We start from the raw sequence: 491818 nt of genomic DNA, 5'->3' as shown, positions 1-491818 counted from the left end.
GCCCCTCAGGGCTTTGGATCTGGACCGCAGGATTGCCACCCCTGTGGTGCCACAGGTCCCGCGCAGCTCCCAGAAGTAGCTGGCACCACGTCCCTGAGGCCCCTGGGGGGGTGGGGCAGATTGTGAAGCCCTCTGCACTCCCTCTCCCAGGGGCCGCAGGGACGTGGTGCCGGCTGCTTCCAGGAGCGGCAGGGCCAGGGCAGGCAGGCAGGCAGGGAGCTTGCCCTGGCCCTGGTGCACGCTGCTGCCGCCCTGGACCCTCTCCAGGGAAGCGGTGACGGGCCAAAGCCTGAACCCCTCCTGCACCCCACACCCCTCCTGCACCCCCTGCCCTGAGCCACCTCCCGCATTCTGAGCTCCCTCCCATACTCCACACGCCTCCTCTGCCCCAACCCCTTGCCCTGAGCCCCTTCCTGCACACTGCATCCCCTCCCACACCCCAACCCCTCGCCCCAGCCCTGCATGCAATTTCCCCACCCAGATGTGGCCCTTGGGCCAAAAAGTTTGCCCACCCCTGTTCTAAATCCCAGATTTAGGCACTACTGTGATCCACAAAACCCCTACTCAGCTATTGCCTTATCATGTAGGTGCCTAAACTCACTTGGTTCCTAAATTTCAGCCATAAAAGTGCCCTAGGCACCTAAATTTTTGCCTTGGGCCATGTGCACTGCTGCCTCAGGCAGATGCCCAAATGCCTATTGTGATGGGTTGGGTCACAGAAACTCCCTTGGGAGTGTCACTTGATGTGCTGAGACTACCTCTGAGCCCGTTTTCTCTGGCAGTTTGGACCTCCAGAACCCTGTCTTGTCAAGCCAGACACGCCAGTCTGCTCCAAGACAGACCCAGAGTCTGACCCTGGTGAGTGTTCTAACCACTGGATTACAACATTCTGATGTGCCTCTCTCTTGTCGAAACTGTTCCACTTCCAATTACATAATTAAACATTAATTGGACTAGAGAGAATGGCTTTTGTGGCTCTCATTTGCAGGCACCTGTCTCTCCCCATGTATTATATAGGGGGAGCCGAGGTGTCTAACTCAGGGTATTTGGATTCCAGGTGCCTAAGTTAGGTGTTGCAATACTCAGTATCACAATGCCAAGGTCCCTTTGTGGACCTAGGTGAAGTGCAAATATGAAAACAGGCCTGACATTTTATCTACTAACTGCATGATATTTTCCCTTTATTTCCTTTCAACACACTGAATAGAACCAGTTTTTCTTCTCTGAAGTTCATTGCATCTAATTACAATAGTATCTAAGGGAAACCTTCTATGTTTGAGACCATTTACCGAATTGTGAAACCGTGATTACACAATGTTCTTCTGCTTCAGTCAGATCTAGGTACGGATACCATAGCAGTGAAAGTTTATGGGAAAACACTGATGGTTGTTTTGATTCAGATCAGATAAGCACACTGATAGTTCTAGTCAAGATATTTTCACTCAGAGAGCCAATATGACCAGAGTAGAACACAATGGACTATTTCAGTTCCACCGCGTTTGCTCATTAATATTATTGGAATTCAACACATGAGTAATTATAACCTAATTAAAAGTAGCTCAGGCACAGGGGGTAATATTTTTTTTAAAAAAACAAATAAACCATGGAGGTCAAATTCAACAATCTGTACCTGGTTTTTCCTCAGCCCTTACTTGGCCCAATTCCCAATGAAGTCAGCATTTTCATGAGTGAGGAATAAGTACAAATGAAGTAAGGGCCTCAGGATTCAACCACAGGCAATATCAAAACAAAACATATACAGATTAATAATGAACACACTGCTGTAATGGGATTATTAATTTAAAAAATATTTCAGGAAATGAGCAGAAAAGTGGGGGAGAAAAAACCCTTACTCTTCTGTTGTTGCTCTCTTTAAAGAAATAAAAGCCAATCCAATCCATTGAACAACTTCTGTTAAAATTTTAGAAATAGTGTCTGTATGTTGTTGACTTTATAGGATGAGTTTCAGGCAGTGAACAGCTGTCCTGCCCCAGGAGAAGCCTGGAGGCCTGATTTGCACTTAAAACTTGGGTCGACACAGTTACAGTGCTCAGGGGTGTGAAAAATCCACACCCCTGAGTGCCATTGCTATGCTGACCTAACCCCGGGTGCAGACACAGCCAAGATGACAGAAAAATGCTTCCATCCACCTAGCTATAGTCGCTTGGGGAGGCAGAGTTCCTACTTCAGTAGAAAAACACCTTCTGATGCTGTGGTCTGCCTCTAAGGCCATGTCTACACTACGAAAGTACTCCGATGTTACAGAAGTCGATTTTTGGGAACAGATTGTATAAAGACAAGTGCATACGTCCACACTAAACACATTAATTCGGCGGTGTGTGTCCACAATACCGTGGCAAGTGTTGACATTCCGAGCGGTGCACTATGAGTAGCTATCCCACAGTTCTCGCAGTCCCCGCTCCCCATTGGAATTCTGGGCTGAGCGCCCAATGCCTGATGGGGCCAAAAATTTGTTGTGGGTGGTTATGGGTAAATGCTGTTAGTCAACTCTCCCTCCCTCCATGAAAGCAACAGCAGACAATCATTTCACGCCCTTTTCCCTGGATTGCCTGAGCAGACGCCATAGCACAGCAAGCATGGAGCCCATTCAGCTCACCACAGCAGTTATGTCCATTGTAAACACCTTGCGCACTATCGTGCAGTTTATGCAGAACCAGCACCTGAAAAACCAGGTGAGGAGGCAACGGCAGCGTGGTGATGAGGACATGAACACAGATTTCTCTAAAACCGCGGTCCCCAGCAATTTGGAGATCATGGAGTTACTGGGGCAGGCTCATGCGGTGGAACGCCGATTCTAGGCCTGAGAAACAAGCACAGAATGGTGGGACCGCATAGTGTTGCAGGTTTGGGATGATTCCCTGTGGCTGTGAAACGTTCGCATGCGTAAGGGCACTTTCATGGAACTTTGTGACTTGCTTTCCCCTGCCCTGAAGCTCAAGAATACCAAGATGAGAGCAGCCCTCACAGTTCACAAGCGAGTGGCAATAGCCCTGTGGAAGCTTGCAAGCTACCGTCAGTCAGTAATCAATTTGGAGTGGGCAAATCTACTGTGGGGGTTGCTGTGATGCAAGTAGCCAATGCAATCATTGAGCTGCTGCTATCAAAATTAGTGACTCTGGGAAATGTGCAGGTCATAGTAGATGGCTTTGCTGCAATGGGATTTCCTAACTGTGGTGGGGCTATAGACAGAACCCATATCCCTATCTTGGGACCGGACCACTAGGGCAGCCAGTACATAAACTGCAAGGGGTACTTTTCAATGGTGCTGCAAGCACTGGTGGATCACAAGGGACGTTTCACCAACATCAACATGGGATGGCTCGGAAAGGTTCATGACGCTCACGTCTTCAGGAACTCTGGTCTGTTTAAACGGCTGCAGGAAGGGATTTACTTCCCAGACCAGAAAATAACTGTTGGGTATGTTGAAATGCCTATAGTTATACTTGGAGACCAAGCCTACCCCTTAATGTCCTGGCTCATGAAGCTGTACACAGGCACCCTGGACAGTAGTAAGGAGCTGCTCAACTATAGGCTGACCAAGTGCAGAATGGTGGTAGAGTGTGCATTTGGACGTTTAAAGGGTCACTGGCGCAGATTACTGATTCGCTCAGACCTCAGCGAAACCAATATTCCCATTGTTATTGCTGCTTGCTGTGTGCTCCACAATCTCTGTGAGAGTAAGGGGGAGACATTTATGGTGGGATCGGAGGTTGAGGCAAATCGCCTGGCCACTGAATATGCGGAGCCAGACACCAGGGCGGTTAGAAGAGCACAGCAGGAAGTGCTGCACATCAGAGAATCTTTGAAAACCAGTTTCATGACTGGCCAGGGTACTGTGTGACGCTTCTGTTTGTTCCTCCTTGATGAAAACCCAGCCCCTTGGTTGCCTCTAAATTCGCTGAAAGCCACATGCCCTCCCCCCTTCGATCACAGTTTGCTTGCAAAGGAAATAAAGTCACTATTGTTTAAAAAAACATGTATTCTTTATTAATTGATTATAAAAATAGGGAGATAACTCACAAGGTAGCCTGGGTGGGGTGTGGAAGGAGGGGAGGAGGGAAGGAAAAGGCCACTTTAAAACTTGTTGAATGACAGCCTTCTGTTGCTTAGGCTGTCCACTGGCGTGGAGTGGTTGGGTGCCCGGAGCCTCCCTCCACCACCCACCCCCCGTGTTCTTGGACGTCTGGGTGAGGAGGCTATGGAACTTGGGCAGGAGGGAGGGCGGTTAAACAGGGGCTGCTGCAGCAGCAGCAGTCTGTGATCCTGCTGCCGTTCATGAACCTCCACCAGACGCCAGAGCATGTCCGTTTGATCCCTCAGTAGCCCCAGTGTTGCCTCATTCCTCCTCTGATCTTCCTGCCACCACCTCTCCTCACATTCATTGGCCACTTTCCTGTACTCTGCTATTGTGTCCCTCCACACATTCTGCTGAGCTCTGTCAGTGCCGGACAAATGCATGAGCTCAGAGAACATTTCATCACGCATGCGTTTTTTTCGCCACCTTATCTGAGATAGCCTTTGGGACGGAGGAGGGAGGCTTGAAACATTTGCAGCTGCTGGAAGAAAAAAAGGGAGTGAAGTATTTAAAAAGATACATTTTACAGAACAATGGCTATACTCTTTCACGGTGAACAACACTATTCACATTACATAGCATATGTGATTTTGGTACGAGGTCGCATTTTGCATCTTATATTGAGTGCCTGCGGCTTTGATGTTAGAGATCAGACACGCAGTGCCGGGAAACAGAATTTGGCTTGCAGACAGCCATGGTAAGCCATAGTCTTTCGGCTTCTGCAACCTTCATAACAGCAGCGTCCTCCTCTCCCATACCAAACAAAGCATGTTGAGTTGGTAATTTAGTGCTGCGGTTTTCTTCTTAACGTGCAGGAACAGAAACCAAATTAACCCTTGTTGTTCCTTGACTTTAGCAAAGCTTTTGACATGGTCTCCCACAGTATTCTTGCCAGCAAGTTAAAGAAGTATGGGCTGGATGAATGGACTATAAGGTGGATAGAAAGTTGGCTAGATTGTCGGGCTCAACGGGTAGTGATCAGTGGCTCCATGTCTAGTTGGCAGCCAGTATCAAGTGGAGTGTCCCAAGGGGCGGTACTCAGGCCAGTTTTGTTCAATATCTTCATAAATGATCTGGAGGATGGTGTGGATTGCATCCTCAGCAAGCTTGCAGATGACACTAAACTGGGAGGAGAGGTAGATACGCTGGAGGGTAGGGATAGGATACAGAGGGCCCTAGACAAATCAGAGGATTGGGCCAAAAGAAATCTGATGCGGTTCAACAAGGACAAGTGCAGAGTCCTGCACTTAGGACGGAAGAATCCCGTGCACTGCTACAGACTAGGGACCGAATGTTTTGGCAGCAGTTCTGCAGAAAAGGACCTTGGGGTTACTGTGGACGAGAAGCTGAATATGAGTCAACAGTGTGCCCTTGTTGCCAAGAAGGCCAATGGCATTTTGGGATGTATAGGTAGGGGCATTGCCAGCAGATTGAGGGACGTGATCGTTCCCCTCTATTCAACATTGGTGAGGCCTCATCTGGAGTAGTGTCTCCAGTTTTGGGCCCCACACCACAAGAAGGATGTGGAAAAATTGGAAAGAATCCAGCGGAGGGCAACAAAAATGATAAGGGGACTGGAACACATGACTTATGAGGAGAGGCTGAGGGAACAGGGATTGTTTAGTCTGCGGAACAGAAGACTGAAGGGGGATTTGATAGCTGCTTTCAACTACCTGAAAGGGGGTTCCAAAGAGGATGGATCTAGACTGTTCTCAGTGGTAGCAGATGACAGTACAAGGAGTAATGGTCTCAAGTTGCAGTGGGGGAGGTTTAGGTTGGATATTAGGAAAAACTTTTTCACTAGGAGAGTGGTGAAACACTGGAATGCATTATCTAGGGAGGTGGTGGAATCTCCTTCCTTAGATATTTTTAAGGTCAGGCTTGAGAAAGCCCTGGCTGGGATGATTTAGTTGGGGATTGGTCCTGCTTTGAGCAGGGGGTTGGACTAGATGGTCTCCTGAGGTCCCTTCCAACCCTGATATTCTATGATTCTATGAACTTCCCCCCATCCAATTCTCTGGGATGATTGCTTTACCCCTCACCCCACCGTGTGGCTGGTATCATAGAAGATCCCTGCTAGCCAAACGCAAACAGCTCCGTGCCAGTGGCCCTCCCCCCCACATTGCGTGGCTAACTGCGGGGAGGATTTCTTTTCAGCCACAGGCAAACAGCCCAGTAGGAACGGCCACCTCTCAATGTCCCCTTAATTAAATTCCCCTATTTCACCCAGGTTACCATGAATGATATCACTCTCCTGAGCATAACACAGAGAGATAAAAAACGGATGTTGCTTGAATGCCAGCAAACACCGGGACCATATGCTGCCAGGCTTTGTCATACAATGATACCAGATTACTTGCTACTAGCATGGCGTGGTAAAGTGTCCTACCATGGAGGACGGAATAAGGCTGCTCTCCCCAGAAACCTTCTGCAAAGGCTTTTAGAGTACCTCCAGAAGAGCTTCATGGAGATGTCCCTGGAGGATTTCCGCTCCATCCCCAGACATGTTAACAGACTTTTCCAGTACCTGTACTGGCCACAAATGCATCCCAAGTCCTCAGGGCTACTTAATAATTAAAAAATGCTTGCTTTTATAACATGTATTATATTTAAAAAGGTACACTGAGGTCCCTTCTCTGGCTTTGTTGGGTTGGGAGGGTATTTCAGTCAGGGTGATAAAAAGATCCTGGCTGTGGGGAGAATGGTGTGCTGTGTGCTCTCCTCAAGCTCATCCTCCTCCTCCTCATGTTCCCTAGAATTGCATACAGCTCAGCGTAGAAGCGGCATGTCTGGGGCTCTGTCCCGGAGCATCTGTTTGATTCTTTGGTTTTCTGGTATGCTTGTCTGAGCTCCTTAAGTTTCACACGGCACTGTGTTGCGTCCCTGCTGTAGCCTCTGTCCCTCTTGGCCTCAGAGATTTTTTGAAATGTTTTGGCATTTTGTCTTTTGGAACGTAGTTCTGATAGCATGGATTCCTCTTCCCATACAGCAATCAGATCCAGTACCTCCCGTTTGGTCCATGCTGGAGCTCTTTTTCGATTCTGGGACTGCATGGTCTCCTGTGCTGATGAGCTCGCCTGGCCAAACAGGAAATGAGATTCAAAAGTTCCCGGGGCTTTTCCTGTACACCTGGCCAGTGCATCCAAGTTCAGAGTGCTGTCCAGAGCGGTCATGGTGCCCTGTGGGATAGCTCCCGGAGGCCAATACCTTCAAAGTGCGCCCACACTAACCCCAATTTGAAATGGCCATGTCAATTTCAGGGCTAATCCCCTTGTTGGGGAGGAGTACAGAAATCGGTTTTAAGAGCCCTTTATGTTGGAAAAAATGGCTTCGTTGTGTGGACGGGTGCAGGCTTAATTTGATTTAATGCTGCTAAATCCGACATAAACTCGTAGTGTAGACCAGGCCTAAGCTACAGAGCGTATAGCAGCATAGTTATGGTGCTGTCGCTATGCTGCTTTAGTGCCCGTAGCGTAGATGTGGCCTGCGATTCAGAAAGACGCACTTCCTCCTCTTTTAGCCCTTTAGCTCTGGAGAAGTGCTAAGTTACCCACAACACACACATGCACCCTGACTGGCCAACTACTCTGGACAGTGAGTAGCCAGGACTCCTCCCACCCCCTTACTCCCAAGCGGGGAGCCCCAGGGAAACAGTCTCTGCTCTCCTTCCCACAGCTGAAGGCATAATCTCAGTAGTAGAGTAAGAAGGGCCTTGTTCTCCCTCACTCTCCTATGTGCCCAAGCAAGGGGCATGACAGTCTGTTACACTCTAGACATAAGGTTTGTGTATTTTGGGGTCAATGCTGGTAGAATCCTGGTGGTTAATTACTGTAAAATATGTCTCCCTGAAACTTCTACACTGGGGGGCTATTTCATACAATATTTTTGAAGAATATAACTGAAATTGATGCTTTTCTCAACATTAGTAATGTGCATTTGTTTTACTTTTCCCTCCCATATGTGTATTGGTGAGAGTAGCTATCAGAAAATTATTTTTGTTTTAATTGTAAAATCACCATGATATTCTATTTTATAATTATGATTGGAAAATTATACATTAAAATATTTGAAGAAAAATGAGCAATCATATTGTAATGCATTTATCAAATTAGGTGCAAATGGAAAAAAGAAAAAAAAATAGCAAGGAGAATGAAAGGTGCTGTTTTGGTCATATGACTGTATAATAGAATATAGCATACAGTCAAATGGACTCATTAGTTACAGATGAGGCTTCGTGTATGCACAGCCACAGTAGCTGCATTGTAACTGGATCACTCAGGACTCAAGAAATTCATATTTTTTTCCTTTTTAAAAATCTGGTTCATGTATAAAATGTATGTGGAAGGCACATATAATAATTAAAATACTGACCTATTCATAGTCAGTCAATTTTGGTTTGGGACATGAAATGGTTGGCAGAATCCCAGGAAAGCATGAGTTGTAATTCACAGTTAAGGGTCTGATCCTGCAAACACTACCGGCCATAGTGGGACTTCAGTGGGACTGCTCACACTAGTAAACACTGTACCTGATGGTGAGTGGTTTAGGTTTGAGCCCTAGCAATTCAAATATAAACTAATCTCTCTCTTTCTGCTATTATTATTTCTTTCAGAGTAGCAGCCGTGTTAGTCTGTATTCGCAAAAAGAAAAGAATGCATCCGATGAAGTGAGCTGTAGCTCACGAAAGCTTATGCTCAAATAAATTTGTTAGTCTCTAAGGTGCCACAAGTACTCCTTTTATTATTTCTTCATTAGTTTTACTTCATAGTACTCAAAATATGCTGTGCTTTTTGAAAAGATGTGGAAAGACACTGTCTTGGATGAAACAGCTTGCAAAATGCATTCTTTGTATATAATGAGTGAGGAGAACTGTAATAGATTTAGGTTGTGGAACCTCCATAGGAATCCAGTGCTTTTCCACTGACAATGTCAGGTGTTAGAACTCTGTATACTAGTGGTGGGCAACCTGCAGCCCGTGGGCCGCAAGCAGCCCACCAGGATAATCTGCTGGCAGGCCGCCAGACAGTTTGTTTACATTTGCACAGCCGCCCGCAGCTCCCAGTGGCCATAGGAGACGATTTCTTCTGGTGCCGGTGGGTGCTTGATCCCTCTCTGCCCCTGGCCCCACCCTGACTTCACCCCTGACCCGCCCCCTCCTGCTCCCATTCCAACCCCTTCCCCAAATTCCCCACCCCAACTCCGCCCCGTCCCTGCCCCTATTTGACTCCTTCCCCAAAGTCCCCGCCCCAACTCCACCCATTCCAACCCCTTCCCCAAATCCCTGCCTCAGCCCTGCCTCTTCCCTGCCTCCTCCCCTGAGCACACCACATTCCTGCTCCTCCCCCATCCCTCCTGGAGTTTACTACAGCTGTTTGGTGGCGGTAAGCGCTAGGAGGTAGGTGGAGGAGCGGGGACGCAGCACGCTCAGGGGAAGAGGCGGTGAGGTGGGGCAGGGAGCTTGGCTGCCGGTGGGTGCAGAGCACCCACTAATTTTCCCCTATGGGTGCTCCAGCCCCGGAGCACCCACGGAGTTGGCGCCTATGCCAGTGGCCGTGGTTCAGTGTTCCCCACCAATGGGACCTGCGGGAAGCGGCGGCCAGCAAGTCCCTGTGGCCCGTGCCGCTTCACACAGCTCCCATTGGCCGAGAATGATGAACTGCGGCCACTGGGAGCTGTGGGCAGCCGTGCAAATGTAAACAAACTGTCTCATGGCCCACGGGCCGCAGGTTGCTCACCACTGCTGTATACAGATGCAGTTATTCCTGCTGACTTATGGTGACAGATAGGACCTATTAGTTCTGATAGAATCATAGAATATCAGGGTTGGAAGGGACCTCAGGAGGTCATCTAGTCCAACCCCCTGCTCAAAGCAGGACCAATCCCCAATTAAATCATCCCAGCCAGGGCTTTCTCAAGCCTGACCTTAAAAACTTCTAAGGAAGGAGATTCTACCACCTCCCTAGGTAACGCATTCCAGTGTTTCACCACCCTCCTAGTGAAAAAGTTTTTCCTAATATCCAACCTAAACCTCCCCCACTGCAACTTGAGACCATTACTCCTTGTCTTGTCATCTTCTACCACTGAGAATGTCTAGAACCATCCTCTTTGGAACCACCTCTCAGGTAGTTGAAAGCAGCTATCAAATCTCCCCTCATTCTTCTCTTCTGCAGACTAAACAATCCCAGTTCCCTCAGCCTCTCCTCATAAGTCATGTGTTCCAGACCCCTAATCATTTTTGTTGCCCTTCGCTGGACTCTCTCCAATTTCTCCACATCCTTCTTGTAGTGTGGGGCCCAAAACTGGACACAGTACTCCAGATGAGGCTTCACCAATGCCGAATAGAGGGGAACGATCACGTCCCTTGATCTGCTGGCTATGCCCCTACTTATACATCCCAAAATGCCATTGGCCTTCTTGGCAACAAGGGCACGCTGTTGACTTATATCCAGCTTCTTGTCCACTGTCACCCCTAGGTCCTTTTCTGCAGAACTGCTGCCTAGCCATTCGGTCCCTAGTCTGTAGCGGTGCATTGGATTCTTCTGTCCTAAGTGCAGGACCCTGCACTTATCTCTGTTGACCTCACCAGATTTCTTTTGGCCCAATCCTCCAATCTGTCTAGGTCCCTCTGTATCCTATCCCTACCTGCCACCGTATCTACCACTCCTCCTAGTTTAGTATCATCCGCAAATTTGCTGAGAGTGCAATCCACCCATCCTCCAGATCATTTATGAAGATATTGAACAAAACTGGGCCCAGGACCGACCGATATGAGAAGGGCTGGAGCCTCTTTCTAAGGTAGAGGAAATTGTGGGACTTGTATAACAGTACACCAGTCCCAGGAACAAGCAAACTCAGGAGAAAGTTTAGGGTGAGGTTGTTTGGTTTTTTTGGTTTTGTTTAAAGGAACAATAAAAAATAAATCCAAGGAAAAGGATGCGTATTAGCACTTCTGCCATTTTCACATTTTCTGTTATTGTTTTTCCACCCCTCATTTGAGTGGGTGGAAAAGGCCTACTCTGTCCTTTGACTTCCTCTTGCTTCTAATGTATTTGTAGAATGTTTTCTAGAGTGTGTTCTCAGTTGGGAGTAAGGTGGGAACTCTAACCACTTTCAGTGACAAACAGTGGTGAGAGGATAGGATGCAGAAGGACAATAATGTGGTTACTCACTTTGGGCATGTGCACATTGTGGTGGTGCATTTAAAAAATTGAGCATTAACTCTTATTGTGGATCAGATATGTGCAGGAATATGGAGAGAAGGAAAAGGCACACAAAAGAGAGACCTAAATTACAGAAGGAAGAAAAAGGGGAGGCATAATTGAAAAGTATGGTAAAACCTTTTGTAATGATGTATTACCAAAAATTATAACCAGTAAAAATCTAGATATATAGGTGATAATTTCATTCTCGTGACAAGAACAACCTATCAGAGCTTTGATCTTGTACTATGGTTCATTGTTTCAGTTCTTGATGGATTTGAAGCCTTAGGCCTTGATTCTGCAAATGCAAGTTTAATGGGACTACTCCATTGTGCAAAGGTAAGCACACTTCTGTAAATCCTACAGTACAAGATCAAAGCTTAAATGATTGTTCATGTCACTAAAACCTGAAAATATTTTCTAGTGGTGAAAGAATGTTATACTTTACAGTTGCCAAATCACAAATAACAACTCCTTCTTGGTGTTATATTGTCCTACCATTCCTTTCCCTTATCATATCTCCTTCATCTTTCTCCCTGACATCTTTGTAATTTTTCCTTAATATATTAATCCACACTTTTCCAGCACAAATAGTTTCTATAGTGTGTGCATGATAATTTATCAAGCAAAATTAAAGTATCACCATTGTTTGTCCCAAAATTAGAAAGGCCAAGGCACAAAAACTAGATTAAACTAGCAAGAGACATAAAGGGTAACCAGAAAACATTCTACAAATACATTAGAAGCAAGAGGAAGTCAAAGGACAGAGTAGGCCCATTACTCAATGAGGGGTGGAAAAACAATAACAGAAAATGTGAAAATGGCAGAAGTGCTAAATGACTTTTTTTGTTTCAGTTTTTACCAAAAAAATGTAGTAGCAATTGGATCAGAGGCTAAATAGAGAAAGAACAAGTTAAAAATTACTTAGACAAGTTAAATGTCTTCAAGTCAGCAGCACCTGATGAAATACATCCTAGAACAGCGGTTCTCCAACTTTAGCAACCCAAGGACCCCCATTTTGATTTTAAAATTTTTGGGGACCCCCAAAGCCCCCAACTCAGCCCCAGGCCCACCCTCACTCCACCCCTTCCACCAAAGTCCATCCTACCTCTTCCCCCCTACTCACTCCATCCCCCCTCAATCCGTTGCTCACTCTCCCCCACCCTCACTCACTTTCACCAGGCTGGGGCAGGGAGTTTGGGTGCAGGAAGGGTTATGGGGTGCAGGCTCTGGGAGAGAGTTTGGGTACAGGCTCCAGCTGGGCGGTTTTACCTAAGGCAGCTCCCAAAAGTGACTTGCACATCTCTGGCAGCAGCTCCTAGGCAGGTGGGCCAGAGGGTCTCCATGTGCTGCTCCTGCCTGTAGGCACCGCCCCTGCAGCTCCCATTGGCCACAGTTCCCGGCCAATGGGAGCTGCGGAGTCAGCTCTCGGGGTGGGGGCAGCATGCAGAGACTCCCTGCCCCCCACCCAGGGATGTGCCGACCACTTCTGGAAGCAGCACAGAATCAGGGCAGTAGGGAGCCTGCCTTAGCCCTCGTGTGCCACCACACTTTTAGCACCTAAAATCTCCTGGTTTGGCTTCAGTAGCCTGCGGGAGATAGAGTGAGGGGGAGGAGTTGATCAGCGGATTCCGTGGACCCCCTGGAGTGCCCTTGGGGACCCCCAGGGGTCTGCAGACCCCAGTTTGAGAAACGTCCTAGAATACTCAAGGAGCTGATGGAGGAGATAATTGCTAATGGCTTAGATATCTTCTAAAAGTCATGGAAACAGGAGAGATTTCCGAGGACTGAAGAAAGGGCAAATATAGTGCCAATCTATAAAAGGGGAATAAGGACAACCCAGGAATTACAGACCAGTCAGTTTAACTTGGTACTGGGTAAGATAATGGAGCAAATAATTAAACAATCAATTTGCAAACACCTACAAGATAATAAGGTGATAAGTAACGATCAGCATGGATTTGTCAAGGAGAAATTGTATCAAACCAACCTAATAGCTTTCTTTAACAGGGTAACAAACCTAGTCGATAGGGAGGAAGGAGTAGATGTGGTATATCTTGACTTTAGTAAGGCTTTTGTTATTGTCTTGCATGATTGTCTCATAAACAAACCAGGGAAATACAGGGATCAGTGGTCCCCAAACTGTGGGGCATGCGGAGGAAGGTTTGGTGGGGGATGGGCGGCAGGGCCCAGGCCAGCCCTCATGGGGGGGCAGGGAGGGAGCGCCACCCAGCCCTGCTCTTCCCCCAGCTCTGCTCCCGGGCCCAATCTGCAGCTCTGCTCCCAGTCCCCGCCCCTGGCTCGGCCCCCAGCTCTAGTCCCAGCTCTGCTCTGCCCCCTGGCCAATTCTGTCCTCATTCTCTCTCCGCCCCATCCCCAGTTCTTCCCCCAGCTCTGCCTTCAGACCAAGGTCCTCTGCTGAGCCAACTGTGCTGTAATGGAGGGGAAGCGCAAACAGATTCCATTACTGATAAGGGGAGGCATGATAAGAAAAGTTTGGGCACCACTGACCTAGATGGAGCTACTATAAGGTGGGTGCATAATTGGTTGGAAAACCATTCCCAGAGAATAGTTATCAGTAGTTCACAGTCAAGCTGGAAGGGCATATTGAATGAGTGTTGTAAGCAACAGACTTACAGAAGTAATTCTTCTGCTGTACTCCACGCTGATCATCAGGCCTCAACTGGAATATTGTGTCCAGTTCTGGGTGCCACATTTTGGGAAAGGTGTGGATGAATTGGAGAGAGTCCAGAGAAGAGCAACAAAAATGATTAAAGGTCTAGAAAACATGACCTGTGAAGGAAGATTGAAAAAATTGGGTTTGTTTAGTCTGGAGAAGAGATGACTGAGGGGGGACATGAGAACAGTTTTCAAGTACATAAAAGGTTGTTACAAGAAGGAGGGAGAAGAATTGTTGTTCTTAACCTCTGAGGATAGGAGAAGAAACAATGGTCTTAAATTACAGCAAGGGCAGTTTAGGTTGGATATTAGGAAAAACTTCCTGTCAGGGTACTCAAGCAATGGAATGAATTGCCTTGGGGGTTGTGGAATCTCCATCATTGGAGATTTTTAAGAGCAGGTTAGACAAACACCTGTCAGGGATGGTCTAGATAATACTTAGTCTTGCCTTGAGTGCAGGACACTGGACTAGAAGGCCTGGGGGTCCCTTCCAGGCCTCCAATTCTATGATTGTTTGTGTGCTAACAGTTACGATGGTATGCATCTGATGTGACCATAGTTTAAGTCCTGGTAAGTTGCTGCTGTAATTATATTCTTATACTGGGAATTATTCACAATATTTGTGTTCTTCTGAAATTCACATAACTTTGTAAAAGAGCTTTAAACTATATTTAGAACTATTTTTAAAACCTTCACAAATGTTACATACTTGTGCATTAAGATTTGTTAAAACAATGTTACTTTAAGAACTGTCTGAGTAAGGGATGATGTCAATCCAAGTTTTGCATAAGACAGCAATGCATATTGTATAAGAAATTCAGTGACTAGAAAACCATCCCTATGTCCTGATATTAATGGCAGTGATTGCTGTATAACTAAGTGTCAGATTCATTGGGCGATTGTTCGGTTGTCTACTTTTCTTGAAAATTTAATAAAGAAAGATAGAAAAAATCATTTGTATTCATTAACCTGAGATTTCTTCAAACCTGTGAAATTCAAAATGTTCTTGGGGAAACTTTCTTTTGTTAATATGGACCATTGTTTTTCACAAACATATTCTTATTCCTACTGTACAAGAACTGACAATTTGCCTCAGCTTAGCAAGGGAACATCATAGAATCATAGAATCATAGAATAACAGAGTTGGAAGGGATCTCTGGAGGCCATCTAGTCCAACCCCCTGCCCAGAGCAAGACCAATCCCAACTAAATCATCCCAGCCAGGGCTTTCTCAAGCCTGACCTTAAAAACTTCTAAGGAAGGGGATTCCACCACCTCCCTAGGTAACGCATTCCAGTGTTTCACCACCCTCCTAGTGAAAATTTTTTTCCTAATAGCCAACCTAAATCCCCCCCACTGCAACTTGAGACCATTACTCCTTGTCCTGTCATCTGCTATCACTGAGAATAGTCTAGATCCATCCTCTTTGGATCCACCTTTCAGGTAGTTAAAAGCAGCTATCAAATCCCCCCTCATTCTTCTCTTCCGTAGACTAAACAATCCCAGTTCCCTCAGCCTCTCCTCATAAGTCATGTGTTCCAGACCCCTAATCATTTTTGTTGCCCTTCGCTGGACTCTCTCCAATTTCTCCACATCCTTCTTGTAGTGTGGGGCCCAAAACTGGACACAGTACTCCAGATGAGGCCTCACCGGTGTTGAATAGAGGGGAACGATCACGTCCCTCGATCTGCTGGCAATGCCCCTACCTATACACCCCAAAATGCCATTGGCCTTCTTGGCAACAAGGGTATACTGTTGACTCATATCCAGCTTCTCGTCCACTGTCTCCCCAAGATCCTTCTCTGCAGAACTGCTGCTGAGCCATTCGGTCCCTAGTCTATAGCGGTGCATTGGATTCTTCTGTCCTAAGTGCAGGACTCTGCACTTGTCCTTGTTGAACCTCATCAGATTTCTTTTGGCCCAATCCTCCAATTTGTCTAGGTCCCTCTGTATTCTATCCCTACCCTCCAGCGTATCTACCACTCCTCCCAGTTTAGTGTCATCCGCACACTTGCTGAGCGTGCAATCCATACCATTCTCCAGATCATTAATGAAGATATTGAACAAAACCGGCCCCAGGACCGACCCTTGGGGCACTCCGCTAGATACCGGCTGCCAACTAGACATGGAGCCATTGATCACTACCCGTTGAGCCCGACAATCTAGCCAACTTTCTACCCACCTTGTAGTGCATCCATCCAGCCCATACTTCTTTAACTTAATGACAAGAATACTGTGGGTGACCGTGTCAAAAGCTTTGCTAAAGTCAAGGAATAACACGTCCACTGCTTTCCCTTCATCCACAGAACCAGTTATCTCATCATAGAAGGCAATTAGATTAGTCAGGCGTGACTTTCCCTTGGTGAATCCATGCTGACTGTTCCTGATCACTTTCCTCTCGTCTAAGTGGTTCAGAATTGATTCCTTGAGGACATGCTCCATGATTTTTCCGGGGACTGAGGTGAGGCTGACCGGCCTGTAGTTCCCAGGATCCTCCTTCTTCCCTTTTTTAAAGATTGGCACTACATTAGCCTTTTTCCAGTCTTCCGGGACTTCCCCCGATCGCCATGAGTTTTCAAAGATAATGGCCAATGGCTCTGCAATCACATCTGCCAATTCCTTTAGCACTCTCAGATGCAACGCATCCGGCCCTATGGACTTGTGCACGTCCAGTTTTTCTAAATAGTCCCGAATAATCAGATCTCCATGTTCGTTGCTACTGCACTGGACAGAAGTATTTCCTATGCCATGTGTAACAAAGCCCATCAGAATGAAAGAAAATATCCAACAGGCAGGGCCTAGCCAATGGCAATGCAATTTGGAAAGTATGAGTGTTTCCGATGCTGGAGTTGGGGAGACTAAGGGTGTCCAAGAAATCTCTAGAGGTGCCTAAATCTCTGAGCAATGCCTCAGTTTTCCAAGCCGATATTTGGGTACTGCACAATGGGAAAGTCAGGCCCTTTGCCAATTCGGTATCTCTCTTATCCTTGATTCCAAGAGAAACATGTGGTGACTTCTTCTACCCAACACACCTAAGGATCATTGTGGATAGATGCCACATTGTACACATATATTTACGTGGGATGGGATTACTATTGCTGTTGAGTAGATCTGATTATATCCAAGAGAGGACAGTGATATTGAGTGCTTTGACAGCTTCAAGATGTTTTTCAATATAACTTTGAATCAACCAAGTCTGTGCGTATAGCTTTACACAACTGTGTTTAAAATTGTGCGCAAGTCAATGATTTAATTGCAAATTAAACTGCCTGCTGATGGATGCTGCCACTAAGTTTGCAATTGCAGAGTTATAACAATGTATCAGAGGCCGGCTTCTTTCTAAAATAAATCAAATGTGTCTTGCAGCAGCAAGTAATCAAATTGTAGTTTATTTTCCTACAATCTCTATTCTGGTTTGGTTAGCAATTAGCATTTGCTTTTCTGGTCAAAATAATTGCTTTTGAATTAGGTGATTGCAACTGAGGCCATGTCTACACTACAGCAGCACAGCCACTGTAGCACCATAGTGCAGATACTTATGAGTGGCAGGTATAATTGGCCAGAGGCTTGGGCTGTGGTGGCTCTGCCTGAGCCCCACCTTTTCCTGTCCCTGCTCCACTGCTTTCCCAAGAGCCCCCCGCCCTGCCTGGTGAGTCCCTCCTCTCCTCCACTCCACCCTCGCCCCAGAGACCCTTGCTGTTTGCCATGTCCTCCCTCTCTTCCACCCCCCTCCCCTGCGAGGCCCCCACTGCTCTGAGTCCCTCCTCTCCTTCATTCCACCCCCACTCTCCAGAGGTCCCTGCTGCTCACCATGTCCCTCCTCTCCTCCAACCCCTCCCATGAGAGAACCCTGCTGCTCACCACCTCCCTCCTCAACCTCCACGCCGAGACCCCCCACCACCATTCGCCATGTCCCTCCTCACTCCCTTCTCCTGCGAGACCCCCCTGCCTGTCGTTCCCCTCCTCTATTGCTCTGCTCAGTTCCACCTTCTTTTATCCTGTCTACTTTGACTGGCAGCTTGGTTCTGTTATTCTGCTTCTTACTCCCACTATCCCTCAAGCAGTTCATTTCTTTCTCCTTGACTCCCATTCAGCCCTCTCCTGTAGCCACCTTCCTCTCTGTCTGGCCACTGACTCTTTTTGTGTCTGTCACTCAGACCTCCTCCCCCACTCCTACCAATTCTCCACTGTGCTCATCCACATGTCTTGCCCAAATAATGCTTATACTTGCTCCTGCTTGTAAGTAACTGGATATTTCTCAGCCTGATATCCTGTCATTTTAATCTAATTTAATCTTTAATCTTCTAACTCAGGATAATTAAAAGGCAAGTGGTAACCATGGCCTTCCAAACTGTGAGAGGAATGGTTAAATCAGTGAATGGGTAAAAATTTATTGAAGACTCCAGACCAATTTTACTACAATCATAGTCAAACAGTGTAATTGGTTCCAATAATAGAGAGCTGTGTTATTACCCATGGACAAAGAGAGAAGAGTAAGGAATAGCTGAGAAGTCTTTGCTCTGTTACTAATTCACATTTGCTATATAAAATAGATCTCTGTTTGTGTATTAATGTTGTAACTGGAGTTAACGTAAATAAAGATTGTGTCATGAATTAAATACGTTGATCTGATATGTCTAAAAGGGCAATCAAAGTAGAATGATAAGAGCCAGAAATTCCATAGCCACTGAAGAACAACATGATTCAATATATATAAAGCTTTGCTATTTGCAAACAAACATGTCTTGACTTACAATATTGAGAGTTGATTATTTACTTTTACTATTTTCTGAGTTTCCATTGTGAAGAATTTCCCACTCTAGTGATCACAAATTCCTTGTGATATACTGAGTCATGAAATGCCATTTGTAGGGGCTGAATGACCCCTCAGGATTTGACTCCAGGATTTGAACTGTAGCCTATACTCAAAAAGAAAAGGAGTACTTGTGGCACCTTAGAGACTAACCAATTTATTTGAGCATAAGCTTTCGTGAGCTACAGCTCACTTCATCGGATGCATACCGTGGAAACTGCAGCAGACTTTATATATACACAGAGAATATGAAACAATACCTCCTCCCACCCCACTGTCCTGCTGGTAATAGCTTATCTAAAGTGATCATCAGGTGGGCCATTTCCAGCACAAATCCAGGTTTTCTCACCCTCCACCCCCCCACACAAATTCACTCTCCTGCTGGTGATAGCCCATCCAAAGTGACAACTCTTTACACAATGTGCATGACAATCAAGTTGGGCTATTTCCTGCACAAATCCAGGTTTTCTCACATCCCCCCCACCCCCATACACACACAAACTCACTCTCCTGCTGGTAATAGCTCATCCAAACTGACCACTCTCCAAGTTTAAATCCAAGTTAAACCAGAACATCTGGGGGGGGGTAGGAAAAAACAAGAGGAACACAGGCTACCTTGCATAATGACTTAGCCACTCCCAGTCTCTATTTAAGCCTAAATTAATAGTATCCAATTTGCAAATGAATTCCAATTCAGCAGTTTCTCGCTGGAGTCTGGATTTGAAGTTTTTTTATTGTAATATAGCAACCTTCATGTCTGTGATTGCGTGACCAGAGAGATTGAAGTGTTCTCCGACTGGTTTATGAATGTTATAATTCTTGACATCTGATTTGTGTCCATTTATTCTTTTACGTAGAGACTGTCCAGTTTGACCAATGTACATGGCAGAGGGGCATTGCTGGCACATGATGGCATATATCACATTGGTGGATGTGCAGGTGAACGAGCCTCTGATAGTGTGGCTGATGTTATTAGGCCCTGTGATGGTGTCCCCTGAATAGATATGTGGACACAGTTGGCAATGGGCTTTGTTGCAAGGATAAGTTCCTGGGTTAGTGGTTCTGTTGTGTGGTATGTGGTTGTTGGTGAGTATTTGCTTCAGGTTGCAGGGCTGTCTGTAGGCAAGGACTGGCCTGTCTCCCAAGATTTGTGAGAGTGTTGGGTCATCCTTTAGGATAGGTTGTAGATCCTTAATAATGCGTTGGAGGGGTTTTAGTTGGGGGCTGAAGGTGACGGCTAGTGGCGTTCTGTTATTTTCTTTGTTAGGCCTGTCCTGTAGTAGGTAACTTCTGGGAACTCTTCTGGCTCTATCAATCTGTTTCTTTTCTTCTGCAGGTGGGTATTGTAGTTGTAAGAAAGCTTGACAGAGATCTTGTAGGTGTTTGTCTCTGTCTGAGGGGTTGGAGCAAATGCGGTTGTATCGCAGAGCTTGGCTGTAGACGATGGATCGTGTGGTGTGGTCAGGGTGAAAGCTGGAGGCATGCAGGTAGGAATAGCGGTCAGTAGGTTTCCGGTATAGGGTGGTGTTTATGTGACCATTGTTTATTAGCACTGTAGTGTCCAGGAAGTGGATCTCTTGTGTGGACTGGACCAGGCTGAGGTTGGTGGTGGGATGGAAATTGTTGAAATCATGGTGGAATTCCTCAAGGGCTTCTTTTCCATGGGTCCAGATGATGAAGATGTCATCAATATAGCGCAAGTAGAGTAGGGGCTTTAGGGGACGAGAGCTGAGGAAGCGTTGTTCTAAATCAGCCATAAAAATATTGGCATACTGTGGGGCCATGCGGGTACCCATAGCAGTGCCGCTGATCTGAAGGTATACATTGTCCCCAAATGTGAAATAGTTATGGGTAAGGACAAAGTCACAAAGTTCAGCCACCAGGTTAGCCGTGACATTATCGGGGATAGTGTCTTGATGGCTTGTAGTCCATCTTTGTGTGGAATGTTGGTGTAGAGGGCTTCTACATCCATAGTGGCCAGGATGGTGTTATCAGGAAGATCACCGATGGATTGAAGTTTCCTCAGGAAGTCAGTGGTGTCTCGAAGGTAGCTGGGAGTGCTGGTAGCGTAGGGCCTGAGGAGGGAGTCTACATAGCCAGACAATCCTGTTGTCAGGGTGCCAATGCCTGAGATGATGGGGCGCCCAGGATTTCCAGGTTTATGGATCTTGGGTAGTAGATAGAATATCCCAGGTCGGGGTTCCAGGGGTGTGTCTGTGTGGATTTGATCTTGTGCTTTTTCAGGAAGTTTCTTGAGCAAATGCTGTAGTTGCTTTTAGTGCCCACCCCTCTGACCAATCTCAGCCCTGCAGATTCATTTAAAGATGGGTTCTTGCTTTAATTTTAACTAAAAAATTCAGCTTTCAAAATGTCAACACTGGAAATACTTTCAGATTAGAAATTTGCTAAACTGGATGATCAACCTATATTGGAATCAGCCCAATTTAGCTGCTGTTATGTCTTTGGGCTGGGATCATTTATTATTTGTTTTGTTTTTGGGGGGATGGTTTATTGCATATTCAGTTTACAATATTATAACAAGTACAGGCAGAGAATAGAGAACTTCTATTCCAACCCCTCTTTTTTCAGTTGCATAGAGGTTTCTCAGATAAATTTTGTAGACTTATTTTTCTATGCTTTATCTCAGTACAAAAATGATTTATTTTTGTGAAGTTGGATGACCACTGTTTGACTTAATGTGGGCATGAAAAACAATATATAAATACATTTGGGGGATAAATACCAGGGAGAATGAAGAGCTATTTATATTAAAGGACAATGTTGGCACAGGAACAAATAGATATAAACTGGCCATTAACAAATTCAGTCTGGAAATTAGAAGGTTTCTAACAATCGGAGTGAGGTTCTAGAACAGCTCCCAGTAGGAGTTGTGAGGGCAAACAACTTAATGAGCTTTATGAGAGAGTTGGACAAATTTATGAGTGCGATTGTATGATGGTGTTGCTTGAGATAGTGGGGGGTGGGGCAGGATTCACCAGCCCTGGGGCTCACTTCTGGTTTGCCTTATGTTCCTAAGGCTCATGCTTCTTAGTTTCAGCCAACCACTGGCAGGGGTCAGGAAGGGATTTCCTCCTCCCCCAATGTATTCTGGGAGATGTTTTATATCTTTCCTCTGAAACATCGGGGATGGCCATGGCTAGAGATAGTTGGGTGGAGTGGGCCAGGGCTCTGATGTGGCACCGAGCATTCGCTCTCTCAGGTGTTTGGCTGGCTGGTTTTTGCTCCCTGCTCAGTGTCACTCTAACTCATCACTATATGTGTGGTCAGAAAGGAATTTTTCCCCAGGTCAGATTGACAGGGACATGGGGGGAGGGGTTGCCTTCCTGTGCAGTGTGTGGGTGCAGGTTGCTTGCCAGGATTACCTGGGTATATCTCAGTTAATCACTTCCCTGCCTTTGCAGGACCTTGAGCACTCATGCACCTTGGTCCCTCCTATTCTGTGCCTGTGGCACTTAATAGTGTAGTCTTTTGTGGGTCTCATTTACTATGATTTCATTTCCATTGTTGTGTTTATTGTGCGGGTGCTAGGTGGTGGTGGTGGCCTGTGATATACAAGAGGTCAGACTAGATGATTTAGTAGTTCCTTCTGGACTTAAACTCTGTGACTTTATGAATTTACATTTTTGAGTTATGCTATTTAAATGTGCCAAGTATTGGTCCAGTACTTCAACATTCATAAAGGTTTAAAGATGGCAGTTCGCTCATGCATGTGCTGCAAGCTGGCGAGCTACCTCAACTCCTGCTAACATTAATAAGCACTGAGGGCTTCAAGCAGCTCCCAGCAGGTACTCAGCATCTTACAGGAGAGGGCCCTAGAAGAATTAGAATAATGCTTTTATTCTTTCTTATTTACTTTCTTTTAGATAAATCAGTTGAAGATGCCTAAATTAGAGAGAGCCTTGGTTAAGGATGGATCATTAAAGATGGCTCTAAGACTATAGTTAAGGATGGCTTCAGTTAAGGATGGCTGAGTTAAGCTGCATTTGCTGCTTTCAAAGGGCAAAATAGGATGAGGGTTCATAAGCTCTGTGGGACCGTAGCCTTCCTTCTGTAGTTTCTAAACTCCTACACAAGACTTCAGCCCGTAGCACTTCATGCAGCTTTCAAGTTCCCTGGCATAGTAAACAGAGCCTGTAAACTCAGGAAGAAGAATAGCTCTGGAATTTCTTTCCGTCTTTGATACCTTTTTCCTCCAGGAATTAAGGGAAAACTAGCATAAATGCAACATTAATGTGGAGAATTCAATAATCCAATAGACAGAACATTTAAAAATTTCAGAGCCAGATTGTGTTCTCGGTTACACAGGTGTAAATCCAGAGTAACTCCATTGATAGTTACTGCAGACTTGCACTAATGTAACTAACAAGAGAATCCGGATCCTGGTTTCTGTATCTCTGATTCATAATGTCCTAAAACAGTCATATTGGACGAACTCCAGTAAATTGGCCGATTGCCTAAAAACCCCGGTTGTGCCAAGTGTTTTTGTGCGGAGGTCGGGGGAAAAGAATCACTTTACCTTTGCTGCAATCGTGATGCTGCAGTATCCATCCACATTGTCTGTGTCTCCATTCTGAACAGGACAATGGCCAACAGAGCCACTTAGTGGAAGATCCTCCAGTTCTATGCTCAGTCCTCCCTTACTCTGCTCTGACCTGCCTGACAAAGTGCAAGAAACCTGAGTGAAGTGGGGCTCTTTCCCCTGAAGGATTAAGTAGTTATCCCATATCCTGGCCCACTCTATAAAAATATCATTGTGTTGTTCAAATTAATGACATACTTTAATAAAATATAAGCACCACATTGAGAATACTGTAGTATTTGAGGAATATTACGGTAGCAGGAGGACAAAAATAAAGATTCTTTACCTTTTCAATTCCTGAATGCTTTTGCTCCATGCTCATGTGGTCCCTTGGTTTTGAATTTTCACCCACTAAGATGAAAGTAGCACAGGTCACTCCTATTTTATGCCAAGTAAAAGAAAATAAAATTCAGTAATATGGCACTCATTCTTACAAACGTAATATGAAATGGCTTAAACAAGGCATTTAAAATGATGCCTTCACTGGAATAGCTTGCACAGGTAAAATTACTGCCCTGTACCCTTTTAGTTTGAATGTTCATCTTGATATAATATGAATAAAGAAAGATCTCTGTGTGTAGTCAATTGATTCAACAATGACATGTTCAGTTTTTAAACATTTTAGTGCCAGAAAAACACAGCTGTCCTTATAATGTTCTTCTGTTTATTTTTAGATAACTATGTTATGAGAATGAAAATGTGTTGCTTTTCTCTTGTAACCTTTGTTTTCTAATATACCTCTAGGGATAATTAATTGTAGAAAAATGTTCTATATGACAGAGCTCTCTTAATAAATTTGTAAACCAAGATGTTCTACTGCTACATGGCTGTCACATACAAGGTACATGATGAGTTGCGTTTTGTCTTTCCAATGAAATCTACCCAAAAGTAACACTCTCTCTCCCACTCTTGCAAAGACTATAGCAGGGGCTTAAGTGAAAGAATAGCATGAGATGCCCCTCACAGAGTCTTCCTGAAATTGTTGTGTGGGCTGCAGGGTAGATGAGGTTTGCTGCTGACACTTGGTGCAGTGTGTGCTCAACACTCAAATTGGGCAACTCCATTGGTGGTATAGAGGGTATCCTCCCCCATTGACAGCCTCTTTAGAAAGTCTAGCATCAGCAGATGCACTAGACCCAAATTGTCCTTATGCTTGGGCAAACATAAGGACTTCCACTGGGATTGGACACTACATTTTTGCACCTTCTCTCCTGCTGTCCAAACCTGCCCTGAGTCACAATTTAGGCCTTCAGAAATCAGAGATGGAAAAGACCTTTTAGATCATCTATTTCACCTCTCATTATTGGCTGTCAGCTCTCTATTGGCTTTCCAATAGACAAGGGTGTTTTGGTATGGTATGGCTTTGTTTGAAAACTTGAAATGGTGGGGCTATTTGGACAGGAAAATTGCCCAACCTGTTTGTCACTTTTTAAATGTATGTGGATCTGAATAAATGATTTTGCTGTTGCTGTTTAAACCATTCAGATACTTGTAGATGGATTTTGTGTCTCCATTTAAAATAATTTTATCAAATTATACACATTATAACTAGTTCTGTTAGGGGCCCAATCTTGTATTCCTCATTCAGGCAAAACTCCAACTGGCTATAAAGGGTCTGAGTAAGGGTTTTGTTTACAGGGCTCTGAATCTTTCTATATAAATCCATCCTTCTTGCCCTTAGTCAATTTATTGCTCTTTTCTGAATTTCCTCCAGCTTATTGACATCTTTCTGGTTCTGAGTGCCCAGAACTGAATGCAATAGTAAAGGATGAGCTTGACTACTTAAGCTTTGATGGAAAAAGGCAATATTCAGGCTTGTTTTCTTCTGGCATGCTTCTTTAGTGGCAAAACATCTTTCCACAGTTTTAAGTGATATGAAAACTTGAAGCTAAAACTGTTAAAGCCCCCAATCTGTTTTAACTGACAGTAAAATTTGAAGGAGGTGTTGCTTGCCCCTCAACCACTAAATGTGACAATAATTATGCCTATTATATAGACATAGTAAATATTATGAGAGTGCAGGAGAACAGAGGTACAGAAGGAAAGTCTATGGAGTGGGATGGAAGGACAGCAACTGGGTTAAACAGAAGTATTCCAACAGATATCTTTTGAGAAGAGAAACAACAAACCATTTGTCAGTTCAATTAACATGAAAAATAGCTTACTGTGATAGGGTGCTTGGAGGGCAGGGTGACGTAGTGGTCAGTGCACCTGGCCTCCAAACCCTTGTGTCTCTGTCAGGGGGCAGTAGCAGTGAAAGGACAGGAGTGATTGGGCCTCCCTCCTACATCTGGTCCTTTGCCCATAAATGGGGTGTGGGAAGTAACACTGGCAGGTTCCCCCCCAAAGAGAACCAAAATCTGCTGCCCTGGGCTACTTCCTACCTATGTGCTCCTTCAATTTTGGGGTATAGTCCAAACAGTCAGTAGCTTCGCAAAGTCCAAATGAGCAGTTCCTGAAAGGCCGGAAGTTGATGATGGCTGGAGAAGGCACTGCCTGGGGCCTTACCTGCTCTGTGGTCTCCTCTCAGGCTCCACCTTCTGTCTGGTTTCCTGGAGAAGGATTCTTCTCTCCTGAAGCCTGTCCACCACCCCTTGCTTGGGCTTCTGAGCCCCTTAATCTGCTCCTCCAGCTGGAGCATGCTTGGCAGGCCTGTAGGGGCAGCACTACATGGGCTGATATTACCTTTTAACTCTTTCGTGCACAGTGTAGGGTTTGTATATCCCATCACATTTACACTTTGATAGTGAACGTATCATACACAAAGATACTTGCAGAAACTACCGTGACACTAGACAATCCATTCCATCCATTTAGCAAAAGGCTTGCTCTTCCCATTTGAAGGAAAGTGAAATAACAAAGTTGTGCCTCAAAAATTATTCTGTATCTACCCAACAACAAATATTATATTGAGCCTTTCCCTTTAAGGAGGAACCCTAATGTTGTTTGAACTACCACATATAGAGCATGCCCTTCTCAATCTTTGCACAAAGACTATAACTCGATCACATATGGAACTGGTTGAAATTTGGGGATTTTGGTTTGCCTTAAGTTTTGGGATTTTTGAATTTACTTTTGTTCTGATGGTACTTGCTTGTGTTTCAGCAAAAGTTAGATTTCATGAAACTATTTTGTTGGAAAATTGCCCATTATCTCTAATCATATATCATAGTTCCAGAACAAGAACCTGTGTTTGCACCATAACTATTATTATTATTATTTTAAATGTTGAGTCTTTGTCCATTTCTGACTTCTCTACCCAAGCAAAATTTCTATTGCTAAAAACTGCAGATATCTTATGAATGCATAAGAACGTCAGGATCAAGTAAATGGATTCTAAGGATTAGATCCTCCACTAGTGTAAATGAGTATAGCTCCTGATGCTGCACATCAGTAGAGCTACACCCATTTATACCAATTGAAGACCTGGCCCTAACTTTGATTTTTAAGGATTTATGTATATATGTGAGTAAACTCAGTAGACTTGAATCTTGGTTGCTCCATTCCTTGTGTAGCCATTCACACCTGCACAAGGTTGGTCAGCATCTGCTGTAAAATCAGAATGGTACCTATATTGCACAGGTGTAAAGACTAAGAAAGATGCAAGACAGAGGTCAATCAAAGTAATTGGGGTACTATCAGTCTTTGAAGTTTTTGAGTTAAATCACTGAGGATTTTGTCATTTTTCCTGTCAAAATCTGAAGACCACACATACTGCCATAGGTATGGCAGATTTATAGAAAAAATAACTTTGATTTTTTTACTGACTGACTGAAGTTTAATTCTTTCAATTCTTAGAAATATTTTGGGAAATATTTGAGAAATTTCAATGGTAAGTAAAATTAATTATTTTAAAAAGACCATTTAGTGTTGCGCAGCACTTAATAATTAGACACGGAGATTGTTAGACTTTTCTTTCATAGCTAGAGCTGGTGGAGTGACTTGTAATGTTATAGTTTCTTCCTATGAGCGCTGAGTTTAGATTAATTATATTAATAGGTTATTTGATGTGATGGTGACCATAGGTAGGGACTCATGATGCATTCTTGTTAGTTAGAGGTTTATTTTCATGCTGTTGGAATATACAATTAGATAGGTCCTGGTAAGGTTTGTTCATTTTAATGAAATGTGCTTAATTAAGTTCATCAAGTTTCATGTGGTTTGGATTTGAACAAAACTTTGGATCCATATGTTGCCGGCACCCAGTGCCGAGAGGCTGAACAACAGCTTGAGTTGGTTCGTTACCCGGTGTGCTACACTCAATAATCACAACAGGGTGGAGAAGAAGAAAAGTTTATTTGAAGCTTCAAAAAGGTACAGGGAGATTTGAATCTCAAATCCTGTATACAGAGCAGGAAGTTACACAGGCTTTTATACATCCTTTTTCCTAGCATACTTATGCAATAGCAAGCTGCCCTAAGTATCCATATAGCCAGCCAATCCAGTTCCCAGCTAGTTCCCTGGTTCTCTGTATCATTTGTTAAACTATACATAAAGCTGCTTTGTTCAGCATTGTTCATCCATATCTCCCTTGTTTGGCCTTGCTTAGTTTCAGGCAGTCTGACTCTGCAGCATATTGTTGCAGATTCTCAGCATAACTGCTGTGTGTGCCTCCAGGCAGGGGGGCCAAGGACACTTGGGCCTAGTACGCAGAGCTGCTGCGAGTGCCTCCAGGCGGGAGGCAGGGGGCCAAGGACACCTGGGCCTAGTGCGAGGGGGCTTCATCTACACTCATGGTCTTCCATCCCCTCGAGTTACCTAGTGGCCATGCCCCAGCGTCCCCAACACATAAAACTAAAAAAGTGAACCTAGCACAGATTCTTGCTATCCCGAACTGTGTTTTTTGCATAGCCTTGATTACAGTATCTCAGGAAGTGGATGTGTCTCTCTCACACCCCCTTCTCCCAGGAACCAACTCCAGAAACCCCTTGGTCCCAGCCCAGAGCACCCGCCTACACCCCAAACTCCTCATCCCCAGCCCCACCCCAGAGCCCTCACCCTCTCCCACACCCCAACTCCAATTTTGTGAGCGTTCATGGCCCACCATACACTTTCTATTCCCAGATGTGGCCCTCAGCCCAAAAAGTTTGCCCACCCCTGGTCTAGATTATCCTTAGTCCTGCCCTGAGTGCAAGGGACTGGACTAGATGACCTCTCGAGGTCCCTTCCAGTCCTATGATTCTATGGCCCCTGCTGTCTCTGCTCAGCCTGGCTCGCCGCTATTCAGGAATTAGCGCTCTGAGCACCCAGCGACAAGGCGCAATCTGGGCCCAGCCCCCAACGGCTGGCAGATGCGCACCCCCTCGAAAGAGCAGGCCCACTAAAGGGGGAAGGGCCCAATCCTCCCCCCACCCAGTGGCAGCAGAAAGATGCCCTGACCCCCCCCCCCGCTGTTCTGGAGAACCACCATCCGGACTCTACCAACGTATCACAGAGGGCCAAGGGGCAGAAACATTTTCCGCAGAGGCAGTCCCAGCTCCGTTCCGAAGGGGGTGGTTGACGGGGTGGGAGACATGAGGCTAGGGGAGCCGCATCCATCCCCCCCCCATGGGGGAGAGGAGAATGGTAGAGTCTGAATTTAAATGAAACGGTCCCTGGCGCTGCGTTCTCTCCCCCGCCTGTCTCTGCGCCGGCAAGCAGTGGGGCGTGTGGGCAGGGCCGCGTGCCCGACCGGCCCCGCCCCGGCCGGAGGGAGACTCGCCGCGGCAGAGATTTGGGGCAGGCGGGGTGAAGGCTGCTCTCAGCCAGCGGCTGCCGGTGCGTGGAGCGCGGAGCGGCGGGTAAGGGAGAGCGAGGCGGGCACAAGCCCTTAGGGCGCATCTCCCCCTTCTGACCCCGGCCGGGTGTAACTCCCGCGGTGCTGGGAGGGGGCTCTGCCCCTCGCCCGTTGTGGGGGCTAGCGGGACTGTTACTCCGCGGCCCCCTGCCCGGGTAGGGGAGCAGCCGCCGCGCCGGAGGGAGCGCTGCGCTGCGGGCACCAGCCACAGGGGCGCCACGGGGGCCCCTGTGCAGTCAGCCGGGGCTCTGCTGGTGCGGGTCGGAGTTTCCTCAGCGCTGGTTTCAGCGGCGTGGCTGCCGCGCCGGGGGGGCCCCTCTACGGCTTGCTGCCTTGCGGGCGCGCCCCTGGCGGCCGGCGCCGTTCTGCCGCCAGGCGGGCCGGGGTAGTGTCTAACGCCGAGCCCGCTCCTGCGGGAGCGTTTCTCTCGTCCCCCAAGCGCGGTGTCCAGTGTTTCCCGCAGGAATTGAAATGGGGGGTCAAGGCTGATGAGGGGTGAGACCGTGAGGGTGAAGCTGGGCTGTATGGCACCAGAGTAAAAACCTGAATGTTTCATGACCATTCTGTTAGATTTTAAAATTATTTCACAAATTAAAGTTGGCTACTCAAGCCTTCTATGAAGCACTACATCTACATCCTTCTGGGTTTCTTGTTATAATTTTGCACAACTCTGTTAATGAACTTGTTGAATGCAATGCAATGCATTCATCTTTGGTGGCTTCTCCTGTGTCCAGTACTTCCACTCCTTCAGTTGATATGCTCATTAGTTCATTCACATGATCAGGCAGAAGGCGACCTCTTTCAAAACACAAAAATCTATTCAATGGTGAAAAAGAACGCTCAACTGTAGCTGTTGTGACTGGGAGTAGCAAGAGATGAATTCCTACTACTTTCAGCTCAGGAAACATAGCATAAAGATTGGTCGAGCCATTAGTGATGATAAAAAAGAAATTGAAGTCAAATCTTCATTCATTCGTCATATGATATTCCACTCTGTGTTCAAATTCTCTATTCTGTCCTGAGTACATGGCAGCTCCTTTGCTGGTAGTGCCTCACTCCACTCAACTGTCTGTGTTTTATAAGACAGGGATCTGTAAAAGCTATGTAGAGGTTGAGTAGAATCTAGAAGTCACTGTTGTAGATTTTTAAAAATCAAGTCGTGTACTTTTTCAGTTGTCTTAACAAACACTTCTTGTCCCCCTCACTTAAGGATTCAATATAAATGCCTTCATTAATCAGCTTCTGGACTGAAGTCTTTGCTTCGTCTAGTACTTTTTCAATGGATAGCTCTCTGATTGAGCCAAATGTAGCTTCTATTGCTGAACAAAGGTCTACTACTGTTGTAGCAGATGCCTGGATGGCATTGTTTAATGACTCAAGTGGTTTCAACAGTAGACTTACAAGAGAGAGAATGGCAATAGTCTTCTCTGAACGTAGTAGCAAAAGTAATTCACCAGCCTCACTCCTTAGATCCATCCCATCTTGGTGGATACTTTCCAAAGCTAGTAATTATGGCTGGAGTAATTTTAAAACAACAGCCAAGGATTGCTCATGAGAAAGCCAGAGGGTTTCCCCAGGTTGGACTAATTTGAACGTCAGTCCCAGTGTATCTTCTATATTTTCCAAGATATTCAGCCTTTTTGGAGTCTTGCTGAAAAAAGAATATAATGAAGATATTAAATTTATAGCTTTTAAAGTGTCTTTTGAAGAGTCTGCAGCTTGTACTAGCGCGAGTTGGAGTAGATGGCCTCTGCAGTGTGTATAGGAGAGACTAGGGTTACACTTTTCTCTGAGCAAAGCTTGTGCTCCACCATGTCTTCCAGAGAAGTTTGCACCTCCATCAAATGCACAAGCAGCCATTTGTTTGGGGTCCAATTGGCAAGCATTTAACTCTTCTAAGATGTGGGTTGTCACAGAGGCAGCCAATCTGTCTTCTATAACTTGAACATCTAGAAATGCATGTACTCGCCTACCACTGACATCAAGATAATGTATACAATGACTTGATGATCATTTGCATTGATGCATTTATCAGCCATGTATGTAAATTTTTTGAATGTTGTGAGAGAGTTCTTCACTTTTTCAACTGTTGAGTCTTTCACTGTTGCACCACATGCGTCTAGCCAGTCAGTTGAGTTTCTTGCAGAAAGATAGTGAGCATTTGCTGGCCTTGTTCGGAACCAGTGTTCAACTTTAGGATGAACAAGTGACAATGCACTTAAACTGGAGGCCAGTGTTGTAGTGTGTGGTATCTCTTGCTTAAATAGAAAGTATGATGCGACAGCCATGTTTGTTCACATTAAGAATGCTGGAGACACAACACAGTTAACAGCCTCATTAACACTCACCGGTGTTGTTTTTGGTCAGTGGAGACTCAGAGTTCAGAGGTGCTCTCACATGAGTTCACCTCTCGGGTGGGGGGCAAGAAGGCACCTTGCTAGTTCCTCTAGCTGCTCACTGTTCGCTCTGGCCACTGTTGTTCGTTGTGCCACCATTCACTCAATTGCTCTGTAGCCAATGGCCCTGTGCCATCACCATCTGCTGCCACTGACCTCTGTGAATTGGTCTCTTGAGGTTCCACCCAGCTCTCAGTGATTTCAGCTGAGCTCTCAGTGGGGGAACCTCTGTGGGCAGACTGGGCCGTCTCTTCCACAGAAACACTGTCCCACAGCCGGTCTAAGCACTTAAACCTGATTATCAGTGATTACAACTGTAGTGGTCACTTAACAGAACAAAAGACTATCTATGGAGCCTAATCAGCTCTGTCTTTAAACAGTGGAGAGGGGCAGGTCAAATAGTACTTGTGACTCAGGCAGACCAACAAGCAAAACACCTGTCCCCACACTCTCTCTTGATGCCCTCAATCAGCAGAGGCTTAAGTACAGTTCTACTGCCCTTTACTCATACAAGTATAAGAATAAAAACATTTCTTTATCCCCTGCAGTCAACTGATTTGTAACCCAGCCAAAATCTATCACTTGGGTAACACAGCTCTGTTTGCTGGATACCTAGGTAGATTATGTGTGAATGTAAATACAATCTGGTCCTGAAGCCTTTTCCCCCAACCCCCAGCTCATCACTAGCTGTCAGGGAGAGCTCATTTAGACTTTGCTTACAAATCATAATTTGAAATTATTAGGTTGGCCAACATCACCAAAATGAATGCACTGATGGTCATAAAAACAACAGCTGTATAAGGAAGCTAGTCTCTGTTCATACTTTTCAAATCTATTATACTTTTTCAGATACACGTATTTTATGATACACTTTATATGCTTTTAAAGTGTGTATTAATGTTTCAATTTCAATTCAAATTTCCAAACGATCACTACATTGGCAACACTGCATGTAACTAGTTCACAAAACTGGGGGGGGGGGGTGTTGGGGAAATTCAGGGGGGGGGTAAACACCACCATGGGGGGGGTGTAGGGAAATCCCTGGCAGTGTCCCTCTGCTGCTGGGCCAAGCAGGTGCCCTCGTGGAGCTGAGCGTTTACCAGGAGACGGCATTGCACAGGGTCCCGCTTGCCAGTTGTCATAGCATCTTCCAGGCAAGCCTGGGGGCATGAGCAGGAGAAATCCTCAGTCAGGGTGGGGTTGTAAGCAGTGTTGTAATGATAATACTGGGGATTATGCCTGTTCTTTATAGTGTCTCTGTTTCCTTCTGTGTGCTGTCTTCTGATGTGCTTCAGTCATTTTAGCCTCCAGTCTGTGTCTCCCTTGGGCTTGTCTTCACTGGGGTGTTCCAGAGAAATCTTTCACTGTTGCCTAGAAACGGTGGAAGTGCTAACTGGCTACAGCTGACACTTTTACCACCCTGTTGTATGGTCCTGCTTTGAGCAGCATCAGACAGCACTGTGGTGGTAACACTAGCTCTCCCATGCTTGCTTGTACTGGTGGACCTGTGCTCAAGAGCGATGGTAGGGAAGCCTCCCTAAAATCCTCAGTACCAGTGTAGCCCAACAGAGCTGCAGCCAAGAAAAGTATATAAATGTGTTAACTAAGTATAGTACATACTTTACTTGTACTATACTTTAGATTGTTATTAAATAACATATATAAAACTTAATAAAGTGAATACTATGAGCACACTTGAAAATTAATTCTGGTTCAAGCATTCACTAGTTTCAGCAATACTCTCTATAATTAAGTGGGAGGACCTCTTGAACGGGTGACCTCTCTAGAATTTGTATTTCCCTCTTTAAATGTAGGGAATGTTGCTGGAACCTGAGGTTCTCCAAAACTGGAATGAATTTCTTAAGTATGACTAAACTTTGAGCTGTGACTTTCATGGGCTGCAACTCATTTATTGTACTAATCTTTTTCTTCTTTTTCTGTCCATAGATAGGTAAAACTGGGAAACTAGAAACTATACTATCAGGAACTTTATCTTCTGTATTCACAGCTGATAAAAGGTGGATATACTTTTGTTTTAAAAAATCAGTGGGTATATCTGTGTACTGTCTGTTCCATTCCCGATTAAATGATTAACATGTAAAAAAGCTATAGTATGTTGACTATAACAGTCTAATAATTGGTACTTGTGATAACTGTATTGCTTGTACTGTGCAGTCTGCTGGAGACTGTAGCAGTACTTACTAGGTAACTTGCTCTCCTGAACTCTATGTTAAAAGCATAGCTTTATGAGTAATGTATTGGTGCTAAACTTTGTTATACCAGTCAGCCAATATGGCTAGTTTATTGGCATCTGTAAATGCTTTTTTTTCTTTATGGTATAACTGGAGATACAGTAGAGTAAAGACAAGAACAGTACTTAATGAAATGTTTAGCACCCAGAATAAGTGTGACTAATACATGACTTTGTATAAAGTAGTAATGGATTGCTGCTTTGTTTATATTATGGAACAAAAGACATTTATGCTATGATACTGAGAAGTGTATTCAGTCAAGCCAAATCCTTCAAAATGCTGAGTGCTGTTCGTGCTATGTTGAGTACCTTCAACTCCTACTGAAGTCATATAACCTTTTTGAAACCTGAGTTTCTTCAAGTGATGGTCCACATGGATTCCACTCTTGGTGTGCGTGCGCCCAGTGTGCATGAGATCTGATTCTTTTTGGCTAGCAACATCTGCTGGGGTTGCGCCTGCGCCCAAGATGTCTTGGTGCCCATCCTCACCATCTACCCAAGAACATAAAGGGCACAGCGGGCCCAACCATCATTTGGTTCCTTTTTGCCACGTATGGCAGTGGGAGAGAACCCATGTAGTGTCTGCTTACTCTGCGGGCTGTGCAATTTTTTGCTTAGCATAGTATCTTTTTGTATTTACACTCACTGGCACATAAAAAGATAATAAATTATGGGATACCCCTGCTACTAGCAGCTAGGTTTCTATGTCAGAAAAAAAGTCTTTGGGATTTAAAACTTTTGCAGGGTGGCTATCCCACTCAATGATGTGTATTCTAGATGCCTCTTTTGCTTTGGTGAGGGGTACGTTCCTGACAGATACTTGATCTGTTGATGTTTCTACAAGAGGAAACAGAAGGAGAGAGGCAGGCCTGCCTTCAATTTTTTCTTCTGGAGTGCTTGACAAGAACCTCCTTAGAGTGTGAGGGTGAAAAAAGATTCCCACTAGGCCTGAACAGTTCTCTTTGGCTAATGCTTCTGTGAATTTTGAGGTATTGGGCTCACTCATCATTGAAAAGATTGAACCCTTCAGATTCTGAGACTGGGAGAGCAGCCAGTCCTCTTCCACCCAGTTGTCAGAAAGGGGTAGGAAAGAACATTTTTCCTGGAGAGCACAGATATAGGACACCCTCTCTGGTTCTGACTAAACAGAGACAGAAAGCTCACCAAGCTGTTGTTACTTGTGCGGTTCAGACAGACCAGATCTGGGCCACAAACAATCTTTTTAGCTGATGTCTTGGCACTGGCTGGTGTCCAGGTACCCACAGAACTTCCTGAAACTTGAGTCTTCACTTATCTTAGTACTGATCCCTTGGGGCTGATATCGATATGGACACATTTGGAATGGATAACCTTGGTGCCCTTGACACTGTCTCCCCACAATGCAGACGTTTCTGGGACAGACTTTCTTAGTATCCAAGATGTCCTGTTTATTGATTATTTCATGATCACACAACTGGAGACATTTCTTCCTTGGTACCACTTACTAATACTGTCATAGTATTGGTGATGAGCTCTCCGGCTCAATTTATGAGAGAATACAAGAGAACTATACAGCACTCTAGATGCTGTTTTGTTTTTGTTTGTTTTTTCCAGGAAGGTTTTTCCTCAATCTCCAGATGCACATTTTGAATGATCAAGTACTTCTATCAAAATATAACTATCCAAAGGGGGACAGGGTGTTACAATTCATAGAGAAGTGACCACAAAATGAAAGGAAAGGACTAAGATCTCTGGCATCTGAAAGGTCGTTAGTGTCCCAAACATTTGTGTAGGCTGCTTTAGACACCTCTGCTATGGCAGCATATGCAGTCGCCATTTTCATTGTGATGTGGGCTTCATGGTGCTCATTTTTGAGAATACTAAAGGGGGTCCAAATGACACTTGAGAACCTCCTGTTTGAAGATTTTGATTTAGTTAACATTGGAACTGATGAAGCCCTGAAGGACTTATGAGGAGAGGCTGAGGGAGCTGGGATTGTTTAGCCTGCAGAAGAGAAGAATGAGGGGGGATTTGATAGCTGCTTTCAACTACCTGAAAGGGGGTTCCAAAGAGGATGGCTCTAGACTGTTCTCAATGGTAGCAGATGACAGAACGAGGAGTAATGGTCTCAAGTTGCAGTGGGGGAGGTTTAGGTTGGATATTAGGAAAAACTTTTTCACTAAGAGGGTGGTGAAACACTGGAATGCGTTACCTAGGGAGGTGGTAGAATCTCCTTCCTTAGAGGTTTTTAAGGTCAGGCTTGACAAAGCCCTGGCTGGGATGATTTAACTGGGAATTGGTCCTGCTTCGAGCAGGGCGTTGGACTAGATGACCTTCAGGGGTCCCTTCCAACCCTGATATTCTATGATTCTATGATTTGAGACCTCCACTCATTGGATGTATACAAACCAGCCACCTGGAGGAGGCAGGACAGACCCGCAAAGCTTTGCCAGACAGCGCCTCTGTACCTCTTGTTCCAATGACCTCTTAGATTTTAATAATTGAAGATGAGGCAGAGGTTCAAATGTAGGAGACATTCTGCCTCTTCTCCTCTGCTGCACACTTCATCTACCTTATGGCAGCAAGTTAGATGCCATTGTTGAGAGCCAATCAGAACCATTACCGGATGTGTACCCCTTTCCACCCCCCGTTTGGAAACCACCTCTTATTTTCAGGAGGGCTGAAACCAGCTGACCTCTGACCTGCAGGTCCTGGTAATCACAAACAAAAGGATATTCAGTACGATTCCAGGCACTTCCTACCCACACTTTCCTTTTCCCATCCCTTTTCAGGAGCTTTTTTCATGAAATAATGTTGAAACCAGAGGTAAAGTAAAGTCCTTTCTGTAATCCAGAGCAGTGGATGAAGAGTCCCTGGAATTCAGAGGTAAGAGGTTCTACTCCTGCTACTTCTTATTTTGAAAGAAGAAAGGGGCTGGCATTCTATTCTAAACTTCAGATGTCTCAACAAATTAATTGTTTCAAGCTTAAAATGTTGACTGGGGCTTCAGTTATTTCTCATGATTGGTTGGCTCCTGTTGGTCTTCAGGATTTGTATTTCCACCTGTCCATATGTCCAGCACACAGAAAGTACCTCAGACTTGAAGTAGGGGACTTTTGCTGCAAGTACAGGGTTATGCCTTTTGGTCTCACCCTGGCACTGAGTATTCACAGTAGGTGCCGACTCCATGGGTGTTTGAGCACCCACAGGGAAAAAATGGTGGGTGCTGAGCACCCACTGGCAGCCCCCTCTCAGAACCTCCCCCCCCAGTGCTTTCTGCCCATTGACAGGCTGTGCCAAGCCAATCATTGCCTCCCCTCCTTCCTTGTGCCACCTGTCCGCTGCAGTCAGCTGTTCCGTGACGTGTGGGAGGCTCTGGAGGCAGGGTGGAGGAACAAGGACATGGTGCACTTGGGGGAGGAGATGGGGCTGGAAGAGGTGGGGTGGGGCCTTGGGAGAAGGGGTGGAGTGGGGGCGGGGCCTGGGGCAGAGCCGGGGGTCAAGCCCCCACCCCACCCCCCGGCACTTTGGAAAGTCGGCACCTGTGGTATTCACCAAGCATTTAGTGGTCATCAAAACCCATTTAACAAGACACAATATTCAGTTATACCCATACATTGATGACTGGCTGATCTGGTGAATATCTTCCGAAAAGGCAACATTCCATTTATGAGAGCTGACAGCTCTGTACCACACTGGGGCTCAAGATCAGCTGAGAGAAATCTACACTTTTATTGACCCAAGGTATATCATTCATAGGTGCTGTGTTAGAGCTGAGGTCAACAGGAACGTATATACCATGGGGGAGGGGTCCACATCGTAGTTGGATAGTAAGTCTCTTAAATGATCTGCAAGCTCAACTTGAGATGTCTATAAGAGCATGTCTCAGATTTGTAGGTCGTGTGTTCTTCTGCAGCAATGTTGCACAGCATTGCAGACTTTTGCACTTCACCCATACGCTATACAAAGTGGTTGCAGTAACTCCTCGCTTAATGTTGTCCTGGTTAACGTTGTTACGTCGTTGATCAATTAGAAAACGTGGTTGTTTAAAGTTACGCAATGCTCCCTGATAGCATTGTTTGGTAGCCGCCTGCTTTGTCTACTGCTTGCAGAAAGAGCAGCCTGTTGGAGCTAGGAACCAGGGTGGATTGGCAGCCCCCCTAAGTTCCCTGTGTGGAAGTCGCCCAGCAGGCTATCAATTGCCGGGCAGTTCAGCTGTCCCTTCCCCCACTGCTGTTTGCTGCTTCTGCCCTCTGCCTTGGAGCTGCTCCTGGGAGCCTTCTGCTTGCTGTTCAGGGGGTGGGGGAAAGAGAGTTGCTAATGTCAGGGTGTCCTCCCCCTGCTCCTGTCCACTGCTTCTGTACCTTATCTCCACAGAGTGGGGGGGTGGGGTTGGGGCAGGACAGGGCTCAGGATAGAGGGAGCTTGCTGGCAGCAGCTGCTGTCTCAACTTGCTGCTCTACTTAAAAAGACAGTGTACTTGGAGTGGGGTCAGCGTACTTAAAGGGGAAATATGCGTGTCTCTTCCCCTCTCTCTGACACATACACACACACACACACACACACACAGAGTGTGTGTCTCTGTCTCTCTCACACATGCACCCCCACCCCCACCCCATGGGTTCATTTTCACATTCAGTTTCTACAGGGAATGTTTTCAGCCACTGCCATGCTGTCTCTCCTCCCTCCATTCATGCTGCCTTGTAGAGTGTGAGGCTACGTTAACAACAATGTGTTAACCATTGAGGGCTCAGCTGAGTGCAAGTTCATCATTTAGCAGTAAGGCATTCCCTGGGAAATATCCCACCCTCTGAATCCACCACCTCAACCAAGCTTCACAATCATCATTGCTGTGTACAGTATTAAATTGTTTGTTTAAAACTTAACAAAATTACCTGGAATCTAACTACCCCTATTTACATTAATTGTTATGGGGAAATTGGATTAGCTTAACATCGTTTCGCTTAAAGTAGCATTTTTCAGGAACATAACTACAATGTTAAGTGAGGAGTTACTGTATCTGCCAAGCAAATACCATGTGGACATGAAAGTGAAGGTCCCGTGAAAATCCTCTGTTAGATTGTTGCCCATGTGAAAGTGTTCTTTCACCTGAGTACCTCTTTGCTGCACCACATCCTACCAAAATGTTGGTAAAGATCAGCTCCCCATTTAAGAGAAGAAGCACTTTTTACCATTTTGCAACACAAGGTCTGACTCTTCCCTCCCCACCCACGCTCAACTTCATGTAAATAGCTGAGCCCTATGTCATCTAGCATGCATGGCATTCCTCCCCTTGTTGCAAAGATCCGTAGCCAAGTGATGGCAGAAAACATCACAGCTATGCATTATGTCAACAGAAAGAGGAACATAGTCATCACTGCTCTGCTGAGAAGCCGTTTGTCTCTATGATTGGTGCAGTCATCAGATCACACTAGTCACTATGTGTCTTCCAGGGTTTTAAAATTCCCTCCCATCAAGTTGACAGGCATGAGTGGACTCTGAAGGACTCCATCTTGAAGATCCACAGATGAGGATAATAAGTGTCCTGTGTTTAGCTTCAGAGAGGGGTTTGGGCCTAGGCACCCTGTCAGATGCTGTCCTCTTTTGTGCAGACTGGGGTTCATGTGCCTACGTGCCGATCCTGTTAGTACCAAGGGCATAGGCAGCTGGTGACCCAGCCGTTGGGTGAGGCTAGCCCCTGGCCCCTCCCCTTCTGCCCAAGGTTCCTCCCCCTTTCTTTAGCTGCCCCCACCCACCAGGAGCCCAGTGCATCCCCACTGTGGCCCCCAGCCCTGGTGAGCCGTGTGACACAGTCCAAGTGCCGGGAAGGCAGTGTGGCCCCAGTGCCAGCCCCCCGAATCCCTGCAGCAGGCCAGCCAGCTCCAGCCCCAACCGGCCAGAGCGGAGCACCAGGAACTGCAGGAGAGGACCTGGGAATGGAGTGTGGGTAGGGCCACACCAGGCTGTTTGGGGAGGCACAGCCTCCCGCAACCTATGATACCCGCCACCCATGACCAAGGGCTCTCAGTCAAGATTCAGCCTTCATGGTCATGGTAGTCCCAACCGGGTCCAGGCAGTTCTGGTACTCAGATCTAGTGAAGCTATCAGCTTTGTTTCCAACATATTTTTACCAAATGTGACTTAACAAAATGAAGGTCAGATCTTACACCTGGATCAAGCATCATTCAGCCAGCATCCATGCTGTCAGATGTGTTAACTGCCACTGGAAGAAGCTGTTCAGCTGAGATCAAGAACATATTGATACATAATCTAATACAAATTTTTCTGGAAACTTATAGAGCAAAATAGAAGAGACTTTCTATTGGGGTATAATGTCACCTGTCTCCCTTGGAAAAACCCGTTTCTGCTGTTCTGGACTATTTGCTAACTCTAAAACATTCAGGACTGTCTTTCAGCTCCCTAAGAATACACTTACCAGCAATATCTGTGCATAATTCTCCAATTGAGGGTCCGGTCATACCTTATTTTTCTACTGTATAGTTGCTAAATTCCTCAAAGGTCTCATTTCTGTTTTCTCTTATTCTGGGATTCCCTTTCTTCCTCATATCTCAACATGGTGTTAGCTGGCTTAATAAGACCCCCTTCTGAGCTCTTTTTACCACTTGTCTATGAAGACTGCCTTTTTTAGTAGCTATAACATCTGCTCACAGGGTAGGGGAAATTCAAGCCCTTATGCCTGGTTGACCTTACATGCTGTTCCATAAAGAGATGGTGACTGATAGGCCTCACACCAAGTTGCTGGCTATGATGTTTTTTTTCTTCAGATTTTCACTTAAATCAATGGATCACCCTCAGTTTTCTTTCCTAAGTCCCACTCAATCTCTGGCAAAACTAAGCTTCACACACTTGAGTAAGAGCATGATCTTTCCATTTACAGGAAGAAAAAAAAATTAGAAACATCTAAGCAGAGAGGGTGACACGTCAGGCAATATCCTCAGGGGTTATCAAAATGAGTCTCCAGATGTGTAAGAATGTGTTATGAATTAGGCTATGTCTATGCTATGAAATTAGGTTGACTTTATAGAAGTCGAATTTTTAGAAATTGATTTTATACAGTCAATTGTGTATGTCCCCACTTAAAACCATTAAGTCGGCGGAGTGCATCTACAGTACCAAGGCTAGCGTCGACTTGCCGAGCGTTGCACTATGGATAGTTATCTGGGTTGAGATCCCAATGACTGATGGGGCAAAAAACATTGTCGCAGGTGGTTCTGGGTACATCCCCTCCTCCCTCCCTCCCTTCCTCTGTGAAAGCAACGGCAGACCTTTTCGCGCCTTTTTTCCTGGGTTACCCGTGCAGACGCCATACCACGGCAAGCATGGAGCCCGCTCAGCTCACCATCACCGTATGACTCCTGGGTGCTGGCAGGCGCGGGACTGCATTGCTACACAGCAGCAGCTCATTGCCTTGTGCTAGCAGATGGTGCATTATGACTGGTAGACGTCCTCGTCGTCTCCTGGATGCTCTTGGCTGGCCAGAACCAGCAAAAGAAGGCGAGTAGGCGACAGCAGCACGGTGAGAAGAGTGATGAAGACATGGACACAGACTTCTCTCAAAGTCTGGGCCCCTGCAATGTGGACATCATGGTGGTAACGGGGCAGGTTCATGCTATGGAATGCCGATTCTGGGCCCGGGAAACAAGCACAGACTGGTGCAACTGCATAGTGTTGCAAGTCTGGGACAATTCCCAATGGCTGTGAAACTTTCGCATGCGCAAGGGCACTTTCATGGAACTTTGTGACTTGCTTTCCCCTGCCCTGAAGCGCCAGAATACCAAGATGAGAGCAGCCCTCACAGTTCACGAGCGAGTGGCGATAGCCCTGTGGAAGCTTGCAAAGCTAGACAGCTATCTGTCAGTCGGGAATCAATTTGGAGTGGGCAAATCTACTGTGGGGGCTGCTGTGATCCACGTAGCCAACGCAATCACTGAGCTGCTGCTACTAAGGGTAGTGACTCTGGGAAATGTGCAGCTCATAGTGGATGGCTTTGCTGCAGTGGGATTCCCTGACTGTGGTGGGGCGATAGACAGAACCCATATCCCTATCGTGGCACCGGAGCACCAAGGCAGCCAGTACATAAACCGCAAGGGGTACTTTTCAATGGTGCTGCACGCACTGGTGGATCACAAGAGACGTTTCACCAACATCAGCGTGGGATGGCCGGGAAAGGTACATGACGCTTGCATCTTCAGGAACTCTGGTCTGTTTCAACAGCTGCAGCAAGGGACTTTCTTCCCAGACCAGAAAATAACTGTTGGGTATGTTGAAATGCCTATAGTTTATCCTTGGGGACCCAGCCTACCCCTTAATGCCCTGGCTCATGAAGCCATACACAGGCACCCTGGACAGTAGTCAGGAGCTGCTCAACTATAGGCTGAGCAAGTGCAGAATGGTGGTAGAATATGTATTTGGACGTTTAAAAGCGTGCTGGTGCAGTTTACTGACTCGCTTAGACCTCAGCGAAACCAATATTCCCATTGTTATTACTGCTTGCTGTGCATTCCACGCTATCTGTGAGAGTAAGGGAGAGATGTTTGTGGCGGGGTGGGAGGTTGAGGCAAATCGCCTGGCCGCTGATTACTCGGAGCCAGACGCCAGAGCGGTTGAAGAGCACAGCAGGAAGTGCTGCGCATCAGAGAAGCTTTGAAAATCAGTTTAATGACTGGCCAGGCTACGGTGTGAAAGTTCTGTTTTTTTTTCTCCTTGATGAAACCCCCCGCCCCTTGGTTCACTCTACTTTTCTATAAGATAACCACCCTCCCCTCCCCCCTTCGATCACCGCTTGCAGAGGCAATAAAGTCATTGTTGCTTCAAATTCATGCATTTTTTATTAATTCATCACACAAATAGGGGGATAACTGCCAAGGTAGCCCGGGAGGGGTGAGGGAGGAGGGAAGGACAAGGCCATGCTGCACTTTAAAACTTATTGAATGCCAGCCTTCTGTTGCTTAGGCAGTCCTCTGGGGTGGAGTGGCTGGGTGCTTGGAGGCCCCCACACCGTGTTCTTGGGCGTCTGAGTGAGGAGGCTATGGAACTTGGGATGGAAGGCGGTTGGTTACACAGGGGCTGTAGTGGTGGTCTGTGTTCATGCTGCCTTTCCTGCGCCTCAACCATATGCTGGAGCATATCTGTTTGATCCTCCAGTAGCTTCAGCATTGACTCTTGCCTTCTGTCAGCAAGCTGATGCCACCTACCATCTTCAGCCCACCACTTATTATCTTCAACACGCCACCTGTTCTCGCATTCATATTGTGCATTCCTGGCCTCTAACATTGTCTGCCTCCACGCATTCTGCTGGGCTCTTTCAGTGTGGGAGGACTGCATGAGCTCAGAGAACATTTCATCGCGAGTGCTTTCTTTTCACCTTCTAATCTTCACTACCTTCTGGGAAGGAGATGATAGTGTGAGCGTTGAAACATTTGCAGCTGCAGGAGGAAAAAAAAGGGAGAGTAGTCGTTTAAAAAGACACATTTTAGAGAACAATGGGTAGACTCTTTCAGGGTGAACCTTGCTGTTAACATTACATAGCACATGTGTATTCGGTACAAGGTCGCATTTTGCGTCTTGAGGGGCTACCGGTTTAGTGTGAGAGATCACACAGGCAGGGCCGGTGAGCAGTAGAATTCGGGTTGCAGGCAGCCATGGTAAGCCACAGTCTTTTGGCTTCTTTAACCTTCATAACATGTGGGAATGGTTTCAAACAGCAGCACCAGCATTTCCCATACCAAACAGTCATTGGGTTGGCCATTTAAAATTGGTTGGCAATTTAAAAGGAGGGGCTGCGGTTTTCGGGTTAACGTGCAGCACAAACCCAACTAAACCACCCCCACCCACCCAATTCTCTGGGATGATCACTTCACTCCTCCCCCCACCGTGTGGCTAACAGCGGGGAAGATTTCTTTTCAGCCACAGGCAAACAGCCCAGCAGGAACAGCACCTCTGAATGTCCCCTGAATAAAATTATCATTCACGGTCACCTGGTTGAAATAGGGTATCACTCTCCTGAGGATAACACAGAGAGATAAAGAACGGATGTTGCTTGAATGCCAGCAAACACTGGGACCATATGCTGCCAGGCTTTGTCATGCAATGATACCAGATTACTTGCTATTAGCATGGCGTGGTAAAGTGTCCTACCATGGAGAACAGAATAAGGCTGCTCTCCCCAGAAACCTTCTGCAAAGGCTTTTAGAGTACCTCCAGGGGAGCTTCATGGAGATGTCCCTGGAGGATTTCCGCTCCATCCCCAGACACGTTAACAGACTTTTCCAGTACCTGTACTGGCCGCAAATTAATCATTAAATATGCTTGCTTTTAAATCGTGTCTTATATTTACAAAGGTACACTCACCAGAGGTCCCTTCTCTGCCTGGCGGGTCTGGGAGCCCACCTTGGGTGGGTTTGGAGGGTACTGGCTCCAGGTCCAGGGTGAGAAACAGTTCCTGGCTCTCGGGGAAAACGGTTTCTCTGCTTGCTTGCTGTGCGCTATCTTCAACCTCCTCCTCGTCATCATCTTCCTCATCCCCAATATGCACAACCCTGTTGCGTGATAATTCATTGATGGAGTCAAAGCACAGGGGTGGGGTAGTGGTGGCTGTACCCCCTAGAATGGCATGCAGCTCATCATAGAAGCGACATGTCTGGGTCTCTGACCCTGAGCGGCCGTTTGCCTCTCTGGTGTTTTTTTGGTAGGCTTGCCTGAGCTCCTTAAGTTTCACGCGGCACTGCTGCAGATCCCTGTTATAGCCTCTGTCCTTCATGCCCTTGGAGATTTTTTTCAAATGTTTGGGCATTTCGTCTTTTGGAACAAAGTTCTGATAGCATGAATTCGTCTCCCCATACAGTGATCAGATCTCGTACCTCCCATTGGGTCCATGCTGGAGCTCTTTTGCAATTTTGGGACTGCATCATGGTCACCTCTGCTGATGAGATCTGCACTCACCTGCAGCTTGCCACTCTGGCCAAACAGGAAATGAGATTCAAAAGTTCGTGGGCCTTTTCCTGTCTACCTGGCCAGTGCATCTGAGTTGAGAGCACTGTCCAGAGCGATCATAATGGAGAACTCTGGGATAGCTCCCGGAGGCCAATGCCCTCAAATTGTGACCACACTACCCCAAGTTCTACCCGGTGAGGTCGATTTCAGAGCTAATCCCCTTGTCGGGGGAGGAGTACAGAAATCGACTTAAAGAGCTCTTAAAATTGAAGTAAATGGCTTCGTCGTATGGACGGGTGCAGGATTAAATCTATCTAATGCTGCTAAATTCGACCTAAACTCGTAGTGTAGACCAGGGCTTAGACAGGTCCGATCTACCTAGCCACATTAGAACACATTCCACTAAAGCTAGGCAGCCTCTCTGCCTGTTTGAAGACTGACCCCTGTTTCTGAAATCTGTAGGGCATCCACATGGAGCTCTAGCCACACCTCTTTAATAGAGGCTTCCAGATTGGCTGCCTGGTTTGGTAGAGGTGTCCCAAAATCATTATTTAAATAGGACTCTTAGACCCCCACATCCAAGCTGCTTGTTAGGCTGTGTCTACACTGCAGCCTCTGTTGGCATAATTTACATGTCTTGAGGGTGTGAATAACCTCCCCACCCCCCGAGTGACATAAGTTACATCAACATAAGTGCTTGTGTTCTCCCGCTGACATAGCTTCTGCTGTTCACGGAGGTGGGATTTTTTTTATGCTGACGGTAGAGCTCTCTCGCCCTGTTGGCATATAGTGTCTTCACCAGATGCAGTACAGTGTAGACATGGCCTTAGTCACAAGGAGTGGAATCCATGATGATGATCATTCAAACAATAGTTACTTACAGAAACTGCGGTTCTTTGAAATATGTTGTCCACATGGATTCCATGACCTGCCCTGCTTCCTTACTTCTTCGGTCTTACAGGGGTGTGCAAGGACGCTCCAATATGTCTATACAGCAATATAAGTCTTGGGTTAGTGGTTCCCAAGTCAGCAGACCCATATCAGGGAACTGTGGGCTTGATTGTCTACGGTGCCTTTTAACCCTAGGTTAAGGATTTTCTGACTTGTGCTTGAGCCTAAGGCTCTGTTACCCACGGTGCAATGCACAGAGCTGAGTCAAAGTAACCCTATCCCAGAGTGCCTTGTGTTCTTTTCCTCTCCCTCTCCTGCCTCATGTCAACACTCTAGCCTTATGAATGTGTTGCACTGCGGGAAAATTCTACTGCCCACCCAGTTTCCTAAGAAAAATATCAAACGATAATACTGCTGGACACCATCTTGGGGAACTACAGAGGTGGCTTTTGTGTAGGAATATATGCCTCAGTGTTCATGGTACAAGGAGACTTTTATATTGGTGAAACAAATTCATTCCCCCCCAGTAAACTTGAAAATACTTAATTCAGACAAATATAAATATAAGATAGTCCTCAAAGGTGTTATAGGAAGTTAGATAATAGGACTAAGAATAGCTGTTGGACTAGAGAAATTAACTGAAAAGCCGCCCCTCTCTCTCTATTAAAGTGATTGAATAGGGCTTCTTGTGAGCTTAGCTGACTTTCCTGGTGCATGTACAGGAATAAGGGATACCTGGGAGGCTATAGGGAAGCTTTAAGGCTGGCTCCCACTCACTGCCCCACAGTGCACGCTGCCTGGCTGTCTCTGCACATGCAGCCCAAGGAAGGGTGGGCAGAAAGCAGAGCAAGAAGAAGCGGTTGCCCTGTAGGGCTCAGCACAGCTGGGAGAGGAATGGCTCCCAGCTGCCAGGATGTTGGGGGTCGCTTTCTAGCTGTTGCTTTGCTCTCTGCTCTGGGCAAGCTCAGCGCTGCAGTGAAGAGGAGCTGGAGCCAATGCCGTAGGAGGCTCCAGGGAGGTTTTGGGGCTAGCTCCCACTCACCGCTCAGACAGTGGGCTACCTGGGCGCTCCTGCACACGCAGCCATAGGGAGGTTAGAGGGAGCCAGTGAGCAGAGCGGGGACCAGAGGCGTGCCCCTGCAGGGAGGAGGAGAAGCTGGGGTATTGGGGGTCATCTTCCTCCAGCCATGCTGATCTGGGAGCTCTGTTGCTCCCCCTACCTGCAGGGCAGTTACTTAATCCCTGCTCCACTTTCTGCCCCCTCCCCAGGGCTGTATGTGCAGGGGCACCCAAGCAGCGTGCACTAAAATTTGGCTGTGCTCTTGTGACCAGAAAGTAGCTCTCTTTGCAAAAAGCTTCTTCTGATCAGTCTCAGCTGAAAACCCTGCAGGCTCTCTGATTGTCTGCTAAACACTGATCTGCAAGCATGCTATGAGCTGCTCCTATTTGCAAAGGGGATGTGTGGCTTCCCATTGATTGCTGTGTAGACATATCCTTATCATGCAGGTTTGGTCCCTATGGAAACTGTCAGCCAAAATAGATCTTGGGTGTGCGTGAGCCACAGCTGCACAAGCCCAGTGCCCATAGGGACCACTCCTGCTTCCTGAGTGTCCTTGCACACCCCTATCCCAGGATGTGAAGGTTGGAGCAGGCCCAGCCATCTCTCAATTCCTTCACCAATACAGAATTTCACAGGATTAGGACTCTGTAGAAGCAAGGAATGAGGGCAGATCTTGGAATCCATGTGGACAACCTATTTCAAAGAACCATGGTTATTATAAGGTAATTTTGTCTGCATTTATTTATTTATAAAAGTAACTTGTATTTTTTAAAATAATAAATAACATTTTGACTTTCACATTGGATAAAGTTGAATATGTGTCAAAGTTAAGCACATGTATTCATTTTTACAGGTTTGTAGCCTAGATCAGAAATTTTAAGTATTTCTATTAAAAACCATAAAAATGAAGAGAAACAGTTTAATGAAACTGAAAACTGATTTTTAACTTAATTTTAATACAGATTTTTCTTTTTTTTGCAGAGACAGTGGGATTCTGATTTCTCAAATCTTATTGTGCTGACAAAGCAACAGGGAAAGAATGCCAAGTTCAAAAAGTAACTTCTTGTTGTCAAGTGACATTTCAAATTTCCAGGAAATGGCAATATCAAATGAGAGAGAGCCTACTGAAAAGAGTACAGCAAGTCTGATTGAGAACAATGGCTATCAAGACTCTGTATACATAAATGCAGCTAAAATTTTTCAAGGCATTCGTAATGAAAAGCCTCAGGATAAAATATTGGTAAGGTATGGTAATGAACTAGTGCCATCCCTACCAGATTTTAAAGATGAATGTTCCCAGCGCTCATCCTATGAACTGGCGTTTAGTGCTCTGAAATGTAAGTCGAAACTCTTTCCCCATATCACTAGCAGAAATGATGCAGTGCAGAAAATATACAAAAACTATATGATGTATTTAGGTCATGTATATCGGTATAATCACTTTTATTGATGGGCAGGAAGGATGGTTCCATAGTTAGGCTGCTAACCTATGAATCTGGGATTACTTTACTTGGAGATTAGTTTTAAATTAACTAGAAACCCAGGACTGTTGAAATTGATGGCTGGTTGTAGACAATGTATTGGGAAGCAAGGTGGGGCTGTAGTCTTTATATGAGACAGCCAATGTGTATATTTGATCAGCCATATCCAAATGCTTTGGCAGAAACCCTTTTTGTCTGTTAAAGTCTGTTTGTGAATACTGTACAAATTCTTGTTAGAAAGCAAGATAATGCAAAACAAAGTACTTAGTTTTCATTATTTAAGTTTTTGGTGCTGTTTCCTATAAAGGAAAGTGTGAATTCTGTCCATTTCAGTAACAAATAAATAAATAAATACATTTTACTCCCCCTACAAACCAAACATGCTAAATTGACCATTATTAACTGAATCAATCATCCAAATTAAGAACCTGATTCTTCCCCTCCCCTGTGTTGTTCCTGCATGGGAACAGGGACACTGATTTTGAACTGAGAAGTTGATTTATGGGTTCTTCCATGTGGTAGGAAGGGTCGGAATTTGGCTCATGGGGAGTTGTATGAGATTTGACCTTCAAAATATGGGGAGCTGGGATGAATGGGGGGACTGAGTGGAGGCCAGGACCACAGATTGTCTTTGTCTCCACACTGCCTTCTGTCATACCTAGCCCTGTAAGAATATAGCTGGCTACTATATGCCAAACCTTATCAAACAGTGTGGTAGGGTACATTCCTTATCTTGATGCCAGGGTCATATCCGGTTGATTGGCTAGCGCTATGAAGACCCGCTCTAGACTAGTGCCAGATTACCTGTAGACCACCAGCAAGACTCAGGGAGGGGCACCTGACTGAGCAATTGCTACTGCTCCTTGCTCAGCATCTCTCTAACTTTGCTACTTTATGCTCATAGATGTGCAAGGTAACAAGTCTCTCTTCTTCCCCTCCCCCACCCCAAACAGAGAATAGCTTAAAGAAACTATCAGTTTGAGATACACTACATCAAATTAATCTGAATTAAAAAATAGAGGCTGAAAAATAGACCTGTGAATGTTTTGTTAGAGGAATCCTCCAAAACCACCCTGTAAGTAAGAGGGGAAATAAAATAAAATGGACAGTCTATTAAACATAAGAATAAATTAAAGCTGCATCCTCACCAAAGTGGAGTTCAAGTATTCGTATTGTTTGGCCACTTGTAAATAGTGTCAACTAGTTTTGTTCAGTGTTTGTAGGCTTGTAGCGGTATCTTCTCAGTTTATAGCTGACACTTTTGCTGCGTCCTTTAGTTGTACTTTCACATGTAATTTCACTCCTTTTTTGTGACTGAAAAAACAAAAATGCAGAAGTCCCAGATAACTAGACTACAAGAGAAAGAGAAACCTTTCCAAAAGAAAACAGAGTAGAAAAGAGGAAAAAAATTAACAATGGCTGAACTGGCACACATGGCATTTCTCTTTAGAGGCTGAACAAATGACATGATAGCTTGTTTCTCTCACCAACAGAAGTTGGTCCAGTAAAAGATACTACTTACCCACCTTGTCATGCTAGTCCACTGTCCTTGCAATGGCCAAAGGTAGGTGTTTCAAAGAGTTATGTTTTGTGTCTGTACTTACTCCAAAAATAGTGAGACCCATGGGGGAGAGATCCTGGGCACTGGCATCTTCTGTGGGATTTTAACAGTAGATGGTGACGGGCTCAGCACTTCGCAGGATTTGGTTCAGTATGACTGCATCACAAAAGTGAGCCAGTATAAAAAATGAGAAACCATTTAGTATCCATGGGAACTACCTAAAATATGTGGTGAGATCAGGTTTCTGTGGATCAAATAGAAAAGGGTAATTGTTCCTGACCAAATGCTAATAAGAAACTTTCACTGGGTAAAATTCAGAGGATATAGTAGCTCAACAATAGAAATGTGAGGAGAAGAAACAGAAGTGCATTCCTTCTCCCTGCTGCTACTGTGACCTTTTAATCTGAAATATATAGCATAGGCATCTTTCATCCAGCTCTCAATCTAAAAGAAGGCTAAGAAACTGTTACTCTCTATTCTTGGTGATGCAGTGTTGCTTCTAATGTAGGAACAAAAATAATTCTTAGTGGTGAGGGGAACAGAGTGCCAGAAAACGCAATTAACACAAACTATAGTAGAGAACATCTTAAGGCTGTCTTCTGGCAACCTTCTTCTCAAAAATCTTGTGCACTACATGTGAAATTAACTTAAGCACACTCAAGATAGGAACAAACAATTACTAACAATGGAAATTGCTTGTTGGAAAATTCAGAAAACGGAATTATTCTTCACTGCCCTATGTATAACCAGGGGTTAAATTGTGAGTTGCATTGCATGGGTGTTAATGGAATGGGCACGGTAGAAAAGAGGGGTAAGGGAAGTTTATCCCCTTGGATTTGGCCGGCCTGCCATCCATCCAGAAGAGGCGGAGCCAATACCTCTTCTCTTCCAATCTGGTTAGCAGAGCTTGGCTGGTCCAGACAAGCAATGCCCTTTAAAAGGATGGAACTGAAGTCATTTGTGCATGTGCTATAGCAGTGCTTTCAGCGGTTGTTGTGCCTGCGTTGGGCACAATACTTCTGCCCGAACCAGCATGCAAAACAAAGATAGTGTGCTGTTTTCTGTAATGAGTAGATGTCTACTGATCCTAAACTGTGAGTCAGAGGTCTGAACTGCAGTGATTTCAGTGAAGGAGACTAGCAAACAGATTAAGTCATGGAAGGAAGAGACTTTGCCACCAATCTTTCACTGAAGCAGCAAAAAATAACAAATAGCAAATCTGACACCAGATGCCTTTGGCCCTGAAGAAGAAGCCAAACAAAAGCAAAAGGATTGATGACTTACTTACTGAAAAAAGAAAAGGAGTACTTGTGGCACCTTAGAGACTAACCAATTTATTTGAGCATAAGCTTTCGTGAGCTACAGCTCACTTCATCGGATGCATACTGTGGAAAATACAGAAGATGTTCTTATACATACAAACTGGGGGGGGAGGGAGGAAAAAATAAGGGGAAATAGGTTACCTTGCATAATGACTGAGCCACTCCCATAGAATCATAGAATATCAGGGTTGGAAGGGACCCCAGAAGGTCATCTAGTCCAACCCCCTGCTCGAAGCAGGACCAATTCCCAGTTAAATCATCCCAGCCAGGGCTTTGTCAAGCCTGACCTTAAAAACCTCTAAGGAAGGAGATTCTACCACCTCCCTAGGTAACGCATTCCAGTGTTTCACCACCCTCTTAGTGAAAAAGTTTTTCCTAATATCCAATCTAAACCTCCCCCACTGCAACTTGAGACCATTACTCCTCGTTCTGTCATCTGCTACCATTGAGAACAGTCTAGAGCCATCCTCTTTGGAACCCCCTTTCAGATAGTTGAAAGCAGCTATCAAATCCCCCCTCATTCTTCTCTTCTGCAGGCTAAACAATCCCAGCTCCCTCAGCCTCTCCTCATAACTCATGTGTTCCAGTCCCCTAATCATTTTTGTTGCCCTTTGCTGGACTCTCTCCAATTTATCCACATCCTTCTTGAAGTGTGGGGCCCAAAACTGGACACAGTACTCCAGATGAGGCCTCACCAATGTCGAATAGAGGGGAACGATCACGTCCCTCGATCTGCTCGCTATGCCCCTACTTATACATCCCAAAATGCCATTGGCCTTCTTGGCAACAAGGGCACACTGCTGACTCATATCCAGCTTCTCGTCCACTGTCACCCCTAGGTCCTTTTCCGCAGAACTGCTGCCTAGCCATTCGGTCCCTAGTCTGTAGCTGTGCATTGGGTTCTTCCGTCCTAAGTGCAGGACCCTGCACTTTTCCTTATTGAACCTCATCAGATTTCTTTTGGCCCAATCCTCCAATTTGTCTAGGTCCTTCTGTATCCTATCCCTCCCCTCCAGCGTATCTACCACTCCTCCTAGTTTAGTATCATCCGCAAATTTGCTGAGAGTGCAATCCACACCATTCTCCAGATCATTAATGAAGATATTGAACAAAACCGGCCCCAGGACTGACCCTTGGGGCACTCCACTTGATACTCCCAGTCTCTATTCAAGCTTAAGTTAATTGTATCCAATTTGCAAATGAATTCCAATTCAACAGTCTCTCGCTGGAGTCTGGTTTTGAAGTTTTTCTGTTGTAATATCGCAACTTTCATGTCTGTAATCGCGTGACCAGAGAGATTGAAGTGTTCTCTGACTGGTTTATGAATGTTGTAATTCTTGACATCTGATTTGTGTCCATTTATTCTTTTACGTAGAGACTGTCCAGTTTGCCCAATGTACATGGCAGAGGGGCATTGCTGGCACATGATGGCATATATCACATTGGTAGATGCGCAGGTGAACGAGCCTCTGATAGTGTGGCTGATGTTATTAGGCCCTGTGATGGTGTCCCCTGAATAGATATGTGGGCACAGTTGGCAATGGGCTTTTTTGCAAGGATAGTAGGTTCCTGGGTTAGTGGTTCTGTTGTGTGGTATGTGGTTGCTGGTGAGTATTCGCTTCAGGTTGGGGAACTGTCTGTAGGCAAGGACTGGCCTGTCTCCTAAGATTTGAGAGAGTGTTGGGTCATCCTTCAGGATAGGTTGTAGATCCTTAGTAATGCGTTGGAGGGGTTTTAGTTGGGGGCTAAAGGTGACGGCTAGTGGTGTTCTGTTATTTTCTTTGTTAGGCCTGTCCTGTAGTAGGTGACTTCTGGGAACTCTTCTGGCTCTATCAATCTGTTTCTTCACTTCCGCAGGTGGGTATTGTAGTTGTAAGAATGCTTGATAGAGATCTTGTAAGTGTTTGTCTGAGGGGTTGGAGCAAATGCGGTTGTATCGCAGAGCTTGGCTGTAGACAATGGATCGTGTGGTGTGGTCAGGGTGAAAGCTGGAGGCATGTAGGTAGGAATAGCGGTCAGTAGGTTTTCAGTATAGGGTGTTGTTTATGTGACCATAGTTTATTAGCACTGTAGTGTCCAGGAAGTGGATCTTTTGTGTGGACTGGTCCAGGCTGAGGTTGATGGTGGGATGGAAATTGTTGAAATCATGGTGGAATTCCTCAAGGGCTTCTTTTCCATGGGTCCAGATGATGAAGATGTCATCAATATAGCTCAAGTAGAGTAGGGGCGTTAGGGGACGAGAGCTGAGGAAGCGTTGTTCTAAGTCAGCCATAAAAATGTTGGCATACTGTGGGGCCATGCGGGTACCCATAGCAGTGCCGCTGATTTGAAGGTATACATTGTACCCAAATGTAAAATAGTTATGGGTAAGGACAAAGTCACAAAGTTCAGCCACCAAGTTAAGTCAAGTTAGCCGTGACATTATCGGGGATAGTGTTCTTGACGGCTTGTAGTCCATCTTTGTGTGGAATGTTGGTGTAGAGGGCTTCAACATCCATAGTGGCCAGGATGGTGTTATCAGGAAGATCCCCAATGGATTGTAGTTTCCTCAGGAAGTCAGTGGTGTCTCGAAGGTAGCTGGGAGTGCTGGAGTCTACATAGCCGGACAATCCTGCTGTCAGGGTGCCAATGCCTGAGATGATGGGGCGCCCAGGATTTCCAGGTTTATGGATCTTGGGTAGTAGATAGAATATCCCAGGTTGAGGTTCCAGGGGTGTGTCTGTGCGGATTTGATCTTGTGCTTTTTCAGGGAGTTTCTTGAGCAAATGGTGTAGTTTCTTTTGGTAACTCTCAGTGGGATCAGAGGGTAATGGCTTGTAGAAAGTGGTGTTGGAGAGCTGCCGAGCAGCCTCTTGTTCATATTCCGACCTATTCATGATGACAACAGCACCTCCTTTGTCAGCCTTTTTGATTATGATGTCAGAGTTGTTTCTGAGGCTGTGGATGGCATTGTGTTCTGCACGGCTGAGGTTGTGGGGCAAGTGATGCTGCTTTTCCACAATTTCAGCCCGTGCACGTCGGCGGAAGCACTCTATGTAGAAGTCCAGTCTGCTGTCTCAACCTTCAGGAGGAGTCCACCTAGAATCTATTTCCCCTTTCCCCCCCCCCCATTCCTCAGACATTCTTGTTAAACCCTGGATTTGTGCTTTAAATGGCCCACCTTGATTATCATACACATTGTAAGGAGAGTGATCACTTTAGATAAGCTATTACCAGCAGGAGAGTGGGCTGAGGGGAGAGAAAACCTTTTGTAGTGGTAAACACCCATTTTTTCATGGTTTGTATGTAAAAGAACATCTTCTGTATTTTCCACAGTATGCATCCGATGAAGTGAGCTGTAGCTCACAAAAGCTTACGCTCAAATAAATTGGTTAGTCTCTAAGGTGCCACAAGTACTCCTTTTCTTTTTGCGAATACAGACTAACACGGCTGTTACTCTGAAATCTGTCATTACTTACTGAAGTGCTTAATATTTAAATCACAAAACAGATTAATTCAAGACGTACCTGCCATGGCGCGTGGCCCGGGACCCCCACTGGTATGGGTGGAGGCAGTTTGGAGGAGGCGGCGGAGGCAGGGGCCAGGGCAGGGCTCTGCTGCTTCCGCCACAGGTGCCAGCTGCTGCAGCTCCCATTCGCTGGGAACCACAGCCAATGGGAGCTGCGGGGGCAGGGCCTGTTGGCACTGGCAGCGCAGAGACCCCTCTGCCACCTAGGATCTGCAGGAGGGCCATGCCAGTGGGAGCCAGGAGCCCCCCACCCCGAGGTAAGCATCCCCTGCAGCCCCCAACCCCCTGTCCCTAGTCCAGAGCCCCCTCCCACACACCCAAATTGCTGCTGCTGGCCCAAGGCCTGGCTGGCTCAGGCAGCCCCTGAGCCAGTACCAGCCACTGCAAAAGTCATGGAGGTCAGGGAAAGTCACGGAATCTGTGACAGACTCACAGCATTATCTATGAGATGAGAAAATAATTAATTACACCTCCTCTTGTCCCTTTGCTACTGAAACCAAGGGAAGGGTATTCATCAAAACAAACAGTGGCTGTAAACCAGGTGTTCTCAAACTGGGGATCGGGACCCCTCAGGCGGTCGTGAGGTTTTTCCTGCCAGCCTCCACCTCCACCCCGCTTTGCCTCCTGCTTTTATAATGATGTTAAATACATTAAAAAGTGTTTTTAATTTATAAGGGGGGGTCGTGCTTGGAGGCTTGCTATGTGAAAGGGGTCACCAGTACAAAAGTTTGAGAACCAATGGTCTAAACCATTCTTCTACTCCTGGGGGAAATTCTGCACCAAAAAATTAAAAGTTCTGTGCACAATATTTTAAAATTCTCCCTATTTTATTTGTCAGAATAATACAATATAATCACACCAGTTTCGTTTATTTTTGGTCATTTATTTCAAAATACCTGTGAACAAGTATGTCTAACAATACAAACAACAAATAAGATTCAGGAAACGTTCTTTTGACAAATAAATTCCTCACTAGGCACATTAATACAGAACTCTGAGTAGTAATTCATTTAAAGTGCAATACAGAACTGTATTTCCCACACCCCTCAGAAGCAGTGCAAAGGCTTTGGGGGAGTTAGGGGTAACGGAGGAGCTGAGGGAGAGGGAAGTAAATTGCTGGGAAGGAGCCTGGGTGTGAACATGGAGGAGTGTTGAGTATGGGTGGGAAAAATATGGAACAAGTTTTTGGGGGGGGCAGGGAGGGATTGTTAGGGAGTTTCCCCCGTGCAGACCCTGGCTGACCCCTAGTCTCTCCATTTCAGTCAGGCACATCTGCCCCTGTCCCCTTGTGTTCCTGCATCCCACGTGTTCTTGCACCCCTCTCCATATGTGTCCCACTCCCCCCATCACCCTGTGGCCTTGCACCCCCTCCTCGTGTCCCCATGTGTGTCTGTGCTCCCACTCAGCCTCCCCCCGTGGCCCTGCGCCTTCAATCCCATTCAGCCCCTGCACCAGTCTGTCCTCCCCCACTAGCTCTTATGAGCCCCTGACCTCACCTGGCAGGCACTGCAAAGAAGGCAGGCTCTTTCTCTTCTTTAGTTGACTGGGAGCTGCTGCTGTGTTCTTTTGCCACGGTGCCCTCTGGTGGGCAAAAGGCGGAACTGCAGCAATGTTTCAGCAAAAACTTTTTTTCTGCACAAAAAATTGAAAATATGTGTGGTGCATTAATTATTTAATCCCCCAACAGTAATTCTCTTCACTCTTTGGTTATGATGGGTTACAAGACACAGGTTGCATTTGGGTGGATAATTTTTTTATTTGATATGTTTAAGGTAAATGTTGTATTATCGTGAGTACTTGTCTCCGGAGACATCTGTCACTGCATACCCTTATATATTGAGAGTGCAATTTAGCTGAATCATTTTAAGCTTCCAGACTAGACTGGATAGTCTTCTCACTAGCTAAGAATACTACTATGTCCTGGAGAATGTCTTCTCCTCTTCTTCTTCTCTCTTTGCCACCACCCCAAAAATATACCTCAATAGAAGAAAAACGAAGGTGTCTCAGCAGAAATTAGGAAGTCTTTTTAGGCTTCCAACTGTGCACCTGTTATTTAAGAGTGAATAAATGACTCATGGTTCAGTATGAACAGAATCCTTTAATAAGGTATTACTTAGTGTAAGGGTGCCAGAACTGAACAGTCTACTTCATTGTAAATTAGCAAGAGCAGCAATTTTCCCAGTGTGAAGTGAGGTTCAAAGATAGCAGCAGGAGGCAGGGCTTTCTTGTCCTTTCATTTGCTTTCCTGTTGAGAGCAAGTCCAACAGTGGGCAAAGCTGACTGAAGCCACTTAGTGATGTCAAACAACCGTGCAGTAGCAACACATTTGAACAAGTACCGGCACTGTTTCATGCTGCCTCTCCTTTATGGGAAAAGAAGTCTTTAATAGTCATGCATACCATTCCATTACTAATTACCATTGTGGATTTAGTTGAGTCAAAGGTACCGAGAAAAGTATTCTTTCCGTGGCAGGTGTGTGATTTTTTTAAAAGTAATATGCAGGTACAGGGCAATAATACAAAGATTTTCTTTTGTAGAAAATAGGTTTATAAGTGCCCTGAAAGAAAAAGGTCTGAAGCAGCATTAGGGGATTGTGCATGCTCGAGCTGGGAATGTCGTCTACCATTCTCATTCCCAGGGTTCCTCAGAAGTGAAATTGAGTGAAATTCTGGCCCCATTGATGCCAATGATGTCAATTTTGCCATTGACTTCAGTGGGGCCAGGATTTCACCCTATGTCTCCAGAAGGGGGAGAGAACTTAAGCCATCCCCACTCTTATAGCTCATAGTGTATATGGCAGACAGGCATCTTTGCCTTAGGGAGCCACTATTGGGAAGTCTATGAAGTAGAAATAGCTATAATGAAATACTTGAGGGATCAAGACACCTATGTAACTTTCATATATTTCTCAATTTAAGCATTTAAGTTGTACATGAAACCTAATGTACATTTTTAAATGTTTTGCCCTGAAATTATAATACTCTGACATGAGGTCACATCTGAATTCAGCTACCTTGATATTTTATTTTTTGCAGTAAAAATTGTACTTTAAGCAATATCGAAAGATTTTAACAACTTACTATGTCTTTAATCCATTAATTTATTTTTCAGTCTTTGCCTTGATGAATTTTATTGACTTATACTTCAAACTTTACAGTATTGTAGAAATGTATTTAACCAGTATTTTCTTCTCTTGCAGATCAAGATCTACTTGAAAATATATTGTTAGATAGCTGCTTTTACCCATGTCAGTCAATAGTAAGTAACATTCTGTTAGAAAGTAAGCTACTTTATAATGCAGTTCATTATTATATGTATCTAGCATCTTTTTCATTCTGAAGGATACTGAAGTACTTTAAAATCATATTTTACATTTTGAAACTTCATACAATTTAGACCTGTTATTTCGCCGGGCTAAATTTTCAACTGTGTGTGCAGGGGTGTGTGGGGGGAAGGGCAATTATAAATGCATACAACAGAAAAATAGTTGTACAAAGGAACCCACTCATACTGAAGACTCAGCCATTTATGCTGGCCATATGTAGCCATGCTTCAAGTTTTTGTAAGGGTTTGACAACTTTGAATAGCCAAAAAGAAAAGGTGTACTTGTGGCACCTTAGAGACTAACAAATTTATTTGAGCATAAGCTTTCATGAGCTACAGCCGCTGTAGCTCACGAAAGCTTATGCTCAGATAAATTCGTTAGTCTCTAAGGTGCCACAAGTACTCCTTTTCTTTTTGTGGATACAGACTAACACGACTGCTACTCTGAAACCTTTGAATAGCCAGAATGTTAAAGGAAATACTTAAACTAAGACGTTTGAAAATGTTCTAAAGCTTATTATATTCTTAATTTTGAGTTAATTTAGTAGCACTCATGGCATGGAAATTCTGACAGTTAAGGAAATTCTAGAGTCTTCTGTTTGCTCCTCAAGAAGGGGGAGGCTCAGCAGAAACTTCCCTCATGTTGTTACTTCAGTCAATTTCAAACCTTTTCTGGAAAGGCAATAAGGTGACATTCCCATCCTTGTTGTGGCCTCTTTTTGTGAAATACAAGGGCAGAGCAGCTTAAAAAGGCCATAAAACCCTGTATTTAGCCAGGGGAGGATTTCCCTGGAGCACAGAGGACAGTGGAAGACAGCCATAGGCTGTCTTGGTGCACCCCAACTCAAGCTGTGATGTGTAGGGCTGGAGCAGTGTATGTGGGGTGTGGCTGCAGCATGCAGTGCTGCAGAGATTCCAACAATGCAGCAGCCCATATGGCAGCCTGAGGAGGCTGCTGGGACTTACATAGGCCACAAGGGCTGTCTGTTACTTCAGGAGCTTCTCTAGTCACCAAAGTAACCCAGGTGGCTAAAAGTCTCCTTTAGCCCTCATAGACTTAAAGGACAGAAGGGATCATTGTAGTCATCTAGTCTGACCTCCTGCATGTTTCAGGCCAGAAAATATCACCCACCCACACCTGTAATAGACCCATAACCTCTGGCTGATATACTGAAGACTTCAAGTTAAGGAATCCACCATTTATTCTAGTAGAAACCTACAAGTAACCTGTACCCCATGCTGCAGAGGAATATGATCTCCTGAACCCCGGGTCTATGCCAATCTGCCCTGGGGGAAAATTCCTTCCTGACCCCAAATATGGTGATCACTTGGACCCTGAACGTGTTGGCAAGATCCACCAGAGAGACACCTGGGAAAGAATTCACTGCAGTAACTCAGAGCCCTCCCCCTCAAGAATCCCATCGCTGGCCGTTGGGGATATTTGCTATTAGCAGTCACAGATGGGCCACATGCAGTCTCATACTGTACCCTCCAAAAATTTATCAAGCTCAATCTTGAGGCCAGTTAAGTGTTTTGCCCTCACTGCTCCCTTTGGAAGGCTATTCCAGAACTTCATTCCTCTGATGGCTGGAAACCTTCATCTAATTTCAAGCTGAAACTTGTTGATGGCCAGTTTATATCCATTCGTTCTTATCAACATTGGCTCTTAACTTAAATAACTCCTCTCCCTCCTTGGTATTTGGCTGTTTTATCACAGAGAGTAATCCTATTTCCCCCCAGCCTTCATTTTGTTAGCCTAAACAAGCCAAGCTCCTTGAGTTTTCTCTCATAAGGTAGGTTTTTCCATTCCTCTGATCATCCTAATAGCTGTTCTTTGCACCTGTTCCAATTTTAATTCATCCTTCTTAAACATGGGAGACCAGATATGCACACGGTATTCCAGATGAGGTTTCACCAGTGCCTTGTAGTATGGTAAAACACATCTCGGGCTCTATTGGAAGTACCTTGTCTGACGCATTCTAGGGTTGCATTAGCCTTTTTCATGACCACATCACATTGGTGGTTTATAGTCATTCTGTGATTTCTTCTCCTCTGTCACTTCCAACTGATAAGTCCCCAGCTTATAGCAAAAATTCTTGTTAGTTCCTAAGTGTGTGACCTCCCACTTTGCACTATTACATTTCATCACATTTCTATTAGTCCAGTTTTCAAGGTCATCCACATCTTCTTTATGATATGCTGGCTCTCCTCCATATTGACAATACCTCTCAACTGTGTCTTAGTCACAGATTTTTGTTAGCACACACCCACTTTCTGTGCTAAAATCATTTATGAAAATCTTAAATAAGATTAGTCCCAAGAACAATTCATGAGGATTCACGAGTAACCCCCCTCCAGCTTGATAGTTCACCTTTTTGTATAACCCATTGTAGTCTCCCCTTAAACCAGTTATTTATCCACCTTTAGATTCTTGTATTAATCCCTAATGAATAGGGATCCTCCCTCCCCTGGCCCAAGATATCAGGAACAGGGGAAGGTAACAAACCGATGTCATGAAATATGTAGGAGGTGTGTAAATTGTATATGTTAGTTGTTTGTTTTAGCCTAATAAATATCAGGGTACTTTGCCTTAATTGTTTGAATGGCCTAGGGGATGTCAGAAACTCCTGCTGCCATTTCTTGCTACTAGGCACTTGTGTCAGTATACCTGTAACCATGGAGCTAGAACGCTGAGACAGTGTCTAGGGGGCAATAAACCGGGTCGAGTGCCTTTGTCACTTAGCCATGGCTGTGATCTTTCTAACATCAAAATCTGCAAAACTAACATGCTGTGCTATCTACCAATAACATTGAAGCTTCAAGGATAGAAGCACTGAGCAGCCTAAACAGCGCTACCAAGGCAACAAAGTGTCAGCCTCCAGCACTCAACCACACTGCATTAGTACTATCGAGGTCTTTTGAACCAGCTATTTGTGCAGAGCTGGGAAAGCACATGGGGGAAAAAAAAAAAAACACGTGCAAGTCAACTGACAACACAAAGCAGGATAGGTTAGGAAATCTTTCTGTATTACAGATAGGGAATTCAGAGAGGATTCACAAACCCCCCATTCTTACCAGGTAGCTGGATGCCTTTGTTTCAATGATCAGATTTCCTTCAGAAACTGATCAGGAAATCTCAGATAACACTACTGTTTTCAGAATTGTCTGCTAAACATGGATGCCTGCTTTGAGATAGCTAGGGTTTGATTTTCAAAGTATTGAGTGCATACATTTCCATAGACTTCAAAAGGTGCTGAGCACAGAGCTCCAGCTGCCTACAAAAATTAGAGGACACTCCTGAAAATGTTGGCTACAGTCTGCTGCTTCATCAGTAAAATAGATAAGCTATTACCAGCAGGACAGTGGGGTGGGAGGAGGTATTGTTTCATGATCTCTGTGTGTATATAATGTCTGCTGCAGTTTCCATGGCATGCATCCGATGAAGTGAGCTGTAGCTCACGAAAGCTCATGCTCAAATAAATTGGTTAGTCTCTAAGGTGCCACAAGTACTCCTTTTCTTTTTATCAGTAAAATGGTGGTGGTAAGGAAGAATTAACTAATGCTTGTAAAGCACTGGAAGATCATCAAATGGACTATTTGAAATGAGAGGTATCATAAATAAATATAAAAATAGTTTTAAAGCAGAACACTTTCTCCAGACAAAGTAACACTTTGTTACAAAGTAACATAGAGGAAGGGAAGAAAAATCCTCTCTGCAATGATGTGCTTGAGGATAACTTTTTCACAGGGGACAAATTCTCCTGAGCAAGGTGGACAGTTATTATTTTGCTCATCTCCTCTGTGAGAAAAGTACCCTGACTCCAAGAAGTCATGCACTTCCTCTTAAACAAAACATCAACACCACCCCTCCTTCCCACCGATTACATTCAAAATTGAAGATTAGATTAAACTTTCTTTAAGGCCAAAATTCTCAAGCAAGCTGTGCCCTTGCAGGGAGCTGTCACTTATGCTCCTTTCTGCTCTTATCTACAGTAAAATAAACACCTGTGATACAACATGGCCAGAAGGCAGCAGGAGAGTGATATAGGAGAGATATGTAAGTCCCAGGAAGAAGAGAAGCCTTATTCCCTGTAGAGGGAAGAAAGGTTTCTATAGATTAATTAAAAGCACCTCAAGCCAATTAGAGCACCTGAAGCCAGTCACCTGATAAAACCCCCCTGCTTCAATCAGCCAGGGGAAGGAGTTGGAGCAGAGTGCAGTTTGGAGAAGTGCCATTGCTGGCTAGAAGACCAAGACCCTAGGTAAAGAGACTCCCAGCTTGTGCAGAGAGAGAGGGCAGAAAGCCCCACAAGCTGAAGAGCAGGAGAGGGAAGTAGCCCAGGGGAAGGAAGCACGCACAAGTTCAAGTGGTTTACCACTATCCCTAGGGCCCCTGGGCTGGGACCCGGAGTAGAGGGTGGGCCCGGGTTCCTCCCTCTCCACTATCCTTCTCTGGGCAGGAAACTGTACCCTGAACCCCTCCCCCCAAGAAGAGGAAGTGCGGGACCCATCATAATCGTACCGGCAGTTTGCCACACGTGGTGTCAATGGTGGGATCTCCGCACTGGGGACTTAAACCAGGGTTAACCAAAACCATCCCATCCCCAAGATGGACGATGTGGTGAAGGCTCTAATACAAACCACTGCGGCCCAGCAGGAGGCTACCCGAATCCAAACAACCACCCAACAGGAGGTGACTCGGGTGCAGCAGGAGACTAATCGGCTGTTGATGAATCAGGCTGCCCAGGAATGAGCTCTGCTACAGGAGCTGGCAGACCAGATGAAGGCCCTTATGGAGCAGAATCAAAATTGTGATGGAACCCGGACTATATGGGCCAGCCACTGCCTTCAGAAAATGACATGGGAGGATGATGTAGAGGCGTACCTCCTGGCATTTGAGAGAACAGCCCTGTGGGAGCCTGGCCCCAAGATTAGTGGTCTGGTATCCTCGCCCCGTTCCTGTGTGGAGAGGCCCAGAAGGTCTATGGCTGCAGAGACTGGAGGATTACCCCCAGCTGAAGGCAGAGATCCTGGCCAGATCCCGAGTAACCACAGCGTTGCGAGCCTAGAGGTTTCATGAATGGCAGTATACAGAGGACAAGACACCCCTATTGCAGTTGTTTGACCTGATCCACCTGACCCAGAAATGGCTGCGCCCTGAGGCCCTCAGGTCTGAAAAAATGATGGAGCTCCTGGTACTGGACTGGTATATGAGGGGGTCACTTTGTCACTTAGCCATGGCTGTGATCTTTCTAACATCAAAATCTGCAAAACTAACATGCTGTGCTATCTACCAATAACATTGAAGCTTCAAGGACAGAAGCACTGAGCAGCCTAAACAGTGCTAACAAGGCAACAAAGTGTCAGCCTCCAGCACTCAACCACACTGCATTAGTACTATCGAGGTCTTTTGAACCAGCTATCTGTGCTTTGGGCTTGGGTTGGCCAGAATGACCCCTCTACCTACGATGAGTTGGTCTCCCTCATGGAAAGACAGCTGGCAGCCCATGAACTGTTCCAGACCCCAGGGGGTGAGACACTGCAAACCAGGAAGACAGCCCCAAACCCAAGGCCCTGGATTGTCGAGAACTACAGAAGAACCATAACTGGGAGGAAAGACACTGAGGAATGGCCCAAGGCCAAGAGGGGACCTGGGGGTTTGGGAAGAGAGGGCTGCGGGGGGCTGACCAAATAGCCCCAGGCAGAGGGCGGCAACCGGGATAAGGGGTTGGTGTTAAGAGTGTGGGGAATTGGGGCATATAGCAGCCCAATGCCCCAACAGGGAAGAGCCTATGCAGTACAATCTGGGGGATCCTGGGGAACAATGTGGCCTAATCGGCCTGGTAGGGGTCGTAGTGATCTCATATGGGTATACAAGGTCAGTAAAGATGAATGGTATTGCGACCATAGCATTAGTAGATTCCGGGAGTGTTGTCACACTGGTCTCGGGGAAGTTGGTGGGACAAGACTAACTAACCCAGTCCAAAACCACAGGGGTAAAGTGCGTTCATGGCACAGTAAATTTCTACCCCACAATCCCACTACGGATTGAGATCCAGGAAAACACTACCAGGGTAACTGCAGGAGTGGTCCCTAGGCTCCCCTACCCGGTCTTAATTGGTAGGGACTTCCCCGGGTGTGAGAACTTACTCCCCCCAGTAGAGCCAGGGGAGGGTAGCAACCCCCGGGCTGAGATGGAGGCACCTACAGATAGCCTCATCCCAATTTTTGCGGAATTTGCCCCAGAGCTATTTTCTTCCGCCAGGAAACCCTGAAAGTCTGGGTGGGAAAAGAGGGCAGATAAAAGGCTAGGGACCAGGATTCTAGGAGAGAACCAGAAAGCCTCCCTTGTTGGTAAGCGAACTCGTTCAGGAGGTCAGGAGACAATTCAGGCCAGTGAGGACTCAGAGGCGGTTCCTAGCCCAAGTAGGGCCAGTCCCAGGGGCGGAGAAGAAATAGGTCCCATGGAGTTAGGTCAAATCGGTACCGCACGTGAGAATTTCGGGCAGGACCAAGCCAATGACCCGCTACATGCGAATGTGAGGGAGGAGGTAGTGGAAGTAAATGCCGTACCCGTGGAAGGAAAGACCAAAGGCCCAAGGCCGTATTATGTGATCAAACGTGATCGGTTGTACCGAATAGTGCAAATTCGAGGGGAAGAAGTAGAGCAGCTTTAGTACCACGGAAACACACAAGGGCAGTACTAGAGTTAGCTCACAGTCATTTATTTGGGGGACATCTAGGAATAGACAAGACACTTGATAGAGTCCTAAGAAGATTTTATTGGCCAGGAATATGCGCGGAGGTCCAACGCTATTGTACCTCCTGCCCGGAATGCCAGTTGCATAGCCCCCAACCTCATTTGCGGGCCCCATTAGTACTTTTGCCTATTATTGAAGTCCCTTTCGAAAGGATCGCCATGGACCTAGTGGGTCCACTGGAAAGATCAGCACAGGGCCACCGAAACATATTGGTCATCCTTGACTACGCCACACGGTATCCAGAAGCCATTCCTTTAAGAAACCCCACATCCAAGGCAATAGCAAAAGAACTACTTCAGGTTTTTGCCAGAGTGGGCATCCCTAAGGAGATCCTGACTGACCAAGGAACCCCTTTCATGTCGAAATTAATGAAGGACTTATGTACCCTGCTCCGCATCCATGCCATACGGACCTCCGTCTACCATCCACAAACAGATGGACTGGTAGAGCGGTTTAACTGCACCCTTAAAAGTATGATCCGGAAGGTGGTAGCACAGGACAGAAAAGACTGGGATACCCTTCTACCATACCTAATGTTTGCAATATGGGAAGTGCCCCAGGCGTCCACCGGTTTCTCTCCCTTTGAGCTACTATACAGACTCCACCCATGCGGAATATTAGATATCGCCAAGGAGGACTGGGAAGAACAACCCAACCCAGAAAAGAATGTCATTGAGCACGTGACACAGATGAGAGAGCGAATAGCTCGAGTAACCCCTATAGTATGAGAACATTTGGAAAAAGCACAAGAGACCCAGTGGACATATTATAACCGCTGGGCGAAAGTACGGAAATTTCAGCCAGGAGAATGGGTTATGGTGCTAGTCCCAACAGCAGAAAGCAAACTCCTGGCCAGCTGGCATGGGCCATATGAGATAGTGGAAGCCATTGGGAAATGGACTATATGACCAGACAACCAGACTGCTGAAGACCAGAGCAGATCTACCACGTAAACTTACTGAAGCCCTGGCGTGACTGAATGCCTGGTCATTCGGAGAGCTCCACCTCAGACGGACGACCCACAGGAGCCGGTGAGGATATCCCCCGAGTTAGCCCCAGAACAACGAACAGAGGTCATTGATATAATCCAGTGGAACCAAGATGTGTTCTGTCCCACATCATATCATCACCAGGCCCGGAATAAGGGAGACGATAAGACCGTACTGGATACCGGAAGCTAAAAGAGAGGAAATTAGGACAGAAGTGAAGAAGATGTTGGAACTTGGGGTTATTGAAGAATCCCACAGCCAGTGGTCTAGCCCTATCGTCCTAGTACCCAAGCCTGACGGTACCCTGAGATTTTGCAATGACTTCTGGAAGTTGAATGAAGTATCCCAATTCGATGCCTATCCGATACCACGTGTCGACAAGCTAGTTGATCAGTTAGGCAAGGCCCGATACCTAACCACTCTGGACGTGATCAAAGGATATTGGCAAATTCCCCTGGCCAACAACGCCAAGGAGAAGACTGCTTTCTCTACACCTGATGGCTGGTTCCAATACACTGTCCTTCCTTTCGGACTCCATGGGGCACCTGCAACATTTCAACAACTTATGGATAAATTGCTGCGACCCCATGCCAGGTATGCCGCCGCCTATTTAGATGATATAGTCATCCATAATGCTGACTGGGAAGCGCACCTAGGGAAAGTAGAAGCAGTACTAGACACCCTGCGGAAGGCCGGCCTCACTGTCAAACCTCTCAAGTGCGTGATAGGACTAGCTGAGGCAAGATACCTCAGGTATGTAGTAGGGAGAGGCTTGGTAAAACCCCAGTGGAACAAAGTGGAGGCAATACAAGGTTGGCCTCGGCCAGTCTGTAAAAAGCAGGTTAGAGCATTTCTCCGGTTAGTAGGGTACTATCTGAGATTCATCCCTCATTTTTGCCACAAGAGCAGGGCCATTGATGGACCTGATAAAGGCTCGGGGCCCTGAGATAGTAAAATGGTCTGATGCAGCAGAAAGAGCATTCGCAGATTTAAGGATAGCCCTTTGCTGCCATCCAGTACTCATAGCCCCAGACTTCAAGAAAGAATTTGTCCTACAAACAGATGCCTTGGAAGTAGGGCTAGAAGCCGTCCTTTTGCAGATGGTAGGGGAGGAGGAACACCCGATCCTGTACCTCAGCCAGAAGCTCCTCCCCAGGGAACAAAAGTATGCCATTGTTGAAAAGGAATGTCTAGCAATAAAATGGGCCATGGAAACTCTCCGCTGCTACCTACTGGGGCGGCGATTTACCCTGGTGACAGACCACGCCCCGCTCCAGTGGTTGCACAGAAACGAGGAGAAGAGTGCAAAAGTGACTAGATGGTTGCTCTCTCTGCAACCCTTTCATTTCCGAGTACAGCATAGGGCTGGAAGCCGACACGGCAACACAGATGGCTTGTCAGGAAAGCATTGCCTCTCGTCCCAAGTAGCCCAACCCCATGGTGTTGAACGGGGGGGGGGGGGGAAGAGGGGGAGGAGGATATGTGATACAGCATGGCCAGAAGGCAGCAGGAGAGTGATATAGGAGAGATATGTAAGTCCCAGGATGAGGAGAAGCCTTATTCCCTGTAGAGGGAAGAAAGGTCTCTGTAGATTAATTAAAGGCACCTGAAGTCAATTAGAGCACCTGAAGCTAGTCACCTGATAAAAACCCCCTGCTTCAATCAGCCAGGGGAAGGAGTTGGAGCAGAGTGCAGTTTGGAGAAGTGCCATGGCTGGCTAGAAGACCAAGACCCTAGGTAAAGAGACACCCGGCTTGTGCAGAGAGAGAGGGCAGAAAGCCCCACAAGCTGAAGAGCAGGAGAGGGAAGTAGCCCAGGGGAAGGAAGCACACACAAGTTCCAGTGGTTTACCGCTATTCCTAGGGCCCCTGGGCTGGGACCTGGAGTAGAGGGCGGGCTCAGGTCCTTCCCTCTCCACTATCCTTCTCTGGGTTACTAGTGGGACAGTAAATACCCTAGTTCAGGGGCAGGAAACTGCGCCCTGAACCCCACCCAAGAAGAGGAAGCGCGGGACCCATCATAATCGTACCAGCAATTTGCCACACACCTTTGGCAAAAAGGTCATATTTTCTTTTAAAAAACAAAATAAAATTGAATCCAGCTTTGACTAATCTGGAAGAATGCTTAAGCATGCTTTCTTCTTTTTCTTCGAGGAGTGTGCCTGTGGGTGCTCCACTTTAGGTGTCTTGGCGCCCTGGGCTTGTAATCGGATATTTTTAGTAGCAGTCCCCCGGTTGGCCGCGTATGCACAGCAGCTGTCTCATGCCGCTCATACCTAACATGCGCAGCCAACTGTCCCCCAGTTCCTTCTTTACCGCCTTTTGCTTGAGTTGGAGTGACAGAAGTGCCCTTTACACCTTTAGATATTCAATTATTTTGTTCACACACACCCCCGGCTAGTAGCCCTCTTATTCGTTTATTTCTCCTTTTTCTTGTTTATCTTATTAATTTATTTTTTATTTTACTTTTTGTCCCTCTTCCCCTTTCCCACCTCACCTCCCAGGCAGGTACCAGTGAAAAACAGAAGAGGGACTGAATGGGATTATTCCCATTTCTACTTCAAAACTAATATCCCCTCAGGCCTGCCGGCTCTCTTGGCTTTAAATGGTGCCTTAACTGCAGGCTCTCTATACTGGTCTTTGATGGCCACGCGCAATGTATCCAATGCTTAGGGGAGACACACATTGCTCAGACTTGTCCCCACTGTAAAAAACTAACTGCTAGGACGAGGAAGGCCAGGGATCTCCAGTTAAAGCACCTGACGATGGAGAAATCCCTCAAACCAGCCTCCGACCCCGAGTCCAGGACGCTTCCCAGCCAACGGTTGCCAGTGGCAGCGTCTGACAGGGGTTCTACCTCCAAAAAGACTGCATAAAAGCGGTCTCATTCTTCCCCACAGTGAGATTTGCCTCCAAAAAAGCGATCTCTGAAGGCAAAATCTGTTCTGGTATTGATGGCACCAAGAGCGCCGGACCGTGAGGCACTGGGAACATCTGGTACAAAGACTTCCCAAGAGACTAAAGACCTGGTGCAGGCTAGCTCTCGTAGTGCTTTGTGCACTGAAGCCAAGCTTTCTAGCTAGGCACCAATGGAGCCAAAAAGAACCTCGGCACCGAGCAGCGCAGTGGTGCCACCTGCTGCCCCTACACAATGCAGCAAGTCAGTGGCACCGACGGCTCTCACCCTGATTCCCAGCCAGAGCATGCTGCCGTCCTCTGTACTGAGCCCCCCCGGTGCCACAGCAGTTCATCAGACAGGTGGACCTCCTGGTTACCTCAATACCTGGGACTCTGCTATTCGGCACCGATTGTATCCCAGCCAGTCTGGGACCAAGCCTGGTTGTTACCCGCGTCGACTCGGCCCCTTCTTCCTCATCGCTGGAGAGAGAAGAGGATGAGGCAGGGATCTACACCCCTCGCCATTCCTCACCTAAACCGGGACCCTCTCAGAACCATATGTCTACGGATGCACAAGGCTGGGAGCCTCTACCATTGGTCCTGCCTCCCATGACCTTTCCACGCAACTGGGCATACTGGGACCTGTGGGCATTATATAGGGCCCAAAACCTCAGCCCCCCCAACACACCTAGATCCAGAATGACTCGATCCCCTTCACCTCCTGCACCAGCCCCCTCAGAAGCGCTGAATGAGGAGGTAGAGGAAGCTGAAGACGCGTCAGAGGGTGATACCATTCCACCCACCCACAATTTGTCATCTTCGCCAGACGAAACAATAATGCCATAACCCCACATCTTGGGGAATGATTTCAAATCCTTTCAGGACCTCTTCAAACGAGTAGCTAAATCCCTGGACATTTCACTAGCAGAGCTACCAGAGACCCAGCACAAACTCAGATATACTTCGGGCATCCCCATCAGCGAAGATTGCATTGCCTATTAATGCAGCCATAATGGATCCGGCAAAAATAATCTGGCAGACACCTGCCAAAGCCCCATTTTCTTGTAAAAGATCTGACAAGAAGTATTATGTGCCTGCAAAAAGAGCAGTTTTTATTCTGCCACCCTACCCAAAATTCATTGGTGGTAGCAGTGGTTAATCAAAGAAGAAAGCAACATCAATCTAGAACCACCTCTTATGACCAGGACTGGAAAAGGCTAGACCTTTTCGTGTGGAAAGCCTACTCATCAGCTACCCTCCAGTTCCACATAGCCAACTACTCGGCCTTACTAGCCAAATACACACACAACCTGTTCTCTCAAATGTCAACTTTTATTGAACAGCTCCCAGACGACAAATGAGAACAATACAAGGCTAACATCATGGAGGGTTCCATCATCACCAGAACGGCACTCCAGGCTTCTCTTGATTCTGCAGACACAGCAGCATGTTTGATAGCTACGTCCGTTGTCATGCATTGTGCTTCCTGGCTACATCTGTCCGGGTTTCTGAGAGAAGCTCAAACCACAGTCGAGGACTTACCTTTTGAAGGCCAAAAACTGTTTGCGGACAACACTGACGTGTCCTTGCACATCTTGAAGGACTCATGGGTGACCTTGAAGAAACTTGGAATTTGTCCCTACAAATAAAAAGAAACAGGGCAGATTTTACAACCCATGATTCCACACTGCCTCATACACTCAACCCCAACGACACTATGACCAACGCCGTAAAAAATGTCAGTCTAGACACCGGCAGCCCCAAGATCAGCCTTCCACATCTCAACCATCTACTTCCAGGCAAACATTTTAAAGTGTTGGTCGAGGACATGAGAACCCCACCTTCCCTAATTCAGGATTTACATCTTATCTCCAACCTATTTGTCACCATATTACCCAATCTGGAAGACCATCACTACAGACAAACGGGTTCTGGAAATTATCCTGAATGGTTATTCCATCACCTTTATTTCTATTCCACCTAGCCATTCCCCTTCCCCATCCCTCCTCAGGGACCCCTCTCATGAGCACCTGTTACAACAGGAAATAAACCATCTACAATTAGGTGCTGTGGAACATGTACCAGAGCAACACAGGGGGAGAGGAATTTATTCCCGTTATTTTCTCATTCAGGAAAAAACTGGGGGGAGTGGAGGCCCAATCAACGGAAACTCAACAAGTTCATGAGAACACGACAATGGTGACTCTATCCACAATAATCCCGACATTGGAGAAAGAAGATTGACTCTTGGCCCTCGACCTATAAGACGCTTACTTTTATGTTACCGTCCACCTGGCGCACAGATGATTCCTGCACTTCACCCTAGGGAAACAACATTTCCAATAAAGACTGCTTCCTTTCGGCCTGTCCACCACCCCAACGCTCTTTTCCAAAGTTCTTACCGCCATGGCTGTTCACCTCTGCAGGCAGGGGGTGATGATCTTTCCATATTTAGACTGTCTTCTAAAGGCACCAACAGGCGGCGACCAATGCCATTCACACAACAATAACCCTTTTTATGGCCCTGGGCTTACAAATGAATCTTCAGAAGTCCACTATGATACCTACCCAACAGTTGGAGTTTATAGGGGCACATCTTGAGTGTATCAATGTAACAGTGAGATTACCCCAATGCTTCCTCAACTTAACCAGTCTAATTACAACAGTGAGGGACAGCCCACAAATATCCGCCAGAATGTGCTTACAATTTTGGGGCACATAGCGCTACAACCTTTGTTGTAAAATATGCCAGGCTCCACATGAGATGTTTACAGGCCTGGGTCCGTACTATCTATGGTCTGCACAGACACTCCCGCAACAGATATCTCATGATGTCTTGCAGAGTAAAGGACTTGCTTATATGGTGGGGGGGAACCCTACCAACGTCTGCTCAGGTATCCCCTTCCTACAAAAAGTTCCATCTGTGACTATCACCACAGAGGCTTTCCTTCTGGGTTGGGGGGAACGCTTATGTGACAATACCATCCAGGGTCGCTGGTCCCTAGCAGAATCCAATCTGCACTTAAACTTACTGGAGCTAAGGGCAGTCTGAAATGCTTGTCAGCACTTTCTTCCTCTAATTCACAATAAGACCGTCAAGATTCTTATGGACAATCTAGCAACCATGTTCTATATAAACTGCCAAGGGGGGCTCGATCATATCCCCTCTGTTCAGAAGCAGCTGGTCTCTTGCAGTGGTGCATCACCAACAGCATAGACATTCTGGCATCCTATTTGCCTGGAAGTCAGCATGCAACAGCAGATCAACTAAGCAGAGACTTCTCTCAAACCCATGAGAGGGAAATGAATCCCGAAATCCTCAAAGCCATATTCAAAAAATAGGGATTTCCCACCATAGACCTCTTTGCTACTGCTCACAATGCCAAGTGTCCTCAGTATTGATCTCGGGCTGGAGTGGGGCACAACTCCTAGGGCGATGCCTTCCTTCTGAAATGAGAAGCTCCAGTGCTGTGTGCCTTCCCTCCAATCCCACTACTGAGTCGTGTCCTTCACAAGATCAGGCAAGACAAATCCAGGGTCATTCTCATTGCACTGACATGGGCCAGACAAACATGGTTTCCATACCTGAGACAGATGGCAGTGAAACCATCACAAGCCCTTCCACTAGTGCCTCATCTGCTGACACAGGATGCGGGACGTATCTATCACCGCAACATTGCCGTACTCCACTTCAAGGCCTGGTTACTCCATGGATGAAGGGGCTTGAGACGTAATGTTCTAGTGAAGTACAAGACATACTGCTGAACAGCTGCAGACTAACTACAAGACGTACACGCATAAGTAGAACCGATTCTGTACTTGGTCCCAAGACAATCATATTATTCCACAATCAGCCCCACTACCCCGTATCCTCGATTATATACTGGCACTTAAAAAATCTGGGTTATCCACCAGCTCACTCAGAGTACACCTGGCTGCCCTCACCTCCTTCCACACCAAGGCGGATGTATTCACCATATTTGCTCATCCGTTGACTAAACGATTCCTTAAAGGCATAGATAACACCTATCCCACACTAGGAGACCTGACCCCTATGTGGGACCTCAACCTTGTTCTCATGGGCAAACTGTTTGAACCACTTGTAACCTGTTCGTTGTTGCGCTTATCTATGAAGGTGGCCTTCCTAGTAGCCATCACATCAGCAAGAAGGGTGGGAGAACTAGGTGCCCTGATGGCATACCCACCTTACACCACATTTCTCAAAGACAAAGTAATCATACGACCACACCCTAAGTTAATACCCAAAGTTGTATCACTGTTCTATTTAAATCAGCCCATTTACTTACCAGTATTCTTCCTGAAACTGCACGCAGACAGCAGGGAGGCCTCCCTTCACACATTAGATGTCCGCAGAGCACTAGCGTTCTATATAGAAAGAACAAAAACATTTGGAAAATTATCCAGACTGTTTATCTCCACAACAGAATAATCAAAGGTTCAAACTGTATCCAGACAAAGACTATCCAAATGGGTACCAACATGTATCCAGTTGTGTTACCAAAACAACAATCTGTCAGCTCCCTCCCAAGTTTGCACACACTCCACCAGAGCAATGTCGACATCTGTGGCCTTTCTTAACAATGTGCCCATCATGGACATTTGCAAAGTAGCTATATGGGCTTCAGCCCATACCTTTACTAAACACTGCATTTTAGAACAACAGTCAACTGCAGACATTCAGTTTGGACTCTCTGCGCTATCCAGCGTACATAAACCAACTCCAAAGCCCCTTCCCTCCACTGAGGGGCACTGCTCAACAGTCACCTAAAGTGGAGCAGCCACAGGGTCACTCCTCGAAGAAGAAGAAGAAGAGAAGGTTACTCCACTTGTGCAGTAACTGAGGTTCTTCAAGATGGTTGTCATTGTGGGTGCTCCACTACCCTCCCCCCCGCTGATCCTCAGGGGGTAGAGAAGAACCTGGGGGACGGTTGGCTGCGCACACTAGGTAGATGCTCGGAGCGGTGCAAGACGGCTGCCACGCATGCATGGCCAACCTGGGCACTGATACTACAAATCTCCGATTACAAGCACAGGGCACCAAGACACCTGAAGTGGCGCAGCCACAGGGACAACCATCTAGAAGAACCTCAGTTACTGCACAAGGTGAGTAACCTTCTCCTCAATTATGGTTCTTTCCTTCCTCCTCCCCTCCCTCCCCTTCCCCCGGTGAAATTTTCCTCATTGCATTTTTAGGTGTCAGTGAGCCAAAAAAAAAAAAAAGGTTTAGAAAACAACTTATGAGAACAGGTTGGAAGAATGGGGCCTCATTAGACTAGAGAAAAGACAGGTGAAACAGAAGTCTTCAAATATGTAAATGGTTGTTCTAAAGATGGCAGTGATCAATTGTGCTCTCTGTCCACCGAGAGCAGGACAAGAAGTAATTGGCTTAGTTTGTAATATGGGAGATATTGGGAGAATTTTTCAAATTATAAGGATAATTGAGCACTGGAACAGGTTCTCTGGAGACACTTTTAAGAACAAATTAGTCACACACTTGTTAGGGGTGGTCTAATTTAATCCTGGTTTTGTATCTGTGACATGCAGGCGGTGGGTGGGCGGGCAGGGATGCAATATGTGGCCTCTTGAGGTCCATTCCAAGCCTACATTTCTAAGATTTCATGATCTATATTCAAAGAAATAATGAAAGCTCCTTGGATGTTAGCTTTTGATCATAATATTTCATAAAGTTATCAATAACTTTGTCTACAGTTTTGTATTAAAAGCTGTCTACTTTACAAAACCTAAACCTTCATATTCTCAATGCTGGGTATTAAATAAGCTAAGCTGAACTTTAAGGGAGCAAAGTTAGTACTGTGGTTAAGACAGGAGATTTAAGTGCCCAGGTTTGAAAATTTTAGCATAGTATCACCTAAAGCCAAATGTAGGCTTTTAAATAAGGGGTAAGCATCTCCATATCCCATTGACTTAATGACTTCAAACCGATCTTACAGTACTGTGCACCTCTGAAAGTCAGAACACTTATGTAGGTTCCTAAATATGGATTTTAGGTGACTGACTTCAGATATTCAAGTTTGGAAAACCGTGGCTACTTAATATCTTTGCACTTCAGTCTGCCGATTAGTAAAATAAAGAGATTTCCCTAATTCATGGGTTTGTTGTGAGGCTCAATTCCTTTTTTTTCTAGTTAATATACTTTGTATACTTATACTCATATATAAAAATAAAAACATGGTACTCAACACAAAAAAAATACCATTTCTTACCTTTGTCTTTAACTTGTGTGTGAATGTAGTGCACATGAATGATATTTGATTTACAGTTCAGGGGACTGAAGTTCACACAACAGGTACAGCTTGGCAGCAGTAGTGCCACCCTACCCTGAGAATGAGCCTCAACTCTTACCTGGTGAGAGAACCTCTAAGGCTGAAAGTAATCTGCTATCCATGCCCATTCAGTCCTGGATGCCCCTGCTAATTCCAACAAGATTTTGAATTCGTGTCAGTTGTGGAAAATTTTTAATAAGAATGCTGAGGACAGCATGGAAATAATTTTTGTGTGGTAGCAGTGGTTGAATGGTGGTTTTTAGAAAAAACTTACATTTTGAATGTTATGCAATAAAATGAAAAGCTATTAAGGAGGTATTATGTGCTTCTCTTACCTTGAATATTACTGACTGTACAACGGTCAAATTCTACTTCTGAAATGATCTTTATGAACAGGAAAATCACTTTTGCCAACAGTTTAACACATACAGCTGTCTACTGTAACTTTTCTGTTCCCAGCCGGATGAAGAGGAACGCCATTCTAATATATCTGCAATTTGCTGCAAAAGAGAAAAATATAGTTGGAGGGTGACGGAAAAGTTATAATTTTAAAAACCTCTAAAGGAAAGAAATGTAACCAGTTTTTTCTTCATCATGGCGAACTAAAAGTTTGGGTGTTTCAATAAAAATAGTTAATAAAAGTCTGTCTTATTGATGAGAAGTTAGGTACTTAAAATCATGTCTCTTCCTGTTTTTCATTCAAAATAAGTCTCCATAATACATAGCGATCTCCCTAAAGGAACCACCTACGTGGACTCTTACGTGTAGTCCTACTGAAGACATAGATCTTCTGTGAGTATAAGGGGTTGGAAGTGGATCTCTTTGCATGATTGAGACCTGTTTTGTTTCCATTTCTTTACATGGTTACTTTCCTATTGCAGCCAGATGAATTGACCAGTTTAATTGTTGTGATGTTGTATGACCTCCAAGATCGAAAGTTTCAAGCCCGACAGATTTCTGAGGAAGAGGAATCAATACCAGAAGTCCGAGATATAGAACGTTATCTATACAGGTATATATTATAAGGAATTTTCTAAGTGGGCAAAAATATAGACTTATAACCTATAATAGATTTTTAAAATTGCAAATATTGTAAACCTTTGTTTTCATCTCAAGCCATCGTGGGTGTCTTTAAAGATGATTTGGTTTCAAAGAGAAACTTCTGGATTCCTAAAGTTAAGATTAAGCTTGTATTTAGTCAAAACTGCTGATGGAATACTTTGGAAGTAAAAATGTAGTGCCTTATTTCTGTTGCTTATCTGATGGAAAAATCCAGAAAACCCAAGACCAAGTCAATATGAAAAAACGTTACTCCAGCATTCAATAAAGAGATTTAGAAAGATGAGCATGGCATGGTAAAGAACTAAGGAATCTCTGTAAAACACCTAACAGCCTTGCACTCTGCTCTACCATACTTCCTCTAGGTTATTTTAGAGGTACTTTCATAAGACATCGAACAAAGAATCTGATAAGTCTCATATTTAAAGTAATGCCAAAGTCATTCCCTCTGCAGTATATTTTCATAGATTCATAGATATTTAGGTCAGAAGGGACCATTATGATCATCTAGTCTGACCTCCTGCACAATGCAGGCCACAGAATTTCACCCACCACTCCTAAAAAAGACCTCACACCTATATCTGTGCTATTGAAGTCCTCAAATTGTAGTTTGAAGACCTCAAGGAGCAGAGAATCCTCCAGCAAGTGATCCGTGCCCCATGCTACAGAGGAAGGCGAAAAACCTCCAGGGCCTTCCAATCTGCCCTGGAGGAAAATTCCTTCCCGACCCCAAATATGGCGATCAGCTAAACCCTGAGCATATGGGCAAGATTCATCAGCCAGATACTACAGAAAATTCTTTCCCAGGTAACTTGGATCTTACCCCATCTAAAAACCCATCACAGGCCATTGGGCCTATTTACCATGAATATTTAATTACCAAAACCATGTTATCCCATCATACCATCTCCTCCATAAACTTATCGAGTTTAATCTTAAAGCAAGATAGATCTTTTGCCCCCACTACTTCCCTCGGAAGGCTATTCCAAAACTTCACTCCTCTGATGGTTAGAAACCTTCGTCTAATTTCTAATCTAAATTTCCTAGTGGCCAGTTTATATCCATTTGTTCTTGTGTCCACATTCGTATTGAGTTTAAATAATTCCTCTCCCTCTCTGGTATTTATCCCTCTGATATATTTATAGAGAGCAATCATATCTCCCCTCAACCTTCTTTTAGTTAGGCTAAACAAGCCAAGCTCCCTGAGTCTCCTTTCATAAGACAAGTTTTCCATTCCTCGGATCATCCTAGTAGCCCTTCTCTGTACCTGTTCCAGTTTGAATTCATCCTTCTTAAACATGGGAGACCAGAACTGCACACAGTATTCCAGGTGAGGTCTCACCAGTGCCTTATATAACGGTACTAAAACCTCCTTATCCCTACTGGAAATACCTCTCCTGATGCATCCCAAGACGACATTAGCTTTTTTCACAGCCATATCACATTGGCAGCTCATAGTCAACCTATGATCAACCAATACTCCAAGGTCCTTTTCCTCCTCCGTTACTTCTAGTTGATGCGTCCCTAACTTAGTAAAGTCACTGGATTCGTGGGAGAATATGGTCTCACTATTGAAATTAGAAGTGTAGCTGCACCGGCACAAGCAGCTGGATGGGCTAGCTGCCGCGAGTACAATCCTGTCCAAGACCCTGGGTACATAGTCAGAGCTTGGGTGGATATGTCTCCTTGAACTGGAAATTATACCTTCCAGCTCCAGTTGAAACATATTCTAAGTACTTTAGAGACAAAAAGACCACTTGTGACAGCAAAATGATATCACTCACAATATGTTAGTCCCTCGACTTTTTTGTGTGCTTTGATCAAGCATTGGGCATTAGACTTAACACACCATTTATGAATGAGGCAGTTAACACTTCTTAAAAACTATTGTTTCAGACTCCTTGGAAATTCAGATTTCATTGCCTTTGGTTACAAGTGCATCATGTTTTCAAGGTTTTCTTCTTACCCATAACAGCTACGCACTTCCTTTCTTTTTTAAAATAGAAGCTGAAATTCAGGAGGTCAGGGTGAGACATGGCCCAATTTGAGACAGTTGTATGCTTAAGTAATATAGTCTCAGCTATGCATGTTGGCTAAGACTGCAATCTCCTTGGGGCAGGGACTGTTTCATACTATATTTTTGTATAGTGTCTAGCAAAATGGCACCACTCTCATGATTGTGGCCTCTGGGCATTACTGCAGTATAAATGTTACATCGTCATAATGAGCTAAAATCTTCTAATCTGGGTAAAGCTATCATTTTATACTTGTAGTTTTAAGACCAAACTGGCTGCTGCTTTAGCAAGATGTCGAATCAAACATGATGCTCTTTCAATTGAATATATTCTACCAGAAACTCTACGGAAACAGGAACAAAGGGCTTCTGCTTTACCTTTGTATGCTTGGATAAATACATTAAAAAGCAGGTAAGATCTGTAAAATTAACATTCCATATGTTCATTATAGAAATATACATATTAAATTGTATACTGCCCTTCTGTGAATTTGTTTTAAAAATTTGCATAGTACATTATTATAAGGCATGGATTTCTTCTAATCAACGTTTACTTAACAGGACCCAATTGACCTAAACATCACACTTCCATCTGCCATTTTTTAACCTACTGTGATACAGTAATCTTAAGTGTTACTTGTAACTGACAAGATGCTAGAGGAAAAATAACAGCTTTTCTATTGTTTTTTTTCCAATTTACTTATTCGATGCATTTGACAACACCTTGAGTGTATCTGCACTGTGCTGGAATGCCATGTTCCAGTGTGGGTAGTCAGACATGCTAGCTCCGCTACAGCTATTGCACTAAAAATGAATATATAGTCAGGGTAGGTGCCTGAATATGTACTCAGGGGTTCTGCGTGGGTTTTTACTCAGGCAGCTAGCCCAAGCTGCTGCCTGTGCTACCCTGACTACACTGCTGTTTTTAGCATGCTATCTTGAGCAGAGCTAGCATGTCTGTCTGCATGTGCTCAGAAGCACTCTCCCAGCTGCTGTACAGATGTATCTTTTGCATATAGTCATCCGCACTGTTTCCTTTGTATAGTCAGTTTCCCTAATTTATTTTTGTGTGTCTTGAACATAGCAACGAAGTGGAGGAAAAAATATTAAAACCAGAAATGGTATTTTAAAACTGCAAAAATTGGTAAAGGGCTTTGGGAGGGACGTATAGTACCTAGAACTACTTTTAATTGATTTTTTTTTTAAATTTTTCTAGTTGACAGTGTTCCTTTAAATGCTTCTTTATATATATGTCAGTAAATAATATAAGTTTTAGTATTTATTTCAGTACTAAAAGAACTGATAGGATGGATAACTTGACATTATTGTCACATCTTTTTTTCCTTACCAGTAATTTCTTCATAACCCTCCTTAACTCAGATGTTCTGTCTTGTCTATTTTAGACTGACAGCTTCAGGGCAGAGAATGTGTCTTACTCTGAACATGATTCTGCAACTTGTACTTGGGCAGAATACATGTTAGTTGACCTGACTAAAGATTGCCATGTTGGGCCCTCTCTTTACGATGTACAGTGTAAATTTATGGCACTATATAAACAATAGTAGATTAAAACAAATGCGAGATTTTTGTGCACGACACTTAACTGCATGACTATACCCTGGATATTATGAATTACAAATTGCCTAATGTTCATTCGTGCATTATCTTTCCGCAAGAGGGTGATTCAGAGACTAAGCAACAAATTCACTGGTGGTGTAAATGAATGTGAGTCCACTGTAGTCAGTTGAACTGCAACTGTTTACACCAGCAGTAAATTTGGTATGAAATGTCAAATCCTACCTCTGAGTTCTGTTTGTATGATATTTTTTATGGCAAAAATCCAGATTTTTCCAAATTAATTTTTAGTTATTAACATTGTATGTTCAGTGGTCAGGATTACTATGAGTTATGCATGTTATCTGTTAACAGCCTTGAAGACATTTACAAAGAATTGAAAAAAGAGGGATTCACAAAAGTTGAATCTGTGTCAGATTTTGAAGGTTATACTTACTGTCTGGACAAACACTGCCATGATGTACTGGTTTTTCCTGCCTCTCTCAAAGAAGAAATACTTAATTTGGAACTTTTCACAAGTTATAAACTCATTTTACAGGTGAGCTAAATAAGTCTGAAGTGGGTCTCATAATCTGATCTGCAAACTAAGATGATGCTGTACATTATAGTCTGTTCATACATTGCATGGTTTTAATTTTTTTTATGACTAAATAAATAACCAGGCACTAGCACTTCCTGCAAACTTCCTAGTGTAAGCAGGGTCTGAATGAGCTCTCCCCTGACATCTGGTGCTGAGCTTGGGGGAAAAGACTTCAGGAACAGACAGTTTGTATAGTCATACCTACTCTGCCTAGGTACGCAGCATGATGGAGCTGCTTTGCCAAAATGATCACTTTTGTCTGGTGTTGGGTTACAGATCATTTCAGTAATGAGTGCAGAGGAAATTAAATGTTACTCTTATTGTGTAAGTAAAGGGCAGCAGAACTGTAATTAGCTTGTCCTGATTGAGGAGGTCACCCTAAACTAAACCTTACTCACCAAGCAGGGGGTAGGAATGCCAAATCTCAGTGGAAGATGGGGGTAGGAACAGGTGGTCCTACTTGCTGGTGTGTACTCTGCCCAAAAAGTCCTAGACACCATTTGACCACCCCCCTCTAGTGTTTAAAGACAGAGCTAATGAGACTCAATTGAGAGTCATTGTTTCTGTTCAATGATTACTAGAGCGGAATCCCTGAGAAGGTCTAGGGGGTAGGGACAGTGATGAAAGGAAAGACGATGCAAGGGCTGTACTGGCAATGAGGTTTCCTGCTACCCAGTGAAATCACTAAAGACCTGTGTTAATTCGTGGAACCTCAGAACATGGCATCGCAGAAGAGGCATTGAGTGTCCAATAGTGACAGCATGCAACCAGCACAGCAAAGAAAAGCAGCAGCTGTACAGGATCAGCAGCAGAGAAAAGCAGTGGATGCTCTGGCAAACAGCCAGTTGCAGAGGCACCAAATGGCCACAGAGACATTGCTCCCTCCTTCCTTTCTGAACACCTCAACGAGCTCTGAGTCATCACTAACAAAGGACAGCCAGCTGTGAATGGGGTGCAGCAGAGGGAGAAAGCAGTGGTGTGTTAAAGAGACATTTCTTTTGTCATATTTTCCCACTGCAAGGTGGGAAACCGGCAAAGAACACTGCCCAACACACACAGTGGGGTTGGTTTTTGCTTATGTCTGCATGCTTCTGAATGTTTTTGTGGTGCTGTCCCAAACTAATGCTTGGATCCCTTTCCCTTTTAATAAAAGTTCTTTTGTTATACACATACTCAGTGTTTGTGAATGGGGAAGTATTGTCTCTTAGAAGTTTCTGGGCTGGTCGTAAGTTTTCCCCAAATTACTGGGTGAGGACTCGAGCCGGTTCTGTTTTGTATTAAGAGGAAATCCTAGATATTGAACCTGGCCCTTTTTGCTTCCGATTCCACCTGACAGAAGCATTACACTACAGATAATTTTTTTTATAGTGAAGAGCCTAGGAAGCATTAACATTCTCAACTGCAAATGTGACTCAAAGTGATAGCTCCAATGCAATCAGTATGACGTCTGAGTTGAGATCTTTATTATAAAACTTTTTTTTAATAGAGACTTGGGTAAAATTTTCAAAAGTATAAGAGTCCCATTTCTAAATGAGAAAGAACCTTTTGTCTTTGAAAAAGGGATTTAAGCTCCTATGTCACTTAGGCACTTTTGAAAAAAAATTCTCTAGTTGGTAAATAATGGCATCTTAATGTTTTTGACATCTCTGCTGCAGTTACATCCCTAGGCTAAGATAGTGGCCAGTCCCCCTCCATCGTGCATGCATAGGGGTTCCTAACCACTGAAGCTTCAGAAACTCCAGTGGCTTTTCCTCTGGCTTGCCCTCAGCATCACCTCCATGCCAGCCTATTCAAAGCTGGTGCAGAGATCCCTACAACAGTACATAGGTGATGTAAGGCCCCAATACAACAGCTCTGCTGCTATCCTGTTCCGGCACTAAATCAGCCTTTTTGTTTGAAATAGCAATACGCACTTTATAAAAGTCCACATGATCACATGCATGTGGGGGACCTTTTCCTTGGCTCTCCACAGCACCTAAGGCCTTAGTACTGAAGACAACATGACCTATAGTCAAGATTTTCAAAAGTGATGAGTGACTTTGAATGCACAGCTTGAGAACCTTGAAAGGGCCTGCTCACTAGTCACTTTTGAAAATCTTGGCCCCATATTTATAACACTCATAAAGGCCCCATATACATATTAAATAAGACAGCTACAGAATAAGACTGCCCTGTCTAAATGAGATACTGATGTTCAACTATAGTAATAGTCTGAGTCTCCTGACACATGGTCTTCCGACAAAAGTATCCAGTAGCATGATCCTAATCTACATGATTTTATCAGCAAAATAACTCCTCCTGGGAAAAACTCATCTCTGTTATTGATATGATGCAGATTAACGAAGTTGTTCAACATCCAGAACAGATCTGCTCATTAGAACTTTGCAGATGCTATAATGGAGGCAATGAAACTCTTCTTCACCTCCTGCAAAGCTACTGTGTAGGTTTATTTAAAATTGTTTGTCACAGTCAAATTCAGCACAAGACTTGTAACATGTTCTCCACTTGTCTTCGTTCTACCTTTATACTAGGCCATCAGTATACTGTAGTGGTGTGAGGATTCACCTCTGAAAGGGGAAGCTTAGTGGACGTTGCACTGATAATCAAGTTTAAAAGAGGATTCTAATGTCATCTCAGGTCATTGCTAAAAAAGGCATATTGGGTGAACAGTACTATTTCCTAGAGTCATCAGAAAACAAGGTTCCATTTGCCTCCATGACATATGAATAAAACAGGTCCTTTTCCACAGTAAAAGAGGTATGCCCCAACCTCAAATTGGACAAGGCTGATTTCAGGCATTTGAAATGGTTGAGTTCCCCCTTGCAAGGGATGACCGACATACCTATCTGTTTCTCCCGTTCTTCTGTGCCCACTGACAGCTCAACCGTTTTGTGTGTGTTGGCGTTGGAATGATAATGTATCATTTTTTAAAATTTAGAATCAGTGAGGTTTGTATTTTCATCTTTAAGTCTAAGCCATACAGACTTCAAAATAAAGATTTTTTTTTTCTTTCCCCACTCATTGGTAAGAGGAACTGAACACACCTGTCTAGTTGGAAAGAGTACAGTACTTGGAGTAACCAAATTAATCTGAAGCTAAAATTCAACAACCTAAATCTACCAATTATTAATTAGCTATATTTAATTATTTAACTGGCATCATGTATTATCTTTCAGGATAAGTCTCGCAGCCTCGCTGTACATTCTGTGAGGGCCTTATTAAACATGGATGATGACATCATAGTAGCTCATATGGGTTCACGGCTGACTGCTGCCCACATGTCAGTGTTGTCAAATCAGAGCACATCCAAAGTTTTTGTATGTGGCGTAAAATCGCAGGCAAAGGAAGTTGAACTGAAGGAGCTGTTCACACGCATGGAATGTGGAAGTATGTGTTAAGCATTTATTTAATAATACAGTTATTTCCAGATCCCAGGTAATTCTGCCACATTTTAAAGCTTGCTCTTCAGTTGAGCAAAAATGTTTTTAAAATGTTTCTGGTACAATATATATTTAGAAAAAGTCCTTCAGGTATTGAAAAATGTCTGTCAGTATTCTCATTCATGCACCATCAGGGCAGAGTTAGATACATATTTGTATCGTTTTTTTGTTTGTTTTTAAGGAATTAAGTCAATTAGAGGTTCCCATGCTCTGTCATAATCCTATGAAAAATTCTGTTGCTGCAACTGAAATTAAGTGACAAGTCTAGTAAATCCCACTCCCCACCAATTTATCAAATAAGTAGTGAGTCTTTTTTGTGTGGTAGGGGAGAGAGAGAGACTTGTACAGAAAATTCCCAGTTTGTACCCTCAAAGCCTCATTTCACAGGATTCTTTTTGAGGGATAAGAGGGCTAGGACGTTCCATTTGGAGTCCAGTAACATTGCCCCTAGATCACTTGAAAACTTTGCTGCAATGTGATATACTGCCTGTAGTTGGTGTCTTTGCAATCTGCTGCTTCTTCTGAGTTCAGCTGCACCTGATATGCTCTGCTCAGAGAGTCAATCTTAGCTATGTCTCTAAAAAGCCCTGTTGGGACTTAACCTAAACCCCCCATACAGCTGTCTTGCAAGGCAGAGTCTCCTGCTAAGGTATACCTCTCAACACATGGACTCTGAAGGAGGGGCAGTGAGGAACAACACACCTTGAAATGAAGGACATCAAATATTTTACAGTTCAATTTTTTTTAAAGTACAAGCATGCATGAGATTCCCAATTCTTAGTCAACTCTTCAGAGATTATACTTGGCCTGTACAGAGAAACACAAAATGCAACTGAAATAATGCTGAAAGCAGGCCACATGAGGAGAGAATTTCTATTCTTTCTTTTGCCTTTTCCCCTTCCCCTTGTCCTGATTGTGTCCTCTGCTCCATTCTCTCTCCCTACCTGTCTCCCCATCTATATCCTTCTGTCCCTTCTTCCAACTCCTTTCCTTCTCCTCTTCTCTCTCTCTGTCCATCTGTACTCTGTTTCAGGTGATAGTTGGCCCCTCCCTCCTCACACTCCCAGGTGCCATAAGTGCCTCTTTTCTCTCTCTCCTTTGCCTGTTGGCTTGTTTAGCCTAGCAAAGCAAAGGCTGAGAGGGGATATGATTACTCTCTATAAATATACATTGTGGGGGGTGAAGAACTATTTAAGCTAAAGGACAGTGTTGGCACAAGAACAAACGGCTATAAACTAGCCATGAACAGCTTCAGGCTGGAAATTAGAACAACTTCCCAATAGGAGTTGTGGGAGCAAACAACTAAACTAGTTTTGAGAGAGAGCTGGACAAATTATGAGTGCGATTATATGATGGGGTTCCTTGTGGGCAGCAGGACCCAGCAGTCCTGAGGGTCTTGTTTGGTGTTCCTAAATCTCACACTTCAGGGCTTTCAGCTGCTCACCTCAAGGAATCAGGAAGGGACATTAACCCCCCCCCCCACTCCCAATGTATGCTGTGTAGGTGTTTTTTTGTTTCTTTCCTTCCTCTGAAACATTAGAGATGGCAACAGCTAGAGATGGGACACTGAATGAGGAGGGCTGGTGCCCTGAAATGGTACCAGGCATTCTCTCTCTCAGTTGCTTGGCTGGCTGGTTCTTGCTAACGTGCTCAAGATCTCACTGATGGCCATATATAGGGTTAGGATGGAATTTTCCCCCACGTCATATTGGTGGTGACCTTAGGGTGTTTTCCCCTTCCTCTGCATCCTGGGTTGCTTGCCAGGATCATCTGGGTATACCTCACTTAATCAAGTCCCTGCCATTGCAGGGGCCTCGGGCATTGGTGTCTCTCAGTCCGTCCTATTCTCTGCCTAAAGTTAAACATAATACTTTAGTCTCCTGAAACCTGTAAATCCTTGGTCTAATTTGAGTTGCTGGGTTCAGTGTGTGAGTGCTGGGTAGTATTTGTGGCCTGTAGTAGGAAGGCAGTCAGACTAGATAAGCTGGTGGTTCATTGTGGCCTTAAATTATATGACACTGTTCCCTACAGGGCACCCATCCAGGCCCTTGTAGAGATAATAGAATATGAAAAGTCTAGTAACTGATAAGTAACTGCATTTTAATTATAAGCATTCATATTTTAATGGTAGACACAAACTGTTTTAGGTAAAATTAGCATAATGCCAATGTGATTTTTGCTTTATTAGATTAAAATTTTACTGGATTGCTTTCATATTAAGCTCTCAGTGTTTCATTGTTTCTCAGACATTGAGCTACTACATGAGGATTTTACTGATATTAAACCAACAGATCAAAGACTGCAAAAGGCTAAAGTTATTTTGCTGCTACCTCGGTGCTCGGGATTGGGTGTTAGTAATCCAATAGAATTTATTCTAAATGAACATGAAGGTAATTTTGATACTACAGTATAATTAACCAATTGTGTTTTCATTTTCTTTAAGTTTAACTTGTTAGTGTGGCAGGGACAATTTTGTTGTTCTTTGTGCAATGCCTTAGACAAGTGTCTTATTTCTTCACTGGAGGCTACAGGTGCTACAATGATATGAATAATAGTATTATTCAAATTCTCTCTTTAATTTCAGCTAACAAAAATATAGATCCTATGAATGATACTTTGAATACTCCTACATGTATAATTGCAAAATACCATATAAATACAATGGGACAGTTACTCAATTAAAATCGCAAAGACAGATGAATGCTGATTACTGGAAGTGGTAGGGGGTCAAATCTGAAAATTAGGAATTGTGAAATTTTTGAATAGTGGAATTTCAGACTATCTTAATTTTGAATAATTAGAGTGCAAGATTAGTCATGAATTGCAAAGAGTCAGTTTCCAACAGCTGTGTTATCTTGGCTGCGCATCATACTGGCCAAATAAATACCTCTAAAATGTCTCCTGGTATATTTAGTACTTTGATAAATTAGGTAGAACAGCTACTCCATAGAGGTATGTTGTTTTCCTAAACCATATATTTAAGATGTTTTTATGTTGGTCAAAGTTTATCCCTAATTATAGAAATATAATTACTTTTAATATCCTGATTTTGTTTCAGTATTAGTCTTGTTGTTTTACAATAATATATACACAGCATGTGATCAACAGTTTTCACTTCGGGGTCAATAATATACTCGTTCCCCTCATTTCCTTAATAATAGGGATATGAATCTTTTACTGTGGTCGCAACTGTCACAGAACTGTGAATTTTGACATTTATATGAACCCAGTTTGCTAGTTTGCTTTGATCTAGTCCTCTTTGAAAGGACCCTGTTGATGCAGGGCAGCAGGGTCCACATGAACAGTTCATTAGTTGGCTTTGATAAGCAGCCTCCTCCTTCTCCCCATCACCCCTACACTCCTGTCTGCGTTTTGCCCTTGCCCCTGCCTCCCTGCCCCTCCCCCAGACTTCTGCACCGACCCAACCACCCCTAGCTCCACTTCTGCATCTAAAACCCCATCTGCCTCCCCTAGCCTTGTGTTTCCAACTTCCACTCTAACTCCCCCCACCCCCACAGACCTCCCTCTCCCCAGTGCGGAGCTCCTAGAAGGGGCAAGGCTGTCTTTGCCCCCCCCCCCATCCCCTATGGTGGCAGCTCCCATTCTCTGCCCTGTTTCCTTAGCTCCCCTGATTCCTTACACTCTCTCCTGGTACTGGGACCTGCTGCCCAGGCTTAGCACTTCACTGGCACATCCTAGGCTCTGACCTCCCACTGTAGAGAAGGGTCTTCAGCCAATCAGAAAGTGAAGGGCAGTGCCCAGTTGCTTGGCAGAAATTAGTTTAAGTCTATTGTGTCCCATCCTGACCATTCCTTCTCCAGCAATAGGCTGGGGAGAGAGAAGGGAGAGGCAGATTGGGGAAGCTGGTGAAAGAGAAGGGTTGAGGATCAGGCAAGTTGGGGGCAGAAGGGACTGGGAAGTAGAGGACCCAGGAACCTGCAAGGGGGAAAGAAGGCAGAGAACGAGAGCTGTCACTGCAGGGAACCTGGGGGATAAAGGGGGCAGAGACTCAGTCTTGCCTTTTCTAGGAGCTCTGCACTGGGAAGAGGGGTCTGTGTGGTGGAGGGGAGTCAGAGTGGAAGGGCAGCCCCGTCCCCTCAATCCCTCATATAATTTGAGCACTGATTAACAGGTTGTTTGCTTTGTTCTAATCTTGTTTCAAAGAAGACTAGATCAAAACAAATTAATGAAGGGTGAATATGCAGCAGCAGTGTCCACAAGGTTGACATCCACTAAAGATAGGACAAGAAGTAATGGGCTTAATCTACAGCAAGGGAGATTTAGGTTAGATATTAGGAAAACCTTTCTAACTATAAGGTAGTTAAGCTCTGGAATAGGCTTTCAAGAGAGATTGTTGGGTCCCCATCATTGGAAGTTTTTAAAAACAAGTTGGACAAACACCTGTCAGAGATGGTCTAGGTTTACTTGGTCCTGCCACAACTCAGTGGGCTGGACTAGATGACTTCTCAAGGTCCCTTCCAGCCCTACATTTCTATGATTCTAGGACCATAGAAGGAAATTACCTATTTTTTACTGTGACTGTGCTTTGACAAAATCTTATCCCTGTTTCTTCAGGACATGGACATGAAAAAGAAACTTATTTTCTTAAGAGTCCAACTGGTATTGCACTTATGACATCAAGTGGAGAATTCATCTTTGTTTATTATATCAAAATTGGCTAGCTTAAAAACAATTGTTAAAAGGAGGTTTACAACTTTTGAGATCAGCAGAAGGGCTGAATGAATAATTGATTTTTTGGTTCAAGGGCCAAACCAAAACACACTGAAACTGATTTCCCCCCCTCACTGAAACTCAAAACGTAAACTTTGTTTAGGTTGAACGTTTGGAATGTCAATTCATAACAACATTTTCTAAATGAAATGTCAAAAGGTTTAATTCAAAAATGTCAAAACAAACTGTTCTGATACTTTCGAAAAAATTTTTGGCAGAAACTAGTTGCCAAATTTGACTTGAATTTGCAAATAGTTTGTGTCCTGAAGAATGCATTTGTTGGCAAATTTACTATTCACTGAAAATTTTTTTTTCCTAGTACAAACTAGCAGAAGGGGGGGAAAAAAATCTTAAATGAAACAGGAAACTCTTTACATGCCCATCCTAATTAAAAAAAAAAAAAAGCAATGAGAAATATAGGAAAACCTAATTGAACAATACTGTGTTTAAACAGAATCTGGGTTCTTTGAAGTACTTCATATTACTCGTCAGATGGAATCAGCTAATATTTAAATCTGGACCTTACTCTGACAGATCACACGAAGTACCTAACTTTTAACATTTAGACTGTGACAAAAATAAAGGCTAGAAAACTTAGTATAATGTGTGAAGTGCTGCTGACAGATGAAGTTGTTGGCATTTTTCAAACTCTTTTCTCGTCTGCACTTCGCAACCAGCGAGGTCCTTTCTCCTCCTGTTCTTCCTTCCAGTGGGAGAGTTCTTCATATTCCCCATTCAGTGGGGAATTACTAGCTTGGTGAATTACTAATACTTTTTGAAAGGGGTCAGGGAACTAAGGAGTCAAAATTAATGCAGTTTGAAATTAAATATCTCCTAGCAGAAGTGAGGGTTAAAACTTGCTTATGGGATGAGGAGGAATAGAAAAGAAGCCTAGAGGGGATGTAGACACATTTCAGTATAATAGAGTTCTTTCTGTTTCTGTTAGCTCAATAATAACCATTTTGTGGGACATGAAACCTTCAACCTTGAATTTACTTAGCTGAGGTTATTGCCTCAGACAGGGAGCACTTTCAGATTTAAATATATCCTAATTTTTGTCTGTGGGTTTGGATTTTTTTCAATTTATTTTCAATTTTTTACTTTTCACAATGTGTATGTCACAATATGTCACTACATTTGTGACAAAACAAAATGTGGTGTTACTTAACTGTGACTAAAGACTTTCATTATTTTTTCAGACTTTTTGGTTCAGGGCCAATCTTTGTGGCTCAAGATCCCTCTTCAGTGGGAGTTAAGGGTGTGCTCGGTGTTTTGCAGGACTCAATGTATAATGAGAGAGACATTTAACCAGAGAAGCCAAACAAATGAAAAGATTTTTTGCTTAGTTCTGATTTGCATTTGAAAATTCAAGATGTCCAAGAAGGAAACAAGCATTGTGGTAATGCTCTTGATGATACTACAGGATTCGGAGACCAGTTAGAAATCTCTAAGAATAGTTTCAAGTTAATTAAATAGAATAATGCTCAACTTCATAAACCTAATTGAGTGTTCACTGTATGTTGTCTATTTCACAAAAGAAATATGTCACAAATAAAACACTTGTTTCAAGATTTAAGATATTGTCAAGCATTTCATTTTCAGTTGACTATATCCCCTTATGGACTAAATGTTTAAGTGATTTAAGTGGATTTACTGTACAAAATCTTCTTTAAATACTGAGAAATAACATAGTAACATAGTAACATTTTAAATATAAACTGAATAATTAGGAGGGAAAAAGTAATCATATAGGCACCCTTGCACTTTGCAGTTCGTGTGATCTGTTTTCACTACATCAACAGTAATCATGTCTGTTAATAGAGAATTTTCAGTGAAAACAAATGGATTTTAAAATATGAACATGAGTTTTAAATGTAAAAATGAATTTGACTATTGTTTTAATAACTTTACATTCAGATGCAGGATTGCTGAGAGACCTTTCTCAAGGATCTGTAGCTGAAAATAAACTCCATATTCTTGCTGAGAGGCAGCTTCAGGAGTTAATGCACGCAATGCGATGTAAGTCTGTTTTCTCTCAAGTTTGTGAAAACATGACCATAATATGATGCAGTGTATAAAAAAAAAAATAGGCATTTCTTACTTTAAATCTTCAACAGTAAATGTGTACCACGTCCTCAAAGTAATGTCCACCTCATATAGTCTACTGTGAATAACTTTATTACCTCAGTTTCCTTCTCTCAACATTTATATAAGTGGTACTAAGTCCTTCCTCCTTACCTGTTTCATGCGCCGAAGTTAGAGAAGAACGTAAAAGCCGGTAAAGCAGCCAGTAAGGTTAGGATTCTTTTCCTGTTACCAGCTGCAGTAGTAAAGTGATATATAATTATAGGATAAAATTTTCAAAGGCACTTAATTCCCTATGACTTTCAGTGGGACTTAAATGCTTTTGAAAAGTTACTTGCAATAACTAAAGTAGTAAATAAAAATGACGAATCCCCAGATCTTGAGAAATATTTAGGCATCTAACTCCCATTGAAATCAGTGTGACTTAGGTGCCTCAAATGCCTTTGAGGATCTGGGACAAAGAATCAAGAGTAACTAAAAAAAGGCTCAGAAGTTGGTAAACAGAAGCATATGTTGTATGTAGCAGTTTATTGCTTCCCCACAGTAGTGTGGCAATCCTGTAGACATGTAGGCATGGAAATAACTTTTAAGTACAATGAGACTAGTCATGTGAGGAAAGTTACACACATAGAAGTGTTTGCAGGATCAGGCCATTACTGCATGCACAGAGTAATGAGGGCACTGTAGACCTGAAGGATATGGAAATATTCAAACTAAAGAAAAATACCCAAAACATTATTTAGTTGGAGGAAAAGTCTCGTGAAGCAGAAGAGCCCTAGGGATGAACTTCAGGGCAGGGACCATTTTTTTGTTCTTCATTCATACAGTGCGTAGCACAATGGGGCCGTGCCCATGACTAGGACCTATGCTACAGGGACTATAGCTGCAGGGCCGTGACTATGCCAGCATAACCCTATAGTGTTAGATGCAGCCTGTGGGGATGGAAGGAGTTTTTCTGTTGCTGTAGGAACACCATCTCCCCATGTGATGGTAGCTAAGTTGATGGAATTATTCTTTCATTGATCTAACTGTGTTTACACCGGGGTTAGGTCAGCATAGCAATGGTGCTCTGGAGTGTAGCTTTTTTTCACACCCTTGAGCACTGTATCTATGTCCGCCTAAACTGTAAATGTAGCCTGGGCATAGGGCTGATAGGTGCCATGGTAGTACAAATAATAAACCGTAATAATTAATCACACATTAAAAATGCACTTGAAGTGTGATACAGCAGCCATGGTTTTTGTGGTATAAGTGCCTAGACATTGCATGTCTGTCTCTGTTTGTTGCTCTGGTGTAACAGCACGTGGAAGAGACTTCAATTCATGGGACCTATAATGCCCAGAAACATGAATTGGAGGTTCAGAGAAGAAAAACAAAGAATGTGGAGAGACAGATTCATGTGGAACAACTTAGAAGGACTAAACATGTACAGTTTGGCCAATGTGGTGGCTAAGGAAGAACTAAGGCCCAAATCTTGGTACCTGCTCCAGCTGCTTTGTGCCAATCTGGCAGCAGAAAGGTGACCGTTGACAAAGATTCCCCTAGACAGCCAGGGATTTCTTAAAGTGGCATAGGGTCATTCTAGCACTACCTGCACTTCCATCCCCTCCTGTCCCCGTGGCAGGAGGCATGAACAGGGGATCCCTATGTTCTAGTGTTCCCCAGACTAGCCTTTAGGGGCTGATGATAGCAAGCCCATAGTATAACAGCTTTGAGGCTACAGTCATTATGTTGGGAACTTGCCTGGAGGCTTAGTCATGGCCCCAGGATTGGGAAGTGGATTACAGTAGAACCTCAGAGTTACGATCACCAGAGTTACCAACTGTCTGGTCAACCACAAACCTCATTCGGAACCAATCAGACAGCAGAGTCGCCCTCCCCCTCCCCCCCCCAAGCAAATTCTGTACAGTACAGTGCTGTGTTAAATGTAAACTACTAAAAAAAGGGAAAGTTTTTAAAAATAATTGACAAGATAAGGAAACTGTTTCTGTGCTTGTTTTATTTAAATTAAGATGGTTAAAAGTAGCATTTTTCTTCTGCATAGTAAAGTTTCAAAGCTGTAATAAGTGAATGTTCAGTTGTAAATTTTTGAAAGAGCAACCATAATGTTTTGTTCAGAGTTACAAACATTTCAGAGCTATGAGCAACCTCCGTTCCCAAAGTGTTCGTAACTCTGAGGTTCTACTGTAATTCCCTCTTTGATCTATCCCATTTTCCCCTCACCCCTCTGTTCTTAGTAGCATGAGCACAGCTCACACACAGGCCTGGATTTGTGCCTAAGTCTGCAAATATTTAAAATATATTTAAATAAAAAAGCACTGGAGAGAAATTATTTAGGTTGGCACACGTGGGTATTACTATATGTAAAAGGATGACTTTGAAAAGGAAAAATGTAATCTCAATAACAATAAAAACTTCCTGGAAATGCAATGTATTAGAATGTGGTATAGCTGGAAAATGTGCTGGCAACTCCGTTGCTTTGAAAATTTAAAATACATTGGACAGATTACTAGAAATATACTAACTTGCCTTGGGGTGGGGGAGAGAGAGAGATGGAAAGGATGATTTAATATCTTCTATGATCTGATCATTCACTGAATATTTCTGCATATTCACTATTCATTTGATAACTTTCCAATGATTTTCATAACAATTGAAACAGAAGTATGTTTTAAAAAATCGTATATTTTTGAATTTTAAATTGCTTTCCTTATTCCAAAAATGGTAAACTAGAAAAATGTTTTGTTGCATGTTTATAGTTAATAAAGTGCAAGCCATTGTCTACTGCACTTGTTCAGTTTATCCAGAAGAAAATGACGCAGTATTGAACAAAGCACTGGAATCTGGAGTGGAAGGAAGTAAAGCACAGCCTTATAGGTAAGGAATAAATAGTCCTGTCTGAGGAATACTAAAAAACATAGAAAGGCATTAGCTACATTTTTCCATTTTTAACTTTGGTCAGTTGTGTTGGCTGAGTATTTACCATAGATGTCTATTGTATGGACCTTTGAAGATTATTTCTTAAATCTAAATGATGAGTAATTTAAGTAAAGCTGGATTCTGCTGTCTTTTTTCTCTCCCAAATCATAAATAATATAACTATCTGTTCTCTATAAGTAAGTATTCCAATTTATGTGGCAATCATGTTTAATGAACTTGCTTCTTATCTAGGAAGCCAAGTTGATTTTATCTTCCAAGATGTCCATTTCAAAATATAGGACCCAGTTGTCTGGTCTGCTTCCATGAGGCTCGGAAGCAACCAGGCTTCTGCAGGTGTCCTGAGATCCCCAAAGCTCATAAGACTCCTGTAGGCTTAGAGCGCTGATTTCCTTTTCCTGTCTCAAGGACATAGTGAGACACTCCGACTCCTGCTCCCTGATAGGATGAGTCCAAGGAAAACAGTCTAAATTCTGTCCTCTCCATAGGTGAGATTTGAACACATACAGTAAATTAGTTAAAATGTAGTAGTTGTGAATTAAACCATTTTTTGATTTTGTGTGTTGTAAATCAGCTTCAGAGCATGGTGTCAAACGTACCCTTACTTTTACTCTAGCAAATCTATTACAATCCTTACTAAACATTCTAATATTGTATTCTACCTTATTCTATATAGTGTCCTATGAAAAGGGGTAGATAAGCTGACAAGAGTTGTCCTTAGTTTAATCCCAAAGTTGTGTATTGTATGTTGTATGTATGGGTTGTCTAACACCAGTTTAGAGGTGAGACCAGGAAAAGTGTCAAATACTGTATGTGATTTAGTAGATTTGTCTTTTTAGTAATCCAAAAAGTTGGCAAAAAATTGTACAATTTGTTATTCACACTTAGACCAAATGTTGGCAATATTTTAGCTAGGATTTTTACCCCTCAGAATCATGCTTCTATCCTAAACCATGACCTCTCAATTTCCCTTGCATCATGGCAATGTTTAATATTTTTCTGCCACCTGCCCTTCCTTTTGGTAATGTGGAAGTGCAAAGTGCATTGCTCCCAGATTGCTGATCTGATTGCACACTGACTCTCAGATCAGCATTCTGGCAGAGTGGGGAGTAGAGTATTACTGGAATGGAAATGATGTGGTACTGGACTGGTGGTATAGGAGTACTGTATTGTTTTCTCACTACCAACAGGAGCAGGGAGAAAACTAGGCTAAACTGAATCAGGTTTGAGACCAGGGAACTTAGGCATAAACTTGTCAGAGAGTAACTAGAAGATCAAACAGCAAAGAAAAAATAGCTTAACATCACAATTATTTTTTAAAAATGAGAGTTGCTATCAGTGTGTAAAGTCATCCAAGTTACACAGGTTCAAACCCTGCTGTCTTTGGAAAAAAATGCCCAGTTTCCAGATATGCATGCAGACTCTTAAAATCGGTTTTTTCTTGCTATCTAGACACTAATGTGGGCTTTAGATATTGCTGCAGGCAGTGCTCAGAAGTTGCACTAACATTGTTTATTTCACATGTAGTATTTTACTTTGTTTACATACACCGAAAGCATACAAAAGGATTGCAAAGCCCTTCACAGACCAAAACACTTTTGGCACCACTCTAGTTCACTGCATTGGAATTGAGAGTAGGAATAATCATATACATACCCTGCTGCACAGAAGTGTGGAAGGAGAAATTTTGGCCAAGGATGTTGGGGCAAGTTTCCACTTATAAGTGTCATGGTATCTTTAATGTCCATACATAGGTGAGAGGACCTGTGTTTTAAACTCTTATCTGAGACTCTCCATAGAAAAATGTCATGAAACTCTAAGGATGATGCCAGACTTAGTCAGCTCTCCTGGATTTTGGAGCTCTTTTTCGAAGGAGTCTCAGTATTTCAAATGGTTGTTTAGAACACTGTCAAGGTTCCTCCCCCACTCTGAACTCTAGGGTACAGATGTGGGGACCTGCATGAAAAAACCTCCTAAGCTTATCTTTAGCAGCTTAGGTCAAAACTTCCCCAAGGTACAAAATATTCCCCCCCGTTGTCCTTGGACTGGCCGCTACCACCACCAAACTAATACTGGTTACTGGGGAAGAGCTGTTTGGACGCGTCTTTCCCCCCAAAATACTTCCCAAAACCCTGCACCCCACTTCCTGGACAAGGTTTGGTAAAAAGCCTCACCAATTTGCCTAGGTGACTACAGACCCAGACCCTTGGATCTTAAGAACAATGAACAATCCTCCCAACACTTGCACCCCCCCTTTCCTGGGAAATGTTGGATAAAAAGCCTCACCAATTTGCATAGGTGACCACAGACCCAAACCCTTGGATCTGAGAACAATGAAAAAGCATTCAGTTTTTTACAAGAAGACTTTTAATAAAAAATAGAAGTAAATAGAAATAAAGAAATCCCCCCTGTAAAATCAGGATGGTAGATATCTTACAGGGTAATTAGATTCAAAACCATAGAGAACCCCTCTAGGCAAAACCTTAAGTTACAAAAAAGATACACAGACAGAAATAGTTATTCTATTCAGCACAATTCTTTTCTCAGCCATTTAAAGAAATCATAATCTAACGCATACCTAGCTAGATTACTTACTAAAAGTCTAAGGCTCCATTCCTGGTCTATCCCTGGCAGAAACCAGCATACAGACAGACACAGACCCTTTGTTTCTCTCCCTCCTCCCAGCTTTTGAAAGTATCTTGTCTCCTCATTGGTCATTTTGGTCAGGTGCCAGCGAGGTTACCTTTAGCTTCTTAACCCTTTACAGGTGAGAGGAGCTTTCCCCTGGCCAGGAGGGATTTCAAAGGGGTTTACCCTTCCCTTTATATTTATGACAAACACAAACTATCCTTTCCAGCTACTATAATGGTTAAAAAGATTTCTGTACCCACTTGTGAGTTGAAGGGGTAAATCACAATACAGAAATGTAAATAATTACAGTGATTATTTTTATTTTGTATATAAATGCAAATAACAAAACTTGCCCTAGGAGAAAAGGTAGGGGATGCTACTTTGCCAGAGGCAAATGAAAATGATACCATATTTCCGCCCTTGATTATCTAGGCACTCTCCAAGAGCCTCTTGACAGCGGCCGTACATATAGTATTAGAAAACGTGTTAAGTAGCAAAATGTACAGTAGTACTTAGGATTCAGTTTAGACAGGGCCCATAGTGATTGAAATTGTTAGCTAATCATGGCCAACCCTAACGTAGATGACTTTAACACAGCCATCCTTGTCTGAGTATTTTACAACATATTAATTAAGACATGTTAGAACATAATACATTTTCCTATTGTAAAAATGTCCCTGGTGAAAGGGAGCCCTTATACAACTATTCTACATCAGTAGCCATAGGTTCAATGTCAAAAACCAATGGACCAAAAACCAACATGGGCCTCAAGACTTTAGATTGTTTTTGTTCCTTTGGGATTTGAAGGGCTATGAAGTCCTGCCACTTCTTGTCTCCAAAGTGGGAAAAAGAGGGACTTTGAAACCCAGCAGTCTTTTGAATCACCTTGGACACGTACAGCCGTAGCAGTGTTCATTGCTATAAAGCAGTATTGTGGCAAATCCTCAAAAGGAGACCTAAGTGTCGGAAAAAACAAACTCGCTCTGATAATTCTTTCCCTAAAATATTATGGAACCCATTACACCAGCCAAAAGAAAAGTGTTTTACACAAGTTTAAGGTGCTTCCTAATCCTAAGAAAGCAAGGGCAGATAAAACTTACCTTGGATATCACATACCTAAACTACTTTATAACTAAGAAAAATTCAAAATAATGACTCTGGAAACAATGCTTCCTTTATTGGAAGAAGGAAACTATTATATCCTGAGGACCTTATAGGTAACTATATTTTGCATGTTTTAATGCATAGTTATGAACTCCTAGTAATTTGCATGAGCAAAGTAATAATGGCATAGCTTAAATAAAATATATACTGTGATTGTTTTCATAAATTGGAAAAGTTTTCAAACCCAAATGTATTAAAATGTTTTATTCATGACCATTTTCTTGAGCTGTTTTCCTTGAGAAATAGTGACTCTAATAATCTGTTTTTTTTTTTAATACACACTTTCAAAGAGTGCAGAATTCATCAAGAAATTCTGCTGCAGAACTGCCAACTCCTATGATCAGATGGGGGAGAACTTGCAGCTGGAGGGGAACAGGCTATGATAATTTAACAGTCCAATATCTGTGCTGCTGCTAAATCTACTCTGATCTTGTCTATGCTGAGGAGCAAAATATTCTCTCCTTTTGGAAAATTTGCACAGAGAACAAAAGTGAAAGGAACAGTTGCAAAGATTTCTGGTTAGGGAAGATCATTGATCTAGAGATGGTGACTTTATTCAGTATTTGATTTCCTCTTAAACAAAAGATTCAAGGGTTCAGGAAACCACTAGTTCAGAAACTGCCATAGGTTTGATTCTCTGGTCTGTTATATCTGTCAGTGTCACTCCAGCAAGTAGACTTCAACCTGGCAGATATGGGTGCCTAAGGAGTCCCTCAGTGAGGCTTTCCTTCAGATTGCTCTGTTTTGTGGTGGGACTCTGGGCCAACATGTGCTCATCTTAGGACTGAATTGTTGGAAAGGTGTTATACCTGTCCCCTCTGTGCTCTTGACCCGCTCTGAGCAGCATGCAGCATCTGAACCCATGTTTCCTTTTAGGGTGTGCTTTGTGACCATTTGTTTTCAGATGAAGACTCTTAAGTAGTTGGTGTATTTCCATTTTTGGCTCTTCAGAGACTACCTTGCCAAGTTTAGGTTAGCTTCTGCATATGTAGCAAAATTATTCAGTTTTTCTCAGTTAATATGTTATAGGGAGTCCTAGTGGTATTACTCTTGTTAGATATACCATGCCCACCTTAAGCATTATTCAAAGGTACATGTATTGGAGAATTGGTTCCATATACTCCTTGATATCAAATCCAGTGCTCTGTACTGAAGTGCTTTTCCTTAGATGATCACCAGTTGGAGAAGCCCATGGCACAGGTAAGGAGGAGGTGGTACAAAGGTGGCTTTTGGTCCAGTAGACCAGTCTCAGACCACAGTGTAAGTTTGAGCAGTTTAATGGCTGCTCTAATTTACACTGGCTGCCAATGGTCCTGGAACCTGCAAGGAGAAAGTTGACATAGGAGTCAATATACCACTGTCTCTATATTCAGTGCAGCTATTTCAAAACAGCCTAATGAACCTGAGGATCAGGGTCTAGATTTTAAATTTTTTAGTTTTTAAATGTTCTAGCTACACATGCAAGGAACTTTTTATAATATATAATTTGATATTGTCCCATTAACAAAGAAAAATATATTTAATACATTTGAATTAATGTGTCTGTATTTAATACAGATCAACATCTTCACTTTCTTGATATACTCAAAGCACAGTGATTTGTTTAATAATTGGACCTAATTTCAGTGAGTTTATGAAAATGTGATAGCGAACATTCAAAAGTTTATTTCAGTACAGGTTTGTTGTTGGTAAAGACAATATAAATTATTTAAAATTCTATCAGTAAATTTTTGTTTTAATCATAATTGTATTTTTAAATGAGTAACAGGGTGTCTAAAATGTAATGCATGTCAGTAAGAAAAGTTTGTCTGTGTGCTGTACTCAGCTGATTTTTAGTTTCCTTATTTATTTACATTTTAAAATTACAAGTCTTGTTTGTAATATTTACAGACTTAGTCCTTCTCTGTGGTGCAACTCAGAAATAGAGGGCCCTTCTGATATTTTTTTCAAAATGGAACCTTCAGAGATTTCCAATTGCTGTTTTTTAGCTGTTCTAGCAAGACAGGTAAGCCATAAAAAGTATGCATTGGGAAAAGTACTTGTTTAAGACGTATACATGATTTTCTCTTTATTTTGTTTCTTAAATATGATTTAAAAATGAATACACAGATGGGAACGTTCATAAATTACCTGACTTCACCATAATCATACAGACAGGACAGTGGACTTGTCTCTGAGCATTGGTTACACTCTGCTAGGCAAAAGATTGCTTGTTTCTTCGATCAGTGCAACAACTTCTCTAGACGCAAGTGCAGCTGAAAGATCCAGCTTCTGAAATTGCATTATGCTGAGATAGAAGGGATGTGCTGGAAAGCTCAAGTTTTCTATTCAGTTTTTATGTATCAAAGAGGTGGGTCTGTGTGACAAATGAAATCTATTGTACTGCTTGATCCAGTTTTTAACTCTGTCACATTTTAGGGAGGATTGGGTTGTATGCAGTTACCGTCTTCTTTCCCTATGACCTTACTCCCCTGTTACCATGGTATGTTTAACATGCTGATTGAAACTGATGTTAAGCAGAGGGGCTGTTAAGGCAGTCATCATGTTCTGCCTGTATTCATCAAGCCCAGCAGGGATCACAGCACTGCTATATATATATGTTGTTCACTAGTATTGAAGCAGATGAATCTTCTCCCACTACGTGACCATGGAGTGAAAAGAAAAAGTTTCCAGTGAGGATTGAATCCCCAAGATAGTTGAACAGTTTTTAAGAAAGTATTTATTATCATTTGTTTTACATGGATATGTTTTGATGCTTCAAGTAGAATCTTTTGAAAGGTGTTTACAGTCCAAAATATATTTTACTACTCATTTACTCACAGGTTTCAGAGTAACAGCCGTGTTAGTCTGTATTCGCAAAAAGAAAAGGAGTACTTGTGGCACCTTAGAGACTAACCAATTTATTAGAGCATAAGCTTTCGTGAGCTACAGCTCACTTCCTCAGATGCATATCGTGGAAACTGCAGCAGGCTTTATATATACACAGAGAATATGAAACAATACCTCCTCCCACCCCACTGTCCTGCTGGTAATAGCTTATCTAAAGTGATCATCAGGTGGGCCATTTCCAGCACAAATCCAGGTTTTCTCACCCTCCACCCCCCCCCACAAATTCACTCTCCTGCTGGTGATAGCCCATCCAAAGTGACAACTCTTTACACAATGTGCATAACAATCAAGTTGGGCTATTTCCTGCACAAATCCAGGTTTTCTCACATCCCCCCCACCCCCATACACACACAAACTCACTCTCCTGCTGGTAATAGCTCATCCAAACTGACCACTCTTCAAGTTTAAATCCAAGTTAAACCAGAACATCTGGGGGGGGGGGGGTAGGAAAAAACAAGAGGAAACAGGCTACCTTGCATAATGACTTAGCCACTCCCAGTCTCTATTTAAGCCTAAATTAATAGTATCCAATTTGCAAATGAATTCCAATTCAGCAGTTTCTCGTTAGAGTCTGGATTTGAAGTTTTTTTGTTTTAAGATAGCGACCTTCATGTCTGTGATTGCGTGACCAGAGAGATTGAAGTGTTCTCCGACTGGTTTATGAATGTTATAATTCTTGACATCTGATTTGTGTCCATTTATTCTTTTACGTAGAGACTGTCCAGTTTGAGCAATGTACATGGCAGAGGGGCATTGCTGGCACATGATGGCATATATCACATTGGTGGATGTGCAGGTGAACGAGCCTCTGATAGTGTGGCTGATGTTATTAAGCCCTGTGATGGTGTCCCCTGAATAGATATGTGGGCACAATTGGCAACGGGCTTTGTTGCAAGGATAAGTTCCTGGGTTAGTGGTTCTGTTGTGTGGTATGTGGTTGTTGGTGAGTATTTGCTTCAGATTGCGGGGCTGTCTGTAGGCCCACCTGATGATCACTTTAGATAAGCTATTACCAGCAGGACAGTGGGGTGGGAGGAGGTATTGTTTCATATTCTCTGTGTATATATAAAGCCTGCTGCAGTTTCCACGATATGCATCCGATGAAGTGAGCTGTAGCTCACGAAAGCTTATGCTCTAATAAATTGGTTAGTCTCTAAGGTGCCACAAGTACTCCTTTTCTATTTACTCACAGTCACTGTCTCCAACTCTAGATTTCTTTGCCAAGAAAATGAATGAGCTTGCTTTGATGAACTGTACAAAAGAAGTCTGTTTTTATCCTTCTGAATATTTTTTCATTTGAAATTTAAAAATCTTATTTTTTTTCTAATTGAATATTTTTGTATCTAGAAATATGCCTTTGTTTCAAATGACGTATTTGAGGTAAAGACTCTCCTTCCCCAACAAATGCACACTATTATATAAACTTGATAAAATCCACAATACAGTTTCCACTAGAACAGAACATGCTGTAGATACATTCTATATTGTAATTAAGCTAAAAGTAATTTCCAGGTTACATCCCGCTCCTGCATTGTGACTTGTCCTTGGATAAGATTGGCATAGTAAGCACTACATCCAGTGTTTGCTGTCTCAGGCTTTTAAATTGTTTAAAGAATGGTTGGCCTCATGCTAGTGCTTTGTTTACATCAATGCAGTGCTCACCTAGGCTGGAAAAATGATGACCACAACTGATACCTTTTAAGGTGGCTTGTAAGTGGGGAAAACTTGTCATTTCTCTTTTCTGGGGGGATAAAATACTCAAGGTTATTAATTGTGGAAGTTAAATATAAGATTGATTTGATCAGTCAGTCCATCTCCCTACGTATTATGACAACACCCTGGGTGGTGAGAAGCTTCTCTCTTGGGATGATAGATAAGTCAAAGCGTTCCATTACGGCAAGAGAATTCCAGATGGAAAAACCTGTTAAATAGTCTAGTATAACTTCCTGCCAGTGCAGAATTCCCCCCCCCCCGCAATACATCATCTAATCAAATTTTAGATTATGCCACAGATGGGGCTCCCACCATTTGTCTGAGGGAGACTGCTAGACACACGAATAGAGTTCACTGTGAGATGTTTCAGCCTAAGTATTCCAGTCCTCAGTTTCATTCCCAGCCCTGTTGTGTTTCTAACCTTGTATCTATCTTAACAGTTTAATTCGTATCTTTAGAAAGAATTTAATAGTGGGAAAACTTCCTAGTAATACTTTTTACATTGTATACTCCACCCAAAGTGCTTTGCAAACAATTAATTCAGTGTTCATAAATGGTGATGTATTTTTCTCTTCATACACATAGGCGGAATATAGGCCTAGATTTGCAAAAGGGCATAGGTGCTTAACTGCCACTTTTAGGTGCCAAAATCCCTGCTCAGCTGCCCCTGTATGTACCTAAATTCACTCAACACCTAAATATTTTCAGTAAAAGTTCCTTATCACCCATGTTTCTGCCTCTGCACATGCACCCACCAGGACCATGGCTTGTGTCCAGATCCCTAAGCAGTGCACAAACTGGGCAAGATAGACACTCTTCTGCTGAAATGGCTTGGGGGCTAAGGTGGGAACAAATGAGTATTTCATTATTTAACCACAGCATGGAATAGCTTCAACATGAGCCAGAAAGCGAGCAGACAAACAGCCTGGTAGATAGAGCACTCACTTGGGGAGGTGGGAGATCCAATCCCCCTGCTCCACTGATTTTCTTTTTAAATTATATGTCCACAGTGGAACAGCTGCAGCAGGCAAGAGAGAGAGCCCCACATCAGAATGGCTTATAGCCTGCTCCTTAAGGCACTCACTTGAGAGGTGGCACACCCCAGTTCAAATCCCTTCTCTTGCTTAAGTAGAAGGGGATGAGCTTCAGATCCCAAGGGAGTACCCTAGCCTCTGGGCTAAAAGTTATGAGGGAAGTGGTGGCTTTTCTCCTCTTCTTGCTAAGGAGGAGGCCTGCTCTCAGCTGGTGTCTCCCATGGGGTTAGCTCAGGCAAAGAGCCACCGAGCCTGCAGGCTTTTGTAACTCATTCTCTCGCCCCCTTCATTGTATTGGGAGGTTAGGCACCAAACTCAAACTTTGGTGAATCCCAGTGATTTTCTTGGCATGTAAAAGTTCCACTCTGTCACTATGCTGAAGTTCCTTTGTGAATCTAGCATGTAATGCTTAAAAGTGCCTTGATACACAGCAAGTCAGTGTAGAAACCGCAGGTAAAACACACAAGTCTGGACTTCCATTCTCCTCCTCTAAACTAGACTATAGACACCCTTGATTCTGCAGTAAAGTCAACATCCTTTAATAACATGCAGCTGTTGCTTTCAAGATGTTTGCATTTTTTTTTCTAGAATATACGCTGAGCTTGACAACAGCTGGAAGGGATTGAAGGGTACATCTATACATTTTAAGACTCACAGCAGCAAGTTTCAAGAGCCTGGTCTACAGACTTGAGTTTGTGCCATAGCTGTGCTTAGCACTGTATAGGTATTTGGGCTTGAAGTGGAGGATAGGGGGGTGGACTTCAGAGCCAAGTCAACCCTGTTGCTTTTAGCGCCATAGCACAAACTCGAGCCTGTAGACCCAGTGTCAAGGGGCCAGTGGGGGGTCCAGTAGTGGAAGTCTAGGAGGGCGCTTCCTCTGTCAGGAGTAAGCAGCGAGAGCCCAAGGAGCCGCTCTGGCAGCAGTGGGGCAAGTGCAGGGGAGGGGAAACCAGGCCCACCCTGCTCCACTAGGTTCTCACACAGAGCCCTTTGAAACCAGTTACTCTGTTGCAGGATTCAGGTCTCTGTATCCCTGAGCGCATCCGCTGGGTCACCTCCTTCCCTTTGCTCTGGCTCTGGCATCTCTCCACTGGTAGCAGCTCGTCATCCCCTTCGGTCCCTGCGGTGTGGTCAGGGTGCTCTGCCTTAGCAGTCTGGAGTCCTGGCAGCTTCCTGGTAGGAGCCAGCTGTCCTCCTTAGCCAGCCCAGACTGAGCTGAACTGCTTTCTTTTATATGCTCTCTTCACTGGGACCATGCCCAGGAAAGGTGAGAGGGTGTGGCCCCTTGGGCTCGAAGCCGTTTATTAACCCCTGTATTCCCAGTGTGGGATTGATACACCCATCACACCCAGGGACTGAGACTCATTGCCCTGTATTTTAAAGTGCAGGTTTATCCTAAGAGATTAAAATAGAGTGCATAACTTGATGGTGTAGTTTAGCTCCACTAACATTTCTTTAATTTCAGAGGGATCCAGCTGAAGTAATGTCTGTACAAGACATTTTGGCTCGTGCTGCAGCAAAGGGACTACTAGAAGGTCTTGATATAGGAAAATCATCAAAGAGAGAAGAGAAGAGGAAGAAAAAATCAAAAGTAACACAGCAAAGAAATGTTCCTAAAGATACTGGGGTACAAACAAACATTATAGAGTTCCTGAACCGAGAAATGATTAATACTAATTCTGAAGTTTCACCAGTTAAAGCAATTAGTGGGCCACAAAAAAATGTGAACCAAACAAACAGTTCCATTCAGCGGAAGAAAATGACCAAACCCATCTCAAACTCATCCCTGCCAGGAATGCTGAAGAACACACCCAATCTGTCATCTATGAGTAAGGTGTTTGAGAGACGGACACACATTAGAAAGCCACGGGCAGAAGATAAAATGGTTGTATTGAAACCTGTGGAGATAGTTCTGCCTCCAGTAATGGTGCCATACTTCAATCCACAAGGGAACAAATCTCAAATTTCAGCTCAACATTATTACTATCGCTGGATTGGAGTAGAGAGCTCAGCACCTGACTTATTTATACCTTCTTTATCAAAAAAATTGGTCAAACCAAAAGAAACTTTACCTTCAACTATGGTTAAGCATCCTCGACCATGGATTTGAAAATAGACTTTCGTAACTGGTTCATAGTTATTTCTTCAAAGTTTGAAATTATATTGCTATAGTGGTAAACATTCCTGTATAAGTTGATTCACACACTTAGATGCCAGGGTATATCCATGCAGGCCACTACTTACCTTTAGGGAACATTTATAATTAATACTCTTTTCTTGGCTATTATGGAAATAGCAGGGGGATGTTTTGCTAAAGAGTCTCTATTATGTAGTTGTTTCAGTCCAGCTATTAAATTCTGAATGTCAAAATGCACGTAAAGTAACAACTACAATAGATAATTCAAATCCCTTAGGGGTGAGCTCAAAATTAGCTAATTGCTAATCAGTAGAACGTGACATGTTGAAACATGCCTTCTGTACATATCTGGGCATACTTAATTTTAAAAGTAATCTTTGCAAGTTTTGTTCAGTGGTCTAAAAGTTCACATAGCAACAATGAAATTAAATGGTTGTCTGCGCTTACAATTTTCAGCTACCATCTTGTTGAAAAGTGTCATTATTTATGACCATGGCATATGGAAGCGGATCATCAAAATTATTATTCAGCCTGTTTTTTCTAAAAATGGGTCTGGATTTTTCACATGCCTACATTATATGCACTTGTGTTGAACATTTTGTGCACAGCTGGTGAGCACACAAATGCCCCAGTTCAGTCAGATGTGCTTTAGGAAGCAACAGAGGAAATTTAAAAACAAAAAAATTGAATAGAAAATTTCATTTTAACACTAGACAGGTATGTTGATGCTAAAATGAATTCTGAATTATCTCTGACATGTCACAGTACTGCCATGGTTTATAAAAATCATAATTGTCAGCCTAATGGGGACTGGTAAAAGGAAGCTCAAATGTTGCTTTTTATGAAACTGCTTTCTATGAGCAGTAACAATTCAGAAATGGTGAAAGTGCTGCTTATTCTGCATCCTGATAGTTCACAAATGTCAAGCAAAATAGGAACACTTAATACCAATATTATATTATTCATCTGAATAATGACAGCAAGTTTTTTGGTTTACATTTACATGATTCTAACAATTTTTTTGGAAACATTGGTGATTGAGCGGGAAAATGATAAACAGCATTTCTAATTATATGTAAAGATCAGGTTGCAAGTTAAACTATAAATCATTTTAAATAGTATATATTAACTGTCAGTCATTTCTGTCTAAGTTTAATATGTGGTTACATCTTGCTAAGTATACTGAGATGTCAATCTATTAAAGTATTTAACTGTAGGAACCTAGAATTGTTTATCACATTCTCCGTCATTCCAGTGGACCAACTTTTTTTTTTTTTTTAAAGCAAGACGAAATAAGGTTTTCTTAACCATAACCGTAACCATCTTAACTCTGAAATTTGGGTGGAACTTCAGAACTTCCTTCCTGTTTGAAATGATTAGTGGATATTTGTATTCAGAATTGCTCTTACTAGCTTAAGATATTTAACCCAACTAGCAACTTCAGAAGTATTATGCAACGTATTTTTTAATAGGATTGGTTTTATTAACTTTCTATCCAATTTATAATTTAAATCAGAAGTGTGTACTTCATAAATATTAAAAGTATTCCTCCCCCCCCCATTTCACTTGGGTCCAGTGTATTGGTACCTTTACTAAACTGTCCTAGTTCTCCAATAAAATAAAGTAGGAGGTATTAGTGTGTCTACATTCCATACTCCGTACAGACACTCTAAAGGAGAGCTAGATAAATGCGCCTACTTGGACAAGGGTTTGATTCAGAAATGGAATAAGCAAAACTGGTTTTGCACCCTCCACGACATAAAATACAAAGAAGGGAACTTACAACCAATAAGCCATGCATTAGATCACTGGCATCCAAGGGGTGGTCCTTGAGACTCAAATTTGTATTTGATTATGAAATAAATATGCTGCCTGCCATTTAAAAACGAGTATTTGCATTGCTCTGAGGAGGTGGTAGGGGGTACTGCTTCCCTTGCAGCCCTAGCAGCACCTTCAGTGTGACCTGAAAGCTTTACCTGCTGCGACGGCTCACTGACAGGCCTACTTCTGCACTGCAGGGAAAAAACAAAGTGGCTGCTCCATTGCCTGTGTGCCAGCTGGGTTGTGCAGGACAGGAACGCATGTAGATCTACTGCAATCTACAGGAGCGCCTAGCAAAGGATGGCTTCCCTCTCCAACCACCCAGAAGAGCCCAGACATGGGGGGAAAATGAAATTAAGTACCTGGAATCAGTTATGACTTCCTGATTCTTTGTGCCAACCCTGACACCAGTTAGAGATAATTCATCTAATTAAGATGTTAATTTTAAGCCTAATGATAACATTTCAAATGTCAATATTAGCTGCTGGTGATCATTTTAGATGAGGGCAAGGGGGGGGGGGGCGCGGAGTGAAATCTAAAGTAGAAAATTGAGAATTGCTCCCAACAGGGAAATATAGAAGGAAGAAAGGAGGGAGAGAAACAAAGAAAAATAGGGGAAGGAAAGAAACAAACGAACCTGTGCTCATAAAAGGTGAGTTTTCCTACTAAGTGCTGCTGAATGTGATCTATTTAACAAGAGAAATAATTCTAATAGCTAAAAGTTTTGTGCTGCTCACCCATTACCTCACCGTGAGTAAACAGGAGCAGCCTTGGCTCCACACACCCACCCTCACTGGTCAAGAGTAAACAGATCCATGAAAAGGGGTGAACTTCTCCTTCCCAAATGCCAGGGGAAGAATTGTGAGTGAATCATAATTCATTCTCTGGTCTCCTTCGGGGCAGATTGTAAGGCTCCTGGCTCGAGTCCTATGCTTGCAACGTACAACTGGAAAAAAGCAGGAGAACAAAGTGACGCTATTTTACAGTGATAGTTCACAATGGGGATGAAAAAAGAAGCTGCAGTTTAGAGAAAGGGAATGGAAAATATAAAGGGAAAATTATATTCATTTTATTTTAAATATAGTTACTAAGCATGGCTCAAAGTAGGTGTGAGATCCTGTAGTTGGGAAAGGGAAGGCAAAAGAGTGGGTTTTTAAATCTTTTCATTTTTAATAATGCACAGTGGGTGTTATAACAATAAACTAAGTATAAACGGTCTCTTTTAAAAATAAAAACAGTGTGCTCATTCAAAGGTGCTAGTTGACAGCTCTGGCAGTGGAAGTTCTATTCACATATGGGGTACAGCACGGTAGTGCAAGTTTCCATCTGCTGTCCCACCAATGGGTCTCATCCTGATCGAAGACTAGATCTCCGGCGCTGGTTCAGTCTCTGACCAGATCATCCAAGAGCCAGCAGTGATCAATATGATGCTAGAGAACAACTTGGTTCACAAACCACTTTTGCCATCAGCTGGTGGCAAATTTTAGGTAGTCCCACCGTGACCCAGAATTGCACCAGCAACATACAAGTAAAAGGCTGTATAGCCCATGACCAAAGCTTTAAAACAGACAAATCTGACTTCCTCTTACGCCTCCGTCCATTAAAAATATGCTTTCTAGGACTTAAAAGCAATTTATATTTCAAGCTGGGCATTAGGGCAAATCATAGTGCCACCTTTTCCTTAATACTGGCTTAACATTTACCACTGAATAATTCAGAAAATACATGGTCTCTCTTCTGAAATGTCCAATGTACTGGTATCTTTTCTAAACAGTAAATACAGAGAGTCTTTCTCCTCCCCCACCACCAAGTTTCTGTCCCAAGAAATGAACTACTTTCCAAACTTCATGGACTAGTGACAAGTGACTCAAGCATTTATGCAGCTAAATTTATTCTCACAACAGATTACATATCAATGTGTAAAAGTGGTCAACAGCAAAAAAAAAAAGTTATTTTCCGTGTCAATCAGCTGCTTTATATAACACTGAGCTCTGACTGATAAACAGTGTGCATTTTCCCTTTCTCTTTTGCAACTACCAAGATAAATCAAACCTTTGTTTGGTGACTGTACAAAACAGGATTTTAGCAATATATTAAAATAACTAAGCCTGCACAGATAGAAGTAACAGTGTTAATGTTAAAGCTGTAAAGGCTGAGCCGGTATCAGCTATTAAAGTAAAAATAGCTGTTTTCACATGTGATTTACTAACAGTTTTATATCCCTGCTTCACTGACATGTTTGATATAATTAAAAGAAAAGGGATTTAGAAATCTTAGTAAATGACACAGAACAGTCTTAGTTATTCCATAGCTTTATATCCTGCAAATCTAAGGAAGGACTTCTTTTTGTGTGTGAAGAGGTACAGGTAGCTCTTTACACGAAGTTTATCACTAAGAACTCATTATTCTGTAAGTGGGATCAGTGTCCTTTCAGGCAATCTGTAGGTGGTTCTTTTTTTTCCAGATGAAATCATAAGTGGTTTAAATAAAAACTAAAAACTGCAGCAACTCAAAGGAAAGGCTTTAAGCTATAGACATTGGCTGTGGCTATATATCTCCTTGCTTCTGCAATGGAGCATATTAATGAGGTGGCCTGTGATATCTGCCTCTAACTTGCTATTTGCATTTATAAAATAAGAGAAATTAGCTTTACACATTGTTTTGCCATTTCTTCTACATACTCCAATAAAAATGTGACTACAAATAATTACAAAACCCACCTTTTTAGGCAACCTATAGTACACGGCGATTACTTAGCACTGGATATGTTGTGAGATCGTGTCCAGTAAAGATAGTACATCAACATCATAATGCAGGCTATTTCAGTAAAAATAGAATAAATAAAATAAAAATATTTTAAGCTGTATTTAACAGGTTAATTCAAAAATGACGTGAGACATACAAGGCAGAGTGTATGCCTACTCACAGAAACACGAGATACAGAGAATGCATAGGTAACTGAAGTGTCACTACAACTTGGGTAAAACAATGGCATTTGCTCTCACACATGCACCAACCATAATTTTTGGCCATGGCAGAAAGTAAGTCAACATCGTGTTTTAATATAATTGGTTTTACAAAATTAGGCCTTGATCCTGCAAACACTTAGGTATATGCATAACCGGTAAGAGCATGGGTCATCCTGTTGAAGCTAGTGAGACTAATGTGCTTTTAAAGCACATGCCTAGGTTTTGCAGAATCAAGGTCTTAATCAGTATTTTGGTAAAATAAACAAAGGTATTTTAAAAACAAAATATCTGCAGATGATCTGTGACTTTTCAATACATTCCTGTCCATTGTCTTTTCAATACCTACTGCAACTGCATCCCTGACTCTCTCTATATGCTTTGCTGCTGAAAGCAAGCTAAGCATTCATGGTCCTCACAACAGGAAACCGAACCACACCAAGTAGAGAATAAAAACAACAGCTTTTTAACATGTCTGTTGAATTACAAAGGGAGGTCCTGATCTGCCATCATGGGGCGGCAGCATCACACAGATGCAGTGGATCTCCTATGGAATGTATTTATACTATTTAAAACTCATTGCAAATCTGAATCCTGGGAACGTTTCAAACTGGAACTGTAAAAGGACACTGTCAAGGTATTTGCTATAATTAAAAAACCGGTAACAGGCTGAATCTGGGGAGTGACAATGAATACAGCATCTTATGTCTCTAGATCAGTGATTTTAATATGATCCAGGGTGGTGGTGGCTAGGTGGGGTTACCATCTGATGGCTGCTGATAACCATTGTGGAAAAAAAAAAAATGGTATCAGCCCTGTTCCCAGTGGAAACCACTGAGATTACCACTACTGGAACCGAGAGAAACAAAGGAGTGAATGTGAGTGCAAGTTTCTTCTTGTAGCCTTGGTTCTCCGAACAGGATTGCGGTACATAAATACCTTGCTGCACTGGGGCTTAAGCACTTGCATAATTTTAAACATGGATTTAAAATATTAAGCACATGCTTAAATATCTTGCTGAATTGGGACCGCAGGCAAGTGTTTTAGCTAAGTGTATGCTAGTGGGTTGTATTATTCTTTATATTGCCGTAGTGCTTAGAGGCCTCAGCCAGGTCAGAGCCCCATTGTAGGTACCAGTTAGGATTTCAGGGCACTGGCTCCTCAGCTGGTGTTCACGGAGCTGCACCTCTTTACACCAGTAGAGCATCAGCCCTTCACTTGCCAGTATGGGCACATTTCAGTCATGTCAAGTTCATCCACAGCCTGATTTGTTTGTTACTGGGGTAGCTCCTGGGTAGCAACTGGGATCAATTTTAAAAAAAGAAAAGATGCAACCATTCATTTAAAACAAAAAGCCCCTAGGGAATAGATATAAAGAGAAAGCTAGGTCAAATTCTGGGCCTATCAGCCTCGACATGTCCCTTTAAAATTACAGTGTCAGCATACCCAGATGGTTCAGCCTTCCAAGTAGATGTCTAAAATGGAGGCAGAAAAATTTTAACACTGGTAAAAACATCTGCACTTTTCATTTCTATTGTATGTACCAACCTGCAGTTGTAATAAGACAGAGGGCAAGGGGAAAAAACAAAGAAAAAGATAAGCATATAAGTGCATTCAGAGGTTAGCACATGTACGATTGTAAGGGGCAATACTGCATAGTTGGTTGCCAAGGAATTTACAGTAGAGCGGACTAACACAGCTAGCTGGAGCTTCTGGAGCAAAAGCCCTGAAATCAGGTTACTCTACATTTAGCTCCATCACATCAGAGAACAGCTGCATCATTCCTTTGTTGAGAGCTGCTACAGCAAGGGCATTAAAGTAAAATGAAATTTCATCATGGTATAAATGAGAACAGGTCTGCACAACAAAACCGGGATAGTCCTTTTGCATCTCATGTAAATATTAACTCAGCACCAAACTCCAAATGAAAGAACTGTGTGATCGGGCCTTCAATGAAAGTTTGCACACACAAGGAGTAATACAGGGAAAATATGTAGCTTTCTAGTTTGTGCCATATATAACGGTTCTGAATAGGTCCCTCTCTTAATCATAGATGGTTGGAGCCCACAGTTAAATAAATGACATTTTTGTTGCACCATGTAGGATTTTGGAGAATAGATTTAACAGGCCCCTGATGCATTTCTCTGTTTTAGGGCAAAAGGCTAAAGCTGATGCATCCTGCTCTGAATTATTCAAAACTTTTCTTCTCCATAACAATAATATATAAACAATAAGTGAAATATGGTCACCGTGGTTCAAAAGCATGTCAGGCAAAATTATACAGTGGTTCCTAAACCAATGCCAATGCACATTTTAAAACTAACAGGGGCAGCTTTGTAAAAAATAAAACTTGGTATTTATACCACAGTAACTTAATGGTAACTAATACTTGGTACCTACTCCAGTGTTGAAAACAGGGCAAAGTGCTGTAGGATTTAAGGGTTGCTTGTGACAAATCCAGCTCAAGAAGATGGTGAAACTATAATTCAGGCATCATTCACTCCAAGGACTTTAACGTTAGTTCACTAGGAGGGACGTGGCCATATGCTTTTTGGGCGTGAATTTAGGTAATGTTCAGTATATTTACAATCAGAAACAGACCTTCCACTGCTCATGATGTAACTCATTGACAGCAAAAAAATTATTCATGCGTCTTTTCATATCACATGATGATGGCAAGAACGAGAGAACATGCTTGTCTAACATTGTTTTGATAAGGATAAATTCGTTGAAGACAAAGCATCAGCAATTTAAAATGGAAGGTCAAACATCATCAGTTCATTTTCTTTAGCGTAGCCACTGTATCTTCAATTAAGTGTTACAAGAATCCTTTCCCTTGGGCAGCTATGGCATCTCAGAAACAGGGCGTTTCTGTTTTAACGTGTCAATAAGGGACAAGACTCCACGTTTGACATTAGTTGTGACTCTTCTGGTCATCGAGTCTGCAGGAGGAGGGGGTGGTCGAGCTTTCTGTGAAGGGGGTCTGGCTACCAGGCACTTCTGATACCGTAACTGCAACAAAGCAAAATGTGTTCCATAATCATTAGTGCATTTCAATAGCTTCTCATCAGAATCTTAAATTCAGGACTTTTTATACATTACCGGCAAACTCTACCTTTGAACTTGCTAGATTCAATCCAGCCTGGACTGGGGCCAAAAAACCCACTGCTAAACTAAGGGATCAGTGACTATTTTAAAGGCTATTTCAAGAACAGACTAGAAACAAATGCTGAATTACACTGATGTGTGTGAAAAGCTGAAACTCCCCCTCAGTCTTATTATTTATTTCCCCCCAGACACCTGTAACAGCCATGCCCTTGGGAACTGCTGGAGCTTTAGCTGTATTGCCTCCAAAACTCCAAAGTGCATCTTGAAAATGGGATGAAGCACTAATCTCTAACTTCAGCAGCTTATGCCTCATTGGCTGCTACACTCACGTTGGAAGTGAAATGGAGGGGAAAACCAAAATAAAATAAGAATTAAATTATTTTAACGGTCCAATGACAGAACACTTTCCAGGCCTAGGGACACCCTGGCAGACCGAAACTTTTAGAAGTGCTGGCCCTGGCCCAGTGATCAGAATAAATATTTCAGCCCCTCAGACATATCCCAAATGCACATACAATCTTAGTAACATTGTGTATGAGTTCTTTGGGGCTCAGACTGCCTGTTCTGTGTTTGTGCACATGGGACAATAGGGTTCTGGTCCATGAATGGAGCTTCTCGGCCCTAGGATAACGTAAATAATTATTAATAATTTTCTTGCCTTTTTTTTTTCTTGCTGTTATTGTTTTTCAAAATGTGCTACAAAGTCTTTATCTTTGATCTAAAATTCTTCAGTACAGGAATCAAACTTAGTTATTTTAAAGGAGCATATATTGCGGAAATTTCAGGGTCTTATTTTAGAAGTGAATGAAAGCATCTCATGGGTCAATTTACTTGTATAATTTGAAAATTTACTCCAATTATTGAATGGCATATTTGCATACAGGCCTATAGTTTATCTATATTTGTAAAATATAGGTCAAACTGCCCAGTGTAAGATGATCATGTAATGAGAATAAAAGGGCCCTTCATCACATTGTAGACATGGAAAGGGGTAGGAGATAGAATCACAGAAATGTAGGGCTGGGAGGGACCTCAACAAGTCATCTATCTCAGCCCCTTGTGCTGAGGCAGGACCAAGTACACCTAAGGCCATCCCTGACAGGGGTAAGTCTAACACATTCTTAAAAACCTCTATTGATGGAGATTCCACAACCATGCTGATTACCTATTTCAGTGCTTAACTATCCTTACAGTTAAAGATTTTACTAATATTTAAACTAAACCTCCCTCATGGGACAACCGGTTCTAAAAGATCTTCTAATTTTAACAACCGGTTCCAGCTCACCACTGCATCTAACTGATCTAAATATTCATTAACCTGTCCTTTCCCTATTTGTGCTTGCACTCCTTCTCCCTTTTGGTGAATATAAATTGTTAATATTATGCATCCAGTCACAACTTTCTTTTAGAGAAGACTGAGGCAACATAGGCATTAAACACCACAGCGTTCTTGCATGTCATCTATCATTAGCTCTCATTCCCTGTTAAGTTGTGGATCTACATGTTCCTTCATCTTCCCTTGCTCCTAATGGATTTATTGAACTTCTTCTTATTGCCCTTTTATGTCCATTGCTCGGTGTAATTCATTTTGTGCCTTAGCCTTTCTGACTCTACATGCTTGTGCTGTTCTTTTGTATTCATCTTTAGCAATTTGTTCATGTTTTCACTTTTTGTAGGATTCCTTTTTGATTTTGGGGTAATTAAAGAGCCCCTGATGGAGCTTTATTGTCCTCTTACTATTCTTCCTGTCTTTCCTTCACACTGAGATGTGTTTATTGTTGTGCCTTTACTGTTGCGTCGTTGAGAAACTGCTCTCCTGAACTGCTTTTTCCTTTAGACCTTCCTCCATGGGACCTCACCTACAAGTTCTGAGCTTGTTCTATAGTCTGCCTTGTTGAAGTCCATTATCTGTATTCTGCTGCTGTTACTCATTCCTTTCCCTAGGATCATGAAATCTATCATTTCATAATCACTTTCGCCTAAATAGGTAAGGTTGCTATAGGAGCATTATTTAAATTCTCAAAGATTTATTTATTTATTTTGCATTAAAGATACCAGTTTTTTCAGTTCTTTAAATATTACAGAAAGAAATCTGATGAGGTTCAATAAGGATAAGTGCAGGGTCCTGCACTTAGGACGGAAGAATCCAATGCACCGCTACAGACTAGGGACCGAATGGCTAGGCAGCAGTTCTGCGGAAAAGGACCTAGGGATGACAGTGAGAGGTGGTTCCAGAGAGGATGGTTCTAGACTATTCTCAGTGGTAGAAGAGGACAGGACAAGGAGTAATGGTCTCAAGTTGCAGTGGGGGAGATTTAGGTTGGATATTAGGAAAAACTTTTTCACTAGGAGGGTGGTGAAACAATGGAATGCGTTACTTAGGGAGGTGGTAGAATCTCCTTCCTTAGAAGTTTTTAAGGTCAGGCTTGACAAAGCCCTGGCTGGGATGATTTAATTGGGGATTGGTCCTGCTTTGAGCAGGGGGTTCGACTAGATGACCTCATGAGGTCCCTTCCAACCCTGATATTCTATGATTCTATAGGGATTTCATATAATTGCAAATTTACAATTATTACTAATTATAGAATTAGTGAAAGAGCTAAGTACTACAGTTCACTCTGAAAAAGATCACTTACCATACATGCAGCCTGAACAGCTTCTGATACATTGCCTGCATTTGGTTCACACCAAAAAACATGGGATTCAAAATGCTGGTTCCCTGTATCCATAATGAAGGCAAATGTATGGACATCCTTGCCCACTCCCATAAAGGACAGGAACCGAACACGACATTCCACTATGATTTGTTCTTCATTCTGGTTATGAAGCAATGATCGCTCATTACTACACTGTAGTCAATACAACTTTTTGAGCTATTTCATTGATGTTTCTAAAATCCCTGGTGAAACTGTAGCAGTAGCGCTGAACTCTTATGATTTATCTGTACAGCATTAACAATGTGCTATGTGCTGAACTCAATTAACCCTTCTAAAATACAAGAAGAAGAGAGACCAAAGCAGTTGGTATTGGGAACACCACAGATTTTAGGTTATTTCAGTTTAGAAAAGACTGACCGTGGTAAGTCTTCAAAACAAAAAAAAAATACTTATCCATATTGAATAGGGATTTTACCCTGGGGACACAGCAGCAGTGAAACAGACCTATTTCTTGAAAGTGTCACTCTACTGGTCTTCTGGGAAAATGCTTTGTATAAAGCAGCAGCACGAAACAGAGTCTGAAAGATTCCTTGTCTTTGCTAAATTGCAGAGGAGGACAGAGCAAATCTTAGTATTCAGGACTCTTGGCCCAGGGGTTAGGCTTGCAGTATTTGGGTCCCAAAAACCCCAGGAAAAGGTAATGCTGATACTTATTTTTTTATACCTCAAACATTTACAATTTCTTTCTAAGGGCATGTTTTGAAGGGGCAAATAAAACTGAGCCGAGCAGAAGTGACTGGTAAGAACCTTGATGTGCTGCGCTTTAACATAAAAGTGGGAGTTGAATTGTAAGATTTTTTTAAAAATCTCAGTCTTTACTAAATGGTCCCGTTGTGCACAGCTTACATTACTGGAGGGAAACGTCAAGTGAAACAAAAGAATACACTCTAATACAAACAAATATTCTATTACAGATGGGGGGTCTTTCCAGCTTTCTGAGACTGCACTATTAAAACTATTATGTTAATCTATTCCTAACTTACTCTTTCATTGATGACCGTCACAGTAGCATCAGCAACATTCATGGTAACTGGCATCCACTCCTCTTTGCTAGAGGAAGCCATAAGGTTTTCTATGGCACTGTTCAGCGTATCCATACCTAAAATGTAGAGGGAGGGAGAGTGGGATAAAAAAAAATGTATAAAATGAATACATAAAAAAAAATCTAGAAGAAATTATTTTTTTCACCTGGAAGCACAGAAAAGACGTTGCTTTAGATTTCTTAGCTAAAAACATTCTGATGGCGGGGGTGTAAGAAAAAAATGACTAGCTCCTGCTATCCCTTTATTTTTCATCACCTTGTAAAAACAGAATTAGTTGCCAGTCTTCTCCTAGGAGGCTTAAAACACTGGGACGGCAGTTTGTTCAGGTAGCATCTCACTCCAGTCCTATGCACTTACAACTCCCTTCTGACTTTTTAATTGTCACTGCTCACGTTGGGAGAGGGCGCTGCAAAGGGCTTTGTCTCAGCAGCCTTCCCAAAACATTCTGGCTGAAGAAGCATAAGCCTGAGTGAGACCATGAGCACTAGACAGCCCCATTCTTTTCTTCTTATGTGGAGGCTTAGTGCTGACCCCTGTGCATCCAGAACACAAGTAAAGAGCGTTGTTGCTCCTTGAACTTTACTTTACCAGTGCACATGTAGCCAGAATCTAGCCCTTTCAGATTTTATGTAAGTCCCTTCTAGCATCACTTAAGAACAATGGTGTTACATACCCACTGGTTTAACTACAGGTAACATGCCCAAGTACTGGACGTGGAACTTCTGTACCAGCTCTGTCTTTGGTGTTGGGAAATCTACTGCATGGGAACAAAAAAAATCAATGCTGTTTATCAACATTCACGAGCAAGTAAAACACACTTTTATTGCACAGACAGAAGAAATAGCTTACCAAGTAATTTTACTCCGAAAATACTGTATTGATTAAAATAGATCTGCACTCCTTCTAGCTCATACAAGAAGATGTTAAGTGATTTCCAGGGGAATTAAGGAGGAAGATGATACAACTTCCAATTCATGTACACTAAAAATAGGATTGTGTTCAAAACATTTAGAAAACTTGCATGAATATGTCTCTAAGGTATGAGCATATATACAGGGCTGGCCTTATATCCAGCACAGCCATGTACAATTTGGCCTCTAAGGGCTAGTTCCACAAACGGAGTGTTGGCTCGATGTTGCAGTACCTAACTTTGTGTGTCCTACCACCCAGTAGAGCACAGAGCCCTGAGTTAGGTGTCCAGGCTATATAGACAATGCATGGGGAAAGTGAGGAGATTGAGGGATTGCCTATATGGCAAATTAATGTGCAGCAAGCCAGGGTATGAATCTACAGCTAGGATTGCCAACTTTCTAATTGCACAAAACCAAACACCTGTGTTCCCTGTAAGCTGCGTGCTTGGGCGGCTGTGCAGGAGAGATTCAAGTGCTGCCCAGCTGATTAGCACAGTGCGAACAACCAGCAGCATGTGCTCAGGGGCAGAGGGTTGGAGTGTGGGAGGGGGTGAGGACTCTGGGGTGGGGCAGACATTAGGGGTTCAGGTTGCGGGAGGAGGGTCCAGGCTGGGGCTGCAGGCTCTGGGGTGGGACTGGGGATGACGTGTTGTGTGTTCTGGAGGGGGCTCCAGGCTGGGGCCGAGGGGTTTGGAGTGCGGGAGGGGGCTCAGGGCTGGGGCAGGAGGTTGGGGTATGGGAGGAGGTTCGGGGGGTGGGCTCCGGGAGGGAGTTTGGCTGCGGGAGGGAACTCAGGGCTGTGGTTGGGGTTGCAGGAGAGAGTGTGGGCTCCGGAAGGGAGTTTGGGTGTGGGAGGGGGCTCAGGACTGGGGCACTGGGTTAGGGTGTGGGAGGGGGTTCAGGGTGTGGGCTCCAGCCGGGCAGCACTTACCTCAGGTGGCTCCCGGTTGGCGACGCAGCAGGGCTAAGGCAGACTCCCTGCCTGCTCTGGCTCCGCACTGCTCCCAGAAGTGACCGGCATGTCTGACTCCTAGGAGGAGGCATGGCCAGGCAGCTCGGCATGGTGTGCGCTGCCTGCGCCCGCAGGCACCATCTTCACAGCTCCCACTGGCTACGGTCCCAGCCAATGGGAGCTGTGGAGCCGATGCTGGGACAGCGCATGGACCTTCCCTGATCACTCCTGCGCCTAGGGGCCACAGGGACATGCCGGCTGCTTCCGGGAGCTGCGCGGAGCCAGGGAGCCTGCCTTAGCCCCACTGTGCTGCTGACCAGACTTTTAACAGCCCGGTCAGCAGTGCTGACTGGAGCTGCCAGGGTCCCTTTTCGATCAGGCGTTCCAGTAGAAAACTGGACACCTGCGAACCCTATCCACAACGCATCAGGTCACTGCACAGTAACTCGCCATTTGGACACTGCTACAGAAGTGGATGTCCTGGAGTCTGGCTTATCAAACTATGCTTTCAAGCAGCAGAACGCTAAGCTGCACCCTGGGACTTTCACTGTGCTGTGGCAACATCCACTTGGCTTTCACCTGTGCAGCAAGCTGGTACGCTTTAAATTCGCACCCTGGGCACTCACTGTGTAGACAAGTCCTAAGAAGAGGACTCTCAACAGCTGGCACACTGAGCAGAGAGCCATCTGAGCTAGCCAATAGGAAATACTGAGGAGAGGGGCAGGGCCTAAGCTCCTCCTCTCAAAGGAAGTTGGGCACCTAACTCCAGGCCAGATGGAAGCAGTTATCTCCACTTTGGATTCATAGCCATGAACCACCCCCTGGAGTTAGGCACCTAAGCCAGGTCAGTGCTTTTTCAGTGAAATAGGAGCAGAAGTAGCAGTTTCCCCCCACCCCTTACCCCATATTGCCCAGTGGTTAGAGCACTCACTCAGGATGTGGGAGACCCCAGTTCAAATCACCACTCTGACAGAGGAGAGGGGACTTGAACCAAAGTCTCCCACCTCCCAGGTGAATGCCCTAATTGCTGGATTATGTGGTATTCTAGGGTGGGTCTTTTTCAGTTTCTCCTGTTGAGACTGTTCCACTTTGTATGAAATACTTAAAAAGAAGAGTCACTGGAACAGGGACTGGAACCTGGGTCTCCCAGGTGGGTGCCTTAGCCACTGGGCTAGAGAGTCACTCTCACTCTTTTCCTCTCTGATCTAATGACTATTTACATTTTTCATACAAAGTAGAATAGCCTCAACAGGAGAGATGGATTCCCTTTGTGAATCTAGCCCTGTGTTTTTAAACCATGCCTATGAACATGCTCTCTCTGTGCCAGGAGAAACCAATGTCTGTGTGAACAGCTGATGCAAATAAAAAATCCCCATGAACAACAAATAGCAGTGAGTTGAGATATTCAGTGCAGGCAAGTGGATTTAAAACATATACCTTGCATTAGTTACTGTGTGTAAGTCTCCTGGGCTGCTTTCAACATATCAAACATTACGCTAAGAGAAAGAAACACAAAGCCATTTTTCTTTTACCCCACGCTACAGGGTGCAGCACACAGTTGGCTGGAAGATTTGCTTGCTCATCAGCCTTTGAAGCTCACATTGATGCTGAAATCCAGGAAGGGTTTGGATCTGCTATAACTCCTCTGAACCCATTGATTAATTGGAAATATTTTGTTTTTATGCAGATCTGGCATATCATTTCCACTACTGAGCTGTGAAATTTACATATTTTGAAAGAAACCAGAGGAAATAAACAAGTTGCCATAACTGAGCAGAATTGCACTACTGTCAACATTACTAATAAAAGTATTTTGCTGTGACATCATCAGATACACTGTCTAAAAGACACTGTTAGCCTTCCTTTCAGCTCAATTTTTGTTCAGTACAACATTAAGGGACTGTATCTAAAACTGGACCATAATATAAAGTTAATTCTGGCACACAGTACCTTGCAGGGGAACATCCAGGGTGACATTTGTCCGTTCCTGTAAAGAGCTGCAAGCCACAGCTTTAGCATTCTTCCGTTCAGCCATAATCTGGAGAAGACGGCAATAAAACAGCATTTTCCCCCAAGATATAGTACAGTAGCAACTCCAAGTATACACTTGCTACTCTCATTACACCCCTAATCTGGGAAGTCTGCAATCAGTCAGAGTCCAAAGGACCAAAAGAGATACTAAAATTAATTTTCTTTCGGTTTATTTACAGTTCTCTCTTTGCGGGACTTAGAGCTACACACGGATACGAAAAGTGAAGTGAAAATTAGCAGTTTAAACATTCAAAACCTGTAGTGAGGAACGAGATAGAAAGAAGTATAAATAAATCTATGCAAATAAAAAGGGAAGAGGCACTTGTCATCCCGTGCACATTTCTGATCTACCTATTTACATTTACCCTCCTGAGAAAAGTTACCGCTGTGACCGTGGCTGTGTTGGAGTGTGATGTACAAGTACATTTTGTTTATGTCTTAGTAATGAACAAACTGCCATTTTAATTAAACTTTACAGAGAGGTCTAGTGGTCTGAGCACAGGGCCTGGAGGCAGAAACACCTGCTCTAAGATCATGGCTCTCACAGTGGCTCCCTTGGTTTGTGATTATTATACTTGAGGTTGCTTTCTGTTTATGAGGCAATATTCATATTCTGGGCTGGATAAAATGAGAGCTGTTGATGAGAGTTTGTTAGCTTAGGAATAAGGCCCTGATTCAGTAGAACAAGTCCATCCAGTGGTATGTAAGAACGTAGTTAATTGCTTAGCTGACTCAGAGCCATAACTATCATTGAGGGATTGTCTACACCGGGGGTTTAAATCCACACTAACTCAGGCTGTTTGGCCTACAAATGCCTGTGCACAAGCAACATCGTTCCTTCGAGTGCACTAACTCCACATTTATCACAAACTCTGGAGTCTTCTTTCAAGTTGGATGCAAACTTAGCGAACGCGGTCTATTGTTAGTATACACACAATGCTGCTTCACACTACTTTGGCCGTTCTCCAACTGCTATCCCACACTGCTTTGCAGACATGTATAAGCGACCTATCTGTTTACCTGCGTCCCCTCCCACTGCTCTGGAGTCAAACTGACAAGACGACATTCCTTCATCTGGCAGGATCAGACCATTTACTCCTGGAGTCCAATATATTGGTATTACAGCAATATTACTCCAGCAGCCTCTACAACGTGGCTCTAACAGCGGCTTGGTGCCATGCTGAGACCCTAGATCTCACTGCCATCTGGGGAAAAGCAGCAGGCCAGCAAGCTCTTGGGGCCAGCCACCAGAATAAAGAAGTGTTGGTGGACATCGCTAGCCAGTTGTCCACAAGGACACCAACTAGTACCAGATAAAGAGCAAACAGCTCAGGAGACTGTACACAACAACCCAAGATGTAAGAAGAGTGTGGAAATATAAGCGATCTATTTTTTGAAGAGCTGGACAGGATATTAAACAATTACACCGCTATAAACCCAAGAAGGTTGTGGATCCTGTGCACAGCTGTACCCCCTTCTCCCACCTCCTACTGAGGATGAGCGACAAGAGTCATTGGAGGAAGAACACAAGCAGCGCAGTGAAGAGCTCTCCCTAGAAAGTCATGATCTCTTCAGGACTCAGGACTCTGAGGGTGGCCATGTTGGAAGCCAGCTTGATTCCCAGACACAAACCAGCCCGGGACTGAGGAGGCAGATCCTATCAAAGGAACCTTGGCATGTAAGTATTGACCTTTACAATTTATTATTACACTATACTGCTGTGCTAACTTCTGTTCCAGTGCCCCACTTTGTGTGGATGTGAGCTAGAAGCCTTTCTGATTTCCAGTTCCCACATCCTTCAGCCCTCTCTGTCCCCCTTCATTTGGCCTCCGCCCCCCACATACACATTCTCAAAATGGTGGCTGGTCTGACAGGGCAACTAGCTTCTGTCTCATGGGAAAGCCCAAACCATCAACTGTTCACAAGCCCATGGTGTAAAGGGCACCTATACATCTACCTGTTTTCCTCCTGACATTTGCCTTGAGGCTCCTGGCTCCCTGTGGGGTAGCTGTATGGGAACTGCCCGCAATATAGCTCACAATTCCCTTCCACTCCTACAGCACTTCAGAGGAGACCATCTTGGTGAATAACTTCACAGCATAGCTCGCTGGTCTGCCCTTTGCTTTTTTGAATAAGGCCATTTTCTGTTTCCTAGTCACTTACCTCAGTGTAATATTACTGAGAGTCAGGACAGCTTAAAGGGGATGAAGAAGGGATTAGCATCCAGCTCACTCCCAGATACCCACCCACTAACCCTCCATGACCACAGAAGCACCTGCAAAGCCAAACCAGGAACATAATTCCCAACACCCCATAGTCTTCAAGGCATAGTCTAAACTGCAAAGCGAGTGGCAGCAGCAGATTCTCATGGCTATGATGTAGCTGTGGTGGCACAAAGAATGGACTTCCAGCTTGAACAGTCTCTTGCAAGTCTTCTTCCTTCAGCAAGAGTCAGTATGGGACTATTTAGACTTCTTAAATCCCTCAAAGTTGCATCTTCCCCTTCATGGTTGGCCTCATGTTCTACTTCTTTCAATCTTAGCTCCATAAACCTTCTGTAAAAGTGTACCTTCTTCTGGAAGTTGTACATGACCCCACCATTGCCATCCTCTTGTCAACCGATGCAGGACTGCAACTTGCCAGGATCATGTAAGTATCTCAAAGTTTGTGATAAAAATCAAACCAATGGGCATGAAGAATATGCCGGAACTTTTGATACTGAGAACTGTTTAGTTTCCTCTCCTCAACACTTTTTAATGGCCACGTTTCTGCCCTAACGGTATTGTCATCACTACTGTGTTGAACACTCATATCTTAGCTATCACACAGACATCCTGCAGCCCAGGGGCCTTTAGAAGACACTGAAATGTCACTGATGCAAGACTGAGCCAACATGTGACATTTTCGGTGATAGAACTTCCTGCCATCAAATGACTACCCCGACAGATAAAACGATTCTCCCATTCTATATCATTGCCATTTACATGAAGCATCATCAAGTTATTCATTCCTATTTTACAGGAGGCATGCATAGCTTTGGTTTTATCATCACTGATCCTAAGTTTCATAGATTCTGCAGTTTTTCACAGCTCTTCCAGGATTTGTTGTAGTTGATCAGTAGGCTCACCAAGTAAGGCAATATCATCCACATTCTCGAGATCCTCTGAAGATGAGTCTTTAAAATTTCACAACTCCTGCTTTGGCCTCAGTCAGCTTTGACATCGGATAGTCTATCAGAACATTAAATAATGTGGATAAGAGAACGCATCCCTGGCGTATCCTTGAATCTACCCCAAATCAGTCTATAATACAACCATTGACCCTCATACCACTAAATGTACTGTGGTACAGTTCCTCCACTTGCCACACTAAGTCCTTAGGCATCCTATACTGGCATAGCAGTAGCCACAGTGCTGATGGATGCACTGTGTCAAAAGTGGCTGCAAAATCTACAAATGTGATGTTAACTTCTTTTTGTTGCTCGTGTCATTTTCCAATACATTCGACAGAGCACATACAGTCTGGATGGTAGGTTGACCGGTACAGAAATCTCACTGCTTGCCTCTTCTTTTTGGACTGATACGGTATTTCAGCCAGTTCAGTAGAATGATCCTAAACCCCTTCCCTGGGACTGACAGCAGCATTATTCCCCTATAATTTGAGCAGGCTGAACACTCTCCCTTTTTTGAAAAAAAGGGATGATACAGCTCCTTTTCCAATCTTCTGAACGAGTGGAACAGCGGTGGATTAGCATGGTGCAGTGTGTAGACGATACCTCTGAAAGACATGACCAGAAATGTGTATTTGAGACACTGAAGGTCATAACTGGATGCTCATTCTTGCGGCTTCTGCCACTTAAGGACAAAAATGGAAAATACTGGCAGGATATCGATGCGTGTGTGAGTGTGAACATTTTTGCAAATTAATGAGGAGATTCCCACCCAAAATGTAGACTACAATTTAATCTAAAAAGAGAACTGATCTGAAAACAGACCTACCACATTAGAGGAAGAGATACTTGCCATCAAACAGTTACGAAATGATAAAGCACCTAGTCCTGACAATATTTCATCCGAACTGCTAAAGAGTGGATGCCCAGATTTAGTTCACCGGCTTCACAGAGTTGTCTTACAAGTTTGAGGCAAAGACTGACGGGGAACATAATTCTCAGCCTGCGCCAACATTCAAGACATAGCCTAGATTGCAAAGACAGACCAGGAACTTAATTCCCAACCTCCCCCCTGACTCCATCCCCAGCCTCCAAAGTCCAGTTGCAAAAATCCCAATCTAGCTTCCATGCACATACCATCTCTGAAGTGCCCCTAAGACTGGGAAGAATCTCAGAGAGGGGAAAACAGACGTAAATGTTGAAAAAATGCATTAATAGCCTCTCTGGAACATGAACAATAACTGTTTGGGTTTCCCCCCCCTCCTCTCCCAGCCACGATACCTGCAGTGGCCAGATCCTCAAGGACAGAGCCTTTATCAACAGCTGAGTGACTGCCTAACTTGAGGGGGAAGAAACGAAGAACTCAGGAGACAATGTTCACAGACTACATAGCAGACTCCCCCTCAAAACTGAAAAAATATGGAGCCCTGGGGGTTGTATTTGAGGTTGGAGAGGGAAAGACAGGATGCTACCCAGAGAGAGCATTGCAGTAGCCAGAGACATTGCAGAGAAAGAGGGGAACATGCAGAGGCAACTCCTGGAGGCAATATAGAAGCAGAATGTTTGGCTGCAGTCCATGCTGCTAGCAGGCACATATACAACGCAGTGCCCTCAGCAAAGACCCAGCCATATTCTGCAACCCCTGGACAATACAGGGTACTGGGAACACCTACATATGTTCCCTGCCACATCTCAGTAGCCAGGCTTTCAGATGCCATTCCCCTCCCTGGCCCAAGCTCACGCTGTGAGAGAAACTGCCCTGGGAGCCCAGCTCTTTTGAGCCACCTAACACCCCTGAAACCTTTGAGCCACTCAACACTGGAAGGCAGCCAAACAAGAAGAGGCAGAGGCAAGACATACACTCGTCTGTGAACTGGACCACCCCATATTGTTGTTTGCTGCCCTCCACTGCACTGTGTCACTTCAAAAGCTGGGTCTTGTTGTTTTAATTACAGGTTTATTTCTGGTTGTTTAATAATACAAACCATTAAAATTCACTCTCAAAGAATCTGCAGTGCATGGTACACAGGAAAACCACCCATAAGACAAACAGCAACACTCACAATCCATCCTCCCCCCCGCCCCCGACCCCCAGGATAACACCTCGATGTACAGCTGATAAAGGTCATCACTAAGGAATAGAAAGGAATGGCCCGGGCAATGCTGTCAGGGATGCCTAGTGTTCCTCTTACTTTGAATGTCAGGCCTGAAAATATGCAGCTGTTTATAAACTCTGAGTCCTGGCAAACATTAGGGAGACGGTCCCCCCAGTTGTCCCAATAGAGTTTGGGAACCCCCTGTGTGCACAGCCATTGTTACCAACGGGAATGAGTGCTGTCAGTACAACCTGCTTGACGATGGTCCCAACAGTCAATCTCCCTATGTTGAATTGGTTGGCTATGGGCCAGAAAACGTTAGGGGATGGCCAACTGCTAAATGCAACAGCAACCCGTTTCTCAACAGCTATGGGGCAACGCACGGTGGTGCTCTCCTGCTGCAGCTCCGTGGCTAGTTTAGCGTAGATTTCAAAGAAAGTTGCCTTTGCCATCCTGGTCATCCCAGGTCTGCAGAACCCTCCTCTCCACCAACTGATGCTGGCCTCCTGAGCCGAGAAAAAGGGCTGCACTGTGAGAAGCTGCTCCAGGAAGACTTCCTGTAGTAGCAGTTGCCAGGTGTTGTCTTTGTCTTCCTCATCTTGTCCTCCTTCCGCCACTGCCGCATGAAGACCTGCAGCTGCAAGCTCATCATCTGCTTGGGGGTGCAGCAGGCAAAGTCCAGAACCAAAGCCCCCATCTCCAAGAGATCAAATAAAGCTCACACAGCCTCTGTGCCCAGCATAGCAGCACAGAGCATTCTTAGGTCTGTGTTCACCATCAGCAATTTGAGAATGGCACTAGCCCACCCAGAGAGAGAGTAAGCATGGGACAGAGAGTGGAATCAGGGGATTTTTTGAAATCCCAGAATTCCACTGGTTTCCGCTATGCATCCTACAACCTGCAGGGAGAAAAATCCAAGAATGCACAGTCCATCACTGAAGCAAGGGACCACAGGACACTCTCTGAGAATGTCACGCGCTTAGTATGCACCAGGCCCCCACCATGTGTCCAAGATGAGGGGCCCATTACCAGTTCCAGCCTCTCTTAGCCCATCCTTGCTGTACCCAGCTGCACCAGGTTTGCCCTAGCACTAAGCCTCCAGCTACCTGAACAGCTCCCTGCCCACCAGAGCCGAGGAACTACCTACTCCCCAGCAGCTCCTCAAGCACCCACCCCAGCCAGAACTGCCAGGTTTCGTACAGTTCCATGACCTACTTCTGCCACTGCTCAGGGCAAGGTGTATTACCCCTAACCTTAAGTTTAAAGTTATATGGAGTCATAGAGCTAAAGGCCAGAACAGACCTCTAGATCATCTAGTCTGACCTCCTGTATATCACAGGCCACAATGATGTGAGGAAGGCGAGAGGAAGCACCCAGAGGAAGGCAAAAAATCCCCAAGGTCACTGTCAATCTGACCTGGGGGAAAATTCTATCCTAACCCACATAACGTAACTGTGGATGTTCTAATTTTTCATATAGAAATGTCTAATTCTTTTTTAATCCTACTAAGCTCTCTTTTAAGCCTTTTATACAAACCCGTGGAACTCACTGCCAGAAGACAATTTTATCATCGTGTTACAAATAATTCCTTTTAGCAGATTTTAATTTGTTAACTTCCAGCTTCATTTGGATGCTTTTGTATTTTGCAGTGGGGCAAACAGAAGAATGTGGTTTACAGTACCTTACCTTTGCTAACCATTAAGTGTACCTCTATTTTAGCTTCTATAGTTATAACAGCACCCAGTTCCATAACCGATCAATCAAGCTGCCAATTTGTCTACTATGCTTGCAGTGTTTGTAACTCAAAGACTGCAAAACTCAAAATAAATAAATACGAAAATAAAAAAATCAGACAATTAAATTGACCACAAAGAAAAAGGAAACAAACGTCATTGATTTTCATTCTCCAAACTGAGAAAAATGTACAAAGCAAACACAAGCATACTTCCAGACACAAAATGTAACCTGAATTTTAAAACTTAAAGTTTTAATAATCCCAGGTACTGTTAGTAAGATAGACAACTAAATGTGTGTTTTATTTTGGAAGCATCCCTTTAAATAGACACATTTTAAACGGAAGAAAAAACAAATCAAAGAAGTTTTTTTTAAGGGACATGATCAACTTGAAAACTAGTGGAGTTTCAATAAGAGTTAAAAATAGTCTCAGGTACGTCCCCTGCCAATTTTTACAGATTTTCAGTCAGATTTTCCTATTTTGTAAAAGGCTTTGCTACTGAAGGAAAGACCAACACAAACAGAGGGCACTGATTAACTGACCATTCAGGGGAACAGAGAATTTGTCAAACGCACAATGGAAACCAACTGATGATAAAGAAATGTCTATCTCTAATCTCTTTCAGTTACAGGAATCTCATGTATTACTTGAAACAAAAGTAGGTACAAAAACTTCAGAAAAAAAAAATTTTTAAGTTGATGGTGTCGCTAACAGATTTTTCACGCATTGGCTGCCAGAAGAATACCATTACTTCTAAAAAGGTCTGTTTTATTTAGCCATGACACTATTCACCATTCCAATTTGTTTCCAATAATGTTTATTACAAGTCTAGGGTTGCCAACTTTGTAAACGCACAAAACTGAACAGCCTTGCCCCGCCCCCCTTCCCTTAGGCTCCACCCCTTTCCCTGCACCTTCTCCAAGGCCCCGCCCCCCCTCACTCTGTCACTCGCTCTCCCCCACCCTCACTGACTTTCACTTTTGGGCTTGGGTGCGGGAGGAGGTGTGGACTCTGGGGAGGGGCCGAGGCTGAGGGGGTTTGGAGTGCAGGAGGGGCTCAGGGCTGGGGCAGAGGGTTGGGGTATGAGAGGGGGTGTGGACTCCGGCTGGGGATGAAGGGTTTGGGGTGCCTGAGGGGGCTCACAGCTGGGTCAGAAGGGGGTCTGAGCTCTGGGAGGGAGTTTGGGTGTGGGAGGGGGTTCTGACCTGGCATGGGGTTGGAGTGTGGGAGGGGATTCGGTGTGTGGGCTCTGGCCGGGCAGCACTCATCTCAGGCAGCTCCCGGAAGCAGCTGGCATGTCCAGCTCCTAGGCAGAGGGGCTGTGGGGTTCTGTGCACTGCCTGAGCCCACAGGCACCACTCCCGCAGCTCCCATTGGCCAGGAATCGTGGCCAATGGGAGCTGTGGAAGGGCGCTCAGGGTGGGGGTAGGGCGCGGAGTCCCTGTGGCTGCCCCTATGCGTAGGGGCTGCAGGAACATGCCGGCCGCTTCTGGGAGCTGCATGGAGGCAGGGAGCCTGCCTTAGTCCCACTGCGCTGCCGACCAGACTTTTAGCCACCTGGTCAGCGGGAGCCACCACGGTCCCTTTTCGACCAGGCATCCTGGTTGAAAACTGGATACCTGGCAACCTTAATTACGACTGTCCCACTGACCACCCTCATACTTCCCCTTTATTAGATAAAAAAGTCTTTAAGCTAATACACACATTGGTCAAATCTATAACAGATACTGTGGTCTTCAAATCTAAATGTTCATCTTCCCATAGTTTATTGACACCACTCAAGCCCCTTCCTTTACAAACTCTTAGAGTAACATTTCTCACTGTTAGCGCCACAGACTAACAGCATAAGGCCACAACTTAGAGTGCTGATTATAGTACCAGTTCTAAGAACCATTCACGAGGTTAATGAATGAGTTGTTATAATCCACTTGCCTTAGAACAGATTTCGTGCAGACTTGTTGCGATGGCTTTCGCAGGCGTATCACATCGAAACACGTGACATTTCAAAATTCTTGTGTCTTTGTCTCTTGCTACATAAGCAAAGTCTCTGCAGACAAAATGAATTAACACATTAGAAATAGCAGCATCTTAAAAAATAGCAAGTTTGGCTTTAATTTAAGAAGCATATGTCTGAGTTCTCAGAGAACAAAATCAGTGGCTCAGCCAAAACAGCTACCTCAGCAAATCGGCACTAACTTGACACCACTGCATATCCATGGAACACATTACCAGTCTCTGATGCTTACTCTCTAAAGAGCTCATTACAACGTTAGAACACTGAAAACTCATTGCGTTCATAACCCATAAACCCAACTGCAATTGTAAATGCAGAGGGAAATTTAAAAGAACATTTTATTAAATACTTAAAGAATAAAGACAGCTAAAGAAGAGGGAAAATAGTATGCTTTTCTGCAAAGATTCATATTCAGCTTCTAAAATAATAGAAAATAAGACAAGCAACCAGCAAACTACCTGAATAAAGCTGTATTTCAAAGAATTAGAGAATGCTTAAAATATGCAGACAGTAATTAGAAATATGATTGCATAAGGGAGATGTGTGCCTGCTGAGCTTCACTCACATTAATTGACTTAAATTTCTGACATTACTATTTTTTCAAATGTTAAATAACTTTAAAGTAAATGCCCTGTAACAAAAAGATTGTTTGCCTAATACTAAGCACTCACACAGTATAGCATGGGTGTCAGAGTGCTGAAGTTCTAATTCAGCCTCACAACCATCCTGGGAGGTAGGCATTTCTGTTTACCCACCTTACAGATGGGAACTCTGAGGCACAGCTGGCCCTGTAGTGTAGGCAGACCATACAGTAGCAGGATTGAAAGGGCAGCAGACACAACCCAGGCAAACCTTCAACTACCTTTTTCTGCAGCCTTCCACCCACCTTTGTTTTTCTTTTCTCATAATGTGCTGCCCCCTCAGCACACAGTCACTAACCTTTGCCACTTAGTCAACAGTCCCTGCCAACTGCAAATTTCTCTACCCCCAGCAGACTGGCTGACTAGAATTAGACTAGACATGGCAAGCTGACCCCCAGTCATTCCATCAGTATGAAGACACTCTTCAATGCCTTTCCCCTCAGAGGGAGGCTGATGACAAGGAGTCCCATATTGGAAAGTCTAATCCTTTTTTGCTAGTGCACACAGTGGGCCAAATCTTTAGCTGATGTAAATTAGTGAAGCTCCCTTCTGACCCAGCATCTCAAAAGTAAAACTGGACTAAAACCTCCAAATAGGTTGCATTCATCAGGCCTCAAGGTGAACTGAGGGAAAAGGGTATATTTAACTATGCTATCTCTGAAAAATTATTAGCTATGGAAAAAATGAACTGTTACATAAAACCATCATGAATTTTATCTCGTGAGGGGGCCTGCACATTAATCAAGCTTGCTGGTCCAGCCCTGAAGGGTTTGTAGGCACCACGTTTGTAAGCATTTAGGGTCCCCCAGTCACCCAAACACTTTTATTAGCTCTGGTTGGTACTGGAACAGTAAGTATGTATTTCTAGACTTTCTGAAACTTTGGAGTGTTTTTTAAAAACTACAACCTTCTAATGTCCCACCTTTCAAGCATTTTTGTTTTTTTACCTACAATTCCAGATATTTTGTATCTTGTTATAACGGCAACATTCTAGCAGAGCTGTTTTAAATGAATGGATATGGATTTAAACCATAACTCTATCATAGAGTTTCTGATTAGAAACACTCAGTCTCCCTTCCTCTTCCCTCCTCCCCGAGATCCCTGGTAATGACTATGCCCCCAACACTGCAAAGAGAATGGATCCCTGTGTGCAGCATATTGCAGGATTAGGGCCTACTCTAATGGAGTGCTGATTTAAAGGCTAAAATCTGTGTTTATATGAATTTAAAATACTACTGAAAGCCATCTACTTTACATTCCATGGCTTTACTATTTACTGAGTATTTACTCCAATCAATACTATTCCTTTGATGTCTTGTAAAGTAGTGATGTATGAGGCCTCTTAACAAGCTTATCCTTGAAAGAGCACCCAATGTTTTCACTGAGTTGTATACATAAATAAGGCCCTGATTCTGCAAACCGCTTTGCACGAGCAGGTCACAGCACCTAAGCAGAGCCCAGTGGAAGTCAGCAGAGGTCTGCACAGGTTCAGGGTCCACCCATGTGGAGCAGTTTGCAGAATCAGGGCCAAGTAAAAGTATTAACTTCAAGGACTAGCACACGTATTCTAAAATACAGAACAGATCTGGGTAGTGCCTTCTGCTATGAGTGAAGTTATTCAGTTATCAGTTATTTTCTTATAAATAAAAAGGCAATATCTAAGATGAGGCAAAGCCATTAAAGCAAATCCAATCAGGGTTTTGAAAGCATGCTGTGAAATCCATGATTATAAAACAGCACTAGAAATTCTTGCACTCTGCTTGATCAGCTGTGGCAATATCCTGGCATATCAACACCATTCTAAACTATTGTGCTTTGCTTTACTGAACCACATCAGACAATGTACCTCAACTAACAAGCTAATTTTTTTGGAGCATATTACACAAAAGCCTCTGCAGCCATATTTAATCTAGCCCTGTTGAGAAATTACTTGAGTTTTCGTGCTGAATTGCAAAGATTTAAAACCTTAAAGAGATAACCCTCCTCCCCCCATTAAATAATAATAAAAGGTATTTAGAAAGCATTCCTTTTTTTAGGGGCATGCGCAGGGCACTGCACTGTTCAAAACAGACTAAACTATTATAACAGCATAAGATAGACAAAACCAATGCTATAAAGACCAAAGAAAGGAGGGTGGTTATGGTTTAAGTGGGAAACACCTCAGAAAAGTGTTGTCTTACACTTTCCACTATAAAGGAGTATTGTGACTTTTCTTTCATAAGTATTAATACCGCCATTGTTTGCAGCAGACATATGATATCCTGCAAGGAAAACCCCATACACTACAGATGTGCCTTTTCTTTGTCCCATGTCATTCCATTTGGATTTAATAGAGTTGAAAAGTGTTAAAAATCACTATTCCCCCACACACCACAAAATTCTGTCAGCCTGCCAAAAATCACTGAACATTTTAAAGAGACTGGCCTATGTTTCTGCCAAGGCAACAGCAGACACTCTACTGGGAATGTCTGGGAGCTGCCAGAAGCTGTGGCTAGGGATGGCAGGGCAATGTGAGAGAGCACCAAGCTAAACTTCCCCCAAAATCTCTTTTCCACTTCCCAACCTGGCACATGATCCCAGTATTTCTGTCTCTCTTTCTCTCTGGCAGGAGGAAGAGAGGCCAGGCTAGACTCCCCTCCTCCTCTCCTGGACCCAGCACAGGGCAACAGCATCCCATCCTCATATTCTAGGATAGGTTTCTAGGATAACACTCTACTCTCCTGTAGCCAGCTAATGTGGTTAGCTCTCTACCTCAGGTTGTAGTAATCCGTGCTGTAGGGTTTAAGGCTCAGAGTTCAAGCCCAGTGGATGATATATGAAGGGGAGTATTATTACAGTTGCACATAACATAATTTGTTTTCACCTTTGTCCTTGAAAAACTCCTAGGCAATGACATACAAAAAACGACATTAACAGAACCTTATTTTGCTTGCAACATTCTCAATAGTTAGGAAATGCCAGAATTATGGTTGCCCATGCATGCCATGCTCCTTGTATGTACTGTGATTTTGATTACAGAATGATATACTATTTTTCCCCACAGGACCCCTGCCTCATTCAATGCACAGGCTGGGTGGACAAGAAAGATGATTTAGGGTGGCACAGGCAACTGTAAATTTGGCATGTTCTAACTTCCCAGTGCTTGACTTTGCAACCTAAATAATGGTAATTTAACAGAAATTTTTGTATGTAATACCATGTATTCATAACAAGGCTGAACTAAATATACAGAGTTAATGACAATCAGCAGCAAAAATTATTTAGTAAATATTTGATCAATTTTCAACCTGTGAGGAGCCAAAAAAAGCCTGCACTATGATGTTTCAGGGAATTGGGCCCAAACCCAGCAAATGCTTCCATATGTGCTTAATTTAAAGCACCTGAATAGTCCTATTGTTTACAGCAGGACTACTCACATCTGTAAAGATAGGTATATGCATAAGCCTTTGCAAGATCAGGGCTATGTCTGCATACCTGTCAGGATGGGGAGGATATCTCATCAATAAAACCCCTTCCCTCTCTTTCTTCAAAACCAGAGTTACTGTATCATGCAGAAATCTGAAAACACCATCGGCTTCCAAATCATCAATCAAACTATCATCTTCCCATCTGCCAAGGCACAGACTATATGTCAACTTCAATAATTCATCAAGTCAACTAAATGTCTTAAGCAACATCCATGAGCACAGTCCTACAGTACAGAACACAATTCTGCAATACTGGCCTGCTCCCACAAGACACCCAGGTTGTTAAGAATCCAACTTGACTCTCCTGTAGCTAGGGTTCAAACTATTCTGTATTTCAAGGAAACAAACAAAACCCCTCCTCTCTCTTTTGTAGAAAAATTATCAAGGATATGAGGGCTCCAGTTCATACCCTTCCAGAATTACCAATGGTAAATTAATCTATGGAAAAGGTATAACAATTGAAATCTTGCATGCAAATGATTGGGCAGAAAAGAGAATACTGCCTTCTGAGCAAGATGTATTGACTTCTGGACAAGTCACTGGAGTTGTCACCTCCCAGAATGTGGAAGTGCAGAAGCTACAAGCCAGCTCATGCCAAGGCCCCTAGGTTTCAACTGAACACTGACAAATACATAGCTGGAATCAGTCTGGTTCACCTATGTGTTAGTGTTGTTAAAACAGATATCAGAGTTATAAAAATGCATCTAGACTTTATGAAATGCTTGCAATTTGTTGCATGCATTAATCTGACTGATAATACCTACATCCCACGTTATAAGGTAATATTTAAGTGTTTGCTCTTTAACTGTAAGTCACCAGACAGGACAGATGCATTAACAAGTGTGAAATACTAGTTTCCAACAGGAGATGTTTATCTCTTGCCCAGCACAATAAGGCCCATCAACATCAGATGAGCCATCGGAAGACAAAAGACTTTGTGCATTGCTCTCTTCCCCACATTCCCCATGAAGAGGAGACTTTCAACTGAATTCCTCCCAAGAGCTGAATTTGCAACTTTATGCAGAAGGGGGAAAGGAATAAAAAGCCCTAACAAGAAGGAATTGTATTTTTTATGCTTGCTTGGACTGTGAGAGAACTAAGCATAAGCAAAAGATCCCCAGTGCTTGCCCTGGGTTAGCTCTAAAGGACTTATAGCCCTTGCTTATTATAGAAGCTTTCATTACTTTTTGAAACTTAAGACTAACTCATTTGGGTGTATGCAATGTTTACCTGCTTTAACCTTGTAAATAATTCTTATTTTCTTTTCCTAGTTAATAAATCTTTAGATCTTTTATTATAGGGTTGGTGACAAGCATTTTCTTTCGTGTGAGATCTAAGGTACAGCTGACCTGGGGTAAGTGACTGGTCCCTTTGGGACAGGGAGTAACCTGAATATTATTGTGATTTTTGGTATAAGGGACCATCTGTCACAAAGCCAAGCTTGCCTAGGTGACAAGATAGATTGGAGTACCCAAGGGGCTGTCAGCTTGACACTGATCATACCTAACCCCATCAAAGTCTATCCCACTAGGATGCTCACGTGCAGAAAGCTAAGCATGTGCAGAAGTGTTTGCAGGCTAGACTTCCTGCTCCTGCTCCTAGTGAAGTCAAAAGGAATTTTGCCATTAATGTCAGTGGGACAGGAACACTTCCCCATTCCAGTGTAGAAAAATCTTGGCGGTTACAGCAACTTTCATCAGCCCTTTACTTTTCTGGGCTTGGGCCTACAGTGGAGAAGCATCTCAGCAGGAGAACACAGTATTCAAAAACGTAACTGGATCCCGACAGAATGGTTTCCAGGATGATGCCAGTTATTCTGCGGTTTGCTGTAAAAATGAATATTTCCCTTAGCCTGAAATGAAAACTTCCATAATTTGTGCATGTATCCTATGCTCCATCTAATGGGAATTTACAGTACATATGAACTGGGATTGAATCGTTATTTCAAACAGAAGTCATAAAACAGATTGACCAGAAAAATGGATGAGAATTTTTCTGTGCGCGTAAAATTGTAGCTTGGCTCTGCTGTAGAGCTGAAAATACAGTAGAATCCTCTTAATTAGGATGCCCTGTTGCTTATTATTAAGGGAAGAGACCTTTTTTCTTTTTAAAAAAAATGGTACTGAATAAAAATGGGTCAATAAAAAGGAATACTTCATCTTTATTTCAGTAAAGTTCTCTATTAATTGACTGGAGCTTGCCTATTTAACACGCAGTTAAGCATCACTTAACCACTAAACATTAGGTGAATGTGATTATGCTAAATGGAATTTATGCTAACGCTACCCTGTTTGAATAGGGGTCGATATTAGACTAAAGCCCTGGGAGACATCCCAGTTAATCTCACCATGAAAGCATGGCACATATTGTACTACCTTTCTAATCTAAAGTTTTACCTTTTGAACAATGTAGATATGTATTAGCTAATTTCTTTGGTAAAAATAAACTAACTTTTAAGTCTGAAATAAGCAAAGGTCAAATCTTATCAAAACACTGATAAAACACACTGATCAAAACAAATAGAAATATTTTCTTGCATCAGTGTAATTTTGATTTCCACTGTATTTATAGATTTATATTTTACAAATAATCCTTGACACAGGAAAGTACCTCTTCTGGGCTGAGTAAGAAAACGATTTGAATTAATCAAGAAAAATGATGGCCAATGTCTAACTTTCCTCAAGTGTGGTCCATGTACCGCTGGTCCATGCTTGTGGACTGCAGGGAGTTGGCTAGTAATATGGGGCTTGCTCTCCTTCTCCTTACCAGCTTCTACAAACCTCCAGGATCTTCATTGCCAGGATCTACCTGGAAACTACTAAAAACTGCTGGAAACTACTAAAAACTGCTGGAAACAAGGAGAGCCAGCACCACGTGATCACCAGCCAGCACCTCGTATAGAGAATGTGAGGGCTGCAGCAGTGGTCACATAGATGTAAGAGAAAGGGGAGAAGTGAGGAGTCAAGAGCAACCACAGGGACTGAAACTACTAATGGAGTTAGAATTGACATCCATCATTACAGAAAGAAAGTCTGGGGGAACAGAGGACCAAGTGGCTGGGAAGCATATGTAGGTGAGCAAAAGGAGAGAGGAACAGAACAGATGGGAAGGGCAATGAGATAAGAGAAAAAGAGAAAAATAAAACACTGAAAAACCATGCCTCTGGTATAACTTTTCCATGTCAGCAATTGCTGTAGTTGTCACATGGATATTCAAATGGGAGGGGAGGTGACCCACAAGCAAAACTCTTTGGTAAAATATGGTTCAGAATATGAAAAAGTTCTGAAGTTCTGGATTAACATTTTAAACAGTATTTTGCCAGCACTGTCCCTTTACAGAGGTAGGGATTTCAAATCAGGATTAAGATGCTATTAAGAGGTAAACTACTTACTATCTTTACAGAATTGAAAACTATAACCACATGTAGTCCCTTTCGGGACACAGGGCCTGATCCAAGACCTACTGAAGTCAGTGGAAGTATTTTTATTCACTTCAGTGGGCTTTGTATTAGGCCAATGCAGAGGCGCTTGCAAGGATGTGGAGAACTCTGTATAACAACAATTTTAAAGCAAAAAGCCAAAACAAACACTCTCCAACAATGAAATAATATCCATATCAGCATCAAAATCAGAGTCCTTGCATGGTTTGCTAAGGGATTTTTCATCTTCATGTTATCCATTAGCTGAGGCTGCTATAGGGTGAGACAATCTCCCTCTCCTGGAAAAAAACAAACCAAACCAAGCAAAAAAACCCAAAACACCACCACCACCAAACCACCCAACTCCAAAACACGTCCTATAATCCTTTCCATCTGAGCTGGATTCTAAAATTTGCATGATTGTAAAAAAATAAATCAGTCAGAGATTCAATATTTTTCTGTGCCAAAATACACAATTTTTTCACTTTGTGCATTAGACTATGTGTAATCCTTTTTAGTACAGTAGTGTCTTTAATTTTTCAGTTTTCAAATGAATTTTGATTTGTGTATCTTAGATCCATCAGGCCAACAACCACATTCTGTTGTGCACCTGCACCTTCCTACAGTTTTCTAATTGTAATCCAGTACAGAATGCTTATCCACCTTAACATGATCATGCAAGCTGAGAGTAGGGTGACCAGGTGTTCGGTTTTCGACCGGAACACCTGACTGAAAAGGGATTCTGGCGGCTCCGGTCAGCATCCATTGACTGTCCAGTTGGCAGTGGCAAACAGTGGGGCTGGCAGGCTACCTCCTAGCCTCCACGCCACATGGCTCCCAGAAGCAGCGGCATGGCCCCCTCCGTCAGCTCCCACGCACAGGGGCAGGCAGGGGGCTCCACACACTGGCCCCGTCGCAAGCGCTGCCCTGGCAGCTCCCATTGGCCAGGAAACAGTCAATGGGAGCTGTGGGGGTGGCGCCTGCATATGGGGCAGCGTGCAGAGCCGTCTGGCTGCGCCTCCGCATAGGAGCCAGAGCAGGGACATGCCTCTGCTTCTGGGAGCTGCTTGAGGTAAGCGCTGCCTGGAGCCTGAACTGCGCCCCAACCCCCCGCCCCAGCCCTGATCCCCCTCCCATCCTCTGAACCCCTCAGTCCCAGCACGGAGCCCCTCCTGCACCCCAAATCCCTCATCCCTGGCCCCATCCCAAAGCCCACACTCCCAGCCAGAGCCTTAACCCCCCCCGCACCCTAACTCCAGCCCAGAACCCCTTCCCATACACTGAACCCCTCATTTCTGGGCCCACCCCAGAGCCCACACCCCAGGGGATGGCCGGTGAAAATGAGCGAGGGTGGGAGTGAGCAGGGGCAGGGCCTCTGAGAAGGGGTGGGGCATCGGAGGAGGGGCGGGGCAAGGGTATTCGGTTTTGTGAGAATAGAAAGTTGGCAACCCTAGGTGAGAGGATACAGGATTTCTGACAGAGGATTTCCCCTTAACAGAAATAGATAGGTCCCCTCTCCCACTAGCAGCCCCAGAATTCTTATTTCAGTTCTCTTTCAGATGAGAACTTAAAAATTTGTTTCTTTTTAGAAGAACATCAGATACTTTTACGCAGTTATTGAATTCTCCTTGCGTGATCTAGCACTGAAGGCAATCCACTTGCCTTTTTAATACATTCATGCATATAGCTTGTATTGCTAATTATCCTGTATTGGAAGCCTCTGAATTTCTCTCCAATTGCTTTTTTAGGTCACTTACTAACTCTCGAGTAGTTTCCTTGGGCACTGTTTGTTTGGCCACCTTGAGTGGGAATGTGAATCCTAACAATTGTAACCTGGCAACCTTATATGTGAGGTTCTTACAGTGAAAGAAAGCCCCAGCCTTTCTGTTATTTGTTGACATCTCAGAGATCATTCCCACCTTTTCAAATTATTTAATTTTTAACCCCTCGTTCTGCCCCCCATACCTGACACCTCTGTGACATTCAGCTCTTTAGGACCTTAGGCTCCAAGCCATGCTCCAATCTGAAAATATTCCTATGCTTCCAGGGTTTTCATTCCCAATTTCATGTATGTGCTATCCTCTTCTCAAAGCTCTAAGTGCCCCCACCTATTTTCCATATAACTCTGGGTCTCCATGTCATAGACACCACCCTTCCAACAGAGGACTAGACAGGATTCTCTTCAGACTTAGCACTACATCCTGATTAGGCAAAGGGATGGCTATTAAGCATAATGAATCACTTACCCTTTCCCCACGTTCTGTGGTGGGTCTCTCTCTCTGTTTCTCACCAGAAACACCATCCTGGATCTCAGAAACCTTCCCGATAAGAAGTTTTGCCAAAAATCCACCCTTTCCCGCAAAAGTTTCGGTTTAGACAAACTGGCATTTTCTGATGACAACCATTTAGTCAAGAATTCCCGACTGGCTCTAGTTAGGGGGGCAGGAACTGTATGACGAGTCAAGAAGAGAGTGTCAGCACAGGGCTTCCATTTCAAATTTGGATTTTCACTGGTTTTTTTGGTGGCTAGAGATAGAGGTTTAGGGTCAGATCCTCATCTAATGGAAACTGGCAGAGCCCCATTCAACTCAGTGGAGTTACACCAATTTACACCAGCTGAGGCTCTGACGCTTAACATTTTATTAGCATGAACCTTCACATTGCAGTTCTTTTAGAGAAGAAGTCCCATCTTACTTCAGAAAGTTTATGGAAGGTATATGGGGATTCAACTACTTACTCTGTTCTAGAGGTGCTCTCTCCAAGGCTAAGGTACATGGATGAGACAGCATGGGAAAGACTGTACTGCTGCTACTCATACTGTGCAGCATCACAGGGGCTTTATTCTCCAGATTAGTCTTTAAATCTTTGAACAGCCTCTTTGATGCCAATCATGTAACTTGGATAAACTTGGATATAGTAAATTAATATTTAGATATTTTAGACAACAATCCTACCTTCAAAAACAACAAGGAGTCTGGTAGCACCTTAAAGACTAAGATTTATTTGGGCATAAGCTTTCGTAGTTAAGTAACCCACTTCTTCAGATGTACAGAGTGAAAATTACAGATGCAGGCATTATTATACTTCATGTGTCAGTATTATAATGTCTGCATCTGTAATTTTCACTCCAAGCATCTGAAGAAGCGGGTTTTTTACCCACGAAAGCTTATGCCCAAATAAATCTGTTAGTCTTTAAGGTGCCACCGGACTCCTTGTTGTTTTTGTGGATACAGACTAACATGGCTATCCCGATACTAGAATACTACCTTCGCAGATACAAGTGAAAGATGCAAGCCTTTGTAAGGAATATTTAAATAACTGATAAAGAAATCAAATTGAGATGCCCAAAGCTCAAGTGCACATTTAATTTAAGATGGCAGCAAATACTGTGTCTTCATTGAGATTTGCCTTATTAAGCCGTTGGGAGTGATAGTTTCCCTTTTTTCTTTATTATTCAGACAGAAAAACTAATCACAGTATTTTCACAACCAGAGAAGCAGATCACAGCACACTTTTGTTAATGTTAGCCTAGAATGATCATCACTTCTTACATGCATGAAATGTACATTAGCTTGCAAAGCCATAATCACCAAGAAAGTTCAAACATTTCCCTAGGCCAGTGCTTTCTAAAGAACTGATTAAAAACCAGTCAAGCTTGTAAAGTAGTCTCATTATATTCCTTGAAGCAAACCCAAGGAAATGTCCACATCTCTAAACTATCTCCCTTCCAACCTGTTCCAGTGCCAGGGCTTTACTATCTAGAAGAACAAACATAACTGGACTGAGGCCGAAACTTAATTCTGACTTGTGGAGTACAATTCTACCAGTAAGAAATTGCTGCCTGACTATAGCCCTTGAGCTGCAAAGCAAATGATAACAATATAGTAGAATAGTACTGTACGTGTTCCAATACAACAGGAAGTGTTATAGAGAATCCTAAACAATAACTTTGCACAACATGCAGATAAAAAATGCATACATGACAGTTTATATAACTTGAAGTACAACCTGCCATCCCAAACACTAGATGAAGAGAATAATTTCAGTGTTGCCAACTCTCATGATATTTTTGTTTTTCTTAAACTCCTCGCTCCTGGAGTCATGTAATTATGTGCGAATCTGAGCTTTTATTTAATAAGAAAAGTTTCTAGTCCTCATGGCCACAGAGAAGAGCTGGAAAATATGAACCCTAAATTCTCAAACACCAGAAGGCACGTAAAAAGAACCATGATTCTCCCCCCGACCCCCGCCAAATCTCATGATTTGTAACTAGTCACATGTTTGGGGGGGACGGCTGAGTCACGATTTTTGAATGCATGGGGTTGGCAATACTGTCATTACTGGATTAAAAATGTGATCAGGTAAAGGATTAGTTTACTTCGCTACATGTTAGCTTTTGTAAGACAATGATGACTGATACTGGCACTGTTTGGTGAGTGCTAGGCAGATAAACATGGAGAATGATGGAGAAATGAAAATCATTTACCTCTCTCTGAATCCAGGAAAGCATGAAGAAACAGAACAGAAAGAGCAAGTTAGAAAGCATTCACACAGACAAAAGTCCAGCATACAATGAGACAGAACTGTTGACAGCAGTACTGTACATTTAACATTCAATATTCCTTTCCTGCTTAGCTTACCTAGGCGTACTGCAACTATTTCCTTTCAGCAGTTATTCTGGTTGAATCCTGTGGTGCTGAAGTTTGTATTTTTGGAAACATACAATGAAGCCAAGAGGCATCAGCTGAATTTAGAGAGGCAGCACAGGCATATCAACATCAAGAGGTAATCGAGCTTAAAATATCACATACAAATATGGGAAGCAGTATGCAGTAAGCACACATGAAAAAGTGATGCAAACCTTTGTGTTTCCAAAAGGAGCTGCTATTTAAACAGACAACAACAAACCAATCATGTGTTTTAAAAACATGCCTTACACAGTGTTACTGTTAAATCCTTGATTGCCCAAACTGAAAGAGTTTGTAAGTCTGCTTTCATTTTCACCATCTGGGTTAAAAACTTCTTTTTAAACTGAAGCCAAATTAAGTTTTCTCCATCTGTGGGATTTTCAAGAGCTCTCATGATTTAGGAGCACAAGTAGCACTGAAAATCAAAGTCACCTGGGCTCAGTTGAAAATTACACCCTCTGAGACATCCATGGCTGAATTCTGCCCCAACTTGCCCCTGTGAAACCCCACAGAAGCCAAGTGGTGTAAATCAGCATAGATTTTAGCTTCAAAGCTGTTTTAACAAATACTAAAATAACGTGATTTAACCCAAGCTGTTTTTTATTTCCCAACTGCAGCCCAATAGCTCTCAACAGGTGGGGGGCTGGGGAGAAGGGAAGGGAAAGAGGCCAGGCAGAAGCAGACAAAATGTAGCTAGTTCACTCCTTCATTGGTTGTTGCCTTTTGCCCTTCACCTCTCACTAGATTTTCCAGGATCCACCTAGATAGCTGCCACTGCTGAGGGTCAAAGCCACCCTAGAGCTGCTGGCACTTTGTAGCACTGCTATCGAATCCCATGCTGCTCAGAACAGGAGTAATTGCTGTTGTATTCCAGTGCCTCTTCCAGACCTGCACTGATGCTGGAGCTGGTGACTGCTGGCTACTGGAGCTACCTCCAATAGTGGGTCTTCAATAGGAAAAGGATGCGCTCTTAACTCATGTTAGCTAACGTTATAACGAACATGGGGTAAAATCCTAGTGAAAACAAGGAAGTCTGTAGTTTTAACAAGCGTAGCAGGTTGAGGTTGAGACGATGGGGGAGCCAAGCGTTTACATTGGCCTGTCAATTGTTAAAAACTTGCAAAACTGACAGCCCAATCTTCTCTTCAGTCACCTCCCTCAAGTTATTTCCCTACTATTACAGGGTCCTGCAGCCCAGGCAATCTCCCACCAGTACTTAATGAAGCTCACATGCATGGGGCAAATGTCCATTGAGGCGTGTCTTCACAACTGTTCTATTCAGATTTTGTTCGCTACCCTGACACTTGGGTCACTGGGGAAGTGTGGCCACGGTCTTCCTCTACTATGCCAGGATTGTTTGCTTCCTAGGCTCTTTCCATAACCAGAAGAGAAAAGATATGCAGTGGGAATTTGCAGATAAGTACACACTTCTATACAGGAAAGCTCTATTCCTCTGAGCCAAATGACGGCTGTGTGAGAAAAACAACAGACATTGCCCAAGACCAGGGGTTCTCAAACTTCATTGTACCACGACCTGCTTCTGCCAACAAAAATTACTACACAGCCCCAGGTCGGGGAACTGAAGCCTGAGCCCCACTGCTCGGGGGAATGGGGGGGCAAAGCTGAAACCCTCCAGGCAGGGGGCCTGTAAGGGCTGAAGCCCTTGAGCTTCAACTTTGGCTCTGGGCGACAGGGCTCGGGCTTCAGCCCTCAGCACCAGCAAGTCTAAGCCAGCCCTGGCGACCCCATTAAAATGGGGTCGTGACCCACTTTGGGGTCCTAACCCATAGTTTGAGAACCACTGCCCAAGCCAGTTACCGGTGAGTTGACTGCATTTAGAACCTAGATTAGACATATGTACATTGCCTCTATGTGGATAACGAATGATGTCACTAGGATGAGAGGTCTCATCTGTTGTCTTTGACTACAAGGTTGCCAGAGATGTGGGGCCTAAAGGACAATCAACTGTTGATTACATTTGCTCATCCTGTTCCCATTGCTAAGATACTCCTGATCCCACTCTCTTGCCCAAAGAATAGATCCCCTCTCATTCTCACCCCCAAAAGGGTAGAACTCGTTCAAGGAAGGGAGGCTGATCTCCCATTTGAGTGAGGTTCATGTACAATGTACAACTTCAGGGACAGAATGAATGTAGGGCTCAGCATGATTTCAGGTTCTATCCTATTGGAAAACAAGGGGCACTTACAGAGGCAAAGAGGAAAACATGTTTCACACAGCAAGGGCTGGGTAAGAAAGAAGAGAAATGAAAATGAATTTAGGATTTTCAGAGGGGCCTGCATATGCATTTTAGGCCAGGTTTTAGGTTAGGTTTGCGGATGCCTAACTCAATGCACGTGTACAAATCAGATATTTGCATGTATGCATATTAAGATAGATGTTTACTATTTAGATGTCATTTGTTGTCACTTTCCCTCTAAATTGGTGTCTCTCTTTTTCTTCAGCATTATCTGTGGTAATACTCTGATGTACTCATTAGATATATGGCCAAACATAGGTCATGCTTATAGGATGAGGGACGCTATCCCTGGAAGCAGTGACTCTGACAAAGACTTGGGGCTCATGGTGGTAATCAAATGAACATGAGCTCCTAGTGCAATGCTGTGGCCAAAAGCACGAATGAAATCCTAAAATACTAATGAAATGTATAAACAAAATAATATCAAGTAGGAGTCGAGAAATTATAGTACCTCTATATGTGGCACTGAGGTAGTTGAATGCAAAATGTAGAAACAATGTTCCTGATAGTTTCACCAAGTGTCAGTGTGAAGCAGGGGGAAATAAATCATCCTTTTTCAAATAACCAACTGTGATGTTAAAGGTAGCTGTGGAAGGACACGTGAACATCTGCAATGTGCTTTAGGACTATGTTCCGTTTTACTACTTTCTCAATGAGGTTTGAGTAGTGTGCTTAACATCCATACAACAGAAATTTAGGATGAATGCACCTGAGGAGTTTGCACCTTCTCTTCATTTCATTTTTACTATCTGAGAAAGTGGCAAAGACCTTCTTGTCATACTTTCCTGACTTGTTGGATGGGATAATCAGCAACTGGAACAGAATAGTTTGCCGTTTCCTTTTCTCACGTAGAATTAATAGCATTAAGCACAAATGTATCCCCCCCACCCCATACAAACTTGTAGCCATTATTAGGTCATTTTTCTTCTGTTTCTTCACTCACAGCATTTACTTGTGGACCTAGAAGTTTAAATCTGCCTGGAGAAACATATCCAGGCTTCATTCTTTAAATTGTTCTTTATGTGTTACGCAGAGGGCAAAACTGTCAGCATAAAAAGAAGGTTGCAACTTCTTATTAAATTCCAGTCTTCGTCTCAGTTGCTTTTAGAGCATAATCAGAAATTGATCTCTGCCCTATTTTCCATATTGAAGATAAACAGATTGCTCTTGAATGAAGCAGATGTTGAAGAGCTGTTACAAAGCTCGATACAGGGATTTAAAAATTATCCTTGCGGTTGTATTTTGATGATGACATCATTGAAAAATGTTTCATTTCCAGGATCATCAGACGCAGTGTTATATCCTTCAATATCAATAGACAGCAGCGTCCCACCTGTGGCCTGGGAGTTTCTTGGCCCTTGATGTGCTACATTGTGGCCACTGAGGGCAATGAAGTTGAGAAGAAAATCTGTATTTGATTATGAATGGAAAATATGTTCCCTGAGCTGCAGCCTGAAATTTTAAAATGGAAGGGTTTGAATCAGCCCCATTGTTATGGGGTGGAGATTCTAGGATCTTCTCAGTGGGATCTAGGAGTGACCCCTCTCTCCAATCATCAATGATTCCGCCCATTCCTCTTCCCCGTCTACACAGTGCTATAATTTATTGATTGTTGCCCACTGGCTTTACACACATAATAGGGACCTCATTGTGCTTACCAAAACCCTTTTAACAACCCAGAGATTTAAATTAGCTCCTAATGTTTCTAATATCAAAAAGACTTCCAACTATAGACAATGACCATGGTAACAGTTCAGTGACCCAGAATTTCAAAATTTGAAAGAAAAAAAAATCTAGTTTCTCAGGATTTAATCAGAGAAGAAAAATAATGCACATTTCATCTGAAAAATAATCAATATGTTTTTAATTAAAAATGTGAAAGGTAAAAATGATTACGATTCTGAATTTTCTGTGAGTTACCCAAATTTTAATTTCATTTGAAAGGTGCACTCAAGTGGTCTCTCAAACCCAAAATTTAGATTATTTTTCATTTTAAATAACACTTAGGAAAAAAAAAACAAGGAAAAAGGTGCCTCTGGGATAGAGCAAAATTTAAACATACTTAAGGTAATTGGATGCAAAATTTTTGATCTGCTGGTACGTAAGTCCTTGAAACTGAATCTGTTAATTCTTCTACCATTATACAACATGAAATTTCACATAATATTTTAACAAGACAATACCACTGCAGCAGAAAGCATGGAAGGAAAAGAAAAAAGGCACAAGGAAAATCTGTAAAGGGTGGCAAAAATAATAGATTGTTTAATTTCTTTCAGCCAAAAATAAATGAGTGGTATTCTCACCATGGAACTCTCTAAAATGCTAAAGTACAAACAAGTCAAGGGGGACCAACTCTCATTTTAATCACTAGAATTCCTTATTGTAGTTTTCAAATGAATCCTATGTGTCTGTGCAGAAACTGAGCACATCTTGTAACCTATGAATTAATTCACACAAAAAAGACTGTATCTGTCTATGTGTTTCTTTCACATTTGGATAGCTCAGTTATGGCAGAATGAATTCTCTTTAAACTTCTCAGAGAAATTCGCCCCAAAACTAAAAGCAAACATGTTAAGTTCCAGTTCTAATGGCAGATTCCACAGAAGGTTGTAAGTGTCTGAAAGCAGATGTTTAGAATGAATTGACCAGCTCAGCTTTAGCTATGATGCTATAAGAGCAGCTGTGAAGAATCTTGAATGTAGTATTCTATGTACAGCATATTCCCAATTATCTGAATAGCATGGGGGATACGGATTTTATTCAAGAAATCAGGAGTTCAGCTAATTGAGAGGTCAGGAATCATTCAGCAGCGGGATGGGCTTCCCCCACGGCTGGGAGCTCAGGTCCTCCTCCTTGCAGTCCTGGCCAGGGGTCTCTGCTCTGCTCATCACTCCTGGACCAGAGCCTTCCTGGCACCTTGCACCTGCAGGGATCGGGTGTCACTGGACCTCTACAGCTGCACTGATACAGCTGCGCGCGCTCACTCACTCCACTGACAGAGGGGCTGCAGAGGGCTCCCTGCACTGCCGCTAGAGCCATTCAGCAGCAGGGTAGCCGCCTTCTCCTCCTCGCAGTCCACACCGGGGATCTCCGCTCTAATATCCGAAACTCTGCATTATCTGAATCCCTTCCTTGTCCTCCAGCATGAGATAAATGGGGGACAAGGAAGGGACTGGGATAACGTTGAAGCTTGGATAATAGGGTTTCGGGTAAACAGGAGTATACTGTATTCCATACTGAGGGGACTGATTTTTAAAAAGGAGCAAATCATGCCCTCCCACAAACATAGGAGGGCAAGAAGAAATCAAAGAAACTCTGCAAAGATCCCTATGCAGAATTTCTGACATATCATTCCCTTGAGGGACGAGATTAAGGGACCCACTGAGGAGGAAGAAGCTGCAGACTTCCAACCCTGCAGATCTCAAGGGAAAGGACCATCCTGTTCAGAGAAAGACTCTTTGAGTTGCTGCTTTCCTCTGAAGAAGCTGTGCTGTCATTGGCAGTAACTGCCAAGAGCTGTTTTCAAGCAGCTTTAAGTCTCAATTGGATTTCAGATCAAATTCTGCAAAGCGCCCAGAGGATAACATCACTGAGGCTCCACCCCTTGGTAGTCCAGTCGTAAAACCTATGGAATCCTGACCCTGTGGAACTCCAGGAGAGGAACTCATATTGGGGCCCAAGGAGGGAGTAAAGGTGAGAGAGGTGGGGCGGGGGAAGAATCATGATACTGTTGACGTAGAACCTTCTCCCAGGAGAGGTCCTCCATGAAACATGAGCAGAAGCAGAGAGATGATTGAGTGGTATTGAGGTTATTTCCCCTCAGTTTTGTAACTCAATTCTTATAAAAGGGATTGATGTAAAACTACTTCTGATCACAGCTATAAAGTATCTAACTTACAGATCAAGCCCAAGCACTATTCAGCTATGGAGGTCAGCAACCTGAGGGTAAAAGGAACTAATTGAAGTGGCAAAAGACAAATTCTAATATGGTTTGCGACAGCTCTGGGAAGGCAAAGGCATCAATGAGAGGACTTGGGGACAAGATGGAGAAATGAATGGGGGAGGAGGCAGGACTGTGAGGAAAATCATTAGTGAGAGAGGGGAAGAACAATGTAAAAAGAAAGTACAGAAACACTGTCTTCCATATTACTTACTGGTTGAGTTTTAAGTGCCTGATCCTACACACCTTATAGACAAAGTCAATAGGAGTTTTGCTTGCTAGGGATGGCAGTATCAGTCTATAGAGAGTGCTATCAATACCAATAAACTAGCAAGAAAGTGGTTAAAATATTAAATAATTTATGTTTTGCTCTAAATCCTCTTTTGGCTCTTCCAGATATTAAGGATATTTATCAAATCTACACTGTATCTCAAATGACTGTGCAGTTAATAAACTGAAAAGTGATAAGGGTAAACTACAAAACTACTTAAAGAACTACTCACTTTTCATATATAGAGATTTTCAAAATGACTTCCTCTCTCCCTCCCCCACAAAAATTCAAAACTGGCTGTTTCTCAATAATTTGTGTTTTAAGGTGGGAGAAACATATTAGTTTCTTAAAATAAATCATGACACCACATGTAATGTGTTAGCTACATTTTGATGTACAATTAGATGACTAAGCACAGTTAGAAAAGGTGAATATGGCAACAGCATGCTTAAAAAGATAACCAAACCCTACGGCTCAGTGTTTTTTGTTCTCCCGCTTAACAATAATTGTTAATTATTGTCAGTTGTTAACAACTGATAACATCTTTTATTGCAGCTTGCGTGTCCATTTAGATACACATTTGCTTTAAAAATAATAGACATTTATGGAACACAAACAGTTCTTTGCTAATTACTTTCACAGAAATATCATAGGACAAGCTGATAGCTTCCTGCACAGCATCTGAGGGAGAAAAGTGTTTTTTCTGTATAATGAAGTTTAATTATGCAGACTTCTTTGGTAAAGCGAACAAGATTGAATAAAGAATATGCTAGCTCATTAGATTATCAGTACGTTTAACACACTGAAAATAAGACCATACCTTCTCATTGTCTTTTGTGCAGAACACCTATAGATCCATGGCAGATCATGGCCCTAATTATGTTTAACCAACCCTTTAAATGTTTCTGGTTCTATATTTATTCTTACATTTTTACTACCCTCTCTACCATCTGTTCTTTACATATAGTAGACAAAGACAATCCATGGTAAAATGTGAGAATGTGATGCTGCATAGTATTAACTACACTGCAAAAACCGGACACTATTGTGTACAGTAACATCTTTGATCCAGTAAAGATTTAGGAATCAAACTTCAGTCTCCTTGCCCCAGCCTTTAACCAAGCCATAACGCTTTACAGGGGCTCCTTATAATCTCTTTGATGTTCTCACACAATGACATTCAAAAAAAGAAAAACTACTATCTTCTACCACACTGTAGTAAATAAGAAAGCCCTAACACTTGATAATTTCCAGCAATGAATGAGTTCAGACAACACTTACAGCTCATTATACCCTCTTCCTCCTCCTCAACCTTTCCACCCTTATTAACAGGGCCATCCCTAGCAATTCTGGGGCCCTACGCAGCCCCCAAGCCTCTGAGGGGGGTGGGGTGGGGGAAAGCCGGTGGGCTGGCCCCCAGCTCTCTGCTGGGGGGGGGAGCGCTGGCTTAGGGGGCAGCGGGAAACCCCCCCTCCAGGACTCACCGGTGGTGCAGCTGAGGCCAGATTGCTGCACTCCCACTGCTGGTGAGTGCAGGCCCAGCCCGGCTGCAGAGCTCAAGGGAGTGGGGGCGGGGCTGAGGCAGAGCAGGGGCACAGGAGGGGCGGGGCCCTGGGCAAGAGCCAGAGCAAGGGCTGGAGCAGCACGCAGCTGTGCAGGGCAACAGGAAATTTGGTGCCCCAAATTTCCTGGTACCCTACGCAACTGCGTACTTTGCGTATGGGTAAGGACGATCCTGCTTATTAACTTCTGTCATCTTCTGAGTAGTGGGCCCAGTGATATGTACCCCATCTAGATTGTGGCTGACTGCTTCCCCTTCCCCTCCTCAATCTTCTGTCTTCAAGGAGATTGAGAAGTAACCTTCCTGCCCCCCAATACCTGGAACATATAGCCTGTCATCCCTCCTTCAGAGCAACAGCAGGATCTTGCCCTGTTTCCTCAGTCTTTAAACTCAGGGGTGAGGAGCATCTCAGCCCAAAGGGTAGTAGTAGTCGAACTAGGAACAACTGCAGGACTTTGAGATGGGACTGGGCCCTAAAGGGTTCAAGCAGGAATACGCTGTAACACAGACACTTAATGTGAGGGAGAAAATTGGAAAGCAGTAAATTCTGAAACAGAGAGGATATTAGGCTTGAGTTTGCATTTGCGGTGTGATACGGCAGTGAAAAGAGCTGATATATATTTCGGCCACAAACACTGAGGAAGTGAATGACCAAAGCTAGCTGATTACAGTCCCTTCTCTATATAACTTCTACGAGCAGACATGGAATACTGCCTCCAATTCTGGGCACCTCATTACCACAAAGATACCAATAAACTGAAATACTCTGCACTTCCAAATACTGGAGGATTTATAAGCTCATAAATGTTATTTGCTTAAATGCATAGATGTGAATCTTCATACACTACTCCTCCAAAGCCAGCCTACGGAGTATAGAGAATGTATCTTTATGGTTTTGTAATACACGTTTATGAACTGTAATAGCGTTTGACACAGCAAAATGCATATACAAAATGGATTCACTCTTTAACAGCCAAACACAACAGGACAAATAAAAAAGAAACAATGTAATCTTTATCTCTGGATATTTGGAAATTTCTTTCAAAATTTAACACAGGACAAAATTCTTTTCTTTAGAGACCAACTAATGCCCATAATAGATCTATTACATATTTGAGAAATAAGTTTGCTTCCATTGAAAAGAAAACAGAGATTTAGAGTTTTGTTTGTTTTGTTGTTTGTGTGTGAGCGTAAAGTCCGGCAGTTTTCTAACCTTAGTTTCCACAGGCTTCAACCTCATTAGTTCCATTGACTTCAGTGGAAAGAAACTGATTTCCAGCAGCTGAGCATCTGGCCCTGTGTCTCAGAGCTCTCCCCACCAAAAAATTTTAAAATCAAGTAAATCAATGTCTGTAGCTCTTGCTGTAAAAATCCCCCTTTGACTACAGACCGGATTGTGCCATTAATTTTTAAGCAAAAATTCCCACTGGAAGCAACAGGGATTTCTGCTTAAAAATTGATATATTGTTCTGGCCCTATGTTCTTAATCATATCCTACATAGAAACCCTGTAACCTACTCAAGCTCTATTTTTAAAATAAAATATATATCTCAAACTGTTTGACACATGCTGCATGAAATCACTTAAAAAGCCAAAATGGAACAATGAATTAATTCTATACTTAAAAGACTACACCAAGGCAGCAGAGTCACAATGGTAATTTTGGGTGCTAAATGTCATATTGATACTTGATGTGGCACAACTGCTCCTCTGCTGGGCCTCTATAAACCAAAAGTTTCCGAGGTTAATAATTACAGAACAGCAGCATAAGATTACTCTAGTATTTTTTCAGAGTTCCCCTCAACCACAGTTCCTAAGTTATAGAAATTGAATGCAGTGCCTCAAACAAAGCAGTCAGTGCACTTCTAGCCCTATGCTGCATATCATCTGATATCTAAGGTACCTTCATCTGCCTAAGGTCACCCAATACCACCAGAATTCATCACGTAATAGAATAGCATTGTTTCCTGTCTCCTAAGAAACTCTGTAATTAAATATGAACAGACCATAAAAAGTTTGGCTTGTTAGGGGAAATAAATGGGTCTTGGCAGCAGAAAAAGAATTAACAAGGAATAGCAGACAACCTTTCCCCAATTCAGCAGAACTCCATTTCAGATGGCTAAAGTGTTATTTTTGACAGATTAGCAGATTCAACCATAAAACACATTTACCTCCAGTGCAGCTATTTTAGAAATTTGTATAGGCATTAATCAGACAAAACCTCCATGCCACAGAATACAACCAAAATTATTAGTGTCAGTTTCTTTGTCAGGTACCAAAAACAAATGTCAAAGACCTGTTAATTACATCCCATAATGGAGAAACCAAACTGAATATATCTCATGGATTTTTATTTCCTGGTTTAAACTGGTTCGTTTAAATCTGACATGGACCAGTTTCAGCCAAAAAAATAAGGGTTCTGAAGAGGCCTCTCAAAATACAATGGAGCAAATTATGCACTCTGTGACACTGGTGTAGTAAATCTGGATTAAAGCCATGTAAATCCCTTAAATCAATGCAGTTACTCTGGAATTACACTGGTGTCAATGAGGTCAGAATTTGGTCCACTACTATATGTAGTTTTTATTTCATTATCTTAAAGCATAAAAGCTCCGGAAAAACCTTGCTGAATACGTTTACACAACATTGTAACAGTTCCAAGAATTTGTATAGTCTATCAATACATATTTAATCATCTAAATATTAATTTACACAGTTTCAATTGCTGTTTGGCCCTTCTAATTAATAATACAATGGAGAAATACTTAAAACATTTATAGGTGTGGTTATTTTTATTTATTGTTGAATATAAATTTTTATTCATAGCTGCCATATAGGTTTGTTTTTTTCAGATATATCAAACCAATATTGTTATTGAAAACATCCAAGTTACAGAAATAAAGCTACCATTTTACCAATAAACAATTTAAAACTAGCTCTTCTCTTAAGAAATGTTTTTGGGATAAATAGCAGTACCCCTCCCAACCAAAGTTATTAAAATGTCAATCATGAAGTAACAGCTACAAAAATGTAATTAAAGTCATAGTTTTGAGAGAAAAGCCTCTTTGCATGTTTTATTGCACTAAATCAAACCTCAGAAATGCTCAATACCCTTTATACTGAGGAAACAAAAATTAGCAGATATTAGGAAAGCAAAGAGGTTCCGCAATTCATGTTACAAACCCAACTGAAGAGTAACACTGCTGAGTTAAGTGGAGGCGGGGAAAAAAAAAAAGATTAATGTTTGCCTTTCCCTCCCCCTACCCAATACTGTAATGAGGATTCACAGCTGTACAGCAATTATCAAATCAATGAAATTCACCCTGTTTTAAATTCTTCAGGAATACAGATGGGCTTGAGAAAGCAGAGATTCGTCCCCGAGCACCCAAGCTAATACATAACGTTTAAATCATTTAAGTTTCTTCTTCTGTCAAAAGAGCCATAAACTGTCTCACATATACTGTACATTAAATGTCTACAAAGAATTTGATGGGGTTATGGTTCTTCCATCTTTATGAAATATTCACTCTTTATGAAGCTCTATAAAATTTCAAAATCAAAGACTCATGAATTAGAAATGAATAATCTCCATTGTCAAAGATCTATTGAAAAACAGGATAATGGTTAGCTACGGGTTATCAAAAAAATTACATAGGCACTATATATATGAAGTAGCACACACAGATTCATGTCATCCTTTGCAAATGAGCTTTCTGCAATTTACTGTTATTCTATCTTTTTGCCTATTAACACAGCACTGGCAATAAAAACAAAGTATGCCCAGGCACAACAGAATTACAGATTTAGGCAGGTCACCATGAAGTCGGCAATTGCAGCCAGCTTAGGAACAGGAATCCTGAACTGAACACTGACCAACGAATCTATCAAGCATCTCAAGGTCTAAGCTATGTTCATCAGTTTACCGCTCAAATGAGCAACATCTGAAGGGGAAGGAAGGGGGGAGGGGAGAAGCAACAAATACTTACAGCATACCGTATATTCCCACATCTCTGCTACAATGCCTTTCTGAAGGTTGTTAAGTGTCAGCTCTTGAGAAAAGAAATCTGACTTGCCTTTGTCACACTAGAAGCTGTCATTTGCCTAGCAGGCAGCTACACAGGATCTTTAAACTAATGTACCACAGCTCTGAAAATACAGTGAGAGAGAGACAAAGGCTACTCCTATGTTTCCATTGTGGTTATATGGTGGGAGGAGTAGGGTTGGGTTGGGTTTTTTTAAGTTTCTTACCTTTTTGATTGCAGCAAACAGGATTTTAATGCCAAGCACGTCAGATACAACCACCCAACTCAATGCCCTGCATGGTCCTATTCCCCTTTAAATGTACAGATGATGCAAACTGCTCTTGGATCCAGCCATTTACTTGTACTTCAACGACCTGTGCTGAATACTCCTGGGAACGGTAGCTCATTCATTTTGTATCAAGTTGAACCAAATCCTGTCCGCTCCCACTCTCTTCATCAGGCCGCCCTCATTCTCTCTTCACTCACTGTGCTCGGCTGTGCTGATTGGATACAGCTGTGAATGAGTGGATGCTGTCTCCTGAACTGCATGGTTCAGCTAGGGGTGTGTCTTTTTCTCCCTGTTATCACTGATTTTAACCATTTTTGTGTTTACTACGTTTTGGCTTTAAAAAAGTCTTTCTACTCTCTCAATACAATGTATTTATTGTAGATTATCTTTCTGTCCTGTAAACACAATTAACTCTAATCTGATGGACTAGAAGCAACCTTTTTGGAAAGTTGAAAGTGTGCAAAGGTTTGTTGTTTTTGTTTGTTGCTGTGCATTAACCAAAATAGTTTAAATAGGATTCAATATAGAAAATTAAATGTTTTACAATGCTTTCTCTTTTTAAAAGGCAGCGAAAAAGCCAAATTACAGTATGCAGAATTAGGCACAACTCCATTTACTTCAGTGATGTCACACCTGCTTATATTAGCAGTGAAACGAATCTTTGATCTGTATAAATATATATTTCAAATAATTTGATACTCCAAAATATGAATGCACAGTACTGTACTTCTAATATAAAGTGGGGTTTTGCTCTAACGTGACTGTAAAAATGACACTCCAGGGCAGCAGGTTTATTGGCTTTCAGTGAACTCACTGAAATGTGCTCAGATAAAATAAAAAGATATTTTATCTAACTGTCAGCCATGCAATATCAGCCTGGCTCTGGGAGTCTAGATAGTGATGTTTATGAAGGACAGAATCTATCAGATTTAGCAGGCCAAATTAAGCCTCAATGACACCTGTGCAATCCCATTACATTCAACAGATTTTCAAAGGAGTAACAGGTTGGAACTTAATAAATAATTCTGTTACTGATGCACAAGAAGAACAGATCCAGCTCCCTATTTCTTAGGTGTGTTGGATCTGTAGGGCTACCAGGAGCAAGGCAGTAAAATAATTTTGCCATCACAGTAAGCAGATATGACTCTTGAAAGTCTTGATACAAAGAGGAGGTCAATCCATTGAGAAATGAGATGTCACTTTTAGACATTTTCAAAGCAAACGTGCAATTTAATGGACTCGTTAATTCTGTAAGACCACACACTGCACTTGTTATCCAATTCCATTTGGCATTCAAGATAACTTGCTTAAGCTGCATGTGAAGGCAAAAGTAATTTGATATTTCTGAGGGCTTCCCTCTCTACTGCTCTTCTCCTGTTGGTATAATCTTCTGTTTCACTTTCAACAACCAAAGTACAACAGGATATGGTGGTTTTTCAATTGGCAAAAACAAAAAACTCATAAGAACAATGTTAGACACTGATTTAAATGGACACTAAGGAGAGAAGCCAAGTTTCCATGTTTTAACATGCTGACTTTATTTTGTGTGAGCTGAGAACTTTCCCTCCCTCAACCCCTTTCATTTGCTTTTACATAAGAAGAGCAATTTAATGGAACAGTGGAAAATTGTGGTACTGTGCCAAATGATATACAGAGTAAGTTTCAAACTGTCCTTTTTCTAAATGAGAGGATGAGAAAAAGAAATATACACATATAAGCAAAACAATAGTCACACAAAGTAGAATTATGCCCTAAGAAAAGTAGAGCCGGTTGGAAAAGATTGTTGGTTTTTGCAGGAAATTTTGAATTTCCCCCCAGTTTTTCAATGAAAAAACAAAACTAAAAATTGTCAATGTCACTGAAAAAGAGAGGAAAAAGAAGGGAAAGCGAAGAAGTGGGGGAAAATGCCAAATAATGAAAATAGGTTGGTTTTTGAAAGCCAGATTTTGGTGTTTGAATGTATATCATGAGGGTATCTAAACCAGAAACTACCATTCTGGGACCGCCCCAGAACCCACTTCTCATGCAGTGACTCCCATCCCATTTAATAAAATGAGATCAGGGCGGTCTTGTCTTTCCCCTCTCTTCCCCCACCTGTTTACAACGCCCCGGAGGCCATGATGACCCTCATTTAAAAACCTCTGGTCTAAATAATATCATGTGAAATCTGACTGTTTACAAATACGTCCCACAATTTTGTTCCAAATCAAAGAGCATCCACAGCTGTCTTATTTGTAAAAGAAGAAAAAACAAAAATACACTTTCATTCAAACAGTGCAGAATGTAAAGATCGGTTTTAAAACTTTACACATTTTAAACCCATGCAAGAAGAGACAAACTACTCTGCCTATTCAAAACAAACAAGTTGAGTCAGGTTTGGAGGGCTAGCTCAAACAGTCTCAAATTAAAAATAAATCCCCCAAAATAACCTACATGAAAATTAAGTCATCACATCTGTCATCTGTTATGCTCTTAAATAGCTTAGAAAATCAATTTTATGTCATTCCATCTCACATTTAAGCTGGATAATAACTCTTCCTTAATTTTACTTTATGTATGCTCAGCAGCTACAAACCAGTTTTGTTTTGTTTGGTACCGCAAGGGAACTGACACAACCTTATCAAAAGGATTTCCATATTGTTAACTTATTCAGGCTTTGCAGAGTCAAAGACATGGGCATAGAATTTGATGGGGGAGAAAGAGTGCCGATATATTTCAATACCTAAAGTGATCTGAGATTAATTTCTAATCCCATGTTGAACTGGTATGTAGTACAGATGATTTCTCAAGCTTTTAACTCCTTACTCTCCAGCAAAAATCCAGTTATGGATGAATATTTGACCTTGGCTAGCCCCATGCTAAGAAATAATTATCTAAATCACTATTAACATTCAGGCCTGCTTTCTTGACTCTCCCGCTCTAGTCTGTGTTTGTGCCTTCTAGTTGCTGTCCACAGAAAGGATAAGGGACATATCTCTCTGTCAGCTAAGGGAATTCTCCTGCAGCTTCAGTGGCAGCTTTTAAAACTGAAAAGCCAGAGGTTGGGTCCCAGCTACGAGTCTGTGCATGTGATTTGCTTAGTAATTAAAATTGTGCCTGTTGTCTCCAGTATTGCCAATCCTCAGCTTTCAAAAATCATGAATATGCCCCCCCCAAATCATAAAACTGGCTTAAAAATCATGAGATTTTTAAAAAGTAATACATTTTGGGTTCTTTTTATTTGCTTCTGGCTTCTAAGCCTTTACGATGCACCTGGTTCACTCTTTCAGGCATTTCTCCACAACTGTGAGGGCTATAAAAGTGAAGTTATTTAGCCTTTTAAACTAGAGTTCTTTGAGATGTGTGATCCTTATCTGAATTTCACAGTGGGTACACATGTGCTCCATGTGCCTGTCTCGAGAATTCTTGAAAGTAGGGTCAATTAGTTACAAAGGATAAGTAACTTCCCTTTCTTCTTTGAGTGCTGGTCCCTATGCATATTCCACTGTATGTGACTGACAAGCGGTGCTGTAAGAGGAGGAGAGTTTGAGAATGCAAATGATATGACTGTTTGGAGAACCTGTATCCCAAAGCATGAGTCAGTGGAAGAGGCTTAGACTAAGATATAATGTCTTGTGAATGCGTGGATGTAACTCCATGTTACTGCCTTGCAAATATCAAGCAGGGGTACCTTGTGAAGTGATGCTACAAAGTTTGCCTGTGCTTTTGTAGAGTGAGTCCTTATTCCATGTCGGGGAGGCGGATGTGCCAACTGATAAAGTAGTATACAAACACAAATCTACTTAAAAGGTTCTCTGGGAGGAAATAGCGTGTTCTCAGACTCATTCCACTACAGCAACAATCTAGGTGACTTTCTGATCTGTTTCATTCTCTGTGAGTAAAATGCCAAAGCTCTTCTCATCTCAAGGAAATGAAGACTTCTCTTTCCATTCAAAGCTTGGGGCTTCAGAAATTACACGGATAAGTGAACAGATTGATTAGTGTGAAATTCTGAAACTACTTTGGAGGTGAATTTTGGGTACAGTTGTAGAGAAACTTTGTTGTTATGGACTACTGTGTATGGGCAGGGGCGTGTCTGCCATTAGCATCCTAAGTTTTACCCTTCTAGCTGAGGTGATGGCAATTAGGAAGGTTATCTTCACTGGCAGATAAGACATTGAACATGTAGAGAGGGGTTCAAAGGGTGAATTAGTCAGTGCAGAAAGTTAAGAGGCTTTCTTTGTTACTGGTGGGAAGATTCTGATTAAACTTTTTAGGAACCTAGACATTACTGGGTGAGTAAAGACAGAATATCCCTCTGTTGGTGGGTGATGCACTGATTTCCACCAAGTGAACCTGTAGGGAGTTAAGGGAAAGACCTATGGTCTTGCTGAGCCCATACAGAGAAACATTTCCACTTGACTAAAGAACTTTTTTGGTGAAGTCTTTTCTGCTATTATTAAGAACACTTTGCACAGCTTCAGAGAAGGAACATTCTAGGTTCAACACCCATCCAAATATCAAGCTTTGAGATGAAAAGCACCTGAGTTGGGGTGTCTGATCGTACCATTCTCATGCATCTAGAGATCCAGAAAGGGCAGAATGCTGATGAGTGGGCAAGTTGACATTTGTAGGAGATCCGGGAACCAGAACTGTCTGAGCCATTTGATTGTGATGAAGATGACTTGTGATCCACCCTGTTGAATTTTCCAAAGAGCCCGAAGTAGCAGCGAGATGGTAGGAAAGTCATGGTTCAAATGGTCTTTCCAAGGGAGTAGCAGATAATCACCTCTCAGGACAGGCCTTGAGCTCCCCAGGTGCAGTATATATTGCATTTCCTGTTTGTCTGGTAGGTGAACAGGTCCCAAGCAGAGGTTCCCCACTGAGTGAAGATGTTGTTCATCATTGAAACATGTAATGCCCACTCATGGTTAATGGTGAAGTGCCCACAGAGGATGTCAGCCTGTGAATTCTTGTCTACTGGAAGGTGCACTGCTGATAGGGTGATATACTTCCTGATACACCAATTCCATAAGTTGACCGCTTCTGTATACAAGGAGGATCTCATCTTGAGAATGGTCCTAAAGAGGAATGGGAAAGAGGGCTTTGAAGGAAGTGGGGACAAAAACTTGATGGTATAGCTGGAATGGATGATATCCAATACCCACTTGTTTACTGTTATTGCCCTTCAGATGGGAAGAAAAAAAGTCCCAGGTGGCCACCAAAGAGGATTTGGGGATCAGGTGGGGATGGCATAAAAATTGGTTTGAAAACTCCCGAACATCTTGTCAAAAGTACCTCCTGGCCAGGGGAGCATGGGTTGATATGGGAGACGCCAGGTAACATGGTCTTTGTACCTTCTGTCTCTTACTGGGTAGTTCATAAGAGCATTGGTGGTAAAATGCTTGTGGCCAATGTACAGGGAGATCTCCCCAGCCTGAGTCCAACTGAGGCCTCATTGCTTTTTCCATGTGACGTTTCTTAAGCCAGAGTTCTTGCGCCTATAAGTCCAGATGGGAAAGGAGTGACAGATATTGCACTTAGCAGAGATATGAGCTTCTCAGAGGCAACAAAGGCAGTACTGGTGTTCGTCACTAACTGAGAAAGGGCAGGGACAAGAGGCAGTTTTTAAAACCTGGTGTCCCGGGCATAATCTAAGTCCCATTCCGGGGAGGTTAGGGAGTTCCATTACTAAATATAGTATAAAAACGACCAACACTAACTATGCTGAAGTAAAATAACTGTTTAAAACTTTGCATGCAGCATTGCTGTAGCCATCTTCGTTCCAGGATATTAGGGAGACAAGGCGGGTAAGGTAATGTCTTTTATTAGACCAACTTCTGTTGATAAAGGAGACAAGCTTTCAAGTTTACGTAGAGCTCTTCTTCCGTTTGTTTAAAACAGCTTGTTTAAAACTCTTAAATATTTACAGACTTGAAGACAAAAAGGAGCAGCTCTGGACACTGGGAGGATGCTGACTCAGGCCAGGAGGTGGTAAGAAGGAACTAGAGAGGCAGTGGGTCCACACCACCCCTTGTACCCTCGACACAGAACATGAGAAGAGCAAGGTCGAGTGTGCAGGCACAGACCAATGGACACTACTTGCAAGAATTCTCCAGTCTCAGACACATGGAAAGGATGTGTGCCCACAGTACAATACAGATAGAGACCAGCACTTGATGAAGAATTTGCCTTTTTAATTTTTAAATGAAAGCTGATATTTTCACCCAGCCACCTCCCTTCAGGAGCTGGTGCTTTAAGAAAAGACACCAAATATTGCAAGAGTCACAACAAAAATCATGGAAGCTGGCAACGTTCAGTGTCTGCAACAAATGACTTTGTTACATACTCCTTCCTACTAGGCTGTTAGCCATCCTTAACTGTCATGAACAAAAACTAGCAAAGCTGAAACATACCAAGTCATACTGCCCTATCTCCATATTAAACTGAGACATTAGCATCGTAGCTGAAACACAGGTCCCAAGACTGAAGATGCATTGTAGCACGGGCAAAACTAAGGGGATCCATAACAAACAAGCCTGCAGCAGGTAACGGGTGACATTGTCTGCTGCATTCCAACCTCCTTGAGGAGCACAAAGCCCAAACCAGCCAAATCTAGCCAGCTGAGAAAGCTTCAGAACTGGGGGATCTTGAGAGCTGGCAGAGAGTCAGCGTACTCAATGCTGGTGAACAAGGTGCATTGGAATATATCAGAGGTGTGGAGAGAGAACACTTTGCTCTAGCTATCACCAGCTAGCATGTGGCATAGTCCGTCCTCTACCCCCTCCTGGTTGCTGTATTCTATGCTAGGGCTGTTGTTGGGGCTTAGCCAAACAAATAACCAGAAAGTGGAGACTTGGCACAGCAGAAAATCCGGGCAAGAGTCTGCACGCCGGACAATAATGGCTGTTCTAGCTGACTTGTGAGTTGCGTTATCATTGGATAAGGACGCATCATTTGGCTAGGAACAGTAAATCAACTTCTCTGCAGAACTCAGAAAACTTGGAATAGGGCCACGTTTCCAAAAATGGGTCAGTAATATATTCCTATCCGACAGTTAAAGATTCAATAAATGCCTGCAAATCAAAAGGATTTACTCCAGAAAGGAAGTTTGAAATATCATGTCACCCATAACTTTGCTCCTGGAAATGGAGTCTTTGGTTCAAACAAACAAATAAAGGGTAGCACTATCAACAGATAAGGCCCTAAAGGCAAACCTCCTGCACCCATGCAAAGAGTTCAGTAAAATCTTAAAGTTTCATACATATTTTGACAAAAATAAAGCTAGATTATGTGGACAAGGGACCTGGAAAAGTGCTGTAGTTTTATCTGTTTGAATGTTAGCTAAGTGGAATTTATGTCTTTGTGTTGCAGAGGATTCAGAGTTTCTTAGTAGATGGACAGAAAGTTATTCTATAAAAATTATATTGCAACACAATGTCATGTTACAGTTGAGCTGTGGGCCCAGACTTGCAGGTCTACTCTATGTCTAAGACAAAACACTTTCAATATGTATTGCAGCCACCTCACTAATGGAATTTAAGGACCATTTCCACTCTAAAGAGATCCACAACACTACTTTAAAATTATCAAGATGCTCTGGTCCCAGGAAACAATGACTATCTTCTTTTAAACACAAAGGTGATCTAGAGAGCAATTATTTACTCTTCTAGTAAAAAAAGACAAAAATCTACAAAAACGAGTATTTTCCCTACCTAAACCATTTATTTCACAGTTCTAGGTACCGTCTATCTGCTTCTCAGATGAGTTTTTCGTAAGTATGCTTGCAGGAATTTGTTTAGCTTCTTAAGATGTGGCATAAAAGAACAGGTAAGAACTAAATCTCAATAAAAGGAGAAAGATAGCTAGTGTGGCTCTGCAGTGCAAAAATCAACTCTGTACAATTTAGCAAATTGAATTAGCCTGGTCTCAAAGACCTTTGAAAAATACTGATCCCAGAGTTATCTTCAGGGAGATACTTCCTAGATAAACATTTACCACTGTCCCAGACACGGCTATTATTCAATAACAAATGTTCGACACCAGAAGTGCCCACTTTAACAAGCTGTATCTGTCATAGGGCAGCCCGGCTTGGCATGCCCTCCTATTACAGGCTGCAGTATGACAGGCACACAGTCCTGCCTGGACTTTTCCTCTCAGGTGATCCAACAACTTAACTTCAGGCTTTCTTGTCACAATGCTACCTATCCTTAGGGCTGATTTATTACAACAACATAGTCCAAATAATTCATAACAAAAGTCCCAAAAGTATGGTCCATTTCTCATCCCAGTGTAGTCATTAAAACTCAAGACGTCTTGTACCTTGATGCCCCACATACTGGTGCCTTCAACCAAGCCCAGACTCTGATGGTCCTCTCCTGTCCTTATACCAGGACAGCCACCCCAGCCCTTCCCAGCAGGAATCTCCACAGTTTCTGTGCTGGGAACATTCTTGCTGGGGGGCATCCCTCTCCCCGGGCCTCTCATATTTCACTGGGTCCAGCTTTTTGGTCCTGGAGATGTCAGTGGGTAAACTCCTCTGCTGCTCCCTTGCCCTCAGCCCTCTCTGGCCCTGGGTCTCAGATGCCAGTCAGCAAACCCCTCTTGTTGTTCTCCTGCCTTCTCCCAGGAACCACCTTCTATTTCCTTCTGGGACTCTCAGTCTCCTGATCTCTGGCAGCTCTCATCTGCCCTTCCTGACTGAACCAGTTTGCTCTGACTCAGTGGGACTCCCTCTCACTGAGTCTCTCTCTGATCCTTTACAGCCCTTTGTGCTGGCCTGCCCTCTCAATTGGCTAAATAGGAACACCTACTCTTGCACAAGAGTTGGACCTACTGGGACCAACCATCCTGTGACATACCCCTTGCTAAAGAACAAAACAAAACAAAAAACAAAAAACAAAAACAACCCCCCGCAAAACCCTGCCTCTCACAAGACCCCTCTTGGGCCACTCTCACCCCAAAACCAAAAACCCATCCCCCACAAACATATTGCATAAAACATTCCTTATAATACTCCAGGGCCCGACCCAAACTTTCCCATATCAATCCAACAAAACAAATATTCCCCATAAACACTGCACGAAAGACATTCCTTGTAAATTTATGCACATCGCAGAAAGGTTCCCCAAATTTCCTCACAGTTCCTAAAACCAGTCCTAGATTGAGCAAGTCTCTTACTCGGTTCTCCTTGGTCTTCTGTGGTGTGGCCAGCCACGACCCCCTGGCCTCTGCTGCGCTGTATTCCTCTTGCCAGAGGCTAGTCAAAATGCCCACATTTTCCACTCTAATGTCATATGGCAGCCCTGTCTGGAGCACCCTCCTGCTGTAAACCACGGCATGACAGTCACACCTGTCTCAGTTTCCCTCCTTCAGAGTCCCCAAAAATAGTCCAATAGTCTTTCTGAGTGCAGTCTTTGTGGGGTTAATTTATTACAAATGAAAGCCCTGTGCACACAAGTCCCAACATCACAATCCAGACAATACACCAAATGCAGATCTGGCATCCCTCCCCACACCACTCTCCAGCATAGCCTCTCTTTCCCTCTGTCTCCAGCTCTCTGGTTCCAAGAAGCAGCAGGCATCTCCCACTGCAGTTCTCAGCCTTCAGCCCTCTCCAGTCTTCTCTGGTCTTGGTTCTCTCTGGCTCAGGAAGAACAGCTGGCTAGCCCTTCCACTGGATTGCTAACCCTCATCCTTTTTCAGCCTCCCAGCACTGGGTCTGGCTCTTGAAAGTTAGTAGGCTAATCCCTCCACAGGCTCCTATGTCTCAGCCCTTTTCAGCCTCCTGGCACTGGCTCTTCAGTTCAGGAAGGTCAGCCGGCTATCCCCTCCCATGGATTTCCTGATACTTCTCCTTTCTTCCAGGGAGGGCCTACAGTGAGCCTTCTACTCTCTGTAGTTTTCCCCAGAGACCTCCTCCAGTCTCCTGACTTTTCCTGATTGACTCTCACCAAGGCTTCCTCTCCCTCAAATTCTGCAGCCCCTGAAAACCCTCCTAATTGGCCAAACTGAGAGCACCTGTTCTGGCACAGGGGAGCTGGATTTACTGGGGCTGGGCACCCGATGACAATGTCTTAATGCATTTCCATAGTGTCCCAACTGCATCAAATTGAAGGCATATGAGTCTCATGGTCATAGGTGATTGCTTGCAAAGGAAAAATTCACCTACATCAAACATGACAAGCACACAGTTCTTATTACATGGTCTCCTTTCAACAAATAGGCTAGGCCGAAATGCTGAAGCCAACCACCGCTTCCAGATCCACAAACCTTTAACTCCTTCCAGCTTCTCTAGGACTCATATTTAATACACTACCTTTATTTCTTCCTCCTATAATGCCCTGAAGCTATTAAGAAACAATGCCATGTGAAGAACATACTAAATATCTAGGATTCAAACACTACTCTGACATTGGTAGGTATTATCTATGTTTCTGAGCCTACATCGATGAACTATGGGCCTAATCCAACTCCCACTGAAGTCACTGGGAATCTTTCTTCTGAATTCATGGGAGTTCAGTCATACCGTATATTTGTGTATCTAGTCAGCTTTGAATTTAATAAAAATGGTCTTTTTTTATAACTCAAGTTTCACTCCTGTTAAGTAAAGATAATAATTAATGAAATACTTTCCAGGAATTTCTGAGTTTCTATGTTAATGTATCACTCATATTATTAGATGAATGTATACTTATGGAATTTAATTCAGATGAATGAAATGGATGTGATTTCAACAGACAATACTATATGAGATATAATACAGACAGATTTTTCAACTTCCTTCTTGCAGAAATACTGAAATTGCTTGTGTGACAAATTAAGCTTTTTTTTTTTTTTTTTTTTTTTTTTACTGTTTTTGGTTTTGTATTAACAAAATTCTTAATGCATTTGAATTTTCATGCTGAGAAATTAAAACTAGTATGCTCATATTAGTGTTTAAGTATACATACATGTATTTGCACTCATCAAAGAGACTTCAGTGTGGGATTTACCTCCCTGCCAGAGGGCAAATAAATACCACCAAGGAACAAAGGCCCTTTTCCCTGGTGGAGCTGACATTGGGAAACATGCCAACACATTATCCTCAGGATTATAAGACTGAAATTAGAAAATGTAAATATTTTCTAAAAATACAGAAGTGGAGAGTACAGCATGCACTAACCATCATTTGCATACAAATTCACTGCATAAATATTTGAAACGTGACCAGCTGGTAACAGATGTGAAAAGGAATTCCGAGGCATATATGAGATTTAAATAATTGAACTGATTAGTTGATAATAAGAGCATCCTCCTGCATTTAGGGTCAGATTCTGCTCTCTTACACCCGTGCAGCCCAATGCAGCTAATGACATTGCCCAGGAGGCAAGAGAGGGCAGAAATTGACTCATACTGTGTAATACCTTTTGTCCAAAGGATCTAAGGTGGTTTACAAATTCCTAGGTATGTGAGCTGGGTCCACTGATTTCAATGGGACTACTCACAGGCAGGGGTGAAAGTGGGCCAGTAAAAAGTAACTGCCGGTACTGGCCCGTTCGCAGCACCGCCGCAGCAAAGAGCCCTGCTTAAAGCGCTGGTTTAACGTCTTGCCCCGACGGGTGGGGGCAAAATGGGCAGCTGCTCCAGGGTCGGTGATTTAAAGGGCCTGGGGCTCCCAGCCACTGCCGCTACCGCAACAGCGGCCGGAGCCCCGGATGGCGTGGGCCAGGCAGTGCAGATGGGCTGGCTGGGGAGGCTGACCCCCGCCTCAGCCCTGCCCCTTCCAGTGGCCCAGATCTGGGCCCCTGTACCGGTAGGTGTATAATGTTACTTTCACCCCTGCTCACAGTTATAAACTTAAGCATGTGTGCACTGTTTGCACAATTGGGGCATATATCATGGTGGATTGCTTAAATCACCAAGTGGAAAGCCTCAATTTAAATCACTGATTTCATTCAACTTTTCCATTTTTACTTCAGTTATTTTCTAAAGAAAGCTGCATTCTCATTGGTTGATATAATTATTAACACACGTTGATTTACAACTAAATAGAGCCTTTACACTAGATTTGGTACATCTTTTTGCTACCTAGGTGCACTATAACTATATACATTTATTTAAGCAATTATATAGCATAATATTTTCAGATTCTATTAATTGTACATTTTTAATATGTTAGAAAATGGTGAATGATATAATACTTATTAACTAGATAAACTTTTTGCTCATATTTGTGTCAAGCTGCATTAGGATGGTAACTGGAATTTCATTAAACACACAAAAAAAATATACAATTTATTTTAATTAAACAAAACAAGCCCTTAATACAGCAGGACATATTGTGCCATATTCATAAAGCTCGATCTCAAAAGTTAGATATTTTTCCTGATTCTTTCTTTATACAGAAAAGCAGTCTTTAACTCAAAGATTCTGATAGATGCTCATGGATTCAGCATATTTATTTTTTATTTAAATGTTTTGAGAGATTATAATAAATTTACCCCTCAACATCTTTTGATTAAACTCAGATTTCATTTTAAACGGGTTTATTTTTTAAAAGGAAAATATAATTTAAATAAAAAAACCAAAGTAAATAAAGTCAGATGCTTTTTTTTTTTTAATGGATTTTAATCCACCATGGCATAACTATAGAACACTTCATCTACCACTGAAATGTACCAGTGTTGCTGGATAGTAACACTACTCAACAGTTTAGGACTAGAGGTAAAACGGCAAAGAGAATTTAGGGAGGCAGAATATTTACTGGCTGCTTTTCCAGGAATACTACAAAAGCATTTTAGTTCATGGTGCTCTGCTGGCTACTTGGAATGATTACTTGTTCAGAAATGACTTGAATGGAATCAGAATGGGTATCCTTCTGAAGTCAGTATTTCCCAGTACTTAGCATGTAATGATACCTGAAACACTGTAGTCCTTTGCTTACAACAGGCAATAACTATGAAATGTATGTGATTTCTATTACAAATTTTGACTTTTTAATGGAAACCACTGCAGGACAACCAACTGTTTCTGCTATCACCCGTACAAAGATACTGGAATCATGATTATGGTGCGTCTTTGATAACGTGACAGCTCCACACACTATGGTGCCTACAAATTTCTTGGCATGGTGCTTCTTAAAATATTACTCTCTCTTTTAAGTGGCCTACCCCTTAAGTTACATATTTATATAAATCTCACTCTCCATATCTCAAGTTTTTTTTAACCATTGCCCACCTCAGTAGTGTCTGAATGTCTTCCATGTAAAATAGACTGGCAGGACTGAAGTCCTCAGTAACGGATACTGGCTGTGACCCAGAATGAAATCCTCTGAGCAAACACTGGGAGACCTTTCATCCTGTCTGGCACCACAATGAACAACTGCGTTGACTTGCGAAATGGCTTAGTCTTGTCGAGCTACAAGTCAAACGCCCTCCTGATGTCCAAGGCGTGCAATTTGCGCTCCTCTTCTGATTTAAGAGGCTTTGGAAAGAAGACCGGTAAGTATATGTCTTGCCTGGTATGAAACTGTGAAACTACCTTGGGCAGGAATGCTGGGTACGGCCGCAGCTAGACCTTGTCCTTGTAGAACATGGTATAGGGCGGCTCTGAAATAACTGCCCTGATCTCAGAGATCCTATGGGCAGACGTTATGCGACCAGGAAAAAAACTTTCCAGGAGGAGGAGGAGAGGGAGCAGGAAGCTATAGACTCGAAGGGAGGACCCATAAGCCGTGACAACACAAGGTTCAGGTCCCAGGGAGGGACAGGATCCCTGACATGCGGGTAGAGCTCCAGACCTTTCAAAAACCAGACTGTCATGTTGTGAGTAAAGACTGACCTACCCTGGAGTGGAGGGTGGAAGGTCAAAATAGCAGCCAAGTGGACTTTGATTGGACAGCCCTTGGAGCTTGAGGTGTAGAAGATAGTCCAGGATAACCGACAATGAGGCACATGAACCTCTTCCACTTGGCGAAGTAGGTTGCTCTGGTGGAGGGCTTTCTGCTACCCAACAAGACTTGTTGGATCCAGGCCGAGCATTCCCATTCTTCTGCATTTAGTCATTCAGAAGCCACGGTGTCAAGTGCAGTGCCGCCAGGACCGCATGCAGAAGATTGCCATGGTTCTGGGACAGCAGGTCCGGGCAGAGGAAGCAGCAGTGGGGCAGCTACCAAAAGGTCTGTCAGCATGCCAAACCAGTGCTGCCAAGGGCACACAGGGGCTACCAGGATTACCTTTGCCTTGTCCTGTTTGATCTACATAAGTATCTTGTGGATTAGCAGCACTGGCAGGAAGGCGTACACCAGAGCCGCCGACCATGGGAGCAGAAAGGTGTCCGACAAGGAGCCCCAGTCCAATCCGCGGAATGAGCAGAACATATGGTATTTCCTGTTCTGATAGAATGTGAAAAGGTCCACCTGGGGAGTCCCCCCACCTCCGGAACATCACACTGACCACCTCTGGGTGGAGCGACTACTTGCGGCGAGATGAGACGGTCCTGCTGAGGCAATCTTCTACCATGTTCCTGGCCCCGGGAAGATGCGCAGCTACCAGATGGACAGCACGCTACACACACAAGTCCCAAAAGCGGAGAGTTTCTTGGCAAAGGGCTGACAACCTGGCTCCACCCTGCCTGTTGATATAATACATTGCAGCGATATTGTCTGTCAGGACCTTCACCACCTTACCCTCCCTATGGGGCAGGAAAACCTGGCAGGCCAAGTGAACCGCATTGAGCTCCGACGTTTCTGTGGAGGGACAGATCATCTTGCAACCAGCGACCTTGTGTGCTGAGCTCGCCCAGCCCAGGTCTGAGGCATTGGAAACCAGGGTCAGCGACGGGGATGGGGCCGCAAAGGGAACTCCCTCCAACACCTAATGGGGCTCAACCACCACTCCAGGGATCATCAGATGTGAACTGGCACTCAGATTACTTGGTCTAGATTGTGACTGGTGGGAATGAACCAGACCAAGGCTCCTCTGCACCTGTTCCAGAGATCTGCCCTTGATGAGCCAATCATCGACATAGGGGTAGACCTGAACCCCTCGATGCGTGAGGTATGTGGCCACTGGTACCATACATTTTGTGAATACCCTCGGGGCAGAAGAGAGACCAAAGGGCAGAACCATTAACTGGAAATGGCACCCGCCCACCACAAAATGGAGGAATCCTCTGTGACCTTGGAAGATGGAGATATGGAAATAAGCATCCTTCGGATAGAGGGTGGCGTATCAGTTTCCCAGATCCAGGGAGTGGATGATGGAAGCCAGGGAGACCATGAGGAACTCCAACTTTTTGAGAGAACTGTTGAGGCGCTGCAGGTCCAGAATGCATCTTAGACCCCCTTTTGCTTTCAGGATTAGGAAATAATGGGAGTAGAAGTCTTTTCCCCTCATGTCCCAAGGGACCTCCTCCACTGCCCCCAGCTGCATGAGGTATCAACCTCTTGAATGAGGAGTTGCTTGTGAGAAGGGTCCCTGAAGAGGGATGGGGAAAGGCGGCCAAAAGTTGCAGGGTGTAGCCCCAAGATACAATCTCTAGCACCCAATGGTCTGACGTGACCCATGATCAGGGCAAACAGTAGGGATGAAGATGGTTGAGGAAAGGACAAGCTGGATCTGGGGAGCTGACTGGGGCATCGCTCTCGAGCACACCCTCAAAACAAGCGCTTCTAGCCCATGTGAGGTTTCGATGGGCCGAGTTGCGCAGGAGGAGGAAGGGCGGCGATGACTAAAACTCGTGTCTCTATCCCTTCTCTTTTCAGTCCCCGGTCGATACTGCCAAGGGCTTGGTGGCAGGGGCAGCTGGAACTGCTTCCTCACTGATTGCAGCATACGCAGACACAGGGAGTGAAGGGTGGCCAAGTGTCCTTCAGTCCGTGCAGCCTCTGCATCAGTCTGCTCTGCGAAGAGCCCATTCCCATCAAAGAGAAGATCCTGGGTCGAGGTCTGCATTTCCTGGGACAGGCCAGCGGTCTGAAGCCAGGAGATGCACCTCATGACCACCACTAACGCGACCACCCTAGCTGCTGAATCAGCTGCGTCCCATGCAATTGGAGGGAGCACCTTGCAGACGTCATACCCTCCTCCTAGAGCCCTGAATTCCTGGGCCAAGTCCTGGGGCTGGGAGTCCTTGAACTTACGGAGGTAGTCTCATAAGTTGAAGTTGTACCTCCCCAAGAGAGCCTAGTGGTTAACCACCTGGTACCGAAGGCTGACCATTGAATAAATCTTTCTTCCAAAAAGGTCCAGCCTCTTAGCCTCCTTATTTTTGGGAGTCGAACTGGTTTGCCTGTCTGTCCTTCTTGTTGGCTGCCAAGATGACCAGTGAGGCCGAAGAAGGGTGGGTATACAAATATTCAAAATCCTTGGCTGGGATGAAATACTTTTTCTCGGCCCTCTTGGAGGTGGGAGGCATGGAAGAAGGAGATTGCCAAAGGGCTTTTGCTATTTTTATGACCCCATCCGGCAGCGCAACATGGGCAGGGGTAGAGGCTGAGAGCATATTAAACAGGGTGTCCGCCTGTTAGGCCATTGCCTACATTTCCAAGCCCAAGTTTGTACCCACCCTACAAAGCAGGGCCTGATGTTTTTTAAAATAATCTTGCAGGCTGGCACGAGAAGGTCTTGCCACTGCCTCATCCGGGGACGATGGGGGAGGAGGATTTTGGGGTGGGCGCTCGCTCCTCTACTCCACCCTCTGAGTGCACCTCCGTGTACTGAGCTCGGTGCAGCCGGTTACTGCTCTGAGGCCGCAGCCGAGGAATAGACTGACGGAGGCATTGGAATCACAGGCATGCCCCGCACGCTACAGTAGGGCCATCGCGCTGGCCACTGGCCTTGCTGCCACGACAACATCGCAGAGGTTGATGCAGCCTCAGGTGCCCAATCGCACCAGTACTGTCGAGGTGAAGGGCTGAGCTCCCTTTCCGTACCAGATGAATCACCTTCCTGTGACCACAGAGGGGCTGTCGAAGCTTGCGTCTGGTGGCTAACTGGAGATGCGGGAGACCAATGCCTCGAGTAGGAGGACTGGTAATGGGGCTGAGGGATTGGTACCCCGATGGAGACTGCTCCCACCATCTGGGAGATGGGGATCTGTGCTGAGAAGACAGACGGCGGGAGGATGTTCGGTGCTGGCGATACGGTGACAGGTGCCTTCCTGTAGGCGACCCATGTCAAGAGGGCGGAGACTGTGAGTGTGATGCCAGCGATACACGGTGTCCCACAGAAGACAGTGACCTGGGGCCTGGAGACGGAGAGTGCTGTCTCATCTCCAGAGATGGGAGTCATTTGTCCGCCCCCTGGGGGGTCTTTACGGCTGGCTTGCCCTTGCTGGGAGCCTTTGCCGTGACCTGCGACACACGTGGTGCCAGCGGTGCTGGTAGAGCCCTCTGTTCTCTGGGTGCTAGCAGAGCCTGGAAGATGCGACACTTGTCCTTGCCCTGTGATTCCCCCACGCACTTGAGGAGGCTGCTATGGGGGTCATTAACAGGCATAGGCCTGTTGCAGTCAGAGCAAGGCTTAAAACCCGGAGATCAGGGCTTGCCCCACCTGGGGCGAAGTCCCTGCTGGGACTCTATCTCTAACTACACTACTTAACAACTACTTACTAACTATGGTAAACAAACTATTTACAAGGCCTTAACGCCTGAAGACTGAAGTAGAAGAACTGCTAACCCTTGCAAGGCAAGGGAAAGGTGCTCTGACTAACCACCACGCCATGGGTAGTAAGAAGGAACTGAGAGGGCTGGCAGCACCTAATATACTGATGCATGAGTGCGGCACTCAAAAGGGCGCCACTGCCAACCCTACAGATACTGCAAAGGCAAAAATCTCTGACAGCCGCACACGTGGGAGTGCGCACACCTAGAATGGAATCAACATGAGCAAGCACTCGAAGTAGAAGTGAAAAGTAGATATGTTACCTCCGTATTTGCAGTACTTCCTACTACTTACTATAGGGAATACCTAGAGAACACTGAGAATAGCTCTATTTGAAGTGATTGTTAAGTTTTTAAGGACAGCCACTGTATCATTGGTACAGAACTTAACCATCTTGTTATACTGCATAGTTTTTTTTTAAACTTCAGTGTAGTGACAACCCTACAACCACCTCCCCATTTCTTCACCCACTGTAAAACCTTGTGACCCATCTAGATTCTCTACTGTCTACCTATCCCTCCTTTTGAAGTGCTCTGTTCCATTTTTCTTTCCAAAACTCATTCTTTTTCTCCTTCCCCACTCTCATCCCACTTCTCTCCCACCATTAGATCCTCCTTAACATTGCTAAAAACAACGTTACCTTATTCTGCAGCTACAGTACTTGTAAGGATGTTGTTTGTGTGTGTAAGCCAAGTCCTTGTTACATACATCTATGGTTCCATAGGCTAGGATTTTCCCTAGACATGCACTTCATCCTGGGACATCATTCAGAAGGGAAATCCCTGATCCGCAGAGACTGAGATAGAGCAACACACCAGGCTCACATGTAAAGATGTAGTGGTGGTAAGTATACATTTTAATACATCTAACATACTCACATTTTCTTTTGGTGGTGGCATCAAGCAGAAAGGACTGAAGGATTGTTTACACCACAAAGTTGCACCACTAAAACTTAAGATGTGAATTTAAACCAATATAGTTAAGCCAGTGCAAAAGGCTGTGTGGACACTTCCATTCTGGTATAAGGATGGCTTATTTTGGTTAGCTTACGTCATTAAGGAACCAGTTTAACTAAACTAAACTAAGCTACTCAAACCAGAATAAGAACATACACACACCCTTTTGCAACAGTTTAATTAAATTGGTTTAAAAACTGATTCAGGTTACACCAATGCAGCTTTCTCATGTAGACAATTCCTCAGAAATGACGTTATTAACAAGAGTGGGGAAGTGCTATGGAAGTACCCAGATATGCAGCTGGGTTGAGGAAAAGGAGAAGAGAGAAGATGCCTTAACCAAACCAGTTGCACTCCCATTGAGAATGTGGCTCAGAAAAGCCAGGAAGGTCCCCTTCCTTCAAAACAATCTCTACCCTATGCCCTATTAACATGATGCCTGTTTTGTCTTTATTCCGAGGTTACAAGGGCCTAGGGGATTGAGTAATACTGATTAATGGTGTCTCAAGTTTGGAAGATTCAAGCTATAATTATGGTATTATCTTTTCAAAAGAGCCAGGTGCACAAACCCTGCTCAAATCTACTTCATTTTCAACCCTTCTTGGCTAAGTAATTTAATTCAAAATACTAAGTTTATAATTCATAATCTAATATCGCTTGATTAGCTTCCATCTCTCCTGGTATTTAAAGCCCTTTATGGGATTAGCCCTAGCAACCTGAGAGATCATAACACCAGGACACCAGAGATATAGATAAAGTTTTATAGTGTTTCAACCAGTATTTTAAAGGGATGCTGATAAACTTGAGAGGCACCAAGATATTCTTACCTGAAAAATATATAAAGCACTGTAAAATGGCATTGTAAACCATCTCAGTCTCCAAAGATTTACACTCTATTGTTTGTACCTGGAGTATTTTCTAGCAAGGGGGAACGAAGCATAGCAATAGTAGTGGGAGACCCAAACTCCACAATGCTCATGTAGGCTGATCGGTGTCTCTTTTCTTGAGTTAAGGCCACACACCCATTGCAAAATATCTCATGTTGAGTTGGGCAGAGAAGAGAATGGGAGGCTCTCCATGGTGGTTCAAACCAAGTAGTGTCCATCAGGCAGTCTCTATCTGGGAATATGGTTACTCCATCTACTGAACTCCTGCAGCTTCCAGCCATATCAGTGTGGAAGCTCCCCTGAGACTTTTTTCTTCTTCCAGTGTAGTTTCTTCTCCCCAGGTACCTTTCAAGAGTATCTTAACCCTCTTTAGCTTGACAGTGCACTCAAATCTAAAAATAAAATATTTAATAGGGCTGTCAAACGATTAAAAAAATAATTGTGATTAATCGCGCTATTAATCGCGCGAATACTATTTATTTTTACAAGTCCACTCAGTCCTACTTCTTGGTCAGCCAATCACTCAGACAAACAAGGTTGGTTACAATTTGCAGGAGATAATGATGCCTGCTTCTTGTTTACAATATCACCTGAAAGTGAAAACAGGCATTTGCATGGCACTGTTGTAGCAAGATATTTACGTGCCAGATGCGCTAAAGAATCGTATGTTCCTTCATGCTTCAACCACCATTCCAGAGCACATGCTTCCATGCTGATGATGGGTTCCGCTTGATAACGATCCAATCAGTGCAGACCGACACATGTTCATTTTCATCTTCATCATCTGAGTCAGATGCTACCAGCAGAAGGTTGATTTTCTTTTTTGCTGGTTTGGGTTCCGTAGTTTCTGCATCAGAGTGTTGCTCTTTTAAGACTTCCAAAAGCATGCTCCACACCTCGTCCCTCTCAGATTTTGGAAGGCACTTCAGATTCTTAAACCTTGGGTCGTGTGCTGTAGCTATTTTTAGAAATCTCACATCGGTATCTTCTTTGAGGTTTGTCAAATCTGCTGTGAAAGTGTTCTTAAAACGAACATCGGAACATCATCCGAGACTGCTATAACATGAAATATATGCAGAATGCGGGTAAAACAGAGCAGGAGACATACAATTCTCCCCCCAAGGAGTACAGTCACAAATTTAATTGACACGTTATTTTTTTAATGAGCAACATCACCATAGAAGCATGTCCTCTGGAATGGTGGTCAAAGCATGAAGGGGCATAAACATATCTGGCATGTAAATACCTTGAAACACTGGCTACAAAAGTGCCATGTGAACACCTGTTCTCATTTTCAGGTGACATTGTAACTAAGAAGCAGGCAGCAGTATCTCCCGTCAACGTAAACAAACTTGTTTGTCTTAGTGACTGGCAGAATAAGAAGTAGGACTGAGTGGTCCTGTAGGCTCTAAAGTTTTACACTGTTTTGGTTCTGAGTGCAGTTATGTAACCAAAAAAAATCTGCATTTGTAAGTTACACTTTCACGATAAAAAGACTGCATTTCAGCACTTGTATGAGGTGAACTGAAAAATACTATTTCTTTTCTTTATCATTTTTATAGTGCATATATTTGTAATAAAAAATAATAATATGAAGTGAGCACTGTACACTTTGTATTCTGTTTTGTAATTGAAATCAATATTGAAAATGTAGAAAAACATCCAGAAATATTTAATAAATTTCAATTGGTATTCTATTGTTATGAGTGCGATTAATCACAATGAATTTTTTAAATCATGATTAAATTTTTTGAGTTAATCATGTGAGTTAACTTCGATTAATTGACAGCCCTAATATTTAATAAACTATAGTGCTGTCATTCGGGCCAAAATTTTCAAACTTGAGTGCCTAAAGTCAGGCTCCTAAATCTGTATTGAGGCATTTGCTTTTCAAAGGTAGTGAACACCCACAAATCCCATTGAGGTTAATGGGCACTGCAGGTACTCAACACTTCAGAAATCAGGCATTGTTATTTAGTTGCCTAAATAGGGATATAGGGTTCTATTTTTAAGGCTCCCAGGTTTTGAAAATTTGGGCCACTGTGGTTTATTCCATCTCATCTATTTTTTTATTGTTCTAAATGTTTTTCCAGTTTTCCTACCTTTCCCCCAACCCTAGTAATTTCTTCCCCACCTGTTTCTCTCGGGCAGTGGTTCTCAATTTGTGGGCCGCATCCAAATACTACTTGTATGGCCCTGAGGACGTCACATGGACCACAGCTCTGTGCTGAGGTTGAGAACCACTGCTCTGGGCCGCAGGTTGAGAACCACTGCTCTAAGCCTATGTTTTGGCCACTTACATTTCATCAGTATTACTACCTACTGTTCTAATCTTAGCAAGTTATTTTGATTCAGAGTGTCTCCCTCTATTACTGCCTACCTGTCTCTTTTCCCAACAGCATGTTTCTAAGCAGGCTAGATCTCATCATCTCTGTTTCCATGTACCTCGTTCTCATGTTTTTTCTCTGTCTAGCTCCTTTCCTTTCTACTTCCTAGTCTCTCATTACCAGCTATGTGCAACAAGAAACAACAACTCAGATGCTATATCTACACTTGCCATTTAAAGTGCAAAATATCCCTTTTTTGCACTAAAACCGTGGGAGCGTCTACACTTGTTAATGACTTTTTGCAGTGAAACTCAGAAGTTTCACCGCAAAAAGAAAACCACCTTCACGAGAGGCATACAGCTCTTACTGCTGTTCTTTTTGCACTGTTATGAAAGTAAAGTCATGTTCTACCAGTGTAAACACCTTTTGGCCACCAAAGGATATCCCACAGTTCCAAAAGGGACCACTCTGGCCAGCATCTCCGCTGCTCTGACCGTCCCTCCCACTGTAAGCCCCGGGAAGTTTGAAACACCCTGTCCCTTTGCTTGTAGATGTGGCAGGGAAAGCAGCCAGACAGCAGGGGGTTTTGAAAAAAAATACCACAAAGGAAATAAGGAAGTAATGGGGCTGCTGGGACATGAAGCAGTGCAGCACGGGGCACTGAGCGTGGACCCAGAATGCCTTCTGCTCACCCCCCCACCTCCCACAAGACCTAGCGAGAGAGCTGCACTGTGGGACAGCTGGCCTACAGCGCTGCTCTCATCCCGATGGAAGTGCTGGTAGTGTAAACGCTCTCTGACGCCTAAGGAATTGAGTGAGTACACAAACCAGCGCTTTACTTTCACCGGTTCCCTGTCACTGGTGAAACTTACAGCGCAAAAACTCTGCAAGCGTAGACATACCCAGATGAAGAAAGCAACCAACGTTAAAAAGAGAACAATCGTTGTGGAAAATGTAGGATATTTCACTATTGAGACACACCAATTGGCAAAACATTAGTAGGGCATGTGAGGGAGCATAATTCTATTACCTTCTATTTACTTACACAGTATTGCAGCTCCTATCACTGTAGAATCTGAATGACTCCCAAGCATTTAAAAACAAAACACCAACAATCATCACTCTCTCTTCATTCCTAGCTTGTCACAACAATAACTCAGTTAATTTACAGGCTTTTCTGTTTGTCTTGTGTGTGAATGATGAACTCATTGGCTGAAAGCTCAATTGAAGAAATTAGTTTTACATCTAGTTTGAGTGCAGTAAACCCTACGATTTATCTAATCTCTTGTGGGAATCCGTTCTATGAACCGTTCCTGTGAAAGTTCTGCCTCCAGCATGCTTGAACTTCTCCCTATTGGCTGACAGTGGCGTTCTTCAGGTGAAACATAGCTGTTGTATGAAGTCATGGTCACAGACAGAGTTATGATCTCTCAAGGTTGCTAGGGCTAATCCCATAAATCCTTAAATACCAGGAGAGAGCCTTTGAACCTGACTCCCCAGTGAATGGGGAGCAACAAAGAGAGGAGAGAATCGGGGGAAATGTGTTATGGTCGGTAATGGCGACCTCTGTTACTAAGTGGCTGGGCTGCTGCCTTTTGTACCAGATAGAAATTTATGTTCATAAAGCACAGACGATGAAGTGCAGCTGTGTGAGAACGTGAATCTTCATCCAGGTAGGAAACTCTCCTACTTGCCCAATTATTTCTCCTGCTAATCTCCATGTGCTGCCCCTTTACCATTCTACTAAACCAGAAATTGCCAGGAGTGGAAAGAGTGACAAAGCCTGATCATGAATATGTACTGGTAACATAAAATCATGCCACTCACAAGTGAAAAAAGTCATATTTCACAGTTCTAGGAGGCTTACACTTTCACAGTTGTGATATCGAAGCTCCGAAACAGGGCACTTTTTAAAGTAAGGAAAAGTACCAGTCAAGGTTCACTGTTTTTAACCACTGACTGCAATATGTACAGTACATGAAGTGAAGTTAAACAAACAACTATGATTTGTGGGTTGACCTCATATATCACAATCCCACCCCCCAACAATGAGCTGTTCTTTACTGCCTTGAAACCAAACAAAATCGAAGTGACATTTAAGATTTTCCATATTTTTTAATATTTCCTGCTGTGTTTCTCAATCATACTGCCAGGACAAAGGGAAATTTAATGGACGACTAAGAAAAATGGGTTTCACCCTGAAAATCATGTGTTTCTTTTATGTGTATGAAACAGAAAATAGGACAAGAGGAAGAACATATACACAATACTTTCTTTTTGCTCTCATAATTATCACAAAGTCATAGCACTCTAATGTGTGTACATAATCAAATACAGTAGCTCAGAGTCACAGCATAGTACGTATTAGTGTACACACACACACACACGCACACACCCCCTTATAGGAACTCATTTGGTTAACCACTTTATAAAAGGCATAATAGCCTTTTTTAAGGTTAGATTAGTTCACCAAAAAGTCTTAGTGTCATGGCATGATTAACTGAAGGCCAGAAAATCACTTTTCAACATATAAAATAATCACACAGTTTAAGTCAGCAAAATGGTCAAGTAAATCCTGAAGCTTTTCCTTATCACAGAACTGTATTAAAAAGAAATTAACTCTAGAGGTCAAGTTAATAGCATTGAGTATGGAGAGAATTATTAGAGTCTCCCAGAAGACTCTTCTGCCTGAGGTGAGCTAGCAGACATATCCTCAGATTAAACTTTCATCAACAGATCTCTGTATTTCATCAATCTTTCATTACCGCACATCTTAGAAAATCACCGGTCAGGTATCATTAGAAAACCTTTCATCTTTCCAATGCAAAATCCAACCAAATTACTAGAAGGAAAATACTGTTAAAAACGAGGACCTGGAGAGAGCAATGATGTTTAAATAGCTCAATATTAAAAAAGTTTGAGTTTCTGTATTGTTCTAAATGATCACTTCCTTTCACAACAAACAGCAGAGAATGTGTGTAGAATGGATGGCACTGCAAGATTTGGAAAGCAAGTCATTACTGTGTATTAATATATTATCAACATCCATGTGCAACAAGATTATATCAGAGCATTTCATGCTAGAAGTAATGATTTTACAGACTTCCTTAAAATTAATCCACACAGGACACACAAAAGAGACTATGCATTTGTGTGTCTCCTAATCTCTCTCGCTCTGTTTTCTCTGATGATTGCAGCTTCTCCCTCTACCTGTAAGCAAGGAGTGCTCTGACTTCACCCTGTTGAGGACCAAACAGACTACTTGCCAGGATGAGCTCACGCCTGCACTTACCTTTATATACAAAAGAGCAGGGGAGTGACATCCAATTGAATACAGAGGTGTATATCTCAGGGTGCAGTATGTTCCAGTTATATCCAAGTGTCCTGCATCTAACTGTGACCCACACAACAGAGCACTTGACCTCTCTAATTTAGGAGTCCAGCCATAGCTCAAGTTCTCTCTTGTCACAAATGCCCCTTCTCTGGCTACTGGGGCTTGCTCAGCAAACCTTGCATTATTTATACTGTCCTTCAAAGAACTTTCACTGCATGGAGCCTCCAGAACCCCCAAATTGGCTAGTCATAGCTGTCATTTTACTCATGCTGCTCTGTTTTGAAATAATTACCTACTAATTAACAGCACATACTGTATGAGTTTATTTATAGGCAATGGCTGTATTGTTTGCTTTAGAACACTCTCTAATCCAGTAGGTGCATACAAATTTAAACAAACTTAATTGGAGAAAAATTTAGGTAAGCTCAAGGTCTAAACACCTGAAGGAAGAAGACTTTGTACAATATTTAAAATACATGTAGCCTCTTTACCAAAATTCATACAAGGAAAAGAAAAAAAACTGAAGGCTCTGAAAGAGAAACTACTTGTGATGAAAAAGCGTAGCTCATAGCACAGTAAATCTAAAAGGGACATTTTTGTACATGACAGCAAATGAGATATTATGGGCTATTTTTAGTTCCATGTTTATATATTAAAGCTTCAATAATTATGTTTTCTCCTTGCTGTTATCAATAGCGACCAATCAGAAAAAGTAATTTATTGTGCAAACAACAAATACTTAATTATAATACAAAACAGCCAAGTTTCTCTTCCGATGTTAAGGAGAGAAAATTGGTTTGATCATCTCTGACATGGGTCTTCTGTATTGCTGATGTCACAAACAAAGTTACTTTTCAGCAAGATGGTAGCCATCTGCAGGAGGCAGCATAGACATTACTTTGCTTTAATATGAACTAAGATCTGTATTTCACAGCCCGCATTATCTATGGCAAATAAACAGTTCTTATCATGGGTAGATGAGAGCAATGAGGCTTTGTGCAGGAAACTGGGCAGGGCTGGAATTCAGCCCCTGGGCAGGACATGGTACTGCAACTGGCTGGGATTGCAGTTAGTGCCCCTATGTGGAGGGTTTTGTATCAGTGGATCTATAGCCTCTCCTCCAGGTCATCCCTGATGAGCCCATCTTGCACTGACCTATTTGGATCAGATATGGGGACCACCTGCTCTGCACTTGCATGCTCGCTTTTTCTCTCTCTCTCACCCATTAGGTGGCTTACATGCCTCTCCACCCCTGAAGAAATTTCATCCAGCAGCTCGTGAACTTTCTCAACACTGCAGTGAGCAATATGGGTACAACAGTCTTAAATTATTCCAAATAACTAATTATAACTGCTAGGAGTAATAACGTCATTACATACATCACAAATGTTGGATATTTCTGTAACCTGTTAAATCTATGACTAGTGGGTCTAGTCTGGTGTATTGGAGTTTAACAATTTGTGAACAAATATCACAACAATACAATTTTATCATCCAGAGAATCTGAAATATTTGAAAACTAAGAGGTAACAGAAAAGCAAACTGTCTTCTCAAATTCTGTAAATAAATCATTTGGGTATACAGTAAAAGCCTTTCTCTGTCCTTCAGACATTTGTTATAATGTACTTTTCCTGTTCAACTGCACCATATCAAAATGTCCCCAAAGATGCTCCATTTTCTAACCAAAGAAAGCTTCTAGAAAATCTGACTTGAAGGGAAATGTGAAATGGGTTCATTTTCTCAAGCAAAGGAAGCACTTTAATGTTTTATTCATGACAAGTTAAAACCTCTTTGCTTCCCAGCATTTCCAATTGGATTTGTCCTTGTAAATCACTCAAAAATCTGAACCAAAGAAACTAAAAATGCAACAAAAAATACCCATCATTCAGAGGAACGAATGGCTCAGGGGAATGATATTCGGACACAGAAACATTCACTTCAAGGTCACTGGTTCAAATATGGACCAGGTCTGAGCTGACCAAAAGTCAAAACCATCCAACTGGCTATTTGGCAGCTTTATGTGAAATGAGCAAAGGGTTTCAGTCATTGAGTTCCTGCATCATAAAAGCCTGTGTACTACAGGTGGCCTGGGCAAGGGTTCTAAAAGAGATGCCGTGGACGGTGGAGACTGACCTACTTAGTCATTCCCTTAAAGTGATCCCTTCAGGCAAAGCTTGAAGCATATTGATAAGGCAGATAAGCCTTGGCTTTCATTGCTGCCACCTTATTAATCAGAAGGCTTCAGTGTTCAGTGTTATCAACCTAGCACCTTTTGAAAGTATTCATTCATGTGAAAATCTTTCTAACTCAGGACTTTTCTTTTGCCAAGAAAGACTAACAGACATTTCACCAACCCTGAAAGCCAACATGCTGATGTGATGTGTATTAGAAATGTACAGGTCAAACAGCTTGCTTTACATCTGACAGGTGCAACAATACAATAGCCACCCAAAAAGCAGCTGAAGGGTTCACTAAGCTACCAGGCAAAACCACTCTGATACCCCTATTATAACTTATTACAGATACAATTTCTGCCATTCCTTTTGGGAGAGAGACTACAAGCCATTTTAATAGTTATATTCCTGCAACAATGCCACATCAAAAGGAAAGTATGAAGCAAAAGATAGCTAAGTCCCTGGTTCAGTGAAGCACTAAGTACATGTTTAAGTCTATCCCATGTCAGGAAAGCACTTGAGCACATGCTTAACTTGACTTCAATGGGAACTAAGCACATGTTTAAGCACATTCCTGAATCAAAGTCTTTAAAAACATCAGCGGGAGAAACCAAGTTCACTTTCTACTTTGATCAACTATAATGTATGAGGAAGTGGAAATGGAACTATGTAAATACTTTCTTTACTATATACTGGTGAAATGTATACCTCGCAGGATAAATACGCTAAGGACTACATTTGAAAAATTATCCCTTGATTTTGGACATGCAAACAAGTATTTCTGCCTCTAATTCAGGTAATTTGGTACTTAACTACCTGATTTACAAGCAGAAATATGTTTATTCTTTGTGAACATAAAAGTTTCATAAACAACTTTACAGGTCAAGTTGAGGCCCTTTGAATATCTTATCCAAATATCATTTTGCAAAATGTGCTATAAGGAGTTATGAAAAATAAGTGTGTTTTTTTTTTAAGTAACTTGCGTAACAAATATAACAAATATAAATCCTCCCATAGTTATTGGAACATAATCACACAATAAAATGGCTATTAGTGATGCTTCACTTGGCAAGCATATATACACCCTACACTAGTAGATTTCAACAGCACAAAACAACAAAGTCTTAGGAGATTGTAAACTCACCGTCCATTGTCACGACCCACTCCCCAGACTCTGATGCTCACAATGGGCTGAGAATGAAGAATGGTATGATCCATGGGGTCAACCAAATTTAGCATGTCATTCTCCAGTATAAGGTACATGTCTTTTCCCTATAATTCAAAACAAAACACAAATTACAAAATCTGTTCTTCATGCAAAGTGAATCAGCTCAAAACTCAAGATGTTTTCGGTTTTCTTTATTTGCATTGGTAAATATCACTGAGTCATTTGATTGACTCAAAGTTTCAATATATTCTGAGTGCATTTGAAAACAAGCTGACTTCTGGTTTTAAAAGGTCCAAGATAAACTTTACTGATTTTTTTTATAAACCAAACTGGAGAAAATAATTCTTTTCAATTTGTAAAATGTAAACGGTTTTATTGGCTCGATATAATTAACAACAATCTTAAGGTCATTCAGATATTCAATACACAAGTTCTTTGTTTCCCTGAAAAAAAATTAAACATAACAAAATAAGAAATTTCTTAATGTTAAAACCTTAGTAACAAACATCAAAACCAGTAACCTTTTAAGGAGGAGAAACATACTGTTTACATCAAACGATATGATGGGCTGTGATTTCTTTTTCTCAGCTTCCACTTCACAGTTAAAAGGGCTATTGAAGAGGATGGCATTCTGCGTACCAAAGGTTTTAGGATCTGCTATTGGAAGAAGAAAGCATTTAGGCTGAACCCTACTCTCACTGAAGTGAGTGGGAGTTTTGCCATTGACTTCAATGTAGCCAGGATGTCATCCTTTCGGCCTGTATTTGCCTTTTTCTTGGTTGAATATTGTAAGAAAAGGAACCAATTTTTATGATATTCTTCCCTTTTATGACAATTTAGGAATGATAATTATTTCTATTATTAGTATTCTCTCTAACCTAGCTACCTCTGTCCTAACACGACGTTGTTCTGTCTTTTAAGCTTCCCAGAAAGAAGTACACATTGCAGCCAAAGGAGGCTCAGAAATCAGTTTCTCTCGTCTGATTTGGTATATCTTCTCAAACAGTAATCCAAAGAGAATTGCAGGACCCCATGGAAATGATACTGGAGTTACTGTAAGACAAAATATTGATCTAAAAGGGATGGACTGTGTAGGGTCCCCACTTAGTAAGAAGAATTTATTTGTTTCCCCATTGTTGAGACACCATCCATTAATGTATATCCCCATACGCCTTTCAGAGTGGAAACAATCTGATCACACACTGACAGAGGATTTAGAAATTACTCTCTTATTTTTGTACATGTCAATGATATGGCAGCCCTTTTCCAGATTGCCACTGCTCAAGTTTTAATGGTGTGTCTAATTCTGTGCCACTGACTGTCATGCATTTCTTTCAGCTTGGAAGGGACTGTTTACTTTATTTGCTTGTACAATGGAACTCTTCCTGTAACAAAATGGATTTACACATGGAGGGATGAACAACATCTGGAGGAAAAAAAGGGGAGGCAATGTCTTGCCAGAGAGAGTAGACAGAGGTCTGAAGGAAATGTAAGGAAGGAAATACACACACACAAAGGTATCTCGGGGAGGAAAAGAAGATGCAGTTGCAATAAACAAATGGTTAATGGGGAATTAATACTAATGAAGTAGCTTATTGCACAAAGGAAATAAGAGTAGAAGAGTAAAAAAGTAAGGAAGGAATAAGGTACAAAAGCAGAGCAAGAAGAGTCACTCAGATTTCTAAGGTTCCTGAATAAAAATACAAGAACTATGAAAAAGACAAAGGATAAAGAATTTGTTAAGAGACCAAAGATAGTGAAAACAGCTCACGAAAGAGAACATTGCTGTGTATTTAGACCAATTTTCTATTTACACATTTATTTATGTGGCAATGACCTGAAAGAAATTGTTGCAAGAAAGTAAAATCTGCTGATCATAATGCTGGAATTAGGACAATAAAACTACATTCTAAAGATTTGAATAGGACTGGAGAATGGGCAGATATGGAACATACTGAACATAAATCAAAAGAAATTATTCTAGCATACACAAGGGATGGCTCGGTTCAGGCCAACTGCAATATATTTTACACAATTTTTGTTGCCTTATTACACAAAGGCTATTATAGTGATGGAGATGGTGTAGCAGCAGGCAACCAGAAATTATTTAGGCACTCTGGGAATCTAAATACAAAGAGACAGGATAAACCTGGCCAAATTCTATGTGACCTCACTGACTGTCAAAGAATTCTGAAGAGACTGCAAAAACCTGCTACAGGGGTGGGGGAGCAGGGAAGGGGGATGTAGGGGAAAGGCTTCTGACAAACAAAACAACCCAGGGAAATAAAATACAGTAGAACCTCTATTTTAAGAACACCAGTCTTGAGAATGACCAGTTATATGGTCCCCATAGAGTGTGTGGGGCAGCGTCACATAAATAAAGTGATGTTGATGAAGAACAAGTTGACATCCCTTCACATTTGGATACCTTCAATGCATTGGAAATCTCTTTGTAGTGGTATGAAGGACAAGAAAGCAGCGATGTAGTGTAGCATTCTGCAATTTACGCACCATACCTACTGTAATTTTGAGATGTTCAATTTTACGATTTGAAGATTTTGATTTTACGAACTCGTCAATCCCGAATTAGTTCATTGAGATTTTACTGTAAAATTGAAGAAGAGTTTGATCCTAGAAGACTGTTGGTGGTAGCTATTTTTAGTGAGACACATTGCTGCAGCAATATAGTTGTAAGGTAAATAATCTTCACAGTATGTGGCAAAAATGACAATGTACTATGTGGTAAAGCAGCAAAACAGATTACATGGTCTTCTTTCATGCCTTTGATTTCACAGAATTGTGGAAATTAGAAATAAGAAAGAGATATTATGTCATCTTGTCTACCTGGAACAATTTATCTCCTCTTTGGGGTGAAATACTTACAGATGGTCCCAATCCTCAATCCCATTTAATAATATTTCAGCCAAACTAGTCCTTTTAATCTTTACTCAATCCTAAAAACTTAATCTTTAGTCAACTCTTTCATCTTAATTTTTTGCTGTATGTACTTTGTATTCCTTCTGATTTCCCTCCAATTTGTTGACATCTTCCTCTCTTCATTTAGCTCCCTCCTTTAAACAAGCTTTTTTTAACCTGTCAGTGCTCTGCCAGCCAAGAAGGGTTGTTACAAGAATTTCTTCTAAAGTAAGTGGGAATCTATTTACTCCTCTGTGTCTGAATTGTATTGCTTGTCTGTTTAGATTGACTCTGTGGACTACTCATGTGAATAAGGTGAGAAGAATATAGTACTAACTCAGTAATTTGTGACCCAATTTCCTTTAACACTCTCCTCCTGAAAAGATAGATTTTTTATGATAATAAGGTAGAGTCTTTTACAAAGCACAGCCTATCATAAGACACTTAACAACTTGTCATCCTGATACACACTAAAGTTATTCAATTACTGACCGTATCATGTCAATGCCTACTTGAGGCTCGATTGGTGAATTATGGCTGAAGAGATGTTTGGAGCTGTGAAGAGATGTTTAGCTGTGGGTCAGGAAAGCCTGGCAGGCCAAGCAAACCGCACTGAGCTCCCTGATGTTGATATGGAGGGCCAGATCATCCCGCAACCAGCATCCCTGGGTGTTCAGCTCACCCAAGTGGGCTCCCCAGCCCAGGTCCAAAGCATTAGAGACCAGGGTTAGCAACAGGGACGGGGTCGCGAAGGGAACTCCCTCCAACACTGACACAGGGTCCAACCAGCAATCCAGGGACGACCGGATGTGATCCGGCACCCTGACTACCCGGTCTCGGTCATGCCTGATGAGGATGTAGACCGATGCCAGCCACACTTGCAGCAGCTGGAGATGGAGCCTGGCATGACTGACAACGTATGTACATGCAGCCATATGACCCAACAACCACAAGCAGGTGTGAGCCGTGGTGAGCGGTGGTTCTTTACGTGGGAAAACGGGTCTGACATGGCCTGAAAATGTGCTACCAGAAGGAAGGCTCTGGCTCGTGTGGAGTCGAGAGCTGCCCCCAATGAACTCTATTCACTGGACCAGCCTCAAGGTGGACGTTTTCTTGTTTATTAACAGGCCTAGGTCGCGGCAGGTGGAACTCACCAGATTGAGGCTCCTCTGAACTTGTTCCCAAGACCTGCCCTTGATGAGTCAGTTGTTGAGATACAGGAAGGCCTGGGACCCCTCGATATCTCAGGTAAGCAGCCACTGGCTCCATACATTTTATGAACACCCTTGAGGCCCATGAGAGGCCAAAGGGCAGTGCCATGAATTGAAAATGGCGTCCGCCCACTATGAAACGGAGGAATCGTCTGTGATCTTGGAATTAGGAAATAAGCGCCCTTCATGTCAAAGGCGGCATACCAGTCTCTCGGATTCAGGGAGAGCATGATGGAGGCTAGGGAGACCATGCAAAACTTCAACTTCCTGACAGACTTGTTGAGACGATGCAGGTCCAGAAGGGGTCTTCCTTGCTATGCAAGGAAAGGCACTCTGACTAACCACTATGGGCAGTAAGAAGGGACTGAGGGGGCGTAGGGCCGGCGGCGCCTGCTATACCGATGCATGAGCGCGGCACTCGAGGGGGCATCACAGCCGACCCTACGGATAGCATTAAGGCAAAAATGTCCGACTACCGCTCACGTGGGCGCGTGCACACCTAGAATGGAATCGACATGAGCAAGCCCTCGAAGAAGAATTGAAGGTTTTATTGCAGACTTTCACAAAGACAGCTTCTCCTCCTTCCATTTTAATCAGTGCCATCATGGAGCATTCTGGCCTGATAGAATAGTGCTCTATTCCCCTAGCAAATACTTTGTCACATCAGGTCCCATATTGATGCAATTACAGGACACGTGACTTTTCATAGTCCAGTGGTTCTCGAAGTTTTGTACTGGTGACCGCTTTCATATAGCGAGCCTCTGAGTATGACCCCACTCCCTTATAAATTAAAAACACTTTTTAATATATTTAACACCATTATAAATGCTGGAGGCAAAGTGGGGTTTGGGGTGGAGGCTGACAGCTCACGACCCCCCATGTAATAACTTCGGGACCCCTGCGGGGCTCTGACCTCCACTTTGAGAACCCCTGTCATAGTTAGTTTATGGAAGCCAAAAGGAGAGTAACTTTCAGAAATCAAACATCTTTCTCCCCTGCCAAAATGGTACAGTCAAACACACACAAATATATGCTCCTGGACAACTCAACCTCCATGCTGCTCTCAACCTTTAATCAGCCCAGAAATGAAGGTCTGCTTGTCTTGTTTCTTAATAAGTAAATACCGATAGGCAAAGAAACATAAAAAGTCTAAAATCATAATTTCTGTTTGCACTCTCCATTAACCAAACACTTTTTTTGGGTGGGTAATTTTCTTGTTTTTAAAAACTCACTCGCAGTAGGCCAGACTCAGAGGAGTAAAAGAGTAAGTCTAGAGAGTACATTTACATCAGTTAGGCTCCGTCTGGATTTACACAGTTTGCAAAGAAGGTCAGTATCATTATCCGCATTTTACAGATGGGGAAACTGAGGCACAGAGAGGTGAAGTGACTTTCCCAAGATCACCGAAAGGTCAGTGGCAGAACTAGGTCTCCTGAGCCCCAGGCCAGTGCTCTATGCACTAGGCCACACTACTTCCCTTAGACTTATACCCAATATGTAAAGAGAATGGAAATTACCACATCACTTCTGCATTTGGATCAAGGAGCGTAGGAATTTAAGCTGTCGTAACTCATATGCTAAGGGACCAATAGAGAGAAGCATAACAAGAAAAACAACTTGGCAGAGGGTTTAAGAAAGCATGTTAAAATAGACCACCCATAGCCTCTAGGCTCTAGACTCAAAAGACGCACCATATTGAAGCTCCTTACACTTCCTTTCCCACTGGTAAAGGGTGTGAGAATGGAATACGCACTATAACAAAGCCCTCTTTAGTCAATACAAGGATTTCCACTGATTTCAATGACTTTGGATCTGAGCTTATGACAGTGAGAATATAAAGGAGTGTTAGAGTAACTTCTACCATCTTACACATTACCCCTGTATTTGACCCTTATCTTCAGTTTACAGCAAATGTTTTATTAACAATTGTACAGTATATTTTCAGCCATTTAATTATTGTATTATTGGACATGTCAATCAGCATACCTAACATATGAAGTGGAGACAGAACAATTTGATCATGGCCTTTGTGAGACCTGCTCTCCTAACCGCCCAGAAACAAAAATCAAGTTCGCTCTCAAATTTTTTCCTCCTTTTTGCCAGCACCAGCTGCTGATACAGCAGTCTAAGTCTCGCTCTGCTTCTTTACTTTTTTTTCCATTAAAGAATACATAGAAAATTAGGGTATTAATTTTTGTTCAACAACATTTAAAACTGGGTGGAAAACGAACATGTTTGTGTGTATTTTTAAAGGTATCTTATTGAATGGGTGGAGTGTATTCAAAGGGCGGGAAAGGCGTAATGTAAAGAAAGTTCACACCATACTCTTACCTCTCCCCATATGCCAACCGTGTCTCTGATATCATTTTTACAGTAAGACAGTTGTCTGATGCAATTGTTCACAGCAACACTGCTTTTTCCAGGAGCAAGATCCTCTTCTGCCATTTCTACCCAGCCCAAAGAGCGCACAGCAAAGCACTAAAAAAAAAAAAAAACAGGAAAGATTTGTGTGTAAATCATAACTTTATATACCAACAAAGCAGTATCAATTACTTACAAAACACTGAAGAAATCTAATGGACAGATTCCCAGTGAAGTCAATGTCAAAACTCCCCCCCCTTTGGACAGAAGCAGGTCCCTGTATTGCCATAAGATGACACTCATAGCAGATAGGAACATTAAAATGTATAGTTTGAGAATGTAAGATGAAAATATTTATTGGAAGGAACAAGGTAAGATGAATGACATGTCAGGAAAAATGATACTTCTTATACCTCCATGGTGGCAGAATATGACAAGATGCTTTCAAGAATACAGTTACCAAAGGAGAAAATGAGGAACATATAAGGAATGCCTTAGGCAGTCAATAGGGTACCCTTGCACCAGAAAAATAGCAACCACAGCTACAGGATGGAGGTCCTAGTTAGTATTTTGAGCCTTTATATAAAAAAAGCTTTCAGTTTAGGCCTGTTGTGAAATCCACATATGGTATATCTCACTACTGAGTTTTAAACCACAAAACTTAATTTTTTAAGGATTACCACAATCAGTTTTACAGTAAGTTTAAGTAAGGTAGCAGATAATAGTAAATCCAAAGCATTAACTAAGAAATAAAATACTGTGTGAAGAATCAGGCTTTTAACAGTGACCCTTAAGCCAACCAGAACTCTCAGTTGGCAGAACATTGCAAGACTACATCACTCAGCACTTATGGTGCATTTTGCAAACAAAACAAAACGTGATAAATTGCCTGGAAATATCTATGTTACTGCCACTACGGAAGATTTATAAAAGCTACTTTTTAATATGGGAAAAAACATTCATATTGTGCTGAGGCACTACAGAGAGTGAAATCCTGACCCTACTGAAGTCAATGGGAGTTCTGCCATTGACTTCAATGGGGCCAAGATTTCACCCAGAAAGCGTCAGGAGGATTCTGTTGTCAAGTTGAGCCATAACTGCCAACAGCAAATTTATAATAGTTCTGTTGCTTCTTTCTGATAGACATGCTGAACTTCTACGTTATTAGGAGTACCTCCCATATTATATAACACACACTATTTTTGAGGCATTCAGCATACGTTATATTGTCTGTATGGATTAGTAAAATCTATGGCATGGGGTCTTTGAGAACTTAACGAGACATTAAAATCCCACCTTCCCCTACCTACAAATCCCCTACGTGCCAATCACAGCTTTGTCTACAGAGGCATAAGCTCCAACACGTTCCAAAAGTACAGCAGAAAAATTTAGAATCAATGTAGTTAAAAACTTGCCTGCATTTAACACCCTTTCTTTTCACCATCTCTCTCTCCAACTCAAAGGTGGACTAAAGATTAACGTGGGCTATGGCGACACTACAAGGCTTTTAGCGACACGACTGTGCTGCTACAGCCGTGCTACTAAAAGGCACGCAGCGTAGCTGCTGTTTGTGGCAGGAGAGAGCTGTCCTGCCAACAAAAAACGTCCACCACCCATGAGCTGCAGTAGCTTTGCTGGCATGAGTGTGCTCCAGCCAACAAAGTGCTGTTCACACCGGCGCTTTTCATTGGTAAAACTTTTGTTGTTGGCGGGGGAGGGGGTTAACACCCCGAACAACAAAAGTTTTGCCAACGAAGTTCCAGTGTAGACAAACCCTTAGAGTAGGCATTGTGTAGAGTCCCGATACATTACCTATTGGCTTCTTTTCAACTTTTGTCTTTGGGAATGACTGCATTTTTTGTTTTGAAATTGTGTGCTGAACTAACTTTCTATTGGTTCAGGAAATCAAATAATGCAATATGTATTAGCAATGTTTTAATTATACAATCCCTAAAAGGCCAAAATGCATTGTTCAATGCTGCCCCCCTGTGACAAACCGGTTTCATTGTTACCAGCATCTAACGTAACAAATGTTTAGGAATACAGGCCCTAATCTTGTAAATTACTCTGCAGACAACTGAGATCATGCTGCATTTACTGCAGGGCAGTCCTGTGCAGGTGTAGAATGCAGCCCAGGTGGACCAGGTTGCAGGATTGGGCCTATAGTTTCTCCTGTTAACATCTTTTTTTGAAATATGTTTAACAAATGGGTTTTTAAAACTCTAAAGCAAAAACACAGAGATAGGTAATTCAAGTTCATACAATATGTCTATTTCGGAAAACTAATGGAGGGCAAGAACATAGAGTAGCATCTAGTGAATTAATCTTGTTAATATTTTTATCTTTATTGGGGTAGGGAAGCACAATGGGACAAAGTGGTTTTGGAGTGCAGAGTTCTTGTATATTTCAGCAACCCACCTGAGCCTATTTCCAAAAAAGGAATCCGTGTCACAGCAAGAGTAAAGCTCCATGTGAATGCACATACCTGGAGTTCAAATTACATTAGGTACTACTCTTTGAGTAGTCTGGTGTGCAAGGCTTTGCAGGTCTGGTGAAAAACAGGTGAAATCCTGGCTCCACTGAAGTCAATGGCAAAACTCCTACTGACTTCAGTAAGGCCTGGATTTCACCCTAATTATTTGTGCGTGCGCCTATATGGCTAGTTATTTGTTTACTTCCTTGCTTGTGTTCCTGAACATTGCCAGAGTATAGGGAACAATATATATCAAAGAATCATAGAAATTGGGAGGCGAGGGGGTAAAAAAATGCTAGGCCATATAGCCCTCGTGCACAAGTAGGACAGTTGGCTATGGTATATTTGTTAGTGGTTTATTAATGAAAGTCTATCTTTCTACTTTCTATTGGTCTTGCAGCAGCAAGACATAAACAGAAGTAGATTTTATATAAACTATGACTGTTTACAAAAAAAACTCTTAGCAACGTTAACTTTTAAAATTTTAATATTTAATATGTAGAAGATATTCCTCATATAACAGTAAAATTCACGACCAGATTACAGAACATACACCACTTTGTAACGGTAAGTTAGATCTTACCACTCGACAGCACTTTGAAAAATAAAGATTGTATATTCATAAAAATGGAAAAAAATAATTTCATAGAAACAGTATGATTGCTTTTGAGTAAAAAGCAAATTATTATTTTTTGCAACATTAGAAACATTTTGTTTCCAATACATCTTCGAGTGCTTAAACACATATTACTTTTATACATACCACACAAAGATTTTAAATCACTAAATTCATATTTATTAAAAAGACAAAAATGGCTTTTTTAAGTAAATGGGAACATTTTCCTTATTTGCAAATTTCTCTTCTCAGAGCTAGCATGTGCACTCACCCATCACTGATTGGTAGAATCTTTTACTGTGCACAGAAGCAGTCCTGATCTGTCAATCACAGGCTTCCCTGAGGTGATGGGCCTACCCTATACTTCAGGTAAACTACTTTGAAAAGTAATTAACAATGTATAATATATAATTTATAAAACAAAAAGCATTATGCAAACTGTGTTAAACTCCCCTGTGTCTATGGGTAAAAACTCTAACTCATCCAAATTTTATGTCAGATAGAAACAGTATCTTGAAATAAGGAAATTAAGTTATGATTTTTTTTTCCTCCTGCAAAGCACGTTTACTGAATTGCCGCTGCTGGGAGCTGACTTTAAACTTTAAACCAAATGGGCACAAAACCTGGAAGAGAAATGGTGAAATCAGGAGGGAACTACAGCTTGAAGTATTTTTCATCCCACAGCTGCCTCTGGAGAAGCCAAAATGTCCAGTTTGTAACATTTAATAAGATTTACAAATCTCTTCTGTCATGTTACAAGATCTTTTGACCCATGAAGTACTCACAGCTCTTGTTGAATGTGCCAGAACATCTATTAGGGATGTTAGGCCTTGATTTTTGTCTTTTCAATCTACTTTCTATTGTGTCTGGAGATACAGATTTTATTGTGGTAGCATCCACAATGTGCTAGTTACTTTCTAAACACAGAAAAAAGACACAATTCCAGTACTGAGCAGAGTACAATTCAAAAAGGCAAAGTCAGAAGGAGGATAGGAGCAAGGGATACAAAATACAGATAACAGGATCAGGATGATGATGACAGGAGCAGTATCTCTTAGTTACAACTAAATGTATCTGGATTTTTGCTCTTCTTTTGTTAAACACATTAAATTCTCCACTTGCTCCACCCATTCAATTCCAGTGTTACAGTTACAGAGTAAGCTGTGTTTTAGACCTCTTGAGTGCACCTCTCAGGTAACACACTTGGCCTTCCACTCCCTCGCTCAGTGGTGGAACCCCACAATTCAACCACTCTGGGACTTGACTTCTGGGTTGCAGACCCCATTTTCTACCTCTTTTAACATGACAGGCCCAACAGTATTTGGTACCTGCAAGAAAACTACAAAATATTTTTTATTCACCCAAAGGTATAAAACAAGCAGTGAAAGGGGACAAACAAAAGCCTGTATGCTTGGGTGTTACCTTAACCTTCCCTTACATATTTTGTTAAGTTCACTCAGCTCAGGCATTCTTACTTCTGGGCTGGGAGAAAGATTGCTCTGCTCCATTCTCTCCATGTCTGTCAGTCAAAGCCTCATCTCCAGCTGCTACTGCCTGCTCCCCTACTTCTTCTCTAGACAGGGCATTATAACAGTGTCGTGTCCTTTTTAACTTAGACTCCAACCTGGGAAAACTAAATCTGTTAACCTGGCTGGAGTCAGCTAGGTAGGCAGGCATTCCATGTTAATAGCCTCCCATTGTTCTCTTGATGACCCTTGGTATTCTCTCTGGAATTATACTATTTCTGTAACTGTTTTATTTTCTGCTTGTTTTTTCCCCAACAATCTCCTTTAATATGATTCTCTGTAGGCAGACAGAAAAATAGCAAGCAGGTAAACTAGGTACATATGATATTCATAAAAATAATACATCTCCCTCACCTTCCACTTACAGCAACCCCCAACATCAATACATGATGCAGAAATTATTGGTAAGGTTCTTTGGCTTTTGTTATGGAGGAGGGCAGATTAGATGATGGATTAGAATGTCTTTTCTAGCCCTAAAATATATAAATACCTTCCCTTCCCAACATTCAACCCCTTCCTCCTGAATAAATGAGCAGTTCATAAATGTTAAATAAAATAAGTATGTAGATGACTTTAATAGCTCATTCCTTGCTTTGGGTGTGAGTTAAAATAAGGTACACTATGTTACTACTGGGGGAATTCTGCATCACAGCGCAATGCAGAATTTTGCAGAAATTAATTTGGGCATGCAGAATTCTCCCCCCCCCACCACCTTCAGAAATGGGCTGCAGAGATGTTGGCTGCCACTAGGGGCCGCTGGACCTGACAGAGCCCAGCTCACAAACAGAAGATAGTGCTGGGGGGAAGGGGAGGGAATTGGAGGGTTCTCAGCAGCAGCAGCAGTTCCCAGCATGCCCTGAAGGAAGGAGGTGGCAGCATGCAGGTAACTCCCTGCAAGCCTGGGACCCAGCATCAGCCTGGATCCCTGGGCTCTTGTAAGTTGGGTGTGTGTGTGTCTAGGCTCTGGGGGGGATACAGGGTGTGAGTGTCTGGGCCGGGGGGGGGGGGAACGGTGTCCCACAACTGGACTCTGGGCGGGGGAGGGGATATGAGTGTCTGAGTTGCAGAGGGACACAGCTTGGCTCTCGGGGGGGAACAGGGTGGGAATGTCTGGGCTGGGGGGGGGGCCTGAGTCCCACGGCTGGGCTCTGGGAGGGAGGGGGTGAGAGTGTCTGGGCCAGGGGGGCTCTGCAGCTGGGCTCTGTGGAGGGAGAAGGGGTGTGAATGTCTGGACCCTCAGCTGGGCTCTGGAGGGAAAGGGGCAGAAAAGCAGGAACCGGGTTGTCACAGGGGTTTCTTTAACTCTCTACTTTTGGGGGGAATGTTTTTGTGGGTCTGAATTGTTACAGACATACTTGCTGAAAGGTATTTTGAAATAAATTACCAAAATAATTGCAACTGATGTGATTATATACTGTTATTTTGACAAATAAAATTTGCAGAACTTTAAAATATTCTGTGCAGAATTTTTAATATTTTGGGGCAGAATTCCCCCAGGAGTAACTATGTCCTGTAGAATGGGGAATTAACCCTGAGTATGAATTCTAGAAGGTTCTAACAACTGTTGTTTTTGAAGGTGCAGTATTATTATCTCACCGTAAATGCTCTTACATCAGACTTTCACCTCAAATGTGTCAGCAAAGAAGAATCAGACCAGGCAAAGGAAGTGACACCACTCTGAGAGGTTCAAATGGAGAACTAAATAAGCTATACATCCTAGTGTTGCAAAACAACTGAAGAATTAAGCAACTGAGCTGCTAATAAAAACATCTACTCTCTCCTTTAAACCAGCGACTATTCTGAAAGATTAGAGAGTATTGTTTCCCTCTTTAAAGAGAAGTTCTGGGGCGATCTGGGAATTTACAGACCAGTATATTTACTTCAGTACAAGTAATGTGATTGAAACTATACAATATAATAGGGACAAACCAGCAGGGCTTCTAGAAAGGAATATCAAGCCTCTCCAATACACGAGAATCTTTTGAGGATGTTAAAAAACAAACTACTGAATGAAGGAAAATCAGCTGACAAACTGTTTGTACTTTTAGAAAGTCTTTGACTAAGTCCTTCACAAAAGGCTATTATGACAACTAAGTTGTCACAGTGTTGAGATAGAACATACCTTTTAAAAATACATCCAGTCTTGATTTAAGACTCTAAAGCCTGCTTTACAGACAGACTTTGTACTGATATAATTATTTTGGTTAGGGGTGTGAATTTTTTCCTAAATATTTATACTGGTACATCCTTAATGTGGATACAGTTGCAGCAAAAGATACTTTACATTGCTTATTACCCTTCCACTACGAGAATAAAATATAGTAGCACAGTGCATACACACTAGCGGAGGGGACTGTACTTCATTAATTATATTAGTATAGTTAATGTGTACAACTTCTGTATTTAGAAAAGCACTAATTGATGGAGAATTTACCACATCCCTCAGAAAGCTCTTAAATGGTTTATTACCCTCACATTTAAAAATATGTCTTATTTCCAGTTGGAATTTTTCTGACTGCAACTTCCAGCCGTTATATCTTTGTCTGCCAGGCTAGAGTTGACTGGAACTCCCTTCTAAAAGAACTAATTTCAAAGCCAAAAGCTGAAAATAAGCATGCTGACACGAAGACCGAGTAAGAGCTCATTCTTAAAAATTATAAAATGGCCTTGTAGCATGATAGGTCCTTCAGTTCAAAATAGAGTTTTGAATGAAACCACACACTTGAATGTGCTCTTCCAGGTTGATCATCTTCTAGAGGTGAGTATCCATTGCTATGTTTTGGCCTTTCTTGGCTAGCATTTACCCTTTAAAAGGTATGTCTACACTGCAGAAAAGCCCCAAGGGGTTCAATAGGTCCAAGCTGAGATGGACAGACTGAGCTGCCAGCAGTGCTACAGCGTCCACACTGCTGTTTTTAGCACGCTATCTTGAGCCACTCTGGTGTCTCTTCCTGGGCGGGGAAGCACACTCTCAGTTGCAGTGTAGTTATACCCAAACAGGCTCCCCATCTAGAATTTGTTCCCCTGCTGAGTTCTATTCAGTAGCTTTGCCATATATATTGGAGAGCCTTTGCTCAATTTAAAATTGCTTAATACAATGGACCTTGGCTATAAAACATGAAAACATACTAGGAACAGGTTGTGTTCTGTACCGAGGATTCACACATTGTTTAAAATCCAAATTTATCCCCTTCCTAAGGTTTAGGTTTATTGGTAACTTGAATAATAACAAATTTTAGCTTCAGCTTTCTCCCCAGACTTGGCTACCTCTAGAGTTTGCCCTTCAGGAGCTTTGCCCCAGAACACAATTCCCTGCCCACCTGAGAAAAGTTCCATCTCTTATATCCTAGTTGGATCTCACTGAATACACCGTCTAGTTACACTGCATCTTCATGTAGGGTTCAAGCTGTGGGAAATGACTCAGGGGAGACCTGCATCCCCTGTTCAGGGTCCTAGAGTCTGCCCCCAGTAACAGATACCTTAGATGGTTTATCATTAACATAGTATATACTACAACAGCAGAAACTATTTATTTATAATCATAATATGTATAGCCAAGAGTACTGGGATCCTATGGTAAGAGACCCGTGAGTGTGCTGCAGTGGGAGTAGGAGAATTTGTTTTGATTGTACAACCCTTACTCATTATGGTGAGCATTTACTCGTACAAATAGTCCCAGTGAAGCCAATGGGATTACTCTCATCAGTAAATGCTCACTGAAGGTTGCACAATCAGATCCTAACAGCATACAGTACACAGGTTACTGCCTGGCTCTACCAAGTAGAAATAACCAACAGATACCACCAACATACTTCAATTGGTCTCTATTGGTTTTTACTGGCCTCTGTTGATTTCAGTTGGAAGACAAATGATCCCAGTAACAAGAAGTCTAGATTAACTGTTTCAAAACCCAAGGCTGGCTATTTAAAACCAAAAAGAACCAGGTGAATTTTTCAAAAAGGGCTAATGGTGGTTTAACATAGTTTTTGTATTTAATGTATAAATATTCTTTAAAAAGAACAACAATGAGCTTCAAACAGAGTGTCTTGAATCATGCATGACCTAATTCTCAAATCAGGCTTAGCTGAGTTAGCTGAAAGCACAATTGCTTAATTATTCAGCACACTAATACAGCAGCCCTGTTACCCAGCCCCATCTGGGGTACCTGCTAAATGAGAGAGCGCGCACATTACTGTTCTGGCCTAAATGGGCTTTGTTATTGCATTTGCTTTTTTTCTGGAACTAATACATAAGCAAAAATTTATCATGCTGAAAACCGTGCAGCAGTGCTAGGACTCTGGCTTTGCAATGGCATCAAAATAGACATGCCTATTAATGCTGATTAGTTAAGTGTCTCCATTCCAAACTATTTTCAAAGCTTCACATCTCTGCCACCCACAACATTTTGCTCTAAAAGGAAACAAAATGCTCATACCTCATGAGCTGTTATTTTAATATGTTGTAATTTCAAAGCAATCCACTCTGCCCTTTTGGAGTTATAGGTGCCAACCTCACTTCTCTTCTCTGCTCAAAAACATATACTGAGTCATTTGGTGAATTTGTAGAATTCTCTTATAAAATTATATTCTATAGGCTCAGGCTGTTATTTTATCTACAGCAGTGGCTCCCAAACTGTAGGCAGCAGGGCTAGGGCTACGATTCTTGGTCCCTGACCCCAGCTGCAGCTGACTGAGGCCCTGCTCCCAGCCCCCACCTGCGGCCATGGCTTCATGGATGTGGATAGGTTCCATAGGTAAGGGGGACATGATAGAAAAAGTTTGGGGACCACTGATTTATAGGAATAGATCTTTGTGCTCTTTCTTAAAACAAAAATAGTCACATATTAAAGGATTCGTGCAATAAGAAAGCCATAGTCGCATAAATTTGGTGTGAGCAGGTGACTTTCCCACCTGCTCTAAAACACAGTCCGCATATTCTTCCTGAGGCGTGGCTTTATTAAATAAACAAAATAAAACCACATGAACTTCTGTATACTTTTTTCAGCCTGTTCACTAGGTTCTCTTTAGTTCAGATCCAAGATCTGGCCCAAGTGTGACAGGGTCGGGCCAGATGGCTATAGGAGAGTAATAGAAGGCAGATATATTAGCCCCAGGCTAAGAAGGTCCCTTTTCCCTGAGTAAGGTAACAGGGAAGGTTCCAGAACAATCAGGAACCTTCTGGAGACAATTAAAACAGGCTGATTAGAACACCTGCAGCCAATCAAGAAGCTGCTAGAATCAATTAAGGCAGGCTAATCAGGGCACCTGGGTTTTAAAAAGGAGATCACTTGAGTTTGTGGTGTGTGTGTGAGGAGCTTGGAGCAAGGGGCACTAGGAGCTGAGAGTGAGAACGTGGACTGTTGGAGGACTGAGGTGTATAAGCATTATCAGACACCAGGAGAAAGGTCCTATGGTGAGGATAAAGAAGGTGTTGGGAGGAGGCCATGGGGAAGTAGCCCAGGGAGTTGTAGCTTTCGCACAGCTGTTCCAGGAGGCACTCTAGACAGCTGCATTCCACAGGGACCTGGGCTGGAACCTGGAGTAGAGGGCGGGCCTGGGTTCCCCCCAAATCCTCCCAACTCCTGGTCAGACACAGGAGTCGTCGACCTGGACTGTGGGTTCAGAAAAACGGCCAAGCTGAGGGCTGCAGAGAAGCTCCAAGGCGAGCAAATCCGCCAATAAGCGCAAGACCCACCAAGGTAGAGCAGGAACTTTGTCACATAAGGAATCCTAGGTCTGAAGCAGACCAAACAAACAGGGAAAGGAGAAGATAAATACAGCAGGATGAAGGAAAGAGTGTAGGATATGCAAACTACATACTGTATTCAAATCCTTTGGATCCTGTTTGGGATATTGAGAGATGAAAGGCACTATAAATACACAAGTAATATTCATGAAAGCATGTAAAACTGAATGAAACAACTCCCTTCATCCAAATTATAGTACCAAAGGTTTAATTTAGGCATAGGCAATGGGTATCTTGCGTTTTCCCCATGTCCTCTCCCCCTACAATTTTAATGTTCTATTGTAGAAAGGAAGGCCAAAGCTTCAAAACAGTACCATTGACTGTAGCTTTCATTCCCTACTCCTGCTAGTCCACAAAGGACTCTTTGTAAAGAAAATTAAACCAATTCAATTGGCTGTGCAGAGAGTACTTCCAAAGGGGTACAGCAAGTGTATGAAATGACTTGGCAAAATTGCTCTGGAACAGCAGGAGTATGATCTTCGAAGGAGTAGCAAAGCAGACGGGTTGGAAGAGAGCAGAAGACACACAAAAGAAGGATGAAGAGTCAGAGGGACCACAATGAAAAACTCCTAGGACAGGGTGAGGAGCACCCCACGATTTTCTCTTCCCCTAAAAAAACATTGGTAGGGGAAAGTAGGTAGGATATGGAAAAAATGGCACTAATTCCTCAGTTTTAGCATTGGAGTGTATAGATTAATGTCCTTGGTTACTAATCCAATTAATAGTGGGAGCTAAGTATAGGTAACCAAAGGAAAGTGAGAAATTGAACACCCCCACCATAAAATGTTTTAATACCCTTATCTAAAATGGTACAGAACAGACCTAAAAGATCTCCTGAGGCTCCAGGATGAGGTCCGTGGTTGACAATGTCACTCCTCAAGCACAGTGGAACTTTCTACCCTAGGGGGAATGTTCGGTCGTACAGACCATGGAGGGTTCTCACGGGGCCAGTCTGGGACTATGGAATGAACAATCACAGGAACTAAAAACCAGTGCAAACCTGATCACCTTCGGCTCCAAGTTCAAGGTGCACTCCTGCAAACCTTGAACAAACCACATGTGATAGATGTTAGTCATGTCAATTAGTGCACTACTGACAGGTGCTTAGATACAATGGTTATGAGGGAGGTAGAAGAACACACATAGACTAGACTAGAAGGAGTAAAGGTAGAAGAGAGCCCCTTGTAAATGAAAATTAAATGAAAAGATTGGAATGTATGTGTGTGAAAATACCACGGTGATGGGTGCTCTAGAAATACAGATGAATTTGATTTCATCTGATAGACATGCAAAATCCAGTATCAACATCTACATAATTGGAACACATTGTCTTTGATCCCCCATTTCACGAATGAAACCTGGGCTATTCACCGTTTCTTTATTTCTTACATCACCCAAGACATCAAGCCTGATATACTCAGACAATTTCCCTTAGTGTCTTTTTTAAAAGGTTACTTCTCCTACCTGGAGACTTTCTACATATATCATTACATTATTTAGCAAGTTTATCACAGAACACTGAACAAACAGATGTAGGCAAAGTATTTAGGTCACAAAACTAATCATTTCTGATGCAGCCAGTACAATCCAAAGGATTCCACTTAGGCTTCTATTTATTAATGTTTTAAAAAATATTGATTTAAGCTTACAAGAAGCAAGTAACATGCCTAAGATCCTATAACAGAATGGTTGTATGAAATCATATACATCAATGAACTAGACTGAAACACACTGAAGAAAGTTTGCATTGACTTAAGATGAAAATATTAGTGATGATCAAAGCTAAATTGTATAGCAGAAGAATATAACGATTCTATGCAATTAAAGAACAGGTGAACACTTTCTTATAATTGATGGGAAGAGATTGAAATGCAAGCCCTGGCCTCAGAGAAATATCCTGACAAATTTATCACCTTAAAATTCTCAATTACCTAAAATTGAAATACCAGACTCAAAAAGCACATTTTTCTTTCCATTTCCAAATTTCCACCCCAGTTCATATTCTAAGATGAGTGTTGCTAAAAGAAATGCCTTTATCATATACAAATACACAGATGCTCAAACCATGAGAACACATAGTTTTACAATTCAAAAATTATGTCACATCCTTTTTTAAAAATATTGAAGGTTTGAACTAAGTCTCTTGTGAGTATGAACATGTAGGCTTTGCAGATATTCTAAAATAACGGCTACAATAAACTGAGTGTGCATCCTTGCAGTTAAATATTTAACTTTCTTTCTGCGTTGTTAAGCCCTTGCTCCCATCAAGGGTGCTGCAGAATCTCTCATTTCTCTCTATGTATAGACTCTCCACGTGCTGGATGGCAGGAGTAGCTCTTTGTTTCAAACTTAGTACTTTTCTGTCTTAGCAGCTCACCAATGCACTGGAGGTGAGGTCAAACCAAAGAAAATCAAACCAGCTCTGTCAAGGCAGGGGAATGTGACAGTGTCACCACACTGGTACATTTCTTTCCATCCTTATCTCTGCTCTCCTCATTGAGGAACAGAGAACTCTATGAAGGTCATACTTTGAGGCTTTGTCTTCGCTACTTAAAAAGATGGTTTTTTAATAGTCAGATAATAAACGCAGAATAGTTATCTCACTGTAAAATCCTAAGCAGAGACAAGGCAGTCGTAGTGTTCACCATGACGTAGCTAGGGGAGGTCAGCACTAGACCCCCACCTGGGACTGACCTTGCCTAGTTTACCTGTCAGAACAACTACAGTGTCTGGTCTCTATTACGTTTTAACAGCAGGCTAGCTAAAGTGCATTTGTTATCCCACAATAAAAAACCCACTTATTTTTGTCAGCGAAAATAAGCCCTCAGGGCTGGAATCTGCAGGGTATGAAAGAATGTGTTTTATAATTACTGATACACAGTTTCCTTGTATTATTTTGGCTTTATTTAGTGGGTTTTTTTTCTTGTATGTGTTATGGTGAAATCTGACTGACATAAATAAAATAATACAAAGCAAACTGCAGCATATATTCAGTACTATTGCATTTCATTTTAAAGTTAACATGCATAATAGAGAACTTTGAGAAACGTGGGTGAAATGTGGACTCCACTGAAGTTAATGGCAACATTCCAATTGACTTCAATAGGGCCCCTAATGAAGGATTTCACCCTCTCTCTTTAGAAACAACGTTGTTAACAGTATCATCACGTATTCTGTAGCAAAGTGGTCTAGGACAGGATCCAAAGCATAATGAAGTCAGTCATTGCCATTGACTTCCATGGGTTTCAATCAAGCTCCTAATGAACAGGGAACAGGACTGGAGCCTGGAAATCTTGAGTTGTAATCCTAGCTCTGCCATCAGTTTTGGGCAAATCACTTAATATCTCCATCTCACCCCCATCAATAAAACACAGGTAATTATACTTACCCATCTAGGAGTAGTAGGGTGTTGTGAGAATTAACCAGATACTGTTTGTACAGTGCTTTTAAAACTCTATACAAGTGATCATTATTATTACATATTACTCTTCCCTTAATCTTGGCTGAGCGACTGGGAAAACTTGGATGAAAAAGGTCTTTACTCCTTTCAAGTGAATGGCAGATCTACAATGAAAATTGAAATGAACCCAGAAATACATGCTGAATAAAGTCACCTAACTACTGTGGGGTCATTCAACACAAAAGTTGTAATTGATTTATTTTTTAAATATGCTCCATGAAATGCTCTAGAGCAGATAAGGTCCTGCAGGGAAAACCTTAGGAATAGCTAAATTTGGGAAGAATGCTTAGACTAATTTTTTTGTTTTGTTGTTATTGTCTAAGCTAAAAATAAAGAGAAACGCCAGGAAGGGGAAAAGTTTGGACTATAACCAGTAGGAATAGTCTCTGCTGAGAGCAGAGTGGGCACTCCACCTTCTTACAATGCTGTAATACATGAAAGGGGCGGGGGGGAGCTCCCTTTTATGAACACCCCAGCCAGCCAGTTAGCTATAAAGTCCCTCTTGGTGGCTGTTCTCTGCTTACTTTACCTGCAAAGGGTTAACAAAGTTCCCCAGGTAAGGGAAAAGGGGTGTGCACCTGACCAAAAGAGCCAATGGGAGGGCTAAAACTTTTTAAAATGGGAAAAAAACTTCTCCTTTGTCTGTTGTTCTCTGGGGAAAGAGACATGGAGCAGCAATGCTAGAAGCAGGAATGCTGTGTAAAGCTTGAACCAGGTATGAAAATTCATCTTCCATACCTAGAAGAAATTATTTGGATAGGGAATGTTTAGTTAGACACAATCAGGTTTATTTTTTATTTTGGCTCATGTATCTCCTCTGTGCTAACCCTAAGGAACCTATCCTTGCAACAAAGCCCTTGCCAACTGTGTCCATATATCTATTCAGGGGACACCATCAGAGGGCCTAATCACATCAGCCACACTATCAGAGGCTCGTTCATCTGCACATCTACCAATGTGATCTATGCCATCATGTGCCAGCAATGCCCCTCTGCCATGTACAGTGGCCAAACTGGACAGTCTCTACATAAAAGAATAAATGGTCACAAATCAGACGTCAAGAATTATAACATTCAAAAACCAGTTGGAGAACACTTTAATCTCTTTGGTCACTCGATTACAGACCTAAAAGTGGCAATTCTTCAACAACAAAACTTCAAAAACAGACTCCAACGAGAGACTGCTGAATTGGAATTAATTTGCAAACTAGATACAATTAACTTAAGCTTGAATAAAGACTGGGGTGGATGTGTCATTACACAAAGTAAAACTATTTCCCCATGTTTATTCCCCCTCCCCCCCCATTCCTCAGACGTTCTTGTCAACTGCTGGAAATGGCCCACCTTGATTATCACTACAAAAGGCCCCGCCCCGCTCTCCTGCTGGTAATAGCTCACCTTACCTGATCACTCTTGTTACAGTGTGTATGGTAACACCCATTGTTTCATGTTCTCTGTGTATATAAATCTCCCCACTGTATTTTCCACTGTATGCATCCGATGAAGTGAGCTGTAGCTCACAAAAGCTTATGCTCAAATAAATTTGTTAGTCGCTAAGGTGCCACAAGTACTCCTTTTCTTTTTCCTGAGGCTTTTGTTTGCTTGTAACCTTTAAGATGAACTCCCAAGAAAGCTAGTTGGGTGCTTAATTTTTGGAATTGCTCTTTTAAAATCTAGCAAAAGTTCCAGATGTATTTTTTTTTCTTTTTTGTTTTTAATCAAATTTACGTTTTTTAAGAACAGGATTGGATTTCTGATGTCCTAAGAGGTTTGTGCCTATGCTGTTTGTTTAGTTGGTGGCAACAGCTAATTTCCTTTGTTTTCTTCCTCAGCTCTTCCCTGGGGGTGGGGTGTGTGTGTGTGAAAGGGCTTGAGAGTACCCCACAGGGAGGAATTCCCAAGTGCTCCTTCCTGAGTTCAAAGGGGTTTTTTTGCATTTGGGTGGTGGCACCATTTACCAAGCCAAGGTCAGAGAAAAGCTGTAACCTTGGGAGTGTAATACCAGCCTGGAGTGGCAAGTATTAGTTTTTTTAAAATCCTTGCAGGCTTCCACCTTCTGCACTCGAAGTGCCAGAATTGGGATTCAGCCCTGACAAATGCCATGGCACTTTTGACACATTATGGATAGAAAAAGAAAAGCATATAGTATAGTATCAGTAGAACTCTCTCAACAGAATGTTTTCCCAAGTTTTCTACACACCAGCTTCTCTTTAAAAAAACCTGTGTAAAAAAGACCAGGTTGTCATCTTTGTATATTTTACACAGAGTGTGCAAGCTACCGTAAATAATTAAGACACGCATAAAAATATAATCTGGCAAGCTCACTCCATAGCTGCAACATGATGAATGGGTACACAAGGGACAGTTCACAATCAACCTAGTCAGTTCAATGCCAAAGCTGACAAAAACTAGACATGTTGCAGAACTGACTTGATTGATCTCCCATAGGGAAGGGGGGGGGCATGGGGGCTGCAAATTGTGACTGTGTCACCAATATATTGTTGCACATGCCAGCTGATTAATGGAAGAGCTTTAACAGAAATCTGAGAAAAGGCTCTGAGTTTGTACTTCCACTTTAATAGTGAGTTTTGTCAGCATGTCAGGAACCGGGTCAAGAAATATATTAGAACCCCCCACACCTCCCCAGTGATCTGCAGAATGGTGAGTGCAGCTTTGCACACATGCTGTTCCCTGTGGGGGCTGAAAATGGCCACATTTTGGTTTCCTACTTTTGATTTTTATCTAGTTACCAAAGATGCCTTCATAAATCAAGAGATCAATGGTGCTGGTCCAGAAGTAAGTTTACTGTGTTGAATCAGAGCACATCAAAAATCATGAAACACAGAGCCTTATGGGATAGTTCTTAGTCAGAAGGCAGATTTTTCTGGTGTTCTGTGCAAAAAATGCTACAGCCAAGAAAAAAAAAAGTACAGTGCACAACTAAGTCAGAAGCGATACCAAACATTACACTATCATTATTACAGAGGTACATGGCGAACTCTTTCTAAATGTTTTCAAATGTAAAAAGAAAACCCAGCTAAATACACCCAGATATACTTAGCTTACAGGGAGCCAGAGCTACCTCTTCTTTTAAAATCAGATACCTTTTATTTATTGTGCATGGCTGCACAAATACAGTTGATATTCACTGCTCCCATAGCTACATTTATAACAGAGTTCTTTCATATTATAGAGAGTTCTTCATTGGTCAAAAGCCTTATGCACTATAATGGGACACCTTACTGGTTCAGCAATAGCTAACATACGTATATCCAATCAACAGCCTAACTAGGTCACATCTTCATTAGCAATATTCACAATTCAGCATCACCTCAGGGCAAAGTGTGCATTTGACCCACAAGATCCCTCTTCATGCTCCCACAAAGCTAACACTATCAGTATTTTATGTTTTAGTTATCCCAGGAACAGTCACTGGTGAAAAAGAAATGGAAACCCTCAGGACATATAATCACCATTAGTTATATACCAACCAGGTATTTCAAGAGATAAGATTCTCATATTTCATCTTAACTATTTCCAACTCCTTGGAAATCCAGCAGAACAATGCAAGTCCTTCACACAGTATCTCTTGATCAAGAAAATGTTGCTAGTGGTTGATAATAACTCAGATCATAAATTCATGCATTGCAGACCCGGAAAGCCTCTCTCATTGTAGATCAATTTTAAGGCAACTTTTATTTTCTTTCTTGAGATGACTAGTTTTACAATGTGTTTCTGTCAGGACTTTAAAAATCTCAATTCCACCCCACGCCCTCCCATCTCATTCATTTATGGCCTGATCTTGCACAGTGATGGACAATGTAAAATCTCAGTGGCACATGGTATTTCTGAGAGTTAAGAGCACTCTGCACTTCACAGGATCTAGCCCTAAAACAATCATAGTTTGAAAACTCAGATATATAGGAAGGGCTCAAGAAAGGCTGTAGCTTCCCAAATACGAAGGGAAAAAACGTAACCCTTCCTACCAAAAATAAATAAATAAATAAAAGTCAGCCTCTTAAATTGTAAACTCTTTGGGGGAACGCATTAGGTTTGTCTCTATGGTCACTATCCTGAGCTGCATTCCACACTTGACTTTGGTGGGGCTCTATGTATGGACAGGGGTTTCCATGCATAAAACTCAGTGCAAGTTTGGGTCTATCTTTGTACAGCATCTAGCACAGTGATGCTCTACTCTTACTGAACGCCTTTTGGCACCACCGTAATATAAACGCTAAATAACAATAACAACCTTATCCTTTAAACTGCTACATTTTAGTTAATGTTTTCTTTAAAAGTCTGAATTCCCTGGGGGGAATACATATTTCATAATTTTTTTTAAATAAATATGATTGTTGAAGGTATTCTTTGGTAGATGGGAATCAGTATTACACTATATCATATCACAACGTCGTAATTATCATATATAATATAATTTGAGGACACTATAAAATATTGACTACCATGCAATTTAGTGCACAGTGCATTGCAACTGGGAAAGGAGTAAGCAAGCAAATGCATTTCCTCCATAGGGTCTAATGTACAACAAGGAAAGGTGCCTATCCCCCGCTTCTTAGTTGTTATAACGATATATTTTTAGCACTTTAATTTACTATTCCTAAAAAAAGTGCTTTTGAAAAGAGAACATTTTAGAGCAGCTGCATTATTTACCTGCCGAATCTTAGGCAGAGAATGTGCCCTAATGCTGTTAATGGCAGACAGCCAAATTCTGAAGCGAACAGCCAATTTAGACACTGCAGTCCTTGTCACTCCCTGAAAAGCCACAGAGATTGATAGTTGGCAGGGACATTGGCAACATTCCCCTTCAACGATAGTATGATGATCACTAAGACTGACTTCAGTTTCAATCAATAATCCCAATGCAACCAACGAATAATCAAGAGCTGCTGCTTTCTAACAAAATATCAGTACTTTTCAGCTCATAACTGGAAAGGATGGGTGGGGGGACCCTCTTTTGTCTTTAAAAAAATTAAAACATTATTGTGATGGAATACACCCTTGTATTCACACCCCACACACTACAGTAATAATCTTTGTACAAAATATGCCTTGTAAGGTACTATTTAAAAACTACTGACTCACTGATCAATAATATAGTAAAGTGTATGTAACAACATTATATGTAAAATTATGAACATAAACTGAAATCATGACTGAACTGTGTTTACCAGATAGGTCTGGGGAGCAGTTAAACCTGTTTCTCACAGACAAAGGACAAGTAGACTCCAGGCCAGGTGTCATCAAAGCTGATGGGCCATCACCTATCAAGTGGTCATTCCTTGGTAAGAAATGGGGCAAGAACAAACAGATCTGCATCTTAGCAAACTTCCCCACCACCGTAAAACTCCATGTCTCCTTTGCTCAGCTCAATTGAACTTTATGAGGGGGGCTGAACTATAAAAGTGAGGGGAAAACACCCCAAGGTATATCTCTCCCTGTCCATTTCCATCTTTGTACCTGAAAAGACAAAAGAAACAGCCGTTGAACTTTGAGGGAGGGGTCCTGACCTGAAAAGTTTGGTCAGTAATGCTGCTTGAAGGTTGTGGAAAGAACTTTACAAACTAAACTTGATTTAAGGTAAAATTAGGCACTAGGAAGCATTTTATCTTTATTTTTTCTTGTGACCATTTCTGACTTTTATGCCTCACTACTTGTACTAGCTTTAAGGGACAATGGATCTAATATCTCTGGGCTGTCCAGGAGAGGGCTGGCGAGTCCAGAAAATACATTTTTGGGGGAAATCCAGGATGGGCAGGGTGTTGGGGTCACCCTGCAGAGTTACCCAGGCTGGTAAAAGCCAGAGTGTAACCCAAGTGTGGCTGTTAGGTTGCAGTTATGCATGAACACTCAGGGTGTGTCTTGCATGCTGGAAGGCTGTTTGAGAGTGGCTTAAGTGGGAGCTACTGCAACAAGGCACTGAAAGGCACCCAAGGTTGTGGGGCAGCGTGTACAAGCCCCTCACTGGTCTAGATTACACCCCAGAACAGGGGAGGCCAACCTGAACCTGAGAAGGAGTCAGAATTTACCAATGTACATTGCCAAAAAGCCACAGCAATACATCAGCATCCCCCCATCAGCTCGCTCCCACCCACCCCGCTCCCAGTGCCTCCCACACACTGGCAGCCCACCGATCAGCACCTCCCCCTCCCTCCCCGAACCTCCTGATCAGCTGTTTTGTGGCATGCAGAAGGCTCGAGGGGGGGGGGAGAGGAGCGAGGACATGGCAGGCTTAGGGAGGGGGCAGGAACGGGTGGAGTGGGGCAGGGCCTCTGGCAGAGCCAGGGGTTGAGCAGTGAGCACCCCCTGGCATATTAGAAAGTTGGCGCCTGTAGCTCCAGCCCCGGAGTCTGTGCCAGTACAAGGAACTACATATTAACTTCTGAAGAGCCGCATGTGGCTCCAGAGCCACAGGGTGGCCACCCCTGCCCCAGAATGTCACAACTACTGTCTCAGGGAGCATCCAGTTGAAATAGAGAGAGACTACCGAAAGAAAGAAAGAAAGAAAGAAAGAAAGAAAGAAAGAAAGAAAGAAAGAAAGAAAGAAAGAAAGAAAGAAAGAAAGAAAGAAAGAAAGAAAGAAAGAAAGAAAGAAAGAAATTTCAAATTAAATGTCTATAGCTTAAAACAAACAAAGAAAACAAAAGCATTTCGACTAATGAATACTGATTCCAGTTCTTAACATTCAAAACATGTAAGATTTCTTCTTTTAGGTCATGTTGGATAGAGCTTACTTAAATTAATGGTATTCTGCTTTCCTGGATTTATAGGATAGCATTTTCACACTTCTCCAGTTCAGGCTATGTCATCATTTCCATTAAAACCCTAGATTTTCAGAGGTCTATGATTCAGTTTGAGTTTTTTTACTGACTGAAGTTTGGCATGGAAGAAGTAGTTCATTCAACTCAGATCATTACAAAAAAAGCCCCCCAGAACAGGCACATTCATTTCTAATGTAACTGCGTTACTCTGAGATTAATCTGGTGTGGAAATCTGATTAACAGAGATTATGGAATTTTTGTCCTTCAAAAAATTCCAAACATTCCCAAATGAATGAAAAATGATTTTTAAATTGCTGAGTAATAAACAATAATGTCACTTGACAATCAGTAATTATTAAATTCAGTGGCTACTGATTGGTTCAAATGGTCTCATGAGACCTGGAAATCTCCCGCTAAACCAGTGTGTGCACTCTCAAATAGCCAGCAGCTGGTTACTTTCCAATGGATATTCAGAAACCTACAACTCTCAAAATATGGCCGATATTCATGCTGTTCAGCACAAGCATTATTCAATCACCGATTCCAAGTATGTATTGCTGGTGTACAGTATTAGGGCTAATCAAAATGTTTTTACCTTTAACAGGAGGAATTGGTAGAGAATCTCAAGGTGGAAGGCAATTTGAGTGACAGTAACCATGAAATGACAGATTTCATTATTCTAAGAGAAGGAAGGAGTGAGAGTAACAAAAGAAGGACAAAGGGTTTCAAGAAGGCAGACTTTAACCGACTCAGAGAACTGGTAAGCAACATCCCATGGAAAGAAAAACTAAAGGAAAAAAGGAGTTCAGGAGAGCTGACAGTTTCTCAAGGAGGCACTATTAAAGGCACAACTGCAAACTATCCCAATACGACAGAAAGACAGGGAGAATAGCAAGAGGCCATTGTGCCTACAGCGGGAGTTCTTTAATGACTTGAAAATTTAAAAGGAATGCTACAAAAAGTAGAAACATGGCTGTGCTAAGGAGAAGTACAAAAGAATAGCACAAGCATGTAGGGACAAAAATCAGAAAGGCTAATGTGATATATTTGCATGTTTTGAATAGAGTCTTGAATCTGTGTATGTGAATTTGCGGTTATAGTTTCATAAGCAACTTCTTATGTTGAAACAGTTGTTATCTAGTGGTTACTATGTTTTTTTTTCTCTCTCTCTGCAATACAAGAGTCAGCCAGCCATCCTGACTCCAACTGTGTGTACCTGTCTATGTTTCTAATCAGAGATTTGGGCTCTGTCAGCCCTACACTACTATTGGCAATGAGGATTTCAAACCCCTTCTATTGCATCAGAGAAGCAAAACAATGTACAACGTTGCTTGCAGCCCCGGAGCTGGGGAGGAGTCTAGAACAGAAGAGAGTACTCCCAACTACTACACTGACAGCAGCTAGGTGAAACACCAGGCTATACTGGAAATGTGGAGGCCTTCCATAGTGCCATCGAGGACTGGTCCACATACAGAGAGAGGCTGGAGCAGTATTTTGAAGTAAATGAGATGCCCCAGAAAAACAGGTAGCAGTGTTACTGAGAGTGATTAAAGGAAAAATATACAGTTTAGTAATCAGTCTGATTGCCCCAAAGAAGCCAGCAAGCAAAACCTTTAAAGAGAGAGTGCAAATTATTCAAGAACATTTGGCATCCAGGCCCCTGATGACAGCAGAAAGGTTAATGTTTCATAAGCGGAATCAACTTGAAGGTAAATGTATCCTCTGCAACAGAGATAAAAAGATTATCAGAACACTGGCTTTTAAGATGGGCTTAACGAGGCACTCAGAGACAGTTTTATGTGCGGACTGCTTAATGAAAGCATACAGTAGAGGTTCTTAACGGAGAAAATCTCACTTTTAAATGCGCAGGAGAAGTTACAGCAAGGGATACAATAGAACAGCATAACAGAGCTAAAACAGAAGTAGGAATGCATAAACTAATTGTAACCCAATGCAAGAGCTGGTCCACTCAGACACCGTTATTGGTGTGAAAAAGGTTTCCATCTTCTTATTGTCAATTTAAAGATGCATATTGCAGAAGCTGTAATAAAAAGGTCAGATCCAAGATGTTTTTCATATAAAGAAAAAAAAGAAGAGACCAAATCAGAGTATAAGAAAAGGAATATCAACGTATACACAGAGAAGCTAGCTTGGATATATATAGTGTGAGCAAAACTGACAAGTCAGCAATCTGTTTGAAACCAAGGGTGGCAGGAAAAACACTCAGAATGGAATTAGACACAGGTTCCACAGTGACTTATTTCACATTCAGAATATGAAAACCTTTAAAAATACCAAACTGAGGGAGACACCGATGTTGCTAAAAACCTATATGGGAGAAAAGCTAGTACCAATTGGATGCAAGTGAATGTGGAGTGTAAAAATAAGCGTAGTTTATTAGACTTACGTGTCATTGAGAAAGGGGGGACCAGCCCTGTAGGGCTGTGAATGGTTACATTAGGTTCCTTTGGATTAAAAAAATAATCTATAAAAGATGTTGCAGTTACTTTCAGCAGACCCCACTAAAACAGTTGAAGAACAGCTAGAAGGGATAGGAACTCAAATACACGAAGGCTAAAATAATCCTAGCTGAGAAGGCATAGCTCAAGTTCTACAAAGCTCGACCTGTTCTTTACAGTATCTGTTCAAAGGTAGATGCTGAACTGTAACATCTGGAAAGAGAATACATACTTTCAAAAGTGGCCCCCTGGAGCGAGTGGGGAACTCCTATTGTTCCAACTGTAAAAAAGTGTGGTGCAGTTAGGGTCTGTGGAGATGTTAAGGTCACCATAAACCTGTACTGAAAGTTTAAAAATGCCCTCTGCCTCACATTTGAGACATTTTTGCTACACTGGCAGCGGGACAGTGATTCAGCAAAATTGATTTGTCACAGGTTACCAACAGATGGAGGTAGAAGAAGAGTCTAAGGCATACCTCACAATCAACATACACAAGTGTCTGTACCAGTACAACAAACTAGCGTTTGGCACTGCTTCAGCTCCTGTTTATGGTAATGGGCAATGGACCAAGTTTTGCAAGGTATTCTGAGAATACAGTGTTATTTGAACGACACTATAGTGACCGGTGGATGTGATGAAGAACATCTGGAAACCCTACAAAGGGTATTAAAATGTCTAAAAGAATATGGGTTACCAGCCAATTGCATAAAATGGAAATTTCTCAAGGACTCAGTAGCTTACAGTGGGCACATTTGTGATGCACAAGGCATACTTAAATCTCAGAAGAAGATTAAAGCAGCCCTGAAATCTCCACCGCCAAAGGATGTGTCCCAATTTAGATTACTTCTAGGATTTATCAACTACATTAGCCAACTTCTAACAAATCTAGCAACTGCATTACATCTGCTAAACTGTTTACTGCAAACTAGTCAAAAGTGAATCTGATCACATGAGTGTCAAAAAAAAACTTCCCTGGAAGCAAAAGAACTGGTCACATCAGGCAGCATGCTTACACACTTTAACCCATCCTTGCCTATCAAATTAACATTGATGCCTCCTGATATGGAACTGGGACAGCAATATGGCACACTATGCCAGATGGCAGTGAGAGACCTACAGAATTTTCCTTCAGATCTTTCAGAATGTAAATATGCACCAAAAAATCAAAGAGGCTTTCAGTCTGGAATGGGGTGTGAAGAAATTCAAACCGTATCTATATGGGAGGAAATTCATCTTTGTCATGGAACACCAACCCCGTAGTAGCAATCCTTCATCTGAAGAAGGCAGTTTCTATGACAATGACAGCACATATGCAATGCTGGACTCTCTTAGAATTATAAAATCGTAGAACCATAGGGTTAAAAAGGACCACAAAAGTCATCCAGTCTAATCCCCTGCCAAGATGCAGGATTTGTTGTGTCTAAATCATCCAAGACAGATGGCTGTCCAGCCTCCTTTTGAAAACCTACAGTGAAGGAGATTCCATGATCTCCCTAGGCAGTTTGTTCCATTGTCCTACTATTCTTACAGTTAGGACGTTTTTCTTAGCTGGTTACATCTAGGACATCGAATTCAAAAGAACAGAAGTGCACACAAATGCAGATGGGCTCTCCTGCCTGCCCTTGCTAGATGAAAGATGGCCTGTAATAAAGACAGAATCTATCACATTTGTCAACTTGTTTCACATTAGATGTGCCCCGGTGACGGTAGTGTGATTGAGCAGAAACCAAGAGGGATCCCACACTAGCTTGGGTTTATGAAGCCACTATGAAGGGCTGTAAATACAATGACAGCCTTAATCTGGCACCCATACACATACAATGGTGATTTTACCATACATCAAGCATGTGTCATGTGGGGAATTTGTGTTGTTATACCTAGTAAACTGAACACAAGAATTTTAGAAGAGTTCCACATAGATCACCTAAGGGTAGTAAAAATGAAGGCACTCGCCAGAAGTTTTGTATGGTGGCCAAGCATTGACCAACAAATAGAGCAGCTTGCTAAGGAATTTCAGGATGCCAACAAGTACAGCATATGCCTAACCAGTGCCATTACACCTCTGGGAATGGCCATCAGCTCCCTGGGAATGTCTGCATATTGTTTTTGCAGGGCCATTTTTTGGCAATGATGTGTCTAGCAGAAGTAGATGCCATTTCCAAATGGGGGTGGGGGTGGGGGCTGGGGCTTCGGAGCCTGCGATCCAGCCTACGCCACAAATTTAAAAACAATGTCTACACAGCTATTTTTAGCATGGTAGCAGTAGCCCCATGAGCTCAAGTCTGTGACCTCAATGCTACAGGCTACTGCATACTTCATAGACGCACCCTTTGGGACAGAGTGGTTTCCAGGGAGGCCTCGTTTCTTGGTGGTTCTCTTCTAATACCTAAGAACTTGGTGAAAAAGCACCATTTTCTTCAACCCGAAGTTCTCTGTCCAGTTCCTTGGAGTGGAATTTGGATTGCCAAGCCACCAAATAATGTAAATCAACAGATTATGTGCTAGCTGACTGAATATCCAAAGAGACAAGACATTTTCTGTTGTGTCTTCTTCTGTAAGAAGTCCGTAAGAATTGTGGCTACATTACTATATGACTGCACAATGCCAGGTGTTTACAGCTTTACTTTCTGTTTTGCAAAATATTATTTTGCATAGTGCTAAAATGTTTTGGCAAAGCTAAACTAATCACCACATCTTATGAAAATTGAGATGCTATGTTTTTGCGAAACACTGACAATGTGCTCAGTGCTGCATGAAACAAACACATAGATCCAGATTCTTATGCTGTAGTTCTCCTTGATTTCAATGGAAATAACTGTACAGAAGGTACTACTCAGCAAAATTAAGGGCCAGATTCTGATACCATCTTCCATCCTTTCACAATTGCAAAAGAGAAATGGGGGGCAAGTAGAACCAATCAGGGAGAAAGGCTTGAGTATGGAGCAATCACAGCAATAGCCACAACAATTGCTAGGTGTGAATAAGACAAGAAAGTGGAATGTACAGAAGGTCTGCTAGACAGCCAATAAGCCTAGCTGAGATCTTTCTCAACAGTCCTTCAATGAGGAAAAGGTAAAACAACAAACATGGAGTAAAAAGCAAGCTCAGCATCAAGTACATTGACACTTTTGTCTATGTTTTAGATGAACATTTTGCATATTAAGTTGAGAGAAGAGGATTCTTACCCCATGTGAGCGAGACAAAGTGTAAACCACTGCTCTCTCCTCCCACCTCACTGAGCCATTCCTACACCTTCCTTCTGAGCAGAATGCCAATCATGGTGAAATATTACTTTTTATATAGTGCTGTAGATAAACATGGGACTTTACAATCATGTAGACAGTCCCATGCCTACAGGAATTTACAGTCTGTGCAACTGATCCTGGGAGGTGCTAAGCATCTCAATTCCCATTCCAGCATTAGAGTTTGGAGCCCTCAGCACCTTCCAGGTAACATTTAACAAGTTGCAGGATTGGGCCTTAAATTAACCAAGAGGGATGCGGTTTCTGTGATTTGAGCAGCTGTCCACTGTGTACTCCAAATCAAATTCATTTTCACATATCTTAGAACAAACAGATAATTCCCTGAAGTAAAATGCTTATATACTGAACTAGTGGTTAGCTTAGCATTGTCTCCTCCTCAATAAATTCCCACTGAAATACATTATTTAAATAAAGCAGTTGGTTTCAATCAATCATTTTTTCTCACTTTTCTATCTTCTCTATTACAGGTAAACCTCAGTTATCCAATTTCCAATTATCTAAAATTTGAATTTATGCCCTAAATCAAAATGCATATAGAAACAATTTCTGTTTACTGTTTTGTATCTGACTGTTTTAGTTGATGAATCACACTTAACCTGTACCAGAAACTACCTGAACACCAGCTATGAGCTCTTTCCTGGCACCAACACTTTCAAATATAATTAGACATTTACAGAAATATGTTTTGCAAGAAAATAATTCTCATGGCTGTCCACAAGGTGGCAAACAGTTTTCTTTGCTGAAAAAGGTACAATATTCAGAACTGTTTGGGGGGGTGTTAAAACAATAACTGTTAATTTTTTTCTATTATTTAAAACATACTGACTAGCTCTCTTTGTAAATATGTTTTAAAACTGCTGTCACTTTAATAAAATAGAACATAAAAAAATCTGTCTGGTTTGGGATTTTAATTCTTCAGAAGTAGAAAAAAAAACATACCAAATTCACCTAAAAAATCAAAGGAAGAAAACTGTACTTTCTGCCATGTTAGATTTGTATTTTTGATTTTAATATAACAAAGATGATACAGATGATATGCCAAAGGGAATGCTTCAGGGGCTAAAACTACTGGTTTGATGCATCTAGCCTTTCTGAAATCACCGCTTCAAATCTAAGCAGGGCTCTCTCAACCCTATATCCTTCTGAATAAACTGACTACAATGGAGTTTACTGGGGGGGGAAAGGGGTTCATATTGTAAAACCCCTGTCTGTGGTGGGCATTAGAGATCCCATGGCACTTTTCATAAGGGTAAGGATTTGCCCTAGACCCTTTGGCCAACATTTCCCATCCCTGTACTGTGTATCATGCAGCAAGTCGTTGCCAGCCTCTCATGTCATAGATAGGTACAGTGCAATGATGGTGTCCATAACGTATGTAGTTTGTAAAGAGTTTGAGGAATGAAAGGTGCTATGAAAATAAAAAAATAATGTTCGTGTCATGAAATCACACAGCAGAACAAGAGATTTAGACATTACTACCACCACCCCTATGACGACTCAACAAGCCAATGGTGCACAGCATATAAAGAACTCTGACTACAGTAACTGACACAGAAAAGAAAGGGCTCACAGTAAATACAGTTCTTTCACTTCATATTCCTGACTTCATTCCTCATGGTCCCTTCTCCTGCCCATTGTGGAGATCCCAGAAACACAAGTGCTCGGTTATTATTAATCATTTATACCATGTCAACAGTATGCTAGGTGCTGCACTGATGTAGAAGGCTGGTTCCTATCCCACAGAGCTTGCATTCTACATGAACAGACATATAAGCAAGGGAAGGGGATGGAAGAAACAAAACTTCTTGGTGGCCTACAGCAATACTGCCTCAGGCTTTCCTGCGGAACAGATTTATAATATTAACCTTTGCAAAATCACCTTGTGCAGAATCCAACTTCTCCAGATATTACCTCCTTGTTCTACATCACCCGGTAAGATTTATTTTTAAGAGACCAGCTTCTTGGCTGGTGTGTGAAGACCTATGCTTCTCACTACTGCAGCAGCAGCTGTCATCCTGTTAAACTGTACTCAGAATTTAGGATTACCACATTTTCCTTTTTGAACCCTTGCTTTTTAAATGATCAGCCTGTTAACTCAAAATGCACGTACTGACTAATAATTGTGCAAACAGAAAACTAAGTCCATTGAGCAGTCTATTTTCTCCCAAAGTGTGTTTGGAAATACCATTGTACCTATTAAATCTGTTAAATAGCATATTTAACATATAAGAAGATTATGTTCCCTCTGCCATTGTAGATTGATGACATAGCAGAAAAGAGTATATAAATTATTTGGATTTCAAATTAGAGATCATGAGCATCCCTAAAAAATGTACATGTACAACACATCAAAGCAGCCCACAAAATACTTATATGATAGATGTGGAGATATGTGCTCAAACATGCAGACTTTTAAAAAAACTAAGCTCTACTAAAATAACAACAAAGGTATTTCAGACTTTAGGTTGACATTCAGTCCTTAATTCACCGCTGTGTGGAGATACTTGGCCTACAGTAGCAACAAGGTCTCAGTTCAAGGTGTGAAACTTAATTGTACTACCAAAGGAGTCAGTTAAGTATGGGGGTCAATAGGAGTTCTTACCCTAACATTGAATTTCTTGGCTTTAGTCAGTTTTAAAAAACAACACCCTTAAGGGTATATTTTCAGTCCACTTGAATGAGGATTTAGTCCTGCTATTTTTATTGACATTATGGGTATGGCTACACTGCAATGTAAGCCCAGGCTGAGTGGGACTCAAGTCAGCTGGCCCTGTGTTAGAGAACATAAGGCTTGAATATCTACACCAATTGTTAACCCTACATTAACAATTTTCTAACACAGACTCGAACCTGGGGCTCCAGCGTCCACATTGCAGCACGCAGACCCAAGTCAAACCAACCAGGTACCAGACTCCCTGGTGCCCGCGTACAAGATATTCCTGAAGTAATTGCTGGCTATGAGAGAATGGAATTCCCAAACTGCACTGGGGCCCTAGATGGGACTCATGCCCATAATTTGCCCTCCTCAAGGAGCACAAGTATATAAACCACAATGGGTACTACCCCATTGGTTTGCAGGCCCTTATGGACCAGAGAGACCAATTTATGAATGGCAACGTGGCTGCACTGGGAAAGTTCACGATGCCAGAGTTTTTTTGCCAATCAGGAATCTACATTCAGGACAGGCTGGGACACCAGTCCCACCAACTGACATGGTCAGAAATGGAGTTACTGTTCCCACTGTTATTCTGGGGGACCCCACATACCCCCTTTTGCGTTGGCTTATAAACTGTACCCTGATTTCAGAGGCCCTGGCAAAATTACACCCCCAGCAGGTGTAGAATGTGCTTTTGGCAGACTGAAAGCCTGTTGGAGACGTTTATAGATCTGTTTGGATGCCAGTGTCACCAATGCTGTCCACGTTACTGGGGCTTGCTGTGCTCTTCACAATCTCTGTGAAGCTAGAGGTGAGCCATTTCCCCCTGAATGGACCTATGTCAGCAAGGGGCCACTGAATCAGTTCCCTCAGCCAGAAAGTGCAGCTGCCACAGCTGGAGCTGGATGCACCCGGGCAACAGAAGTCAGGGATGCTTTGTGCTCCCACATTATGGACTTGCATGGCCCAGCGGAAGAGGGCAAATAAGCCCCTTTATGAATGTGCTTGTGGGGATGGAGCTCACTGATTGTGGCATATTTCAGTGCTTGGGGAGGGGTGAGGAATTAATTGCCATGCAGTGTATTTATGAATGACATGATGACTTATGAAATGGGGAAGAAGGGATTCACAGTAGGGATTGATGTAAGGAAGTGAATGAAGTATGGATTCATATAGACAACTGTACTGGGAATAGTGTTTGCTTATTAACGCCTAATTGTCCCTGATCATGTATTTACCTTTATTACTTTACATGGACATTGTATGATGTGATGCGGGGATAGCAATCAACTTTCTTGATTAAATAAAAAGCTTTATTTATAAATGTATTAGAAAAGCACAGCATTCATCGATTGCCAGGCATGCTAGGTGCCATTACCACATCAAAATACCAGTAACAACAGAATCACACAGAAAAAAAAAAAAGTGCATGAACGAGCATGAACAGTGAAAGCACAAACAAGACAGAAACCTCCTCGAGTCGATTGGAGTAGATATGACAAAGGAAGCTGGCCTGTGGGATACTTTTGGCAGATTCCTAGGATCCGAGATGTGGGGGCTGCGTCTACACTGCAAAGCAACAGAGCTCAAACCCTGGGTCTCGGCTTGACCTGACTCAAACCCTCCACCCCTGTAGGTCCTTGGACCCAGCCCGAGTCTGATAAATTTGCATGTAGATGGAAGGGGGTTTGGGCTGAAGACTGAATGTGAGTCTGGGCTTACATTGCAGTATATACATACTCTTAGAGACTCACATAGTTAAAATCTATGTGCATTGTGCCAAAATATTACCATTTCAACTAACATCTTGAATGGGGTATTTAAGTTTAAACCTACAAGACAACTTGCTCCCTGCATGCATTGTTTACAATTACAAGCTTAAATTGCTATCCCTTTTAAATATTTTCTTACAGACCTTGGCTTCTGGATCACTGTTGATGCTACAGGAATCATCTTCATTAGACTGTGGAGCATTTCTGTAATGAAAAAATATTATTATTATTAATTATTTGTATTACCACAGCGTTTAGGAGCCCTAGTCATGGATCAGAACCCCACAGTGGCACTGTACAATCATGGAACAAAAGGATAGTCCCTGCTCCAAAGAGCTTATAACCTAAATATAAGACAAGAGAAACGGATGGATACAGACAGGGGAGTACAAGGCAACAATGAGACAACATTGAATAAATATTGAAAATAGGGTTTACAGTCAAAATAGTTTATAGCATCGTGCAACATATTCAAGGTGGCCACTCTATGGAGATTTCTTAAAACAACATACCTGAGCTTCAAAGACGCATAGCGTAATGTTGCTCCCTCAAATTCTTTTAGACTGGGGTCTGGATTCACTGTGGCTGCATGAAGGTCCTAAAGATAAACATACCATTATTAATACATTTTCAGGCATGTGCTACAGCAAATTACCTCTAATTTCAAAGGGAAATAAAATCCTCCCTGCCAAGAAGCATACAGTGTTTCTGGATAAAGTTAAAAAAGGCATGCATATATTTTCACATTATTTTTCATTCAGTGCAGGCATCTTATTTTTACAACATGATATTTACCCTGTTGATTTAGACTGAATCCATTCTAAGTGCAAAGATCAGAAAATGGCAGCATGTTTGTGTGCTAGATATCCCTAGCAATACCCCATTTACTTTGGCCTATATTATGAATGACATTTGTGAGGCAAAAAACAAAACAGAACAAAACAAAAATACAGCCACTGCCATGCAAAAACAAGGGTAATAATATTAAATATTCTAAAATCTGACAATATACTTGCCTTCCAAATGTCACTATTAATCTTTCCCCCATTCAGTACAGCAAAATCACTCCATGGCTGTTTCTAGACATATAATTATTCACACAGGAAGAAGCACATTGATAAAAAAAAAAAAAAACAAGAAAAAAAAAACACAAGACACTGTTGTTAGCATTGATATTTACAGGATGGGTTAGGGAACAGATCCCCTCAAAACTTCAACTAGTTAGTCCACTATACAATGGCATTTGGAGGGGTGGGGGAGGGTGGGGGGTCAGGAGGAGATGTTTCTACAGTTACTTACCAAAACAAATGATTGGAACAAGGAAAAGTTAATATGAATTAAAAACAGACAATGAGATTACTCTTTAGGTATGATCTTGAAAGCAAGCAAAATGAGTCTGAATGTGAATGTTGGCCATAACTGCTATGACCTGCTACAAAACAGCAATTCAGAGAAAAATGGAATTTCCATTTCTCTGGGCTTCATTTGTTGAGTATTCTAACTCTAAATATAGTGTGACCTAGAAACATTGAAATACAAGGCAATATACAGCATAAGGGTCAAATAATTTCCAGATCACAGGAAGAAAAAAGGACAATGGACGGAAAAAGGTGATTAGTAGGGAGCACAGGCAGACTTCTTGCAACAAAAACAATTCTGAACAATCTAACACAACTTCCATGCGTGTTGTTTTTTTTTAAACAAACAACGAATGTCCCTAACCTCATTCATTCATTCATTCATTCATTCATTCATTCAAGAGTCTCTAAGGAAACTGCTATATAATCCATCAAATGCGCATTTTTAACACTGTTACGATCAATATCAGCAAGCTGAGAGATGCTGAGAGTTTTCTGCAAAGAGTGCCAGAGGGGGCTAGGAGTGTGGTTTCCTGGCTCACATGGAGCTAGCGTGAGTATAAATAGCGGTGCAGCCACAGAAGCACTGGTAGCAGCAGCACAGGCCTGGCTTAGCTGTGCCGAGTACGTACCCACTGGTTTCAGGTGACTGCGTACTCATCTCCGTTGCCACTACCCGTGCTGCCATGGCTACACGGCTCTTTATACTTGTGCTCGTTTAATGACAGCTGGTACAAGTATGTGTACACAAGCAGGGGAATCACATCCCTAGCCCCTAGGATAGATACAGCTTAAGTGCCAATCATAGAGTCCCTATTCTCCATCTCTCCACAGTATATGAGTAACTCAACTGCTGTAGAGGGAGAATACGACATTTAGATGACATTAGACCATCTCTTTCCTCCCATTAAATTCCCCAATATTAAAAAGCTCTGTTCAGGCTGACCTCCTCCAGATTTATTAACCCACTTTACCAGGCAAAGCAGCACAAATTAATACAACCTAATTCTGAATTAACTTGTGCTATGGATCCCGGCCTTCAGGAGATAGATGTTCCTGAAACAGCCATGCTGCAGAAGCTCCTGGATAGAACAGCTCCTGCAGTAGCTGTCATCCTGTTACACTGTACCTGGAATTTAGTGGTAGTTAATAGGATCAGCAAAGCTTTCCCTTGGGAACCCCTAGCTTGTAAACAATTAACCTATAAGAGCCATAGATCCTATGGCAGGGAAGAGTCAGTAGAGAGAAAATTTGCTTCCTGAGGATTCCTTAAGATCCATAGTTTAAAGGGACCAAACCACCAGCTCCTGCTGTTGTGGCCCACCCCCGAGGATAAATCCCACACCCGAGGGAAAGTGAAATCCTGTGGTTTCCTTTGCCCTCCACAGGCTATTCCCATGTAGGGGAGAACATAGCAATAAACTTTTAGTATAATATAAAGAAACTAATGAAATTCATACCATCAGTTAGATCCCTTCTGAAAATCTATGCTTCAAGGAACTAAACGATTAATTTAGGGAATTCACCTTAAACCTTCAAAAATGCTAAGATTAGATACAAAAAAGTATCTCCCCATGTTCTGCTCATACTAAATTTGCTTCTGGCTGCAAGATACAATTAAGGAAAAAGGCAACAAGATAAAAATAAACTCAAAAACTTAGAAGAAGATATTTTATATACTGAACATAAAGGTTCTCAAATTAATTTATTCAATAACTTATTGGAGAGAACTCTATAAATTGTTCATGGCCAAAACAGATTTTCAAGATATTTTTTTAAAAAGTATACAAAATCCACATATTTAGCATTATTTACCATTTTCTCTGAACAGGTTGCAGGATTTTTCAAATTATTCTTAACCTACAATTATACTGGAGCCATTTTCTGTGCTGATGAAAATGGCACAGAAGCATCTGCTGCTATAAAAGCAGGAAAAAAATGTCTTGCAACCAGCAAAAAAAAATAATAATAAATTTGAGAATACACTAATTTTTTCCCACTTTTTTCCATTTGGACCAATGTTTTTTGGCTATTTGCATTAACAGTGTCACTTTCCCCCTATCCAATTTTTCTCTGCTTCTCTCTGTTGGATTAACTTGTTTTCCTTGTACTAAATATTCATAACAAGATATACTATGAAACAATACCTGACTTTTGTCTTTGTTCCTTACAAACCTTCCTTAAGGAAGTCTGTCAAATTAGAATCACTTTCAACTCAAGGCTATGCTCTACTGATTGAAGCAATGCTTCAGAATATCACTTTACTTAAGAGACAGGGACACAAAGAAAAATAAATGAATGAGAAAAAGGATCTTTAAAAGGGTAAGAATATTAGTTGTTGAGGAAGAAAATATATCTAAGTGTTTATTTGAGAAACCTGAAAGGCTGAACAGCATAAATAAACAAATTTCAGGTAGAGTGTAAGAGGGCTGAGGGTTTCTAAAAAGAGAAGTATGGTGAAGATAAAGCAAACTCTTGTGAACTGATGGAAAAAGATAATATTGGGGCTGAACTGGAATGACCCCTGTATAATGGTACTTTATTCCAGCTCACTCTCATTCAGCTGAAACCTGTAAATCCACCAACTTTTTCTACAGAAGTTATATGAATCTTGCCACAATGCAGAGGAATGAACTAATAAGCCTTTCAGACCAAATTATTCTATACCAAAATCCATGTATTCAGTGAAATGTTTAACTGATGATATCACAAATTCTCTGATTAAATAAAAAACACTGTAGACACAGAATATCATTCACACATTTTTTTAAAAAAACGTGTGTGGAGCATTCAGGGTGGGCTACAGTCCAACGAAAACGAGGGCATTCTAAACTGAGACCAACACTATCCTCGAGTTGCCCAGAGGTGCTGAGGTACTTACAGAAAATAATATCAAGTGCCAGTTTGGGACTTGGGAAAATCCAAAGAAAAACATAAAAAGGAAGGTGACTCAGACTAGACTTTGAATTCTTTGGTTTCTATTGGGGAGGCACGGATCACCGTTCACATTGCACTCCCCATCAGTACCCAGCCCAACCTGGGGAAGCTAATGATCCAACCAGTGGACCAGATTCGATGATGAATCCTGGTCACGTGCCACTTGAGACACGCTGCACATATGCTAAGATTAGTTCATCATAACATTGTTTTTCTTTCCTTAACCCTCTTTCCAGAACCAACTGAAACTTACTGGAGTCCTCCCTCAATTCCATCTTTTATTTAACTTCAAAATTCCTGATATCGCAGTGACATTTCACTTCAGTTAGCGTTGCTAGACAGTGCCACAAGTTGACCTTCCAATCCCTTTCCTGTCAGGGCCTCAGCTACCTGCCTCCGCAGTATTCCCAGACCGTGCCAGTCCAGGGACAAGGTCCTCCTATTTGAACATGTGTGTGGTATCCTATTGCACTGCTGCTTCAGGACTGGTCCAGACCAAAAATCAACATTAATTAATCATCGTGTGTTAGAAGTTTACAAAACAAAATGGAGAAACTCTTGGAGACAATTTCCTATTGCAATTTGACACCACCGACCATATTTTTGCATAAAACTTTATTATAGAAACATATCTAGAGACTCATTGAAATAGAGATAAATTGTCTGAGAGCTTGCTGGTTGAAATTATTATTATATAAATTCCTGCGTAGAGACTTCTACACTACAGTCTATGTTCCTGATCTTGCAAAGGGATCTGCACAGGTATAATGCTCTCTGCCTGGGTGAATACCTTACAGGATTAGTGCCCACATTGTATCAAAATCTACATGGCCCTCTCCTATGCCCTGGATATTTGGTCTTGGCATGACCATTCATTGTTGGATCATATTAAAGAAGTTCTGTATTAAAATCACAAATGAGTTTGATTCCCCAGAGTTTAAATTCCAGGGTATTACTAATTAAGAGGTCTCTTGGTTTTTGGTACTGTTTCTCTCCCTCTATGTGTGAAACTTGCAAGCTGCTAATTGTGTTAGTACATTCTAAGACAGAGTCTGTTCTCAAAGCAGTTCACAGAGAGAGAGAGACTCAAAGCAATACTCTAACAACAGAAACAGCACCCAGAGACTCCCCACCCTTTTGTTGTATTAACCATTGTGATTAAAATAGAGATAGAGGATGTATGTGGATGGATGCTTGGTGTGGATAATAACTGAATGATCAGGGAGGTGCCAGCCTAAGAATCCAGTGTCCATCGGCTGAAGAAGGCGTCAAGTGGAAATAACCAGAGGACCCCACCCGGAGGGCAGACTGGAATCCACCCAACAGCCTCAAGGATGGGAGAACCAAAGAACAAGATAACATCTTGGAGCCGTCAGGAATGTGCTATCTGCTGATTGATTCAGCAACAGCATGATGAAGCAATTCCCATAGACTGGCATAGGAAGAAATTCCTATAAAAATAGACTCTAAAAAGTGAGAACTTTGGGGTCTGATTCTGCAAACCAACTTCCAGGAGCATCAGATGAGCATCTGACAAGGCCCTGCTCCCTCCTCATGTCCAGGCCACCTGGCCAGTGGCTTGGCATGAGCAACTCTAAGGCTGGTAACTATGATAACAACCTTGCAGAACCTGTGTGTGTATGTTTGTATGAATGAATGTGAGAATAAATTTGAGATTGAATGGAATGTTATAACTATAACTAACTGCTTACTATGATTCTTTCTGTATTTACAATAAATGTGGTATTTTGCCTTTTCCCTTTAATAAGATCCTGCTGGTTTTTATTTTATTGGTACAACATTTTGGTGGAGAATTGCGAAAGGGGGAATATTGGTAAAAAACCTCAGTTATTGTAAATATTGGTGTGCACACCGCCAGCTCTAGTGAGCTAGGCATTTCTATTAGGTTAACCCGACCTGCTGGCCTCCGAGAAGGTAGCAGGGGACCTGCTGGCCTCCGAGAAGGTAGCAGGAAAAACAGATTAAACCAGACCTGCTGGCCTCCGAGAAGGTAGTAGGGAAAACAGATTAAACCAGACCTGCTGGCCTCCGAGAAGGTAGCAGGGAAAACAGATTAAACTAGACCTGCTGGCCTCTGGGAGGGTAGCAGGGGACCTGCTGGCCTCCGAGAAGGTAGCAGGGAAGAACAGGTTAACCGGACCTGCTGGCCTCCGAGAAGGTAGCAGGGAGAAACAGGTTAACCGGACCTGCTGGCCTCCGAGAAGGTAGCAGGGAGAAATAGGTTAACTGGACCTGCTGGCCTCTGGGAAGGTAGCAGGGGACCTGCTGGCCTCCGGGAAGGTAGCAGGGGAAAAACGCATAGATTAAGCTATGATTTCAGAATCTAGGCTGTGTCACTTGCTAAGTAATACCAGCAGTGACAAAGAGATTGAAATATCCATGTTAAGATGTTTAAAAGAAAACAGGGTAAGCCAGTACTAGAGGGAGGAATGGAGTCAGAAGGAACTCCAACCTCACCTTTTGTTAAAGAAATTACACCTTTTAAACAAATCCTTCAAAAATTTGGGCACAGTCCTTGGACTAAACGAGCCCTAGCTGATGTCTGCACTATTTCGGACCTAGAGGATAGATTGGCTCAGTATATCCTCATATACAAACCTTCTAGTGCTGCCAAAAGAGATGCAGCAGCAATTTGGTTGTTGTGGGAGGCATGTAAGGATTCTTCCCTCCGCTTGTCTTCATGTAAAGAGGAAAAGGCACAAATGGAAAAGGGAGCAGACAATTGGAAGGTGCTGGCTACAAATATCCAAAGCCAGCTGAAAATAGTGAAAGAGGCACTCCAGGAATACAAAAAGAGTGAAAAAGTTAACTCTGCAGAGGCTGGAGGGAGGCAGGTAAAGGGGGAGAAGGTCCTATGTACGGCACCCCCAGGCATAATTACAAAGAGAAAAGAGAGTAAAAAAAAAAAAAAGTTAACTCTGCAGAGGCTGGAGGGAATTAAGCAGTTAAACTTTGTATTTCACCCAAACAACTTTTAACCAAAAATGTTAAAAAGGAAAAGTGTTAGAGCATTCTTGGTTTCTTTGCAGCCATTCTGAAAGAAAAATGGGCCCTTTTCCAAAGGAATGTCTGTAAATTAGCCAGGCAAAAATAAACTATCTGATTAAAATCATTTGACTGGACAATTTAGTCAAATTTGCTAAAAGAACATAAGAGGGTTCTATTGGAACTTAACTGCCTCAAATGTATAAAGGGAATGTAAAGATGTAAAAAACAGAGCAGTGTGGAAGGGATGTTAAGGAAAAGAAAATGTGTATGTATCTGTCTGTGTGTGTGTAAATATGTAAAGTTCTAAGGACCAGTTAGTTTTGTTTTTGTTTTAAATAATGCCACTAAAAATCCATTTGACTCTTTAATTCAAAGTTGCAAAACTGACAGACCTTTTTGCTAGACACAGGTAATTAGTGTTGTTTGGCTTTGGGATTTGGCATTTAACCCTTAAAAGGTAACTCAATGCTTTACAAAATTTAAAATGTTTTTAAGTTGTGGCTGCAGCAGGGCAGTAAAATCAGGAGAATATAAAAAAAAAATTTTTGGATTCTTTTTGTTTGTTTGTTGTTTGTTTGTTTTTGTAACAAAATAGCAGATGAGAGTTGTAGTAAAAAAAAAATTAAAAAAAGACAGTGCCTCTCTGAAGCAACAGCAGGGGTGAGGTGCACAAAACAAAAAGAAGCAATGTTAGAAACACTGAGTCTTAAAATGGCTCTGAGTAATCAGACTGTCACTTTGATAAAGGTACATGAAAACTCTGTAAGCAAAAAAAGAAATAGTGACACCTTATGTAAAAATGGATCTGGATAATGTTATAGAAGTTAAACTATGGAAGGAATGTGCATTTGCCCCAGAACATGTGCAGGGTATATTGTAGAAGGGGCAAAAGAAATGCAAACATACCATGCTACTTAATTAAAATGCTATTAGGGCTCCAAAGGGAGCCACAATAGGTTGGGTTTTCTTTTTCAGATTGCTGTGTGTTTTGGAAGCAGAAGTTAAAAGTAATCAAAACTCTGGTGAAAGTTGATTGTGTCCCTTTTAAGATAGAGTCTCTGAGCTGCTGATGGCTTTAAATCCAAAAGCAGGAAGTTTCTGTGAAAATGCAAATTACCTAAATGATAAAGGAAGGAAAGAACTAGCAGCACAAAGGAGCTGCAGATAAAGGACATACCTGGTCAGCAAACAAATGGTCTAAATAAAAGGCATGGGATAAGATAATTTTAATAAATTTAATGATAATAAGTATCCCTGTAACAACGTATAGTGTGTATGATTTTTGGAAAAATCCTTTAAGGTCGTATGGTAATGATGCTTCTCAGTTATTACCTGTAAATAAAACTTAAAGCTTAACACAGCAGGAAAAACATTATAAACTTGGTCTGCTGTATAAGAAGGAAAACTCAGGGATTTAATGACTAAACAGTGGGATAATTTCCCCATAACCCTTAAAAGATAAAAGCCATTGAAACCTGGCCTGCCTATAGAACAAAAACAGGAAAATATGGGGGCAATTTCTCTGTTTTGCCTGCAATCAGCAAGGGTATTTGTAAAAGAAATATTTTAAGCAATAATCTGCCACCCCAAAAGGGGTAGAAACATGTTCTTTTTGTCTTTCAGAAAATCAGGAAAAGCTGCCAGCTGAAAAGCAACCCAATACCATGAATCTACTGTCACAATAGAAATTGTGTTCTGTGTTCTATGTTTTGTCTTGTGTTTTGTGTTGTTGCTAGCACTGTTGTGTGTTTAAAAAAAAATACTGAAGACCTGCAGGAACTTAAAAATAAATTAAGCTTTCTGTCCCAGCTACAGGACAGCCTGATACAAAAACAAGTACATGCCAATGTAGACTTGGTCCAAATTGGTCTGGGTAACCTAAAAGGCCAATGGAATCTTTAGTAATGGCTTAATACTACCACATGGCTTATCCATAAGAAAAAAAAAATATTAGAAATAGGAAACTACACAGCCATAGCTATGGGATGCACTGAAATGCAGATACTTGCACTAGCTACTTTGGAACACAAAATGTTCTGGGTCATATTGGGAAATATTAAGGGTTTGATGCATTTGTTAAAAAAGAAAGAGATCATTGTTTGACACTTATCAATATGAATGGATGCAATATGTTTCCACTATTGTAAACCAGGCTTGTTAATGGGAGAAATTGTTGTCAAAATTGCACACCAACAGTCCCTGGAGGCAAAGGTATTGAAGGTTAACCCACTCCCCATATTACACATGGGATCCTTTTGGCTACCCTGGACCTTGAGCCAGTGGGCTGGGGAGGGAGGGAAGCTATTGGACACTAGAGGTTGTACCGAATGGACTCCTCAAAAGTGGGTGTGCCTCACCTTGCCTGTTGCCCCAGAACCTTGTAGTAAAGATACATCACTAGGATCAAGTATGTGGCATGAATTGGAATCACAAACTCAAATTGCCTCACAGTACTTTCTCTTGAATAGGCTACATAGAAAGTGACACTGACGATTATAAATCTTAGTGTCAAAAGGGGGATTATGTTGGATCATATTAAAGAAGTTCTGTATTAAAATCACAAATGAGTTTGATTCCCCAGAGTTTAAATTCCAGGGTATTACTAATTAAGAGGTCTCTTGGTTTTTGGTACTGTTTCTCTCCCTCTATGTGTGAAACTTGCAAGCTGCTAATTGTGTTAGTACATTCTAAGACAGAGTCTGTTCTCAAAGCAGTTCACAGAGAGAGAGAGACTCAAAGCAATACTCTAACAACAGAAACAGCACCCAGAGACTCCCCACCCTTTTGTTGTATTAACCATTGTGATTAAAATAGAGATAGAGGATGTATGTGGATGGATGCTTGGTGTGGATAATAACTGAATGATCAGGGAGGTGCCAGCCTAAGAATCCAGTGTCCATCGGCTGAAGAAGGCGTCAAGTGGAAATAACCAGAGGACCCCACCCGGAGGGCAGACTGGAATCCACCCAACAGCCTCAAGGATGGGAGAACCAAAGAACAAGATAACATCTTGGAGCCGTCAGGAATGTGCTATCTGCTGATTGATTCAGCAACAGCATGATGAAGCAATTCCCATAGACTGGCATAGGAAGAAATTCCTATAAAAATAGACTCTAAAAAGTGAGAACTTTGGGGTCTGATTCTGCAAACCAACTTCCAGGAGCATCAGATGAGCATCTGACAAGGCCCTGCTCCCTCCTCATGTCCAGGCCACCTGGCCAGTGGCTTGGCATGAGCAACTCTAAGGCTGGTAACTATGATAACAACCTTGCAGAACCTGTGTGTGTATGTTTGTATGAATGAATGTGAGAATAAATTTGAGATTGAATGAAATGTTATAACTATAACTAACTGCTTACTATGATTCTTTCTGTATTTACAATAAATGTGGTATTTTGCCTTTTCCCTTTAATAAGATCCTGCTGGTTTTTATTTTATTGGTACAACATCATAACAGCTTTTTCAGGATTTTTAATGTATTGGATCCAAACCTTTGTTTTCTTAATTCATAGATTTCACATGATACTTTAATGTGAAGATCAGAAAAAAAATTATTCTCCTTTATCCTGGCAAACCATTGTCTGTAATGTAAAAGTTTATTATTAAAAGTAATTCCCAAATGTTTTAAGAGCTTGTCTACACAGTAGGGTAATACTGTCTACAGAGAAAGAAAAGGAGTACTTGTGGCACCTTAGAGACTAACTAATTTATTTGAGCATAAGCTTTAGTGAGCTACAGCTCACTTCATCGGATGCATACTGTGGAAAGTGTAGAAGATCTTATTATATACACACAAAGCATGAAAAAATGGGTGTTTACCACTACAAAAGGTCTTCTCTCTCCCCCCACCCCACTCTCCTGCTGGTAATAGCTTATCTAAAGTGATCACTCTCCTTACAATGTGTATGATAATCAAGTTGGGCTATTTCCAGCACAAATCCAGGTTCCCCCCCACACACACACACACACAAACCCACTCTCCTGTTGGTAATAGCTTATCTAAAGTGATCACTCTCCTTACAATGTGTATGATGATCAAGGTGGGCCATTTCCAGCATAAATCCAAGGTTTAACAAGAACGTCTTGGGGGGGGGGGGGGAAAAACAAGGGGAAATACGTTACCTTGCATAATGACTTAGCCACTCCCAGTCTCTATTCAAGCCTAAGTTAATTGTATCCAATTTGCAAATGAATTCCAATTCAACAGTCTCTCGCTGGAGTCTGGTTTTGAAGTTTTTCTGTTGTAATATCGCAACTTTCATGTCTGTAATCGCGTGACCAGAGAGATTGAAGTGTTCTCTGACTGGTTTATGAATGTTATAATTCTTGACATCTGATTTGTGTCCATTTATTCTTTTACGTAGAGACTGTCCAGTTTGCCCAATGTACATGGCAGAGGGGCATTGCTGGCACATGATGGCATATATCACATTGGTAGATGCGCAGGTGAACGAGCCTCTGATAGTGTAGCCACTATCACTTCAATCTCTCTGGTCACGCGATTACAGACATGAAAGTTGCGATATTACAACAAAAAAACTTCAAAACCAGACTCCAGCGAGAGACTGTTGAATTGGAATTCATTTGCAAATTGGATACAATTAACTTAGGCTTGAATAGAGACTGGGAGTGGCTAAGTCATTATGCAAGGTAACCTATTTCCCCTTGTTTTTTCCTACCCCCTCCCCCCAGACGTTCTTTTTAAACCCTGGATTTATGCTGGAAATGGCCCACCTTGATTATCATACACATTGTAAGGAGAGTGATCACTTTAGATAAGCTATTACCAGCAGGAGAGTGGGGTGGGGGGAGAGAGAAAACCTTTTGTAGTGGTAAACACCCATTTTTTCATGCTTTGTGTGTATAAAAAGATCTTCTATACTTTCCACAGTATGCATCCGATGAAGTGAGCTGTAGCTCACGAAAGCTTATGCTCAAATAAATTGGTTAGTCTCTAAGGTGCCACAAGTACTCCTTTTCTTTTTGCGAATACAGACTAACACGGCTGTTACTCTGAAACCTGTCTACAGAGAGCGATTTCTAAAATGCATTAGTGTGTTGCGGATTAATTGGTCCATGTAGAACTTCCTGGTGCATACCAAAGGTTCCCTAGTTCACTTTAACATAGTACTGTTTCAAACAGCATTACTTTAAAGTGCACCACCAGGGTCTATCCAGATCAATTTATGTGTAACTCTTTAGTGTAGTTTAGAAATCACACACTCAAAAAACACATCACCCCCACTGTGTACACAAGCCCTATGATACTTGTCTGTAATATTAAAATGAAAAATGTCAGTCCTACAATTAAAAGCTACTTTACCATCAGTGAAAGAAAAAACACTGAATAAACAAATTTATTTCCCCCCCCGTAATTTAGCATCCTTACTGATTTTTATTTTTACATAATTTAGTTATTTCAAAGATGTAAGTTAATAGTCAAAATCTTGTCCATAAAGTTTTAGAAGGAAACAAATAATTTATGACTGAGTTATAAATTTTAAAATACAGAAATTTACACTGGAAACATTGGTAGCACTTTAAATTCCTCTGAATTTCAGAATTATCTGAGAGGTAACCGATCACTCTTCATCCTTCATATCACTTAACTTTATCCATTTAGTAGTCAACACGTCTGGCATATAGTGAATTCCAGGGAAGTCTTGACCCATGTGAACCACAAATGAAATGGTTCACACACTAACCATAACTTCACTCATGTGAGTACTCCCACTCAAATCACGCAAGTGAAGTTACACATATTTAAGTGTTTGCATGGTCAAGGCAAGCCAAGCATATATATATATTTCAAAAATTAAAATTAGCTGCAATTTTTCTAGTTTACTGTTCCATTTGGTATTTTATATTTTCATGTATAGACATCAGTAAGTTATCCCAGGAGTGCCCCAGAAATTGGTATTTTAGTGGGTTATTACCATTTAAAAATATTTAGCAAGTTTTCTTCTTTTTCACAATGCTTGAAGACAGAGGACACCCCATTTCTAGTTTAAAAATTCAGCACAAAAGAATGATGTTTGTGCTCAGATAATTTTTCTGGTATGATTCTAAAGTGCTTTCACTTTAGAATGCTTTGTATATTTAATATAAGCTATACGTTCAGTAGTTACCATCTGGTGTGTAACTTCCAATGTGTGTGTGTGACACTCCAAGCAACTGAACAGCTAAGAGAAGATGTAATTACGAAGAGTCAAGCCAAGAGACTGTTAATGTGTAAATATTTTATATAGCCTGCACCTGTGTAATTAAGTATTGCTTCCGAACCCTAGGGAACCTTAATCATTTCACATTAATCACACATACAGGCTGTCTAATTTTGTACGAGATATGATGTCTCCTTTCATACTACACATCCAAATCTTTAAGGTGTTTCGTGAGACAAAGTCATTAAAAACAAAAAATATTTATGGTTTATTATCAACAAACAGCTACATTTAGAGATGCTAACGTATAGTGGATTCTAAAGCTTATGTTACTGTTTTAGGTGCAAGTAACTGGTTGAAAGAGATCCTAATTTCTTTTCAATACTCAGTAGTAAGAGATCACTACATTTTACCTCAGTTTCTGGGGTAGGAGATGGGGTAATAGAATTAAGTGATCCTTTCCTTGAGCTCTGAAGATCTGTTGGAATGGAGACAGGACGTTCCCACTGGGTTGTTCCTGTTGGTATGTGCCAATAATAGATCCCAGCAATGTCATTGATTTTTTTCCAGCCAGGTGGCAAGTCGGGGTCGGTCTGAAATGAGTGATCACTCCATATATCTGCTGAGAAAGGAAAAATAAACCTGTATTATTCAACACAAATGCTTTTTAGATTTCCAGTTCTGGTCTTGACTCATTTGATGAAGGATTAGTACTGCTATTGCTCTTTACCGAAATAAATAAAAGTCACCAAAGTAAATTATACAGTATTAGGCACTGAGGTAAGATGAAAAGGTCAACATGGCATGAATTAACCTACAAAGAGGAGGACATCAAGATGGACAGCTTACATAAGAGATGCATTAATACAGCAATTACTTGATATCATCATTCAAACTACCCCCTTTAAAATCCAACCATACTGAGGATATAACTGCAGGTATATTAACATAGAATATGCAACTAAATAACTTGGCAATGTGATGTTGTTCCCTGCCTGTCCCCTTTCTCAGAACTCCCTTACCACCCTCAATACTCACAAAGGGAGCATTCCTTTTGACAGTGAAAATCATCTTACAAAAAATAATTAAACACAAGCTTTCATCAATATGAAACTTAAGAAAATTACTTATTTAAAATGGTGAACAGTGGGAAAACCATACGCCATTCCATATTTAAAACTGGTTGTCTCAAAAGTACAAATAGTTTTGAACTGTTGATCTTACACAGTGGTAAAAGAAAAATCCATGGGTGAAATCTCAGCCCCATTGAAATTAAAGGTAAAACTCCCATTGACTTCACTGAGGCCAGAATTTTGTCCTGCAGACCAAAGATATCTTCAGGTTTTATGCTGCTAGGGAGACAAACACCACTTGCGGTGAATAAAGATCACATAGTGCATTTCATAGAGTGGGAATATTAACCCTAGTAACATGGTCATGTTCCAGCAAGGGCAATTACTTTCTCCCTGCTTACATGTTTCCTTGTAGTTATAGAGGGACATGGTAGTCTTAGCTTTCTGTATTAAACTCCTGAACAGTGCTATTGGGTGCTTTTAAACAACTGCTGTGTTCCATCCCAGAGGGACCAAATTGGGACAATAAATAGTTTCTTCTTAGTGTTTGGAGCTATAGATAATGGGGAATTCAGGAACAAAGAAATTGTCATATCAGACCTGACTAGTGATCCAGTAACTTGACTGTGACATTAGTTAGTACCTGGGGCTTCAAAGGAAGGTGCCAATCCACTCCCCTCCCCCCCGCAAAAAACATGGTGTTCAACTTCCCCATAAGGTACATTTCTTCCTAACCCCTGGCTGGCATATGCCCTGAAGCATGAAGCTTTGCAATATTCATATTAACTAAAAAATTCTTATGCTAGCTATATAACTGTGGAGGCTTTCAGTAAATATATATATATATAAATGACTATGCTTTTTTAATCTTAAACTCTTGGCCTCCACCATATCTTGTGGCAACAAGCTCCACCGTCTAAAAAAATATTTTAAATGTATTGCCTATTAATTTAACTGAATGCTTCCTGTTCTTGCATTATGAAAAAAGATATATAGGCACACCCAATTCACTTTCTCTACCATTCATTATTTTCTATACCCCTTAGTCATCATTTCTTAATCTACTCCTGGAGGAATTCTGCGCATCTGTGGATGTGCAGAATTCATCTGTCTTGCATAATTTTGTATTTTCCTGCATAAAAACCATTTTGCCTAATAAGTGCTCCAATTCTGCCTTTTGCCCACCAGAGGCCACTTGGCTCTAGAACAGCTGGCTGGCGGTCTCTGGTGGGCAAAAGGCGGAACTGCAGCACTTCTTAAGCAAAATGTTTTTTATGTGGGAAAGTACAAAATTCTATGCCCAGTGCTGCAGAATTCCCCCAGGAGTAGAGTTCATCACACCACCCTGCCTGCGGAGCCAGGTTAGGACAGAGTGGGGCGCACAAAGCTGCTGGGGGGGGTGTCAGAGACTGGGGTTCAGAATGGTTAGTGGGGGGGACAGACTGGAGCATGGGCTCAGGAACTAGTGGGGTGACAGTGTTGAGCCTGGGGATAAGGGAGAGGGGCTGAAGAGACCTATGGGGATGAGGAATGCAGGGACAGGGGCAGACCTGCCTGACAGAATGGGAGAGGCTTGGGTTCAGCCAGGGTCTGCATGGGGGAGGCTTCCCAACACCCTAACAATAGCACCCCCTGCCCCAAAGAAAAAACTCCCACCCACACCCAACACTCTCCAGGCTCATTCCCTCTCTCTCAGCTCCTCTGTTACCCCTCACTCCCTCAAGCCTTAGCACTGCTTCTGACAGGTGCAGGAAATACAGTTCTGTATTGTAATTTAAATAAATTACACAAAGTTCTATATTAATATGCCTCATAAGGAATCTATTAATCAAAAAAAGTTACTATAATCTTTTTTTTTTTTTGGTCTGTATTGTTACCGACATACTTGCTGACAGATTCTCCCACCCCTCTCCCCCCCACTCTTCAAGGGTGACTTGAACTGAACACAGTGCTCCAGGTAACTGACAAGAACTACAGTGTTTTCCCAGTGGCGCCGCATACTGTTCCCAAATCATTAGTTTATTATTCCTGTAGTAAGATGAGCAAATTCTGAGCTGAAGACCTCCAACTGCAAGAATTCCATTAATATTTAGTTTTGAGTCACATCTGTTATAATGAAACACAACTTAGGTCCAGCATCTGAGAGTCCTTAACATTTGTATAGTAAGGTCAGGAATATCTTAAATATCCAAATATTTGTTTACTAATTCTATGTTCTATCCTGTATCACATTCAAGCATCTCATTTCATTCTCCAAGGCCTTCCCCAGTTTAGCTTCATCCTATCTTTCTGTTCTGGTCTCTTTACTTCGCACACTCCCTCTTTGCTTAACCCAAGCAACTTGTTATTCAGAAGTTTTTTGCTCACCAAAAAAAGCTGTGTGCCACAGAGTTTGAAAAATCTAAACCAGCACCCTGAGGTATTGGTGGCAGTGCTGCTATTCTTCAGAACCAGATATACAAGAGTAAATTGAAATAGCTAATTTCTAAAATCCTAAAGTTGCATCAAAGTCAATAAAGAAAACATTGGACCTTTCAGTGCATACTAGCATGAAAAGGCAACCAACTTGCCTTGTCATAAAGAGAAAAAATTAAAAGCTTAAATATAATGAATAATTTGGCTCAGTTCAGTTGTAAAGGGTAGGGGCTTGGGAATACTTCACACTTATTTAGGACTCATTCCCATTTGAAGTCAATGGGAATCTTTGAATTGACATCAGTGGGTGTTGGATCAGGTCCATATGTTTTTCAAAGCATTTTACGAACATTAACCAATTAATCCTCAAAACTTCCATGCAGGCAGACATTATCCCCCCTTTTACAGAGGCAGGCACTCATATTCTTCCCCTTCTAAGTGCTATAGCCTATGGTCTCTCTAACCCATCCCCTAAACTGGGTGGAATGGCTATGAAAGCAGAGAGATGGAGATGTTAATCTCTCACCTGACAAAAATGGAAGACAAAGTGCTCTGTTAGATGGGACTCAGAACAAAGAGTCCTTGTGAGGTACTAAACAACTTCTATGAGAAGGTGAGGTCATTCTGCCCCTGTAGGAAAGGATCCATGGTTCTTTTGTTTACTCTGAGGCTGTGGTTGAGGATGGAGTGTTTTTTCTGAATTTGCACATAGTGAATAACTAACCTCAATCAACTTTATAATAATAGGAAATATTTTATTTAAAGTTTTTGGACTCCATAGACGAACTACAAGTTCACTGATCTTCAAAAGTATGAGGTTAGTGTTAACTATTGTTCATATAGGTCATCTTAGAAAAAGTACCCTAAAGTTGCTTGTGGAAATAAATCATCATCAAATGGCCCCTGCTTGTTCTACACAACATATAATAATTAAATGAAGCAGAACATAAGTATGGATAAAATAATTTCTTTAATGTATTATACTGATAAAGTGCATCAGAGTCCTGCACTTAGGACGGAAAAATCCCATGCACTGCTACAGGTTGGGGACCGACTGGCTAAGCAGCAGTTCTGCAGAAAAGGACCTGGGGATTACAGTGGATGAGAAGCTGGATACGAGTCAACAGTGTGCCTTTGTTGCTAAGAAGGCTAACGGCTTATTGGACTGAATTAGTATGAGCACTGCCAGCAGATTGAGGGAAGTAATTATTTCCCCTCTATTCGGCACTGGTGAGGCCACATCTGGAGTACTGCGTCCAGTTTTGGGCCCCCCACTACAGAAAGGATGGACAAATTGGAGAGAGTCCAGCGGAGGGCAATGAAAATGATTAGGGGGCTGGGGCACATGCTTTAAGAGGAGAGGCTGAGGGAACTGGGCTTATTTAGTCTGCAAAAGAGAAGAGTGAGGGGGGATTTGATAGCAGCCTTCAACTACCTGAAGGGGGTTCCAAAGGGGATGGAGCTTGGCTGTTTTCAGTGGTGACAGATGACAGAACAAGGAGCAATGGTCTCAAGTTGCAGTGGGGGAGATCTAGGTTGGCTATTAGGAGAAACTATTTCCCTAAGAGGGTGGTGAAGTACTGGAATGGTTTACATAGGGAGGTGGCGGAATCTCCATCCTTAGTGGTTTTTAAGGCCCGGCTTGACAAAGCCCTGGCTGGGATGATTTAGTTGGGGTTGGCCCTGCTTTGAGCAGCGGGCTGGACTAGATGACCTCCTGAGGTCTCTTCCAACCCTAATCTTTTATGATTCTATGACTGTTTGAGATTATTTCTGTTGTAGTTTGAGATCAAAATTATCATACTGTGCAAATATAAAATGTTACCTTATGCTTATATTGAGTGATTTCATCCAAACCAACCAACTAAAAGTTGCAAGGGAAATTACATATGATTATTCATAGTTACTGTAACAGGTTACAAAGTAAGATCTAAATAGGAATGACACTGAAGTATAAAAAAATCAAAATTGCTTTTGTGACAGCAGGAAGAATGTTGTAAACCTTAAGACATAACACAAAAAAGACTTCTACAAAAATTCATTAGGATGAATGTAATTCTATTTTATTCGCAAGCATCTGGGAGCAGATCATGTAATACGGTTGCAAATACTCTGGGTTAGGGCCAAAGAAACATTACCTCACTAAGTAATAAATGTTCAATTACCTTAAAAATACACTATTAGCAAAAGACAGAGATGGACTAAAATATGTGCTGGGATGAATTTAGGGTATGTACTCTTAATTAACTGATTTTGTAACTAGTGCAGCTCTAGTTTCAAAGACCTAATAATATTTCATATTAGGGACATATTTTTAATTGTAAGGCTGCCATTAAGGGCTGGGTTATTTTGCAGCTCACCTGCTCTTGTGTATCATTTCAAGAGAAATGTATTGACAATGTAACATGGATTCACATTTTAAATTAAATAAAGGTAAATATATGTATACCTCCACATGAATTATAGTTGTATTAAGAAGTTGTTTCATTTATTTATTTTAATCACTCAAAGCACCCAATCTAAGCACCATTTTAGTTGTTTTCACAATAGCAGAAAAGTACATTACTATAGAGATGGAGATTTACGGAAGCATTCCATGAAGTAAACACATATTTCTATGCATTTGGGTAGGTTTATTTACCATGCAGAGTGAGTCATGATCTTAAAAGACTTCTTCCCTAAAGTCTCCCATATGAAATGGATAAGGATAATAACCACAGGGCAAGAAAAAAAGACCTATTCTGGAATAGATTAAGCAATAAGCACAGCCACTATAAATAAATGCTATAAAAATTCCATGCTGGGGTCCTTTCTAAGGGGCTTGGTGTTTGTGCGTTTTCTGTACAACTCCAGTATTCCTTTGGCAAGGAAGATTTTAGCCCTTCTCGCTATAAAGATGTCCTTTTGAATGAGAACCAGTGCTGGCTGCAGAGAAACAAAATGAAACTTTATCTGTAAATTTGAAATCCTGGCCCCAAAACCCTGCAGGTTCACAAGGACTGGAATGCAGTAAGAAACACCTCATTTTCATGTGTTGGGGAAGGCTGTACAAGGAGACTACACAGCCCACAAGCACTTTGGAGATGAGCTCCACAGCAGCTGGAAGAGGGACGTGGGAAGGCAAGAGCAGAGACAGCCAATGGGCATCTACTACTTCTCCATATTCCATATTGTCAGCTGAACAACGGTTGCCCACCAGCCATCACCCACTGGTGCCGCCAGTTCTGTTCTGCTTACTTGCTCTGAGCACACAGCCTGATTACTTGGTCTGAGAACTCTCTACCAGGATTTCACCCGAAGAAAAGCATGAAATGTCAGAATTCATTTCAATGGATTATAAACCCTGAAATCCGGTGCTGACAATTTCAGTATCAGCTGATCTGATGTGGGTGGATTCATTTGAAAGAACATGTCACAGTAATAGGGCCCTGATACTTTTCAATGGGCATTTTGCCCAAGTAAAGACTGCCAATTAAGGCCTGGTCTACAGAATTTGACTGGCATAGTTATTCTAGGAATAACTATAATTATATAATTATTCTGACATAAAATAATTTTTACTCTAGAATAGAGTGCGTCTACATGAGGAGCTATTCTGGAATAGCTTATTCCACAACAGCGATGCCAGCCAATTGACCCACGTAGATAAGGCTTAAGACCTTCGCTTCTGAAACCCTCTCTATCAAGTTTTACCCAGAAATAAATGCTTATGTCTGCGTTTTTATATGAATGGCTGAAAAAGGGAGTTTATAATGGAAGAACTAATACTGCCTTCATTCAATCATCAGTATAAATGAGAACTGCACATGGTTGAAGCCTCAAAATATTCTGTTGCATACAGAAAAGCTGTAGCATCACTGTTCTGAAATTATCAATACCAAATAAACTGTTTCAAGAGGACAAACATTAAGAAAATATAGCTGTAAATATTTATAGGGGACCTTAGGCTGGAAGGGACCCTCGAACAAGGCAATTTGTATTTTCGAAGTGCCAAGTATAGTCAAGCCTGCATAAAATAATGTATTGCTGTTTTATAACTCTCTCCTACAGCTGCCAGGCTCTACCACAGAGCTGATGTATAGCAGCAATAAACTCCATTCAATACTGTAGGCTATAATTTAGATAGCTGAGTTTGGCAAGATGATTAGCAAATTGGGGAATTAAATTTTTATTTCAAGGTACATTTATTTTAGTATCCAGTACTGGGTGAATACTGTAATGCTGATGTCTTAGGATGAAATGGAAACAAACTAAGTGCAACTGGATGGTAATGTAAACAGCATATGCATTTGGTGACCACCTTTGTAAAAAACAATATTTTTATTGTTTGCTTTTTTATTGCTGTTTCAGACAGAAGGGACAGCAATCAAATTGCTGCCATAATATGAATCATTCTTTAGCCCCAACAAGGCAGAGATCAAAATTATAACAGGATCTCTCATGCTAGGCAAACTGGAAAGAGCAGCAAGTGGAGCCAATTTACTTCTCCATTGTTTTGCAGTGTCATGAACACACTTTTCATTCCATGGCAATTGTCACCAGGCTGTCATATAAGGTCATTGATCAAAGTGGGAGTCATACCAGTGGCATGCAAAGATCACAGTTTTTGTACCTCACCACACTGTAGTTTGCTAGTACCTGACCATGACTTGCACCATTCTCAGGTAGAGCTTAGTATGCTCTGTGAAATTGCATAATTAAAAAACTAACTATGACAAATGACAGAAGCTTTTAATTGGTTCATGCTTTCCAGTGTAGGCAAGGTAGACTAGCTGTAAGTTCAGTATCAGTTAAGGCAGAAACACATGCCTTTTAGAAATGCACAAGTAAAAGGAAAGGATTAGATATAATTGGGGGGGGGGAGACACAAACCCTTACAGAATGCTTATTGAAAAAAAAGAGAGAGAAGTGCAAAGATACACACAAAATGGGTTATGATAGATGAGAAAAATCAAAAGAGATAATATATAATGCTTGAAAGAACAATATTTTATTAGTACTGTTTATAACTGGAAAAAAGAGTGGTATAGGTCCAATTAAGAAAGATATAACAAAAGAGGATGGAGAAGTATTAGCACAGGGAATTAATGTACTTTGGGCCAAATTCTGATTTTATTTACACTAGTGCTGTCCAGAGTAGCTCCACTGACCTTAGGAGAGGAAGTCTGGATTACACCAGTGTAAATGAGATCCAAATTTCCCCCTTTATGAGCATATTTATGTCAGGAGCAGATATTAAAAAGTAGGTGGCTGAAATGCTAGTTGTGCCAGGTTAGCTGATTCAGGGCATTTTCTAGATATGGGCCAGAAACGCATCTTGCCACATGGGCAACAAATTCAACAAAACACCTGGACAGGACAGGACAGGACGGGATTCAGCTCTACATTCTTTAAGGAACTAATATTACTACTAGCATTAGTATATGTTACTTAGCACAAGAAGGATATCACAGAACTGGTAATTATAGATTAATAGTGCTAGTTTCTATGCTAGGAAAAATTATCAGGGACGAAAAGACATGTAACAAAAGAGAGAAAGGGTAATTTAAATGGATTGTAATGAACCTTACATTTCTTCAAAGAAATCTGTAACAAAGAATGGACAGAGCAAAGCTATGACTTACCTCAGTTTCAGAGAAGTCTTTAGGGACCTGTTAAACAGAGCGAGGGTGTGCGTGCACACGCGCAAAGACTGAACCAGGGATTTAAAACTGGTCCATGAGATAGGGTCAAAGGGCTAAACCCACTCCATGGACAGAAAATCCTTACAAAAAAATAGAGCTCCATCTTGGCACCATTAAATGGAAGTAATTACATAATGGTACAATCTGCAGCTAGAGACTGAAGGAGGATCTGGATGGGGAAAAATGGTACACTTTTTCTTAGTGTCAGGAATAGCAAGGTAGAGATTTACACAAGAGAAATGTTTATTAAATGGTTAGAAAAGGCCTAGAAAAGCAGCCTGAAAATTGGTGAACAATATATTGTGTTACAGTACAGGACCACTGCACAGAGCCAAAGAAGTGCAGGGTCATGAATAAGGAAGTAGATTTCAAAATTAAAAGGTATGCTAATATCAGGTCATGGTATAGCTGCATCTGGATCACTGTGTACTTCAAAAAAAGAAGGATCCCACTTTTCAGAAAAGGGCAACAAGGTTAATTTATGATAAAATAGGTACATCTCATGAGAAAAGACAAAAAGATTATACTATATAATCAGATTCAAATACCTAAAAGAGCCATGCAAGGATTTGTTTAAAAAATAGACCCCTTTTACTTCCAAGAAAGGGACATCGCACTCACAATTGAAAAGTGCAGGGGAAAAAAAGCTTAGCATCAGATCCTCAGCTAGTCTAAACTGACACAGCTCCATTGCAGTGGGTGGAGCTACTCCAATTTATGTCAGCTGAGAATCTGTCCTTTAATCTTAGGAAGGACTTCTTTCACAGACTATTACTGGAATGAGGAATAGTTTGAAAATATGATGCAGTGAGACCAAATGGCTGTAGTAACAAACAGATACTTGAAAGCAAAAATATATATAGATAAAGGTGCTGATACAGAAAATAAGCTTCTGAATAGCAAAATGTATTTACTATACAAAGATATGGACCTTATAGACCTCAGTTCTCTCCTTCCTTAAATATATGCTTCTGTCACAAAGCTTTAGCTTTTAGCCTCAAACCAGAATAGTTGTCCTTCTACTAGATGGATACTTTGAATAAGGGGGATAGATCTGAAATTCAGGGCTTGAGCCAGACTTTGATTAGCGTCAAGTATATCAAAATAAAAAATTTTGAACTGTGACAAACAGTTCTGAGTTTGTCCTAAAGGCTGATAGTACCTTTGGTCCACAGTTGCCAACTTTCACATGGTACATAAGCACCCCAACTTTCACAATAAGCCCAAAATCAAGATAATCCCATTCAAAACAAGGCCAAAACAAGCCAATACCTAAGTATCCCGACACTCTATATGACTAGATCCCCCTGGCATGCAGCCTGGGACTGTGGTGGACCCGCTGTGCACCTGTGACTCTCTCCCCACATTGCCCTTGCTTGCCCCCTCTTTGCCCCTGCTTGCCGGGAACCAATAAAAAAAAAAAAAGAAGCAACAAGCTATAACAAGCTACAAGCCAAAAACTAGCCAGCAAGAAACTCACAAGCCAATTAAGCCAAAAACAAGCCCAATTTCTGCCTTTTTTCATGGGTTTGGCATGTCTGCTTTGGTCCCATTGTGATGTGTTAATAGTTTCCAGTACAAATCAGTAAAGCAGTCTGGCCTATAGTTATTCTCTAAGTCATCTCCTTCCATTCTCTTCCACCATCCATTTCTCTCCACAGTAAATCCAATATCAGAGCCTGAGGAGAAATCAAATATGTTATTGTTGGAAGCCCAGTGCTGTGATTTCATAACTGTTCACATTCCAGCAGATGGTGGATACATACTATAAATGAAGGAATTCAAATTTGAAAAATGTTTTGTTAGCAAAATAAAACCAGATTCTGCAAAACTTCCCTTGTCAGAGATAGCAAAGAGTAGGACTGCATTGGGACCTAAGAGCAGGATCCGTTCTGAAGTTTTGACAGCCTAGGAAAACAACACTTTAAAACCTCATCACAGTTGGGATTAAACAAATAATGAGGTCGCATACAATGAATTTTGGATATTATTTATTCCCCCTGCTGGACACAGAAGTGGAAGTAGAAAAAAACAAAAGGGAGGAAGAGAAATGATGAGTCACGAGGAATAAAACAGTTTTGGAAAAAAATAAAAAATAACAATTGTGAAAAAAATTCTTTATATAGTTTTTAATCCTGGATTAAAGAGACTTTCCTTCCCCCTGCCTGGAGTTTTGATAAAATGCATTCACAAAAAAACATATCTGCTTCAAGAGCCCAATCTATATACTGAAGTCAATGGCAAATTCCCATTGACTTCAGTGGGGCAAGCATTTGGCCCTCAACAGACGCATATTTCTTCCCATTACACATACTGCAGTTCACAGAAGACTTCAGAGGGAAAAGAGATGTGGGATAATTGAAGTGAAGCAAAAGACAAATTAAGAAACAATTAATAAACAAAACAAAAAAACCAGCACGATTACAGACCTGGATTCAGATACTACATTTTAAACTGCTATGCATGCTGTTCTGGTCATCAAACGCACAGGTTTAAAATCTGCATGATTTCAGACCATTTTCTCATCACTTTGCATGTGCTACAGTATAATCAAGAGTACCACCTACCTTCATAATTCACAATTACGATGGTCAGCACGTAGTCTCTCCTAAGCATCACAGCAAGAAGCATGAATGCTCTCTTAGAAATAAATACAGCAAAAATGCAAGTCACTAGAAAAAGTAGTTACAAATCAGACAAACTTGTCTAATTTTGGTAACATTACTCAACAAGGAGCGATGAACAGCCAGAAGCTGGTCATTTGTAGCAGTCCTTACTCACAGCATGCAACTGGTTGTCATGACAACATGCTCATCTCCCTTGCAGAATCTCTGTGAACAAGTCACATGCGTGTTGAAAGGCACACGAGAGAAAGATTTCTTCAAACTCCAGGGCAGAGTGGTCAGAAGTGGAATTTGCAGGGATGAGTATTACAGAGCCTGATCCTGTGTCTCTGAACTCAATGGAAACTTTGCTATTGATTTCAACAGCTGCAGGGTCAAGCCTTTAAACCAGATTCAGAGAAGAGAGACAAGGTGGGGGAGGTAATATCTTTTATTGAACCAACAAGCTTTTCTCATTCACCAACAGATGCTGGTCAAACAAAAGATATTACTTCACACACCTTGTCTCTCTAATATCCTGGGACTGAACTGGCTACAACTACACTGCATACAATCAGAGAATGAGTCATTTCTTAAAAATTCTAAGAGAAGCTTGTGATGGATTTGGACTTGCTCTGTAATAATCTATGGATATTATTGCAGCCAGATTCTTTAATGGTTAATAATTGTATTGGTTGCCAGCTGATACTAATTGAATGAGTTGCATCTAATAGAGTTTTAGTCCCAGAATCAGACATTACAGAATTAAAACTAACATGTTCAGTATCTTGTAGGGAACTCTAAGGTGCAAGGCATAGACACTCACATTGAGGGCAAAGCAAAACCTTGGCCACTTTTATTAACACAGGTCAGTAAAGACAAGAAAGAGTCAAAGCCACATAAATAAATAGCAGTAATACAGTACTGCAGATCTCTTTGGTGTCATTCCGTGCATACTGTCATATATTTGCACCCCTCCTTGGGGACCTGGTGGTAAGAGACAATGGACCAGCTGTCCCTGGCATGCCAAATGAGTCCATAGGTCCAGACCCCTAATGCCCAAAGGTTGGTGGTAGATAATAACAATGAAGAGCTGAAGGGTCAATGATGGAAAGCTTTCCATCCAGCTACGTGGTGGCTTGGCCAATTGTAGGGCCTGGGTAATCTCACGAATATTCATTCAGATGCCCAGCCTCTCATGTCCATATCTATACTTGAGGGACAATACTAGATCCATTTGTTCTCACCTCCTACCCCTTTATCCAGCTCAACTGACCAGTTTCTCAAGAGGGTGGGATCCTAATTTGTAAACACAGGAGAACCAAAAGCCTGGAAACCTAAGACAAATGGGCTTCTGGAGGGGATAAAAGCAGAGGTGAAACTGGGCCGGTATGGCGTACCATTAAGAAGTGGCTGCCGGTACCGGCCTGTACACAGCCCGACATTAAAGCACTGCCATGACAGCGCTGCCTCTTCCCCCACCCCATCCAGGGCCGCCGCCGACAGGGGGGTGGGAGGGAAAAGGGGCAGCTGCCCCAGGGCCCGGCGATTTAAAAGGGCCAGGGGCTCCCAGCTGCTGCTCCACAGTAGTGGCCGGAGCACTGGGCCCTTTTAAACCACTGCTGGAACCCCAGGTGGCATGGGCCAGGCAGCATGGAAGGGCTGGCTGGGAGAGGCTGACCCACAGCCCTACCCCTTCCGCCGAAGGCCCCGCCCCTTACAGTGGCTCATGTACTGGTAAATCTTTTATATTACTTTCACCCCTGGATAAAAGTGACATTCAAGGGACGAGGGGAGTAGTTGTTGGGAGTTGATGAGAAGTGGTTCATCCAGGCACAGACCCAAGAGGCCAGGGGTCTGGCAAAGCACCTGCCTGGGATTTCTGCAACAGATGGCAAGCCTCTAGGTAAGACAGACACCTGTACAGGCCTTCTGTTTTAAAATCCTTTATGTTCTTTCACGCTTTTCTATGTTCCTACTAGTAAGATTACACAATACCTTAATACAGTGGTTCTCAACCAGGGGTATGTGTACCCCTGGGGGTATGCAGAGGTCCTCCAGGGGGTACATCAACTCATCTAGATATTTTCTAGTTTTACACCAGCTACATAAAAAGCACAAGTGAAGTCAGTACAAACAGTGACTTGCTGATACTGCTCTATATTCCATACACTGAAATCTAAATACAATATTCATATTCCAATTGATTTATTTTGTAATTATATGGTAAAAGTGACAAAGTAAGCAATTTTTCAGTAATAGTGTGCTGTGACACTTTTGTATGTTTATGTCTGATTTTGTAAGCAAGTAGTTTTTTTAGTGAGGTGAAACTTGTGGGTATGCAAGACAAATCAGACTCCTGAAAGGGTACAGTAGTCTGGAAAAGTTGAGAGCCTCTGCCTTAGTATAAGGTCTAGTCAATGTATTAACCACCAACAACAAGCTTTTGAAGGGAAGACTTGCAGGTACTGGGCCTGCTGAGTAACCACCATTGGTATACAAGGTGCTGTAGCCCCAACCCAAGAATGGGAGAATAACCCGGATATCATCCCAGAGAGGGAAAGGCTTAAGGACTAAGTCTTGGAGGAGGTGTATTCAGGGTATGTCTACACAGCAATTAAACTCCCAGGGCTGGCCCAGGTCAGCTGACTCAGGCCAACTGCAGGTGTTCAATTACCATGTCATCATACCCTCAGAGACCAGAGAGAGGTCAAAGACGCCCTGTAACCATGACCTATTGGTGGGAGCATGATGGGATGAAGGTGACTGGGGAATATACAATTAGCAACAGCAGCAGCAAACACAACTATTGTAAAAGGAAAAAAGCAAGAGAACTGTCAGACGTTCTTTGTGGAAAGAATAGGAGAAGACACACAGGAAAAATGAGACATGAACAGCTCATTAAAAAGCAGAGTTCTGCAGAGAAAGGAAGCAAGAACTTAAAAAGATAAAAAAGACACACAGTCGGTTAGCCAGCTGTACTCAGATGACGAGAAAAGGCATCATAGTCCAGAACTGGGTGAGGACTCTGAGGAAAGAGACAATTCACCTGCAAAAGTCAAGGAAAACAAAGGCCAGAATGAACCAGTGGGATTGGGAGAGTCAAGGAAGGACAAGTTCTCAGCAGTAAGTATGGAGTATGACCAAAATGTCTGCAGCATCGGGGCCCCATTCTGATCAGGTTTCCTGAATCCAGAGATCCTGGAGTGGCAAATGCTGGAATCTGAGAGGGAAAAGCTGCTATCTGAGAAAGAAAATGGGAGCAGCAGCGCTGACATCCAGAGCAAGGCACCCAATAATCCAGTATAGAAGGGATTAGAACACTGAATGCCAACTCCCCAAGGAGCATAGAACCGTTGCCCTAGTTTAAGGAGGGTAAGGATACCATTGCTTATGTCACACCTTTGCGAAGGCCTGTGACTTAAAAAGGATAGACCCTGCATATCAGTGTTTTCTTACTCCCTTACTCAGTACAAAAGGCATAGATGCCTACTGCCAAATGGAAGGGACAGACTGTGTGGACTATTAACAATTTTAAATTGCCTTGCTTCTTAAATTTGAACAGATTCCCAAGGGAAAGATTGGGGGGGGGGAGGGGTGAAGAATCCAAAAACAAAAAGGGATGACCTATACGGAGATGGCAACTAAGCTAGGGGCAGCACTACCATAAATGAGCTGTATGAAGTGGTTGGGTTGAACTTTTTATAATTTCTGTCCCCATGATCTTAGAATGTGGGTAAGTGATCGGAAGCCAGAAGACCCCAGTACTGCAGGCCAGCTGACTGATGAATATGTAGATAGCAGGTCTGGATGCAAGAAGCCCAAGGAGAACTGGCCCAAGCATGGGACCCTAGCAAGGGGGAACATGTGGGTTCACCCCAGCAACAGGAAGCAAGTAATCCCAAACTAGGGGGAGCAGCAGCTCCAAGACAACTTCCGAAAGGAAGTCACAGAGATCGGAGGCATTTTAACGATCAGGGAACCGGGCACAAGTGGGCAGACTGCCCAGGGATCAGGCTCCAGGGGCTGAGAGTGAGCCACTACAAGTTAACTGACTGACTGTCCAGCTGGTGGGATAGAGATAGACTGTCCAACTGTATAGAAATAACTATATTACTTGGCCTCCAGAGGGAGGAAATTACACAGCCAGCTCATCTGAGTCACACAATGTACAGGTGGCAAAGTTCATTCCCCAGGCATTTGTGCATATATCTTGCTGTACTAATGGGAACTCCCAGATCTCCAATGCGGGCAGAAGATTAGTGGAGAGACATTCAAGGGGTGGAGGTACACTGGCACTGCCCTCATCTTAGTAAAACTCCTTGTGATGAAAACGCAGCAGGTGCTGGCAGACAGAGAAATGGGGTGAAAGCTCCAAGGGTAAAAACATTTGCCCTGCCTGTACCAAATCCCCAAACCCTGCTAGGTTTATACAGGGAAGCTGGTGGTGGAAATGTTATAGGATATTCCATTTAATATTTTACTGGGAAATGGTGTGAATTTAGCCCCGGGTCTAAGTCTGCAGCAGAGGCCAGCAAACAGTTTGGACCACTCACAGTAGCCAGCTGCTCCTGAAGATGTAAATGAAGCAGCTAGGAGGCGGAAAATGGATCCTTCCCCCTCTACTTGTCACCATCTCACCAACAGTGAGAATTCAAATGAGGGAGTGTGTGGAGGCGGGGCTTACTTCTCCACTCACTCCAGTATGCGAGAGACAAACTGGTCTGTTGAGCTCAATGTGGTGTAAAGATGTGGGATATCAATGCAAATGGTCTAGCACAGTCCCTTAAGGGTGAGTAAATGGGTGGATATCTGAAGCTTCTGTCCTACTTCCTGCCTACCTGCAGCCAGCTCTTGATTGAATTAACCCCTTGTATTCAGACAGTAACCCCCTTCCAAAAAAAAAAAATCAAATAGAACATAATATTCATAAATTATAACTGAGCAACTCAAAATCTGTCACGAAGTTCATGGCACTAAGAACCATTATTCTGATTATGTTTGTAAATTAAGTTTCTCTCCTTAATTAGGATTCATTTTAGATTTTTCTAATATATATAAATATTTAGTACATAATATATAATTATGACATATTAAAGAGACTAAGCATATTGATAAATTAATACCATGGCATTTCGCCTCTAACACAGGTAAATTTCCCCATCCTATTACAAATAACTTTAGACATCCAATCTTCCTGTTAGACTAACAAATTTATTTGGGCATAAGCTTTCATGGGCTAAAACCCACTTCATCGGATGCATGTAGTGTAAAATACAGTAAGAAGATATATATACACAGAGAAAATGAAAACATGGGTGCTGCCATACCAACTGTAACAAGACAAATCAGTTAAGGTGGCTATTATCAGCAGGAGAAAAAAAACTTTTGTAGTGATAATCAGGATGGCCCACTTCAAACAGTTGATAAGAAGGTGTGAGTAACAGTAGGGGGAAAAATAGCATGGGGAAATAGTTTTTACTTTGTGTAATGACACATCCACTCCCAGTCTTTATTCAAGCCTAATTTAATGGTGTCCCGTTTGCAAATTAATTCCAATTCTGCAGGTTCTCGTTGGAGTCTGTTTTTGAAGTTTTTTTGTTGAAGTATTGACACTTTTAGGTCTGTAATCAAGTGACCAGGGAGGTTGAAGTGTTCTCTGACTGGGTTTTTGAATGTTATAATTCTTGACATCCGATTTGTATCCATTTATTCTTTTGTGTAGAGATTGTCCGGTTTGGCCAATGTACATGGCAGAGGGGCATTGCTGGCACAGGATGGCCTATATAACATTGGTAGATGTGCAGGTGAACAAGCCTCTGATGGTGTGGCTGATGTGATTAGGTCCTATGATGGTGTACCTTGAATAGATATGTGGACAGAGTTGGCAACGGGCTTTGTTGCAAGGATAGGTTCCTAGGTTAGTGTTTTTGTTGTGTGGTTGCTGGTGAGCATTTGCTTGGTTTTTGGTATTTGGTATTTGCTACCACTCTGAAATCTTCCTGTTGTAATTTGATGTTAGAATATTTTATTTTTCTGCCAATCTATTGTGTCTACACAGTCAAAAGGAAAGGTACAAGGAAAACACAGAGATATCTGCTTTTCCTGAGCACCAGCATGTAAAGAATTACCTGTAAAATTCACTCAGCAGTCTTTAATTGAGTTTTAATGTGGTGTCACTACAAAAAAGTCTCAAGGTACAACGCTCTTAGTAATTCAAACCAATAGCTGTTCAAATATTGAATTAAAAAAGAATGACCTCTGTCATTCTCATCCCGGGGGGGGGGAAAGGTTATTATTAATTAACACAGGTTATTATTCACCAGTATAGTTGAGCAAGTGTCTCACTGAGGTATCTGTTTAAATACCTTACTGAAGCAGGGCCTCATATAACATGCATAAAAAGGACAAATTATTGCTGCTTTGAAAGAAAATTTTCTTCCTTCTAACACCAGAAGTGTTATCAGAGAGACTTCATTCTCCTGCTTGAATCTCAAAAGCAGGTCAAGATCAATGGGTAAGTAAAAAGAAAGAGGCATCTCCCAGACCCTTTTGTTTTTGGCAATGTTCAGTTTTGTAATCCACAAATGCATTTTGTTGATTCAGATTTTATTGTAGCCTAGTCTAAATAGTCTTCATCCTCGTAGCACAAAAAAGTACTAACTATTTGCTACAGCAAGTGAGATAGTTACCCAGCCGATAAATACAATTGCTATAGCAGGTAAGCCTCAACCGAGCCGATAAATACAATTGCTATAGCAGGTAAACATCAACATTAGTGGGTCTCTTTCAAATGGTTATTTAAGAAGCTGGTTCTTTATTTTGTCCACTAGATGGCATAAGATTTTCCTTTTAAAAAAATCAGTTCAATACACAGTAGGCTCTAGATCTAACTTCTTTTAGATTCATTGGGACCGAAGCTGTTGCATTTTTAAGGTACTTTCTCGTCACAGACTATTCCAAAGCACAAATCGTTCCTGTTGACCAAAATTGGTGTTCCTCAACAATATAGTTCTTCTCTGCAGACCAGGAAAAGTGGACTACTGTGTAAAAATTGTGAGCTCTGGTACCTACCCCACTGATTAGTGCCCTCTTGAAGGAACAAACAGCAGTTTGCATCTGCTCTCTTACCGCTTGGTGTGACAAAGTACTAGGCAAGCCTCTGCCCCCTCTTTTCCCCTCAGAGAACAGGATTCTACAAGACATTATATTTAGAGAGACTCTTATTTGGATAGCTGACAAGTAAAATACAGGACCTAATTCTCCTCTTACATCAATGCCAATCAGGAGTAACTCCACGGAAATCAATGGTATTCCACTGGTGTAAAACTGCCGTAAGTGAAATTAGAAGGAGACCAATAAGAGTTTCATTTGAAAGCATTTCACAGTTCAGATACAACATAAGCATCATCTAGAACAAGCAAGCAAAATAGTGATAGGTTTCAGAGTAACAGCCATGTTAGTAAGCATCAGTCTGCAAAGACAGAAACCAAAAGTGATGAACTCAGAAATGTCCCCCTGACCCCAAGATACAGAATGCCTGCAAAGCTAAAGAGAAGCCGCTGCATTGTGGTGCTCTCTGTTATACAGCTGGGACCAGATTCTGCACCCTGGAATATACCTGTGTAGGAAGTTTAAACTATTGATTGTAGTCAGTGTGCAATATCTAAGTGACCTTTGTAAAGTCACTGAACGTCAGTTTCCCAAGTGCCAGATGTGGTATTGTGAGGCTTAATCATCAAGTGTTGAGCTACTTTGACATAATAAAGCACTAGAGTTCATGATCTCCTGCACCTTAGCCTTTTGCAGTACAAGGTCTGCTTTGCCTAGGAATGACTGTAAATACATGTAGTTTGAGCTACCTGCAGCCCATTGTCATATTACTTATTTTTGACATGAGACATTAAAGATAGAACATATGTTCTAATTTCACCATGATAAATATGTCATAAAACTCTTATATTGAAGAACAACAACAGGCTCTGGACCCATAGTTTCTTCAGTAAAAAACAACCTTTCTTAGAGAATACAGAAAGACAGTTAATGTTTAGTATACCAGACCCTTGCTAGAATGCGGGATTTGGGATCCATGCATGGTACTGCGTTAACCCAGGGACCGTATTATAGCGGGGACCACGTTAAAATGAATTGTAATTAAAGTAATTAAATTTGGGATTCATGGACGCGACTGCGTTATATGTGAATTCGCGCTATATAGACGCGTGTTCTAGTGAGGGTCCAGTGTATTTACTGAAGTCAGTGAAGTCATATTTAATTCCCACTTAGGGGGAAGAGGGAAAAATCTAATAGGAACATAGTTTAAGTTCTTGAAAATCCATTTAGATTATTAAACTAGAGAAAATGGCAATTTTGGGAGGGGGGAGTTAGGATGAAAATTTTAAATTTTAATCTACATAAAAAGTGAGATATTGGACAAATTATATTAGGAAAGAATTTTGCTAGCATAAAAACTGTATAACCCTCTGACCTCAGAAGAGCACAGTATGGAGAAGCAAATGCTAGATTATGCTTCTCAGGAGGAGCAATTGCATAAAATGCAGCAATTCATTCTGAGGTTTCAAGGGGATTCTTGTTAGCATTTTCTGTACATACTGAATTCAGCTAATGAAAGGGCAGCGAAGCTGGACAGTTGAGAGTGGTGCAAAGACATAATTCGAATGATGGATGAACTAAAACTGCTTTACTCTGACAGGTCCATTTACAGTAATGTGCAAATGCATTAGAACAAGCCTTTTTTTCAAAAAAATTTATGATTCATTCAAAATACAACATAAAATTGAATTATAACTTAAGTCTACAAAATTAAATCTGTTTTACTTTTTTTAAAATCAGCATTTTGTATGGCAAACCTTGGCAGCAATAACTGCTTTGTATCTCTCAGACACTGTTGCTATGCGTTTCTCTAGGTTTATGCATATACAGTATATTCCTTCTAATGTGCTGCAGCAATTGTCATCTTGATTGTTCAAGTTTAGTCCCTTTCTGAGTTAAGAGAATCCTGTGTTTAAGCAGGGTGAGGTCTAATAGAAGGCCACACAAGGCTAATAAGTTCCTCAAGCTACTATTCTAAGTTTAAAGTCTGTAAACTATAGTTCTTTCAGCATAATGACAACATACATGCTCTCTTCAATGCTTTTGGTGCAATTAACTCACGTTTTCGAGGCGTGAAGAGAGTTTTAGCATTACTCCCATACAAAGTATTTTATCTGCCTAAATATTTATATGGCTCTCATACCAATTAGCACCTCATACACATTAAAAATGTTACCTTTGTAACAATCCTGAAAGGTGAAGGAGTACAATTCTCATTTAACACAAGAGGAAGAAGGACTTGCCCAAGGTCACAAAGAAAATCTGGGTCAGTACTGGGACCTATTTCCAGATTTCCTCAGGCCCAATGCAGTCAACAAGACGAACCACCATTTGGAGAGTACACTGTATACAGCCATCTTCTGTTTCACCACAAGGGGTCTTCATGGCTGCCCTTTCTTATCTAGAAAAAACACACTACCTCATCCATTCCTATTTCAAAACTGGTTTCATTTTATCAGTAATAAAAAACAACAACTAGAATTTCTCATTTTTAAGCATAGATTGGTTGCCCTGCTTCATCACTTTTTTAGTGTCATACTCAACATGTGCAGTAGACTGATCGCATACTGGAGGGCCCTGGGATTCCTGGTGGCAGCCACAGCACCTCATATCATGTTATTACAGTACTAAGTGAAAAGAGCAAGTTATGCTGATGACAAATCACTACACTCAGTATTGAGACATGAATGCATGAAACAAATAATAAAGCCAATACTCCATACAGCACATTTCCAATAATCTACATGCAAAGAAGGAAGGATGTACTATAGAGACAGTGTAATTAAGGTAATCTGATGGCCTTCTTAAATGCAACCTCAACACTGTTCCCTGGATTTCTAATGTTTGTGGGGTTGGTTTGTTATTAACTTTACCCATTTTCTCCTCCTATCTGACAGGGAACTTAACTTCAGCTGAATGCAGTTTTCTGTATGGTAACATGTTCTATATTACACACACATTTTCCATCTGATGCATCCGATGAAGTGAGCTGAAGCTCACGAAAGCTTATGCTCAAATAAATTTGTTAGTCTCTAAGGTGCCAGAAGTCCTCCTTTTCTTTTTGCGGATACATTTTCCTGTAGTTGTATGTTTGTTGTTGAAAGACATCGTGAAAGAGAGGTTTTTAAGGAACGGAATTTGGGGGGGGGGAGGCAGAATGAGTGTTTGAAAATATGGGAAGCTTCTGACTGTGGGAGAAGACGATGAGATCAGATCTTCTGTAGAACTTGAGGGACGCTGGTAACTTGGAAGTTTATTTTCAAGTATCTCATTGCACTCAGTTTAAACCTCCCATTACAAACTTTTCTCATAGCATATACCTGGCTCTTGGTATTAAGTGAACTCTGAGTAATTCATCATCTTCTATACATCCATCCAGCATTAAAAAGACTATTGCCTTAACTCGGTTAAATCTGCTTAGATCTTTTGCTCTTGTCATCTTAATACTATAATTTTATAAATATGAGGCCCTCTATCTGTACTTCATAGGCGCTAGTTTATATGCCTATCTGACCCTGTTACATTTGATAAAATAAAACAATGTATAGTAAATGATATTGACAAACCCTTATTGAACACTGTAAAATGGTCATCCACCTCCTGAGTGCCCCCTCATGGCTGGGGTTGCTCTTCAGGCTCTGCCTTGGTTTCCCTTCTTGGATTCCTCAATAACCCCCAAAAGGCTTGTGTCCAATAACAGAACCCCTTCTTGATGTCTGGTTTATTCATATAAAATAAACTCAGTATAAATCCTCTTCTTCTCCAGTTTCACACAGCACTTCCACCCCAAGTTCTGTCCATCTTCAAGTTTCCAAGCAAGGTACAGCTTTTCCACCCTTCCTAGGCTCCACTCAAGTCTCTTCCCTCCCCTGGAAACAGGAGCCTTCAATCAGGTAAAGTTCAAACTTAATCCCAAGACTACGAGGTAGTCTTGCCCCCCGGCAGTTGCTGCCTGAAGCCAGCTACAGCTCTCCAGGCTTTGTCCTATCTGGCACTCCCAACCCTACATCTAGTTGGAATGTTACCAGCTACCACTTGAGCCCTCACTCTCTCCTAGGCCTCTCCCTTATAAGAGGCCTGACTGGGTCTGCCGATTCACTGGTCACATGACCGTCATTTTTGCTATCTGGAAAGGTGATTTAAGCTTTTCACAGGTGGACAGAGGGCCACCTCCCCTGAAGGGGCCAGCCACCCTTTGACAATTACCCAAGAAGAACCATTTAAAATCAGAAAAATACTGCAACTTTGTGTCCACGTGGATTAGTCTAATCACGTGGTAAAGACCTGGTCAATCTGCAAAGCCTTTGTTCTAGATCTAAGACAGATGAACTTGTAACCAAGGAGAAAACCCAGTTGTGGGTTTTGAAACACTAAAACCTACCAGACCCCTAGGTTGTGGGGTGAACTGTGCTGAACTTTTCAGCACATGTGTAGGTTCTTTTATTGTTCTAATATGTTTTCTCTGTAATGTTTTTACCTTAAGAAAAAATGTGCTTGCTCAAAAGAGGCTGTCTGATAATTCATAACACAGCCTTCCAAGACAAAGCGAAGCACAGGTGCTGGTCTGTCTAGGCAGTCTCTTTCTGGGGGATATCACAGTATAAAACAGGAAGTTGTGCAGCTTTATAATACCTGTTCAAGTAGGAGGGGGCAAGGGTCCCTACCCTGAGACAGGTGACAGCTGAAGACCTGAGACCTGACTGGAAACTCCTGGAGTGGACCACCGAAGGGAGAATAAAGGTACAGTTACCTGAAACTATGATAATAAATTTAAAACAAATTTTATTTAATGTGGAATGACTTTTTTATTATTATTAAAAATACTGAGATAAAATTTTAAAACACAATTTTAAAAACTGTGGTTGGTGTTTTTCAAACTAATTTTGTCATCTTTCCTAAATCTCTATCGCCCTTCTCATTTACTGTTGTAATCCTGTTCACTCTTAAGTTTCTGTACTCCTCTCCCCTGACTCCTCTACCCCCCATTTTGAAGAAAGCAGAGTAAATAAAAATGGATGATTAATTTTTTATTTAAGTACAGGTTTATTTTTTTAAAATAAATATATCTAAAATTAAACTGTAATCTATTGAAATAATTTAAATTAAATAGAAAAAATTCCAACAGCAAATTTGCTGCCAAATTTTACAGACAGTCAAACCACTGGTGGAAGTCACTGGCTAAGCACAAGGAATCAGATGCAATACTGTGTTTTGGCCTGCAGAAGTGATACCATTTTAGGTTTGGAGTACTTGTGGCACCTTAGAGACTAACCAATTTATTTGAGCATAAGCTTTCATGAGCTACAGCTCACTTCATCGGATGCATACAGCTCACTTCATTGGATGCATTCATTGTATTTTCCACTGAATGCATCCGATGAAGTGAGCTGTAGCTCACAAAAGCTTATGCTCAAATAAATTGGTTAGTCTCTAAGGTGCCACAAGTATTCCTTTTCTTTTTGCGGATAAAGACTAACACAGCTGCTACTCTGAACTCTGTCATTTTAGGTTTGTTTCATGGGTTTCTTGATGGGATTTGAGATACATATTATATTTTTTTCTTATTTGCTAAGCACCAATGAATAGCATTCATAATGGATGATATTCCTAAGTGTACTGCTATAGCTGTGTTCAGTAGTTAAGGAGTCTGTTTAAAATAAATACATAGAATGTTAATTAAAAAAATTAAGGCCATGGTTTCAGCGCTTTTGTCCCCAAGAGCTTTTCTGTTTACTTGCTCTGCATCTTTCTCCACATTTGCCATTCCCCTGGGCATGACACTCTAATGTATAAAACAAAATATAATTGACCTGATGTTCAAATGCCAAGTATGAACTTTTCTTCAAATGAAATTTCTGTTATGTATTTATACACAAATAAAAAGAAAGATTAAAAAGTTTATTTGTAGTCAGCAACTACTGGTTATTGTGGGTGTGTGGGGTACAAATAAATAAATAAATAAATAGAGGCACACACTCTCTCGCTCTCTCTAAAGAAGACAAAAGTATTCTTGTCAAATAAATCAAAGTTAGAAATAGCTGATCCCAAGTTAGGTCCAACATGTGTATGAAGTTCCCAGTCATCTCAAGATCCTTCTTTGGGGAGAGAGGGTTGAGATGCAATTACACAACCATACATTCCATATTACAGTTTATGATATCATTTCACATTATTGTTGAAACTTGTCCAAAGGGGATTAAACTTAAGCTATCAGAGCCATTTAAGGTCTGGACCTGCAAGGTGCTGGTCACCTCCAAGAGGTGCAAAGCACACTGGACTCTGCTCAGTGCCTCTCAGGATCAGACCCTTACCATAAAAGATAATGGTGGATGTGGACCAGTGTCACTAACAGGAATGAGCAAACAATGCCTTCTCCATGTCACTCATAAAAAGGTTTTTTTCCACTTCCCCTTAACAACTAATCCAAGAAGCAGAAAAATATTCATAAAAAAGCTGCACTCAGGAAATTTAAGCTCCTGCAGTTTTGAGTATAGCTATAAAAGTAGGTAAAGTGAAAAATAATTGCATATGAAAATCCAGAAAGACATAAAAATTAGGCTTTCTATTAACTAATATACATCCATTTTGATAGTTTGTGTAATGATCTCAACACCTTGTTCACCCACATTCCCCTAATTTCATTTTTGAAAAGCAATATTATTCTGCTACTGCACATACATTCCAGTAGCAAACACTGTGCTCAGTTCTGTTAAAAGAACGATACTGAGCTGATCACAATCTTAAGCTGAATTTTTTTTCCTTCCCTCCTCCCTCTTCTGTTTTATAGGTCTCATTCTCAGAAAAATGTTGGTTTTGTATCAACTGAATTAACCAAGAAATTTCAGCCAAGCAGTTTTCTATGGAAAACTGACATTTTAGGAGACTGCACAAACAGCTACAGTTAGCAGAGTCAGGCTCCAGTAGTAAAATATAATGTAGTTACTCTGGATTGGCCAGCACTGAAAATTAGTTATTTTTTATTAATATTGATTCTGTTATCTTGTAAAGTCCATGTTAGTTACATTACATTTTATGACCAATGTGCTGACTTACCTGCAAAAGACAAAAACATTCCATGAATCACTTTTAAAATAAGATTTTTGGCAGGATGAAATGCAACTGCAGTACTTCTATTATTTTTAATTCTACAACTAAAAAAAAAAAATCTCGTTTATAATCAAGTTTTGTATTGACTGGCCTTCAGACAAAATTATGTACTCCGAATTAGTTTCTAGCAAAGTTGATTGATTTGATGGGTGAAACAAATGTCAACTTCCAAAAATGAACTGAGAATAATTTCCAGATATTAGTCACAGTTTTTGACAGAAACCAATCAGGCACTGCCAGTAAAATGTCTAACACTTTTAAGCCCATTCCTATTTCATTATCTTAAAAGTTGCTTTACCTTGAACTCTAGGATCTGACTGGGATGGACTGTGTCATCTCTTGTCCTGGACGTTTTTCTCCTTGAACGATTTAAAATAAGTAGTCCCAGGGGAGAAATTAGTGACATGTGAAGGAGAAAATAGAAGTCCTCTAATGGATTTCAGACTTACATAAAAACTTTCAAGCTCCAAGGATCACAAGTTTAAAACTTCATCACTTTACTACATAGCAATGGGGAGCTTACAGCAAGATCATATTTACAATATTTACTCCCCATCCACTACACACATTGTTAAACTCTGTCAGCTATCAGCTGACTCTCCACTGACCAAGATTACTTTAACAAAAACAAAGAAACAATTGCATTCAACATACAGAGCTACAGTGATAGTAAAAGAAAATCAGGTGTCAGGAAAACCTAAAATAAAAATAGAGTTTATATTACAAGCCAGTTAAATGAAATATACAGGCATTACTTACAATTACTAGCTGCTCCTGTACAGGTCAGCCTGAGCTGATCTGCTACCAGCATCCTTTAAGTTTGCTATATACATTTCCCAACAGTTTCATGCTCTCCTTCTGTGTAGTGTCTCCAAATCAGTCTCCCAATCAAACAGAGAAAATAGACTGCTATGTACAACAGACATTTACTTAATTAGTCTAACAAGTAATGGAGTTTTGGGTGGGAGAAAAGAAAAACCACCCCCATCCAACTGCCTGTACATTTCATAGCTGAAACACCACATGTTGGTCATATAAATGATTGCCTTTTCCAATAAGCTAGAAACAAGACAGCTATAAAGGAATTACAGCAGTGTGTGCACACAATGTATTCTCCACTGAATTGATTCCAGCTTGAAAGACATTGATGTATTTTCCTGACTGATTCTGTTCAGGAGACAAGCTTTTGAAACAGTGCATCCAGCCCACAAGCCTATAGATATCCGTCACATCAAGATTTAATCAGCTCAGCTGTGGACCACATCAGCAACCCCTTTCCTTTACCTGGAACCCAACCCAAAAAATACATTTATGTGTTATTCCTAGCTGTTTATGTAAACATGAAAAAAATGAACGGCTCAGCAAAATTTATTGCAAAGATCCACTCTTTGAAGACAAAATTCTTCTTGAAGCTTCTAACCTTCAACTCCCTGAAGGTGCATTGCAGCAATGGTAGAAATTGATTTAGTGAAAAGCTTCTATTAGTGAGAGTGCTGTTCTCATCAGAAAGTCCCTCCCCTTGCTGTAATCAATAATTTAAGCAAAGCCAAGAATCATGTCAGCCAAAATGACCATGGAAACTGATTTTTCCCCCCCCTGTAGAGTAGAAGTAAAATTAAATTAAAGTCTGAACAGGAAATTACCAAAATTAACTCTAGGAACCATAGTTGCATGCCATGGCTTAGATCTTTTTGTTCCCCAAAAGCTTCACAAGTTGAAGAAAGAATCAAAACTTTATTACTAAAAAGGGGAAGACTCTCTAGGTTTAATGTATTCCTCCCAGTGACAGTCTGTTATGCTCAAATAAGAAATCCACTGTACAGAGCTATAACTCTAATTTGAACCTCTGTCTATTATGGCAGTCCTGTTATATCAATATCTGTCAGTGTTTTGCAGCTATCGCCAGGAGTTAATAACACAGCTGAAAAAAAGGCTTCATTTTGAGATGTAGCCTTGCCATATCTCAATCTAAAAGCTATTAAAAATAATAGGGAAATGGGTGTGGTTAATATTATTGTATGTCAGTATTTAGGAAAAATAGTTTAATGAAGACATATTTTTTGTTTGTATAGGTCAAAGTTTTTACTTGAAAATCATATTTGATAAGAAATTAGCCTACAATATCAAATGATTGTATATACAAAATGTACAATATCAAATTTTAACAAGAAAACAGATTCAAGTTTCAAGCTCCCAAGGGACTATTATAAACAGTGAGTAAAAATTGATAGCACACATTTTAAAACTTACAAAACACCTCTCCTGAGCGTCATTTAAGTGTCATAGACAAACCTACTGTGCAAATGAAAGAAAATGCACTGTTAGGCACCAGAAGTCCAGAGCTTAGGCACCATGGGAAGCCCATTTAAAGTCATTATATTATGCCCTGCTGTGTCTTGGTGGTGGAGATTTATGGCCTGATTTTCATAGATGCTAAGCACCCGGGTGCACAACACCTCTGAAAAATCAAGCAATTAATTCTTAACTGTGAAGAATTTACTTGCTTTTATAGAATTGCCTAAAATAAATACTTAATCTTTTCAAGACAGGGACCAAGTAGCCATTCTAAATAGAAGACGGAGTTCAAACTAAGTTCATTTTTGGTGCACCTCCCCCCTGCTTGCAAAACACTTCCCAGTACCATTGTTGCAGGTCAATGGGAACAGCCTTGTATGGGCCTGGATCTGCCCCGTCCCCCATTAGCAGAGGAGAGGTGGCCTCAAATCTTGTCTCTAGCCTAGTTCTTATATTGGCATCCATTACTCCCTGTGTCCAACAGCACCCCTAGTGATAGTATAGTTGTGACTGATCCTGAATTAAGAAATGATGGCCCTGACTCAGTCAAATCGTTTCAGCATGTGCTTAATTTGCACTGATTTCAAATGTGGGCTTAAGTGCTTTGCTGACTAAGGACAGGATTACTCCTGTACTTAAAATCGCTGAAGTCAGGCCTATATCCCTATAAACAGCTGTGTAAATACCTGTGGTGGCCAAACTGAAATAATAATTAAAAAAAAAGTTTTAGTTTTTGAGGTTTTTAAAAATAAAATGGAAGTAAAACTCAAACCAAAAATTTGTTTAGAATTGAAAAAATTGAAAAAAAATTTTTTTTTCTTTTTCTTGGCTGAAAGTATTTGGTAAATTTGACACAGATTAGTGAAATATTTCGGTTGACCCAAATCTTTATTTGAGGGAGTGGGGCGGAAGGGGTAGAAAATAAAGTTGAATGTTCACCCAGCTCTATTCCTGAGTAATGCAAGAGACTCAAACCAAAGCAGAGCTATTTCAAGCCATTGCACCATCTGAATGGACTGCATGCATTCTCCATAACTTCATACCCAATAACTACATTTAAAGAACATTATTTAGGTTACAAAGTTAAACATTTAAAAGTTAGGAAATGCCAGAATTAAGATTGCCTATGTAACTGTAATTCAGCCTCCTTACATGTAATCTGTGTGATACACAGTTTAATTACATCAGGGGTGGGGAACCTTTTTTCTATCAGGGGCCACTAACCCACAGGAAAAATCGGTGGCGGGTCACACAGGCCAGTGGGCGGGGGTGGGTGGGGCGGAAAGGCTCAAGGCTTCCCTTAGGCTCCAGGGTGGGGTCAGAAATGAGGGATTCAGGGTGCGGGAGGGGGCTCTGGGCTGAGGCAGAGGGTTGGAGTGCAGGCTCTGGTGTGGGGCTGGGGATGAGAGGTTTAGGGTGCAGGAGGGGGCTCTAGGCTGGGGCCAAGGGGCTTGGAGTGTGGGGGGGGGGGCGGGCTCCGGCCAGGTGGTGCTTACCTCAGGCAGCTCCCGGTCGGTGGCACAGCAGGGCTAAAGCAGGCTCCCTTCCAGAAGCGGCTGCCACTTCCAGCGCCTAGGCGGAGGGGCCAGGGGGCTCTGCACAGTGCGTGCTGACCACGCCCGCCCACAGGCACCACCTCCACAGATCCCATTGTCTGCGGTTCCTGGCCCTCAGTCCCTCACTCTCTCACAGAATCCATCTGAAAACAGCTCTGGAAATTAGACTAGCCTACATGACTGCCTATATTCAGCTATCTACTGCTTCAAACCACCTATTAAATTCTGAACTTAAGTACGTAAGAATGGCCCTACTGGGTCAGACCACAGGTCCATCTAGCTCATGTCAAGGTTCCTCCCCCACTCTGAACACTAGGGTACAGATGTGGGGACCTGCATGAAAACCTCCTACGCTTATCTTTACCAGCTTAGGTCAAAACTTCCCCATGGTACAAAATATTCCACCCTTTGTCCTTTGATTGGCCGCTACCACCACCAAACAAATACTGGTTACTGGGGAAGAGCTGTTTGGAAACGTCTTTCCCCCCAAATACTTCCCAAAACCTGGCACCCCACTTCCTGGACAAGGTTTGGTAAAAAGCCTCACCAATTTGCACCCAGACCCTTGGATCTTAAGAACAATGAACAATCCTCCCAACACTTGCACCCCCCCTTTCCTGGGAAATGTTGGATAAAAAGCCTCACCAATTTGCATAGGTGACCACAGACCCAAACCCTGGGATCTCAGAACAATGAAAAAGCGTTCACTTTTCTTACAAGAAGACTTTTAATAGAAATAGGAGTAAATAGAAATGAAGAAATCCCCTCTGTAAAATCAGGATGGTAGATACCTTACAGGGTAATTAGATTCAAAACAGAGAATCCCTCTAGGCAAAACCTTAAGTTACAAAAAAGATACACAGATGGAAATAGTTATTCTATTCAGCACAATTCTTTTCTCAGCCATTTAAAGAAATCATAATCTAACACATACCTAGCTAGATTACTTACTAAAAGTTCTAAGACTCCATTCCTGGTCTGTCCCCGGCAAAAGCAGCATATAGACAGACAGAGACCCTTTGTTTCTATCCCTCCTCCCAGCTTTTGAAAGTATCTTGTCTCCTCATTGGTCATTTTGGTCAGGTGCCAGCGAGGTTACCTTTAGCTTCTTAACCCTTTACAGGTGAGAGGAGTTTTCCTCTGGCCAGGAGGGATTTTAAAGGGGTTTACCCTTCCCTTTATATTTATGACAGCCCAGTATCCTGTCTTCTGACAGTGGCCAGTGCCAGGTGCCCCAGAGGGAATGAACAGAACAGGTAATCATCAAGTGATCCATCCCCTGTCGCTCATTCCCAGCTTCTGGCAAACAGAGGCTAGGGACATAATTCCTGCCCATCCTGGCTAATAGCCATTGATGGACCTATCTAGTTCTTTTTTGAACACTGTTATGGTCTTGGCCTTCACAACATCCTCTGGCAAGGAGTTCCACAGGTTGACTCTGCACTGTGTGAAGAAATTGCCCTAGGATCTAGTGGTCCTTGTGTCCTATTCTATCAAGAGGAACAGCAGTTCCTTTTCATCTTCCTACAGATTTCATTATGAGCATGGACCAAGTGGACTGAATTTTGGCAGGAATTCTATGCAGCTTAGAAAAATGCTTAGGCATAGATTTATCAGGTCAATCTCACTCATATTTCACTCTTTTTTCACAGCTTTATGTGTTGGAAGCAATTTTTTGAAGTCTGGTGTTAATTAGCATTGGATCTTTGCCTGTTTCTTTAATATCCTCTAGACTGTCCTCTTTAATATCCTCTAGACACAGACATTTGGACACATTTCTTACCGATAGATCCTGTTTATAAATTATCTTACTCTCTGGCTTCTCTTATTCAGACACGGATCCTTCCTCCTTACTCTAAGCTAGAGTTGTAAAACAGACTACCCTAAATCTAAGCACAGAACAGTTTCTGGAGCAAGATGCACTCAATTGTATGGAGGAAGCTTAGGGTCTGGAATTATTCTCATTCATGTCTGAGAAAAACAAAGCTCAAAAAGCTTAGAAAAACAGTTTGTGAGGTCAGGGGAAAGGAAAGTCAAGATAACCACTGCTTCTTAAATTTTATTTTCACTGAATATATGCCTTGCTTCCCCTAAAAAGTACTTTAAAAAATCTTTCACATTAGCATAATATACTGTAATCCCAAATAAAAGGGAAAAAATAATATCTGTTAAATATACAAGACTAGTGCAAGACCAGTAAATTGCATTACAAAGCTAGATAGAACAGGATTCTGAAGACACTGTCAGCTGCTATAGCTTCAATCCTCTGATTAAAGCAATGCTGTCAGTCATGTTTCTACACACTTTTGTCATAAAAGTTTGTTATCTGCATAGTTTGCACGTTTCCCTTTTCCCTTTCAATATTCTCTATTTTCCAGCTAACCAACAGCAAACTTTAGTTTAACCAACAGTTAACTATGGTACACAGAACTTCATTACATGCATTTGTAAAGCCCTGAGCACTACTTGCATGATTAAAAAGAAGCACAGTATTTTCCTCCAAATAGGGAACTATAAATTTTGCCATATGAATCAATAAAAATCCCCCCCTTCCCCCCCCGACAAAACCCAGGGGCCTGCGAGCAGGAGACCAACTGACAATAACATAAGCCAATTGACCAAATTCAGGTGCAGTTGGCAAGATCCTTAGCTGGTATAAAGCCAACAGAAGACAGTGGAACTATGTCAGTTTACACCACTGATGTTCAGACACAGTATATCTAAAGCATAGGCCTAAGTATAGGAGTTTGAAGTGTTGGATAAACCATCACAAGAAGAGAAGAAAAGGGGAAGCCAGTCCCACGCTGCATCACCTGCCAGCAATATCACAGCTGGCGGCAGGACCCTCCAGCTGAAGGGAATTTTAAAACGGGATTGAAGCAGACTCTGAAGGACCCTGACCGAGAAATCTAGATGTGAAGCAAAGAAGATTTAGAAGTAAGCAGCCCTAAGGATGGAAATCTAGGAGCAACCAAGCTTGGAAAGAAGGCCTGACCTTTATTTTGTCTTACTATTCGTTTGTTAAATAAAACCAAAGCTCAGGAAGGGAGTGAGTTTTTCTGTACACAGAATATGGACTGTGCCTTAAGGGAGATAGAAAAAAGTCACTTCCTTGAAATAAGAGATTTATTTGCTAAAAGTTGGCTACATCGCTAAAGATGTGACGTGGGGTTATGTCCCACAGAGCTTCTTCTAAGGCTTATATTTTGGTTCCTTCAAACTTGAAATGGTGCCAGACTCCTTCGCAGGATAGCTGTCTGGGTCAAAACTTTCAGACTTCGGTGCCTAAAGTTAAGAGCATAAATTCCTATTTAGGCACCAATTTTTACGAAGTAGCCTTATTTTCAAAGGGGCTGAACACCCTAATTTCTCCTTGACTTCAAGTCAGGCAATCTATTTAAGCATCTAAATAAGGATTTGGGTGGCTAACTTTAGAACCCAAATGTGAAAATTTTGTCCTGAACTACACACGTCTCAAAAAAAACAAGCAGGATTCGCTAGTATTACCAAACACCTGATTTTCCAAAGATGTCCCTTTTTGTCACTGGAAAATTGGGGCGATATAATTTACACAAGCATGATGTATGCAAAGACAGCGTTCAGCATGCATCCAAAGATAGCTGTTCCAGTTCAATTTATCTTGTCCTCCTGCCAGTAGGTCCAAAGTATTTATCATGACTGGAAAACTGTATAAATAATTGATTGGCTGTTTAGAACAAAATTACCAAGTTAAAAACATTGTAAAGACATACATCTAATCATTTACATGCATCTTAAAAAGGGATAATTAAAGATAGATGAATATGCAGTTAGTTACTCTGAGAGCACAGGAAGTTATGCAGGTATATGCTGTAAACAAGTAGTAATAGAGATATTAGGAGTTATTTGGTACATAGGCAGCAATTAGTCAAGTAAGTTTTTGTTACTATAAAATGTAAGTCAATTGGTTAACAATTACCTGTAGCACGCAGACCAAAACCTATACCAGTATCTACACAGATACTGTGTGGCATCAGTAAATAACCATTCAGAGCATCTTCCCTCTGGAAATCAGTGAGTACCGGATCTAATAAAGCCCATCTTTTCTAAAACCAGTCCTACAACTGTCAAGGCTATAATATTGTTTTCCTATCTCATATTTCCTGAATGTTGTCTAGCCACAACTTAATTGAACCCAATTCTATTGTGAACCATGTTCTGGTGATGCATTTCCTAGCAGTTGTCATTAATATTCTGAATTGATGTCATTCTTCAGTTTTGAAGTCTTTGAGTTTGTTTTCGAGCACTAAACTGGGAGTAGGTTGGGTTTTTTATAAATCAAAGTACATGTTGACAGTATTAGGCATGCTATTGTGTATGTGAGTTGCTTGATATTATTTGCTGAATTTTGGAAGAATTGGTCCTCTGACTTCTTTGCAATCCTGTAAAAGTTTCTATTGACTTGTCTTTTTTTCACACCAAGGAAACACAGAAATGTGCTTTGAGAGAACAGAACATGTTTGTTAGTTATGTCTGATATAGGGACTGAAAAACAAATATGAATCTTGTAAAGACATTCACTTTAACAGTGTCAAAGCGACCTACTATATTTAGTGGCAGAATTGACCATCTTTCTAAATATTTCTGCATGGTTTCATATCTGCTGAAGTTTTTTTTATCATATAGAAATATTATGCCTGTATGTATTATAAGTCCAATATACCATGCTCCATTTACAAGATTCAAGCTCCTGATTCTCAAGGGAGAGTTTAATAGAGATAACATCTGTATGGGATTTTCAGTGATTAAATTGAAACTCTGTGTTTCCTCAGAGACCACTGGCAGCAAGGCTTTGGTTTAGTGATGTACTGTAAAGGAGACCACTATCTTCAAAATACATTTTATTTTTGATAGCCTTCGTATTTATAGCTTGCACCAGAGAGCAAAACTGTATTGTGTTGGCCAGAGGTTCAGCCGCCAAGATGAAGAGAGGGAATAATGACCACACTTGGCTAGGGCCCCTGTTCAGCCCCAAGGGTTCTAAATTCAGGCCATTAATTTGGATTGTTGAAGTGTGGGCAGAGTTTAGGGCTCTGACCCATCAGAAGACTTCATCTCTTAAATCCTGTTAGATTTAATGCCGCAAACAAGTGTGACCATTTTAGGCCCAGATCCTCCAAAGATTTAAGCACACACAAAAGTTATCTTGCTGAAGTCAATGGGACTATTGCAGGCATAAAGTTATGCAAATAAACACGGGCTTAAGTCTTTGCAGAACCAGGGCATTATTCTGTTAAACATTTTTTCTGTATCTAGTAAAGGCACAAAGGACAATCTTCTCGGGCTGGTCAAAGTTTTTCACTGAAACTGTTTTTTATATTTCATGAGAAGTATCTTCTTTCCTTTGATACACTTGCCTTGTCTGTCGGGGTAGCCCAGTGCTGGTCTGCTGTTCATCAAGCCATGGAAGCTGTTCTGTAGTTCTTTTGGGGTGAATTAACACTGTAGAGGAGGCCTTATTTTGTTCTAGGAATGATTTTATAAACATCTGCCCCAGATACACCAGGGTTTGGCATATGATAAGGACGTCAATTACACCTAAAGCTTGGGGTTTCTAATTGTTCTGTAAGGATATCTGCCTCTCAGTCAGTCTGGCCATTTTTCCTTTGGGAAGCACTGAATTATAGCGGGAAGGTCAGAGGGTTCCTGTTCATTCTAAGGGCAGGTCTACACTTAAAACACTGCAGTGATGCACCGGCATGGCTTCAGTGGAGACGCTACCTTTGCCAACAGGAAGACTTCTCTCATCGGCATAGGTACTCCACCTCCTCCAGAGATAGTAGCTATGTTGATAATGCAATAAATACAATTATGCTACCACAAGTACAGCTTTAAGAGATTCCTGTATACACTGGGGACACTTCATTATTACAAATTTGGGGGGAGGTATAGTTTGAAGATATAGAATTTTTTTGAAGTCTTTGATTTGCACACCCCTTAATAGTAAACTGTTCTATTGCCAGGATTTTGGTAAACAGTTTAAATTCATTGTAGGGACAAGATGATAGAAAATTATCCAGAAGAAAGGAGAGGAGGATATTGCACTCTGATTTCCAGTAGGTGTGTTCTAGGAAAAAGAAAATGTCCCTTTTATAGTATACTTTTGTGTGTGGTGAAATGCTAAGTGTATTCTCTATCTTGGACATGAGTATTTCTCCAGGCATCTGTTAGGCCAATTTTTTTAACAGGATTAAGTGTCTTGGAAAACTTATTCTTCTCTCCTTCCTAAGTGTTATCAGACAACTATTGTCTGCTTTTGTATCTCTTTTCTTTGTTACCTCTTGTGAGGCAGTGGAAATTTTCTACAATATTTTTGTGATGCTCATGTGTGCCTCAGTTTCCTCTCTGCACTTTCCATTGCTTCCCCATGGTTGCAAAAAGGGTTAAAAAGCTGCTCTTGAGACAGAGCAGGAGACGTGAAGTGTTTTGTCACATAACTGTCTCAGGTGGAATGAATGGATCATTAAGGACTCACTGGAGGATCCAGAAAAAAACAAACGGGAGCCCCAACTACTGGACGGACTGACTGACCGACACCCATCCAAAGGAATCTGCAGCAGGCAGAACATGTGAACTCAGCATAGCTCGGCAGGAGGGGATAAGGGCTGGCTTTTGGAGAAACTTAGCAGCTCTCTCTTGGGACTGACAGAGAGACAGATACAGAAATGGATTCCATAACAGCTTGACTGGCTGATTGCTCTGGCTTACCCGGTATGTAACCATGTCTTAATTTTAGTTCTGTATGCAAGCCTAAGGACGACCCAATCCTGTGTTCCAGTCGACTAATAAACTCTACTCTGTTGGCTGCTTGCTTTCACTTTAAATACTCAGAGTCCTATGCCCTGAAGTGTATAGCACAAGCCTGCCGCAGAAGTCTGGCTTGGCTGGATTTGCTGCAGGGAGCCACAGAGAGAGAAAGGGTTCACTGGTGCTGGAAGGCCCAGTCTGGGAGTTTTGGAGTCTTGGAGGCCAGGGGACTGTCCTGTGGAACTGGGTGGGTCCTTGGGGTCCAGCACGCTAAAAGGGTCACTCCCAAGCACCTGGACAGGTTTGTAGAAATTTTGGTGGTGACCAGAACACCCAGAACCCCGCCCCCCGCAAACTCCCCACACACACCTGCCTAAGGCTCTGGGAGGGAGTTTGGGTGCAAGCTCTGGGATGGGGCTGGGGCAGGGGATTGGGGTGCAGGCTCTGGGAGGGAATTTCGGTGCAGAAGGGGTGAGAGGTCAGGCTCCGGGAGGGAGTTTGGGAACAAAAGTAGGTGCAGGGGAGGGGTGGGAGTGCAAGAGGGAGTTGGGGGGGGGTGCGGGGTTCAGGATGGGGGTGTGGGAGGGGGTGAGGGGTGCAGGCTTTGGGAGGGAGTTTGGGGGCAAGAGGATGTGCAGGGGTGAGGGTGCAGGAGGAAATCTGGGGGCTGAAAGGTGTGTTTGCGGAGGGGATGTGGATTCAGGCTCTGGAAGTGGATGGGGGGGGGGTTCGATGCTTACCAGTGGCTCCTAGCCGGGGCAGGCCGGGGGGGGGTCTCCTCACACTGCTGTCTCCAGGCACCGCCCCTGAAGCTTCCCATTGGCTGCAGGGGTGTTTGGGGCTGGGGCAGCGCGGAGCAGCACAACCCCCTCACACGGGCTGCAAGGACCTGCCAGCAGCCATGTGGAACGAGAGCGTAGGAAGCTGCTCAGCCCCGCTGCACAGCTGGGTGGCTGCGGGAGCCCCCGGGCTGTTTTAAATCGTCCGGGGGCGGCAGGTGGGGCCAGGGGAAGCATGGGGGGAGTGTGTGTGTGGGGGAACTTTGCTGGAGCTGGGCCACTGGGACAGGAATATTCCTCGCCGCCCATGCTCCCAAGGGACTGGTTACAGGCTATGGCATAAACCAGACCCTGTGAATCCATGACCCCTGTTTTCCTTTGCTCCCTGACATGTATTGCTGGAGCATCAAGGAGAGGGTTACAGAACATGAAACTGCTGGATTATCTTGCTACTTTATTCTCATGACCTGAAGTGTCACTGGAACTGTGTGAAACTTTGAGTGTGTCTCTGTAAGCTCTAACTGAATAGTAAATACTTCTCTGTGCCTTGTTAAGATGCTCAGTGTTGCAATGCCTAATTGATTTAAGAGCCCAAGTCTCATTTTCAAAAGGGCTTCAGGCACTTGGGAGCTAAGTGTCTAAATCCTTTTTGAAAATGAGACTTGGGCACTGCAATACTGATTGCAGCAACAACTAATTACCTTTACAAACCTGGGCCTTACAGCCTCTCCCTCTCCAGAATCTGAGTCTATACAGTCCCCACTAGTTATTCAGTGTAATTTAGAAGGCAAAATAAGAACAAAATACAAGATATTCAAAAAACAGACACTGCCACTTCAGCTATGGATCAGAATTTAAACCAAATTAAAAATCTATAAATTAAGTGAACAAATGTTTAATATTAAATTAAAAAAGAAAACCTTTGTCCACCTACTTTTCTGAAAAGCAGCCTTCCAGAGGATAGGCTAGAAGTATTCCTTGAGATTCTTTAAGACCAGCTTCTCCAGCCCATTAGGCAGCTTGAAGTGGCCAGATATGGCCAGTGGAGAATTCTGCCTGTGCAAGTATCCACTGATACAATTCTGGTGGAGGTGGCTTTGCCACTCCCTCTGGCAGCTGTCCCCTGAATCTTCATAATCTTCATAACCTTTCTGGGACCTGAATTTCACCATCTGGTAACTGCTGGAACAGACTCACATGAAGTCAGATTAACATACTTTGACCATGGTGAGAAATAACAAGTGTTGTCCAATTAAAAAAAGGAAGAAGGCATCTTTTTCTTTTAAGAGCGACTGAATGGCTGAAAAACTGACAGTTAAAACCGGACAGATAAGATCATGTTTATACCTTTTGCTAGCAGGAAGTGTAGGTATTGCCAAATAAGAGATTAAATATTACCTATTTTTAAAATAACATTTCATAGCAGTAACTGCTGACTGCTGGCTTTGCAGTCACTTACATTTTAAAAAAAGAAAACATTGAAGGATTTCTTTTTTAATAGATGCAGATTATGTTGTTATACTATCTTATGCTGCAAATCCAAAAAGTGCAAAGTGGAGGATGTATTTCTATATATATATAGATATATATAGTGCCAGTCTTTTACTTATTTCCCCCCTTTCACTGAAATGTGATTTTACTTGTAAATAGCAGAGTCTGCATTTAAAAACACTGTTCATGTTTATCATCTCTCAGTTATATCCACTCCCCAATACAAACACACGCACACAATGGAGGACAGTCACTTAGGGTATGTCTACATTGCAGTTAGACACCTATGGCTGGCTCAAAGTTTGTGGGGCTGGGACTAAGGGGCTGTCTAATTGCAGTGCAGATGTTCAGTCTTGGCTTGCAGCTGGAGCTTTGGGACCCTCCCACCGCAGAGGGTCCTACAGCCTGCGCTTCAGCCTGAGCATCTACACAAAGGATGACCAAACTTACTGACCCTCTGAGCCGCATACGACTGTCTTCAGAAGTTCGAGAGCCAGAGTGTGTCTGCAGGAAGCGCCTGCTGGGGCTTAGGACTTCAGCTCTGCTCCCGCTGAAGCCCCAAACCCCGGCAGGCACGCCCCACAGGGCTGAAGCCCTGAGCCCCTCCTCCCTGATGGGCAGAAGCCCCTACCCCATCACCCTGCTGCAAGGCAGAAGTCCCGAGCTCCCCCTGCCCCCGAGTCTGGTAGGTGGAGAATGGGGGTGGGGACCTCCGAGAGCCACACTTAAAAACGGCTCATGAGCCACAGTTTGGCCACCCTTGGTCTACACAACAATGAAACAGCCCCATGAGCCTGAGTCAACTGGCATGGGCCTGCTGTGGGTTTTTAATTGCAGTGTAAACATACGCCTATTTTCTCCGTTTATTGTATTTAGCACCTTGTGTAACAAGTCTTGAGAGACTGAGTTCATTTAGAACAAGAATGTGCATTCATTAATCTCTGTATACAATAAGTAAAAGTTTGAATCAACAAATTAAAATGATCGTTACAGTGTTGCATGTGGGTTAGAAGTCTTAAACAGTATTTATTATAAAAAAATAAAAAAGTTATTATGAGATGGTTCACTAACTAAATCAGCAGAGTTATTCTACTTCCCAACATCTAAGATCATCATAATGGTCTAAATTTAAAACCCTTCCTTGCCACAAGTTCAGGATATGCAAGAATATTGTAGATTTTAAACCTAGATTCTCACGTTTCCAGTTCTGCAACCAATGACATGCCCATTTTGTTCAAACTAATATTAAAGTTTATTAACTGTTTCATTAAGAAATATTTTCCATGAGATTCAGAGGGCGGAAAATAATAGAAATAAAATTACTCAGAGGAAAACAACAAAATGCTCCTTTAACACCATGGCAACATAACACTGAACACCTATTTTAAGGTATTGAGTGCTCTTTGAAACTAGAATTTTTCCCTTTTACTAATTGAATTTTAACAATAGGAAGAGTTTTCCTTCTCACAGCATGTAAAACTACATCCAGAAGTTTTTGTTGTTTTCAGCCTAAATCACTTCTAAGAGAAAAATAAGGTACAGCTAAATGCACACAAACACATGCCATGAATAACCTGACACACTTTAAAGTCTGAAGAGTCCATTGTTTTGAAAATTTCCCATCTCTCTAAAGCTGTCAAGAATAAAGAATTTATTTCACCATGTTGCACTGCAGCAGTTTTAAAAGAAGAAAACAACAAGGAATACTAGCTTTATGTACGATGAAATATTAATTTTCAAAAACGCTCTGATTCCCTAAGGTACAGGGATACCACACAAAATCATACACCCTATGCTGGTTCACTAATTTTACAGCATTTAGAAATTATTACTTATTCCTCAACTCACCCAAAAATCAACTATTAATCCCTTACAAATTGCTTCTACCTGGATTAGATTCAATTTAACTCCAAACCTAACTAAAAATCTATAGAAAGACTCAATAAGTCTTTAATAAGGGATCAGCCCTTTAAAATAAAATTTCACCCACTGCAGGGACCATTAAAATATAAAAAAAATATTACTTGATCTCTCAGTGTTTCTGAAGCACGCATCTCTGCAATATCTAGTAGTTGCCAATTTGTAGGCCAGATATAAATGAAATCATCATGATGTACAGTAAGCATTTGTGGATTAAAGACCCCCTTCACTATCTACTAGGAAATGATCAGATAAAGGCACAGGTGATTAAGATGAAAACCACCCAAAACTGCTCTTCACACCTTTATCAAAAAGGCAAGTTCAAATCATTCACTGGATTTACCAGCCAATACAGATGGTTCACGCCTTATTTTACAATCCTAGCAGCTAGATAAATGGACTTGATAAATGGACTTGATCATGGGCCACAGACTCCTGTGGATGCCCAGTGGTCCAAATCACTGAAGACATCTGTGAATGGAGTCACTGCTGAGAACTACTTTCAGAAAATTTGCTTGATATTAAGTATGTCTAAAGATACTTCCGGGAATCACGAATTTTGCTGTTTTTACTAGTGAAGGATTTTTCCCCCCCAAAATTGGAGCTGCTGATACTCAACATCTTTTAAAAAATCAGGCTTTAACTGTCTTACAAAGCACCAGTCATGACATCCATGAGCCACTGCAAAGGAAAATACCACATTTGGCGTCTTGACCTCTTTCTGTCACATCAACAAACTATCCACTCTAGAAGATGCCAGAGGTGAATTAAAGATGGTAAATTAGCACAACACTCAGGTGTTTTAATGCTCTGGGAGCTTTAAAATGGGCACTAATGGTTAAAATCCTTAAATTTGCAAAAAAAAACAAAAACCCCAAAACTTAACTTCTTAGGAAAAAACCTTTTAAGAACCAAGAAATCGCCATACTGGATCAGACCAATGTTTCATTTAGTTCAGTGCTCCATCTCCGACACTGACCAGTACTAGAAGCTTCACAGGATGGGGAAAGAATCCCTCATATTACATGAAGTGACCGTTTTCTGAAATTTTTCTCAATAGTTTCTCTCAATTTTCTAAATATTATTTTCCTGCAGTTCAAGTATAAAGGAATAAAAAAGTTCAGGAGTGAAATTCTGGTCCCACTGACTTCAGTGAGGCCACGAGTTTACTCCAGAAACCATAGCAGTCTGGGCAGTCCGTCATAGAAATGCCACTTCACTGCACAACGAAAGAGCTCATTCTGGGGGAAGAAATGGATTGGAGAGCCTAAAGTTATCATTTTCAGAAGCTGGCATTACTTCGGCTTACATTGTCCCCGTTTAACAACATTAGCTCTTAAAAATGATGCCTGCTTACATTTGACTGAGAGGGGAGATAATTTACTACTGCTTTTGTTCGTGGGAGAGGGACAATTGTTTTTTGGGGCTGGGGGGAGTCGTCACAATATAAAAACTATTTTTAAATGAAAGCTTACAATCCACAATAAAGAAAAAAAATCCAGAAATTGCTCAAAGGCCCTAAAGGTTACAGAATAAAAGAGCTTATTTGTACCCACAATTCTCCAGGGCCTCATCCGTGGAGACTGTCAATTATGCAGAGAGCTAGTGAACACAATATTAAACCATTTAATCAAACATATACTGCAGATGCCACTAACATTTTCTTCAGCTGGTTTCTTGCTTCAGACAACAAAGACGCAGACTGTACATGATGTACACTAAGAAAGAATATCAAATCAGAAATTGAGATCTTATTACACTGACCACGTCTAGTCTAACAAAGAGAAATCTCTAACTCTAGATACTACAGCAATACGATAATAATAATTATTAATAATGGAGAAAGATCAAATCCAACTAAAGTTAGTACACCTGGTATTAAGGGTTTATTCAGGGTTTTTGTTCATTTGTTTTATATTTTTAATTCTTACAGTTATAGAGCCAAATATACCACTGGGTTAACTAGGCACAACTCTAATGAAATCACAGGAGTTGCATGCACTTACTCCAGCTGTGAATTTGGCCAAAAATGCACTGTTGAACAATTTTGATATAAAACTACTGCACTCCTGTAGCGAAACACACTTGTAATACATACATAGGTATGACAATTTCTTTGGCCCCAGATCACCTTTACAGAGAACAGGATTTGCCACCCCACAAACTAATATCCTTTCATACAAATCCAAATATAAAAAGGTGACAAAGTCCATTAACTACAGTAAATGAATTATTTGCAGCTTTAAAAATAATATAGAAGAGCTGTAAATTGCAACAATGCTACCGCAGTAGTCACCATTATTGTTCAAATAATTAATGGACCCCGGCTTTCAAAACGTGAAACCCAGTGATTTCAACTTCTGAATTAGCATACAGAACAGCAGAATGCAGCATAAAATGCATTATTTAAATGTCAGATTTTTTTAAAAGGATATCCTAAAATTGGGGTTTTTTCTAATAGATTTGAATATTTTTAAAAAAACATCTTTCCGCCCTGTAAAGCCTCAAAAGCTTGAAATAAATATATCTTATCCTGTAGATTTTGTACTCATACACCATGTACCAGAATTACCAGCTCACATCACCATTAGTGCGTTAGATGCACCTTCTGTTTGTTTTAAATTAATAATTTCTCAGCAACAAAGGGCTAGGTGTTTAAAAGAAATGAATGATCATCTGGAACTGATTAAGTGCTTTGAATTTTAAAAAATTAAGGTCAAATTTAGGATCCACCATCATTGGGACCTCAGCTGTGGTACCTGACAGTGCCCCTTTTATAGAAGGTTGTCAGCTTTCTTAATTTTATGAGGAGCTATGTATTAGAGTATGTCTACACTACGAAATTAGGTCGAATTTATAGAAGTCGGTTTTTTAGAAATCGGTTTTATATATTCGAGTGTGTGTGTCCCCACAGAAAATGCTCTAAGTGCATTAAGTGCATTAACTCGGCGGAGTGCTTCCACAGTACCGAGGCTAGAGTCGACTTCCGGAGCGTTGCACTGTGGATAGCTATCCCACAGTTCCCGCAGTCTCCACTGCCCATTGGAATTCTGAGTTGAGATCCCAATGCCTGATGGGGCTAAAACATTGTCGCGGGCGGTTCTGGGTACATATCGTCAGGCCCCCGTTCCCTCCCTCCCTCCGTGAAAGCAAGGGCATAAAATCGTTTCGCACCTTTTTTCCTGAGTTACCTGTGCAGACGCCATACCACGGCAAGCACAGAGCCCACTCAGCTCACTGTCACCGTATGTCTCCTGGGTGCTGGCAGACGCGGTACTGCATTGCTACACAGCAGCAGCAACCCATTGCCTTGTGGCAGCAGACGGTGCAATAGGACTGGTAGCCATCATCATCATGTCCGAGGTGCTCCTGGTCGCCTCTGTGAGGTCGATCAGGAGTGCCTGGGCAGACATGGGCACAGGGACTAAATTTGGAGTGACTTGACCAGGTCATTCTCTTTAGTCCTGCAGTCAGTCCTATTGAACTGTCTTATGGTGAGCAGGCAGGCGATACGGATTGCTAGCAGTCGTACTGTACCATCTTCTGCCAGGCAGGCAAGAGATGAGGATGGCTAGCAGTCGTACTGTACCATCTTCTGCAGAGCAGCCATTAGAGGTGGATGGCATGCAGTCCTTCTGCACCGTCTGCTGCCAGCCAAAGATGTAAAAGATAGATGGAGTGGATCAAAACAAGAAATAGACCAGATTTGTTTTGTATTCATTTGCTTCCCCCCCACCCCCGTCTAGGGGACTCATTCCTCTAGGTCACACTGCAGTCACTCACAGAGAAGGTGCAGCGAGGTAAATCTAGCCATGTATCAATCAGAGGCCAGACTAACCTCTTTGTTCCAATAAGAACAATAACTTAAGTGCACCATTTCTTATTGGAACCCTCCGTGAAGTCCTGCCTGAAATACTCCTTGATGTAAAGCCACCCCCTTTGTTGATTTTAACTCCCTGTAAACCAACCCTGTAAGCCATGTCGTCAGTTGCCCCTTCCTGCGTTAGAGCAACGGCAAACAATCGTGCATCTGAGTTGAGAGTGCTGTCCAGAGCAGTCACAATGGAGCACTCTGGGATAGCTCTCAGAGGCCAATACCATCGAATTGTGTCCACAGTACCCCAAATTTGACCTGGCAAGGCCGATTTAAGCGCTAATCCACTTGTCAGGGGTGGAGTAAGGAAATCGATTTTAAGAGCCCTTTAAGTCGAAATAAAGGGCTTCATCATGTGGACGGGTGCAGGTTTACATCGATTTAACGCTGCTAAATTCGACCTAAAGTCCTAGTGTAGACCAGGGCTTAGTCTCACCATTAGGTTTAGCTATGATTTACTTCATTCATATATTTCAGGGCCAGAAGGGACCATAATGATCATCTAATCTTACCTCAGGACTCATAACTCTCCCAAAACAAGCTACTGCTTGGTAAGGAGAATTGTAATGTCCCTTTCTTCTCCCAGATTGTCTCACTTATCCCCAGCTGTCTATACAATGAGACTCAAGAGAAACAACAAACACATTTTTAAAGAATGATAGTTATTAAGGGTTGAGGGAAACATTTCTTCACTTTTGTACCTGTTTCATCAGGTGAACTTGGAGAAGCACTGTCCTGCGATAACGTTGTCCAGCTGGAGTCTTCATCACTTGGAGCCAGATTTTGAATCCGATGTAATGCACAATCTGTTTTGGCTCCAGTTTTAGGATGGTCCTTCTTAGTCTCAGGACTTGATGATACAGTGGCTACTTGGCCATCTTCTGGACTGGACAGCTTGTTTTGTTTCTGAGGCAACACATCCCCATTGACAATCATGGTAGAAGCCTGGCTGTTACTTTGTGCCGCTTTCTCCTCCATCACTACATGGCTGTTCCCAAAATTTTGTTCTAGTTCCCTGGTTGATGTTTCCAGATCTGCATAGTAATTTAGGAAGCTCTTGCTCCTCCTAGGTTGAGAAGAGAATATTTCACAGCCTGCAGAATCCTGAGGGGTTGGCTCTTTACCTTCTAACTTCTCAGAAGTTATGTTTATGCCTGCAGTCATAGTGAGATTTTTGTTGGGATCCTGTTGCCCCTGTTCTGCTGCTTTTCTAAGCTGATTTTCTCCATTCTTCACCAGCTTTATATTGGCAGAGTTGTTCCCCAGAAGGGGCTGTGCTGCTGGATCCGAAAGGCCCATGGCTGTCTGAATGTTAGTTAATGCATATTTTTTCCTGCATTTTGGGGGAGTGCTGTTCTTTGTTTCTGTATGCTTTATTTCCGCATTCAATAGTTCATTATGGGAGGAGCGTAGGTTAAGAGTATTTGGGGGAGTGGCAGGATTATTGCGATTCACAATGTCTGTCGTGCTACTGCTTGCCATAAACACAGCCAACGCGTCCACACTGGAGTCAACTAGAAAAGAAAAACAAATATTCATGAGATACATTAATTGTATACTCCTTGTAACAGAGCTTTTGGAAATGGGATGCAACGTTTTATGTAATGTGCAAAGAATAGTTTCTACAAACTAAGCAGGAAGGAGTACAGACACCTCAACAGAAAAGATCAGTTTATTAAATATGGAGGTCCAAAGGCAAAAAGGGTGGAGATGACATTGGGAAATGTTAAGTTGTTAAGAAAAGTATACAAGGTTTTTGACCCCAAATTTTATTTTACATTTTTGCATGTTTGAGCTACTGTGTTCCAACTAGGTAAATTCTGGGGAGGGAGAGAAGTACTTTGCATCTGCTTTGCAGCCCTGAAGTTCATCATCCTCTCTCTCTCACTAAAACTTAAATGTTTCACCGCCTCATCAGCCAAGGAGTAAGGCAAGAATTTCTTTAGGACTCATCAATAGTGAGTTGATGAATGCCTGAAGAGTGAGTGGCCCTACAGACCAAAGCAAGACACTACTCCCTTTCCACTGTGGTAGAAATGAAACATTGTTATTGCTTATTTTAGGGCTGACTGGCAAAGCCAGCTATTGCCTCTTAACAGCTTCAAGAAATGTACCACAGCTGTTTGCAAATTTTTTTGTACAGCTGTTTGCTAATTTTTTGGCAATTCTCTAGTGTTTTTACGCATACATGCTATGCTATTTTGTTAGCTATAGTGTTTTTATAATACTGTACATATTTAGCAACAATTTTTTCACATCCGCACAAAAACCACAATTTGGCAAATTTATCCCTGATGCAATTCTATTGATTCCTAAGAAGTTACTCCAGGGATGAATGTGGCCCACTATTTTTATAGTTCACAACGTCTTTGGCTATTGATAAGCTGTACTTTCAAAGGGAGACTCCATATATTCCGTAACTGGACTACAACATTCTTCTACTTTTCTTAGTGGTTTGCAACTTGTGGACAAACTCTCAGCTTGTCCGAGACATTGCTCAAGCTCTCAGAGAACTAGGCTTGGGCAGGGAGAGGATTTTCAGACTGTGATGAAATGATCAAGTAAAGGATTTTTTATTTAAAAAAAAAAAGTAGCTTTTGTTTCCTCTGCTGCCTACTGTCACTGCCATAGTAAAGTATGGCTCCCATTAATCATAATAAATACACCCTGAATGCTTCCTGTTACTCACTCTTTTGAGAGGCCAATTAGTAATCACTCCCTCTGACAGAGTATGAAGCACCGTCTCCGTTTGTTCCTAGTTCTCAGACAGGGCTGATTTGCACAGTAAAATGAGGGGTTGGCTGTAGGTATATCCATGGATAAAAAACTATAGTCTGAGCCAGCCACTGGGAGAACTTTCTAGTTAAGATGTATTGCACCTTTGAGTATTAAATATGTGAAAGAAGAGACTACTGTAAAATGTGGATTTAAAAAAAATTAAGAACTTGTGGGCTTTTTCTTAATATACAAAATAAGGAACACTATATGAAAGGTTTAATTAAATTCAGGTACACTTGTTAACCTTACAGTTTAACTTATTTTCAAAATTACATATTTCATTTCATTTAAACCTTAGAAAACAGACTAGTGTATCCTTTACTCTCTCTTTTCCTCTGTATCACAGACGTAGAGTAACTTCCAGTCCTAAGGGGTGGTTTACAAAGGGTTTAAACACACGATTTTTCATGATCTGATTACTGTGATTTCCTCAAATTCTGGTCTGTTAGCCTTCTAACTTTAGTTTTAGTTATTTAGTTAATAATAAATGTGTATTTTTATTATTGTAACCATGGGACGTTTCAAAAATATCACAAATTTCTGAAATTTGTGTGTTTCCCACAGATAATTAAATACTTTTAAGAGATGCCATCTCACATCTTGTCCGTCAGATTGATACTTCAAGATGCAAAGTAATGTCATGACTCATCTGGTTGAGGTCTCAACATAAAGTTATGCACAAGGGCCCTCTGTTATAAAAGCATGTATGTAGATTTTTTTGTCTCAGAACAAGAAGTTACTTGAATTTATTGATTTGCTTTTTTAATTTCTTTTGGTTTGGTTTTTAATTTCTTTTGGTCTGAACGCAATCTAGACGTTAAACATTCATAGACTTTAAGGTCAGAAGGAATCATCGTGATTATCTAGTCTGACCTCCTGCACATTGCAGGCCACAAAACCTCACCAACTCACTTCTGACTTATAACCTGTAATAGATCCATAACCTCTGCTGAGTTACTTAAATCCTTACATCATGATTTAAAGACTTCAAGTTACAGAGAATCCACCATTTACACTAGTTTACACCCTGGCCCCATGCTGCTGAGGAAGGTGAAAAATACCAGAGTCTCTGCCAATCTAACTTGGGGGAAAATTCCTTCTTGACCCCTAATATGACAATCAGTTAGACCCTGAGTATATGGCAAGACCCAACAGCAAGACATCTGGGAAAGAATTCTCTGTAGTAACTCAGAGACCTCCCCACCTAGTGTCCCATCACTGGCTGCTGGAGATATTTGCTGCTAGCAGTCGCAGATCAGTTACGTACCATTATAGGCAGTCTCATCATATCATCCCCTCAATAAACCTATCAAGTTCAGTCTTGAAGCCAGTTAGGTTTTTTGCCCCCACTGTTTCCCTTAGAGTGGTGTTCCAGAACTTCACTTCTCTGATGGTTAGAAACCTTTGTCTCATTTCAAAACTAAACTTGTTGATGAGCAGATAATATCCGTTTGTTCTTGTGTCCTCATTGGCCCTTAATTTAAGTAACTCCTCTCCCTCCTCGGTATTTATTCCTCTGATGTCTTTACAGATAGCAACCATATCTCCCCTCAGCTTTCTTTTGGTTAGGCTAAACAAGCCAAGCCCTTTGAGTCTCCTAAGTAGGTTTTCCATTCCTCTGATCATCCTAGTTGCCCTTCTCTGCACCTGTTCCAGTTTGAATTCATCTTTCTTAAACATGGGAGACCAGAACTGCACATAGTATTCCAGGTGAGGTCTCATCAGTGCCTTGTATAACGGTACTACCGCTTCCCTGTCTCTACTGGCAATACCTCGCCTGATGCAACCTACGACTGCATTAGCCTTTTTCATGGCCACATCACATTGGTGGCTCATTGTCATCCTGTGATCAACCAACACACTCTTTGTAAAACTTTTAAGGAAAGGATAATTGTGACCCCTGCCAGTTTATGCCTGGTAGAGTGTCCAAAATTGTATGCTATTTATGCAGGCCAGTTTTTGAAATCAGAAAATCATAGTACATTTCAGTAAAATAAAACGTAAAATAATAATAATAATCATCATCATCTAACTATGACAACCTGAAATAAGATTACAATCTATATACAGTTAATTAACAGTTAATTAATATTGTTACAAGCAGGCACCCCAGTTGTGAAGATTCCAGTGTCCACTGCAATGTTTCTAACTACTTTTTGTCTCAAACAGAATTCTTAAGAAACATATATCTTCCTAGATAAAGTTCAAACACATCCTTCCACATGATTTACTCAGTCTCCAGTGGATTGCATTTCAAATGACAAAATCAACACATGGAGACGTAAGTACAAACCAACATGATTATTAGTCTACTAAGTAAACATCTACCACGAATACTGACTCATTCCTAGAAAGTGAATCATGAGCTAAGGTTTTAAATGGCTCAACATGAAGTTATTGTACCTCACTGTTGTTTATACATTACATTGTTTATACAGGTTTCAGAGTAGCAGCCATGTTAGTCTGTATTCGCAAAAAGAAAAGGAGTACTTGTGGCATCTTAGAGACTAACAAATTTATTTGAGAATGCATCCGATGAAGTGAGCTGTAGCTCACGAAAGCTTATGCTCAAATAAATTTGTTAGTCTCTAAGGTGCCACAAGAACTCCTTTTCTTCTTATTGTTTATACATTAACTCAAATGTGCAACTCCTAACCATCATAGCCTAAGTAGTGCACATATTTAGATGAGGGAGTATGTCCTCTCATGAAGTAGATTTTTGGTTATCTTCCATTGACCCTGCCGTCATACTCATCTACACACTCATTTACAAAGTGCTGTTCCTACGCTATCAGGCAGCTCCTGCATCCTGTAATTTGTATTCCATTCCTTGTTCTACCTGAAACTGAAGTATTAAGCAGAGCTAGGAGCAGCATCAGTTAGAAACAAATGAGTTGGGAATTAGTATTAATAGGTGTGGGGAGGATTGGACACAAGTACGTGGCAGAGAGAGGAGAACCAGAATGGAAATGAAGAAAGGAAAGGAGGAGGAGGAATCAAATGGTAAGAAAGGAAGAAATTAGGGAGAGAAGGGGTTGGAACCAGATCAATAAGTGACAAAGCGAGAGATTAGAAAAAGGTGAAGTGAAGAAAAGAAACAACAGAAGGCAACAATGGACAAGGGAATATAGATGGGGAAAATCCATCCTGACGTGAAGAGCACTTCCTATCTATCAAGGATGGAAGACACTGCCTGAGAAAGAATTACTGCATGTACTAGAAAATATAGGCGTACTAAGGAAGGGCTTAAATTACCTGAAGGTAGGAGTGAGAACAGAAACAGAACATAAAGATAAAGAGTGAGAAGGAAAAGATAACACCCTACTTCAGGCACTAAGATGCTTTCATTCAGAATGTCAGTTTGTCCAGAGGAAGCATATCCCAATTTGCAATTCAAAACTTCAGGGAATCAGATTTCTTTTGGCGCCTCTTCTTCATCCACCCCCTTTAATTCTGAGTCAGGTGCAACTGTTTTCACTTGGTTACATCTCACAGTTAGAGTGTTCCTACCAATTCCCAAGGAAGTCCAAACTAGTTCCAACCCACATTTCCCCCTCAGTATTACCATTTTGATTTGGGAGTGTTTTCCACTCACTTCCCTCAGATGTATAAGTAATGTCACAAGAGGCAAAGCAAGGGAGGAGCTGGCCCCAAGTCTGTACTTCACATTTCCCAGTACACCATACAGTACTGCCTTTACATCGGAGGAGTGGGCAAACCTTTTGGCCAAAGGGCCACATCTGGGTTTGGAAATTGTATGGCGGGCCATGAACGCTCACAGAATTGGGGATTGGGGTGCAGGCTTTGGGGTGGGGCTGGAGAAGAGGGGTTTGGAGTGCAGGAACGTGCTCTGTGCTGGTTCAGAGGGCGGGAGGGGGATCAGGGATGGGGCAGGGGTGCAGGCTCCGGGCGACACTTACCTCAAGCAGCTGCCGGAAGCAGCAGCATGTCCCCTCCGGCTCCTGCAGGCGCCCCCCCCCTGCAGCTCCCATTGGCTGTAGTTCCTGGACAATGGAAGCTGCAGGGGTGGTGCTTGGGGTGGGGGCAGCATGCAAAGCTCCCTGGCTGCCCCTACGTGTAGGAGCGGGTTGGGGGGACACACAACTGCTTCTGAGAGCAGCATAGCGCCACGGCAAACACGGAGTGGAGCAAGCCCCCAACCTCGCTCCCTGGCTGGAGCAGAGAAAACCCTGGACTCTGCTCCCCAGCGAGAGCTCGGGGGCGGATTAAAATGTCTGAAGGGCCGCAGTTTGCCCACCCCTGCTTTATGTGAACACATTTCACCTTTCTGCCTGCCAACCTCATAAACATGTAGTTCCAGTTCTGGGACTAGAACCACTTGCAGTCTCCATTTCTCTCTCTCTCCCCCCCAGGGGTTTTATTCCCTTACTCTATTTTATTGTCAGAAAAATAATATCCCAGCATTTGCATAAAGGAGAGGAACAGCCTCCACCCACAGTGATGTGGATGTTGTTTTTTTGAATGGGACCCTGAGGTATCAGGATGTAAAATGAATGTACAATTTTCCTGTCAGAAAAGTGATCAACAACATGACTAGTGCTCCTAGGCATTATGGTAATACATATAATAAATATTAATCATAATACACAGCCTCTGGCTGCTCCAAGAATCTGGTTTCAGAGTTACGGAAGTATTTCAATATGGTAAAACTGATTCCATTGCCATTGCAGAAGCCAGTAATTACGAAGATGCCTTGCCATTATGGCACATTTACTTCCTAATGCACCTAGAGTAGGCACGTTACGATAGGACACACAGCACATCATTGAAAATAAAAAGGGAACATGAAGGATTTAAACTAATGAAGAAAATGTGTTTAATATTCATGATTACATTTAATTGAAATCATGAGACTTAAAGAAAATAAAATATTAAACCACAGTTTTCCATGAATTAACCCGAACCCTGTACTTCCAGAAAGACCATAAAGGAGCACTGCTCTTTAGCATACACAGCATAAAAGTGCTCCAAGTGGATAGGCCAGGATTCGTGAGAGACCACTGTTCCACTGGACCTGCTAATCCATAAGGGTCAGATCTTCCTGCTAGCACCCAGCCTGTGAGTGGACGGGAAAGAAACCTTGTCCCTCCTTAAAGTCCCAGAGCGTCTGCAGAGCTGCTCTGCAGAGGCTTTTACAGTCTTATGTGCCCTAAGACGCTGGAGACTTGAAAGAGCCACACACAATGGATTAACTGCCAATGCTCCCACCACTACATATGCAATGTCACACTGGGAGTCCCCACACGTCAGAATGCTGTGCCACACAGTGTGTGCTCCCCCTTTACTCCACCCACACTTCCTATGCTCCCTCGTGTTATGTTATAGAACTGCACCTGCCAAAGCCTTAGCTTCACCTGCAGCGTGTAGCTACACGCAGCAGTGAATGGCTCCGGCAGCGGGAAGAAGCAGGGAAAGGCTCTGGCAGCAGGGAGCTTCCCTGACGCAGGGAAAAGCTGTGAGAGCGAGACACTACACTGCTACAGGGGAGGCACTGCTCAGGCCTATGGAGAGCCACGTAGTGTATATCCCCTAGGGTTCTGGCATATCTGTACTCCACTCACCTAAGCAGTGCCTCACCAACCGTCTACACTGCTATTTATACCCATGCTCATGGGACACGCAGTTCCTGCACTGTACATGCCGCCGTAAGTGTAGACCTACCTATAGAGAGGGACAGAATTTACCCCTTGCTGCCAGATCCTGTTGTTGGCCATTTTTAAATACTTCACTAGAACAAAGAAAGCAATGAAGCAGTAGAGGTAAAGCGGAGAACAAAGAGAATACAGATAAAGAGAAAAAATTATAAGGCATACTCAAATAATTATTTGCAAGCAATACTGGTTCATGCCAATGTCAGCCTTAATATGGTCCCAACTTCGTCATTCATATAGTCTGGGTTAACTTCAGCATTGTGGGCCTGATCCAGCTCCCACTACAGTCAGTGGAAAGACTTCCTTTGATGTCAATGGGGAGATGTGAAAGCCACTAGAAACCTAGCCTTCTGCAATTTCCATAGCATTCTGAAAGCCCCCTGGAACGGACAGCAGACGTTTTTTAATCAGACACTATAATGATTAATTTAACCCTCTTGAGCTTTGATCCTGAACTCAGTCCTATACTGCCCTGTTAAGGACCCTAACCTCCACCACCGAAACGGGTAGGAGTTTTGCCATTGACTTCAATGGGGGCAGGTTCAGCTATCTGAGTGTTCCACAAACATTAGCTTATTTACCTTCATAGCATCCCTGTGAGAATATATGGTATTATCAGCCCTATTTAATAAATGGGCAGCTGGGGCACAGAGACATTAATGTCAACAGTGTTGCCCAATCTGAGATGCCCATGACCTGATTTTTCAGAGAACTTAGCATTTTATATCACTTTTTCATTCAGAGAAGAGTTCTCATTGACTTCCGATGCAACTGAGAGTACTCAGCTCTGGTGAAAATCAGACCTCAGGATCTCAAGCCGGACACCCAGAAAATGAGGAGCACACAGCTAGTAGCCACCTGTGACAAGTCTGGTTTAAATGATGTGCCCAGCATCATGTAGGAGCTCTGTGGGAGAGGCAGGGATAGAATCCAGTTCTGCAGGGTAGCATTCAACTTCCTTAACCATGAGAGCATCCTCTCTCTTCCTGCAGTCCCCTGCCTCATTCACTACAACCCCCAGCTTCTGCAACAAATGAGGCAAGGGATCTACAGACAAGCGGTTCCACTCTCCAAAACTGGATTTCTGGGCTGCAGCCCCCTGATCCCCAACCATGTTAGCACAGGTCCAACTCGGTATTGGCACCGGTAAGAGTTTCCCTTAGGGAGCCAGTCACAGCACACATTTGCAGTGACATAGAACAAGCATCTTCAAAACCAAGCATTATTTTGTCTTTTCTCAAAGGCACAAAGCATGTAGAGCAAACCATGAAAGCAATAAACAGCCTACATGCATGGGTATTACTTACGCCTTTGTAAGTTTCCCTCAACCCCCATTAACTGTGTGGCTGAGAGAAGCACATTGCCCCAGTCACAACATCTGCCTCTCTCTCTGTCATCCCCTGCCAGCCTTTCACTGATACAATCTTGGTGGTCTCCCCTAGCTCACTCATACCCCCTTCCAGGGTCTTTGAGGTTTTAGATATGCTTTGATCCCAGGCTTAGCCTTGGGAAGAGTAGCCATTCTAGCCATACGTAATAGCTTCTTCCCCACTGATGGCCCAGCCATTGTTAGCTTAGATGCTTTGAATGTGTACACCTGAGGTTGTCTTGCCTTTGCCATTGTTCCATTTCCTGTGGGTCTCCTGGCTCCACATCTCTCTCCCTCTCCTGCAAACCCTGACACAGCTTCCCAGCCTCCCCACTCTAGCTCCTCATCCCAGTTCCCTCACCTTAGTCCCAGGTCCTAGCCTCCCACCCTAATCCCATCCCCTGCCCCAGGCACAGACGTCCCTATTCATGAACCCTCTAAGTACAAATTCTCATCCCCCGGCATTTCAGTCAGGTGGTTTCACATTGCTACCATGCTGCCAGGGCACCAGCAGGGAACCACTAAGAGCACAGGAGAGACAGTCTCCCTCCTACCAGTTCCTGTGCCTGGCACCCCAGTGTCACCTGGTTGCAGAGACAGCAATTGCAGGGAAAGTCCTTTTCTGTCCTTGAAGCTCTGGGCTAAAGCATGCTCAGTGCAGACAGAATCTTCAGAGAATATAGCTGCCAAACTCTAATATGTCTCGACTAAGCATGTGCAACTTAGATTTTTTGAGAGGATGAAAACTTGGCCAAATTTGAACGGATTTTCACAGGGATGGCCAAATACACATCTTGACACCAGGGTGAACCCCCTGCTAAATTTCAAGTCCCTGCTCCAAAGCATGGAGGAAATACAGTTTCTAAACTAAATGCTAATTTTTTTTAAACATGGGCAAAACAAAATATTTTTCCCTAACCTTCTTCTGGGAAATGGTGTAACCATTTTTGCTGAAATAATTATAAATAGAGAGAGTGTTAGCCTGAGACAGACCAGCAACATGGAAAGTTTCAGCCCAAATGGTTAAAATTTGGCAAAATTAAAAGTAAGTGAAAATGGTGTTTTATAATGGGAAGCACTGAGCAACCTTAACTACAGGAATCATATACCTGTACAACCATTCACCAGGGATGATGGTTAGTATATAGCTTCAAAGAAAGTAATTTTGGGTACTGAAACAGAATACTATATACACAGGTGTTCAGCTAGATTCCTTAACTCCTGTTTACTTATCTTATTTTTTTTTTAAATTAATCCTTTCTCTCCCCTACGTCCATTGTATCTAATACAGACCTGTTGTATCTCATCAGAAAAACATTAAAAGTTGACATACTGGGTCTAACCAATGGCCAGTACCAGAGTTTCAGAGGGAGTGTAACAGAACAACGCAGTTGGAGTGATCCAACCATGTCTTCCCCTGCCAGATTCTGGCAGTCAGAGGTCTAGGGTCTCCCCAGGCATGAGGTTGTGTCCCTGACCATCTTGGCTAATAGCCATTGGTGGACCTATCCTCCATGAATTTACCTCATTCTTTTATGAACTGAGTTATATTTTTGGCTATCACAACATTTCATGGCAATGAATCCTACAGGTTAACTGCACGTTGTGTGAAAAAGTACTTCTGTTTGTACTAATCCTAATTTAATTGGGTGATTAAAATCGCTAGCTTGTGTATTGTGGGAAAAGGTAAATAACACTTCTCTATTCACTTTGTCCACACCATTCATGATTTTATAGACTTCTATAATCGCTCTCCTTAGTCCTCTCTTTTCAAAGATGAACAGCCCTAATCTTTTTAGTCTCTCCTCAAATGGAAGTCGTTCCATAACCTTGATAACCTTTGTTGCCCTTTTCTGAACTTTTTCCAGTTCCACTATAACCTTTTTGAGGTGGGACAACCAGACCTGGACACAGTATTCAAGGTGTGGGTGTACCATGGATTTATATAGAGGCATTATGACTTGCCGTATTTTCTATTCCTTTCCTAATATTTCCTATTATTCTGTTAGCATTTTTGACCACTGCTGCTTATTGTGCTGAAGTGTTCAGAGAACTGTCCATGGTCTAAGATCTCTTTCTTGAGTGGTAACAGCTAATATAGATTCCCCCATTATATATGTGTGTAACTGGGATTATTTTTTCCAATGTACATTATTTTGCACTTATCAATGTAGAATTTCATCTGCCATGTTGGTGCCCAGTCACTCTGTTTTGTGACATCCCCCATAACTCTCTACAGTCAGCTTGGAACTTAACTATCTCCAATAATTTTACATCACCTGCAAACCTTGCCTCTTCATTGTTCACTCCTTTTCCCAGATCATTAATGAATATATTGAACAGCACAGATCCCAGTACAGATCCTTGGGGACCCCACTGTTCATCTCTCTCAATTGTGAAAATGGACTATTTATTCCTACACTTTGTTTCCAATCTTTTAACCAGATACTGATCCATGTTTGGGCCAGGACTATTCCACATCTGTACAGTGTCAGACACAATGAGGTCACGATCCTGAGTGGGGCACTACTGTAATACAAATAACAATATTAACCAAATAGCCCTTATTGATATTTTTCAAAAGCCACATCACAAACCTTATACAATGCAGGGCTTTTTTTGGCTACAAACACAAGAACATCAGTATTCAAACATAACATAAATGTTTTTAATAGAACATATTTATTTGTGACTGTACTTTATTCAGCTTTTAAAAACCTTTCCTAAAGCAAGAATTTACTTAAGAAAGGATCAGTTTAAAAAAAAGAAAGAAAGGAAAGTGTTTGCTTGTTCCACTCATGAATGCAAAATTAAAACAAATATGGGCCTGGTAAGAAGAGAAAGATTTTTAAAGATTCTGCTTATGGAAATATGTGAAAGGGCATCTGACCTGGAAGTACTTCTGACATGGATCACAGGGCTTCAGCAATGGATCAGGAAAAGGATTATAATTTGAAATCTGAAAAGAGGGATCATTTAAGAAATTAAAAACAAAGAAAAACACAAAAGAAAAAACACCACATTATAAAAATTCCTAAAGAGCTGTTAAGCATGAATAATAAAATGTCGCAACATAATGCTGCTCAGTTTTCATAACTGTTGAAAGCTGTAGAATGTTTCAGTAGAGGGTCAGGTTATTTTGTAAAACTAATTAGAACAAATACTTTAAAAAACCCTACTGTCAGCATATTTTTTATTCCCAGTGCGTACTTTAGTAAGGAAGAGAGCAAAATATCAACAAGATTTCCCATTTTTAGAGCAACATACTGGGGTAAACATTTAATCATGTTATAAAATACAGGTTTAATCCTGCAGTTCTCACTCAAGTAACACTTACCCAGGAGAGCAGTCACAGACTTTGATATGCATGAGTGAGGAATACTCACTTGAGTAAGAATTAGCAGAATAGGGCCCAGCCTTTGACACTGGACAGTAGCAAATGGCTTGAACAACAGGTCCAACACTAGAGAACAATCAGGCAGGCCAAGAATTTTTTTTTTGGATGGCACTTCCTTGGTGGTGAGTTTTTCTTTAATACAGTGTTTTGTTGTAATAGTTTGGGCGGGGGGAAGGTTAAAATAATTTTTGAATGGGGTAAATAAGTACACTGGAAACCTATGCATCTATGGATACCTGTGATTAGGGTTGCAGTTATGCAGTATCTGAGGTTGCAAGTTCTAAACTTGGACAGAGACCAAAAAAAACAAAAAAAAAAACAAACCACCAACATTTTCACAAAGCAGATTTTGTTTTCTGCAGAGATATCTAGTAAATATAACATAATATGACAAACTTATCAGGGTTTGAGCTTATCATCTCAGATGCTATGTAACTTCAGTCATAACCAAAAGCCTGAACGGCTTCATAGTAAAGATAGAGGATACAACAGTATTTAACTAAATGCTAAAAATAATTCTCTAAACTTACTAATAATATACAATTAAATTAAAAATTTATTTCTCTACAAAAATTAATTTACTATAACTTTTTAAGTGGCAAATTTCAGTGCTAAGAAGTCAACACTCTCATGAAAAGGTTCTGACGCCAATCTTAATTCTAGGTCTCCCCATACCACACTCACCCTTTACATACAGAACCTGCAACTCTGGTCTCAGTTACACTGGTGCAAATCCAGAGTAATTCCAGTGACATCCAGATTTATGCTGGTATAACTAAGATCAGAATCAGGTCAACATGCTGGAAGATTTCCTTCCTGCTATGTCAACCTTCACTGTGCCATCTTCAGCATACATGTTACATGATTATCTAAGCATGACTTTTTTTTTTTTTGGTCAATGCTAAGCCTTTCTTCTTGGGAGGGGAACCAGATCCTGAAAACACTTGCAAAGTTTGGGGAAACTGTGGTGGGGAATCGGGGTGCTGGTGTTGCTGCTACAGCCAATGTCACTTTTACTGGAGGAGAAGAGAAAGTCTGGCAGGAGTGACAAGGAAAGCTATTGTTAAAATAAGTTTCTAATACATAGGCTGGGAAAAGAGTATCTGCACATCTGGGTATAATGCTTATAACATCCACAAATATAAAATTAGTTTTTAAAAGTCATATGATACATAGAGTACATAATCAGCAATAACCCAAATTTAGCTGAATAGATTTAGCAATACAGTTTAGATATTAGAATCCGAATACTCGGGTACGTCACTCATTAAAAGTTATACAGAGATTTGCTTGTGGAAAGCAAAATATATCAATGAGTGGAGATTGTCCCTCAGTAATTGAGAATTAGGATGGTTGTCCATTTAGAAAATACTACACTGAGACTAGGAGTGGCTGAACATGGAAGCTGGAGATAAGAAGCTTCTGATAGGGAAGCAGTAGCTCAACAGAACCAGAAGCAAAGTTACTGACTGGAGAACTCTGAGCAGGGAAGGCGCTGCTTGGGAAACACGGGGAGCAGGAAAGGAGTAGGGTTGCAAGCAGTTTATTTGAGTGCCTCTCCCTTACCAAGTGCCTACTTTGCAACAGTCAAGATCATCCTCTACTTCCCACTCTGGCTCCTAGGGCCCTTCTCAACAACCCACTTCAACACCTAAACCAGCTTCCCTGCTGAGCACTGACCCATTTCCAGTTTCTCCCATTTTACCTAACACTGCCGAGCTTCCATGCCCATCGCTAGCTCCCTCACTGAGCAGTTTCCTCCCCTGACTCCTGTCCAATTTAGAAGACACCCCAGCCAGCCTCCTCTGCCATATAACTTTATATGAAAATTCAGAGCTAAACGTATAATCAACCGCATAGCAGCAATGCTATCTGTGTTATAGTGATGTTCTTATAAGTCTTGTTAATGAAAATCCGTAATACTAATCTGTCTTTATATAATGCTATTAAGTTAAAACAAACTTAAAATCCTACCATGGGTTTAAGAATTCAAGTAGAGCACATCTTCTTACCAGTTTTCTTGAGGGTTTCCCACCCCACTTCCTTGCCAGCAAAAATGTAGAGACAAGACAATACTCACAACAAGATTCTAACCGTTTTAAAGATACAAACAAATAATAGGTCTAACTCACGGTCCCTTGCATTATTATTTTTATAGGATTAATAGGAATTTTATATTAGATACAGATACAAACACAAGCACTTATACTTGACTGCTCATCTGAGGCACAGTCCTTAAGGACAGAGCGTCTTGCATTTTAGCTTAATAAAACTGTATTGTCACCACGTACCATAGGATTTTTCTTAAATCCAGTGACCGCATAAAAAATAAATAGAAACCCCTTCCATTTACACAAAGCGTAAAATAATATATGGTAAGGAGCTGCCGTGAACTTAGCAGAAGCATGGACAAGATGACCCAGCGAGTCTTTTTTTCCATTTAATTTTCTTTTCTTTTTTTTAAATTAGATTTTTTCCTATGCAGAATTGAATAGTCTGGCAGACAATAACCTGAATTAGCATCACGTGAAGACAGAGAGTGTGCCATATCTCGGCTTCTTGCAAGCAAGAATAAGACGACTTTCTGCCACCAGATCTGTATATTTCCAGAAACATCTTCTGTCAAAACAGTTTATCTTTTTGAATCCTATGGTTCAAATACAAGCACATGCAAGTTTAAGAACTTATTTTTTTCTTCATCTCTGCATAGATGCATACATTCTGCAATCAAAAATGCAATACACCTTATTTATCACCCCCTCTTCACTCCCCCTCAAACACAAACACACAAATTTCTATTTGGTAAAAATAGTGTGTATTTCATTCTCTCTGTGTGCATATAAACTGAAAAACAAATTTTGAAACCTTAATTGAATTCCTGCAATTGACTGACCAAGCAGCCAGCTGGATTTGCTTTTCCAAAGCTTGCCATTTTTCTCTCTCCAACGTCAACCAAAATTTAACTCGTACCCATTCTTGAAGTGCCATATAAACCTGTTTTGGATTACCAAAACCAAAATAATCCTAACCAAAATAATAGACAGCAGGACAGCCTTTGTTTTCTTAACTCTGTGCCACATGTTTCTATTAGGGCAAACAAAGAAATAAACTGCCTCATAAAGCAGACAGGCTATCCAGATTCTTAACAAGATAATGGGAAGAAACAATGATAGAGGCTCTGCTAAATTTGCCAGGCAAAACGATTTAATCTGAACCAGACTGTATTAGTTCAGACTATAATTTTTTCATCTTCCACATAAATCTGACATAGATCATTTGACAACACTTAGATCAGGAAGGAGAGCTAGTCCAAGGATGGTTACTTACAGGCTCTATTACCAATGCCCAGCTTTCCAAATGTTCTTAATGGCACCAAGTCAATATCAAGCCCTTTAAAAACTCTTTTGATCAGGACATACAGGTGAATGAAACACCATGCATAAAGATGGTTTACACTCATGCAGCAGCTTTATTACTAAACATAGCTAATTGATTCCATAATTATTGTGCAATAAATAAGATGAGCCCAAAGGGAATGCTGGATTAAAGCCCAAAAAACAGCAAGCAGAAAGAACAGCTATCCTTAGCATAGATCCACACCCATTCAGCCCAACCACTGAATCCCATTTGCAGTATACAAAAGCTGCTTTGCTCCTGAAAAATTCAGGAACAGTGGTGCATATTCTTGAGCACCATCTACTGGCACATTAACTAATTTACATATATACAGACCTCTCTCTCTTTTATTGACCAATCTCATAACAACCAAAACCTTGACGCCTGACAATAATGAATCACTGTTCACCAGTTTATTGTTAGCTACAGTTTAGTTTTACACCAAAATTACCCAGATTGAAGCTAGAAGTTTTGAGCCAGATATTACTGAGGCAGTATACGTGTTTGGAAAAGCAAAGTACACTTGAAACAATGCTGCAGGAACAATACTCATTTGTTGGTGGCCAGAGCAATCTCATGATTCAATCAGGGTTCAACAGAAGAACATGTTTGAATGCAGTGTTGTTGTAGCCGTGTGCATTCTGACAAGTTCATCTGCACATCACCAAAGCCAAAAAGAAAAGGAGGACTTGTGGCACCTTAGAGACTCTAAGGAGCCACAAGTACTCCTTTTCTTTTTGCGAATACAGACTAACACAGCTGTTACTCTAACACCAAAGCCAGGTTCACTCAAAACCAGTTTACATGATCCTTTAAATATTTAGCTGTTCTCTGTGTTTTGTACTGAACACTCTTATTCTAATATACTTACTGATGGTCGTCAATACATCCAGGCCCCAGCAAAAAATATTAAAAAAGCAAATAAAAGCAAATTCACAATATCAAAGTAATTAGCCTATATCTATTTTACACCAAATATGGTGTGAGAACAGGAATCCTCTTGGGACTCACAGACTTTATACTGGCTTAAGGGAGGATTTGGGAAGTAAATAAAATAAATGGGACATAATCCATTAGTACACTACATGAAGCTATCATAGATGAAGCAAGACAAAGTGTAATAATAAACAAAAGCCAAAATGTAAAGAATGGAGAGAAATCAAAGTACAGCAGAACCTCATTAATTCATATGGACTGGGAATCCATTACAGATTAGTTTGCAATAAACAAAAATCATAGAATCAGAATATAATTTAATCAAAATGTTTAAATCTAAGTACCTTAAGTTAGGCATATAAATAAAAGTGACCTGATTTTTAAGTGCTGAGCACCTGCAGTTCCCACAGACTAATAGTAGCTGTAGGTAGGTGATCAGCACCTCTGAAAATCAGGCCGCTTCTATTTAGGTACTTAAACATGGATTTAACAGCCTAACTTCAGATTTTAGGTTCGTAAATTTGATCTTTGCTCATTTATTTGACAAGTGTAGTTTAGTTTTAATTACTTACATTTTATGATCTGCTAGTAAACATACTGTAGTATATTTTGTAAGTGTAATCACAAGAGACATCACTATAGTGCTATCTCCATACCTTTGTGACATGAGACTATCTGATTTTTCTGAGGAGAACTGTTGGTTTTGCAGAGTAGCAAAATCCAGATTGGCAAGATTCTAGTGTATGGAGTACAGAAGTGAACCTTCCTTATGCTACCTGGCTAAATTATTTTATTTAATATTTATTGAAATAATCTTTTATTTGTCTTAAATTAGTATAGTATTTCTAACCATTTAATTTAATTTTCTCCTTTTCTCCCTGGCTCATAAAGGAGGCTTGGGTTAAAAATAGGAACCTGCTTGAAAATAGGAGGAGCATTCATATCCCTTCCCCGTGTCTTTAACATATAATGGTGATCAGTTATTATAGTGTTGCTTTCTAAATCAGAGTGTAACAAATAACAAAAGAAAAGGAAAACCATTTAGTCAAGAAGACTTGATAGATGATTAGTAACTATCTCCAAGGATTACTGCCTCCCAGAGTTTATTATAGAAGCCACTAACCTGCGCCAACAAAAAAAGAATGTTAAGACAACAGTTTTGGGCTTGGAAGACTGGGGCTCAATTTACTGCTCTGCCACAGACTTCCTGTGTGACTTTGAGCAAGTCCCTTAATATACATTAAAGACTGAGACATACAATGGTAATGGGGCCCATAAGTACCTTAAATAGGAAGACGTAACGACAGCAGTTTTAATTAACCATCTGACATTTTTCAGAAATTGAAACAGATTTCCAGATTCTGAGCTCCATTTTGCTGGGATTCTCTTATTCTCCTAAACCTCTGAGTTAAAATAAAGTTAGTCCCCATCTCCATCATCTTCCTTCCTAATTTTCTGTTCTCTGTTACTGACTGCAGAGGATGCATGCTGGCAACAGCATGAAACTGGTTGGGTTCACATTCTGTGGAGCAGCAGCAAGAGGAAGAAAATGCAATCCATGTCTATGTCACTCACATACCTATGTCCTACCAACTGCATTCACCGTTTTCAGTAATTGAATAGGGTGTATTTCAGAACACAGGATGTCTTTTCAACAGGGAAACTCAAGTTAGTCTCCACACTGTCAGTCTGTAATTTGCTGTCCCATTAAAACTGAACTAAAATTAGGCTCATAAACCTTACAACAAAAACAAAAACAAAAACCAAGAACTACATCCCAGCGAGATTGCCTATAAAAGCAAAATTTTTCCCCTCTCTACAAAATCTTAATGGTGCAAACAGAAAATACTCTGTGAGAATTATAAATAGCTAATTTATAAACCAATTGTTATAGTTTTGTTTAAGCAAACTGAATACTAAAAAAAATTCTGAGTGCCAGACGAAGTCGTATCATACAGTAACTCTGCAGAAAGTTGATTGTTTGTTAGTACCTGAATATGTAACTTTTACCTTCAGCCTGCTTTGACAGCTAGATCAAGATCTTCTGTTTAATTTTGCTGTGTTATGTTGGGAAACCGTAATTCTTATTTAACTCAAGGCACTAAACCATATCTACAACTGAAACCAAGATGTCAAGCTTACCTTATGGGCCTTATAAACTAAGCAATTCATAGGGAAGTGGAAGGAGAATATAACAGAAATTAACTGAGCTTACTAGCATATAGATGTTGCTAAAGTTTGGCTAAATTACAACAGACATGAAACCTGGTAATAAAAGACACGAGAAAAGCAGAAAATTTAGTAGTATTGTTACCCTGAACTCCAATAAAAACTTATATACAAAGCTTTAAGTTATCAGTATGTCAGGCTGTTTTCACCACTATGTTTTCCATAAAGCCATAAATATATAAAAAGTATTTCAACAATAAAGTTACTGAGGCCAACATAAAAGGGAAATGGCAAAGGTAATGTTCATGAAGTGCAACATTTACAAACTGGATACCATCAGATTAGGCCCAACTTATATACTGGGAGTGGTTGGGTCATTACAAAACCTAAATTTAATTTCCCCAATACTAATTTCTCCCGACTGTTACTCACACCTTCTTGTCAACTGTCTGTAATGGGCCACTCTTTTACCACTTCAAAAGTTATTTTTCCTCCCTTGGTATCCTGCCGTTAATTGATTTATCTCCTTAGACTGACCTCACACTTGGTAAAGCAACCCCCATCCTTCCAGTATTTTCACTCCATGCATCTGATGAAGTGGATTCTAACCCACGAAAGCTTATGCCCAAATAAATATGTTAGTCTCTAAGGTGCCACAAGGACTCCTTGTTATTTTAGTTAAACTTGTTACTGTCAGTTCATTTAATACTGTCAGCTTCATTTTATGCAAGTTAAACCTCAAGTCTGCAATTCTTTACCTTCATTTAGGAAAACTGTTTCTTCTCTTCCAAAGACGAGGTGTTGCTGACTTGTGTTACAGCAATAATACATAGAAACTATATATACATCACATGCCTGATTTAAGAAATAATACCAGACATGATCTCATATCACGGGTAACAGTTTCAAAATAAGAGAAAAGAAGAATACCTAGCTCTTACATAGAACTTTTCACCAATAGATCTCAAAGCGTTTTACAAACAAGGTCAGTATCATTTCCGCATTTTACAAATGGGGAAACTGAGGCACAGAGAGATTAAATGACTTGCCCAACATCATCTAGCAAGCCAGTTGCAGAGCCAGGAATAGAACCCAGGTCTCCTGAGCACCAGTCTAATGCACTAGCCACTTGGCCACATTACCTAAATAATTTAGGAGCTGAAGTGCCATTGACTATACTTAAACCACTACAGTGACACAGCTGCAGCGCTGCAGCTGTGCCACTGTAGCTCTTCGGTGTAAGCTAGTGGTTTTCAACCTTTTTTCATTTGCGGACCCCTAAAAAATTTCAGATGGAGGTGCAGACCCCTTGAGAACTCTTATACACAGTCTGCAGATCCCCAGGGCTCCACGGACCACAGGCGGAAAACCACTGGAGTAGACATTAGTATGCCAACAGGAGGAGTTCTCCCACTGGTGTAGGTCAGTGGTTCTCAAACTGTGGGTTGGAACCCTAAAGTGGGTCGCGACCCCCTTTTAACAGGGTCGCCAGGGCTGGTTTAGACTTGCTGGGGTCCGGGTCCGAAGCCCAAGGGCTTCAGTGCTCGGCGTTGGAGCTCAAGTTACAGGCTCCCTGCCTGGGGCTGAGGCCCTTTGCCTTCAGCTTTGCTCCCCCTCTCCCCGCCCCCAGGCAGCGGGGCTTGAGGCCCCCCACCCAGGGCGGTGGGGCTCAAGCTGGCTCAGACTTCAGTGTCCCCTTCTGGGGTCATGAAGTAATTTTTGTTGTCAGAAGGGGCCACGGCGCAATGAAGTTTGAGAACCCTTGGTGTATGTAATCCACCTCCCGGAGTGGCGGTAGCTAGGCCAACAGAAGAATTCTTCCATCAACCTAGCACTGCCTACAGCAGGGGGTCAGGTCGGTATAGCTACGTCTTTCTGGAGTGTGGATTTTTCACACCCCTGAGAGACGCAGCTATATTGATGTAAGTTCCTGATGCAGACCAGCCCTTAGGCTCCTAAGTCACCTAGGCACTTTTGAAAAATTTACCCTGAGGCTGTTTGAATTGTTTGGAGCAGAAGCACCTCTCTGTATCTCAATATTTTCTTTTCTCCATCTGAGCAAACTGATATTTGCAACTTTCCGGAAACAAATTTGAAAAAATGTCTCCAGAAGGTATGAATTATGCCAAAATTTTACGGCCTGGTTTGCATTTAGGCCTCTTTACTCTTCTCCAGTAGCATAAGGGAGCTTTAAAGTGGGCATCAATTACATTTTGTCAGCTCAGTATAAAAGATCCTTGGTGAAAGTGAAAATCAGGCCCTTAGAATAAATATTTTCTCACAGAATCTCAGAAAAATAAATGAGTCATTATGCTACTTGTAACAGGAGAAAGAGATAGAAAATATCTTTAGGCTTGTCTGCACAGTAAATTTTACCAGCATAATTATACCACTAGAACTATATGAATATAGCTCCCATGCGTACACTCTTATTCTGGAATAAAAATGCCGTTTTTTCTGTTTAGATTATGTTGCTTTGGACATGGTATAAACTAAAATGAAAAAAGCCACTCTTATTTCAGAATAAGTTTCCACACAGGAAGTTATACCAGTATAACTACAGCAGTACAATTATACCAGTAAAATTCTGCCAGTACATTTCCCCATGTAGACCAAGCCCTAACTGGCCTAGGGAGAGCGGTTGGCAAACTTCTAGGCTGTTCTATCAAGTCTCAGTTTTCATTGAAAATAAAAGGCTCTAGCATGTTATAGTTGTGAAGAAAACTTTCACAATGTAACCCCTAAGGACTTGTCTACACTTAAAACAGGCTGCGTTGCTGCAGCGCTTCAGTGAAGACATTACTCATGCCAACAGGAGGGGTGCTCCCAGCGGGCTGGATAATCCCCTTCACGGAGAGGTAGTAGCTAGGTTGACGGGAGAATGCTCCCAACACCGTAGGTCGGTTTAACCGCATCGCTCAGAGGTATGGATTTTTAACACCCCGAGCAACATAGTTATATCGATCTAATTTCTAACCCAAACCCTGGTCTACACTACAAACTTATGTCAGTATAACTACATCATTCAGGGGAAAACTGACATCCCTAAGTGACTCAGTTATACCGAGCTAACCCTTGGTGTAGACACTGCTATATCAACGAGAGGGCTTCTCCCGTTGACCTAGCTACCATCTCTCGGGGAGGTGGAGTACCTACGCTGATGGTAGAAGCTCACCCGTCAGCATAGATAGGGTCTTCACTAAGCACTACAGCAGCACAGCTGCACCGGGGCAGCCCTGTCAGTGTAGACAAGCCCTAAGTGTAACTTACACAGCACATTCTGCTTGAGTTTGCAGAGCTTGAAACGTTGGGTAGGGTATGGGAAGGGGAATGCACTGGAGACATGGATTTACCATAACTGATGCTTGGAAGTGAAGCTGGTTCTTGTGGGGTAGGAGTTGTGGGGACAAACACCAGCAACCCATAAAAAGCAGAACAAGGAGAAGGAGCATGGGGGCACACAGAAGCACAAGGGGAAGTGGGGCAAATAACAGCACATGCAGGGATTTCCCTACACCTCCCCTAACTCCCCCATTGCCCCCCTCCAGCGGTCAAACCAACCAAGATGAAGAACATACCAGCATGCCATCTGAAGGTTCAAGTGGTGTATCTACATCCAAATAGCCTGAAGCACAAATACAGCGATCTACTGAAGAAACACTGTCTCCATAGCATAAAGGCAGTTCCCGATGTTTGTCAGTCAAACATTTCCCATTCATTGAAGTTACAAAAGATGGCTACTGGTGCACCTCTTGCAAAAAAGCTTATGAAGAAGGAAAGCTTCCCACTGCTACAACTGGTAAAACTGGAGAGCTTGGTTTGCCAGAACAATCAGCAAAGCCAATACTGACAAACTACGTGAAAAGGCTGCAAAACACCAAACCTCTGGACTACATCAACATGCAGAAAGCCTTGTAAGCCAGGTCATTGTCAAAGCCAGTTCTAGTACTTAATGAGGCTGTTAGGAATGCTGGAGACACCACACAGTTTATGAGAACAAATATGGCTGTCACATCGTACTTTCTTTTTAAGGAAGAGATACCAGAAACTATGAACTGGAGACCAATCTTAACTGCATTGTCACTTGTTAACCCTGAAATTGGACATTGGTTCTGAACAAGACTGGCAAATGATCACTATCTTTCTGCAAGAAACTAAACGGAGTGGTTAGAAGCATGTGGTGTAACAGTGAAAAATTCAGCATCAGTTGAAAAAGTGACGAACTCTCTCACCATATTCAAAAAATGTGCATACGTGGCTGATGAATGCATCAATGCAAATGGGTGTCAAGTATTATGTCACTGCATACTTTATCTATCTAAGCCAGTAGATGCATTTCTAGATGTTCAGGTTATAGAAACACATTGGTTGCATCTGTGACAACTCACATCTTAGAAGAGTTAAATGCTTGTAAACTGGACCTCAAACAGAAGGCTGTGCAGTTGCTGGAGATGCAAACTTCTCTGGAAGACATGGTACAACATGGAGTACAAGATTTTCTCAGAGAAAAGTGTAACCCCAACCTCTCCTATATACACTGCAAAGCCCATCTTAACTTCAGTATCCGGACAGATACTGGAGCAAATAATTAAAAAATCAATTTGCGAACACCTAGAAGATAAAGTGATAAGTAACAATGAGCATGGATTTGTCAAGAACAAAGCATTTCAAACCAACTTAATGGCTTTCTTTGACAGGGTAAGAAGCCTCGTGGATGGAGGGGAAGCAGTAGACATGGTATATCTTTACTTTAGTAAGGCTTTTGATACTGTCTCGCATGACCTTCTCATAAACAAACTTAGGAAATACAATGTAGATAGAGCTACTATAAGGTGGATGCATAACTGGCTGGAAAACCGGTTCCCAGAGAGTAGTTATCAGTGGTTCACAATCAAGCTGGAAGTGCACGCGGAATGGGGTCCTGCAGGGATTGGTCCTGAGTCTGGTTCTGTTCAGTATTTTGTGACAGAGTCGGGTCAGATGGCTATAGGAGAGTAATGGAAGGCAGATATATTAGCCCCAGGTTAAGTAGGTCCCTTTTCCCTGGGTAAGGTAACAGGGAAGGTTCCAGAACAATCAGGAACCTTCTGAAGACAATTAAAACAGGCTGATTAGAACACCTGCAGCCAATCGAGAAGCTACTAGAATCAATTAAGGCAGGCTAATCAGGGCACCTGAGTTTAAAAAAGAGCTCACTTCAGTTTGTGGTGCGCATGTAAGGAGCTGGGAGCAAGAGGCGCTAGGAGCTGAGAGTGAGAACGCATACTCCTGGAGGACTGAGGAGTACAAGCGTTATCAGACACCAGGAGGAAGGTCCTATGGTGAGGATACAGAAGGTGTTGGGAGGATGGCATGGGGAAGTAGCCCAGGGAGTTGTTGCTGTTACACAGCTGTTCCAGGAGGCACTCTAGACAGCTGCATTCCACAGGGCCCTGGGCTGGAACTTGGAGTAGAGGGCGGGTGCGGGTTCCCCCCAAACCTCCCAACTCCTGGTCAGACACAGGAGGAGTTGACCTGGACTGTGGGTTCATGACAATGGCCAAACTGAGGGCTGCTGTGAAGCTCCAAGGCGAGCAAATCCGCCAATAAGTGCAAGACCCACCAAGGTAGAGGAGGAACTTTGTCACAATCTTCATCAATGATTTAGGTAATGGTAGATAGAGAGCACACTTATAATATCTGCAGATGATACCAAGCTGGGAGAGGTTACAAGTGCTTTGGAGCAGTGGTTCTCAACCAGCAAAACAATTTGGAATACAGACTACACTATGTACTTCTGAATGTGTGTGCATAGGTGCTGGAAGTAGGAGTGTGGCACACCCTCTTGTTTGAAGTGGTTTCCATCATATACAGGGTTTACAGTTTTGTTCAATGGCTTTCAGCAACCCCACTATAAATATTGTTCCAACACCTGTGTGTATGTGTGGTCACTATCCTTGCATGTACTCCTAGAGTCTCTAAATCTGAGACAAGTAGCAGAGGTGACTTTCACTCTCTTAAGCTTGAAACTGTAGCAACCAGAACCGAACCCATGGTGGTGTAAGATAACATAACTAAATTTATCCTAAATAAAATAAAAGGCTACATATTTTAAATTTAGAAAAAAAATTGAAAATATTTTTGAAACTAACCCACAAAAAATTGATTATGCAAAAGAGGTAGTTCAGAAGGAGTAGATTTCCTCATGCAGCTTTCTCCCAACAAAAGCAGCACAAGAGACGTCCTGTGCTGACTTTCAGTTCAGCAAGCTCAGTAATAGCAGTGGTAAACAGCGGCAGCAAGCTCATGTGGGGAGCACGAAACATTTTATTTCCTGTAGGTTGATAAAGATGCCTTGCACTGATTTTAATCAGGGTTATTGCCCTTTTAAATTCCAAATGAGTATAGATTAAATTCCAAATGAGTATAGAGTATAGTATAAAATTTAAAACCACTCTTGGAATCCAAACCTTGCCCAAATAAATTGAAATACATTTCAATTCACCTTTACACTAAAATTTAAGAGATGCAGATGTTTGTGTCTATTTGTACTTCAAGAATTTGTATTTTAAGCATATTTGGGTAATTCTACATTTGTTACTATTAGGCTCTAGAGAAGCTATTTGTAATTTAAGATGATTATAAGATTCCTTTTATACAAAACTTTTCACTAGTCTCCTCAAACTATCAATACTATATTTATGAAATAATTCAACGTATCTTGTAAATGGATTAATTATCATCTCTGCATGTACAGAATAAAAAGACTGAAGGGTTCCACATAGCACTAATATTACCACTTGTAGATTTTATTCATTTATAGAAAGGGATATATTTATTTACAAGCAACACAAAAGCCATGAAAATCAAGCTAACGGTTGGACTTTGCCCTTAAAAGTACGTTAAGTAAAAAATCATACAGTTAAAATTCTTCCCTTAGTTATGCCCAGCATAGATCTGGAGTAACCACATCAACTTCAATGCAGTTATACTCATTTACGCCAACAAGAAGAAGAGAATTTGAGCCCATATTTTTAAAAGACATTGTTTTATCTGCTACTAACACCTTAATTTATTAAAACAGAAAGTTTTAGATCTCAAATGCCAGTCACTATTGCTGTTTCTTTATTGTGTGCACTTACCACAGACCAGACAATGAAAATATATTTCTGTGTCAATAGCTGAGTTATGTCTAAAGTAGAGCTGGACACAATTTTTTTTCATGAAAAAATGCATTTTGGGGGCCCAAAATTATTCTGAATAGTTTCAATTTGCAATTTTTTTTGAAAGAGTTGAAATGTTTCATTTCAAATTTTAATTTTAAAATGTTTCATTTTGACTTTATTTGAAATGGCAGTTCAATTTCAAATTTGTCTAATTAAAAGACAAACCAGCAAATCATCTGAGAAACATCCAAAACAGATTAATCGAAATGAAAAACTCAATTTTCGTGTGTGTGTGTGTGTGTGTTTCGAGTTGATTGAAAATGTTTTGGTTGATTCAAAATGAACTGAAAAAAACAAAACAAAAAATCATAATATGGAACTGACTCAAAATGTTTCTGTCTATTCAAAATGTTTTTGAGATTGGATGCCAAAACTTTAAAAAAATTAATTTTGTTTTGAATCAAAACAGATTCCTCCCCACATTTGGCCCTCAAAATTGGAAAAAAAAATTCACTCAGCTCTGTTTATTACCTTGATAGCTAAGCTCCAAAAAATCACACATACAAGTTTTTGGCATAACTGGAAAGAGAAGATAGATCTCCTGGCTCACAATTCTGTGCTTTCATAACAAGACTATCCTTCCCCAAAAGGTGTGGATGAAGGAAAGGGGAAATTGGGATCCATGCAAAGAGAGATGGGTATATCAGGACCTGTAGAGCTTGTCATTGTCTTCTTTAAAACCTTGGATGGAACCAACAATTTTTTTAAAAAAGGAAGGGCATAGCAGCCGTCTAGCTAGAAACAGTCTAACAGTCTAGCTAGAAAGACTGTTCTGAAATTTTAGCTCTGATAATGTTTGCAAAATGTCAAAGTAATCATTTTTCATCAAACACTGTTTCCTAAAAAGAGAGATTCTGACTGCCTCCCAAACCACTAACAAGCTTGAAAAATGGTCAGAGATTGTTTTCCCTTAGGTCAAATGATTCAGCAACAAGAAAAACAGCACCATCCTATAAAAGTGATCTGTCAGGTCTCTGTGTTACACAAACTTCACTTTTCATATCTCAAAGCATTAGAGAATCACCTTTGAAAGTACTGTGTTTCAAACAGCAGCCTTGCTAGGCTGCCAGCAATTAATCTTTGCTTGTGGACAGTTCAGTTCAGGCACTGGGAAGAGTGCCTAGGGCAGAGGTGGGCAAACTACAGCCCACGGGCCACATCCGACCTGCAGGACCATCCTACCCAGCCTGTGAGCTCCCGGCCGGGGAGGCTAGCGCCCCGGCCCCTCCCCCGCAGCCTCAGCTCGCCACGCTGCCACTGCTCTGGGCAGCAGGGCTGCGAGCTCCTGCCGGGCAGCGCGGCTGGGAGAGCTGCCAGGTGTAGTGTATTAAATTGCTCCCCGTAGGAATGTGCTACTTACAGAGTACCAGGACTGGCAGCTGTAAGTGGTACACCATAAGTAGCACATTCCTACGGGGAGCAATTTAATACGCTATACCCAGGTAGGGAAGGTTGAGCCTCCCCAAACAGCCTGGCCCCCACTCCTTATCCACCCTCTCCCACTTCCCGCCCTGAGTGCCCCCCTCAGAATCCCTAACCCATCCAACCCCCCCTGCTCCTTGTCCCCTGACTTCCCCCTCCCGGGGCACTGCCCACCCCCCCATGGGACCCCACCCCCATCCAATCCCCCCCTGGTTCCTGTCCTCTGACTGTCCTGACCCTTATCCACACCCCCGACCAGTGACAGGCCTCCCATGCCTATCCAACTGCCCCCTGCTCCCTGACCCGACTGCCCCCTGGAACCTCCTACCCCTTATCCAACCCCCCAGCTTCCCACCCCCTTACCTGCCACTCAGAGCACCAGGACTGGCAGCTGTAAGTAGTACACTGTAGGTAGCACATTCCTATGGGGAGCAATTTAATACACTACACCAGCCCTCCATACAGTTTCGGAACCCCGATGTGGCCCTCAGCCCTTGCCCACCCCTGGCCTAGGGGCTAGAATGAAGGAGTTGGGGATTAGAAGGATTTCTGCTTGAGGTGAGAGATTGGAATCAGACACGCAATCTACTCAGACCAAACTCCTATGGCCCAGAGAAGAGCTGCATAGGAGGTTTGTCATACTGCCGTTCCTCTCTAGCCCTGCTTTTAGAGTCAGCTGGAGGCTGGAAAACATGGAAGGAAAGGAATGCTATTCAAGAGGAGCACGAGGGAAACAGCAACCAGAGGGAAACTGTGCTTCAATCTCCTAGGTCTTGTGAGAGTGGAAGCACAACTCCTCTCTCATTATCATGACTCAATTAAGAAAGCCCACTCCACGCACATCATGATTCTCCAAATTCGTCCCCTGCCACCCATCACCATTCTGTTCAGTTCCATTCCTCCCTGCCATCCCCACATCCCAATTCAACCCCATGGCCACCACTTGGTGGTTCAACTCCCTTCTCCACCCACATCTGTGCTCACTCCCTCAAACCCCACATACGTGATAACCCCTACTTCTCACAACCCCAGCACCCTCACAGCCCCAGTTTCCTCAAGGCTTCCCTCATAACCCTGATCCTCTCACCCTATACCACTGTGCACAGGCTAACTCCCTTCTCACGTCACACAGCTTGCCACGCAGTACGCAATGTCCCACACCATACCTCCTCATAGCCCCACTGTGACAGATCAGTATGTGTCTGCATGTCTATATCAATCTGCAACAACATTCTGATGCTTCAGTTATTTTTGACTGGAAACTGTGCTGTGGCTTCCATCTTGAGCTGGGACACTCAGGAGGTATTCGTAGAAATCCTTACCCCTAGCAGAGGGGCTCACAATGGGAAAGCCATCAAAATCCCTCAGCCTCAATGATGCTCCATTCAAATGGGTCCACCCAGAACAATGGGCCGGCTCCAGTCCAGGGGAACTAGTTTTCCCAGTTTAGACCTAGGGGAGGAAAGGAGGAAGGCTGGAGTTGAGCAACTGATCACCTGACTGACAGGGCTTTTGAAGCTGCTTGAGGGAGTGACCTGATAAGAGGAGATCAGAATTTTATTTAAGGGTCAGTCCTTCTTGAGTCTGGGCTGTCTCACCAGCCAGCCATTGGCTAACAGGAGAGCTGAACAGGAAGAGTAGAGTGTAAAAAGGTCCTGGGATCTTGAAGGACATTAACCCAAACGACTCTTGGAGTGATGACTGAAGGAGGTAGTTTTACGTACTGGTGTTTATTTTTTCTAGTTCTGTAACTCTTGTACTTTGCCTATGAGTAACTTGTGTATGCTTTAGCGATTCCTTTGCAAAGTCTGTGCTCTCTTGTTTTAACCGTCACAAGGTCCTTGAAAGGTTAAACAGTAAACGCAAGCACCCATGAGTGTGGAGCTCTGGGAATGAAATTCTTGAACTACTGTGGAGATGAGGGTCAACAGTGGCCTTGGGCCTATGGCAGCTGAACTATGGGTTCTACATCCCAAGAAAGGATATTAGACAGGTGGTCTGTACCCTAGGAGTGTGCCTGAAAAGCAAAACATAGAGGCTGGGTCTGGATGCTGCTCAGACTCAGTAGGCTTTAAAGCCCCTGGGATTCAAAGGCTTGGTCAATATAGCAGTCTGGTGCCCAGCCACAAGGGGGAGCTCAGCCAGGGTGTAACATTCCTCCACATCCCCTCCAACTTCAGGTATCATCTCTGTATTACCTTCAAAACTAGATACTATTTTTCTGAAGAGTTTGTGTCATCTCTAATAGGCTATTTTAACAGATGTGTTTACAAAGACGGGACAGCTACCCTTCCTGAAATAATAAATGTAACTGACCTCTGGCCTGGATTTAACCTCTAGAAGCCTGGGGCCAAACTAAACTAAATTAATCTCCAAAACTAGAATCTCAGGCGATGATAGCAGGTGTACCAGGAGATGCAACAGTTAAAGTACCACCTGAATGGCTAATGAAATATTTCATCTCAATGTTTCAAAGCGAAACTATTATAAACGAAATAGTCTGCAAAGGCTCTGTACAGTAAAGAAAAAGTTATACTGTTTTAGCTTGGTGGCCTGAGGGATCAACAGATATGCATGGGAACTGACAGCAGTCATCTGAAGTTAGGGACTGTCACACAAGAGATATCACACTACCTCCTGGGAAGATAATTTCATGTACAATGTAATATAACAAGCCTGCAGGCTGAGAGATTAGCATTACCCAGACTGTTCAAGCTATTTATCAGTCTTCCAATCACATTAAAGGTGCGGGTGACAAACTTTAAAGAGTCTTTAAACTTTTTACTGAAAAGATTCCTTAATGAGAGATAAATTAATGGACGTCAGCTAAAATAAGCTAGATACCCATGAACTGCTTGTCAGCAGAGAAGACACAGAAGGAAGAAGTAAATATTTAACTCAAACAGAGAAAAAATGAATTAGTAAGACACAAAAAGCTTCATCTAAACTGGAAGACTTTAGCAATAGTACATAGCTTTGAAATGAGCTAAATTTTTTCAGGTTATGCTCCAGCAGTTTATTAATTTGAGGGTTTCTAGCACTTAAACTATGTCTTAGGCCCTAGACAGTGTGAATAAAAGAAAGTTGGAGATCTGGTACAATAAGCCAAAGTTGAACAAGCCAGCCAGTACGTCATTTTTAAAGGTTCAGACATTACCTTTGCAGTTTGAACAAATCAACAGAGGTAATGCTGGTTATATAATTTGGGTATATAAATATCAGAAACATAGCATTGATAAGAATGCTTCAGTGCCCATTCTAAAGACTAGTTTGGAATTTACAAACGGTTTCAAAATAATGGGAGACAACTTAGCGCCTTTCAAAAGTGTAATAAAAATATGACAGATAACGAGACCAATCACATACATACATGAGCTGCTTGGATGATAGTGAGCCCCTGGGTACCGCCTGCCCATAGTGCCAGTCAGCACATTACCAGACGCTGTCAGCGGTTTTCAAAGTACACGATCGAAATATTTAACTGTGGGGGAAGAAAAGAACAAAACAAAAGTGAAGATTTAGTACAATGGCTGTATCGTTTTCATTAAAATGCTAAAGACCTCCACAAATTTAGGGTAACTATGTTTATAAATTATGTATAGTCATGTTGTCAGCAGAGATGACAGATTGCAAATTTATCATTAGTGCTCAGTCTCCATTAATAAGCATACATAAATTTTAAGGCAAACATCAATCGCACACGGCACCTTTTCACTGTAGCTTATTTTAATTGATGTCACAGACAGTGTAACCTAAGTTTCACAAGAGTTTTGCGCACTTTGTTTAAAACTTGTGGTGCAGTTACGGTTAGTGACAATGATATCTTAATTCTGATAGAGCAATTTCTGAACAATAATAAAACTTTGCATTTAATTTCAAATTAGTTGAATATTTCAATAAAATTATGGAGTCTGTATTGGAATACCGCAGCTCTCTAAAAGATCAGAAAGAAGTTAGTCAAGCAGGAAAAGCAAAGCACAGACAAACGTTCATTTTGGAAAACAGAAATCTTGCCTCCAGTACTGCTGAGTCAAATGTTGCTGAAACTGACAAGTATTAATATAAAACCTTTCAGTCTATAAATATCAGGGGTTCTGGAACAATTTGTATAGTGGGGGTGCTGAGAGCCACTGAACCAAACTGTAAACCTTCTATATAATGGAAACCACTTCAAGACTGGGGGTGCAGTAGCACCCCCAGTTCTAGCACCTATGACGAATAAACCTCCCACAATAAATAAGAAGCCCCATTGCTTTGATCCTTAGCTCAAGATTTCCAACTCCTCCTCCATCTGTAGATACTCCTCTGTCTATCTGCATGTTCATCTCCCAAGATATCTGTCAATAACCACCTTCTCACAGCTGTATAATTTAAAACCAGAAAAAAAAAACCCCAACAAAAAAAACCTCTTTTTCCCCCTAAACTGTAGAACAGAATCCTGTTTTTCCCCCCTACTACGTCAGGAAAGCTTTTGCTGCTTCAGGCTGAAGCTACATGCACTTACTGATTTCCAAAGGATACCTTAAAAGGCAGCTTCGTTTAATGCATAGGGCACAGGACTAGGGCTGGGGAACCACTTTCACAAATCTCCACGCATGTCAGCTCCCTAAGGAAATTTAATATCAATTACTTCCTTAATTAGATGAGCTTCCTTTGCTGAAGGTGCCTATCACAGTTCAGGGTTCCTCTCTATGGTCCCTTGACAACTTGAGGGCACGTAACTTTAGGCTCCTGACTCCTCAGCAGTCACCTCTTTTGGTTGGAGACTCATGTCTCTCCCTTCCTGAACAGGGTTTTTCCAGACTGCACAGTTCCCTGTCTACATTGTGATATCCCCAGCAAGCCAGACTGCCTAAACAGGCCAGCATCTGCACTTTGTTCTCTCTCCTCAGAGGTTATGAACAGCATAATTGCCTATAGTTTTAAGTTACCCCACAGCTTTTTCTGAACAAGCAAATTTATTCCTGAAGTGACAACATTACAGAGAGAACAAATTAAAACAATAAAAAAAGGACACATACGAATAAGCTTACCAGAGACCACCCCCCAACTCCAGAAGGGATTCTGGTAAGAGCCAGTCCTTCAAACATCACAAAGGGGTTTTTCTGTTGGTTACAAGTTCATAACAACTTTTGCTCAGAACAAGCACACACACTAGGCAGATCAGCTTTTTTCTTTATATAGCCTTTCCTTTGATCTTCAGATCCTATAAACAGGTGATCAACAGACAACGGCCCCCTTCTCAGAGCATAGCTTCAAAAGGCTGGGTTGCATAAGGGGAAGGGAGGGCAGGAGTTCACATTCACCTCCCCCTAGATATTTCCTTGGAAATCTCCTTCACAGGTATTGTCCAAAAACACAGCTGTTGTCTGCCACATAGTGCCTACGGGAGGGGGCAGCGTGCAGAGCCTCCCTGGTCGCCCCTCCGCCTAGGAGCCAGACATGCCAGCCTGTTCCTGGGAGCCACACAGAGCCGGGTAGGAAGCCTGCCAGCCCCATGCCAACTGGACTTTTAGACACCTGGTAACCCTATCTATATGACGGCAAGAAAGAGTAAACCTTACTCTTTTATTTTTATATAATCTACTCCCAAAGAAAATGATCTTTATAACTATTCTTCAGCATGTTCTGCACTATAATGTAGTTTCCTCAACAAAAACCCCCTTTCATGTGCTTCAAAGATTTCTATGGCTTAACTGAACCAGCCGATTAATTCAAAAATTGATTTGCAATACAAGTCTTGAATTTCCCCCCATTACATCTGTAGACTTTATAAATGTTAGAAATAAAATCTCAGAGAGAGAGAGAGAGAGCGAGATTTAAAAACTACACAGACGTCACACAGCAGCCCATTGTATCAACTGTCAGAAGCAGCATAAGAGGGATGACAAAAGTAACCCTCTAATGGATGCCACCAGAGATGATGCATTAAAACATGTGGTTTGAAGCCTTTTATAATTTAATTGATGGTTTTGACATAACAGTTTGTGAATGGAAAAAACAGAATTCTTCTTCCTTTCCTAATCCATTAATAATTCTTTCCCCTTCCTCAAAGGCGCAGCGTTCTGGTCTTTGGTAAGAAAAATAGCCCACTCATGAAATGCCCACAGGTGATTATAACTGAATACAAGAGATGGTAATAGTCAACAGCTCTGCAGGGATTATTCTTTTTACTTTATACTTAATAAAGTTCTCTCGATACAGATGATTCTCTCCACACCCCCACCGTCATTATTTACAATTCCTTTCGATGCCTTTAAAAAGAAACTTGCAGGGGCTTTGCGTAACGGCTTGAAAATTGCAGAGTTTCTTTAGCTTTTATCAATAGATCCTTGTCCTATTCAGGAAAGCTGTAACTTTCTAAAACAATGCTACCTCCTAAATCATAACAAATATCCCTAAGCATTTTACAGCAGCAATACACTAGAGGTACTATTTTCTTTCCTTCCCCAGTGGCTGAAGCAGCATCACAGAGGCCCTCTGTACCCTGCTGTAATAACAGCTTTTAAAACATGCTTAAACTGTAGCACAGCTGAGCTAAACCAGAATGTAGTTTTCCTAACCACGTGGCCCCAAATGGGTCTAAACAATACTTAATTGGACTACTAATTGGAAAACTAGAGATCACAGCTGTGAACAAATATATACAGTGAACTCAATGGCAACAATAACATGTGTATTAAGACAGGACATGTATAGAGGATTCATTTGACTGTAATCGGAGATTTCACCAATTTTTATCTTAAAATGAAAACCGCACTGACTTGTTACAGTACCTCACAGAGCTAAATATATGTATGCTAAATAATAATGTATTAGAGAATGAATTGTCAAAATACAATTTATTCTTCAGTTTCTCCATTCAGTAACTGAGATTTTTGCACTTGGAGTTACCATCTTAATGATACTGCACTGTGCTTTCCAGCAGGGATATGCCTAGACTAGGATAAATGCTCTTTTATATATTAACTACCAGGTTTTAAAACTTCAGTATAAACAGGGGAAGTTGATTTTTACCATGTTAGCTGGTCAAGGTGACCACTAGAGGTTTACCTCAACCAGTGTAGCTTGAAATACAATTTGCCCTGTCTACATTAGGGTGCTAAAACATGTTAGTTAAAACATGATCGCTAACATGTTTAAAAAACAAAACACCTGTCCTAGTCTACACACCCATTAGGCTGATCAACACAGATTTGGACTGAAAACCTCCAATTGTCAAACGAGCCCAAGCAATTGTGTATGTACTGTTTTGCATGTACACATCTTAGGTGCACACGTGTGTCTGAGGTAGGCACAGGAGCCCCAAGAAGCACGCAGACTCAGTGGGACCTGCAAATCAAAGTCAGGCATTCACAATGTTACCAGTTCTAGGGCAGCAGTCTCCTGTTTTTTAATGGATTCTTGTTTATTATGCTTCAAACACTATTATAAAAAGCCTATGTAGCAATCTCCTGTTTTTTAATGGATTCTTGTTTTTAATGGATTCAAACACTATTATAAAAAGCCTACGCAGGAGAGCAGAGTTGCAGCAGAAGCGGTGGTTCGATGATGACGGTTAGCAGTCCTACTGCACCATCTGCTGAAAGCAGTATGGCATCCACACGGAAAAAAGGCGCAAAACGATTGTCTGCCATTGCTTTCACAGAGGGAGGGGAGACTGACAACATGTACCCAAACCACCCATGACAATGTTTTTGTCCCATCAGGCATTGGGAGCTCAACCCAGTATTCCAGTGGGCAGTGGAGACTGCGGGAACTGTGGAATAGCTACCCACAGTGCAACGCTCCATAAGTCAATGCTAGCCACGGTACTGTGGACGCACTCCGCCGACTTAATGCACTTAGTGGGGACACACACGATCGACTGTATAAAATCGCTTCCTAAAAAATCGACTTCTATAAATTCGACCTAATTTCGTAGTGTAGACATACGCTTATACTTCTCTGTAAACAGATATAATTGTTAGAGTATCCTTTATTACAGCTCTTCTTTAAGGAGTGTGCTGCTTTTGTTCTGGATGCCGAAATAATTATTTTCTCACCTTTCATGATGACCTTATCTTGGCTCTCTGGAAAGTAAGTAAATATTTTCAGGGAATGATGTTGATAGTAGTCATGCAACATAAGCAAGTACAGCAGACAACCGAAACATACATAATGCATATCATTTTATCCTGGCTATGGAGGTGAGCGCCTGAAGGCAGTATGCACTTCACCTGAGTGCCAGTGTGTTACTAACAGCCTCAGTGACCAAGCAATCCACCACCAGTCATCACAGATAATGAGGATATAAATCAGCTTGACAGGAATTCTTCCCCCTCAGACACATTTAAGTTGGTGCTATCATTGCTACTTCAAATCTTGTCCTCTTCATAAGCAGTTTCCTTTACATGCTCCCAGCTTATCATTGCAGCTTTCTTATTTCTTCATTCCTCATTACATTTTTCATGGCAGCTGCAAGAGCATTTAATTCCACTTCCACGGCCTCACAACGTTTGATGTGCTTGAGAAAAACTTATCCAAGCTTTTCTTTCCATGTTTAATTTGTGGGCCTAATACCAGCTGCTTAGAGCCAGATTTACCACTGGTGTAAGCACTAGCTAATCCAGTGACGTCAGTGGAGCGTGCAAGCAGTTAATTTGATCTTTAATAGCTACCACAGACATTGACATTATTTTATGTCATATTAATATAATAATCAGAATACTGTGTCTAGAAGACAATTTTACTCTTTGTTTAGTAATGCATCTCCTAAGACTTTCAGATAACACAGTGAATGAAGCATAAGAGCCTTGAAGTCTTTACATCATAATTTGACGACTTCAGTAACTGAGTCAGAGGTTAGGGGTCTATTGCAGGAGTGGGTGGGTGAAGTTCTGTGGCCTGCAATGTGCAGGTCAGACTATCTGCTTCCCAAGATCCATAAACCTGGAAACCCTGGCCACCCCATCATCTCAGGCATCGGCACTCTTACAGCAGGATTATCTGGCTATTTGGACTCTCTTCTCAGACCCTATGCTACCAGCACTCCTAGTTATCCTTAAGACACAACTGACTTTCTGAGGAAACTCCAATGCATTGGTAATCTTCCTGAAAACACCATCCTGGCCACCATGGATGTAGAAGCTCTTTATACCAATATTCCAAATGAGGATGGACTACAAGCTGTCAAGAACAGTATCCCTGATGAGGCCATGACACACTTGGTGGCTGAGTTTTGTGACTTTGTCCTCACCCACAACCATTTCACATTTGGGGGCAACTTATATCTTCAAGTCAGTGGCACTGCTATGGTTACTCGCATGGCCCCACAGTATGCCAACATTTTTATGGCTGACTTAGAACAACGCTTCCTCAGCTCTCGTCCCCTACCGCACCTCCTCTACTTGCACTACATTGATGACATCTTCATCATATGGACCAACAGGAAGGAGGCTCTTGAAGCATTCCACCTGAATTTCAACCATTTCCATCCCACCATCAACCTCAGCCTGGACCAGTCCACACAAGAGATCCACTTCCTGGACACTACAGTGCAAATAAGTGATGGTCACAAACACCACCCTATACCAGAAACCTACTGACAGCTATACTTACCTACATGCCTCCAGCTTCCATCCAGGACACACACAATCCATTGTCTACAGTCAAGCCCTAAGATACAACCGCATTTGCTCCAATCCCTCAGACAGAAACCAACACCTATAAGATCTTTATCGAGCATTCTTAAAACTACAATACCCACCTGGGGAAGTGAGGAAACAGATTGACAGAGCGAGACGGGTACCCAGAAATCACCTACTACGGGACAGGCCCAGTAAGGAAAATAACAGAACACCACTGGCCATCACGTACAGCCCCCAGCTAAAACCTCTCCAACACATTATCAAAGATGTGCAACCTATCCTGGAAAACGATCCCTCACTCTCAGAGACCTTGGGAAACAGGCCAGTCCTTGCTTACAGACAGCCCCCCAAACTAAAGCAAATACTCACCAGCAACTACACACCACAGAAACACTAACCCAGGAACCAATCCCTGTAGCAAACCTCATTGCCTACTCTAGCGACACCATCAGAGGACCCAACCACATCAGCCACACCATCAGAGGCTCATTCACCTGCACGTCTACTAATGTTATATATGCCATCATGTTCCAGCAATGCCCCTCTGCCATGTACATGGGCCAAACTGGATAGTCCCTACGTAAAAGAATAAATGGACACAAATCGGACATCAGGAATGGTAATATACAAAAGCCAGTAGGAGAACACTTCAATTTTCCTGGACATTCTATAACATATTTGAAAGTAGCTATACTTGAACAAAAAAACCTTCAGAAACAGACTTCAAAGAGAAACTGCAGAACTAAAATTCATTTGCAAATTTAACACCATTAATTTGGGCTTGAATAGGGACTGGGAGTGGCTGGCTCATTACAAAAACAGCTTTGCCTCTCCTGGAATTGACACCTCCTCATCTATTATTGGAAGTGGACTACATCCACCCTGATCGAATTGGCCCTGTCAGCACTGGTTCTCCACTTGTGAGGTAACTCCCTTCTCTTCATGTGCCAGTATATTTATGTCTGCCTCTGTAATTTTCACTCCATGCATCTGAAGAAGTGGGGTTTTTACCCACGAAAGCCTATGCTCAAATAAATCTGTTAGTCTTTAAGGTGTCACCGGACTCCTTGTTGTTTAGAGGATCATGATGGTCCCTTCTGACCTAAAAGTCTAAGAGTCATTAAGAACCTAGGTACACAGGATGAAATCTTGACCCTATTCAAGTCAATGGAAGTTTGGCTATTGATTTCAGTAACGGGCCAGGATTTTACCCACATATTCCAAATTCACTGAGAGAAATTAAAAGAAGAATAAAAAGAATTAGTTAGGTGAGATCACTTATAGAAAAGTCTCAGGTCTGGATATGACAAGTAGTCCATTTGTTTTCACTTTGTTTACCAATAGCACCAATCTCCCCAATATTTGATTGAATAGCGATTGCAGAATACACACATTATCGGAAGTTCTTGATGATGTTGCAGTTGATTTGTTCATTCATGAACAGCATAGCTCATGTAGGTAAGTGCAGGGTTCAGAGGGTTAGCCTGAGATGCTGCCTTTGGCAGGAAGCCCCCAACTGAAATACTTGCTAGCACAAGGTCTTGTGATGTCATGAACGTGGGATGGAAGTCTGCACTGTATAAGAAGCACACAATCAACCTGCAGAGCTCATTGTCAGGGGATTTGTGAAGGTCAAAAGTGTAAGTGGGTTCAAACAAAAATTAGATAAGTTCATGGAGGATAGGTCCATCAATGGCTATTAGCCATGATGGTCAGTGATGCAACTCCATGCTCTGGAAGTCCCTGAACCTCTGACTGTCAAAAGCTGGAACTAGACAACAGGGGACAGATCACTTGATAAAAGTGCCCTGTTCTGTTCATTTCCTCTGAAGCATCGGGCACTGGCCACTGTTGGAAGACAGGATCCTGGGCTAGACAGATCATTGGTCTAACCCAGTATGGCCATTCTTACGTTCTTTATGCCAAAATGGCTGTCTGCCTTTGCTCATATTTCCCAGAGTCTATTGTCTCTGTCTGAATAGCCAAGACGGCTTTCTGGGAGTCCAGGCTCCATCCCCCATCATGACCATTAAGTGGTCTTCCTCTCCCTGCTCATTTAACTTGAGAGCTTTAATCACCATGTATAAAAAGAAAAGGAGTACTTGTGGCACTTTAGAGACTAACAAATTTATTTGTTAGTCTCTAAGGTGCCACAGGTATTCCTTTTCTTTTTGTGAATACAGACTAACACAGCTGCTACTCTGAAATTTACCGACTATACAGATGTATTTTTCTTTGTCCTCAGAGGTGTTATCTTGCTCAGTTTACACTGGACACACAGGAAAACGGGCAAAATAACATTTTTTTGTCTAGGACATGCTTGGTTCATGCACTGCTTGCAAAACACCTTTTAAAAACTTATTTCCATCACACATCTATACTTCTTTATACACTGTCTGTACATACATCACACAATAATATCAATGATCAGTGTGTTATCAGTTTGCATTATACCTCACATCACACCTTTTACATACAAATTATGACAACAGTGTGTCAGGCCTGATGTAGTTATGTTATGATGTACCCTCGGCCAGTTGCCAATGAGGGTCTCCCTCAGTGACAAAAGGTCATTCATGATTCATATTCATTATTTTTAAGTGTGCCTCTCTTGCTGAAGGTGTGGCTCTTCCTCTCCCGTTCAGCCTATCAGGACTAACAACTAGTGAAATTTTTCTGGTGAATAGTAATTTCCCCTAAAATGAAATTTTTCAGATCACCAAAACTATTCACATACTTGGGTCACCCCGGACAAACAGTTTTAGTTGAAAAAAATTTAGAAAAAAGTTGCAAGTTTAGTTTCTATTTTTTCATTTAGAAACAGTGTGTCATTTTCATATTTTGCCAATAAACAAATTTGAAGGGTGAAAAATATGCTGAATCAAAACAAAAAAAACCTCAATTTTTTTTTTAACTTCTAAAAAGTTTTTCAGTTTAAAGGAACATTTTAAAAAAATCAATTTCAGTTCATATCAAACTACCCCCTTCTCCGTTTGTTTGTTTTTGGTTCAGTCCAAAAACTTAGAAAATCCATTATTCACTCAGCTCTACTAACAACTGCTATCTTCCTCATCTGCATGGGCTCCTCTAAAGCGCCTCTTTCTTAACCCCCTAATATATTTTTTAACTTATTTTTCATGTCTCATATTAACCTATTCTATCTATTGTCTGCCTTTATCTTTAACTAACATTAAATATTCTTGTTTGGTTGCCTACTCCTTTTCCATTTCTGAAGGGTTCCTTATGAAGGCACAAGGAATAAGAAATGATCAGTGTCTTTTATTTCCAAACAAACTGTAGTCTGCTGTGCTTTGTTTTTTTGAGATTCTCAGCAGCCGTCTACAATATGGATTTTATCACTATCTCCCACTAGACCTTGCTCACTGAGGGCCAATTCCTGCATTCCTACATCTTTTTTGGCCATCTTTTAGAACACATTGAGCTAGAAGCAAAGTTACTCAAAGAAAGTAAGGTTAAGACTCACAAAAGATATTTCAGAACATACGGTCTAATGCTACATGGCCCTCGGACTCTGGGCAGCAAGTAATACAAAGCTATATGACAAAAAATGGCCTGATCTTCAGTTGTCTTGCACCACGCAGAATCACCTGGACCAGTACAAAGTGGATGTAAAATGCTACCAAACCAAAAACCAGCATTTTACACCTCTTCACATTCACTGTGCACTGATGTAAATGGCTACATGGTGCAGGGCAATGGATAATGCGTTTCATCATATTTATTTTGCCCAACATAATTTCTACATTGTAGAAATAATGGAAATCCAGCACTAAAACAGTACAGTCTATTTGTAATGAACCACTTAACAGCACGTCCTGCCTAGTCATAACAGGTCAGAGTAAATGCTACTGCATTAGTTTTGACTCAGAATTTCTCTACTTGTATATGTTTTTATTATAGCCTTAAAATTATTTTACCTTCATTTTATGTTCCTACATATATCTGTAACAAGCATTTATCCTGTACTAGTGCACATTTTTAAAAGGTACATATCTGGACATTAAATTATTGCAGTGGCTTTCGGAGGTCTCGCATTGGGCTCTACACAACACAGAGAGAGCCCTTCTGCTGAAGGCCTTGAAATCCAAGATGTCAGACCAGTCTGAATTGTCTTGATTCAGCATTTTCCATATAGACCACTTGTGTAGCAAGGCTGTTATGCCTTGTCAACGAGCTGACTTGCATCATTATATCTGACATACTTTCCACTCCTTCAAATCTGCAAAGTTACTTTCCTCTAGCTTTATTATAGCCATAGCTATAGCCATAGCTTTCCTTGGTACTCTGCCTAAATTCCCATACATTATCCATGCTATTGCTATCTCCATTTTCCACTACCCATAGATATTACATAATAATCTCTTATGATTTCACTTGCAAAAAAATTGAGATTTTTTTGGGCTCATTTTTGTAAATTTGCTTTTCTTCCAAAGTTTCTCGCTTGCCGAAAAAGCATTTACAGTTCATTTACAAGATGGACAGGTTGTGCAGAAGGTGGGTGGATAAAGTGAGCATTAAGCAGTGGGAGCTTTCATTTGCATCCACACGTTATGTTTTTTTAAATGAAAAAGGTCTCTAATGTTGCAGATACTTCAATCAATCAGTTCTACTCTCATCACTTGACAGCTTATCACTGGAAAGGAGGGAGCATCTGGAGGAAAGAAAAAAGGATTAGATCGAGGGACAGATTTTCAAAAACACCTTAGGAGCCTAAGTTCCATGGATGTCCAATGAGATGCAGGCTCCTAAATGCATATGGGCCAGATCTGTAAAGTGGAAATTTTGTTTTTTATTTTCTTGGCTAGCTTTTCATTTCTCCAACATCTGTCTCTGCCTCCCTCCCCTAACATGGATGTTCATCTAATGATGTTCTCCTATATTTGAACAATTAGTACAGTACTCTTTAGAATCTAAATTAGGCCTGATCTACACTAGGAAATTAGGTCGGTATAATGACATCACTAAAAGGTGTGAAAAATCCACACCCCTGAATGATGCAGTTAAACAGACCTAACCCCCGCTGTAGACAGCCCATCGACATAGGTAGTGCCTTCACTGAAATGCGCAGCGGTGCAGCTAGTGGGAAACAGCTTCTCAAGATTCCATGTTTTTTTAAAACAGAGCGTGTGAAATCAATGGCCACTGTCTTTACCCTAACTTGATTTTTAAAACACTCAGGGTGGGATTTTCAGAGTGGCCTAAAAGGATATAGGGACTCAACTCCCAATGAGCACTGAATGCTTAGCTCCACCTTGAAAATATCAGCCGAATGCAATCTGCATCACTCAGATCCTATGGATTTCTGGAAACTCATGACACAAACTGCGTGAATAGTTAAAATGTAACTGAAATATTTAACCCAAAATGTGCTATTGAGCTAATGACATTTTTTAGATGTCAGGAAAATAACCTGCTCTCTCACTCTCTCTCTCCTCCCTCCATCCCCTACATTTATTTACTCCTTTCTTTTCTGAGGGCATGTCTACACTGGCAGTGTTACAGCGCCGGGAGTTACAGCGCCGCTCAGAGAGCACTGAACCGAAACCGCTGTTGTGTGTTCACACTGTCAGCTGCCTGCACAATAGCATGTTCACACTTCCTGCACTTGCAGCGGCATTCGGAGCAGTGCACTCTGGGCAGCTATCCCACAGAACACCTCTTTCTCTTCTGCTGCTAAGAGCTGTGGAAAGGCGGAGGGCATCGTGGGGCATCCTGGGTACTCTCCCAGTGCCCAATGATGCTTTGCTTCGCATCCCAGCAATCCCTATGCTTCCATCCGCATTTGGCTCCATCGTTCAATAGTTTGTGTACTGCATGCCCTGCCTCATTAGGCTGCAGGAATAGATCCCGAACTGTTGACTGGTATGCTGCTCGCTCTGACCAACACATCACGAGTGGCAGTGGAGTTATTGCTTAAACTACAAAGGCAAGAGGAGTGCGACACTGATCTCGCCACGCGTAGCAGCTATGACACGAGATTGCTTGTGGCATTCACGGAGGTGCTGACCACAGTGGAATGCTGCTTTTGGGCTTGGGAAACAAACACTGAGTGGTGGGATCACATTGTCATGCTCGTCTGGAATGACGAGCAGTTGCTAGTTGTAGACGACCAGTTGTAGAACTTTTGGATGAGGAAAGCCACATTCATGTGTGTGATGAGCTCTCCCCAGCCCTGCGGCACAAGGGCACGAGAATGAGAGCTGCCTTGACACTGGAGAAGTGCTTGGCGATAGCACTGTGGAAGCTGGCTACTTCAGACTGCTCCCAATCAGTCGCTAACCAGTTCGGAGTGGGAAAGTCAACTGTTGGAGTCGTGTTGACGGAAGTCTCCAGGGCCATTAATTGCATCCTGCTTCAAAAGACCGAGACTCTGGGCAACGTGCGTGACATTGCGGATGGCTTTGGGCTTCCCTAACTGTGGAGGGGCGATAGATGGCAAGCATATTCTAATTCTGGCACCAAGCCACCTAGCCACTGAGTACATTAATCGCAAGGGGTATTTCTCAATGGTTCTCCAGGCGCTTGTGGATCATCGTGGGCGTTTCACAGACATTAACACAGGCTGGTCTGGAAAGGTGCACGACGCATGCATCTTTCAGAACACTGGCCTGTTAATGAAGCTGCAAGCAGGGGACTTTCTTCTCAGACCAGAAGATCACCGTAGGGGAAGTCAAAATGCCCATTATGATCCTGGGAATCATAGAATAAAATCATAGAATATCAGGGTTGGAAGGGACCTCAGGAGACCATCTAGTCCAACCCCCTGCTCAAAGCAGGACCAATCCCCAATTAAATCATCCCAGCAAGGGCTTTGTCAAGCCTGACCTTAAAAACCTCTAATGAAGGAGATTCCACCACCACCCTAGGTAATGCATTCCAGTGTTTTACCACCCTCCCAGTGAAAAAGTTTTTCCTAATATCCAACCTAAACCTCCCCCACTGCAACTTGAGACCATTACTCCTCGTTCTGTCATCTGCTACCACTGAGAACAGTCTAGATCCATCCTCTTTGGAACCCCCTTTCAGGTAGTTGAAAGCAGCTATCAAATCCCCCTCATTCTTCTCCTCCGCAGACTAAACAATCCCTGATCCCTCAGCCTCTCCTCGCAAGTCATGTGTTCCAGTCCTCCAATCATTTTTGTTGCCATCCGCTGGATGCTTTCCAATTTTTCCACATCCTTCTTGTAGTGTGGGGCCCAAAACTGGAGACACTACTCCAGATGAGGCCTCACCAATGTCGAATAGAGGGGAACGATCACGTCCCTCAATCTGCTGGCAATGCCCCTACTTATACACCCCAAAATGCCATTGGCCTTCTTGGCAACAATGGCACACTGTTGACTCATATCCAGCTTCTCATCCACTGTAACCCCAGGTCCTTTTCTGCAGAACTGCTGCCGAGCCATTCGGTCCCTAGTCTGTAGCAGTGCATGGGATTCTTCTGTCCTAAGTGCAGGACTCTGCACTTGTCCTTGTTGAACCTCATCAGATTTCTTTTGGCCCTCTGATTTGGCCTCTAATTTGTCTAGGTCCCTCTGTATCCTATCCCTACCCTCCAGCTTATCCACCTCTCCTCCCAGTTTAGTGTCATCTGCAAACTTGCTGAGGGTGCAATCCACACCATCCTCCAGATCATTAATGAAGATATTGAACAAAACCAGCCCCAGGACCGACCCTTGGGGCACTCCACTTGATACCGGCTGCCAACTAGACATGGAGCCATTGATCTCTACCCATTGAGCCCGATGATCTAGCCAGCTTTCTATCCACCTTATAGTCCATTCATCCAGCCCGTATTTCTTTAACTTGCTGGCAAGAATACTGTGGGAAACCATGTCAAAAGCTTTGCTAAAGTCAAGGAACAACACGTCCACTGCTTTCCCCTCATCCACAGAGCCAGTAATCTCGTCATAGAAGGCAATTAAATTAGTCAGGCATGACTTGCCCTTGATGAATCCATGCTGACTGTTCCTGATCACTTTCTTCTCCTCTAAGTGCTTCAGAATTGATTCCTTGAGGACCTGCTCCATGATTTTTCCAGGGACTGGGGTGAGGCTGACCGGCCTGTAGGTCCCACGATCCTCCTTCTTCCCTTTTTTAAAGGCGGGCACTACATTAGCCTTTTTCCAGTAGTCCGGGACTTCCCCTGATCGCCATGAGTTTTCAAAAATAATGGCCAATGGCTCTGCAATCACATCCGCCAACTCCTTTGGCACTCTCGGATGCAGCACACCCGGCCCCATGGACTTGTGCTTGTCCAGCTTTTCTAAATAGTCCCGAACCACTTCTTTCTCCATAGAGGGCTGGTCACCTCCTCCCCATGCTGTGCTGCCCAGTGCAGTAGTCTGGGAGATGACCTTGTTCGTGAAGACAGAGGCAAAAAAAGCATTGAGTACAGTAGCTTTTTCCACATCCTCTATCACTAGGTTGCCTCCCTCGTTCAGTAAGGGGCCCACACTTTCCTTGACTTTCTTCTTGTTGCCAACATACCTGAAGAAACCCTTCTTGTTACTTTTCAACATCTCCTGCTAGCTGCAACTCCAGGTGTGAATTGGCCTTCCTGATTTCACTCCTACATGCCCGAGCAAATATTTTTATACTCTTCCCTGGTCATTTGTCCAATCTTCCACTTCTTGTAAGCTTCATTTTTGTGTTTAAGATCAGCAAGGATTTCACTGTTAAGCCAAGCTGGTCGCCTTCCATATTTACTATTCTTTCTACACATCAGGATGGTTTGTTCCTGCAACCTCAATAAGGATTCTTTAGAATACAGCCCACTCTCCTGGACTCCTTTCCCCCTCATGTTATTCTCCCAGGGGATCCTGCCCATCAGATCCCTGAGGTTGTCAAAGTCTGCTTTTCTGAAGTCCAGGGTCTGTATTCTGCTGCTCTCCTTTCTTCCTTGTGTCAGGATCTGAACTTGACCATCTCATGGTCGCTGCCTCCCAGGTTCCCATCCACTTTTGCTTCCCCTACTAATTCTTCCCGGTTTGCGAGCAGCAGGTCAAGAAGAGCTCTGCCCCTAGTTGGTTCCTCCAGCACTTGCACCAGGAAATTGTCCCCTACACTTTCCAAAAAGGAGACCCTGCCTACCCCTTAATGCCATAGCTTATGAAGCCATACACGGGGTAACTTGACAGCTGCAAGGAGCAGCTCAACAACAGGCTGAGCAAGTGCAGAATGACTGTTGAGTGTGCTTTTGGACATTTAAAATCCCGCTGATGATGCCTCTGTGGGAAGCTGGACCTGGCCGATGACAATATTCCTATGCTTATAGCCGTGTGCTGTACATGCCATAATATCTGTGAAGGGAAGGGTGAAAGCTTCACTCAGGGCTGGACCACAGAGGCTCAGCACCTGGAGGCTTTGTTTGAACAACCAGAGACCAGGGCTATTAGAGGAGAGCAGCATGGGGCCCTAAGGATCAGGGATACCTTGAGGCAGCAATTTGAGGCTGAAAGCCACTAATATTTGTTGCTATGCTTAGGAGTGTAGTGCTCGTAATGCTAGGAGGTAATTGGTGCAGACAATGCAATATGTGGGTTTAACATAATTGTATGTTGCTTTGCAGGGCTCTTTTTGCTTTCAATTAATACAATAAAGATTTCTTTCAAACAAACAATTCTTTTATTAAAAAACAACAACCGGAGGAGAGAATCAAACCAAAAAAAACCATCAGCAGTGAGGGGGATGGGGGAAGGGAAGGTCCCAGAAGGAGGAGGGGTCCCAGGATGGCTAAAGAGTTGTGTATGTCCAGGGATCATATCCAACCTTCTCCTTTGGCATACAGTGCAGCGGGTACTGTGCTTCAGCATGGCCAAACTGCAGAAGGATGGGTGTTGAGTGCAGAGGGTACTGGGAGTCCGCAGGGCTGGACTGTGATGGGGCAGGAGTGGAATGCAGGGGGTACAGACTGGAGCCAGGAGGTTGATAAGTGTGTTGGTGGTGTCTGAGGGCAGCACGGGAAAGACTTTTGCAACAGCGGCTGCAGGGGAGGGCAGGTGCGGAGTTGCTCGGTTTGAAGAGTTAGTATTGCCTGGAGCGTGTGTCTGCTTGGTGCTCCATAACCTTTAAGAGCTGCTTCATGGCTTCATTCAGGCATGCCGCGTTCTCCTTTTGGTCCCTCTTCTCGCTGTCCCACCACTCCTTCAATTCCTGTTTCTCAGCAGCAGAGTGCATCATAACATCACACAGAAAGTCCTCCTTAGTTCTTCTTGGCAGCTTTCTAATTCTGCGCAGCCTTTCAGCCACCAATAACAAAGAGGGAGGCTGGGCTCCCAATGTCATCTCTGTGAAGTTTAAATGCAACATTTTACAGAAGCAGTATTGTTTGCAACACAGAGAACACTGATTCAATGATTTAAAAACACAGCCAGTGCTCACACACCTGTCACAAGACCCCCAAAACAATAAGTAGCCGCAGGGGCAGGGTAAATCTCTCTTCCCGGACCCTGCTGTACACTGGGCACGTAGCTCTTGGAGAGAGCCAGCACTGTAGGGGAGACCTGATAATCATTCCTGTCCCCACACTTTCCTCAGGATGTGATCATTATGGAAGATATCTCGCTGCTGAGGGTCAGCAGGGAATCAAGGGAGAGTATTCTCCAAGACTGCGGCTTCCGCCCTTAGCCTCTATGCGGCTCCATGCACAGTGGTACAGGAAAGTTACAGTTAATGGAGGCAAGAAACAAAGCAGTCTGCCGAAGAACCCATGGCAGCAGATTGCCCGTTATCTCCAAAAGAGTTTCCTGGAGATCTGTGAGGGAGATTCCCGTGAAGTGAGGGAGTCTATCAACAGCCTGTTCCGCCGCTCAGATGAAGCATGTGGTGGGAGACAAGCCTGCTTTCTGCAACCCTCCTTCCCCCAACAACTCGCTTCAGCGATTTGATTCCCAAAATCAAAACCACTTACCAGGGGCCTCCTCCCCTGTTTGCGCTTCGCCAAAATCCGACAGCTGTGACTGGCTAGGCTCCTCCGGGGTAGAAAAGAGCTCTTGGCTGCATGCATCTCTGACTTCTGAGTCATCCTCTGCCTCTGGGTCCCCTTCCTCCTCCACATCCTCGTCCAAGATTTCCTCCTCCTGGCTCTGTCCACTTTCGACCGGCAGGTGAGCCACCAAAGAATCCACAGTGGTCCTCGCAGTGGAGGTGGGGTCGCCACCGAGTATTGCATCCATGCCTGGTGCGTGGAGCAGGCATGGCCACCTGGAAAGATGCACTGAGACCACTCCACGCATCACCGAGCAAACAGGAAGGGGACTTTCAAAATTACAAAGGAATGTACGAGGTGGGGATGACGGTTGTTCACCTGAGGGCAGGGCAGTAGAGTTCAAACCGATGACCAGAGAGGCGAGAACAAGCATTGTGGGACACCTCCCGGAGGCCAATCGCAGCGCTGTAATCCCCACTGTGTCTACACTGGCATCGCAGCGCTGTAGCCCCGGCGCAGAAAGCTCTACGCCTCTCGTGGGGGTCGTTTTTTTACAGAGCTACAACTGCACAGAAACTGCGCACTAAGTGGCTTGGCAGTGTGTACACCTCAGGAGTTACAGTGCAGAAAGCTGATTTACTGCACAGAAACTTGCCTGTATAGACAAGGCCTGAGTGTCTTAGTGGAAACAGTGTAGGCTAAAGCCACTATTTACATGGAAACATTGTTCCTTCAAATCACAATCATGGTGTTGAAAGAAATGCACAAAGACATACTAAATAATCGTACTACTTTGCATTTCTACTACACATACCAGCCAAGGATTTAAATAAGGTTTACAGAAATGGGGGCAGATCCTCATGTGGTACAGCTCCAGTGAAGCTTCGTCAATTTACACCATCTGAAGATCTGGCTCCCGGAGCCTCATTTGCCATTCTGATACTCCAGTTTTATGCCAATGTGCTCATCATGCCTCTATGGAGTTGGTCCTTGTCCAGCAATCCAGAAGAAAAAGTGTGCTGCCCCTTTAAGGGCTCCCCTTAAAACAGGTAGGGCAGGGGGAAGTGTATTGGACACTGCTGGAAAGACCAGGAAGCAGGGGCACTGCCCTTCCTGCTGATTGGAAGAGTGTGTTTGTGGGCGGGGGTATTTATATCCCATGCAGCCCCAGGGAAGACCTCTTTTACTTGGATCGGACTGGCAGCACCGAACCATGAAATTTTCACAAGGACCAGGTTGCCAGTCACCCTTTTCTCTCTGGGGGTTGGGAACAGGGCTGGGGGGAATTGTATTGGGGCCCTGAAAGCCCCTAAATGTCTGTAACTGGGGTGAAATGGGAGGGGCCCCAGCTAATATGATGTAGTGGACCTCAAATTTTTCTTGATGGACATGGCTGGGAAAGAATTTGTCCTCCATTGCCAGATAGGCCGAGGGGGGCGGGGGGTGTCAGTTTTTCCACTTTCCCTACAGCAGTTCTAGGACCCAGTGGGGCACAGGCAGGGAGGAGGGGAGGAATCATAATGTTGCAACTTAGTAGATAAAAGTCATGATTGATGACCAGTGCAGGAACTCAGAAGGGACACGGTTATAGGATAAAATGGATTGGAAAAGGATTTGAAGGAAAGCACTGTTTAAGTGTGCGCTGGGGTCTGGGGGGGGGCTTTGGGGTTCCCTTATCTGCTACAGTGGGGAGCTGAACCCTCTATTTTTTTCAATCCCCTCCCCTTAAGGGAGCTGAGGAAATGGGGTTCAGGGCTCCTATGTCTGGAACAGGAGGGAGCGGACACCTGACTTTTCATAGACCCATTCTTCCTCATATGAGGGACATCCTGGCAGCAGGATGCTTGGGACCAGGTTGGGGATTGTGTGGAAAAGACTGAGGAAATGATGATGACTTGCACTGTATAATTTATCATCAGGTACTTCTGAATAAAGTTTGGTGAATTAAGTGAATGAAGTTGTGGCCTAAATAATCCACATCCATTGCCTCCTGTCTTTCTTCTGGCTTGGCAGAATGCAACTCTACTGATTTCAATGCAGTTATACCAGTGTATCACTAGTAAATCAGGAATGAATTGGCCAATAATAAAGCCTCATAATAACGATGTGAGGTCAGTGCTGTTATCCTTATTTTATGGATCAGGAAAAGGAAGCATAGAAAGGTTTAATGACTTGTACAAAGTAACACAGGAAGTTTGTGGTAGAGCCAGGAATATATACCCTGAACTCTGAACTTCCACTCCTCTGCTTCACCCACAGGACCACCCTTCCAATAAGTATGCCAATCATGCTCATCCTGCTTTCTCATTCACATTACTATAGATAATCTTCAATTACAAATCATCATCTGGATCTTTTTGTGTAAGATATTAGGTAGACCAACATTGTATATTTACTCTGAGGCATACAGTTGATAGACCTTCGTATACATGGTTTAACAGCATGTTAAAGTAAACAGTGACATCTCATCATGAAGTACTGCTCTTCTTGAAAAGAAGGATAAAAGAAAGTTTCGAGCTGTAAGCATGTGTTCTGTATCTCAACAACACTAATCTAGGATTGGTGAAATGTACTCTTCTGATTCAAAGGCAACAGTAGCAATTCTGAATGAGGATTTATTTATGCTTCTCAAGATATATGTCAATCAAGAATGAGTTGGAGCCAAGGGTTCTGCAACTACATTATGAATTAACTAACTGGTTAAGTGGCAAAGAGTCCTGTGGCACCTTATAGACTAACAGACGTATTGAAGCATAAGCTTTCGTGGGTGAATACCCACTTCGTCGGATGCCAACCGAGTGGGTATGCCGACAAGTGGGTATTCACCCACGAAAGCTTATGCTCCAATACATCTGTTAGTCTATAAGGTGCCACAGGACTCTTTGCAGCTTTTACAGATCCAGACTAACATAGCTACCCCTCTGATACCTAACTGGTTAAGTTATACACCAGTGGTCTCAAACACATGGCCCATGGGCCTCATATTTGCTGTGGCCCACCAAACTCCCTGTCCCCACCCAAGTTATTTCCTGTGGCTGCCAAGCTGCCCTCACCCGCCGCTCCCCCTCCCCCTCCCCCTCCAGTGCACTGCGTCCCTGCCCCTCTGCCTACCTCCAGGTGCTTTCCGCCGCCAAACAGCTGTTTGGTGACACTTAGCGCTTTCCAGGACGGGGGGGGAGGAGGAGCAGTGAGCAGCACGCTCAGGGGAGGAGGCAGAGATTTGGGGAAGGGGTTGGAATAGGGGCAGGAAGGGGGCAGAGTTGGTTTCGGAAAAGATTTGGAATGTGGGTGGGGAACGGGTGGGAAGAGGCACGCAGGAGCGGGGCCTCATGGAAGGGGTGGAGTGGGGATGGGGGCAGCGTAGTGGCTTTTATACCTTTATATGAAAAGGTGTCAGTGATGCAGCCCTCAAGCCAATGTACTATTCCTCATGTGGCCCTTGTGGCGATTTGAGTTTGAGATCCCTGTTATACACCATAACTTTTAGCAGAAGGAATGCTGCTGTAATCAAATTTCTAATAGCAGCTTTATTTGTGGCAATGAAAGGCCACAGAGTGGTATTAAAGTGTGTGTATGTGTGCGTGCACACACACTTTATTTATTTATTTAGCTTGAATCTCAGATATGCATCAAGGATTCTCATTTTTGGTCTAAGTTTAGGTGGTTGAGAAAAGTCACAGATCCATCTGACCCATCTCAAAAAAGACATAGCAGAGACTGGGGGAGTTTGGAGATAGGCAATGAGAATGCTTTAGAGGCATGGAAAAACTTTGATAAGAGGAGAGAGAGAGAAGAATGTTTACCTTAGAGAATAAGAGGGAACATGATGAAAGTGCACTATGTAATGAAGGTTACTGAGACAGTAGATGGAGAACATCTAAGCACTCTTTCCCATAAAACAACAACAAGGTAACATAGAATGAGACTGAAAAAGTGACAAATTTAAAATTGAAACTGGGATTTTTTCCCCACGAGGAATGGTTAGACTAAGGAACTCATTGCCACGTTAACATTGAGATGAAGATCTTAGCAGGATTCAAAAAAAGGAGTGAACATTTATACAGACAACAAGATCATCCAGAGTTCAAATATAAGGATTAAAAAATATCCATCAGTTTAGAAAGGTATAAAAACCCTCTTGCTTCAGGATATAAGTCATCCTCTAACTAATGGAGATCAGGAAGAAATGTTCCTTGCATCTTCCTCTGAAGCAGCTAATATCAGCCACTGATGGACATTAGATAGACCATTGGTATGATACAGGGTATCAATTCTTACGTTCCCACCTTTTTCAAAATGAAATTTCCTTTGCATCTGTCCCAGTTACATCAACTGACAGATGCGTGTCTCTCAAAGGATTATGTTGCTATGAGCTGGTCCATACAAGCTGCTCTAGGAGCATGCAGCATTCCACTCATTTTTTGAAAGTACAGTCTAGCCTGGAAAAGTGGAGGTATGGGCCAATGGCAAGGGTCTTAATCTAGTACTTGGGAAACCTTGGGTCAATTCCCTGCTCAGCCACAGACCTCCTGTGTGACCTCTAGGAAATCACATAGTTTCAGTGGATCATATTTTTAAAGGTATTGGGTGCCTAAAGATGCAGATAGGTATCTAGTAGGATTTTCAGAAGCACCTAGGGACCTAATTCCCCTTGAGTTCAATGGGAATGCATTTGAAACCCCCTTAGGCATCTAGCTACATCTTTAGGTATCTAATACTTGTAAAAATCTGGCCCACCATGCCTCAGTTTACCATCTTTAAGACTGGGATAACAGTACTTCCCTACCTCATAGGTGTGTGTTGTGATGATAAATACATTAAAGATCGTGAGATGCTCAGGTACGTCAGTAATGAGGACTATATAAATATGTAAGACAGACAAAACAAACCTAAATTATGCTTCCAACTTTTGCTGAATTTACACACAAAAGCCAGAGCACACATCAATCTCTCACTGCCACTTTATGCACTAAGCCACTGTACATGAAGTGCACCCATACCACTGGTGATGGACCTCACTGTCCTGGAGTGTCTCCTCATTGCTTTATTGCAGCTCAACATCCCAGAGCGCACCCTAGTGACACTGTCATCCATCCCATGTTGTGGGGCACTTGACCCTACGGCCAGGTCCCACACCTTCTGGGACATCAAGGTCCTTAATGTCCTAAATTATATACTTTACCAGTATTCAAACACAGGTAACAAACCACAATGTCTTCTGCCCCACCTGGGAACTTTCTTCAGTTCCACTCTCTCCACCGAGTGATGTCAAACAAAACAATGATTAATTCCATCCCACACCAACAGATTTAAGATTTCAGTCTCTCTTCCAGTTCCCCTTTGTCCTCTGTCCTATTGTCAGAACATCAAACTGCAGAGTTATTTTCCTCGAGTCCTGACCTCCCTCTTTGAGGCCCATCACAGAAGCTAAACCTGGCTCCTTACACCTTTGTTCATCTCTTCCCCCTATTTCTGGTCCTTCTTCAGCCTCTCCACCCAGGAAAGGATTTCCACTCTGCCCCTCCCCAGGACCCTTCCCCTCAGGAGAGGACACAGGTCCTCCTTACCACTGGATCTCCTCTCCCTACTGCTCTTAACTCACTCCTTTATGGAGCAATCACCCAGCCCCTCCTCAGCCGAGACTGACACTGACTTGAACCCAATATGCCCTCCAAGGCTAATTGGATCCTCAGGCTCCCACCTTTTGTTGGCCTGTGTGGGATTTATACACCCCATCACACTACCTCAGTAAGAGCTGAAGTGCTTTAAAAATTTAAAAAAAAAAAAAAAAAAAAAAGACAGAAAAAAAGTAATTTCTCCAGCATTACACCAACTATTACCAATTTTATTCTCCTCTCACATTTTGTTAATTTTAATCAAGACACAGTAGTCCAATAAGAACCAGACACACCTGTATTAAAACTGTACAAAGAATATATCGATGTCACCCAGAAATACGGTAAAAATGGACTACTGAATATCTATAGTTGGACTACTGAATATTCATAATTAAATGTACAAAGTAGCAGTTTTAGACACCCAACTGGACTAGTAAACTTATTGCAATACTTGGTTAAACCTTATTACAATATACAAGTGATGTATTAAGATGAATCTTAGGTTATTCTTTAAGGAGTTCAGTATACTCTATAAAAAGAAAAGGAAGACTTGTGGCACCTTAGAGACTAACAAATTTATTTGAGAATAAGCTTTTGTGAGCTACAGCTCACTTCATCAGTGCATCCGATGAAGTGAGCTGTAGCTCACTAAAGCTTATGCTCAAATAAATTTGTTAGTCTCTAAGGTGCCACAAGTCCTCCTTTTCTTTTTGCGGATACAGACTAACACGGCTGCTACTCTGAAACCTGTTGGTATACTCTATGGGCTTGATTTGCCACTTGTGTTACTCTAGTTTTACATTGACGGACGTCCATTGAAATCACTGGCAAAAAATAGGAACACTGCAGTGATGCACTTAATGTTCTAAAATCATTTAATCAAAAAATCTAAAAAAAAGGTCGTAAAATCAAAACAGTAATTAAAACACACTTCCTTCTGACCACACTCCATACTACATCAACAAGTGATATAACATATAGGATATGAAACGTGAATTATTTGAAAGAATGATTCATCGTGCAACAACAAAGATATCCACCATCTCAGTGAAAAACAAAAGCAAGTCATCTGGCAGGGTGTGGTATTTGGCATGTAGTTTACACTTAAAGAACTCAGATGCCACCTTTCTTGGATTTAATGTAGAAGAGAGCCATTAGGGAAAGGTCAATATTTTCACACTCTTAAGAAACAACATCTTTCAGAAAGCGCTAGTGTTGTAGCAATTAACATCAGCATCTATTTCTAAAGAAAAATGTTCTTCATTAAAACAAACACTGATGTTAAATACCCAACACTCAATATTTCTAAAAGATCCTGTTTAACTGAATGAAAACAAACTTATTTCCCACAATAGTTCCATTCTGCATTAAGCCTGAGAAAGAAAGAAGCTGCATTCAGTGAAAGTAAACTAAAACTTAAACAACTACTCCACAGTGACTTTTACCTTGTTTTTAAAATTCCCTTTTCAGTTTTTCCCCTGCATGAGGTATGGGTATTTCCTCTATGTTTGCAAGGATAATATACCAGGTAGTAAAAATGGCTGAGCCACATCTTACACTGCCCTAACACCACAGCTTCCACTGATATTACAACTTGCAAAACTTCACCATAGGTGAATGATGGCTACCAAGTTTGCAAGTGCAGATGCAGCTGAAGAGCCTCTCATCTTTCAAAAAGAAAAGGAGTACTTGTGGCACCTTAGAGACTAACCAATTTATTAGAGCATAAGCTTTCGTGAGCTACAGCTCACTTCCTCAGATGCATATCGTGGAAACTGCAGCAGGCTTTATATATACACAGAGAATATGAAACAATACCTTGCCTACAGACAGCCCCGCAACCTGAAGCAAATACTCACCAACAACCACATACCACACAACAGAACCACTAACCCAGGAACTTATCCTTGCAACAAAGCCCGTTGCCAACTGTGCCCACATATCTATTCAGGGGACACCATCACAGGGCCTAATAACATCAGCCACACTATCAGAGGCTCGTTCACCTGCACATCCACCAATGTGATATATGCCATCATGTGCCAGCAATGCCCCTCTGCCATGTACATTGCTCAAACTGGACAGTCTCTACATAAAAGAATAAATGGACACAAATCAGATGTCAAGAATTATAACATTCATAAACCAGTCGGAGAACACTTCAATCTCTCTGGTCACGCAATCACAGACATGAAGGTCGCTATCTTAAAACAAAAAAACTTCAAATCCAGACTCCAGCGAGAAACTGCTGAATTGGAATTCATTTGCAAATTGGATACTATTAATTTAGGCTTAAATAGAGACTGGGAGTGGCTAAGTCATTATGCAAGGTAGCCTGTTTCCTCTTGTTTTTTCCTACCCCCCCCCCCCCAGATGTTCTGGTTTAACTTGGATTTAAACTTGAAGAGTGGTCAGTTTGGATGAGCTATTACCAGCAGAAGAGTGAGTTTGCGTGTGTATGGGGGTGGGGGGGATGTGAGAAAACCTGGATTTGTGCAGGAAATAGCCCAACTTGATTGTCATGCACATTGTGTAAAGAGTTGTCACTTTGGATGGGCTATCACCAGCAGGAGAGTGAATTTGTGTGGGGGGGGTGGAGGGTGAGAAAACCTGGATTTGTGCTGGAAATGGCCCACCTGATGATCACTTTAGATAAGCTATTACCAGCAGGACAGTGGGGTGGGAGTAGGTATTGTTTCATATTCTCTGTGTATATATAAAGCCTGCTGCATTTTCCACGATATGCATCTGAGGAAGTGAGCTGTAGCTCACGAAAGCTTATGCTCTAATAAATTGGTTAGTCTCTAAGGTGCCACAAGTACTCCTTTTCTTTTTGCGAATACAGACTAACACGGCTGTTACTCTGAAACCTCTCATCTTTCAGTAGCATAGCCATCTTATGAGAGAGTTTCCCTAGGGCTTGATTTCCTTCCTTCACAGTTTATTGTGTGCTGCTTTTATAGGAAGCAACTCAAGCTCTAGAGAATTGCTGTTGATTCTGTAGATAACATTTTCCATTCACAAATAATAACTGCCAGCACCAAATAAAGATAGAGAATCTGATGCAACAGCAGAGCCTTTATTTCGGAGAATGAACTCTTTTCTTGTGTGTATGTTCATCAAAAACTTCTGTTGACAGAAATGGAAGCCTTTTGCTTATCTACGGAAAAGGAACAGCAACAGACAACTCCAGAACAAGCTTCCCTACAACATTAATGTACCTCCACCAGGTCTGCCAGAAACCACCGCTCAACAGATGTGCCCGTGAGATTTCAGCCCCTTTTCCTAGTATGCCAAAGAAGGTTCTGATGCAGGTTCACTAGAAACAGATTTCACACAGCAGAGCCCTTAGCAGAGATCCTATGCTAACTAGTAATGGGAGACGAACGTGTACCAGTGATCTAGATACAAACTCCTCCATATTGTACTACCAACTAATTCCTTAACACAAGGATCATTTTAAACTGTGTCACTGCACTGGTTCAAATACAGCCCAAGCTGATAGCAACCATCAGTTTTCAGTAGGCTTTATGAAATGAGTTGATGGTTTCAGTTCAGTTCCTAATGGACAGGTATACACACAAGGAAAGTGAACTGTCCTGTTAGCCACAGCCGTGGTCCCTCTAGGGCATGGATGAAGAACATTGATGGGGATTATGGGGCAGTTTTAGATCTACTTATTTTGTTTTGTGGATAGAGGACTTCAGTCTCAAAGGCATCACATTTTTATGTAAGGTATAGGTAAGAATTGCCCCATTTTACAGGTGAGGAACTGAGTCAGAGACTAGTGACCTCATCTTCAGAGGTGTCAAGATCTCAGAACCTGACTTCCCTAATGGCATACAAAGGAATCAGTGTAGGTAACTCGAGAGTCCTGACTTCCAATATCCTACTCTAGTCATTAGACCAATCACAAGAAAATCAACCTTACATCATCAAGCTAAACCAGAGGTGGGGAAATTACGGCCTGCAGGACCGTCCTGCCTGGCCCCTGAGCTCCAGACTGGGGAGGTTACCCTGAGCCCCTCCCCAGCTGTAACCCCTCCCCCGCAGCCTCAGCTCGCTGTGCCACCAGCGCTCTGGCCCATCACTCCTGCTGGGCAGCGCAGCGGCATGGCTGGCTCTGGCCAGGAGGCGGGGCTGTGAACTCCTGCTGCTCTGAGCGGCAGCCAGCATGGTAAGGGAGCGGTGGGGCTGGATAAGGGGCTGGGGGTCCCGGGGGCAGTCAGGGGACAGGGAGCAGGGGGGGTTGGATAGGGGTCGCAGCAATCAGGGGACTGGGAGCAGGGGGGGGTTGGATAGGGGGTAGGGTCCCGGGGGGGGGTGGTGGTGGTCAGGAGACAAGAAGCGGGGGGGAGGGGGCTGGATGGGTTGGGGGTTCTGATGGGGCAGTCAGGGTGCAGGAAGTGGATGGGGGTGGAGGTCAGGCTGTTTGGGGAGGCACAGCCTTCCCTACTGGGGCCTCCATACAGTTTCACAACCCTGATGTGGCCCTCGGGCCAAAAAGTTTGCCCACCCCTGAGCCAAACAGTTAGTGAACTGGAACGCACGAAGTCTACTGTAAAACTACACCTCACTCATTGCTACACTGGGTAACTAATTCTTTCTCAGCCAAGACAGCTACCAGTGAGGAGATTCCAAAATACTCAGTGATCAATTAATCACTATCTCTATGAACAGTTTCCTAACCTCATCTTATTAACAGAAAAAGTACTAATTTGATGTAGACTATAATGTTCTGAAATGAAATTATACCATCAAAACAAAACTGCCAAACAAGAATAATCAATCATTGAAGAACTGTTTAAAACTCTTGAAAGTAAAGTATGACTCTTTAAAACACTAAAGACTAGATTTTCAGTTTACATCTGCCTGGATCAAGCGATAGCAAGTAACAGGAGCAGGAATGGGAGAGGATTCAGATACCAAATGTCACTATTCCTTCCCTGATTTCCCCTCTAATTTTGGGAGGGGAACAATCTACTACTGGATTAAACCAATATCAGTTATCTTTCTCTCTGTGCCAGAACAGCAGCACTAGCTGGCACATGTGGGGCAGAATCAAGGCTATGCTGCTGCCTACCCATTCCCTGCCCACACATGGGAGGGACAGTAATGTCCCCACAAGGGAGCTCCCTGCATACTGACCGGTTTCAGAGTAACAGCCGTGTTAGTCTGTATTCACAAAAAGAAAAGGAGTACTTGTGGCACCTTAGAGACTAACCAATTTATTTGAGCATAAGCTTCTGTGAGCTACAGCTCACTTCATCGGATGCATACTGCGACCCACTCTCTTAGGACTAGTAGGACAATATTTGATTCTTCTACAAAAAAAACAGAATGAAAAGGAGAAAAATAAAATGAAGTGTTTTACAAAAACACAAAATTAAACAGGGGAAGTCTGGTAAAACTGAAGCACTGCAGTCCTGATTCCTGTTGATGAATAAACACTAGAACTGGTAATGGTTTGCATTTCCCCAGAACAGTTTTCCTGGGTTTCCTATGTGGAAATTAGGTATGTTCATTGCTCTTCTAATGCTAGTACAAGATGAGACACTAGTCACCTGATGCTTGCAAGGAAATATGTTCAGTTCCTGGCCCTCAAGATAAAGATATTCAGCTAACTGGTTGCAGAGAAAATAGAGGATTCTCCTCCCAATTTCCTGACACTCAACTAAAAATAGAAAACACTCATCATCCCATTGTGCTATTATAGCACAACTACAAGGTTATTCACAACAGTAACTCTGACATTTTATAGTGTAGGAAATGAAATTTCCTTATGGGAAAACAAAGCTCTGACTCTCACTTCCTACCAAGTATCCATTATATTAGTGTATGAGACAGTATTTATAAATGGTTGAGTACTTTATCTTGCAAGATTTCAAGTAAAATGCTGCTCTAAGCAATTGTACAGCTTTTTAAAAGCTTCTCCCACAATAAAGTAAAGCTCTAAATTTCTTTTTTGTAAAAATAGGAAACTATGCAAAGCTTTACATCCTTTTTAAGGTCTCCTGGTTACACTGGACTGCAACTTGCCTAGCAAAATAAATTATACCCCACTCACTAACAAAATATTTACAGTTAGAAACCATCTACATTCCAAGAAATATTAATGCTTACATTGGACACAAAATCAGAAAAATTCGAGTACCTTTTTATGAACGCTCTGTGGAGAAAAAAAATGCAGTGTAAGCCAAAAGCAATTCACGGTTTTAGGGCTGTTTTTCTGAAGTTCTGTGTACTCAGCTTAACAAAGATAAAGCAAAAACGTCAACTGTAATAAACTGAATACAAACAACAACACTGAGATTAAAACATATCTAAAGCACGATAATCAGGAAAAATATCAGCAGAACTCAGTTATTAGCCCTGTGGAAGCCAGTCATGCCTTAATATTTCTATCAGTAGAGACTAACCTTAAACAAGCTTGATATGGAGAAATATATACAACAGCCATACAAATTAAGATAACACTCCAAAGTATATAAACAAAAAATCTGTAACACATGCATTTTAGCATTACTATTTGTACTGCAGAAGCCACAACCAAGGTGGGGCTCCGTTTTGCTAAGCACTGTATGCACTGACAGCCCTGCGAAAAGCTTACTAACTAAACACACAATAAGAAAAGGAGTACTTGTGGCACCTTAGAGACTAACCAATTTATTTGAGCATAAGCTTTCGTGAGCTACAACTCACTTCATCGGATGCATACTCTGGAAAGTGTAGAAGATCTTTTTATATACACACAAAGCATGAAAAAATACCTCCTCCCACCCCACTCTCCTGCTGGTAATAGCTTATCTGAAGTGATCACTCTCCTTACAATGTGTATGATAATCAAGTTGGGCCATTTCCAGCACAAATCCAGGTTTTCTCACACACACACCCCACACACACACACCCAAACCCACTCTCCTGCTCGTAACAGCTTATCTGGAGTGACCACTCACCTTACAATGTGTATGATAATCAAGGTGGACCATTTCCAGCACAAATCCAGGGTTTAACAAGAACGTCGGGGGGAGGGGAGGAAAAAACAAGGGGAAATGGGTTACCTTCCATAATGACTTAGCCACTCCCAGTCTCTATTCAAGTCTAAGTTAATTGTATCCAATTTGCAAATGAATTCCAATTTAACAGTTTCTCCCTGGAGTCTGGATTTGAAGTTTTCCATCCCACCATCAACCTCAGCCTGGTCCAGTCCACACAAGAGATCCACTTCCTGGATCTACTACAGTGCTAATAAACGATGTTCACATAAACACCACCCTATACCAAAAACCTGCTGACCGCTATTCCTACCTACATGCCTCCAGCTTTCACCCTGACCACACCACACGATCCATCGTCTACAGCCAAGCTCTGCGATACAACCGCATTTGCTCCAACCCCTCAGACAGAGACAAACACCTACAAGATCTCTATCAAGCATTCTTACAACTACAAGACCCACCTGCGGAAGTGAAGAAACAGATTGATAGAGCCAGAAGAGTTCCCAGAAGTTACCTACTACAGGACAGGCCTAACAAAGAAAATAACAGAACGCCACTAGCCGTCACCTTCAGCCCCCAACTAAAACCCCTCCAACGCATTATTAAGGACCTACAACCTATCCTGAAGGATGACCCAGCACTCTCACAAATCTTGGGAGACAGGCCAGTCCTTGCCTGCAGACAGCCCCCCAACCTGAAGCAAATACACCAGCAACCACACACCACACAACAGAACCACTAACCCAGGAACCTATCCTTGCAACAAAGCCCGTTGCCAACTGTGCCCACATATCTATTCAGGGGACACCATCATAGGGCCTAATAACATCAGCCACACTATCAGAGGCTCGTTCACCTGCACATCCACCAATGTGATATATGCCATCATGTGCCAGCAATGCCCCCCTGCCATGTACATTGCTCAAACTGGACAGTCTCTACGTAAAAGAATAAATGGACACAAATCAGATGTCAAGAATTATAACATTCATAAACCAGTCGGAGAACACTTCAATCTCTCTGGTCACGTGATTACAGACATGAAAGTTGCGATATTACAACAAAAAAACTTCAAAACCAGACTCCAGCGAGAGACTGTTGAATTGGAATTCATTTGCAAATGGGATACAATTAACTTAGGCTTGAATAGAGACTGGGAGTGGCTAAGTCATTATGCAAGGTAACTTATTTCCCCTTGTTTTTTCCTAACCCCCCCCCCCCAGACGTTCTTGTTAAATCTTGGATTTGTGCTGGAAATGGTCCACCTTGATTATCATACACATTGTAAGGTGAGTGGTCACTTTAGATAAGCTTCAGAGTAACAGCCGTGTTAGTCTGTATTCGCAAAAAGAAAAGGAGTACTTGTGGCACCTTAGAGACTAACCAATTTATTAGAGCATAAGCTTTTGTGAGCTACAGCTCACTTCATCAGATGCATATCGTGGAAACTGCAGCAGACTTTATATATACACAGAGAATATGAAACAATACCTCCTCCCACCCCACTGTCCTGCTGGTAATAGCTTATCTAAAGTGATCATCAGGTGGGCCATTTCCAGCACAAATCCAGGTTTTCTCACCCTCCACCCCCCCACACAAATTCACTCTCCTGCTGGTGATAGCCCATCCAAAGTGACAACTCTGATAAGCTGTTACCAGCAGGAGAGCGGGTTTGTGTGGGGGGTGGAGGGGTGAGAAAACCTGGATTTGTGCTGGAAATGGCCCAACTTGATCATCATACACATTGTAAGGAGAGTGATCACTTTAGATAAACTATTACCAGCAGGAGGGTGGGGTGGGAGGAGGTATTTTTTCATGCTTTGTGTGTATATAAAAAGATCTTCTACACTTTCCAGAGTATGCATCCGATGAAGTGAGCTGTAGCTCACGAAAGCTTATGCTCAAATAAATTGGCTAGTCTCTAAGGTGCCACAAGTACTCCTTTTCTTTTTGCGAATACAGACTAACACGGCTGTTACTCTGAAACCTAAACACACAATGGGAATGAGGAACAGAGGTGAAATGACTTGCCCAAGGTAACACAACTGGGAATAGACCCCAGGTCTCCTGACTTCTAGTGCAGTGCCCTATCCATTAAACCACACTGCCTCCATCATGAAGCAGATAATTTCACTAGAAGGTCTTTAAGATGAAGATGGAATTTGCATTTTTACATAACACAGAATAATCAATTTTAGCTGGACAAAGTGGGTGAGGTAATATCTTTCATTGGACCAATTTCTGGCAGGTCCGGCCATGGCTGGGTCGCACCACCCTGGCTGCAGCTGGGGGCAGGCCGGGCCGCCCAGGTTCAGGCCAGGGCCAGGGCCAGGCCGCCTCAGCCGGGTTTGGCCCAGAGTAGGGGAGCCCTGGCCGTGGCAGGTCTGGGCTACCCCATCCGGCCGCAGCAGGTTGGGGGCTAGGGAGGGGCACCCCTCCCCCCGGCCGGGTTCCTTGAGCGCCTGCATGGTGCTAAATAGGCTGTGCTTACAGGGAACTTACGGGAGACAGCCTAAAAAGCTCAGGTCTGTTAAGGTAATACAGCAGGGGTCCCGAAATGTTCAAAAAAAACCTTTTTTCTTCAGAACATGGAAATACCCAGAGTAGGAAAGCCTCTGCCCCTGAATTCTGGCAGCACCTCCTCTATGGCTCCTAAAAGCAGCAACAAGGACACCTTTGTCAAGAGAAAGGTCCCTGAAGAGGGATGAGGAAAGAGGGTGGGCAGGGGGTAAGGAGTGAAACTGGATGGGATAGCCAGGGTGATGATCGCTAGCATCCAATAGCGTGGCAGACCACACCCAGTGGAATGGTGCGAGGTAGCTTCCAAAGGTCGTGCTCTCTGAACAGCTCTGTTGTGACTCCTGACGAGCCCATCAAATTTGCTGGTGACCTGCGCGAGCAGGGTGCATCATCAAGGAGGAGGAAGAGAGGCAACCTCTGTTGTAACTGGGTTTCTTCCAAACCTGATAATCAGCTTGTCTGGTGTGCTAAAACGGATTCCTCCTGTCTCGTCAGAGGTTGTTGATGGTATAGCTTGTAGTACAAAGCCGGGACACAGATTTCCCAGGGAACACAAAGTGGCTTCACTGTGCTTTAAAGAGTGTAGGGCATTGCCTGTCTGTTTAGTGGAGAGTTCCATGCCTTAAAGGGGCAGGTCTTCGATTGCGGCCGTGGAATCTAAAGCATCCACTGATGCCTTTAGGGCCATCTTGATCACTAACTGGCCCTCTTTCATTATTTCTTTGAGCTCTAGCATGTTCTCAGATAGAAGCTTTGATAGAAAAGATGTCACTCAGTTCCACATCTGTGACAGGGTGGCAACCCTGCACAGCACTGGAAGGGTTTAAGCTGGCCAGGCAGGTCGATTAACTCCATAGGCTGCAGCTGAAGGAGCAGCCAGGGAGCATGGAACTAACTGAGAGCAGCTGTGCAGGAACAGGTGGGGCCTGTATAAAGCCAGGTAGCTGGCAATAGACAAGGACTGCTAGGAAAGGCTACAGGAAGGCAGGCAGCAGACTCTCCCTGGGAAGAGGATTTGGAGCTGGTACAAGCAGAATGGGAACCACTTGTGGCAGAAAGCAGTCCAGGGAAGGAGCACTGAAGGCTGGTAGAGGAACCCAAAACTGCTGAGGTGAGGGTCCCTGGACTGGAACCTGGATAGAGGGTCAGTCCAGGTTCCCCTGATGGCCACTGAGGGAGTGGCGCCATGGGGCAGTGAAAAGGAAGACTGCCAAGGTGAAGGGACTTTGTTATCAGAAGGGGGAAACACTGAATTACCTAGCCGAAAGGCTGAGTCACAAAGAGGACACTGAAGTTCCTGGGGCTCAGAGAGGGGCTGCAGAGCAGAGGGAGACACAGAATCATGGCATGCAAACTGTGAACTGGGCATTGACCTCAAGAGCTAATTCCCAGAGTGACCAGGAGGAGGCATAAGACCAGAGGTGAGTGGTGCACCCTGTGGCCAGGTCAAAAAATTATATACAGCCAGAAGAGCCTGGTAGTTTGCCACCCATAATTGAAGGGAGACAAAGGAACAGGATAACCCACAAAATAGGTCGAGCTGCTATGGGTCCTTGTCATTTGGGATGTTTCAGTTGTATGTGCATTTGCCCGCCTGGCTGAGATGATCAAGGAGGCTGGATTGGGATGGGCACAAAAGTACTCAAACCCTTTTTGAGAATCTCGATAATGTTTGTCCACTATTTTTGTGGTGAGTGGTACCGTGGCAGGCGTTTGCCACAGGGCTTTAGTGGGATCAAGCAGTCCTCTGTTTATTGGGAGGGTGATCCAGGCCAGGCCCGAAGTTGTCAATACAGTGAACAATTTATGAGATTTTTTTTGTATGACTAATGTGTATTTCTAGAGTCTCTGCAATTCTCATAAGTAGTTTTTGAAATGACTAAGTCACTTGATGTTAGTACCCACGTCAAGGACACCACTTTGTTAGTGGCAAACTGAAAGGTTCTTAGGTGGTAAGGTACAATGTTGTTGCTGCTCTGGCCTCTGGCTCCCCTTAGTACTCCTCCATAACTGGTGAGGGTGGTTTGGCCAGGGATGCCACAGGGGACTGTGATCTTTCTCTTCCTAGACTGGGATGGAGATCAGCTCTTAGAAGCATTTGTATACAGACCCTGGCAAGCCCACTGTAACATGCCATAGGGATATGACTGGCCTGTCTGATATTGGGCAGACCAGTGCCATTCCTGATGAAGTGAGAGCAGCTGAGCTCTGTATATCACCTGGTTTTTCTATTATCTTGCCCACAGACCTCAGCGGAGGGGGTTCTCTGCTCGAAGAAGATGGGAATGTGTGCCTCAGTGACAGAGAGAAGTACATCACCTTGAGGGGAGGGGCCAACGTATACAAACCTCTGGGCACTGGCATCTGCATCAGTACTGGTAAGTCCCTTGGTACTGGAGGTCATTTCCAATTCTTCCAGGGGCATGTTCAGTAGCCTCAGTGATTCCGCTGAAGGCAACAATATAGAAGGTTGTTTCATCAGTGCCAGAGAATCTCTCTCTCTCTGTCAGGGAGATAGGCAGTCCCTTATTATTACCTCTCTATGATGTCTGGGGCTTAGTGATTATCTCCTCAAGAGGCCTGATGTATTCTTTCCTTGTGGGAAGATACTGAGCTCCATCTGAAGTCACTTCACTTTTGATCAGGGAGGACTCTCAGTGCCAAGCCTTGGTACCAGAGGCGTCAGTGTTGGCTCCGTTGCTGATGATGTCAGCTTCAGTGCTGGCAGTGTCAACGTTGGAAACTGGTATTTTCTTGGTGCTGTCTTCTCCACATTGGTTTTAGGTGATGTCTGTCTGCTAGGTGGGGCGTTCAAGGAAGCTGGATTGCCCAGTACTTGATGATTTCTGGTACCTGTCTCCTCCTCGTACAAAGAGATCTCCATAGACTGTTCCAGCAAGTACAGCTTCAGCCACTCATCCTCTGACTTGAAGAAAACAACTGTCACATTGAGCATTTATCCAGTATATGACTGTAGCAGAGTGTAGCAAGACCCCCTTGCTCCTGCTTCTGCTGCGTTCACAAATCACGCAGACCCTGGAGCTTACCAATCACCAGTGTGGTTTATTTACAGCATGCACTCCAACCACCTACAGCTTGGGTTTTCAGCCTTAAGGACTTCTCAGCTTCTGCACCCAGGAGGGAAGAGTTACCACTCTCCTTCCACTCTCTGGCTCCCACCCTATTCCTTTCTTCCCCTGGGCCTGTATGTAGCCCCAGGCTAATTAGGCTGGCAGCTGTTTCCCATTTGCCAATGGTGCAGGTTTCTCTAGCCAGCTCCAATCTACCTCCCTTAATTGGAGCTGGCGTGAGAGAGGGCTGGCTCAGGAGTTCCTGCCCAGAACCCTGTCAAAATGACTCTCTCCCAAACAGAAGAGGCTGAGTCCATCTTGTAATTAAATTAGCCCATTGCAGACCTTGAAGCCATAGGTTTATAGTTTGCCTGTTAAGGCACCCTGTACAGGGTAAGTATACAAGGGGGACTCTACAGGAGAGTCTCACCATCCTGCTACAGGGGTAGCGCAGCTGCCATATTCTTTGGGCCCTCATATGGGAGCATGCACAGCTCATCGGTTATTGCTATTCATTAGACTCTGATCTCACACACATTAGGGACAAGCACACCTACAGTGGGATCCATACTGACATACACTCAAAGAACTCAGAGTTAAGGCAGATAATGCCTTGAAATTTTTGATCTCCCTCTGCCTCAGTGACCTTTACCCTTTAAAGAGCTAAGAGGAAGGTAAACTGGCTTAACGGTCTTCACTGTCCTGAGCTATTAGCTTGTTTCCTTGAAGCCATTCAAAACATAAGGAACTGAATAGGGTTAGTTCCTATCCCATGAATATAGTGACTTGGACAGTTTAGGAGCTCACCATGGCACTGGAAGACAAGAAAAAGACCTAAGCTTGCAAGAGCCCCTGCAACCCTTACAAAAATATGCAGAGCCATGGTTAGTGCTTATGGGTTTCAAGGAGTTTTTCCAGAGTAAGGATTGCAGGTCCATAGCTTGGGCTTGGTCCTGAAACCCTTACATAGCACCAGGCTGTGAACCTTATTTTTTCACTCTGCTTTCCACTCTGAGCTAACACCGTTCTTTTATATAATCTCAGCAGGTAGTCACATGATTCAGTCACCTGTCCTACTCCCCACCCCCCCCTCCAAAAATCCCAACACCTCTGGTGATCCTTCCAGGAACTACCCCTCATAAAAGAGGCTTCATTTGGAACAAAGTTGGCTGGCCCTGCCCCTACAAGGACCAAGACAACCCTGTTATAGCCCTAGAATATTTAAACTTGTCCATTACACAATGTAATTATGATACAGACAAAGAATTTTAGTGTAGGACTTTTAACTTATTGCAAGTATTTTATATTACAGTGCAAAAAAGTAGTCCCGCTACTCTTTGCCTCTCCCTCTTTCAATTATTTCATGAGTGCATTTTTTAATTAAAGCAAATTACTGAAATAGCATGAAATTAATTTAATACAAATAGTTATATGTGCAACCAAACTGATGATAAATATAAAGCTAATCAAGGATATTTGAAAAATCTTCCACTAAATATGGTTACATTAGAGTATAACTGGATTAAAATGAAAAATAAGATTCCAGCTACAATTAGGGCTTGTCTACACTTACGGTGCAGCTGCACTACTATAGTGCTTAGTGAAGACGTTAACTACACCAACAGGAAAGCTTCTCCCATCAGCATAGGTCTACACAGGCAGTTAGGTTGATAAAACCATGTCACTCAGGGGTGGGAAAAATTCACGTCCCTGAGCGACACAGTTATATCGACATAAGTTCGTAGTGTAGACCAGAGCTAAGACTGCAACAAAAACACAACAGAAAAAGAGAAAACTACATTTTGTTTATAGCTGAAATACACCATTTTAAAAGAGGACAATTCTTATTTCCATCTAGTACAAAGCAACTTTTGTTAAGAAAATGGACCACTAAGTTGATACCCACACACCCAGTTAATGACCAGAACATAGATATGGCAGAAGTCACTACAAATGAACACTCAGCCAATGATCCTGTGAATTCTTATTCACATAAGTAACATACATGTGTAAAGTTACATAATACGTAAGTGTGCAAATGGATGTTTCCTAAGTCTTTAAGAAGAGCTCTGTGTAAGCTTGAAAGGTTGTCTCTCTTACCAACACATGTTGGTCCAATAAAAGATAGTACCTCACCCATCTTGTCTCTCTAATATCCTGGGACCAACACAGCTACAACAACACTGCATACATTAATATTTAATGACATTTTAAGGAGGGTTTTTTTGTTTACTTTTCTTAAGGAAAAAATGGAGTTTCAGGTACCTGAACAGTGAACAACAGTAGAAGTGTGTCAATACAATTCAGACCCGTGTTTTTGTTTTCTGTGTATTATATTTTTGTTTGTATAATTGTAGGTACCATAAATGCTCCAGATGCACAGTATTATGATGTTACAGTCCAGAAAACTATTTATAGTTCTTCCAGAGGTCTTCAAAGCATTTAGTACGATATTGCACATGAAAGTGAATTGGTTTAGACTTTGCCTCACACTTAAACCTATGAAAAGACTTGGGATGAGTATGTACAAATAGTCTTCCTGACTTTTGTTATGAGATAGCTGTCAACTGGCTGGAGAGAAACGGCCCTGATTCGCATCACAGGCTAACGCTGCCTCAGTAGCTCCAAAACCAGGAGCGCACAAAGGAGGTGAGCAGGCACCATTCTCTGTGCTGTCAGGTCTGGCACAAAGCACCAGGAGACTGAGTGACATTGAATCTGGCCAGAGGTGTTGATCAGTAGCCCAGGCACAAGCTCTCCTGCGAAGATTTATGGCATGGTCCACACTTCAAAACTGGATCCACCTAACTATGTCACTCTGGGCTATGAAAAATTTTGCTCCCAACACTGTAGTTAGATCAACCTAACCCCCAGTGTAGACGTAGCTAGGTTGATGAAAGAATTCTTCTGTTGATCTAGTTTCTGTTGCTCAGAGAGGTGGATTAATTACAGTGACAGAAAAAGCCCTTCTGTCAACGTAGGAAGTGTATAGACTACAGTGCTACAGTGGCATAACTATTGCACAAGCCCTTCATGTGTTTGGGAGGGACTTAAAGCAGAGAAAGCACTTCTAGATTGGGAAAATAAGTGGTGATGTAAATATGTAATTTTTAACTGCCACTTAGCTTCTATATAGACCTAGACAGTGTTAAAAAATGTTAGCTGATTGTGGTCAGTACTAAGATCTACCCAATCCTGACCAACTAAACCATTTTTAAACATCACAGTCTCTCTTTCTTAGTAGGTGCTAAGTAGTGTTTAAAAATGTTATTAACTAACTTCTGTTAACCAATAGGTTTTAAACAGTCACTCATCTTCCCAGTTCAGACAAGGCCAAAGATAGAAACCACAATCTGACTGGGAACGTAAGCTAAGTCTACGGATAAATTTTGTACAAGGATATCTATGTCAGTTAGGGATGTAATTTTTTTTTTAAAACCACAATAGTTAACCCAGTCCATCCCCTAGCGTGGATGCTATTATATCGGTATAAAGATGCCTTTTCACCAGTATAGATATTCCTGCATGAGAAGGGGAATAAACTGTACTGGTATATTATATCTCTTATAAGAACTCTTATATCACACTAGGAGCTTGTAAGGCTTTAACCATACCAGTATAGTTAAAATGTCACAATCTGTGAGTGTAGACAAGCCCGTATACCCACAGCTGGTTTTACTCGGGCTTTGAAAGGGCTGTCTCATCTGTGTGAGTTTTGTCACTTTCATTTGTCTTCACTCAAAAGCATTACACAGAAAGTACATGCATATTGTGTATAAAAAGACTGTATCCTGGGTCAGTCACCACTCACTTCCCTCTCAATGAGGAAGAAACATACTCCTGAATGCCTGAAAGCTGAGACAATATGAGTGCAGAAAGTAAAACAAAAAAAATTACTTACTCTCCCCAGTTCTTTGGTGGAAAGCTTGTATAGAATGGCAGGTTTCTTCAGCCCTTGCCACTAACACCAGCAGCACTCACCCTCTGAGGACACACGCTGAAGAAATTAACCTATAAATGCTGGGGGGGGGGGAGGGAAACAGAAGTATGTCACATACAAGCCTGAAGGTATCCAAAAGCTCTTCTAAACAGTGAGCTGAGGACGAGTAAGTAAAAACAGCTAAACTCCTGAAGATGAGAGTTGTTACAGCAACACAACTGTTGGCAGGGCAGCTCAAACCAGTGGCTTCCGCTGGACTTAGAAAGCAATGCAGTAAGTTGTCTGAGATCCACTACAGCAATTACTCATAGGTCCCCTTGGAAAGTGTCCACATTAAAAATGCACTTCCTTGGATGAATGGGGGAAGAATGGAGGTAAAGAGAGCCCTGGATCTATAATCATATACTAACTCAGAAAGAAGGGTCCTCAATTTGTACATGTCGTTAGTACTATGTCTCCTGCAGGAGAAATCATAGGTTGGTATAAAGAAAAGGAGTACTTGTGGCACCTTAGAGACTAACAAATTTATTTGAACATAAGCTTGTATGAGACACAATGATCTAATCTAAGGCACATAAGGTATAGTAGTTGTAAACTCAAATGGACAAATGACCTTTTAAATTATCTCCATCTCCACACCACTTTACAGATGCCAGTATTCTTTCCAATACTCCATATTTTTAAAAATAAAATTAACAAATTCCCTTCCCCAATATTAAGAGTCAGTATGAAAATAAAATGTGTGCCTTTAAAAATTAACACTGATGAATACCAGACTCTGAAAAAGACAGTCACTAACACAGGTTTATTATAACATAACATTAGAAGTGTTTTTGGTTTGGTTCTTAAAGGAATCAAGCAACTAGTCTATTTTTGGAAAAGGAGTATTTGGAAACAGTAATCTTGCAATCTGTACACTGTATATCAGTCCAGATTCCAACAGTATTGTCTCTCCAACTCTAGATAAATGATAAAGGGTGAGGCTTTTGAGTACTGAAAATATATTGGAATCTTGATTATCTAATACAGTTGCAGGAACAAGGATTCTTTCTACCACAAATACTAGGCATTTCTCAAGTGCAGCCACTGTGGTGTATGTGGTGTGGCCACAGCCTCCTGGGCTGTGATGGAAGGGGGGAAAAGTAGCGGCCCTTCCCCCTCGCTGGTGCTCCTGCATGCACCACTCTGGCATTGATTGCTGGGGCTGCTAGCAGGAGTTGGTCCCTGCCTCCTTCTTGAGACACCTGGGGCACAACGCTGGAGGAGCAGACAGCTGGTGAGTTCCCCACCTTCCTCGGGGCAGGGAGGGTTCAGGGTTTGGGCTTCAGCCTCGGGGTGGCGGGGCAGCAGGCTTTGGTCGTGTGGCTTCAGGCTCCAGGCCCCCGTTGCCCCCACTGGCCCCCCATCCACCCACCCCCATTGCCTCTCCGACCCTCCCATCCAGGACTTAATTGTCTCCAGGCTTGGCAGGGCTGAGTAAGTTTGCTGTGAAAAGTGATACTTGTACGTTGTTAATATCACTTTTCACAAACAGACTTACTAGCTAGCAATAAATAAATTACAATAACTTGGACATGTATATGCACATATTTATTTGTTTTTCCTAAAACTAATTAAGTATTTTAGGAAAAAGCGTGGCTATACTCTGAGGATATCAAAAAATTTGTCCTGAGAACCCCTTAGATAACCCAACAACAATAGATACTTATTTTACAACAAGAAAACCCATGTTCAAAGTAACTAGATTTCTAGGTAGGAAGTTACCATTTCTACTTTCTATCTGGAACCAGGCAGTCTGGAATGTAAATATGATAGACCCGAAGATCAAAATCTTATTCACTGCACTGTTGTAAAGTACCCCGAACAACAAAAATACCTTTTTCTTTAGCAAAAGCAGAACTCTAAATCAAACCAAAGTTCTGTCTGTTTTTAAAAGAGAAATGAAACCTCTCATGTCCATCTTAAAGCAGTCTTGTTCTGTTAGAAGTCCATTTACTATAAACCCCCCAAAGTACCAAAATGCAACATATCATTTGCAAGAGATGACTGACATGACAAGAACTTTTATCTTCTTAGTCACACAGAAAGAGATGGAAAAGTCTTGTTCTAAACTTGATGCAATGCAAAATGAACTTAAAAAAAAATATGGTATCACCCCTCCTACGAAGTTTCAAAGAAAAAGATCAATAGTGAAACACATTATTTCTAAAAAGAATAGGAGTACTTGTGGCACCTTAGAGACTAACAAATTTATTTGAGCATAAGCATAATTCAGTCATTGAATCAAGATTCCTGCAGTCACTGAATGCATCCGATGAAGTGAGCTGTAGCTCACGAAAGCTTATGCTCAAATAAATTTGTTAATCTCTAAGGTGCCACAAGTACTCCTTTTCTTTTTGCGAATACAGACTAACACGGCCTCTACTCTGATACCTGTCATTATTTCTAATTATAGAACTTCAAATTCACTTCTGAGTTAATTCTACAGAACATTTCATCCATTCATGTTTACAGGAAAAACAGAAGAGAAACAAACTGCCCAACTTCCTGATCCGTCAGTTGAAATCCATAATTAGCAAGATTAGTAGTCTTCAGTGTTTAAAAACACTAGGTTATATGCAATACGTCATTGAAACTTCAAGCTATCAGCAGGTGACCAAAAATATCTCTCTGCTTTTGACTACGTCCACCTACCGAAAACATTTTTGTTCAAGGATAAGAGCTAAGGACCTAATCCCGCTAACATGTCTGTACTTGCTCAACTTTTCACACTAGAAATGATTTCAAGGGGACTACCCATGAGTATAAACAGTTATGCATGTGTGTTTGCAGAAACAGAGGCCGAAGCCTGAAGACCATCAAGTTTAGCCCTCCAGGTTTGAAAGATGAAACCCAACCTACTATACACTGACCTTACAACAATAATTTTTTAAAAATAAAAATGGCCAGTTGATTAAAATGCATTTAATGTCTAAAATTAAACATGGAAGCAATAAAAAAAAAAGGCTTAAACAAATCTGTTGTGATTGAAAATTTATAAAACAAGATTAACACCAACACTTCTCAGTTCAGGGTTATTTTCATTAGCAGACAGCAGAACAAAGAAGCATTGCAGATGCAAAACATCATACTTCCCTAAGAAACAAAGAAACACCAAGTGCACAAGAAAATCAGTTAGGATTTTCCCACCATCACTTTCATAGTTAGCCAATGACAGATTTGTTGAAATTTCACTAAATTTGGAAAGTGCACCCATAATGTGGTGTAATTACATTCATCACCTTGAATTTAAAAACCAGGATAAACAAGAGAGGTGTGGGGAGCTCTAAGGAGGAGGGAGTGCTATTAAATGATGGCTCACCAGACCATCTGCAGAGCTTGGTAACAGAACTGACCTTTTCAAACATTTCTCAGAGTTTTCCAAGAAAGGGCAATAACATTTGGCAGCAAGTCACAAAGCAAAGCTTTGTCAAGATACACAGGGTCAATTCAACGGTGCCAGAAATAATAGTGTATGTTCCTGAAATGGGTGTAAATGCACACACTATCTTATATCCTCCTGTTGGCTACTCTTCAGGCTACAGTCCTCTCCCCCAAGCCTGCAGTGTACACCCACCTTCCCGCATGTCATTTACACCACCTCTGAATTGGGCAGGTTTGAAAACAATTAGTGGAAGAGGGAAGAGAAGAAAAAAATCTTTTTTTGCAAACCTTAGACTCCCAAATGGGATCCCAGACAGCCAAAGCTGCAGCAAGGTCAGTCTCCCAGACCACACAAGCCAAGTTAATTCAATTAAGACTTTATTAGAAGCAGTACATTGGAAGACAGATAATATGCAGTTATTGATATCCTCCACAGAAAACAAATTAGCAATACTTAGCCCTCACAAATGACCAAACTGGAAGGCTAAGTACATATTGCTACAAATCAACTGGAGTGACTTGGAGAACATACTTATAAAGATGGCTACGTCTGATTTTAAGAGATTCACCACTCTCTGTATTAAGGGGATTCCTTTCTCTGGAGAAGTGTAAGAAAACTACAGAAAACTCAAAATCAGTCAAAATGTTTTCAAAAGCTGGGATTCTCAGTGGTCAAAGAAACCTGCAGCCCAAATGAATGAGCCATTGAGCAATACTGAAATGACAGCATGGAAGATGACCCCATATGTGTTACTGAATTTCAGTAAGAACCAGATGGCAAGGTTAAGATTTGGCAGCCATAACCACTGTAAGATGTTGGAACAAAGATCACTTTCTCAATGCCCAATAAACAGTGGGGTACTTCTATATGAAGAGATATAGGCTCCATACCTATTTCTCAAATTAGTGTGACTTAACTGAGGTTAAGATGAAATTTGCTGATGAAGGAACCACTGCAGCTATTCTCCATGTATTTTTCTTTCTAACTATACTTCGTAAAAATGATATGTTCTGTGGCAGTAAAACTTCATCTGGTTTGAAGAGAAAGGAAGAAAAGGAAACTTGAGACATTTTCTTTTCTTAGCTAGCATAGATAAGCGTAGCTCTGTTGACTTCAATAGAACTATGCCAATCTACATCAGCTGAGAATCTAGGTCTTTATTTTTAAACAGCAGTTTCTGTTCATAACCCCTGTAAGGCAAATGTAGGTATTTCTCTGATGATGTCTGATGAAGAGCAGATAGCCAGTGTTCCAGCAGAGGTCATTGTTGAGATACTGTCTGTGGTAAACAAACAATTCTCTTGTGCTTTCTCCTCAAAGAGAAGGTTTCGTGGAAAGATAGCAGGGGCACAGTCTGGTGGCACCAGGGAACACAACAACTGTTAAGAGGGACAATAACACCTCTGAACCCTCTCTCTACCCCTGTAATGGTTCCCTATATCATATGTCTGTGCAGGAGGAAAGGAACTTGTGAAGGGAATTATGGATTGCACAGTAATCATAAATCTGCCAAATTAATACATACTGCACGTATGGCACTTTGGCAGGGTTCCAGTGGCTCTGGAAACCATAACATTAGATTTCTTGACTTTTGTGCTTTTAAAATCTGAGCTATAATTATGACTTATTGTATGAGGGTATTTTTTTTTTTTATATTTTCTGTCTGCAGTATCTATACAAATAGATATGTACACAAACTTCTCTCTTTCTCACACACACAGTATTTATGTTACCATCAAAATGGAACACACTTTTCTGTTTAAGTAGCCTGGAATCTCCACATTTCAAATTGACTCTGGATATTGCAACTGTGCTGGGATTTTTTTTTTCTTCCACTCTTCTAATGAACAAAAAATTTCCCTCCAAAATTAATAAAATGGAGGAAGGAGTGTGTCCACATATTTTCAATACTTAACAGCTACTGGATCTATTTGGAGGATGAATTGCTCTTTCATTCCCCCTGAATAATTTATTATTTTAAGTTCTAAATGTAGTAGAGGTTTTTTTATTTGGGCTGTTTGCTTGTTTTGTTTCAAGAGTTATTTTTAACTATTTTCATACAAACTCAACTATTTCCCCATACAGGAACCTGCCAGAAACATTAACAAGTTTCATTTCAATTTGACATAAGCAAAGGACTCTTCCAACATAATGAAGCGTAAACCTCTAACTTCTACACTCAAAAGAATTATAGGAAAGCTAAGGACAAGGAAAATTGTTGTCACAGCCTGAAGAATTTCCTGTCATTTCTAACATTGCCTTTTTCATTGGAAAAAAATGCTCGGCTTCTCTGAGAGCAGCCTGTGCCAAATATTCATTAAACATTAGACAAAACCTTCAAAAGCAAGCATTTTACATATTAATATATTTCGCTACCTAGAGGGGCTAAAGGAGAAGAAAGAATCTATTTTGTGCTGTTTTTCTTCCCCTCACTAATTTTTGTTTCAGTTAACACACTAACTTTTGAAGACAGGCTTTCATTTCTCCCTACCCCAGTTCAACATATACTAAGGGGAATCTCCCTTTTTTGCAACAGTGGCTAAAACGTTTGAGGCATTTCAGAGTAGGCATTATTTTATGTATATGTTTTACAAACACTTTTCAGTAATCCTAACCCCAAAAGTTCAAAAATCATGAGGTTTTTTTTAAATAATAAATTTGGGTTTTTTCTGGATTTTGGGCCTTTCGGGTTCACATTTTCAAGTTTTTCTCTGCAATCATGGGGACAAGAAACAGGATTTTGTTTGTTTGTAAATGAAAACAGATTCTCACATAATCAATTGGCTCAAGGAGCAGGACTTTAAGAAAAATATCAAATATCATGAAACAATAAAATCACTGTAATTTCTCCATTTTGTGCTGCTTTACACATAAACCCCAATTAGAGCTGGATCAGAGCCACATTTGGACCTAGTGTCCAGAAGAGTGGGTCACTCAGGCTATGTCTATGCTTAGAACACTTCTGCAGCAGTTCAGTATAGACACTTACTATAGCGACGGAAAGGCTTCTCCCATCTCTGTAGGTAATCCACCTCCCTGAGAGATAGTAGCTAGTTCTACAGAAGAATTCTTCCATTGACCTAGCACTGTCTATACTGGGGGTTATATCAACTTAACTATGTCTCTCAGGGGTGTGGAGTATGCTGATGTTACTTACCGATGAAGACCAGCACTCACAAACCTATATCCTTGACATGGGTGGACTGTCCGTCACACGACACCACCATGCTCTTCAACTGCTTTAAAGTCTGAATTGGAGCAAAAGAAGGTGCCAGGTGCTCTATGCATTTAGGATAGTTACTGTTTGTATTTGGTTCTTGTGGATGGCTACTCCTTTGACCTTTAGTTGCTTCTGATTTTACTGTAAATTTACCACTCAAGACAGGCATCTCTGCACAGTGGCTAATGGTCTGGAGTACACAAATTTCAGAGCTAAAGTAGAGGGGAAGAGGGGCATTGATCCAAACATTCTTGAAAAGCTGCATGTTCATGTACTGTTTCTTCTCTTCACCCCTGCCTTCCCTTCATTACCTCAAAACACTCCTGCTTAACAGGGCACTGTTCTAGTTTTCCAGGGGGGGCGCTGGGCTGATCGGGCACTAACGCATACAGCTCGGCATCCACAAGATCATGTACTCTCTCTCCCATAGCAGCAGAGTACAAAATGAGAGACTGTAGGGTTGATCCCCTTTCATAACTCAGTATCTGCTTTCCTGAGAAAATGGCAGGTACGTTTTTTATTCACAGCAATAAAGTGCTGACGCCAGATGACCCTGGTCCTGCCAGATTGTGCGCAATGAATCAAATCCTCAAATTCTGATTTACCCACATAATAGCACACGATAAATTATACCATCAGGCGGACTCTGCTGCTTTTAGTTATTATGTTCTACTAGTAAAGGAAGTTAAGAAAATACATTTTGAGAAACCAGCCTTGGGAGTCAAAGTTTCCATTATTAATTAAATCAAGCTTCCTAAGGCTGTATCAACTATTCAAGGTGAGAGTGCTGTTTCAGAAACATAGTTGCTATTCTGTTTGAAGGTCTTGGTGCACACATCAAATAGAAAGCAATACACTAGTGGTGCTCAATCTTTTCATATTGTGGCCCATTTATTAAGACAACCTCCCATTCCAAATTTCACTCCTTCCCTGAAGGAACTGGAGTACTAGGTTATTTATGAATGACACCGAAACAAGATGAAAAACAAATCACTCTGATGCTATAGTTCGTAGCTACTTTATTGCATTCCCTGCTTTTTGTATTGGTGCTAATTACCCCTTTTTGGATGTAGGGCTTTACATTAATTAGGTTCGAGTATCCCCTCCTTGCCTACACCCCCCACTACTCTAGTCTCTCTTAGTCATTTTGAAGTTTGGGTCTATCATTTTTCTTCAATTCTGGTGTCATCCACAAATGTGACTGCAGCTCAACTTGCACTACAATACCACAAATTAAAAAAACAGACAGGGAGAAGATGTTGCAAAACCGTCCCCGTAATCTTTAAAAGACAGGCCGACTGAAGCATTACTATAAAAAGCAGCTTATGGACCACATGGAAGCACACCCCAAACCAAGAGTAGTCCACAGATCACAGCTTGAGAACCACTACAGTACACATTTTCACAGTGGATGGATGGTAGCCAGGCCTTATTTTGCGTCCATCTGTCTCTTGCGATCCAGGCTTCAGAGCCCACAAAAGCCTCAATTATGAAAAGACTCCCTGTTTCCACCTCAGCAGCAAAACAATTCTGCTTTGGAAACACTCTGAAGGCTAAATCAAATTTCAAGAGAAATAAAAACAAGTGGAAATAAAATAACTTTAATCAAAATACATGAATAAAGCAGCCTTGGAGTTTTCAGCTAAAAATCCAGCTCTTGCCAGCTCACAAAATATAGCAAGATCTAATTGGATAGACAAGTATTTCAATAAATGTGAGAAACAAATCCAGAATTTGTTGTTTGCCTGAAATCAAGAGTGAGGAATAAAGCCCTGAGGGCTCACGCTTATGTAGATGGCAGAGAGCAAGCACCTCGACATGAGGTGATTAGAGATGTAGCTGTAGAATGTTTATTTGAGAGAAAAACATCCCCCAAAAGTCCTAATTCTCTGGGCAGACCTACCATACTTGAGAGACCAGATTATACTGGAGAAAGGCAGCCTTGGGAAATGAGTAGTCAGCTCACGCTCACCTTTTCCGCCGCAATCCAAGGCACCACTCATATGATAAACACCTACGTCACAGCAGAAGCTGATGGCAATGAATAATGCATGAGATCTAGTCACTCTACCACATATCAGACCCCTGGGATAAAGAGACAGCTTTTTATTTTGAGTCATCATTCTCATTACCCCAGAGTATAGACACTCACTCTAGTTATTTTCTCTCCCTCTCCATCACTCCAGTTTGCATATTCAATTGTCCAATTCTAACTTAACTTGATGAACTGCTGTTGTATACAAACTGTGACCACTCAAACAAAAATGTAAAATATGCCCTTGTACAAAGACGGTTAAAATATCATTACTCATTCATCTTAAACTAAAATCACCGAGAACTTAAGAGTTAAGTCAGAAATGCCATTTTTCCAGCAAGCCACACCTTTTTGCCCACATTTCACAGAGCATGTGCTTGCCTATAACTGAGCCTTAAAACAATAAATGTCACAGAACATGAGCTAACACAGGTTAAGGATGGAATTTCAGCCTAAGATGAATGCAAGACAGGTTATTGAAGATGAACTGCAAAGTTAAAGTGAAAGCTGAGCTAACTCCAAATTTACACACCGAATGCTATCTACCAATGCACCACAGTACTAGGCACAAATGCTCCCACTAATTAAGCTCAGAGTAGCATTCAACACAGAAATGTATTACCTCTTTTGTAAGATTCCATGATTGACACCTGTCTGTGTGTCACTCTGAAGCCTAGAATTCCTGTTGAGTCAGAATGAGGCAATGGAAACAGCTACAAGTGTGGTTGAGAGCCCTTTTTGTTCAGAATATCACTAAATTCAATCATCACTAGGATTCATGGTCTGTTCCTGTCCAGTTTTTAAGTTCTGAGTCATTTTGACTTTACGAATTACACCCATGCAATAGCTATGCCATGCCAAGAATCCTAGACTACTGTCATATTAGAGGTATCAATCACCGATCTTACGCTACCGTTAGTCTGCTTGCAAAAATTTCAGTGGTTGTATGAGAAAGACTGCACAGACGGTGCACTACTTGGTCCAACGGATACAGTTCTTCAAAACCACTGACACAACACAACCAGTACACACAATAACCCCAAACACATACAACCCCTCACCATAGCATACACTCTTCATTCACCACCTACACAAGTACCACAAAATCGCCCAGCAAAACCCAAATTGTGATGAGTGCTCAGGCACTCCTAAGTCTGCACATAGTTCAGTTGCAGAAGCAGTGAAGTTAAATCTGTGCCCTAAGAAATCATCATGAAATTGGTGGAAAAAATGTGTAAGGCACACATGCAGGGGGTGCGATTTATCACACCTAGTCTAGACGCAATAAATCGACCCCCACACGCTCTCCCATCGACTCCAGTACTCCACCAGGGCGAGAGGCGCAGGCGGAGTCGATGAGGGAGCGTCAGCAGTCGACTCACCACAGTGAAGACACCGCGGTGAGTACATCTTAAGTACGTCGACTTCAGCTAAGTTGTTCACGTAGCTGAAGTAGCAGAATTTAAATCAATCCTCCTCCTCCTCCCCCCGCCCTCCCAGCGTAGACCAGGCCTTAGTTTTATGGAGGGACAATTTTCTTTCATAAACCTGCTGCAGAGGCAAACTTTCTACTCCACAAGTCTGGGTCGCAATGGTCATTGAGCAAAGAAAGACTATGCTAATGTATTTCCACTCCCTGCAGCATTCAATAAAGAATGTGCAAACATTTTAATATATCATCTACGCACGTTTTAAAATGTTAAGCCAGAGCTGTTACCTGAGGTAACTTTCTGGTAAGATCACAGAAATAGGATGGGTTTTGAGTACAGTCTTCTATTTAAATAATTTTTCTTTTTAAAAAGCTGGAAAGATCAGTGAGGACTAGGAACATTTCATACTCAGAACAGCCGGTGGTTAAGAGAAAAGTCCTTATTTAGCTTACTGCTTTGTTAATTGTCTTTGTTGGCTGACTCACCATCCAATGTTGATATTTCTTAAGGAAGAAATGTCCTTATAAAATACAGTGGGATTGATCATGCAGTCCTCACTCAGACAAAAATACTTACTAATGTCATTTTAACCAAGGAACGACTGCAAGGTGTGGGCCCAATATGGCATTCGCACCATCAGCATCATAACAGCTCTCTCTGGCTGATATAGGGAAAAGGCCCATCATTCATTCAAGCAAGACCCTGAAAGAAGGAAAGACTTAAGCTTCTTCATCATCTTCAACAGCATCTCCCTACAGCCATTGTCAAGAGACCACCTATATATAGAAATCAGTTTGAAGTGAATAGAAAAGGAGTACTTGTGGCACCTTAGAGACTAACCAATTTATTTGAGCATAAGCTTTCGTGAGCTACAGCTCACTTGTAGCTCACGAAAGCTTATGCTCAAATAAATTGGTTAGTCTCTAAGGTGCCACAAGTACTCCTTTTCTTTTTGCAAATACAGACTAACACGGGTGTTACTCTGAAACCTGTCAGTCTGAAGTGAGTCAGTGAATTACATCCCTTCCAACTACCTCTTATTTAAACTAAATGTACCTCTCCCTTGCACAGACCAAATCTGTAATATCAAAATTCCCACTGACTTCAGTGGTGCAGCTCAGTGCCCCTGAAGTTCTCACTTTCTTATTCTGCTGTGGATTGTAAATTACATAAAAATGCAGACTCATGAAATTGAGATTATACAAAATGGCAGCCAGTTTACAGAAATTCATTTTACATAAAATTACACTTTGTGCACTATTTGTCCGATGACCCTCATTATTTTAGACTGTCGCCACACGTCACACACTGAAGTTGAAAGACGTGAGGACTCTGTTTAATGTGTTCAGCTATACCCACGAGAGGAGGAATTCTGCAGTTTCTCCTAGAAAAAGTAATAATTAATCCCCACGCCTGGAAAACATAGCTTCCATGGAAGAGAAACGAGGGAGACAATTTAAAAGTAACTTGCGTGCAAAATATTCAAGCAACCATAATACTAATAACAGTAATAGTAGCAACCATTTGCTAATATAAACTCCAAGTATGATCTTTCCATAATATGAACTACTTCTGGGAACTTCGGACAATTGTCTACTGAGGCAATGGTGAAATTTGGGATTTATTATAGACAAAACTGCTATTCTTATATTATTACATCGTTTTTTTGGTTGAGGGAGACACAAAACAATGGTTATAAGAAAGCTGACATCTGGATTTTCCACTGACTTTAATGGACACTGCATTAGGCCTTTATGGCAACCAATATAACCCTCACTTGAACAGTCTCATTGATTTCAGTGGTTTCTAAACAAGAAGTCTCATAAGTTTCCCATGAGGTAACAAAAAAAATATAAAATAAAAAGTCAATAAATTTACATAGAAATGTAACCAGCATCATGTAGCCTGATTTTTTAAAAAGAAATATTTATAGGGTCACGTTTTTAAAATAAAATTTGACATTGTGAAGCAGAGTGCCATTTATTTCTCTAACTTGAACTGAATGCTAGCATGCTATCCACACAATTACAGCAATTAGCCTGGGGACTCCATTTTGACATTCACAGAAGATATAAGATGTTAAAAGAATCCCATGCCAAATGAGTACCTGGAGGTTACCTGCTTTGTCACAACGCAACATCTCTCAGAAACTACTGTTGTTCATATCTAATTGCACAACTGGGAAATATGCCACTACCCCACAGATCAGGATATCACAACTACTCAAGGTTAGCCAAAAAGGAAAAAAAAAAAAAAAAAAACACAGTGGGATCACTACTTTATCTTATTTTCTCCAACAAAAGTGCAATTTTAAATTTTAAAAAACTTAGATAGAAAAACGCAAGCACACGCCAAAGGCTACAGTGCAAACTTATATAAAGAAATACAATCACATTAAGCCTACAGAGTAGTCAATAAGACTGCAATATCTGTCAATGTGTTTAATTTTCATTCAGGGTCTCTTGAAATTCTTTATTCCCAAGGTCTTGAGAGCTGGCTTCTACTTAATGAATAATTGGTACATCCAACACTCACATGATAGGATGAAGTTATGTCTTTGTTCACCTTAAAAACTTTATTGAACTCACTGCCACTCCAGTTTGGGGAAAAAAAGAACTATTTACATACACTAGTAAGTCACCACAAGTAAAATAAAATCTGGCAATATGATTAGCAGAAAGCAGCGAAGTGGTTAACTGTGTTAAAGGGTTATATTTATGCTTCAGGTCAACACCAGTGAGTTGAATTACAGAAGCTAACATATGACAGTGATATTGTTGAGTCTGCAGTCAGACTGCAAGACAACATCCTGTATATATTGTCAAGGCTACTTACATAAGAACATAGGAAATGCCATACCAAATCCGACTAGTGGTGTATTTACTCCAGTATCCTGTGTCTGACAGCAGCTACCAGATGCTTCAGAGGAAGGAACAGGAAACACCATAGTGGACAATTATGGAACAATTTGCCCTAGTAATGTAATTTTAGATCCCAGGACATCTTTCACATACCTCCCTATGTAATTTACAACCAAAAGAGATAAAAACTCTTCCTCTCTCCCACTTTTAAATGAAGGTTTAGATTCTAGAGAAATCCGTGGGAGGACCTGAAAGCCTCATAAGTTTATCTATTTTGATTCTCCCAGGTACTGGAAAACTGAATGGCATTTAAACATGCATTACCACAACAAAAGAGGAAAATCTCAGCGACCTGAAAGCACTAGGTTTCTAAATTAAACTCAGTGCTGTAGTTCATTTGCTTTCTTTCCAACATGAAGATTTTGCCTAATACACAGTTTAGTGCTTAATCCTAATGCCCTAGCAATTCACAACACACCCAGTTGTGCTGTGTCTGGAATGCAAACTATGCTAAGTATTTTGCCCCCAGGTACTATAAGAATTTCAGCAGCCATGGGCCATAAAATTTGCTCAGAAGGGCAAGTTAACCAACAGTGTAGCAAAAATGTAATCTCATACCCTTAGGTAGAAGGTCTTAAATCTTATTAAATGATTACAAACAACAGATGCAAGGTGTGCAAAAAATACGTTACCATAGTTTTTCATGCTTTTATGTACTGATCCTTCCAAGTTAAACTGCCACACACACACACACACACAATGAATTAAGCAGAGGGTATAAAATTACAAAAAGAAAAGGAGTACTTGTGGCACCTTAGAGACTAACCAATTTATTTCAGCATGAGCTTTCGTGAGCTTCTCTGCAGAAACAAGAAATACATGTGTAACTTTCAACTCAGATTGTGCTGGATGCACATAGAGTCTGATTATGCCTCCATTAAAACAAACTGGAATTTTGCCATTGATTTAATGGGATCAGGATTGATCTCATGTCACTTTTTTTTTTTAAATGAAAGTCTTCCACATAAATCAGGAGTTTAAGACCTAAAATTACTTATTAATAATTATGTGTATTATCATAGCACCTAGAAGCCCCAGAGGCAGTCAATAGACAGACCGTGGGCCAAATCCAAATCACTAGACACTTTTGAACGAACTACAAAATCCTTTTACTTATTATCATAATCATTATTAGTATTTTTGTATTATTTTCTCTGGAGTCTGGACCCTGACTATACTGTGACCAAGAAATTTAGACCTTAATAAAAATAACTGACTACCCCTATGTTACACCACTGTTCTAGGAGCTGTACAAATACAAAACAACCACCTTTAGAGTGTGCCCGCTTCATGAAGCCTCAGAACTGATTGCTACATTCATTCATACTCCTCCTCGTGGAGCGTGGAGCATAGAGCAAACACTTCGGATCACCCACTGCAAGTGAGCCAGGTCTTCTGACATTGTTGTGGCCTGCTCTATATCAAGGCTTAGGTGAGCATGGTCAGAAGCCACAACATCCCTCCACTGTTTGGAAGGCCATCAGTGAGGTCTTCTCCATCCAGCTTTTATTGGATCAAATGTATAAAGCTGGCTGGCTGGTATGGACTCTGGCATACAAAGCAGATGGCCAAGCCACCTGAGCCAGCATTGAGTCACTTGGGAAGATGCTGGAGGCTGGTAGGTCTGATGCCTGACATCCTCGTTTGTAAAGTGATGAAACCACCATATGCCTTCAATAGGTCATTGTTGTTTTATGTGGAAAGCATCCAGCTGGCGCATTTGTATCTCTGTGGTGGCCAAGGTTTCAGAGTCACACAAAAGGACAAAAGCCAGGGCTGCTTGATAGATATGCATCTTAGTCCAAGTGGCATTGACTTCCAAAGCGCATGCATAATACCAGTAGTCCTTACTGATTCGATGTTTCATGTTAGCAACCTCCTTCCTTGGTGACAATGGAGCCACAATAACCAAATGAGTTGATTGCTGCTATGTTCATGCTACTCACTCACTCCACTGATTGCTACACTCACTCCAAAACACTGTTAAAAAAAGATAGGTAAGACTGGTGGGATGAAATCATGGCTCCATTAAAAACATTCACTGGCTTCACTAGGGTCACGATTTCACACAAGAAGGTGAAATTTAACCACCGATAACACTCAGAAAAGATTTTTATACACTTCAGAACAAAAAGAACATTGTGAAAATAGGGCTTATAGGGTTTGACCTAAAGCCCACTGAAGTCAAAGGAAAGGCTCCCATTGTTTTCAATGGGCCTTGGATCAAGTCAATAATGGGAAGCTCACTTCAATCTAAACTATGGTGACAGGACCAACCTCTCTAAAATTTCTTTTTAGGAAGCAAATTAATCTTAGATATCAGCACAGCAATGTTCATTCAGAACTTCATTCATGTTGGGTAAGTCTACATTGAAATTGGGAGGTGGCAAGGAGAGGGGGTAATTGCAGCACATGTAGACATACCTGAGCTAGCTTTAATTAGTTAACAGATACTAACAGCAGCACACGCTGTACCAGCCTGCTCAGAAGTCTGGGTACTTATTCGGACAGCTAATTCACACTGAAGCCCATCCTGCTGTGGTTTCACTGCTTCTGGTACCCTGTCTGGTCTACACATTCTGCAATCACCCCTCTTCAACTTCTGTGTAGACATATTCTTAGGCCTGGGCTACACTGAGGGGGGGTGTTCAAACTAAGATATGCAACTTTAGCTACGCTATTCGTGTAGCTGAAGTCGAAGTATCTTAGTTCGACTTACCTGGCCATCCTCACGGCAGTGAGTCAACCGCGGTGGCTCCCCCCTCGACTCTGCTTACTCCTCCTGCCGAGGTGGAGTACAGGCATCAATTTGGGGATCGATTTATCGTGTCTAGACGAGACGCGATAGATCGATCACTACCCAGCAATCCGGCGGGTAGTGACAACATACCTGAGGTATGGTAGGTAAGGTAGGTAATAACAATGAAGGCTAGGGATCCTGGCTCTGCAGTAGCATGACTTCTCCTAGAATTGTGCAAATATAAAGAATGTCTCACCTAATAAATGCCCTGATTTTAGAAGCTACATTTATTACTATTTTAGGATAATTTTCTGATTGCTTTACAGCTACTGGAGTGTTTGCGTTCTTGCATATATTTTAGCTGACACAGGATACTTGCTTTTGTTTCTTAAAAATAGGACCATATCAGTTCTTTCAGAGCCTTCATGGTTCGTCAAGACTGTGGACATCCACATGGTAAAGTTTCTGTACTGTGTTTAAACTTTAGAGCCAAAATAGCCTTCATGATGTCAGTAAGAGCAAAGCTGATACTAAATACAAATAAAATTAAAATGCTATAAAAATTACTGTGGATAAGCAATAGCCAAGATTTAATCATGAATAACTCGGCTGTTTAAAAAAAATTATATATATATATATATATAATTTGTATCACACACATACATACGCACACACACAGTAACATTTTCTCCGAAGGGGCTTGATCCATAGCCCACTGAAGTCAACAGGTTGACTCCCATTGATTTCAGTGTTTTTTAGAACAAAGCCAAAATCAAGGGATTGTTTGTCAAATTTCAGTACAGATTCTATGATATATTTATATCTTCTCTGAAAAGCTAGGGTCACAATGAAGAAAATTACAGACCTAGATTTAAGATGATACTATTTGGTACCAATAAAGTTAAACATAGAAAAGTGAAGGAGGAAAGAAAAGGAAATTCCAGCAGAATTAACATCTGTCTAAACAAAAGACCAAAGAAAAGTCTGACAGTATCTGGTATATGTTGCCTACCATGATGAGCTGGGAGAACAGGCATTTTTAAAAAGGATACTTGAACTACAGATAGTTTCTTGACAGAAGGTGATATACGTAAACCCCAGTTACCAGTATATTTGAACAACAACAAAAGGAAAGAAAGGGTTTTCACTTTCCAAAAAAATGACAAGTAAATTACATTATGGGAGTCCATTATGAGCTTTCCTGATCAGTAAAATCCTCTTCTAACAAAGGGATGCCTTTACTCTTGCTTTGATTTGTTTTTAATTAAAATTTCTAAGCCATCGCAAATAATTACTTGTGCAATATTTCAGGCACAGTTACACTTCACTCATAACAGACACAATTTGAGATTTTTCTACCTATAAAGAGATAAACACAGACACTTTTGACTAAAAATAAAACTTATTGTTTTGCCTGTGGACCTTCTTCGTCTCTTCATAATTGAAGCAGAATAGTTACCTTTAAGGCTTGAAATTTTAGTTGAAGCAAGGAAAATTATTTTCAGTTACACTTATTTAACCCCATTGACCTCAAAAGGGTATGCACTGGTGTAATTCAGAAGAGAATTTGGCTCATTGTAATAACTGGGTGAAATCCTGACCCCAGTGAAATCAATGCAAAACATTCATTGACCTCAATGGGGATGGATTTTTACTTGACAGTTTTCACGGTAATTTTCAATTATGTGTTCCTAAGGCAAATTTAGTCAACTTACTAACATACACATATACATTTTCTTCATTCATTGGTTAAGTACATTCCAGAAAGTTATGGCTTTTGCCTTCAGATCAAGTTATTAGCTATATTTTAAAATTCTAAACAAAATTCTCACACTAGTAAATTACTACCTTTTCTTTTGGGGTAGTGTTAATAAAAGTAGAAAAAGAAACCAGAATCATTGGAAAGATTAACACTAGCTTTTGCACCATTTAAAGAACATTTAGTAACAGGAAAGAACAAAACAAACAACTGATTCTCAGTCATAAAAATTCCACAATTAGCACAATTGTTTAAGTTTTTCTAAACATGAAGTTACATCCTTCCAAAACAAAAACCCCATTTCTCCATTTCAGCAACTAATCCAAAATGACAAGTTTTGTCACAGGTTGTTTTTCCAGATCATTGTGCTGCAGTGATGGAAAATAGACAACAGATAAAGATAAATGCTCACCACACTGAATGCAACACTACCTTAGAAGTTAAGACTCATGATCAAGAAAATCTTATAAAGAAATGTACGCTTCATAAGATGTTGATTGGCAAGATACTTAGTTACACTATAAACCGCATCTTATTTAACTGCTTAGCAAATAGCCTGTAATATCTTTAACAGGGCATATAAAATTTCAAAATTCTACCTCTATTTAGTAGTTAGTTTTGTACAGTAGTAGCAGCAATTGCTGACTGCTGTTTGTCTAGTGCAGCAGCAGAAGTCAACTTTTATTCACCAGCATTATTCGGGTGCCAGGAAGATCATGCACTTGAGAGAGAACAGGGTTCGAAAACCTACCACCATTCAAGACCTTATCCTCCAACTCATATTCTAATATGGCCTGTCTAGCTCGTGTGAATAGGACCATATTAAATTGTTTGTTTTCTAGTTATGGCTTAAATTAGCAGACCCCAAGAGGGGAAAGTCACCTAGTGCGAGAGTTACCTCTGGACACAGTAAGTGAAACTGAGGCACAATGGCACACCCAGAGTGGGGAAGGAGCAGCTGCCACCATAGAAGTGTTGACACTCAAGGGCAGTGGGAGGACATGGAACTTCTTTAGTGTGTCTTCTAAAAACTCTCTTTATTTCCTCTTGCCCACTTAGATCTGAAAAAGTATTAATTTCCATTTTTATAACTGTTAATATTGCATTTCTGCTGTGTGCACAGTAATGACTTACATAATTGCCTATACTTCCCAAATAAATAGCTTCTTTTTCGAAAATTTAAAATAAAATAGACAAAGAGAATCCACAAGACATTCTCACTTCCCTACAGTAATTTTAGGATAGGTTAAATTTTGCTCCTAAAAGCAGGTATTCCCTCTATGGGAATATCTTCAAAAAATATTTTAGACCAATGTCATTTTCAACATAGTTTTGCAATTGCCAGAATTTCCCCAATTCCTGCAGCAAAGACCAGTTGTCAATAAAACAACCTATCTGCTAGCTTTTAGGTAATGCCTTCCCAACTGGTAAGACTACTGTCAATGATGTTATACAGTACTTTGCACTTCTGTACTACATTCCAAACCTCAGTGCTCTTCAAAAGTTTATGAATTAAAGCTTCCCCAACACTCTTATGCTGTAGATAAGTGTTATCCCCATTTACATATGGGAAATTGATGAAGAGAAAATTAGCATCTTGCCCAAGGTCACGCAAGAAACCTCTGGCAGAACCAGGAATAGTATTCAGATCTCTTCACTCCTACTCCTTCGCCTCCTGTCTTGTAAATTAACTGTTTTGTCTATCATTGAAAAAAATCTCCCTTTACTGAAATGCAAAGCCTCAGTCATAATTATGGCTGGATTGCATATTTGTATTTTATTGCATCTTTCAATGAAATATGAAGATAACTAAAAAAAACCCTAAAAAAGATCAAACTACAGCCACAGAATCTCAGTGCAGCAATATTTCAGAAATTATTCTTAGATATTCTCAGCTGTGCATTAATTACATCAGACACAGCCCACATAATTATTTGCTTAACACTAAATTAATAAATTGTATTCACTGTTTGTTTAGAAAAGAGAGATTACATCCAATTCTAACCAACTACTGATTTAAAATTAGTATAAGGAAAAAGCCATTAGTTTTTAATTTTTTGCACAGATCAAATCGGACTTTTTTTTACACCCTGGTCCTGCAACAACTAAGCACCTGAGTAATTTTACCCACATAAGAATTCTCATACTTCAGTGGGACTTTTCATATGAGTAAAGTTATGCAGCATTGCCAACCCCAAGCATTCAAAAATCATGAGTCAGGCTCCCTCCCAAAATCATGACATTGCCTTACGGAAGCCATTCATGGGGGCGTGTCTTGATTTGCCCATCTGGTTTTTGAGTTTATATAGGCTTAATGTGCATGTGAATTGCCAGCTTCTCTCAGTAACCATGAGGGCTAGAAACTTTTAAAAAAAAAATGAAAACAGATTCTCACATAATCACAAGACTCCAAGAGCTGGGGCTTTTAATTAAAGAAATGCTGCAAGACTTATGATAAAATTTTAAGTAGGTAGGGTTGGGACCTTAATTATTAGTGAAGCTAAAACTGTCTATCCCCCATTTGAAGAGAAAAACTGGAAATCACAATTTATATAGAGATCTGAATCTTTAATGGTGAACCAAACTACAAAGCTGAAATTAAACTAAATCCAGCAATATGCTAAATGCCCACAAGGGCCCTGTGGAAAAAAATGCATAAGCACAAATTGCATTGGAAACCTTAATGTTGGCATTTTTGAACTTGAGGGCTTCACTTTGCAGCTAACCTTCTTCTGAAGTCCTTTTTTGTAATTATGAATAAGTTGTAACATACTGCACAGAAATAATGCCATCAGATATATAATAGTAAGATCCATGCAAGGAAGTGCCAAAGAACTTCCCAGGGGGAGGAAGTGAATTTAAAAAGGTAAATCAATCAAAGCTTATTTCTGTAACTTACCCCCCTCCACACAGTTAAAGGGACCTATTTGGTACATTTCTTGGCTTGATGAATTAGCTTCATTTTAGCTTTACATTTCTCTCTTGGGTCTGTTCACATATACTATCCATTTAATTCTGTATATTTAAGTAAATATTTTTAGTTTAAATTCCTAAATCCATACTTAGTCAGAGTCATGTCATCTTAATACCTCTGAATATAGGCATCTGATTTACGTGTCTACACAGTAATAAGGTTAGGTCTAATAAATGTTCCCAAGATGTCTCGGTTTGGTTATGTTTCAGACACTACTTTACTAACTAAAAATTCTGTTCGCTCTAGTTCTCCACAGGAAACAAACCAGTACAACCGTTGTTCTGAAATTAATAGTTACATTAAAATAAATGCCATATGGCTTATGGCACAACTCACTGAATTCCATGAGTCATGCCTTTAACCAATTTAGACAACACCCGATATTTTTTTCCCCAGACAGCTTAATACATGGTAAGGTATGAATATAATGAGGACAAGTACTAATCAAAACACGCAACACTATTTCAAACTGTATACATTTATCATTTCTGTCAACTACCATAACATTACACTGAACGCAATTCCTTTGCAACTAAATAATTAGTGAAAGCACTCTGCTTTTCTGTACTTGACTGCTGCACGTCTGACAATTCTCCTTCATCTCCGCTGCAACTGAATAAATATAAACTAAACGAGTTTAAAGCAGTCAAGTGTCATTTTACATCAGCTACCACTTGTATTACAGTATTTAGCAAGTCACTTTCCCCATTCACTTTCTTCAGATACAACAAAAGCCCTGTTCAGAGTAAAATCTCTTTAGAAGTTTATCTATAAGGTATCAATCATATAAAAGGAATAATTATAAAAAAGGATGGTATTTGTACTGGAGACAATGCAGCGTAAGAAATGCAAACACTGCCTGCAGTTGAGGCAGACTAAAGCCCAAAACTGCACTGAGATTCTGGCATGTTTATGTGTACCTGCATACAGACACCTGGATTTCAAACACCAGAGATGGCCAGGCCTCAAGAAACCACAAGCAGGGTGGGATTGTGGATGGTGGGCAGATGGATATAAAGGCAGACCCCTTCTGGTCAAGGTCAGCGCATCTGACCTGAAGCATCCACTGTTGCTGAGCCTCAAAGGTGTGACCCACAGGAGTGGGTCAGAAGACTAAAACTTCATCTTCTGGCCTCTGTCATATCACTTTAATCAGGGATACAAAAGGTTTTACCCATCACTGACTCCAGTGGCTACACTGTTATAACTTTTTTTTATTATTTGAAAATCAAATGGCAATAAAACATCTTATCACCCAAAAACTAATCCAGCCAATTAAGAAGACAAAAATAGATATGTCTAGGACTGAGGGCTGGGTTACCGGGTTACCGTGCTCCCAGAGCTCTGAGCTAATCCCCTTGTGGAGGTGGATTACCAGGAGCGCTGGGAGAACTCTCTCCCGGCGCTCGCGCAGGACCACACTCGCACGTCAAAGCGCTCCCGCGGCAGTGTTTTGAAGTTTCCAGTGTAGCCATGCCCTTAGATTCCCTACAGATAGGATCCTGCTGTTGTTACTTCCCGCAAAGCTGTGGGCTGGGACCCAGTGGAGAGGGAAGGCCTGATCCCCCTACCACGCCCCATTTAAGGACAAAGGCCCAGATGCAGGCTGAAGCCAAAAATACTTCTGGCCAAGGGACTGAAACCTGGCACCCCTACCTACCTACCTACCCACCCAACCAACAGAGAGACAAGGGGCTGGAGGACAGGTGCTAGCTCATGCCAAGAACCCTTTGTCTCAACTGAACACTGACAGATACATAGCTGGAACCAGTCTGGCTCATCTGTTTGCTAGTGTTGTTAAAACAGATATTAGAGTTAAAAAAAAGTGTTTTGTGGTTAGACTTTATGAAACGCTTGCAAGTTGCTGCATGTATTCTCACTTATATCTGTATCCCATGTTATAAGGTAATATTTAAGCATTTGCTCTGTAACTGTAGATCACTAGAAAAGAGAGAAGCATTAACAAGTGTGAAATACTAGTTTCCAAAAGGAGATGTTATTTCTTCCCCTACCCAAAAAAAAAAAAAAAAAAAAAGCCCATCAACAACAGAGGAGCCATTGTGGAACATCAGAAGACAAAAGGCTTTATGCATTGCTCCCTTCTCCACATTCCCCATGAAGAGGAGACTTACAACTCAAAGCCGCCCAACAGCTGAATTTGCAATTCAAAGCAGAAGGGGGAAAGGAATAAAAAGCCCTAACAAGGAGGAACTGTACCTTTTATGCTGGAGTCTGAGGGGCAAGGATTACTAAGCAGAAGCAAAAGATCCCCAGTGTGTAGCCTGGGTTAGCCCTAAAGGACATACAGCACTTGCTTATTAAAGAAGCTTTGATTACCATGTGAAACTTAAAATTGTAACTCATTTGGGTGTATGCAATGTTTACCTGATTTAAGCTTGTAAATAACTCTCTTATTTCATTTTCCTAGTTAATAAACCTTTAGATAGTTTATTATGGGACTGGTTACAAGTGTTGTCTTTGGTGTGAGATCTAAGGTGCAACTGACCTGGGGCAAGTGACTGGTCCTTTGTGACTCAGAGTAACCTGATTTTTGGTGTAAGGGACCATCTATCTCAAAAGCAAGCTTGCTGAGATGGCAATATAGACGGGAGTACCCAAGGGGCTGTCAGTGACTCCATGGCTAGGCTGTTATAGTGCCTGAGGAGTTTACACTTGATATTTAGTTGGTGAAATCTACATATAGGACTCAGAGCAAATTTGGAGCCAATAACGTGCCCTGCTTCTTAGCCGTGTGCCATGAGGCTGGTACTCATGCTTTTGAGCCATTGCAGGACAGCTTGACACCTGGCAGCAGCATCTTCACTTCTGATTAAGGATGACTTTTATTTGGAAAAATAAAGAAGAAGTGAATTGTGGTTTTGTGGGGATTTCAGAGTTGTTTTTCTATGGTTTTCCCCCAGTCAGGTTTTTCCTGATATTGCTAAAATCACCCATATTCATAGGAGAAAGATTCTTTCTTTGCACTTCAAATTTCTTTAGGCCAGTGTTTCCCAAACTTGGGACGCCGCTTGTCAGGGAAAGCCCCTGGCAGGCTGGGCCAGTTTGTTTACCTGCCGCGTCACGTCCGCAGGTTCTGCTGCTCGCGGCTCCCATTGGCTGCGGTTCGCTGCTCCAAGCCAATGGGGGCTGCGGGAAGGGTGGCCAGCACATCCCTCGGCACGCACCGCTTCCCACAGCCCCCACTGGCCTGCAGCAGCAAACCGCAGCCAGTGGGAGCTGCGATTGGCCGAAGCTGCGGAGACGGCAGGTAAACAAACCAGCCTGGCCCACCAGGGGCTTTCCCTAAACAAGCGGTGCCCCAAGTTTGGGAAACACTGCTTTAGGCTATAACTCTTTTCCCTTCAAAGCTATGGGTTAGCATGGATCAGAACAAAATCTCTTTCCTTGGTTTTGATAATGCTGACTCTTTTTTTTCATCCTTTTTGTTGTCTAACAAAGAAGCATCTGAGTTGGACAATGGAGAATAATTCTCTGATGCTTTGCTGCCAGAATTTCAAGTAGCAGTTGTTGTTTTAAATCAGGAGACAGCCTCTGCCTTCTTTAAATAGGATTAGTTATCCTAAAACTGAGGTAAATTGAAATATTTGTACTGGCACAGGTAGGTTGGTAGGTAGGGTGTATGTGTGTGTGTATATATGTATATCTATTCCATTAAAAAAACCTCTCTGCATTGAATTGTGATCATTCTGACTTATTTTTATATATTAGGCTGAGTTCTGTATTTTGGGGGGCTACTAGTAAAATGATACTGGTTGGCAGATTTAGGATTATGTTTTTCACAAACACAAAACCTGCAGTTTGTTATAAGCAGCAAATCAGAAGTTCATAGTAAAAAGGGCTTCTCAGTAGGGATATGGAAAATAAAATTGTTTCTAATAAAATATGAATGGAATCTGCATAAACTTCAGCCCTTCTCCAAACCAAATGATGGAAGTTTTTTAATCCATCTAGAAAAAGTATTCCTCTTTCTCTCTCTAGCAACAGATTCTCCTTTCCTCATCACCCTAAAAAGAAGTCTCTTCCACTTTTGGATCTCATCAGGGTCCAACAAGTAGCCTCTATTGACCCTGAATGAGTTGCTTCATTCAAATCTCAATCTCTCTCGGGCTTCTGTGACCCTCAGAGCTCCTCTATGCCAACTGGCAGAGAGCCCATTATAGTGTAACTCATATCAGGTCTGACACACGCATTACCCCAACACACCGTTGTCATACTATGTGCCTAAATGGTGTCATATAAGGTATCGTATGTAAACTGGTAACATCATTGCATGATGTATGTATGGGTTGTGTACAAAGAGTTATATGTATGTTGGAAATCAGTTCTTAAAACATAGTTGAGAGGTAGTGCATAAACCCAACCTGCCCTAGACAAAGGAATGTGTATTCGCCTGTCTGACTGGCTTGATTACAGGCAGAGGACAATGAAAGTATATTTCCATACAAGGTAAGCAAAGCACTCAAGCTAACATGCAGGGGAGAAGACTGTTTAGTGATCACTGAAGAACAGATTGCTGAATAACAGAAGCTGTACCCCAGGAAGTCTTTCTGGTTCTTGAGGCAGAGATAATGGACTTGGGTAACATAAGGGGAGCAAAAAGACATTTTAGTTATCCATCACTTAGGGGACTTTGGGTACAGCACCTTCTGAGCCTGTGAAAGTTGGATCCCCTACCCTGGGGTACTGGAGATGCTGGTAACTTGATGCAAGTCAGAAAACTGCTTAGGCAAAGATTGTAGCTTGCTAAAATTAAGTTTTAGTCACTAGAAAGCATGTTTTGTTTTGTTTTGTAACCATACCGGTCTCTTTTTCTCTCACTTTGTATCACTTAAAATCTTGGTTCTCTATTAAACTTATTCTTAGTTTTACTATAAACCATCTCAGTGCTGTTTTATTGAAATAAGGGCTTGTCTTCATTTATAATGCTGCAGCACTGCAGCTCTTCAGTGAATGGCATGGGATGGGTTGGGTTAGGTTGGTTTATCTGCATCACTTAGGGGTGTGGATTTTTCTCACCCTTGAGCCACACAGTTATATCGACCTAATTTCCTAGTGCAGACCAGACCTAAGTGAGAGTCCTCAACTAAACTAGTGTATGCTCTTTGGAGGCAGTGAACTCAGTAATTTCTGCGTGTACAGTGTGAGAGACTAGGTACTGCAGGGAGACGTCTCTGGGGAACTCAGGAACAGGGGTTCATTGATTGTTACCTGTAAGGCCAAGTTTAGACTGGAAGAGTCTCAAGGAGTTTGGTGGCAAGGCAGACAGGCTGCAGTGTCAGGAAGCTGACACACAGATTAGCAGCAGCAAAGCTCTCACTTGCTGAAGCTGAGAGGTAACACAGTGGCTCACAGTTCTGGGTCCTGAGCAAAACTTCACAGCTTCCTGTCTCAGAGGTATCCCAGAATACCTCTGACCTAAGCAGCCTCAAAACACAATAACTAATTTATTTGACCAGCTGCCAGGGTTCTCAACATTGACACTACTGGGCCTCTGGCTCCATGGAAGAAGATCAAAAGGGTGAGGGGAGCTGTTTGAGTTTACCCACTGTTGCTTCCTTTCAAACAGCTTGGGAAAGCACTCAGACTTCCAGGGCTTAGCCAGACCAAACCTCAAAACCTTCTGGAGGCCTGCCCAGCACTACACTGTGACAGTGTCAAACTATAAAATGTATGTGGAAAAACTGTGTTTTCCCTTCCCCATGTGAAATGTTTATGCTCATTAAAGGGACCAGACTGACAACACTGGAAACTATTTAACTACAGAACAGGTACAGCAAAGTTGGCGCCAGCAGCAGCAAGAGTGTTGATACTGCCCAGACAAGGAGCCACAACTTTGATCTGACAGAACTACCACATGGGGGTGAGAGAAAGTAGTTCAGGAAAATGTTTTTAATTGGAATGCACATTACTCTGCATGTTCTAATACAGCTTCGCTTGATCAACATCTTGATGTAAAGTTACTATCATGACATCAGAAGTCATCATCATCATAGCTTGTCTCTCCAAGACTGCAGCCAAGATCTGGTCTTGTCACTTATCTCGACTAGTTCTTCAGCAATACAGGATATTGATGGGGGCACTGCATCAAGCAGCATTCAAGTGTTTGTCGAGGCTCTCTACATTCATATGTGAGGTCATTCATCATATTCATCACCACCACTCTTTGCCACCCCAGCTCTCGCTCAATTTCGGGAGCCTCGGTGTTTTCATTTTGAGGTCAGTGCCTGGAGGGAGTCGTTCTGAAGGAACCAGGTTCTTCAAGATTATGGCCATTTCCCACCATTCCATGATGGTATTTTGGAGTAAAGTATTTTCAGAGGCAAAGCTCCTTCTGGACTTCAGCCTCTTGAGTGGTTGAATGTGTCCATGCAGAGGATATCTTGGGTCATGCACCTGTTTTTGTAGCTTCTTTTTACAGAAGGCATCATCTCCCTGGTAGCGCTGCAGTCTCGGTGAGGCAGTACACCAACAGTGTAGGGAACCAGTTTCAAATGATCCTCCAGGATTGAGTTCAGTATCGACTTTGCATGCAAGGTTCTAGCTAGACCATCCTGGGGCACAGTACTCCACAGCAGAATGACATAGGGCAAAAATAGTTGCTCAGTGTGTTTTGAAGTCAGCTCCCCATTTTGTGTTGGCCACTTTCTAGAGTATGCAGTTCCTGGAGTTCACTTTCTTTTTCAGCTTCTTGATATGCTCTTTGAATATCAGCATTCTGTCTAATGTGACCTCGAGGGACACCAGATATTCCTGGTTAGAACTCCATGTTTTTTGCTAATGAGAAATAACACAAAGTGAAACCAAAATCCTATTAAATTAAAAAAAATGAAGAACTTACTCGGCAGCAACAGCTCCAGTACCACGGGGCTGGGCCCAGCTCCCCACTCCAGGCATTGCAACACTGCTCAGGTCTGGCCTATCTGTTGCTTGATTATGATGTGGATAGAATGTCCAGGCCAAATTTGAGTGAGTGGCATTGCAACCTGGTGCACAGGATCAGAGCGCCACTCACTCAAATTTGGCCAGTCTACCCCACTCCCCCACCATGATGGGGAGTGGCGCCAAGCCAAACCTGAGCAGCACTGCAATCCCATGCACCAGGTTGCAATGCCCAGAGTGGTGAACCAGATCCAGCCCCACTGAACAGGAACTTCAGGCTGCCAATTTTGGTTGGACATATTCCTGGAGGTTTCATCACATGACATAATCTTTAATTAAAGATTAATCTTTAATTACTGGAGGCTCCAGAACAATTCTGGAGATCTGGCAACCATACAGGAGCTGTTACTGTGGGGTGAGTGCAGCATGGGCTCACTTTGCAAGCTGTCCCCCCTACATCTCCCTGGGCGTCCCACAACCAAAATGAAAATAAAATGAAATTCCAAAAAAATTAGATGAAAAATAATAATAAAATAATAATAATAATAATTAATAATAATAAATCACAGGTCTCTATTCATAGTACTCAAGGACTGTACCATCCCACGATATCTGGAGGTTTTGGTTGGCCTGATGGTGTTTCAGATGAAGGCACATGCTTGCGTCTTGCACTGAGACAACAGAAATAGATAACACACACAAGGTGTCAAAACAAGATGTTTATCTTGGTTACATTAATGGAAGGACAGAGTAATTCCACAGGCGTATATTCTTTTCCTCCTTATTTTTACGGGTATAAATGAGAAGCTGCAGAATCTGGCTCCAGAAATTTGTAAGTAAGTTTCCGTCTTGTTTTTGACAGCAATTTTAACATCAGAAAAATATCTTTGCTTTGTAAAGCAATTTTATTCCTGTTGTCAAGCCAATAGTAACACCAGATGGAAACTCATTTAAAATTCTTACACACTTAGCTCTCTTACTGAGAGATGGCTGCTGCCACCAACAATACAGTCAGAAAAATCCACAGGAAAACTGTAACTGACTACAAAATAACTTACATTGGATCAAATGATTGGCAACTGTGATTAGATCACTGATAATTAAATATCAGTCTTAAATGCCTGTCTGTTTAGATTACAAGATTAAATATAAAATAGTGAAAAGAAGCCAAAAAGCTCAAAGACGCCTAATGACACGAGTCAAGACAGGTAAATCAACTCTGTTACAATATACTGTCCTTGTGCATCATGCGAGCCAACACAGAGGGACTATAAAACCTGCAGGTTTCACCAGCTGGGAATTCCTACAGTTTGTGGTGGACGGCAACAGAACCAGCTTAGCAGCTCTACATCACCTTGGGGGCATAGCCTGGAGTAGGAAAAAGGATGGAGAATCTCTATGATCCAGATATTCTCAGCCTCTGAAATGGCCTATTAGGGTCATAAGAAGCCAGCCTTAAATCAGAATAGCCCTGAGACTGGCCCTTGCCCAGCCCCAGAATCAAAGAGCTACAGAGGCATTATGAAGCCATCTTTGCCCCTTTCTTGCATCCTGAAAATTGGGCCCAGGAAGATGAGAGTCATGTTCACAGATACAAGGAACAGCAGAAGCTTTTAAGCGCTTTTAAATTCTAGTATGTATCCATACACTGTTTCATTTCTTACTAGTTGTAGAAATGTCACGCTGTTCCTCAGCTGCAACTCTTATCTTCTTGTCATGATGCATGTCATAAGACTACATTTCTTGTTGGAATTATTAAAATAGCAATCTCTCAGAGAAGCCATTCATATCAACAGTGGTTGTCCTTAAATTCTTCCCAGTTTAACCTCAGTAACGTTAAAATCAGTAACGGCAAATTCCTACATTAAGTATAGATAATAATATAAACAAAGCACCAAGAATGATGGATACCTTACTTACCTCTCTCCCTCTCTGAGGATTTGTAATGTTATTTATATAATGAAGGCAACTTTAAAGTTTAAAGATGAGCACTTATTTCAAATAAGTGTTTTTTCTGTAGTTATCAAAAAGAAAAAAAATCATGGAAGCTTTCCCTTAAATAGGGATAAAATTATAAGCATGTCTATTATTGAACAAAACACAGTCCATCCTCTACCTGTCTGTGTTACATGCAATTATTTATTATTTTTTACTGTGCTAAGAGATTTATTTGTGATATCCTGTTTAATTTTACGCACATAGTAACAGAATAAGATTCAGATCAATACTGTATTACATTCTAACCAAACCCTGTAAAGTCATATGTGTTTTCCTATGTCCTTATACACACCTTTCAAAAGGTAAGGTATACAGAAAAAGAAATGTGAAAAGTCTTTCCAAACAGTAACATTAATGAGGGGAATAAAATTCACAGAGTTAGTACTTTCAGCAGGCATAAGACTCAGAGATTCTAGAAGGGTATAACATTCTGGTTAATAAGTAGACACAGCTAATTAATTTGGAAAGAATGGCAGCTATTCTACTACAATATATAATCAAACTGCAGCTTTAAAATAACCTCTCATTTAACTGGCTCCACTATAACTTGTATTTACAATAAACACTATAAAGTCAGCACAGCAGATCAGGTCTTCAGTTATCTGATCTGTGTAAACTGTAATTTGCTTTAGAACACAGGTTTTCCATAAAGTCTTTCCTCTTGCTACATAATAGGTGCCTCTGGATTAATTCCTGAAAAGACAGCTCAACATAATGGCTTTATTTTGTAAAAGAATCACCCAGTTTCAAACAAAGTATCATACGGTTTCTATTAGCTTTTAAAAAGCTGAATGGTAGAGCAAAATAAAAAACAACAATTGTGCCTCTTTATGATGTACAAAACGTGGCTTTTTTAACACAAGAAACACCAGGTCTTTACTTCCCACTCTTTGCTAGAGAACCTTGGTATTTTCAGGGCACCCCATATGTGAAGCCTCCGAGCCTCCATCTAGCCCTCAGCATGAAGGGAATGAGAATTGCAGTCAGACTGCAAGAACATGTGACATCACCTTTCACGAATTCCAAAGCTGAAAGGGGCGTTGAACAGAAAGAGGACAGAAAAATATATTTTTAAACCATATACACATCTTTATACTTTACAAAAGAAGAAATAAAGGAGCAAAACCATTTTTTGTTGATGTTGTAATTCACCTTTAAAGGGATATAAGGTTCAAGGGAATTGTAATGGAGCCTAGTTCAGTCACTATTTTATTAATGCTATTGTGAGTAAATACTTGCAGTGTTGAACACGAGATCTGCAATGCTCACTTTATAGCTGTCCTCACTTATAAAAAGGGCACTGATATCCAAGGCTGAAGACTAACTTGCTGAACTGTCAGGGCAATTAATCCACAATTCAATACAGCTCCTTTTATGATCCATAAGATCATAAACCTGGAAATCCTGGGCACCCCATCATCTCAGGCATTGGCAGGATTGTCTGGCTATGTAGACTCCCTCCTCAGGCCCTATGCTACCAGCATTCCCAGCTACCTTCGAGACACCACTGACTTCCTGAGGAAACTACAATCCATCGGTGATCTTCCTGATAACACCATCCTGGCCACTATGGATGTAGAAGCCCTCTACACCAACATTCCACACAAAGATGGACTACAAGCCGTCAAGAACACTATCCCCGATAATGTCACAGCTAACCTGGTGGCTGAACTTTGTGACTTTGTCCTTACCCATAACTATTTTACGTTTGGGGACAATGTATACCTTCAAATCAGTGGCACTGCTATGGGTACCCGCATGGTCCCACAGTATGCCAACATTTTTATGGCTGACTTAGAACAACGCTTTCTCAGCTCTCGTCCCCTAACGCCCCTACTATACTTGCGCTATATTGATGACATCTTCATCATCTGGACCCATGGAAAAGAAGCCCTTGAGGAATTCCACCATGATTTCAACAATTTCCATCCCACCATCAACCTCAGCCTGGTTCAGTCCACACAAGAGATCCACTTCCTGGACACTACAGTGCTAATAAACGATGGTCACATAAACACCACCCTATACCGGAAACCTACTGACCGCTATTCCTACCTACATGCTTCCAGCTTTCACCCTGACCACACCACACGATCCATCGTCTACAGCCAAGCGCTGCAATACAACCGCATTTGCTCCAACCCCTCAGACAGAGACATACACCTACAAGATCTCTATCAAACATTCTTAAAACTACAATACCCACCTGCGGAAGTGAAGAAACAGATTGATAGATCCAGAAGAGTTCCGAGAAGTCACCTACTACAGGACAGGCCTAACAAAGAAAATAACAGAACGCCACTAGCCGTCACCTTCACACTCAATTCTGAGTCGTGCCTACAAACCTTCAATTTTTGCTGATAAACTAAACCAGTTCCCCAAGTGACATGGGCCCTCTTCAAGTGTAGGTCTACCAGCACAAGCCTGTGTGGATGCAGAAGCACCTGTACCAGTATAAACAGTCCTCCAGCAACAAACCCACTATTCAACTGTCCCCACAGCAGTGACCATTCTGGTCAAATTTTTGACCTATGCTACCCAAGGGTCAGAGACACTGGAAACTCGCTGTCCATTTAAAATTTCAACCATGTTTTGGAAATGCATCTTTTCCTGCTAGTCCACTTTTGCAAGCACACCTGTACAGGAATGACTCCACCACGCCCTTGTGCTGCTGCATGGTCTAAGAGAGAGGGCCTAGATTTCCTCAACCTGTGGTGAAGGAATTGGTGCAGAAACAGCTACAGAATTCCCACAGGAATAACAATGGATATGAGGGAACTGGGAAGGGCATGAAAGCCCAGGGATACGCCAGGGACAAGGACCAACATCACAATTGGTACTGCAACCCATTAATATCAATAGGATGGGTCCAGGAAAAGAGTCCCTGCTTTCAGCTTTTCAAAAAGTCCAGTGTTTCTAAAGATGTGAACATCATGCACCTTCACTGACCAACTCTCATTAATGTCAGCGAAGCGTCCCCGGCCATCCACCAGTGTGCTTGCCTAACCATGGAGATGTACCCCTTTCAGTTTATGTACTCAGAGACAAGGCACGGTATGGAAGAAATTTCCATCCATCACCCCACCACAGTTAGGGAAGCCCAATTCATCGACTCCATTTATTATTTCCTATACACCACCTACCATGGCCAGCAGAACACGCTTAATTGCCTTGCACACCTGGATGACAACAGCTCCACCACAGATTTTTCCAACCCTAAACTGATTGCCCAGTGACCAACAGCAATCCGGACCAGCAAGTTTCCAGAGAGCAATCACCACCTATTTCTCCACTGTCAGAACAGCTCTCCTCTTGGTGTCTGTGTGCTGCAAAGCTCAGGTAAACTGCACAGTTGGTCAGTAAATACTGGCACCAGTTGGTCTGCTTCATTCACTATCTCTATCTTCCACTCATCCTCACTATCCCAACTATACATGCAGCCGTTGCGGTTCCACAAATACAAAAGAATCCGTTCCCCATCCCTTAAAATGGACAAGGCAGCTCTGCTGATCGGTACAGCACCCACATTCCCGGCAGCAAGAAGGAAAAACGGCATTAAAAAAAGTAGATTATAAAATGGAATGGAGGGATTTGTGGGAGCTGGAGGTCAAATTCCCACAAATCCCTGAGAAGAGTGATGGTATTTCACATTATATGGTGGCAGCCTCCAATATGCTGCAAAGTTTTCAACAAGGTAGTGGACCAGATGGTGCAGAGGACACAGGGATGCCTACCCACAATACCGTGCATTCAGCTGCCTCAGCAGTAGCAGAAGAAAACCACTCCCACAGCAAGGCTCCACTGATTTGTTATGGATGAGGAGGAAAACAAACAAGGTGATGGAGGAGGAAGACACAGAATGCATGTCTGACCCTGCCCTGGGGTAACCTACTCTCTGAGGAATTCTGAGGCTGGGTGACAGAACACAGAAGAGGAATGGGTTTAGTAATGGAAGGAGAGAAGAAAGGAATAAAGGAATGGAAGGGGAAACAAGGAAGAAAAAAGATTCATTACCATAGGAAAGTGAATTTTATAAAACTGATTTACGCCATGGTTTGGTTTTTATTTTATTAATATTTTTTTTATTTATTAGCACAGTAGGCTTCTCTGACTAAGTTTGTGCGGAAGCCCCTATGTTATATTTATAGCGCTATCTGCTCTGTATCCTGGGTTTAAAACATGAGCTGTCTTGGCACATACCTACATTTTTATTATTCATTTTGGTTTTCTTTTTCCTCTCCTAAGCAATTTTAACTCTGCTCTGGAGCAGATGCTGGAACTGTTACACAAGGTGGAATTACTCCCTTTCTTTTCAATCAGTAATTTCCCTCTTCCCCTTCTCTGCTTGTTTTGGACAGACACCCAGTGGGAGGGTCTTGTCTCTTATTTTGCTCACACTTCAAGGATGGCAGATAAAAAGAGAATATAAGCACCATGCTTGCAGAATTTCTTGAGCATGTCACTTCCCCCATCTGTGCCTCTCTTCCCTTCCCTTCCCTCCCTTTGTCTTATCTATTTAGAGTCAACTGTCAGCTCTTGGGGCAGGGACGGTCTCTTATTATGTGGGTGAACCGGCTAAAACGCTCAGCACTAGCTTAACTCTGCTCCCACTGAAGTCAATAAGTTTTACCATTAGTGTGGAAGAGAGTAAACTTAGGCTAGTACCCAACGCTTCTGAAAGTCCCATCCATGTATGAATGCTGCCGAACACGAGGGGCCCTGATCTCAATTAGGACCGCTAGGTGCTACTGTAATACAAATGACTGAAAATAATGTACCATACCAATGTTTGACAGGTTTCAGAGTGGTAGCCGTGTTAGTCTGTATCAGAAAAAAAAAAAAAAAGAGGAGTATTTGTGGCACCTTAGAGACTAACAAATTTATTTGGGCATAAGCTTTCGTGGGCTAAAACCCACTTCATCGGATGCATGCAGTGGAAAATACAGTAGGAAGATATATATACACAGAGAACATGAAAAAAAGGGTGTTGTCATACCAATTATAATGAGACCAATTAATTAAGGTTGGCTATTATCAGCAAGAGGAAAAAAAACCTTTTGGAGTGACAATCAGGATGGCTCATTTCAAGAACTGGAATTAATTTGCAAACTGGACACCATTAAATTAGGCTTGAATAAAGACTGGGAGTGGATGGGTCATTACGCAAAGTAAAAACTATTTCCCCATGCTAATTTTTCCCCCTACAGTTACTCACACCTTCTCGTCAACTGTATGAAATGGGCCATCCTGATTATCACTACAAAAGGTTTTTTTTCTCCTGCTGATAATAGCCACCTTAATTAATTGGTCTCATTACAGCTGGTATGGCAACACCCATTTTTTTCATGTTCTCTGTGTATATATATCTTCCTACTGTATTTTCCACTGCATACATCCGATGAAGTGGGTTTTAGCCCACAAAAGCTTATGCCCAAATAAATTGGTTAGTCTCTAAGGTGCCACAAGTACTCCACATTTTTTCACCAATGTTTGAGTTTCCCTGTGAAAATTGTACCCCTCTTATTATTGGCTCATTAATACACTTCTGGAGAGTGATATGTAGCCTTTTAAATGCAAAAGATTGGCAAGGCAACATATTTAAAATTTCCACAGAAAGATATCCTCAGAACCCCATAAAAATCACCAGCCTTCCAAACCAAATTTACTCTGGGCCAGATTCGGCCACTCTTGCTCACAATAAGTGGTACCTTACTCCATGAGCAATCCCACTGAAAGAAGTGGGATTAATTGCAAAGTAAGGTACTACTCATGTGAGTATAGGAGACTGAATATGGTCTACTGTTTACTTACTTTTGCTGTAAACAGAGTAATACTATTTAAATTCACTGCTAGCTTTTAAATTTACAGCAGTTTTCTTTTATAGATTTTCTATCCAACTAATGTTTCTGCTTTTTAGCTGGGCAGTTCAACAGTACTATACTTGATTAAATATATGAACTGCTTCTTTTAACACTGCGTTGTATGCTACAAGAAATCACTCAAGCATATATACATAACACACAAAGACTCCGGATGGTGCAATTCTAATTGCCCCACACCATAAAATCACCCCTAATAAAGTCCTGGAAAAACAGTTGTGGCTCGCAATTCTGATGGAGTGAGGGTGTAATTACACACTATTCAACAGCTCCAACTAACATATAACAGACTTCAGTACATGAAAAATTAAAGCCAGATGTTTTAATTAACCACAGAAAACCCAAGCTTTAACTAAAAAATGTAAGAATGCAGTTATTCATGGAAAACCACAAGAATGCTTTGGTATATTGTTCTCTACAAATGCTTTGAATTTTGAGGTTGTGTATCACTGCCCACAAAATCTCCTGCTGAAAATGGAAACAAGTGGAAGCAATGGACCCTGTGTGCTTGTAACTGGCATTAAAATAAAAAATTGAATAGTTCATATGGTTCTTGTACATTCACATTGTATCATCCATCTAGTGACTAGATATGCAGAATCACAGAAATTTTCCAAGAAAATTAATTTCAAAACATACCAGTATGATCTAGGATAAAATTAGGATTACTGCAGCACTGCTGTGAACTACTGCAATATGGTGTGGATACTGTCAGAAAAGATTTTAAAATTGGTTACAAAATTATAGAAATATGCCTATAACCTTGCCCTTGTTACTAAAGAAGGCCCAATTTTCAAGTATAATAACTTTATCTTATAACACATTGCCCCAGTCTCACTTTTGGACATTCAGATCATCCATTAGACACAAATACAGATACACAAATGGCAGTTAGGTGCCCAACTCCGCTTTGTGCGAGTTCTGGGAGTAAACTCCATGGAGCTGCTTTGTTTCAGCTGCACTGAGCAAGGTCCCAGTTCCACAACCATCCATCCATAAATTTGGACAGAACACAGGCAAAGCAGCAACTACAAAATACCCTTTGGTCTAGGAAGTGATCTAGAACACGATGGGTTCTAGTCTCAGGTCTTCTCCTGACTGGCCTTAATAATTCTCAATACTTCCCTGTCACTGATCAAGACCTTTTACCTTAAGAAGCAGACAAGTATTATTCCCCCACTTTTACAGCTGAAGTAGCTGAGAGGTTAGCATTCAGGTCTTATCCATTTAGCCACAAGGCTTTTCAGAATGAATGTGCCAAACAAATCTATATGCTTAGCTGCAACACCTAACAGCTAGACAACACTCTTCTCCGCAATCTGGAACCAAAACGGCTAGGACTATAACAGGGTTTAAAAGAGAACTGGATACATTCATGGAGGTTAAGTCCATTAATGGCTATTAGCCAGGATGGGTAAGAAATGGTGTCCCTAGCCTCTGTTTGTCAGAGGGTGGAGATGGATGGCAGGAGAGAGATCACTAGATCATTACCTGCTAGGTTCACTCCCTCTGGGGCTCCTGGCATTGGCCACTGTCATTAGACAGGATACTGGGCTAGATGGACCTGTGGTCTGACCCAGTATGGCCATTCTTATGTTCAAACCAGGAATAAAACTCACGAATCCTGATTCCAACATTCGTCTGCTGTCCAATAAATTATGCATAATCTATTGGTCCCATACAACGGAATTTCTTTTTTTCCCCATTTTGCTTTTTTAAAACCCTAGGAAACTAGACACAAAACAATTGTTAAAAATAATGTCACGGTTGGAAAGTCTAGCACTAAAAAGTTAAGAAATGTTAGAAATAAGAATGCCTGTGCAACATTAAGGGCAGACACTGAACAAGGTAGAGGGTTACAGGAAGAGAAAGGCTTCTTGTGTTTAAGGCACAAAGCTCAGTTCCAGAAGAAGTGGATTCTATTCCTGGCTCTGCCACTTACTGCAGCAGGGCAAAATTAAGATGGCACAGGCAATTTTAATTCTGGCTTTCCTAACTTTTCAGTGCTTGAGTTTGCAACCATAACTGTTTAACGTTATTTTTTGCATGTAACATAGATTAGGGTTGCCAGGCATCTGGTTTTCTACCAGAACGCCCAGTCGAAAAGGGACTCTGGTGACTCCGGTCAGCACTGCTGTCCGGGCTGCTAAAAGTGCAGTCGACAGCACAGTGGGCCTAAGGCAGGCTCCCTGCTTGCTCTGGCTCAGTGAGGCTCCCAGAACTCAGATGACATGTCCAGCTCCAAAATGCAGGGGTGGCTGTGGGACTCTGCATGCTGCTCCCATCCCAAACACTGGCTCCACAGTTCCCATTGGCCAGGAAGCACAGCCAATGGGAGCTGCAGAGGCAGTATCTCGGGGTGGTGCCTGTGGGCGCAGGCAGTGTGCAGAGCTACCTGACTGCACCTCCATCTAGGAGCCATGTTGTCTGCTTCCGGGATCCGCTCGGAGCCAGGGAAGGCAGGGAGCCTGCCTTAGGCCCACTGTGCTGCTGACTGGGTGCTGCCTGAAGTAACCACCACCAGAGCCCAAACCCCGATTCCCCTCCCCGACCCCAACTCCCTGCCTCAGCCATAAGCCCCATCCCATACCTAAACTCCCTCCCGGAGCCCACACCCCCTCCTACACTGCCCCAGCCCAGAGCCTCCTCCCACACTCCCAACCCCTTGACCCTAGCCCAGAGCTCCCTCCTGCACCCCAAACCTCGCATCCCCGGCTCCACCCCAGAGCCCACACCCCCAGCCGGAGCTCTCATCCTCTCCTGCACCACAACCCCCTGCCCCAGCCGGAGCCCACTTCTGCACTCTGAAACCCTCATTTCTGGCCTCACCCCAGAGCCTGCAACCCTAGTCGGAGCCCTCACCCCCTCCTACTCCCCAACCTCCTGCCCCAGCCTGGTGAAAGTGAGGGATACTGGGGGGAAAGTTAATAATGTGGTGGTGTGGGGGTCTCTGAACTTTTAGTTCACAGATTTACCATAGAAAACTTGAAAGGCCTCCTTTCTAATTGCTTAAATCTAACCAGCAACTACATGTACCACACAAGCCAGGTAATTCTACTTGCTAAACAATATAACCTTTTGAAATGGTGTTGCATGTGCAACAATTGAGGGGGGTTTTTTAAACTTGAAAACACCCTCAATTTCTGCCACCCACGAACAAGTCTGATTCAGGCACTTTATGAATTTGCATCTTTTACCAGTTTGTTTTTTAAATACGACATTATTTAGACATCTAAAAGCACTAAAAGAATGAGGTGGGAGACTTCGTTGTTTTAAGACACTTTTCTGCAATTCTGTTTCTGTTCCTATGACTCGGGCACACCCAGGAATGGATTGTTCACAGGCTTTATATAAATTTCCTCCCAGTCCTAACTCTACTGTATGCCAAGTATCAGCCCAAAGCAGATTTTTATCTCAGAAATATAAACTCAGGGTCACAATTTTTAATGGAAGGCCTTACAGACCTCTAGCTATAGCAACACAAAGTGAACAACATTACAGTACAGTAAACAGCAGCACTTCTGTGTCTACTGGCCATCAAAGGGATTGTGCTGGGGGGGGAGGCATACACTGTAGACATTAGACAGCTGAACCTGTTTTCACAGGTGCTAACCTTCTCTAAATATCCTGGGTTTTGTTTTAAATATGTGAGTGCAAGTAAGGTACTAACAACAGTGGACTGAGTAAGGCACACAGTGTGGTCAAGTATTATGTAACCTTCTCCACATACCTTTGCCAATGCTTAGTCCTGACCTGAAATAGGCCAAGTTATTTAGACCTCAGGCATCTATTGAGCAGAAACTGCCATAAGTGCCAAATTCTTTTTATTTCTCTGCTATGTGATATATTTGTACTAAATGTGATCTTTTTTGGAGATAAATCGCAGTTGCCACTGAGGCATATTTTAAAGTGTGTATGCAGGGAGTATGTTATGTGACACTTGTTAAAACAGGAATGACAGTGCAAGAGTGATGGGAGATAATTATTAGTCATATGTATTATTGTGTAACCTGGAGGTCCTAACTGAGATCAGAGCCTGTCAAGGTTCCTCCCCCACTCTGAACTCTAGGGTACAGATGTGGGGACCTGCATGAAAAACCTCCTAAGCTTATCTTTACCAGCTTAGGTCAAAACTTCCCCAAGGTACAAAATATTCCACCCGTTGTCCTTGGACTGGCCGCTACCACCACCAAACTAATACTGGTTACTGGGGAAGAGCTGTTTGGACGCGTCCTTCCCCCCAAAATACTTCCCAAAACCTTGCACCCCACTTCCTGGACAAGGTTTGATAAAAAGCCTCACCAATTTGCCTAGGTGACTACAGACCCAGACCCTTGGATCTTAAGAACAATGAACAATCCTCCCAACACTTGCACCCCCCCTTTCCTGGGAAATGTTGGATAAAAAGCCTCACCAATTTGCATAGGTGACCACAGACCCAAACCCTTGGATCTGAGAACAATGAAAAAGCATTCAGTTTCTTACAAGACGACTTTTAATAAAAATAGAAGTAAATAGAAATGAAGAAATCCCCCCTGTAAAATCAGGATGGTAGATATCTTACAGGGTAATTAGATTCAAAAACATAGAGAACCCCTCTAGGCAAAACCTTAAGTTACAAAAAAAGATACACAGACAGAAATAGTTATTCTATTCAGCACAATTCTTTTCTCAGCCATTTAAAGAAATCATAATCTAACACATACCTAGCTAGATTACTTACTAAAAGTTCTAAGACTCCACTCCTGGTCTATCCCCGACAAAGACCAGCATATAGACAGACACACAGACCCTTTGTTTCTCTCCCTCCTCCCAGCTTTTGAAAGTATCTTGTCTCTCATTGGTCATTTTGGTCAGGTGCCAGCGAGGTTACCTTTAGCTTCTTAACCCTTTACAGGTGAGAGAAGCTTTCCCCTGGCCAGGAAGGATTTCAAAGGGGTTTACCCTTCCCTTTATATTTATGACAGAGCCCCATTGTGCTAACCACTGTACAAATGCATACAAACTCTGACTCCACAGAGTTTATGATCTAAATACACAAAAGACAAAAAGAGCAAGAGGGGAAACAGGCACAAAAGAATAGAAGTGCCCATCACTACAGAGACGAAAATAAAATACCCGAGTGAAATCCTGACCCCATGGAAATCAATTGGAATTTTACCATTGACTAGGGTGACCAGATGCCCCGATTTTATAGGGACAGTCCCGCTTTTTGGGTCTTTTTCTTATATAGGCTCCTATTATCCCCATCCCAATTTTTCACACTTCCTGTCTGGTGACCCTACCATTGACTTAAAATGGAACCAGGATTTCACCCCAGGTTTCTTGGGTCCTACACCAATGCTCTATCCACTGCACCATGCTGCCTCTCAATTCTTACATTTTAAACCTTAAAAATAATTTACAGGATGGTAGGTGTAAAAAGGAAAGTTTTCCATTAAAAGCTAGCATTCTCAGGAAAATGTACTAGACCAAATTCAGCCCTTGCACTAAGCAGACGCAGGTCCAAGGTAATTACTGCTTGCTTCCACCAGTGCTGAATTCAACCCATTGTTTGTGAATGCAGTACAACAATGCAGTACAATCCTGTTACAATCACACCCAGTCCCAGCTATGTGTGTTTCTATCCAGATTTTAAAATTAAGTCAGGAAAATGGCTTGCTTACATTATTGTATTCGTATATTGTTGTCAGGAATCAGCTCCCTTCCTTAAGATTTTATAATCCAAGTAAAAGATAAAATAGGAAGCAATCTGAAAAATTATATTTGTTATTTATTTAACCAACTACCTGGCCTAACAGCAACTTTTTACTGCTTAGCCCTTTCCTTATATTTTCTGTCTCTCCATCTCTCCATTGTTAAAATTTTGCCTATTTTTTCATATCTCCCTTCCCCCTCATTTCGCTATATGTTGGCTATAGTTTTTAAACCTGAGTGCTATCCATAAATTTGTTGCTCCTTGTGTACAACCTTGTGTAAGGTTTGTGGATACTTAGCACTTCTGAAAGTCAGGACACTTCCATTTAAGAGACTATGCATGGATTTAAGAGCCTAAGTTTAGGTTTGAAAATTTGGGCTGAAAGCTTTTCACAGCAAGGACCAGTCTGTAAGTCTCTTAGTCCCTTTCAGTTCAGCATATACCACAAACAAGATACTCCATTTCCTGCAAGCTCCCTCACAGAGCACCACATGACATGCTTGTCATTTAATAATAGTTTGTAAAACTACATCAAAGAGCAAGGAAAATAGCGCCACCATGCCTCAATGGAACTCAGCCCCCTTTGCCAGTCCTCAGTAAAAATCACGACAACTAACGATCAGAAGCACTAGATGCAGAGAGAGTTGAGCAGCATGGAAGAGAAAGAAGAAAAAAAAGCAGAAAAAGAAAAGTGGCTAAATCTTTAAAATTATGAGAGACAGGAATTGTACAAGTTCAGATTCACTTTAAACAAAAATATAAACAAAATCATGGAAACCAGGTTTTAAATAAATATGTAAATTCTCTTCTCCAAAATGATAATTTGCATTTACATTATGGAGTGAAAACAATGTGGATACCAAAGTCAGGAATTATTCAACTGCTGTTGAAAAAACTACCATGAAGTAATGTGCAAGCTGTTACTCGGATTACTCGTCTGTTGTAGTCCATTTTACCCACAAAATATTTTTAGGCTTGCTTACTTTTCTACATAGCCTGTCTCCTTCTGCTGACATTTTGAATGGCTATGATATGTAGCACAACAAGCAAACATAAAAATATCTTCTCTGTAAAATGGACACTGAATGATGGAATGATGCCACCAGAAAGGGTGTTCGCGTCATATTTCCAGCCAGAAGTGAATGGAAGTGGGAAGTACTGGAAATCTCACGAGAAAGCTAGTCAGTCTAATTTTGTTGACTCAAGCAATTTGGATAAATATCTGACTACAAATCAAGACCAAACCTCTGAAAACTCTGACGTTCATATGTGACAAAAACCATATGAGAGCTGTGACAGATACGTAAATTGTGTTTAAAATAGCTGAATTTTAGCCATTAACACACATCAAGCACACCTGTTCATCTGTGGGTGGGTTTTTTTGTTTGTTTAATAAAATTGGAAAACCCGAGTTCCTCAGGGCAGGCATTGTGTCTTCTTATGTTTGGAAAATGCCCAACCCATTGTGGGTGCTATTGGAAATAAATAATGTCGCAATCTTCAATACTCCAACTAAGAAGGATATAACCTTTACACACATGCACACAAATATCACCTTTTTTAGGTGGTAATCTATCTTCTAATAATTTACCCTGGGCTACTGAAGTTATAAAAATAAGCACTTTACAAATAAACCTTCAACTTTCAGCAACTGGTCAGAAAAGTAAAGTACAGCATCATATTTTATATATGCAATGACATGAACCATATCCAAGCGTTATGGAGTATAAAAGCATTCACAATTGTTCACTCAAAATCTATTTCACCCATCACACGATTTACACCCTGCAATTATCAAACAATTTAGTACCTTTGTTTTAATTGCAATGATTTACTTTTAAAGCTGCATGTACACACATTTTATATAAAGTTACAGTCAAGTAAAATGAAGTTCTGTTCCCATGTTTGAGTGATTACATTTGTGTATTTCTTGGCATAAAGTTGAATGGGGGAAGGGGGGAAAGAGGGAGACTAAATAAGCTATGGAGCTCACACAGGAACACGTCCAAGAAAAGCTCAGTTTAACAAGTGAAATATCAATTATTTTAGAAGCATTTCCTGCCCTCTGTCAATATTAAAAGAGAAAAGTTGACAGCTTTTCTTTATAATGAAAGTTGAATTTCTGCTGAAATATGATAAACACTATCATGGAGCGAGTCTGCCACTCTTACTCATGCTGAGTTGAACTTTACTGCACAAGCTGTCCTATAACAATCAATAGCTTACTCTCTAAGGCAGGTACTACTCAGTTAGTAAGCTATTGGCCTCTGGTGTGGTTACAATAACTTACTTACTAAGGCAGGTACTACTCAGTGAGTAAGCTATTGGCCTCTGGTGTGATTACAGTATTATAGGCATGGGGCAGATTCTGCTGAGTTACACTACAATTATTTTAATAATATTATATTGGTGTAACAGAGCAGAATTTGTCCAGTAGTGTTTCTCAGCCATAGAAATTGACAGTAGTTATTTTTCAATAATAATACAAACTTTTTGAAACTAAAGGATACCAAAAGTAAGTAGCAACCAAGCCAAGTGCCGTAAGATCCAGAACCACTGCAAACTGATTAAGCAACATGCCTTCATAGATCAGATGTACAAGAAATCTCAAATCATTCTTCATGCCAAGAAATAGTGAATTAGCTCAGTGCAAAGTTAATCTGAATCAGATCGCTCCAAGAATGTCAATAGCAGATGTCTGTAGGAGTCTGAACCCTGAAGATATGCTAGGCAAAAAACCCAAACAAACCAAAGAATCCACACCAGGGATTGGATATTTATATGGGTATCAAGAATATATAGTTAACTCTATATAATGACTACAAATAATTTGGAAGGGGTATTTAACCTCGTCCCCTGGAGTTAAACCAATCCTTAACTATTACAGATCAGATGGGACCTAATATGGCGGCAGATTATCCCACACCTATCTACTACAATGTTTTTGACCCTCTGAACCATTTGCCGCTGACCACTGTCAGAGACACTGGACTAGATGGATCTTGGACCTGATACAGTCCGGCAATTCCTATGCTCCTAAGTAATCTGCACCAGCCTATACCGGATTCAGATTACATCCCACTCCACACCAACTTGGCTGTGCTATCCAGTAAATTGGGAGGATGTGGAATCCAGCCTCCAACAACTCCTCACCCCTGCCTGCCCACACCTCACCTGTGCAGGAGAGAGTAGTACTACCCTGTGGAACTGCTCTCCCCATTGTGCTGTGGCCCACAAAACGGGTAGTCTGCTCCGGGGACCAGGAGTGCACCTTATGGTCCTTTGCTTTCCTGCATGGGCACATACAATGAATCTCAATCTGGCCCTTAGACTGCAAATTCTCATGGCAGGATGGGGGTCTCATAGTGTGGGTCTGTACAGTGCCTCGCACACCAGGGCCCCAGCTTTGTTTGGGTCTCTGGACATGCAACACAAATAAATGAAGATATTAATACAAACTGAACTGAATGCTAAAGTATTTTCAATGAGAGAGGACAGCCCTGATGAATAGCCTAAGATGGATGCTCACAGTAAGGGTAAACCTTGTGATTTTTTTTAAAAAACCATCTTTACTTGAACGTGTCATTGGCATTCTCAATAATCTGAGGGTTTGCAACCCCCAGTTTATGTGGGGGGGCGGTCACGAGCGGTCAGCCTGCACCCCCAAACCCCGCTTTGCCTCCAGCATTTATAATAGTGTTAAATATATTTTAAAATGTGTTTTTAATTTATAAGGTGGGGGGGTCGCATTCATAGGCTTGCTGTATGAAAGGGGTCACCAATCAAAAAGTTTGAGAACCACTGCTCTAGGTAATCTCTTTATTCTATATCCACATTACATTCAACATGACACACAATCTCCAAAGGCTATAGAGCGTTTTCCCCATGTGAAATTTATTATCGCATGATCACCCCATCCTGAGCCCAGCTTTGAATAATTTATATAACTAGAGTTATTTTAGGAACGGATATGTGGCACCAGGAAGTGCAAAAAATTCCTCAAGAATTTTCTCAGTATTGTTATGTATCAGTCAAGACTTTTCAACCTTTTTGCACGATGGGAACACATTTAGATGAATGTATCAATATAGATTTGTTTTTTGAGAGACGTAACACCCTGGCTAAACATTTTGAAAAATCAATATACTTCAGAGAAAACATCTTGCCCCCTCTGAGCATAACTTAGAGGGGCCAGAAACCTTCCTTTCCTACTAAGGAGGATAAAGACCTTATGACTTTTGTGATATTTCCTAGTACCCTATGAGGTTTAGATTCATAAGAGGAACATATCTGAGGAACTCCTAATTGAGACTTGCAGACACATTTGTGCTTACTCATACCACCTGCATATTTCAAATGTCTTTGAGCCTGAACCTGAAACCTACACACATAGGAGTAGCTTTGCTCACATGAGCAGTCCCACTGAAGACATGCGAAACTACAGTTGGTGTTGGTCCTGCTTTGAGCAGGGGATTAGACTAGATGACCTCCTGAGATCTCTTCCAACCCTGATATTCTATGATCCTATTCATTCTAGTAAAGTTACCCATATGCTTTAATGTTTACAGGTTTGAGCCCTTATTTAGGCAAACTACCAGTTCTGAGCACACAGCCAGCGTGTGGTCTTTTGGAGACAGAAGATGATTTCCATACAGAGAAGCAAAAGACCCACTCCCATGTCAGAATGCCCTCTGATGGGAGGATGAGGCAGGCAATTCATCTGCAAACTATTTATTTTTGCTACTAACAGGGTAATCCCACTAATGAAATTGTGTACATACAAAGACAATCATTGTAAAATACATAACACATTTGGGCTGAAAGCTTTTCACAGCAAGGACCTTCCTGCCCAATCAGTGATAGCTTGTCAGAAAATTGCAACCTGTGAACATAGAGAAATATGTTGCCTGAAGGTGGAAATACAAAACACAGCAAATGAGAGCTTAACGGAGGTGCCAAAGTTTAATGAATTTGCCTGTTTGAGGGTGATTTGTGAAGAGGACGACAGGGGAAAATCCTCTACATAAATCATTTCCCCTAAACATTCAGTCACTTTCCAGCCACAGAAAGCATATTCTTCCCCTGCTCCCCCTTCATATTTTCCTATGGTTTGCATTAAAATTTGTTACATACTACAACCATTTACTTTAGTGTACAGCTTTCACGCAAGCTGTGGGGCTTGCCCAGCTCTAGGAATTTCACAAATAAATCACTAGGGTATAAGTGAAAATCCAGCTGTCCAAATAAGCAACTTCTAATGAACAGAAAGCGTCACAGATTTATTGGTTTGTGTATAAAAGATTGGTTCTTCAAGACCAGTTATTTATAGCTGGTTGTAAAATGTGGCGGTTTATCATACAAACCAGATATTAAGGTACTTGTGATGAAAATGTTAAACTACTCAATATAGTCTCCCTAGCACCACCAGATCTGCTCTAATTCTATACATCTGCAGTAGTTTGTAGTTTAGGCCTGTAGTTTTCAAACTGCAGGTTGCGACCCATTACTGGGTCGCAGAATGTAAGGCACTGGGTTGCAGTGGCTCTGGTCAGCATCTCAGACCGCACCGTTAAAAGTCCCGTCGGTGGTGCTGCCCGGCTAAGTCAGGCTAGTCCCTACCTATTCTGACACCGTGCTGTGCCCCAGAAGTGGCCAGCAGCAGGTCTGGCTCCTACGTGGGGGGACCACAGGATTCCATGCACTGCCCCCGCCCTAGGCACCGGATCCGCACTCTCATTGGAATAACTGCATTCAAAAATAAAACATATGTAAAACTTCAGAGCCTATGAGTCCACTCAGTCCTATTTCTTGGTCAGCCAATCGCTCAGACAAACAAGTTTGTTTACATTTTCAGGAGATAATGCTGCCCGCTTCTTGTTCACAGTGTCACCCAAAAGTGAGAACAGGTGTTCTCAAGGCACTGTTGTAGCCAGCATCGCAAGATATTTACATGCCAGATGCTCTAAAGATTCATATGTCCCTTTATGCTTCAACCACCATTCCAGAGGACGTGTCCATACTGACGACGGGTTCTGCTCGATAACAGTCCAAAGCAGTGCAGACCGACGCATGTTCATTTTCATCATCTGAGTTGAATGCCACCAGCAGAAGGTTGATTTTTGTTTTTGGTGGTTCGGGTTCTGTAATTTCCGCATCGGAGTGTTGCTCTTTCAAGATTTCTGAAAGCATGGTCCACACCTCATCCCTCTCAGATTTTCGATGGCACTTCCGATTCTTACGCCTTGGGTCGAGTACTGTAGCTATCTTTAGAAATCTCACATTGGTACCTTCTTTGCATTTTATCAAATCTGCAGGGAAAGTGTTCTTAAAATGAACAACATGTGCTGAGTCATCATCCAAGACTACTATAATATGAAATATACAGTAGAATGTGGGTAAAATAGAGCCGGAGACATACAATTCTCCCCCAAGGAGTTCAGTCACAAATTTAATTTACACAAATTTTTTTTTAATGAGCGTCATCAGCATGTTCTTTGGAATGGTGGCCAAAGCATGAAGGAGCATACGAATGTTTAGCATATCTGGCATATAAATACCTTGCAATGCCAGCTACAAAAGTCCCATGCAAACACCTGTTCTCACTTTCAGGTGACACTGTAAATAAGAAACGGGAAGCCTTATTGCCTGCAAATGTAAACAAACTTGTTTGTCTTAGCAATTGGCTGAACAAGAAGTAGGACTGAGTGGACTTGTGGGCTCTAAATTGTACACTTAAAACACTTCATTGTTTTGTTTTTGAGTGCAGTTATGTAACAAAAAAAGAATCTACATTTGTAAATTGCACTTTCATAATAAAGAGATTGCACTTCAGTACCTGTATGAGGTGAACTGAAAAATACTATTTCCCTTGTTTATCATTTTTACAGTGCAAATATTTGTAATCAAAAATAATAAAGTGAGCAGTGTACACTTTGTATTCTGTGTTGTAACTGAAATCAGAATATCTGAAAATGTAGAAAAACAAAAATATTGAATTTCAATTGGTATTCTATTGTTTAACAGTACAATTAAAATTGAGATTAATCGTGAATAATTTTTTTTAATCGTGATTAATTTTTTGAGTTAATCGTGTGAGTTAACTGCGATTAATCTATAGCCCTAGAAACCACCAAAGGGAGAAGATTAGAGCATACCAACCAGATGTCATCTCAGACCAGAGAAGTATGACAGTATACAAATTCCAAAGGCTGAAGAGCACCTTGTGACGTTACACCCCATATTCTTTATGGGAATATGGTTATGATATGAATATGGTATAACTAAGATATACTTTATGCAAGATGGGTCTTGTAAGATATCATTTGAAAGGTTATAATTCACTGAATGTATTTATCCAATTTGTATGCATCTATCATTTTTGTATCTGAAGCTGGGAATATTGACCATGGCTCTGTATTTCAAAAATGCTACGTTGGATGAGGCCAGACTATGTTAGTGGCTGACTGAAGAAATGCACACAAGCGTAAGGATTACCCCAGGAACTGTGTGTAATAAAACCCTCTCAGAGATAGCTCTACACACTGGGAACTGTTGGACACAGGTCACAGCAAAAAAAGCTTTCCAGCAAGTGTGGGGAAGATATAAAAGAGGGACAGTGACAACATGAGGGGTCCTCACTCTCCCTACAACAACACACCTGAAAACACCTGAGGAACAAAGACTGAACTGTGAGAAGTGATGGTCCCAGACTAAGATCTTTAGCCTGTGTATGAAAACCTGGGAAAGCCAAGGCAACTTCTGCCTTAAGAATCTGCCAGCTTGTTTATCACTCAGGGTGAAAATTTTTTAATTTGTATCTTATCTATCTAGTGTGTTAAGATCAGTCTGCAGCTTTTGTTTATTTACTAAAATTATCGGCTTTGTTCTGTTTGCTATCTCTTTAACCACTTAAAATTCACCTTTTGTAGTTAATAAATTTACTTCTTGTTTATAACAGAACCCAGTTTATGTAATTTCTAACTGGGGGGGCAAGAAGTCATGCACATCTCTCTTCACATTGAGGAAGAGGGTGGATTTTTATGAACTTGCGCTATGCAGATTTTTCTATGCAGTGCAAGACAGTATTCTTCTGTAAGACAGTATTCAAAAGGGGTGTGCACCTGAGTGCTGGGGGAGTCCTCTCACAGAGCTAACTTCAGTCTGTGTCTGCAGCTGGGTGTGGCCCTTCCTGTGTGTGTGTGTGCTGCAAGAGGCTGGAGAGCCTAATTCAGCAAAACAGGGAGAGGGAACCCAGGCTGATCGAGCAGGAGAGGCTCAGTGAAATCCCAGTACATCAGGTGACACCCCAGAAAGGGGGTCTAACCCATCACACAGCTCATCGTGAATGACCTGTCTATTTCAGCTATCCAGCCTGCTGTACATAGAAGAAGCAAGCATTCGTGAGGGAGGAGTTTTCCTTCCTGTTCTTTACTCTCTCCCCCATCGTGTGTGTTTGCCATTATTTGTTGGAAAGGCAGGAATAACCTTAACAAAGATTACTGCGAGGTAAAATGAAGTGTTCAATCTGCTCTCCTTTCCTTCCCCCATTCCAGAAAGTCTCTTTCTGATACTAAATGTCTTTCTAATAGTGTTGAAAAACAAGTAAAAATAATCATTGCACTACATTACAGTTTTAATTGCACTGTTAAACAACAACAGAATACCAATTTAAATTTATTTTGAAGATTTCTGGATTTTTTTCTACATTTTGAACTATATGGATATAAATTACAACACAGAATACAAAGTGTACAGTTCTCACAAATATTTGCACTGTAAAAAAAGACAAACAAAAGAAACAGTATTGTTCAATTCACCTCATACAAGTCCATATCTACTGCAAGGACTGAGTGGACTTGTAAGCGCTGAAGTTTTATATTGTATTATTTTTGAATGCAGTTATGTAAAAAAAAAAAAAAACAATTCTACATTTGTAAGTTCAGCTTTCACATAGAGAGATTGCCAGACAGCACTTGTGTGAGGGGACCTGAAATACCATTTTTGTTTATTTTTTTTACCGTGCAAATATTTGTAATAACAAATACTGCAAAGCGTGCACTTTGTACACTTTGTATTCAATGTTGTAACTGAAATCAATATATTTCAAAATATAGAAAACATCCAAAAACATTTAAATAGTATTCTACTATTGTTTAACAGCGCGATTAAACTGTGATTAATCGTGATTAATTTTTTTAATCGCTTGACAGCCCTAGTTAAGAGATGTCATTAAGTCCATAGCTGTGTTTAGAAAAAAAAAAAGAACAACACACACAGACTAGGTTCTTCCCATCACTATAAAATGGTTTTCTACAATGTCACTTGCCATTAGGTTCTCTCTGGTTGCCTGGCAACCATTTGCCTGGTAAGTCTTCCTTGTGAGGTGGAAATAGACAAGATGAATTTTGTCACCTTTTACATGTTCACCATTCTGCAACTGCTAGAGTAAAACAGTGCCACTCACAAAGTTAAGTCAGTCAATAAATTACGCTTCATTCCACTTTCTTCAAAAGTTCTTACCATCTAGTACACTTGTTCTTAGTGAAGCAGACTAATGGTTGAAATCCTTCAAAAGAACTTGAACCTAAATTTACGACAGGGATTCATCTGCTTGAATGTATGCTTTGATCGCCTCCAAAGTCTGTATACTTTTAAAATGAACACTATTGATATCTTTGCTTTCCAGAATTACTAACACCATATTCCTGTTACTGCAGATTAGGTGGATACTTATAATCCATATCTAAGAGTTCTCTCTACAAAAAACAGGTTCTCTCATTATTTTCTTTTATCTCAAATCATTTCACCGTTCAATTTTTCTCTATATAGCACTACCTAATTTTATTTCTCTTTTAAAATCCATTTTCTATATCCTATGCCTCTTTCCTTGCTTAGTTCCACTTCCTCAGTCTTGGCAACCTGATAAGCCTCCTCCATTAACATGTCTCTTCCCTCTTCAAAAAATCTTAAAATACTGATCATTAACATCTAGAATATTTCCTACATCATAAATGATGGTTCAAAAAAGCAGGGCATCCAGTGCATGGGAAAGTTGTTTTTTTTAATCATAAATCTAAATAAATCAGATCAGAGTCTTCCTTTGATTGTTCAGTAGCAGCTGAGGAAGGGCCCAGTAGGAATTTAGACCGTTTCAAGCACTATTAACACCCCATTGGACAGCTACAGGCTCCACAAGAGATGATTCTTTGGAGTTAAAGTGATCCCACCTGAGTTCCACCCACTGTCCCCAAAATTCACGTGCAGCACCTGAGGAGGTTATTCCCAAAGATACTGGGATACTGCTGCTTCTACTCCATCTAACCAAGCAAAAGGATAAGTTCAAACTAATTGTTGTTCTTAAGTGGGGGCTCAGTGTAAAGAATTCCAATTCACAATTCAGTTGAAAATATAAAGCACTATGCACACAGATGGTGCTATACAAATAAATGTCACATTTTAGGCCAGAGAATTTTAACGGATGCAAGTCACTCTGATCCTTAAGGAAAAGGAAAGCTTCTCTATGGCAGCATTCAGAAAAGGAGAGTGCAATTTAGATTCTGCAGACTGGTTTGAGCTGTCAAGAGCTATAAACAAAACATCTAATTTATACTACTTTACTTCATTTGCCTCCTTCAAAAGTGAAATAAAAACCTTTATTATTTTCTTCATTTTGAGATGACACACTTATTAAAATATCAGTTTCAAATAGTGGTAAAAAAAATAAATAAATAACCTCGTATGCAACATTAGCAAAGAAGCTATTAATTTCCAACCTTTGCCCCATCAATCCTTCTGCTACGCAGTTCTACACAGAGTTTCTAAAGAAATGCTAATTCAATGATTTTCACAGAACCTCACAATTCTGGCTGCTCTGCAGCTTCCTGATTTTGACAGACCCACTGTTCAAATTTTTATTTTGGAATATTCTGGGCTACCAGCATTACTCATCCTTAAAAATAAAGAGAAAGTTCGGGAAACTAGCCGCTAAGAGACAGTGAATCCTTATTAAATCTTTAAAGTATCTGAAATATTGCTAAAAAAAAAAAGACCTCGTAAAAAAAGTCAATACGCTTGGTTAAGAGCATAATAAACTAATGTGTCTCGGCCTGCTGAGGACAGGTTGCATGGGGGGAAAAATGGGTTAGAAGAAATAAAGGCAAAGAGTAAAGACGAGAAGTGAAGAAACAAGCTGGAGGGATAATAAATAACACAGAAGTTAGAAGGATATGACAAGGAAAAAAGAAAAAAAGGATAGTCCCTGTGATGGGTTAAATCCCATGGGCAGGGTTTAAAAAAAATCCACTTGCCCACAGCAATTAGTAAACTTTCCAGTGGCAGACTGTGGGCTCTTTTGTAAAAGCTGTAAGCTCATAGCCCATATGGTTGCAAGGCAAACTGGGTGAATCAAGTTAAAACTATTACAGTGCTGTGTGCCTGAGTCTGAACACAAGCACCTCTGCTGCTGCTCAAACTTTTGCAAGGGGCAACACAATTTACAATCTGATTTACTAGTCTTATCAGGTTCCAGTGTTGCTGTTCAGAACTGTGTTGGCAGCCAAGCAAACAAGAATCAGGTCGTGTTCCTTTGGAAAAGGGAAAAGTAGTGAGCAGTACCTAGGAAAGGTACTGAAACTAGGGCTAAAATAGAAGAGACTACCTAGTCTCACAACAGCTCAGAAACACAGTGGGAAAGGGGAACAGAGAAAAGAAAGAGAGAGAATGCTCCAGCAGCCAGAGTGGGTATGAGAGGGGAGGCTTCAAATTTTTTTCCACACGCTGGAAGCTGATACAGATGGACCATATGGCCAGAGGCAGCACCCTGCTAGGATTCTTAGCGCCCTCCTAGAGGAGGACTGGCCTCTCACATGGGGGTTGCTCTTGGACAGGATTGCAGGCTTCACGTAAGTTTAAATCTAAGTCTGCCTAGGAAAGTTAGCTAGGCCTCTGGTAGAAGTTCAAGCTCTGTGTGAGAAAATGAGGTTAGCATGGGGGGGGGCAGGGGAGGGAGGAGGGACATAGATGGGTGGATTTGGAAGCGAGCTGGGAGACAGAGAGATATGCAGGGAAAATTAGAAAAAAAGAGAAGTATAGGAGAGAGAGAAGTTCTGGCAGAAGTGGGAGAACAAACAGAGAGAGAACGCATATGGAGAGAAGCTAAGGAACCTAATGTAGAATGAGACAGACAGACTAATCACAACTCAGGAAAAGATACACCATAATCTACTATAGAAAAATGGAACAAAACCAGGAAGGGAAAGAAGATCTAAGAAAAGCAAGGAGAGACATAGTAATGTTTTTAAAATTATTTAATATGATTCTGATTGACAATGTCACAATTAAATATTGTGCACATTAAACAGCACAGAACTGCTTTATTCTTTTACACTGCAATGGACCTCACTTTTTGAGGGATCTGGGGGACAACATGGGAACAAGGACCTGTTTCAGCTTGGCTAGTAAGAGTCTGGCGAATTTTACAAGACCTGCACATCAACTCAGTTGATCTTTGTTTTCCCAAGGGGATGATTTCTCATGGACAGTGTGTTTATGATAAGCCCACTAGTTGGAGTTTATATTTACATTATGCACAAAAAAGCTAGGTTAAAAGAACATTATTAAGACTGCAAAGTCCAGCCCTCAAAAGTTAGGAAACACCAGAATTAAGGTTGCCTTTGCAACCTTCATTCAGACCCCTTGTGAATGCATATTATTTTGCAGTGTTTAATTACATAATTACATACCATTTATTCCACAGGATCCCTGGTTCACACAAGGCACAGGATGAATGGTGCTAACTTTCTGAGAAGCTATTCTGTATTTTGTTTTCTCTTCATTGTTCAATGGGTGACCCCACGCCTTATTTACTGCCCACTATTCTGAAGACAGAACTGATTTCCTCATGAGCTTTTCTATGGGGCTTATCACTATACTATCTGAGTGCTTCACAAACTTTAATCTTAACACTCTCCTCCTTGGGAGGCGAGGGAGTGGCATTTTTCCCATTTTACAGACGAGGAGCCGAGGCACAGAGAGTTTACAGGCAAATGTTTTCCACTAAATTTGGGTTCCCGATTTCAGGTGCCTAGGGGCTTGTCTACACCACGACGTTGTCGACAAAACTTTTGTCTTTCACGGGTACCTAAAAAAGCACCCCCACAAGTGGCAGCGCTCCCCTGCCGACAAAGCTAACGCCACTCACGGGGCTGGAAGTATTTTGTCAGAAAAAGTGCCGATAAAATACCGACAGACAGCGTGCACACACGCTGACTTTTAGCAACAAGCCTGTGTCGACACAGCCTTGTCACTAAAAGCTGCGTAGTGTAGACAAGCCTTAGGACCCGATTTTTCAGAGAACTTACTTAGCATTATGAAGCACTTCATAAGTTCAAAGCACAGGTCCCAGTGACTTCCGTTGCAGCTGTGAGTGCTCAACCTTTTGGCAAACCAGGCCCCACAGAATCAAGCTGGGCACCTAGAAATGGGGAACATAGTCAGAGACCACCTGTGAGAAGTTTGACTTAAGTGAGTTATCCAGCATCACACAGGAGGCCAGGATAGGATCCAGTTTTTCAGGGCAGCATTAAATTACCTTAACCATCAGACCATCCTTTCTCTTCCTGCAATCCTCTACCTCATTCACAATACACCTTACTGGGTGGGGAGGATGGGGGGGGCTGGAATTCCTTGCCGAGCACATTCCTCACCTCCTCACCATATAGCAACTTCTGTTCATACCTTGCAATGCTTATTTTCTCCTTGCAGAGCCCCTGCTACACAACCCCCATCTCTGTGTGCAGGAGGTGGAGTCCCCCTTGGTGCGCCAGAGGTTGGTCCTGGCTGGTACCACCAGAGTCGGAGACCTCCTGGGCTGCAATCAGGGGGACTGGGTGGACCCCCAGGTACTTGGCCTGCACATGGGGTTGTCCACCCCATGTGTTCTCTGTCACGTGCTCCAGGAGGTGACGGGAACTTTGCTTCCTGCTTATCTTGCTTTCCTGGAGTGGGTTCTGCAGGAGGGTGATCCACACCCACTTTTCACCCTGGCCCTCTGGACCTTCCCATCACGCCCCTGTCCCGCGAGCCTCCCTAGCCACTCCTGACACGCCACCTGAGCCAGCTGCACACTATCCAGCTGGTCCGCCTCCAAACTATGCCCAGGAAACATTTGTATGCACTCATGCGCCACACCATTCCCTTCTTCGTCCTCCTATCCCACCCCAACACCAAGTGGTGCTGCCTAAAGAGGGCGAGGAACCCTGGTGAGCCAGTCTATACTCCACTCTATCGCACAGCCCACCAGCTTATTAGTTGGTGGCTCCTTCATGGAGCCATGAACATGGGCGTGTACCTTGCATGGTTCACAAACTCCCCCAACACTTGCCCTTTCTGTGGCAAGGAGGAGACCCTGGTTCACATCAATGTAGAGTGCATCAGGGTTGCAGCCCCACTTCTGCCTCCTGCTGCACTTTTCCCCACACTTTCTGATCCTGGCAGGCCCCCTGTAGTGCCATGAAGTCACGAGGCCTCCTTGTAAACCTTCATCTTCAGCATGGCTCCCCTAAATTTTTAAAGCACGGTGTGAGGTTTTCACTGCAAGACTCATTAATATTAAAGGCAATCATGTGGCTAAAACCCTACGGAAGTCTTAATAAGAAGTCATGGGTAAATTTTTAATACAGAATGTTCACAAGGAAAGCTAAAGACCACAAAACCTATTGTATTAATTGTTTTAATTGTTTTAATCAACATGCACAAGCCTTCAAACAGAAGAATCACAAGGATGGCACTGAAATCATCATTTCTCTTCTGTTGTATTTCAATTAACATGTAAAATTTTACCATATCTAATACACGGACATGGGTATAGCCAATTTCTGACGTGCCCATGGTAACGTAAGCGATCTGCAATTCAGTCAAGAACTGAATTCAACCCCTTTACACATGCACATTATAAATATTGTCACTATATTTCTCAGGTAATGGATGTAGAGAAAGCATCTTATTTGTTTCAAGATTTTAGTTTATAGAAGTAAAAATCCTTGTTTTGAGTTCAGATGGTATAATGAAGTAAGAAAAAAATGACACACATTCATGTGTGTTTGTCCCTCACTTGGAAGAGAGCATATTTGCATGTAATCAAGGGGGGAAAAAAATCAGAGAACAAAATTTACTGCACACCTACAATTGAGATTTTGCTATCAATCGAAAAAGAGAGTTCAGTTCTCTCTCATTTCTCCTTCCACCCCTAAAAAGAAAAGGATTTTAAAGTTTCCAACATGTATTTATAGGTTTATTTCTCATTTTGTTAAAGCATGGTGATTGATGCCTTAGAAATGCTAAGATTAAGTTTATGAAATCCCTTTTATACCTAAATTAAGAAAGATGCATATAAATTTAAAAATCTGTGGATCACCTACATGGCATTATTGAAGCTCCCAAAAAGTTCATTAGCCATCATTTTGAGTGAAGTTACCAAATTTGACATAAGCACGAATCCTCAGGTAAGCCAGCGGTTAGAGCAGGCTTAAATTCCCACTGCTACTACTGAACACAGACCTATTTAAGATTCAGTACCACTGCATAACCAGATTCTACTTTAGTCAAGCTCCTTCACAGTCTAATCTTGTGATACCACAATCCTTTGTGCTCCCATGATGTCTTGGAACATGCAACATGGCTTTCTTAATAATGTAAAATAAGCCACGCCATGTGTCCTCTAAATATTATCCTGCTGAAGAGAGGTAGCTTTGATTAAAATTGTTCAACAACAAGAATGCTTCTCTAAACACAAAAATGCTCTTCCCTAATAACAACATAAGCAATATACACAATTTCAAAGTAATTTTAAATAAAAGCAGCTTACCAACCCAGTGGCATGATCAGATGGTTTAATACACTATTAAAAACCTTTAATTGGTAAAATGTCTCATTCTCAATCTTTAATGGCAATTATCCGTATACAAAAATCAGATTCAAAGATCAGCATCTACTTTTTACTCCTCCTTCCAGCCCCACCCTCAATTTAAACTTGAAAAGATATCTCAGAGGGAATCTTTTGTGCATTTTCAATATATTGTGAGTCATAAGATAAATGTATACTGATAATGAAAGCTATTTTCAGGGAAGGGAATTGTTTTTTCTTGCTAGTATTGCTGCTAAAACATACATTCCTTTAAAAAAGTACTAAGTGACTAAAATTTGCTAACACGAAATTTCATTGAAATTGTCTTCAACTTTTTAAAAAAGTGTTGATCTTTGAAAGAGCGGCAGAGAATTGTTTATGCTCCAGTCAGCCACAAAAGCCTGACAGAGGGCCAAATGACAGATGTCTGTATTGTATACCACAGTTCCCCTGCCTCTATCCATGTTTAACCATGTGCAAAACACAACTCTAGTAATTTACCATATCTGTGCTTCTGCTCCCCACACAAAACTGCATTTTCTGAGCTCTGTTCTGTAGTAAGTGGTGCACATAAACTGCTAAAACCAAGTAATCACTAAAAGTGCACTTTGAACCCAAGCTGGACTTTAACCTACCTTACTATACTAAGACAATGAAGGCTGCTTCAAAAATAAACAAATTCAATTAATGTTCTAAAGTTCTATTAAGGATACCCTATCTGCTATCACATAATGTCAGAAATCCTCACTGGTTTGGCTAGTTCTTAGACATGCTGAGCCTAAAGCCAAACTGAGCCAACACCAGATGCTTATCACAAGCAAAAAATTCAAACCTTCTTAGGCTTGCACACTTCAGAGCCCCGAGGGCCATAATCTCAAGTCATAATACTATCAGAAAAATGAACCAAACGAATAAATCATACAGCAGCAAAAGGGACACTTTAAAAGTGTGAACCATCTCCCAGTGACACCAAAGGGAGTTTTGCCTTTAACTTCAGTAGGAGCAGGATTATGCTCTAGCTAGACCAGGTTCTACAAACATTGATTACTCTTTAAAAAAAAAAAAAAAAAAGTTAGAGAAAGAGAAAAGAATTAGACACCATACTACACATTCATATGTAAATTGGAATGAACACAGTATTTTTCAGACAGCTACAACTAAGGTATTCTCCCAAAGCACCTGAAAGAGTATTATGTTCCCTTATCATTTAATAGTGACATCCTTCTTAAGTCCATCCAGAATCACAGATCTTTCTTTGTTTTCCCAGATATGCTTGATACTGTCTCTTTTACAGGACTCAGCACATGGCCACATTTAGTTCATAAATAACAAGAGCCCACATTTGCCACTCCTCCCCACGTTGCACAGCTTTTTATTCGTCACTAGTTCTGATGGTTTCATTCAACTACCTAGGAAGTAAGATATTATGTCATCCTAAGTAAGGGTGGCAAAACCAGGTCTTCCCTAAAGAAAATGTAGTATTTCCTTAACAGCACTTCGGGCACAAACCCTGAAGGCAACAGGACTTTTGCTCAAGTAAAAAGTTCACAACTGGATTCTTTAAGTGGAGTTACAGATTAACATGATTAAACTTTTTACTGTAGCAGTATACAGTAGACCCTCAGAGTTACAAACACGTTGGGAATGTAACTCTGCTGCCCGACTGTGTACTTCCGGTTCCAAATGAGGTGTGTGGTTGATCAGTCAGTTCGTAACTCTGGTGTTCATAACTCTGAGATTCTACTGTATTAGGACGACATTGTGGCTCAGCCTGAATAGTAACCCCACCATAATATACTCCCAGACTTCCTGAATTGTTACACCAGGTACAGGGGCGGGTGGCACCACACTCTGCTTAGATCACTGCACTCTCTCTCACACACACACACACACACCCCCCAGAGCCGGGGAGGGAGATAAGGTCTTTCTGATAAGGGCTGGTCCCAGAGTACTTACTGGCAGAGTAAGGTGGAAGCACAAAGAACTGTGGCTATGTCAACACTACGGACTTTTGCCAGAGTAAGTTAGTATCTCACTTCTGTGCATGCATACTTGGCTTCTTGCATCAGCGCTGCACATACACACCAGGAGTGCTGATGCACCGTGTGGTCCACCATGGCTAGGTATCCCAGTGAGCAACTTGCCATCATCAAGCACACTGGCTGTTGGGAAGTTCTGGCAATGCATGATGGGAAAGAAATGAGTCGCACAGGGGTGCCTGGGAGCAAAGGGTCAATTTCCCAGCATGCAACTTTCTCCATCCCACAATGTCATCCATATCCCATAACATTTGCACCTTTTTTAAAAATCCCACAAACCCGCACAGTCCTCCTCGCTATCCACCATCTCTGACACAAGTGTGGAACCAGCACAGCTCTGCATTATTATCATGAGTGTGACAAGCACAGGACACATGATCCTCCAGTATTCGCAGAGCCACAAGAACCACTGAGTCAGCAGGGCATAGGATGATTTTGTACAGAACAGATTGCTGTGGGACACAGAGAAAAAAAATCAATTCTAGGTTGTCGATGGAATTCATGGAGCAGCTGCAGATGGTGGAGCTCTACTGCTGAGCCCAAGGAATGAGCACATTGTAATGCAGGCTTGTGATGACAAGCTACAGAACTTTGAGATGCACAAGGCCAACCAACTTCCTGGATCTGTGTGCTGTGTGCTTGCCCCAATCCTTCAGCGCAGGGACACCAGAACGAGAGCTGCACCTGCACTGGAGAAGCTAGTGGTGATTGCATTATGGAAGCTTGCAACACTGGATTGCTACCAGTCACAGGGAAATCATTTTGGAGTTGGAAAAGCCACTGTGGGGGCCAGTGTCATGACAATGTGCAGAGGCATTAATCATCTCCTGCTGTACAGGACTGAGACGCTTGGCAATGTGAAAATGGCCTAGCAGCAATGGGATTCCCAAACTGCAGTGGAGCAACAGATGGCACGCACATCCCTATTGTGGCACCAGCCGACCTTGCCACAGAGTACATCAATAGAAAGGGCTATTTTTCTATGGTTATGCAAGCACCGGTGGATCACCAGGGACAAATCACTGACATCAGTATTGGCTGGTCTGGGAAAGTGCATGACTCTTATCTTTAAGCGCACAGGACTGTTCAGAAAGCTACAAGCCGGGATGATGAAATGCCAATAGTAATTCTGGAGGACCCAGCCTAACTCTTGCTCCCCTGGCTCATGAAGCTGTATACCAGCCACCTTGATAGCACCAAGGAAAGATTCAATTACTAGCTCAGCAGGCACATAATGACAATAAAATGTGCTTTTTGTAGATTGATGGGACGCTGGCTGTGTTTACTCACAAGACTGGATCTCAGGCAGAAAAAAAAACATCCCAACAGTTATCGCAGCTTGCAGTGTCCTGCATAATATCTGTGAAGCAAAGGGGGAAAAGTTGCCACAGAGCTATTAGAAGAGCTCAGTGCAGAGCTATACGGCTCAGAGAGGCCTTGAAAGAGCCACAGTAAAGCATTGTGGTGGACTGTGCTCTACCTGGCTCTGCGGCTTTGAGGCCAGTCAGGAATTGCGTGGTACTTGGAATATATCTATGAATAGAACACTGTCAATGTACCTATTAATTTTGTGATGCTTACTGTACATTTAGGATTATTACACGGTTTCCACTGATCCTATGAGTTATGTTACATTATATAACAACAAGTAAATGGCTGCTTTCAGAACCACTAGACATTGTGCAACATATGTTGTGAACTAAAAAATATTATTTAAAAAAAAAATAGAATTTTATTGAGTAACAAAACCAGTGAGGAAAAATCTGTGCAACTTAAAAGCAAATATATTAAAAACTTAGGACATTTATGGAACAGAGCTTAACAAGGGGAAAGACCATTTATGTCTATTTTACCTATACATACACCCGCTGGGGCTTTCACATGTCAGCGTTTGTGAAGATGTGGTTGTCCTTAATGTCCCATGAATCACAGTTCATTCCCTAAGTTCCTCTTAGAGCAGCACAGCCTTACCCAGGGCTACACCTAAAGATGTGATCTAGCACTTAAAGTCTTTAAACTAACTCAATGGCATTGCACTGGTGTAATAGAGCACAATTTGGCTCAACATTACCTAAGTAAGATTTAACATGCAGTGTGCCGAGTTAGACATACAACTGATCTGTAAATGAGATTGACAGTGAAAATGGTAATGGTGGAAGATGGGCAACTGGAAAACAAGGGATAGATTTAAAGGGAGGAAAATCTACACTGGTGAGCAAACAAACAAGCAACTTCAAGTGTAATAAGAGAGTAACTGAAGAGTTGCTGAAGATCCTGTGTAAACCCACAGCATCACTAAACACCAGCTTGTGAGCCCTTTACTCACAAAAGCAAGCAGTTACACTTGTCGGTATTGATTTTATTCTACCACACAGAAACAGAAATGATCTAAACTTCAGTAAATATCCATGTCTGTTAAGATAAGGTTAATTTAATTTCACAATTAATAACCCTAACACTACAACCACAGTCAACAGCTACAAGAAATATTCATGTGGCCATTTATGATCACAAGACTGACGATTCATTTTTTTCTGTAAACATGCAACACTATGCTTCAAAAGTGTCAAGTCTGTTTCCATTTATCTATTTATTTCCTGAACATGTTCATATTCTATTAGAACTGAGGCCACGAAATATACAAACAACAAAAAGAAACAAAGCCTCAGTGCACAGGTTAAAGTTTTTATACACAAAAAATAAATACAAGTATTACAAATACTCTTGCACTTCATATTGGATAGATATGCTTAACTAGCATGACTGACAGGTTTCAGAGTAACAGCCGTGTTAGTCTGTATTTGCAAAAAGAAAAAGAGTATTTGTGGCACCTTAGAGACTAACCAATTTATCTGAGCATCAGCTTTCATGAGCTATAAATTGGTTAGTCTCTAAGGTAGCATGATTGAATTATCCCTGAAAGGATGCTATCCTAACCAACAAGATCTTTAATCTTTATTAAATGCAGAATATGAAGAAAAACTCCAATTTACACCTAAAAGGTTAATTTAGGCAAAGGGATACTGTTCATTTAAAAAAAAAAATAGACTGAGAACAAACAATTTGGCCAATTACCCTAAGACACATGAGCTTCATCTATAGCTTGTCTCATCCATCATTCACTTTCAGGCTGCAGCAGCACACATAAAGACTGAAAATCCAAGCAAAAAACAGATCACACAGCATTCACAAATTTTAAAAAAGCTACAGACATATTCTGTTCTTGGTTACACCAGTGTAAATCTGAAACAATGCTATTTACATTGCTATGACAGAGGAGAATCCCGCCCTATGACAGTGAGAATTAGCCATGTGCCCATTTTCAGGAAAACAAGATTCCATTATAGCCACAAAATCTTCTGAGTATGTTTTTAAAAGTCTTGTCTAAGGGAAACACAGACGGAAAGAGACTAACTTCCTTTTTAAAATTAGCCCTCCTCCTGGGACAACATACAAGCCATAATTCTGCTCAAAATCAATGCAGCTACTTATCTGATTAAAGCAAGTACAATTTCCATGAAGTGCAAAATTATGTTTCCATAGCTCTTTACAATTATGTCCCAAGCAGAGAGTCACAAGCTAAACTGCTGGCTGAACTTTGTGACTTTGTCCTTACCCATAACTATTTTACATTTGGGGACAATGTATACCTTCAAATCAGCGGCACTGCTATGGGTACGCGCATGGCCCCACAGTATGCCAACATTTTTATGGCTGACTTAGAACAACGCTTTCTCAGCTCTCATCCCCTAACGCCCCTACTCTACTTGCTCTATATTGATGACATCTTCATCATCTGGACCCATGGAAAAGAACCCTTGAGGAATTCCACCATGATTTCAACAATTTCCATCCCACCATCAACCTCAGCCTGGTTCAGTCCACACAAAAGATCCTCTTCCTGGACACTACAGTGCTAATAAACTATGGTCACATAAACACCATTCTATACCGGAAACCTACTGACCGCTATTCCTACCTACATGCCTCCAGCTTTCACCCTGACCACACCACATGATCCATTGTCTACAGCCAAGCTCTGCGATACAACCGCATTTCCTCCAACCCCTCAGACGGAGACAAACACCTACAAGATCTCTGTCAAGCATTCTTACAACTACAATACCCACCTGCGGAAGTGAAGAAACAGATTGGTAGAGCCAGAAGAGTTCCGAGAAGTCACCTACTACAGGACAGGCCTAACAAAGAAAATAACAGAACGCCACTAGCCATCACTTTCAGCCCCCAACTAAAACCCCTCCTACGTATTATCAAGGATCTACAACCTATCCTGAAGGATGACCCAACACTCTCACAAATCTTGGGAGACAGGCCAGTCCTTGCCTACAGACAGCCCCCCAACCTGAAGCAAATACTCACCAGCAACCACATACCACACAACAGAACCACTAACCCAGGAACTTATCCTTGCAACAAAGCCCGTTGCCAACTGTGCCCACATATCTATTCAGGGGACACCATCACAGGGCCTAATAACATCAGCCACACTATCAGAGGCTCATTCACCTGCACATCCACCAATGTGATATATGCCATCATGTGCCAGCAATGCCCCTCTGCCATGTACATTGCTCAAACTGGACAGTCTCTACGTAAAAGAATAAATGGACACAAATCAGATGTCAAGAATTATAACATTCATAAACCAGTCGGAGAACACTTCAATCTCTCTGGTCACGCAATCACAGACATGAAGGTCGCTATCTTAAAACAAAAAAACTTCAAATCCAGACTCAAGCGAGAAACTGCTGAATTGGAATTCATTTGCAAATTGGATACTATTAATTTAGGCTTAAATAGAGACTGGGAGTGGCTAAGTCATTATGCAAGGTAGCCTATTTCCTCTTGTTTTTTCCTCCCCCCCCCCCCCAGATGTTCTGGTTTAACTTGGATTTAAACTTGGAGAGTGGTCAGTTTGGATGAGCTATTACCAGCAGGAGAGTGAGTTTGTGTGTGTATGGGGGTGGGGGGGATGTGAGAGAACCTGGATTTGTGCAGGAAATAGCCCAACTTGATTGTCATGCACATTGTGTAAAGAGTTGTCACTTTGGATGGGCTATCACCAGCAGGAGAGTGAATTTGTGTGGGGGGGTGGAGGGTGAGAAAACCTGGATTTGTGCTGGAAATGGCCCACCTGATGATCACTTTAGATAAGCTATTACCAGCAGGACAGTGGGGTGGGAGGAGGTATTTTTTCATATTCTCTGTGTATAAATAAAGTCTGCTGCAGTTTCCACGGCATGCATCCGATGAAGTGAGCTGTAGCTCACGAAAGCTCATGCTCAAATAAATTGGTTAGTCTCTAAGGTGCCACAAGTACTCCTATCCTTTTCAAAAAGTATCAATGCAATTTCCAGTGATGAAGCTGTTGCATATACTTCCAAAAAAAAAAAAAGAATCACAGGACACAGTTCAGGAAACACAATTCATGATCAAATACAAGTTTGCTTAATACAATTACCCTCGAGGGCCTCAGGCAACTCCAGACTAAAAGTTGGACACCATTATTGTACTTGAACTGGCTACAAAGCAATGCCTATTCAATGTTACTGGTGACACCCACACACCAAAAGCGCCCTTGGCAGCCAGGAGAAGAGATGAGCAGAAAACTTGGACTTCCAATTTGCCCCCACTCCTTTGGCACCTTCCTTAACCATGAACTTGCTTCCCTCGCCTTCACCTTTTATAAGTCTGCCTCCTGCGATCTCTGCAATGCTGCTACTGTAAATTGATTTTATCACCTATGGTTACAAAAGTACAAAAAATGTTTGTAATACGTTAAAAGTTGTATGGCAAAATTGCTATTTATACAGGAAGACAATAGTTCTACTCTTCTATTTAGGTTCCTACACCACTCCTATCATTGTGGTATCTTTTCGTAGCAGCTAATAATCAGATCCAACACAACAATTAAAGACCAGACAGTAAAAGGAGAGTGGATAGCATTGGAGTAGGGTGTGGGGTTAATGAGAGAAGGCTAGGTGAAAGAAATGCTCTTTGAAGAAAGATTTTGAGGAGAGGAAGGTTGTCTGGGGGTCAGGATAAGGAAGGGGGCATGAAAAAAAGCCAGAAAGCCGAAGATGAAAGAGGAAGCTGAAGGAAGCATTATTATAAATTTTTTTTACTTATATGGTGCCCTCAATGAGTACAGTGCCAGACACTTAAGAATGAAAGATTGGAATTTAGTCAGAATCTGGAAGAAAAAAAAGAGGTGACATATAGGCAAGGGTGCAGCACCATGGAGGGAAGAGGAGACTCTTAAACCTGATACACGAAGAGTATGTAAATCAATTAAAGGCTCTGTGAAGCAGGAGAGGACATGGCTGGAGCTCTGGGAACAGACTATAGCTGCAGCTTAAAACAGCTGAGTTTTTTTAGGTTTTTATGTTTACTTGCTGAAAAAAAGTTGACTCCCAGGCCAAGCTAAGCTAAGTTTTATATAAGAGCAACTTTTTTAAACTACCAAACTGTAAATCTCTGAAAAATAGGGGCTAATAATAGAAATGCTGACAGCCACTTAATCATCCTGATGGTAGCTGATGTTGCTGTAATATTTTGCTGAAAGAAACAGGATTTTATTTAAACATTTTGCTGCTGTACTCTTGCAATGCCTGTTGTGTTACAATTGTCAGTGAACATTCTTGGTGCTCTCTGGCAGTGACAATTTGAACAGGGGAAGAATTCAAAATGTTATGAGAACTTCAATGTCTCATTGAAAACACACAGCAAAAATCTTTCACCACGAGATGGAAATATTTCCAAGTTCCTTTAAATTAAGCCTAAAGGATGGAGCCTCCATCCAAATGGAGGAGAGTTGTCCAACAATGTGAATTCAAGGTATAGCTGGTACATGAAGCAGCATCAATGTATTACGGGGGTATACATGTGATGTTCTGGAGAAGCTAAGGACTGCAACAAGCATAAACAACTGTATTCCAACTTGGGCAGGATATGACATTCTTTAAGTGGCATATTTATCTTCACCAATCTTTTTTCATACATGGTTTATTTTTGCTTTTCATTTGTATTTGGTACACAGAAAACGCTTTCAACAGATGTGTTCCATTCAGAAGTACTCATTGTAAGTCCTGATCAAACTACCAGAGAAATCAATCGGTGTCCTTCCATTGACTTTAACGGAAGAAACATGAGGTACTAAGGACTGATGCTGGTGGGAGTTTTACCTGAGTAAGGAGTGTTGACTAAAGCCCTAAACAAATTCTACTAAAGTATTTCGACAAGTGGCTTAACCCAAATGAGCTCACATTCCAAAAAATAATAATAATAATAATAGTAATCCCTTCTTTCTCACCTCCAACCCCTCCACCATTTCTCAGGCAGAATCTCACACATGTGCACACATTACATCACCCCAGGGATAGTCATAGTTGGCATCAACTTTTAATGGGAGGCCCAGGAGCGCAGCTGCAACAGTAATGGCAGTTGGGCACACATCTTCAGAGCCCCAGTGACATCCCCATCTTATAATTTTAAATAAAGAGAACTTGTCTGAGTGTTGGGGTGATGGCAGCACTTGAACTTGGAGAAAGCAAGAGAAAACAGGGATAGCCATAAATCAGTATTTGTTTGATTGAGCATGCCCCTGCCCCAAAGAGCTTAAAATGTGTGTGCACGTGTAAACTAAACAAACAAGCTAGCAGAAGGAAGAAAATAAGGAAATAGGCAGAGGTAGAAAAAATCTGGGAAATTGAAACAGAGGTTAAAAAAAAAAAAGAAAAAACACTGGATTTCTGATTCAACTGAAAAATGATCAGGTTGTGCACTAGATCAATCACGTCATCTCGTCAGTGCTACCATTGTCCTTCCTTTTCTTCCTCTACCTTATTACATGTAAAATCTTACTTCTCTGCAGCTTGTCTTTTACTTAAGACTGTACAACCATTGGAGCAGTAATCAGATTGTATTCTGTTTGTGCAGCACCTAGCATAATGTGGCCTTGATTCTGAGTGGAACTGCTATTATAATAATAATTAAAAAATGTGATAGCCTGAATGTTATTCATACACACAATACCAATCACTTGTTATTGAAATAAGAGTATATTTGTGAGCAAGTGCCCCTCTTTTTAGCTTTATTTAATATTGATTATTGTTCAGTGGCTCTTAGAATAAAATAAAGAACAGAGATCTAAGAAATTGGAAGAACCTATTGCACAGAAATATTTTAACATACATCCATCTCTACAGTTCTTCTGACCTACTCAAAGTAGTCTCATGGGGACATAATATCTGCTGTAATGGAGCACATCATTGATCTACCCAGCCCTGCCACTGGCAGTGATAATTACATGATGCTCTGGAGAAGCTGACACTCTCTAGCAGCCTGAGGACAAACGTAATAGTATACCACCATCTCATTCTTCTAAAAGCCTCACAACAAGCATGCATCGAATGCTACCAGCCAGACCAATTCCCTATCCCCTGTCCTGTTTGATTTCAGTGCCAGTGGGCATTAGCAGAAATTGATATTCCTAACTGCACACCCCCCATACACTTCTCTCCTGATGGCAAATTTGTATTTCAAAGTTTAGCCGTTTAGCACTCTGGTCTACATATGGGTTATCAGCTGAAAGAGAAGGTGTCACAGACACCCAGGAGGCAGCTGGAGATGAGATGCTGTGGAGTATCATGAACTGAGAGCACACAAACACAGATGTGGAAAGGAGCTAAGAGGGGTCTCTCCACATGTTGCTTTACATGGCACCCAGAAAAACTAAAGCCACCCCTGCCCATCTTCCTTCCACCTCAATACATAGAGGCAATTTTGTATTCCTGCAAGTGGGGGAAATAATTATACCCACATTTCTGATAACTTTTTAACTTGTATACATAATTCTATTATAGTCATAGCACTGTGTAGTCTGAAAATCCAGCCATAGTATGTCTCCATGACCTCCTGCAGCTGTGATTTCAAAGTCCCACATAAAACCTTCTTGTTTCTAATGTATAAGAAATGTTTACTGTGCATCTTCATATCCTTGGTGTGGAGGAGAGGGCATAAGAAAAATGAATAGAACAAAGAGCAACCATAAAAAAGAAAAAAAAAAGAAAAAAACAGGCAAACCTTGAGTTACCTATATGGCTCCAACCAAATTCATTAAAAATCAAGTTACTTTGACATTCCACTGTCTCCAGTTTGTATTTGTGGCACATATGATTTCCGTCCAAGTTTGCAGATGATACAAAATTATTCAAGACAGTTAAATCCAAAGCTGACTGAAAATTGTTACAGGAGGATCTCCCAAAACTGAGTGCCTGGGCAATAAAATGGCAAATGAAATTCAACACTGATAAGTGTAAAGTAATGCACACTGGAAAAAAATCCCAACTATATATAATGATGGGTTCTAACTTACCTGTTACCACTCAAGAAAGAGATCTCAGGATAGTTCTCTGAAAGCTTCAGCAAAATGTGCAGCAGAGGCCAAAAAAAGCCAACAGAAAGTTATGAACTACTAGGGAAAGGACAGATAACAAAACAGAAAATATCAAATGCCATTATATAACTCCATGGCGAGCCCACATCTTGAATACTGTGTCCAGTTCTGGTTGCCCCATCTTAAAAAGGATATAGTGGAACTGGAAATGATTCAGAGAAGAAAGATGACCAAGGGTATAGAACAGCTTCCGCACAAGGAGAGACTAAAAAGATTAGGGCTGTTCAGATTAGAATAGAGGGATGGCTAAAGGGGGAATATGAGAGAAGTCTATAAAATCATGAGTGGTGTTGAAAAGGTGACTAAAGAACTGTTGTTTACCCTTTTCCACAATACAAAAACCAGAGGTCACCTGATGAAATTAATAGACAGACGATTTAATAGAAATAAGAGGAAAAACTTTTTCCACATACTGCAGTTAACCTGTGGAATTATTTTTATAATTATTGAAAGCTAGCAGACAAAAGTAACACACAGTCCATCTAGGTCTGCCCACAGAAATACAGGAAACATATTTCTATCTGGACATTTTAATTGTATCCTGTACATAATACACTTAATAACTGTTCCCATGTGTTCCTCCTTTCCAAAATTTGTGCACAGACCCTTGCAACTGATTTAGGTTTTTTATTTTATTGCTAATTTTGGCATCCTTTTTCCTAATCCTTTATCTGTTTATGTGCTAGTCCACTCCTCCACCTGAGCCCACTGCAACCTTCTTTTTTAAACTGCAGTTAAAAGCATGAATGCCTTCCTTTCAGAATCCTACAGTATTAGTATTGGTATCTCTAAAGCATCTCCTTTGTCATTTGAGTCATATTAACACAGGTAAGGTCAATTTTATGTTAGTCATTCAGTACCTGGAATGATTTGTTGTGCTTCCCTGTATCCTTAAAAAGGGCAGACACTGCTGAGTTTCAGTGTGATGACCACACTGCACATCATATTCTAAGGCTATGCCTACACTATGAGCTTGGGGTACAATTCCCCTGCTCCTCCTCGATGAGAGCTAGCACAACTACAAATGTTCGTGTACCCACAGGAACATGGGCAGCGGCAAAGATGACCTGTACATGTACAAACCTGCCTGAAACTGGTGGGTACATACTCATCACGGCTCAGCTGTGCCTCCACCCCTGTTGCCCACACTACTGCAGCTATGTTACTGTTTATTTTGGTGCTAGCCCTCCTTGGGCTACTGCAAGTAGCATACACAGGCAGGGGAATCACACCCTTAGTTTGCAGAGCAGCTATAGTATAAGCATGGCATTTACCAGTGCCAGAACTTCCTTAACATTTGGGGAAAAAAAACAGCTTAAAATTAGGCTTTGCCCATGTTTGCATGTGAACTGTTTTTAGACTTCTCCAGAAAGAGGACTGAATGCATTTTTAGCGGTCTTTTAACTCAGTTCAGCAGAAGGGAACACTGAGCATGAGCTAGTAGCATCGGACCAGCAAATGCTCCACAGCAATCCACATGCCAGTTTATTATTATTTATACTACCATGGCACCTAGGAGCCCCAGTCATGGGTCAGGAAACCACTGTGCTAGGTGCTCTACAAACAGAACAAAAAACCAGTCCCTGTCCCAAAGAGCTTACAATCTAATTCTAATGCCTGATGTCCCGTCCCACCCCCCGCCTCCCAGACAAGCAGAACTAATCAGCTCTTCTTCTGGAGCTCTTCACTATTGTTGGATCATATTAAAGAAGTTCTGTATTAAAATCACAAATGAGTTTGATTCCCCATAGTTTCAATTCCAGGGTATTACTAATTAAGAGGTCTCTTGGTTTTTGGTACTGTTTCTCTCCCTCTATGTGTGAAACTTGCAAGCTGCTAACTGTGTTAGTACATTCTAAGACAGAGTCTATTCTCAAAGCAGTTCACAGAGAGAGAGACTCAAAGCAATACTCTAACAACAGAAACAACACCCAGAGACTCCCCGCCCTTTTGTTGTATTAACAATTGTGATTAAAATAGAGATAGAGGATGTATGTGGATGGATGCTTGGTGTGGATAATAACTGAATGATCAGGGAGGTGCCAGCCTAAGAATCCAGTGTCCATCGGCTGAAGAAGGCGTCAAGTGGAAATAACCAGAGGACCCCCCCCCCCGGAGGGCAGACTGGAATCCACCTAACAGCCTCAAGGATGGGAGAACCAAAGAACAAGATAACATCTTGGAGCCGTCAGGAATGTGCTATCTGCTGATTGATTCAGCAACAGCATGATGAAGCAATTCCCATAGACTGGCATAGGAAGAAATTCCTATAAAAATAGACTCTAAAAAGTGAGAACTTTGGGGTCTGATTCTGCAAACCAACTTCCAGGAGCATCAGATGAGCATCTGACAAGGCCCTGCTCCCTCCTCATGTCCAGGCCACCTGGCCAGTGGCTTGGCATGAGCAACTCTAAGGCTGGTAACTATGATAACAACCTTGCAGAACGTGTGTGTGTGTGTGTGTGTGTGTGTGTGTGTGTGTGTGTGTGTGTGTGTGTGTGTGTGTGTGTGTGTGTATGAATGAATGAATGAATGTGAGAATAAATTTGAGATTGAATGGAATGTTATAACTATAACTAACTGCTTACTATGATTCTTTCTGTATTCACAATAAATGTGGTATTTTGCCTTTTTCCCTTTAATAAGATCCTGCTGGTTTTTATTTTATTGGTACAACACTATCACTCTTTAGCTAATTGGAACCTTCTTTGCAGAGTGCATGGCACACGAGTACTTGATTTAAAAATAAGAATCTTATGGATAGCACTGCGATCCAGTTGGGTTTTGCATTCAAATTCTGAATATAAAGAGCAACTGGAACTAGAAAAACCTTTGCTCAGGTGGCTGTAGCTCTGCAGAAGCAATACAAATATTAGAAAGAGTCAACTCTACATACTAATTAAGTGTGAGACTGATCAGGCCAGCCACAGAGAACGTGCTCACTGCAGTTCAACATGGCGAGTCCTTGTCCAGCTGGCTGGAAGGAAAGGGAGTTGTGTCCCCTTTAAGCTCCTCTCTCTCTCCCTCAAGGAAGGAAGAGGAAGGATTGGGAAAGTTTACAGGGATAGAGTAGGGAAAAGCAGAAAGCACCTGGGCCACCATGTCAAAGAGGCCCCTTTCTGCTGACCATAAAGGAGAGGGGGTATTTATACCTAAGGCTAAGATTTTGTCACACATATTTTTAGTAAAAGTCAGGAACAGGTCACGGGCAATGAAGAAAATTAATGGAAGCCCGTGACCTGTTCCTGACTTTTACTAAAAATATGCATGACAAAATGGGGAGCCGGAGGGTCCCCACACCACACCCAGAGGGCCCCAGCTTGGAGGTGTGGGGTCCCCCCACTGCCCACGTCTCAGAGCTCCCAGGGGTCCCACGGCCTGTGGCAGCTAGGAGTGGCAGGGTCCCCCCACCACCCATGGCAGCTTAGACCTGTGGGTACCCCTGCTGTCCGCAGCAGCTCAGAGCCACTCACGGCCACCAGGAGCTGCAGGCACCCAAGCGTCATGGGCTAAAGTCACGGAGGTTTCTGGAAGTCACAGATTCCATGACCTCCATGAGAAAAATCATCACCTTATGTATACCCTATGCAGCCCCAGGGAAGCTCACTTTTACTTTACCACCGACCCATGAAATTTGCACAAGGACCAGATTGCCTCATACCCACTGTTGGCATTATGCTAGTCGCCCTTTTTCTCTTTGCAGCAGGCAAGGAATTTTTCCCTCACTGCAGTGCCCGTCTGGTTGAGGTGAGGTTGGGTCTTTCACCTTCCTCGCAGCGGGTCTGGGACCACTGGAGTGGAGGCAGGGGGGTTGAACATTGCCATTTAGTATGTTAACTAGTGGCTGATGTCCAGGGTAGGCAACTCAGTATAGAAGGGATACTGTTATCGGAAAAAAAATAGATTGGACCATCATTTAAGCATAATTTAAGTAGCCGGGAAAGGGAATTTGGGGCTCCGACATCAGGCACAGCATGGAGCTGACCCTCCTCCCTTTAAGCCCCTCTTTACCTCATCTAAGGGAAGGGCAGCAGGGATGGCTGGGCCCAGGCTAGGGATTATGTGAAAATGATGATGACTTGTACAATTTTATGCCGCGTATAACCCAGCTATATTCATAGAATAAAGTTGCGTCCTAATTAACCCACAATCACTGCATCCTGTCTTTGTCTGGTGCGGCTGGACAATTTCCTGACTAGTCTCCTGTCTCATCCACTCCTGGTTTTGCAGATGGTGTGTTCTAGCTGCTGTGCATTACGAGTCTTATTTTAAACCCTGGCACCTGCGTAGCACTTAAGTAAATCCACAGATTTGAGACCTCCTCAGTACTTATTGAAACAAACCTTAAGAACTTTCAGGGAACAATGAGATTTATCAGGTCAAAAATTAGAATTACAGACCATAATTTCAACTTTACAAGATCAGCTCCCCTTGCCCTGCACAGCTTGTGTAATGTGAGCTGGAATGCAGTCAACTACACCAAGTGTTATTTTTTCTAGCTCTATATTTACACTTCAAGGTGTTATTCAGAGAACAGAAGAAGCAGGCCAAATCCTCACATGAACCTTCTAGGGAGGATCCAATGAAATCTGGTTTATTTGGGGTGTTTTTGGTTTTTTGGGTTTTTTTTTAAGTTTTCACACATTGCAGCACTGTTGAGCTAGAGGGGATACAGCTGAGTCTAGGAGCCCATGAAGGAGAAGTTCAGCTTTCAGTTTATTTAGAAAAATCAGTCTTCACCTTGTAAATATAGCCAGGGCAGGAAGCCAAAGTTGGGGCTTCGGCGAGGGGCAGGGCCAGAGCAAAGCTGGGGGCAGAGCAGGGCTGGATGGTACTCCCTCCCTGTGCCCTGCTGAATGTTCCTCTGCACCCCACTAAGGGGGCATGCCCCACAGTTTGGGGACCACTGTTCTAAGGCCAGTCCTGTTAGTTAAAATGTTCAGCCTTCTGTGAGTTGGGACCAGGAGGTCTACTGCTCAGACAGTGGCCATGTCACAGGTGTGCCTGGTATTGCCACAAGAACTACCTCCTCTGACTCCCATCAGCAGTGGTAGGCACATTTGTGGAAAGTACCATGTAGTCTCCTCACCCTCAACCCACCCCACAGGCCACTCCAACAATACGCAATTTATTTATTTTTTGTGGGGGTATAGAAGGAATATTTTAACTAGGGAATGGCACTTTGCTGGCTGAGGTGGAAAAGATCTTTGAGGGATCCTCTTGTTCTACCAAAAATCGCAACATCCTTGCATATCTTCGCACTTCCCAGTTTTGGCGAAGTCCAAACGTGGAAGAATCATGAGAAAAAAAGCTATTCTCATTGTGTGTGTGTGTGTGTGCGTGCGTTTAATTGTACTGAAAAACACAAGAGCTGGTTGATTTCTCAACCAAAAAAAGATAAGCCTCTGCAGATAAGCCTCTGAGCTTTAGGATTCTTACCTAAGAATCTACTTTTGGAGATTCAGCCCTTACTAATCATGCCCTGTCCTACTGCTCAATCATTCCAGAACATTCTCCATGATCATCCCTCAATCTAGGGTTGCTGCTATCCTGAAATTTGTGGGATCATCCTGATTTTCCCAAGTCAATTCCACTTGAGGAATATTCAAGAGTTCCCAGACCACATTCCATTTCATGAAATATCACGTTATACCACAATGACATTTAGCAAAAAGAAAAGGAGTACTTATGGCACCTTAGAGACGAACCAATTTATTTGAGCATGAGCTTTCGTGAGCTACAGCTCACTTCATCGGATGCATACCGTGGAAACTGCAGCAGACATTATATACACACAGAGATCATGAAACAATACCTCCTCCCACCCCACTGTCCTTCTGGTAATAGCTTAACTAAAGTGATCATCAAGTTGGGCAGCCAAGCTCTGCGATATAACCGCGTTTGCTCCAACTCCTCAGACAGAGACAAACACCTACAAGATCTCTGTCAAACATTCTTACAACTACAATACCCACCTGCGGAAGTGAAGAAACAGATTGATAGAGCCAGAAAAGTTCCCAGAAGTCACCTACTACAGGACAGGCCTAACAAAGAAAATAACAGAACGCCACTAGCCGTCACCTTCAGCCCCCAACTAAAACCCCTCCAACGCATTATTAAGGATCTACAACCTATCCTGAAGGATGACCCAACACTCTCACAAATCTTGGGAGACAGGCCAGTCCTTGCCTACAGACAGCCCCCCAACCTGAAGCAAATACTCACCAGCAACCACATACCACACAACAGAACCACTAACCCAGGAACTTATCCTTGCAACAAAGCCCGTTGCCAACTGTGCCCACATATCTATTCAGGGGACACCATCACAGGGCCTAATCACATCAGCCACACTATCAGAGGCTCGTTCACCTGCACATCCACCAATGTGATATATGCCATCATGTGCCAGCAATGCCCCTCTGCCATTTACATTGCTCAAACTGGACAGTCTCTACGTAAAAGAAAAAATGGACACAAATCAGATGTCAAGAATTATAACATTCATAAACCAGTCAGAGAACACTTCAATCTCTCTGGTCACGCAATCACAGACATGAAGGTCGCTATCTTAAAACAAAAAAACTTCAAATCCAGACTCCAGCGAGAAACTGCTGAATTGGAATTCATTTGCAAATTGGATACTATTACTTTAGGCTTAAATAGAGACTGGGAGTGGTTAAGTCACTATGCAAGGTAGCCTATTTCCCCTGGTTTTTTCCTACCCCCCCCCCCCCGACGTTCTGGTTAAACTTGGATTTAAACTTGGAGAGTGGTCAGTTTGGATGAGCTATTGCCAGCAGGAGAGTGAGTTTGTTTGTGTGTGTGTGTCCCCGGGGAAAAAAAAAAAAAGGGGGGGGGGGTTGAGAAAGCCTGAATTTGTGCTGGAAATGGCTCACCTTGATTACCATGCACATTGTAGGGAGAGTGGTCACTTTGGATGAGCTATTACCAGCAGGAGAGTGAGTTTGTGTGTGTATGGGGGTGGGGGGGTGAGAAAACCTGGATTTGTGCTGGAAATGGCCCACCTTGATTATCATACACATTGTGAAGAGAGCTGTAACTTTGGATGGGCTATTACCAGCAGGAGAGTGAGTTTGTTGGGGGGGGGGGGCGGAGGGTGAGAAAACCTGGATTTGTGCTGGAAATGGCCCAACTTGATGATGGTGTATAAATAACTTGTCCCCTTCTGCTGGCTGAACTTGTTAATGATTAAACAGTAAACTGATATAATTTTAATCGTTTAAATGCGTACTTTTAAAAACTATATTTACATCCCCATTAACCACTACGTTGTCCTCCCCTTCACCATATCATATGGGACACTGTCCCTTAAGAAGCAACAAGCAAGGTTTCCCCAGGTATTTTAATAGGTTGGGAGCTGTCAAAGTTTCCTAGTGGGAGGGGAAAATATAAGAGGTTTAACAAACAATTTAGTTGTGTTTATTTGAACTATCAGATGGCAAAAAAATGTGAGGGAGCCTTTCAAGGAGAAGAAATAAAACCCCAAAGCAGTTTTATTGCTTATAATATTTTGGAGGCAGCTCTGAAGTTGGGGATTACAGAAGTTTGCTAATGACCCCATATATCTTTCCTGCAAGTAATTCCATTATTGGTCACATAGCACATTTCCAGCAAGACATGCTTTGTGGACAGGAAGAAAGATACCACAACCAACATTTTCAAAAATGGGTATCTCAACAGTCATTTAAATAAGCACTGAGGAGCCTATGGGCATCCTTTGACAACCCTGGCAGTGGTCTCTGGCCTGAGGACTTTACAATCTAAATGAATACACTTTAGATGAAGGATGGGATGTAACAAAAAGCTAATGACTAAGCACTAAAGTCGGACGCACATATTGCTAGTTCCACTTTATTTCTGTGGTGATTTGTTTTGTTAATTGTTCTTCCTTCCAGCAACTGTAAGACTGGAACACAGAAAGCTAAAAAGTAATTCATCTTTACAACTCAGTCACTTGCTTTCTACATCTGATTCCCCAGCCTTCATCATCTCTCTTTATCCTCTGGCAGACCCACACCCCCATGTGCACAAGGCATCCAGCAGTTCTGCCATTTATTTTGGTCTTGTGCTGGTCTGTTCAGGCTTCGTAGTGTCAGGCCGATGATGTAGCCATCATCTACACGTTGCCCATTTAGATTGTAAGTTCCTTGTGGTAACATGTTTTACACCTAGACACTAACGAGTTTGTGCAGTATAAATGCCATAGATAGAATAGACCTTGCTTTCCTACTTTTTTTTATGAAGTACCCAAGAGACTTTTGAGGCAACATAAATATCAAAGGTTTAATATTTTTATTAATACCCCTCTTATTGCAACCAGCCAGGTTTCAGTTATATCTATGCTTATTTTTTTTCCCCCATGGGCCTCATGAGAGTCTTTCCACTGTTTCCAGTGGGCTTTGGATGAGGCTCTATTTACATATGCCATCAGATCTCCTGTTTAATACTCCTCAATGAGGTAATGAATGGCAATTAAAATGTCTTGCATTCACTTAAAATAAATAACTTTGTGAAGTTAAATCGGGATTTAAACAAAACGTAATGGAAAGTAGTCAGGTAAGCATTTAATTCCCAATGCAAGTACACGCTTCCCATTTATCTTTCTCCCCAGTCAGACCCGTTCTTTTTTCAGCATACTTTCATGCACAACTCATAATTCATGTGCTAAGAAGCATTATTTCATAAAACTGAATAATGTATTATCATTAACATATAGTCAAACAAATGTTGTCTAGTAACAAATCCAAATCACTTGTCATATTTACCAAATCACTGTTTTAGGTTGTTTGTTTATATGAAGATATGCATTAATATACAGAAGGGTTCATCATCAAGTTATGAACTAAGCAGTTGGCTATTAAGGACGCTGTCGTATCTCCTGCCACCATTTAAGAAATTATACTTGAGAGGTTTCAGATAAAGGGTTAGTTAATTCCTACTATTACTTGCACCAAATTATTATAATTTAATGTCCACTGACTACATGGAGAGCGTTCTTGTCAGTGAATGCTACAAAAGAACAGCATGCCTCCACAAATAGACAACATTATCAATATACTATATGTAACAACTTCAAAGTGTTAGTCTCTTCTGCTGGTAAAAACAAATTAAAACACAATTTTTGGATTAACATATTTACAGATCATTTAATGTCTACCAGTTTCTCCCCCTTTGGAAATTAAGTACGCTCACTTACACTCCATAATTATACTGAGTGCAGAAAAAGAGACCACTACCAGCTAATAAACATGAGGAAAATTATTCTTTACTGAACATAAAATTCTGTGAACCACGTATTTTTAAACTGACAGCACCAAAAATACACCAGGTGTATTTTTTTTAGAAAGATATCTTACTTTTAAAAAAGCAGTAAAGTACTGGAAATGTTCCTTTTTGTGACTTTAAAATTCAGTTGCACCTATGTTTTAAAGACAACTGGAAAACTATTCAAAAGCATATCATCATGGCAAAATTCACCTACAGTTTCCAAAATCAGAGTTTTACCATGGGGCAGGTAAGTCTGCTTTGTCTGCTGAGAGATACCTAAAACATACTACAGTATAGTAGAGAAGACAAAAGGAAAACAAACAAAACAAAAACAAACTACAGCTTGGTTTCTCTGACTCAGAAGTACCAGTGGATGAATCTAAACTGGTAAATGACTACTGTGTTTTGGCGTGATCACATCAGTACTGCAGTGAGATTTTATGCAATAATTTTAAAGCAGTGGAGTCCTGTGACATATGACAGTGTATATTGTAAGGCTCACCCAAAGGTTTGCTTGGAGACAATTTACCACCACAGGTAAAGTTCATAGTGTGCCCAAATCAAAATATTGGCCACATTGGAAAGCCTCTGTTTTAAAGAGTGTTGGAGCTAAATAATTTTTTAATCACTAGAAATGAGCAAATCTCTATCAAATATTATTACTGTTGCAATATACTAAAATTAGACCTAATAGTTTACATTCATAAATAATTTCCCCAGAGTAAACTATAGCCTACTTGGTTTATCTACCCCAATTCCAAGGCATCTATAAACGCATCAATCCTAGAGCTCAGACCACTAATTTAATGGGTAGACCATGTCCCCTTAATTATCCTAATTCATGTATAGACTGCATATAAAAAAAAATAATTCTCTCAGTAATCTTTTATACAGAGATGCAAAGTTGGTTTCAACACTAGTTTTCACTACTGAACAAGTACACAAACAAATATGTTTTCAGAGTAGACAAAAAAGCTTGGCAAATTTTTAGTAAAAATCGACAAATGGAAGTGGGTTATTGGTAAAACACAGACAGTATGTGCTAAAAGTTGGAGCTATGCAACCTCAGATCTCATAAATTAAACAGGGTTTGGGCTTTTAGAACCTGGAAAAGCAACCTCCAAGGACAGCCCACAGTGCTGCAAGTAACTGAGCTGGTGATTCAGCATCAACATTGTTTCCCACTGTGGTCTAGAGTCTGCAGTCTGATCTGTGCAAGTAGACTGCTGCATCCATGTGGAGCCCCACAGACTTCAATGGGGCCCCCATAGTGGTCTGATTCACAGGTTAAATTGCAGATCAGCTCCTAAGACAGTATTGAACCAGCACCCCAGGATTTTTCAGAGGAGATGTAAAACTAAGTTACTTCATCAAATTGCACTTTTTGCAATGTCTTGGTCAAATTTAACTGTAAGTGCATCCGTAAAATTCTTCATATAGTTTTGATTCATTTCCCCCCCTAAAAACTGGCATGTACTGTTGCCACCCCCAAATGTTTACTGCATTCCAACCAAAGAGCACTGCATTTCACTGGTATATGAACCCTGTTTATACCAAATCTAGAGAGTGCTTTAAGCCCTTTCAGGACAAAAGAAACTATTACAAAAATTAAGAATTATTAAAGCACTGTAACCTATCATTCAAGATAACTTCTCATCTTCTCTGAATTATGGGCATTGATGTAAATTCCACAAGCAAAAACTCAAACGGAATTTTTTCAAAATTTATGATCATTTTACTATTATCTCTACCATCTTCTAGTAACAACATCATCTGCACCATTGCAGGAAAGGTCAACCACCTTTCCATTACAGATTTCTCCTTTCAGGAATTTATAAGTGAGCCAGGATTTATAAGAAGCTGGTACACAAAAGTCAATTTGGAAACAAGTTTTTAAATTTTTACCTGTTTATATTTTTAAGTCAGTTCAAACAAGTTATAAGGGCACATAAGGAAGTTTACCATCCAAGTCACCTCTTTGCACACAGTTCTGATTTAAAAAGAAGTTTCCATGCAATTAGGTATTGCTATGGCCCAATTCCTTAGTAGCTTGGAGGAAAAAAATTCCAACTACCAAGATATTTTTGGAAGTGGCTACGAAGCATGCTACAAATCTACGTCTCAAAATAATTTTACTAAAACAAACATAACTATGCATTTTTAAAATTGGTCCAATGTCTACACTAGTGGTTCTGAGCAATTTGTTGTATTTTTCAAACAATGTTATTAAAATAATATTACCAGAGAAAGAATACATTAAAATAAGTATGTCTGAAACAGAGATAGCAGCCAGATACTTTTTGGTTTAGAGTTCTGCTGTGGGTAGGTATAGATATTGTATGGTTTACTCGCATTGTACATTCTACCCAGAATTTCTCAAATGTGGCCATCATGTGGCCACCAGGGGCTTTTCTTGTGGCCACAGCCTCCTGGGCGGGGGTGGGGGTGCAAAGCAGTGGTCCTTCCCCCAGGGCCAACAGCAGGGGTTGGACCCTGCTCCCCACTAGAGACACAGGCAGCTAGTGAGTTCCCCACCTTCCTGGCGACTGTAGGGTCCGGTTCCAGCCCTGGGGTGGTGAGCAACAGGCTCTGGCAAAGGGACTCCAACCCCCAGCTGCGGGGCTCACCCCCTCATTGCCTCTGGCCCCCACTGCCTCCACCCAGCCCATCATGCATTCCTCCCCTCATCCCCTACCTACCGACCTCCCCATCCAAGGCTTAATTTGTCCCCAGGCTTGCCAGGACTGAGTAAGTCTGACATGAAAAGTGATATCTGTTAATATCACTTTTCACAGCCACAAACTTACAAGCTAACAAGCTAACAAGTCAAGAAAGAAAGAAAGAAAGAAAGAAAGAAAGAAAGAAAGAAAGAAAGAAAGAAAGAAAGAAAGAAAGAAAGAAAGAAAGAAAGAGGAACAACAAAGCAAGTTTCAGAGTAGCAGCCGTGTTAGTCTGTATTCGGAAAAAGAAAAGGAGTACTAGTGGCACCTTAGAGACTAACCAATTTATTTGAGCATAAGCTTTCGTGAGCTACAGCTCACTTCATCAGATGCATTCAGTGGAAAATACAGTGAGGAGATTTATATACACACAGAACATGAAAAAATGGGTGTTATCATACACATTGTAAGGAGAGTGATCACTTAAGATGAGCTATTACCAGCAGGAGAGCGGGGGGGAGAAAACCTTTCGTAATCAAGGTGGGCCATTTTTAATCTTTTAATTGCAATTCAGCAGTCTCTCTTTGGAGTCTGTTTTTGAAGTCTTTTTGTTGTAATATTGCGACCTCTAGGTCTGTAATCTACCAATGTGATATATGCCATCATGTGCCAGCAATGCCCCTCTGCCATGTACATTGGTCATACTGGACAGTCTCTACGTAAAAGAATAAATGGACACAAATCAGATGTCAAGAACTATAACATTCATAAACCAGTCAGAGAACACTTCAATCTCTCTGGTCACGCGATTACAGACCTAAAGGTCGCAATATTACAACAAAAAGACTTCGAAAACAGACTCCAACGAGAGACTGCTGAATTGGAATTAATTTGCAAACTGGATATAATAAACTTAGGTTTGAATAGAGAATGGGAGTGGATGTGTCATTACACAAAGTAAAACTATTTTCCCATGTTTATTTCCCCCCACACACTGCTCCTCAGACGTTCCTGTTAACTGCTGGCAATGGCCCACCTTGATTATCACTACAAAAGATTTTCTCCCCCAGCTCTCCCGCTGGTAATAGCTCATCTTAAGTGATCACTCTCCTTACAATGTGCATGATAACACCCATTTTTTCATGTTATGTGTGTGTATATAAATCTCCTCACTGTAATTTCCACTGAATGCATCCGATGAAGTGAACTGTAGCTCACGAAAGCTTATGCTCAAATAAATTGGTTAGTCTCTAAGGTGCCACTAGTACTCCTTTTCTTTTAACAAAGACAAGAACCTGCAAGAGCACCTTATTTGTGTTTTTATTCTGTTTAGGTCCAGTAAAGAATAGACAACTGCACATTATTTTTATTATTGAGTCTGCAAAAAGAGTCAATAAATTATATTTACTTGGACATGTATATGTGCATAATTGTTTGTTTTTCCTAAAGTTAAACGGGCAGCGCGGCCACCAGCAACAGTTGGTGGCCGCACTTTGAGGCCACCATAAATTTTGTTCTGAGAACCTGTTTGCACTTTGTCAAGTATTGCTATTGTACACTACCAACGTGGAACTTCACTTTGTTTCCAAGTCCAAAAGACTTTGATTCATCCTTGTTCCTCATTTGACAGATAAAGGTGATACAAGACTGAGGAGTCAGTCAGCTTATCACCATCTACAGACCAAATGCCAGAATTAATCTTTACCTTGACCCTGCCTCTGCTGAAACCCTTATTTCATGCCATCTCAAGTATAGAAGTTCTTTCTTTACAAGCTTCCTAAATTCCTACTCTCTCTAATTCAAACATTGCATCTGACTACTCTGAGTCCTATTCCATACCCCCTAGTGAAGCACTGACTTCAATGACAGCAGAATCAGCCTCTTAAAAGTAAAAGATTGGGCCACATCCCATCCCCATCTTCACTGGCTTCTCATGTAGTCAGCCACAACTCTAAGAAAAAGAACCCAGGTCTCCTGGCTTCAAGCTCCGTGTCATATCCACTGGGAATGCTACCCATCCTATTTTGAGCTAATCTTGATGGTCTCCCAAATTGGGAATGCCACATTTGCTTGAGCTGCTTTATTGATAGAGAATTCTTCTCAATTCTAAACTCACTATAAAACTATTCTTCTTCCTGAATAGTCTATACTTTATTCACCTTAATTTCACCTGTTAAAAAAATAAACCTCATTCCTTCAAATGATCGATAGAAACTACTTGGATTTTTGTATGGTTTATTTAAAATTGTTTTTCCATACAAGAAAGTTAAAGAATTGTTATTGTGTCACAATGACATTGTGAAATGCTCACTACTATGGACTCTTATTTATTTAAATATGCTACATTCTTGTTTTTAAAAAGCTTGTGTTAGATATACAGAAAATAGTTTTTAGTACATCAGCTAATTCTGATGCAGTCAAAATAACTAAAGCAGGAGCGACACCAGAACTATGACAATATCAGATCTAGAATTAATCGATAACACATGTTGACATGGAACTAGAGGACATACAGTGCCAGCAGCAGCTAAAAGTGATGTATCCTTATCTGGGTTTTAGAATCTTATGGCATTTGCAGAACTCAAGGGAAATTACTAAGATTTACTGTGTATGTGCTTATTGTACTTTATAACTACCACTGTAGTGAGGGATTGCTTTGCCTCCATAAGTTTGAGACTTTTAACACTATTTTAATGTCATTCTTTGTATTACATAAAAATGCAGGCTTTGTGATCCCTATCTCACCCTTCTAAACAAGTTCAATCCAATGTCAGAGCCATTGTGTCTGTTTGGGGCTTTTCAATGCATGTCCATTATGCAATTTTTACTGTTTCATAAAAACATCTCTTAAAGACTGTAAATGCTTTGAAAAAGATAAAGGGCTAGAAGGGTCGAGTGGAGACAATGACAAAAAAAAATCCCATGCACTTCAGTGGTGCAGATTCAGGCCCAATATGCTGGATAAATAAAACTGCAGCATTTTTACAATGGCCAAGATTTTGAACCTACTTAAGACTTGGCTAATAAGCTGTGTCTTCTATAAATAAAAGGAAAAGCCAAATTCCAAAACACCCCAATATGCTTCCAGGGGTCCTTTCTTCTACATTCGCTGCTCAAATGACTTCTACATCGTGCGCGCTCTGCACCACCTCTCGGTCCTCGGATGCTCCTCACACCCCACTCCGCTTCCTGTGGGCCTCCGCACGGATAAGGCTGGAGAGGAGCTCGTGGGCTACAAGGCCATGTCTACCGGAAAGCCCTTTCACCTCCTTCCCCGCCTCATTTCGTACCTACCGCGCTTTAGCTCTTAATCTCCCCCTTGCTTTCTACGCCCCGCACTCTCCCTTGCCCGCACCTCACCGCAGCCAGCATCCTCCCGCCGGGGACAGCTCAGCTCTGCCGAGCGCCTCCGCGGCGCGCACACGCACACACGCGGGGGCTGGGGCTCCCTCCCAGCCCACCACCCCGCCCTGCCTCCCCCAGCTGACGGCCAGGAGGGGCAGCCAGGCGGTGGGGCTGGTGGGACAGAGCCGGTGATGTCCACCGTCTTCTCCAACCCCGGGCGCGCCCTGCGCCCGCAGCCGCGGCAGGGAGAGCGACGGTGAGCCAGGCGCGCCCGCCCAGCACGGGGCACCGCGGCGGCGGCTGGCGGAGAGCCGAGCCCACGTTCTCCCGCGGGCGCGGCCCCCCCAGGCACGTCCTGCCCTTCCCCGGCTCGCCCCAGGCACAGCCCAGCGAGGCCAGGCGAAGAGGAGCCGGGGCGCACCTGGCCGCTGCGCTCCGCCTCGCCAGACTTACCCCTGCGCCGCCCGGGCTGCTCCCTCCGCTCGCCGCCTCTCGCCCGCACAAGCGGCGCCCAACATCAGCTGCGGGATGTAACCAGCCCTCCGGAAACGCTTTCCCAGCTTGCTGCGCTTAGCCCAGGAAACAATTCCGGCCTCTGGCCGCGGCGGCGGCGGCTCCTCCTCCCGTCCCTCCTCCCTCGCCGCCGCCCGGCGCAGAGCGAGCTGCGGCACCCGAAGCCTTGGGAACATGGTTGACGGGAATCCTCTGCCTAGGAAGGAGGGCGACGCCCTGTGTTCGCTGCTAGTGTTGCAGCTAGATTCTGCACGGCCGGATCCTGGGAAAACCGGGCTGCGTGCGTGGCCTGGCTACAGCGATGAAAGGAAAATAGTAAGAACGTGTTTGCTACCAACGCGATCTTCAATTTATGCAAGAAAGATCTGGATCTGCCTGTCGTTTTTAAGGTACCCAGCAAGCCAGTATCTGAGCGCCAGAAACAATGAATGGCATTAAATCTGTGGGGGAAGGTGTGTTCCTCCTTCTCCCCAGAATCCCCCCATGTCTCCTGTCTGCATGCCTGAATCTTGTGTTTCACTATAAAATCCTTCATTCCCAATTTTCAGCGTACAATACGTTTCTATAAATATACTCTAAGGCTCACCCCCTTTTTTGTAGGGTGATCCTTTAACCAGCCTAATCTACACTAAAATTATTCTGGACAAAACTGTTTGAGACACCCAACCATAATACAAATAGGGGCCACCTAGCACCACTTCATAAATACATTAGTTTTTTCATATTTCAGTGTTTTTATAATTACATAAAAATAAACAAAAATCTCTTCTGCTGCAACCTTAATGTAAGGTTATTAAAATCAACAATGAGATTTTAAAATATGTTGGAGGGATACATCACCGAGCGTGCCAGTCTGTCATGAAATTTATTGATTCTTGTTATAAGTTTTTGTTTCTCTCCATTTACTTGTGGAAGTAAAATAGGTGTCTGTATGTGTATATATAACACACACACACACTGTTTTATAATTCTGATTAAGGTTGCATTCGTCTAGCCCAAGATGAAAGGTGGTGTTTCTAGTTCCTGTTGCTTTTCAGAACATTTAAGAGCAACAACTCAGTCTTGCTGATCTAAAGATTGTGTAGCACCTTGATGAGTGGAGGGCAGATACCTAAAATAGTGACTGTATCCTTTTCTGCCAGTTTCTACCAGCATCAGCTCAGCCCAGGGCTGGATTACCCAATAGGCAGACTAAGCACATGCTTAGGGCACCAACAAAGCTGGGGGCACTAAAAAAAATGAGACTAGTTTTTGAAAAAATTGGATATTTGATATTTCAAAAAAAGCATTGAAGTAGTCATCATGGGAAAAATCAGAACTTTATTAGACTTCCTTACACTCCACTACACACTCTTCCCCTGTTTTTCTGTTCTCTTTTTATTACTTATCCCCACCTAAACCAGGGGGGCATCCTACTAAAGTAGATCGAAATAATCCGAGGAAATCAGATCCTGTCATGTATTGCAATAAATTTATGTTTTATTATTGATATATTCTTCTGAGTTATATGTACTTGATTCATTTTTTTCTAATATATACACACACATACATAAAAATAGTGTACGTTGTGTAATTTGGGGTTTTTTTAAGTTCAGATAACTGAGATAAGGGGCAGGATGAAATGTAACCGAGTAGAGTACAGAAATGTAAACTGGCAGAAGAAAAGAAACAAAAAACTAGTGAAATTTTCCAAAATCTTCCAAAGCAAATCCATCAGAAACAACATCTTCTCTCAGTAGCACAGACATCATTCCAAAACCTGTAGGTGTTTCAGAGACTTTTTCTACTGGTGATACAAACACCATTCCAGAACATGTGGATGTGTCAGAGACTGTAACTGATCATCCTACTCCTGGTGGTAAAACAGACGTTGTTCTAGAAGGTGTGGATGTGTCAGAGACTGAACCTGCTCATGCTGTAAATAATAGGAGAAAAGATCCTGGTGTGTGGGTTGATTTCAGTACCGATGATGTAGCTTACTGGATAGATCGTGGACCAAATGACTGTCAACACCACACTGGGCCCATTTGAGAAATCATGTCAGACTTTTACCAATGGCAAACCAACATATTGTCCACAAAAAAAAATTTTTCAGCATGAAAGCGAATGGTGAGAAATACACTCGAGAATGGCTACTGTATTCACCATCAAGAGGATCTGTGTACTGTTTTGTTTGCAAACTTTTTGCATATGAATCTTCAACATCCTGGTTTGCTGCAGATGGATTTAGGGACTGGCGGAATACTGTTTTAATTGAACAACATAAAAATATCACTACTCACAGAGATTCAGTGTTGACATATTTAAATTGAAGACAGGATTGACACAAAAATTGGAAGAACAAATTAAAGGGAAGCGTGAATATTAGCAACATGTCTTGCAGTGTGTTATAGCTATTATTCAAACATTAGCTGAATGTGGTCTGCCTTTCTGGGGATCAACTGATGCATTTGGATCATTGCAGAATGGAAATTTCTTGCGATTGTTGGAGCTTGTGGCTCAGTTTGACCCATTTTTATCAGGCCATATCTCAAAATATGGGAATGCTGGCAAAAGTAACCCATCATATCCAAGACAATATGTGATGAACTCATCAGTCTAATGAGTGACAAAGTTTGTTCAGCTATTGTGGATGAAATAAGTACTGCTGGGTACTTCAGTTTATCTGTCGACTCTACACCTGATCTTTCACATACTGGTCAATTGAGTATTGTAGTAAGATATGTGTCTCCCACAGATAGAAAACCAGTTGAACGATTTATAACATTCCTCAGTTTGAAAAGCCACACTGGTGAAGAAATGGCAAATCAAGTACTGCATTATCTGTGCCAAGTTTGTAAAATCGATTTCTCAAAGTGCAGAGGTCAATCTTATGACAATGCTGTCAACATGTCAGGGCATTATCAAGGAATGCAGAAGAAGCTTTTAGAACAGAACAGAATATGCCATATTCATACCTTGTGCTGCACACTCTGTCAGTCTTGTTGGCCACAGTGCTGTTGATTGTTGTCCAGTGGCAGTAAGTTTTTTCTCAACAGTCCAGTTACTTTATACATTTTTCTCTGCCTCAACACACCGATGGACAGTTCTTAAAACATATTTGGGTAATGATCGTGTGTTGAAATCTCTCTAATACTCGCTGGGGGGCACATGCAATGGCAACAAATGCAATTCTGGAGTCCTACTCAAAGATTGTGGATGCATTAGAAAGTATAGCTGAAGACCAATCACAAAAGGGAGAAACTATACAAGAGGCAGAAAACATTGCAAACAAGATGCAAGAACTAGAGTTTGTATTCATGTTGACCATGTGGAATGAAATTTTACAACACTTTTACCACACAAGTCAAGCTCTCCAAGAAAAAGAATTGGATTTGAAAACATGTGCAGACCTCTGTCAATCAGCAGACACTTACACACTTTGAGGAATGATTTCAAAAGACTTGAAGACATATCAAAAGATATCTTGTCTGATACTAACTACAAAGAAGCCCAGTCCTGCAAGCGAATCAGGAAAAAACAAGCAAATGATAGCAGTGCAATAGAAACAGCATTGAATCCTAGAGACAAATTTCGCATATCTACTTACTACACTATAACTGATACACTTGAAGCTCATAGGAAGAGGAGAGGTGAAGTGTACAAAGAAGTATCAAGTAGATTTTCTTTTCTAAATGATATGGACTTATCTGACTAACAATATTCACAAGGTTCCCGAAAGCTAGTTGACTCATACCCTGTTGACTCGAACATGAATGTCTGTGGAGAAGTATGGCAGTTCCACTGTTATATGCGTGCAAAGTTTAATGAAACAGGAAAAATGAAATTCAGTCACATTGATCTTCATGACACAATATTGAAAAACGTATATTTCCAAATGTAGAGATTGCACTACATATTTTTCTAACATTGATAATTACTAACTGCTCCGCAGAACGCTCTTTTCCTCAGCTGAGAAAAAGAATAAAAAACCCTCAGAGAACAATAATGTGTCAGGACAGACTTGATTCACTTTCCCTATTGTGTATGGAAGCAGACATGCTTCGTTGAGTCAGCTTCGATGAACTTATCCAGAATTTTGTAATCAGAAAATCTAGAAAGAAACTATTTTAATTTCAGCATACATGTAAGTTTTGTGTCATTTCGAAAAATAAAATTTTATTTTACGGTGTAGTATTGTTTTTATTTTGAATTACATATGGGGGGGCACCATAATGTTTTCAGTGCTTAGGGCCTCTAAAGGCTTAATCTGGCCCTGGCTCAGCCTTACGGGGGTTGAATTGAGCCAGGTGCCCTTCCTCTAGGACAGTGGTTCTCAAATTATTTTTCGTAGACCACTTGAAGATTGCTGAGGGTCTTGGCGGACCACTGAAGGATCTTTCCAAATGTTGTTTGTACCATTAGCTAACTATTGTAAAGCACTTTGTATAAAAGAGCTATTTTAAAAAAAAACTTTAATAAGAATTAACGTTTTTTTTGTTCTACAAATAAAAGCACACAACTCATATTTTAATATCAGCAGTCTTACCTTTCTAATACAATGGATGTGCCCTCTCTCCCGCACCGTGGCAGCCCCCCGGCTGGGCAGAAGGGGGGTCTCTCCCTCTCTCCCCCACCACGGCAGCCATAGAGCTGAGGCTGGGAAGGAGGGCCATCTCGCCCCGGCAACTGCAGCCCTGGAGCTGGAGAAAGTCGCCTCTTTCTCTGGCCACCGCAGCCCTGCACGTCCCAAATTCCCCTCCACCTCCTCTTCTCACGCCACTACCCCCTCCTACCTACACCCTATTCCTCCCAAGGCCACCACCTTATATGTGCATCTTCTCCAGGGTCCAGGCACCTAATTAGTGGAGTCATGCCTGTGCGGCTCCACTAATTAGGTGGGTGGCCCTTCATTCTTTTGTGTGCGGCCTCCCAGGCACGCACCTTAGAGGGAACTATCCGCAGACCACCTGAATGGTGCTCACGGACAACTGGTGGTCCACGGACCACAGTTTGTGATCCTCTGCCCTAGAAGCTTATTTACATCAAGGACAAAGACATGAATAAGTGTCACCTGTATATGCAGATATTTGACCTCAAAGCACCCTATTATTTCCCCTAGCAGTAAATTAGATTTATTGAATAGGAGGGGAAACTACAAATAAATCTGCGGATCTCTGCAAGTGGAGAAGTAACTGTCCATTTATTACCTTTGGTGATCTAACCAAGAGGTATAAGAAAAGCCATGTTAGTGCAACTCATTCAACCACACCATCTCTCACAAGCAATACTTAATAGTAGACTATTTTGAAGGTTGCTAGAAAGTGCAGAAGATGAAATGGACGTTTGTCTCCTGTCCATTATTATGAGATTATCCATCAGTGCAACTCGCACCATCTTGTTGTACATGGTTGTACACAGAGAAAAAAAAGAGTTCAGCCAGCACGTTGTAACATTATTGATCTGCAGCATTAAGTACTAACTGGACTACTGCATGCCTCAAAGGGATTGATAGACCAGTGTTCATGTTTTCTGATTATAGTCTTTTTGCATAAGTAATCTGTGCACCATCATAATTTGTGAGACTGATGTGGAAGTACAGGATGTTTCAGGGCTAGTACATCAATGGTAGAAGATAGTAGTTTTATCTGAAGAGTTCACTATATTTAACTTTGCAGATGTATAGCTTTCTCCATCAGGATGGTCTGGAAACTCTCTACATTTATGAGTCTGTGGGCCTGGATTAATCTGGTTGGTTCTTTTCCTAGTTGAAAAGTGAAAGGATCATGGCCTATTACTATGTCCCTAATGTTAATACCCAGGGTACAGATTTAGCCTAGGATGTGTCTCAGGACTCAGATACAAGTGATGAGAGCTATACAAAGGCCTAGATAGTTGAGTAGCTCCAGTGCTTAAATTGTAATGAAAGAGGTGTCAGGGCACAAGCAATTTTTTTAATTTCATAACTGCCATGGCAAGCCCAGAGGTTCTGGGACTATGAACTTCCAAGCCCAGATTTTAGTGTTTCAATGTACCAAAATCTCTGCAGAAACCAACTGAAGGAACAAGGTAGGCTTGGCAGAGAATCCTTTAAAGACTTGAAAACATTGTTCTCAAGATGTGCAATGAAGTACCTTGGTAACATCCAAAAATAGCGAACACTGAAATTTAGAGGAAGACATCCATGGAATGCTCTTTATGAGCCTATAAATCAATCACTAAATATTTAATTGGGTTTTATCTTCAGAAGCTGAGCCTTTGAGATTACAAAGAAAAAGTCTTCCAAGGTCCTGCAAAATGTACTTGCCTGCTTGTACAGTGAGTCATTTTAACACCACAAGGATCACTGCCAGAATGGAATACACATTCCTTCTATCACACCATCCCAATCACATCCACTTCACCAAAACAGGTAGATCAGTCAAGATTAATACAGATTTGATGGAACACCAAAAGATAATCAACAGCCAGATATACTGCACTATCAGAGGACCCAAAATTACAGAAAAGTCAAAGAGAAAACTATTACTGAAAGGAAATAATGAGATTGGTAAATCTCTTCATACAAAAGAAATTCACTAGTCTCATTCCGTGTGAAGCATCTGGCACTGGCCACTGTCAGAGACAGGATACCAGACAAAATGGACCATTGGACTGGCCCAGTATAGCCGTTCTTATGCTTTTATGTTCATTCATTCGTGCCTAATGGCACGACTCTCATGGCCTGAGCACTCAGTAAGATTCTCATTTGATTTACTGGAAAAGAAAACTAATACAATGAACATGAAAGTGAGTAAAACATACAAGTTGAATATGACTAAATGTAAATAAAGGTTTTTTTGAGGAATATCCATATTAAAGATAAGCATATTAATCTATGTTGAAAAGCAAAAATGATGAAATATTGTAATAAATTATGACCATTAAAATGGAGGGACACTACATTTGGTCCAGATGAGCCATAAAACCCTCTGACAAATATATAAATTACTGTACATCTAAAACGTTTTTGGATACCAAAATATTCCCACTTCCTTCAACTATTTCAAAGATGTAATTTTTGTAAACTTTTAGTGGCTCTAATAAAACGCACTTTTTACATATAAAAGGATATCAATGTTTTTCTGACCTAAAACATACATAGATTTCAATCCTTCATTCTTTACAAAGCTCCAATGGCTGTCCAAAGCAGCAGAATCTGGCCTTTAAAAACTTTCATAATGATCATTTCACTAAGGTCTGATATTGAAAGACAGACTGTTACCTGCTGAAGATGCCAGCAATCACAGCTCTAATTATCTCATATTCAAGTCATCAAGTCATTCAATCATCCAAAGCACAGAATTTGATGGTGATGGGGGACTTGAACAACTCAGACATCTGTTGGGAAAATAACACAGCAGGGCACAGATTATCCAACAAGTTCTTGGAATATATCCGAGACAATATTTTATTTCAGAAGTGGAGAAAGCTACTATGGGAGAGGCTGTTCTGCCTGGTCTACACTGGGGGTGGGGAGGGGATTGACCTAAGATATGCAACTTCAGCTATGGGACTAGCGTAGCTGAAGTCAACGTATCTTAGGTTGACTTACCTCACGTCGTCATGGCGCGGGGTCGACTGCCGCCGCTCCCCCATTGCGGTGGAGTACAGGAGTCGATGGCAGAGTGATCTACACTAGACACGATAAAGCGATCCCCGATAGATCGATCGGGTAGTGTAGACATAGATTTGATTTTGACAAATAGGGAGGAACTGGTTGAGAATTTGAAAGTGGAAGGCAGCTTGGATGAAAGTGATCATGAAATGATAGAGTTCATGATTCTAAGGAATGGTAGGAGGCAGAACAGCAAAGATTCCAAGAAGGATTCCAAGAAGGCAGGCTTTAGCAAACTCAGGGAGCTGGTAGATAAGATCCCCTGGGAAGCAAGTCTAAAGGGAAGAACAATTGAAGATAGTTGGCAGTTCTTCCTATGGGTATGTCTACACTACGGAATAAGGTCGAATTTATAGAAGTCGGTTTTTTAGAAATCGGTTTTATATATTCGAGTGTGTGTGTCCCCACAGAAAATGCTCTAAGTGCATTAACTCGGCGGAGTGCTTCCACAGTACCGAGGCTAGAGTCGACTTCCGGAGCGTTGCACTGTGGATAGCTATCCCACAGTTCCCGCAGTCTCCGCTGCCCATTGGAATTCTGGGTTGAGATCCCAATGTCTGATGGGGCTAAAACATTGTCGCAGGTGGTTCTGGGTACATATCGTCAGGCCCCCCTTCCCTCCGTCCCTCCGTGAAAGCAAGGGCAGACAATCGTTTCGCGCCTTTTTTCCTGAGTTACCTGTGCAGACACCATACCACGGCAAGCACGGAGCCCGCTCAGGTAACTGTCACCGTATGTCTCCTGGGTGCTGGCAGACACGGTACGGCATTGCTACACAGTAGCAGCAACCCATTGCCTTCTGGCAGCAGACGGTGCAGTACGACTGGTAGCCGTTCTCGTCGTGTCCGAGGTGCTCCTGGCCACATTGGCTGGGAGCGCCTGGGCAGACATGGGCGCAGGGACTAAATTTGGAGTGACTTGACCAGGTCATTCTCTTTAGTCCTGCAGTCAGTCCTATTGAACCGTCTTATGGTGAGCAGGCAAGAGATGAGGATGGCTAGCAGTCGTACTGTACCATCTTCTGCAGAGCAGCCATTAGAGGTGGATGGCATGCAGTCCTTCTGCACCGTCTGCTGCCAGCCAAAGATGTAAAAGATAGATGGAGTGGATCAAAACAAGAAATAGACCAGATTTGTTTTGTATTCATTTGCTTCCCCCGTCTAGGGGACTCATTCCTCTAGGTCACACTGCAGTCACTCACAGAGAAGGTGCAGCGAGGTAAATCTAGCCATATATCAATCAGAGGCCAGGCTAACCTCCTTGTTCCAATAAGAACAATAACTTAGGTGCACCATTTCTTATTGGAACCCTCCGTGAAGTCCTGCCTGAAATACTCCTTGATGTACAGGCACCCCCTTTGTTGATTTTAGCTCCCTGAAGCCAACCCTGGAAGCCGTGTCGTCAGTCGCCCCTCCCTCCGTCAGAGCAATGGCAGACAATCGTTCCGCGCCTTTTTTCTGTGCGGACGCCATACCAAGGCAAGCATGGAGGCCGCTCAGCTCACTTTGGCAATTAGGAACACATTAAACACCACACACATTATCCAACATTATATGCAGCACCAGAACCTGGCAAAGCGATACCGGGCGAGGAGGCGACGTTAGCGCGGTCACGTGAGTGATCAGGACATGGACACAGATTTCTCTGAAAGCATGGGCCCTGCCAATGCATGCATCATGGTGCTAGTGGGGCAGGTTCATGCTGTGGAACACCGATTCTGGGCTCAGGAAACAAGCACAGACTGGTGGGACCGCATAGTGTTGCAGGTCTGGGATGATTCCCAGTGGCTGCGAAACTTTCGCATGCGTAAGGGCACTTTCATGGAACTTTGTGACTTGCTTTCCCCTGCCCTGAGGCGCATGAATACCAAGATGAGAGCAGCCCTCACAGTTGAGAAGCGAGTGGCGATAGCCCTGTGGAAGCTTGCAACGCCAGACAGCTACCGGTCAGTTGGGAATCAATTTGGAGTGGGCAAATCCACTGTTGGGGCTGCTGTGATGCAAGTAGCCCACGCAATCAAAGATCTGCTGATATCAAGGGTAGTGACCCTGGGAAATGTGCAGGTCATAGTGGATGGCTTTGCTGCAATGGGATTCCCTAACTGTGGTGGGGCGATAGATGGAACCCATATCCCTATCTTGGCACCGGAGCACCAAGCCACCGAGTACATAAACCGCAAGGGATACTTTTCAATAGTGCTGCAAGCTCTGGTGGATCACAAAGAACGTTTCACCAACATCAGTGTGGGATGGCCGGGAAAGGTACATGACACTCGCATCTTCAGGAACTCTGGTCTGTTTCAAAAGCTGCAGGAAGGGACTTTATTCCCAGACCAGAAAATAACTGTTGTGGATGTTGAAATGCCTATATGTATCCTTGGGGACCCAGCCTACCCCTTAATGCCATGGCTCATGAAGCCGTACACAGGCAGCCTGGACAGTAGTCAGGAGCTGTTCAACTACAGGCTGAGCAAGTGCAGAATGGTGGTAGAATGTGCATTTGGACGTTTAAAGGCACGCTGGCGCAGTTTACTGACTTGCTTAGACCTCAGCGAAACCAATATTCCCACTGTTATTACTGCTTGCTGTGTGCTCCACAATATTTGTGAGAGTAAGGGGGAGACGTTTATGGCAGGGTGGGAGGTTGAGGCAAATCGCCTGGCTGCTGGTTACGCACAGCCAGACACCAGGGCAGTTAGAAGAGCACAGGACGGCGTGGTACGCATCAGAGAAGCTTTGAAAACCAGTTTCATGACTGGCCAGGCTATGGTGTGAAAGTTCTGTTTGTTTCTCCTTGATGAAACCCCCCGCCCCTTGGTTCACTCTACTTCCCTGTAAGCTAACCACCCTCCCCTCCTCCCTTCAATCACCGCTTGCAGAGGCAATAAAGTCATTGTTGCTTCACATTCATGCATTCTTTATTCATTCATCATACAAATAGGGGGATGACTACCAAGGTAGCCCAGGAGGGGTGGTGGAGGAGGGAAGGAAAATGCCACACAGCACTTTAAAAGTTTACAACTTTAAAATTTATTGAATGCCAGCCTTCTTTTTTTTTGGGCAATCCTCTGTGGCGGAGTGGCTGGTTGGCCGGTGGCCCCCCCCACCGCGTTCTTGGGCGTCTGGGTGTGGAGGCTATGGAACTTGGGGAGGAGGGCGGTTGGTTACACAGGGGCTGTAGTGGCAGTCTGTGCTCCAGCTGCCTTTGCTGCAGCTCAACCATACACTGGAGCATACTGATTTGGTCCTCCAGCAGCCTCAGCATTGAATCCTGCCTCCTCTCATCACGCTGCCGCCATATTTGAGCTTCAGCCCTGTCTTCAGCCCGCCACTTACTCTCTTCAGCCCGCCACCTCTCCTCCCGGTCATTTTGTGCTTTCCTGCACTCTGACATTATTTGCCTCCACGCATTCGTCTGTGCTCTGTCAGTGTGGGAGGACAGCATGAGCTCGGAGAACATTTCATCTCGAGTGCATTTTTTTTTTTTCCTTTCTAAGCTTCACTAGCCTCTGGGAAGGAGAAGATCCTGTGATCCTTGAAACACATGCAGCTGGTGGAGGAAAAAAAAGGGACAGCGGTATTTAAAAAGACACATTTTATAAAACAGTGGCTACACTCTTTCAGGGTAAACCTTGCTGTTAACATTACATACATAGCACATGTGCTTTCGTTACAAGGTCGCATTTTGCCTCCCCTCACCGTGTGGCTACCCCCTCAACCCTCCCCCCTCTCTGTGGCTAACAGCGGGGAACATTTCTGTTTAGCCACAGGCAAACAGCCCAGCAGGAATGGGCTCCTCTGAGTGTCCCCTGAAGAAAAGCACTCTATTTCAACCAGGTGACCATGAATTATATCTCACTTTCCTGAGGATAACACAGAGAGATAAAGAACAGATGTTGTTTGAACACCAACAAACATACACTGCAATGCTTTGTTGTACAATGATTCCCGAGTACGTGTTACTGGCCTGGAGTGGTAAAGTGTCCTACCATGAAGGACGCAATAAGGCTGCCCTCCCCAGAAACCTTTTGCAAAGGCTTTGGGAGTACATCCAGGAGAGCCATGAATGCCAGGGCAAAGTAATCCTTTCACATGCTTGCTTTTAAACCATGTATAGTATTTTAAAAGGTACACTCACTGGAGGTCCCTTCTCCGCCTGCTGGGTCCAGGAGGCAGCCTTGGGTGGGTTCGGGGGGTACTGGCTCCAGGTCCAGGGTGAGAAACAGTTCCTGACTGTCGGGAAAACCGGTTTCTCCGCTTGCTTGCTGTGAGCTATCTACAACCTGCTCCTCCTCCTCATCTTCTTCATCTCCAAAACCTGCTTCCGTATTGCCTCCATCTCCATTGAAGGAGTCAAACAACATGGCTGGGGTAGTGGTGGCTGAACCCCCTAAAATGGCATGCAGCTCATCACAGAAGCAGCATGTTTGGGGCTCTGACCCGGAGCGGCCGTTCGCCTCTCTGGTTTTCTGGTAGGCTAGCCTCAGCTCCTTCAGTTTCACGCGGCACTGCTTCGGGTCCCTGTTATGGCCTCTGTCCTTCATGCCCTGGGAGATTTTGACAAAGGTTTTGGCATTTCGAAAACTGGAACGGAGTTCTGATAGCACGGATTCTTCTCCCCATACAGCGATCAGATCCCGTACCTCCCGTTTGGTCCATGCTGGAGCTCTTTTGCGATTCTGGGACTCCATCATGGTCATCTGTGCTGATGAGCTCTGCATGGTCACCTGCAGCTTGCCACACTGGCCAAACAGGAAATGAGATTCAAAAGTTCGCGGTTCTTTTCCTGTCTACCTGGCCAGTGCATCTGAGTTGAGAGTGCTGTCCAGAGCGGTCACAATGGAGCACTCTGGGATAGCTCCCGGAGGCCAGTACCGTCGAATTGTGTCCACAGTACCCCAAATTCGAGCCGGCAAGGCCGATTTAAGCGCTAATCCACTTGTCAGGGGTGGAGTAAGGAAATCGATTTTAAGAGCCCTTTAAGTCGAAATAAAGGGCTTCATCGTGTGGACGGGTGCAGGTTTACATCGATTTAATGCTGCTAAATTCGACCTAAAGTCCTAGTGTAGACCAGGGCTAAGAGACATTATTAAGGGCACAAGAGCTAAACTATCCCACTGTGTAGGAAAGATAGGAAGTATGGCAAGAGACCACCCTGGCTTAACCAGGAAATCTTCAATGATCTGAAAATCAAAAAAGAGTCCTACAAAAAAAGTGGAAACGAGGTCAAATGACAAAGGATGAACATAAATTAATAACACAAGTATGTAGGGACAAAATTAGAAAGGCCAAGGCACAAAATGGGATCAAACTAGCTAGAGACATAAAGGGTAACAAGAAAACATTCTACAAATACATTAGAAGCAAGAAGAAGACCAAAGACAGGGTAGGCCTGTTACTCAATGAAGGGGGGGAACAATAAACAGAAAATGTGGAAATGGCAAAGGTGCTTAACCGTTTGTTTGTTTCAGTTTTCACCAAAAAAGTTAGTGGTGATTGGACATCTAACATAGGCACCGACTTCCCCTCTTTCATGTGGGTGCTCGACACCCCCTTTGCCCCTGGCTCTGCCCCCACTTCACCCCTTCCATGAGGCCCTGCCCCACCCCGCCTCTTCCCACCCCTTCCCCGCCCCCATTCCAACCCCTTCCCCAAAGTCCCCGCCCCAACTCTGCCCCCTCCCTGCCAATATTCCAACTCCTTCCCAAATCCCCACCCCGGCCCCGCCTCTTCCTCTGAGTGCGCCACATTCCCACTTCTACCCCTTCCTCCCGGAGTGTGCTAATGCTGCCAAACAGCTGTTTGGCAGCAGCCGGGTGGGAAACGCTGGGAGGTAGGCGGAAGAGCGGGGATGCGGCACACTCAGAGGGGGAGGAGGAGGAGGTGGTGAGTGGAGCTTGGCTGCTGGTGGGTGCAGAGCACCCACTAATTTTTCCCCGTGGGTGCTCCAGCCCCAGAGCACCCACGGAGTCAATGCCTATGACATCTAACATAGTGAATGCCAGTGAAAATGAGGTGGAATCAGAGGCTAAAATAGGGGAAAAACAAGTTAAAAATTAGTTGGACAAGTTAGATGTCTTCAAGTCACCATGGCCTGATGAAATGCATCCTAGAATACTTAAGGTACTGACTGAGGAGATATCTGAGCCATTAGTGATTATGTCTGAAAAGTCATGAAAGATGGGAGAGATTCCAGAAAATGGGAAAAGTGCAAATATAGTGCCAATCTATAAAAAGGGAAATAAGTACAACCCAGGGAAGTAACTTCTATATCCAGAAAGATAATGGAACAAATAATAAAGCAATCAATTTGCAAACATCTAGAAGATGATAAGGTGATAAGTAACAGTCAGCATGGATTTGTCAGGAACAAATCGTGTCAAACCAACCTGAAAGCTTTCTTTGACAGGATAACAAGCTTTGTGGATAAGGGGAGAAGTGGTAGATGTGGTATATCTTGACTTTAGTAAAGCTTTAGATACTAAGCATCAGAGGGGTAGCCGTGTTAGTCTGGATCTGTAAAAACAGCAAAGAGTCCTGTGGCACTTTATAGACTAACAGACGTATTGGAGCATAAGCTTTCGTTGATGAATACCCACTTTGTCAGATGCAAGCTTATGCTCCAATACATCTGTTAGTCTATGAGGTGCCACAGGACTCTTTGCCGCTTTTGATACTGTCTCACATGACATTCTCATGAACTACGGAAATGCAACTTAGATGGAGCTACTATAAAGTGGGTGCATAACTGGTTAGCAAACCATTCCCAAAGAGTAGTTATCTGTGGTTCACAGTCATGCTGGTAGGGCATAATGAGTGGGATCCCGTTCTGTCCAATATTTAGATAATGGCATAGAGAGTACACTTATAAAATTTGAGGCCAATACCAAGCTGGGAGAGTTTGCAAGTGCTTTGGAGGATAGGATAAAAATTCAAAATGATCTGGACAAACTGGAAAAATGGTCTGAAGAAAATAAGATGAAATTCAATAAGGACTAATGCAAAGTACTCCACTTAGGAAGGAACAATCAGTTGCACACATACAAAATGGGAAATGACTGCCTAGGAAGGAGCACTGCGGAAAGGGATCTGGGGGTCATAGGGGACCACAAGCTAAAAATGAGTCAATGGTATAACTTCTGCAAAAAAAGCAAACATCATTCTGGGAATGTGTTAGCAGGAGAGTTGTAAGCAAGACATAAGAAGTAATTCTCCACTCTACTCCACGCTGATTAGGCCTCAGCTGGCGTATTGTGTCCAGTTCTGGGTGCCACATTTCAGGAAAGATGTGGACAAACTGGAGAAAGTCCAGAGAAGACCAACAAAAATGATTAAAGGTCTAGAAAACATGACCTATGAGGGAAGATTGAAAAAAATGTAGTTTGTTTAGTCTGGAAAAGAAGACAGAGGGGACATGATAACAGTTTTCAAGTACATAAAAGGTTGTTACAAGAAGGAGGGAGAAGAATTGTTGTTCTTAACCTCTGAGGATAGGAGAAGAAGCAGTGGGCTTAAATTGCAGCAAGGTAGGTTTAGGTTGGACATTAGGAAAAACTTCCTAACTGTCAAGGTGGTTTAGCACTGGAATAAATTGCCTAGGGAGGTTGTGGAATCTCCATCATTAGAGATTTTTAAGAGCAGGTTAGACAAACACCAGTCAGGGATGGTCTAGATAATACTTAGTCCTGCCATGAGTGCAGGGGACTGGACTAGATGACCTCTCAAGATCCCTTCCAGTCCTATGGTAAGTCCAAACCCCTGCGCTGAGGCAGGACCAAGTAAGCCTACTTTAGGGGCTGGACTCAATAATGTCTCGAGGTTCCTTCCAGACCTACATTTCTAGGATTTTCACAGGACTAAAGAATGAGATCATTAGGTCTGTGATTGTTGGCATCTTCAGCAGGTAACAGAGTCTCTCTTTCCACATCAAATCTTACTGAAATGGTAATTAAAACAGTTTTAGGGGAGATTCTAAAGACTTTTTCCCTTCTGGATAGGGTTTACATGAAGCTTACCCACATTTTCCTCTTACCTAGTGTTTCAATGAGGATAATCCCAATCTGGCAAATCTCAGAAAGTATATGCTAACAACAATAACCATTACTCTGTTTGAAACATTCTGCTGAGGCAATGGAAAGACCTGAACCTTCCCTCCTTATTGGAATAGAAGAGCAAGCTAGTATCTATACTGATAATGGGGAGAAAGTTATTCTGTCATATGGTATTTTTGCAAGAGTAGGGACGACAGGCCTGGTGATCTAGCCCAATGTTTTTGAAAGGTGGCATATGGGGTGGGGGGGGCAAGGAGGAGCCCTCCTAGCAATCTCCTTCCCACCAGCACCTTCTGCCTGCTGGTAGGGCCACCAATCAGCGCCTCCCCCTTGCTCTCCATCTCAGCGCCTGCTGTGAATCAGCTATTTCGTGGCCTCTGGAGGCACTGGGGGGTAGGGGAGAGGAGCAAGGGTGCAGCGTGCTCGGGGGCGGAACTGGGCGGGGAAGAGGTGGGACGGGAAGAAGCAGAGTGCGGGTGGTGCCTTGGGGAAAGGGGTAGAGTGGGGGCAGGGCATGGGGAGAGCACCCCCTGGCAGATAGAAACTCGGCGCCTAAGTCCCGGGCCCCGCATCCCCCTCAGGATGGCCCTGCACACAGGTTCTGTATCTGGCCATGATAAGCAATATAGCTATCTGAGCACATAGCTGAATTCCTACTCTTTGGACTCCGCTCCCTAGCATGAGGCAGGCTGGAGCCTCCCTTGTTTAAAACAGTATTTGGCTTTTTGAAGCACCAGTAGGTCAGCCCCATTCTACTGATATCTTGGTACCTTCTAAAACATCCCTCTTCAGTTCCTTTCTGAGAACACTCACCCCAGTACACTCAGACATGGCTAGATCCAGCCTTCACCGCTCCTAGATTTTGGCTCTAATGGGATTCCTTTCTTGTCTTATTAATTTTACCTGTTTCCCTATAGTTCCCAAGTGTCCTAGAGTGGCTCATTGCAGTGTTGATGTCTTCTTTGATGCCTTAACACCAAAGCCTTTGGCTCCTGTGTATTTCAAGGAAGGTTTTTCAGGTGCCACGTTTCTAGTACGTTGATGGTTTCAGTGCATTTGTAGTTCACGGACCTCATTCTCCTCAGGTGTTGAGATTCCTTCAGCGCACAGTGCATCCATAGTCTTGTTGCTTCTCAGCATTCCATGCTCTGAGAGTCTCAAAAGTTACCTCTGAATCGGACATTCTGTCTTTAAGTTAATAGCGGTGGCACCTTCTCTTAATGCACAGAGACTGCTTTTTCATTACTTGTCTCATGTCCTCTTCAGGATTCAACATTCAGAGAAGAGCCCTGTTTGCAATGGCTGGCATGTCCTTTTCTCCTGCAGACATTACCCCAGGCTCTGAAGAGCATGGAGCATTTCAGAGATCTCCTGAGGCCTCCAAATGAGATTCCTATAATTCCTGTTCGCAGCCTAGAGGCATCTGCCTTGAACACAATGTCTTACCCAGCATCTGAAACACAGATGCTTCTTGTATCTCTGCCTGATAAAGGGAGGCTTTGGGCTTGTCTTCGCTGCAGAGATTTAACTCAGGCACAACCACAGGTTTTCCCCTTAACGCTCTCCATAGTCAAGAACTTCATGTTCATATAGCCAATCCAGGAGCTATAGGGCAGATCCGAGGTAGCTGTTAGCACGTATTGCTAACTTAAGCTAATTGCAGTGAAAGACATGCAGCCATGAGTGGACTAGATGACCTATTGAAGTCCCTTCCAATCCACATTTCTATGATTCTAAGAGCTGTCACAACTACTGAGACACGTTGGACCTCTAATCCATTCCCATTAGTCCCGAATGGACATAGACTATCGATTTGCCTCTGCTCAGCTTCCTCCTCCTTTCTGTTCAGTGACCTCCTTGCAATTTCTCCAGGTTCACACAAAACTCAGTGTTGCTACAGCTCAGACCCCAGTCAAATCTGAAGCAGTGAAGGAGGACTGCATAATACGATTCCTACCCGAGAGCGGGGAAAGCTCAAGATGCGCATGCAGTAGCAATGAGGCTGCTACCTGTAACAAAGGACCCTTTTCTAAAGGTGACTAGGGAAGACATTTTAGTCAAGAGACCGAGTCACAGCCCATACAGAGGCAGGGTAGAGAGAGGAGGTCTATCCCTGGAGCAGGAACATGTATCTCAGAGGGGAGATGGTTTCCTCATACAGACAGCTCAAGGTAAAGGACAAATCCCTAGAAAGGGCATACCAAGAAATTAATTTAATAGACGTAGACCATTTTCTCCCACAGCCCTGAGAGCAGGTAGACAGATTGTCCCACAACACCCTATGAATGCAAGCACAGGGCAGCATGGTGAGTAGTGATGCTATGAATCTTGGGCTATGTGCTCTGATAGCTATGTTGCTTGTCATGGCCAGATACAGAACCTGTGTGCAGGGGCGTCCCAAGGGAGATGCGGGGCCCGGGACATAGGTGTCGAGTTTGTATCTGCCAGGGGGTGCTCTTCCCATGCCCTGCCCCCACTCCACCCCTTTCCCCAAGGCCCCACCCCTACCTCTTCCAGTCCTGCCTCTTCCCCGCCCAGTTCCGCCCCTGAGCACACTGCACCCTTGCTCCTTTCCCCACAGTGCCTCCGGACGCCACGAAACAGCCGATCCACGGCAGGCGCTGAGACGGAGAGTGAGGGGGAGGTGCTGATCGGTGGCCCGGCAGCGGGCAGGAGGCACTGTGGGGAAAGGAAATTGCTAGGAGGGCTCCTCCTCGCACCCTTCTCCCCCCACCTGCCACTCGCCTCCTCACCCTTCTCACCCGCTCACCTCACCCCCCTGCTGGGCACCCACCTCTCCTCATGAACCGCGGGGGCTCCCAAAGCGCAGGGCCTGAGGCGGTCGCCCTGATTCACCGTGCCCTCAGGACGGCTCTGCCTGCGTGGACACGGGACATGACAGCACAGTAACGTGACTGTGCTGTCACTACTTAGGCTACGACAGTTTAACCTAGCCAGTGCTTAGCAGGCAGCGAAGACATTGCCTTTGACACAGGAAGGCCTGAGCTTAGAGACAGCAGAACAGAATGGTCTCTGGAACTTGCAGTCCAATTGTTAGATAAACCGATATCCTTCCAGGAACGTTCAAAGACAGCATCAAAGACAGTAGTGAACACGCTACACTGATATTCTTCCTTCCTGAAAAAACTTAGGCCAAGCTATTCAAAAGTGGATATCTAAAGATAGACTCGCAAGTTAATTTTTAGATGCCTAAATAAGTGGCCTGGTTTTCAAATTCTTGTCTTCAGCTGCAAACATTGTCTTCACCCTCTGAGATTTGTGGAGTTGAGGGTGATCAAAAAAGTCTGCTTTGAAAAGAGCAGTTTTTCTCTGATTGCATTCAGAGTTTTAAACCTGAGCCCATCCAGAAAACTCTGTATAACCAGCTGCTTGTGTAGCAGTTCTTGCTTTGCCCATCTGTTACAACAAACATTACTGTATGAAAGAAAAGACAGATTAGGTAAAGCAACCAGGGCCAGGATGGCCGCTCCTCACTCCCTAGAGCCCCTCAAAATTCCTCCCTCAATATTGTCTTTCAGAAGTTTGCTGGGGGGCAGGATAGATAAGCTGGGGGCATGGCAGGTGGGTTGGGCAAAGAGGTGGCCAGAATTGTGCTCTTTGTATGGGTGGGTGGAGGAGGGTGCTATTCATAGGTCCATAGAATTTAATGCCAGAAGGGACAATTAGCTCATGTAATCTGACCTTCTCTATATCACAGACCATTAAATTTCACCCAGTTACCTCTGTACTGAGCCAAGTAACTTTAATTTGACTAAAGCATATCTTCCAGAAAGGCATCCACTCTTCACAATGGCAAAGATGAAGAATCCACCACTTGGCAGAGTGGTGCTGGGAATGAAGTGGACCTAGGAGCTGTGTGGGAGGGGAGCATGTCGGGAGGAGGTGCTGGAGCTCTGTAAGGATTAGATTTGTGCAGTAGGAGAATAGTTAGGAGTGAAGAGCTATGGTGATGGAAAACCGGGGATATGCTGGGGGGGAGGGGGAGGTGAGGGAGGGAGATCATGGAGGTGCAGCAGACAGCCCAGCTCCTCAGCTACTACACTAACTTCTCAGTCACACCCCCTTCCTATCCACTGCTCTGTTGCCTGGGTGCTTGGGTAGGTGGCTTCCAGGTTACACAGAGAATCCCTAGTCAGCCAACCCCTTTTCCTTTAGCCTCCTCCACCACCTTTGAGTCCTGGACTTAACTGATTCTCCAGAAGCTGTCCTGGTCTGACAAATTTGCTGTGTTTCATCAGGCCAGGGCTGTTGCATCTAAAGTGGCGCCGAGGAGCAATCTGCTCCAGACTAATCCTCACCCCCTTCATGCTGCTATTGCTAACCAGTACTGGGAGATGGAGACTTGCAACCAAAGAGGCTGTGAGGAGTGAAGCTCAGGCTCACAAGAGAGTCCTGTTCTGACAAACCATAACACAGAGGGCCAGGGTGGATGGGAGGCTCATTTCCACAATTACACATTTCTGAGTACTGTAAATAATTTACAGTAAGAGTGAGACAACCTCTACTCTGTGTGGCATTAATATAAATCTGTGTCTAAAAAATGAGGAACTGTGAGAGTATACCTCAACCTGCTGGACTAGCAGAAATGTTGCTATGAGTTGTAACTTATTCAAGCTGGAAAAGGAAAAATAAGGAGAACTCATGGTCTTATACTGCTGGCTTCCCTGCTGTTATAGTACAGGTGTACACACAGAGTGAGAAATTAAAAAGTTAAAGGCTTAATACCAGTAAAATGCCATGCATTTCAAACAAGATTATTGGATTCATATATGCCATAAGTGAGACTGTGGCATCAATACTTTTTAATAGAATTGCTAACCTAAAAGCACTGAGGTGTTTGTTTTGTTTTGCCATCCGGTTTCATGTTCAATGTAACATAATTCAGGTTACAATTTACTAAACAGTAGTCATAAAATGAGACATTAAAAGAAACTAAATAAGGAATTTTATGTGCATCATAAAGTAACAATAGCTTAACATACTCAGACATTTCAGAAGCAGTTCCAGATGTATATTCTGTTTGCACAGGATCAGTTTTGTCACATATAGATCTTGATTAACTTGTCATGTTTTAGAACAATCTGACAAGTTCATTTCACAAACAACTCAGAGTGGTTTTTGCAGCCTTGACCTGAGCAAATTGCTGGTTAACTTTTGATATACTGCCTGTTTACAGAAACCCAGACTCCAATTCAAGCAGAGCACCAAGTTACAGAACATAAAACAGAAGAAAAGAAGAATGACACTTGAGCCACATTATCAATCAGAAAAATATATTTTCATCTTTCTTGCTGTTCTTGAAAGTGGGATGTTTGTGGAATAGGACAGTTTATTTCATAGAATCATAGAATAACAGAGTTGGAAGGGACCTCTGGAGGCCATCTAGTCCAGCCCCCTGCCCAGAGCAGGACCAATCCCAACTAAATCATCTCAGCCAGGGCTTTGTCAAGCCTGACCTTAAAAACTTCTAAGGAAGGGGATTCCACCACCTCCCTAGGTAACGCATTCCAGTGTTTCACCACCCTCCTAGTGAAAAAGTTTTTCCTAATATCCAACCTAAATCCCCCCCACTGCAACTAGAGACCATTACTCCTTGTCCTGTCATCTGCTATCACTGAGAATAGTCTAGAGTCATCCTCTTTGGATCCACCTTTCAGGTAGTTGAAAGCAGCTATCAAATCCCCCCTCATTCTTCTCTTCCGCAGACTAAACAATCCCAGTTCCCTCAGCCTCTCCTCATAACTCATGTGTTCCAGTCCCCTAATCATTTTTGTTGCCCTTCGCTGGACTCTCTCCAATTTCTCCACATCCTTCTTGTAGTGTGGGGCCCAAAACTGGACACAGTACTCCAGATGAGGCCTCACCAATGTTGAATAGAGGGGAACAATCACGTCCCTTGATCTGCTGGCAATGCCCCTACTTATACACCCCAAAATGCCATTGGCCTTCTTGGCAACAAGGGCACACACTGTTGACTCATATCCAGCTTCTCGTCCACTGTCACCCCTAGGTCCTTCTCTGCAGAACTGCTGCCTAGCCATTTGGTCCCTAGTCTGTAGCGGTGCATTGGATTCTTCCGTCTTAAGTGCAGGACTCTGCACTTGTCCTTGTTGTCATCAGATTTCTTTTGGCCCAATCCTCCAATTTGTCTAGGTCCCTCTGTATCCTATCCCTACCCTCCAGCGTATCTACCACTCCTCCCAGTTTAGTGTCATCCACAAACTTGCTGAGGGTGCAATCCACACCATCCTCCAGATCATTAATGAAGATATTGAACAAAACCAGCCCCGGGACCGACCCTTGGGGCACTCCACTTGATACTGGCTGCCAACTAAACATGGAGCCATTGATCACTACCCGTTGAGCCCGACAATCTAGCCAACTTTCTACCCACCTTGTAGTGCATCCATCCAACCCATACTTCTTTAACTTGCTGACAAGAATACTGTGGGAGACCGTGTCAAAAGCTTTGCTAAAGTCAAGGAATAACATGTCCACTGCTTTCCCTTCATCCACAGAACCAGTTCTCTCATCATAGAAGGCAATTAGATTAGTCAGGCATGACTTTCCCCTTGGTGAATCCATGCTGGCTGATCCTGACCACTTTCCTCTTGTCTAAATGCTTCAGAATTGATTCCTTGAGGACATGCTCCATGATTTTTCCAGGGACTGAGGTGAGGCTGACCAGCCTGTAGTTCCAGGATCATCCTTCTTCCCATTTTTAAAGATGGGCACTACGTTAGCCTTTTTCCAATCTTCCGGGACTTCCCCCAATCACCATGAGTTTTCAAAGATAATGGCCAATGGCTCTGCAATCACATCTGCCAATTCCTTTAGCACTCTCAGATGCAACGCATCCGGCCCCATGGACTTGTGCACGTCCAGTTTTTCTAAATAGTCCCAAACCACTTCTTCCTTCACAGAGGGCTGGCCACCTCCTCCCCATGCTGTGCTGCCCAGTGCAGTAGTTTGGGAGCTGACCTTGTTCGTGAAGACAGAGGCAAAAAAAAGCATCGAGTACGTTAGCTTTTTCCACATCCTCTGTCACTAGGTTGCCTCCCTCATTTAGTAAGGGGCCCACACTTTCCTTGGCTTTCTTCTTATTGCCAACAAACCTGAAGAAACCCTTCTTGTTACTCTTAACATCCCTCGCTAGCTGCAACTCCCGGTGTGATTTAGCTTTCCTGATTCCATTCCTAAATGCCCGAGCAATATTTATATACTCATCCCTGGTCATTTGTCCAATCTTCCACTTCTTGTAAGCCTCTTTTCTGTGTTTAAGATCAGCAAGGATTTCACTGTTAAGCCAAGCTGGTTGCCTGCCATATCTACTATTCTTTCTACACATCGGGATGGTTTGTCCCTCTAACCTCAATAAGGATTCTTTAAAATACAGCCCGCTCTCCTGGACTCCCTTCCCCCTCATGTTATTCTCCCAGGGGATCTTGCCCATCAGTTCCCTGAGAGAGTCAAAGTCTGCTTTTCTAAAGTCCAGGGTCCGTATTCTGCTGCTTTCCTTTCTTCCTTGTGTCAGGATCCTGAACTCGACCATCTCATGGTCACTGCCTCCCAGGTTCCCATCCACTTTTGCTTCCCCTACTAATTCTTCCCAGTTTGTGAGCAGCAGGTCAAGAAGAGCTCTGCCCCTAGTTGGTTCCTCCAACACTTGCACCAGGAAATTGTCCCCTACACTTTCCAGAAACTTCCTGGATTGTCTGTGCACCGCTGTATTACTCTCCCAGCAGATATCAGGATGATTGAAGTCGCCCATGAGAACCAGGGCGTGCGATCTAGTAGCTTCTGCGACTTGCCGGAAGAAAGCCTCATCCACCTCGTCCCCCTGGTCCAGTGGTCTATAGCAGACTCTCACCACGACATCATCCTTGTTGCTCAGGCTATTTGGGTCACAGGTGCATGTTTCGACATGATGAAGGAAGCGGAAATGTCATGCTCACTACCTCTAGCAAGTGAAGTACTTATTAAGATTAAACTTAATAATTTTACTAATAAAGCACACGTCTAAAAACCCAAATTTGATGTTTATGCATCAATTCTACTAACAGTAATGGGTCTGTAATCTTTCCCCTCCCTTCCTTTGTGTCTATGTTTTTAAAATCATGTTGTTTTGCCATTCTAAGGCTATAGTCGAGAGCGCACAATGAGAGGATCAACTCTAATTGGGAAACAGCTTATCACAAACATTGGCAAAACATGTAAAGGAGAAATGTATGTGCAACAATCACTACTGCCATCTAGTGGTGAAACTGTAACCTAACATTTTAAACATTCCAAATTACCTGTTCCGAACGTTCAACTAACTCCCCCAAATAGCTGAGTCTCAGAAACTGAGGGAAAGATTTAAACATCTAATTTCAGCTACAATGAGACAAGAATTATCTTTGTTTTTGCTTCTCTGCTGACACGTGCACATGTAACCCTCTTGCTGTTACACTGACATCTGTATTTTAAAACTGTAAATCAAATACCCTTTCACAAAGTAAAGATATTAGACAACAGGCCCGCTGATGGGATAGGGGTTCAAGAGGGCAATTGTCCAGGGGTCTGGGCAATTTAAAAGGGCTCAGGGGCCCCCGGCCGCCACCAGCCCAAGTGGGGCTAAGGCAGTCTTCCTGCCCGCCCTCCCTCTGTGCCGCTCCTGGAAGCGGCCAGCACCTCCCTGTGGCCTCTGGGGAGGGGGGGTCTCTGTGCACTGCCCCCACCCTGAGTGCCGACTCTGCAGCTCCCATTGGCTGGGAACTGTAGCCAATGGGAGCTGCGGGGGCGGTGCCTGCAGGCAGCAGTGTGCGGAGACCCCCTGGGCCACCTGCGCAGGAGCCGCTGCCAGAGGGGCGTGCCAGTCGCTTTCAGGAGCTCCAGGAGGCAAGCGCTGACACCGGCATCCTCTCCTGCACCCCGACCCCCTGCCCCAGCCCAGAGCCTGCACCCCAAACTCCCTTCCAGACCTCGCACCCCCTCCCGCACCCCAAACTCCCTCAGAGAACCCCCACCCCCTCCCGCACCCAAACTCCCTCCCAGGGCCTTCACCCCCCACCCCCTTCTGCAACCAAACTCCCTTTCGGAGCCTGCACCCTGCACCCCAACCCTCTGCCCCAGACTGGTGAAAGTGAGTGAGGATGGGGAAGTGAGTGACGGAGGGAGGGGGGAAATGGAGTGAGCAGGGGTGGGGCCTCAGAAGGGGCATGGTCTCAGTGAAGGGGCGGGTCAGGTGGTGGGGCAAGAGTCTTGGGTTTGCACGATCAGATAGTTGGCAACCCTTCTGGCCCTGTGGGAAAAGTGCGCCCAGCTGCGCAGCTGGCAGTTCAGTGGGCACCAGCCAGCGCACGCGCAAAACCGCATCCGCGGCTCGTGCGTTCATGGGGTCCATTGATTGTTCTGCCCTGGGGCTCAGAATTGCTGTCGGCAGGCCTGTCAGACAATACCCAGAGGTTAGGAACAATGTTTCAGCTGACTGCGTTTTCTCCTGACCACAAATCATTTGCAGGCAGATTTTGGATCAGGCATCTGCCTGTTCCCTGGAGCAGCAAGCAGTGCAGAGAGGTTGCTCCCAAGCTCCTTCCTCTGCCTATTCCTGGCACTCTAGAGTAGTGCAGACCTTAGGATCTGCCATGGCTTTGGTAGTGTCTGGGGTCTTTCAGGAACCTGCAAAGGAGCCTCTGCTTCCAGGGCCCCACAAGTCTGGGCTATGTACGGCATTGCAGATGGTAGAATATGGCCTGCTAAATGTAAGATTGTTTAACTTCAACTTTCTTTAGTATGAAAAGTTATTGTGATATTTGTAGATAAATGTTAGGATTATATCTGATCACTTGATTGGAAAATTAAGGGCAGGTGATTATAAGAAGTTGAGGGGGCAGGGTAGGTGGCTTTCAGGCATGAAAACACCTTCTCTCATAACATGGGGAGGGGGAAGGGAGGGCAATCTGGATGATTAATAGAGCTGTTACACAAAAAGAAAAGGAGGACTTGTGGAACCTTAGAGACTCACAGCTTTATTTGAGCATAAGCTTTCATGAGCTTTCGGATGGGATGCATCCGATGAAGTGAGCTGTAGCTCACGAAAGCTTATGCTCAAACCAATTTGTTAGTCTCTAAGGTGCCACAAGTCCTCCTTTTCTTTTTGCGGATACAGACTAACAGGGCTGCTACTCTGAAACCAGAGCTATTACTGAGCCTGCATTTCACCAAAGTGAGAAAGAGTGGATATGCAGCCCAGAATACTTGAAGGACTGGTCTGAGGGGGAAGGGAAATATCCTCCCCTAAAAAGGTATCTGCAGGCAAAGAGGGCCTTTATAAATATGCTAATAGATCACCTGAATGACACTAGGATAGCAGATTTCAGAGTAGCAGAAAGTCAGTAGCATGTTAGTCTGTATCCGCAAAAAGAAAAGGAGGACTTGTGGCACCTTAGAGACCAACATATTTATTTGAGCATAAGCTTTCGTGAGCTACCGCTCACTTCATCGGATGCATACAGTGGAAAATACAATGGGGAGATTTATATATACACAGAGAACATGAAACAATGGGTGTTACCATACAGACTGTATCAAGGTGGCCATTTTCAGCAGTTGACAAAAACATCTGAGTGCAAGGCACTGAATTTAATCATATAGGATAGCAGAATGAGTGCGCTGCTTAAGACGACTGTATCATAACAAAGAAGATTTGGATGCTGGGATCCCCAGGGGAGGGAGTGGTCTGCTCTTGGGAAGATGTAAGCTGGCAGTTTGTTTTTCTGTAACTGCAGCTAGAAACACCTTACCTAGTTTAACCTTTGTGAAGTAGAAAGCTAGGCAGGTTGAGAAAACTGTTCATTTTGTTTAAAATCCTTTGTGTTGCTTGTTAATAAATCTCGCTGAATAGAATCTGGCTTTTGAGCAGGATGGTCCCACGGTTCCAGCCCTTTTAGAAGAGGCTATAGGAAAGAGTTCTGAAGCCAAGACACTTTGCACTCACCTTGATGAAAGGGCACGGACAGCCAGATTCAACTCTGGTAACATGTTTTGCAAAAGGTTAACATTAAGGATAGATACTGAAAGACTAAACAGGGCACTGAGCTGGAGGTGGATCCATTGGTGACACTACGGCCTGGCCTGCACACAGATTTGGTAGCACTATATTTTGGTCAGGGGTGTGATTATTTTTTTTTAAACTGAGGCAGTTATACCAATGCAATCTCTAGCATGGACACAAAAAGAAAAGGAGTACTTGTGGCATCTTAGAGACTAACAAATTTGTATATAAATCTCCCCACTGTGTTTTCCACTGAATGCATCCGATGAAGTGAGCTGTAGCTCACGAAAGCTTATGCTCAAATAAATTTGTTGGTCTAAGGTGCCACAAGTACTCCTCTTTTTGCGAATACAGACTAACATGGCTGCTACTCTGAAACCTAGCATATGCACAGTTACGCATTTATAAGTGTGATTTTACCAGTATAGCATATTTCCCTTACCATATATGTCTGTCTACACTAGAGTGGGTTGTACTGCTTTAATTATACTTGTATAGTTAAGTGGTACATCTTTTGTGTTTAGACAAATCCAAGGGCATGTGTATACTACAGCTGCTGTAAGACACAGCTACACCACTGTAGTGCTGTGTAGTGGATGCTTTCTACAAATGGACAGAAGGATTGTGGCTGTCAATATAGTTAATCTCTCTCTGCAAGAGGCAGTAGCTAGGTTGATGGAAGAATTCTTGTGTCAGCCTAGCCACATCTACACTGGGGGGTTAGGTCAACTTAACTACAGTGCTCAGGGCAGAGCCAGCGTTAGGCATAAGCAGATGAAGCAGTGGCTTAGGGTCCCAAGCAGCTCAAGGGGGCCCCTATTTGCTTTTTTAGCATGTGATGTGTGGGCGGGGGGGGTCCCAAAAATATTCCTGTTCAGGGCCCTCAAATGGGCTAGCACCACCTCTGGCTCAGGGAGTAAACTTTGTCACAGCCCTGAGATACATCAATAGGGAAATCTAATTTTTAAGTAGAGACCAGGCCTTAGTTTCCAGTTAACAGTCTAATGGATCTTATTTAAAGCTTCTGGAAGACAGAGTTCTCATGAGTAGGGCCATACCAAATTCATGGCCATGAAAAACATGTCACGGACCGTGAAAGCTGGTCTCCCCCCATGAAATCTGGTCTTTTCAGTGCTTTTACCCTATACAATACAGATTTCATGGGCGGAGACCAGCGTTTCTCAAATTGGGGGTCTTGACCCAAAAGGGAATTACAAAGGGGTTGCAAGATGATTTTAGAGGTGTCACGGTATCACCATCTTACTTCGGCGCTGACATCAGAGCTGGGCGGCCGGAGAGTAGCGGCTGTTGGCCAGGTACCCAGCTCTGAAGGCAGCGCCCTGCCAGCAGCAGCACAAAAGTAAGGGCAGCAGTACCACAGCCCCCCCCTACAATAACCTTGTGACCCCCCTCAACTCCTTTTTGGGTCAGGACCCCTACAATTACAACACTGTGAAATTTCAGATTTCAATAGCTGAAATAATTCAATTTATGATTTTAAAAATCCTATGACCGTGAAATTGACCAAAATGGACCGTGAATTTGGTCAGGCCCTACTCATGAGACTTAGGCCAGGTCTACATTACAAGGTTTTGTTGGCATAGTTATGTCAGTCAGGTCAAAAAAACAAACAAAAGACCCCACAGTACCAAGCTGACATAGCTATGCCTGCAAAGCCCTCAATGTGTAAATGCAGCTATGCTGAGAGAAGAGTACTTTTGCCAACAAAAGTAATATCTGGGAGGTGATATTACTATGCTGGCCGAAAACCCTTCTGTCAACATAAGCTGCATTTACATTAGGGGCTCTGCCAGCACAGCTACACTTGCAACATATTTGTAGTGCAGACAGGACCTTCTTCATACAGCATATTATGAAGCATATTATCCCTAAACTAGGTGGCAAAGGTCCCCCCACTCCTTCATGTAGCAGAGCTGCACTGAATTCTATAGCAAAGTTAATTGATTACAACATTCAACAACCTTCATGACACTGAAATAATTTTAAAAATGCACCATGAAATGAAGTTAGATGCAACACATACTAATGTTCTATGAAGCAGAGCAATAAAACCCCTGCAGGGATTAGGAGTTCAGTGAAGAGGAGCCTTTTTGGACTTGTTTTCAGATAGAGGAGCAGGAAGAATACAGTACCATGAGGGGTCATAGCCCTGTCTTGAGGGGAGCAGGAGGAAGTTTATAAGAGAGGTCTGTCTTATCCAGGGCTAAGAAGTAAAGTTCTCCAAGCCCATGTCCACTCCTGCAGTTTAGGTGCTGTGCAGCAATGGGTGGGAGCTGCTATGCATTTCTCCTAAGCCTAGCTCTGGAGTACATCCCATTCACTGTACAGGGCTAATTTTTTCACATTCATCAAGTATACAAGTGCATCAAGTGGCAAGGAAATCTGGCCAGAGACTACTTTTTAAAAAAAAAAAAAAAAAAGTCAGAAAAATAAAAGGTCTGCAGCCACAACTAACTTTTGTTAATTAGGCTTCTTAATATTTCCTCTAGGTCTCCAGGACATTCTGGGTGTGATACTTATTGAGACATTTCAGAATTCAGCTGCTTGCATTTGTGACCTAGTTGTAGGCATTTGAAATATCCACATCTTATGAATACATAATAATTTTAAAAAAATTGATTTCACAAGTGTATTTCATTACATTAACTTGACAACACAGCACAGTGTGACAAAATAAACTACAATCTTTTTAAATATTTTTTTTGAAGCAAGTAGCTCCACAGTGCATGCCAGGTCCCTAGGACTGACATCATATGCTAACTTTGAGTTTTCCCTAGTACTGATGCCCCTCTGAGAGAGAAAGCCTGAACCCGATGAAATGATGCAGCAGTGAGACATCCCATTAAGACTAACCAGGTGAGGCTTATATCCTTCGCTTAGCATTTAGAAAAGAGCAGCAAGCACCATACCAGACACACAGAAAATGCCAGACTGCGGATGTAACAGGAAACAAAAATTGTCGTGCTCTGAAGACACAAGGGCCACACTGCAACAGACATGTTCTCCTCCTCAAGCAACACTGGTGAACTGAATAGAAGATTTCAGCAAAGTGAAGACATTGATCAACCTGATCCTCACAAACTCTTCATGATAACAAAACAAGTACATACAGAATAAGAATACTGAAAAGAGTTGTGCAATTTAGAGTTACAGTTCCCACAGCAACCCACTCTACATTTGTTAGAGATAAAGATATATACAGATACAGTGCAATGAGGCAAATTTTGAGCCAACAAGTCCCACATCTTTATCCTTTTAATATGAGATTACTTGGCTCCTATATGGGCATGGGTTTCATGTCTTGGTCAGACTTTACTAGATGTGGGCTATCGATCATACTTACATGGCCCCTGGTATGTAGTATCTGAGCACCTCACAAGCTTTAGTGTATTTGCCCTCACCATGCCTCTGAGAGGTACTATTATCCAAATATTATAGAGGGGTCATGAGGCACAGAGACACTAAGTGACTTGTCCAATGTCACACATGAAGTCTATGGCAAAGCAAGGAATTTACATCTTTTGTAAAGGGAAATCTTCTTATATAGGCACATACTATCCCCCCCTGATTTTTTACACTTGCTATCTGCTCACCCTACTGTAACCAGACTAGCAGGACCCATCTCGGTACCCTCGCCTGGTCTGGCCAGCTCCTGGGCTCAGTCCCCTGGGCTCAGCCTGCCCACACTGACCTTTTCATGGTCCTGCTGCTACTCTATCCAGCCAGCCAGCCAGCACCTGGTCTTTGGCAGCCAACCCTGGACTCAGCTCTGCCTGGTGAGCTCTCTACAGTGAGCTGTCTGTGGCCTGCTGATCATCTAGCCAACCAGGCACCTGATCCTCACTCATCAAGCTCCACACAGCAACTAAAGGTTCTGCTCGGCTGCTTGCCTTTTATCTAGCCCTTCTGGCCCCTTATTGGTCACTCCAGCAGCTCCTCTGATTGGCCTCTCTTCTGCAGCCACTCTAGGTGGCCTGGAGGACTTCTCTCTGCTCTATTCTGGGACAGGGTGATGCAGGGCCACAAGGCCTCCAGCAAGGGTTCTCCAGACCTAGTCCACCCTGACACACGGAAGATCAACAAACATGCAAACAAGGGTGATCCAATGGATATAGTGTACTTGGACTTTCAGAAAGCCTCTGTCAAGGTCCCTCATCAAAGGCTCTTAAGCAAAGTAAACTGTGATGGAATAAGAGAGAAGGTCCTCTCGTGGATAAGTAACTGGTTAAAGATAGGAAACAAAGGGTAGGAATAAAGGGTTAGTTTTCACAGTGGAGAGAGGTAGACAGCTGGGTGCTCCAAGGATCTGTATTGGGACCAGTGCTATTCAACATATTCATGAATGATCGGGGAAAAAGGGGTAAACAGTGAGGTGGCAAAGTTTGTATATGATACAAGATAGTTAAGCCCAAAGCAGATTGTGAAGCGTTATAGGGATCTCACAAAACAGGGCAACTGGACAACAAAATGGCAGATGAAATTCAACGTTGATAAATGCAAAGTAATTCACATTGGAAAAATATCCCAACTATACATACACAATGATGATGTCTATGTTATCTGTTACCACTCAAGAAATATCTTGGCACAATTGTGGCTAGTTCTCTGAAAATATCTGTTCAATGAGCAGCAGCAGTAAAAAAAAAAGCTACCAATGTTATGAACCATAAGGAAAGGGATAGATAATAAAATAGAAAATATAATTCTACTGTATAAATCCATGGTATGTCACCTTCAATAATGTGTGCAGTTCTGGTCACCCCATCTCAAACAGAGATACATTAGAACTGGAAAAAGTTCACAGAAGAGCAACAAAAATGATTAGGGGTATGGAACAGCTTCTATATGAGGAGAGATTAAAAAGACTAGGATGTTCAGCTTGGAAAAGCAACTATGGGGAATAAGATACAAGTCTATAAAATCATGAATAATGTGGAGAAGTAAATAAGGACGTGTTATTTACCCCTTCACATAACACAGGAATCAGGGGTCACCCAATGAAATTAATAGGCAGCAGGTTCAAAACAAAACGAAAGGAAGTACTGTACTTCTTCTACTGTCAAAGTCAGATTCAGGACTTACATAATTTGTCAGACCACTCTGTTTATTAGCAAAGCGCTTTGCTAATGCACCCAGATGTGAGCCCCTCTCTGAGGCTCAAGATAACTTATTTATACAGCTAAGCCAAAGCCAATTTAACATAAGAGACAAAAGAAAGCAGAAACTGACAAATATACATACATACCTTATTTGCATACTAACGTTTACCAATCTCCTAGCTCAGTAGGAGCTCTAAGTTAATTAGTTTGAGGACCCATTGTCTCACACTCCTTAATGTTTCTCTTCCTGACAACTATATTTCAACAAACCCTTCAAGTAGCATTTCTTTAATGAATTATAATTTCAATATAATTCATTCTACTTTCACAATCCCTCCTTTTGGTCAAGCTACTCAATGACCAACAATGACTGGGTTCTACATATCAATCGTTCTTTATCTCTTTGTTCATCAGTGATATTTAAAATCATCAAATTAGCACTCTGGTTTGGGGTAGCTATCTGTGTAGCATGCCTGACAATTTTGGATACAACTGGAAAGTAACTGAAAACATACAAAAATTATTACGATTCCAAACAGGAGAGTTAGGGCTCCCTGAAACAATCAGTTTCCTATGCCAGAGAAATTGAAAAGGTTACTTAGCCACTTCCATAAAGAACTTGGCTCTTCGTGGGGAAGATATGCGATTTGTTCTAAGTGGCTAGCACGATCTATTACCTCATTGGTGTTGTCTGGTATATACACACAGCAGTCTTTTCCAATGAGAGCACAAGTCCCTCCTTTTGCTGCCAGCACTATGTCCAATGCCTGACGGTTTTGGAGGGCCATCTGTCGGATTGCCCCTGTTTCTTTGGCCAGGGCTCTTAAACTTTCTCCAGTTTCATTTGCCATTATTTCAACTACTGCTTGTGACCTTAGGAGCCTTTTTGCATGGTGTATTACTCCCCCTAATGGTATTAAGGAACCGCCAATGGCCGCTTCCCAGGTTAAGGGGCTTATGTTATTTACATACCATTGGGCATCTGTTAAGTCCCTTCTTTTTCGCCTGAAATTGTGGAGGCGTTCTCGAGGGAAGGTTCCCAGCACTCAGAATTGTGGGAAGGGTCAGGGGGGATAACAGATTCCTGACCAATTAGCTGGTAGTGCGGTATAAGCTCTGGTCCCACACACCCAGTGATGGCCTATTAAGGCCAGGAAGGGTCGGTTGCACCCATTTGTCATATAGGTGTTTGCAAAGGAGGAGTAGTATCCCCCAAAGGGTACAGGGTAATTGTCCTTACGAGGAGTGGTGTTATTTGCATGACATTGAAAGTTTGTATTGTTTTCACTAAGGTTACTGTAGGGGGAACATGAGATTGATTTCTCTGTTTGATCCCAGGTTGAGAAAAAACTCATATCTCCGTACCCGGCCTGCCACTTTTTAGTTTTGTTTGAATAATCCCATACACCATTGGCCACAATATGCTGAAGGCAACGGCTTTTCCCCAGATCCAGCCCTGTCCCATTACACACCCAACACCAATGACCTTTTCCCTCCACCACACTTATCCATTTAGATAAATTTATTCCCACCGCTTCCCAAGTGTCATTGCTGTTCCATAGTTTGTTAAACAGACGAGGCCCTCCAGTGAGGTCTGGGGACTTGAGTGGGACAGCCAGGACAGGAACACCAGTTTGAGAGTGGGCTGGGATGTGGCTGCAGACTCAGCAATTAGAAATATTAAGGGTCTGAGCTATCCACACCTGCTGCTGGATAAAAGAATTGTCATCGTGGTCTCCCCAGACCGTAAGATACCAGCAGCTGAGAAACAGGCAGAGGCGCATATTGGAGGCAAGGCTCTTCTGGTTCTGACAACCTTAACTGAGGGAACCGCAGTCACGGTTTTATGCCCACCAGGCAGTAGGCGCTAGGCTCGCTACTGCCTTTTTTTTGTGTGTGTGTTCGTCGTCTGCTTCTGGCAACCCTTACGAGAGCATAGATTGTAAGGTATTGCAGACTGTTCCTCTACGTCTTCTTCTGGAGTCAAAATTGACTCTGCGTTGTCCTGAGGTGATGATTGGTTCTCTGGGGATGGTGCCTTCTTACACTGTGAAGCATGTATCCATGCTGCAATGCCAGATAGTTTAACAGCCATCTGTGTAGTAAGCAGTACCTGATGAGGACCCTTCCACCGGGGCTCCAAGGCGTGCTTTTGATGATGGCGCCGTACGTAGACCCAATCACCTGGCTCAAGGTTGTGACAAGCATCGGAGGTGGGTTCCATGGGCCAGGCGACTCGAACCTATGAATGGAAGTGACTTACAGCTTGCATTAGTCCCTTGCAATACTGAAGAAGCACACTGAGTCAAGTTCAAATCTGGAACGGGAGTAATTGTAGTCATAGCTCACATAGGGCGTCCCATAACAATTTCAAAGGGACTTAATTTATGTCTTTGGGATGGAGTGGATCTCCTGTCCATAAGGGCTACTGGCCAGCTTAATCCTGTAGAGTCACAAATTTTAGCAAGCTTATTCTTCAGTACACCATTTTGTCTTTCAACTGCACCTGCACTCTGTGGGTGGTAGGGACAGTGCAACAGGTGTTTGATTTGCAATATACAGTCCAGGTGTTGAACAAGTTGTCCAGTAAAATGTGTACCCCGATCACTGGACAGAGTAGCAGGAATTCCCTTGGCAGGCATAATATGATTTAACAAACATTTGGCAACAGACAGCGAGTCAGCCTTGCGACAAGGAAAGGCTTCAATCCAACCGGAGAATAAACATACCATAACCAATATAAATTCATATCGTTGACACTTAGGCATTTGTGCAAGAACAGTGCTTGAGGCAGGCCCCGGAACCCCTGGGCCACTTTTACAGGTTTACCAATATTATGGCTTTGGCAAATGGTACAGGCTGCACAGTGGCGGGCTGCAAAAGAGCTAAAATGGGGGGGCCCACCATCCTGTCTTTGTTACAGCAGAGACCATCCCCTCCTTTCCGACATGCGAAACACCGTGTAGCAGGGCGGCCAGAAACGGGTAGAGTGAAAAGGGGGCTACAAAGGCGCCAGTAGGCGAGCGCCAAAAGTAATCGGGATGTAGAGAGCAACCTTGAGCAACCCAGGATTCTCTCTCGGTTTCTGGGGCAGAGTCTTGGAGCAGGGTGAGGTCAGTGAGGGACCAGGAGGGTAAGAGGAGAGCGGAGAACAAGGGAATCAGACATTTCGACTAGGCACGCTGCAGCAGCCACAGCACGCAGGCAGGGGGGTAAGCCTTGGGCAACAGGGTCTAAAGTGGCAGAGAAATAAGCCACTGGGTGGTTCTTTTCTCCGTGCATCTGAGTGAGAACTCCAAGTGCACACACAGATTGTTCGTGGCAGAAAAGGGTAAAAGGCTTAGAATAGTCAGGCAGCCCTAAGGCAGGGGCAGAAGCCAAACCCTGTTTGAGGGAAACAAAGGCAGAACTGGCCTCAGGGGGCCACGGCATGGGGTCAGGCACAGAGAATCAAGTGAGTTCCTGGAGAGGTTTTGCAAGGGAGGCATATTGGGGAATCCACTGTCTGCAAAATCCAGCCATGCCGAAAAACTTCCGGACCTGGCGTGGGGAGCGAGGTCGGGGAAAGCGAAGGATAGCTTGGACGCGGGTGGGAGAAAGTGCATGGGAATCCTGGGAGAGGAGAAAGCCAAGGTATGTGACAGAAGCTTGACAGAGTTGTAGTTTAGAGCGAGAAGCTTTGTGACCCTTATTTGCGAGGGCAGTAAGGAGCACTAAAGAGTCAATTTCAGAGGCAGACAATGAAGGGGAACAGAGGAGTAGATCATCTACATATTGGACTAGTGTGGACCTGGACGGGAAAACAAGGTCAGCAAGGTCTCGGGCTAATGCTTGGGAAAAATATGATGGGCTTTCAGTATACCCCTGGGGCAGTGTGGTCCATGTGTACTGTTGCCCCTTATAAGAAAAAGCAAACAGGAACTGGGAGTCAGGGTGAACCGGGACAGAAAAGAAAGCAGAGCACAAATCAACAACAGTAAAATGAGTTGCATCTGGTGGGATAGAAGTCAGAATCTTTGAGAGAGGCAAGTTTTGATTCTGTCCACCTATGATTTGCCTCTTCCCACCACTGCATGAAACAATCAACCTCTCCTTTTGCCAATTTAGTTTTAGGTTGGCCGAGTTTGTCTTTTAAGACATCCACTCAGTCTTTGTCCCAAGATCCTAACAGTGGCCACTGAATTTTGGGATTCTCCTGAGTTAGCCTTTTGCATTCCCATACACATCTTCCCCCCCCCCCCCCGCTTCCCCCCAAGGTCAGCCTTTTGAAGCCATCCCCCACCCATGTCATGAGGTTTTCTGTTCATTAAAACACAACAATGCTAGCAACAAGACAAACACCACAAAACATAGATCCATGGTATTCTGAGTTATTCTTCCGCTGGCACCAGCTTGCTTGTAGAGTCTAAAAACAGAAGAAACAATTTCCACCCCCCTGGTGGGGATAGATTATTGCTTAATAATAATACCACTTTCCTTTACAAATTTCCTTGCTAATTGCAGGAAAAACAGAAGAATTACCTCCAGGCTGTACTTATTTTGTCCTATAGTCAGGCTGTTCTATAGTCAGGCTAGTGAATTACCCCACTCACTGGTCATTTATGAAATTCATGAGGTGGTGTACCTCAGTTTCCCCTCTTGTGCAACAGACCATGTTTGCAATACTTTCTCTGCTGTACCAAGCTTTAAGTTTATTCTCAGGTAATAGCTCAGACACAGCTTCAGATTTTAGCACTGTACACATCCTGGAAAAATGCACATTCCTTCCATATAGTTTAACCTCCATAACATTATATTAGCCATATTAATTTTACACAAGGTGTAACTGCCTCCCATGCCCACAGAGTTTTCATGCACACCCACCAAAGCAACAATCTGATCCCACAGAGCCACCCCAAGGCTCAGTGTTCCCATCATTCCTCCCCTTTTCCTTTTTTTTTTTTTTTTTTACCTGTGCACACACAAAATTCTCTTTTGCCTAACATTTCTTGCACTGTGATTACTCTTTTTTACACAACTGTACCCCGATTACACTTCCATCTTGTACAACTAGACACAACCAGGAGCAGCCAAGTTAAGTTCCAATAGAAACCCCTTACATCCTTTAGTGATTTTGATTACATTACCCAATAGTCAAATAATTTTGATCAGATTTTCTCTCTGCCTGCAGCAGTCCCTTATAGACCATTTCTGTGGGAAAAGGGCCTATTTTCCCTCAGAATAGCTGTAAAGGCTTCTGGGGACAGAAGCGTAGTGGTGGTAGTAGCCACTCTACCTGACCCCCTTAGCCTAGACCATTTTCCCAGAAAATTACAAGAGTCCGGACTCTTCCTAAAATACACAAACTGAGCCGGCGTTCCTTTCGGGAACTGTCCCGACTTAGACGTCTGGTTACCCACACAGGAGGACTTTACACACCAATCACACAAGAAGGAAAGTCGGGTTCGTCAGAGCCATGCCCGGTGCAACACACAAAAGGAGCCCACAGGCTACTGCCTCAATCGCCCTTGCTTTCACACCAAGGGTTTTACCCAAGGCGCGGTGTGGCTGCGATTGTGCAGATTTCACTCACTCAGACCGTGGGAACAGGAACTCTTTGGTCAGCCGATCCCCGGATGGAGACGGCGCCCAGACTCCAACTCACCACAGGGAGGACGGATAGACACAGAGACAAGACAATCCGGACAAAACACAGAAATAATTACCTGACCAGATTCCTGATGTCAGATCCCGGGATCCCTACCAGAACAGAGTGGGAACCAACAGGTTCGATGGTGTAAACTTCACTGTGGTCATGCACCCTTCCGTTCTGGTGGAGGACCGCTCGGGCCAAATGCCCAGGTGCCAGCTTGCCACGGCCGTCCTAAGAACAGTCAGGAGTCACACAGCCCCAGAGAAGATGGTTGCCATCTCGGTGGAACCTCCAAATTGTCAAAGTCAGATTCAGGACTCACATAATTTGTCAGACCACTCTGTTTATTAGCAAAGCGCTTTGCTAATGCACCCAGATGTGAGCCCCTCTCTGAGGCTCAAGATAACTTATTTACACAGCTAAGCCAAAGCCAATTTAACATAAGACACAAAAGAAAGCAGAAACTGACAAATATACATACATATCTTATTTGCATACTAACGTTTACCAATCTCCTAGCTCAGTAGGAGCTCTAAGTTAATTAGTTTGAGGACCCATTGTCTCACACTCCTTAATGTTTCTCTTCCTGACAATTATATTTCAACAAACCCTTCAAGTAGCATTTCTTTAATGAATTATAATTTCAATATAATTCATTCTACTTTCACAATACAAAGCCTAGTCAACCTGTGGAACTCATTGCCAGGGGATGTTGTGAAGGTCAAAAGTAAAACTAGGTTAAAAAAAAAGTTAGTTAAGTTCATGGAGGATAGGTCCATCAATGGTTGTTAGCCAAGACGGTCAGGGACGCAACCTTGAGCTCTGGGTGTCCCTAAATCCCTGACTGTCAGAAGCTTGGACTGGATGACGAGGGATGGATCACTGAAAAAATCATTACCTCTGAAACATCTGGCAATGGCCACTAACAGAAGACAGGATACTGGGCTAGATGGACTACAGGTCTGACCCAATATGGCCATTCTTATGTCACATATCTAGATGTAGTGATCTCTCAGGTAACTAGGACCCAAAGAATTTAGGGTTTCATAGATCCCAATCAACATTAACTTCCTTCAGAAACTATTCAACAACTAGTGCAGAACATGTATAATTGTGAAATATTCTTTAAGCATAAAGCACAATTTAGTAAGCAGGCAGGCACATCCTACACTTCAGTTTCTGGGTGGTTCCAAGGTGAAACCCCTACTACAGAAGTAGTTTAATATCTGCAAGAATAACTCTAGCAGGCTGTGCATCAGCAATTAAAAGTTCTACTCTTCTTGCCAGGAGCAACGGAAAAAGAGGAGTCTGGATCTACAGAAAAAATTGGAGATCTAAAACAAACTCCACATTGAAAGTCTACATAACAAACAGCAAGCTCACTCCAACAACAGACTGAGTGAGGGCTGATATCCTCTCCCCCATTTATCCTGTTGCTCTCCCCAACCCTAACACTAGTCACTTTACTAACCCAAACAAACATGGAGAAGTGACATCCCCCCTTATGCACATATAGACCTTTACAATTCAGTCTTAGTAATTTCTTTGTATCTTTGCAAACATTTTGTGAAAATGGATCATGTTGCCTGTGCAAACATTTTATTATTTTCACTAGCAGAAGCAGCAACAGGTTATACCGATTACATACCTCTCCAGAGGAAAAAGATCATGAGAGGGCCCTACCAAATTCAGGGTCAATTTTGGTCAATTTCACAATTGCAGGATTTAAAAAATAGTAAATTTCACAGTTTCAGATACTTAAATCTGAAATTTCATGGTGTTATAACCGTGGGAGTCTCAACTGACAGGGGTTTTTTTTGCGGGGTGGTGTCACAAGGCTATTGTAGGGGAGTCGTGGTATTGCCACCCTTACTTCTGCGCTGTTGCTGGCGGCTGAGCTGCCTTCAGAGCTCATCCCATCCCAACCCTGAACCCCTTACAGCGCTTTCCCACCGATCCTCTCCACCTCCCAGAGTTGCCACCCCCATGTCCCTCACCTCCCACACCCCATTCACCTCTATTTACTGCTGCACTCCCATTATGTTCCTATACACCCCGTGCCGCCCCCACATCCTCATGCACCTGTAGCCTGCCTCCCCTTGCATCCCCACCTACCCCACACACCCCTTCACTGCCGCCTCTGACCCCCACCCTGCTCTCGTCCTTGCCATCTTTCCCTCCCCATCCTCTCTCCTCCAACCCCCCCCCTCCCCCGGCCAGCCCAAGGACCCTTTAACCCGTGAGTGCCAGGGTGCTGGGCCTGGAGCTGAGGAGGGGCCGGGCTGGGGATACCCTGGCCAAGGGATCCTACCATACAACAGGGTCCAGCTGCTCGTCCTGGCTGAACTATTGAGGGATGGGACTTCCTCTTCCCCTGTAGGGGCCACTCCTAGGGGATGGTCATACTTATACCCACTTCCAGGAACCCCCCCGGGCTGTAGGAAGCTCTGCAACTGCTGTTTGGGAGCCCAGCTCTGACGGCAGCAAGGCAGAAATAAGGATGGTATGGTATGCTATTGCCACCTTTACTTCTGCACTGCTGCTGGCTGCAGCACTGCCTTCAGAGCTGGGCAGCCAGTCAGCATCCACCACTCTCTAGCCACCCAGCTCTGACAGCAGCATAGAAATAAAGGTGGCAATGCAACCCCTACAATAACCTTGTGACTCTCCCACAGGTCCCCTTTTGGATTGGGGCCCCTAGTTTGAGAAATGCTGGTCTTCTCCCGTGAAATGTGTATAGTATAGGGTAAGAGTAGACAAAAGACCAGATTTCACGGGGGGAGACCAGATTTCATGGTCCATGATGCGTTTTGCATGGCCGTGAATTTGGTAAGGCTCTAATCATGAGGCTTAAGCAGGAATAAGGAAGCTCAAGGTAAGATGGGGGTGTTGTTCTGCTGTGGGTTGTTTCACAGAGTGTGTGCCCCTCCGCTGCCTCCCACCCTTCTCTATATTATGGCTCAGTAGCAGCTCTATTTGCTAGGTTGAGCCTTGTTTTCTGTTAAAGATGGATTGTTTTAGGTGCTCTAAAATTCACATTTACTTGAGTGGTCTTGAAATTCACTCTGCTTCATGGGAGTGCAGGGTAGTTATAAAAAGCTGTTTCTTATTGTAAAGAATGTACTCAAGGACGAAAAACTTGCTAAGGCCCCTGTCTTGAAATTAGCTCTGTGCAGATGGACACCTGACTTCTCTGGGGCTCTGCACAGACCCAGGGGCCTTCCTAGAGCCCTATGGAAATCACTGGTCTGCCCACATACAGTAACTCCCCAATTAATGTCCTCTCGCTTAACACTGTTTCGCTCTTACGTCCTTGCTCCATTACAGAATGTGCTCGTTTAAAGTTGTGCAATGCTCCGCTATAACATTGTTTGGCTGCCTGCTTTGTCCACGGCTGGCAGCCCCCCTATCAGCTCCCCTATGCCCCTCCCCAGCACCTCCCGCCTGCTGGCAGACCCCGTGGATCAGCACCTTCCCACTGCTCCCCCTGCCTCCTGCCTGCGGCAATCAGCTGGTTTGCGGCATTCAGGAGGCAGAAGGGACGGGGGAGGAGCGAGGACGCGGCCTGCGGAGTAAAGGAGGAGGAGGTGGAGGGGGGGAGAAGAGGAGGGTTAAGGGTGGGAATTTGGGGGAAGGGGTGGAGTGGGCAGGCCGAGGGTTGAGCCCCTTACCCCCAGCAAAGTCGGTGCCTGTGCTTGTAAGACAGCAAGAGGAGCAGGACAATCCACCCTCCTCCACTCTGTCTCCATGTCTCCACCACCTCAACCAAACTTCATACTCAGCAGTGATGATTGTAGTATTAAATTGTTTATTTAAAATTGTTTAAAACTTATACCTGTATTAAATTGCCTATTTAAAATTGTTTAAAATGTATATAATGCCTTTTGTCTGGCCAAAAAAAATTTCCCTGGAACCTAACCCCCGTGATTTACATTAATTCTTATGGGGAAATTGGATTCACTCAACATCGTTTCACTTAAAGTCTCATTTTTCAGGAACATAACTACAACATTAAGTGAGGAGTTACTGTAGAGCTCATGGCAGGATCAGGACCTAAACATACATTGGTTACAATAAGAAAAACAGTTGTATATACCTACCCTGCTCTCCCATGAGACACAGCAAATTCCAAGACAATCCAAGTAAGTGACATTCAGTCTTAACTATAGCAGATCTGGCACTAAGTTGGAACAGAGCATTGTCCCATAGCAAACAAATGTCTACCTTCTCCTTGCCAAGTTGCTGTTCTTATAGGGCCCGATTTTCAGAAGTGCTGATCACTTTTTGACTTTAATTGAACTAAGAGTCTGACTGGGCCTTCATTCCCTGCTCCATTTGTTTATTTATTGTACCAGCAAGATAAGGTCTAAACAGGGAATCAACTTCCTGCTTGCTGGAAATTGCTACATCCTCTCCTCTGTAGCCTTTCACACTTTTCTCAAAAAAACCCATAGAAGAAATAGAAGAGGTCCACAGATTGGTAACAAATATTAGAGGTATGTTGTGGGAGGTGGGGCTCTTCTATGTGAGAAATTAAAGACATGAACAAAGGAAGCCACAGGAAATTAAATGGCAACAAATATAAAACTGATAAAAGGAAATATTTCTTTGAGGTCCACAGACTTATAAAATTATGCATTGCCAGAGTATATCACGGAGGCAAATTGTTTGGTAAGATCTAGAAGAGGTTCAGACATTCCCAGTACATGCATAAAGGCAGAAGCAGCAGTTAAACTACTGTATCTATGATAGTAATTATAATGCCACAAATCCTCATGCTTCAGGGCATAAACTAGTCACTGATTACCGTCAGGAAGAAAGTTAACCCATCACTTCACTTGCACAATTGTTTGCTTTCATTATACAATGTTTTTACTTTCCTCTGAAGCATCTGATGGCATTATAGTGACAGGATCGTGGGCTAGATAGATCAGGTCCAGAATGGCATTTTGCACATCTTCCTACAGAAGAAGATAATTTATTGATTAAAAAAGACATTTTGAGAGTGGCTTTGTGCCTCTCTCCCTGCCAGACTGACAGGATTTTTTGGTGTAATCAATCTATTCCTGGGTATGTTTTTGAAGAGATGGCTCTTCACCATCTGGAAATGCTAATGACTCACTAACTTGTTCATATCTTTTTGGTTTACTGATACAAGATATCAATCCTGAAATTGAAATCATTGGAGTTAGACCAGGGTTGACTTTGTCCCAAGTTTCTTAAAATAAATATATTTTTCTACTCAATATTTTGCTACAATTCAGTTTTCTTGTGGAGACAACGTTTTCCTCTGAAGGAAGATCTGTTTCTCCTTCATGTAGGGTGATCAGGTGTCTGGTTTTGGACTGGAACACCTGGTCCAAAAGGGATCCTGGTGGCTCCGGTCAGCACCGCTGACTGAGCCGCTGAATGTCCACTTTGTGCGGCTCAGCACAGGGCTGGCAGGCTCCCTGCTAGCCGCCACGCCGCGGACTGTGTGGCTCCTGGGTTGGGAAGCAGCCACCATGTCTGGCTCCTAGCCTTAGGAGCTGCCGGGGGAGGGGGATGTCTGCGTGCTGCCACGCACCCTGCCCTCAGGCGCAGCTCCCATTAGCTGGGTCAGGACAGGGGAAGAACTAGCGCCACTTGAGCGCTCAGCAGGTGGCTGTTGAGGGGGTCACGTGGCATGTGCCTCTCCCACTGTTGCCCGGCCTCCTTCTCCTTGCGTGGCTGGGCTCAAGCTGCGGCGCGTGCCCTGTGGTGAACCGCGGTCTGTTGCCCCATTGTCAGCACCCAGGAGTTGGAGATATTTGTATCCCCATCTTAGAGTGCTGGGAATGGGGGCTGCACCCCCATGCCCCTCACTGCATCCCTCACCCCTCCTGCACCCTCATCCCGCATCACTGCATCCCTCCCCTCCCCATCCCCCACACTTACCCATCCCAGCCCTGTACCTCTTATAGCACTCTCCCACGCATCCTCTCCACCTCCCAGAGCTGCCACCCCCATGTCCCTCACCCCCCTGCATCCCATTCACCTCCACACACTGCTGGCTTCCCATTATGTCCCTATACACACCTGTGCCCCCCCACATCCTCATGCACCTGTAGACTTCTGCCTCCCCATATATCCCCCCACCCCCATCTTTTCCCCTCCAGTCCACCCTCCTCCCTTCCCAGCTGGGTGGTTTAGGCAGCCCCTGGAAAAGTATATGAAAAAGTGTCTCTGTGTAGGCAAGCGTGTGCATGCACTGTATGTGTGTAAGAGACTGTGTTTTTGTGTAGGGAGGTGCGTGTATTGCCACACGTGTGTATACCTGTGTGAATAAAATTTGCAGCCCAACTCTTTGACTTTTATTCCTTTTGCTGGCTTGTGCACAAAAAAATTGATGACATAAAATATGTATGTATTCATTTCATAACAAGTTTTTAAAAGAGAAGGGAACTCTAAAAGAATGTGTTATTTCTTAAAAAGTGAATGTTGTTGACTAGTAATCGCAGATGAGCCAATGTATCATACATTTCTCCCCACCTTTGTCTAGCTACATTATAAACTCTTTGTTGCAGACTCTCTCTTTTTATGTGTATGTCCAGTCCCTACCACCCTGGAGCCCTGATCTTAGTTGGGGTCTCTAGGCACTAAACAACAATTGTAATAGTAAATAATGTGGAAGTATATGTGTTAGTGAATGCTAGATGTGTACACATGAATAAACATGTGTATCTGCATGTAGGTATAATTTCTGTGGTTATGCTCTATAGATTTGTATTTGGGCTTCAGGAGTGGGCCTTTAATGGACCCATTGCAGCTGTGATAATGTGTGATCCTAATTCCACACATAAAATTACAATAACTTTAGTGAACAAAAAACACTGGTTATGAAAAATGGGAAGAGGGGAGGGAAAGAATCATGAAAACCTTTGTGAAATTTCATTTTTTTAAAAATTACCCTTTTTGACTATTTTGCTGCCAGCTCTAGCGTCCTGTAAAAAATAAAACCTGAACTTAGCACAATACATCTGTCAAAACAATAAATATGCCTTTTTGGGCCTTACAGTGAAAATGAGCATGTGAGCAAGGGTTGGGAAGAACAAGTGAAGGAGGGAGGGGGAAATGGAGTAACCAGGGGCAGGGCCTTGGGAAAGGGTCGGGCAGGGGTGGGGCCTCAAGGAAGGGGCAGGCAGCGGGAAGGGCAAGGATGTTCAGTTTTCTGGAATTAGAAAGTTGGCAGCCCTACCTTCATGAAGTGGTCTCACTCATCTTGGTCTCACTCACTTACAGCAAAGTTCCTTGAGCAGTATTTGAACTCTGGCTATAAAAATCTTATGATCTTCTGTCCTCTTTTTTCCAATTGTGATTTTTTTTAAAGTATCTGCCTTCCATGAGGTAAAATTGCAGCAAATAGGTCTTAGATTCCAAGGCCAGAAGGGACCATTGTGATAATTTACTCCGCCCTCCTGTATAACACAGGCCTCAGAACTTCTCCAGAATAATTCCTAGAGAAGATCTTTTAGAAAAACATCCAAATCTTGATTTTGGAAAGGTCAATGATGGAGAATCCACCATGACCCTTGGTAAATTGTTCCAAGGATTAGTTACCCTCATTGTTAAAAAGAGATGCCTTATTTCCAGTCTGACTGTGTCTAGCTTCAGCTTCTAGCCATTGGATTGTGTTCTCTGTTAGACTGAAAATCCAAATAACAAATATTTGTTCCCCATGTAGGTACTTATCAACTGTAATTAAGTCACAGATTACATCAAAGATAAAAGCAGCTATCTTTATCATGTCCAGGACGCAATTTCAGACCCTTAACTTTGTTATTTCAGAACCCTAACCCTAACCCCCTCCTCTTCCATGCTTGGATAATTCAAAGAAAGCAACAAAATCTTATCAGCAGTGTGACACCATAATGTCAAAAGTGTCATTAAAAACCATATCAAATGTTAGCTACTAAATGTTAGTAGCTTATCTTGTTTCAAATAAGCCAATTTGTTTGCTTTCACGTGTGCCACATACCTATGACCTTCATTCTTGCTCAGGTGAGTAGTCTTCTTTCTGGCAGTCCCATGGAATTCCCCAGAAGCTTACAACAAATACCCCAAACTGAAGCTTCACTCTTGCAGTATTCATGTGCTTTGATCTTGCATTAACATAATGCCAATCTCCTTTTTCAAGCTGCTGGACATTTGAAGACTACCTACTGCACCAGCTTCTTTCTGCTAGATGCTTCAGTTAATAAGAGATCCTCCAAGCTCAGAAGCAAGCCTTAATTACAGTCCTTGTCCGTTCTCATGTAAGCCTTAAAATGGAAAGGGGAGAAGGAGGAATGAGTTATCAATTTACCCTATATTTAGGGTGACAGAAATCTGTCACCGGATTATATTTCCTTTGCTTTCTGGAATCAGCAATGAGTCTTCTGAAGGCAAGATGTACACTTTTCCTGGTTTAGACAGCTAAGTACATACCCTATCCCTAGAATGATCAGAGGCAGAGCAGACAGCACCCTAATTCATAGAAAATACATGGGTTTCAACAGTAATTCTCCAGCGTGTCCCTTCATTTGAACAAGATAAAATGTCTCAGGTCACATTTTATATGTATATCCACCTGGACCAAAGAGAAGTGTTACACAGAAGAAGCTGCAGCGCACCATATGAAGGTGGTTGAGGGGGAGCCATAGCACTGTGGCCCCCACCCATGCTGCCACCACACCCCCTGCCTGACTGTCCACTTCCCCACTCAGGCACCCTCATCTTCCGGCTCATGAACCCTACACCCACTCCCTTCCAGGAGGCTCAGCTCTTGAGAGAGACCCATTACCATCCCTTCCCAGCAGCCACTGTCTCCCCTTACCTTAGCCCTCCCTGTTGGTGAGCCTCGTCCCCAGGTGAGGATTCCATCATGTTTCCTAGCAGATCCTTGGCGCTGAGAGGAGCCACCATGATTTCAGCAGCCCGCAGCTGAGGGCCTGGCAAGTGGCATGCTGCACACAGGAGCTGCGTCCACTACAGCTACAGTGGTGCTGCAACCCACTGCGCCAAATTGCAACAGCACTCAAATTTGTTCAAGCCAAAAAGTGATTGGGCCATGGGACAGGTGGCGTCCCCAGCTCCGGGGCCTATACATAGGCTTCCTCTTAGTGAAGATGTTGATTTATGTATACAATTTTGCATTGTTTCCTGGGGGCAGAATTATTTATAACAAGAGAAGAGAATTTTTATTGTGTTTTGAAATTACCATGCTCATAGACATGGCAGATCACCTTTTAGAGAGACTATGGGTGAGGTTTTTCCATTCCTGAAAACCCCCTGTGTGCTGCTTCACTGGCATACAAAGACTAAGAGCCCTTCAGCTGGCCAGATTGATGCAAGCTCCTCAAAAGCCCTGACACAGTGAGTGCACTAGAGTAGAGCTGGAGCGCGGAGGAGACGACACAGGCCTGTAGTACTACAGGCATTCTACAAAGTACTTCTGCCCAGAAGCAGACCTAAAGATACACCAAGGACTTATCCAGCCCTCAAACAACCCAGAAACAAGAGGGTGCAAAGGTGGTTTAGGGACAGGTTCACTCTTCCTCCCATGGGTTGCAAGATCTGTGCTGTACCTTCCTCTAAAGGGGCTGCACTAAATCTCACCCTATGAGTATATTGTGAGCAAAAAGCAACTTATTTGTCTGTGTGTTCTAATTGTTTGCTGTGTCTGTACCTCCCAGTGGATGCAGAGCTAATCCTAAAGACATGTGAATAGGTTGGCCAAGGATTCTAGCAATACTGAGAGATCTTGTCTAGCAGATGACCTGTTTTTAGTCTGGTTTCAGGGATCAGTGATTATGTGAAAAACCTGATGTATTGTGAAACAAGAGAAATAGACAATACAGCACTACTATTTACCAGCTCTCTAATGATGTATTGCAGTATATACCATCCCTGCTTTTACGCTGACATAATAAGACATAGCAATATTCCTGTAGAAACAGACTTACCACTGGTACGCCCTCTCATGGCTGGGCATGGCATAGCCAGCTCTCATTCGCCATTGTCCCTTGGTAACAGCCAGTCTGGCCCTGCAGTGGTCTGCCTCTTCTCATGACTCAGGTCACTTTGAAGTCTCTCTCATGGGATATTGGTGTCCCAGACAGTGCCCCATGTGACACAACTTGTTAATCAGACATCTTCCACCCCTCCAGGGCTCCTCCTCTATTCCACTCTACTGTCAGGAAAATAACCCCAACACTTCTCCCTGGAGTCTGTCAGCCAAACAAAACCCACCAAAAGCAACATCTGCTCCTTCCCCCACTTGAACTTTTAATCCATCTTGGGTGCTCCCCAGCTTTCTATTATTCCGCCAAGCACTGACTCTCAGGGGTTATCTCCTTAAAGTCTTGGTCTTAGCCTGGATCCTCAATGCCAATCTTCCTCCAAGGTTATCTGCCTGTAAATTGGCCCTCTCAGGTCTCCTTCATCCCAGTTATCCTCTCCCCAACCACCAGTTTAATCTCCCTGCTGAAGCACCTTTGTTCTCCACTACCAAGAAAGGAACTAGAGAACCTATACCATTCTCTTTACAACCTTCTTCCTACTCTGAACTTCCTTTCTTCACTATCACTATCTATAATTAAGCCAAGCTTAATTATATCACTATCTATAATTAAGCTCCAGGTGCAGCCAGGTAGTATAAGTGGCCTCCTAGTCCCATCTTAACCCTTTCATTGCCTGTGTGGGCTAGACGCCCATTGCAATTCTATATACGTTGCATAATTCTGATTGTCACTGTATCTTTTCCCTACTACTTCAGTTGTGACTAGGGTTGGGTATTTGACCAGTCCAAAAATAATTGGTGAACTGAGTGGTCAAATAATGTCAAAAATGGTAAAATATTTTAAAGCCCTAATTTATTAGAACGGTAACAGCAGAGTAAAAAAAAAAGTAAGACTTTATGGTCTCCAATAGGCTTAGTCTTAGATAGATTCTTACACCTAATTACAAAAAATAAGTTACTTAACTGAGTTAACTCAGAAATATGCAAAACACAATTAAATGAATTGCTAAAAAAATTAAAGGATGTTGCCATGATGCAATAAAAAGATAGGTCACCGCCTATATCACAGCATTTTTGCTGGAATGTTTGACAATATTTTACCATGGACAAATAATAGGCTATCAGTTGATGTTCTTTGAGACTGGTCAATTGACTGGTGTGCCAATCCTGCTTGTGACCTGATTTGAATGGCTGTTAATATGGCAAGCTGCTAGAGCTAAAACCAATGTTGTGCTCTATCTGAAATCTTGTGCTGTACTGCCAGCTTTCAAACAGTATAAACCATTAATTTCTACCTGTTGGAGTTCATGAAACCATTGTTGCTACTCTCCTCAGCACTTGAAGAGCGATGTTTACCTGCACTACAGGGCAAGAGGAGCAGGAGAGGCTGTCAGTTAGGGAAGAGTCATGTCTGCTGACCCAGCTGTCTGGCCATCCCTTTGGTACCTTTCAGTGGCCAAGGCACTGAGGTGGGGAGGAGTAGCAATAAAGCCCATTTTTCTTTTGAAAAATAGGAAAAAATTGAAGTGTAAGATTGAAGAAAGTCCCATGGAGCCTTTTAGTGGGGGAGTTAGGAAGGGAAAGTACATGGGATTTAGGAAACCTTCCTCAACACCAGGGAACCCTAGCATTTCTAAAATTATGTAGGAATAACTCTGGATCTCTCTGCAAGGAATGAAGTGGTTAATCTGTCCATTCCCATCAAGAGCAGCAAAGAGCTAGAATTTCACACAAGGGAAAGGAGGAAGGGGGGGAGGAGGAAGTGATGGCAGGATTTGGAAGCTGCTGTTTTCTCAAGTATTTTCTTCGTGATTTTTATTCACTATTTGGTTGGGGGTGGGTGGGTTCTTTTTTAACCTTGCTATTGTGAGCAACACAATGGAGGCTGTGGACTAGTCAAATACAGACTTCACGTGATTGCAAGATAACCTCTCTCCGTGTGTTTTTCTAGTGCTGCGTCACAGCGCTCTCCTAGAACATAATACACTTCTGCAGTTAACCGGTAATACATTGAGCCATGATACTTCAGGAATAATGGTGCACCATAACCCCACACTCTGCCTAACAACACCCGGGGTAGCTATGGCATGAGCATCCCCCTAGTCCTCTCTGACACCACCCCCCTGGCAAGCCTGCTCCCCTGTTGCTCTTGCTGAACACCACGTGTTTTCCTCCTGCTCCCGGCAACAGCCACACAGAGGATCAGGAGACCTGGGGACCAGCCCTGTCCCGCTGCGCGCTCCAGACACAGCCCACGCCATGAACCTGCCATTACCGCATCAGGGAAACGCATTGGCGTGGTCGGTGGGTGGGGGGTGGGAAGTACCATTGTTTCTTGGGGGGGGGGGGAATGGACAGCGATGAGCAGCCGAGTGTTTCCCCCTGGATTGGTTTTGCCCCTGCTCCTCCTCCTCCCCCCTGCGGAGGCTCGGAGTGAGTCAGCCCGGCGGTATATAGTGCTGGGCAGGCAGCTCCTGGGTTTGCAGAGCTGTCAGTCCCATTGAGTCTCCTGCTTTAGCGCCTGGGTCGTAGCCACCGCCGTGCACCATGCAGTGGCAGCCTATGGAGATTAACCCCGAGGTAAGCAGGTGCCGCGCCGGGGGTTTGGATTAGGGAAGATCGGGGAGGGTGGGGGGAAACTAGCGCTGGGGCCTTGGGTGAGTGGGGAGCTGGGCGAATGGGGGGTCCTGGGGGCTGGGCGAAGAGCTGGGGTGGGGTCGGTGGAGGGGGCAGGGCGAAGACCTGGGGGGCTGGGGTCTCCCACTCTCTCATCCGCTTTGTCTTGCAGATGCTGAACAAAGTGAGTGGCCGGCGCCGGAGGGGCTGTCGGGCCGCAGGAGCAGCAGGCGGGAATGGCTCCGGGGTGGGGCCGGAGCGTGATGCCTCGGGGCGCGGCTGCCCCGTCACGCTTCTGCAGGGGGCTGGGCGCGGCGCGCGCTGCGGGGCCGCCACGGAAGCGGGGAGGGGGTTGCAGTCGGGGTGGGGCCGGACGCCCCGTCGAGCGGTGCACGCCTCCGAGTCCGCCCCACGTGCAGGGCCGGGTCCCGGGCCCGGCGGCAGGTGGCGCTGCGGCCCCGCGGTTTGTGCTGTGTCACAGGCGGGGGAGGGGCGGCCTCCCTCCCCCCCCTCCCGCGCGGGGCCTGCCGACGCGGCTGGGCTCCCTTGTGGCTGGGCGGGCGCGTCCCTGGGCTGGGGGGCTCCTGGTTACCCCTCCGCCCTTCCCTGATGAGAACCCAGCGGGCTGGGCACCCCCCCTGCGTCTTGCTCTCTCCCTGCAGGTGCTGTCCCGGTTGGGAGTTGCCCCTGGCTGGCGCTTTGTGGATGTGCTGGGGTTTGAGGAAGACTTGCTGAGCTCAGTGCCCACCCCGGCCTGTGCCCTGCTCCTGCTCTTTCCCCTCACTGCCCAGGTAGGTCCCTGGGATGCAGGAGGGGCAGCAGCTGGCAGGCCCTGTGCAGCGCTATCCCTGTGCAGGGGAGACAGCCTGCTGAATCAGCAGGGACCTTTGTTTTTCTTTCCATAGCTGAGATTAAACCTACTATATAGGTGATACTAAACAGAAACACCACTGGTCCCCTTCCCTTGTATGATGTCATGGGATACGTATGCTGCCTGGCACAAGCAGGTGGCCCACCCTAGGAGTGTCTCACTGTGATGTGTAGTGAACTAACAAAATGCTGACCCCTAAATGTGCATTGCAATTAATGGATACTTTCTGCAAAGGCCAGAATGTTAAAATACCTATTCTTCTGTGGGTTTTCTTATCTGGAAATTCTTTAGATTGACCCTCCCTTAAATCTGCAGAAGCAGGTTTCTCCAACCCAAAATACTAACTTGACAAGGCAGACCCACTCAGACTTGCAGAAGAGAATGCTGTCTCTAGCTCTCTCCCTAATCTAAAACTAAGATGGCAGCACTATCTGGCAGGTGACGCAACTGAACCAAATCATTTACTGTAAAATTCTCAGTCAGGAAATAGAAGTTCCAAGACCTGATGGTCAAATTTGTGACCTGCGTCTGTGTATTAGATACATTAAGAACTAATTCATTGTCTATGCATTCTTCATGACAAGATCTGAATTGGGGGGGAGGTGTCGTCATTTACATAGTAAACTGAAAACAACACCAGTAACTTATTTCACTTAGTATTAATTCATTTCCCCAACTCCATCTGTGAAAGTACTGGACTCCAGTGGTATCTTGCTGTCAGTGGGGCTTCCTCAGAGGACCTGTAATCTGCTTGACCACATGACTGTCTAATTAGACAGTCTAGAGTTTCTTCAAGGGATGATAGCTTTTAGATCTACTGAAACAGTACTACTTGTTGTAAGCTTTGAGGCAATAAGTCAAATATTGTAACAGTGATTGTATTAGCACTTTGCTGTTGTCTAAGTTGGCAGTAAAAGGGGCTGCTCACTGTCAGGAATTCTAATATGAAGTCATACTTGACTAGAGGCTCTAATCTTAGATGCACAGTTAAAACCTCAAATTTACTAGAATGACAGTCACAGAAGAATTGTCTAGACCAGGGTGGACAAACTTTTTGGCCTGAGGGCCACATCAGGGTTCCAAAACTGTATGGAGGGCTGGAGAGGGAAGGCTGGGCCTCCCCAAACAGCCTGGCTCCTGCCCCCTCCCATTTCTCTCCACCTGCTTTGTCCCTTGACTGCCCCACCCCCCAGTTCCCTGACTGCCCCTTAGACATTCTGCTCTGAGCAGCATGGTGGCAGCTGTACTGCCACATGGCCCAGCAGGAACTTGCAACCGTGCTGCCCAGCACACTGGCAGCACAGCGAGCTGAGGCTGTAGTGGGGGACAGAGGGGAGGGGCTGGGGGCTCGCCTCCTGGGCTGGGGTCTCAAGGGCAAGGCAGGACAGTCCCATGGGCCGGATGTGGCCCATGAGTTGTAGTTTGCCCACCTCTGGTCTAGACAAACTTTATGCTCTTTAATGGCAAATGAGCTGAAACTACTGGGAGTGTGGGGGAGGCATTCTGATGCTTCTGGCTCAGCTGAAGCTAAATGTATCTTGAGGGTGAGGAATAGAGGCAGCAGATATAACCATTCCTTGTAGGAGCAACCACTCTCACAAGTCTTGTCTCCAAATACATGAAATATGGCTATTAGAGAAGCCAGTGACACAAATCTGGCTCCAATTGAGCAAGCTCTTGAGTGGATTGGACAGTAATGAGTCCTTGGAAGTGGATTTCTCAAGCCAACTTTTGTATAGCTGATAGCCCTTTACTCTGAGCTATCAGGTGGAGTTCCATACTACAACTTGGCTCATATGCCACATATACATTGTGCAGTCCTAGACTGATGTCATCCTAGTGGAAGTAAAATCATGTACCTTTGTTCCAAAAAGGATGGCTTTCTGGTTAACTTCCCCTCTGCTTTCTAATCTTCCACAGCTGACTTCCCTGTTAGGCCTGTTAGACTCTGTAAAGGATTTTAAGATGTCTAGAAAATTACAAACCATTGATGTACTTGCATGTTTGCAGCATGAAAACTTCAGGAAAAAACAGATTGAAGAATTAAAGGGACAAGAAGTTAGTTCCAAAGTCTATTTTTTGAAACAGACGGTTGGCAATTCCTGTGGGACAATTGGCCTGATACATGCAGTTGCTAATAACCAAGAGAAATTTGTATTTGGTGAGTATGGCTATTGAGCCATTTTCCCCTAAGAGCTTTAAAAGGGAACTTTCCTCATTAGGCCACTCACTGCTGTGGATACTCCAGACCCACTGTAGCTAAAGAGATCGTACACTAGCTACTTATCTTATTCTATTGCTAAGACTAGGTTTGAGAGGATCAGATCTGACTAGAAAGCCTTTCCCTGAACATTTCACTACAAGAAACTTAAACTGGCAATGGCTTATGGTATCTGCCCATACTTGAGTGACCTATACCCACTGCTCCTTGAGTAACAGAAGGGGAATATCCAGTCCCTGAGGTTGGACAGTAGTGTATTTTGTACATCAGGTCAGACTCTTGGCACCTGAAGTGCCAGGAGATCTGATCTAAAGGGAGGTAATCCAATTTCTTTTGGATCTACTTTGCATAAGAATACCATTTTCCTTGGATTTACATGTATCAATGGATGGGAATTTCTCCATATAGAAAATGTGTGTTTGACACTAGTAATAAGTTTGTCAAGTTACTTGAATATCTCTAGAGATTTATCATGTGAGCAATGAAATATACCTTCGCTGGCACCTCAAAAGCACTGAGGCTCCCTAACAAAAGGGTGCTTAGTTTAGCTATTGACTTAGAACGATAAACTGTTGGGATACCCAGTATGGTAGGGTGGCACCCACTACTTATTTCAGGAAAACCTGGCATGGCTAATAACTAGAATACCTACTCATTCACTCCTGCTCAGAGTGGAAATTAGTCAGGAAAGTGACTGTAAAATAACACTCTTTCAAATTGATGGAGCTACTTCTGTTGGGTTTCAAGTTAACACCCTTCAACTCATGGTATCTGAGAAGTTACACAACCAAGCAGCTGAATTGTAAACAGGCTCATGCACCAGACTTCTCAGTTAAAGCACAGGGAGAAATTGTCTCCTTTAAAGACAATATGGTCTACTGGGATGCTAGCAGCTACACAACATTTTTCTTTCCTTCATGAAGTAGGAGCATCAAACATAGCCTAACCCTCAGTAGCATCAAACTGGGAATTAGAATAAACACTTTAACTGTTCAGTCCAGAATTAATCTGGAAGGCCTTTTGTGAGGCAGGGGGAGGGAGTAGAAAACCACCAAGTGTTTAGGGCTAACATTCCAAATGGTGCTCAATAACTTACCAGAGACTACTGCATCTGATGGCATATAGTGCCTGTCATTCCATAGCCATGACCAATTTTAGGTCCTGTTGCAATACTTCAGTAAGTACTGAGGATAGCATGAGTGTACTGGGCAGCCTAGATACATTGTGTAACATCCTGTAGTATGTATATTGATATCTGTAAACTAGCCTAGCTTGAGTTGGACTCACTCATAACCTATATATGAACACATTCATTGTCTAACCATGGCAAACTCTTGCACAGATGATGGATCAGCCCTTAAGAAGTTTCTCAAGGAAACAGCTGATCTCTCTCCTGAAGAGAGAGCAAAACACCTTGAAAATAACAAGGTATGAGAATTACTGGACGGGAAAGGTTTTTTACTGCAATTAACATTTGGGGTTCATTAATCTGTATCTATTTTCTCTTCAGGCTATTCAGGAAGTCCATAATGCTGTTGCCCAAGAAGGCCAATGTCAAGTAAGCTTTGCACAGGAGACTTAGTTTATGATGATGGTAGGGGCTAGATTGCTGTATCGCTACATAAATACAGCTAATTGATGGGGAAAGAGGGAGATTCTTTGTCAAGCTGGAGCAAGCCCATGATCCAGTGTTGCATTACACCAGGGTGGCCAACCTGCAGCTTTAGAACCACATGCAGCTCTTCAGAAGTTAATATGAATCCAAGGCTGGAGCTACAGATGATAACTTTCCAATGTGCTGTGGGGTGCTCACTGCTCAACCCCTGCTCTGCCCCAGGTCCCTCCACCACTCTACCCCTTCCCCTGAGCATGCCATGCCCTTGTTCCTCCCCCTTTCCACCAGAGCCTCCTGCCCACTGCAAAACAGCTGACTGCAGGAGGGAGAGGGAGGCCCTGATTGGCAGGGCTGCCAGTGGGCAGGAGGTGCTGGGTGGGGGTAGCGGATGTGGGGCTGCTGACACATTACTGTGGCTCTTTAGCAATTGGTAAATTCTGGCTCCTTCTTGGGCTCAAGTTGGCCACCCCTGCATTATACCATTCCTTTTATTTAAAAAAGGCAAATGGGGAAGTAACAGAACTCCTCTCACAAGTCTGAGTAACTTTCAAAAGCTCCTAATTGCCCAAGTCCCTTTTTAAAATGGGTCTTAGACTAAGTTACTTCCTCTGTCTGATTTTGATGACAAAAACTGCCATCCTTCTATTAGAGCAAGTATGAGAGGAGCTGAGAGCCTTAGTCCTATTGCTGACTTAGGCTACTAGCATGTTCTGTGAATTTCAGATGACTTGTGTATCTCCTGTTTCCTATTCCCTATCTATAAAACTTGTTAGTTACATCAGGGTATTAAAAATCTTGTATTTCACAAATGCAGAACAGGATCCAGATTCTCCAACAAACTGGAGCCCATGGCTTAGGTTGCTATTAGATACAGCTGTCTTACTGATTTTTGTCTTCTCTCTCCAGGTAGAGGAGGATAAAGTGAACTTCCATTTTATTCTGTTTGTTAATGTGGATGGACATCTCTATGAATTGGGTAGGGTTATATAGATCTGTATTTGGAGTACTAGGTAGCTATTTAAGCTTGTTTGTAATCAACACATGGGCCTCTTAATTGCTTACTAGGTGAATCCCTGTGCAACCCATTCTGACTGGAAAATATCCTGAAACTAGTATCTGCAAGCTGCCCTTTCTGTTTTCCCTCCCAAAGGACTAGACCTCTCAATGTTTCAGGCTCTCTAGGACACAGCACTTCTCAAATGTGAGCACTGGAGGCTTTTCTTGCAGCCACAGCCTCCTGGGCTGTGACTAAGGGAGGGAAGCAGTGGCCCCTTGCCTAGAGTCACTAGCAGGGGTTGGGACCAGCCCCCTCCAGAGACAAATGTTGGAGGTGCAGGCAGCTGTTGAATTCCCCACTTTCTGGGGGTAGGGGAACAGGCTTCAGGCTCACCACCCATGCCATTGTCCCTGGGCCAGCAGCTTCCCTGCCCATCTCCCCATCCAGGGCTTATTCTTGTCCCAGGCAAGTCCAAGTCTGCTGTGAAAAATGATGTTAACAAATAAAACTTTTTGTAGCAGACTTAATATCTAGCAAGCTGTTCAAAATTTTTTAAACAACTAAGACAAGAACATGCAAAGCACCTTATTTGTTTCTATTCTCTTTAGGTCCACTAAAGAATAGACCACTACCTTTTTTAATACACATGTCCAAATCATTGCAATTTATATAGGTTTTTCAGATTCTGTATGTGCATATTTGTTTTTCCTAAAGTTAATTATTTTAGGAAAAATTGTCAGCATGGCCACCAGCAAGACCATACTCCAAGGCCACAAAAAAAATTGTTAAAATCCTGCTCTAGGATAATTTGCCCTATTCAATTCCATGCTGTGGCCACACTTGACTGACCTTACCAGTAAGGAGTCTTGCTCTACTATAATAGCTCCTGAATGATTAGGAGGTATGAGCTCAGGAAACAACTATCTACAAACACCAAAATTAGACAGCATAGAACTAACATTACTTGACAGCACAGTTGGCTTTTTTAATGAGGTTGTTTCTTTATAGATGGACGCATGCCATTCCCTGTAAATCATGGCAAAAGTTCAGATGACTTGCTATTGAAGGTAGGCTCACTTACTTCAGTTGAGTTCATAGTGTCTATAGACCTGGGGGATTCTAAAGAGGCATCTCTGCAGCATGCCTTATTGAGCCAATTGCTGTGCTAGCAGACCAATTGTAGTCACTTGGTTTGAAAAACCTCAAACTGTATCATTAGCTGCTTGGTAGCATAGTAAGCAGATGCTACAGGGCTAGGTTCAAAACTCTCTAGCAACAAATACCCTTGGTTTAACAAGGATGGCACACAGATTGTCAGGTGCTTTTATGATTAACTTTTTGGAGACTATAGCACAGCCTATGAGTACTAAATAAGAACTTGTCTCTCTAAGGGTTCTGCCAAGATCTGCAGACAGTTCACAGAACGTGAGAGAGGAGAAGTTCGCTTTTCTGCTGTGGCTCTCTGCAAGTCTGCCTGAGATGCTGAAGAGGGAGTTGAAGGAAGGCAATCTAATAGCACATCAGTAAATGCAGTCTCTAAATCTTTCCTTGCTTCAGTGCTTGTTAAATGCAGCTGGTCTGGCCAATCTAAACAGGTCTGCAACACTACTTCCACCTCCAGTATACACAAGCAACATCTGAGCTTAAGATAAATAAGCTCAGACTTCAATATGAACTGTTCTGACAACTGTCTTTGGATTCTTAGGGCCCTGACTCTTTACAGTTCAGTAAAAAATGCTTTACATGGCTTGTTTAACCTGTGCCTGTAAGTTAAGCTGTTTGTAATTTCCTGTACTTAATAGGATAAATAAACTCTTCTGCTGTTAAAGTGACTGGATTAGTCTCTTTCAATGTGGATGTTCATGTAACATGACTGCACACTCAAAGTAGGCCTGATAATGGTGTTTCTCACTAGAGGGCAGTGAGACCTAATAGAGAAAATAGCACTTCAAACAAGAACAGGAATTGCAGGCCCAAAGCATAGGTAACAATTCTGTAATGCTTAAGTTACAGGTCCTGGTTTTGGGCTACTAGGGGTAGAATATCCCTTTTAGAACTGTTCTCTAAACTTTCATTCTGTGCTCTAAAACATCAGTGTCCTTAATCACTACTGGATATGCACATCTCTTGGCATGGATGAAATACTCATAAGGTAATGAGGCACAGTACTTCTGTAGTGACTAAGTATAGCCACACTCCTGCTTATGTCTAACTATGTTGCTCAGGGGTGTTTTCTTTTTTTAAAAAAAGTGCACCCCCCCATGCAATAAGTGGTGTGGATAGCACTGTTAAGTAGAGAGCTCCTGCTGCCATAGCTACCACAGCTCCCAGGGGCTGGAGTAATGAAGCTGACAGGAAAGCAATAATCCAGGAAGGCAGGCCTGCCCAAAAAAATGGGGAAGGGGTCTGAAACAAACACTTAAGAATCTAGACCCAAGTTTCCCTTTAAAGGAGATGGACTGTAACAGTCCAATCCAATCTCTCTTTGCTATTCATTTCTGTGGTGTCCATCTTAAGTTTTTTGTGCACTTGCAACCTGTTTCTAGGCACTGGCCACTGGAGTTATTTTGAAGTGATCCATGATGCTCACTTCATTTTAAAAACTACTTTCCATCCAAGTATATGACAGCATCCTGTTCTGCTAGATATTACCTGGAAACTTTTGGTATGTGGAGAGAAGCAGGGCTAGTGTGGTATCTTCATTGAAGTAGCCATACTTGCCTTTCATAGGCTATGAATCATCCTTTCTGCTCCTGAGTGACTCACGCTGCATAGCAACAGATCTGTATGAAAGGAAGTTGCATGCAGTGTGACCACAGAATTCCAGGAGTACAAAGTCCCAGGATGGAGCAGGGGAAGGAGGAAGTACAGAGCCAGGCCACCAATTTAGTGTACCT

The 491818-nt window shown here is 42.4% G+C and overlaps 3 protein-coding genes across 19 annotated transcripts; 2 read left to right on the top strand and 1 right to left on the bottom strand.

Annotated features, from left to right (window-relative positions):
- Nucleotides 1-29009: 29009 nt before the first annotated feature.
- Nucleotides 29010-105950, top strand: NSUN7 (NOP2/Sun RNA methyltransferase family member 7). Of its 8 annotated transcripts, none has more exons than XM_084626430.1 (13): nt 29010-29166; nt 36581-36674; nt 47674-48029; nt 57764-57822; nt 75722-75852; nt 78173-78325; nt 79843-80026; nt 83245-83455; nt 85755-85898; nt 90157-90258; nt 93084-93201; nt 98947-99061; nt 104158-105950. In XM_084626430.1, the coding sequence occupies exons 3-13, from the start codon at nt 47732-47734 to the stop codon at nt 104800-104802; spliced, it is 2160 nt and encodes a 719-aa protein (XP_084482556.1). In that variant the 5' UTR covers nt 29010-29166; nt 36581-36674; nt 47674-47731; the 3' UTR covers nt 104803-105950. The 8 variants fall into 8 exon arrangements, with proteins under 8 accessions (XP_084482556.1, XP_084482555.1, XP_084482558.1 ...); XM_084626429.1 differs by lacking the exon at nt 36581-36674 and adding an exon at nt 33506-33576; XM_084626432.1 differs by lacking the exon at nt 36581-36674 and having other exon boundaries at nt 85800-85898.
- A 1850-nt stretch (nt 105951-107800) lies between these two features.
- On the bottom strand, nt 107801-433222 carry APBB2 (amyloid beta precursor protein binding family B member 2). 9 transcript variants are annotated; one of them, XM_084625565.1, is made up of 16 exons: nt 433030-433222; nt 348846-348964; nt 309528-309638; nt 278515-279327; nt 233531-233736; nt 220669-220731; nt 220165-220250; nt 219796-219856; nt 188875-189021; nt 182393-182520; nt 129311-129425; nt 120298-120385; nt 117158-117241; nt 116425-116540; nt 115361-115540; nt 107801-112628 (listed from the first exon to the last, which is right to left on the bottom strand). In XM_084625565.1, exons 3-16 carry the CDS (start codon nt 309571-309573, stop codon nt 112461-112463), a joined length of 2301 nt encoding a protein of 766 aa, XP_084481691.1. In that variant the 5' UTR covers nt 309574-309638; nt 348846-348964; nt 433030-433222; the 3' UTR covers nt 107801-112460. The 9 variants fall into 9 exon arrangements, with proteins under 9 accessions (XP_084481691.1, XP_084481689.1, XP_084481693.1 ...); XM_084625563.1 differs by having other exon boundaries at nt 233531-233739; nt 433030-433221; XM_084625567.1 differs by lacking the exons at nt 348846-348964; nt 433030-433222 and adding exons at nt 290523-290591; nt 307480-307609 and having other exon boundaries at nt 233531-233739; nt 309528-309625.
- Nucleotides 433223-483029: 49807 nt separating this feature from the next.
- On the top strand, nt 483030-490753 carry UCHL1 (ubiquitin C-terminal hydrolase L1). Of its 2 annotated transcripts, XM_084625422.1 has the most exons (9): nt 483030-483181; nt 483390-483401; nt 483880-484008; nt 486099-486249; nt 487652-487737; nt 487820-487867; nt 488831-488900; nt 489930-489988; nt 490313-490753. In XM_084625422.1, exons 1-9 carry the CDS (start codon nt 483149-483151, stop codon nt 490397-490399), a joined length of 675 nt encoding a protein of 224 aa, XP_084481548.1. In that variant the 5' UTR covers nt 483030-483148; the 3' UTR covers nt 490400-490753. The 2 variants fall into 2 exon arrangements, with proteins under 2 accessions (XP_084481548.1, XP_084481549.1); XM_084625423.1 differs by lacking the exon at nt 483390-483401.
- Nucleotides 490754-491818: the final 1065 nt, after the last annotated feature.

This window comes from Lepidochelys olivacea, assembly GCF_965140295.1.
Source record: "Lepidochelys olivacea isolate rLepOli2 genome assembly, chromosome: 4".
Taxonomy (NCBI): domain Eukaryota; kingdom Metazoa; phylum Chordata; order Testudines; family Cheloniidae; genus Lepidochelys; species Lepidochelys olivacea.
This window is presented reverse-complemented; position numbering and strand designations above follow the sequence as displayed.

Coding starts and splice junctions, on each gene's coding strand:
- NSUN7 (XM_084626428.1), top strand. CDS start 47,732: ATGCCAAGTTCAAAAAGTAACTTCTTGTTGTCAAGTGACATTTCAAAT. Junction 83,456..85,754: donor CACACGCATGGAATGTGGAA/GTATGTGTTAAG, acceptor ATTGTTTCTCAG/ACATTGAGCTACTACATGAG. Junction 85,899..90,156: donor TATTCTAAATGAACATGAAG/GTAATTTTGATA, acceptor CTTTACATTCAG/ATGCAGGATTGCTGAGAGAC.
- UCHL1 (XM_084625422.1), top strand. CDS start 483,149: ATGCAGTGGCAGCCTATGGAGATTAACCCCGAG. Junction 487,738..487,819: donor AACACCTTGAAAATAACAAG/GTATGAGAATTA, acceptor TTTTCTCTTCAG/GCTATTCAGGAAGTCCATAA. Junction 488,901..489,929: donor TGGACATCTCTATGAATTGG/GTAGGGTTATAT, acceptor GTTTCTTTATAG/ATGGACGCATGCCATTCCCT.
- APBB2 (XM_084625563.1), bottom strand. CDS start 309,573: ATGGGCAGGCGGTACCCAGGGGCTCACTATCATCCAAGCAGCTCAT. Junction 189,022..219,795: donor ACAGTGATCCAGAAGCCAAG/GTCTGTAAGAAA, acceptor TTTTTTTTTTAG/TGCTTTGCTGTGCGCTCTTT. Junction 116,541..117,157: donor ACCTGTAGTTAAACCAGTGG/GTATGTAACACC, acceptor TCTACATTTTAG/GTATGGATACGCTGAACAGT.